At 51.3% G+C, this 487,296-nt stretch overlaps 16 protein-coding genes across 41 annotated transcripts; 9 read left to right on the top strand and 7 right to left on the bottom strand.

Annotated features, from left to right (window-relative positions):
• Positions 1-249: 249 nt before the first annotated feature.
• PABPN1L (PABPN1 like, cytoplasmic) lies at positions 250-4,439 on the top strand. The gene is made up of 8 exons (XM_049806494.1): positions 250-322; positions 873-1,047; positions 1,608-1,716; positions 2,221-2,285; positions 2,773-2,879; positions 2,995-3,082; positions 3,181-3,326; positions 4,120-4,439. The coding sequence occupies exons 1-8, from the start codon at positions 303-305 to the stop codon at positions 4,157-4,159; spliced, it is 750 nt and encodes a 249-aa protein (XP_049662451.1). The 5' UTR covers positions 250-302; the 3' UTR covers positions 4,160-4,439.
• A 2,736-nt stretch (positions 4,440-7,175) lies between these two features.
• Positions 7,176-10,450, bottom strand: TRAPPC2L (trafficking protein particle complex subunit 2L). Its single transcript, XM_049806499.1, has 5 exons — positions 10,352-10,450; positions 9,390-9,562; positions 8,430-8,517; positions 8,237-8,316; positions 7,176-7,477 (listed from the first exon to the last, which is right to left on the bottom strand). Exons 1-5 carry the CDS (start codon positions 10,382-10,384, stop codon positions 7,432-7,434), a joined length of 420 nt encoding a protein of 139 aa, XP_049662456.1. The 5' UTR covers positions 10,385-10,450; the 3' UTR covers positions 7,176-7,431.
• A 16-nt stretch (positions 10,451-10,466) lies between these two features.
• GALNS (galactosamine (N-acetyl)-6-sulfatase) lies at positions 10,467-66,473 on the top strand. 8 transcript variants are annotated; one of them, XM_049806468.1, is made up of 17 exons: positions 10,472-10,617; positions 14,638-14,761; positions 15,988-16,062; positions 17,134-17,236; positions 20,108-20,251; positions 22,191-22,257; positions 22,363-22,490; positions 23,311-23,450; positions 24,671-24,774; positions 30,986-31,122; positions 33,849-33,951; positions 42,531-42,652; positions 53,559-53,676; positions 57,080-57,279; positions 60,536-61,297; positions 63,167-63,285; positions 66,384-66,473. In XM_049806468.1, the coding sequence occupies exons 1-14, from the start codon at positions 10,519-10,521 to the stop codon at positions 57,164-57,166; spliced, it is 1,551 nt and encodes a 516-aa protein (XP_049662425.1). In that variant the 5' UTR covers positions 10,472-10,518; the 3' UTR covers positions 57,167-57,279; positions 60,536-61,297; positions 63,167-63,285; positions 66,384-66,473. The 8 variants fall into 8 exon arrangements, with proteins under 8 accessions (XP_049662421.1, XP_049662427.1, XP_049662428.1 ...); XM_049806467.1 differs by having other exon boundaries at positions 57,697-61,297; XM_049806466.1 differs by having other exon boundaries at positions 57,080-57,873.
• APRT (adenine phosphoribosyltransferase) lies at positions 66,057-70,118 on the top strand. The gene is made up of 5 exons (XM_049806497.1): positions 66,057-66,188; positions 66,384-66,487; positions 67,374-67,507; positions 68,443-68,521; positions 68,669-70,118. The coding sequence occupies exons 1-5, from the start codon at positions 66,088-66,090 to the stop codon at positions 68,809-68,811; spliced, it is 561 nt and encodes a 186-aa protein (XP_049662454.1). The 5' UTR covers positions 66,057-66,087; the 3' UTR covers positions 68,812-70,118.
• Positions 70,119-71,740: 1,622 nt separating this feature from the next.
• CDT1 (chromatin licensing and DNA replication factor 1) lies at positions 71,741-76,535 on the bottom strand. 2 transcript variants are annotated; one of them, XM_049806460.1, is made up of 10 exons: positions 76,047-76,535; positions 75,565-75,729; positions 75,246-75,472; positions 74,557-74,751; positions 74,301-74,446; positions 73,884-73,987; positions 73,399-73,587; positions 72,871-73,005; positions 72,584-72,785; positions 71,741-72,472 (listed from the first exon to the last, which is right to left on the bottom strand). In XM_049806460.1, the coding sequence occupies exons 1-10, from the start codon at positions 76,422-76,424 to the stop codon at positions 72,309-72,311; spliced, it is 1,905 nt and encodes a 634-aa protein (XP_049662417.1). In that variant the 5' UTR covers positions 76,425-76,535; the 3' UTR covers positions 71,741-72,308. The 2 variants fall into 2 exon arrangements, with proteins under 2 accessions (XP_049662417.1, XP_049662415.1); XM_049806458.1 differs by having other exon boundaries at positions 71,742-72,472; positions 74,557-74,754.
• Positions 76,536-78,912: 2,377 nt separating this feature from the next.
• On the top strand, positions 78,913-103,993 carry PIEZO1 (piezo type mechanosensitive ion channel component 1). 3 transcript variants are annotated; one of them, XM_049806432.1, is made up of 51 exons: positions 78,913-79,131; positions 86,069-86,164; positions 87,388-87,510; positions 87,882-87,924; positions 88,020-88,182; positions 89,200-89,338; positions 89,484-89,697; positions 89,903-90,068; positions 90,273-90,377; positions 90,481-90,565; positions 90,650-90,741; positions 90,833-91,093; positions 91,164-91,275; positions 91,435-91,613; positions 91,708-91,856; positions 92,058-92,237; positions 92,312-92,400; positions 93,037-93,194; positions 93,279-93,455; positions 93,587-93,712; positions 93,811-94,011; positions 94,110-94,314; positions 94,461-94,565; positions 95,097-95,250; positions 95,772-96,015; positions 96,158-96,254; positions 96,378-96,546; positions 96,633-96,722; positions 96,873-96,961; positions 97,172-97,243; positions 97,734-97,837; positions 97,916-98,003; positions 98,337-98,417; positions 98,502-98,677; positions 98,765-98,889; positions 98,989-99,153; positions 99,237-99,495; positions 99,575-99,763; positions 100,031-100,316; positions 100,453-100,564; positions 100,645-100,792; positions 100,879-101,093; positions 101,229-101,387; positions 101,471-101,618; positions 101,721-101,909; positions 101,995-102,087; positions 102,218-102,390; positions 102,488-102,610; positions 102,718-102,797; positions 102,912-103,110; positions 103,225-103,992. In XM_049806432.1, exons 1-51 carry the CDS (start codon positions 79,068-79,070, stop codon positions 103,472-103,474), a joined length of 7,509 nt encoding a protein of 2,502 aa, XP_049662389.1. In that variant the 5' UTR covers positions 78,913-79,067; the 3' UTR covers positions 103,475-103,992. The 3 variants fall into 3 exon arrangements, with proteins under 3 accessions (XP_049662389.1, XP_049662388.1, XP_049662390.1); XM_049806431.1 differs by having other exon boundaries at positions 90,481-90,741; positions 98,505-98,677; positions 103,225-103,993; XM_049806433.1 differs by lacking the exon at positions 97,172-97,243.
• A 1-nt stretch (position 103,994) lies between these two features.
• Positions 103,995-108,142, bottom strand: CTU2 (cytosolic thiouridylase subunit 2). The gene is made up of 15 exons (XM_049806472.1): positions 108,020-108,142; positions 107,752-107,826; positions 106,713-106,791; positions 106,566-106,625; positions 106,425-106,485; positions 106,116-106,225; positions 105,752-106,023; positions 105,539-105,674; positions 105,265-105,396; positions 105,057-105,148; positions 104,860-104,951; positions 104,693-104,774; positions 104,543-104,609; positions 104,407-104,465; positions 103,995-104,329 (listed from the first exon to the last, which is right to left on the bottom strand). The coding sequence occupies exons 1-15, from the start codon at positions 108,106-108,108 to the stop codon at positions 104,266-104,268; spliced, it is 1,470 nt and encodes a 489-aa protein (XP_049662429.1). The 5' UTR covers positions 108,109-108,142; the 3' UTR covers positions 103,995-104,265.
• An 85-nt stretch (positions 108,143-108,227) lies between these two features.
• On the top strand, positions 108,228-115,926 carry RNF166 (ring finger protein 166). Of its 4 annotated transcripts, none has more exons than XR_007506770.1 (7): positions 108,228-108,462; positions 109,867-110,023; positions 110,917-111,029; positions 111,404-111,518; positions 112,071-112,178; positions 113,174-114,565; positions 114,903-115,926. XR_007506770.1 is itself a non-coding variant. In XM_049806492.1 (7 exons), the coding sequence occupies exons 3-7, from the start codon at positions 109,931-109,933 to the stop codon at positions 113,237-113,239; spliced, it is 495 nt and encodes a 164-aa protein (XP_049662449.1). In that variant the 5' UTR covers positions 108,382-108,462; positions 109,110-109,261; positions 109,867-109,930; the 3' UTR covers positions 113,240-115,926. The 4 variants fall into 4 exon arrangements, 3 of the variants coding, with proteins under 3 accessions (XP_049662447.1, XP_049662449.1, XP_049662450.1); XM_049806492.1 differs by adding an exon at positions 109,110-109,261 and having other exon boundaries at positions 108,382-108,462; positions 113,174-115,926; XM_049806490.1 differs by having other exon boundaries at positions 113,174-115,926.
• Positions 115,927-117,183: 1,257 nt separating this feature from the next.
• Positions 117,184-120,238, top strand: SNAI3 (snail family transcriptional repressor 3). The gene is made up of 4 exons (XM_049804210.1): positions 117,184-117,277; positions 117,997-118,386; positions 118,770-118,940; positions 120,174-120,238. The coding sequence occupies exons 1-4, from the start codon at positions 117,199-117,201 to the stop codon at positions 120,236-120,238; spliced, it is 705 nt and encodes a 234-aa protein (XP_049660167.1). The 5' UTR covers positions 117,184-117,198.
• Positions 120,239-121,177: 939 nt separating this feature from the next.
• Positions 121,178-126,197, top strand: MVD (mevalonate diphosphate decarboxylase). The gene is made up of 12 exons (XM_049806478.1): positions 121,178-121,294; positions 121,677-121,747; positions 121,857-121,971; positions 122,067-122,213; positions 122,294-122,493; positions 122,691-122,765; positions 122,982-123,200; positions 123,291-123,406; positions 123,490-123,598; positions 123,873-124,744; positions 125,980-126,063; positions 126,140-126,197. The coding sequence occupies exons 1-10, from the start codon at positions 121,225-121,227 to the stop codon at positions 123,951-123,953; spliced, it is 1,203 nt and encodes a 400-aa protein (XP_049662435.1). The 5' UTR covers positions 121,178-121,224; the 3' UTR covers positions 123,954-124,744; positions 125,980-126,063; positions 126,140-126,197.
• Positions 124,687-126,498, top strand: LOC126040224 (cytochrome b-245 light chain). The gene is made up of 6 exons (XM_049804209.1): positions 124,687-124,744; positions 125,364-125,424; positions 125,651-125,725; positions 125,980-126,063; positions 126,140-126,221; positions 126,316-126,498. Exons 1-6 carry the CDS (start codon positions 124,687-124,689, stop codon positions 126,496-126,498), a joined length of 543 nt encoding a protein of 180 aa, XP_049660166.1.
• A 1,949-nt stretch (positions 126,499-128,447) lies between these two features.
• On the bottom strand, positions 128,448-131,806 carry IL17C (interleukin 17C). The gene is made up of 3 exons (XM_049806484.1): positions 130,603-131,806; positions 128,898-129,229; positions 128,448-128,697 (listed from the first exon to the last, which is right to left on the bottom strand). The coding sequence occupies exons 1-3, from the start codon at positions 130,942-130,944 to the stop codon at positions 128,448-128,450; spliced, it is 924 nt and encodes a 307-aa protein (XP_049662441.1). The 5' UTR covers positions 130,945-131,806.
• Positions 131,807-132,610: 804 nt separating this feature from the next.
• On the bottom strand, positions 132,611-183,103 carry ZC3H18 (zinc finger CCCH-type containing 18). Of its 9 annotated transcripts, XM_049806442.1 has the most exons (20): positions 182,883-183,103; positions 182,104-182,183; positions 172,514-173,118; positions 169,071-169,155; positions 166,131-166,279; positions 165,721-165,813; positions 164,971-165,128; positions 163,299-163,331; positions 161,594-161,720; positions 160,123-160,421; positions 148,113-148,313; positions 146,937-147,062; positions 145,261-145,362; positions 143,365-143,508; positions 141,464-141,616; positions 139,213-139,373; positions 138,409-138,605; positions 137,135-137,231; positions 134,960-135,056; positions 132,611-132,882 (listed from the first exon to the last, which is right to left on the bottom strand). In XM_049806442.1, exons 3-20 carry the CDS (start codon positions 173,102-173,104, stop codon positions 132,684-132,686), a joined length of 3,012 nt encoding a protein of 1,003 aa, XP_049662399.1. In that variant the 5' UTR covers positions 173,105-173,118; positions 182,104-182,183; positions 182,883-183,103; the 3' UTR covers positions 132,611-132,683. The 9 variants fall into 9 exon arrangements, with proteins under 9 accessions (XP_049662399.1, XP_049662400.1, XP_049662396.1 ...); XM_049806443.1 differs by lacking the exons at positions 182,104-182,183; positions 182,883-183,103 and adding an exon at positions 181,635-181,684; XM_049806439.1 differs by lacking the exons at positions 182,104-182,183; positions 182,883-183,103 and adding an exon at positions 175,690-175,770 and having other exon boundaries at positions 161,603-161,720.
• Positions 182,958-187,392, top strand: CIDEC (cell death inducing DFFA like effector c). 4 transcript variants are annotated; one of them, XM_049806489.1, is made up of 6 exons: positions 182,958-182,976; positions 185,869-185,941; positions 186,107-186,248; positions 186,355-186,504; positions 186,682-186,866; positions 186,993-187,392. In XM_049806489.1, exons 2-6 carry the CDS (start codon positions 185,892-185,894, stop codon positions 187,177-187,179), a joined length of 714 nt encoding a protein of 237 aa, XP_049662446.1. In that variant the 5' UTR covers positions 182,958-182,976; positions 185,869-185,891; the 3' UTR covers positions 187,180-187,392. The 4 variants fall into 4 exon arrangements, with proteins under 4 accessions (XP_049662446.1, XP_049662443.1, XP_049662445.1 ...); XM_049806486.1 differs by lacking the exon at positions 182,958-182,976 and adding an exon at positions 183,458-183,640; XM_049806488.1 differs by lacking the exon at positions 182,958-182,976 and adding an exon at positions 184,976-185,319.
• A 1,203-nt stretch (positions 187,393-188,595) lies between these two features.
• ZFPM1 (zinc finger protein, FOG family member 1) lies at positions 188,596-222,374 on the bottom strand. The gene is given in 11 exon segments (XM_049805000.1): positions 188,596-189,370; positions 189,372-191,434; positions 191,619-191,768; positions 191,928-192,023; positions 192,344-192,568; positions 192,706-192,918; positions 193,772-193,874; positions 196,162-196,295; positions 205,957-206,046; positions 208,123-208,254; positions 221,174-222,374. Coding segments are annotated over 11 exon segments (3,468 nt in total). The 5' UTR covers positions 221,256-222,374; the 3' UTR covers positions 188,596-189,190.
• Positions 222,375-230,249: 7,875 nt separating this feature from the next.
• ZNF469 (zinc finger protein 469) lies at positions 230,250-298,056 on the bottom strand. Of its 2 annotated transcripts, XM_049806070.1 has the most exons (4): positions 297,986-298,056; positions 279,015-279,063; positions 248,019-248,088; positions 230,250-243,674 (listed from the first exon to the last, which is right to left on the bottom strand). In XM_049806070.1, the coding sequence occupies exon 4, from the start codon at positions 243,485-243,487 to the stop codon at positions 230,690-230,692; it is 12,798 nt and encodes a 4,265-aa protein (XP_049662027.1). In that variant the 5' UTR covers positions 243,488-243,674; positions 248,019-248,088; positions 279,015-279,063; positions 297,986-298,056; the 3' UTR covers positions 230,250-230,689. The 2 variants fall into 2 exon arrangements, with proteins under 2 accessions (XP_049662027.1, XP_049662028.1); XM_049806071.1 differs by lacking the exons at positions 279,015-279,063; positions 297,986-298,056 and adding an exon at positions 262,718-262,814.
• Between the last annotated feature and the right edge of the window lie 189,240 nt (positions 298,057-487,296).

Below are 487,296 nucleotides of genomic sequence, written 5' to 3'. Positions count from 1 at the left end.
GGAACGTCCCCAAATGCGGGGGGGGGGGTCGTGCCCCCGCCTGGCCACGCGTGTCCCCAGGTGCACACGCGTGCCCGCTGCCACCCCCGGGGCTCGAATCCTCGACCCCAGAATCACGGCTGGGCAGGGCCGCCTCCCCCCATCCCTAGCGGCACGGGGCGGGGCCTGGCGACGCACTCTGCCCTGATTGGCCCCTGATGTATGAAAGTAGAGCGCCGGCGGGAGAGGCACACGTGGTGGCGGGAGATCCGCACGTGTTGCAGCTCTGCTGGTTCCCGCCGGCTCCGCGAAGGCAGCGCAGCATGTTTGGGGGCCGGGTGAGGTGAGTCCGGGGCGGTGGGAGGCCTGGGGCTCCCCGGGCTGCAGCGGGGTCAGCTTCCTGCTCATGGGTGGGTGAGTTTGTCCCTCTGTGGGCTCAAACAAAGAGCCCAGGGGTGGAAGAGTGTGGGTTTGCCTTTGCTTGGGTGAGGCAGGGTTTCCTGCTGCTCCCTCTGTGCAGCCTGTGAGCTCTGCTGGTGGGGCAGGTCATGCCGCCTCTTCCTCTTCCCTGCCAGCAGGCTGTGATGTTTGTGCCTGTTTGTGGGGTTTTTTTCACCCAAGGGAAGCTGCTTCCAGGTTCCCTCTGCAGCCCCCCTGAGTTGGGAGGTGGCTCAGTATGAACTGGAGACCTTTCAGTAGCCCTCACTCCTGCAGTTCTGGGGTCTTGCTGCAAGCCTGCCTGCAGCACCAAGAGCAAACTGCTTTGGGGGCACCTGTTCAGCCTTCTGCTGGAAGCAACCTTAAAGCTTTTGCCTGGCTGGCGTTCTGCTTTAGGTTCTATGTTAAATGGCTGTTTGTTTGTTAAATGGCTTTTTGCCCCTGTTCCCGCCCAGTCCTCTCTTCCTGGACACTTCAGGGATCTGGTGGCAGGACCCGCCGTCCCTGGCAGCAGTGGAGGCATCCTGGGATGTGGCAGAGATGGCAGCTCTGCGGAAGGCTGCAGATGGTGACTCGGACATGAGCCACCTGGAGGGAGACAGTGCAGAGGAGCTGGCTGTGCTGGACCCAGTGAGTGCCTGGCTGAGTGTGGAATCAATTTTCCCTGTTTCTCTAAGGAAATGGGAAACTTTCTACACCTTTCTTCAAACGCTTCCAAAAATAAAGAATAAGAATAATCTTGGGCCCCTGATGTTAAAACCCCTGAGATGAGAAGCTGGAAATGGAATTGTTACTCTCCTGCTGTTTAGCTTTCACTGCTGAGATGTCTGTCTGGCTGAGTGAGAGTAAATGGCTCCTGTTTGTCACCAGCTTAAATCCCCAGTTCCCTCCAGCAGCTCTGGTGCTGCTGGTACACCTCTGCTGCAGCACGTGCTGCTTTGCAAGCAAGCGTGGGAAAGGAAATATTTACCTGTTTTTTTCCCCCCAGTGAAGCTGGGAGCTGAACTCTCCGTTTGTGGGACAGGCTGTTGTCCCCAGCACCCAGCCCACCCTTGTCCCCAGTCTGGAAGAGCACTGCTGGTGGAGGTGCATGCTGTGCAGCACTGCAATGTCCCAGCCCGGGGTGGAGAGCAGGGTGGGGGTGTCCCTGCTCTGTGTGCTGCTCATGCAAGTCTTGGTTTGGGTTTCAGGAGCTGGAAGCCATCAAAGCCAGAGTGCGGGAGATGGAGAAGGAGGACGAGAGGCTGAAGGAGTTGCAGCTGGAAGCTGAGAACCGCCTCATCATGAGCTCGGAGGCAGGTATGGGCTGTCCCTGGGTGCTGCTGTCCCCCCAGGGACACCTCTGGGGCACAGGGTAGCAACTGGAGCCAGAGCATGTGGCTTTGCCTCTCCTGGCAGCCTGGGACTGCACACGTAAGGTGGGTGAGGGACAGGGTCCCAGGTGTGGTGTGATGCTAATGCAGGTTATATCCACTCTTACCTCCTACCTTTGCAGGCCAAGATGCAGTAAATTAATTTAATTAAATTTAATTCAGTTAAGTAACTGAGTTTAGCACCAACAGCCCCAGTAGAGCAGTCACCTTGTGGGTCTCTTTTGTGAAGAGGCAGGGGGCAAGGGGATGGAGGAGGAGGAGGCAGCAGTGTGGGGATTTGGGTATGCCCAGACATGACCGGGCACCCGAGGGGCTTTGCAGTATGTCAGCTTGGTGATGGCCATGCTGGGAGCAGACCCTGCATGGACAGACGTGCCTCTGGTCGAGGGCCCCTGCCACTCCGTCCTGAGACAATCCCTTGTCTCTGCAGGTCTCTTCCCAAACATGACTCAGGAGAGGATGGAGGTCGACCAGCGATCCATCTACGTGGGCAATGTAAGTTGGAGACCCTGGAGCAAAGCCCACCTCACTGCTCCTTGCCCAGCTGGACGTATGTCCGAGATCCCTAGCGTGGGGGTCCACCTGCCCCCCCACCGAAGGCTGGCTGGTCCCATCCCAAATGCTTCTCCTCTGCCCAGCCCAGACTGGGAATGTGCCTCAGCATCTGCCCATGATCCTCAGTCACTTGCAGATAATCTGTTGCAAGTGTCAGCTCCCCAAAATACCCCGCTGGAAGCTGTGGGTCATGCAGTGTTGCTTGTTCCCTCAAAGGGGGGGGCTATCTCTTGGATTTGGGTTTCCAGGCTGGAGCATTCAGCTGGAAGGGTCTCCTGAACCTGAGGAGATGATGAAGCTGTGGTGGCAAGGTGTGAGTGGGGTCAGCCAGGGCCTTTGCCTCCCACGATGGTGTGTGAATGCAGACCCACAAGCCGGGAGGGTGGACTGACTGGTGGTGCTGGAGGGGCTGGGACTGTTGTTGCAGGTTGATTATGGGGGCACGGCGGAAGAGCTGGAGTCTCACTTCAACAGCTGCGGGCAGATCAACCGAGTGACCATCCTCTGCGACAAGTTCTCAGGGCATCCCAAAGGGTCAGTACTGTCTGCAGGGGCTGGGATCGGGATCTTGAGGGTGCTCCCCTGTGCTCCCCAGCCTTTGGGAGCAGTGGCATGTCTCTGGGGCTCTGCTCACCCCGTCCCCTTGCAGGTATGCCTACATTGAGTTTGAGGAGAAGAGCTCAGTGAAGGCTGCAGTGGAGCTGGATGAGAGTGTGTTCAGAGGCCGTGTCATTAAGGTAAGTGCTGGATGAGGCCCTGGGGTGGTGCATCCATCCCTCCCAGCCCCATGTGCATGGGGCTGTGCAAAACCTCAGTGCCACCTGCTGCCTTCCAGGTGCTGCCCAAGAGGACCAACATGCCAGGCATCAGCACCACTGACCGTGGGGGCTACCGGGGCCGCTTCCAAGCCCGGGGAGGGCCAGCCTGGAGGAGAGGCTACTACGGAGGGCAGCACCCGAGGGTGAGAGGGAGGACATACAGGTGAGCAGCCGGGCAGGGCGGTTTCTTGCGTATTTGGGTCAAGATCCCTGTGGAGCAGGGTGTCCCCAGGGTGGGGATAGCTGTCCCTTGCTCTGGCCGTGCTTAGCTTCATACCTCCCACCCTGGCATGGACAGGAGGATGGAGGAGGGCTCTGGCAGGAGTATCCTCCTGGAGACCTGTGCTAGAAATGTCTCCTGCCCATCATATGCTGTTAGCATCAACCCAGTGTCTGGCAGGAGCCTGGCAGCTGGTCCAGCTGAGACATGGGCACCTCGGCAGGGACTGTGGGCTGCCGAGAGGGAGAAGGACTGAAGTGAGCAGTCACCGATGTCACAGCAGACCCATCCCCGCTGCGTCCCAGCATCCCTCGCATCCCCAGTGCAGGCCTGGAGCTATTCTCTGGCACACCTCCTGCTGCTTGTGCATCCGTGAGCTCGCTGCAGATTAGCTTCAATGATGCCCCGGCCCCTTTGGTACTGCAGGTGGAAGCAGAGAAGAGCTTTGAGGGTGGAAGAAACACCTGGAAATGTGCTGCTGTCCCCCCCATCCCTGCAGGGATTTTTGGGGGGTGGTGAGTGGGCAATGTACTCCCAGCCTGACCAGTCCTAGGGCTGTGCCTGGCTTTGGGGATCCGCCATCTTTTGGGTGTTCAGTCTCGGTTAGCTGGGGCAGAAGGGTGAGTCCCAGCTCTTGGAGGGGTGAAGGAGCAGGTGGCTGTGCTTTTTGGCACAGCTGACCTCTCAGCTGAGCAATGCCCTGGTGCTTTAGAATGCTATTTTTGTTTTTGTTTAGGGGTCGGGCAAGGCTGCTGCCTTGGTATTTTCCGTACTAGAAAGGACTGGACTGCCCTGGTGATGCCGATGGGACTGAAATGAGATGGGATTGGAGAGATTTAAAAATATGCCTACCCAAGCCAAAAAAGATTAATTTTAAAAATGCCATCTGCCTGGCCGTGAGGATTACCGGTGAGGCAGCTGTGTGCCAGGCTGCGGGAGGGAAGACTGGATCTGCTCCACCCGCACATCGGCCGGATCCTTGCCAGCATCCCAGGAGGGGCTCACCTTAGCTTTGCTTAGGGGATTGCATTGTCATCAAGAACAGTCTCATTCCAGAGAATACCCTGGCCTGGGAAGGGAAGAGCTTTCCCAGACCATCAGTCTCATCCTCATTCCATAGAGAAGGGCCATACCAGAGGATTTGGTTTCGCTTCCAGGTGTCCAAATGCCCTCTGCTCAGCATGTGAAGCACCCTCAGCTTTGCCAGATATTTCTAAAAGAGCTGGATGCTGCTTTCTCTTGCCCATAAGAAGATGCTAAAGACTTTTCCAAAGACCACTTTCTTTTCCAAATCGGTGCAGAAAGCCTTGGGTTGCAGCCATAGATCTGACTGCTGGGGAGCTTTTCCTTCATCAGCCTTGTGGATTTCTGACCTTGCTCTTGGGAAGAGGATGGAGCCTAATGATGTGTTTTGGGTCTGGTTTTTAGCTTGCTGCTGCTGTTGTACACGTAACAACTAGGGGAGGGAAAAAGCATCCCTTGCTGTTTCTCTGGAAGCCTCTGTATCTCTGTGGTGGTTAAACAAGATCTGGGTGTCACAAAATCCTTCCCCTTTTTTATTTCAGAAGTCAACAAACCCCCTCTTACCCCCTCCTGCTTTCATTCCAAAGCTACAGGGATCAAAGGGCGCTGCCAACTCATCATTTTACTTTATTTCTAGCAGTACTACAAAATCATCTACTGTTGCAAATTTGGTCTGATCTTCCTCTTTACTCCTGTCACCATTCTTGCTCCAGATCCCTGTTTGGGAATGGTATGAGACCAGGTGAACTTAGAGGGTCAGGACTGAAGTGCACCACAGGAGCTGGGTACTGGGAAACAAGTGCTGCCTGACACTTCCCCTTCCTGCTGATCTTGCATTTATGAGCTCTGAAACCACTTGTTTTTAAAGGAAAAACTTTGTGTTCAAAGAGGCAGGCTGCAAACACCAGCAGACAGTGTTACTGTGTGAAGTTCTGCATTGAAATCAGTTTTATTATGTAATTCTCACGCTAATCTTTCGGGATCCTTGGTTAGGATTCCTCTAACCCAGATGCAACAGATGCAACTGACTCCTAAAGCAGCTTTTCACAGCTCAGGCGGCATTGCTAGGCTAAAAATCCCACTCTTTTTTTTTTTTTTCCCTTTAAGATCTCAAGATTTTTTTTAAAGCTTGGGGCCTTAACTCTTCATGGTGTGTTGATTTTGCACTTTGCCCAGTGTGCACTATGCTGCTGAGACTGGCCTTGATCTGAGCTACCCTTAGGCTTGGACTATAAAACAGGCTTTTTCTAGGGCTTTAAACTTTCCATTTAGTAGCTTTGTAAATTTTTGAGACTTAATTTTTAACAGAAACTACTTTGGGGTGTTTGGACTTCTGTGGAAGGGGAAATGCTGAGCTCCATATCTCGGAGTGAAAAGAGTGAAGACTTTTACATGAATGTTTTGGAATAGCAGTGTACAGCTGTGCCTTGTTTAGATGGTGGGAGAGGCTTGAACACTTCAATCTCCCATTATTTGACAGTTTGTTGTTGATTAAATGTATTTAAGTTCTGTTTGAGAAGGTATTGTAAATGTCACTTATTTTTAAAATAAATGATCCTGCTGTGTGAACTTCATCTGCAGCAAGACCGTGCTGGCTGTGAACTAACACTCTGCGCTGACCTGGCTTTCTCCAGGCTTCTTGTATCCTTTGGAGCTGTGCAGCTTTTTTTTTTAAGTTATGTTTTATGTATTTTTTAACTGATTAGGTGCTTGAAGCAGACTGCTGCCTGTGGGGCAGGAAAGACTTGGGAGTAGAGGTGTGTGAAAAGCACCGAGTAGCTGCTCAGTGCCTATGTCTGCCTGCATTACCTCTGCTGAACTTGCTGTAGCTGCATAGTGTGAGCATACTGCACAAGCGATTAAGAAGCTGGGATGCTCTTCTAGTCTAGTTTGTATTTTTTTCTATATAAATACCTGCTATTGATTTAGTAGTCTTTAATTAGAACAGCAGGGAGCTGCAGGGGGAGGAGATGCTAATAGAGATTAGTTTGGGATGAGCCAGGCAGCTGTGCAATCCTGATGTCTTAATCTCTTGGTGTGGATTTAGCCCAGCTGCACTACCTGTGCTCCTGACCTGGGCTAGAAATAACTGTTAAGTCTGCCTGGCCTGTCTGAATGAGGTGCAAAGTGATAACAGCAAATACTGTCAAATATGAGTCACCCAAAGATCTTTCCCAGGAAGGCAAGATCAGTGTAGGGATTAATCAGGTTCAAGGTGGTGCTTTGAGACCAGCTGTTTGCTGTCTGCCAGAGCTTTCTCAAGTACATAAACAGTGGCTGGGGTTATAGAGAAACCTGGAGCCTTCAGCTGACTTGCAGAACTTTCTCTTTCAAAGAACTAATGGAGTAAGTACATACAGATCTGAGCACTCCCAGCTAAGGAAAAACAGGACACGGAGCCCAGGTATGTTTGAATTAAGCATTGCTTGTGATGTTACTGTCAGAATGAACAGTCCTGAGCAGCAGTGAAGTGGGCTGGCACAGAGCAAAAGGAGTGCTGTTGCTGATGTGCTCCTCCTGCTTCAGAGGAACTGCTCTGAAGCACCAATACTTCAGAGGAACAGTGTCACTCTCTCTGCATCTCAGCTGACTGAAATCTAGGTTGACCCTAATAATAATCTCTTAGCTGTCTCTTGTGCAGCTGTGCTTGCTCTAATCACAAGCACAGCAGGAACTGCTGTTTTTACACAAAACCCAATTTCTACAGCAACATCTGAGTTGCACAGAGGCACAGCTGCATACATTTCTGTAGGGAACAAACCTCCTATCTGACACAGCTGACCTTCCTGAAGGAAGAGCTGGCTCTCACATGTTACCTGAAGGAAAGAAGCCGAACAGTGACTTCTGTGCTATACTCAGGTTTGCTAGAGTAGAAATGCATGCAAACCTTGCAGGTGTCAAGTTTATTTTACATAGAATAAATTTAAAATATTACATAGAACAAAGACAATATATACATCACTTTGTAGGCACACTCCTGTACATGGGGAATGTTCTCAACACTCGGATGAGAAGGGGCAGAGCTTCAGCACACCTGCATCATCATGGAGTTCACCATATTATCAAAAGCCCTAGAGAAGGAAATGAACACAGAATATTAAAGGAAGCAGCTAGTTCTGCACAGCAAGTCCCTTGTAACAAAACCAATGGCTAACAATGCCTCTTACTGGTTAACAAGCTAGCTTTCCCTAAGCAGAATACATGGTTTTACTCTTTAACTATAGCATATTCTTTAACTAGAGCATTGTGTAAATAATGACTTTTAACTGAAGTAACGGCAGGTCTTATCCTGGTTGTAGACCTGCCTCAGTGAAGCATAAAAGAAGTTGTTCTTGCCTAGGCAATAGAAACTCCCAACATTATTAAAGTTCCCTGTGACATTACAGATGAGAAATGGGGGGCTGTGGCCCTCACATGTGAGGAATTACATGTGCTGAATGCCCATCTGTCCTTACCCCAGGATAAGCCCTGGACAAGAGCAGTTGTTCACTCTTTAACTTGCTCTACTTACCTATGTTTCTTTTCCTATTTATCTATGAAACAGGCAATTTTTTCTCCCCAAGAAATTAATTTTCTTGAGTCAATGTTTCCAACGCCAGTTCTGAGGTGGGAGTGAGTTCAGTGTAAATTCTCATGAGAGTATCAGTTTTCTGTTATGCAGTAATGGCCCAAAGACAACACAGCTGTTCTCCATTTAGGCAGTTAGAGCATACACATCTGAACTGGTCAACCACAGAGGTTATGCTCTTGGTCCTGTTACATCATAGGTACACTGCAAGTTCCAGAAAAATGACAAAGATCAGAAAGATCAGTATGGTCAGCCCACTTACCTGGAATGGATACGGTCTCCAGGGTTATAAAAAGGGTTACACATTATGTCCGTATATGAATTATGCAGCTTTCGGAACATCTGAAAAGGGATTGTAGTTTAATTAATTTTTTTTGCTTCTCAGCACTTTATGAATAAGCGGAAGTAGCAAAAACACTGATGTGGCAAGTTGTGCTCTGATTTCCTGCACTTACACTGCGGATCTCATTGTCTCGAAGTGCTGTGTTTGAAGAATCCACCACCATAACAAACTTCACCTTCGAATTTGTCACGTAGCCGTATCTGTGCAGCTGTTAAGGCATGTGCTTCTGACACATCAGAGCCTGGCAAAGCAACTGAAACAAGGCTGGAATACACTCAAAGACACAAGTTGAAAGGTAACATGACATTCTTGCTGTGCCCAGCACATAACTAGGACTAGATGAGGGAAGCAAGACACTAGATTGCAGGCACTGTATCCCCTTTCTCCCTGACTTCTGCCATCTCCGATAAGTCCATGTCAAGCTCGCTCCTATGGTGGCCAGTAGGGCATGCTTTGCAATTTCAGAAGCAGCCTCCCACTAGCTATTTTGGTGAGGGTTTCTGTCTTCTTAAGAACCATTTTAATGACACAGCCGCTTTATTTATTCTTGTTTGGGAGGCCACAATCAGAGGGCTGGAGATCTTCTAATATCAGCCAGCGTGACTGAACCGAGACTAAAAATTAACAACTGGTTTACGAAAAACCAGAAATCAGGTATGCTGATAATTTCCATCTGTGGGATTTAGAGAAAAAGCCAAAGAAAGTTCAAAAGATCAACTCTGTGACTTAAAAACATTGGGGATGCTGTGGCCATGGACTACAGGTTTTAGAGAAATCAGACCACACGCCTGGGATTTAGGTACTTGACCAGAGACACCTTCATACTCCTGCTACTTTCACTGGTGTTATTAAAGGGTCTAACCTTTGTTCTAGTCACAGTTAGCTGCTGAACTGGCCAAAGCACCAAACCTGGACCTTTACGTGACAAACTGGTCAGTGAACAAGTCTCTGTATTTTCTGCTGATGTCTTTAACATGGCATCAAGCAGGAAGAGAGGTTTTCCACGTGGAGCCCCTCACAAGAAAAAGCCTAAAGATACATAATGGCAGGGAAAAAGCCATTAGAAAGATACACCTTGTAGTCTTCAGTGGGGTAGAGGAGCCCTAGGTACAGTTCCCTCTGATCTACAAGGGCCTTGCCCATCGCAGAGATCTTCTCATCCACAACATCGAGGGAAGTGTGCACGGTGTAGTGGAACTTCAGCTCATTTTCAGTTGGAACGCTCCGGATGTAGAGGGGGTAGTTCTGAGGAGGAGAACAAATTATGCTAACTAGGACTGGCTGCTCCGCTGTGTAAGTGACTGCTGATGCCATAACAGTGCTTTCACCCAAAGAATTGCTGCTGTCAAAGTAAGCTATTTTAACCATTTAACGTTCACAGCTGTCACAGCACAGCCCCCCTTTACACCTTGCAGTGCTGGTGGTGCAGATCAGTCTCCATAAACCAGTGGCAGGAGAATCATTGCACAGGCACTGCACAAGGCTCAGGTCTCTCCACTGCTTGACATGCCCCCTTGCCCCATCAGAGCCTGTCCCCAGCTCTTTCTGAGGAAAACCCTTCTCCTCTCCTGACAGCAGGACACCATAGACCACCCTCACACTCTGCCTGCGCTCGCTGCCCCAGCTCCCTCTGCCCCGGTCCCAGCCTGCTCAGCCCACTTCAACTTCCAGTGTCTGCCCTGCTTGCCCTGTATCTGCCAAGGCTCTGGCTCGCTCCCCTCACCCCCGTTCAGGCCCCACAACCTGAGACCCTGCCCTGGTCCCCTCACTCCTACCCCACAACCTCACCTGGCCCCACCACCCTGCTCAGGGCCCACAGTCTGAAAGAAACCGAGCCCTTCTCCCCTCACCCCTCCTCAGGCCCCACAGCTCCACCTGACACCTCTGTCCCCCTCCCCTCACCCCTCCTCAGGCCCCACAGCTCCACCTGACACCTCTGTCCCCCTCCCCTCACCCCTCCTCAGGCCCCACAGCTCTACCTGACCCCCTTGTTCCACCTCAGGCCCCACAACTTGAGGCTCACCCCCGCCCCACCTCCTTAGCGATCACGGCGATGCACACCGCCATCTTGTCCCCACCTCCGCCGTCCCCTCCGCTCCGCCCCGCCCCTCCCGCGCGTCACGTGAGGCGAGCGCGGGCGGCGCTCACGTGACGCGGGCGCGGAGGGGCGCTCACGTGACGCGCGGGGGGCGGTGGTTGCCATGGCGAGGAGGGTGCTGGTGCCCCTCTGCCTGTGGTGGGCCTTGGGCCCCGCTGCGGCCTCCGCGCCCCCAAACCTCATCCTCCTCCTCATGGACGACGTGAGTGGGGCCGGGGGTGTCCCGGGGGACGGGACACTTGTCACTGGGGGGCAGGGGCCCGTGTCACTGGGAGAAAGTCACTTTGGGGGGGGACACACACTGAGGTGGGTGTTAGGGTGGAGGGAGGGGACGGTGGTCACCGGGGAGGGGGCTCTGTTTGCGACTAAGGGGGCTGGGTGTCTCTCTGCAGAGCGGGGCTTGGGTTCCTGGGAAGGGGGTCACTGTGGCTGAGGGAAGTTGGGGCCTGGGCTCCATAGAGTGCTTGTCACGAGGTGTGGGCTGTGGGGGGACTTGCCATCAGGGTGAGAGAAGGGCCCTCGTGGGGAGGTGGGGTCCCAGGGCTGGTGGAGGGGCTGCCGTGGTGGCCCACCCTTTCCCAGGCTACGGCGATGGGTGCTCGGTGGGGCATGGTTTGAGCGCCAGCGCCTTGTGGGCAGGGCCGCTTTCAAAAACGTTTTGCTGGTGCCTGGGAAATTTGTTCGCGGTGCGCACACAACACATCGAAGATGCTGTCATGGTGGTCTGTGAGCTTGCGGGAGCATCGTGGTGCACAGGCTGGGTCCAAAACTGTATTGGTGCCGACGCAGAGTCCTTTAAATAGAGGTTTCATCAAGTTGGCTCCCTATGAGTCTTATCCTGGAAACTACTCTTTTTTTCTAGATGTTCTTCTAAGTGTGCATCAAGGGCCGTTTCTGGGCCTGGCAAGACTTATGATTTGAGAGCACGTCTTGAGCATTTATTTGCTGCTTTGTGCTCCTTAGGGCTCTGTCTCATTGACTCCTGCTGAGCAGAGCTCTCACTGATGTGCACAATCCCGCCTAGGTCGCAGTTTCGAGGTTCACACATCATCTCTTCCAGGTGGCATGGCCTCTGTGTTCAGCTGTGTGCTACATCTGTTCCCTTTGTCAGTAGGCCAGCGCCTGTGGGATAGCACGTGAACAGGGTCTGTACCGTGATTCATGGTCAGAGGTCTTCAGCACAGTGATTCAGGCACAGCTCGTGGGTCGATGTGATGATCTGGAAAAGTTTGAAATAAGCAGGAACATTTGAATAAGCACTTACTCCAAAAGCTGTCGTGCTCAGTTGCTTTCTTTCTCGAGTCCTTTCCAGATTTTGTGTAAAAAGCAGTGAAGAATTGAAAGGAAGGTAGAGGTCTGGTGTATCTCTGCCCTGCCCCTCCTTCAGGGCAGAGCTGCCCTAGACTGCACATAAACCTCTCATTATTCCTTGTGCGTGGATGTCCTGCTGAAAACAAATGAGACTTCTCGGATCTAGAAAGTCAAGCCCATGTGCAAGTTTTTTAGAATTGGTGCTTACAAACCTACATACCTTATCTAGAAGTCTAATCATCTTATCTATCAGTCCATTCATAATGACCGAGCAATTAACTCCACAGTCCTTGGCAAAGGATTCCACCAGCTGGTAAATGTTGAAAAACAGGGTGTCTTGGTGATTTTCAAACCTTGATAGAATCATTCAGAAGTTAAGGCTTGATTTTGCAGCCTACAAAAATAATCCTGGCAATATCTTCTAATACCAGTGATGGATGTAGTTGTGGTAGCACTGAATAAGGTGCATCTACAAGTGTAGACAAAGAAACTCCAATACATTTCAGGAAGTGTTTTAGAAACCCAAACTTGCCTGCTGAAGAACTAAACAAGAAGAAAGCTAATTCTGTTTATTTTTGCTCCCTGAACTGGGGGGTGGTGGAGGCAAGAAATCATTAAGGAGCAGAAATAATCACAGATTTGTTTCCAACTAAAAGTCTTTTCACTTTTGCACCCTGTAGTGGTCTTAGCCACATGGCTAAGGAAATATATTAATTTCCAACATGTTCAATTTGCTGCCATCTTCCTGTTTTGCTTCTCTTCTAATATTTTCATCTCATCTTTCAGGTATGTTTGTAGTAGAAATGCATTGTGTGGTGTTTTAAGCTACTTGAAAAGCTAATGAGGGTAGGTATGTGACTCGAAGGGTGGGCAAGCTCTTATTGCCTGTTTGGCTCTGTTCTGCCAATTCAACGTGACTGTTGTTTTCATGGTGTTTCTACACTCCTGTACAAGATAATTACATTGTAAGCTTAGTTTTTCTGGCCACTTGAGCCTCCGGCAGTCCATCTCAATTTTCCATTCAGGAATATTTCGCCCCAAGCTGGCATTTGTAATTTTCAAGATGAAAGCTCCTTGGGACAGTGATTATCCCACTCTAGAAGTGTTGGTACAGCATGAGACATGATGAGGCACAGATCCTGACTGGAGCTTCTGTGAACTATGTATTTATTTATTTAACAGGCTGTTCATTAAAAATACATCTCCATGGTCTTTTTCCTTTGATCCTTCCGTAACTTCTGTGACTCTGTCACTGTGCGTGAATTAGAGCAAGGTGATATTCTTTTTTTCTTTCTTCCTTGATGATAAAGATACTGAAGAATTGAGAACTCAGGGGTGATCGTGTTGAATCCATTTTAATTCCACATCCTAGTGTTAGGTGGTACCATTTAATTGCTCTTCTCTCAAACCTCAACAGCCGGCTCTGCAGCTCTCCAGCAGTTTTCTTTTCCAAACTGCACCACTGCAGTGTAAATGTTAGACTCTCAAATAGGACCAGACAGATGGTTTTCTAAAGATCTTGATACGTTATGCCCTCCATATCAGTTGCTTACCTGATACGCATCTGTATTAAAGAAAGCTATTGCCTTTTTTAAAGCATAATATAATCTCCAGCAACCATGGTGCCTAATTGCTCATTAAATTGTTCCCTTCTAGAACCTTCTGTTTTAAGTCACTTACTTTTATTTGTATTATTACCAGTAATAGTTGTCAGCAATGAATGTAGATAACTTGATGGTAATTTTATGGTTCTCCTGACTCTGTGACCCCTCTGAATTGGGAGGAGGACGCGGGGTGAAACCACTGTCTTGCAAATAAGCAAAGTGACACATGATGCCTCTGGCAGGTTTCTCTCCAGAGCTTGCTTTTAAAATAAACACTTTCTCTCTTTTCCTGTACCACTGCTTTTGAGTTTAGACCTTTTCCTTGCATTTCTAGTTACATATACGCAGATGGATAGATAGATGCAGCAGGCTTAGATGGAGTCCTGCGGTCAATCGTCCAACACAAAGACAAATAGCCAGGGACTGAACGGTCAGGCTTTGCAGCTGTACAGCACTGAGCGTATGATGTGTAACTTCCTTTTCCTCCCTGGTATGTGTGTGCTTGCCAGTCTTCAGGCACGTGAGTAAGAGTGAAGGCGTTAGGGCTCTTACCCAGTTCTGCTACAAGTGTTTTAATGCCTGTTAGCAAGTTATTTAATCTCGTGTGTGCCTCGGTTTCCCATTCACCAGTGAAAAGTGTCAGAGTTCCCCGCTTCAGAGGGTTGGGGAAGTTCATTTTTATCCCATTTGTGAGGTACTCCCTAAGTAGGGTGATGAGCACTATAAAGACACAGAAATGAAGGGATACAATAAAAGTGTTATAGACTCATAGAATCATTTAGGTGGGAAAGGACCTTTAAGATCATCAAGTCCAACCTGAAGTGCCTTGTCTACATGCTTTTTGAATACCTCCAGGGATGGTGACTCAACCACCTCCCTGGGCAGCCTGTTCCAATGCCTGACAACCCTTTTGGTGAAGAAATTTTTCCTAATATCCAATCTAAACCTCCTCTGGTGCAACTTGAGGCCATTTCCTCTCGTCCTATCACTAGTTACTTGAAAGAAGAGACCAGCACCCACCTCGCTACAACCTCCTTTCAGGTAGTTGTAGAGAGCGATAAGGTCTCCCCTCAGCCTCCTTTTCTCCAGGCTAAACAACCCCAGTTCCCTCAGCTGCTCCTCGTAAGACTTGTGCTTCAGGCCCCTCACCAGCTTTGTTGCCCTTCTCTGGACACACTCCAGCACCTCAATGTCTTTCCTGTAGTGAGGGGCCCAAAACTGAACATGAACATTATGTGGGCCCAGAAGCATTGTCATTGCGGAAGAGTGAAAGTACTTTTACATCTTTTGGTGTGTTCTTTTTACAGATGGGTTGGGGTGATTTGGGAGCTTTTGGAGAGCCTTCTAAGGAAACTCCTAACTTAGACCAGATGGCTTCAGAAGGGATGCTTTTCCTAGATTTTTATACTGCCAACCCCCTCTGTTCTCCGTGTAAGTAAACTTGAGTTTTAAACTAGCATATAAGCATGCCACCTTCTGAGAAGATTGGGATGTTTGCCAGCATCTAACATGAACTAGCAACCAAACCAGTGATTACCCTCAGGGCAGAGTTTGGATTTGGTGCTTTGATCTTGCATTTTGCTCCCTTTTTATTTATGTTTTGATTGGAAAACCTACAATCTTCAGTTCATACAAAGCACTGTTTTAGTGATCAAATCAGTCTAGCTAAAGGATTTTTTTACATTATGGTTTAGTATTCTAGCCTCAGTCATTGCATTTTTTCATCTTTCTTATTTTGGGACAAACAGACAAAGCAGTATCTAAATTGTTGCTGAACATAGTTTGTACGTAGTTTGTCTGATTCTATTGGCTGTGGTGAGACTTTCATGCAAGGAATGGCAGCACGTTGTGTCCTGTTGTTTACCCTGGTGGCTTGCAAGATTCTTGGGGAAGGGACAAGAGATAAAAGAAACGTTTGGGTCTGGGAGACACAGATATTTTTATCCTTACTGTTTTTTCTGGGGGGTATTGGTTTTTTTCTTTCTTTTTTCCTCTAACTTGATTGGCAGCCAAGAACTGAAACAACAATGAGGAACAGGGGCTTTTTATTTGGGCTTTCATTCAGGATCTAAGTTGTCAGTGTGCTGATGACGTCCTTGCTCTGAAAAGGCATTTGAAATATGCTGAAGTCCTAACTCCAGTGGTGGTACTGCATACACTTAAAGTTAAACATCTGTTTAAATGTTCCCTGCAGTCAAGACCTGACTTGTATTGTCAAAGCTGGACAGCTCTTTATTCGCTATTTCATGACTTTTGTTCAGGCAAGCTTGAAAACTTAGCCTTAGGCATGTAATCAGTTTGTGTTATGATTTCCTCTTAAATATATATGTCAGGTATTCCTTTTATAACTACTGAGTTAGAAGGGCTGCTACATTGACTATTGAAAGTAATTATTCTTCAGCAGTGGATAATTTAATAGAGGAGCCAAATTTCAGTCGGGTTTGTCTTGGAATAACTCAAATGGTGTCATATCAGAACCTGGCTCTCTCCATGGCTCACTGGAGACAGGAGTTGCTGCCTGTTCCAATGTGAGTGATCTTAGTAGCTGGCTGTGGCAAAAGGACACTGACATCCTTCAGTCAGAGCGCTGTCCTCAGCCTTAATGTTAATATTAAGCAAAGAATGCATGTAAAATAAATTTTTTTTGTTGTTTGCAGCAAGGGCAGCACTGTTGACAGGCCGTCTCCCAGTGAGGAATGGTTTTTACACCACAAATGCACATGCCAGAAACGGTATGGGCTTCATTCCTGATTTGCCTTCCTCTCTTGATTTCCCTCTGTGCTTTGTAGGAAGTCTTGCTTTGAACAAAGGCTTGGCTCGGTGATCTTCCCCTATGGATCTTCCAGAATGGCACAAAAAGATTACCATGTTAACTGCTGGTAATAAGCGTGAAATTTATTGCTTCCTCCTCATCAAGCAGAAAACCTCCTCAAATTAAGAGAGATAAACAAGGCTGGTTGATCCATTTGCTTCTGCTGGCTGAGAAGTGTTTCCTCTGGGCAGACTGATTGGTGTCTGGTGAAAGAAAGTCACGTGGGGTGTATGTTAACACCCAGAGCAAAGAACAAGCTGCTAACAGTTTTATTCAGCAGCCAGTTTTCTAACCATTTCAGCCTTGGAAGTTTTAAAGCACTGTTGTGCCAGTGGTGCTTCTAGGGAAGGTTACCAGTTCATAACGACCCTGGGTTGATTTTGATTCCTGTGATTAGTTCCAGTGTGAAAGATGCCATGTGCCTGAGCATACTTGGGCAAGAGTCAGCAGCTACATACTGGTTCACACCGTGTATCAGCAAGCGTGCTTGGCTATCTCTGTCCTAACCAAAGTCACACCTTAGATTCTCAAGGGCCAGAAAGCTGTGGACTATGGGAGACATATTGGTTTTTTCAGGTCTTGCAGTCTGAGTAAGTTTCTCGATCATTTGATTTAGGAAAAAAATGCCTTCATTTTAGAAAATATACAGCAAATTTGCAAGAGTAAAGGCAACTCCAATGCACACCTAAAGCACTTGCTCTTTTTATGACTCCCCCCTTTCAAGGGTCTTGCCTTCATTCTGTGATGGTAGCCCTCTCTATTATTGGCAGTGGTGTGCAAGTGGGTGGAGATCTCCCTTTGATCTCTCTGAACCAATTTGTTCTCCTCATCTCGTGGTCTGGGAGGACTCCCAATGAGTGATATTGCTGGGACTTCAAGCTTATTGCTATTTCTGATCCAGTAACGGTGCTTCTAATGATGGGTAGCCATGAGCTGTTTGCTCCAATATTTGTAAGAGCTGGAAAGATTTTTGTTTGTTTGTTTTATGCAGCATACACACCACAGGATATAGTAGGAGGAATTGCAGATTCTGAATTACTGCTTCCAGAGTTGCTGAAGAAAGCTGGCTACATCAATAAGATCATTGGCAAATGGTAAAATTATTTTAAGATCTCTTGCTTTGAGATTTCAGTATGTGTGTGTATGTATTTGGAAAGGGCAGCAGAACAAGCAGAACTGCAGGAAGAAAACTGTTGTGGAGCTCAGATGTCCAACTTTTGAAATATGTGGTGGATCTTCCCCCCCTGCTGTGATCAGTTTCTGAATTGAGTGTTACCATTACAAGTGCATACATGTATCTTCATACAAAGAGTTGAAGGGAGTTTTTTGTATGTGTATATATATATATTTATAAACCCTTCAAGTCTTTGTGCTTTCATCCATGTATCACACTGCTTGATTTAGTCAAATAACACCAAGATGTTCTATTGGAACTTGCCTTGAGCACCTGTGTGCTTTTTATCTTTGGCCCCTGCTATATGTTGGGTTTTTTTGTTGATAGACTCAATTGTGAAAGCTTCTTTTTGGGGAGGTAGAAGTGTGTGGTGTAGAAATAGAGATGCAGACATATCCAGGGCTACATTGAAGATTGTTCATCAAATGTAGAAGGTCAGGGTGGATAGGAATAGGTTTGATGGGGATGGTTGATACCAGGTGTTTTAAAAGACCAAGAAGGCTGATCCAATACTCTGTGAATGTTGTCCTTTGACTTGATGGACTTTCATGGGAGTACTGTATAATCTTTGCAGAGGATACGGAAGAACTTCTAAAAACCAATGTTTTGTGATGTCTGCAAAGAATCGGAAGGGAAAAGCCTGAAAGATATGCAGATCAAACAGACACAGTGGAATTACCAGTGTAATAGTTCAAACTGGTGCATTTGTAACATTCGAATTTCAAATGCGCTTGTGGGCTGTCGTGGAATCCCATGGGGCCTGGGGATCTCTGAACAGTTGATTCGCAGTTTGTAACAATGCTGTAATAAATAAATGCATAAATAGCAACTTCAGAACTACACAGACACCAGAGGAGTACTGCTTGGTTAGCAGAGTAATTGTTAATGAAGAGACTTCGGACAGGAGCAGTATCAGGGGAATATTGTTTAGGAAAGTAATGGGTTACAATTTATTTAACAGTTTTGTTAACAAGTTAGAGAAAAGTGAGTTTGAATTGTGGTTGGATTCACCAGTGCTGCTGAAATTGGAAAGAAAGCAAACTAACCTAAGACAGTGAATTATTTATTACCACAAATCCAAACAGCAGAGTGGCCGTAAAGAATCGGATCAGTGGGCTGAATGCAATAAGATGCAGTTCAGTGCTAATAAATGTAAATTCATACACCCAGGGAAAAGAAATAAACAACGCAAATACAGATTGGTTCCAGGCAGTTATTTGGAAAACAGCAAATCTGGAAGGACCTGCAGCTGTTAGCAAGAAGCAGACTAAATATGAATGTGCAGCGCACTATCATTGTGCGCCCAAGAACTGTTATCCTGGACAGGACTAGGGAGTGATACTGTACAGCAGCAGTCCTGTCATTTGTGCACACCACCTGCTTCCTAGAAAGGTGTAAAGAAATACACAGTACGGTAGTTAAATTGGAGTCTGATCCTAGCCACGCACAGAATTTTAAGGCTTTTATAGATTTTTAAGTTTTCCAGAAGAAGATTTTTATATCCTTTCAACATCCCTTCTAAAGACTTTGCAGGGTGTCCTGTGACAGTAAGTTCCACAGTTTAATTATATGTTTGCAAGTCAAGTATTTTCCATGACTGTTGTAGAACTTGTTGCATTTTATTAAATATCTCTTTATCTTTTGTGTTGTGAGAGGGAGAGAATAATGTGCATCTCAGTAATTATTTGATACCTTTTTCAGGTCTCTTCCTCTGTAAGTTCTGTTAGGGCTTTCTTAGAATAAAATATTTTTTCATGTCCCCTGTTGTAGGAACAGCTGGGAATAGCTTTGTTTTATCATGTATATAAATGAGGAAAGGGTAGAATCCTTCAGGTCAGACTTGCAATTTTAGTTATATCACTGAGATATGATCATAGCTGGAATGATTATTATTTTCTGTTATAACTCATTTTGGAATAGCTCAGAATAACACCATGGATCATTTTACTTCAGGTAGTGCATTTTATGCCCCTTATGTTCAGAAAGTGTGCAGAGGCTGATGGCACAAAATGGACAGGTTGCAGGTACAGGCTTGTGAGTAGAAACTGGAATGATTAAATAAACATTTAGCTACAAAGTTCTCCTTTAGAGACCGGGAGAGGATGGACATTCTGTATCTTCAAGATAGTATAAATGAAGAAAATGTAGAATTTGCAGTACAGAAGTTGGAATTAGAGAGGAGCTTCATCTTGAAGTTAAGAATGGAGATTTTTCAAGCTGCGTAGTAGAATGGAACTGTCATCAGGAGTAGCTAAATGTGTTTTGTGTTCACATGTGCACATAAAGAACTCATTCTCACTTACATTCAGGTGTCTCTGTACCATTTTGGCAGCATGAATACTCCATAAAGGGAATGCAGATATAATGGTACATTTCATGAGCTTTACCTTGTGTTTTTACAGCTTAGTGGTATAAAAGTGACTTGTCATAGATCAGAATCCTTAAGTAAAACATTACGTGCGTCTTCACAGTGGCTTTGGGCAGTGTAGTCCATCAGTACACATCATCGAGACAGCATGAGAAAAGACACCAATAGAATGAAATAATGGAAAACAAAGATTGGGCAGTAGACTAAAATGGGATATATGTAAGTACTGGAGTGAGCCTGCATGGATGTGTTTGCAACAAGTATGAGGAAGATCAAGACAGTGGTCTGCAATCATTTATTTGATTAAAATGCTTGAAGTTTTTCTTTTTAGGCAAAGATTGTTTTCTTGCATGCCATTCTGATGAGATTATTATTTGCTTCTTTGCAGTAGAGTTTTAATTCCTCTGTTGCTTTTGTTCCTAGGCATCTGGGTCACAGGCCCCAGTTCCACCCCCTGAAGCATGGGTTTGATGAATGGTTCGGGTCCCCAAACTGCCATTTTGGACCTTTTGATAACAGAGCGCTCCCCAATATCCCTGTGTATAGGGACTGGGAAATGATTGGCAGGTAATTCAGCTACTTGCCTGGTAATGTTATTTTCTTTGCTTTCCCTGCTGACATTACAGTGCTGGAAGATAAGTGCTAGCATAGCAAACCCATTTCAATGAAAAGGGGTTGGCAAAACCAGCAGCTGCTTCAGAATCAGAGTTACAGACTCAGGTGGATGGGCAGTGATCTACAAGTGCATTACCCTATGCAGAGGACTTTTGTAGCATGTCAAGCATTGGGAATATCCTGACTCTCATATGATCTGAGACGCTTACTTATTCAGAGTGCCCTGAATATCCTGCAGTTCAGCAGTAAGCCAGTGCAGGAAAGGTGCTTGTAAGAGGTCACGAAACACATGAACAGCCCTTCTGGATCAGGCCCAAGGCCCATTTAATCCATTATATTGTGCAATGACCACTGGTAGTGAATGCCTACAGAAAGGGTATAAGAAAACAGATAGGTGGAATGGTCCTTCTCTTGTATGGTTGTCCACCTTCTGAAACTGAAGGTTGTGTCCAGATCTTAATAGCCACTGACTTAACTTCCATGAACTGTCTCTTTTCTAAACCCATTTGTATTTCTGGACTCTACAACATCCTGTGCCAGGATCTCATCTCTTGCTTTGCCCTTCAACTTTTGAACAGGACTTTCCCTCTAGTCTGGTGATGGCCAATATCCAGCCTTACAGGGCCTGGGTGATGGTTTCCATTGGAGCTAAGACAGACTGAAGGGGAAGCCCTGTGGGAAAACACACAAGACAGGCAGAAACAGGAAGGTATAGATTAACCGTCAAGGGGTATGTGAATTTCACATCTAGGAGAGGAAGCAAGGATAGTCCTTCCTGGGGGACGAAGAGATTTTGAAGGCAATGCTGGCAGCAAAGGGTACTCAAGCACGGTTGTGTGGGCAGCGCCTGTTGCTTCTCAGTTGTGATTGTGGCACTCTGACTTTTCCAGTTAAAGCTGAGACAATACAGACCTACTTCTATGGTATTGATGCCCCTCAGAGACTAAGCATGGTAGCTAACTACTAAACTTTTTTCTAAACTCCTAAACCACTTTTTGCAGGAATTCTGTCGTCTTCATCTCTACCTTAGCATCTAAATTTAAAGTTGAAGCTCATTAAATATGAAGCTAGATGTTTGATGCTGAGGATTAATAAAGCTCTGAGTACCAAGGCCAACCTGCAAGTTGCATGTGGACCATCTAGGGGTGTGACTGCTCTAGAGTGCCTCCCTCAGCGATGTTTGCTTATCCCATTGCACCCTAAAGGCTTCCTGTGATGATTTCACTCCACTACTTCTCTTGGAAGCTGGTTCCATTCTGTACTGAAAGACCTCTTTATTCTTTCTCTTCCTGTTTGTAATAACCTTTTGTCTGTTTGCGTAACACCATTCTATGCTCCAGCTCTGCAGTCTGTGCCATTCTTGTCCATTCACTTTTGAGTCTGTTATCATCTTATTTCACTTGCTGTTATTCTCCTGAGGACTGCCCTCTGCCCTTCTTTGCTTAATTAGTGTCCAAAGATACTTCTAACATAAAGTTTTCAAAGCAGCCCAAGTTCTGATTCCAGAATTGCTCTATCTCACTGGAAGTTGTTGTGTACTTCTGAAAATTTTACTCTTCTTTCAAACAGCTCTCTGTTGAAAGAGTAGCAGCATGAGATCTTTAAGCATATTACCCCTAGTCTAATAGCTTAACAGTGAAAGGTTGGTGGCTCGGGTCTGTCCAAAACTTGCAGTTGTCATTAATTTGGACCTAGCTGTTTCACTGCTTTCTCCCGTAAGAAAAAATATGGTGACATTCTTTTTAATATCTGAAGAGAGCTTGCTGAGTAGCAACTGTGACCTGTTTGACACCTGCTTACACAGTAAGGGAAGAAAGGCCTTTTTATGTTGTATATTCCTTAGGATTGATTTTTTTTTTTTTTTTTCCTCTCTGATTCATTTTATCTTAAGGTATTATGAAGATTTCAAAATTGATCGGAAGACAGGTGAAGCCAACTTGACTCAGATCTACCTGCAGGTGCTGTCTATTTTAATACTGGTTTCTAAGCTGCAGTGACTTTTATGCAGAGATTTAGATGGCAGAGAATGATCCCGTTAAATTAATTTTTATTGTTGTTTACAGGAAGCTCTCGATTTTATTAGCAAGCAGCAGGGCAGCCAGCAGCCATTCTTTTTATACTGGGCAATTGATGCTACCCATGCTCCTGTTTATGCCTCCAAACAGTTCCTGGGCACTAGTCAGAGAGGACTGTAAGTCTTGGTTTTGTGGGTGTTGGTTTTGTTGTTTGTTTTTGTTTTTTTTTAATTAATACCTCATGCTGCAGAAACAGAAAACCTAAGTAATGTTTATTAAAACCAAGTATATAGATCGTTTCTCAAAAATGTATGTGTACGCTGAAATATACTAGTTAGTGAAGACTTTGCTTGGATTGTTCTTTAATAATTTTGCCATAATCTGAAATGAAGATCATGTGACTAAAATGGGGGCAAAGGGGGAGTCTAAGCTCCTTTGCCAGTTGTGTGAGTAATGAAGTGCTGTATGTGGCACAGATGATTTTTTGGAAGGCTTTTGTATGATCAATGCCTGTTTTAAAAGCCTATAAATCAGACCAGCAAGTAGAAAAGCATGTGTGAAAAACACAACTTACAGGAGGCAAAAAGCTCTGTGGATACTGTGAGCCTTGCTTCTGAGAGCGCAGTTTCAAACCAGCATCCCTAAGCAAATCCATGTTATTAGCTTCAAGTCTATAGCAAAGTAGCTTTGCCTATATTTGAGAGCTTTGTAGCTAAATTTGTATCAGTTGCTAGTTTCTGTCCAAGAGTGGCTCACATCTGAACAATTCTGACTCTTGATATCCAAGAGAGGTTGCTCTCTGCAGGCAAGAGACATGGGGTTTGCAGTGACAGTGGAAAACTTTATTACAGGACCTGATGCATAAGAGCAGTATTTCTGCAGCACAGGTATAACTTAGGTGCACTGAAAGCATTGTGGCTGATTGCAATGCATTATGCTGTATGACACTTTTCCTCCTTTGCTTCCTTTAATGTTTTGCATCTGCTTTTGCCTCAGATATGGGGATGCTGTGCGAGAAATTGATGATAGCATTGGAAAAATCCTAAAACATCTTCAGAAGCTGGGTATCAGCGAGAAGACTTTTGTGTTTTTCACTTCTGATAATGGGGCTGCTCTCGTTTCAGCTCCTAAACAAGGTGAGTCTCAGAGGAACAAACCTGGTCTGGGGCTGTGAAATCAAGGCTTAAATCTCTATGTCTGAGGGGTAGACACACCTGTACCTGGGGTTTTCCTTTATGCAGTTAGGAGAAGCCTCAAAATGCAGCGCATTTATGTTTAGAGTTAGCTTATGTTCATTACTTCTGCTCACTGTTGAAGGAGGTATCCTTGGCTAAATGGACTTTTGGCCTAACCCAGTGTGGCTCTTCACCTATGTGCATTTCCACTTTGTGCTCCACTGTCAGGGGGTGATATTTTTTTTTTTTAAATTTATTTAGGACCAGGCGCAGTAACTTAGCAGGGTTTTTACTCTCCATCTGCCAAATGCATATTTGAGCTTTCTGAGTAATTACAGAGAGTTCAAAGTCCCTTCTTCTTTAGCTCTCATGAAAAATAGCAAGAAGAAAAAGTATTTTTGTTACTTTACAAGTTTTCCTTTGTTTAAATGATTGTTTCTCAGAGTCATTGTAAATTGATTTTAGAACACGCTCTCTTCTATTTAGAGGCAGGCTGTCTCGTGGTTATTGGACCGCAGAGCAGGGAGTATCCTGAATTCTGATTTCAGCTGAACCACTGTGTTTGACTTTGTGTGACCTGGAATCAGTCACAAGACCTCCCTGTTTGTTCCTCAGCAAGCTTAGCTACAAGGTTGGGTTAAAAACCCAGACATTCCTCCAAAGCACTTGCTATGTCTGAGAGTGAACATTCAGGGAATGCATGATTATTTTTCTCACTCTTGTATCTGCATCTAATACTGCTCTGGTGCTTTAAAAGGATTATGAAAAAAATACTATTTCTCCCTAAAAGTGTCATATTTCCTTTAGTTCCAAACAGCAGTTAACATCCTTAAAGGGAAGGAAAATGCCAGCGAAGTATTTTCTGTTTGTTTGGGTTTGGGTTTTATTTTCTTTGTTTGGTTGATAGAAAGTTGTGTTTAACTGTCACTTTCTCCCTGTGCTGAAAAGACACTTCTAAAATTTCATCACAAATGGATATTTAAAAAAACCCAACCCAACAAACAAACCAACAATGAAAAAGGCCCACCCCAAAACAACTCTGGACATGTTATTTGAAGAAGCATTCATGCAGAAAGGAAAATTCATTTAAAACGAACCTAAAAATTTCCTAGTTGACAGTGTCCCTTTGAGGTGTGATATTGGCATATTGTGGTTTTTTATGGCTTCTTTTCTCTCTCTAGGAGGAAGCAATGGTCGTTTTCTGTGTGGTAAACAAACCACCTTTGAAGGTGGCATGAGAGAGCCGGCTATTGCTTGGTGGCCCGGACATATACCTGCAGGAGGGGTGAGTATCTGCTTTGAACAATTCCGGTCGGTCTTAAGTGGACTCAAGTGGATGGAGTGGTTCTTGCTGGATTCAGTGGGTTTTGGATGAGACTTTTGACATGCCCAATGCATCAGTCCAGATGCTTGTCTAAATAAGGAGCTGAACACTGCCCCTAGAGAACGATGTCATTCCTGTTCATTATTGCAAATTTACATCTAGAGTGTCTATGATCAACACTTCTGTGAGCACCGAGCGTTCTGGTCTTTTTGTCTTCCTGCTCTGTCTAAACCCTTTACTCTTTTGGACAACAGTATTTTTAGTAGGTTACACATTTGAACAAAGTGGAGTATAAAGACACATTGCTAATGTGTGTCCTAGTCTGGAACAGGAGTGTGTCACCCAGACACACTCTCTGTGCCCTGGAGCATCAAGTGATTTGACCCTCACAGCTCTCGCTTTGGTGTTTGATAAAAGTTCCACCCAGGGAGGTCTAGATACCAGACTATTCCTCTTTCCTGCCTGTACACAAATTCAGATATGATCGCTTCAAAATAATCCTCCAGTGGCACTACCAGCCTCACTTGTCCCAGTTCTCATTAAAGAAGGATGCAATCAATTCTTCTGCAGGCAGGGTTCACAGTAAATAATACAGATTCCCTCCCCTTTGTGAGCATCTCTTATCCCTGAAGAAAGTGATACTTCATTAACTGGGCACTGTGCTTAAGACTGCAAACTATTCATAAATAAAACATTTTTCTAAGTTGCATTCCTCTTTGGTGGTTTAATTGAGTCAGGATAATGATAATTTATCGTTTACGTTTAGGAGGAAGCCGACAGCTTAGATCTGCAGCTGAGGGCAGGAGGGTAGTTTGGTTTCATCATTTTTAAAGAGTTCACAAAACCTACTAGGGATGTTTTATTATTTTTTTAATTTGAAATGAAAACAGTCTTTTTGTTTAAATTTAAACATTTCCATAAAGCCTTTACAAGCCAAGTACAACAGCCTTGGGCTAGCATACAAGAACATGAAACTGAAGCTGACTGTTTTGTTTTCCATGTCCAAACTAAATAATGTGCTAAAAGTAAACATGCATTATAAATGGGAACAAGTAAATACCAAATTTAAAAATTCTTTCCATTGTAGTAACTCTGAGGATAATTAAGAACATGAGTAAAGAAATCATTGTGCCTGCTTATTTTCTAACTGTAACTGGCTGGTACCCTTCTCACAGGTAGTCTTTTGCATGTAGTGCAGTGGTGAAGCTTTATGTAATGCAAAATGTTCTCGGTAGCCTGGTGTGAGGCACGGCTTTCTGCTTGAGGCCATAGTTGAAGCTGCTGTTTGAATTCCTGTGAACAGTCATTTCTGTGCAGAGTTAACATGTTTGCATAGGTGGGTGGACTGACCAACGCCATACTATCATAAGCCCATGCATGCTCAGCGAGCTGGAGAGTGTGCTTAAGGCTTATTAGGGCAGGTACGTGCCTGAAAATCCCCTCCTCCACCACTGCTGATACCATCCTTGGCACTTAAGCACGTGCTTAACTTTAAATCCTTCCTATCATGGGCTCCAATTCACGATGCTGTCTGCCACATATCTGTACATTACACTCCCAAATGTCCTCTAGGACTCCACTTGGTACTTCAAGAAGCCTCTTCTGAACTCTGTCCCCAGGATGTGCTGCTTTGCTGTGAGTTAGGCCCCCGTATGATGCTACTGATAAGTAAATATGTGATAGCTACTTATATGTCTTTTCTGCTTGTATTCTTGCCATCGAGGCTCCAGCACTGGTACCCACAGCAGCACTGACCACAGGTGAGAGGTTTGGCATTGCTTCTGCGTAATACAGCTCACGCTACGTTGGCCTGTAGGGCACCTGTAGTTACTGCTTCACAATTGCCTCTTTCACTGACAGTAAGTGAAGAGACGTGTTTGCTAGTACGTTTTTGGCTTCTTTTCTGTATCTTATGGAGTCTGTAGCTTCTTGATTGCAAGTTTAAACTAGTCACCTTAAGCCCTGTGTAGTCCAAGAATCTGTAAAACGTGGGAAAACTGCTTCAAAGTCTCTCATTGCTCTTTCTTTTCAAAAGAGTTGAAGGAAACAAAGGCTTGGGAGCCCTGAACCAGGATGGAAGCAAAAAGCTTCTCAGGAGTGCCAAGCACAAAACTGAACGGTCAACTCCTCCTTCCTGGGCTGGTGTTGCTCCCAGTGTAATGGTTGTTCCTTTCCAGCCGTGGACGTTTTGAGGAGCAGGCGGAGGGCCAGCAACTGTTTCAGTTGGCACAACTGCAGCCAGAAAAAAGAGGACTTGTGTCTCTGGCCAGTGAAATCCAGTTATTGGGTGGAAGGCTCATTCTGCTGATGGGATCTGGCAGTTTATTAATAATCTTATTGATATATAGGGTGGGGGGGTTTTGTTTCTATTAAAGGGCACATGTGTTTGCTGAAATAAAGGAGTACCTTTTTATTTAAACAAAAGAAGTTAGGTGACAGGATTGTGAACACTTGACAGGATATTGATACAGGTTAGGATAATTGGTGCAGTTGGCTGATTTGCAGTTTTTTGGGGGAGAGGGATGCCTCGGGAGTGCGTGTTGCTCTTGGCATCAACATTCAGTTAATTCTGGTCCCCCATCAGGAATATTTATTTGTACACAAACAGCCTTTCTGCAGTTTCCTCCTCAGCTACGTTTTCCAGGTGAATTCACAACAAATCAGCATTTCAACATTCCCCACATCACATCTGCCTTCTGGAAGGATCCAGCTGGAAAAAAAAAAAAAAAAAAAAAAAAAGGAGAGAAAAAAAGAATCATATTCTGTTGGTATTTGAATCCTCCTCCTCTCTTCCCTCACCCTCCTCCCCTTCCTCTCTCGTGCCTGCTTCCTGAAGGAGAAAAGAACATATCAACCCAAAGACAGCATTGCAACCTTTTCTTCACTATCTCCCATGGGGCGCAAATTGAAATTGAATTAGACAGGGATATCAGGTCTGCTCGCTGTGATAACTGTAAAAGGATTTTATTTAAAAACACCCTGACATTTGTTCACCCAGTTTCAAATATTTAGCTTTCCTCCTTTCCATTCCTGGCGGGGGCGACTTTATTAATTGTCGCCTTTGATTCAGAGTTAAAGCTTGAAAGCACTGATAACAGCAGTGGTGACTATTTCTTCTAGCGACGTGGCCCACAGCAAAAGGATTTCATTTTCTTAAAGACGTTATGTGTATACTGAGAGTTTATTAAAAAGAAGGGGGGGAAGGAGGGGGGAAAAATCCGTTCTTACGTGCGTAATACCGGCTGTTTCTCACTGATACGAGCAATATCTGATCTCACTCTTTTTTATATATTATTTATTTTCTCTGGGCTGTTGCCCTCTCTGGATTTTTCTTTTTCTTTTCTTAAAAAAAAAAAAAATAAATGGGAAAGGCAACTAGAATGAAAGAGCACTGTTGACAGGAGAAAATGGTAATTTTTTTATTTTTCTCTGAAAATACTTCAAAGTTTTATATAAATATTAACCTTTTTTTTTTTTTTTTTTTCCCTTTCTTCAATGTGGTGCTGCAGAGCACAGATAAATCCAAGTGGCTGTGGCATGGGCATTTAATTTCCGTAAGAAGTTTTCTCTGCTTCACGGAAAAATGTTGTCTGAGACCAGAAACGTAATTGGATGATTAAAGAGAGTCATCTACATCTGGTTATGGTTAATAAGGGCCAGTACAAGAAGACCATGGTGGCCCCACCGGATTGTCACAACGTGATGTATAAATTAGGTGATATTAGAGGCACGAGTCTCAGGTCAGCGGTTGCCTCTTGCTGCCTGTTATCAAAAGATTGAGGCGAGGGAATGGAGCGACAAGAAAAGTGACTTTTGGATGTGCCTTCTAAATTGTGAGAGGTCTAATTACAAAAAGTCTCAGCCGCCAGTCTGCCCGCCTGCTCCTGACGTAGCAGTTGTCAGGGAGCAGGCGTGTGCCAGATCTCCTCTTTATTAGATTCCGAGCTCTGCATATGGTGTTCTGCTGACCCCGCAGCTCTCCTAAGGCATGCTCGGGGTAAATTAGCCAGCAGATGAGCCTATGAGGGACTGAGCATCTTTGCTGAGATGCTGAGCGCGTGTAATCCCCTTTGACTTCAGAGGGAGCGTGGCGTTCCTAACACCCAGTGGCTCACGAAGCTGTCCGTCTCTGTAAGGAGTGACCTGATGTTCAGGGTTTTTTTGGTTTGGTGCACCCTTTTTTTTAAGGTGTCAGTCCTTTCTGAGTGTGCTCCCGAGACCAGAGAAGAGCCTGTGCAAGGGGACGGTCCAAGGGGCACACAGGACTGTCTGCCACAGTTAATCTCGAGGACGACACAGCCAGCTTTGGTTCTCCTCGGCGGTCCACGTTTGCCAAATGGCCCCGGGGAGAGCAAGAAGCCAGGTTATCCCATCGGAGGGCTCAGTTCTCTTTCCTTCTCCACAGCTGTGCATCAGAAGATCCCCATCCTTTTCTCCATGCAGAGAGGGAACTTCATGTATACATCTGCTTTTTGTGAGGGATTTGTGGGCTCATGTCTAATTGTCACTTTCTACAAGGACAGGCTGAGCACGACCCCTTTCAGGCTGCCTGCTGCAGCAATGTCTGTGAATAAGGCTTAACCTCAAATGTCTGAGACCTTCTGCAAGACCTATTGATCCTGGCTAACTGATCCAACTGCTTTCCTGGGCAAGGGTTTCCATGGTCAGGCTTCCTCTTGGGCTTAGAGCTTTGCACTTTGATTTCTTCTTAAGAGTTGTGGAAGTATTCTTGCACGCAACTTTAATATCATGTGTTCCTGGCAACACCTTTTGATGAATGAAAGCCATTAAAATTTGAAATTACTGTAATCAAGTAATGCGATACTGTAATTTTAGACTTGTAATTAGTCCCCTGCATGTTGCTTTCTCCAGTTTCTTTTTAAAAAAAAAACTTGTTTGTTCTTCCTTTGTGTTCACTTTTTTCAGCCTGGTGTCTTAATAAAAGGCTTAGTGTTCCAGCAAAAATAGCATTTTCCCTTTAGTTTTTCTCTCTAGAGCCAGCATCTCACAAAAATTCATTTATCATGTTATCATTTTTTGTCATACTTAAATAATTAGTGTCAGCTTACAGGCTGGGGGTCTGTTTGTGAGTAGAAAGAGGATTCAGAGATAAGAAGTCTTTGATGGTCCCAGCATCGTAATGTTCACACTGACATTCGCAAGGCTGCTGCTAGGACTTGGATTTCAGTCAGAAAGTGCTTCTGTACTTACAGATGTGGACTTGTATCAGATGGCTTCTTGTTTCCGAACAAGTGGTATGGCTGAAAAGGCTCTTTTCATGTCGCATCTTGTGCTGGTGCATCCTGGTGCAAAACAGTTTTGCTCTTGATTTGAATGCATCTGCTTCAATTTAGTGTGTTGCTGGCTAGTTAAACATCCTACAGCAGATAACTGTAGCATACCACAAGCAGGGTGGGAGCAAAGATTCAGAAAGAATCAGTCAGAACAGACTTTTTAGGTTTTAAAAATATAAATAATTAAGACCAGAGAGATAAGTATGGCTTCCAATTAAGGAAGGAAAAAAAAAAAAAAAAAAAAAAAAAGAAAAAAGCAAGGGGGGTGGAAATGCTTGCACATCTCCATTGGAGCCAAAACCAGATGTTTTTCTCCCTTATTAAAATATATACTAAAAATACCACGACTTTACAGTTTTTGAATTGTTGGAAATGGTTTGCAGATGAAGTCATCAGGCTCTTTTTGTTATTATCCATCTATCCCTGTGCTTTCTGGGGACTCTCTCAGGTTATTCTGGACTCCAGAGATGACCTGGAGAAGGAACAAATCAAGGACTTTCTTTTTCTTGGTTTAAGTGCTAATTTTTTCAATCCATAAATGACTTGGACTTTGCTAAATTAAGTTGATCTCTGTGAAAACATGTTCCTGTAAAGTGGATACAGAGAGAAAAGTGAGAAGAAAGAGAGGAAAATGAAAAAATGAATCAAAATGCAAATGCTCCCTAGCAGTGGAGAAATATGGATCATCTCCTTTCCTTTATTATTTTAATAGGAGGTTTGCTGGTGACTGCAGCACTGTAAAGGGAGATAATCTCAAAAGATGCTTGGCGGAGAAGGAGGTTCAGGAAGCAATACTTCTGCTTTGGTGGAAACCAGCCTGTTTCATTTTGGCTTTTACTGAAGGTCTTTTTGCAAATGTGTTTCTGTTGATTTTTCAGGTCAGTCATCAGCTGGGCAGTGTGATGGATCTCTTCACCACCAGCCTCTCCCTGGCGGGACTGCAGCCTCCCAGTGACAGGCAGATTGACGGCATCGACCTTTTACCTGCCATCTTGCAGGGCAAGCTAATTGACAGGTTAGTTATGAGCCCAGAGCTCCAACCCTTGCCTCCGAACTGAAGTGATGCCAAATTTGGGGTTATTTTTTAAATCAAGTTTACAGAAATATTTTATAAACTGAATTGATGCATCTTTGCTCCTGCTTAGTGAGGTGGGGTAGCACCAGAGCTTTTTGCTATGTGCTAGTTCTCTGGTGGAGCAAGCAGCGGTGGGATTTCCTGACATGTGGCATGTTGCCATACAGTGGAGTCTGGGGACCGATGAAAATGTCAGGGGGTTAGCAGGGATCCCTGGAACAACATATGGCAATAGGGGAGATAAAAGCCTGAGAACTGTAGCCTGGGTAGGGGAGAATACATTATTTATTACTGGAAAAACATCCAAGAGCATGCTAGGTCGTTACAGCCCCAGCTTGAGAGAGGTTGGAGGTAAAGGCTGGGCTGCTGCGTGTGAACTGGAAGCCCACCTCCTCCCAAGGTCCTGTTTCTGCAGATGTTTTTGCAAGAACAGATTTGGGTTAAAGACCTGGGATCTTCATGGGCATGGAGGAGTGCTGTCAGCTCTTTGGTACAGGCACCGAGATCTGCCAGCAAATATCCTTGGCTCTCTTGTTGGAAGGATTGGAGGTCAAGAGAGGTCTCGTAGTTGCGATTTTGATGAGGAATTCGGCAGCCCAGGAAATCTGAATACAAGCATATTCTTTCTCTGTGAGACAGTGAGGAAACATATGCATGGAAAACATACTTCTTTTCTGTGTTGGACATAAGGCTTTGTTCTATAAAACTGCTTTTGTCCCGTTAACGCAAGAAGCACGCGTACAGTATTACCTGAGAGCTCAGCCAGTGGCTGACTTGAGGTATTGCAGGTTCCTCAAACAGCCTATCCCATCTTTACTTCTGTAAGTTTGTAAAGCTTCTTTGTTGTTTTAAAAGAGAATTTCACTCCAGTCACCAGCTCCTTGGAACTGGTGCTGTTTGTGTTACAATAGCAGTTGCTCAAGGCACATAATGGATTTCCCCCCTTCTTTTTTTTCCCCCCTTCTTTTTTTTCCCCCCTTCTTTTTTTCCCCCCCTTCTTTTTTTCCCCCCCTTCTTTTTTTCCCCCCCTTCTTTTTTTCCCCCCCTTCTTTTTTTTCCCCCCTTCTTTTTTTTCCCCCAGACCTGACCAGGTCACAGTTTCCACAGCCCCCAGAAACTTTCCAGGAGATGCAGTTGTGTTCTTTTAAGCTTAAAAAGGAAAAAGTGAATGGGGGGAAAAAAGAAATTGGTAATAGCGGAATTCTGAGCACAAGCTGTAATCCTCTTTCAAAGATGGAAAATATTTTTTTTTTAAAAAGCAAAAACCTAACCCCCCCACACCTTCAATCAAAGGGACACGTAATAGCTTGTCAAATAGTGAGTGTTTATGGCAAGGAAAAAGGAGACTGGTGTACTTTGTGGCGTATTTGTTTGGGCTTTTGTTAATGGGACTGGTTTAGATCAGATTCTGCACTTTGGCAGATCTCTCAAGCTGCCTTTATTTCACCGGCATTTCAGGTGTGCTAAGGATGCAGGAGTGGGCTCTGCTGGCAGCAGCGTTTCCCCTTTGTTCACAGGCAGTTCCTAGTGACAAAGGGGAAAGGCTCATTGTTTGTGCAAGGAACCTGCAGGGGAGGCTACAATTTTAAAATAGAAGAGATCTAAGGCCACTCCTGACATTCAGATGTGGAGATTTTAATCTTATCTTGCAATTAGGAACTGTTTTTTCAAGGTGGCATCACTGGAGTGAGTAGTTTTTGCCGAGTGGCATCTCTGAATGAGAGACAAAGATGTATGTACCCTCCTGACAGTGATAAACAGCTTCACCATCTCGCCCTGTCAGCAGCCTGAAACAACTGGAGAGAAGAGCTGACTAAGTCTGATGTCCTTGTGTGATGAGCCGCACCAAGAAATCAAGCCTCTCTCCTGCAGATAGTCTGTTTCAGTAAAATTTTGTACTGTTCCCTCAAAAAACAAGAGCGTGTTATTGGGAACCGACAGGGACATCACTGAGATGCCCAGGGAAAGGGAAGTGTATGTACACAGGTGCAGACCAAATGCTCCAAGTGAGGTGCATTTCTCAAATGTATTTTTAATTAGGAAAACCTCTGGGAAAAAACCTGCAGTTTTCAGTGGTATGTTTAGATGATGCAAAGGGAGATTTGGGGAAGGAAAATGGACAGGAGTTAAAAATAAAGCACGTCTGGCTGCCAGGTTTTTCCGTATGGAGTTTTTCTGAGATGTCATCCAGAACAGGCCAGCATCTGGTGTCCTCCCCAGCCACCCTGTCCATGCAACACTAACGGCACATAGCTTGGTGCTGCTCTGAAGAGAAGGCTAAGCATCACCTATTCCGTGAATCCCCGTTTCTCTCTCGCGCGCACACACGCGCGCCACTTCTGAGACATTTGGTGTTTAAATCGGCATGCTCTGTAGGAAATAACAGGGTCTGATAGTTCAAGGATTAACAATCACTGGCAGCCAAGCTGTATAATGTTTCATTCTTGCGCCCTGTGAGCTCTCAACTTGATGAACACTTTAAAAAATGTTAATTGAAAACCTTGCAGTGGAGACTATTAGGAGGCAGCCTGTTTCTGACTGATAGCCGAATCGGAAGTCAGACGCCATTAAAGTGTTTGTCTCCCTTATCAGCAAGGCTGCTGCGGCGGTGGCTGCCCAGGCCTGGCACGTTGGCGTTTTTCATGCATCTCTGCTCTCCTTCTCAGGCCCATATTCTATTATCGTGGCAACGAGATGATGGCGGTGAGAGTCGGGCTTTACAAGGCTCACTACTGGACCTGGAGCAACTCCTGGGAGGAATACAGCAAGGTAACAGGACACCGACCTGCACCCTGGTCTCACTGGTTCTCCTGGGGACAAATAATCCTTTAAAGCAGAGCTTTAAATTGGGGAATGTCGCTGTGCACTTGCAAGCCAGGCTTTTATTCGCAGCCACTTAAGAGCTACCAGATCTGCTGCAAAATCTGAGGGGACTGGTGTCACAGCACCCCTCTACTGAAGCTGGGGACAAGCAGAGGGAAATGAGCAAAGTCTGAGTTGTTGTGAGGGGTGTTCCCTTTAATCAGCACTTAATGCCCCTTAATATTAAGCTTCTTTCCCTGCTGAATTCTGAGCTTTTATGTGTACCCTTACAAAGTTTGGAGTCCGGTGCTAAATTGATCATGTATCTCACAATTTCTAGTACAAAAGACCTAGTGCCCTAAATGGAATAGGGATGGGTTGGTTTGTTTTCTTTTTTTCTTGAAAGGGAAAAGGAAAGCCGTAGGAACTGCACAGTGGAAAGAACAGCAGTTGTTGAAAACAGTAGAGTACATGTGTTTAATCTATTATCAGCACTTTTGCGAGCCCATATCACACTATAAGATGTTGTACGTTTTATTTGCCAAATCGGCACAGCTTTTGTAATTTCCTGGCTGATCTTCTCACAATTGGATGTTAAGCACTATTATTTTTCTTCTTTTGTATCTTTCTTGCCTCAGACTTGGGTACTAAACTCTGGGGCATTTCTTGAATGGCAGGTTCACACATGTGCCTTACTGATTATACCTTTAGATATGAACTAAATGCATTATGGCACAGCTCTCAGCAATTTTGACAGCAGGCTGGTATTGGGGAGGGATTGTTTGTATGATTTTTTTTTTATGTCTTTTTTTTTTTTTTTAACTTATGGTGGGTCCTCAAGGCATCACAGGTGCAGAAATAAGTGCTGATGACATTTGTGGATATAAAAGTGCGTGGTTTCTTTCACTGGGATGTCCTGGGGGTAGAAGGAAACGTCAGCTCCAAGGGAGTCATTTACATTCAGGGCTGTAAATATGTGCATTTGTCTTTTTAAGACTGTAATGCTCCAGGAGTCAAAGTTTCTGTTTTACATGGAGTAAGAAAAGGAAAGCTGGATCCAAAAATGCGTTGCACGCTCTGCCTCAGTGCTAATTCTACACAGCTAAAATGAGATAATGTATTTGTCTAGGTTACTATGTGAGTAAAACCCATATATCGCACGTGGCACAGTGTGGAGGATTTTCCCTGTGTGAGAGACACTGGGAGCTTGTATGTACATGTGTATGGGTATACGAATGCACTCAGAGGCATGCTTTTCCCATGTGCATGGAAGATAGTCTCACACGTGAATAATTGCTCTCCATTGTAATATAAGCCATACACACACTTAAATACCTAGCTGGGAAATAAATAAACATCTACGTTGATCTAAACTTATTTGTACATGTCTGAGTATGTGTGTAGCCGTGATAATGGGGACCAGTTACTCATTTCAAAGGCTTTCCTACTGTGAGCAATGGCAGTTGTGCAATTAAGGAATATTTATTTCTAAGTCTTTGTTTAACTACTGTCTGATAAAAGTCAGCAATTGTACTGTACATCAGAGAGATGATTAAAAATTCACTTGCTTTCCTGCAGCTTGTGTCACATGTGGTTGATGTGGGTAAAATTGGAGCACATTAGTGGACAGACTAGCCATTAACAACATGCAGAGGAAGCTGAGGCTGAAATTTGTTCCAATTCTCCTCATGTTCTCAAGCCATTAATTACAAGTCTTGCAAGTTTAAAAATAGAAATAAATCAGAATGCAGAATAGTTCCACAGTTCTGAGTCCTGTTTTAGGAGTTTTGTAATCTCACCTTATGATACAGTTGCCTCTTTCAATGACTGGTGTTCTCAGCTGTATTGATATTGGACTACAGTTATGCTGCCGGAATCAAAAAGGCCAAGCTGTTTGCCAATTTCAATTGAAAAATGTATTTAAATACATGCACATCTGTGGCATTAGGAATTCTGACTGTTGGCAGGTTTGCTGTTCAATAAGTTTGATTTGCCATCCCAGTAGAGCTTCAGCTAATGAGGCCTTGTTAATTGTATGATCTTCAGCATGGCTCCTTACCTTATCGTGAATACAATGTGATGATTTATTAAACTTTCAAATACGGAAGTCTCTATGTCTGAAGGTCCAGATTCAGACCTGGAATAAACAAATGTATCTGGTTGGCATGTCATCCATTTGAAAGAGGTCTGAAGTTGGCCAGGTGTGTCAAAACAGCTGTCTGCAAATTTTTAAGAGGTTTGTTTTATGGGTAGTTGAGTATCTCATGATTTTGACAGATACATGGCGCGTTTTAGCCAAACCTCCTTTTACTTTCAGAATTCCCTTGTTAATTGACAGTGTGGGAAATCATTGATTCAGAAAACTTGCACTGTTTTTAATCCACTCTTTATGCCTTTTTTTTTTTTTTTTTTTTTTTTTTTTTTACTTTTAGATAAGATTATACCATTAAAGCAGCCAGAACCACATTTTCATGTTGACACTGGAAAATGTGGAATTGGTGCACGTCCTGGGTCTGTTTAGGACTACCATGTCTTTCAGGATTATCTACAAAGAATGTGTGCAATTGTGGCCTCTAACCTGGAAAGCTATGTGTGTGAATGTGGTATAAGTTAGTTAAGTAATAAAGTATGTATATACAAATAAAAATGTACCAGAGAGACGCAGCTTACAGAAAGCAAGCCTAGGAAAGCAGAACAGGGTTATGAATGCTTCTCTCCATATGGCACTTGGAATATTTACACTGGAAAGATCCCATGCAAGCAGTACACAGGTTTACAGTCATCTTAGACTCCCATGACATTAACGTGCCCTTACTGGTCTGCATCCTCTGCCTTATGGCCTGGGATTAAGATTTGTCATCTTTCACAAAGATGAAGTGTGCTGTTCTGTTCTTCCTATTTTTTGTTTGTTTATTTGTTTTTTAACCCCCAAGCAATTTTTTTCTAGTCTGACTCCTCTCATAAACTCCTGTAGTCTTTCTCAGTGCTGGAGGATACCTTGATGCTGTCTTTTCTGCTGGCTTAACTTGATTACTTAGGTAACTTGCCTTCTTGAGTGGTTAGTCTCTTGAAAGCATAAAGGGAAGGATCACTCAACAGAAGCAAGTGAGAGTAAGCTTTCTGTGGGACATTTTCGGTGTGGATTGCATAGCATGCTCGTTTGGGTCTGTTTACCTGGCTTCCATCTCCTTTCATATAGGTGGCTCATGTTATATATAATTTGACATCTCTGACATTCAAAAGGTGATAAATAGGACAGAGCAGATGAAAGGGAACTTTACTTGAAAAATAGGGTTTATTTTTAAATAGTTTGGCAGAGGGAGAGAAATCTTCACCCTGCACAGTACCCGAGTCCCTGTTGCTGTAGGACTGGTGGATGTCAGCGCATAAGCTCTTCCACTGTCATTGACCACCTTTCTTCTTGTAGCAAAAATCAGCAGTGATAAAAACAGCCACATGTGTTGTGTGTTGGAGCAGCAGTACGAACTAAGGATAAACCTGGGGAGCTCCCTCTCTTGTATGGCATAAGACGCACAGGACTTTTACAGAGAGTCTCCTTGTTCTTGTTGCTGTCATCATCCATCCTTTTAGCCTGTAAGTCATGCTTGTTCGGTACCAAATTGGAACTGGATTGCAAAGTGCATGACAAATAATGCACACAAACTTGCATTTCTGTTTTATTGCTACTGATGCCCACAGCTATGATGCTGGGTGCATAGCTTCCCATTCTTAAAATAGAAACGCTCAGAGTCTGCATTGTTATGAGTTATTTTGTCCACTGGATGGAAGGGAGAGGTACATTTCATCATTCTTGTTTGGAAGGAGAGGTCTGAAAGGGGAAAAAATGGGTATTCTCTATGGATTTATCTAAGTAGCCAGCAAGTCCTTCAGGAATTGCCTAACTTAATGCTATGTAGAGGAAGTAGGAGTATGAGCTAGCAGGAGAAAGGAAATTCCCTTCTCTCTGCCTGCCACAGAGACTATCCAGCAGAGAATAGTTCTTGTGCCTTCCAAGAGCAGTGATGCAAGAAGGGGAGAAAATAATTAAGAAAAAATGTGGAAAACGCCCTTTGGTTCATTGGAGAGTGGCTGATAACATCAACCTTTCTGCTGCCGGCTTAGTATCTTGTTAGTAGTCTTCAGTGATTTTTCATGAGAGCTCCTGTGTCTTTAAATGATTGGTGTAGGTCCCTGCCAGAAGACCCTATTGTTTTAATGTAAAATGCCAAAGGGGTTATTCCTGCCGCAGTCTGTCTGATTGCCCTTCTCCTCAACGTGAAGGGATCGATAAAGCCTTTTCTGCAAGGGGGATGTGAAGTCAAGTAGAACCTCACAAATAATGACATTTGATTGTGGTCCTCTGAGCATATGAGCTAGCCATTGATCGCTTCTGCTTGAGAGCCGCTGGAGGCTTGCTGATCTGCCCATCTTCTGGGGTCTCTTCCAGACAGTTAACACATTAGAAGCAATTTTTGTTCAACAGGGTTGAAGCTTGGCAGTCACACTTTTAGGTGTCTGGTCACTCAGAGCTCCAGTTTGGGAGGCTTTTGCTGGGAATCGCCAGGAGAGTGAGAACAGCCACTTACCCGTGCTGTGGCAAACAGCAAGAAACAACGTTCCTGGCTTTAATTAACTGCTGTTCTTTTCTCCTTCCAATATTAATACAGTTTTGCTGCTCTGGGTTTTGTGTGGCGGAATGAGGAGACCTGACCAGGAGACAGACCCCAGATTTGCTGCGCCACTATCAAAATCTGCAGCCGCTTGTCAAGTCGGAGGGATCTGGGATAGCGCCAGGGTGACGAATTGCCAGAGGGCTTACGTTAACACAAGTGGTGATTCCATCACTTGGCGGAGAGCCCAAACTGGCAACCGGCTGTATTTGTCTCATGTCTATATTGACATAGCATCTGTGGTCCATTTGCTCTGGAAATTAAAGCATAAGCTGTGCAACCAATAGCCGCTAGATCTTATGAACGGAAAAACAATCCAGGTTTCACGATTGCTGGGGAGAAGGGCAGAAAGACGTGCTCACTGAAAGGTTTACCTGATGTGCAGGAAATGTTGTAGGTTTCATTCTTTTTTAAAAAAAAAAAAAAGCATTGCTGGAATTTCTTCTACAGCAAACAGGTCTATGCAGTGGTGCAAAACACTGTGCCTGTGCAAGAGACTGGGTGCAGGAGCTGAGCTATTTCTGGTTGCCATATGATGCTCTTTTATGGGCTCCCTTAGAAGGCAGGGAGCTGATCTTCTGGTGGTTTTCATGCTTTTATAATTGAGGAGGAAAGCTCCAAGAATTTGCTTAAACACTGGGAGTAACCTTTCTACTTTGTTTGATCAGTGTTACCTGTAAACATGCAAATTACCTTGGATAGTGTGCAGAGTAAAATATTAGGCATGTACTTTAACTGGCTATTGATCCCCTGCATATTGTTATTAACAGTCTGCCAAATAAATAGCTTAAAGGAAACAACAGCAGATGAAGTGGTAGTTGATTTGGATTTTGTTATCCTGGTGGATAGGGCAGGCATAGCTACCTCTTTGCTCTTCTCCGACAGAACATAGCTTTATTTTTAGGTGAAGTTGCCATTCTGTTGGCAGCGCCAGAGAGCTGAAGCCAGTCCCTTGTCAGTGTAAATGGGGAGAGTTCCTCTGCAGCCCATGGAACGATGTGGCTTTTGCTCCAGCTGAGAACCTGGCACATTTGCATTTATTGTTAAAGCCTGCAGTGTTCTTGGGGTCCATCAAGCATGTTGTCAGCTCAGGCTTTTACATGGAAAAAAAAAAGTTTTGTTTAATGAAGAGCAAGAAATGATCCAAAATGTTGACATGATTTAAAATCATCATCTAGAACAGAGTCCCCTTCCTCACCAGGCCTGTTGTCCTGCAGCCTGCTTGGGGTAGCAGAGCTGGAGGGCAGCTCCCCAAGACGTGCACAAGGAGTTTTGGCATGTCCCTCCGCCCCAGCTCCCAGTACCAGACGTGACCAAATTTGCACACTTTCCAAGCAACTAGAGGCGTTGTCCAGATGCTCCAGAGAGTGGATTGTCTTGTCTTTAAATACTTCTCAACTCTCAAGCAGATTTAATTTATACTGGTTTTGCTCCAGAAAAGAAAAGCAAGCCAGACTTGGGATCCCAGACTTTCAGTTCACTGGTATAGCTGATTTTTCTCTTTCCATCCTGCAAACTGAAAATGCTTTGACTTAAAAAACAGAATGAGATAGAGTTGTGGATCGTAAGTTAAATATTCTTTTCTGTCAGAGGGACAGAAGGCTACGCTGCTCTAGCTGTATCCGTAGTGTATCACTTACTCTGGTGCAGAACAATGTCTTGATCAGGGGTGTGAGGATAAAATTTTACCTCTTTTTGCTCATTTGTTGATGAGCAGGTAGGAAATATTTTAAGCTCTCTTTGTAGGTTGAATATTGGCAGTCACACAGTACATAAAAATACTAATAGTCAATTTTATTTGTGGAGATAAAGTTGAAAGGCTTTAGAACTTTAAAGGGTGGTTTCAGCCAGATTTTAAGAGCGTTATTTATCAATGTCATAAAATGGTATGCTTGATTTTATTTTTTGTATTTATTTGATTTTTTTTTTTTTTCCCAATAGACGACTTTTGAAGAGGGCATTGAGTGCTTAGATTAGAAAGACAGATAGCTTTTGGCTAGTGGCATCAGGCAACTTGTCACGGCACTTTCTTTCCTGGGAGTCTTTGGGATGTAGCCTGGGCTGTGTTCTAGAGTCTCAGCTAGAAGGATTTTATAAGAAACAAAAGATAAAATGTAAACAGAGCAATGTATAAAAAAATACCCAAGAGACTAAAATCTTCTTTCAAACCAAAGCATTTGCAGCCGAAGAGCATTGTACCAATTAGCAGGCTCTTAATTAAATTGCTTGTTTGATTTGCATCCAAATTATAATTTGGGTGTTATGTAGGCTTTGATACCTTTTCATTAACTGTTCCTTTTGAGGGAAAAAAAAAATAATCTATTTTTCACTGTGTGTTTCAGAGGCCTGTGGCGTCACAAGGTGGAAAGGTCAATCATTTTTGTATCCATTTAAAGTCCATTATTGGTAGGCCACTACAACCTATCAAGCAACTCTCTTATTTTTCCAGTCAGTGATTCAGGAATCTATAGCTCTGTGCAGATAAATGGGATTTCATGGGCTTCTAAACTTCTTGCTTTATTGAAAAGCAGAATATTAACTGCTCCACTGACCAGCTGTCCATTAAAAACAGAGGATATTTTTAGAAAATTGTTTGCCAATCAAATCCTACCAACATCTGTAGAGAGCCTTTTCAGTTTGTTTGTTTTATAAGCAAATGCTACAGCTGCTTTCCCACCTCCATTGAAATATTCCCATTTACCTTCTCTCCATGTCTCTGTCCGTGTCTCGGGGCATTCTGAGGTATTGTAAGGAGCGCAGCATGTTAGCTGGAATTGTAAAACTGAGCTTTAACAAGTCCATTTGGTGCTAGTCCTTGCTGGTCTGTGGGGGCCCCTGCTTTATTTGCTGTTCAGTGAAATTAGTGCTTTGCAGTTTTTGCTATTCCCAGGGCTTAAATGGGTTCTGTTAGCCCTCTAGACTGCCGGCCAGGCTCTAGGTGATTAGGGAGCTCGACACCTGGCTAATAACCGGCTGGGCTTCGGGAGAGGCAGCCTGGCAAGGCGTGCAAGGGCAGATGCAGAGAGCTCACTGCTCTGGATTTGCGCTCAGGCGGCTCGCTCTGTCCCTCGGTGGCCAGTGAGCACTTTAACCCATTGCTGCTAGCAAAGGGAGAGTCCCAGTACTTGTGTCCTTCATACTCGCTGCCACTGCTGGGAAAATCCCAACTTCTGACCCCGTAGACTTGAATGTTAGCGAAAGGAACGTCTCCAGACTTAATACAGTTCTTTCAGCCCCACTGTCATTCCCAGGTGAGTGCCTCAGTACCAGCTTGCTATGAATCAGATCAACAAATGCACCCATTTCTTTAAAATTAACTGGATTTGTTCTGTTCTTCAGTGAAACAGATCCTTCAGGTCTGGTGTCAGGTGCTAGCAGGCTGAGTTTTCAGGGAGGCTAGCAGGTGCGCATTGCCTCTCAGGGTGATGCCCCTTGGTTTGGCTGGATGTTTCCCCCGGGACTGTTGCTTTTTGATCAGAACTGCCAAGTGATCTGATCCCCTCTGTGAGTTTCAAAGCCATAGAAACCAAACAGAGAAGATACTTTCCACGTGCAGAATTTTTATGATTAAATGGTTTCACCTCCTTGTCTTTTGTTTTGCCATTTCATTTTAATGAATATTTTATAGAGATTACTTTTTTATAAGGCAAGAATATAAGGCTGCTTCAGCTTTTATGTGAGTGCAATGCCAACATTGTCACCTTATTTACCCTGTCAGATCAGAATCCATTTTGCAGACTGACATGGACTCTCGGTTTAAAATAATTCTGAGGTTTGTGGGTATATTGGAACAAGGTGCTGAAGAAAGTGGCATCAGCTAAAATTTTGCTCCCTCCCCTGCTGCACCCTTGATGACCTCTCTCCTCTTCACTGTAGGGCATTGATTTCTGTCCTGGGCAGAATGTCTCTGGAGTGACAACACATACGCTGGAGGAGCACACTACCCTGCCGCTGCTTTTCCACCTGGGGATGGACCCTGGAGAGAAGTACCCATTAAGGTGAGCCAGTTAACGAAGGTGTGAAAACTCTCAGCACTGTCAGTGTATGCTTTATATAATTCATTTGCCTTGGTAGCTGTTTCTTACAATGTGCTTGAAAACTATCCCAGAAAGCCATTACTGGTAAGAGTAGTGAAAAGAAAGGAACAAACCTTCATTCTGAAATGGTCAGGTTAGATGGATGTGCACATGTCCATGGCTCGACTCATCAGTCCGGTTGTTCTCGCTCTGTGTCCTACAACCCCTGCTGAAGGAGGCAAAACACACACTGTTGGACAGGAGAGGACACAGCAGGGCAGCTGTGGAATAAAGCAGTGGTGCTGGTGAGCGTAGGCATTGGAGCTGTGATTCTCTGTGTGTTTTGGGGCTAGGGAAGAAATGTCTAGTGATCTTTGCATACCCTGCAGTGTTTTTCCTCTGTGCACTGGAATCTGTGGAAGGCAAATGTAGTAACCTTCCAATCTCCTAGCCCCTGCTAAAGGAGCTTCTCCAGAGGGTCTTTAGCAAGAGGACTTTCTGCCCAATCCTGTTCCATCCTTGGACTCTCCTGGCTGTCTGAATCCATTTTCCTATAAGCCTACTATTACAATACTTATCTCTGGCACACACCATGCCCTGAGAGATTTCTGTAAGGATTTATGTAGTCATCAGCCATCACATATAAACATGCCACCTCCAAAAAGCTCCCAAGGTGTCCCCACTTCCCTCCCTCCTTCCTTCTACTGACTGCGTTTTACCCTGTGGCAAAAGTAGCTGCAAACAGGGGCATGCAGCCTCATCCCTTGCCAGTGGCTCCAGCTTGGAGAATGTGGAAATAAATAAAGAGAAAACTAGTGCTACTGTGACCGCCTGCACAGAAATGATTTTGTGCAGCAGCTTTAACAGAGAGATGTTTTCTGAGCTGACAGGACTGCAATTACTCAACTGTTTTAAATAATTGAGTGGATACACTCGCTCCATTACTTTCAAAAGAACCGAGCCTGTGCTGTCCACTAAGTGTTTTCACTAGAGAGAGAAGGGGAGGAAAAATATTTTCACTTCTCTCTCACTTAACAGACAAGCACCCTAGAGGTGCATTACGCAGTGTATAAAGCTCTTCAGAAGCCCAGCATGTTAGCTCTCGCTTTCTATTGCATTTCAGCACTAATGAATAAAGCAAATCTGAAGCTCCTGTATTTTAAATTCAGCTCAGTGAAACTACACTACTGGGTTGGGATTCCAGATGAGACTATGCCCTGTTTGGTTTAACAACTATTTTATTTTAGGAAGATGAGTGGATAGAAATTGCCTGGTTTTCCAAAAGTCAAACAAATGGGTAGTATCAAGTGAACTGTAGCTTGCCTACTCTTTGTGTTTCCTCTGAATTTGAGGGAGAGGAGCTCTTCCCTAAGAGGTGTTTGCAGGATATCTGCTTCCCTGTTATTTAGATGTTCCTTACCACCACCATGGATTGAGCATTGAAATAAATTCCAGTGTTACATCTGCAATCATTCCTCATACAGTTCCATTGATTTTTGGACATTCACAAGCTGTTGCTTTGATTGAATTTTATGGCAAGATTATGACATGATTATGGAAAGCTGTGATGTTGTTTAATATGCAGACCCTAGTAGAAAGCCTCTTTTTAGTAAATGAATCTTCCTTTCTGCAGCACGTTCTGTTGCTATTGTCTCCTCTCTGGTCACAATGGAAAACTCATGGGAAGTGGGTCTCCTATATCGAATGTGGTAATTAAATTACCCTCATTTGTGGAGCTGTTACTGTTGTGTATTTTTATTTAGCTTAATTATCCCCCTTGGCAGACAGCCTGTTGGGAGTCCCGACACTAATGTTTCTCAGAAGGGAATCCAGCATTCTCCTCCAAGCGTGCATCTGTCTGTCCGTACATGCTGGGTGTGCTCGTATTGCTTCTGCTCCAGCCTGAGGTTTGTGCGTGTTCGCAGTCCATGTTGGCCATGCTCCTCTGTTCACCCTCCTGCAGCCCTGGAGGAACAGGGTGTATCATATAGCTCTTTTACCACCTTGGCTCCTCTGGTGCGTCGTTAAGTTGCCAAAGCATTTAGAAAAATTTGCATTGTGCCTCTGATTTATTGGTACCTTTCCCTTTTATGTAATTTACTTTTACCACTTTGCTTTGTTAAATCTATACTGGATTTTACTAGATTTTCTGCTGCTGTGAAGGAGCAGCATGGCGCACCGATGCCCTGTTCTCCCTGCCTGCTTTTGCTCATTTTTTATTTCATTTATTCCTTATTTTAGTGCAGCCTTTTCTTCTCCCTAAAATGATTTTAATAATCTGTCATATCTCTTGATTTACATTAGTTTGGAGTGGGGTCACATGCAAATCCACTGGTAAGAGGTTTCATTGCTCTGTGTGAAGGCCAGGCATCACACGCACCTCCAGAGAGATTTATTGCTTATATATTTGGGCTCCCTCTAGGATCCTAGGGGATCTCAGTGCCAGGGCATCCTAGAAATCAGTCAGCTCAGTCAACTGTGGCAACACTCTTGACTTGCAGAGCCCTTATGCTCAGGCAGTCTCATCTGAAATGTCTTTGGGTCGTGACACTGTGCACATAAGATACTGCATGACGCTAAGAGACTTTTTCAAGGCTACAATTTCAGTTCATCTCATAACATGGGGATTAGCCTTTTCAATCTTCGTTGGAGAACTGGCTGCTAAAGGGATCACTGAAGATGCAAGTCCTTCAAAATCTAGAGACAGCACATAAAGTTTTCGGTTCCCTGGGTTTCATGGTGAAGCAGGACAAGTCCTTCCTCTTCCTGACTCAGTTCACTGGATTTCCTGGAGCCTGCCTGGAAACAACATCAGCAAAAGCTTGTCTCCCACAGGAGCACTTTTCATGCAGTGGAAAAACTGGTCAGGCAATTACAGGCAGGTCCTGTCATCATGTTGCGGACACATCTGGCAGTTCTGAGCCACATGGCACCCTGCTCTTATGTTCCCCTTCATGTAAGGCTGTGCGTCCATCCCTACCCACATCTGACTCTAGGAACAGACCCTCCCAACAGGGTCGTGACTGTTTCTTCTTACTATTGCCCATCTCTTTGGCTGGACTGCCTCCTGCACCCCAACTTCTGCCAAGGGATACAGTTGTGTTTACCCCTTCTTCTTGAAAGATAATTACTGAAGTTTCTCAGTCCGGACTGGAACTTCGCCCCAGCAATCCAACAGCTTCACAGACTTTGCATTTTGTTAGTTGGGATTCATAGCAGTGCCAAATGCATGCTATGAGTTCTCACACTGCCTGAGCTTGCCCAGGTGATGGCACATTTACATCATCACAGCAACAGACTGAATGGAGCAAGATCCCTGTCCTGTAGTTGACCTTCAGGACTTGACATGCTCAGCACTAACATCAGATATATTCACTGCCAAGCTCTTATCCCCTCCTCTCCTGGAAAGAGGAGGACTCTCCTGAGAACTGCAGGACTCTGGGGTCCTGGCATTAAGAGAAGCTTGGCATCATAGGGCAAGCTCAACATTTCTATGGCTGCAGGATGAGGTGGGGCATGAACACGCCTGCAGGTACTGACGAGGCAAAACTGGCATCTGGAAAGGTGCTTGTAATAAGAACACCTGCAATGGCAGGGTATGTATGGGCAATATATTTCAAAGAAGTGTGGTTACTGGTAAATAATCTTTTGCTCGGTTGCCAAAAATGGTAATGTGACTGCACTTACATAAGTAAGAGTTACCTTGTTATCTGGTCCTTGTGTAATGAGAAGTGAACTTTTTGTGTCTTTTGTCATCCAAGACATTAACTAGATCTGTGTAGGCTGGGGGTAGAAGATCTTTCTTTTTTTATAGCTCTCAACTTTAAAATATAAATAAGATTGTGTGGTAGGCAGCACACAAAACAGAAGCATTTCCCTGAGCCTAAGCAGTATTTTGTTTCCTTCCTAGAGGCAATTACTAGGGGTTGTTGCTTCGTAAAACAACACTCAAACTGTGGGATGCCCTTGTTACCAAATTAATCAGAATGCAGAACTAAAAGATCTGATAGGTCTTTTTCTTTACTAAATTCTGTTATGTTTGGGATATTGTGTGTCTGCGAAGTACCACATAGGGAACTTGTTTCTCCATTCAAACCATATGTGACAAACAGAGTAAAAATATCTGTTAGTAACATCTTCACAACCAGTTGTCAGTTTTATTACCCAAGTCACAGATTACTGTTTATACACGCCTTTACTAAAATACTTCATTGCCAGTCAGGAAGAACACAAGTAACAATATATAGCAAAAGCTGGCACAGCTTAAAATACAGTTAGCAAAATACCTAATGCAGACTGAAGTAGAGTGTTTTGAGTCAGACTCCAAAGCTGCAAAAATAATTTATAACAGAAATCTCTGAAATTCTGTCAGTTTGAGCCAGAGGTGCAAAGCCTTAATAACAAGTAAGTACAGCGTGCTCACCCCTTGTTGATACTCCAGGTTAGTAGCGACTTCTGCTTTGAGTGATTAGCCTCTGTTCAAAATGGAGTTTACTAAATTTTGAACATCAAAATACCTACCTCTGTTTTACTTAGGGCAATAGATTTTACTATTATGGAAAAAAATGGAAGTGATAAGGCTTGGCTGATGAACATAATGATTTTAGAACACATTAATTAACAAGAGAGCTCACAAGTGCCTATTTTGAGCAGATGGAAAATCCAGGAAATCATCAGAGAGGTAATTGCACTGCTTATGGAGCCAGAAAAGAAGGGAAGAAGCTCCTGAAGGGAAGCTAAAGGGGAAAGGATCTGATAGAGAAGTTGCCAGTCTTACCTTACTGATCAGGGCAGAAACCTCACTGTGGGGAAAAGACAGAAGGCGCAAAATGGGGAAAAAACCATGTATAACAAAGAGCCAGAATCTTGCCCAGGGAAGATGCTGACTCCTCATCTTCTTGAAAAAGAAGGAAATGGTACCAGCTGCATTGCAGGGGCAAATTAGCTGCTGCCACAGGAGAGGTGGCACTGAGGAACACTAAAACTGTGGAAACTGTGGAGAGCTATGGATTCCACAGAATCCATAAGAGCCTCAGCCATGCCGGTGAAAAACACCAAGCATCAAGCAAGCAGGGGCTGGACCCAGAAATGTTGTCAGAAGTATGCAAGGCAGGCGTGGCAGCCGGTACACAGCCAGCTCTGGTGGCTGGAAGAAAAATACACCTGCAGAGGAGAGTCACTAGCCTGGGGACTAAGAATGGAGACAAACTTGTCTCGATCGATAGCTGCTCTTTACCCAGTCCAGGATCAGTGCTCTGCGTTGCGGCACACCATCTGATCAACCTGTAACTTGTGCTTAATCGTGGCAGACCAACAGCCTGCAGGTATTTTGATGAGTAACTGTCTAGACTAGAATGATGCTGTATAAAAAGGAACATTGAAGTAAAAAGCCATATGAACCAGTTTCAAAAATGCAAAATGCTGTTTGAAATGGACATTGTCGTCTTCAGAAACAGGTCCAGGCAGTGCTACAGCCTCAGAGAGTAGCCTGAAGAGCCCATTGCATAAATTATGATTCAGAAATACCACTGAAGCAACTAGCGGGAGGATCAGATAGTCGTTATTTTCTGTCGCCTGTTCATGCAAAGACTAAGGCTTTGCGTAGTCAGTCTGCCTTTTTCCCCTCTGCCATTTAAATGCTGTGGTTGCTCGCAATGTGGTGGAAAGGCAGGATTGTCGGAGTTGGGGAGTTACAGCTCCCAGGAAAATAGGTGACCAGGTAGAGGATTGGCACGATCAGATCTCCTCGCTGCAAGGAAGGCTGTGGACACCTTTAGAGAATCCAGACAGGTGAGAGGCATCATCAATACTCGCAAATATTCATGTGGCTAACTGGCCACATGCCCCACGCACCTCCAGGGGTATTTGCATCTGGGGCCCACAGATGCTGTTGGACGAGAGAGGAGAATGGGTGTACGGGCCACCCTTCAGTCTTCTCTTTGATTCCTTGTTTGTTTTAATTTGGCCCTGTGAGTCTCCCAGTAATTGCAAGTCGCCAGGTTTCAGAAGCAGAGCCCCAAACCTGTTGTCTGCCTTCTGTATTGTGCAGACTTTAAATTGCAAATAAACTTGATGATAGAATAGAGGAACTGAGGAAGACTGAATAATAGGACAAGATCAAGACTTGGATACTACAGTGCTGAGCAGCCTCAAAGCACTGATAACAGATAAAATCAAATTACCTGAACCTGGGTGTATTTCACAATTAAAAATAATGTTTTTAATTAAAATAATTCCAGTGGAGAAGGAAGTAAAATATACAAATCTTTAGCCAAGTTTTATGCTCTTCCCATAAATTCATGTGCGTCTGGTATAACATGCTATAAATCTGAAAGCTGCTATTAAGAGCCCACTGTAAGGTTTGTGTGAAGCGTGCTATGTAATACCCATTTTGTTACATTCCTCTCAATAATAACATGGTCCTGTCACTCCCAGGATAGACATACTGCGCTGTCCCCATATATGAATCATCAGGATGAGATATAAAACATCAAGATCTAGATCTAAAAAAATGCTGAAAATGCTCTTTAATTTGCTCTGGTTCTGATCTATTTGAGGGTGTATTTATGATGGTAGAGAATCGCCCTTTCCCTCTCCTTACAGCTGAGGATGCTAGCAGACCTGAAGGTGACAGACCGACGACTGCAAGATTAAACCAGAGCTCTAACACCGAAAGCAGCGTGTGAGACAAACCCTCCTTCTTCCAAACCTGAATTTCAGCGTAGGGCATGGCAGGGTTAATGGCAGAGCAGGTTACACTGGAGTTGTTTGGCTAGGGAGGAGATGGGAACAGATTGCCAAGGCACAATTACACTAAATGAAGGAAGCACAGGCCACACCTGTGCCTGGGACCCTGTGCTCGCAATCCAGCCCTGATTGGATCTCCAGAGACTTCCCGGAGGTAAAGTGTCAATTAGTGTAATGACCCTGGACTTTGTCCACTCCGTTCGCTCATTCTGAGCGTGGAATAATTTTGTGTACGCTGGGGGATCTCTTTTAGCAAACTCCTCACAACACCACCTGCTCACCCTCTCATTCTTCCAGTGCTATTCCCAGCTCTCCTTCTGCAGGATTGTTGAACTAGAATACAAAATGCAGCATGCCCTGGAGGCAGCGAGGTCTGGATCTTCATGCAGACAATAATGCCCAAACACCTGTGTGGATAATATCATCTTTTTTGGAACAGAGAACGTAGCAAACCCTGCCCTTGCAGCCCAGTCCTGCATACGCATTCAGGGAAATGAGGGGACTCCATGTAAGAGTAAGAGAGGTTCCCAGCTCCATTAACAACTCAGGCTGATTACCATGAAGTAATTATCCCCATCTTATGTACAGATTAAAGGCACTTTTCTCTTGCAGATTTTCTCTCAAAATGCACTTCTTGCGTAAGGCTGGAGACAGTTTTAACCTCTCTGTATGCAGTCAGTAAATACTTTACAAATCCCTGCATGGATATTGGATCTTGGTGCACATGGTGGAGCAAAACAGGTCTGTCTGAGCAAAACCTGAGCTCACTGGAGCGAGGAATGGGGATCTCCATGGGGCCAAGACAGGAAAACCAACCCTCACTGCCAGCACGGCTTTGTCTCTGTGTGACTCCAGTTTCACGTCAATGCCAGCCCCGGGGCTGGTGCCATCCTGCAGGCATTGCAGTCCCCTGCTATGCCTGGAGACTTGATACACGTCTGGATGAGGAAGATAGTTCATGTGTTTGAGGCATCTGAAGACGATCAGTGACGATCTTCCAGTATTGAATGACACCTTACAGCACTCGGGGTCTGTCACTGTCGTGTGCTTCAACACAATCGGATATGTTTTAAGCTAGTGTCAACAGGTTTAGCCAGCTTAAGAGCATGTTAAGCCCTACTGAGACAAGGTTTATAGGTTAGCGGTATGACTTGGAGCATAATCTATACATGTTCTTCAGCTTTAGCCAGCTTTGTACTTATGTGAGAAGTGTGAGTCTTTTATATGTGCCAAGCTGTTTCTATCATGCTTTGGGGAAGTCATTCAGCCTGTGCTAAATGCTGAAATAATCTAAAAGTGTAGAAGCTGCAGGGGAGAGCTGTTCAAAAACACCAGGAGCTGAAGTTAGGCCAAGATTTCCTGTCACTGCTGAGCTAGCTGAAAAAAACAGGAGTGTCCTGAACATGGGAATTAAATCAAGGAGATGATTCAAATGACTCGAGCCATTTTGTTATACTGCAGCATTCATGTGTCTTAGGTTGCTAATGAGCAACAATACTGTGGATAAATGCAGTAGTTAAGATTATAGCAAAAAAGATTTTTTTCACTTCAACAGGACTGGCATATTTGGAGCAAAAAGCAGCAGTCGTGACAACATATTGTTTATCTTTCATCCAGAGCACAGCTGTGTTTTCCACTGGTCTGTCCAGATTATAGCTAATTTGGAATCCTATGTATGAAAAGCCGTTTCGATGGATGAAATTGGGCTATCTCTTTAGCACTTAAATATTTGCAAAGATGCTGTGGAGCTTAATTAGTTAGCAGCAACATTTTATCTTATGGGTCCACTTCTAAAAGAAGATCATAAATGCTGGAGAGATGACACAAGTATGTGACAGAAATAAACACATTAGATAGTTACAAGAGCAGCAGTAGGAGGTATTAAATGATTTGATATCTGGAGTATCTGTTAGACTCTAACAACTGATTAAAATATGTATTAATTCATATTAATCCTTAATACAAGGGTCTTAATAAAGTGTGATTAGCTTGGGTTTGGAAGAGCTTTCAAATCCTGGCACAATAGGTGCAGTAGAAATCTAAAACACTGAAATACACGTGTCTCCCTAAACAGCATTTCTTCTCTGTTTCTATCACTAGAGTACATAGGCTTTAAAATGTTTCTGGCTGCCCCGTTTCATCCAGTCTCCAGCTCAGATGTCCAACATGCTGTGTGCATCCCTGGTACTTGCCTGCAGTTTTAGGCAGATTCCCTCGGTGCGTTTGTTTCTGCAGCCTTTTCTCTCCATGTGCAGGCTCTCCCGTGTTTGCTGTTCTCTGCGTGTCAACACAGGTTAGCTTTAAACCCTCTCTGCCTCTTTTAAAAATCTGTTTTGATTTTTTTTCAAGCGTGCTGCCGGGCTGGCAATCCTGCGTGCTTGTAATGCGACCAGAGGGCTTCCAGATAAAATCTTGCCAAACTGAAAGGCCATTGTGCCACCGGGATGCAACACTGGCTGAGCCAAATGATTGCTGCCTTGAGTGTCCTCATCGGGGTGTGAGTCAGAGATGGTCTTTGGCAGCTCCCAAACTTCTGCCTGTCCCTCTGTTTTCAGCGGTCTTTGGGGCAGCTGGCTGCTGCGACAGCTAAGGCGGGATGCGTGGGGAGAGGAGCAAGCAAATTTGGGAGCTTCGCAAGAACAGTCTGAATTTCAGGGTGGTCCGTACAGGTCACACAGCCGGTCCCGGTGATAGCCTCTCCACCAGGATACAGCTAGCTGGGTGTGAGAGCAACAGATTAGTTTGCTCAAGCTTGTCATTTCAAATTCCCTTCCGGTTCTCTATCAGCAAAGCTCAGGCCCATCCCCACAATCAGCTTCTCTCTGGATGGCTGCCGAGATGTGATATTTATAGGGTTTACTGGAAACTGTTGGCACATTACTGGGCTTCAAAATGTGATTGTTTTTCAAAGAAGGAAATTAGCTGGAGTGTGGGGCTGGTGGCCAGCTTGGACTGTAAGCAAAGGGAGCCTGAGGTCAGGACCAAGCTGCATTGTTTCTTTTATCTTCAGAAGCAATTTGCTGCTCTCTGTTTTTTAAGTGACTCTTCATGTGATGGACAAAATGAGATCATTGGGTAGTAATCCTCCATTTTAGAAATACTTGAAGTATTAGTGAAGTACACCCTGAACCACTTAAACAAGTACCTACTGGAGTAATTGGGTGGATAAAAATCTGGTAATTTATAACCCTGTATGAGGGCTTGGAGCATGACAGATGGGTCTCAGCTTGGAATAATAAAGCTGTAATGGAAGAACGTGGATGGGGCAGAACCCTGGGGTGGGTGTTGCGAAATGGAGGAGGTATTCTTGTCTTGGACAAGTCACTTCTATTCTTCTTCATCTTCCTGTTTGCATAATATTAGTTCATCTTACTTGGTGATTGTGAAGTTTTACTAGCCATTGGTCGTGTTTGAAGCCCTTAGCTTGAGAACAGCCTTGAAAAACAAAGTATTGACATTACCTTTGTTTCCCTACAATAAATGCCTCTGAGTGATGCACGTGTTACGGAAAAGTACTTGAAAGAGTGGAGGATGTATGGGTGACCTTTTGGGTGACACACCAGAAGGATTGCCTCACCAAACTTCTTTAATGTACTAGCGTGGCTGGCAAGGTGTTTGTCCTGTGTCTAGGAAGTCTCCCTTGACATTCGCTTAAGGCGCAGCTTGAGGAAAACCCCAGAAGCACCCTCCTTTGTACATGCCACCTTTGCCAACAAGATCCCCTTTGGGAATCAACACGAGCTCGCAGCCTATCTGCTTGACTACGAAGCGACACGTTTGGGGCCGCTGGAACTAGCAGTTTGGAAAGCTGAAGCCCCATACTGAGAGATGATCTGCCAGGAGCCACGTGCTTCTTTGCTGGGGAGGATAAGCCATCTGCTGTCCTTGCTGCCCTAAGCAAAGCATCTCAGACCCGCAGTCCCCAGGCCCGGCCAGGCTGGACTTTCTCAGCCCAGATGCTTCATTGCCCTATCGACCTGTTAGGTCCTATGGGCAGTTAGTGTCAACTGCATGTTTAGGTACTCTTCTCCTTCACTATGGCCCAGGAAAAGTCTTCTGACCTAGCTTAGTGACGTGGAAGCTGTAATGATACCATGTGTGAAGCCTCACTAATAACGTCTGTATTTTTTTCACGTACTAGTTTTCCCAGCGATGAATACCAAAGGGCTATGGAGCGAATATCTGTCGTTGTCCAGCAGCACAAAGCGACCATGGTGCCAGGGGAGCCACAGCTTAACGTCTGCGACAAGGCCGTCATGGTGAGTGGTTAAAGCATAAATACATTTGAGAATCCTTAGCTTAAAATATATTTTGTAAAGGCGTTATAAAATGCCACATGATGCTGGGAAGGGATGGAGAAGAGATGCGTGCTCACCTGTTTGAAGGGCTCTCTGGCTGTTCCACGGAGGAGAGGGATGTTTGTTACCTGTGGAACGCAGCAGTGTAGGAAGGCTCATACAGAGTGGGGTTAGGTCTGGAAGGTCTACCAACATGCTGTGATAAACCATGGCTTCTTTCCTTAGAGATACGGCAATATCTACAACTGTAGGGCCGCCTTCTCCTTTCTAATCCCCTTCTGCAAATCTCAGAAGTCCTCTGTGTTTTGAGTGGTGGGACTGGGACAGTGGCTCTTTTTCAGTAATGTGTGTGAGTATCTTTGGTCTTGCTTGGTCTCCTCCAATTCTATCTGTGCCTGACTTTTCCAAAGTCTTTATGGCTTGAAACATGACAAACATTTACAATTCTGTTTTCTGCTTCAAATTGTATGTTGGGAAGTTACAGTTTGGCTTTCCTGTCAAATGCTGCTTGGTTTGTTGAGAAACTGCATGGTTTGTAGGAGGTAAAGTTGTCAGATGACAAGAGTGTGTGGAGTCTAAGGGGATGTGCCTGTAGACTGACACAAAATAGTAATAGGCAAAATCTTTCTGACACTGAAATAATCTTCTGAAACAAACAGTCAGTACCTGCTGCTTAGGGTCTGGCTCCAGATAGACAGAAAAGTTCAAAATGTGGAGCTGTGTCTCCTTAGTGAGAAGGCAAAGATCTTTTTTAGCTTTGTCACATCTTTTTATTTTTGGATGTTAAGTAGGAAAAAGATTTGAAGGACCATTGTTTCTGTGTTGTTTTCTTTCATTATTCAACTTTTCCCTTAATAAACACTATTCTGTGCTCCTCTGGGACCTTTTGGGTTCAGGCACTCTCCCCAGTGCCTGGCTGCTGCCAGAGACCTTCACTGGAAAGGCATTTCTTCTGTGCTAACTCCAACTCCTAAACTGGTTCATAAAGTGTAGGCATACTCCGCTGTTCTGCAGCTGCCCTGGGGCAGTGTGTTTAGGTGCTGTGAAAACATCTGGTATTCCTGTTTGTCAACAGTGTCTTTGGATTGCATAATGGAAAAAGTGCTCCACTGGAGGTCCCATACTTGGTCCTGTAACCCAGCCCTCTCTTTGGGGCTACTGAGAGTCAGTCTTCTCCCCGAGCATGCCTTGTTCTATCTCAGTTGGGTAGAAGTTTTGCAGACCATGGGCAGCCGCTTCTGCTTTGGCTATGGCAATGTCCAGGGCTTGGCCAAACCCAGTTATGCCTGCCTAGTCTATAAGCAGAGAGAGCTAATGACTGATCCAGTGCTTGGCTGAGCTCAAACCAGATCATTCAAGCTCTCTGAGGCAGAAAGTCCTCCTTGGCGGGTTGGGAGGTAATCTAATCCCAGGAGAAATGTTCAAATCCCAGCAGGAAATATTACGAGTTTTCCATTCTATTCTATATAAACTCCTACATAGAGTAGCTAATAGTAGCTTCCTACATAAGCTAATTACACGGTCACAAAACTGAAATAAACAGGCACCGAATTATTGCCTTTTGAGGCCAGAAATGAAGATGCCCAAATCTTTTTGGAGTGATGGTATTGCTGGGGTTGATTGGGCCCTAGATCTGTCTTTGGGGGATGCTGGGAGAATCGCCTACTAATACTATGCCCAGCACTCTCCTCTAAATTCTGTCACCCATTTATTTGACATGGATATTTGATATCCTTTCTGGGACAGAGAAGAATTGTCTTTACTTATCCATGAGCAAAGCAGATGGATCATTTTGTAGCTACTGCAGTCTTGGGATTGATGGAAGCGTAGCAGCAGCAGCCCTCCTGAGCAGAAGAAGTGTTTGCTGGCCCATCTGTGGTGTATCCCACCAGCAGTGTAGATGAAGCTCCTGCGGAGCCAGTTCTGCTGTGTTTTCCTCCTGTGGAAGTGTAGGAGAAATTGCTCCATGGAGTGGAGCCGTGCTGGCTTGACTGCGTGTTTGACCTGCAGCACACATGGTGTCCTCAGGGCTCTCTGCACTTCCAGCATGGATCCAGGAAAGCCAACTTGGACTTCAGGACTGAAGCAGATACGATGTGTTTTTTTCAAAAGAACAAACATTTCATTTGTTTCTTTGGATCTCTATTGCTTCTACAGAGTGGTCAGGCGTCTAAAATTTCCAGCGGTGGTTGTGCATTTTAAAATTGAGAAACGGATTTAGAAAACAGCATTAATTGTTCTTAAACCATCCGGAGCCCTTCGTGCAGTGAGGTGCCTTCCGCCAAAGCTCCCCTCCGTGGTCTGCTCCTTCTGCAGAGATAGCTGGTGTCTCACTGCCATCTGTTGTCAGCTGGATGGAATAGAAACCTGCTCTGGCATTTTCTCTGGGCTTAAGCTTTTCTTTTACTCTATAGGAATTTAATTCCAAGAAAATGTAAATGACTTGAAGGATAAAAATAAATAAAATGAAAGGCAATCGGTCGGAGCTGAACTGACCTTTAATAAGCGACAGCAGGAATCTCCCATGGATGGATAGACCTTGAGAGAGGGAGGGACAGAGAATGAAGGCAAAAGATTCCTGAAGGCAGAATGGGAATTGTAACCTGCCATTCACATTACCACAGTCCCAAATTTTAAATGGCAAAGCCCCATGAAACTGAAAAAGTTTTTGTCCAAATTCCTTCCTCCGTTAATCCCTTTGGAAGCTGAGGTTTGCAGTGGGCTTCCTTGATGACGTCGTTTCTCTGTTGTACATGTGCTGGAGAAAGGTAGTTCAAGAAACATGGAAACAAGGTACACAAATAGTTTTGGTCTGCATGCACTGGAGTAGTTGTCTCATAAATGCCTCCTACTCCATCTGTTCATGAATTCATCCATCAAAATGCTCATTAAAATACAGGCATTCTTATCTCTCTCACACCCTTGGCCTTCTGTTGCTTTTTGCTTGTTTCCACAAGAAAATGCATAGATATCTTAGTGCTAAGAACAAGAACTCGTTTGTGGATCCCAGGAAAATTGGGGGTTTTACCTCATGGTCTGCTTGCTCCACGCCACTACAGTAAAGAGAGGAAGGTCACCAGAGTCCCAGCAGACTGCATTTGTACAGGGGAGACCACTGTATCCTAGAAGAGGGAATCATCTGCTGCAGAAGTATTTGTAGTCTTTCCTAAAGCTTTTTTTGAATAGTGTTTGGAGTTGGGAAGTTGATGAGCCCAGGAGCATCAGCTGTAAGAGGAGTTTCATTTTTTCAAGCAGGACATAAGGGCGTCTTTGTGAGAATGAAAAAGGGTTGGTTAGGGTACAGGGCTTAGCAGATACTTGGTATGAATCATCTTTCTGTATACTTTTTGTTTGTTTTTAACAGAATTGGTCTCCTCCAGGCTGTGAGAAGCTAGGGAAGTGCCTGAAACCGCCCAAGTCTGATCCTAAGAAGTGCTTTTGGCCTCATTGATCTTCTCTGCAGCCCTCAAGAGCTACACAGAAAAGCTATAACCAGCTGGACATACAGTTTACAAAGCATGTCTTTTCACGTTGGCACTCCTGTTTACACAGGAAGGGTGTGATGTACGTATGATATCATCATTTGCTCTTCCAAAAGGGCCAGTGTTTATATTGCTAGTGCTCAGGGTTTAGCCTGTACTCTTGTGTTGTTCTGGTTGTTTCCGTAAATGGTAACTTTTCAGTGAAGACTGTTTCAACTGTAAAAGCTCTCTGGACAACCACAACTCTGCCATCACCTCAGAAATGCCATGGATGCACCTTTCCTCTTGCTTCTTCCACCCAGCCTGCTCTCTCAAATAATTTTTCGTTCGGATGCCCCTACAGCAGCCATGAGGGACTGTTCAGGAAACTTACAACTGCCAGAAAACCCTGCCCAAACTGCCCGTGTTTTGTTTGCCTGTAACTTGTTGGTTTAACATTTGATTTCCATTGTGAACTCTGGACATCAACTTGTTTTTCCTTTCTCTCTGAACTTGTGAGTACTGGGTGCAGCTGTACAGCCCAGACTGCTGCTGTGCATCGCTGGGTGCAAACAAGTGCTCCCTCCCGTTCCCGTCTAAGGGGTTGGCTCCAGGGAGAACACCCTGCCTGCCTTCCATCTGTAGCTGCAAACATTCCCTAGGTAACGGTATAAAGAAATTTGAAGATGGTGTTCATGTAAGTATTGCCTTATTGATGGTGGGCAGGATGTTCTTATGGAGCTGGGGGTCAGTTGTTCATTTCAGGGGTTTTCTTTGTTTCCAAAAATCTGGGTCCAAATATGGTTTAAGTCACGCTTCTAGTCTCATGATCTGGGTCCAGCCAACTGCAGGCTCAGAAATGCCCATTTACATCAGATGTTAACTCTTGACCCTGTTTCCAGTGTACGCTCTCTGAGGAATTCTCCTTGTGCAAACTTTCCACAGCCTGGGTGTAGCACTTCTCTAAACAGAGTTCATGGTAAATGCTGGTCCTTTGCACAAATTCCACATTGCAGATTTCTCATCTGCTTTTGAGCCTGTTTCACACCCTTTGCTATTGCTAATTAAACGTGTCTTGAACAAAACTGCACAAGGTTACTCTGGGGCTTCGGGGGAGTAGTTACAAGCAACCTTGAACATGCTGTTTGCACCACTGACAGCTCCACTTCCACCCCTCTAGTGTTTTGTACAATACGCATGCCCTCTCCATATGGCGTTGTGCTGCCTTGGGAAAAATTGAGGTGCTCTGTACCTGTAAACAGCCCTACTTGCTTCCCAAGCAAAGCTTGGGGCTGGCTTGAGATGGGTTGAGAGCCCTGCTTTTCTGGTAACTGCTGTGCTACTGCCTGCTACAGGCTTCTCAGCTGCTTGTTCTTACCCTCCCTGTAATCCCAAATGCTCTCATTCTCTCTGTTCCCATGGTTTATGCTACCTGTAATCCCCTCCACAGTATTTCCTACTGTATATCTCATGAAGCTGGATAATCCTATAAGATTGTAATAAGAACAGCACTTGAGTCGGCTCTTACTGTTCCACCTATCAGAAATCACAGCCAACATTTCATCGGCTGGCAGAGCCTCTGAATCTCTGTGCATCTACAAATGGCATTTGTTTATAGTCCAAATTTCTTAATTGCCTTATGATGTTCCCAGTTGTCCTTCAAGTGTAGCAAGGCATTTCCAGTTCATCCATAACGTTTCTCCTTGTTTTGACATAGTGCAGATAGCTCAAGTCTTGGGAGATTCTGATCAGCCTATTCTTCAGTGATGCTGTATGAGGAGGACTGGTAGGAGGACTTGCAGCAGTCGTGTGCGTCTGGCAGCACAGCAGACCAGACAAAACCAGTAACTTCCCATTTTCTGGGGGCTGTCCACATCTGCTTTAGTGCTTGTGTCACTCCAAAGTGTTCAGGACCCTGCAGTTCGTTATTATCAGCAGATGAAGGTACCACCAGAGGAGGGAGTCTGTCACTACAACTCCCTGAAAATCCTTGTCAGCCCTCAAATAGTTATGAACGTATCTGCTGCGAATTGTAACAGTGCTTTGTCTTTCTACGTGCTGCTTATTAAGAGATTGCATCGCAGGATCGCAGCTCATCGTCTGAGCGCTAGCCCAGACATGTTTCTTGGTTCTTAGCATTTGCAGTATGCACATCGTGAGCGTCCTGGGTGCCTGCTACCCTGCGTCCCCTACCTGTCTGGCTGCCACTTTGTTCTTTACTCTTTCACAGCTTGCAGTTTTGAAGATACTGCTTTTCCCCTGCCTGTGAAACTTGCTTGGACAAGCCATCCTGTTCTCAGCATGCACGGTGTTTGGTTACCCAGCACACAAAGTCCTCATTCCTCATTGAAATAATCTCTCCATGCATAGATACTGGATGTAAACTTTGCACTAGAAAGCTGGCTGCTATAAGTGAATTGACTTGACGTCTGTTTATTATTTGCTTCATGTCCATTTATTGTAAAAGATCAAAGCTTAATGTGAAGAACCTACTGCTCTAAATTTAAATAAGAATAGTAGTTTTACAGCTGGATAGCTAGGAAGAATTTTAAATCAATGCCTTTCCCAAAGATGTACAGATTTTAAAGTTGCAAGATGAAGAAATAATGAAGAAAAAATAAACTATCAGAAATGCATTATATGATTTGTCTGTGCGCACCTGTAAAACAACTAAATAACACCTTGCTTTGGGACAGTCTCACAGATACGCCTTCCAGATCATGGGACTGGCTTGGGTTAAAAATAGCTTGTTTTGTTTTCCCTGTATTATTTTTAACGTGGATCAATTTCCCAGCCCACACAGCTGCCCAAGTACAATTCAGAGGCTGGTGTGGGGACCAGGGGCATACGTGGCCTGAGGCTGCGTCCACAGCACAGCCGCAGGGATGCGTGGGGCAGCTCAAAAACACCGATACGCGCCGTGGATCACAAAGAGGCCACCATGCATTGCCACGTCTGCCCTTGATCATTATTCTGAGCCTCTGATCTGAAGTTGGTCTCTGTGATAGTTGCCCAGTTCTGGGAGCTTCCCATACTGGGGCAGGTGTTGGCTTTGCAGGAGCTGCCTGTGGGACCTTGCCTGGGGTTGTGTGTGCAATAGCGGTCGACAGAGGAGTGGGTCTGGTGGGGTTTACTGGCCGCCGGTCAGGGACCTGCAGCAGTGAAGCGGGCTTGTTGGTAGCTTCTTTTCTCAAGCTGCAAGACATAAGAGCTAAAGGAATGATGATGTCTTTCTAAGACTGCTTCTATGTGATGTTCCTTTCTTTATATTTAAATACATCTGCTAAATGCTAAAAGCTTAATATCTGCTTGGGCTAAGAGTCCAAGGAATTTCTTTCTTGCCTTTAATTTCCAATTAGCTGAGCCTCTCGAGTCCCCCTGCTCTGCCCCTGAGGCTGTGTTATCATCCAACCCTCCATGCAGAGAAGCTTCTGAAATTGATGTAGCTAATAATCGTGGAAAAAGTCCTACTGCATTTACAGTCTACGGCTGCAAAAATGGAGCCTTGATTTAAAATCCTGCAGCGACAAATGGATTATTTCGGTGGCAAATTAGTCTCTGAGGACCAACAATTTGGGGATCTGAACACTGGAATTGGAAACCAGAAGATCAATTCCGAACACTTAGAGCCAAGGTTAATGCCCTGCAAACTGTATTGAGTGCAGTGATGGAAGATAACATGCCTCTGCATTTTAAATGGGAAGCCGAGGAACACAGTATAAAATGTGAAAATGGGCACGTTTGGAACAGAACGAGAGCGAGCGATACCCACGTATTTGCTAATAAAACGTTATGTGGTGTCTGGGGACTGAGTTTTCAGGCGAGTGCTGAGGATGACAGTGGGCTTTTACTAAAGGAACGGAAACTAATATTGCCGAGAAGGAGCCTGTTGAACTTGGGACACTTGCTGCCACGTGGAAGCTGGCAGTTCTCGGTACCTGCTGAGTCGAGCCTTTCCCGAACGTGGTGGACAGCTTCCAGAAGCCTCCTGGTTTCACATAAAGTGAAGCAGGCAAGATGAGTATCTCCCAAAGGTGGATGAATACTCTTTATTCCAGCGAGGACATTCTTGCAGTCACCATGCAAAATAATTTCAGCAGCTGAAGAAAGACCTTTTGAAGGTGAGAATGGTTTGAACTGGGGCTTTGGGGGGAAGGCAGTACTGGGAGGCAGTTTATTGTCTGCAGAGTTGCCAGCAGCCTCTTCAGCACAGCTAGATGAGAAATCTCTCCCCGGGGATCTTGCTGTTGTCCTCACCACTGGGAAACTTTACAAACTACATGCACTCTCCAAGAGTTAGTCTTGAGTGCTTGTTCAGTATCCAAATAAGAGTTGTGCAGTTAAAGTGGCTTGTTTTCCATTTCTCTTCACAGTTACAATACTTGGAAATAGACTTTTGCTTTTGTTTTCTGGTAGTATTTGATGTGAGTTTTTCATATGTTATCAGAAAGCGACACGGCAGTGCCTCTTGAGTTAAACTGTTAGTTTTTAAAAACAGTTGTAAGGGAAGAACTGAAATCCCATTTTAGGTTCTTTCTTCCTTTGGAAAATAGCTATTTTAAACACCGAGAAAAGAGTCCATTTGCCTGCTTTCTTTATATCCCCTTCCACCGTTTATAGTTTTGTTGTTGCTTGAAGTCTAGTTCGGATTATATAAATCCTAAATAAAGGTGGATCCCTAGCCAAAAGGCTGTCGTCTCTTAGGAGTGAAAAAAACCCTCTGCCATCCAACTTCGAGAGAGAGCCAATCTGGCAGCTCTCTACACCTTTGTCCCTCCTGAAGTCACTTAATACCCTTCTGGGCGATACGTAGGTTGGTAGCACGATTCCCATCTGAAAGGGATAGGGGCTGAAAAACCCGCCAGCCCCTTCGCCAGCAGCGAGGAATGCGTGCCAAATCCATTAGTTCTGGATCGGGCTCAAAATCCCCTCCCAGCTCAGCCAAGCTGGCCAGAGGAGAGAAAGAGAGAGGGGGTTTGTGTCTTCTCCAAGAGCCTGATCCAACCTGCTGCAGCAGGCAGGAGGTGCTGGGTTCGGCTCCATGCAAACAAGGATGCTGTGGAAGGGCAGAGCTGGTTCACCGTGCTTTCGCCTCTTTTAGGGGGGACAACGCTAGCTCATTATTCAGTACGGATGCTTCGGTCCCGAGCCCAGGGAGCTGGCCGGGGAACTGCATTCTTCTGCTGTTGAAATAAGATATTTCAAATTTGTTTTTAAAAAAAAATGGGTTTAAAGTGCATGCGTTTCTAAAGCCGAAATTGAAACGAAATGTTCCAGCAGATTTGAAAGGAAATTTTAGTTCTCATTTCCCCTTGTGGGGTGTGTTGAAATTTTGGGCATTTTGTTCCGCTTCACGCTGAAGTTTTAAACTCCTTAACGGAACAGAAACTTCCATACTTGGCACAGCTCTTCTAATTGCCTGCTTAAGCTGATTAGAGTTAGCTCTCAAGCTTTTATACCCCCAGTTTCTATGTTCACCGGCTAATAACATCTCTCGTATCAGGATCTCAAAGCACTTTTAAATCACGGATCACCTCTGTGTCCAAAAGAGAGGCAAAGCCAGTGTCCCCCTGCTACAGTACAGGCGGTAGTTCCTCTGCCAGGCACAGAACAGCCCTAAACCTCTCCGAGCTGCAAGCGGATGTTGAGACACCTCCCCAGCGATATTCCAGAGCCGAAGTCCTTTGACATCACATTTGGAAATTGGTCCTAGGAAAGTTCTTTTCAGATGGAAATTGCAGCAGGAGTCAGCACTGTTGTTTGAAAGATTGAACAATTACAGGGAAAGCTAATTTACTTTGGACATTAAAAACCAGTCTGTACTGGTAGGTGCAATTCATATCCTTTGAAAGGGAGGATTAATGAGGTGAAGTTCTGACAGAGATTTGAGAAATGTTTTTTTTTAAACCTGAGCTGGCATGTGGCATTATTTCTGGCAGCTGAATCATTGGAAGTCCAATTTGGTATAACCTTTATGTTCTTCCTGGCAGAACTGATGGTGTTTGAGAGGCCTGATCCTGCATCAGAGGAGGAAAGATCCCCCCAACTGCTTCTTCACCCGGCTGCTGGATGTGAAGGAACCGGTGGGAGCCCTCAGCAGCTCATCCTGGTGAGAGCTGCTGGTGTGCCTGGGGTCGGTTGGCATGAGGGCCCTGGGAATCTTGCTTAGCCTGAAGAAAAATGTGGTGGTGTCTTCTGCTAGTAGCGGTGGTGATTGTGTAGGAGGGTCACAAACAAGAAAAGTGCGATGAAGACCCCGGCTTACGGCTCCTCCATTAGTGAGAGGCAGAAGGCAGCGTTGCCTGGTGTTTGCATTGCAGGCAAAAGAGCCCTTTCCCAGATCCTGCTTATTTCCATGGGTAGGCAGATAAATTCCATCACTTCCATCCGTCAGGAAGAAGAGGAGTTGCTGGAACAGCTCATTGTCCGGTATCGTGGTTGGTAAGGTTACAAGAGAAACTCTTCCAGCTCATCCGAGGGAGTGAGGGTGTTGCAAAGCTGCCGTTCCAGTGGAAGGCTACGTGCTTCGTCCGTGTTTCTTCACTGAAACAGCTGCTAGAGAGGATTTTTCTGGTGCCAAAGAGATAATCTGACTTCAGGGAAAATCTTAGTCTGTAAGGGAATGGTTGTGGAAGGAGGCACGCTGACCTCCTGTGCAGGCTGTCTGTGGCAATAGAGAGCTTAACAAGAAAGGGAGCAACCTTTGCACTGGCCTTCAGCTTGTCTCTCTTTGTACATCAGGCAGACATCCATTAAGCGGGTGTCTTTTGCTGTCTATAGAAGAATTAGGAAGAAAATAGAGCAGTGGAGGATTCGGTGTACAGCAAATAATTCCCAAGGGTTTGTACCAAGCACTGGCAACTGTGCAACGGCACAGGACGTGTCGGATGCTGGGATGCGGGCAGAATCGGGTGTCTCGCGAGCCGTGCTGTGCATATGAGCCCATCATGGCTAAGTTGGAGGGGAGACCAGCTTCCCCTCCTGTTGGCTGCTCCTCCTGTGCGAGAGGCACCTCTCGTAGCAGGGGAGGACCCACAAGGGCTGTTGGGAGTGACTGGTCCAGCAAGAGTAGGAGAAAGCAGCTCTGCGTTCATTACCAGGCTGCTGCAGCCCTCAGCACTCAACCCATGGGTTCCACATCAAATCACCGCAAAATACCTGGATAGCTGCTGGCACGCTGTCGCACGCCTCGAAGACCGGTCCTAACGGCTGTCCAGAGGGTGCAGAGCTGAAACCGTTCCCATCACAGCTATCGGCAACAAGCACTGAGCTCGGCCAGGGGTGTTGCACGCTAGAACTGCCTTTGCTTTCTGCAGCGGGTTGTACCCAGATGCATTTGGACTAGATCCAAGTCGTATTTGCTAATGTAAGAGGAGATCTGTACTCATTCAACAGTACGCCTCCTGCCCGCAATGGGTTTTGTATGGGCAAACGGATATTCACCCATCAGGTGATGGGAGATAGGAGCTGTGCGAGAGTGCCTTGACCTGCCGTACGAATGAGTGACACCAATAGCTGCTGAGCTGTTAGTCCAGGACCGAGGGCACTCAGACCGGCTGTGTTATCATCCCCCATGAGTGTAATCCAAACCAACGGTTTTAACAAACAAAATGCAATTTCAGGGGTTCATAAGAGGTGACGAGGGACAGAAAAGCAGGAAATAGTTTAGTCCTAACAAGCTTGCTATCTATGCGAGGTGCAGGCCAGGGGTGAAGGGGGGTGAAAGTGTAACTCCTGGGCACGGGACCCCTTTCCCAAGCTGGCTGGGGCAAAGCAGGGTCCCAGGGCTTCATACAGCGGGGGAAATACGGCTCCACACACTGCAGGTACCAGAACGCTCTTCAGAGGGGAAACTGGGGCTCCATACACTGGGGTCCCAGGGCTCCACGCAGCGGGGTCACCCAGGCTCTCTGCAGCAGGGTACAGAGCGCTGTGCGCTGCAGGTGTCCGCGCAGCGTGCACCCAGGTACCAGGGTGCTGTGTGCTGGGATACCTGGGCTCCCTGTGCCAGGATACCAGAGCTCCGTGCTCTGGGGGGAATGGGGCTCTGTGCCCAAGGGTACCAGAGCTCCATGCACTGGGGCGGACTGGGGCTCTGTGTACTGGGGGATCGGGGCTCCATGCACTGGAGGGGACAGGGGCTCTGTGCACTGGGGGATTGGGGCTCTGTGCCCTGGGGTACCAGAGCTCCATGTACTGGGGTGGACTGGGGCTCTGTACCCAAGGGTACCAGAGCTCCATGCACTGGGGCGGACTGGGGCTCTGTGCCCTGGAGTACCAGAGCTCCATGCACTGGGGGGGACTGGGGCTCTGTGTACTGGGGGTTCAGGGCTCCATGCACTGGGGGAAACTGAGGCTCTGTGCACTGGGGGATTGGGGCTCTGTGCCCCGGGGTACCAGAGCTCCATGTACTGGGGTGGACTGGGGCTCTGTACCCAAGGGTACCAGAGCTCCATGCACTGGGGGAAAACTGGGGCTCTGTGCACTGGAGTACCAGAGCTCCATGCACTGGGGCAGACTGGGGCTCTGTGTACTGGGGGATCGGGGCTCTGTGCCCCGGGGTACCAGAGCTCCATGCACTGGGGCAGACTGGGGCTCTGTGCACTGGGGGATCGGGGCTCTGTGCCCCGGGGTACCAGAGCTCCACACACCGGGCCTCGGTTCTCCGTTCCCCGGCGGCGGGGGGGGGGGGACACCGGCGCTCCATACACGGTGGTGCCAGACCTCCACGCACCGGCTGGTGCGGAGCTGGGATCCCCGCACCCCGAAGCCCCAGAGCTTCACTCACCGACCCACCCACTCACCCCCCGCGGTACCGTCGCTCCGTGCGGCCTTTCCCGCCGCCGGCCTGGAGCCGCCCCCCCTCCCCCGCCTCGCCCCGCCTCGCCCGGCCCTGCGCGGCGCTGCCGGGATGCGCAAAGCCGGGGCCGCCATGACCCAGGAACGGCTGCGGCTGGTCCGCGAACGGTTGCGCTCCTTCCCGGATTTCCCGGTGCCCGGCGTGCTTTTCCGGTACGGACCGGGATGGGGCCGGGCCGGGGATGGAGCGGAGCCCGGGGGAGGGACGGGGGGACGGGGGGGTTTGCTGCCAGCGTGTCCCCACCACCACCACCACCGCTGCCCATCCTTCCCCTTGCGTGCTCCGGTCAGAACCCGCTTCCCCTGGGCTTAGGAGCAAGGTGCTCACTGTTCTTCCTCTCTTTGCAGCGATATCAGCCCTTTGCTGAAGGATCCTGCAGCTTTCAGGGCTTTGCTTGATCTTCTGGAAGATCATTTGAGGGCGTCTTTCCCCCAAATCGACTTTATCGCAGGTGAGCGTTGGTTGAAAGGTCTCTGAGCGCAGAGCATCGTGTGTGTCCTCAGGATGCCCGGGCAGGAGGCGTGGGGAGACTTCTGTGCTAATGGGGCAGCAAACCCTGTACCCCTTGGACACTGTAATCACTCAAATATTGGCCAACACCGGGACAGGTTATACCCTTAACCTGCTCCTGTAGTTTCCCAAAATACTGGGTTTGGATCTGGCAAACGCCACCTGATGACACTTCGGTGCCAATTTCGTAATTCATTGCTTTCATCATTAAAAAACGAGTCAGGGAGTACAGAAAGCCTGCCGTGCGTGTGAGGTCTCGCGCGGTCCCCACGGCAGGCAAACCCTGTTCCAGCACGTTTTCCTTCTCGGGGGGCCTTTTCAAGCCAAGAGAAACAGCCTTTGTGGCGATAGCGTGTCGCAGCACACCTATGAAAGAGGCTGAGAATGAAAGTGCTTAGGAAGGCAGTGCTTGGGCTGGACAATAGCCCAAAGGTCAAGGAGTCTAGACCAAACCCGGTCCAAGTGCCTCATGATAACTGAAGTCTGTCCCCCGGCGGTACAAAGTCCCTGGTTGTGTGGCCAAACTGATAGCGGGGCTTTGCTGAGCTTATCTCTTAAGAACGAGAGCTAGAGGGGAGGCAAAACGGGCAGATGGGGGGATTGATGCGGTGCTCCAAAGCCCGTCAGCAGCACATCTTGGTGAGCACAGGCAGCGCAGGAGCGTGGTGTGTGTTTTCAACCCACAGAAATGATTGTAAGAGCAAATTGCTTCTAGAGGCACACACCACACACCCCAAACACAGGAGGATAAACCTGGGGTATTGTGCAAAGACACCCCCAGTCGAATGGCTCTATACTGAGTATTCGTGCTCCTCTGTTCCCCCCAGGCCTGGACTCCCGTGGCTTCCTCATAGGCCCCTCTCTGGCTCAGAGACTGGGGATCGGCTTCGTGCTGATACGGAAAAAGGGGAAGCTTCCCGGTCCGACCGAGTCTGTCTCCTACGACCTTGAGTACGGCAAGGTAATGCCCAGGGAGGAGAAGAGGGTTTCCAGCCTTCTTGATGCAGGGCTGGGGGGTGTCAACGAGAGGACAGGGTGATAAAACCAGTGGAGGGGTCCCCAACCTGGGTTTCACAGCCAGTGCTGATGCCACGGGCAGTCTGGCACCGCACAAGCTTCAGAAGCAGCACTGAGCTTCGCCGTGCCCCGGCATGGCGGCTCCCTCCCTGAGCCACAGACATGCGGTTTGTGTTGGCGATCTGCGCTGTGATTTTTGGCGGAGGGGGGGGAATGATAAGACTTGGCGCTAAATTGCTTTCTTTGGCTTGAATTCAGGGGCATGGACATGGAGTGTGTCTCCCACTCTTTCAGTAAGTGCTATAAGTAAATGCCTTTATTGCACGGCTTCAAAACACAAGCGCTCGCCTCATAACACCGCAGCCTCTCTGATTAAAGAGCAGAGGTATAAGCCTAATAACACGCTACCGCTGGTAACTAACAGCAGCCAGGGACTGGCAGCAGAAACACCAAACCTAGGCATTATTTATGAGGATTGTTTGGGCCAACCCTTGCATGGGACAAGTTCATCTGACACAGGACGTGCCTGTGACAGTTTGGATCAGGCTTGGAGGTGCTGTCAAGGCAGAACGCTCCAGCCCAGTGCATTACAGGAGATTTTCCTCACTGGAGAACTGCTTCGGGATATGGTTTCACAGTGGGACCATAACTCACTTGATGAATGTTCAGGATCTTGATGTGCCAGAGGGTTGGCCCAGCAATCGCCTAACCCACTATATATTTCCATGGCACTCCCCTATAGCTGGAGTATGTGGTTTTGGGGGGTTTTAGGTGCTGAGTGTTAAGGTTGGTCTCGCTGAAGACTTGTCTGCATTCCACCATGTGAAGTGTTTCTCTGTAAGACAAGACTAAAATGAAGCCACTCTTTCCACCCTGCAGGCTGAACTTGAAATCCAGAGTGATGCTGTGGAACCGGGACAAAAAGTAGTTATTGTAGATGACTTGCTTGCAACTGGAGGTGAGAGAAGCAGACGGCGTTAGAGCATGTGTAACCCACGTATGCATGCGTTGGTAGCAGCAGGCGGCACGGCTGTGGGGTTTGAAGCTTACCTCGGCACTGCTCCTCAAGTGACAATGTTTCTGCTCAACCTCTTGTATCCTGCAGGTACCATGTGTGCAGCCTGTGAGCTGATGAAGAGGCTGAAGGCTGAAGTCCTGGAGTGCCTGGTGGTCATAGAGTTAAAATTCCTGAAAGGGTCAGAAAAGCTCAAATCCATCCCTTTCTACTCTCTCCTGCAGTATGACTGAGGAGGAAGAGAGAGAAGGAAACACACGCCCTGAGCTGTGCACAAGTTTGGGGCTTTATTCAGTGACTCTTGTTGTCACAGGAGGGGGGGCGGGGGGGGGGGGGGGAATCTAAAATTTTGATCCTGGCCGGATGCTATACAATCGTAAGTGCTATTTATTTTCCAAGCCACAGATTAAGGTATGTTGAGTGTAAGGATCCTTTTTGGAGTTCATCCTTTTGGGAAGAAAGAACAGCCTGATTGGTTTGGGGGATGGAGACCAAGATGCAGCTTCACTGGGTATTTTTCTTTTAGGAGACCAAAGTGAAAATACTGCTGCTGAGGGAGGAGAGGTCTGATAGCTTAGTGGGCCCAGCATTCCCTTTCGGTTGAGCTGTGCCCAGTCAGCCTCCTAGGAACACATTAGAAGTTTGCCAAAGAAACATGGAAGATGGGCAAAAAGCGATTATTCATCTAAGGGATAAATCCCTTTGTATTTGACCTCAGAGGATGGTCTTGTTGCTCTCTGCTGTTGCTCAAACCAGAATAGGTTGCTCTTACATTAAAGTAGTGCTTGTTAAGGAGAATTAAGTGCCTGCCCAGCCCTGTATCCTGAAATCAGGGGGCAGCCACTGCCAATGCAATGGAGGTTGCTGGTCTAGATGAGCTCGAGCACCACGTCAGCTTGCAGCTTGGCTTGTAGTCTCCTTCCCTTGAGACTGTGAGAAGCTGAAGGTCTCTGTTGTAGGAAGCCGTCTGCCTTCCCTTGGTGCAGGGTAGTTCTTAGCAGCGGACTTTAGAAAACTAGGAGCAATCTACATCACGAGAAGTAGTACACAGCTGGGCGACAGGCAGTGAGGAAGGGGGCCCCCGTGCACAGTTTACCTGCCTTCTCTCCAGCAGCACTAGCACCTACCAAAGCCTGCAGTCCAGCCACGGCTGGCAGCTTTTGTTTAGCACAAATTCCCCACCTACTGCAATGTGACTCCTCCCTGCTGTGTTCTTGGGGCATCAGGACTTTGAAAGGACAATGCCAGTTTGGAGCCCATTCTTCTTAGTATGTTCGGTGTCAGATAAGGCCACAAGAAAGAAAGAAAAGGTGTTAAGGCTTGCAGCCGAGTCCTGGCAGTCTCACTCAGGTTGTGTGATGGATGACGTGGACTTTGGAGATGCTCCCTATAGCATGGTTCAGTGTGGTCACAGGATTAGCTAAAAGCCAGCGTGCCAAAACTTACACATGCCTGCAAACATTAGGGACTGTGTCCCTGGCGTAACAGGGGCTAAACTCACTGGTAAAATAAATGTTGACTGAATTTTATTTTTTCTAAACTGTCTCAGAGCTGTTCTTGCAGTAGCTGAAGCCATTAATTACCCTTGTGAGTGTCTTCCTCCAACCCCAGGCTGTCAGTGGAGAGCAAGGCTGTGGCATAAGCTCCCCTTGTCACCCCAAATGCTTGGAAGGAATCGCTTGCCAGGACTGAGCAATTCAGGTATCGTATCTTTGTGCCTGGCACCAACCTCTAGCTGGAGGGGGGTACTCTGGCTGGTCCTGCTGGATTGCAGTAGAAGTGCCCAGCACTGGTGGGGAGCATCGATCAAGCCCCTGCAGCTCAGCTCACCTTCCCCAGCCAGCACATAGGGATGCCGCAGACCCTGCCCTTACACTTCTAAGGGCTATTACAGCTATTTTTATCACCGTTTCCTGAAAAGCCACTTCAGTGGCTGCTCGGTTTGTGCTGAGAAACACCATTCCCCTGGGAGAAACCTACCCCAGGGCACTTGTTTTCACAGCCAGCCCCTGTGCAGAGCCAAGGGAGGCAGCGCCTCGCATGCATACTTGGCACGAGGAGAGGGTCCCTGCTGCGAGGTAGAGAAGGGAAAAATTAGTTCCACCCCAAAGAGCCGTGGAAAGCAGCTGCACGCTGTGGAAGCGAGCGTAAAGCCCTGCCAGTGCCAGAGCTGGCTGCGTGCAGGGCCAAGGGGTGACATCAGGGAACCAGGGGACGGTGCCTTCACGTCGGCCGGGCTGCAAGCAACCGTTGATGTAATTTGCTTGTAGAGACAAGGCTGTGCAGGGGTGGCTTCCAGGCAGGAGGAAGGTTTTTGTCCCAAGCAGCAGAACAGGAGCTCACTGCAAACTCTCCCGGGGCACGCGTGTGCTTGCCAGGCTGCCGAAACCGGCTCCTCTCTGCTGCACCGTTGAGCGTGGCCGATAGCCCTGCCTGCACCCAGAGCCCAGCCTTGAACCCCAGCCCTGTGCCTCCTTCCAGCCTCTGGGCTGGGTTTAAACCTGCCTCCCTGGAAAAAAGGGTTACCTCCGGCCAGCAGTGCTGGCCAGCTGGCCTGCAGGATGGCAAGCAGGGTCCTGGAGGAGGAAGAGGAGAGCCTGCCTGCTCCCTAGGGCAGCACTACAGGGATCTCCAGTGCTGCCAGCCTCCGAGAGCAACGCTTTAGGTGCAGAAGCTTCCCTGGACCAGCGTGGATGAAGGGCAGTCCCCTTTCTGTGCAAGTCCTCGATGCCCCATGCTAAAACCAGCTGAGTCTGGCTCGGAAAGCGATGCGAGGCATGCCTGACGTGACACCGGGCAGGGGCAGCTCCCACCTCCTCCCTTGCACCCACGCTGCCCGTCCTGCAGCAAGAGCTGACCTGACCTGGGCACTGGGCCAGGCCAGCACCTCTGCAGCAATCGGCACCCTCTTTGTCCCTCTTCCCGAGCCACTTCAGCCAAGTGACCTGGGCTTTCCCCTGGGAAAAAGCCCGCCCCCCCCCACCCCCCCAGCTCCTGTCCCCGTGGGAGCTGCTCCACAGTCCCTATTTACAAAAGCTGCATTCAGTTCCCTGCAAACCCACGCTCACTTTTTCCAGTAAGTCTTTCTCCAGGAGCTGGATGACGACCCAGCCCTTCCCCACGTGTGCCGGCCGACGCCAATTGCCATGGAGAAACGCGGTGCTAACGCGGCACAGACAGGCAGCTCATGGAGGAAGAGCACTGTGTTAACACAAGTCAGCTATATTTAAAACATTTAATACAAATATGTTTTGACAAGTCCTGTAGTTGTTTCCAGAGAGCACTGGAGATGCGATTTCCCTCCCTTAAAAACAGAACAAGGCCCAGAGCTCCAAAAACATCAATTTGTGACTTCTTCTCTCAGTCCTTCCTGCCTGTCACCCTCTCACCCTGCCCAGTCCTGCCTCCACCCCACCAGGACCCAGTTAATGGAAGAAACCTCCTGTATCAAACCAGAACACAGCAAAGCCGAGAAGAGGTTACTAGCTCCTCTTCACTGCTGGCATCCTCACCCCAGGACACAGGACTGCCTGCCTTCAGCTCAAGGGTTAAGGGAGCTACGGTCCTCATGGACCCTGGCAGAGGAATTTGTTAAATTAAGGCATTTTGCTCTTCCTCAGACATCCCTGAGGATGAGCCTCCCATCAGCCCACACCAAATCGCAGAGCGCGGTCGGGATTTGCTACATTTAGAGGAGATTACGCGGGGAAAGCCTCGACCCCTGGGGGGCTCAGAGGGCTTCTGCCTCCTTTGCCACCTTGGTGAGCCTCTCCGTGACGAGGCCGAGGTCCTTCCCTTTGTCCAGTTTGATGTAGGTATCCGTCCTGATGGCGTGGATCTCCACCCAGTCGGGCAGCAGCTCTGCGAAGAGGCGCAAGTGTTTCTCCATCTCGCCTGCGAAAAGGAGCAACAAGCCGCCGGGTCAGAGCTCAGGTCCCCCCCAGCCCCTTCCTCCTGCAAAGACCCTTCCATGCCGGTGAGATTCCCCCCTCCCCACTTTCCTACCAGGAGGCATCTGTGCATCGTAGCTGTCAGCCATGCGGGCACAAGCCACTTCCATGGTCAGCGCCTGCTTCTTCTCGGCCACGAAGATGTTGCGCAAGATGCGGGCCATGGCTGGCAGCCGCCCCAGCATGGCGAGCCGCTCCTCCTGCTGCGGGTCCCGTGTCATCAGCGCCTGTAGCTTCTGCGCCTCCTTCGCCCGGATCTTGGGGAGCAGAGAGGATGGGGTGAGACACAGGCAGGTCGTCCCCTCCCGGCACCGGCGTTACGGCCAGGACGGAATTACTCACCCTCTCGAGCAGAGCCTGGGACACCCCTTTCAGAGCACTGGAGGTGCTGGCAGGGGACGGTGCTTTGGAAACCACCGGTTCCCCCGCACCGGCTTCAGCGGTTCTCAAGGCCAGGTTGGCAAGAGCTTTTTCCATCTGCTCATGTGGAAGAGGGAGGAGGAGTTGGGTTACAGCTGGGAGCCACTTGTGTTGGAGGAAGGAGAAATTTCCCCTCCACCGCCCCCGCCACCACCCTGCAGTCCAGTACGTCTGACCCTTCCCTGCCTGCGCAGAGGACAGTTTTGGGGTGCTTCATCTCCTCTCCCAGCCCCAAAGTCACGCCTGACGGCTCTTCTAGCTTGAAACCAAGTCCTACACCACAACCTGCAGCCAGGCTTGCGTTCCCACCTGCCTATATCTTACGGTGCTCTGAGTCCTGTGGCTCCGAAACGATCCCTCCCGAGCCCTATCCAGTAAAATCTTCCCACAGAGCCACCTGGTTTGACATCTGCCAGCTGCAGACAGAGCCAGACTCTGCTCCTGGCTCACCTTGGGGGTCAGCATCCCCCGTGCCGTGCTCAACACCTCCTGAGCTGTGGTAAGCCTGTCCTCCTGGGGTGGCCGCGGCAGCTCCACTGGGCTGATGTCCGGCACCTCGTCCACTTTGAAGCGGGGATGCCAGCGGGTCAGTTTCTCCTCCGGCACCACCATGGGAGGGGTGAGGGCAGCCAGGAATGCCTGGAGAGGGGCGAGAGCTGCGTCACAGCACCTGCGGGCCAGGTACGGGGGAGCCGGCCACTGCCCCACACTCCCAACACGGCTTGGCAACACATGGCAGCTGGCTTGGAGGAAATTCAGAGCCAGGAGAGATTCCGTTTGCCATCCTCCCCACCCACACCTGCCTGCCGAAAGCATCCCACAGGAACCAGCGATGTCCTTCAGCCTGGATCCGAGCCCGCTCTTTCCACTGATAGCGACTAGGGGCAACCCCAGACCTCAAAAGCGGAGGGTGCTGGAGCAGGGGGGGTCCTCACCTTGTGGTGCTGCTTGACGATGTTCACCAGGTTGCGGTTGAACTCCTTCCTGCGCTCCAGCAAGCGCGACGCCGACAAGTGCGGGCGGCCGTCCACTTTCTCCTCTGCAAGGAGACACGAGCATCACCTGCGGCATCAAGGCAAAGCACGGCAGCACCGTGATGGGGCCCAAACCTCGAGAGCCTTGGGAAGGACAGGATCAGAGCCCCACCGTGGGGCCGAGTCGCTGCCAGAATCACCGCCCCATCATCTTCCCACTTGTCCCAAAAGTGTTTTCCCCTTCCAGCACGCTCAGGCCCTTCTGCGCCAGATGATTATCTAATGAACTGAGCAGAGAGCATCCCTGGGGATTCAGGGATCCCAGCCAGGGCCGAGTGCACCCCAGCTCTTGGGGGCTCCCCCTCAGGCCATACATACCTTCCCCCAGCACCGGTTCCAGCGTGAGCTGGTAGTCAGACTTCTTGAGGCCGTTGCCAAAGGTGGGGATGTTCTTCTCCTGGCGCAGCCTGTACGAGGTGGGGTATACCGCCTTGATCTGCCCCACGTGCCGCTCCTCAAACTGCCTGCAACAGCACCCAGAGAGGTCAGGAACCCCAAGGGCTGACGCCAGGGCATCGGGCCCGACAGCTTCAGCTGGGACCCCAAAACGGGCTGCCCGCCGCTGCCGACTTACTTGCGCATCATGTCCTGCACCCCCTGCTTGACCTTCGCAAAGGTGATGGTCTCGGCGCGGTTGAAGAGCATCCCGGCGATGGTGTCCATGCTGCGGAACATCTCCGCCAGCACCTTGAACTTGTAGGGCAGCGTGAGCCCCGGGGGCTGCTCCTGCGCGAGGGTGTGGAACCGCTGGTACGCGGGGGCCTTCTCGCTGCTGGGAAAGGAGAGGGGTCAGAGTCCCCCGCACACAACAGCCACTGGGCATGGTGAACACGGTCCTGGGACGGCACCGAGGGTGCAGCTGGGGACAGAGACCAGCCAGAACGGGGGTCCCACTGCCGACAGGGCTGACCTCAGAGCCCAGGAGCCGCGTGCCCACCCCAGACCCCTCTCCACGCCCCCATCCCCAAACCCTTCTCTGAGCAATGTGTGCCAGTACCTGGGTCACATCACCCATCCTGGGGACGTCGATGCCCTGACGTTCGTGGCAGAGTCAGGGTGGCTTGGACTACCCTCAGAGAAGCCCTTTGCATGCAGCGGGGCCCGCCAGTGCACCCACAGAGCTCCCACACCCCCCTCATGGGGGTGGGAAGACCCCTGAAAAACCACTGTGAGGCTGAGCAGCCGAAGAGGGCTGCAGCAGTCACTGGGACACCCCAATTTCCCCTCAAATCTGGGGCTGCATCCCCCAAAGCCACTCCTCACCCAGCCTCTGCTGCCGGAGCTGCCACCCCAGTGTCCCCGGACGGCTGCGCTCCCGACGTGGCTCCGCTTCCCGCTTTCTTCTTACGGATCCGCAGCTCCAGTTGCCGCACTTGCTCCAGACGGCTCCGCAGGTCAGCGCTGGCCCCGGCAGGGATGGGTGGCAGCTGGGCCAGCTGGGCCAGCGTATTCACCCTCCGCAGGCGGCACCGCAGCCCGGCCAGGTCCTCCTGGGTGGGGAAGGGGCACAGCGTCAGAGCAGGGCTTGCACACTGGCAAAAACCACAAAAAAATGGAGCAGAAAGCCAGGCTTGTCCCATACCTGCTGCAGGCGCCTGGTTGTCCCTGGGGGGGCTGTGTCGGGCTGTGTCCCCCCATCCTGTCCCCGGCCGGGGGAGCGGGTGGTGCTGGCCGGGGGGTCCGCTGCCAGGTCCAGCAAGGGTGGCACCAGGGGACGAGCAGTGGCCGGAGGCGAGGGGCTGGTGGCCTGCAAGAGAGCGGAGGAACGTTAGATGTGCAGGGAACCCACCCACCGGGACCCCCTCCCCGGTGTGTCCCCCCACCACGGCCTTACACTGGGGGGGGGGGGGGGGGGGGGGCGTGGAGCCATAGTGGGGGTCTGCACTAGGGGCAGGGGGCAAGCCCTGGGGCGTATCTGCATCAGGAGAAGGAGGGCAAGCCCTGGGGGGGGATGTCTGCACTGGGGGGTGGGGATTAAGCCCTTGGGGGGGCTGCTCCGGAGACGCCGTTTTAGGGCCGCAGCCGCGGGGAAGCGGCGCACCCCCGACCCCAGAAGTTCCCTACCGCGGCCGGCGGTCCCGGTTCCGCATCCCGGTGCAGCTCCAGCTTCTTCCGCGCCGACTTCCCGCTCGGCTCCCCGGGCCGGGCCCCGACCGATGGTTCCGTTTCCATCTCCCGCCGGCTCCGTTTCCTACCCGCCAGCCCCCGCACCACCGGGGAACCGCCGTCGCGGGCCGGGGTACGCGGCGAGCCGGGCAGCGGCGGCGGGTGGGCGCTGAGCCCCACCGGGGCACCATCCTCCTCCTCCTCCTCCTTCACCTCCCGGTGTACCGGGGGACCGGCAAAGGCGGCTTTGAGCCGGCGGCCGCCGCCACGCTTAACTGGGGCTCCGGTAACCGCCTTCGTGCGGCTGAAGAAGTCGGTGAGGCGGCGCTGGGCCATGGCGGTCCCGGTTCCGACCCCGGTCCCGGTAACGATCCCGGTCCCGGCGCGCCGACACGTGCACCCGCGCTACCGGGCGCGCCAAAGCCTCCGCGCTTGGCGGGAACCCGCGCGGCCGCAGCACCGCCCACCGCCGGGGGGGGGGTGGTGCCGGGAGGAGTCACGTGGTGCGGAATTGGCGCCACTGAGTTCTTAAAGGCGCCGTGCCTCCCTAGAGCTGTGCTCCACGTGGGGGTCGGGAGGGGATTGCTCGGTTGCGGGGGTTCAGAGCCGTTCCGGGGTGGGTGGGGGGCTCCGACCTTGCCCGGTGCCGTAGCGCCTGGTTCAGGGGACCAGCTGGTGCACCATGTGCCCGCTGTGGGGACGGAGGCTTCCCGGCCCTTGGCTGGTGCTGGGGCGGGGGGGGGGCTGCAAGCTGGGGGACCCTGAGTGGGGCAAACGGCATCTGAAATGGCGCTGGGTTGGGGGTCACCCCTCTTACCTGCCCTCCCCGGCGTGCCCGGGGCCAAGCCCTGCCTGGTTCCCTGCCAGAGCTCTGCGGTGGCCGTGGGGTCCTTCGAGGGACGCTGCCACTGCTGTTTTTCTCCGCATCCACGGGTCCAGGCAGCTGCCGTCCCTCCGGCTAGGGACAGCCATGGGAACGAGGGGCAGCAGCAGCACCCACTACCCCAGTATCCCCCTGCCCCGCAGCGTGGCCATCTGCTAATGGCACTGCCCGGACGTGGGAAAAGCTTGCTTGCCCATAAAATGCCTCGCCGGGCACTCAGGCCGTACCCGCAGCACATTACGGGACCGCGCCGTTCTCCAGCATCTCTCTTAAAGCCTGAGCGAGGCCGGCAAATTGGAGCGGGACCACTCAGGGCCGGATTCGGCCGCATGAGGCAGGGCTCTGGGGTGCCGTTCCCTGTGCCCATTTACTTCCACAGCCTCCGTTCCCAGCCCGGCTGCCGGCTGCAGCGTGGCGGGTGCTCGGGGCCAGGGCTGGGAGAGAGACGCCGGTGTGGGTGCCACGGACCACCCTTTCCTGGATCCATTCTGGGTGGGGGAGATGCAGCCCTCGGCTTTTGCAGCGGTAATTTCCATACCCGGGTCTCACGGACGTGGTGTTAATGCAGAGCCTCGTGGCTCGGCGCTGACGAGCGTTTTCATTTACACGAGCGAATCCCTCCGGGTCCCAGCGATGAGGGTCGATGCGGCCGGGCAGAGGGGCCGAGTCCCTCCTCTGAGGATGCTCAGAGGTGGTTTGGGCACCCACAGCCCGTCCCAGCTCCCACGAGGGGCTATGCCCAGCAAAACTCATCTGGACGCCCATGTTTGGGGGTTCTCGGGCCTATCCTGCCCGTGGTTCGGGTGCTACGGCATGGGCAGCGGTGTCCGGATGGCTGCGGCTTCTGCGGCACATCTGGGGTCCGGGCTTGGATGGGGGGAAGAGCCCCGAGGGTGCTGGAGGGAGCCGAGGGAAGACACCGGAGCCCGCCAAGGTGGGGAGCGGGCCGGCAGCGTGCCAGCTGGGTGCCAGTTTATTAAGTACGTTCGGAAAACAGACACAGGGAAGCTAAAGAATGCAGAGAATTTCATGGGCCGATGCTTCCTGGTGAGGGGCCGGCAAATACCAGCACTGCCCGGTGTGTTGCCCGCTGCCCTCGCCAGCGATGCTGCCCTCGCCGCCGGCTGTGCCCGGCACCTTCCCAACCAGGAGCTGAGCTTGGGCTACCGGCGGTGAGCGTGGCACCCGGCTCCCCTCATCCGGGCACCCAACTCCACGGGTGCGCGGCCAAGTATTTGGCTTCCCCAGGGTCTGCGGCACGCGCCCAGCTCCGGCGGCACGGGACCCAGCTCCCAAGGGTGCACGGCTGCTCTCGGGGGAGCACGCCCGAGCACCCCCGCGCCCGTGCAGCGCCGCCGGCTGCCCGCAGCGGCTCTCTGCCCCGTGCCGCATTGCCGCCCGGGTTGCAGGGCTCCGCGCAGGCATTACCGAGCCCCGGGGCCGGAGCGCAGCACTCAGCCTCAATTAGCTCTGACCTTTTTTGGTGTTTTTTTTTTTTTTTCTTTGTTGTTTTTATGAAGCAAACAGGAAACACATCGGCTTTTTTTTTTTATTATTATTTTTTTAGCTAGATTTTTTAGGGTTTTTTTCCCCTCCCCTGCCACAAATGCTCTCGCTGCCAGTGGTGGGAACCGGGGTGGGGTGGTAGTGCGGGGTCCGGCCTCTCCCCCCACCCCCCCATCCATCGTCCCCGGTTCCGGGGATCCGCCCCCGTTACCGTTTTGGGCTGAGACCGGCCAACTCGTGGCAGCAGTGGCGGGGTTGCAGTGCCGGCGGGCGGCACTAGGCGGGGCGGGCCGGGCCGGCCCGAGCAAAGCGGAGCCGTGCCGTGCCGTGCCATACCGGACCAGCCCGCCGAGGCGGGCGGGCGGGAAGGGGGGGGGTGTGGGGTGTGTTTTTTTGGGGGGGGGGCGGGCGGGCGGCTCCGCTTTATAAAGGCGACTAGAACGGGGCGGGGGAAAAGAAGCGCGTCCGTTCGCTGCGCTCCGGGACCGGCCAGCGGGGCCTGCCCAGCCCCGGCGGGGCGGAACGGCACGGTGGGGTTCGGTGGGGCATGGGCCGGGCCCCCCAACCCCCCCAGGCCCCCCCCTGAAGGGATGGAGCGGCGGGCGCTGTGTGCGGGGCTGTACTGGCTGCTGCTGCCGCTCGCCCTGCTCGCCGGTGAGTGGGGTGGGGGGGTGGGGGGTGGGTGTCTTGGGGTGTTTCTCCCCCCCCCCCGCTATCTGTGAGCCGGGGCACGGTGTTCCCCACCCCGGGAGGAGCCGCCGGTGGCCCCCCGGGGAGGGGGGGGGGGGGGGAAGGCGGGTGGGACGCGCGGTGGGTGGGGGGGTCCCAGCCTTATGGGTGGGGGGGGGAGGACCCTGCATAGCCCCCACGCGGGACCGAGGCCGCTCTCGGGAAAACGCTGCAACTTCTCCGGGCCGGGTGTGGGGTGTCCGTGTCCGTGTGTGTCCCCTCCGCCCCCGGGCACGGCCAGCGGGCACCCACACCCCCAGCACCGGGGGACCGGTTGGGACTGAAACCGTCCCGTTTTGGACACAGCCGTGTCACCCTGCTTCTTGTAAGGTGGGGGGGGGGGGGGGGGGAGGAGGGTGCCGGGACAACCCGATGCGATGCTCAGGGGGGATGCAGCTGGGATGGGTGATGGTCAGGGGGAAACCGCTGGCACCCAGCCCGGGTACCGTCCCGGTGTCACGGTTGGGAGCGGGGCACCCACCTCGTCCACCGCAACCTCTGCAGGGCCGTGGCTCCCCAAACTGCTCCCAGTTCGTTTTAAGCGACGCTGGCCTTTGAAGGCAAATGCACCACCCACCGAGGCAACCGTCTGGCTACCGGCCTGGAAAATACCCGTGTCCTGGGACGCGCGGAACAAGAATCGGCTCTTTGAACCCCGGTTACTCGGGGGGAGCCCGTTCGGGGATTCTCCGTTTACCTTGACGGAGACGCAAAGGAAAAACCTCTCCGTAAACAGGATTGTTCAACGGGCTCCTTGTGCCCCCAGCAGGGTCCGGCCGCCACCGCTGGGCTCACGCCGCCCATGCACCCCTGGAGAAGCGGTGGCGTGACTTTTGGGGTAGCAACACCCAGAGAGAGGGACGTGTACCCGACCGGAGCCACGTTCAGCCGAGCGGTCCCTGTCCCAGCTTGCGTTTTTGGGAAAACCGGGCTGGGGTGCGTGGCACTAGCCGTGCCGCCGGCACGGGGTGAGCCTTGCTGGCAGAGGAAGTCGGTTGACTGTTGAAAAAGCTTCTTTTTATTTGCTCCGGTTTGCTCGAGGAGTGACTCAGTGCATCGCGCAGGATGTGAGGAGGTTAATTATAACCCTGCCTACAAACGGGGCTGGGAAGGGAAGGTGGCCGCTTGCACAAGGCCTCCCCCGGCCGGCGGGGTGACGGCCGCCGCTCCGGGACGCGGGAGCTGCCGGCTGCATCCCATGGGTGCACGGGGTGACACGTGGCCTCTGGGCGCGGCATCGCGTGTGGGGCCCTCACGCCCCAATTATGCCCATTTGGCCCCAAATCGTGCCGGGCTTGCTTACCCCGCTCTGGCGCGGGATGTTGTGCTGGGGACCCGCCGTCTCCCGTGGCTGGTGATGCCGGTGGCGTTGGCGTTGCCCGCCATGGTCAGCTTGTAGGTGGCTTGTTTAAATTTGGGACCCTGCTTGGGCAGGAGCTGTCCTGGGAGAGCAGTTCCCTCTTGCTCCGGCTGCTTGTCAAAATAGCCGTACGGGTGACTCAGCGGTGTCTGGGGGGGGGGCCTGGGGTCTCGCAAGGGGAAACTGAGGCATGGGGGAATGTGGCTTGTCCTGTTGCACCTGGGGGGGGTGGTGGTGGTGGTTGTGGAGGAAGAGCCCCAGAGCACGACCCGCCTGCAGCCTTTCCTTCCCCGGCAATTAGGCTCTTCCCAAACGTCCGGAGGATGTTTGCTCGTGGCTCCCGGCCAGCTCGGAGCGGGTGGAGGTGCAGGAGCTGCCCCCCCCCCCCCCCCCCCCCCCCCCCCGCATGGCTCACAGCAGCCCCCCCACCCCTGCTTCCCACGGGCTGGCACAGGCGTGAACCCCTATGGTGCAGCTCCCAGCCGTGCCACGGGCCGTATCCTCACCCGGCACAGGGAGGTGCCTCGGCTCTAGCCTGTCTGGTGGGAATGTTGGGGTGCAGGGAGCCTGCCGTGCCTTCCCACCAGTGCATATCCCACCGGTGGGGTGACTGGGGTGGGGGGACCAGGTGTCTGGGACCCCCAGGCTGGTTGATGGTTGTGGCTGCGCCGGGTCCCAGCTCCAGTGTGGCTCCGTGGTGCTGGGGCAGGAGCGATGGGGGGGACGGCAGCCCCCCCCCTTCCCTGGGGCTGCGGTGCTCCCGAAACCTGGGGGGACTGACCCGGGGTGAGGCGAGGACACGGCCCCTCCTGGCTGAGCCCCCCCTGCTTGGCCAGGAGGTGATTGGGGTGCAGGGGGGGTCACTGGGTAGGGTCCTGGGTGCCACAGGGGGGCCAGTACCCAGCTGGGTGCTGGCAAGGTGCGTGGGCTGCAGCCAGCTGCCTCCTGCGGTCAGGTGCTTTTTATAAAATGAAGGGAAATAAAAAAGAGGAGGGGAAAGAAAAAAAAAAATTAAAAAAAAAAAAAAAAAAAAAGCCACCGCGGTCTCCAAGAGCAATACTGCTGTTTCCTCCCCAGGCGCACAGGGGGATGGGAAGCGAAGGGCCGGCTGCCTGCAGCATGCCTGGACACTGCCCGGGTCAGGGTGCCCATCTCCCTGGGACTGAGCCTTTTGCAAAACCCCCGCACGGCCCCGTTGAGGTGGGTGAGGCTGTGGGGGCTCCCCAGGGGTGCAGTGGGTCCCCACGCTGCCCCTGAGGCTCGTCTTCCTAGCTGGGGGGGTTGCTGCAAGCTGGGTTTGCAGGGGCTTTATGGCTCCAGTTGGCAAAGCCTTGGCACTGTGGGGATTAACCCCTTGCCTCCTCTGCACCCCGGTTACAGCAGAGTCTTGGGGTGCCCATCGAGGCGGGGGGATGCATTTGGACACTGGCGCTGCCGTACGGCAGACGTTGTCACAGCCCTGAGCCACGCGTGGGAAATATTACGGCGGATCTGGGAACGTCACCGCGCAATGGGAACGTGGGTCTTCGTGCGCAAGCGGAAGATGCGCACGGGCATCCCGGTGCTGAGCCCGTGGCTCTTGGGATCCCGAGGGCTGCTCTGGCCTCCTGGCTTGGGCTGTGCCATCCCGGTGTGTGCCCGGTTTAGGGGCTGCAGCCCCAGGGCTGTGGGTGCTGGGTGTCCCCCTGGCACTGGGGTAGCAGTGAGCACCCATCCCCAAAGCCGCTGCGTTCCCTGTCCCGTTGCATCAGCCACTGGCTTTTCCCAGGCTGGCAGCCGTGGCATCCAGCCCGGTGCCCTCCCGGGGCAGCTCCCGCGGCATCCCCGGGGAGCGGGGCCGGCTGCTGTCTCGGCGCTGGCAGGAGTAGGATTAATTTTCCACAAAAACAGGATACAGCGGGTGAACCGGTGGGGCTGCTCCCTCTTCCCGGAAAGAGGAGCCGGGGCTGGGGCTGGGAATGTACTGGTGGCTGGCTCTCCCAGCATGGCCAGCCCTGGGGCTCACTGCTTTGGGGCTGTCCGGATTTTTTGGGGATGGGGAGAAATCCCATGGGGAGAGCTGCTGTGGCCGGGGTTCGTTAGCTGGCCTCGGGTTGGCAGCCAGCGGGCGCAGAGCGCAGGGTCCTGGGTGCAAAGTGACACCCTGGGGACCCTGTCTGGGTTCCCCCGGCCGTGGGGACCCCAGTTGGGACCGGTGAGCCAGGAGGCAGGACCCAGCTGCATGGAAGCAGCTTGGCAGAGCTGCCTGGCTCCGGCAGCAGGTAACGGGCCCATGTGAAAATAGCAGGGCAGGCAGGGAATTAAAGAGCTTTGCTAATTAATCCTGAGCGGCCGCAGGTCCCCGCAGAGCCAGCGGCTGTGCCGGTGCCAATCGGTGTATGGGCTGTGCGTGGGCACAGGGTGGATGGTGCTGCGGGGCTGGTGCGTGGGGTTCCCCCGTCGCCGGTGGGGTCCGGGGAGCCCCCTTTCCCCATGGAGTTGGGTACGGATCCGTCCCCGGGATCTGGCTGGGCACAGGACGGTGTCCGGTTTGCAGGGAGGGAGCTGCACCAGACCCCAACCCTCTCCCGCAGCCGCCCTTCCCATGCTTCCCCGGCCTGATTGCGATGGGAGAGACCCCAGTGTCGACTCTCCCCAGCCACCCCCACCCTCACCGCCGGGCCCCTGCCTTCCCCTGGGGTCCCCGATGACCCCCTTCCCCTCCCACGGGGAGATCTCAAGGAGAGATGAAAGGCTGGCGTGAAGGAAACCCGGCACACCTCACCCAGCTCCCCAGCGCTGCGATTTATCCTCCTCCCGGCACATTAACGTCGTTAATATTTCAAATGCTGCTGGCTGCCAGCGGCGGCAGTGAATTCTCCGGCAGCGTGGGAGCTGGGCCGGCTGCTCCCGACTCCCCGGGGTCACGGGGCTGGGGAAGGGGGGATTTGGGGTGCAGATCCGGGATAACTTTGCTGGGGGTACAAGGGGGATGCTCAGCCAGGGCCAGATCCTGACCCGTGCTCGCAGCAGAGGCGAGACCACAGGGTATCGTGGGCGATGGGTGCCGCTTTGCGTGGGGAGGGGGACGGTGGGTGCCACGGCACTGCACCCACCCACCCGGCTCAGGATGATGGGGTGCGGGAGGGCGGGTTTCACCTCGGGACTGCTCTCCCCACATACCAAACTGGTTTTTCTCCTCGTGCTGGTGCTTCCCCTGCTGTCAGCACGGCGGGGAACCGGTTTCCACCGACTCCAGGACGGAGCACCCACGCAGCGCTGGCATGGCACACCTCGGTGTGCTTCCAAACTGGGCTGCATCGTGCCGGCGGACTGCTCCCCCTAGCATCATTTCCCCCCCCCCCCCCCTTTTTCATCCTTGAGCCCTTAAAACTTGAAGCCAGGGCTGCGGTGAGTGCTGACCACCCTGCCAGAGGGTCCCGTGGGTGCTGGCTCGGCTCTGGGGTGCAGTGGGGTGCTCTGCATTTGCAGGCAGCTGCTGCCAGCCCTTCCCAATGCCTTAGGTGACCCCGAGCCGCTGCCACTGGGATGCCTGCTCTATACTGGTCCAGGAGTGATGTCCCTTGTCCTGGGGTGCTGGCGCTGGTGGCATAAAATACCTGGGTCACGCTGTTGCTCCGGGTACGGGTGGTCCCTGCAGCAAGTGCATACCCTGGTGCCCAGCGATGCCCGTGGGTCTCTCCACGGTGCCCACAATCCCACTCCTCCCCGCAGCTCTCGGGCAGACCCCAGCTCAGGCGATGCCGGCAGAGCTCCGGCACAGCCGGTCCCCTCCATACCACCGGCACCCACAGGGTGACTGCGGCTGGGACGGGGGCTCATGCTGGGACTGGTTTGCCCCTGGCACCCGATGGCACACGAGTGGGCAGTGGAGTCTGTGCCAGGACGGGGGGTGCTGGTGGTGACTGGGGGGGGCTGGCTGGCTCCCACGTAAGTGGAGCGGCGGCTCGCCCCCGCACCGGGAAGGCTCCTCTCGGCCCCATCGCCGTTGGCGCGGGAAGGGGAATATTTGCTCCATGAGATCATGGTTTGCCGAAACGTAGCCAGCAACCCTCAGCAGCGTGTGGGGAGGTGACGCGTCCCGGGGTCACCGCGGAGAGGCGACTGGCGGGACGTTGGTCTGCGGAGGGGCAATTGCTCCTGGGGGGGCCGCACCGTGTCCCCCCTCGGCTGTGCCGTCCCTCGCCCCAGGATGTGCCGTCCCATTGAAACCTCGTAAACACGGGAAGGGCTGTGCCGTGCTGCTGGTGCTGAGCACGTTCCCTGGCACCCAGCCTGCCCCCCGCCTCGTCATCCCCCCCTCCAGCCCCATGGGGCCGGGGGCTGCCCGCTTGGCCCCCTCTGCCTCTCCCTTTTCCCAAGTGGGGTGCCAAGGGGAGCAGGTCCCTGCCCTGGCCACGCAGAGCCAGGGTCCCTGAGACCAGTTTGCTGTGGTTGTCCCCTCCCCGGGCTGCCCCAGAGGGGGTCCCCCCTACCCAGAGTTGGGTCCCCCCAGCCTGCAGGGGGGTGTATGCAAGGACATGTCCCCCTGGTTTGCAGGGGAGGGGATGGAGGGATGCCCTGGGACTGCCTGGAGCAAGGACACAGTTAAAAAGCGAAGCCACCGTGTTGGGCAGCCCCCCTCCATGACTCCCTTCCTCTCTGGCCAGGCACTGATTTGGGGGGTGTCTTGCAGCGGCTGTGCCCATCACCGTGGCCTCATGGCTGGGTGGCCGCAGGGCTGCCCTGCTGCTGGTCCCAGCTTGCACCGGTGCATATGCCGGTGTCTGTCACCGCTCGCCTGGCATGTGCATGCAGCCGACGGGAACGCCGCGTCCCCCAGCCATGGTGACAGCTGCCCTGGGATGTCCCTGCCGTGCGGTTCCCGTTCCTGTTCCCGTCCCTGCCGGTGGCAGTTCTGCGGGACCCTGGCTCAGTCCCGCTCCCTGCTCAGCTCCTCCGATGGTTTCACGCCTGCAAACAAGCTGTAATTTAGGTCTAAAAATAAGCGAGGGGGAAGGTGGTGAGCTGGTGGCACGCCTGGAGCAGGGCTGGGTGCAGGTGAGGGGCTGTGCCAGCCCCAGGGTGGCCATGGGTGGGGGTCCCAGCCCAGCCGTGGGGTCCCTGCAAATCTTGGCGTGGTCTTGCAGGAATGACATGGAAATGCAGCAGATTTTGCTCGTGGCTCTCGTCACCCTGTCACCCCACATGTCTGCGACCTCTGGTGTCCCCCGTGCAACCCGTGCAGGTCACCGGGACTGACCCAGCCTGGGCTCCTGCCCTCTCTTCCCACTGGCTTTTCTGGGGGGCTTGAGCCCCCATCTGCAACTGCCCGTCACTTTGGGGTGCCTCTTATTTTGGGGTATCCCTCTCCTCCTGCTTGGGCATCCTTCACCATGCAGGTCAAGGTGCCATCCTTGGGGATCCCCGGGGGGGCGTGATGCAGCCAGGAGCCCGGTGGGCTCCAGCCCCTTCCCCGTGCCTCATCCCCGGTACTAACCCTGCCTGTCCCTCTGCCCCCAGCCTGCCTTTTCCGATTCAACGTCCTCTCCTTGGTGTACCTGCTTTTCCTGCTGCTCCTGCCCTGGTTCCCGGGGCCCACCCAGCACTCCGCCGGAGGTAAGGGGCTCAGCCTGGGGTGGGGGGGAGCGGGCAGAGGACGGTGGGCAGCAGGGTGGGCAGCACGCAGGCAGCTCTGGTTTGGGGAAACTGGGCAGCGCAGGGGCTGCCAGCCGCTCTCCGGCAGGTACCTGCCCTCCTTCTCCTGCGGTTTCCCCCCCGGCCGGGCAGCGTGGCTCCGCGTGGCAGCCTCGCTCTGTTAATTATAGCCCGGCGCAGCTATTAATAGGCCTCCTGCTCCGAAATGGCCAGTTTTGAGCCCTAGCCTTATTAACCAGAAACCTCAGGGCTGAGCTCTGCCCGCTGGGTGGGCAGGGATGTACCACGAGCAGCCCCTCCGCCCTGCCCGGGCACGTTCCCCACGGTGGGCATGCGTGGGGGGGGATGTGCAGGAGGTGCATCACCCACGGTGGGTGCACGGGACATGTCCCTTCAGGGTGGGCACCGGGTGCCCGTAGCCCTCCTGTCTCCCTGCCCTCTGTGCCAGGCTGAGCCATGCTGTAACACAAGCCGGCAGCGCCTGGCACGGCCGCGGCTAAAAGCTTTGCCCTCTGAATATTTCATGGGCTTGCACGGCCCCGGAACCCGGGCGCTGCCGAGAGCCTTCGCAGGGATTTACAGGAAAAAACAAGCGGAGGGAGAGTTTTTGGCCAGAGGCCGCCCCCCAGCCAGCACGCAGCTGCGGTGGGCTCGCTGCCTGTCCCATGGCCAGGAAAACGGGCGCGTGGCCCGGGGAGCCGGGTGGGATTTGGGCACGGCTGCAGCTGGTGGAAGGTGTGACGGGGCTGGCGGTGCGGGGGAACCCCTGGCGCCCACCCACAGCCCTAGGGATGTTCCACCAGGGATTGGGGTGGAGATGGTGAGCTGCATCCCGATGCCGGTCTCGGTGCAGTGGGCCCGGGAAGCGCCCGGTGCCAGCGAGGTTGGAGGGTGCTGCAGGGGCAAGGGGAGGGAGGGTGGTCCTGGGTTCCTGCATTGCCCCGTGCCTCAGTTTCCCCAGTAATGCAACAGAAAGGATGCTCTTAAGCTGCGCTGGGTGCACGGTGAGACATGCAAGGTCCTGGTGGGACCATGTCCCTGGGGTAGACCCCTGGCATCTCTGGGCACAGCCACAGCGCATCCCTTCCCAGCTCTTCCCAGGGGTGCTGGGTCGCCACGGGGGATGCTGGGACTCCCTGGGGCCACCTTGGGTGATGGGTAATGGGGTTGCCTGTATCTCGCAGGTCACACCAGCCGCCTCCTCAAAGCTCTTCTGGGGACCAGCATCCTCTTCCTCCTCGCCCACTTCGTTTTCCAAATATGCCTATACACGCTGCCCATCCTGGACCAGCTGCTGGGGCCCAGCTGTGAGTACGGGGTGCCAGGGCAGCCTGCCCTCGCCCTCCTACACCTCTGCTTTCCCAGGCTTCACCCCCTCCCCGCAGTGCCCTGGGGCTGGACCCCCAACATTGTAATACGTGGGTGCAGGGATCCCATCCGTCTGGGTGCCGGGGGGCTGCTGAAGCTCTGCGGGGTCCCAGCCATGTGCCCAGCACCGGGGGTGTGCTGTGCCATGCCAGGGTGCCTGCTCGGTGGACGCTGCACTGGGCACAGAACCCATCCTGGGTCCCCACGGATGTGGAGTGTTCTCCCCACGGGGAAGCTGCCTGCTCCGGGTGGGCTGGGAGCCTGCCCACGCGGGGTCTGCCAAACTCAGCACCTCCCCGCTTCCCCGCAGGCAGCACCTGGGAGGTCCTCGCCCGGCACATCGGGGTCACCAGGTAAGGGTACCCCGGCGGTGTGGGGCTAGGGGGTGGCGGTGGGGGGGTTGCACCCCCAAACCCTCCCCTGCCCCGCTTTCCCCCTCCCCGACCAGGCTGGACTTGAGCGACATCCCCAATTCGGTGCGTCTCGTGGCACCCGACGTTGGCATCCTGCTGGCCTCGTCCCTCTGCCTGTGCCTGTGCCGCCGTCTCGTCCCCAAGGCCGGTCCTGCCGCCCGCGGCCGGAGGCCGGAGTCCGTGGACCCCCTTGAGCGGGTGAGAGCCGACCCCGGCACCGTCAGCAGCATCCCACCCGCCATGTCCTGCCGAGCCCCTGCCAGAATTCCCAGGGCATGGCGGCCGGTCCCCCGTCCCCTCCTTGGGGACGGCAGACTGGGACACAGGGGCTTGGCGTGGATGGGTGGCTGGGGACCCGGGTGGGAGCAGTTTCACTGGAGGACTGGGACATCATCACGGCATCTCATACGGGCTGGGGTGACTCAGCCGCAGAGGAGTGCTCGTGTTTGCTCCCGCGTTGCCGTAGGGATCCCGGCAAACAGCCCGGCCCTACAGTCCCTACCGGCGGGGGGGGGGAATGTGGTGCCTGCACCCCCCGGGCTCCAGCCGGCACCGCCACCCCAAAACCCCTGGGCTCAGGAAGGGCAGTGTTGGGGGGGGCAATCATGGGATGCTGGCACCCAGCTTGAGCTCACCGGCTGGGTGCCGTGCCGTGCCGTGCCATGCCGTGCTACACCAGCCCTGCCTGGCGGTGCCAGCGGGACACCGGGATGCTGCGCTCATGCCACTGGGGTCACCCAAGCAGACACAACCCCTAGCTGATGGCATCCCCCAGCTCAGCAAACACCCCTCGGGGCTCAGCCCCATTTCGGGGTGCTCCTCCACTGGTCCGGGTTGTTGCGGCGGGTGCTCGCTTGCCCGGCTCTGGCCGTGGCCGGGCTGTAACCGGAGCGCCGGCCGATGCGAATGCCTTTGCCGTGAGCGCGGGGCCAGCGCGGGAGGCAGCCTGGAAAAAAGCTCAGTGCTGGGAACCTGGGCGCCAGCGCCAAGAAAAACAGCCGCCTTTTGGAGGCACTTTCCAAGCAGTTAATGAGATAAACACGGCCAGGTGCCGGGCTGCGCGCCCGCACAGCGCCGGGCAGGGTGCCCCGGCTGTCCACCCGTGCTCTCCCCCAAGTGGGGAAACTGAGGCACGGCCAGGAGGAGCAGCTTGGAGCTGGTGGGCTGCCCGGGGTCGGACCACGGGGTTCACGCCGTGTTCTCCTCACCTGGCAGGGGGAAGAGGAGGACGTGGAGCGGCACGGCGGCACGGCCGATGGGGACACGCCGCTGAGCGCCAGGCTGCGGGTGACGGCTCACTGGTTGCTCTGGGCGGCTGGGAAGGGTCTGGCCATCCTACTGCTGGCCTTGGCCGGTGGGTACGGGACGGGACGGGGCGGGGGGGGGCGGTCTCGGTGGCCGTGCTGCCGGGGATAATGCTCGGTCCAGGGAGGGATGCTCGATCCGGGAGGGGGGATGCTCGGCCGCGCACTGACCGCCCACGGGGCGCTGCTCCCCAGGGATCACCCTGCCCTCCGCCTCCTCCAGCATCTACTACCTGCTCTTTGTGGGGCTGTGTACGTGGTGGGCTTGCCACCTTCCCACCAGCCGCCTGGCCTTCGACACCCTCTGCTTCCTCGTCGGCATCTACGCCGGCGGCCACCTCCTCTGCCTCTATGCCTACCAGACGCCCTTTGTCCAGGGGGTCTTCCCGCCCCCCACGATCTGGGCACGGTGAGTCCCCGGGGAGGGAGCCGTGCCATGGGTTCCCATGCCACCCTGGTTGAGTGGGTGCCCCGCTTGGCCCCCATCCTGCTGCCAGCTGCGGTGGGTCCCCGGTGAAGCCATATACCGTGCCAGCACCGGGATGGGACCGTGGCTGGCGGTGGGGGTCCTGGCTCGGGCGGGACATAACTCCATCCACTCTGCCCATCCACAGGCTGTTCGGCTTCAAGGATGTCGTCCTGTACCGCAACTGCTCCCAGCCCAACGCCCTGGTGCTCAACACCGGCCACCCCTGGCCCGTCTACGCCAACCCCGGCATCCTGCTCCTGCTCTACTACACTGTGGCCACCCTGGTGAAGCTGCGCCGGCTGGATGCCAGGGTGAGGGGCTGCACCCCGTGCTGATGCCCGGCGTGCCCTGCCGCTCTGACTGTCCCAGCCCTGGCACCAGGGGTGCCCAGTGGAGGGGAGGTGGGGGACAGCGGGGTGCCTGGTGGAGGGGTGCTTCGGCAGGGGCACCGGGCATGATTCTGCTCCCCCGGTGGCTGCAGCGGGGTGCTCTGAGCTGGCTCCTGCCCCTCACAGAGAACCGCGGTGCTGGCACAGCCGCTGGCAAGGTGCCCGGCGAGGGAGCTGGTGGAGCTGGAGAGCTGGCCCAAGGACACCGACGGCGTGGCTGAGGACACCAAGGTGGGTTTGGGGTGGGGGGGGCTTTGCTGGAGCTGGAGGGGGAATGGGTGCGGGATGCTCTGGGGATGCCGGGGTGGGCTCTGAGCCCTCTCTGCCCCCCCAGCCCATGCTATCCCCCAGCACCGGGAAGCCAGGCAGCGGTGCCGAAAACTGCACCGTCCACGTCATGGGCAACTCACCGCAGCTGGGTAAGCCTGTCCCCGCCACCTCCCCCTCCGCAAGGGCTGCCCATGGCCCAGGGGGTGGCTCACGGTCCCCCTCCCTGTGGCCAGGCAGGAGGCGTCCGGCGGAGCGGCTGCCCCTGCACGCCCTGGGCCACGTCATCATGAAACAGAGCTACGTCTGTGCCCTCATCGCCATGATGGTAAGGGGCTGGGGGGGGGGGGGGTGAAGATGATGGGGGGCACCTCCCGGGCTGAGCCCAGGCGAGGGGCCACATTCCTGCCTGCCTGCAGGTGTGGAGCATCACCTACCACAGCTGGCTGACCTTCGTGCTGCTGCTCTGGGCATGCCTCATCTGGACGGTGCGGAGCCGGCATCACTTTGCCATGCTCTGCTCGCCTTTCCTCCTCCTCTACGGCATCGCTCTCTGCAGCCTGCAGTACGTCTGGGGTATGGATCTGGCCCCCGAGCTGCCCACCCGCGTCGGCTTCATGAGCCTCGAACAGTTGGGGCTGGTGCACCCCAAATATCCCTGCTTGGACCTGGGGGCCAAGGTAAGCCCGGTGTCCCCATCCCTGTCCCCTCTGGTACCCGGCTGTCCCCACTCACCGCCTGTCCCCGCAGCTCCTGCTCACCCTCACCTTCTGGCTGCTGCTGCGGCAGTTCGTTAAGGAGAAGCTGCTAACGAGGAGGTGCCCGGCCACCCCGCTCCTGGAGGTGACCGTCTCGGACACGGGTGAGGGCTCCCAGCATCACCCACCCCGAGGGACCCTGTCCTGGGCTGAGCATCCCCAGGGATGCGAGTGCCTGGAGGTGGGCGGCTGCTGGAGAAGGGGGGACAAGACACACGTGCCCCCCCCGGGCAGCTGCCTGCAGCCCCTTCCTTGCCTCGCAGAGCCCAGCCGGCAGCGGGACGTGCTGAAGGCGCTGGGGGTCCTGGTGCGGGATTTCTATGCCAAATACTGGATCTGCGTCTGTGCCGGCATGTTCATCGTGGTGAGCTTCGCCGGGCGCCTTGTCGTCTACAAGATCGTCTACATGTTCCTTTTCCTCCTTTGCCTCACCCTCTTCCAGGTAGGGGGGGCTGGGGTCCCCATCCCCATCCATCCCCATCCCTGACCCTGTCCCCATCCCCGGCATGGTCCCACTGATGTCCCCATCCCCGCAGGTGTACTACAGCCTGTGGCGCAAGGTGCTGAAGGGCTTCTGGTGGCTGGTGGTGGCGTACACCATGCTGGTGCTCATCGCCGTCTACACCTTCCAGTTTGAAGATTTCCCCATGTACTGGAGGAACCTGACGGGCCTCACCGACGAGCAGTGAGTGTCCCTGACACACCGCGGGGTCCCTGCTGCTGCCAGCCCCCGTGGTGGCACCAGGGCACGGCCAAGGAATGCGTTGCACGTGGGGAAACTGAGGCACAGGGGGGCAGTTGGGGTTGAGCCCTGGCGTGGCAGCTTGATGCCTGTGCAGGGTGGGATGGATGGGGCCCTGTGTTGACCTTCCTTCTCCCTGCCCAGGCTAGGCGACCTGGGTCTGAAGCAGTTCAGCGTCTCCGAGCTCTTCTCCAGCACCCTCATCCCGGGCTTCTTCCTCCTGGCCTGCATCCTCCAGCTCCATTACTTCCACCGCCCCTTCATGCACATCACCGACGTGGAGCACATCCCTGCTGCCACCATGCCAGCCTGCCACATCCCCAGGTAGGGCCCTGCACCAGGGTGACCCCCCTGAACCCTGAGACCCCCGTCCCCGCTCTGACCCCTCCTCCCCGCAGGCCTGAGGAGCTGCACGGGAGCCGGCTGCTGCGGGATGCGGCTGCTGCCGAGAATGCCGTGACGAGTGACTCCGACACCGCGTCACAGGGTACCGGGCAGGGACAGGCGGACAGGGTGGGATGGGGTGTCCTCCAAGCCAGGAAGGGGCTGGGAGGGATGCAGGAATGGATTGGACCATCCTCCAAGCCAGTAAGGGGCTGGGAGGGTAGGGAGATGGATTTGGGGTGACCTCCAAGTGTGGGAGGGTACACGGATGGATTGTGGTGTCCTCCAATCCAGCAAGGGGTTGGGAGGCTAGGGAAATAGATTTGGGGTGACCCTCCCAAGTATGGGAGGGTACAGGGATGGGTTGGAGCATCCTCCAAGCCAGGAATGGGCTGGGGGGGTGCAGGGATGGATTGGGGTGTCCTTCAAGTCTGGGAGGGTATGAGGATGCATTGGGGTGTCCTCTCAGCCAGGAAGGGGCTGGGAGGATACAGGGATGGATTGGGGTGTCCTTCAAGCCAGGATGGGGCAAGGGGGGAGCAGGGATAGATTGGAGCATCCTCCAAGCCAGGAAGGGGCTGGGAGGGTGCGGGTATGGATTGGGGTGTCCTCCAAGTATGGGAGGTTGTGGAAACGGATTGGGGTGTCCTCCAAGCCTGGAAGGATACAGGGATGGGTTGGGGTGTCCCCTGAGCCAGGGTGGCTGTGGGGGTGTCCGTGACGCTCCGTGTCCCCGCAGCGCCCACCAAATGGGGACTGGTACTGGAGCGCCTGATCGTGCTGGGCTGGACCTTCTCGGACACGTTGACCCGCGCACAGGTCTTTGTGGGGCGCCTGTTGGAGCTCCACATCCTCAAGCTGGTGGCTCTCTACACCGTCTGGGTGGCCCTGCAGGAGGTACCAGCCCTGGGGTGCTGGGGTGGGGGGGGGACAGGCTCGGCCGAGCACCCTGGGGTGCTAACGCAGCCACCGCTGCCGCAGGTATCGCTGATGAATTTCTTGCTGGTGCTGCTGTGGGCCTTCGCCATGCCCTACTGCCGTTTCCGCCACATGGCCTCCTGCCTCTCCACTGTCTGGACCTGCATCATCATCGTCTGCAAGATGCTCTACCAGCTCAAGATCGTCGACCCCAGCGAGTACTCCAGCAACTGCACCCAGGTGCCCAAGGCGGCCGTGCCGGGGGGATGCCCGGTTCTTGGGGTGCTTGTGGTGGCACGGGGTGGGGGTTCCCTGGCTTGAGGTGGCAGGGGCAAGGGGTCCTGACACCCGGTGGTGCTCCTCTTTTGCAGCCCCAGCTCAACGGCACCAACCTGAACCCAGAGGAGCTGGGTAACTCCACGCTGTACCGCGGCCCCGTGGACCCTGCCAACTGGTTCGGCATCCGCAAGGGTTACCCCAACCTGGGCTACATCCAGGTGGGCATGGGGACGCCCCGTCTGTGGGGAGCATGCGGGGGGGATGCTCAGTCACGTACCATGGTCCTGAGCATCCCTTCGTCCTCCCCCCTAACCAGAACCACCTCCTGGTGCTGCTGCTGCTGGTGTTCGAGGCGGTGGTGTACCGGCGCCAGGAGTATTACCGCAAGCAGCACCAGCTAGTGGCCCCCGTCACCGAGACCATCTTTGAGGACATCTCCCGCGAGCATCTCGACCACGGCCTCGGCAGCTGTGCCAAATACTTCCTCAACTACTTCTACTACAAGTTTGGCTTGGAGGTGGGGAGAGGGTGCCGTGGGGGGGGGAATCCCACCGCTCGTGGCACCCTGGGGCTGAGCCTCTGCATCCTCCCCCCCCTCCCCTTTCCCCATCCTAGATCTGCTTCCTGATGACGGTGAATGTGATCGGGCAACGGATGAACTTCATGGTTATCCTGCACGGTTGCTGGCTGGTCGTCATCCTGACGCGGCGCCGGCGGGCGGCCATCGCCCGCCTCTGGCCCAAGTACTGCCTCTTCCTCGTCGTCTTCCTCCTCTACCAGTACTTGCTGTGCGTGGGCATGCCGCCCGCCCTCTGCGTGGGTAAGGGGCAGGGGCTGGGGGGGAGCACCTATCCTTTGCATGGGTCACGAAGGCAGAGGTCTGTGCGTGGGCACGCTGCCTGTCCTGGGTAAGGGGCTGGCGTGGGGGGGGGGGCTGGCACTGAGTGTGCCCACCGCCCCCCCCAGACTATCCGTGGCGCTGGACCCGAGCCCTCCCCTTCAACTCGGCGCTCATCAAGTGGCTCTACCTGCCTGACTTCTTCGTGGCCCCCAAATCCACCAACCTCATCAGTGAGTATCCTCCCCCCACCCTGCAACCCACCACCAACCCCTGGCAGCCCCCTGCCCATGGGGTGCCCTGTCCCCCCTACTCCAGCCCCTGGCACCCCCCTGCCCATGGGGCACCCCCAACCCCAGCCATGGATTTTGGGGGGGGTTGGTTGGAGGGGGTGTTTGTCCAGTCTTGCCCCCACGGAGGTGAGCAGAGGGGAGGTGGGAGGACCTGGAGAAGCCCCACCCCTTTGGGGTGGAGCTTGACCTGTGCCCACACCCTTTTGGGGGAGGAGCTGTGGAAGAGCCTTGCCCCCTGTGGGAGGAGTTTGGTTGAAGTTCCACCTCCTTTGGGGAAAAGGAGGGGCCTGGGGATAGCCACACCCACTTGGGGGAGGAGCTTAATGAAACTCACATCCCAATGGATGAGCGCCCTGGGGTGCCCCACCCCTTGGGGATGGGCTTGGTGGGTGCCACGCCCTGTTCTAGGGAGAGAGGTGTGGCCTACCAGAGCCCCGCCCACCCACCCCAGTCTGAGCCATGTGCCCGCAGATGACTTCGCGCTGCTGCTGTGTGCGGCCCAGCAGTGGCGGGTCTTCGAGGCCGAGCGCACCGAGGAATGGCTGCGGGCGGCCGGCGAGAACACTGACCGGCTCGACCTGGCGCGGGACCCCCACAACCCCACGCCCAACTTCATCCACTGCCGGTGGGTGCTCGCCGCCGCGTGACATGGCACCGCAACCCGGGGTTGGGGTGGGCTGGGGGACCGTGGGGATGGGACCCACTCCCCTCCTGGGATGGGACCCCCAGGCAGTGGGACCTGCTGGGCTGGGATCCCCTAGGATGGGGCTGGGACCCTTTTGGGCCGGGGAAGCCCTCCCACTGACGCTGGGCTGGGACGGGACCCCCTGCCACGGCTGGAGCAGGACCCCCTGTCACTGGGATGGAGCCCCCAGGCTGGGAGAGGAGCACCCTAAGGCTGTGCTGGAAGGAGGTGCCATGCTCCAGGACACCCCTGGTGATTGTGCAGGACCGCCACGGGCATTGGGACCCCATAGACTGGGACAAGGCACTTTGTTCCCCAAAATAGGCCTGATGCGGGGACTGGGACCATGCTGGTTTGGCTGGGCTGTGGGGTGGCACCTCGCTGCACCCCAAACCCAGGTGGTGGCAAGCATGGGTGCTGGGAGGGGACGGGGACCCTGCTCTGAGCACCCCATCCCACAGGTCATACCTGGACATGGTGAAGGTGGTGGTCTTCCGCTACCTCTTCTGGTTCGTCCTGGTGGTGGTCTTCATCACCGGAGCCACCCGCATCAGCCTATTCGGCCTCGGCTACCTGCTGGCCTGCTTCTACCTCCTCCTCTTCGGCACTGCCATGCTGCGCAAGCCGGCCCGGGCTCGCCTTGTGCTCTGGGACTGCCTCATCCTCTACAACATCACCGTCATCATCTCCAAAAACATGCTGTCGGTGAGGGCTGCCAGTCCCCAGCCATGCAACAGCCCCTGGGCTGCTCCTCGGGGCCACCCACCCCCTGGACATCCCCTGGGGAGGGGACGGGTGGCGATGCTGTCCCCGGGCAAACCCCACGCTCTGCCCTCTCTCCCCGCAGCTCCTCTCCTGCGTCTTCGTGCAGCAGATGCAGAGCAACTTCTGCTGGGTGATCCAGCTCTTCAGCCTGGTCTGCACTGTCAAGGGCTACTACGACCGTGAGCTGCTGGCCTGGGGATGGGGTGGGGGGGGGGAGTCTGGGGTCTGCCCTGCCTGAGCTGGTGGGGTTGGGCGTGAAGGTTTGGGCTGCTGCCTGACCTGCCTGCATCTCTGCCTGTCAGCCAAGGAGATGGGGAAGGACCAGGACTGCTCGCTGCCCGTGGAGGAGGCGGGCATCATCTGGGACAGCATCTGCTTCTTCTTCCTCCTGCTCCAGCGCCGCGTCTTCCTCAGCTACTACTACTTGCACGTCATGCTGGACCTCCAGGCCTCTGCGCTGCAGGCTTCCAGGTGGGGCTGGTGTCCCAGAGGGTCCCTGCGGGTGCCGGGTTAGGGGTACCCCCCCCCTCACCCTCCTGCCATCCCTGTCCCCGCAGGGGTGTCGCGCTGTTCAAGGCCAGCACCCTGAAGAGCATGCACTCCCACCGGCAAGCCGAGAAGAAGTCGCTGGCTCAGCTGAAGCGGCAGTGAGTGGGTTTTGGGGGGGCACCTGGGACCACTCTCCTCCCTGCCCCAGCACTACTGCACCTTGGGGCACCCCTGTGCGGGTGGGGTGGATGGGGGTGCTCCCAGGGGGGTTTGGGGGAGTGGGCTCCGCAGCAGCTTCTGCCTGGCAGGATGGAGCGGATCCGAGCCAAGCAGGAGAAGTACCACCAGGAGCGGCTGCCCCGTGGCACCGGTGAGGGGCAGGATGAGGCCAGGCCAGGTGAGAGCTGGGGGGTCCGTCCCTCTGTCCCCCCACCCCCTCTTTGGGCACAGCAAGGTGACCGTGACCCATCGCCGACGCCTGTCCTGGTGGAGCCCCACGGAGCATCGTGGTGAACTCCCCTCCCTGCCCTCCCGGCTCGCCCCCCGGTGCTGGGGGTGGGTGCACTGAGCGTGGCTGTTCTCAGCCCCCCCATCTGCCATTCCACAGCGCCCAGCAGCCCGGCGGACCCTTCCCGGCAGAGGGAGCGGTGGTGGCGGCCATGGTTAGACCACGCCGCAGGTACTGGCCCAGCACGGGGCCATAACGGGGCGCAGCCCCTCGGTGAGGTCCCTCCGCCGGGGACCGCTAACACCCGTGGGGAGCGGTGGTGACGGTGCTTTCGGCAAGGTGACGCCCTGCATGTTCCCCGTCCCCACGCTCGGCCGCAGGGCACTAACTAGGACTTCTCCACTTCCCAGCACTAACAGGGTGTTGAACTGGGGGTACCGGGCTGGGTTTGGGGTTACCGGCATCGGTCGCCTCCGAACGCCGGCACCGGAGGGACCCCACTTTGGGGACACGAGAGTTGAGTCTTTGTCCCCAACGGCGATCCCCACGGGTGTCCTCGGCACTGTGCCAGCATCGCCGTGTTGGCCAGAGAGCCTCGGGGAGTCGGCAGCCCTGCCGTGACTACCTCCCCGTGCCGTGCCACCGGTGGGGCACCGGCTGTGCCGTGACACCCCGTGCCGTGGCACCAGCTGTGCCGTGACACCCCGTGCCGCCCCGGCAGTGCTGCATTCGGGGGAATACTTCCTCTTTGAGTCGGACAGCGAGGAGGAGGAGGAGGCAGCGGTGCCAGAGGAGCCGCAGCCAGGCAGGCAGAGCGCTTTCCAGGTGAGCATGGCTGGGGGGACCGGGTCGGGGGGGCTGGTGGTGCCCACAGGACACTCACGGCTCCTTTCCCCCTGCCAGCTCGCCTACCAGGCCTGGGTGACCAACACTAGGACAGCACTGCGGCAGCAGGAGCAGCCGGAGGCAGCCGGTGCTGAGGTGGCTGCAGGTGGGTCCGGCTTACCCCAAAATGGGGGGGGGGGGGGGGGTGGGGGGCGGGAGGGGACGCAGCCCTGCGCTGTTCCCCGCTGTTTGCTTTGGGAGTAGTCGGCATCCCGTACTGTGGCATCGCCTCAGGGTGGTTCCCAGTGTGTGTGGACTCTCCAGTGTCTACAGTGGGTTGGGTGTAATCCGTGAAGCTCTCCTTTGGTGGCCATGCTGGTTTTTAAGCCGGAGGTGGGGGACACAGGGGATGGGGTGATGAGCGGGAGAGCCCCAATGGGGGCTAGAAATGATGTCCATCCTCTGCTGACCCCTTCCCGGGGGGGTCTGACCCTTGTAGGGGACAGCGGAGTGAGGGAGGAGGAGTTGGAAGCACCTGAAGAGGCTGAAGGCCAGGAGGAAGAGGAGGAGGAAGGCTCCGGTAGGTGGGCGGCAGGACCGCAGCTCAGGGCAGGGGGCTGTTGGGGGGATCTGAGAGGGTGTGAAGTGACACCCCCCACCCCAGCAGAGCGGGGCAACGTGGTGCAGCGAGTGCTGAACACCCTGCGGTTCCTGTGGGTGCTGTGCCGGGCCATGGTGGACGGGTTGACCCAGTGGCTGGACACCTGCACTCGGGAGCACGCCGACATGTCCACCGTCCTGTGCCTCGAAAGATACGTCCTCACGCGCCGGCTGGCCACGGTGAGCCCTGGGAGGGGGACATCAGGACACGATGGGGGGGGCGGTGGTGACAGCCCCGCGGTGGCACTGACCTGCTGCCCGCTGCAGGGAGAGGACATGCACCGCGGGGTCCTGGACGAGCTCTACCTGCTGCCGCCGGAGGAGCCCCCAGCTGAGGAGCTAAACCCACGGGGGGCCGGGGGTGCGGACCCCCAAAACGGCGTCGCTTCCAGGCAGGTGCATAGATTACCCCCCCCGAGGGGGCAGCCGGCAGCGCCGCGGGCAAGGGTCGGCGAGCAGGGGGCTCACTCCTGTCCCCATACCATCCCCAGCGGGCACCAAGGAGCCACCCCCGGCCCGGTGGGATGCCCGCTGCCCACCGGCAGCCAGGAGCAGGTGACAATTTTGGAGAGCCAGGAGGACGTGGCTGGGTCTCAGGAGCTCCTGGCCTTGCCCCAGAACCGGAGCCGGACAGCCAGCGAGCTCCTCCTGAGCAGGTACGGGGACGTGGGGATGGTGGGGATGGGGATGGGGATGGGGGGTGTAGGGGCCAGCTCACCCCCCCCGCTGCACCCTGCAGGCGGCTGTACTTCCCTGAGCTGGAAGAGTCGGAGCGGTTTTATCGGTCCCACAACCGGTTCCTGAAGCTGCTGCTAGCTGGGTACCGCTGCGTGGCTGCCCACTCCGAGCTGCTCTGCTACTTCATCATCATCCTCAACAACATGGTGACTGCCTCCGTCATCTCCCTCTTCCTGCCCATCCTTGTCTTCCTCTGGGCCATGCTCTCCATCCCCCGGCCCAGCAAGCGCTTCTGGATGACCGCCATCATCTTCACCGAGGTGGGCAGGGGGTGGCCGAGGAGGGGACGATGCCACTCGGCCCCCGGCTGCCACCCGCTGACCCCGACATCCCCCACAGGTGATGGTGGTGGTGAAATACCTCTTCCAGTTTGGGTTCTTCCCCTGGAACGGCTACACCATGCTGGTGCGCAATGAGGGCAAGCCCTTCTTCCCACCCCGCATCCTGGGCTTGGAGAAGACTGACCGCTACATCAAGTATGACCTCATCCAGCTCCTGGCCCTCTTCTTCCATCGCTCCCTGCTGCTGGTGAGCCCCAGGGCACGGGCACTGCCGTGGGCATCACCTGGGTGGGATTCTCCAGGAGCTGGAGGTGCTTCAGGGGGTGATGGGGGCTCTGGAGAGCACCCAGTGGGTGCTTGGTGGCTCTGCCTTGGTTTCCACCCAAGGCACCCATTGCTGGTTGGGTCCTGGTGGTGCAACGGGAGTCGGTGCTGTGGGATGGGGGGGTGAGGTGCGTGGGGATGGGGGGGGCATCAGGAACCCTTTCTCCCTCCTGACCATGCTCCTCCTCAGTCCTACGGGCTGTGGGACCACGAGGAGGACTCCTTCCCCAAGAAGAAGGCAGAGGCAGAGCAGGTGGAGGATGAGGAAGAAGAGGAGAGGCGGGAGGAAGCAGCGTCCCCCACGGGTGAGGAAGGGACAGAGGTATCGGCAGAGCAGGGGACACCGGGCGCAGCCACAGGGCCGGAGCCGGAGGGTGATGCCGTGGGGCAGGAAAAGGGGGCCGGGGCGATGCAGCTCCGCTTCAGGAGGAAGAGGCGATGGGGGAAGAAGCAACCGGAGGCGGCTCCGGAGGAAGGTGAGCACCCGTTCCTGGACCTCGCGCCCCGGCGAGGGGCAAGGCTGGCATCCCCCAGGGTGGAGGGATGCTGGGGCCGGGCAGGATGCAGCCCTGCAGGACCCCGGCTGTCGCCCATGCTGTGCCTCACTCGCAGGGGATGGGGAGGAGGAGGAGGAGGAGGAGGAAGAGGAAGAGGCAAAACAGAGCCACGCTCAGAAGAAACTGAAGGCGTTTGGGCTGCAGGTCAAGCTCTTCTTCCTCACCATGTGAGTGCTCCGCGGCATTGGTTGGGGTGGGGGGTGCGGGGTGCAGCCCCCGGTCACCCGTCCCTTCTGTCCCCCTCCAGGGCACAGAACATGTACCGGCCAGTGCGCGGGTTCTTCTGGGACATCCTGCACACCCAGCACCGGGCAGCCACCGACGTCTACGCCTTCATGTTCCTGGCCGATGTGGTCGACTTCATCATCATCATCTTCGGCTTCTGGGCTTTCGGGGTGAGCAGGGGGTTCCCACAGGGCACCAACCGGCTCCCACCGCAGGGTCAGGCTGGGCTGTATCCTGACCTTTCCTTCATCCCCAGAAACACTCAGCGGCTGCCGACATCACCTCCTCACTGTCAGATGACCAAGTGCCAGAGGCCTTCTTGGTCATGCTGCTCATCCAGTTCACCACCATGGTCATCGACCGCGCACTCTACCTCCGCAAGACCGTGCTGGGCAAGCTCATCTTCCAGGTCATCTTGGTCTTCAGCATCCACCTCTGGATGTTCTTCATCCTGCCGGCTGTCACCGAAAGGTACCATGCATGCCCTGATGATGTCCCCAAGGGCACGGTGTGGCCCTAGGGTGGCACCTTTGTGTCCCCAAGGCCACATGGTGGCCCACCCTGGCCAGGGAGGTGGCCAGAGGGGTGACACCCACCCTCCCGCAGGTTGTTCAGCCTCAACACAGTGGCCCAGCTGTGGTACTTCGTGAAGTGCATCTACTTCTCACTGTCCGCCTACCAGATCCGCTGCGGCTACCCTACCCGCATCCTGGGCAACTTCCTCACCAAGAAATACAACCACCTCAACCTCTTCCTCTTCCAGGGGTACGGCACGGGGCTGCGCGAACCACCGAGTGCCTGGAGGGTGCCGTACCAGCCCCCTCTCCCTGTGTTTTCCCCCCTCCCAGGTTTCGCCTCGTGCCCTTCCTGGTGGAGCTGCGGGCCGTCATGGACTGGGTCTGGACGGACACCACGCTGTCTCTCTCCAACTGGATGTGCGTGGAGGACATCTACGCCAACATCTTCATCATCAAGTGCAGCCGCGAGACGGAGAAGGTACAGCCCCACCGTGCTGGGAAGGGCCCCCCAGTAAGCTCCTTGTTCCTTGGGGTCCCCCCGAGCCCACCTGACATCGTGTGCCATCTCCCCCCCCGCCAGAAATACCCCCAGCCCAAGGGGCAGAAGAAGAAGAAGATTGTGAAGTATGGCATGGGGGGCCTCATCATCCTCTTCCTCGTGGCCATCATCTGGTTCCCACTGCTCTTTATGTCGCTGGTGCGCTCCGTGGTGGGCGTTGTGAACCACCCCATCGACGTCACCGTCACCCTCAAGCTGGGGGGGTATGAGGTGAGGATGCAGGGGATGGTTGCTGGGGTGCCCAGCCCACATGCTGGGGTCCCCTGCCTGGCTGATGACACCCCATCCCCTGCAGCCACTGTTCACCATGAGCGCCCAGCAGCAATCCATCCAGCCCTTCACCCCCCAGGACTACGAAGCCCTCACCAACCAATTTGAGAGGCAGCCGGTAAATCCCCCCCCCCTCCCTGATCCATCCTGCTGGGGGGCCAGCAGAGTCGGGGGGTGCCCCGGGATAGGGGTGTCCTTGGGTGGGGGTTGACCTGGTCATCGTGTCGTCTGCCCCCCCCTTGCATTAGGTGGCCATGCAGTTCATCACGCTGTACGGCTACGAGGACATCGTGAGAGCTCGCATCGAGGGCAGCTCGGGCTCGCTCTGGAGCATCAGCCCCCCCAGCCGGGAACAGATGCGACGAGAGCTGCAGAACGGCTCCTCCGACATCACCCTCCGCCTCACCTGGACCTTCCAGAGGTACCGCCGAGGAGGAGGAGGAGGGGGGCAGCCCTGCCTGCACACACACCCCCCCCCCCCCCCCTTAACACACACTCCACCTCTGCTCTGCTCGCAGGGACCTGGGCAAAGGGGGGACGGTGGAGCACACCTTCGACAAGCACACCACCGACCTGCAGCCCGGCGCGCCCCAGCGCATGGAGCTGGCCCAGCTGCTGCAGGGCACCCGTGATGCCCCCGTGTGAGTGTCCCCAGGGAAAGGACAAGGGCCTGGACCCCCATCCCCAACTCCATAGTCATTGGGATGGTGCCCCCCACCTCCGCATCGCTCACCCCGCTCTCTTGCAGGCAAGTGCCCAAACTCTTCCCCAAATACATCCGGGCGCCCAACGGTCCCGAAGCCAACCCCGTCAAGCAGCTGCTGCCAGGTGAGTCCCACCATGTGTCCCCCCCCACCAAAAAAAAAAAAGAAATCAGCGTCGGGGGTACACCAGCAGCCGTACTGTGCCCTGACACTGTGTATGTGTCCCCCGCCTCGACAGATGGGGAGGACAGCTACCTGGACGTGGAGGTGCAGCTGAAACGGGAGCGTGCGGGCGCTGGCCGAGGGGGTGACAGCTTCTTGGAGTGGTGGGTGGTACGGCTGAAGGAGGCCACCCCCAGCGACGGCAACATCCTCCCTATGATCATCTTCAACGATAAAGTCAGCCCCCCCAGCCTGGGCTTCTTGGCTGGCTACGGGTAAGTGGAGGGGGTACGTGGGGAGAGGGGGGGGACCACCAGGCTATACCCCAAAAGGGACGCGAGTCTGGGGGTGTGGGATACAGGATGCAATCCCCTTCGCCGCCCTTGCAGGATCATGGGGCTGTACGTCTCCATTGTGCTGGTGATCGGGAAGTTCGTGCGGGGTTTCTTCAGTGAGATCTCGCACTCCATCATGTTCGAGGAGCTGCCCTGCGTGGACCGCATCCTGAAGCTGTGCCAGGACATCTTCCTGGTGCGGGAAACGGGCGAGCTGGAGCTGGAGGAAGAGCTCTATGCCAAGCTCATCTTCCTCTACCGCTCCCCCGAGACCATGATCAAGTGGACGCGGGAGAAGGAGTAAGGGGAAGGGGCTCCGGCCCCCCCCCCCCCCCCCCCCCCCCAGGGACATCACCGCCAATGCCTTAACCAGTCCCCCCCTCCCCACAACAAGCTGGCACCGTATCCTGCTGGGGGAGGCAGTGGGACGCAGGGTGCTCGGCGTTCGCTTTTAAGGAGGATGTTTTTCTTGCCGTCTGACCTGCGGAGACCATGTCGTGCCTTCCCGGGGTGGGGGACAGGAGCTGGCCCCCCCCACCACCACCCGCTGGGCACCCCTGGCTGCCGCGTGGAGGGGGGGCTTGGTCAGGAGCCAGCCTGTACCCCCTCCCCGCTCTCCCCAGCCCTGCTCCAGAACCAGGTTGAACTCAAAAGCAATAGCCCCCCAGCCCCAGGACAGGGGGGCCCTGGGTCATGGCCCCCCCAACCAGGGGTGGGGGCTGGCAGCCCCAGCTGGACTCTAGACACTTGTGACTTTGGTTTTGTTGTTTTTTTTTTTTTTATTAATTCAAATGGTTTATTTATACAGATATCTAATAAAACAAAGCTGAGGCCTCCCTGGCTGATGTGCAGCTGGGGTGGGGAGCTGGGTGGGACTGGGGACCTGCTGCCCCCGGTGGGTACCAGCACCCCTGGGTCCCACTGAATGGGGGTAACCAAAATGGGGCATAAAAGCAGCTAGCCTGGGTGCCAGGGTTCCCCAGGAGCTCTGGTTCCCCACCATCCTATGAGGCATCCCTGGTAGGGGGGTGGCACCCTGCCCCACCGGTACCCCCAAGGGATGAAGGTCTGTATCCCCCACTGGCCTCAGCCCCTTCAGCCCTCGCTGGGCTCCTCATCCTCCAGCGGGACCTCCTGGCTCTGCTGCTTCATCTCTGCTCTGCAAAGGACGGACACGGTCCGGATAGACGCACATGGCAGCGGGGAGGGGACACCCCCCCACTCCATCCCCCCTACCTGCGGATCCTGCGTTGGGCCTCAGCACGCACGTAGGGTGGCAGCGTGGTGAGGGGACCCTGCAAGAGAGGGGCCGTGGGCACGGGGACCCCCCGTTCCCAAGGAGAGCCACCCCCTTGTCCCCCAAAAGCCTTACCAGCTCCTTGAAGGTGAGGCGGCAGCTGTAGCACAGCAGTGGGATGAAGGCAGCTCTGCTCTCAGCCCTGCGGGGACAGGGACCCTCAGCGGTGCTGGCACGGCTGGCCCCGGTGCTGGCACAGCATCCCCCCCCTGCCCAAATGCTTACCCTGCTGCCGCTGTGTCCTGGCAGCACCCGTTCCACTCTGGCTCCTCTGTGATCAGCGTGGGCTCCAGGGCCAACTCCTCCTCTGCAAGAGCCAGAGGGCAGGGTTACAACTAGGGAGGGTGCATGGCTGCCCCCCCCCAAATCCCCTAGTACCCCCCCCCACTTACCCCCAGCGATGTCCAGGGCACACAGGCAGAGAAGGCAGCGCTGGGACTCGCTGCTCGCCTTGGCTGGAGCTGGGCTCAATTTCTCACCCGTCCTGCAGCCAACATCGGGGGGGTAAACGTGTGTACCCCCTGCTCACCCCCAAACCAAAAACCACCCCCCCTCACCCTGGGGTGTCCCCGTGCAGGGGACACCATACCGGTAGACAGTGCTGATGGTGGAGGGGAAATCTTCCTGCAGCCCCAGGAGGAAGCGTTCCATCAGGCGGTGGATGCTGGGCTTCTCCTGGCGCTGGGGGAGCAAGCGGAGAGGGCAGGGGCAGGATGGGGGGGGGGGAGCGTCCCGTTCCCGCCATGGGGATGCAGAGCTTGGGATCCCCCCCACCAGGGGACAGGGGATGTCCTTACTTTGGTGGGGAGGGGCGGCGCGACGACGGTGGGGACGTCAAAAAAGTGGTTGTAGAAGGCAATCTCCTTGGCCATGTACTCCCGCATGGGACGCACCACCATCACGTCGCCGTAGCGGTCATCCACGAAGCCCTGCGGGTGCACGGCTGCCGAGGGACCGTGCCACCACCAAGCCACAGATCATGCCCCCGCCTCCCTCCACGGCATCGCGTCACCCCTCCAGGTGAGGATCGCCATCCCCAGCTTGGGGACAGGGTGCCGGCAGGCTGCTCACCGTGTCAACGGCGAGGAAGGCGCCGCGACCCAGCGCCAGGTTGGTGAGGAGCTTGATGGCCACCCGGGTGCAGCTCTCGCCCGTCATCACCTTGGCGTAGCCCCTGGTCCGGGCTGTCTGCAGGATGAGGTGGATCCTGGGGGACAAGGCGACACCAGCTCAGAGCCACCGTGCCAAGAGTGGTGCTGACGCCGGGCAGGATCGGCCCCTCACCGCAGCATCTGCAGCAGCTCCTCTCTCGCCGTCGGTGTCTCCACGGCCTCAAAGAGCCGCAGCAGCTCCTGGGTGCGGGCAGCGGCAGGCAGGCGGGGGGCAGGCAGATCCCCCACCTGGGTGCCAAGGCTGGGCAGCGAGGTGCCACCGTTCCCGTCCCCCTCCTGCCGCTGCTGCTGGATGAAGCCCTCCACAGCCTCCTTGTAGGAGGGGCCGGGCTCGCCGGAACCCCCCGGCCCCGGCCGCAGGATGGATGCGGGCAGCTCCAGCGCCTGTGGGGCAGAGGGGGGTACCAGTGTGGGGCTGGGGGCAGCCAGGTGTGTTCCCCTGCCCTGGCGTGTCCCCCCCCACTTAGTCCCCATACCTGCTCCAGGTGGGCCAGGTGGTAGGGGAAGCCGGTTGCCTGCAGCAGGGTCTCCATGCGAGCCAGGCTCTCCTCCCGCTGTGCCGGGCTCTGCCCGCGCACTGCTCCCTCTGCAAGGCAGGTGGGCAGCACCGGGGCCGCCGCCACGGTGAGGAAGGGGCACCCACCCCAATCCCCAGGGCAAGGGGACACCCCGGGGTGCCACAGCCTCCCTGGGCTTGGCGGCAGCCCCCAGCCCTGGGCACGGTGCTGGGAGCAGGCAGCGGGGCAAGGAGCAGGCAGCAAATGGGCAGCGGGGTTAATCCTTACCATCAACATAGATGAGGCCGGGGATGAAGCGGAGTCTCTTGGCTGTCTCCCGGCTGAGCCCCTGGCAGAGGTGCAAGGTGAGGGGGGGTGGGTGAGTTGTACCCCCCACCCCCCCAGTCCTCCCATCACCCCCACTCTCACCTCTTGGACCTGCCGGAGCATGGCACTGGATGCCGGTCCCCCCGACAGCGCCAGCAGCACCTGCAGGGACATGAAGGACGGTCATTAGCCCTGGTGCCACCACCCAGGTGTCCCCCCCACCTCTGTGTCCCACCCCCCCCCCAGTACCTTGTCTCCCGGGAAGATGACGCGGTTCTTGCCCAGCATTGCACGGAACTTATGCACAAAGTACTCCCGGAAGCAGCCACTGCGGGGACACGGCCCTGAGCCATAGCATGTTCTATGGCACCCAGCCCCCGTGTCCCCAGGACGCAAGTCCTTGAGCCCCCTCCCTCCAAGCCTTGATGTCCCAGAGACCAGATGTCCCAGAGATCCGATGTCCCCAAGCCTTGATGTCCCTGAGACCCAATGTCCCCAAGCTCTGTGTCCCCAAGCCCCAATGTCCCAGAGACCAAATGTCCCCAAGCCTTGACATCCCAGAGACCCAACGTCCCCAAACCCTGATGTCCCCAAGCCTGGACGTCCCAGAGACCTGATGTCCCCGAGATCCGATGTCCCCAAGCCTTTATGTCCCAGAGACCAAATGTGCCCAAGCCCCAATGTCCCCAAGCCTTGACATCCCAGAGACCCAATGTGCCCAAGCCCTGTGTCCCCAAGACCCAATGTCCCCAAGCCTTGACATCCCAGAGACCCCATATTCCCAAGCCCCGATGTCCCCGAGCCCCAATGTCCCCAAGCCCCAATGTCCCCGAGCCCCAATGTCCCCGAGCCTTGACATCCTAGACACCCAATGTGCCCAAGTTCCGTGTCCCCAAGCCCCATTGTCCCCAACTTGATGTCCCTGAGACCCAATGTCCCCAATCCCCGTGTCCCCAAGCCCCAACATCCCAGAGACCCAATGTCTCCAAGCCCCGATGTCCCCAAGCCCCAATGTCCCCGAGCCCCAATGTCCCCGAGCCTTGACATCCCAGAGACCCAATGTGCCCAATTTCCGTGTCCCCAAGACCCATTGTCCCCAAGCCTTGATGTCCCTGAGACCCAAATGTCCCCAATCCCCGTGTCCCCAAGCCCCGACATCCCAGAGCCCCAATGTCCCCGAGCCCCAATGTCCCCGAGCCTTGACATCCCTGAGACCCAATGTCCCCAAGCCCCGATGTCCCCAAGCCCCGCCGCCCCCGTCCCGTCCCGCCCGGTCCGTGTCCCTCACCGGCAGAAGGCGTCCCCGACGCGGATGACGAGGGCGGCAGATCCCTGCCCGCACTTCACGCAGGTCCGCGGGTGGCTGCGGGGACACGGACGGTCACCGGCCACCCCCGGGGGCGGCACCGGGGACCGGGGGGGGAAGGAGAACACCGGGGATAGCACCGGACCGAGCAGCACGGAGCGGCTACCGGAGGAATAACGGGGGAGGCGGGGGGGGGGGGGGGGGTACGGCGACCAGCGACAGCACCGGGGCCCCAGCCCGATCTTCCCACCTGTTTCCCGGGGCTCGTCGTCGGCGCCGTGCCGGTGCCGCGTCCTCCCCGCACCCTCCATCCTCCCCCGCCGCCGCCGCCTCGCACATGGCTGCCCCCGCTCCCTTCCGCCCCGCTCCTCTCCCCCGGCGCACGGCGATGACGCCACGGTGCGCGCTGACGTCGGGCACCGCCCCTCCCCCCCCGCCCACCCTCTCCCCCGCCGCCGCCGCCGCCGCCGCCGCCGCCATGTTGCGGAACCTGCTGGTGGCGGCGGCGCAGCGGCCTCAGGCCCCGGGTGGGTCCCCCCGGCCGCCCCCTCCCCACACACACACCTCGTCTTCTTCCTCCTCCTCTTCCTCCTCCTCCGGTCCCGCCGCCGAGGCGCTGGAAGCGCAGTTCAGCTGTCCCATCTGCCTGGAGGTTTTTCACCGAGCCGTCGGTATCGCGGGCTGCGGACACACGTGAGCCGGGGTGGGGGGCCCGGGGGCGGTGGAGGGGACTCCCCCCCCCCCCATCCCCGGTCTGTCCCAGTTCCCCTTCTGGGGTCGGAGCTATCGCTTTTGCTGGGCGGTTCTCCTTGCACCGGGACCCCCTCCGGGCCTTCTGTCCTGTGACCCCAGCCGGTACCGGGACCCCCAGCCCACCCCTCAACTGACACCTGGGTCCCGCTGCTCGGCCCCGGGACCCCCTACTCCCACCCCCAGCTGCTCCACCACCACCGGGCTCCTTGCCCCCTCCCCAGCCCGAATCCCCTTCCCCTCCCGGCGACCTGGGTCCTGCCCTGTCCCGGTACCCACCTCACCCCCATTCTGCCCCCCAGCCCGGACCCTCTGTGGGGTGCACCCAGGGGTCCTTGCCCACGACCCCAGCCCCCTTCTCTCTCAGCACCCAAACTTGGTTTCTGCCCCCAGGATCTCCCCCAGTGCTGGCTGGGGGTCTCACCTGGGTGGGAATCCTGCCCCAGCGCCTACCCTCCCAGTGTGGGCCACCCACGGGTGCTGTGCCCTGGCCTCTGCGAAGAGGCCATCCGTGGGTGCTGCTGCGGGGAGGTGGGGTCCGCTCATCACCCCAGCGTTCCAGTGACATCTCCTTGTCCGCCCTTTCACAGCCTGTTTTTGGGACACCTTGGTCTCCCGTGGAGACCGTGGCTTTGCTTGGTCCCCCTCCACTGCCCCCCAGCTCTTTTGGGGCTGGGGGCACTTCGTGCCGGAGCAAGGAGCACCATGACTTTGGCCCCCTCCGCCCGTGCAGCAGCAGAGGGTTAGCAATGTGTTGTGTCCCTCCCCCTGCCGTTCTGGGTGATGTGAGTTGGGTGGGCAGGCGGAGGGGATGGGGACCCCTGTGACAGTTGACTTTGTGAGGACCGAGCTGCTTTGCCTCCTGCCCGGGGCTGCCTCCCTCGCGCTTCCTCTCCGCTGCTTTGATTTCTCATCCGCGTTCCTGCAGGCGTAAGGGACCTTGAAAGGAGGTGAGCCGTGACTCTGACGCGCTCGCTCGCTTTATTCCTGTCTGGCCTGGATGCTCGGCACCGGTTTTTATTTGGCTCCTTTCAAATCCACTCCTGGATGCAGGTCTCAGAGCAGCGGCGTTGTCTGCGCCCCGGCTTTACGTCCAGGGAGCTCCTTCGGGGCTTGGGCTGTGCCTGGCCTCCCCGTGCCCTCTCCCAAGCTCCCGGTTCTGTCCAGTTCCTCCCAGTGCGGATGCCGATCCCTGCGTTTTGGGGCTGCCCTGCAGCCTGGGGAGTGCAGGAGTCCCTGAGAACTAGTGTGCCCTGGGGCTTGGGGTCTTGCTCACCCCTCTGCCCTCCTCCTCCTCCTGGGCCAGGATGCTGCTGGGCCACTCGACACTGCTCTCTGTGCCCCCAGGTTTTGCGGGGAGTGCCTGCAACCCTGCCTGCAAGTGCCATCCCCACTCTGTCCGCTCTGCCGCATGCCCTTCGACCCCAAGAAGGTGGAAAAGGCCTCCAGCGTGGAGAAACAGCTTTCGTCCTACAAGGCTCCCTGCAGAGGCTGCAGCAAGAAGGTAAAGCTGGCAGAGGAAGGCTGCCTGTCCCTGTCCCACTGCCGATCCCACAGCCGTGCTGCCAGAGGAGGGAGGTCGCTTGCTGTCCGTGGTTGGGTTCGCGGAGTTCCCTGTTCAGCGGGTCCCCAAACTGCGCCTGCGAGGTGTGGTGTCCCCTGCATGTCACGGCTGCTGCTGTGAGCCAGGTGCAGAGACGGAGGCACTCTCTCTTAGCTGCCTTTGTCAGCAGACTAGAGCTATTATTAGACGGTGGGGATCTTCAAAAGCAGGCTGAGGTCTTTCCTACAACACGGGAGAGGCTGAGACAAACCAGCTCTGCTGCTGCTCCTAATGAGGGTAAGGATTTAGCTCTCGCTTAAGGTGCAGCGATCCCAACGGCCATGGGGAGGCTGAACCAGCAGCATGGCCTGGCCCAGCCTGGGGCAGTCTGATCTGGGACGCTTCTGGGACCAGCTGTAAAACTGTGATTCACGGTGCGTCTCCACTGATGTATTTTCTGGCTTCCGTTAGCTTTGGGGATCTTCTTGTAACTCCCTGGCTGTAGCCCAGAAGCGATCCTGGACGGTGTCAAAACCATTTGGGGTGTCTGCCTGTCAGCAGTTCTTCTTTTGCAGAGGAAAATGGAGCTAGTGCTACAATAATGTAGGCTGGGTGGCTTGTGCGTGACCTCTGGGGACGCGTGCAGCGAGCATGCAACCCCAAATCCCAGTCCTGCAAGGAAGGACCAGCTGGTGCAGCGTTTCCACGCTGGTGCAGGTCATCCTGCACAGACCAGTGTTTGCTTTGACATTGGTGGACCAAAACTGCTCTCCCGACCTGTAGCGAAGGCTCCAGCGCTGCATCTGGAAGGTGTTGCAGCCTGCAGAAACGTTTCTTCTCCTCTTGTTCTCCAGGTGACCCTTGCGAAAATGCGCTCTCACGTCTCATCCTGCGCGAAGGTGCAGGAGCAGATGGCCAACTGCCCCAAGTTCGTTCCAGTTGTCCCCACGTCCCAACCTATTCCCAGGTACTGCCGTGCGTCGGGTAGGGAAACTTGTCCCTCCTTGCAAACTGCACCAATGTTCCCCTCCATCTTCATTACAGGCCCTAAAATCCAAGCATGTGTTTTACTTTCTCTTGGGTATTCACAGCAAGAAAGGTCAGCACCTTCTCCCTCCTGGCATCTGCAGCCCCTGCACTGCCCTGTGTTTCATATTGTGGTGCCAGAGGAAGGACTGACCAAACCAGGGTGGTTCAGCCCATGGCTGGGGTGGGAACAGGCTGGTCTGGTTTCTGCTCTGGGTCGCTATCACAAAGCTGAGCAGGGGCTGGCTGGGTTTGCTCGGAAGGAGTCAATCTAGCCCTTCCTAGGGGATCTGAGCTTGTCCTTGCTCTCTTTAGCAATATTCCCAATCGCTCGACGTTCGTGTGCCCGTACTGCGGGGCCCGGAACCTGGACCAGCAGGAGCTGGTGAAGCACTGCATGGAGAACCACCGCAACGACCCCAACAAAGTGGTGAGTGATGCTGGGGCACTGGGACGGGCTGGTTCTGTGCACGGTAACTCCTGGAAATCCAAATACGCTGTAGCTGATGCTGCGGCTGAGGCCACTGGCGTGCAGAGCTGCTGCTGTGCATAAAGTACAAATACATTTCCAGTTCATTTAGTTTGTTTTAAATGTCTTTGATGGGAGGTGGGGACCTGCCTCTGTTTGCTTTGCTAGAGGCTCTCTGGAATAAGCTGCCTCCATCTCCCTGTGCCTGCCACCTGGATGGTGCTGGATTTCCTCTCCCCATCCCTGCTGGGTTGACCTGGTGGGGAACTTGGCAGCTCTGCTTGCATGCGCATGTAATTTGTCAGTGAGCTGAAAGCAGCCTGGGCCACATGACAGAGGCTCTGTGCACTGCGGGATCTGCTGGGGGGTTGAGGGACCCCCTATTTAGCACATCCTCTGCATATCACCCTCTGTTAGAAAAGGGGGGGGACCACTACTCACCTCTCTGAGAGATAGAGGCAGAGGGGTCTGTGCCCGTGAGTTATGGCTCCCTGTTGTCCCTGCCTGCTGCAGGTGTGCCCAGTCTGCTCAGCCATGCCCTGGGGGGACCCCAGCTACAAGAGTGCCAACTTCCTCCAGCACCTCCTCCACAGGCACAAGTTCTCCTACGACACTTTTGTGGTGAGTACAGCTCTGAGCTGAAATGGGATCATCTTCCCCGTGTCCCTTGCTGAGAGGCTGGGAGATGAAACTAGCCCTTCCCTTCCCATGCCGGGACCAGCCTGTCCCACTCTGCAGCCCCTCACGATGGGAAGGGGACAGATCGTCCTTTGGGCTTTGCGGGAGGCACATGGTGCACCCGTAGTCCCACTCGGGAGGCCCCCATGGTGTGGGGCTGGGCTCCCCGCCTGCCCCAGGGTGTGCTTGAGCTGGCCATCATCAGATGCACCAGGAAAAAGTCTCTGAAGGAGGAGAGGGAAATGTTACTGCTCTCTGTGAAGATAGGTTGTTTCCTCTGCGTGCTCCATTAAACTCTTCCCCTGAGGAACTGTAGCACAAAAGCCCTTTTCTTTGAGGCTTCGAAAGTAGTGGGAGGGGAGCAGCCCAGCCTCAGGGCTTGGGGGGGGTCCATGGCCCCACTCTCAGAGGGTTGCTGACCCCTCTTGTGTGGGGGTTAGGGTGTGATCGCCCAGGCTTGGGACCAAGGGGAGGTTTTGTTAGCATCCTGCTTTTATTGCAGGGCCGTTAGATGTCAGGGAAAGGAACCTCCAAATATTTACAGAGAAATATCCCCACTTAGGGAGCTATCGCTGTGTTGCATAAACCCGAACCGGAGCACTGGAGAAGCCTGTGGCCTTGCTAGAAAGCTTTGTGCTTTGGCCACAGCTTCTTGCGTGGGCATGTTTCATCCCTGCCCACTGCCGGGTCTAAGAGCAGGGCTGACGTTGGCAGATTCCAGGCAGGAGAGGGACCGTGGGCACAAAGGACATCCCAAAGAGCACGACGTTCCTGGGACCTGTATGCCAGAGGAGATGGAGGCTCGCAACCTCGGTAGCATGATAAGGAGCAGGAAGGGCTCCTTGCCTGGGCTACCCCCACTGCTTGATGGAGACTGTGTGGCCTGGCTGTGCTAACTCTTCTGACTGCCCCTCTCTTTTTGTTTTGTTTTTTTTTAGGACTATAACATCGATGAGGAGGCAGCATTGCAAGCTGCCCTGGCACTGTCACTCTCTGAGAACTGAGGGTGACTGTGGAGCATCGGTTCAGATCCCCCTCATCACCCCGTCTCCTTTTGCACACTCGGCCTTCCTGCCGGGGAGGCACATTGCTCGTCAACCCCCGGCACACCCGGAGACTCGCTGCCACCTCTCTTCCCTGGGCAAATCCCACCTTGTTTAAGAAGGTGGAGTCTCTTTAGCATCGCACTGAACCGGTGAGTGAGCAGAGACGTCCGCTGCTAGGATGAGAGAGGAGTCGGCGCCAAAGGGCTGGGATTGTTCCTCGGTTAGGCATTTCATATCCGTATACGGAGTATATACCTGTATCCAGATCTATTTATTATTAGATGCTTTTTGGCACCATTTGTCTTCATGCTCTATGTTGCAGTTGAATAGGTACATAAAACTATGATGCATTTTATGCAGAAATGCCCTACTTTGAAACTGCCATCATCCACATCCTTTTTGAAAAGGAAGAAAACGGCACGGAGCATCTTTTTTTAAACTCTGCAAGGCTATTACCAGAGACGTCGGTCTGTCCCATCCCCCATGCTGCAGGCAGGAGCTGCCTCCTTTGCCTGCTACTGCTCAGGCCAGGCTGAATCCCAGGGCGAGACGGTTGCCCTAGTGTGCCCTGTGATGGCAGCGGGTTCGGAGGAGTCCAAGGGGATGGTGTCCGGCGTTCAGTGAAACTCTCACCTTCCTCGTTTTGTACCGGCTCTTGTGATACTGAGTTCTTGCATTTTTCTACATTAATCGGCGTGATGCCTTTTCCACGTTTTATAGAGCAGGAACAGAAGCTGTTACTCTTCACACTGCAATATCCGTCACTGGGGACAAGAGTATTTTTATGGAACATTATTAAGAAAGTATATTTTTTAAAAAAAAAACAAAACAAATGAACATGCTGTGGATTTGAAATCAGGCAGGAAGCAGGAGCTGGACCCTGGGCCGGCGGGTGGGACTCTGTGGGGGGCCATGGGAAGATCGCGGGTGTCCTTCGGTTGTTTTGGGGCCGTTCCCTTCCCTTGTCTTCATGTTTCTCCGCAGGCGGGTGGTGGTGCAGGAGAGGCCAGGTCAGAGCAGCACCTTGTCAGCTGGAGGAATGGGTGCCAAGCGGCTCGCTGGGCTGCCTTTTTGAGGAGCAGCAGCACCACTTCCATTCTCCAAGAGCTGCTTGGCCAGATGTGCTCTCTGAGCCGTTAACCTCTCCAGGACGTGTGGTCAGGCTCGGGATGGCTTAACCCTTGCAGGCAGAGCTTCTGTGGCGGTGCTGGATGTGGCCGTGGGCAGGGTGTAATCTGGAGCGATGGTTTTGTCTCTGTGAGCGGGCAGTGAGGGAGCAGGCAGGTTAGTTGTGGCACACTGGCACTCAGTGCAGAGCAGCTGGGTTGAGTCTGGGTGATGGGTGTGTGGGAGGGACGTCTGCCCATGCAAGACCTCAACGCTGAGCATCTTGTCCCCCTGAAACAGGAGATTGCGTTTCCCTCTCCCAGGTCTCTCCCTGGGTATAGGGCACACCTGGGCAGATGTTGATCTGAGAGATGCTCCATGGCATCCCGGTGACCTGTCCTCCCCTGGTCCCCTTCCTTTCTGCTCTGCTGGGATGGGAGAGGGTGGCAGGGAGATCTCCTCTGACAGGCCTTGGATGGGCTGCTGCCAGCCTGAGCGTGGCCCCCCTTTGCAGAGCTGCCTGCAGGGACCCTGACACCCTTTGGGGTCACACCAGCAACTGGATCAGCCCAAGGCTTTCAGTGGAGGAACCGCGGGGAGGCGGTGATGTGTGATACCTGCAGACCTGCTAGTTCAGCACTAATCCCACAGTACCAGCCGTGCCACGTTCCCGCAGGGGTTTGCAGAGAAAGAGGTGTGGGAGAGCAATCCCTCTGCATGTCCCTGCTTGGAGAAGTGCCCTTTCGTGGTTTATCTGAGACCTGGCTCCAGCTCCAGCTCTGCTCTAGCAATACCGTCTTGTTTTTTACTTTTGATTTAAATAGTACTGGGTGTTTTTGGGGGGCTGTGAGCTCCCCCGTGCCACCGGCAGCCCTACCAGGAGCATGTAGAGACCATCCGCTCCCCTGGCAGAGGGCAGGGAAAGGGCTGGAGCTGCTCTGCTCCCCTCCCTCAAGCCTGCTAGCGAGGAGGGACGGGGTCTTCTCTTACCAGCACGGCATTGCTGGCACCTGCCCAGCCTGGGGGCCATCCCTGGCGGGATGGAGAGCACTTGCATCTCCCAAAAGGGACCCAGGAGGGTTTCCCTGTCCCATCCTGAGCTGGGACCATCGGGTCCCATAGCAGCCTCCATCAGAGCTCTCACTTGCAGGGAGCTCCCTGCCTCTGAGCAGTACTATTAACCTCTCTGTCTCCTTCCTCCTCCTCCTTTTTCCCCTGCGACACCAGAGCAGGGGCAGCAATGGCTGCTTTTGTAAAGCACTTTAAGGGCCCAGGCTGCGAGGGTGCAGGCAGGCTGCACTGCACAGGCAGCTCCTGCCTCTCCCCACTTTGTGCAGGGTCAGGTCTGGCTCTGCCTGCCGCCAGCCGGGCTGTGCCGGTGCTCCCACCGTGCCACCGGCTGTGCTCATTAGTGTGTTACCTGCAACTTTTTGCATAACTAGAACTTTTAACGAGACGTACTGTTTTTTGAAGAAGAATAAAATCAATGACGTATTTGTAGCAAACCATTTTTCTCAATAAAGGCAGTTTCATCCACAGGTGGCCTCCCTGTGTGGTCTCTGCTGTGGCTCTGGGGTGCGGGACGTGGCTGGGGGTGGGTGCCCCCCACCCTGGCTTATCTGGGCTGCTCCTTCCCCAAACGCAGAGCTTGTCTTTACACCTTTGTCCCCAATTTGTCAGCTCCTCCTGTTAATGGCAGCTGTGCCGCCACAGAAGGTTTGGCAATGCCATTTCATCACCCCTGCCCTAGGTGCCCCCCCCCGCCCCACGCTTCCCCAGCCCTTATCTCTCTCTGACCAAGCACTTCACAACCCGCTCTCCCAGTGCCGGCTGTTGCCAAACCTGTCAGGGGCTGGCGTTGCTGCTGGGGGCATCGGGGATCCCCCGTGCACCCCTCCTGGCACCCCCCAGCTGTGTGCATTGCTGCTGACAGTCATGCCTGCTCTTGGCAGCCGGGTCTTGGTGCTCGGAGGGAGGACATGGGGGAGGACACTTGGCACTGTGCGCTGTCCCCAAAGCCTCGCTGGCCTTCTGCGGATGTCCCTGGGAGGTGTCCTGGCTCCGAGCCCCCATGGGGCTATCGGGGTTCCCCAGGGACACAGGCTGGCTCCGTGCAGCCGATCCCTCCAGCCTGGGCACAGGCTGAACCTGCGTTCCCCCTCCCTGGGGGACCAATCCTGGGACCAGCCACTGGTGTCCCCTTGGAGGGGTACAGGGGTTCACTCTTGTCCTGGCGCTGGCCAGAGCATGGCTCCTGACCCCGGGGGCACTGAAAAAGTCTTGGGGCTACAATGGCCAGAGCTGATCGCATTGAGGAACTGCCTTAACTGCTCCCCGGTCCTCCCCAAACAGCCTCTGTAAGCCTTTCTGGGGCCAGGAGGGTACCATGGTGGAGGGGATGGGCATGTGGGGCTACCCGTCCCTGCGGGGAGAAGGGGTGTCAGGGGTCCCCGTGAGCCCGGGTGACTGCTCCGTCCTACCCCAGCTGGGTGTCGAGAGGGGGTGGTGTTATGCCGGGTGCGAGCCAGCCTGGGCAGGGGGATGCCATGGGCAGTGGGAGCCCTGTCTGCGGGGCGAGTGGGGTGACAGTGCCGGGGGACAGGGCTGTCCCCAATGCCGTCCCTTGTGCTGCTGGCAGCCAAGGCCAGCCCTCGGGCAGCGGTTGGCCCGGGGGCTCCCCGGGGGCTGCCCATGCTAATGAGTCCCAGGGCCTTATCTGCTGTCATCCGTCGGGACACGACACGGGGACACACGACACAGGGACACGGTGTGGGGACACGGCACGGGGACACAACCCTGCCTGTACGGCCATGCCCCGCTCCTTCCTGGTGAAGAAACCTTCCAGCACCCGCATCCCCAACTACGGCCAGCTTGACACCGGCACTCGCGGTAAGGCTGCACGGTTCCACCTGCACCGGGGGATCCCGGGACCCCCCCCCCGGGACCCTCAGTTCCTGCTGCCACCCCGGCGGTGGGCAGGGAATCCCCGGCTAAGCTTGGGGTGATGCCCTGTGCCGAGATGCCGGGGGACTCCCTGGCTCTGTGCCCCCACGCTGTCAGCCCCATCCCATCACCATGGTGGCTGGGCCAGCTGGGCAGAGATGCTGATTTTGAGGGGGTGGAGGGAGGTGGGGGACAATTGGGGTCACCTGGGGGCTTCCCAAGGCTAGGCATGTGGTACCACCCCCTCCAACATACCCCCATCCTCCCCACCCATATGGGGGTCCCTGTGCTGCTGGGAGGCGGGGGACGGGAGCAAGTCAGTGGGTGCTTGCCGGCATGGTGCCTGCCCCCCCGGCCATGCTGCCCCAGGGGATGCCCAGATTTTGGGGTGCAACCAGCCCCAGCTGAGCTGGCACCCAGGCACAAGCTGGGCTCCAGCAGCCACCGGGGGTGTCTGTGACTCCCCTTTTGGGACGAAAGGACTGGTTTTGCTCTGTTTTGCGGTGGGTGCCTCGGTTCTGCCGTGCCCAGGGGTGGGAGCAGAGGGGTGACCTGGTGCAGATGAACCCCTGCCGAGTGCGTGACCCCCCTGGGGGAGCTCCGGGGACCAGGTGGGCAGCCCGGCTGCCATCCCTCATCCCTTAACCGTCTCCCCATTCCCACAGAGCTCGACGGCTTGTGTGACTGCGGGGGGCTGCTCCCCCCTGGCCACCGCCAGCCCCCCATGCCCCCTGCTCCTCCCTGCCTGCAGGACCGCAGCCGCCTTCTCTCCCGCTTCCCCCTCCTGCTGCCCCCTGATACCAAGGCTTCCCCCATCCCGACGGGCACCCACAGCCCGGGCACCCCCCTGAAGGACATCCAGACCCTCAACCTGCCCCTGCATCGGGGGCTGCACCGGCGAAGCTTCAGCTGCCGGCACTGCGCCCGGGCATACGCCAGCTTGGGCGCCCTGAAGATGCACATCCGAACCCACACCTTGCCCTGCCAATGCCGCCTCTGCGGCAAAGCCTTCTCCCGGCCCTGGCTGCTCCAGGGCCACATCCGCACCCACACAGGTAAGGATGAGACCCCCCCCCCACCAGCTGCTGCTGGTCCTGCCGGCACCTCTGCTTTTTTGGGGTTGATGGGTGCAAAATCGCCATCTGTCAGGGTTCAGCATGGCTTGGTCTCTAGGAGGGACCCACCTGGGGTGGGTATGGCCGGGGATCCCGGTGCTGGGGGGGGGCCTGCCATGGCAGCATGCACCGTGAGTCCCGTGGGAGACCCCCCTGGAAGGTCCCACTCTAACATTGCCCATCAGGGGGGCACTGATGGGTTTGGGGGATTCCTGGGAAGCACTTGGGGGAGGCACAGGGAAAGGTGATGAGAGCAATGCAGGAGGGGATGGGGGGGTCGGGGCGACCTTGGGTATGGGGGTGCCCTGACACGTGTCCCGCAGGGGAGAAGCCCTACGCCTGCCCCCACTGCAGCCGGGCTTTCGCCGACCGATCCAACCTCCGCGCCCACCTCCAGACCCACTCGGACGTCAAGAAGTACCGGTGCCGTGCCTGCGCCAGGACCTTCTCCCGCATGTCGCTGCTGGCCCGGCACGAGGAGGGGGGGTGTCACGGTACGTCCTGAGCCCCCCCACCACGCACAGCCGCCCCAGAGAGGGCAGCAAGCCCCACGCTGCGCCATGCTGTGCCATGCTGCGCCGTGCCACGTTGCAGCGTGCTGTGCCGTGCTGCACCGCATCATACCATGCCATGCCGTGCTATGCCATGCTGCACTGTGCCATGCAATGCCATGCTGCGCCATGCCATGCCGTGCCGGTGCAACACCCCAAGAAGGGACACGAGAGCATCGGACAGGACTAGCTGGACTTTGGCAGCGGGTCACCGAAGCCCCGCGGCTGCTCCCCGGTGGTTCTGGGGGACACGGTGCCTGGCCCGTTCCCCCACCGCTTTTGGGCACCGGGGAGGATTCTTACCCCTTACATCGCAAGAACCATTAAAAGCGGAGCTGAGCACCGCAGGTGTCACTGAAGAAAGTGTCCTTTAGTACTGCCGGGGCTGTCCCTGCTCGGACAGCATCGTGTCCCACCAGCCCTGGTGCAGGATCCGGCCGGAGTCCGGCTGCCAGCCCCTCTGTGCGTTGTGTAGAGCATCCTCGTTCCTCTCCTGCATCCCTGCAGCTCCTTCCCTGGGGACAGCACAGCTGAGGGATGGAGCAGGGGTTCTGGCCGGCCTTGTGCCCCAAAAAAGAGACCCGGTGGCCTTTTGGGACTCAGGGCTGCATGGCCCCAGTGCCGTACTGGGATCTAGCCTGGCCAGGACTGGGACGGCAGAGACGGTGGGGACAAGGACACCCCGCCAGTGACCCTTGACATCCCCGCGGTGCGGTGAGACTCAGGGTGATGGTGGCGGGACCGTCCTCGCCGTGGGGATCCCGTCGCTCTCCCCCACGGCCCTGTGGTGGTGGGGACAGCCCTGTTCCCGCCGGTGTCACCCCAGGCGCTGGGTGCATGGCGGGGGGGGGGGGGGGGGGGGGGCGGACGATTTGGGTGGGTGCCGGAGGAAGCCGCCGCGTGCACCCTGTGCTATTTGCAGCTCTGTCCGGCTAAATCGGGCCCCGCACCTGTGCTGCCGGCGGGGGGAAAGAATCCCACACCCCAAAATAGCTGCGTGCCGGCCCCTCCCCTCCTGCCCATGGAAAATGCTTATAAATACCCCGGGGGGGGCACAGCCAGGGACCCCCCCACCCCACCACCAAGAGGGTCCCCAAAGGTCCCTGCTCTGGCGAGGGGCAGTGGTGGCAGGGGGGTGGGATGCTGCTCCCCTCATCCCCTTGGGTATTTATTCAGGGTGGGATGGGATCCGCACCCCCCCACCGGCGGTGACCCCGTGGGAGCGGGGCTGTGCCCACTAGCACCGTGGTGTCACCCACGTGCCCGGCGTGTCCCCCCCCGCCACCTGGATTTGTGGGATATTTTCCACTGCAAGTGAGCGACCAGGGGATAAAAATACCTCCCGGGGGGGACGACACGCACATGTGGCAGGGCCTGGCTGGGGTTGCCTGTGGGGGTGGGATGGGGCCACTCACGGCGGGGGGTGTGTGGGTGGCTTTCAGTCTCTGGTGTGCTGGGGGCACTGGGAGCACTGGGAGGGGGGAACTGGGAGTACTGGGAGGGGGACCTGGGACCACTGGAGAGTCTGGGGCTGCTGGGGTCACTGTGAGCACCGCAAGGTGACTGGGAGCACCGAAGGGATGCCAAGGGCACTGGGAGCACTGGGAGGGGGGAACTGGGAGCACTGGGAGGGGGAGCTGGGAGTACTGGGAGGGGGAGCTGAGAGCACTGGAGAGTCTGGGGCTGCTGGGGTCACTGTGAGCACCGCAGGGTGACTGGGAGCACCGAAAGGATGCCAAGGGCACTGGGAGCACTGGAGGGGCAGTGGGATGTTGGGGTACTGGGCATACTGGGAGCACTGGAGGCACTGGGGTACTGGGGGGGGCTGAAGGCTCTGGGAGCACTGGGGGAGTCCCGGGGATACTGGGAGCACTGGGGTGTTGGGGGCAGAGGGGTGTTGGTTGGGGAGCACTGGGAGCACTGGTGGGGCACTGGGCGCACCGGCTGGACCCCCACCGCCGCCGGTCCCCAATGGCGCATGCGCAAGCTCCTTCCCGACTCCAAGATGGCGCCCCCCGCATGCCCGTGCCAGTAAGGGGGCGGGGAGGGGTGGGGCCGCTCCGTGGTCCGATCGCTGCCATTGGGCGTCGGGACCCGGGCGCTACGGCTCCGACCAATAGCAGTGCGGGAATCCGCCACAGGCGACGGTCACCTGGGTGGTGCGGGGGCGGGGCTTGAGGCCGCCCGCACCTTTGCCGGGAGCGGCGGCGGCGGCGACGGCGACGAGATGGCGGAGGAGCGGGGTCTCGCCATGGTCACCTGCACGGCCCCTGTCAACATCGCCGTCATCAAATACTGTGAGTAGGGGCGGCTGGGACCCCTCCTCGGTCCTGGGAGGGGGGCGGAACCAGGCGGGACGGAGACAGCTGACAGCCCCCCCCCCCCCCCCCCCCCCCCCCCCGGGTGCCGGGGCGGGCCGGTGGCGGGGACGGGGACGGGTTTGGCACCTGCCTTGGGCTCGGAGTGAGCAAAAATGCCGTGCCGTGCCGTGCCACGCCGTGTCATGCCGTGCCATGCCATGCCACGGTGCAGTGTGCCAAGCCAACCCATGACAAGCTGTGCCGTGCCGATCTGTGCCGCTCTGTGCCGTGCCGAGCCGCGCCGAGCCAACCCATGATGATAACGCTGATGCTGAGCCGCGCCGTGCCACGCCGTGCCATGCCGTGCCATCTCTTGCAGGGGGCAAGCGGGACAATGACCTGATCCTGCCCATCAACTCCTCCCTGAGCGTGACGCTGCACCAGGACCAGGTTGGTGTGGGGTCCGGGTCAGGGTCAAGCCCCTTTGCCCCCCCCAACCCTGTGCGCGGGGGGCTGCTGAGCCCCGCTGCGCTCACCAACCCCCCCCTCTCCCCGGCAGCTGAAGACCACCACCACGGCCGCCGTCAGCCGGGACTTTGCAGAGGACCGGCTGTGGCTGAACGGGGAGGAGGCCGACGTGGGACACCCCCGGCTGCAGGCCTGCCTGCGGGAGGGTGAGTGTCCCCCCCACCCTGGTCATCCCGGGGAGCCGGGTAGGGTGTCCCCCATACCGACCCCCCGACCTCGCCTGGTTCTTGTCCCCTCGCAGTCCGGCGCCTGGCCCGTAAGCGCCGGGGCGGCAGTGACGAGGACGCAGCCCCGCTCAGCCTCTCCTACAAAATCCACGTCGCCACCGAGAACAACTTCCCCACCGCTGCCGGCTTGGCATCCTCCGCCGCTGGCTACGCCTGCCTGGGTGGGTGAGCGGGGTCTTGGGGACCGGGAGCGGGGTGGCAGGGGTGTTTCCTCCCCGCTGACCCCATCCCCTCCCCGCAGTGTCGGCGCTGGCGCGGCTGTACGGCGTGGAGGGCGAGCTGTCGGAGGTGGCGCGGCGCGGCTCGGGCAGTGCCTGCCGCAGCATGTTGGGGGGCTTCGTGCAGTGGCAGCGGGGCGAGCGGCCGGACGGCAGGGACAGCCTCGCCCACCAAGTGGCCCCCGAGACGCACTGGCCGGAGCTCAGGGTCCTCATCCTGGTGGTGAGGAACTGGTGGAGTGTGGGAGGGGGCACGGCTGTACCCACCACCCCCCTGGCTGGATGGGATTTGCTGGGGGGAGGGTGGTGGGAGCACCCCAACCCTGTGTGGGTGCAGACCCCAGGGCTCAGAGGAACCCCCTTGGTGGGTGTGGGGGCTCAGGGGGGTTCACGTCCCGCTGTCTGTGTCATCCCCCCCAGGTCAGTGGGGAGAAGAAGCAGGTGGGCAGCACGGCGGGGATGCAGACCAGCGTGGACACCAGCCCCTTGCTGAAGGTACGGGGCAACGGGCCTGATCCTGCCCTGGGGAAGCTGCCTGCCTCCTGCCTGCAGGCGGGGTTTGGGGTCCTGTTTCTCTCGGAGGGGGGCATTTCTCTGTACTGGAGGGCATGGCGGGGAGCGGGGGGAGGTTGCTCCTGTGGTGCCATCCGAGTGAAGCCCAAAGGTGGGTGTCACCGAATTGGGGTGACCGTGACCCACCTGCCACGGCAGCACCGGGCAGAGGCGGTGGTGCCGGAACGCCTGGCCCTGATGATGCGGCACATCCGTGAGCGGGACTTCGAGGGCTTCGGGCAGCTCGCCATGCGGGACAGCAACCAGTTCCACGCCACCTGCCTCGACACCTTCCCCCCCATCTTCTACCTCAATGACCTTTCGCGGCACATCATCGCCCTGGCACACCGCTTCAACACCCACCACGGACGCACCAAGGTACCAGCTGGCTGCGCCGGCCCTACAGGGCTTCTGGTTTGCTGTGGTGCTGCCGTCCGTCACCGTGTCCCCCTCCTCATCCCACCGCAGGTAGCCTACACCTTTGATGCCGGCCCCAACGCCGTCATCTTCACGCTGGCCGACACCGTGGCTGAGTTCGTGGAGGTGGTGAGACGCAGCTTCCCCCCTGCCGCCAATGGGGACCAGTAAGGCCAATCCCATTTCTTACTGGGGGGGAAGGAGCGGGATGGCAGGGGGGCTCGGGACTGAGCACTCCGCCATGCTGCAGGTTCGTGCGGGGGCTGCCGGTTGGCTCGGCCTCGCTGCCGGAGGAGCTGCTCGCGGCCGTGGTGACAGAGCCGGTGCCGGGGGCTGTCCGGTACATCCTGCACACCAAGGTACGGGGCTGGGAGGGGGTAAGCATGGGGCAGGGGGACCTGTCTGCCTGGCCTCTGCGGGGGGGTGTGGGACCCCATCCCTGTCCCCAAGGGTGCGCAGGACCCCGTCCCTAGACATGTTCCCACTGGAGTGACCAAGGGGGTGGCTTTTTGGGGTCCGTGGGGCCCAGAGCTACCCCACAGCCCTGAAGTGGGGGGGGTCCCTGCAGGCAGCGGGGCTCCCCGGTGCCAGGATCTGGCCCTTGCTGCCCCTAACCCATCTTTTGCCCCACAGCCTGGCCCCGGCCCCCAGCTTGTGGATGACCCCAGCCAGCACCTCCTGGGAGCGGATGGTCTGCCCCGCCGCCGTGCCTGAGCCCTGGTGACACCGCCGGTGACACCGCTGGTGACGGCCGTGATGCACCGGGGGGGGGGGCTCAGGGTGCCAAGTCCGACCCGGTGCAAAGCCGTCCCCAGCCCCGGGATGCGATGTGACTCCTGGGGCTGGTTTTTACTCTTTTGTAAGGAAATAAGAGTTTTTCTGCCTGCAACGCTGTTTTGGGGTGTACAGGCTCTGTGGGCGCTTTGGAGGGGGACACACATCGCCGGCTGCAGGATGGGGGATGGGAGATGGGGGGGGGGGGGTCCTCCTCACGGCTGTGCCTGGCCCTGCTGGGACTGATCCTGTCCCCCCAGTGTCCCTTGCGGGGCTGATCCTGTCCCCCTGCGATCCCCTTGTCACCCCACATGGCCCCTGTCCCCCGCCCATCATGTCCCTTACGTGGCTGATCCTATTCCCCCGCACCCCCTCGTCACCCCGACATGTCCCCCGTCCCCTCGTGTCCCTCGTGGGGGTGGTCCTGTCCCCGCACGGCCCCCGCGCCCCGGTATAGCCCCGGTGCTGTGTCCCTTTGCGGCTGGAGGGGGTCCCCCACGGGGGCGTGGCCTGTGGAATCAGGGCGTGGTTTAGGAGGTGAAGGAGGCGTGGCCGAGGGCGAAGCGGGGCGGGGCTAGAGCCTGGTTACATCGTAGCGTAGCATCCGCCTTCCGGGTCGAGCCGAATCGGGCCGAGCCGAGCCGAGTCGAGCCGAACGGACTCGGGCCGAGCCATGGGGCAGATCGAGTGGGCTATGTGGGCTAACGAGCAGGCGCTGGCGGCCGGGCTCAGTGAGTTTGGGGGGGCGGGGGGGTCCTGGGGGTGAGGATTGAGGGTCTGGGGGAGGGGGGTGGGTGCAGGGGCTGGTTGAGTGATGGGGACCTGCGTGCTGCAGAGGGGTTCTGAGCTCCCCCGCCCCACGCAAGGACCCCCTGTGTGCCCCCCCAAAGGGTCGTGGGTGTCCCCAGGGGGGCCCACTACCGGGGGGAACTGGGGGCTTCCGGGGTAGCGCAAGCGGGAAGCGCCGTGGACGGCCGGGAAGAGGGCTAGAGCCTCCTCTTCCTCCTCCTCTTCCTCCTCCTCTTCCTCCTCCTCTTCTTCCTCCTCTTCCTCCTCCCCCTCTCCCCAGGTTTCCTGGCCACGCCGGGCAGCCAGAGTGGGGCAAACCTCCCCCCAGACACCCCCCCCACCCCCCCCACCCCCCCCCCAGCCTGGAGTTCCACCCCCCAGTTCCCATCCCTGAATCCCGGGGGGTCCCGCACATAGCATCTCCCCGGGGCCATATCCCGGCTTTATCCCGGTTTGAGGGTTTGTATCCCGGGTTGGGGGGGGGGGGGGGGAGGGGGGGAGGGGAGGACGGCTTATCCTCAGGCAGGGACCCCTCCAGCCCTTCTCTGTGCCCCCCCCCAGTCATGCTGACAGGCGGGATCGTGGCCGTGGCAGGGCAGTTCAAGGGCTGGTACTTCGCAGCGTACGCCATGTATCCTTGTGGAGAGGATGCCCGGGACTGGGTTTTTGGGGAAAAAAACCCTGCCCCAGTTAGGGTCGGGGGGGAGACATCCTCCTTCTCCTCCTCCCCAGTCTGGGCTCAAATCACTCCTTCCCTGCCCCAAACAGCCCTTTTTTTTGGGGTGAGGCTTGTGCCTAGGGATTAATCCTGGCCCCGAGCACCCCTTTCCTTGACACCCCCCCTGCAGCGTGGCGGGCGTCTTGGTCTGCCTGCTCGAGTACCCCAGGAGCAAGAGAAAAAAGGGTTCTACCATGGAGAGATGGTAAGTGGTGTGTCCCCCCCTTGCCCCTCACCCCTGCGATTGGGGGTCCTGGTACCCCCCCCCCCCCCCCCCCCCCAGAAACAGACATAGCACCGGGGTCCGGAGCGGTGGTATGGGAGCAGGGCTGGATCCCACGGGTGGGTTCCCTGGGGTGCCCCATGCAGGGACAGCGTGGTTATGGGGGTTCCTCGGGGCTGGGTGTCCCCTGTGAGGTGGGGGCCGGCCGCTCTGACCCCCCCGGTGTTGCTCTGCAGTGGCCAGAAGTACTTGACAGCAGTGGTGAAGGTGTTTGGGCCCCTCACGAGGAATTACTACATCCGAGCTATCCTGCACGCCGCGTAAGTGGGGTGTGCGGGGTTGGGGTTAGGGTGCAGCCCCCCCCAGCCCCCCCATAACCCCCAGTCTCTCACGCAGCCTGGCCGTCCCCGCTGGTTTCCTCCTCTCCACCATCCTGGGCACTGTCTGCCTGGGCATCGCGAGCGGCATCTACCTGCTGGTGAGTGCAGAGTAGCTTTGGGGGGGACTTTGGGGGGGCTGGGGGCCCTGCCGGAGGAAGGGCATCCCCCCTGATGGCCCCCATGGCTTTGTAGGCAGCGGTGCGTGGGGAAGAGTGGAGACCCATCGAGCAGAAGCCCCGGGAACGGCCGCACGTGGGGGACACCATCAAGCAGCCACCCAGCAACCCCCCGCCCCGGCCTCCCGCCGACACCCGCAAGAAGCAGCCGGCGGAGGTGGGGGGGCAGGTGAACCCCATCCCCGTCGAGGCTGAGTAACTCGGGGTGTGTGGGAGCTCTCCTGCCGCTGCTGCGCTGCTCGTGTTCCCGCTTCCCAACTGTACCCCGGCTCCTCGGTGGGAAACTGGGGTGGCTGGCTCCTGGGGATCCCCAAATCCCCAGGGACGCTCAGCTCCTGGAGTGGTCCCCAGCTCCCAGGGGCTCCCTAGCTCCTGTTGGATCCCCAAGGATGCTCAGCTCTCTGGGGGGGTGTCCCCAGCTCCTGGGTGTCCCCAGATCCCTGAGGATGCTCAGCTCTCTGAGAGGTTCCCAGCTTCCTAAGGGATCCCCAGCTCCTGGGGTTCCCTGAATCCCTAAGGATGCTCAGCTCCCTGAAGGGGCCCCAGCTTTCCAAGCAGCCCCCAGTTCCCTGGGGGATCCCCAAATCCCTGGGGAACCTCAGTTCTCTGGGGAATTCCCAGCTTCCCGAGGGGTCCCCAGGCCCCGCAGCCCCACGGGGATGGGGGGGGGGGGGGGGGATCAGGCAGCTCTGCTCCCTGCACCCTCTCTCGCTGTTTTTTTGTCACTTCTGCAGTTGCTGTTGCAATAAAAGGTGGGAAAAGCGCCGGCTCCCCCTGCCTCCTGCTCCCCTGGTGGGCGGGGGTGCTGCAGCTGCTGGGGCTGGATTTGGGGGGGGTTTTGAGGACAAACAGCCCAATTATGGGCAAATGCATCTGAAGCCGGGGTGGGGGTGTGCAGAATGTGGCTGCTGCAGGGCTTTGTCCCTCCTGCTGTGGGGAGGGGGGAACGGGGAGATGTCCTCAGGGGACCTATGGTGGGGAGGGGGGCCATGCTGCTGTGCTGTGCTGTGCTCAAATCTTCCGTGGAGCTAGAGGTGGGGTGAAGTTGGGGGGACAGATGCGGTGGCACGTGGACCTGCACCGCAGCTGCACAGCATGTCCCAGAGGAGCCCCCAAAGACTGGGGTGACACCCCCCCCCCCCGGCAGGCAAAATAGTGTCTGTGGGGGCATTTCCCTCCCCACTCCCACTCGTGGGTGCCCAGGTGTGATGTGGGACCATGTGCTGCTTGGTGGTATTGATCTCGTTGGACATCAGCAGCGGCTCCAGGCTCCCCTCTACTTGCCCTCCCCGCCCTCCCAAGTAACCCCTGGTCTGGTGGGGGGGTGCAGACAGCCCAGGGCACCCGTGGGTGCTGGCAGGGCACGTGGGGTGGCCCCAGCAGATGGCGCTGGGCCCGTGGGATGTGGGTGCCCGGGGGCAGAACCGTGGGAAAGGTGTGGGTGGTGGGATGCTGCGAGTGCCAGGGCTGATCCCCCCCCCCCCCATCTTGTGGCTGGGGGGGATGGGGCGGTGGGGCAACCCCTGCCCCATCACCTTCCCTATCGCCTCCCAGTTCATCCTGCCCTGCCGCACTGGGTGCACTGGTGCTTTGCCCACTGCGCTGGGGCTGCGAGATGCTCCACAGCCGAGCATTGCCCCATGGGGGACCCAGGGAAGTACCCCCATCCCCATCTGCACCCATTTGCCCCCCCCCCCCGCCGATCTCTCCACGATGCTGGCTGGGAACAGAGCAAGGACCATGCCCTGGGAGTCGGCCTTTATTTGCAGGCTGCACCCTGCCGGTATTAAATAGCATGTATAGAGGAGACAATAAATAGCTTTGCGGGGGGAATAAATAACCAGCCAGCCCCTGCGAAGCACTCGTGGGGTCTTGGGCACCATGGGGTCATGCTGGACCCGGAGTCGCAGCCTTGGTGGGGGGGAGGGGTCAGCAATAAATACGGGTTAAAAAAAGTCCCCCAGCAGCAAGGCTCATAAATAACTCATAAATAATGAGGTGATGGGTTGGGGGGGGGGGGGGGGCAAGACACCCAGCTCTGTGTGTGTGTGGGGGGGCCGGGTGGGTGCTCTAAAACAAGCACGGGTGGGGGTGGATGCAGTGACATGGTCACGCTATGGGGCTCCATGGGAGCCGAGGTGGGGGGGCTCAGCGCCCGGTGCGGGGCAGGACGCAGGTACAGCCCACCGGCACCCTAATATAGTCCACCTCGAAGGTGACGAGGCCGGGGCCGGTGGGACGCGGGCAGGGCTTGCGCCGCAGGACCATCATGGTCTGGTAGATGGCCACCGAGTTGAGCGACGTCGTCTCCCGACCCGTCTTGACGTCCACGCAACCGCTGCAGAGGCACTCGGCGAAGGCCAGCTTGCGCGGGTAGCGGTTCTCGTCCTCATCGATGCTGCGGGCGAGGTGTGTGTGTGGAAACATGGTCAGCGAACCCCTTCCCCTGTGCCCCCCCCAAGTCAGCCCCATGCTAGCATCAACAGGGATGCCCCTGGGAAGCGGCAAGTGAAGGATGCTTGGGGAAACTGAGGCATGCCGCAGCAGCCAGCATGGGCTATGTGTAGGGGTGTCCCGGGTTGGGGGGGGGCCACTCACCGGTAGCGCCACGGGGAGATGGAGCGCTCGTTGGGCTCGCTGCGAAGGCCGGCACGGAGCTGCAGCGTGGGGCAGGCACGCTCGCGATGGCGACGGTGTCGGCGATGGCCGGCGTTGGCCTCCTGCAAGCGTTCCAGCTGCGGCACCAGCTGCACCGGCACGTAGTGGTCCCAGCGCAGACTGCGACCCAAAAGATGCGCGGGGGCTTCGCCGTCCTGCAGCTCGCCCACGCTGTAGCAGTGGACGTGGGGATGGTGCGGGGGGCTACCGGGGCGGCGCAGACCACGGCACAGCATCAGGGTGCCCAGCAGCACCAGGGCACCCAGCCAGCCCTGTGTGAGAACCTGGGTCAGAGGAGGGGGGGAACCCAAATCCTGCACCCTGCCCCGGCACCCACCCCCTGCCCTCCTGGGGATGCAGCCTGGAACAGAGACCCACAGCCCACCAAGGGTCCCTTCCGAACCTCAGGGGGGCTTTGACATGCAGACCAGCAGCGCATGTGTGCTTGCACACCCCTCCCCAAAAGCGTGAGCTGGCACCCACACACGCACATGTATGCACACACGTGTTTACATGTGCACAAAGAGTATAAGCACAGATGTATACACACCCCCACCTCCTAGCGCAGTAGCACACCTATGTGCATGCATACATGTATGCACATGGTATCAGCACATGTATATATACAGCTATACAGAGGCTATCTGTACATATACACACGCGTACAGACAGCTCTACACACACTGTATGTACACGTGGACAGCCAGCACACATGTAGCTCTGCACAAACATACACTCAGTATCAGCGCAGGCACCCGGAGCGCCAGCACATGTCAAGATACCACTACATGTGTGTAACACACACACATCAGTACGAGTGTGCATGCACAGGTGCATATGTACAAGCACATATATATACACACACATATGTCCCATACTGCCCTTCCATGCACATACGCAGAGCAGTATCAGCCTGCGCGCATCTCGACACCCACACAGAGTTAACAGCACATATGCATACACGCACATGGACATTTGTGCACACATATACACACACACATATTACCAGCACACATGCCTACACCTGATTCACCCTTCCACACGCACACCCCAGCCAGAAACTCACGCATATATCACCAGCATATGTGCACAGAACCGTGCACACGTGCACATACACTACTGCCCAGCCCTTATACATATAGAAGACTATACTCCCCCCCCACATACCAGCACGCATGTAGCTACATGTGCAAAACCACCAGCACGCACACATCCACGACCAGCCTGACACACGCATCGCCAGCACGTGTGCATCTACACATACACACACAGCAGCACCCACCAGCCTTCACGTTCCCACCCCCTCTAGCTGGGGACCCCCCCCTTTGTGCACACACACGCACGTGTGCACACCCACACGTGTGTGCACCCCCCACCCCCCCCAATCCACATACGCTCTCACCCCCATCGCAGCCGCCAGCATTCCCACCCCACTCGCACGCCCGTACCCCCCGCAGCACCCACTCCCCCCCCTCAAGGCCCAGTATTACCATTAGGGGGGTACAGGAGCACGACGAGGGGTGGTGGGTGATGTTGGGGGGGGGGTTCCTTCCGAACTGCTACCCCTGGGATGCGGGCGGCCGAGTGGCAGCGCAACCGCCGCCGCCGCCTTTATATAGGGCTTGGGCAGGTGATGTACACACACCTGGAAACTCCAGCTCTGGCTGCTTTCCTCCTCCCCGCGGGCCGTCGTACTTCCTTCTCGACTCGAGCGTCGTTTCAGCCCGGAAATTGGCTCCCGACACCCCCAAAATTGGGGAGGCACGTGCACAGACCAGTAGGGAAAAGGGTGTCCACCAGTTTGGCTGTTCTGATGATGGGGATAGAGCATCATGGGGATGGGTGGTTCGGGGTCGCGGGAGGGCTGGGGTGCCGGCGGACGGGTACCCAGGGCATCCCATGCCCGCCAGGTACCCATCCGGGATGCCCTGGGTACCCATCCGCCGGCACCCCAGCCCTCCCACGACCCGTGGGGACAGGATCCCATAGCCCCAGCCCTGGCCCCGTTGCGTAAGCCCAGCGGTGATATCACCGTCACATTCCTGGGTCTGCCAGAACAGAAATCCCAAATTGGGCAACTCTGGAAAAGGCTGTGTCCACCCTTTTCTGCTGCTCTCCAGTCCAGCAGCGAGGAATGTCCCGGTGACAGTGGAGGCACAAAGCCAAGACGACGGTGCTCAGCTGAGAGGGGAGGATGCGGTGGGACCAGAGGAGCTGTTTCAGGGATGAGGGTCCTTCAAGCACCCCCTCTCACCCCATCCCGCTGCAGAACCCAGCTTGGGTTCACCTGGACCACAGCACCGTATGTGCCGTGCTGCACCATGGGCTCAACGCCTCTGGTGTGCAGGGAAAGGATTCGGGGTCAGGGTGCCAACTATCCCTATAGCAGTCCAGTGGTCCCAGTATAGTGGGAAACACAGTACTGGTGGTGGTGGGGGGGAAGCATGTGGGAAAGCAGCTTTGCACAGCTGCAGGATCAGGCACAGCCACAGCTTTGGTCTTCTACCAGAGAGATGGGATTTGCACCCCATTTTAGCAGTGACTTTATGGGGTGCCACATCCCCCCAGCAGAGCCTCCCACATGTATGTTGGGGTGCAGGGACCCCATACATGATCTCCCAAAGGCCTGGATGAGCCCAGAGGCCCCCCCAGATTATGCCGGGTGAAGCCAGCTACAGCCCAGGCTGCAGAGCCCTCTGCTACCATCAGTGGGATACTGGTTTAGTAACTGGGTACAAGGAGCAGTCCCACAGCCCTGGGGGGTGGCAGGGGGGCTTAAGGGCACCAGGCACCCACAGTGAGGGGATGTGGTGCTCCCTGCAAGAGATGCAGCAGCTCTTCCAGCTCCATGAGGCTGCTTGTGCCGGCAGCAGTCGATGCAGCCACAGCATCATCAGGAGAACAGGAAAAATAAACTACACACCCCAAAGATGGAGGGGGGAGACAGGCCCCCCCCCCCCCCCCCAAGGCAAGGGAGAATGAGGACAGGGGATGGAGAGAAGAGTAGAGAAAGGAAGAACTGGTTATCAAAATACTTTATTTCAGGGAGATCCCTCAAAAAAAAAAAAAAAAAAAAAAAGGAAAAAAAAGAAAAAAAGGAAAAAAAAAAGGAAAAAAGACCCTCCTTGTTAAACAGACATCCCCACACCACCTTCAGGGCTCCTTTTAAATCAACTAAAACAAGCCGATGCTTAAAATAAAAGACAGGTCATTTTCCCAATCAGACTTTAGTCAAGAATATATATATATTTTTGTTCCTGGGGTGGGAGGGTAGGGGGAGAAGGTCATTTTGCCAGCAGTTCACAGCAGTTTTCGGCTCTCTCGTTACACAGTATATAGAACTGCATTGCTGAAGACACTCAACACACAGCAGGGCTAACTAGGAGAATACAACTCAAGGCTAGCAAAGAGGAGAGGGCAGAGAGAAAGAGAGGAATAGTGAGAGCATCCGACAGGGCTGGAGTCCTCTGTGCATAATTTACATGGAACCGGCGTCGGCAGAGCCAGGGGCTGGCCCCGCTCACCCTTTGGGAGCCGGAGCGAGTCGTCACGGGCATCTCAGCTGACAAAACTTCTGTTATTTTTTTTTTGTGTGGTTTTTTTTTTTAAAAAGAATCGCAGCCAAAATAAGACAGAACTGCAAAATCCCAAAGTGGCCGCTTTTACACTATTTATAAAAACATGAACAGTCACTAAAGGGCAGAGCGGCGCTCCGCGCACGGCCCACTATACTTTCCCCGGGATTTTGGCCCGCTTGCGAGCGATGGCATCTTCCACCGCCTTAAGCTGCTTCAGGAGCTCCTCCCGTCGCGACAGGGTGCTGGACTTGCCCGCCTTGGCACCCGTGGGGCCTGGCTCGGATGCTTTGCCCGGTACGCTCGTGACTTTGCTGGAGCTCTTGGACTGAGGCGAGAGCTGGCGTTTCCTGGCAGGGAGAGAAAGCAGAGGGTAGTGAGAGGCTGCTCAGCAGCAGCACACCGCGCTGGAAACAAACCCCGTCAGTGTCAGTGTCTGATTCGGCAGAAAGCATCGCTCTAAGCACTGGTGGAAGAAAATGGGTTCAAGATGCAAGGCCTGGGGCTGGAAAACTAGCTGAAACAGTAGAAGATCAGCTGCTCTGGGGGAGATCCTGAAATTTAAACCCGGCACCACGGCCACCACAGTGGCAACCCCCCAAGGGCTGCGCCAGCTGTTGTGAGCAGCTGGGGGATGGACATGGGCAAGGGAGCAAAGAGGGGGGAAAGTCACAGGGCAGCCCTGGTGAACTCCCACGGTCTCAGATCCTGACAGCCCCTGCCCTGCGATGCAGCTCACAGACACGCAGTGTCGCACCCCAGTTCTGCTCCAATGCTGCTTTGCTGCAGTCCGAAGCTGTTGCTGCAAGGGCAAAGCAAAGCTGGGGGAACTCTCCCTCTCCTGCACAAGGGGAGCACACTGGGCCACTGGTCCCCATCGCTAGCAGCAGCAGGTTTTCCTGGATCAGGCAGTGACCAGGGCTGGAGGCAAGCAGCCTGTGGCTCTTGCTGCCGCAGGCCACCACTTCCCCTTACGGCAGGAGAGAAGGATGACAGGACTGGGAAGTAGAGTGGCATCATGAGCCTGCTGGAGTTTTGCAGTGTTGCTAGCTCGGTAATGCACCGAAGGTGCAGTCTGAACCTTGGCTGGCTCTTTCTGATGACTTGGACCATTTGGTAAAGCCTGTTGCCACTGCTGCTGCCAGCCTGCTGGCGGATGTCAGCGGTGGGAGTCACCATTCCCTCTGTTAATGCCGCTTGCACCCTTTCATACTACATTGAAGAGAAGCGGGCCTGTGCAAGCATGACACAAGTAACCCCAAGGAGTTCAAAACAGGACACAGAACTACCCTTCAGCTGCCCTAGAGAAACCCAGTGTGTCCTTAACCACCCCTGTGCCTGGGCACAGGGCACATTGAACCCACCATGCAACACTGCCAACCCAAACAGCAGTAGGCAGAAGAGGGTCAAGAACCAAGGATGCGGTCAACATGACCAGTCCGAGAAGGCTGAAGTTCCTCTTCACTGCTAGAAAACAGGACCTCAGGGCCTGAAGAAGGACAGGGCTGTGGCAGCCGGGGCTAGGTTTTGGTTTGGGAAGACTCTTGACACACAGAAATTGAGGCTCGCTCATGCCCCAGGCTGGGGAGAGGGGATGACACGAGTCCTGCTGGCCAAGGAAGGCAGGGGTGCAGGACAGGTTTGCATCCGTTTGCTCACAGAGATCCTCGGAGAGATGACACTAGAGAAATACAAAGCAACGCCAGCTGGCTGCAGGCAAGGAGGACCGAGGGAGCTTTAGGTGTGCCGCAGAAGGTGCTCCACAACCTTTCGCTAAAGGGCTCCGAGCAGAGCACAGCCCAAGGCCCCTGGAGCCACACGTCCAGTTCCGCAATGGGGTATTTCCAGCACAGGAGCGAGTGCAGATTGCCAAGAAATTGGATGTGAGCTGGTCACCTGTCTCCAGAGGGGATGGAAAGGTGCAAAGCCAGGGCTAGTCACCATTCAGGGGCCACATTTTACCATCTCACAGCAGCAAAGTGAGCTGCTGAAGGTATACCAGAGTATGAAAGAAAGGGCATTGGGCATCCGAGCCAGTTGCCACGAGGAGCTCGGCAGGAGGGTGAAGGGGTTGTACTTTCTTTCTCATTAGCACTACACAGCACTAGCGACAGGCAGAGGCACTAGCATGAATGAGCTTGCACCTAACCCAGTTGGCTCCTTTTGCTGGGACTGACCTCAAGAAAACCCCCAGGCTCCTGCTCATTTCTGAGCTGGAACAGCTTAGCTGGTGGCTTGTGAGCCCCTGAGCACCTCCGGCTCCTGCCCAGGGAGCTCCGCGTCCTTCCTCTTGCTGTGCCTCCATGGCAACCGGAAACTACAGCCAGAGAGCATCAGAGCTGCCCCGAGAGGAGGGAGTGAACTGCTGGAGAAGTGAGAGCCCCAGCCTGGCCCACAAGAGACCCAGGAGAACAAGCGGGCACTGACCTGTCTGTCTGTGCAGGAGAAGGTTTCGGGTTCTGGCCTCTCTGTCGCTCTTGCTTGGGTGAAGAGAGTCTCCCGGTTGCCTTCCTGTCACGAGAGCCTATCAGGAGACAAAAAGGTGAGACGTTCTTGCTCATTGCCAAGGTACGGGTCACTACCCTGCCTACTGTACCATCTCAGCAGCATATGAATGCTCTCTTGAGAGTGACCGGATCATGCCAACCAGAGGCCAAGTCCAGAAGCAGCTAGAAAAGGAACCTACTGTTGTGCACCCTGTCTTCATGGGGAGCAGAAAAGCTAGTCAAGGCTGTGCCTCATGGTCAGCTGTACAAAACATCACCTGCGGGGAGCCGCACTGGCCCTCTCCTCACCCTCTGGCTGCTGGAACAAGGCTCCTCCACTGTGCTTTTAGGCTGTGCTTTGCTTGCAAACCTGCGGGGCAAGGCTGGCCCTCACAGACTGAGTCAGTGCTCCATTATCCCTCGGCAAATCATCCAGTTTGTGAGCAATGGGCACAGCGGCATCTGAGCTGGCTCTGCGCTGGCCAGGTAACCGGGTGTATTGGCTTAAAGAGTGCTGGGCAAGTGCAGCTCTGTTGCTTTTGGAGCCAGCTGGGGCCAATCCACAGGCAGCATCACCCCCATGTTTTCGTTTCGTGCCCTGCCCAAACAGAGCTGCTGTGGCAACTTGCAGGTGGTGGGAAGCCCTCTGGGGTCCTGCAGCAGCATTATCCAGCTTTGCTGCAGTGGGTTTCCCAGCCGCTGCTATCCCAGCGCACAGAGGGGCAACTATAGCTGCGGATCTGATCACAGTAAGGTTACAGTACAGGGAAGTGAGACTCAGGGCACAAACACCGACCAGCTTTGTGCTGGGACACTGGAATGCAGGCTGCATGCCGGAGGGTGCCTCTTGCTCAGTCCTAATTCAGTCAAGGGTATGCTTGCCACTGGGAGGTGAGGCTGAGTTGCCTTCAGGGCTTGTGTCCCATTTGCTACTGCTTAAAAATGCTTCATAACGTATAGACAACAAGTATATAATTACATCTACATCTATGTATCTATAAAATCAGCACAGTTTGCTAGGTCGGCCCATTCATTTGTCTGCAGCTCAGCAGTAGTTGTGAACTAGATCCTAGTGAACTTCAACCTCACCCAGTCCCTTCCACGCTGCCTTTGCAGGAGTCAAATGCAACCAGGCTATTAGCACAGAAATTTTTTCTGGCTGGCACCCAGAGTCAACAAGATACACCTACAGCCGAGACAACAGGGAAAACAACATCACGTGTCAACGCTGGCTTGTACGTCAAAACCAGGCACCTCTGACTGATGACTCCCCCCCTTTGTTTTTCGGCAGCAACAGCAGAGGCTGGAGCGTGGCATTTAGGTCCCTCTAGATGTAGCATGCTAGCTCAGTTTTCTGAGGTGCTCGTACTGCTGCTGAGGATTCAGACACAGGAGAACACTTGGAAAGCCCGCGTCTTTCTAAACATATGGGGCAGATCAGATTGTGTCACACACAAGTGGGGAAATCATCTCATTTTGCAGGATGGGTGATCTAGCCAATTATTGCATCTATCCTGGAGCCTTGGCAGCCTGTGATCCCTTTCTAAGCACCGCCACAAGCCTTTCTATCGTGAGGACTAAGATGCATTGCGAAATACAAGGCAGAGAAGACCCCACGATACAGTAAGGGAAAACCCTATGACTTCCACAGCCACATCCAATGACGTTACTAGAGAAAAGGAGGCTGCTGTGGGATGAATATGTACCTGCAGCAGAGATGAGCATGCTGTGTCTTCAAAGTGAGGGTTGGTTGGTTTTTTTTTTTAGTGGAGTTACACAGACATAGTGGAGCCAAGGTACTCGCAATGTGTGCCACAAAACAGCTAGGCAAGGCCGGGTTTGGCCTGCCTAGGGCTGACCTCACCTTGCTTACTTCACAAACCAGAGCGTCTCACCTCCACCGTGTATTTGCAGCCGGACGGCTAAAACGCCTGCATTATCTGGTGGCAATCGCACACTCTGAGGTTTTGGAAGGACACATGCCTGCAATTAACCTCTCTAGCGAGTGGACTCTTGCAGCAGAGACTTTCACAGGACATGTCACTGGAGCACCGCCTCAAGCGACAGAGAAGGAACCCAGCCAGGCCAGGAGTCTCTGGGATGGCTGATATCTCACCTCTGTCAGGTGACAGGTTCGCCCGTTTGGCTGGAGGAGAGGTCGGCCTGTCTTTGTCTGCTGGCTCGTATCTCTTCCTGCTTCCTTTGTCAGCTGCCTGAAATGGAATTAAAACAGACAACAGAGCTGAGCAGCCACTTCCCTCTGGGGAGGGAAGCAGGCAGAGATATTTCCTGTGACGGGTGCCCATGATGTGCTGGCTGGCTCACGCAAACACATCTCCTATTAAACTCTTTGTGCATACCAGTCCCAATCATCACTGGCACCATGTAATTCTCCTACCACCATAAGCAAACAGCAACCTCCTCTGACACTGGGGCTAATGTTGCGCTATATTCATAATTGTCAGAAACGGAAAAAAATAGCAGCATTTTGTGGAGTTTTTTTTCAGCAGCACCAAGGATAGCAAATGTCAAGGAGGCATGTGGAGCCATGCCTTCTTCCAGGATCTGACCATGCCAGCTGGTAGTTATGTGTAATTGCACACTCCTCCCCACGGAGCATGCTTCACAGACTCGATAAAGCTGCCTCACGTCATAGCACAGGGAAGTAGAGAAAACTGCGGCCTCAGAGTGCAACGGGGAATTTGGACTGTCAGAAAAAAAACATTAATGCTTCAAAAACAGGAACCTACCCACGTGACTGGGGCCAACACCCTGCTTCGGCACAAAACCCGGCAAGGCCGAACTCTCCCACATGATCTGGATTGCAATCTCAGCCAAAGGCACCGAAGCGGGGCGTCGGGCTCAGTCGTAAAGAGGAAAGAGCCAGGCTCCCCGTGGAAAGCGTGGCTGGTGGCAGGCACCCCAGAGAGGCGAGGCAATCGCCACTTTTACCTCCTGACTCACTTAGTGACTCATCAGCGGTTCGCTCTAGAGCAGGCAGTGGGAGGAGAGCTTGCTCAGAAGCGTGCGGGGAGCATGCTTTCAGTGGGCAAAGCTCCAGCGCATGCGGGACTGCGCCGCGCACACCTTCGCCTCAGTGCTCCGGCTGCAGCCTTCGAGAAAGCGGAGAAGAGCCCTTGAAGCTGCAGCAGGAATGTGCCCCAGGGGAGCCGCCAACACAGTCCCAAACTCAAGCCACCACAGGGTGTGTGCTGCCAGACTGGTTCTGTCTGCCGCCCTTCAATCCCCAGCTGCGGACCTACCCGGCTGAGCTCATCCCGACGGCACGGAGCCTGGGGCTCCCTTTCCGCCAGCCCTGAGCCTCAGTATCCATCTCATCCGCTCCTCGGACCCCCAGCGTGGAGGAACTGCACCCACCCTACCTCTTACCTTATTCAAAAGCGTCAGTTTGATCTCTTTGTGAGCGCTGAAGCCCCCTTGCTGAGACTGGGGGGCTGAGGGCTGCTGGGTCTGGAGGAGCTGCTGCGATTTGCTCCCCTGGGTGGGCTTGGCTGATTTCAGGAGCTGAGCAGGCACATCCCGTTTCCGCTTCTCCTCTTTAGCGCTATCTTCTTTTTTTGACTTTCCTGTTGAAACCAGAGTGCAACGTAGTGACTTGCAACTGATTCCTTTCAACTGCCCTCCCTTTGGAGGGCAGGGCAAGAGGATACTGCTCCAGGGACTGAAAAAGCCCACACCAGTTAGCACAGCACATGGCCCCAAGGTTAAAAGATTCAGGAAACCAGAATTTCCGCAGAGAGGACACTTAAAAGACAAAAAACAAAAGGCTCTTGCTGCCAACTCTGCTATGGTCTAAAAAGAACAGAGGAAGAGCAATATGATACTGGAGTTGTCCAGAAGATTTAGCATCACCTCACAAGGGTGAAAGAGAACAAGGTAAGAGAGGGGGCATCAAGCAGAACTCCCATGCAGGAAAAGGCATCTTTACAGCCAGAGACACATGGACAGGAAGGATGCAAATGTATATTTGCTCCACAGCCTCCCTTCTCCATGGTCTCACCCTCCTCAGGTGAAGCCTCTGGGCTCCCCTAGGTCACGCCAGGCACAAGTGTCAGCCTCTGCTCAACAATTTTCCTGGAACCCATAGTACCACCAAGCAAGCTGTATGCAGATCTCTGCTCCCCGCTTCTTTTCCCAGGACCCCTTGGAGAAGAAAAAAGCCAAACCAGGTACCTCTACCTTTCTTCTGCTGCGCTGGGGTTGGGGATCGGGAGCTGGCTGAGGAAACAGGACTGGCCAAATCTGCGTACATGTCTTCGGAGTCGGCGCTGCGTACAGAGCTGCTGCTAGAGGAGGCACTAGAGACAGAAGAAACGCTGCTCACGCTCAGGGACCTGGAAAGAGCCAACAGCCCGTTACAGTCACAAATGCAACAAGAACCAGGCAGCGATGAGACAGACACCTTTGTTTCAATTCCCCTGCATGGCTGGGATGTCAGAAGGCTGCTAAGGCAGGCAAATAACGAGGAAGAGACAAAGGCTGTGCCTCCTGGGGCACACACAATATGAAAAATCCCAAACATGTTAGATGCAAGTCTAGCAAGTACTGTTCATTTATAAACAAGATTAAGCTCACTGTTTCCCCAGGTAAACAAAAAGTGAAAGCAGGGTGTGCACTATCACGTACAGGTCAGTATTAAGGCTCGGGTCAAGGGTTCCCTGGCAATGTTTTTGTTGCGTGGCACACATTGATTCACTGAGGCTTTAAAAACCCTGGAGTCCTACAGCCCACAGCTCCTGCCCAGCTCGCCAGGGTAAAGGAGAGCCCAGCTGCCTGTTTTGAGGATGCACATAATGTCACGACTGATAATGACAGGGAAGATGCCTATAAGATGGCTATCTTCTAATAGTGCCTTAAGATGGCTATCTCCTAAAAGATTCACAATGCTAAAAATGTCAGACAATCATTATATTCATTTAAGGAAGACTTTCTACTTAAAAATGTATCAGACAAAAATACAGGGCTATGCACCAGACCTCCCTGGTGCAGCGAAGCAGCTGCAAAAATCCCAGCTAGCTGGCAGCCGGCTGGCATTGCAGCCATCGCCACATGGGACCAGGTGTACGCTAACTACATGAATATTCAGGCAGCCTCTCCAGCAGGTTCTGCAGGCCACACTGACTTCTGTGCTCCAATGACTGACCTGCCAGCAAGGTCCAAGCCCACTTGCTGGAAGCTGGCATGAGTACGACTGCATGGCCTGCAGCAGCTTCAGCACAGACTAGCCCTGGAACGAGCTGCAAAGTCTCTACCCGCTGGCATCCTGACAGAGATGACTTTTGAGAGGTTGCATGGACTGTTGCAATGGCGACTGGATGAGCCAGGAACAACTTCTCCAGGAAAACTCCTGGCTATGAGGTTGTGACAGCAAATCTGGTTTGGGCACACACCATATTTCCTATGTTTCCCCTTTCCCACACACCTGTAAAAGCAGCAAGCACAGCCCCAGTGCCACAAAAGCAACACCTGCATTAGGTTTTTCCCATCTTCTCTCAAGCCCTGTACAGCAGGGCAGCGCAGAGCCAGTGTGTCCAAGTGCTCTGAGCCTCTTGCATCACCCCTGCCTGATCTGATGAAGGCGACAAGCATGTAGTAAACAAGTTTGTATTTCCGTAAAATAACACGGATGTTGAACCTTGGAGTTTCACAGAGTTCAGATGTGGGAATTACTGCTGGTCAGAGCTAAGTTCTACTTAATCCACTAGTTTTACACTACTTGTCTGCTTTTAAATCTGTACCACAGGGAAGTGTCGTGTTTCAAGGCTGCCTGTGAGGTTTCAGGGATTCCTATGTGTGAACAGATGCAAAAAACTCAAACGAAGGACTTGGAAAGAGGTTTATTTCATGACTCTACTGGAGGGAGTCAGCTGTTTACAAATCCCACAGACTAACAGCCAAATAACTATTAACTTGGAGCTAAACACAAAGGGAACTGGCCATGCAACTTTGCCAGCAAAGTAAAAATATCATTAGCTGGGCCTTGTAGGTATTTTCTGACCTACCTCTTCTGACAGGCCAAGCATCTTCCCTCAGGACATTCAGTAACTAGAGGTAGTAGAGGTTTAGAAGAGCAAAGCTCCGTAGCTTGAAACTGTTAACTTGTAAATAAATCTGGATGTGCGATCAGCTTGGCCATAAGGAGATGTTTTGGTCATAATTTAGGTAAAAATGGGCAGTTCAGTACACATGACAGATTACTTCCTTGAATAAGCCACAAGGGCACTACCAACACTGTACTACTGTCAGGATTCAGGACTCGGGATTCTTAACACCACACAAAGAATCAATCTTGTTTCACATCCTAGTCACCTACAGCTTCTGATACTTGAAGCTAGAGAGTTTTACCTGCAAGAAACCACAACAGTTAAGAAAGGTTATAATCTCCTCCTACTTCAACAAATGTTATGAAGGGTCGAGGCTGTACCTGGATTTCCTGGACCCAGACGGGGAGTGGGAGACTGAGGCAGATGATGATCTGGAATGAGATCTGGAGAGAGACCGAGACAAGGACCTAGATCGGGAACTGGAACCACTGTAGCTGCTGGCACTGCCACTGATGCTGCCGCTGATAGTCCGCCTGCAAAACAGCAAACGACATCCTCACTTTGCTGTGCTCTGCTTTTTTAGGGACAGTTTGAGCATGATGCTGTTGTCCTGTATTGTATACGAGACTGGTGCTTTGCAAACATAATTGTTTCAGATGTTCTTCTCAACCTTGTGTTCCCAGTCCTGAGGAAGCTTCTGTTTTCTGGACAGTGGATGTTTTATGCAAGACTGAATAATGTTAATGAGAGCCAAACAAAAGAATGAGCTAGAGTACCTTAATCCTGTACTGATACCAGGAGCAAATGCTTCCTACAAACAAAAATTGCTAACTGTGTAACACAGTGGGACTACCTTGTATTTCAGGCTATACCAATAACCATACACATTTTTTGTGACTAACACACCAGTACTAAAATAAATAGAGCTGTTTTGTCATTTGCACAGCAGGGAGAGTGCAGGGCAGTGGGGTTTCTGTGGGTGTAAGCATGAAAAAAACCCAAGGCTGGAATAAAGAATAAGGGAAGGTGACTAAAGACATCCAAGACTATTATTAACTCGTTAAAGTAAGCGAAATGGAAACTAGAACTGATGGGTTTTCTAGGGAAAAGAAACTGCCGTGATCAGTTTTCACTTGTGGAGACATAACTGCTCAGCCCAGGCATTTTCTTCAGCTACTGGGAAGAAACATGCGATGTAATCCCATGCAAAATTAAGAACTGACTCAGGATGCTTCTGAAAACCTGAACGGAAAACAGACTTACAGCCATCTTCAAAACACACTAATGAAAGCATGATCCAGTGATCCAAGAAAACTGTATATGACTTACTGCAGGGATAGAACATTCTCAGTGCTCATAAGATAGACATTTATATTAAATACATTTCTAACACACCAAGCTATTGCTTCCATAGACTAGGCACGCAGGTGTCATACTATTTCAAAACTTCTAATGTAAAAAGGACGCATGATGAATTTGAGCTGTGCTTAGCTGACTTCGTGTCCCTCCAAGAACAGGCAACACTCCCTGCATTTATCCTGTAACATTTTTAAATACAGTACAATGGATTAAGCCTGATAAACATATTTAAACACAGACAAATGCTCCTTGTTTGAAAACCATCAGAAGCCTCTCTCATTTCAAATGCAAAGGAAGAGAAAAAGACAACAGAAACAATTAGAGGATAGACAGAAAACACTTGAAACATTCAGACTAGTCACACAGGATGAAGCCAGGAAGAGAAAGCGGAGCAGCGGAGCCAGCAAGATGTGTACTGGGGAGTTTTTCCTCCCCTCCTCCAGGGGTACTGCTGGATGCTGACAAACCAGCTCCTGGGACCACACAGAAGAAATACTCCCTGCATACTGGCACATGTTTAGAGTAAAGAGGGCCCAAACCCATCACCACAAATGACTCTCCAACACATCAGATCTGCTCTCGGGACCAAACACACCTTTGCTTCCTTGCTGTGAAGCCTCCACAACCAGCAGCTCTCAAACATGCCTTTTTTTGTACTGCAGACCCTGCCTTTTGGCACATTTCATGTATTCCACCTACTTCATCCTCCAACCAGCCTTCAAAGACAGGAACCACTTGCTGTGGCAAGTCACTAGCATTCACCCCTGACTCCTTCCCCCTCTTCCTGTTCCCTTCCTGCCCCAGGAAACAGATTTCTCCTTTAATACCAAAGAGCCCTTGTAGTTGGTACTCCCAAGAGAAACCCAGGATTTGCTCTATCTTCCAGGAGATCAAGCCTCACTCCACCCTACACCTTTCTTACCTCCTGGGTGGAGTCCTTGTCTGACGTTCCTTCCTTCTTGCCTCTCGATTATCCCCTGGTTTGGCTGGCTCCGGTGCAGCTGTTGTAATTTTAGTGAGTGGCTGAGGGACTGGAAGGGCAGCTAGTTTCTTCACAGATTTTTCACTATAAAATTTAAAATTATCATGTGGTTAGTCAAACTCAGTAGATACAGACATTCTCAAAAGCGATGAAATGCATTCATGTTTGTTGTTGACTAAATATTATATAGATATAATTACTGTAGCTACAGACACGTGGCTATTTCATCAAAACACTCTCAAAGAATACAGATTCCCCTAAAGGGATGTTTCCCATTTTCTAAATCAAGTCACCTTTTCAGAGGCAAGTTACTATACAACAGCCAATTCTGGAGACATTCAACTTGCAAATTAGCTAATAAAGTAGATTGTGTGGAATCGCTGTTTCTTATCCATTTGATTCTGTGCATTTTTATCCAAAATTCATACATCTACTTAAAATCTGCCAGTCAGGCTTCAGAATCAAATGCACACAGTTTATCCAAAAATGCTCTTTTCCCTCACACGTCTCAGCAGGGTGCAAAACAACCCACATGTGCAAATGTTGCTTGGACCTGTCCCTTGGCTCGCGTTACCCTGCAGAACATTTAACAGGTAACACCATTGCAGAGGACCGCTATGCAGCGTTTTTGTGACTTTATCTAGCACCCACTATGCGAGATGGGAATCGCTTTTGGCTCTTCAGCGCTGCTCACTTCTGGGCTCAGAGCAGTCCAACCTCTGCTCTAATAGCTGGTTACTACTCAACATCCCCAGCACTGATGTCACACCTACTATTAACTGGGGAGGAGGCAGCTGTCTGCATACAAAAATAGAGACTGTTAATTCCTTCTCTTGTGCTTAAGAATATCTGCATTCATCCCCTGCAGAACACAGGATTAAATACATGGAATGTTACGTGGCAAAAACAATCCCCATGCTAGTACAGGCTGCTGGCTGGTGTCATGTGTTACCAAACCAGCGCTGCAATATGCACTAGAAGGGTGTAAAGACAACGCTGTAGGTGGAGAGCGTGTCCTTGAAGGGTTGAACCCTCTGAGCTGAGAAGAAAAAAAAAAAAGCAGGTCAATAAGGCACAAGAAGTGTGGCAAAGGGGATTGTCCCATATTCTGGAGATTTCAGGGAGATTCCCATTGTGTAATTTATTTGCAGGTCACCTTAAACAAGGTGACATCACTATGGTGGTATGCCCCCCTCCAATGTATCCATAATTTACTATGTATTTACAGGAGTTTATGAAATAGCAACTTCAAGTATTTAAAAGAGCAGGAGCGCTGGCATAATCTGCCAAAACCAGTTTCATAGCTATAATACTGTTTTAATTTCTCTCCAATGTTAAAAGTAGATAAGGCTGAACATTTCTTTATTCTAAGGCTATGCATTAACTCAAGCTACAGTAGAGGAATGAATGAAACTTTCTTAGAGCTCCTGTCTAAACATATCTGCACACACAGAACTTTTAAAGTGTAAATCATGAGTGTGTTTAAACACTCATGTATACATGACAGAGGCCTCGACGTGACGCTTAGGGACATGGTTTAGTGGTGGATTTGTTAGTGTTAGATTAATGGTTGGACTTGATCTTAAGGATCTTTTCCAACCTAAATGATTCTATGACTCTATAAAATACTTAAGGATACCTGTTGGTTTTAATAAGTGAAAGTGACATCATGTAATTAAATATGCAAAGCTAAACATTATTCTATGTGGGTCATATTTTGCATCTTCCATTTCTTCCTTAAACTGTCAATCAGGTCACAAGGGTCTGACTCAGGGATTAGGCTACTGTTTGGAGCCTCTTCTGCACTGCATTATCAAAACAGAGATGAAGCCTTACCCTTTACCAGCAGGTGGTAATAACTCCCCTTTAGCTTTCGCAAGCGGCTTATGTGGAGACGGTGTTGGAGAAGGAGAGGGTGAAGATGAGAAGGACCGTGATCTAGGAATGAAGGACATATCATTCAGCTCAGTCTCTGAGACTGCAGAAGGCTTTCCTGGCTTTTGGTGCATTTAGCTATCACTCCCTCCTTCGGCTAACGACTGCATCCCAGGAACTAGTCCCCATGGGTCTGAGCTTACCCTAGTTTTATATTTGGACTCTGTTCAACAAAACTAAGTTCTATCACCAGACCAGTGGTAAAAGTAGAAAACAAAAGGAAAAAAACAGGGTTAGCTGCAAGGGAGGCACTCTCACATATTCCACACCAACACCTGAGGCTTTCTCCATATTCTCTGTATTCTCTCCTTACAGAAAATATGCCTATAGGAAAGTAAGTGGGATTTTGACTTGCAAGTTCAGCATGATTTGTTTCAACCTGCTTTATATTCCAGTAATTCCTAGTGCAGTTTATCCTTTAAAGAGCAGCAAAAAAATACCCCTTGGGAGAAAGACACAAAAAACACATCTAACTGGATATCTGTAATTTCTGGAACACAAGGAGAAAAATCAAGCGGAGAATATCAAAGCCAACAGATCAAAGGGCAAGAGCTGTTTCCTAAGATCGGGACTGACCAAAGAGGCAAGCCACTTACACAGCACACCAGATGTTGGCGTTCAGGTGATTCACCCTGCTGCCAAGACTGGAAGTACCCTTGTTGCAGCCTTGTACTTCAGAAAGGCAGACACCTCGGTGACCGGCTTTCCAAAGAACAGTTAGGCACTTGGGTGCTCCTCACCCTCCTATCTTCAGAGAGAGGCACGCTAATTGAAGTACGTCACCTGTGCCTGACATTGTCCTGCCAGGAACAGAGCCTGAAATGGGGTGGATGGGGGAAGGTTAGCCTGCTCCCCAGAAACACGTATGTGCTTGCATCAAGATCAACTCCCACCTGAGTCTTTTCTAGGAGAAACCATCTCTGAAATGATACCGTGCACTCCCATCAACTGCGTGATCCACACTGGGTATCTGTTTGATTTCAGCTCTGAAGAAGTGCCTAACTAGGGAGCCAGTTTTCCTACTATGCATATTCCAGACTTGGGAAACTGTCTGCAGGGGCCAGGAAGTGGCAGAGTAATAAACATGCCTCTGTTTAATCAGCATGGGACACTGAACTGCTACTTTGAAGTGTCAGGACTATCACAAGACACAACTGCATGGATTGTTTTATTAAAGAAACGTGATGTGCCTCTTTAAATAGAAATTCCAGTGCAACAGAAGAGAGATGCCAGTAACTTCTTCCAATCATAAAATGCAAATGACAGCAACGTTAATCTCAGCTAGGCTCCTACAACTGCTCAGCTACCACAGGCATGGGAAACAGCCCAACCACAACAGCAGAGTACTCATGGGTGGGGGTACTGGGGAGAGGAGGGGGTGGCTGACATACCTACTTCATTCAGCAACCAAACCAGCAGGCTGCCTTGCAGTCTATCGTACTTCCCTCACTCAGGAAAGTGGTTTGAATGTTTTATTTCAAGAGTTGGCTATTTGCTTTTAAGTAGCAGCAAAAGTAGCTGTTAGCAAATGTTTGGAAAACAGTACACCATTATTTTCAAATCCAAGGAGCCATTACCTGGACCTGCTGCCTGAGAAAGAGCTGTGTCTTGAAGAGCGACTAGAGTAAGAGCTGTAAGAAGATGATCTGGAACGAGATCGCGAGGAACCTGAACCAGAATAGGTGGATGAACGAGAAGAGGACCTGAAAGAAAAACATTAAAATTCAGTGCCTCCCGAGAAGTCCTCTGAGACCAAGGTCTTGTTTCCAGTACACTCTTCCCAAGTTCTCAAACACTGCTCCAAAAATTACCTGCCTTCTCCTCAGCGGTCTGGCAGTAGTACAGCCTCTCCTCGGTCCCCCCTTTTCTTTTAGAGAGGATCCCATTGTTGCTACCCACTTTGTGCCCTTGAATAGGCCTCCCTCCTTTAGCTAGTGACTTTCCATCCCTTTTTGAGAACTCCTTCCACACAATTTTATGCCTTTTCACCAGACAACCCCCTGACAGGTTGGGTCACACAGGTATGAGAAAACAGAAAAATCTCAGGTGCAGTGATCCCAGCAAGAAACGCTATCTACTTCAGGAGGGCTTTGGTTTTTAGATCCATATCTTCAATTCAGTGTGTTCCTCATTCCTCTCTGATACTTTCTCCCCCTCTTTTCAGGAGCTTCAAGTTCAAACATTCAAAGAAAACAGATCCAGCTCATGCCTCAACTCTCCTAGATTCAGCGTGCTTCGTTCTGAAAAGTCTTTATCTCGCACCCATTGGTTTTCAAGCTCCACTGCAGCCCTCTAAGGCTCTGTCAAACCTCCACAACTGCAGTTTTTCCCCAGTAGCATCAGCATGCTCTTCCTGGAGTGGGCTCGCCTCATCCCCCCAGCACTCCTGGAGTGAAGAGGCTCCAATTTTTATAGCTTCTAGCTCCTTCTGCTCCTATTAAGGTTAGTTTTCATCTAGGTGAGCTACTAATATCTGGACTGCTTCCAAGTCTAATTTCCCTGAATACAGACTTTTCCAAGGACCTGTCTTTGCTTAGTTTTCAGCAGATCACATCACAGCACCCCCAGTTATGTGCGCCCTTTAGCTTCCACTTCACCACCTATATGTCCGTGTCCTTTGCTGTTACTGAGCAGCAAGCCTTGAACTGCTTTCCCAAACATCTCAACATCTTCCACTGACAAGAAAAAGTCATGTCACATTCCCTGACACACTAACGAGGCTCAGATGTGACACGCTCTTTGCCTTCACTCACCTTGAAGAGCCAGAAGCAGACGCTGAAGAAGCAGAGGTTTTTCGGCGCCTACGTGCACGGCTGGGAGAGACAGACACACCAAGTTTCTTTTTGGGGGACTTGGATCGGCGCCAGGGGTCCTTCCATTCATCTGCTCTCTTTGACTGAGTGGTGGTAATTGTGGTTGCCTCCTTCTCCTTCTTTGGTGGCTCAGGCTGACGGCTGGAAAACAGAGGAGTTAAGTAGCTGGGATGTTTTTTATATAATAAGGCTAACAGAAACACAGGGCCAGGAAAAGATATCAGAAATTCATCCTTCATGCCAGTACTAGCTCTTAACCTCCACTACAGGATATTCAGCATCATTTTGGGGTGATGAAGGGTCAGAATAGCTATCATTTTGCACATCAGTGACTGCAAGCCCTTGAAAATAGCAGTACCTGCAAGTTTTGTGAACCACTTCGTAGCACTGACCAAGCAGTGACCTGCCAGCTGATTTCAGCTTTGGCTTTTGGCCTCCAAGGAGTGGACACAAGCACACTTAAGAGAGAAGGGAATGGGAAACTTGGTTCTTCCTATGCCTATGCCAAGTAGCTAGAGCTGCAGCAACCCAAACCAAGTAGGCAGCCCCCAGTGCAATGAAAATACTGAACACAGCTAGGCTAAGGACAGACTTCGAGCATGCATCTGAAATGCCGTCTCAATACAACAAACTGCTGGAGGTAACCAGCAGGTACTAAGAGATTCAGCCTGAATTACCCTCCTACAGTTTCCTTATGAGAACATCACGTGGGACTGCGTCACAAGCCTTACCACAGCCAAGACAGATGGATCTGTTTTTACCCTTACAAAGGGGACGGTTACCTCATCAGCTGAGGATAAAGCAGTTCGTAATGGCTGTTTTATTACCATATTACTCTCTAAGGTGCTTACAAACACCATCGAACATGTGCTCTCCTGTTGTTGATAACCAGGAAGATGTGTTGAGTCAGGCTAGATACCCTCTGCCTCCTCCCTTCCCTTTTAAGGGCTCTACTTGCATTTCCCCTTTTTTCTTTGGTTCTCTGGGCTTCTGTTCTCCTCTACAACCCTCTGAAAATAATTCAGGGCTAACTTTTCAGCATCTGCACCACAGAGTTCCTTAAATACTCCAGGATGAGTTTCTTCAGGCCTAGACTTTATTACCTCTCTTATCTATCGGTGATTTAACTTGGGATTTTTCCTTGCCCTTACTCTAACCTGCAAACGACTGTTCAATTACCTGCTTATAAGCTTCTCCCTCAGGTTTTAGGCAAAGTTTGTGCTTGCCTAAAGGTTTATGAAGTCTGTTGCACTCATCAAGTTACCACTACAACGATGTGTTTATTCCTTTTCTCAATAAGGAACCCTCTCACTCTGAGAATCTGGGGGAGGAAAGGCACCTTCCATCACTGGGTTCAGCCAGTACCACCCCATTAGTCACACGACTGAAGCAACCACTCCCCACGCAACTTCCTCTACCTTTTGAGATAAAAAAAGCAACCTCAAGTTTTCTAATAATTCTATGGACTGCATTTCTTGCCACAACACTTTTTCAACAGACAACAACAAGATAATTAAAGCTCTTCGTTAGCAGCCTGTTCTGCCCTTTGAAGGCTCCACTAGTCACTAAGAAGTCTCATCACCTCCTTGCTTGGCAGTATTAAAACACAGTCTCAACACAGTTGAAACTCCTACAGCCTCTCACCAATTCCCTGACTCCAGAACTTGTATATGCTGATTTTAAAATCTAGTGCAGCATCCTACTCTTTCCCTATCTTTGCCGATATAACTACAGCAATTTTACAGTTTGTCCCACATCTGTCTCAGTATATATAGAATTTTATGGGAGGAGAAACTTTTCTTTCACATTCACCTCTCCCACAAATCTCATTCCAGCTTCAGAAGAGGACGCTTACGTATTAGCACAGAAAATTGCTGACTGCCTAGTAAGAGAGTCCCAAGCAGGGTTATGGCTCAGCATTATTCACCAGCATCTTCATTTAGCATCATCACCCTTTCCAGTGCTGCTCTAACATATGCTATTTAACACAGCACATGTTATTTGCAGTGGGTTGGTCTAGTTTCCCATGTTATAGCCACGACTATATCTGAGTATCTAACCATGGAGGAAGACCATTGTCATGGTTTAACCCTAGCCAGCAACTAAGCATCGCGCAGCCGCTCACTCACCTCCCCCCCAACACAGTGGGATGGGGGAGACAATCGGGAAAAGTAAAACTCATGGGTTGAGATAAGAATGGTTTAATAGAACAGAAAAGAAGAAACTAATAATGATAATAGTAACACTAATAAAATGACAACAGTAATAATAAAAGGATTGGAATATACAAATGATGCACAGTGCAATTGCTCACCACCCGCTGATCGATGCCCAGTTAATCCCTGAGCGGCGATCCTCCCACCTCTACTCCCCCCAGTTTATATACAGGGCATGACATCACATGGTATGGAATATCCCGTTGGCCAGTTTGGGTCAGCTGTCCTGGCTGTGTCCCCTCCCAAATTCTTGTGCCCCTCCAGCCTTCTTGCTGGCTGGGCATCAGGAGCTGAAAAATCCTTGACTTTAGACTAAACATTACTTAGCAACAACTGAAAACATCAGTGTTATCAACATTCTTCTCATACCTAGCTCAAAAAACAGCACTACACGAGCTACTAGGAAGACAATTAACTCTATCCCAGCTGAAACCAGGACAACCATAACTCTGAATATGGGGTTGAGATAGGCTGGACCTGTTATTTATATACTGATAACACATAATTGTAGCTGGGGTCATTTTGAAGCCATCTTGACCTCTGGCCTATCTTCAAAGCAACTAAGTGCAAAGCAGAAGGAAAAAGAAGGTTGGGAAAAGTCTACACACCTGACATCAAGAGCAGGCTAAACAGCAGCAGAAAAGAGGAGAACACCATGTGAGGATGCTCGTGAATAATGCTAGACTATGTCCTGCTCTGATGTCCCTTCCTGAGTGACCGCAGTCTGCACGCTTTGGGAGACGCAAGGGGAATATTCTGCTGGCACAGGTGAGCAGAGAGGCAGTATCCATCTGAAGACGTGGATAAAGCCTGCTGAACAGCTCTTCACTGCAGCGTCCAAGGTGACAAATGTGAAAGCCAACAACTAATGAACGACCTTGCCCCTCTCTAGGCTCAACTCTCTCCTGCAATAGTTTTTAGCAAGAAAAGCCTCCTACAGAATTTATTCTCTGTCTCTCTCTCAAAAAACCAACTTGCCCACATTCACGTCGAACAGCAGCACAACCTGGGAGCTAGACCTCAACTCCAACCCCATGTGGGAACAACTTACGCTTAACTCCACAACTTGGGCGCGAGCTTGGAGCAAAGATGACTATGAAGGCAAATCTCATTACTTGCATCTATTACCTGGTTAGATGCAATTCTCTCTTGATGAAGTCACTTTCTGGAGGAAAGGTTTTTTCCCCAGGAAAACCACAACAGAAAGCCTCATTTCTGAATATGCTTTGGGTTTTTGACTCAGCAGTAAACATGTTACCAGACTATAGCCAAGAAAGAAAGATGATGCTCATGTCAGGACATTTTCAAAGTCTTTCCTCAAGAGCTACCTGCATGCCCAACATGTAGCATCACCAAATAAACTTGTTCAACTTAATACGAAGGACTGGTATCTGATGCCACTTGGCTCGTCTCCTCCAGTGGAATTCAGGAGTCAGAATTGAAAGTAAGCTGGAGCAACTGCCAAGATCCTCACCATCAGCCTTAGACTAACATCTCAATTACAGCCCGTATGAATTTCACCGAAGAGACTATTAGAGGCTAGCAGCCCACGAAACAGTCGGCGCTTCAATCAAATTTACTCCTGCATACTGACACCGTGCAGTTGCTGGGATGGAAGTGGAGGAAACCGTAAAGCTCGCAGCGGAAAGCCTGCTGAGAAGAGGCAGCAGGCAACCAGCCTGTGGCTCCCAGCCCAGATCAGGCAGGAAGGCTGCCCAGAGCTACGCCGAATACAATAGCTGCTCCTGGTGCTGCACTGCTGGGTGGGTTGAGCAATGTATTTGATCCTGAGAAGGGGAAGGCTTTCTCTTCACTTTCACTCTTACAACTGGGTAAATTTTCCCTTCCTGTCTTGTGCTGGATCTCCTTCATTCAAGGGGGGTGGGGGAGAGAAACAAAAAGCAGTAGTTCGCTGCTGGGTCAGCAAGTCCAACCAGCCCATGGCAGGGTTTCAACAACTGCGGGAGCTGACCCCCAGCAAACAGAGGAGGGAAGGAGAAGAAGACGCCTGGCTGCTTTGGGGTGGTAAGCCATAAGATCAACTTGCGGCACTTTGTATGAGTTCATCCTCAGCCCAGCAGTTACCCAGGCTGGTGCAGTCCAACGCTACAGGCAAACCTAACGCACTTCGGCACAGAGAGCAGCTGGCAAAAAAAAGTCATAGGCTACCAAAGGGCACGTGTGAATCCTGGACTACTTTTTCACCAAATTCCAATTTTAGAAAACATCTCAAATATTTAAGAATTAACTCCCTAATTAGGTAAGCCTATGCCACGAGATTTTAAAATAAATAGAGGGAGTAAAAGGGACTGACAAGACAGACTGATCAAAAGCAGCTTAATTTCCTTCCAGAACCCCGAGGAGCAGCATCCTGCGTCACCAGGGCACGAGCAAGGTCTGCAGAGCTTAGCTATTTCCGAAGCCCATTTTAACCTTAAAATAACTAAATGCTTTATTTTCCAGAACGAACACATTAATGCATATTTGGCTGGAATTTAATTACAGCAATCAAGCGGAGAACTGAAGCTGAACGTGGCTTTGGCAATGAGAGGAGGAACAAAGGCAGCTCCAGCTGGCAACACAAACCACAGCGTAGGTCAGCCAGCTCCCAACCGCACACGCTCCGGCTCCCAAATAAACCCCATTTGAAGCACGTCACTGAATTCAACAAGAATTTGGAGGGGGAAAAGCAGAGCCACACGGCTCAAGTTTTCCTCCTCACGTATTATGCAATTGATGCCAAAGCATTTCTAATCTTAGAGGGGAAAATAATCTCGCCAGGGAAAGCGCTTCCTTCCTTCCCCCTCCCCGTGGGACACTGCTCCCACAGGTAACGCAAACCTTATCACCCACGGTCACCGGTGACGTCAGCCTGGCTCCAGGGCTACTGTTTTGGCCGGCAGTTACAGCTCAATTTTCTGAAGGAGGAAAGTCCACCGATGATTTAAAAGCCTTTTCGTTTCTTGCAGGAAAGCAAGCATTGCGTCAGCAGCACCAGCGTGAGTTTTCCTTCAGTGTCAGTGGAATTTTCCAGAGGAAGCGGACTCGAGGAACGACTGGAGCCATGTGCCAAGGCAGTTGTGAAGGGACCTGCAGTTGCTGCAAAATAAACTCCAGCAGCATGCATGCACACTGGAAGTTTTTTCCTGTCTCAGCACAGTAAAGTCACTTGTGTGGCTGGAGAGGGACAACAGATCCCAAAAGACACCTACGTGTGCTACGATGGGAAATGCTGAACCTTGGAGCCAGTGCTAATTGATCTTGGTGAAATATTAGCAAAGGATATGCTTTTGTCAAGACATTTCAATCTAAAGCAGAGTTATCAGTCACTTGGAGGAAAAAAAAAAGATTTCTTCAAAGCCTGATGGGGAGAGGCTTTGAAATTAAATAGTGGAGATACAATCTGAACCTACAGTATGAAATCATCACAGCAGGCAGATAAACATATCTGAGATGTGATCTACCCTAAGGGCTGAGCATTTGACGCCTTGAGAGCCTCCTCTAAATGAGAGGTACCCGTGTGCAGTGATTCTGCCCCAGCCTTTGCAATGTTTTAATAAAATCCAGTGTGGGAGATCTCTCCAGTAATGCCATCTCTGAAATGCCAAAGAAAAACACATTCCTTGACATCCACATCTGAGTCACTCAATGCCCTTCATCTTGATTTACAGTTACGAAACCCTTTGCCTTTTACTGTGGAAGCGGAGGCAGAACCTCAAGAACCATGAAGACTAACGAATGCTCCAATCAACAGAAATGCTTTCTGGAGAACTTTGAAAAGCTTTGCTGGTTTGGTTCGCGGAGGGATTTTATTATTGCTAACTTCCCAAATGAACTGGGAACATAAATGAAAGCAAAGCCGCCTAACCAGGTTCCATTGCTGCAGCTGGAAGCGACACCACAAAAAAATCGGGATGTAAACAAGTTATTATAATGTTTATCACCGCAGTGTTCCCATACAGGGCACCCGACTGAGTCTGAAGCGCCGCAGGGCAGCCCAGGGCATGTTCTGTATGTGGGGAGAAGGGAAACCCTCTTCTGAGCAGTGCTGCATGGGGTAGCACTGAAAGCGGCATGGCAGTCCTGCTGTGTGCAGGAGGAACAGAGGTCCAGCTCCATCTGGAGCCAATAAACGTTGTTTCAGCCTGGGAAGCCCAATGGCCTGAGGCCATTTGCTTCTCTTAACTCACTGCACTCCAAGAAGCCACCCAGGGAAGGTGCAGACACCTGGAGAGCAAATCTGTGCCTCCTGACAGAGGCTGCTTTTCCTCTTCAGTAACTTCTCATGGATGTAAGACTAATTTAGAGCACTCTAGGGTCTTACCAATGCCTGACTCGAAACACAGCTATCCTGCCTGCTCTTCCTCCTGTGGCAGGACAAACAGGAACAAATGAAGGATTTCTTTCAAGAAACAGCTGAATTTTCCACAGGGAAAATTAAAAGACATAATCAACCAGCCTACCACACCATCTTTATACAACAGGATGAGTTGCTCTTACTAAGCCCACCAAAACACCTAGCTCTATTCGAACAGCAGCCACTTTTGTACAGAGCCCCTACACTCAAAAAATAGGGAGCAGATCCAGCCAGCGGCTTGGGGAGACTACCAGAAGCTGTCTGGAAAGATGATGACAACCCAGGAACACTTAGAATTACAGATTCTTCCGAAAAACAAGTTCAGTTGGTTTGTGATCACACACATACACACACACACACAATCATGAATCACTCCATTTGCATTCCCTTACTTTTGCCACTCCTTTATCTAATCAACATATTTCCAACACTTTCTAACTTGCAAGCCCTGGGTAACCTTCATTCATTGATTTTAGACTCCAGGTTATCCCGTTCATTAATGTGCTCATCCCAGAGATCAACAACAACCTATTAAAAAGTCAACTTGAACTAGCTTAAAAAAATAATGCAAGGGTGAGCTCTGTTGAGGGAACACGTAACCTTTTGTCCCAGGGTCTGCAGCGTTAAACAGCATCTCACAATGGAGGGCTACTGCCACCTCAACAGAAGCTGGAAAGAAGTACAACACTCCTTGCTGGAAGGGTTTTACAGAGGATTTATGATTTGCTACAGAATAGCTGCCCTTTCTGACATTGCTTTAAATTTTACAGTGTCCCTACTTGCAGGTGTTATTTATATTTTTTAATGGCTGCATAAGTGCACTCCATCAATAGTCTTTAGCCCAGCTGAAGAAAACTTCCTTCCAAAAAACTGTTGTGTGTGCGATAATCACAGGACAGTTCATCAGGACACTGCTCCTTCCTGGCAGCTTTCGAGTTGCTGTAACCTCCTGTCTGGACTCTGGGACATGTCTGACAACAGCCACCTCCTCACCCCACTTGGCACTGGCACCTCACAGATTTTGGGGTCCGTATCATGGGCCCTGACCAAACTTATCTGCATGGAAATAGCTTTTAGGTCAGACTGCAGGACAAACTTCCTTGAGAACTGGAGATGACAAGTTTCTCATCCAAAGGTTTATTTTGCCATGCTGCTTCTCACCAGGGCCCACAACATTCCCCGCAGAGGAAACACAGGTGGGAAAGGAACCAATGCCCATCTCATGGACTTGCAGCATGGGATTGCTTCCTCTTCTTCCTCCCCTCTTGGTGGACAACCACCTAGTGCTACCCCAGCCAACAGGGCAGCAATACTGAGCGTGCTGCCCTTGCCAGTGGGTCCAACTCATCAATGTCCCTCGGTGCTTTGGAAATACAACTGCTAACAGGTCCCACAACGCTAACTGAGTTGCTTAATGTGGTCCTGAAACGATCAGATTCGCTCAGTTGATGGTGGGATAAAGGCCTGTGCAACAACAGAAGGATTAAAGCAAATTACTATTACTGTGTGTAGCGTCTTTGCTCACAGCTAAAGGCCAGCAGCCCAAGTGAGAACATCTTGCATTGCTCTAAGTTTCTTCACATAACATATTTCATGCCACTTCTTTATCCCTGAAATGCTTTGCACAACAGTGAGCTACACTGGCAAGACAGAGATATAAAGCAGAATTTTGCACTCAGCAAGATCAGTCACAGCCTGGGGCATCAGAACTCGTTCTGGAGATGGGGAGCACAAGGACAGACAGCCAAGTTATCCCTCTAATTGATCATAAAGTGTCCTGGCTTGTTTAAGTGTTCGATGCCTGAGGAGGGAGGAGGAGGAACAATTTTCCTAGCGCTGCAATCTCAGATTATAGACTTCTTGGAGTGCTCATCTTATGCTTGGGAAAAAAAACAAAACAACCCAAAGCATAAAGCAGCCATTGCACACTCCTTCAAAAAAGGTCAAATCCACATGTGGCAATCCTACTTGAAGCCCAAACACTGCAGCCTCTTCTTTTAAAAGGTTCAAGGAGAAACATTTGCCACTGAGTCCATTAGGGTTTACAATCTTTGTTTGTTGTTAAATTATAATCCTCATCTGTAGCAAGCAATGATGCCAGGAAGTCCTCTGGCTTCTCTGTGTTATTAGCCTTAACTGCTCTGCTGTTGTTTAGAGATCAGATTAAACCTTCCTGCTTTCAATATAATGGAAAGGGAATTTGTTTTCATGTTCCTGCTATTAGCTTTTCGAGTTTTCTTTCATCCCTTTCAACTCCGCATTCTGTATGACAGTTCGCTCCTTCCTCCAGCCTCTACTTGAGCGAGCTTGTATGCTGATGGACAGACCGGCATCTACCTGTAATTACAGACATCCTCAGCTCTGCCTTTGGCAAAGCTTGTTGCCAGTTGCACAACCTCTGTGGAGCAGTTTTCCAATCTCCCTAGCTCATTAGTAAGGGAAGAGCAGGGCCGCGTGGGCTCCGGCTGCAAGCGGCACTGCCTTTGGTGCAGGAATGTTAACGGGCAGCTGCCTGCAACCCGGCGCGAGCCAGCCCCCATAGCCACATGATGCCTGGAAAGGCCGGACTTACCAAAAGCTGGGATCTAGCAATTAGGGAAAGCCCAGAGTCTATAAATAGACCCGCAGGTGAGCGCTACACCACTATTGTGCATCCTGTTGCCCAGGAAGCACAAAGCAATCACAAGCACTTTACACATTAAACAAACTTGGGAGCTGTTTAATCCCAAGGTGGCAAACCTGACCCTCTGCAGCACGGCACAAAGGTATTTGGAGAAAAGGTGAGACGGCTCAAACTGCCACGCTGCCACAAGGAAGTTTGGAGCCTGTCAAAAAGGTTATGTGGGACAAAATGGCACTGCCCAGAGCCAAGTCACACCGTAAGCGTGACGGAGGCTTCCTGGGAATGCAGCATAGGGAAACACAAGCTGCTGGAGGAGGGTTGTCTTCTCCAAGGGAAAAGAAATTGAATTATGCTTTCATTTTGTTAAAAAGTTTTTTCGAAACTTATTTCTGCAGTTTTATTTTCTCTGCAAACATCCATACACCTGTAAATGCTATAGTAAGACATGGGTTTCAACAGCAGGCACTGAAGTCCCATTAAGAGTACTTGGAGAGCTGCCTTCAACAATGTAGGGCTTTCGGGTTTACTGGTAAGTACTCCCACATTAATTCCACTCTCCTCTAAGAGGAGATACTGTGTGTAGGCACTGACCTATTTTTTTTCTTTTTTTTTTTTTGAGATTTTAAAGCTTTACACTAACTCCCTATTCAACACAAAAATTACAAATGCTTCTTGCCACCAGCTTTTAAAGGCCCGCACAAATGAAGCCAAGAACAAGCCCTGCTTGCTGTCCTTCTCTCCCAGCTCTCTGCCTGGCCCTACAGTCATCAGCGCTTGCATTACAGAACAAGGCTGAGGACCCTTTGAACAGTAGATTCCCTGCGATCTGCTTCTAGAAAGAATAGTGGACTTAAAACAAAAATAGCAAAGACGCATATCAAGGACTCCTTTTAATTTACCAAGACTCGCCTTAAGAAGCCTGGAGATCCAAGAGGCATCCACAGCTCCCTTAAGCAGTGCTATGTCAGAGCGGGGGCACGGGAGGGAAGCAGGGAACTTGTATCCACAAAGCATATAACGTCAAGAACACTGTAAATCCCATCTCTTGGCTCACACAGATGGTTACATCGGGCAAGATGGATCTAAGATTGGCAAACACAGCCACTGCTCCTACCCAGCAAACCTTGGGCAGTACTAATAGCGAAAGCTCTCCCGCAAAGCCCTGCCCCATGACCGAGCACAAGTGTCAAGGGAAGGAGCAGCCTCAGCCTTGCACGCAATGATCCTGATCATGGTGACTGTTAATGACTAACCACCTGAGTTGCCAATCAGCTGATGTCACTTTCATCATTGTCATCATCTTCATCACATGGTTCTGGACTGCAAGATCTCTTCCATCACTAACCCAACAAGAGCACAAACCAACAGCAAATGTGGTAATTAAGGTGCACAAATTATGGTTGTAAGTGAAGATTATAATTAGATGTAGCATATAATTAAATGTATTCCCATAACCACTTTGACACTGCTACTGCACCAAGGCGCTCACAAGACACCTTCAAAACTGTTCTGAAACTGTGACTTCCTCTTGAAAAAAAGGGTCATCATCAAAAATCAGCTTTCCTTCTAGTAATGCAAACAAAAAATTCTGGGTCAGATTCAAGACTAAACCCTGCTCCCACCTGAAACCACACAATTCCACACGGCACCTTGTTCCAGGCCTTCTCAGCTCTGTTCTTAATTAAAACACACTTTTCCTCATGCTTACAATGTTTCACACCTTCCTCTATTGCTCGAGAAACAACACAGACATCAACCAGAAGAAGCAGCTCCAATATGTCTTGGGAAACACAGCTTCCCTGCACCACTCTTTGCCCCAACAGGCACATACACACACTTGTGCATCCACATGTTTCTTGACACACTGTTGGAAGACTCCATCTGCCACTAGTTTCCAAGACACTGACAATGCTAATCAGTTTTCCTGGACATGTCCTTCAGCATGGAAATTTGATACTTTTCTCTGATTCTGAACCAAAAGACGTCATGACATTAGAACTTCCCTTAAGACAAGTTCTATATTCAGCTGTGATATTTATACAGTGCTTTACAAATATGCCTAACACACAGTATGCTGGTAGGCCACAATAATTAAATAATTGACAGAGAAACAAAATAGGATTCACTTTTGAAATTCCTAGACTTTTAGTCCATCTGGTTCAATTTTCTCCTTCACAAAGGTCAGAACCAGGATTTTCAGAAAAACTGGGCAGAGGCAAGAAACCTGACTCCACACTGCAATTCCACCGTTAACACCTAGCAAAGACTTATTTCAAGGCATACAATCCCTTTACCTTTTCTAGCCTCTTTTAGTATCTCCAGATACTTTTGCTATCCACAAACTCCCAAACCAGCCCTGATTCTTGTCAAAGGACATTTGTCAAGGCCACAATGGGAGTCGCCACCACCTGCAGGACCCTCTCGGCACTGGGGACTCAGCCAGCCTCCCAAGGCGTACTCTAGCCTCAAGGGAACAGGGACAAACTGAATATCTCCACACCTACAGGCCAGAGGACAGACACTCCTCCTTTCAGTCAGGCTATGCACTCTCGGTTCTTACTGATGTTTTAGCTCCACTTAGTGGTCAGCAAGGCTCATTTAAAGCGTCACCACCTTCCTCTTGAAACTACTGCTTTACTCAAGAGTTGTGGACAACAGTGATGGTTCTCCAGTCTGATCAGTGTGAGCCTGGTTCGTGATCCACAGCTAAAACATCAACTAAAATGTCAAGTCTGAATTCCAGGAAACACTTACCTTGGTAGCAGCGGGGACCGGGGCTTTGGTTTTTCTTTCTCCTTTTCACGTTCCCGGTCCCTGTCCCGGTCTCGGTCCCTGTCCCGGTCCCTGTGCTGCCTGTCTTTTTCATCTCTCTTCACTCGTTCTCTCTCACGTTCCCACTCTTCTTTCCGCCGCTGGCGCTCCTTGTCACGCTCCCGTTCCCTTTCTCGTTCTCGCTCCCGCTGGCGCCGCTCTCGCTCGCGTTCTCGCTCCCTCTCGCGTTCCCTTTCTCGTTGTCTGTTCTCTCTTTCCCTCTCCCGTTCTCGCTCTCTTTCCTTTAAAAAGAAAAGAGAAATCATCGTGACACTGCGGTAACATCTCCTAACAAAGAAGGCAGCAAGGTTTCACAGTCTTGGACTGCAAGCAGTTACATACACCCTCCCATGTTAGAGCAAAGTATTGAGATAAATAATCTGGAGCTTGCTGGCCATCACTGTTTGCTGAGCATGCAGAAAGTGGAAGGGAACAAACCACCACATCATAGTCATCACAGTTGTCGTTTTCAAAGGCAACAGTCAAAGATTAATTTGGCTTATTATGCTTATTAAATAAATGTATTGATGTTTACAAGTATTTACTCTCATTGCTAATCATGTTTATAACGAGCTAATTAACTTTACAAATAAGCACCATGAAAACAACTGATGGTGCATCATACACAGCAGTAACAAGGACAGGCTCCTGTTTGTGCACTGCTGCTGTAGAACAGTACAGTCTTACAGCAAAAGGAAAGCCACTTTTTAAAGGCTGTGACAAATACCACTGAAAAGCTCCCCACGGAGCAGGATTTATTATTTTTGCCACTACTCTTGAGGCACAACAGTTTGCAGGAGGGCAAAAGAAAGCAGAGGGAAACTGTTCATAGCCTTATTTTCATTGAGCTCTACACCTTATAGCAGTGCACCACCAACAAACTGCATCTGGGATGTTAGCAACTGGCTGGGCGCTTTCCTCATCTGACTCAACTAATACGCAACTCCACCAGCGGTAGACAGTCACGCTGGGGCCTCTGTCTGTACACAAAGCACGCCTGTCCAGATCTAATCCTTTCAGTCTGCCCCACTAATTAACAAGCAAACTGTTCCTCAGCCAGGTTATTTCCTGGAAACTCCCTCCCTCTCCAACACTTCCAAGAATGGCTGCAGATGCAGCTGTAAGCACTGCACAACTGCCTGGTATGCAGAGGAGCAGTCAGTGCACATGGAAAAGAACCATCTTCCCATCTCGGACATGCTTTTGCCTTCGTCATGCTGAAACAAAATATCCTCCCGTCCTTACACCTACAGTGTGTTCTGTGTAATAATTAAGTCAAGATTTAACTATTTGTAAGATTAAGCATCTTGAACATACATGAAAAGCCCTGTTTCAACCACTGCACTGGAAACATGACAAGCACCAGAAGCACCTGGAAGAAAGTTGAAAGTAGAAGTGCAGAAAGGGGTATTACCTTACTTACTCTGTAGTTACGGTATGGATCTGGGTCTGTATACTGAACCCTGAAATTCTCATACTGCCCACCACGCCAGAACCGTTCTATTTCATAGTCATAATAGGGATCTGTATAGGGATCAAGCCTACAATGAAAAACAGGGAAGGTTAGAAAGGGAAATATCACCTTGTCGCCATAGAGAAACACTAGTTATTCTAGGTCAGGTCTTAGTCACTCTGCACTGACAAGAAAAAACATGTTCAACGGCGTATGACCATACAAAGTGGTTTATTTTCTACAGATCCCAAACAGACAGTCTTTTTTAAGTGAAGCTTATCAGAGAAAAGCACAAACCTTTCTTGATAAACACAAAAAAAGAACACTATGAACCAAATTCAGCCTTCAAATCAATGTGGTAAAAATGCAGAAACACCAATTGCTTTTTATAAGTCACTTCAAATGTATGCAAACGTAACAGAACATGTTTTGCCTCATTGATTTAGAGCTGCATTTTCTGTCCATGCACACAAAGCTAATCTTAAGCACCCTCCCATCAGAAGTGGAATGGATGGTGATCTACACCCCTGCCACCGGAGGTGATGGGTGCATACCAGTGCTGCCAGCACAGGACATGAGCTGTTGCTGAGCTTTCCACTGGGAGAAGCTAAGCTTGGGGGACAGGCCAGCAATGCTCTGCCCCTACGCCTGGAACTACTCCATGCAATGAAGGCAACCGCATCTGCAGCTGATATTCTCCAGTGGAAAACAAGTGCTGGCCCCCCCCAGCATACAAGTGACCTGGCAAGCGCGTGCTGCACCCTGTGCAACTGCAAAACTGTAGTTACTTTTGGGGAGGAAAAGGATTTAAAACCAACCCTCCTTGAATCTGCAATGTTTCCTCCATTTGATGATTTCTATTAACATTATTTGCTGTTTTTAATTCACCTACACAACAATATCCAATCCCTGACAGCCACCTGAACTGAATATATCAGATCCATTGTAAAGATGGGGAAGTGAGTACAGGAAAACAAGAAACTTCCAGGGCCACAGAGGAGTCAGTGGCAGGACTAAGATTATAAAGCAAGTGCTCCCAAATTCCAGATTACCTATAATGAGACCGACTTGTAAGGGGAATAAAGGGCCCACTTTTGCATTTTAAAAAGTGCCACATAATCTAAAACAGGCTAAGATTTAAGTGCTGCCCTGCAAGTCAAGCGGCTACCTGTATTTCTTTCAGTGCTTTTAAATGGTTTAAGATTTCTCTTTTTGTCTGAAACAATACACCAAGTGAAAGAATACCAGGGATCTTGAATACAGATGCTTAATTCAGCAACAAACTCCTGATGCCAACCAGACAACAGTCTGGATTCAATGACATCAGGTGTTCAAAGAGACAAAAAATCTCAAGCTACACCAAAAAAGGAAATGCTTTACTTTTTAATCCAGCCTCAAGTCCAAATCTCCCCATTCCCTTCCTATAACATTTGTGGACTTTTTATTCATTTCACTGCTGTGCATTTAGATAATGCAGTGCTTAAATCCTTAGGTGAATAATTGGTATTACGAAAAAATCAAATACATCCATTCAGTTAATAAATTGCCCACCACACCTGATGGGACAGTGGTCTGTGGCCTAGGAAGTTTTTAAAAGTGCAATGGAGAAAGGAAAGGGAATATTTTCTTACAGTTGCAACAGTACTGGAATCAAAGACCTGCTTACCCATAGTTAATGTTTTCTTTGATGTCCACCTCCCTATAGTTTTTCAAAAAAGAAAAAGGGATTCATGAACTATTTAGACATCTTCATATGTCACAAGACAGTCCTGAAAGCATTTATTAACATCACAGCTGCACCACCAGTGGTTAGTTTGCTGCAAGGTGTCAATCTGTGCAATAAGTCTGTGTTTGTGAGCAAAATCACCATTTTCTAGAGTTTACAGCAGCAGCAGCTTCATAACTTTTGCCTTTACACACAATGAAGATATTTTAATGCCATAGTCTGGTTATACATCAAGGTGCTTGAATTTTCAGGAATTCCATTTGTTTGACTTCTATTTAACACTGGCTAGATGCAATACATTTTTTCCTTGACTACGTGAAAAAAACCAGAAAGTCCTGTACCTAACAACAATTCTTAAATCAGCAAGGCAGTGGCATAAAATGACGAGAACGCTGATGCTAGTTTTCATATACAATCATAAAATAAAGGTACTATATGGTCAACCCACAGAGCACTGGTGATAATATGACCCAGGGGCAAGTGAAAGCCTTCTCAGGGGAAGAGAAGACTAAGATACAGACCAATTTCGACACAGGAAAAAATTAATATGGGGCAACTGTTTTGTTACAGTCTGCAGAACTGAGTATATAGCTTCTTTTTTAAAGCGGGGAAAGAAATTGCGCTCCAGAGAAAACCAGATTATTGAATAAAAACTTAACCTACTCCTTACTCCTTTTCAGAGTGTTTTTTTGCAATTCATTCGCTCTAAAATATACAGAACCAAGTGTCGCAAAACTTTCTCAGTGAGTAGAAATAATCCATAATCTGTACATGTAGGAAGAACAGAGGATGTATGAGCAAAAGAGAAACAGAGATTCACCTGTACTCCTGCAGAATACAAGCTCCTCTCTCAAAAATTCTTTTTCCATTCCATTTCTTGGCTCGAGAACTACTACACCAGTTTCCCAGAGCTGACTGATTCATCCCTGCACCTTCTTCTGCCTGCTCTCAGTCATGATAGGAGTGTGTCTGAGATCACCAACATTTTGTTTTACCTCCTTAAAAAAACCCAATCACCTAAACGCTTAAGTTTAGGGTGTTTGTTTTGGCCCAGGCTGCACCCTGGCAGCCAAGAGGTTTGCTTTCTGACCAGTGTGTTACCGAACTGTTTATCTGGGACCGGTCAAGATGTTTAAGACCAGCTACTGTGCCAATGCCCTTGCAAACAAACACCCAGCTGGTTGAGACAGTACAACTGCTGCCCTGAAGCTCTTGCACATTGAGCATACTCCAACTTTGCAGCCCCAGCTTTAGCATTTTAAAACTCTCATGGGTTGGAATAAGAAAAGCAAGAGGAAAAAAAAGTCAGAAGAATGCAGGTGAGATAAGCAATGGACAACTAAAGAGTGTCCTCAAGGGACCAGCAGGCCAACAACACTGAAGGCAGAAAGGTTTAAAGACGACTGTAAAGGAAGGTAGTGTTGAACTCAAGTGAGCGGAAGCAGCTCAAGTTTCTAACCGGTGTACATACTGCTTAATGGAAGCTGTTTCCATTTTCTCAGGTGGGCATTCCTCCAGTCTGGAGGAACAAGTTAACTGAAGACTGCCATACTAGTAGCACTACATTTCCCACCCATCTATTCCATGTAGCAAAACCAAGACTGCATCTTACGCTGGATCTCTGACGTCTCTGGTGATGCGGTAATTCCAGTCACGGAAAAACTCGTTTTCTTTGTCAAATTCACGCTCGTCTTCTCCAATAGTCACAGTGAATCTCTTCTCCTCAAAGTCAGGCTCCTGTTCTTTTCTCATAGTTGCCTTTTTTAATACCTGCCATAACGTAAAAACATTGTAAAGAGAGACCATTTCTGAGGCACAGAGAAATTGCAGTATCAAAACCCCCTCACTTGGGAGAAACCTGCCTTTCAACTAAAGCACCCTTCTTCTGCCCAAGTCTCATGAACGTGCAGGACACTGGACTTTTCCTGACATAGAAAGTGTAATTCACTATTCCATCAGTGCAGAACAGCAGCAGACAGGCGATAGAAGTTTCACGCATGCTGACCCCATTTTCTGCAATGATCAGACACATGGATCCTATATGTGCTAGAGAAACAGGTACTGAAGGGAAATTGGATCAGCTTTAAAAGTTTTGCTTTTCAGAGGGCTTGACTTCAGGGCCACAAACTCCCTCTAGCTCATGTTAATATAAAAAAATCAAACCTGGATGTCAGCTCCTCTTGACTGTATAACAAATGTGATATACAACAAGACACAGTTAATAGGTTAAAATGCAAAAGGCAGGCCCCTTAGAAAGAACAAGACACTACATGCTCCAAGAAGAGCTATTCTAGCATCCTGCTCCTGATAAAACAGGCCAGTTTTGGAGACAGTCAGCACACTTTCTGAGGACGGCATTTACCTCTTTAGCATGCCGGAGTCCTCTCTCCCAGGCACTTTCTGTTGGAGGGTCTGGAGGGGGTGGAGGTAAGATTTCATCAACAACTGGCCCTCCCTGTTAGAAAGGTGAGAAGAGGAAGGAGACAGAAACTTGACATCGGCTTTAAGTAGCAAACTCATGCTTTGTAAACAGTTACCCCAGAGTACCTCCAGATACTCCAGAGATGTATCAGCAGGACATAAGCTGGGACACCCATGGAAAATTATTCCCCTCTACTAGCAACTTCAAGACCACCTTTTAAAAATCACACATCCAATTGATATATTCAATTTTGCTGAAGTACTACCTCAAAAAAAAAAATCTTCACTTCTCCTAGAGCAGGAGACAAAAGCTACGTGCAGAAGCCATAAATTCACAGAAAATGTCCATACCCAAGGGTTGGCTGGCATCAGTGGGTGGGGGCCGATAGGAGGAGCACCATTTGGGGAGAAGGGCTCAGGCTTGGAGATCAAGGAATAGTTTCCTTTGTCATTCACACCAGGGTGAATAAATCGACAGTTCATGCCCCAAGTACAGTGACCTGTGGAAATACAGTTCTGTTAGATCCCTGTAGGCCTAGAGCAAGCATTTGTTCAGCCCCACAACCATTTAAAACCCATCAAGGAATAATGCTGTTTGAGACATATGACTTCCTCTCTCCAACTTCGTTGCCATTTACCTGTTTTCATACACGTGGAAAAACACCCACCACGCCCCACCTTCCCAGAGAGGACAAATAGATTCATAGTCACAGATGGATGAAAGTACAAGACCCTTATTATGGAGAGAAGGGAGGGATGGATGCATACACACCATTAAGCAAATGCAGTAATAAGCCTGTGAGCTCTTCAAGTCTTATTAATGACAAAGACCTCAAGTTAGGAGCTCTACCTTTTACAGAAAACAATGAATATAAACTAACAGCAACGGAAGAATCACAGTGCATTCTGGTGAGGCACAAAGTACATCAAAGCTTTTCTCTCTAACCGACTCCACAGACTTGCCAGCACAAAGCAGGAAAGGAGACATCGTTAGAGAGGGCAGCAGACAAATCTGAAGCTGCTCATTAGCGTCAGGTACCATCCCCAAAGAGATGGTAACACTCAGTGGTCTCTAACAGGATACAAAGCTAACTCCCAACTTAAATTTAGCTTGCCATAGAAACAAGCACCTTCTGGCACTCCACTCAACATCAGTCAACAGACATTTTGCAGATTTCCCAGCAGACACCTGCATCACAAAGTCATCACTAATTCTGTGCTAGCTCAGGCATTAGCACCTTGACTTTAGAGACAATGGAACAGTTAATGATGCTGTGGCCTAAGGAGGAATCCCTGATCTCCGGTGGCTGGGCAACATGTCAGAAATTCACACTGCACCTGGGTCCCGGGAAATGTTCCTCATTGGTCCCATATTAACTACAAGCTGGTGTTCACAGTCAGAGGTAACACTGGATGGATGCTTTTGTACTGTCAAATGTAATAAGAGCACAAATCCCTTTGCACAGCAGCTCATGGAGCAACACATCCTTCCTCAATGCTTGAGCACCGGGTGTAGGGGCTTCCAGACACCTGCACAAATACTATTCCTACTGAGGTGTCAAGAGAAATGACTACCCTGACAAGTAGGGGCCCTGCTATATATGTCAAGGCGGCTACGCAGCAAGCTACTTCACTGGAAGGCTTTGCAAGCTAGACATTCATGCCACTGGACAAATGCAGCCACCTGAGCGCTCCTCAGACACAGCAAGGACAAAAAACTGAGTCTCTCCAAGGTCCCATGTGAGTCGTGCCTGATCTCCCTGGTGGCAATAAAACCTTTAAGGGGTGAGCAAGAGTGGATGTCAACGTTATCTGAACCCATGCCAAATCAAAGAAAAACAACTGCGGCAGGAGATCCTGCAGTCTGAACTTTGACTTGGGCAAATAGTTCCATGCTGCAGAGAGGCATACGTCACGCTAAGGATTCAGGAACAAACACCTCCCTTTGCTGAGGGACTTCCCTGTTCCACCATCATCACCAACACGTTCGTGTCTCAGCACAGGCAGAAAATTTGATAGCGGAAGACATTCAAGGAAGCCAAGTACGTGGTATCTGATGGTCACGTCTCCGGAAACCCCCTAAGTAGTTCCCTACATTGCATACGCCACTGATGCAAGGAGTAAGAGACTCCACCCAGTTCTCCACCCTTCTTTTAATTTCAGATTTTCATAAATTGTTTCAAGGGTGATTGTAAATAAAACCAAGTAAATGAGCAAACATTAAGTGAAATGAAGCTGAAGCAAGTGGAAAAGAGCTATAATCAGTTTAAATAAGAAAACTTCTATAAAACCTACCCTCTACACTAAAAAAAAAAAGGCGGGATAGTCTAAGATAGCTATTGTGCAGTTGCACAAACTTTGGGGAATGTCCTATTAAGGAGAACTAAAAAAAAAATACAGCTGGTTAGATTTAAAAGTTTCAAGTCTTAGGTCTCATTAGCAGTTAAGAAATACATTTTAACAATTTCCTACCCCCATTCCTTCCAATCGAGGCTGACAATCCCAATCATATTTCAGAAGTGTGTTATCTGATAGAGTGTAGAGTAATCTTCTGGCTTGAGGAAAAAGCTTCTATTTACACAAGAATTATTTTTTATTCCAGCTGACTATTCCCTCAGCCCAGTGGAAGTACTGGCCACCGGCACATTTCACCCTGTCAGGTCCAACGTTACCCCTTGCGCGTGCCGTCTCGCTGGGGTTTCTGGGTTGCTTGTGAAAACAGCTATACATGAGCTGCCAACACCTGACACCACTATGCAGGCAACACAGGAACCTGGTCAACAGATGCATTTGCAGGGGCTGCAGCAGCTTGGTGGATGTCAACACGATGTCGCATCAACATTTCTTACCCAGAAACAGTATTTCTAGCCCTATTTTTGATTTTAGAACTTCATCAAATGTCTTTTAATAACTGGGGAAGCGAGATTGATATGGGATTGCAAGAAATAACTACGTTTTGCATGCAAGTATTTGCCATTTTTGTTTTCCACAGAATAACCTCTAAGCAATAGTTGTTAAATCAGCCCAAGCAGTTTTAATCCATGCTGTTTTAAAAACACTAGCAAGTTTTCCTTTATTTGCTTCTACTGGGCTCACCATACTTAGGACAAAGCAATTTTTGCATACTGGCTCTATGTAAACTCAGCATTTGGCCACCAAGGAACAGAAAGGTGATACTGAGGATGCCTGAGGCACAGTTTATCATGTAGACAGCAGCTTAACGGGTACAAAACCAAACAAGAAAAATTACAGCATCTTTGGTTTTCTTCCATCATTACAGCATGTCATTACCTTTCATGAAAAATCGGCAGGTGGGACGTGGCCTCACTTTTCTGTCACTGGGGTCTTTAACTTCTCCTTCTTCCAAGTCATCATCCTGGAACAGACAGACAAGCTGACATTTCACGTGGTGCATTTTCTGCAGCGACTTGACATTTCACAATATGGTCAAATATCAGTCACTGAAAACACACCCTGGAGCAAGACACAAGAGAAAAGCAATATAAAGTTACAATAAATACCCTATAGCATCTTTGCAACATGCTGCTACAAACAGGAAGCTGCATCAACTTCAGTGTTTCAAAGGCGACTGCAAAACCCTTCAGGTGTTACAGACATCTTGGTGCCAACACCACAGACCAAGGTTTCAAGCTGCATCATTTTACCTGATATATGCTCAAAGGCTCAAAATCGACAGTCCAGTGGATTAAGATCTTATACCTCAGCTGAACAAGGTTGGCTGTGTACTTTTAGCTGGCAGTACACACAAGGCAGTTCGAAGCAGCTTCATGTTCTTTTGAGGCAAATGAGCTCTATCACGTTACCTTTCCATCCTGCAGGCTAACAGCACGCACACTGGCAGCTACCACAGCTCCGGTGGCATGGATAATACCACTCACTAGCCTTCAGAGCCTTTAAACTGGCCTGTCCCCTGCTCAGCACTCATGTCATCCCTATTTAGCTCAAGCCAATTCCTTCTGTTGACTGATTTAAAATACATAGTGGTATTCCTGTGTTAAGGTATTCCTGTGTTAATGCAGTAACCCAACACAGACATCACACACCTATACATCAAGTTCTGAAGGACGACTGCTATTACAATAACTAATTACAAAATGCTTCCCGACAACGCTGAGTGACAATCTCACACACAAGCTTTTCAGGAAAAAAGTCATACATATTTTTTCCAGTCCTCTCTGGCAACAACTTGACACCTTCCCTTCTACTCCTCAGCTCCACACAGGAGTTGTGAATCAGCTCAAACAAAACTCTACTTCATCTCCAGGCACAGCAGCCCCAGGAAGAAATTCTGGGAGATGGAGGTTGCTTCAAAGATTATGAACCACAGGGGATGAATGTGAAATAACAGTCATGAAACACCCCCAAAAGAAAGTTGTTGAAACTTTAAAGTAGCAGCCTTTGCCTTTGTTCTCCAAGGAAAAAGAAAAACCTTTCCCGGCTTCATTAGGCTGCACCTGAAAAGTCAAAAGGAGCTAAAAAGAGCTGGCAATGCAGAAGGCAAAGGCATACGTGAGCAGAGAGCTGTCAAAGGTATCTGACAAGGAAATCAAGTTATTTATCCTAAAAGGCACTCTGGCCTTCCCTCGGTCTGCCTCTGTTTCACCACCACAGAAGTTTTCAGCATATGAAACGCATCTGAAGAGGGAGCATCTGGTGGAGGCCTTCCCTTTGCGTGGCAATCACAGCAACCCTGTGGCAGCGACAGCAGTTGTCTACATGGAAAAGATTAAGAAAGTTATGTACTTTGATCAGTTTAGCAGCTGGAAAGGAGGAAAAACCATCACTCAGCTGTAGACAAACAAAGGATGTACAGAGAGATGGGTTAACAGCCTCTTCTGCTGCATTCCTCTGAGGGCAATACAAGGAGAAGTCTCCTGAGCAAGAGCAGATTTTGAAGACTACACATATATTCAAACTAAAATTTGCATTAATATTCCCCCCCCCCCCCCCCAAGACAGAACTCTGAAAGCAGAGTAAAATGGAGAGATTTAACAGTTTCCCCCAAAGCTGGGGATGGCATTCAATGACGTGTGAATGGTATAACCAGCTCAAGTCTGCTTCTTTCAAAAGAACTGTGTGAAGTCTTTGCAAATGCTGTACTTGAACAAAAGGGAAAGTATTTATTTCTGTGAGGTCTCCTTGGAATCAGGCAGCTGGGAATCCTGTTATGAGTTAATGTATGAAAACCAGAGTATAGATTCATCTTGTGCTTTGTAGGGAGAGTGCTCCCAAGAATGTCTTAGACTCTTAAGGAAAGCATTCATATTTTAATCAAGAAGCAGGCACGGAGTCAGGACTCCAGGAATTTTTTCCCCCTGCCTGGACTCTCCCACAACACGCTGAAATTCCTTCTAACTGAATCAGAAATACACAAAACTTTTGGAAAATAGTGTTTAACCAAATCACCTGCCAGAATGGGCATGAAGAAGAAAAACAACATCACCTTTTTTTAAGCAACAGAACTTGTCAAAGCACCATTAGAGTATAAAAAACCACTACAGTAAAAAACACACAATATACCACTCTTCAATAAAAAGGGAGGAGGGTCTCTCCAGCGAGGCTCTGCAAGCTTCCCGAGCATGTGGCCATGTCAGCTACACAGCAATGGGTGCTGGAAGGCAACACCATCTCCCAAGTCTGAACCCTCCCCTCCTTGGCTGAGAAGCCCCACCAGTGACCCCATACACAGTCCATTGCTTCCTTGGCTAGTCACCAGGACATTCTCACTGCCCCAACCTAGTCTAGCTGTGCAGGAGCACTTTTTGCCACGGACAGTGAGGAGCAGAGCCAGCCAGGTACTCTGGACTGGTGACTTCTCTTTGCAGTACTTTGCACTCCCACTATTTGGATTCAAGTAAGGTGTCCACCAGACCAGGAACCCACAGGAGGGTTTCTACTCTACTGCTAGAATCGCTTTGTCCTGTTTTCTTCTGCCTGCAAGAGAGAAACTGGTATTAAGCTGTATTAAATACACCTCCTGTACTGGAGCACTTCCTACCTAAAGACAAACATGGATAGAGAGTGCTATTTGCCCTAATCACTAATGCAATTAAAACCAGTTTTCGTTTTTTCTAAATAGCTGCATTTGTTCCCAGCTGTGAAACAGTAGCTACTGGGACTGCACATCGCTGAACACATCACCCAAACCATGTGCAGGGGCTGCCTGGTTAGGCACTTTTCAGAAAGCCTAGCAACTTCTTTTCCTCTTCGATGCACCCAGATGCTGCTAGAGCCCAACAAACAGCTCAGGGCTTCCCGCACATGCCTGATGCCTCAAGCACATGGCAGCCACTTTACAGCACCAGCCTCTCAACCTACACTGATGAGACAGCCTAATCCATGGCTAAATAATTTACTGTCAGCATCATTCAAAAGTCCTCTGCGAGCTGAGGCAGAATAGTTTCTTAAAGCACTGGAGCCCTTCCATATTCAGTGGGAAAAAAGCTTATTTGTGATCGCTCTTAACAATATTCAACACAAAGCTTTTCCACAGGACGTGGCACTAGACATCTTACCCACTGAGTTTAGGACTTGGTACATAGTATGGTCTTACCCCCAAAGAAAAAAGTGTGCTACTTGCACACTGGAGACACAGCTAACATATTTACAAAGGAGGATGAAGGCATGGCAGTCTAAGAGCCAAACGGTTCTGAAACATGAGGATAGGTCTCTCCCTGCAGGACTCTGCCCACCTTGGACCAGCTCCTACTTACATCAATTTCTCCATCATCAATTTCTCCATCATCTTCTTCTTTCTTCTTCTCCTTGAGGGGATCCTGGCCATCCTTTTCATCGTCACTTTTACTGCTGGATTTTTTCTCATCTTCATGGGCATCATCTCCTTTCTCCTCTTCCTCATCATCCTCACCAGCAGCTTTCTCACCATCCTCCTCTGCAGCAGCAGCACTTGGTTCCTCAGGAACTTCCTCATCATAGTCCAACTCGTGCTCATCTAGTTCGCGGGTGACAGAGGATGCTTCATCACCAAGGTCATTTGTCCGGTCTTCCTCCTCTCCTTTGCGAGGCGGAGGGCTCTTAAGCTCCCCACTCTGCTCGTTGTTGTCAGACTCCTGAGACTTGGTTTCGCTTAAGCGATCCTCTTCATCTGAGTGGTTCTCTTCTTCACCATGACTCAGTCCCCTGGCTGCATCCTCCTCCTCCTCTCCCAGGACGCTGCCTTGCCCACCCTCTCCATCAAGTTCCCGGTCTGAACCACTCTCCTTCAGGACTTCGTCATCGGAAAGATGCTGGTCCTCTTCATCAGGAGAGCAGGGGTTTCGCTCAGGGCTGTCGGAAACGTCCATCAGTACCCAATAGTCTGCAGAGGGTAGAAAACAACACTTGTTATGGGGAAACAAGCTGGGAAATGAAGAAAGGCTCACCTTGCAGAATTTGTACTCTTCTATTTTACCTCCTAAAGATGAAAAGGCTGTTTGAATTCATGAACATGGTTTATCACAGTACCTTCAAAAAGAAAATATGGAGTTTAAACCCCACAAAGAATTGATTCCAATATTGTCCCAGACTAGATAAGAGTGTGCTACCCTTCACATACAACAATGGAGCTCGAGGTTGGAATTTCATCTGCAAGCTCTAATAGGTGAGGCTGCATGAGCACTCCCACCAAATCACCATTAGAGATCCCAAGGTAGGCCTCAGCCCAGGCACAATCAGCAGTGGCATTTCTTCCGTAAAACAAGTGAGTGAGCTTCAGAACATAGTACCAGGTTTTCAGGTGTATTTTACAACTATAAGCACATGGCACCACAAATTGCACAGATTCCTGAAGAGGCACGGGAGCACAACTTACAGTGATTCTGGAAAAACAGCCTATATATTTACAGTACTTGTTACACTGCATCCAGAATAAATACAAAAGCCAGGACAGCATGCATTCATGAAAACTCTTGGATTTTTAATCAGGTTTAATTTAGACAGTGCATCAATTGCCATCTAATCTCTACCCAGTTTATACAGTAAAGATTCAAAATTCCTTCAAAGCAGCAGATCAACTTCATAACTGTCTGCATCATGCACTTTTGCTAAAAGCTCAGTATGAACATGTGCTTGGTATGAATAAATTAAAAATTGGATGTCTGCTTAGAATAAACCTAATAAACACAACAGAAAGGGACAAGATGTAAATCAGGACAAAACCCCAACCCATACATCTATCTATTTTACTCCAGAAAACAAACCCCCTGCAAATTATAGAAGAACTGTCTGACCCAAGGAGCTGGTTGAGCTGTCTCTTACTAGGAAGATTACTGATTCACATCTAGACAAAAGCTCTTTGTGATTGAAAATTCTTAACCTTTGGCTGTGGTCTCTTGCTGCAGCACGTCCTTAGCCCTATAAACAATGAGGGCAACTCCTTCCTCAACCCCCTGTCCTGGTTTTGGCTGGGATAGAGTTCATTTTCTTCCTAGTACCTGGTATAGTGTTGTGCTTTGGATTTAGTATGAGAAGAATGTTGGTAACACACTGATGTTTTCAGTTGTTGCTAAGTAGTGTTCAGACTAAGTCAAGGATTTTTCAGCTTCTCATGCCCAGCCAGCAAGAAGGCTGGAGGGGCACAAGAAGCTGGGGGGGGCACACAGCTGGGACAGCTGACCCAAACGGGCCAAAGGGGTATTCCATACCAGGTGACATCAGGCCCAATATATAAATTGGGGGAAGTTGGCCAGGGGTGGGGAGCAGATCACTGCTCGGAAACTAACTGGGCATCGGTCAGCGAGTGGTGAGCAACTGCATTGTGCATCATTTGTTTTGTATATTCCAATCCTTTCATTATTATTGTCATTTTATTATTAACATTATTATTTTCTTCCTTTTCTGTTCTATTAACTGTTCTTATCTCAGCCCAAGAGTTTTACTTTTTTTCCCCCCTGATTCTCCTCCCCATCCCACTGGGTGAGGGGGAAGTGAGTGAGTGGCTGTGTGGTGCTTACTTGTTAGCTGGGGTTAAACCACGACACCCCCTCAGCAATGACCAACAGTGCTGGGCTGCCCCAAGCTGAGAAAGGTGTCTCGGCAGGTTTTCCAGCACCAAGGCAGCCAACGCTCAGAGAGATAAAAGCACCCACTGCAGTTATCTGGTTGTACCAGTGGAACAGTTCAACAGAGGCATCGGCTCCTCTCAAGGTAGCACCTTTCCAGGGGACTAAATTCACTGTTTCAGTATATGCCACCTCCTCCTCCAAACCCAAAAGTCTGTACAGGAACAAGCTTGTGCAGCCATCAGACAGAAATGAAAAGCTAAAGACAAACCCAAGGCTTACAGAAGCATATTTAGGGCTAAAGAAAAAGCCATGGCTTTACAAATCAACAGGACTTCTTCATCTTAATATGTACCATGTTTTACTTCAGCTGCTCCTACCTACAACCTCCCTGCAAGCACATTTACTGCTGGTACAACAGAAAGACAGCATAAATTACCAGATTTTTTCCCTGCTATTTTTAAGACCTCTGGAGCAGAAATGCTACAAGAACAAGACTCTGGTAGCTCCTTCAAACACATCCAGCAATCCTTCCTGAAATAAAAGTTATTAACACTAGGCAGCTCTGCACCACTTAACCTTTTCCTGACCTACTCCATCACTTTGCTATGGTCCTTCGACTGGTTCTGCATAGTAAAGGTTGTTATTTACCATCAAAGAGCAAGAAGAGACAGGCAGAAGGCACACTAAGTCACAGACTGCCACGTGCTGTAAACACAACGAAAGCAAATCCAAGCCTTCACAGCATCTGAAACCCAAAACATTTTGGTAATGACAGAATTGCCAATCTCAGTGCTGAAATACGGAAGAAGGGTAAGCACAGAGAACATGCTCTTCTGTGTATTACAAGCCCACTCCTGGAAATTGGGAAAGCATGACAACTTTGTTACCCGTGCTACTCATCTGCTTCTTCATAAACTTTCCAGGACCAGGGCTGTTGTATTTTTGTCTTGCACGCAGGCAGATGCACTGTCCTCACTGAGATAACATCTCTTGCCTTCACCCTAGTGAAGATATTATTAGCTGGTATTTGCAGCAAACTCTCAAGGCAAAAGTCACACTCGAGAAAATGCTGCTTGTTATACTATGGAAGGTCTGCAGGGAAGGAGCTAAAAAAAAAATAATAAAAAATTAAAAACACTCCCAGAAGCCATACAAGTCTATATGTTAGTACCTAACAAATATGCTCTACTTCAAGTCTTCAAAGCCCTGCACAGATATTAGCTAACTAAATGTGAGGATGATCTAAATATTTGACAGGGCCACAAGCAGCAGAGGAGTCACATTTCGAGCTTCCTACTGGCTACTCTTTGTTTCTCCACACATTTGAAGAAGCTGGCTCTTGCTCACAACCAAAGTTTTGATTTTACTGAAAAGTTAAAAGCCAAATTAAAAGACAGCAATTGCCTCCTGGTGAGAGCAGCTCTGGGCAGTTAAACAGGATGTAATCTCAAACAAATTATACTCTTACTAAATATATAAAGGTTGATGCTGAGTTCATAAATGCTTGCACAAATTGTTACTGGCTTTAAGAGCAAGTTTATGGCAGTGATTTTAATTGCCTAAGTGCCTGAGAAGTTACACTTTGCATGCACATAGAACAACATAGCGTATTACATCTGAAAGGTCAGCCTTAAGAGGCCAGTAGAAATATAAAAGCTGTCAAGGGCAGATGTATTCAGGAAATTTGTTTTCCGATTTCTTGCAAATAAGCAGCACCAAAGACAAAGTGTTAAAGTGAACTAGATGCCTTGCTGCATTTGACATCAAGATCTTCAGAAGGATGGGGGAAAACAAATACGAACACGTTCTCACCACTGGCTAAGGTGATAAGTATAAAACATTCACCTCCACCAGCAGGTATTAAAGCTATTATAAAAATCCAGTGCATCTGTCAGTTGCAATAATTTCCCGTTAATTTCCATCGGCAGAAATGATAAGAAACACAATAAGTGACCACCCAATTGAAAAGGAGTCACAAAATCCAGGTAGCCCGTTTTTGGTGCGTATTTCCCTTGATTCAAGTAACAGCAAGTTTCCCTTCAGCAACAGGCCTTACATCCTCCCCGGTGCCTCTCACTGCGCAGGCAGTGATGCAATGCACACAAGGCACTTACAGTTCCTCCACCACCTCTTATGCCAAATTATTTTGGTGAGAGCCAGAGTTCAGCCAGTCTCCAAGGGCTGCTGCTCCGAGTTCACCAGTAGGGATAGAAAAGATACCCCAAACCCAATGAACCAGATTTTTGCTTCAACTTATGTGCAACTGCATGCAAATGCTCCAAAGCAAACCCATGATATGCAAAGGGAAAATCAGAAGCAGGAAAAAACCCCAGGAAGATGGAAATTAAAAGAAAACTGTCAGACTGATGATGGAACAGGACTAGACAGCATTTTTGCTACATGATGGCAAGACACTGTTCCAGCAGCCATCCAAAAAAGTTAGACTAGCCTCTCACTCACTGCCACAGCAAATCCTCCTGCAACAGGCAAGCTCAAGATGAAAAAGCGTCCTCCAGCCATTCCTTAGCTCTGTGCAGCCCCAAGGCTTTAAGCCCAGGAGGACAGCGAGGGAAGAAGGTGCAGCATTCCAACAAGCACCTTAGGGGCAACAGCAACGTTGCAGAAGTGTGATCTGAGATGGGAGAATGCCTTATCACTGAGCTAGTCGGTATTACTTGTAGTCACTCATTTGTAGAAACAAAAAATAATTGAACGTTATGAAAAGCAAGAGTACCATAGTAAGAATTTTGTGAAGTGATACAGTACTTGCTCTAGCCACTCAAACTTCCTTTCAAGGTCCAATGGATTTATTCTTTGCACAGTGGCAAGTTTAACTCCAGCTTAAAGTGCACGTCTCAAGCGCTGCCTCAGAATAATCTGCAAATCACAGTTTATCCCAAATCTCTGGAATCCTGCAAGGTTTTTTTTGAGGTGTTTTTCTGGGGGCATGGTCTGTTGTTTTTTTTTATTTCGGATTTTTTTTTGCTTTCCACTCTCCTTTAGTTACATATACAGATAAATACCAGAAAAACGTAAGAAAAATGACGACATGGAGGTTATTTCAAATTGAGCAACACTGACATAAGTGGTAGAGCAGAAATCACAGGTTTCATCCCTCATCATGAGCTTGGAATTTTTGTGCCTTAAAACCCAGTCAGTTTCTTACTGTCTTCAAAACCAGTTATAAAAGCAAAAAATTAACTTCTAACCTACAGATAACATTGTTTGACTTGTAGCTTAGGATGATGGGGCAAGAGCCAGGTATATAATAATACTTCTCGCTTAGCAGTGTTTTATCTTCAGAGGTATCTTTAAAATTACAGGCAGTTCAGGCAAAGCTGCCTTTGGTCAAAGCTACACAACCCCTTCTATTACAAAACTGACTTCATTTGCTCAAAATATGTCAAATTTTCATTTTCTGCATGTCTGAAGTAGACTAGTTCAGAACAGGTCACTAAGTGTTTCAGACAAGGCTTACAAAACCCTCGCTTTGCCAGGCTAAAGAAATTGGTACAGCCTTTCCATCAAGAGGCTTTGGAGCAAATGCAATTGTAGGGTGTACTTTCAGCCAAAAGTGTGTCTTTTACTGTCTCTAGAATCACTTGTGCATGCGTCACTGAGTGGAAAGCCCCTTAAAAGCAGCTCACACGTTCTCACTGAAGAAACTGAGGATTTGGCAGATAAAATTTCCAGCCATCCCACCTGCAGTAAGCACATGCCATCCTCCCAGGTGCGAGCCAGATGGCACTTGCTGTCCCCACAGGTATCAGTCAGGTCAAGCAAGACTTTCCCTTCAGTTATTCCTTCTGGATTCTCATGCCCCCAGCCAGTCCCTGTTGGCTTGCAATGTCCCTGCCAGTGCTGTGAGCCAGCAGTATTAGAGAAAGCCTCCCAAAAACACAAAGTGAAGAAATCCCCTAAATAAGAGGCCCAGGGCTTTACCATCTTGTTTTAAGTAGCAGTACCTTTGCATCATGCTCAGCAGCCCAAGCAGAACCCCACTGCACTCAGCTACAACTGAGAACACCTGGCAGTTTTTGCAAACCTAAGTTTGGCCATTTGGTCACCAGGTATCTGGAAAGGACAGAAAACACTCTTCAGAGACATGCCTAGCATCATCTAGGAGCAAGATGAATAAGGCTAGAACAGCCTGGTGTCCTAGGGGACATCTGGCTGCAACGATGTGCAGGTTTCTTTGGCACAAACCTGCCTTCTCTCCCTGCAGCCCCTCACCTCTCTCCCTGTACATGCACAGGCTGCTGGAAGAGGCACAGACAGCAAGCAGCCCTGACTTGCCTCCAAGGCGGCCCGTTCGCACACTGAGTCAGGTCTGGCAGAAAAGAGCACCTTTTAGTTACACAATACATGTGCATCAGGAGGCAGCGCTGAAGTTTCATAGACTGAGCTCTGCAATTTTTCAAATTAGGGAATGAAGCGTTAACTTCTCCTTAACTTTGTCAGTGTTTCATGGCTTGCAATACCGTGGAGCAGAGATGCGACTTCTAAGCCAGGCATTTGTGTGGCCATCCTCACCTGTAAGGACTTGGATGCAACAATGAAGGGCCCCATCTTGTTCCCACTTAAGTCTCATAGCCTTACCAGAAAACATTTAAAATTTCAGATTCCCTCCCCCACCCCTCTCACACAGGTAAAAAGGCACTGTACCTTGAGGAGGTGTTAGGGAAATTTAAATTCATCTGCTTCAGCAACATTATAATACATTTTTTCCAAAGCTTAATGACAGCCAAGACTTTTTTTTTAACTTAAAATGCAGCATTGAGATTAAGAAGCCTTGACATAGCACTAAACGCAGTAAGAGAAAAGCACTTTGCTACTTAAGTTGCTTTTTAAAACTCAACTTCAATATCGCCAGGTAATCCCAGGATACATTTTAAATAGTATTTTTAACCTCACAATTTTGTTAGGTGACTTGCCCAAGGCAAGAGGTAGATGAGTCAGAGCACTGGAATTCTTAGCAGCAGGTCTGTCTTCAAGATCAAGACCAACTTCTACTCTGTCAAACGAGCAGCATCAAAAGGTACAAAATCAGAAGGAAGAAATGCCAACCATGTTTTAGTCTGTGGTCACACGTGTACCTTGGACACTACTCTAAGGCAGTGCAGTGTTTCACTGACATGCAATCTGGATCCATGGCTCTTGACAGGGCCTATTGTTGGCAGGAGGCTCAAGTTCTGTTTTTTATTGCTCTACGCTGTGCTGTTTTCAATTAGAACTCATGAAAAGTTTGAGCAGCATCTTCAATGAAGCCAACAAAGTTAAGCTTTGTGCACAACTAACTGACTTGCTGCTGCAGGTAGGTCTTGGCAGCAGATGAACTGGGACTAGTATGGAAAGGATGGCGGCTTACTCTAACCTGCTGATAGGATAAAGCTGTGAGTTAAAATGGGATTTGAAAGAGCCACCAAGAAAAAAAAAAATACTCCTGGCAAGCATTATTTCCATTCATTAAATTCCTCCCTCCAAGGCTGAGCCTTTATAAGGTGCCACAAAAAGCTTTTTCCAAGTGAACAAGGCACCTTGGATATAGTATGGGAACCAACGGCTCAGACAGTTCCAGCACCTCCGGTAGCAGGAAGGCACTGAGTACCCTATAGAAAACTGGAGCTTGACACAGCCATCAGCTTCCATCGTGAAATCCTACAAATCATCAGTTGGATGGCAAGAACCAAGCACATACCCAACATCTGTAACCCCCCAGCAGAGACCTCACAGCTCCTGGGCGGGGGGGTCACGGGACAGACGGAAAGGAAAGGAGCAAGGAATCTCTTTGCTTCAGGCAGAAATCTTAGTGACAGAAAGGAGAAAAAAACACTTCCTAACAGCCAAACAGCTTGATGCAAAATCAAAATGTTGCCATTAATCAGACACATGAAAACCAGGGGTTAATGCAGAACAGAAAAGTTCTGGAGCACGGTCGAAGTCCAGCCACAAGGATGGGTGAAGAACGATGAGTGAGTTGAGAAGAATGAATGGGAAATAGTGCTGACAGGACAGGTAAGAAGAGAAACACAGCACAAAAAGGTTTAGGGAACAAAGAACTGGAAAACAGAAGCAAAACAGAAATGAAGGGCAGGAACCACAATGGGGAAAAAACATGGAAGAGTAGCAACAACAGGAGGAAAAGGAAATAAAATGCCTCGTGATCCAGGAAAGGAGCATCATGCAAAAGACGTGTAGAACAAAAGCAAAGCACCCAGTCCTTTCCTTTGAATGAAACTATGGTCGTTAACATGGTTAATTAACCAAAATAGACACTTATCTGCCATCCTTAGAGAAGCACTGACTTTGAAGATGCATAGCAAACTTCAATTACCTAGCAGCTGTCAGGAAAGCTTTTAACGCAGAAAATAGAGCTGCCTTTTGGTATTAATTAAAGAGAACTGCTTGGTGACAGCCATTTTCAGTGAGCTGATTTTTAAAGAAGAGCTCAGAGAGCCCCGATTCAGAATGTTAACCACTGCTTTCCGTCAGGCAGACTTTGGGACCGAAACCTGAAGAGAAACAGCGCTGTAGGCAGCTGGAGTTTGTTTTCACAGTGTAACTGATTTTCCTATTGCTGGAGCACACACGGGTCTTCCTGCAGCTCTCTGCTGGCAAATGCTAATTTTGAATTATCAGCGCCTCGCTCCCAAGACAGAAACCAAGTACAATTGTTCCTGTATTCTGTAGAGTTTGTGAATAATTACACTCAAGAGTCTAACTTTGCCCAGAACACTGGATCAGAAGTCTTGCAAGAGTTGCCTTGATTAGACTGCGACCCTTTTCCTTAACCTAGGTAAACCTTAGGAAGGCCAGGAGAAAGAATTCACACCTTGGAGGTGCTGCTCTTGCTACAGCCAAAGCAGCACCGTTAAAAGTTGTTTCAGAAGAGCTGAGCTACTGACAGCAGTAAAAGAAAATATTAGCGTGGATGCTGAAAGGACACCTCTGAGAAAAGACAACCCTGCGGAGAGGGCTCACAGAGGGAATTTAAACCACCTGCAGCAGCTATGTGTTGTAGCATTTACAAAGACAATGGCAGCTCTGAGCAGCGAGTGCCTCATGGCTCCTGCTGCGCTGGGTGGACAACCAGTGTTACACGGGTGCTGTACCTACCCACCCATCACAGAACAGATCCCCACAGGTGCTGTACCCATCCACCCATCACAGAATGGACCCCCACGGGTGCTGTACCCATCCACCCATCACAGAACGGACCCCCACATGCAAGCTGGTGCCTCTGCAGGTTCCCAGCCCTTCTCTCCACCCCAGCCCCCAGCTCCTCCCATGCCTCCCCTTACCTCACAGGGCCTCCTGCCAGGCTGAGGTCCTTCTGCTGTGCCCCCCAGGCCAAGGCTACTGGAGCTCTCCCTGTTCCCACCTGCCCGGGGAGGAAGGACAGTCAGACCTGCCTGCACCCCTGGGGTCTGACCAACCCCTGTGCAGCCCTCCACAAGACAAGCTCCCCCCTCCCAGCACCCCCAGTTGAGACTACCCCCTTCTGTAACACCCACCCAAAATTAAGGCTCCCCCTTTCCCTTCCCCAACATCCCCCCATCTAGCTGGGGCTGCCCCCCCAACATCCCCCCCAAAATAAGGCTGCACTCCCAAACCCCCTCACCAAATGGAGCGGCCCTCCCCAAATCCCCCCACAAACTAAGGCCTCCCCACCCCAAGTACTCCCCCCTCCCCATCCCAACACCCCCCGGGGCCGCCCTCCACAACTCCCCCCCCACCTCCAAACCGGGGCTGCCACCCTCCCCTCGCCTCCAACCGGCGCTTCCCTCCCCAGACCCCCCTTCCCAACACCCCCCCCCCCTCCCCATTCCCAGCCAGAACGGCCCCTCCCTTCCCACCACCCCCACCGTGGGCTGCCCACCCCCCGCGGGGGGAGGGGGATGTACCCCCCTTTCCCTAGCATCCCCCACCGGGGCTGCCCCCCCAACCTGAGGCCGCTGCCCCCCTCCCGGTTCCGCCGCCGGCGCCGCTGTCTGGGCCCGCCTCCCCCCCCCCCGCCCTGTCCCCGGCGCTAGGCCGCAGCCGGCGCCCGCCGAGAGCGGCCGTGGGGGGAGCAGCTCACCTGAACGGGCGGGCCGCACCGGACCGGGCCGAGCACGGACCGGGGAGGCGGGTGGGACGGAGCGGGGAGGGGGGGGGGGGGAAGACACGGAACGGTAGGAGGGAAGGGGAAGGGGAGGGGGGGTGCGGCGAAGCTGCGGCGCGGGACGGGACGGGGCCTCTACTCGCGGCGGCGCAGGGCGGCCATAGCGTGACGTCATCCACGCGCGACGGGCCTCGCGCCTGGAAGGGGCGGGGGGGGGGGAGAAGAGAGGAGAGGAGAAGAGACGGGAGGGGCGGGGCCAAAGGAAGGCGGACGCCCCGCCCCTTCCCGCGCGTGCGCCGCCGCCCCGCGCCGTGCCTTAAAGGGGACGCGCGGGGCAGCGGGGAGGGGCGTGCACGCGCGGCGAGCTGCGCGCACCTGAGCGGGCGTGTGCCCGTGGAAGAAGGCACACCCGGAGCGAGCGCAGCTGCGTGCACACGCGGGGGTAGAACGTTGGTGCACGAACACGAATGCCCGCGCACGTTGGTACGCGTGTACGTGTCCGGGTACAGCCACGCCTGCCCACACGCGGAGCTACGCCTGCGTGGGGGGCACGCTCACGGAGCCGCACGCGTGAACGCGCGGCGAGCCGGGCCCGCGCGCAGACCCGCGGAGGTGTGGACGCGTGCATGCCCTCACGTTAACACGTGCCTCCGTGGGTATGCACGTGCTGAAATGTACGAACACGCACGGTTGTACACCTAAATGCACGTACGTAGGCACACGCAGAGGTGCAGGTACATGCGAATGTACTTCTGGATAGGGAAGACACACGCACGGAGACACACGCACGTGTAGAGCTACGCCTGCACGCATGGAGGAATGTATATATGCACACTCACACGTGCACAAGAACGTGCCGGAGGGTATGGCTCATGGCCGCGGGGTGCTGCCCCGTACCCCGCTTCCACATCCCCAACTCGGCCCGGATGGTGACATGGGCGCTGCCCCGGCTCTCCCCGATGCCAATGGGAGCAAACGCCAGCGGCCGGAGTGTGGTTGCGGGTCCCTGCCAGCCTGCTCAGCGCCCCGGCCCTCCTCATTAACCAGAGCACTAATGAGCTCCCCTCATCAGTGCTCCCAGCTGCCTGGACTTCTCCCTCCCCACGCGGTTTTGTGCCCACGGGGCTTTAGCCATGCCCGCTCTCCTGGTCTTCCACCCGATCTACCCCAGGGCTGCCGGTTTTCCAGGATCCCGATGCCTGCAGCCCAGGATGCGGCCCCAAAGCCCAGGGCTGCTCAGCACCCTGCGTGGCCCGGCTGCCTTTGCCCGAGCCCCAAGGTTGCGGGTCACCGGCCCCCCCCAGGTGCCCCATGGCAGCCCCTTCTGCTGCAGCTCGCCTGGGAGCCACGGCCGCTCCTTCCCCTCCAGCCGGCCGGGCTCCAACCGCGCTTGGGCAAGCCCAGGGCACCCAACGCCGTACCCCTTGCCCTGACTGTCGCAACAGCCCCGTGGGCCCATTGCCCTTCCCAGCTCCCCCCCTCACCCTTCCCAGCTCCCCAGCCCGGGGCCAAATTCAGCCCTGGGACGTGAAGGGGAGACGTCCCAGAGATGCAAAGTGTCCAGGAGGGAGCTTACTGGGGGGCACTGGGAGTGGGCTTGCTGGGGCACTGGGAGGGAGCTTGCTGGGGCCACTGGGACTGGACTTACTGGGGGGCACTGGGAGTGGGCTTGCTGGGGGGGAATTGGTGGGAGCTTACTGGGGGGCACTGGGAGCAGGCTTACTGGGGGGTATTGGGAGTGGGCTTACTGGGGGGCACTGGGAGGGAGCTTACTGGGAGGCACTGGGAGGGAGCTTGCTGGGGTCACTGGGAGTGAGCTTGCTGGGGGGCACTGGGAGTGAGCTTGCTGGGGGCACTGGGAGCAGGCTTACTGGGGGGTATTGGGAGTGGGCTTACTGGGGGGCACTGGGAGGCAGCTTACTGGGAGGCACTGGGAGGGAGCTTGCTGGGGTCACTGGGAGGGAGCTTGCTGGGGGGGAATTGGTGGGAGCTTACTGGGGGGCATTGGGAGTGAGCTTGCTGGGGGCACTGGGAGCAGGCTTACTGGGGGGTATTGGGAGTGGGCTTACTGGGAGGCACTGGGAGGGAGCTTGCTGGGGGCACTGGGAGCAGGCTTACTGGGGGGGCATTGGGAGGTAGCTTGCCTGGGGCAGCCCATGGGATGCTGGCGGGTCTGGGCTGGAAGACCCTCCTTCGGGTCAGCCCCAGGGATGCTCCTTCATCACGCTGCAGCAGTGCCAGGCTGGCCCCGCCCCCCTGCATTGGCCCCACCCCTGTTCCAGCAGGCCAGGAGGTGATTGGCTCAGGCAGGAGGGGTGGGGCTGGGTGGGCGGAGTCTTTGGATGACAGGTATATAAGGTGAGGGAGGGCTGGTAGGAGTGATCCAGTGAAGAGGTACTGGTGTGTGCTGGAGGTGAGTGGGGATGGGGATGGGGATGGGGATGGGGATGGGGATGGGGATGGGGATGGGGATGGGGATGGGGATGGGGATGGGGATGGGGATGGGGATGGGGATGGGGATGGGGATGGGGATGGGGATGGGGATGGGGATGGGGATGGGGATGGGGATATCCCTACAGCAACAGGGTTGGCATTGCCACCATGGGTGCCCCTAATTCCACAAAGTCTTTCTTGCCCACCCCACCCAACCCCGAGGGGCTGGGGTGAGGTTGCAGCCCCGTGCCTGTATCTCGCCTTTGCTCCAGCGCTGACTCAGGGCCCCACGTGCCGCTTTGCGCAAGAGCTGCGCTGGCAGGCAGACTCTGCCCGGGCGGCTGCCACCATCCTGGTCCTGGCCAAAGGGCAGGCGTAGCCCTTGCGTAAAGGCAGCCGTGCCGGGGTGCTGGCTCACCGCTGTGCTGAAGCCGAACCTGGGAGGTGCTGGTGGGAAGGGGTCACCTGGAGTGGAGAGGAGCTGGACAAGACCACCCCTGCCCAGGGCTGAATCCTTCTTTCCCGGCAGGCTGGACCGTGCTCCTTGCAAAGATGGATTATGCCAAGTCCCTGAGCCTGCGCCTGGCTGCCCCCGTCTCCAAGTAAGCGCTGGGGAGCCATCGTCCCCGGGGTGGGGACATCGGAACCCTCCCTGCTTTGGCTCCCCGAGTGGATGTGCTGCTTCCCGCTGAGATTTGGGGCGGGCTGGCACTGCCTGGGGCTGGCGGTGGGTCTCAGGACACCCCCATTCCTCCATCCTTCCCCAGATGTGTCTCGGCAAGTGCCTCCATGACCCAGCAGCTACTGTCGAGCCCGGCCCCGAGACCCCGACCCTACCGTGTCTGCAACTGGGACCGCAGCCTGCGCAAGGGCATCATGGCACAGAGCCTCGCCGAGCTGCTGCGCCAGGTGAGCCGGAGGCTGTCTGTCTGTCTGCCCTGGGGACTGTCCATCCACCTAGGTGGGTGGTGGGCTGGCTGTCCCCCAACCCCACTCACCCCCAGCACCCTCGCAGGCTCAGAGCGCCCTGCTCGCCCCGGGTCCTGTCTCACTGGTGCTGGATGAGGATGGCACCGCGGTGGAGACGGAGGCTTTCTTTCGGACGCTGGAGGAGGGGACGGTGCTGATGGCCCTGAGCAAGGGGCAGACATGGGCTCCCTCCAAGGTGAGTGCATCCCTGGGTGGGGGGGCAGGACCCTGGTTCGTCCCATCTGCATCCCATGGTGGGAATCGGTGGGGAGATGATGTGATGCTTGCTGGGAGGTACCTGGGATGCTGGGTGAGGTGGGACTGGGAGGGTGGGGGAGTGCTACTGGGTAACCCTGGTCCCCCTCTCCCCTAGACGCCTGGCTACCAGCTAAGCCTGTCCCGCAAGCCCCCTCGGAGGATCGACGTCGCCTGCGTCACCTTCGACCTCTACAAGACCAGCCCGCGGGACCTGGGCTGCCTCAATGTCAAAGCCACGCTCTACGGCACCTACAGCATGTCCTACGACCTGCGCTGCTACGGGGCCAAGCGGCTGATGAAGTGAGTGCTGGGGTGGGCTGGAGATGGCTCCGGCAGTTGGGGATGCTGCAGTGGGGGACCCGCCCCGCTGTCCATACCCTCAGTGGGGTGCAAGGAGGGATGCTCACCTGCTTCTTCCCTGCCCAGGGAAGCCCTGCGCTGGACGCTCTTCACCATGCAGGCTACCGGCCATGTCCTGCTTGGCACCTCTTGCTACATGCAGCAGCTCCTGGATGCCACGGAGGAACCGAAGGAGACAGAGAGCAGCCCAGCGCTGCGCAGCCCCCTGCCCTGCAGCCTCCCACCCCTGCCCCGCAGGAAGACGCTGCAGTGAGGGTTGGGTGCCCTGTCCCGTCATGTCCTCCCCCTCCTCCATCACTCCTACCCCACCCCTGGGGGTCCCAGCACCCCGCTAGGTCAATGCCTGGGGAGAGGTTGCCTGGGCCAGTCTCTCCTTGCATAACGCTGGCTGAGCGTGGCCAGCTCTTCTCTGTAATATCTGCTGCTCTGTAAATATATTTATTTAAGTAAAGTTCCACTGCTTTCAGCTGTGTTTCATCTCATCTTTGCTGGGGTGGGGGGGAGGGAGAAGGTTCAACCCCTTGCTCTACTTAGCCCTCTGGGGCTGTGCTGGGCAGTGGTACAAGAGCATGCAAGGAGGGGACCTGTTGCAAGCCTTCCCCAAGGGAGCTGCTGCCTTCATCCTCCTCCCTACCACCCCAGTGCCCTGGCACAAAGCCGGGACACCCCCCCCCACCCCCACCCCCAGCACCACAGGCAAGCCTGGAGGAGGGGATGGTGCTGAGGGGCTCCTTCACCCCACACCCATTTGCCTGGGGCAGCTGCCCCAAAGCCTGTTCTTGCCCCATTTAAAGGGATGAAAGCTTACCCCTCCCCTGTGTCAGCAGTGGTCCTGCTGCTCAGGACCCCCACTGTGCCATTGGCACCCAAAGCAGGGCTGGCACGGAACCTTGGGGTGGGTGTTTCAGCCCCTGGGGCCCCTGACACACACACCCCCCCCCCCCCCCATCTTGGCAGCCCCACGCAGGGGGGAGCTGCTGCAACCCTAGCCTTGCACAACACTGTGGGACAGCAACCTCCCCGCAGCTCCAGGGCTACCAGACTGGGAAACAACCCAGAGCCTGGGCTAACACTGGGTTATACTGACCTGGCACTGGGGGGGACTGTCCCCCCTGTCCCCCCCCCATGGGAGAGGGGGAGCCCAGACCGGGTCCTTCAAGCCCAAGCCCTGCCAGCCAGGGTGGGCAAGCTGGGATGGAGGGGAATGACCCACACTGCCCACCCTGAACGGTACTGGGAAGCACTAGGGCGAGCTGACGGCAGGCGAGAAGCTGTGCTTAGGGGGATTTCCCCCCCCCCCGGTGATGCACTTGCAGGGGACACTGGACCTGAGCCATGCTCACCTGGGGACCCCACCGCGGGGGTCTGGGGCTCCAGCATGGGAACAGCTACAGTGGCAAAGCCCAGAGCTGGGCTCGGGGCAGCACAGCCCACCTGTGGCTGTGGAGGCTTCATTAGCCAGATAATTAACAGAAAAATGTGTGACACCTGGGGTGAGGCGGGTACCCGGGATGCCACGCTCTGCCCTGCTATCGCAGGCTGTCCCTGCTGCCCCAGGGTTATACATACCCCATGTCCCTGTCCCCAGCCTGATACCCCTGACCCCACGGGGTGACAGTGGTCCCGCCAGGTCCCGCAGCATCCCCCCACCTGCACGCAGGCGGCAGCCTGGCTTTATTAGACATTATTTATTTCTGTACACGCTTATACACACGGTTCCCAGGGTAGTTTCGTCCTCGCCTTCTTCAGTGCTGTGTCCTTGCAGGGTCCAGTCTGCGGTGGGGGGCACCCACACGCTTCCTAGGGTGCCTGGGCCAAGCCCAGCTGTGCCATGCCCCCTCCCCATCCCTGTAGTGTCTACCTGGGGGGGGGGGGGGGGCGGCAGAGCCCATCCCCCCAGCTGGGGCAGGGCCATGCACCTTCCTCCTGCCTCAGTTTCCCTGTGGCATCGGCCCTGGTTGTGGCAGGGGCAGAGGTAGGGGCTCTCCATGCACCATGGGCCTGGGGGGGCCGGCCCCCCCGCCAGCACCATGCTCCCACCCTCCCACCCTGCAGCGTCCTTGGCCCAGGATGGACGGGACCCCCAACCCGGGGCGAAGTTCGGGGATACTGGAGGGACCTCTGGATGCTGAAGCCACCTCGGGGGTCCTCCATCACCCTGACCCCTGCAAGGGGGTTATGCTGGCCATCGGTTCTGGGTCCCCCAGCCCCTGCAGCCCCCCCCCGCAATCTGAGCGGTGGTGGGGGGCAGTGGGGGGGGGGCTTTACTTGACGTGCTCAGCAGCGTGGGAGGAACAATAATACTTCTTGTGGGCGATGAAGGTGGAGAGGCTGCTGAACTTGATGTTGCAGAGGCGACAGTACCTGTGGTTGCCGTTGGGCACGGGGCCGGGCACAGCCTTGGCCGGGGGGGTCTGCACCCCCCTGTCCGTGTAGGCGGGGGGGGGTAGGGGGCTTGCGGGCAGCTTCCCGCAGTCCCTCGGGGGCTCCGGGTGAAGCAGGGGGCCGGGGCGAGGCGGGGGGCCGGGGGCTGCCGCTGCCATCCCGACCCTCCTTGCTATTGAAGCTGTCCCGACGGAGACGGGGGGCTGGTGGGCGAGGGGGCGATGCCGCGGGCAGCGGGGGTTCGGGCGTCCTGCCGGCACCGGGCACCGGGACGTCGGGGACCCCCTGCCCGGTCACCGCCGGTTTGGCCACGAAAAGCCCGTGGGCGTTACGGAAGTGCTCGAGGAGGTCACCCTTGACGGCGCCGTTGAGGGGACAGTAGGGACAGGCGGAGAGGGGTCCCTTCGCCCCCAGGGGCAGCAGGGGACCCTTGGGGTGACGCTGCAGCGTGTCCGTCCCGGACGCGCCGGGATAAGGGATGCCGGGGCTCCCCGCCGCCGGAGCCGCCCTCGCCCGTGCGCCTTCGGGGTCCCCCTCGCCGGGGCTGCCGGGGCTGCGTTGGCCCTTGAGGGGGGCTGGCACGGCCCCCTTCATCTTCTGGAGGTGCTCGAGGGTGCGGGGCTGCAGCGGGGTGGCCGGGCACTGGTACTTCTTGTGGGCCAGGTAGCTGTCGAGGCTGTGGAAGCTGATGCGGCAAGCGGTGCATTCGTGGTAGTCAGCCAAGGGTAGCAGCGGTGCTGGTGCCGGTTCGCCCTGCCGCCGCGGCTTCTTGCTCAGATCGATGGGACCGTCGGCATCCGGGCTGGAGCGGGGCGAGGGGGCAGCCCCCGGTGGGTCGGGGGCCGGTGAGGGGTCGGGCGCCGGCGGGGGTTCGGCGGGGCGGTGGGCGGCCCCGTGGATCTCGTAGAGCTTGCGGCGTTTGCGGGTGCGGAGGGGTTGGGGCAGAAAGGGGATTTTGGGGGCGCTGGGGCGGCGGAGGGGGGGGTCGTGGCGGGAGGCGCAGTAGAAACGCTTGTGGACCACGTAGGTCTCGTGGCGGCTGAAGCGGATGTTGCACGCCTCGCACAGCGTCTTGCTGGGGTCCTCGTCCCCCTCGTCCCCCGCCGAGCTGCTGGGGCTCTGGCTGTCCTCGCTGCATCGCCCCGACCCTCCCTCCACCTCGGGGGACCCCACTTTGCTGCTCCCCTCTTCTGCCTTCGCCTCCGGCACGCCTGCTGGCGGCGTGGCATCCCGGCCGGCGTCCCCGTCCCCCGCCGGCGTCCCCTGCCCGTCACCCGCCGGGGGGGACAGCAGCGTCCCCGGGGCGGGAGGACCCTTGGGTGCCCCGGGGGGGGCTTTGAGCTTGCGCGCCCCGGGGGGGCTGTCCTCGGCGAGGTGCCGGCTAGAGCAGTAGAGGCGTTTGTGCACGTAGTAGTTGTTGATGTTGTTGAAGGTGATCTCGCACTCGAAGCACGTGGCACCCTTGGGCACCGGCGCGCCGGTGTAGACGGCGGGTGGCACCGTGCCGCCGTGGCCCTGCTTCAGCCGGCTGTGCACCAGCTCCGACATCTTCGCCAGTATCTCCGATGCCTGCGGCACCACCGCGGCTTCGTGGCTGAACACGTACTGGGGTAGGAAGACGGTGCCGCCGGCCGTGCCCGTCCCCGGCTCGCTGGGCACCGGGCTGGAGCCCGGCGTGGGGCTGGCGAGCTCCGACTTGACCTTCGCCGAGGGCAGGCTGCGGGGGGACGAGGTCCGGGAGCAGGTGCCCGGGCTGCCGCCCCCCTCCCCGGGGCCGCCGCTTTTTGGTGCCTCCACCTCGCTCACCGGGCTGCTGGCGGGCTCCTCCTTGATGCGGACAGCTTCGCCGGAGGAGGAGGAGGAAGAAGAGGAGGAAGAGGAGGAGGAAGAGGATGACGATGGCCCTTCGCCGTTCTGCGGCGGGGCTGGCGGCGACAGCTTGCCAGCCCTGGCGTCAGGGGGTGAGGCGGGCTGTGCCGGGGGGGGAACGGCGTCAGAACCGGGCGGCGGGGCGGGCAGGGGACCATGCAGCACCACGTGCTGCGGCAGTGCCGGCAACGCCTCGGGCAGGAACGCCGGCAGGCTGCACTTCCGAAGGGGCACGTTGTTCGTCTGGCTGAGCCCTGCCAAGGGGAGAGAGGCACCAGTGTTACCCCAACATCCCCGGCACAGGGATGCTCGCCCCGTTCTCCCGCCTCCCTCCTCGCAGCCGGAGCCCTTTGGGGCCGGAGCCCTTGGTGGCGACGCCAGGCTCCGCGTGGGGCGGCAGCCCGCGTCCCACCGTGGCCGTGGCCCCACGGTACCCACCGGGGGTGAGGGGTTTGGCGGCGGGCAGGGCTGGTCCTGGCGAGAAGACCTCTCCCTTGGAGCCTGGCTGGCATATCATGTGGTTGGTGACCAAGTGGCTGTAGAGGATGTCCCTCGTGGTGGAGATGAAGCCGCAGCTGTGGCAGACGCCTGCGGGGAAGGCGGTGTGGGACTGAGCGGGCAGGATGGCAGCCGGCAGGGCAGGGGGGGAGACCCACGGGGAGGGAGGGGGATCCCTGTCCTCAGGCTGTGCTGGAGGGGAATGGGACAGGGCTGTCCCCGCGGGGACACCAGGCAGGGCTGACTCACCATTCAGGGTGTCCGTGTGTACCTTCAGGTGACGCTCGCAGTTGGCTTTCGTGGTGAAGGCAGACAGGCAGATCAGGCAGACGAATGGCCGCTCTCCTGCAGGACAGACGGACGCCTCAGTGCTAAGGGAAGGGGGACGGGGACCGCGGGAACACTCCACGGGGCCGTGCTGGCCAGGAGGGTGCCGGCTGCGGGAAGCAGGATGCCCCCTCCCATCTTTACAGGGCTGAGATGGGGGAAGACCTACAAGTGAGTGGCCCCAAACCAGTAACCCAACTGGGGGAGAACCTCATCTAACTGGCCACCGTGCTGCAGCCCTGCAGCCTCATTGCCCCTCCACCCAGCCGGCTCCTGGGGTCCTCGCACGTGTCCCCAGGCTGCAGCAGTGAGCCGTGCCATGCCGTGCCATGCCGTACCGCTGTGGCTCCGCATGTGGATCTCCAAGGAGCTGGCGCTGGGGCAGCTCTTCTTGCACTGGGGGAAGGGGCAGACGCGCTCGTTGGGGTACGTCTCCTTGGGCTTCTCCTCCAGGGCAGGCGAGCCAGCACTTTGCCGGCTGGCGCAGTAGTACATCAGGTGGGCTTGCAGGTTGCGCTCGCTCCGGTACCAGATCCCGCAGTCTTTGCACGGAAAGACGTCCTCTGTGGAGAGGAAGGGACACAAATTGCTTGTGTGACAGGCTGTGGAACCCTGGCACGGTCCCGGCCACGCGGGCTGCACCGTGTGTGTGTGTGTGTGTGTGTGTCCCTCCCCATGCTCTCCGTCCCCGAGGACTCACTGTTCACCACGGCGGTGGCCAGGATGGCGGCCATGCCGGCTTGCTGCGGCAGCAGCTGAATATCCGAGTGCAGCGCGGCCGGGTACGGCGACTCGCCGGGCTCCGCTTTCACCGCGTGGTGGTTGGGGATGGCTGGCGGCTCTGCCACCACGAAGGCACACACGGCCTCGTCCTCCCGCAGGGCACGCGTCGTCCGGCACCACAGGGCTTCATCTGGAGGTGGCGGGGAGGGGGGGGACACAGCGGTCAGCGCCATGACCCCCGCCTTGGACCCCCATCGTGCTGCTGCCAGCTTGGTTTAGGGTCCTGCTGTCCCCCCGCTTCTGTCCTCGTCCCCCTTCTCCCCTGGCAGCACCCAGGGTTTGCTCCTGGCCATGGCTGAGCCGCCGCCTGCCTGGAGATGGCGGTGTCTGCCCGTGCCGGAGCGCTACCTGGCACAGCCCTGCCTGCCAAGGAGGCTGCTGCTCCAATGCTTGCACCCATGCTCGCAGTAATGCTCGCATGGAGTCTTGCACCGATACACGCCGCAATGCTCGCAACGAGCCTCGCGCCCGTGCGGTAACGCTCGCACCAGTGGTTCGTGCCGAGTCTTGCACCGATGCAGGCGGCAACGCTTGCATTGAGGCTCGCACCGCATCTCGCCCTAATTGCATGCAAGTAATGCACTAACGCTTGCGCCAACGTTTGCACCAGGGGCTGCACGCTGGGACCCTCCTCCTATCCCCCCACCCCCGGCAAGCCACACAACTGGGGAGGGCTGGGACAGGGGACAAGCCCCAGGGACAGCCAGCGGTGGGTCACGGAGGAGGTGGAGGAGCAGACGCTCCCCCAGCAGATGTGGGGGGGCCCACGGGGGGTGCTGGGACGGTTGGGGGACAGGGATCCACGGCGGCGGGCTGGGGGCATGGATGGTGCTGGGACGGTTGGGGGACAGAGACCCATTCTTCGGCAGCAGCACCCCTTCCTTCACCCAAGCGCCGAGGTGGCCATCCCTGGCTCCCCGCCCCCCCCCCCCCAGCCCCGAGACCCCTCCTCGGACGCGGGGACACGTGGCACCGGTACCGACCCTTCCTGTAGATCACGGCGTTGGCGTCAGAATCTCCGGGCACGAGGGGCAGCTGGGACAACCAGCAGCTCTCGTCCCCCAGCACCAGCGTCACGGGTGGGCTCTGTCAAAGGGCAGGGAGAGGGAGGTGAGCACCGCTCCCCAAAACGGGGCTGGGGTCAGGGTGGGGGGGCTGGCGGTGGCGGGGTCGCGGTTCTCCCCGCTCAGCCCGCGCCCGGCTCTGCCTTCCCGCATCTCTAATGAATATTAATGAGCAGAAGGGAGGGGGGGGGGGAAATTAATCTGCCTGATCCTCTGATGGCTGCTGCGGTAACGATATGAAATCTAATTATTCGTCCCAATATTTCTAAACCCTCCAACTCAGCCTGACAGTCGCAGCCGGTTGAGGCCTTATCACTGCCAGGAGCCGAGTGCCGGCAGCGTGATAAACCCCACGCGCACGCGCGTGCAGGCGCTCGCACACGCGTGTGCACGCCCTGGGGGGTGCACAGGCAGAGCCCGCACGCTGCTGCTGCTGCAGGAAAACCCACCCGCCCCTGCTGAAAGCGGGTGGGAAATGGGGCTGGGGGCTTAGGGACCCCCCCCGCATGGGATGCAGGGATGGGTGCTGCTGGTGGCACATGGGCTGAGCTCCCTTGGGGACCGTGGTGGCCCCTCCACATCCCGTGCCACGGCTGGGAGGAAGAGGAGGGTCTCTGGCAGAGCTTTTGCAGATTTGCTCCGTGCGTGGGGGCACCTCTGGGTGCTTCCAGCACCCCGAAGGCGGTCCCAGCACCCCAGGGTGCCCGCCCTGGCTCCCCTCGGTGGCCCCAGCCTCTGCGCCGAGCCCTTCCTTGTTCTCCCTGGAACAAAGAGGTCAGTGTCTCTGCTCTGCACCGGCCCGATAACCATCGGAAACCCTATCTGCTCCGCATCCGCCGGGACGGTGTTATCGGGACGGCCCCATGCCCTCGCTGTCCCCCGCCGTGGGCATCGCCCCAGGGCTGGGTGGCTGTCGGGGGGGGATGCGGGGCAGGGATGGAGTGGGGGGGACAGCCACAGGGTGAGCCAGCATGTGGGGCTCCACTGGCCCTTGGCACCCGCGGGCTGGTGCTGCCGGTGGGTTTGCACACCCTCCTGAGCAAGGCTAGTTTTGGGGGAAGCCCATGGGACCAGCTGGGAGCAGACAGGCATCTTCCTCCTCCTCCTCCCCCTCCTCCTCCATCAGTGCACCTTGTCCTTCTCCTCCATCAGTGCAGCGATGGGCACACACGATGCTCCATGCCACAGAGGCGTTAAAGCCACCCAGTGTTCCCATTTCCCACTAAAACCCCAGGATGGGAAAATCTCCGACATGGAGATGGAGAGCAGAGCCAGGCAGGATTTGGGGGAGACCCCCTGAACCCCCCCCGCCGCCAGCAACAAAGATGAAGGGACCCAAGGGCGACAGCCCATATCAGGGATGGGGCTGCGATTCCTTCCTCGCTTCCCTGAGCAGAGATAGGGAGGGAGGCGAGCGGTAGAGGAGAGCAGGGCTGGGAATCATCAGCCGGGCTCGATAAGGGAGCTGCTGAAATGGGAGCAAAAATATTTAGACAATAAATGAAGTATCAGAAAAAAGCCGCGCATATCTTTAAGAAATCAATCATCCTGTACCGGGTGTCTGGACACACGGCGCCAACCGGGAGATAGGGAGCCAAACTGGGCAGATAAGGGTTAATCAAGGATTTAATTCGGCAAAGATAAACGGGCCTGAGCTAAAAAAAAAAAAGAAAAAAGCGAGGCAGAGAGGAGGAGGAGGAGGAGGAGGAGGAGGAGGAGGAGGAGGAGGAGGTGGGGATGGAGCCCGGGCGAGATTCTCCAGCCTTGAAGATCCTGGGTTGGAGCTGCCCATGTGCAATTCGGAGGGGATGCGGTGGGGGGAAGGACGTGGCCGGGATGCGAGGATCCAGCGCCTACAACCCCCCATGTGCACACACACACACACGCACACCCACACACACTCATGCACACCCAGCGCGCGGCCGATGGCGTGCTCCTTCACCGTGGGCTGCAGAGCCCGGGCACTTTCCAGGCACAACCAGAGTCCCCCGGGAGCAAATTTGGGATGGGAAACCCAGATCCCATCTCCTCTGCGAGGACGCACATGCCACCCAGCAGCCTGCTTGCCTGCAGCCATGGGCGGGAGGGGATGGCTAGTGTCCTGTCCCCCTGCGATGCTCTGATCTTGGGGTGGTGGGCAGCGTATAGCAGGGAAACCTCCTGTGCACCCAAACCAGGCAATTCCCAAGGGGTCAGGAGCTCCGGTAGGGAAAAATTCCTCCAAACCGACTCTTCTCCCCAAACAACTTGGTTCCTTGGGACTTTCCCCACCAGTCTCCCCGGCAGCCCCCGGCAGCATTGCTCCTTACCTTCTCGCCGTGCCCCGGTGATGCCGGTTCGCTGTGGATGCTGCCCTGGAAGGGTCCCCAGGAGAAGCCCTCCGGGAGGCTCCTGCGGGTTCGCACCTGCCTCTCCCCGTCCTGCACGGCCAGATCCAGCTCACCTGCAGGGAGAGACAGGCACAGCATCAGCACCATGCCCTCCCAGCCGGACCCCTGACCCATGACAGCCCCGGGTCCCTGGGGACGTGGGTACCCACTCGGAGCCGAGAGCTGCTGATGGGTCCCCCAGGGCTGCGCGTCCACGGTGGGTGGGTGGGATCCGGCCGCTTGCCGGGGGGGTGCGGGCACGGCACGGGGGGTCCGGGCACGGCACGGCGGCAGAGCGGAAGGAGCGTTTCCCATCCCCGCACCCAAAGTCACAGCAGCTTCAGGGCTTAATGGCTTTGATTATCTGATAAGCCTCTGGTTTAATGGGTTAGATAACATGTTAATACGCTATGAAGGCTGCTCTAAAATGTTTTAACTGTGCCTTTGTCTTTCGGAGCGCAGATAAGATGGCAGGTAACCAATACGCAGATGGATGTGCATTGGCTGCCCCTCGCCATGCGGTGGGAAGGGGCTAGACCCTGCACCCCAAAAAACCAGATGCTCGCAGAGGACAGTGAGCCAAACACCAGGTAGCCAGTGAGGTGGGGTGCCTGGGGCACCCATCTGCAGCCAGGAAGGCTCCAAGCACCCCAGGGTGCTCCAGGGCAGAAGTGGGGTTCCCCCTACCCCCAGGGAAAAGAGCCCCCCTAAAGCCACATGCCTGGAGCCCCATCCTTCGAGGGCACCGTGGCAGATGCAGCCGGTGCCCGGGTCCCGTGGGCGGGGAGGAGGCTGCGCTCGTTCGAAGGCAAAATTGCTTTCAGAGCTGGGAGCGCGGGGAGGATAAAGCGATCCCATGGCTGCGGAGATTGAAATCTGATGTGTTTATTAGCCGGGCTGACATCTGGATCCTCTCGGCACTGGGGTAAGTTAAGGTGAGCGACTGGAAGCCCTGGGTGGTGAGCATGGGATTGGCAGCACCCGTGATCTCCCGCATCCCACCGTCACCCGCGGGTCCCCTCCATCCACCGAAGAAGCCCTATGCCACCGGGACTGCGGCTCCGAGCACATCCCCAGGGCAGCAGCCGGCGTCTCTCGGCAAAACCAGCCGGGAGGTGGGCTGGAGAAAAGGTCTGTGAAGGCGTCGAAGGTCCCTGAGATCTTTGGGGTCACCAGACTGGTCCCCAGCCTCCAGCACGTGCCGGCGAATGGAGAGATGTGCTCTGCCCGCAGACTCCTCTGCCCTGCCGGGGTGCAGGCAGGGCTGCCTGCCTTCCCCTTTCTGGCAGCACCTCCTGCCTGCCATGCCTCGGTGCCTTTGACCCGGGAGCCCTCAGCGCTGCCTTGGAGCCAGCACCCTCGGAAAGCCGCCCCAGCCGTGGAGATCCTGGCTTTGTGTTTCTAGCTGGGATTTCATCCCCAGCAAAGTGGTTTTTGGGAGTGAGCATGGTGCTGGCATCCCCCTGCCCGTGCCCCCGCTGGTTCCATCTCAGGACAGGGAGGAGGAGGGCAGAAGGCTGGGGCCTTTGAGGAGCCGATGGGATTTATTCCCTGGCACAAACAGATGCTAAGGAGGGGCAGCAGCAGCCCCTCACCTGGCTGGTCCCTCCCGTGAAAGCCCCAGGGGGGGCAGGCAGGGAGCAGAGCCGCTGGGCAGGATGTGGCCATCAGCGTGGCCTCGGGGCTGAGCGGAACCCTTGCACTGTGCACGTCTCTCCGCATTTCCAACGCCCGTCTCCTGGCTGACTCCCGACATGCTGCCAGGGTGCCGGACTCCCTCCGGCCCCTCCATCACGGTCCCACCATCCCCAGGTCACCGGTCCTCACCCTCCGGCTCTGGGGAGGGGACATCAAAGCCCCAAATCCCCAGAAGAGCCCCAACGGTGGTGGCTCCCCTCTAGCTTTGCCATCCCGTATAGCCTGGCTGCTTTTGGGGAACAGAGCCCAACCGCCACCTCCCCCCACCCCATGCCCCCCCCTTTTTTGCCCCCCCTTCCCCCCGTCTCACTGGTAATCAGCGGCGTTTGGGTCAGGAGACCATGTCTCTGAGATAAGAGCGTTCGCCTGACACTTCCCATGTCAGAGCACTTCATCTTCTGTGTATCAATCCCCAGCAGAGAAAACACGCAGGCGCTGATAAAGAGAAAACCGTTCCAGACAGGGGGACAAAAATAGTGTTGCTGGAGCTGGCCCCGCTCCCCGTCAGCGCCTGATGGCCACGGCACCGGCCAGTGACCCAAGCCACCAGCGTCACCTCAAAAACGGGGCGGTGGTGAACCCCCGGTGCTGAGCGGTTCTCCGTCTGGATGGGTGTCCCTGCGCCCGGCCAGGGATGCTGCCGGAGCCCCTGCGGTACCCGCCTGCACCCATGTTGACACGGCCAGAAAAAAGAGGAGGAAAATGGTGATTTCCAAATAAAACACGGGGCATTGCTGCACTTCTTCCCTGTCACGGGGGAAACTGTGCCGAGCTGGGATGGGGCAAACTGGGAGATGCTGCGTGTTCACCTTGTCTGGGCTTTGGGAACAAAGCCCAAAGCGAGCGAGCAAGCCGTGTCCCCACACCGGGACAACCACGCAGCGGGGAGCGAGCCCCATTCCTGCGCTCTGATGGTGCCGGATTCGGCCACATCACTCCGCCTGCAACCTAGGGAGGTTGGGAAAAGCCGACGCCAGCCCGTGGGGTGTCCCGGGTGACCCCCCCAGCAGCCTCCCCGGCGAGCGGCGAGGAGCAAAGTCCACGGGCGCGGGCCCCCTTCCCACGGGATCCCCCCCGGCAGGTGAACACCACCCTGGGTATCTCATCTGGCCATCGGTCCCTGGCCAGGCGGTGCCCCGCCGTTATCGCGGGAGGGTTTATCTCCCAGATCATTAACCAAATTGGGCAGGGACCCGACTGTTTGCTTTGGGTCGCAAAGAAAGGAAGGAGGGGAAAAAGCCCCCGGTGAGCTGGGTGCACCTGCTCGGTGCGGCACAGACCCCGGTCCTCTGCCCGCTGCCAAAATACGGGGTGCCGGGGCTGCTCCCTGCCCCCCAGGACTGACAGCACCTGCTCACCCGGTGCTGTGCCTTGGCTTATCTCCCCATCGAGAGATTTCAAAGAAATAGGCTGAGCTTTGCCAGAGAGCCAAGATTAATCCTCTCATCACACTGCGGCCACGTATCGGGCAATCAATGGCTGAGAAGGCACGGCTGGCACCCGAGTCCCTGGGGACCTGGGGGTCCCGGGTGGGCGTGTGGGCAAGGATGAAGCCTGCAACACGGCTGCATGTTCCTCCGGCATGGGGTGAACGCAGGACCGGGATGCGATAAAGATGAACTGCAAGAGCCCATCTGCAAGGCGACCCACAGCATCCTTATGGCCAGGGAAATAAATAGCATCCCCTTGCCCCAACCGCATCTGTGTGACCTTAATCAAATCCGAATGAACCCGCTCTGCCCCTCGGTGGGGATCCGGGCTCGGAGGTCCCTGCAGTGTTTGCAGCTGCCTGGATACTATCTGGATAAATACCGCTATCGAGGTGTCACGGGACCGCATCCCAGCATCAGCCGCACCGCATGCCACTCCTATTAATACAGCGCTTTACGCCCGGTCCCGGGGGCTGCCAGCCCTGGGGGGCCACAACACCGGGTACGGTGCCCGCATGAGCCCTGGTGATGCAGAGCCTGGGAGAACAGGGATGAACTGGTGGTCTCTGTTCCCATCCCAGCACGTGCGCGATGTCCCCGTGGCACAGGAACCCCCAAGAAGGAGGGAGGATGGATCCATCCATCCATCCATACATCGGTACTCAAGCTCCCATGGCTCTCCCGCTCCTGCCCGGGCAAAGTCAAGCTGGAGAAGCCCTGACTCCCCCGGCAGCCCCGGTCCCGCCGCACGCCCCAGCTGCTGTTTTTAGAAGCGGCGAGTGCACGGCGGAAGGAATAAATCCTGACAACTCAACTAGTGAAATGATGTGATGGCACCGCTCCGATAAGATGGAGGGAGCCGATTGGGAAGAGTCTTAAGCTGTGAACACGCAGCATCTCCACTCTTCACCTCCGCTCACAAAGGGAAATCTCTCCAAAGGGGCTAAGGAGATTATCCCGGCTTTGCCGTCCCGGGTGCTCGAGTAATCAGGGCAGCCTTGGGGACGACAAAGGAGCGAGGAGGGTTTCAATTCGAGCCTTGCTGGGCTGCGCCTGCTTGGGCTCAGCCTGGGGCTGCTCTGGCCGAGCTGCCGCAGACCGAGCGGGGACGGTCGTGGGAGAGCCGGGCTGCTGCTGGTTCTGCCTCCCGGGCTTTGGGGTGCAGCGGGGAACCCCGCTGCCCCGGCAGGACAGGAGCTGAGGGGAGATTTCTGCCCTTATCGCTCCTGCCCATCGTTTGCAATTTATTGATTTTTTTTTTTTTTTTTTTTTTGACAGAGTACAAAAGCAAATCTTTATCAGGCTGAACCCTGCCCCCGGTTAATGGAGGAGCTGTGACCTACCCCGGGAGAGCAAAACCGGCACTTCCCAGCATGCGGGGGGGGGGGGGGGGGGGGGCAGGGAGGGAAGCGTTGGCACCCAGGAGGTGCTGCACCCCAAAAGGGCCGGGAACCCCGCTCACCAGCTGTGGTGCACAGCTGGCAGGCGCTGGCAGCGGGGCGGCCACCGGCCGTGCCACGCATTGCCCGGGGAATTGCCCTTCCCGACGCCCCACGTAAGCCGGGGTGCCCTGCCCCAGCAGGATGCGTCCCGATAAGCCTCCCTGGGACGTCTGCATGCGGGGTGTTGCTGCACCTTACTGGGATGTGGCCCTGGGGGGGGGGAGGTCCCTGTCCCCAAGGCGTCCCCATCCCAAGGCTGGGGTCCCCATCCCAGGAAATAAATGGGAGCTGCGCCTGCATGGATGGGGACAGGAATAAACACTGGGAATAACATCAGAAAGTGCTCAGCGAGGATGGGAAGGAGGAAAACTTCCCGGCTCTCCCCGGGCTGTCACGGGGTGGCCGGACCCCTGTGCCAGGAACCCCCTGTCCCTGCTCTGTCCCCACTTGTTGGGCTGCTGGGACCCCCTGGCTCTGCCCAGGCTGGTGCCAGGCAGCGGGTAGGGGTGCACTGGAGTGGGGGCAGGAAACCAGACAGGGGAGGGGGGAGGAAGGGGAGAAAAGGGGCCCCCGGAGCCGATGCAGAGGGTAGATATCCCCTCCGGAAAAAGAGGGGACCGCATAGGGGGGGGTCACTGCCGCAGAGCCTGCCTGCAGGGAGGGGGAGGGAGGGCCCCCGGGGGGGCAGCACCCAGATGGAGGGGGGCGGGGGGGGGGGATCTCGGCTTCGCACCAAACCCCCAAAACCCACCGGTTCTCAGATCCAGCCCAGGGCAGAGCGGCAAGGCAGCAGTGATTGACAGCTGTCAGTCACCACGAGCCTGGCAGCATCGCCCTCAGGGCTCTCACCCCAAGCGTGCAAGATGTTTTTCTCCTTTCCAAGGGAAAAGGGAAGGGAGGATGGGGATAGAGGCGGGGGACGCTGCCTGCACGTCTCAACACTCTCCCGGTGCTGCCCGACGCAGCGGTGTCCCTGCCAGGCTGTGGGAAAGACTGGTCGGGGTGTCCCCTCACCTCAGCACTGTCCCCAAACCAGCCTGAGCATCCCTCCACCCCAGCAGTGTCCCCAAACTAGTCAGAGCATCCCTCCACTCAGCACTGTCCCCAAACCAGTCTGAGCATCCCTTCAGCCCATCAATGTCCCCAAACTAGTCAAAGCATCCTTCCACTCAGCAATGTCCCCAAACCGGTCTGAGCATCCCTTCAGCCCATCAATGTCCCCAAACCGGTCTGAGCATCCCTTCAGCCCATCAATGTCCCCAAACCGGTCTGAGCATCCCTTCAGCCCATCAATGTCCCCAAACCGGTCTGAGCATCCCTTCAGCCCATCAATGTCCCCAAACTAGTCAAAGCATCCTTCCACTCAGCAATGTCCCCAAACCGGTCTGAGCATCCCTTCAGCCCATCAATGTCCCCAAACCGGGCTGAGCATCCCTTCAGTCCATCAATGTCTCCAAACAAGTCTGAGCATCCCTTCACCCCAGCAGTGTCCCCAAACCAGTCTGAGCATCCCTTCAGCCCATCAATGTCCCCAAACTGTCCTGAGCATCCGTCTACCCTGCAGTGTCCCCAGAGAGAGGCTGAACAGATAGCAGGGACCTGCAGGTACAGACCCCAGCAGGGATGGGGTCCCCTTTGAAATCCCCAATCCAGGACAGATGCCACCACCTCTGCCGGGACCTTCCCCATCCTGATGCCAAACATCCCACTGCCTTCGGTGCCGGCACACGGCTTTGCCGGACACAAGCCAGGCAGGGGGGTTTCAGGGCCCTGGGGGACTCCCCAACTGCCAGGGGTGCTACTTCCCTGAACCCCAACTTCTCCCCATCCCCCAGCAATCTAACACACACACAAAACTATCTGCCCCTCAGCCCGGCTCCCAGCGATAAAAAGAAATAGCTGGAATAATTTTTCCCACCCACACATACCAGGGTGGAGGGGAAGGGGGAGCGATGGGGCTGATGCGGCGAGGGGCCGTCCCTCCGGACGAGCCGTCCCTCCTCATCGTGTCCTGCTCGCCCCGATAATAAACCTTGAGGTTTGCAGACAAACTCCGGGCAGCCGGAGATTATTCAGGCAGGAGTCACGGCGCAGATAAACACAACCGAAGGCGAGCGGGAGGCAAAGGGGAAGGGGGAGGCGGCCAGGGAAAAGGCAATATAAAAAAAGTTTGCAGTTTTAATTAGATGCACCAAAAATATAAGAAGTTGCTCTGTCCCATCTTGATACCCCGCATGCAGGACTGGTGGCGAGGATGGATTTGGGGTTCATGGCCGGTCTTGGGAGAGGTGGACTTGTGCCATGCTCTGTAATTAACCCAGAGCCATCGTTACCACCTGGGAGCAATTAAATAAACCCTGAACAGATGAGCCGGCAGCAGGGGGTTAGGGGCTCAGCGAGGTGGAAATCTTGGTGGGGACCTAAAGAGTGAAGCCAAAGTAGGAAAGGGGGTGAGGAACCCCCCGGGAGTGAACGCTACTCTTTTGGGGAGGGTGGGGGGACACGGCCGTGGGAGACAAGGCAAAAGCCATCCTGGGTTTGGCTCCATCCCTTACCTATCGGTGGCCTGGCAGTGTCCCCACAGGGATAAAGGCAAAAAGCTTCATCCTACCTTGCAGAGAGGCGAGCGCCGGCTGGGCTTCCCAGGGGCTGTAGCCTCCAGGCAGCTCCCCGTGGGGATTCTCTAGTGTCTCGTACTGCGGTTGAGCAGCTTGTCCCTCAGCGGGGCTCTGCTCTCCTCCATTCCTCTGTCCCAACACCACATTCGTGATATTTGTTGGAGCTTTTCACCTTATGCCTCTGGGAAAATTGGCCAGACTTGGTGAGGGTGGCCGGGCAGCAATGGGGCAGGAGGGGACAGCCCTGGGAGGGGAGCTGGAGGCTGCGGGTGCTCCCAAAAGTCTCCGCTACTGGCCCCGCTCCAGAGCAAACAAAAATGAATAGGAAAGATGGAAACCTGGGGCATGGCAGAGAGCTGCTGGCGGGGTTGTGGGGAAGAGTTTGAGGGAATTTGGGGTGGTCTGGGGGAATTGGGGAGGATTGGCATCCCCTCTCCGGACCCACCAGAGGATGAAGTGGTTGGCACGAGTGGGCACGAAGCACGGCCACGCTCCATCCCGGGATCCCATCGGGAAGCAGAACCGAGTCGGGGTGTCCCAGCACCCTGGCCGAAGGGGCGGCACATCTGTAAAGGCTCCCAAGTCAAGGATTACAGCCTCCAGCTCCCAGGGATTTGCACATCAGCTGGGCGAGCGGCAGCCCCCTCCAGCAAACAAGGTCATTTCAAAGATAAAACAAAATACTCCTTCTCCCTCACTGGCACGTGGGGCCGAGGAGCCACAAGGTGAGGTCCCGGCATGCCACGTCCCCACGCTGCCAAGCCTCCGGCAGGGCAGCAATTTTGGAGACCCAGAGGATACAGCCATAGAGGGGGGGCTTAGCCCCATAGCCCCCGAAAAAGGGCCAGGGGAAGGTGAGAAGCCCACAGGGCACGAACAAAGGCGCCCGGAGCCGTCCGCTTGCCCCCCCCCCCCCATCCCGTGCCGCATCTTCGCAGCTGCCATTGCTGACATACGGCGGATCCTGCCAGATAAAAAAGAAAATTCAGGCTGCTCAGAGTTTCCCTTTTCGCCAGCTCCATCCCTGATAAGTGCAGAGCCTGCAGAGCGCCTGATAGACGGGCTATCGCGGCGGTTGGTGCGAAAGGAACACCCTATCGCTGCAGCATCGCCGGACCGCCATCAACTCCCAGCCACACAGAAATTAATACCACTCCAATTACCAGAATAGAGATGGGCTGGGAGAAGGCGATAATAAAATCTCTTTTACATAAAGAATGCAAATAACCCGCTCCGCCGAGGGAAGGTGGGGGGGGGGGGTGAAGGGGAGGCATGGCCAGAGCCAAGGCTTCGTGGTCCCTTTTGGGGAGCCCGTGGTCGACAGTCCTGCTGGGATACGGGGCTCCGCGGTGCCGTGACCCCCAGGATACTGGGACGCCTGTGGGTTTGGCATCGCAGCCCCCTCCCGCCCTACACCGGGATGCCAGTCCGGGAGCCGGGGGCAAAGGGCTGGGGAGCAGATAAGGAGGAGCCGGGGGTGGCCTCGCAGCTCCTTCCTGGCCGGCACGCAGGAAGGGCCGGGATAACAGCAGGGCGGGCGAGAGCTTCCCCTCGGATGGGGCGGGAAGGGGGAGCGGAGCCACAGCTCCCCGCCGCACCGTGGGGATTTTGGCAGCTGCGGGAGCACGTGCGCTGCCAGCCGGCATTTCCCAGGGCTTCTCCATCGCCCAGCCCACGAAGGAGGCTGGCGGCTTTGGGGAAACGTGGGGATCCCCCCCCGTTGCATCCATCACAGAAGGGCGATCGCTGTCCCGCATCACGGTCACCCCTTCCCATCACGCGCTGCTCCGAAACCAAATCCACCGGCATCGCCTAGCCGGGAGGCCCCCTGGGAACAGGGTGGGGGCTGGCAGCACAAAGGTGGCCCGAAATACGGCACATCCACCCTTGGGGGGTCTCAGTTCCCCATCCCGGACCTGTCTCCGTCCACTTGCCGGGTGCCGCAGCGGACGAGCGCTCACAAACCCAATCTGGGCGGCGGAACCCCGACCGTAACCCCATCGGCGGGGCGGTTTGGAGATAGCAGGGCGATAGGGCGCGGGGTACCCACACGGCACGCCTGGCCTCGCCGGGCTGCCAGGGCGCTGGCGGCCCCGGTGCGGAGATGCCGAGGGGGAGATAGACAGCTGTATTTGCTCCTTGGGGTTTTGATAACCATCGCGAAACCGCTCGAGCGTCGCTCTTGTGGTTGCCAAGATGTTTGCAAAGTGCCCTCGCGAGCACGGGGTGATGCAGGATGGGGTCCAAACCTGCCCTGCGCCGGGGAGTGCGATGCCAGCCACGGTGCCGGCATCCCCGCTGCTCCCGGCTCGGTTTTTACCACCGAGGTGAAAACGTTGGGGACGTGGGGGACCACAACCATCATCTCGTATCTCCTCTCTCAGCAGAAGTGCTGGTATTTGCAGCCTGCCCAGCTCCCAGTGCTCCCAGTCCTCCTCATACTGGTTTTTGCAAGAGGTGGCGAATGCCTGGGGGCTGCTCCGGCTGCTCCAGCCCGTGGTCCAGCCAGGATGGAGTGGGACGACCAGCCACACATCGGGGACTCACCTGGCCCGTTCCAGGTGTCCAGCTCCTGCGGGTTTTCTCCGGGATCCGGCTTCTCCGGCTCCTTCGGACTCTCCAGGGCGTCTCTGGACTCTGCAGCAGGAGAGGGAAGGCAGCAGGTCATGTGCAGGGAACTTCAGAGGCAGCATCCCACGGGGGTCAGGACCAGTGGACCTGTGACACCCTGGGGCCAGGATGTGCGCGGGAAGGGGATTCACTCTTGAGGATGTGCAGGGGCAGGGGGTTCCCCTCAAAATCCCTGTGTCCCTCAAAATCCCACTGCCCAGCCGTGGGGTCCCCTGCACCCCGCGGGATGACCTGTAAGGACAGCCAAGCCCACACACTCATCCTCCCCAGGGATTTCCCGAGCCATCCCTGGGTGGGCACCCACCTCCCACCCCCAAACCCCCCTGCATCTCTCCCATCCCACCACGGGCCCCCACGTCACCCAGTTCAGTCCCCTCCCGTCACGGCTCTATTTGTGGCGTATTCATAGCAACTTGATAACAATTATTTTCTCCATTAACTGCTGCTGGAGATGCAGCTGATAAAGCCTATCTGCATATGACAGTGTGGAAGATTAGCGCCCAAAGTACATGTTTGCCTTGGCGTCCCGGGCGGATAACCAGCGCGGAGCCCAATCGATCGGCGCCAGAGCGAACACCCAGGGGTGACGTCACCGGCATTGGAGATTATTAATACAGGTGATAAGCAGAATGATTAACATCAAATAAATCAATCACCGGGTATAAAAGTCCTATTATTTTTGGCTATAAATCAAAGTGCCTGGCATATCGATTTTTATCCATCGTGCTGAAAGCTTTAGTGGCCGTTATTGCTGCTCGGCGTTATCTCTGCTATCACCTTTTTATCGAGGCAGGCTAGTGCCAGGTGCAGCTCCGCGCCCGGGCTCCCGGCTCCCTCGCCCCCAGCCCGGCTCCCCCATCAGATAAGAGCCGCTCGCTTCTCCCTGCTGCCGAGCAAAGTTTGCCGGCGAGCCCTCCCTACCCCGGCTATTGGGGTGCTGGCGTGGATCCCCCCTCCCCCCGCTTCCCTGGTGCATCACGGGTTGGCTCCCGTGGTTTTGGGGGAACGCGTTGCTTCCCGGGGACTGGCCGGCTCCATTAGCCGGCGCAGCCTTGCCCCGCTGCGGTTATCTCGAAGGGCACTGCAAACATTAACTGATTAGGATTTGCCCCCACCTCCACAGGAAGGAACTCAAAGGATATCTGGGGACTGTTTCAGCCCAGCCCTGAAACGCAGCCGCCTCTGGGGTGGGGCACGGCACGGCACGGCGCGGCACGGCGGCGGGCAGCAACGGCCACGTCCCCTTACTCCCATCCGTGGCGCTGCTGGTGCCAGTGTTTGGGGCCTCGGTGGCTGCTTTGCACCCTGGGGAGTCACTTTGCACCCTAAGGGGTCACTTTGCACCCCAAGGGGTCACTGTGCATCCCAGGGAGGGGGTCACTTTGCACCCCGAGGGGAGTCACTTTGCATCCTGGGGAGGGGGTCACTCTGCACCCTAAGGGGTCACTTTGCACCCCAAGGTGTCACTTTGCATCCCAGGGAGGGGGTCACTTTGCACCCCAAGGGGGGGTTGCTTTGCACCCCAAGGGGTCACTTTGCATCCCAGGGAGGGGGTCACTTTGCACCCCCACATCCCTCCGCTGTCACCGGCAGCTCAGCACCGGGGAGGGTGAAAGGTGCTGAAACAGATACAGGGTGACAGTGCTCATTAGCAGCCCTCACGGCGAGCAACCCGCCTCCGGTTTCCAGCAGCCCCCCCGGCACGCCGTTGCCCCCCGGCCAAGCCGAGATTGCTCCTGCCCGCGCCGGCCGTGGGGATCCCCTCTGTGCCGGGGAGCATCCTCGCTCCTGGCCCATTGCTCGCCGTCACCCTGGGACTGGGCTGCCACCAGTGGGTCCCACCGCCGGCCGGAGGGTGCCCGGAGGGATGGAGCACCCCAGGAATTCCAGGGGGGTCTCACTTAACCGACAGCCCAACCCTCGACGGGCGCACGGGATGCTTCTTTTTGCTAATTAACGCCACGCACCAACAGCGTGATGCTCAGGATGCCGGTGTGGCCGGCAGGTTGCTCCGGTGGCAGAGCCCGTCCCCGTGGCGAGGGGACACCATGGGCAGCCCCCCGACATCGCGGCGAGGCTCACCTTCGCTGCCGGGGGGGCTGGAGCTGTCGCGCTCGGCAGAGCCCTCGCAGTCCGAGGCGGCCCCTTCCCTCTCCGAGGGGCTCTTCTCCCCTGCCGGGCCGTCCTCGCCTTCCTCCATTGCTGCCAGGGAACCTGCCGAAACACGAGGGGGTGGTTAGCGGGGGTGAACCGGAGGGGAAAAAAACACCCCAGTGGGTTTTCCCAGTTGGGAAATGTAGGATGCTGGTGCCTTGGGGGCTGGCAAAGGGTCCTTTCCCTGACCCACCGTGGGCACGGGGTCTGGAGGAGATGCCCTGTAGCTCTGCACCCCACGGGAAGGGAAACCCCCTCCCCACATCTCCCTGGGGTCCCTCATCCCCTTGCAGAGCCGGGGGGTGGTTTATAGAGCCACCCACCTTGCTCCGGGGTGTCCCCCGAGGGATGCCCAGTTCCCCCCTAGACGTCGTGGGGAATGAACCCCACACCTGCCCGGGAATCGAGTGGGGTCCCCTCGTATCAGGAGCACGCGGCTGCGGCACAGTGAGGTGCCCAGCCTGCCGCACCGCTCTTCCCACCCAAATCTCCCCCCCAGCCTCCCAGCACCTGCCCCGAATGGGACCCCCAGGGACTGTCGTCCGTCCGTTCCCCCCCCCCCCCCCCCAGGTTCCCAGCACCCTTTGTCTGATGGGGGACCCATAACACAGCCCCCCCACCATACCCACAGCCCCGGACAAAAGGGGGATGCTGCGGTGGGGACACCGGGTGCAAGCAGGGTGCATGTGGGGGGACACCCCAGCAGTCCCCCACCCCCTAAAAACCAGCCCTGCCGGCCCACGCTGCCATTCCCATGGCAACGCAGCATCCCCATCCGCGCCAAAAATCAAGAAAGAAAGGAAGAGCGGTGCACGCGGCTCGCTCCGCACGAAGCCGCGCCGGGGGCTGCCCGGTGTCCCATCCGGCACGCGGGCAGGGGGAACGGCGCGGTGACAAACCGTCTGCAGACCTCAGCTGCTCTCTGTGACTCCAGGCATGTATATTTACAGCAGGAGAACAAAGAGCCCATAATCTATACAAAGCAGACAACAATGAGCGTGAATAAAGAGGCTGCGGGAGAAGGGAAGGCAATTTATTCTAATTCTGCTAATTTCAGTTCCAGCACAATTAAAAAGGCTCTGATAATATTCAGAAACAATCGCCAGCTAACAAATCGTTTCTCTCGCTGTAAATGAAACATTGTTAGGCTAATTTCTTCTTTCACGCCTTCACGGCTCTTGGGCTTCTGATAAAGTTAACCCGACTCTCGCCTGCTCCGTGGCTTGGCACCTTCAGCCGGGCCGGGGAGGGATGGACAGAGCCGGGGAGGGATGGACGGGGCTGGGACCGCACGTGGCACCCGCCCAGGGGTGCCCAGACCACCCGCATCCTACCCCAAAACACCAAGCCCTGGCCAGGAGGGAGATGGGGATGCCGCATATAAATGTATAAAAACTGTATAAAAGCTGGCGTTTGGGTACCGTGGCGTCACCGAATGCCTGCGGGGATGATGGGTGGCCGGCAGCATCCCAGCATCATGTCACCGCGGTCCCTGGATGCATCCTCGCACCCAGCCCGTCCCATTGCAGCATCCCGCTCCCAGCGCGCCCGCCTGTCCCCAGGGGATGCTCTGGCCCCGGCGCTGCCGGCTGTGTGGGTGAAATGAACTACTGGATAGCTTTAAAAAAAAAAAAAAAAAAAAAAAGGGAAAAAAAAGAAAAAAAAGCGAGGGAGAGGGAGCGTGGAGCAGGGAGCGGAGCGTCACTTCTCCGGGATTGCTGGAAGCCCTGCACAGTTATCACCGCACACAGCCTCCCTCGGCTTGCCTGATCTGTCTATTCTTCATTAAGCAAATACGCTGAAATGGAAATGAAAACATAATAGCTATTTGATTTTCGGCGAGATATTTTGCATATTGGTTCAGTGCTGATAGTGGAATTTCATCAACTCCCTTTTTTCATGCTTTAAAACTGAATTACTGAGGCTGGCTTTACAGAGAGGGGAAGAGCCAAAAAATGCTCCCTTCCAAGATACTCCGCTTCGACGATTAACTCTGCTCCCTCCCTACTTCTCCCCCTTTTTTTTTTTTTTTTTGATAACAAGGAAGGGTTTCTTTTTATTTTCTCCCCCCCCCCCCCCCTTTTTTTTAAAAAAAATTACAGCGATAGTAAAAACTTGCAGGAAGCAAAGGCAATGTGCCCATGTCACCCATGTGCAGGTTGGGGACACGAGTCCAGGTGGGCACGAGGGTCGGTATTCCTGGGGCTTTGCCAGCAGTAGGAAAACCCATTGTTACCCAGGTAATGATTTGATCATTTCACTCAAATTAAGGTTCTCCCAGCATAGGAACAATAAACCTTTTCTTGATGCTTTGCGCTTAGCTGATAAATTAAATAAAAGGAAAAAATAATACAGCAAGTAAAAAAGGAGCAGGGACTTCTCCAGGCTGCCAAGAGCGAGACCCTGGACGCTCCAAAAGCCGGCACACAGACAAGAGCAAAGCGATAAGAGGCCTCGATAACAGATAGAAAATAGCAACAGCCCCAGACTTTCCCACCGGCTCTGGAGCAGGGAGGAGGAGGAGGAGGAGGAGGAGGAGGAGGAAGAGGAGGAGGAAAAGGAGGAGGAGGAGTCCCTGTGGTGGAAAGCGGGTCCTGGATTGAAAACACGTGCAGGCTGGGGGCAACCTGCCTTCGCTGTCTGGTGTTCATCGGCACACATCCAACTCCAAAAAACTTATTATTTTTCAAAATAAAGAGGCCAGGCAAGGTGGTGAGCCCAAGGGGAGGCTCTGGGAGCTGGGGAGCGAGGGCGAGAGCTTCATACCCCAAAACTCGTCTACAGACACCTCGATGCTCGTGGTGCAGCGAGTCCCCGGGGTGCTCAGCTCCGGGGTGTCACCCCCCCCAGTGCCGGGGGGGACCCGGGGGACATCCCCAGCTCCACTGGGGTCGGCGGGACCACGCGGGCAGCACGACGGAGGCTCCTTTCTTCATCCTTCCAGCTCCTCCTCATCCCCTCGCTGGCCCTCAATCCATCTTCCAATTAAAAATAAACCAGAAAAATAACAGCAATAAACCAGTCAACCCCAAAGAGGCCGGTGAGGCTCCCCACCAGCGCTGCCATGATGCTCACCCATCATGTCGCGATCGAGATGCGGGGAATCCAGCTCAGGCATCACCTCCTTTATGCTGCGCCTAAACCGCCTTATTTTCCCCCAGATTTTGCAGCCACAAGCAAAGGGCTGCAGGAGCGGGCACAGGGGGCTGGTATTCCCCAGGGAAAGATGCCCTCGGAGAGGGCTGCAGCCACTCCTGATCCTTCCTTGCACCCGCTGCAAAACCATCTCCGGTGATTCGGTGGGGATCGGCGCAGCCCGGGGATTCCCCAGGGTCTCGTAGCAGAGTTGTGCCCTGCAGCAAGTAACACCCAAAGAGCAAGCTGGGCTGCAAATCCAAAAACCACCGGTATCTGATGGGACACCAGCCTGCCTCTTCTCACCCAATTTTTCCCCGGTATGTATTAATGTTTGCTTTTACCGACGACCTCGGATGCCCTCAAGCCCGTTCCCTGGGGATTGGGGATGCCAAGCGCCACGGCCGAGGCCAAACGAGGTTTTGGTGGCCGGGAAATGATGCTGGTCCTCAAGAGGTCACGTTAACCAGTGGGTTATTTTTTCCCCTCCCCTTGGTTGATGCTGCTGGGATCCAGCATTAAATTGCAATGCTCTCCAAGAACGGAGGTCCGAGGCGGGCGAGACACCCCGCCTCGGACCCCCGTTTTGGAGTAAAACGGAGTTTTTCGAGCACAAATCAACCCTTTCCCCTATCAGCCCGCCTGCAGCATCCCAAGGCCGGGCTCCCCCCGTGGATATCAGCACATTAAATATCAGCCCCATGCACAGAGCCGATAGCAGTTGGGGCCAGCCCCCGCCCCAGCGGTACGTATCTCTAATTCGGGGCCCTTCTCCATCACCCCCAGATAAAACTCACCCTGACCCTTCCTGCGGTGCCCTGTGTTAAAAGGGCAAGGAAAAAAAAAAAAAAAAAAAAAAAAGACGTCTGGAGAGCTGGTAGGTGGAGAAGGGGATTTATAATGTATTTGTAATAATTTATTATTAAATTATGCCTAATTTATCCAGGAGGGGAATGAAGGATAGTGGGGAATGAAGGTGGTGGGGGCTGCTATGATTGCTGGTGGGACGCTGCAATTGCTTGCGGGAGAAGATGCTGTGATTGCTTGGGGGGAGTTTATAATAATTTATAATTAAATTTATAAAGTATTTAGAACTGATTTATCCAGGAGGGTAATGAAGGATAGTGGGGGATGCTGTGATTGCTTATGGGGGGTATTTATAATAATTTATTATTAAATTTATGAAGTATTTAGGCCTAATTTTTCCAGAAGGGGAATAAAGGGTAGTGGGGGAATAGAGGTGGTGGGGGATGCTGTGACTGCTGATGGGGGGTATCACAATAATTTATTATTAAATTTATAATGTATTGAGGCCTGATTTATCTAGGAGGGGAATGAAGGATAGCAGGGGAATGAAGGTGGTGGTGGGTGCTGTGATTTCTCACGGCGGGGGAGGATGTCGCTGTGAGTGCTCACAGGGAGATGCTCACGTCTGGACCCCGCAGCATCCCGACCACCGCAAAAAACCACACCCGGGCTGGCATCCCCGTGCCGGCGATGCGAAACACCCCATCCATCCACCTGTGGGGTGCAGCACCCCAAGCATCCCTTCCCGATCCGGAGCAGCTCTGCTCCGGGGGGAGCCCCTGATTGTAACCGTCCGGGAAGAAAAGAGCCGGGGAGAAGCAGAGCCTGAGAAAAAGCAGCCCTGCTGATAGGGGAGAGATTGGTTTCAGCCGGAGCTGCTCCCCCTGCCAAGTCCATATCCTATCTGCGCGGGGTGCAGTTACTTAACATTCATCACCGCCTGAACTCTGTAACTTTATCAGCGGCCGAGCATGGCGCCATCGCCGAGCCCAGCCATTCCCGGCGCTCAGATAGGGCCGATAAACCGCTGATAGATTACAGGAGATTGTTTCACTTCAGGGGCCGCGATTACTAATACTAATAGCGAGAGAGCCCGCATCATATCAAACAGCAGCTGGGGAGGGGGGGTGGGTGGGAAGGAACGGGCCGCGGCGGGCACGGGAAAATAATGAGAAAGAAAATACAGGGACAATGACAATGAAGTGACTTTACGTTTCAGATGGGGTCGATAACGCCCTGATAGATTTTTTAAGAGAGGAGAGAGTCTAATAGAGCCGTCCCCGTCCCCGGCACATCAGATGGATGGGAGCAGATTGCTCCGTGAGAAGGGGATGCGATGCTTAACGCGGTCCTGCCTTCCCGGCTGGCGAGGGAGCCGGGGCCAGGAGATGATGTTCAAAGCATGGGAGGGAAACTGAGGCAGCTGGGGGGGCCCCTCTGCAGCTGGCAGAGAGGGACTGGTCCTTACCGGGGAGGACCCGGGGGTGTCCTTCAACCCAAACCCCATCCAAGAGCAGTTTGAGATGTTTAACCCCATGTCGATGCAGGCAGGGTTTGGGCAGCCTGGCGGGAGGCTGGGGAGCAGCTGGATACCCCGATAATTTGGAAGGAAACTCCACCCGTGAAGATCAGGCTCCAAATGTGCACGAGTGTGCAAGGCGGCACGGGCGTGCGAGGCGGCACGGGCGTGCGAGGCTCACTGCCACCGCTGCTCCTGCACCGGGTGCTTGCAGTGCTGCTGGCCAAAGGGAATTTTTCTGGGTGAAACCCCCTCAGTTCTGGTACTTTTTCTCCCACCTGGAATAAAGCTGTTCCGGCTGGGAATGGCTGGGGGCAGGCGGTGACGCTCATCCGCCGGCGTGGCCCCCCCGGAGCCCATCAATACCAGGTGACGGCGAGGCCAGAGGTCAAGCTCTTTGCTAATCTAGCGACAAATTACCCCGGAGATGCCGCGCCGGAGCCATCCCCCTCCCCGTGGGAAGTGATTTCGGGTCCTGCCGGGTCCATCCCGCTGCCAAAAGCTGCTGGGAAGGGAATGGGGACAGATTTCAGCCTCTGGCCCGAGGCGTTCAGTCCATGATGGCACCAGGTGAGGACAAGGATGGAGGGACAGGGACAAGGATGATGGTGGACATTGCCCAGAAGCCCACCAGACCCATCATCGAAGATGCTCTGGCTGGGGTGTCCCTGCTGCTCCCAGACCCCCCCAGCATGCCCAGCGCCAGCTCCCAGTGCCATCCTGGACCACTTTGGGGTCTCCAGCCAACGCTGCAGCAATGAGCAGAGGCTGGGGGGGGGGGGGCTCCAGGAGCAGAAAAGGACCCTAAGAAGGTACAACACGTTGGGTGGCCACCTGCAAGAAACCGAGTGGGCTGCTGGCACCAAGCCTAGCAGATGAAGGTCACCAGCGGCCACTGGGACAGGGCTGTCCCCAAAAACCCTATGGCCACAGCCCCCCGCCCCCAGCAGCCTTCGCTGGACCAGCACAAGCATCCACAGCAGCACAGTCCTTCCATCACCAGCACCTTCACCCAGCACCCCCAACCCTCCTCTTCCTCCAACTCCAAGCAGCGTGGCTGTTCATGCCAGGCTCCGCGGACGCCAAGTTTGCCTCCGTGCAAACGCGCGTGCCTGCGCTGCCTTTTTTTTTTTTTTTAAATTTTTTTTTTTTTCCTGTTCTTGGCATTTTGGTGGAGCGAGATAAGAGTAAAAAACAACAGAGCTGCTCAGAGAGTGAAAAAGGGAGATAGATAACGCAGATACTGACTCCTACACAAAACAGTCCTGGCTTTATCACTGCTTTTTATCACAGTTCCTTTAAAAAAAAATAAAGAGAGCAGCCCAACTGGAATGGGGCAGCACATTAAAAAATGAACTTTATACCGTTTGCTCTTTAGTTTTATATTTAGATGAAACAAACTTAGATTCTTGCGGTCGATACCTTTTCCAGTACAAGGAACCAAAAAGTCTGGAAGCCCTATTTGCTCCAGCAGGGACGAGTGAGGAAACTCAAATATAATTTTTAAGCCCAGATAGGCCGGGGGATGAGGCCAGTCCCAAAGCATCCTGGACTGGGCAGCATCCCGCTGGACCAGGCAGTATCCCACAGCAGAACCAGTAAGGCTCAGGCTCGAGATGGGTATAGAAAGGCAGATGCTTCCCGAGCATCCCCGGGCCCTGGCTGCCGGTCCCTGGGGACCACCGGAGCCCACCCAACATGCCACAGCCGGCACCGGGATCCCAGCCCCGTGCCGCAGCCCCGTGGCATGGCTGCAGCCGGCGAAGCCAAACATCCCCACGATGGGATCGGATCCCTGGCACCCGAAGACAGCAACTCCATCCCAACGCGGGGTGCTAATACAGCCCGTCCACATGGCTCCCAAAAATCCTTCACCCACCACGAAACCCCATCGCTGAGGGCACCACACAGGGCTCTGCCCTCCCGCTGCCAACCCCGGGCACAGGCTGGGGAGGGCATTTTGGAGCTGAAAAACCCCAACCCACAGGGCACGGCCAGAAAGAGGGAAGGGAAAGAAAAAAATAATAATAAAAATGGACTGAAGGTTTTTCCCTCCCCTCGCACTCCCTTCCCTACCTTCTTTTTGAAAAACATAATTTATCTGTGTATTATCAAGAAATCCAGACACTTTAATCAGTGAGCTATGAAGTCAGTATTTCCATTCTTATCTAGCGGAGGAGTGGAAATGGAGAGCAGATAGGCAGCTCCGAGCCGGTCCGTGGTGGGGAATGTTAATGGGAGGAGCGGCAGAGCCATTGGCTACCGAGCTGCCGCTATCGCTGCCATTATCGGGGCATTATCAAGGCAACCATCGCAGCGCAGTAATGGGGCCAGTTCAACTTTCCGCATTATCATAGGAGCTGGAAGTAGCATGAGAGGCCTCGGCTGGGAGACGGAGAAGCGAGCGAGCGGCCAAACTTCCCGGCGAAGCAGGGGGGAAAAGCAAAAAAAGCAGCTTTTCCTCCCCACAGTCCCCTGAGCTGGCGACGCGTGGGGTGATGCTCTCCTACTCCGGCATCCTCCTGCGCGTTCCGGGCACCGACCCCGAGGCACAGCCCCAACGCCCTGCACGCCTTGGGTACCAATCCCACTGAGCATCCCCAAAGCCTCGGGCACCGACCCCCGGCTCACCAAGGACGAGAGAAAACAATGCATCTATATTTCATCAGATGAACAAATTAGAGGAGCACATTTCCTCCACACGCTATCAAACGGGAGATGTCAAGAAAATATGTTGATGTGAGAAAGAGGAGATAAAGAATTATTTTGGAGGAAAAAAGCCGTGGAAGGCTCTTATCTGGAGTGACTCATAGGCACACACTCCTTAACCCCACTGCAGCCCAAGGTCAGCAGTTACATTCCTTTCGGCATTTCATCCCTTCCAAAAAAACATGTTGCTGCGGGAACAATGCGGAGCCTTTGCCGGGCAGCCATCGGAAGAGGGAACTGTATTACCCCTGAAACACTTGAACTTTCCTGATAAAACAAGCAGCAGGACAGCAGCCTGGCCAAGCTGGAGCGTCCAAAAGCCCTGAGTCAGGCAACAAAACCAGTCATGGGATGTGTTGCAGAAAAAAATAAAATAATAATAAAAAAATTGGCTTCCTGCTCCCATTCCTGCTTTTCTCCAATGGAGGGGGGGAGCTGATTTCTTCTGCTCCCCAGGAAGAAAAATCCATGCCCCTGGCGCAGCCATAGGACTCGCAGAGCTGGAGCGTGATGCAGGGCTGGCAGAGAGGCGTTTTCCACTTTTTCTTGTTAGATAAAGAGATCTTAAAAGCCCAAGGTTTCTCTGCTCCTGCCGTCCCCCCCCCAGTTGCTCCAACCGGTGCTGGGGGCCGCTCACATCCCCCTCGCTGGGCAGCCTCAGATCCCAGCTGCCGTGGAAGGTCTGGGCTGGTTTTCTCTCTGCAGCATCACCCCAGTCAGCATTTTCCAAGGCACATCATGGGGGTTTTTTGCAGTAGGATGGACAGCATGCATGGAAAACATCCTCCTCCCTTCCCCAGAAGGGGTGGATTTGACCCCAAATCCACCAACGCCAAGCAGGGCACAGCAGCTCCGTCCCCAGGCTGTGCCAGCCCTGCTGCTCCCGGTTTGGCCAGCGTTGTCCCGTCCCTTCCCAGGGATGCGGGTAGCATCGGCCCCGCAGCCGGCACAGGCCTGGGAGCATCGCGTGGCGCAGGGTGCCCCAGGGATGCTGGGGATGGTGGACGTGGACACAGTGATGCCAGAGGACTTGGCTCTCCAGTGACTCGATGCCACGTTGTCTTTGGGATGCTGCCATCGCCAGGCGGCTCTGATGGATCCCCAGGGAGGGACGGGGGCTGCCCCTCTCTGGGAATCGCAGATCACCTGCACCGTGGCACTATCTCCTTGCACAACCTGCTGCAATTCCCATGGGGAAAGGATCGCTTTCTTCCCAAGCCCCGATTGCCGAACTGGCCGGCTTGCAACTTGGCAAAAGGGGAACCTTGCAGCTTGCTAGGTGGCCTCGTGATTCATGATGGAAAATAAGACCTTGCCCAACCACGCGCGTTCGGATCCATGGCTGTAAATCCCAGCCGGAGGTGGTTTTTCCCGCTCCAGAGTGGGATGCTGGGGATGGTCCCCGTGGTGCAGGCATCGCCACGGCTCCATGCCTGCTTGGGGTGCCCGAGGAGGGGGCGGCACGGGGGTGTCCCCGGCGGTGCGGGAGGTGGAAGAGCGGCACCAACCCAACCCCAGCGCCCACGGGCCCTGGAAGCGGCCCCCTGCCAAAGCCGCCGCAACCTCCCTCGCCGGCGCGGCTGCCAGCGCCGCCTTCACGCCCGCCGGCCGCCGGCAGGGACGTGCGCCGGGGCTCTCGGCAGAACAGGTTTTGCCACGCTGCCGGGTGCCCCACGCACGGCCGTGGCAAGCCTGGATCTGGCACTTGGCCTCCGAGCATCCCGCACGCATCCTTCCTACCCGATGCGGAGATGGGGATGGTTGGGAACAACCATCCTGGGGATAAAGCCCCAGCAGGTCCCAAAACGGGCTCGTAAGTGCCGAGGGAAGCACCCACATGGGACAGCCGTGACGTGTCCCGTGGCCAGCAGAGCATGGGGCTGGTGGCACAGGGTGGCCCAGAGCCCCGTAAATGGATATATTGCTCCGGAGAGAGGCCGAGGCAAGCTGTCCCCTCGGCCACCAGCCGCCGAGCACGGTCCCGACCCCTCTCCCTGGCCCGCAGGGATGCTTGCGCCTGGACCACTGGCCACGGAAGAGGAGAGAAACTTCTTCAAGCATCACCCGCGGCCGATCCAAACCCCGCACCGAGCAGGAGCACGGCTTTCCCATGGCATTCCCGAGTGACCATCAGGAAACGGCCGGCGACGGCTGGGAGAGCTCACCACCGCGTGTTGCGGGCTCTACCGGAGGCATCCCACCATCGCCAGCCCCATCCCACCCGTGGGGACCATGACGGATCCTCGCCTTCAATGGCGCATCCCAAGACACTGGCAGCAGCTGGGATGGGCAGAGCCGCTGCGGGGGTGGATGTGCCATGGGGCTTTCCTGCCTGCACCGAGGAGCCGTCATTTCGGGATGCCACTGAGTCAGGGCTGGCAAACGCCTCGGGGGAAGGGGGGGGGGGGGTGTTTGCACAAGAGGGGAGGGGTTGGCAGGCAAGCAGGCAGCACCCGTGGGTGTAGCAGACATATGGGACACAGGGATGCCACCCTCAGGATGCCGGGAGAGGGGCACAGGGGGGCTGCAACACCGAGGCAGCGCCTGGGGAGGTGTAGAAAACACCGGTTTTGGGAGCAGAGCTGGGGGGTCCCAGCAGCAAACCTTCCCCACCCTGCAGAGTGGCTCTGGGTAATGTGCCTCCCCAGACACCCCACTGCCCACTCCAGCCCAGAGCATCCCTTCCCTGGCAGGCGCAGATGGGGAAACCGAGGCATGGAGGAGGCTGGTGGTGATGGAAAAGTGCAGCAGCATCAGAGCGACAGGAGGGGGGGGGGGGGGGAACCCCAAACAAACAAAAAAAGGGCAAGCGGAGGCAGTTAGTCACCTGCATGGACCGAAAGGAAAGGAGCGACTCAGCGAGCAAAGGGAGCGGGAGAGGAGCGGGCAGGAGGCGTGCCGGGAGCATCCCACGCCACCGGCTCACCACGCCGCCGCTAAAAATAGATACCGGGTTGGCCGCTGTCATCTTTGCAAGAAATGCAATTTTCCAAGCTCCTGGGAAGGCCGATGGCTCCCACGGTCCGGTTGGCACCGCGACCCCCCTGCCTGGCACCACGACCTCCTGCCCGGCATCACGGCAGAGCCCACATGGGACTGGGGAGCAGCCAAGCTTGCAAAAGAGGAAAGGAAAAAAAAACCAAAACAAAACAAAAAAAACACCCCAAACTACCCAACCCAAACCAACCCATCAAGAGGCAGCCAGGTTTAACAGCGCAGATCACACTCGCTATCTAACACCATCTAATAGCAATTAAAGAAAATCCACACGCAAAAATATGACTGTGCTTTCGCCACCCCCCTGCCCCAGCCCATGCGTTTGCTCCGCAGAGCAGAACGCGAGATAATGATCGAAAAAGAAAGTCAAAGCTCTCATCAAACTAATGCAACATCTGCAGCTGATAACAGGCACTGGGGAGAGCTCGGCTTCTCAACCCAGCTTGTTTCACAGAGCACACGGGGCGGAGGAAGAAAAAACACCTTGAGAATTACAAACACATATGCAGCTGCCCCCCATCAGATAATTAAAGCGCCTGCGTTAATCACGTTTGCAATGGAACAAACTGTTGGAGCCCTTTTGCCCCTCTTTGCTGTGTTTGTTGTTGTAGCGAATCCTGCTCCGGTCTGGTGGGGAGAGATAAGTGGTCCTTATCTCCCCTGGCAATCTCTATCAGGATGGAGATCGCGCCTCACCGCTTATCGGGAGCTCAGATCTACTGTAGCTGAAAGCAGAATAGAAAGGGAAAAGGAAAAAAAAAAACCCACAAGCAGGCCCCTGCAACTACTACAAAAAATGTTCGTTTCCAGTTGATTTCGGAAAAAAAAAAAAAAAAAAAAAAAGAATAATATATATTAGAACAACAACAGAGGGAGAGGCACATCAGCAAGATGAGATCAATCTCCCGCTTATCAGCTTCCCCCATCAGAAGACCCGGCGCTGCGAGTGCACGCACAGGCAGCTGCCAGCAGCCTCGCTCATCAGCTGTGTGCCCGCGCTCCCATGTTTGAAGTTAATAAATATAACAGGCTATCTGGGTTGGAGATCAGCTCCTGCTCTCTATCAGCCCCTCACATCTATCTACCAGCAGAACAAAAGACAGAAAAAAAAAATAAATAAAGAGAAAAAAAAAAAAAAGAACCAACCCCAACCCTATAAAGCAGCAGCAGCTGCAGGGAGGTTGCTGGTTTTACAGCCACGGATGGAGGGGGGGGGGCAAAAAGCAACTGTCCCCCTCAGGCAGGTACCCTGCAAAATCAAGTCAATAAATGCTCTGGGTGTTTTCTCCGCTATCGGAAGCCACCAGCTAGGCGCAATCGGCTTTCAAAGCCTCACCACCACGTGCCACCGGGCAGAGCAGGTGCCCCTGGGGGGGGGCTCGGAGGGACCCCACGTTGCTGGTACCCCCGTCCCCCTCCATCGCTGCATCGCTCCAGCCCAAAAAGCGAAGAAGGAGGTTAAAGCAACTGGTTAAATATAGTCCGGTGTCTGATCTTTGTCTTATCACTCTTGGCGATCGCCCGCTCTCCCGGCAATCTCCCCTGCGAGCCTATCTGCGCATCGCATCGAGTTAAAAAAAAAAAAAAAAAAAAACACAAAAAAAAAAAAGAGAAAAAACCAAACCAAACCCCAGAAGAGATGAAGCCAGAGCGAGAACATAGCGTCACCCAGGAAAATAAAATCAGCAGATACCAATCTGGAGGAGGTTTTTAATTCTCCAGCCGAGATGATAAAAAGGATAGACTTTGTGGAAACAGGTCCGGTCTGTACATGAGAGGAGTCTGGTTACCGGAGCCCTGATTCATGCATACCTTCCCTCGGCGCGGAGAGCCGTCGGAGGCAGCGGCAAGGCGCTCTCGCCGCGCTCTCGCCGCCTCTAATGACTGTTTTCATGTTGACACATACAGGAAGGGTTCCAAGCTTTCAGCTTTTAATCAGTTTTGGCCATCGCCGGCGGCCTGAGATCAGCCTCCCACTTTATCATTTCTTCACATCTCTGCAGAAAAGCAGCAGAGGAAGGAGATACGAGCCGCCTTCGCCCGGCCAAGCTGCCACGGCCTCATCCAGCCCCATTTTTTTTGCCCCCACCGAGGTCCACGCCGGTGGGTGCCGGGACCAGGTGGGCACCCTGCCATCGGCGCGTCCCCCCACGCGAGCAGCTATCGCCCACATCGGCGTCGTTATTTCGGCGGCTGCGACGCTACCGCTCGCTTCGCTCTTAACGCTCCCGGTTTAATGAGCTGGAGTTACTAGGGGAGGGATTGCCGGGCAGCCGGGCTTTTTGCCGAAATAAAGCCGCAGAAGTTGGATAAAGCTAAAGGAGAAAATTATCACCAAAAAAAAAAAAATACAGGAGGCAGCTGGGACTATTTTTAACTCTACCCGGGTAAAAGTCTAGCTGAGCTTTATCACCAGAGCAATCACCCCAGGCAGGGAAACAGGTAGGTGCAACTCAGCCTTGCAATTATTTCAAGAGAAAGATAAAGCTAGATTATCACATGGTGGCCAGCCTTCCCTATCCTCCCATCTCCCTCTTATCGCCAGCTTCCATCGACTTAAGGGGGAAAGAAAAGAAACACACACACACACACACACCCCCCGAGAGGAAGGGAGAAAAGCCGAGCTAAGCCCGTCACCGACAAACTTCCAGCACTTTGCAGAATTTCTCAGCGCGGCCGGTACATCCCCGCCGGACCGAAACCGGATCCCGGCCATCGTGGGGAGCGCGACCCTCCGGAGACGGGGAGACACGGCCGATGGCCCGAATCCCGTGGGACCCCCACGGTGGTCCTTCCCGCTGTCGGCCCGGGGTGTTAGCACCCCATCCCTTGCCCTGGGTTGGGGGGTGCGAAGCGGGAACTGGGACCACCGGGCAGGGCGAAAGGTCGAGGCCAGTGCGGTCAGCGGGGACGATGGCACGGTGCGTCCGGTGGCATCGATGGTGAAACGGTGGGGGGGTCCCCGTGGGGAAAGGGGAGCGGGGTGAGGGTGCCGTACGTGGGGTCAGGAGCTGCTGGCAGGGCTGGGGTGCCCCAGGGCGGGGGGGGGGGGGGGGGGGGAAGGTTTGGGGAGCCCCTCACCCCGGCTCCCGGCGCTGGATGGGAGGCAGGCAGGGGAGATAAGATCACAATTTCAGGCCGTCCCGACAGAGCGATGTTATCAGGACGGGACTTGCAGAACGGAATATTTTAAAGCCTTATCGGGGCCCCCATCGGGAGCCGGTACCGGAGCCACCGCGCTGGGGGGGGGGGGGGGGGGGGAAGGCGGCGGGGACGGAGACTACAACGAGAGACTGGTAGCGGGAACGGGCACCCACGACGGCCGTCCCAGCTGGGTACCGGGGGGGGGGGGGGTGTGGGGGGCGAGGAAGTACCGGGGGGGTGGGGGTGGGGTGGGGGGGCCGCGCTCCGGCGGGGGCGGGGGTGCTGCCGCCGAGGGGGTGGTGCAAAAAAATAAAGGGGGGAGGGAAGGCAGTCGAGAAGGGGGCAGCTGGCGGCAGCTCGGGGCGGGGGGGGTACCGGTACCGTGGACTCACGTTTAATCTGCCGGGGGTTGCTCTGTTTCCTCCTGGACATCGCTCGGCGGGGGGCGAGCCCGGCGCCCCGGCTGGCGGCTGGGCGGGCGGCAGGTGGGTGGCGGCGGGCGGGCCCCCGGCTGCTCGCATGCCCGCCCCCCCCCCCCCCCCCGCCCAGCGTTGCCGGGGCCGGGGCCGGGGCCCGGGCCGGGGCCGTACGCGGCGGAGCGGAGCCGCCGCCGCCGCCGCCGCGGGATTTTCTCAATGGGGCGCCGCGGCGGATCAAACCCGCGGAACGTTCCACGGGGGCGGGGCCTGCCTCCGCCGCGCACCGCCGCGGCCGCCCATAGGCCACCGCCCACCCACCCCACCCCCCTCGCCTCCCGACGGCCCCGCCCACCGGATGGCGTAGCCGGCTACCGCCGCGGCGAGAGGCGGGGCGGTGAGGGGGCGGGGCGAGGAGGACGGCGGGGGCGGGGAAGGGGGCGGGGGCCCATGGAGGGCGGGGCCCGATCCGGGCGGGGGGACGGTCCCCAAAGCCTCCCGCGTGTGCCCAGCCCCACTTTGGGGTCGCCGTGCCCCCCCCGAGGCCTCCAGCCCCCTGCCTTGGGGCCCTGACCCCCTCCCCTTTGGGGGTCCTATTCCCCGCTCGGGGTCCCCAACTCCCTCTTTGGGGTCCCCAAAGCCTCCTCTGGGGTCCCCAACCTGCTCCTTTGAGAGTCCAACCACCCCCTTGAGGTCCCCAAGCCCCTCCCTTGGGACCCCAACCCCACTCCAGGGTTCCTAACGCCCTCCTTTGGGACCCCAACCCCACTTCAGGGTTCCTAACGCCCTCCTTTGGGACCCCAACCCCACTTCAGGGTTCCTAACGCCCTCCTTTGGGACCCCAACCACTCCTTTGGTGTCCCCAACTCCCCCCTTTGGGGTCGCAATCGCCCTTTGTACCCTCATGCCCCCTCGGGAAGGTCCTAAACTCCCACGGGGCCACCAATCCCCCCCTTCTGGGACCTCAGTCCCCCCCTCAGTGGGGTGCCAACCCACCCTTTGGAGGTCCTCAAAGCCTCCTGGGGGACCCCCAAGCCCTTCCACGGGGTCCCCAGGGCCTCTTGGGGTTCCCAAACCCCTCTTAAAATCCCGTTCATTTGTAGATGGACAGTCCAAAAAGTCCCACTTGTGACTTCCAGGGTGACCTGGACCCCGGCTCGGGGTGGGGGGACACCCCAGGGTGTGCTGGGGACTGCAGAGGGGTGCTGGGGTCCCCCTCAACATCATCCCAGCCGCACGAGCAAGTCCTCGCCGCGAGCATGCAGCCAGGTGGCGATTTTGGGGCAAATTGTGGGGTAAACAGGAGCCACTTATATTTTTGGGCCTGCAATGGGAATATTCCTCTGTGAAAAATAACCATTTCTGCCAAACCCAGCCCTTGGCCGTGGCCGATCTCATCTTGGGCGGGGTTACCAGTGGCGATGGCGGGTGCTCCCCAATTAGTGATGCAATTTTTGGACCGGTGGGCAAGCAGGGGGCTGGTGGGCTGTGGGGACATGGCACGGCACAGCCCGGCACTGCACGGCACAGCGCCTTGGCCGTGTCCCCTCTCCATCTGTCCCTGGATATGGGGTGTGCTTTTTTTTCCCCCCCTCTCTTTTTCTTTTTTTAAAGGGTTTTTAATTAACTTCCTGTTCCAATGGTGGGATAATGAGTTTTAAGCAGCACATGATTCCAGTAAAGAGGTCAAGCCGGCAATGAGGATGTCAAAAGAAATTAAGTTAGGAATTAAGAAGAGTTCCAGGGGAGAAAAAAAAAAGAAAACATCGAGGGAGGGAGATGCTGCCGAGGACAAGGCTTTGCTCCCCCCCCGCTTGGCCGGCTGCCCCCCAAAATGATCCTGATGGCGTTTTTCACCTCGTTTGGCCCCGATTCGCAGCCTTCCTGGAGACCATCACACCCCCGGGCAGGCAGCTCTGCTTCCAGAGCCTTTCCCTTCCCCTCCGCGACTCCCGTGCGTGATGAAATCAAGTGCGATGGCTTTGCAGGGTCCAGCCCAAGGAGACTTGAGCGGCCTCTGCTTTGCATCAGCCGTGATGGGTGCTGACTCCATCAGGGCCTGGGGGACGGGGAGCCGAGGTCTCCGTCCTCCCCGCAACCCCGGCACAGCCACGGGCATTTTGGAGTTGGAGGCCAGCGCAGTGCTGCAGACGCAGCCGGTTCCTCCGGCACATCCACGGCATCGCCCGCCAACACCGCTCACGGCACCCGTGTTATTTACCCGACACGTGTTGGCTATTCCCGGCTCTTTGTGCTAGAAGAAGCAGCGACAGCATTCCTCGAGGGGCCGTGGGGACAGACCCCGGTCGCTGTCACACCCTCGGGGGGCATCTCACCCCTGCCGTAAGGAGCCGAAAAAGCCTCAACCGAGCCGCTGGGTGCCAAACATCGGCACGCAGCCCTGCCCCGGGGAGGGGAGCCCAGTTACGGGGAAGAAACAGGTTGCAGTCCTTCCCCTTGCACATTCCTTGCCAGTGTCCTTTTAATTAGCTTTTTGGCACCATCCCAAAGCCTCTTAGATCCCCCCAGGCCTGAGAATTTGAAGTCGCGTCAAACAACGCTGGGCCAAGGGCCGGATCCTGGGTGTGGGAACATCCCCGAGCCCCGCATCTCCCTGCCCCATCACCCCACGCATCCCACCCTGCCGTGCGGGGGGGACCCATGGGTGCCCCTGCATGGGGACAACCGACACGGTGCTGGTGACAGTGGCATGGCCGGGTGTTTATTTCCACCCCCCTTCCCCGATCCCGTTGTGTTTGCAGAGAGATTGTTATAGGGTAACAGAATAAATAGCGTGTGTTCCCGAGGAGTGAATTACACGCCTGCAGAGCAGAGATAATGTGCGAGCAGCCGTTTCCCCCATTGTGAGCGAGGTGACATCTTTTTATGGAGCTGTGTACATTTGTATTAGTGCCAATTAATCTGGGGTGATATTATTAGAGACGCAGGGAGAGGAGGTGTCGGCCGAGGAATGTAAATGGGAAAAGCTAAGGCGCTGCCTCGGCCATATTTCACGGGCGAGGGGCGGGTGGTGGCGATGCTGGGTGCTGTGCTGAGCACCCCAAGGGGATCTGGGTGCCCACCACACCACGGGGCTGCCCCAGACGGTGGCACGTTCTGTTGGCACGGCTCTGCCAGGGCTGCAGAAACAGCTCTCTCCAGCTGCCCAAAAGTCATGTTTTAGGGTTGGGTGTTATTATTTTTTCTTTTATCCCAAGAGGGACAAATAGCATCTCAGTGCCCCTGCCTGCAGGGGTGGGTGCTGGATGCGCTGCGGAGGGGTCCTGCCATCTACTGGCAAGAGAACCTGGCCCCGGCAGCTGCTGGCAACCCCAGGGCCATCTTTGGCTTGGGCATGGCTTGGTCACGGCTTGGTCATGGCTTGGGCATGACCAGTGCAGAGATGCTGCTGCAGAATTTGGGGCTCCTGGGGAGCTGTGGTGGCAGCACGAAGGGTTTTGGGTTAAAAGAAATGATGCAAAATGATTCTGGATGGTGTTCCCCCCCCACCTGAAATTCAAGGCTGGGATTTCTCAGTGCTTATTTTTTTTGCCCCCCCCCGCCCCTGCAGCTCGAGGGGCATCGCTGCTGGCAGGATGGCAGCCCCCGGGTGGGTGCATCGCCCCTACATTGTCTCCCCGGCTCCCCCAAAGCTGCCATCCCCGCACCCCGCAGCCACCCGGCCTCGGGGTTTCCCCCACCCGAAGGCAATTCAGCATCAGGGATGCAGTAGCCCGCAGGTGCATGTGGTCCCCATCCCATACATACAGCCAGGAGGACGTGGGAGCTGGGGTTTAAATTCCTGCTGTGCAAGGAACGGCCAGATTTGACTCAAGAGCAAGGAAAAAAAAAAAATCTTTAGCCCCTGCTAGCAGCGTGACAACCATGGTGGATCCCGTTATCCTCCAGGCTTTATGGAGAGGCTTAAAGCACCTCCAGTTCAGAAACTTGGGTGTGCAGCAGAGAAGAAAGGCCAGCTGGATTTGGGGGGGGCTTGAAGAGAAAACAGCAGCTCGAGGAAAATTTGGGGTGGTGGCAAGAAGCCAAGAAGTCCCCTAAGGGGCTCCGTGCAAGGCCAGGCACCCTCTGTTTGGACCCAGCCACCCTGCAACCCCCCCCGCCCCGGGGCTGGGTGCAGGGTTGTCCCCATCCATGAAGGATGTGGATTGGGGCTGAGGATGGTGCAGACCAGCCGTGCATCCCGGTGCGGTGCAGCCCTGGGACCCGTGGATGTGCCGCGTCTCCTGGGTGTCCCCCCCCGCTCCATGCCGCTGGCACCCGCTGAGCAGCGAGTTAATCCGCAGCCGGGAGAAGCCGCCCGGTTTTGCCTTCCTCGCTGGAATTACGTTGACGGGGGCCTGCAATCTTCCAAGTGACAAGCGCTGCTGGATAATGCAGGACTCAGCAAACCTGAGGGCTTTAGGGAGCTGATGGATGAGGGGGGGGGGGGGCTGCCCACTCAGCAGGCACTGAGACCGCGGGAGGGGGATGCAGGTGAGAACAGGCAGGAGAGGATGGGGGACACCCATCTTTTAGAGGGAAAAGGGAAGAATTAAATATTTCAGCCTTCAGAGCTGCAGGGACGATGGTAGCATCAACCCGGGGAGCGGCGTTTGGGAGGGAGTGGTACCCGAGGGAGCATCGCTTGCGGGCTCTGCTGCAAGAAGGTGGGGGCTGCTTTAGGACGGTGTCTCTGCACCCTGCTCAGGGTCCTGGGGAGGGGTCCCAGCCCCTGCAGCAAACCTGTGGCTGCCAGGGAACTTCATTTTGAGGTGCCCGGGTTATGAATCTGGAGGTGCGGGAGAGCTACAGTAACAACCAGGCATGAAATACTCCTCTGCCCCGTAGGTTTGCTGCCCTGGTGAAATACAGTGGAGGGAAAACATAAAAGTCCCATTTCCAGCTCCATAATATTTCCTGCCAAAACAAAGTAAAATGTGCTGCCTTAAATTTTCTGCAAAATTCTTTTGAGGTTATTTTTTTCCCTAAATTAAGCCATACTAATTATTTTCAGCCACTTTATCTCCACTCTGCAACACACCAGGAGGGTGCAGGCGGCAAGCATTTTAAGCTTCCATAAACAAAAGAGTAGTTTGGAAAATAATTCTATCAATTAATCAAATTAATCCTGCAGTTTTAGTTACAAGCCCCAAGTGGCAAGGATTCTAGCCTGCGGTTAGGAGCTATCTCTCATTGACAGCGTTTAAATGTTACGATTGCAACAGTAATTAGAGAATATAATATGCCCAGCTTTGTGTCAGCCTCCTACCTTCAGACCTCAGCGCTGTACCGGCAGAGGTCAGCTTGAGGACAAATTGGTGATGACCAAACTGGGCCATCACCATTACCATCACCATCACCAGTTGATGACGACCAAACTGGGCAATCGCCATCACCATCATCAATTAATGATGACCAAACTAGGCCATCACCATCACCAACTGGTGATGACCAGCCTGGGCCATCACCATCACCAGTTGATGATGACCAAACTGGGCCATCACCATCACCAGTTAATGATGACCAAACTGGGCCATTGCCATCACCAATCGGTGATGACCAAACTGGGCCATCACCATCACCAGTTGAAACTGGGCCATCACCATCACCAGTTGATGATGACCAAACTGGGCCATCGCCATCGTCAATTAATGCTGACCAAAGTAGGCCATCACCATCAGCAATTGGTGATGACCAAACTGGGCTATCACCATCACCAACTGGTGATAAACAAACTGGGTTATCACCATCACCAACTGCTGGTGGCCAAACTGGGCCATCACCATCACCAACTGGTGATGACCCAATTTGGTCATCACCATCGCCATCACCATTATGTTGGGCTTTTTTTCCCCCTGGGGACAAGACACTCATGCCGTGAATAGGGCCCAGGGAAGATGCAATGGGGAAGAGGAGATGCGTGAGCACCTTCACCATTGAGAAGCTCCAGTGTGTTGCAAATGATTGCAAGGTGATGGCAGTGGCACCAACATCCTCCCGCAGCGACTTCACGGAGGACACCACGAAGACGTACAGGGCATCCAACTGTCAATTAGAAATACAATCATTTGGTTAGAGATGTGCGCGGGAGGAGGTTATGGGACACAACCAGGGAGGAACATCCCACAAACATCACGCAGACAGGGAATTTCTGTGAAAATATTGGAATATATTTGAAAAGATTAATCATGTATGATTTTACAGTACCACCCCATATTTTCATCTCATACTTTATTTAACAATATTAAAGAGGCACTTTAAAAGCACACATACAACATCATAAAACGGCGTTTCCTGCTCTCTCTCTGCTTCTCTGACAAAATATCAAAATAAAAACTTTTGACAGAACACATTGCACCCAAGGTAAATTACCTACAATATTTTTATACAATACAAAGAATTGTAAGATACATATTAACAGAATAAAGCCTCTTTTTTTTCCTTTTAAATCTAAAACAAAACAAAAAAATAATTGCAGGACAGACGCAAAGTACTCTGACTGTTCATATCACATCAGTGCATTACTTCACCTCCTTGACTTGGGAGTATTTCAATAGTATTTTTAATTATCTTCCATGTCCTCATTTGCACCTGAGATTTCTTTCCGGATTCAAAAGTTCGGTTGTATAACATGCTCGTTTAACGTGACGTAACCTTTTCGACACTATGGAGTACCAGCATACAGGATTTTTTCCCCTAAAGTTGGATTTTTTAATATTTTTTTCCTGCTTCGTTTTCTTTTACAGGTAACGGCTACTTCCTAACGGTTCCCTTTTATTTTTCAATCAAGGAAGTCTGTATTCACATTACAAAAAAAGAATAGCACCAGTAACTGCATAGTAAAAAGCGGATACCTATATAGCCACTAACTCAATACAGTAAGATAGTTTAGAAGTGATACCGTTGAGGGCACTCGGACAGTACTGGTTCGGTGCGGTAAATTGGCACAGTTTTGTCGTTGCGCAAAACACCCCTCCCTCCCCCCCAAACAAAAAGAAAACACACAAACACACACACAAAACCCCTAAAAAATCAGAGTTTGTCACAAGTGTCAAGGTGCAGTTTGCTCACGGTGGCGGCTCTCCTCCGGTTACATCGTCTACAGTGGTCAAAGAGTGGCAGCATCCTCTGAAGGGCTCCGACAGCCCTGGCAGCCCCAGAGCCGGTTCATTATTCTCTTGACGATGTAGAAACAAATTCATAGGGATGGCTGTCAAAATATAGGACACTCGATTCTTAATTTAATTTTTTTTTTTTTTTAATTGTATCATCTCTTAGGCCAGCTCCCAATTAAATGAATTGTACGGGATTATTTGTGCAAAATCTTCAAAAAAAAATTTGCTTTCTACAGTGTACTGCACCTTATGAATAAGACGTCTACGGAATGAAGTTCATCTCTTCAAGTACTTTGTACAAAGATAACACAGACACAGACTCAAAAGGGTCTGAGATTTGCAAGTATCCTTATAACCTCAGCACTTCTGCAATAAAGCAATTGCTCTCGACGATTCAGTCTGCCCAAAGCGATTACAATTTCAGTTCATGAAAATCATCAGCAACATCAAAGTTCTAGCATTTGCATGATAAATCAGGTGAATTAAAGTAGATTAGTAGACACAAAGCAAACTATTTCACAGAGGCTGCAGTGCAAGTTCATTTAAGCTAGACAGAGAAATCATGCTACACAAACGAATTTAATGCTTTGATAATTTTTCCCTTGCAAACCCCATGAAAGCAGCTGAGGATCACCATAAGTCACTTCCATAAATTACTCTGAAGTATCTCTTCTTAAAGGAATTTTAAAGCTAGTTAATTTTTGCCCAAAGAGTTGGCTTAGCAGGTTGTTCTGGGACTCGGCGGTGCGGTAGCTGGCCGAGCCGGCCGGCTTGGCACCCCGAGCGGCCCGCGGGCTGTGCAAGGAGCTGCGCGGGGATGGCGCCGGCCCCTTGGCCAACACTTGGTGGAGGCTTTTCCCCAGAATGGCCTTCCTGCGTTTCACATCCCCATTGGCGTGACGGAGCTCGCCCTTCTTCTGGTTGTAAGTGTCCAGGACCATCTTCTTCAGCTGGGTGCCCGTTTTGGGCTTGGGTACCAGTTTGTTGCAGTGCGTCTCCCTCCTCCCCGGGGAGAGGGCAGAAGCTTCGGCGTTGCTCCAGTCGGCGCGTTTGAGCTCGCCCGTGCTCTCGCTCCTCCCCGGGCACGGGGTCCGGGTTTTTTTCTTTTTCCCGTCTCCCTCCATGTTCTCCCGGGAGCCAGAGCTGCTCCGGTGGCTCAAGGACTTGTGCTCTTTCCTCCTCTTGGGGTGAAGCTTGCCGGTGGCTTTGCTCGGCTCCATGTGGCCATGTCTCATGGCGTTGCTGGCCGCCTCACCTCTGGGCTGCTGGCCGGTGGATTTGCTTGGGTTGCTGCCTTGGTCTTTGGTGTTAGCGCTACTGTCCTTAGCCTCAGGCACGGCTTTCTCCCTCCCTGAGATGGGTTGCTGACCCTCCTCGGTGCTGCCGCCGGGGCTGTCCACGCTGGGAGCAGCCTCACCGCCGGGCTGGCTACCAGCGGTCTTCTTCTGCGGGACCGAATCTTTGGCAGCTCTGTTCAGCGTGGGCGATGCCGTCTTGTCCTTCAGGGGCAGGGGGTAGTGGGCAGCTTCTGGAGACGTGGCCTTAGGTGCACCTTCCCAAGAGGCATCGCTGGCACTGGGGTTGCCCCACCTGTGGCTCTCCTTGGCTGGTGGAGCCTCTGCCTGCGGCGAAGGAAGCTCCGAGACCTTCTTGGCAAGCTGGAGAAATGGGATCCCATCCACAGCATCAGTGGCTGCACTGGGATTTTCCAGGGCACCCGCTATATATTCATCTTTGTTGCCTATGCTTGTTCTTTTACGGGCATCGGCGTAGCCACGTTTCTCAGTCAGATGTGGAGGAGAGAGCTTCTGGTCTGTGGCCTGGTTACAAGCCAACCCAGCAAGGTCAATGGTAAACTCAGGCGAGTCCAAGAAAGGAAGTGGTTTCCCATCAAACGCTCCTTTCTCCAGCTCCTCGATAGACAGGGCAGTGATATGGCCAAGCTCCGGGCTGCTTGCCGTAGCCTGCGGCAAAGACGGGGAGAGGCAGGGTGGTGGAGGCAGGGTGTCGAACTGGGATTTCTCCATTTCCGCCAGGAGGTCGGAGAAGTCACCCACCAGGTCTTCTGTTTTCACAGAGGGTTGGGGTGCTCCCGGCTCAGCAGGTGCCATAGGGAAGGAGTCAGTGGGAGCCTGCAGGCTGGGGCTTGCAGCCTCTACCAGCTGAAGGTCACTAGCCTGGTCCAGGTGGACCGGCGAGCTGCGTGGGAGCGAGCTGCCGCGGTGAGCAACCTTCCTCTTCTTGCTCGGCGGCATGCCCTCCCGGAGAGAGCCGTCCTCTTTCACCTTCTCCCTGCCCTCCCTGGAGGCAACGCCAGGCCTCATGACCCCTCTGAATTTGAAAGTCTTGTTGCTCCCTGCCAGGTGCTTCTCCATGTGCCGGTCGTATTGCTCTTTCTTGGAGAAGGTGTAGTTGCACATGCTGCAGATGAAGGACTTCTTGATAACGTGCATGACGTCTGCGCAGAGCTCGCAGGCGTACAAGGTGGTGTGCTTGATCTCCTGCTCCTCCACTATGCCGTGCTCCTGGCTGAGGTGGTTTCGAAGCTCTTTGGTCTCCTGGTAGAACATTGGACACTTGTGGCACAAGTAAATCTTCTGTAAACTGTGCACGACTAAGTGCCGCTGGAGCTTGAAGGGTTTGGGAAACTGTTTGCCACAGTGATGACAGTCCCTGGAAGGATCCTTGCAGTCTGGGTGCATGGGGACAGATTTTGGGGTGCCTTCGCTTTTTGCCATGTGCTCTGGAGACGGACTGGCAGATGCTTTAGAGGAGCTGGGAGCAGGTGGCTTCACCTTAACGTTGCTTTCCATGGGGTCTTTCATCACCTTGGCCTCCTGCTCGAGGGGCAGCTCCTTGGGGCTCTTGCTCTCTCTGCTAACTGCGTGCTTGCTGCTGGGGTCGGCGTGCCGGGAGGACCTGCTGGGCTTCCGATACATGATAGTGTTGAGGAAGTGGGTGACAGCAGCATTGTCATCACCGAAGCAGGCTGGCAGACCCATCACGGACTTCTGGGCTTGCCCCTTGCGAGCGAACTGGGTGGCGTGCTCCCGGAGATGCTCGTTGTACATCCAGACGTCGGAGATCTCCTTCAGGCACATCCCGCAAGCCCAGAGACCGGCTTTGTTTTTGGCATGCTTCTCCTTCAGATGGTCCCTCAGCTGTTCCCGGGAGCTGAATTTGCGCTGGACACACATGTAGCAGGTAGGTGGAGGGGAAGGGTTATGGGAGAGCTTGTGGAAGTCCAGCTCCCCTAACGTCAGGAACCACTGGAAGCAGACTTTGCATTTGTACTGCTTGTCTTTGGTCTTGATGGTTATCTCACTGCGGTTTTTCCCCAGTTTCCCATCTTCTAGCTTACTTCTGTGCTTGCTGTGCTGGCCCAGCTTTGGCTTGAAACTCATCGCGCTGTCCTCCCCATGGCCAGGAAGATCTTCGCAAGGGCCGAAGAAGCACATGTCTCTCATTTTCAGCTTTGCGTTCAGCATCTCAATGTCGATGGTATGAAATTCGGGTGAGTCTGAATCTTCATTAGCTTTGCCATCATAGGGCTCCTCTGCCAGGTCGGGGGGCTCAGAGCTTGCTTCTCTGAGCGAGTGCTCATCCTCAAGGTCCATCAGAGGCTCAAACATGTCCTCGGCAGAGAAGCTTTCTCCCTCCTTCTCCAGACTCCCCCAGAGGTTCAAGCTGGGGACGTTGTCCACTTGGCTGTTTTGGCACAAGAAGGTTAGCATGTTGTCTTCCAGGTCAATGTCCTCCTTCCCTTGGTCGGTCTTCTCACGGTCCAACCTTGGCGCAATGCTTTTAGATCTGCTGGGAGCAGCATCTCCGCTCTTCGCCTTGCCATGACACATGTTTAGCATTAAGGCATCGTCAACAGAGATGGTTTCATATTCGCAAGGGTCCTCCCTGGTGACACAGAAAGAGCTGGTTTCGCTGAGGTCAGAAGCTAATCGGATCGTGAAGAGGTCGATGGCACCTGCTGGCTGGAGGTTCACCTCAGTGACGGGCTTGGGTTTCTTGCTGCGCTTCCCATACACCCGTGTGCACTTTCTCCGGACAAACTGGTCGTCCCGGGGGAACAGCTGGGAGAATGTGGAGTCATCATCAAACAAGTTCTGGAGGTCCGAGACGGCTGTGCTCTCCACACAATGCTCTCTGCCCGGTGGCACGTCTGCCATCGCCCATTGCTTCGGCTCTGCAGGAGGAGGGCTGGTCCCCGGCAGGGGCTGCACGCTGCCTTGCCCAGGAGCCTTTTGGGTGGTTTCCGAATCACACGTCTCCAGCGGCAGACCCCCTTCGGCAGGAGCCGTGGGACCCTGTGGGGCACCACTCTGATTCCCAGTGCCGCTGCCTGCCACAGGACTGTCTCCTGTCTCAGCATCCATCTCCTCTGCGCCATCAGCACCACGATGTGGCTCTTCGCCTACCTTGCCCAATCCTTTCTCCACTTGCTTCACAAACCCGCTAACCCATTTTTTGCAAGCCTGCGTGTCTTCCACTCGATTTGGATCTTCCACCTCCCCGGGACAGGCTACTGTGCCCGTTACTGACTCCTCGCTGACCGCCTCCTTTGAAGACACCATCCTGTCGCCCAGGTCCTCTGCAAGCTCAGCTGCACAAGGGGACTGTTGAGCTTCTTGAGAGTGCTGGGTTGAGTTGGACCTATTTTGCTCCTCTGTGGAGATGCAACCACCCTGCTCATGCAAGCCCTCCATGATCCTCGGCAGACTGGAGCTGAGAACAGCAGCGGGAGGACCTGCATTCTCCAGCTCACATGGACCATTGGGCTCATTTCTGCTGGGAAATACCTTTGCTTTCCTTCGTCTCACTTTCCTGTTTAGCTTCTTCTCAGAACTGCCGTTCACCTCTCCGGGATTTTTGCTTTGGCTCCTTCTGCCCTTTTCTCCCTTCCTGGCTTGCCGTCCCGAGTCCAGCTTCCCAGCAGCCGCCTCGCCTGCTCCCCTCGTCTCCGAGCGTGGTCCCTTTGCCTTCATCTCCCTCTGCAGAACACGTGTGCGGTGCAGCTCCTGGGACATCTCGAAGGAGATCACGCTGAGATCGCTGAGCACTCTGCTGACCACTTCTTGCATCTGTGCGCTGGGCTCTTTCTCCAGGTCTGGGCATATTTTCTTGGGGACGTGGTCAATGTTGGTGGTCGGCATATGTGAGCTGCAGGTTTTGTCTTTGACCGAAGTCTTCAGGCTCCTCCTGGGCACCTTTTGGGCTGCTTTTGATGTCTTGTCTGCAGGAATCAAAGTGGACCTGGGAGTCTTGCTGGGCTGTGGTACGCCACTGTTCTTCACCTGGTGCTTGACAGCTTTGTGCCTCGTCAGGCCAGGCTTGGACCGGAAAGTGGCTGAACAAATGTCGCAGGTCACCGGGAGCCCATTTGGCTTCTTTTCTTTATGAAGTTCATTTTGGGAAGGGTTTGGAGTACTGTTAGGCGTGTTGCCCTCTCCTTGGCCCATACTGTTTAACACACAACTCCCAGCTTCTCCAGCCCCGTGGCTTTTGGATTTCTGCCCTTTTAAGCTCTTTCCTCCACTCTCTGTGGTTTTGGAAAGACCAAGTCTCACCTCTGCTGCCTCTGAAAACTCGTGGCCGTTTAATTCGGCAGGACCAAGGTCTCCAATCCTTGTAAGACCTCTGCTGACAGCAGCTGGCACCTGCTGAACAGCAAAACCGTTGGACAAAGCCTCTGCTTCACTTTGATGCTTATTTCCATCATCAGAGCAGCTTTCAAGCTTGGTCTCTTGATTCAGGTTTACCTCTCTTTCTCTGATCGGCAGAAGATCCATTGCGGGCTGGGTTGGGTAATCTTGGGTTTCCGGAGGAATGGAGTTAACGACCGTATCTGTGATGGTGCATGCTTGGCTTTCTTTAAAATGGGAACTTGACAGCACAGCACTGGTGCTTTCGGGTACCTCTTTCTCCACACCCTTTTGGTTGAAAGGTGGCGAGCAGGGAAGAGAGCAGTCCTTCCCGTGTGGTTTCTGGGGCCCATCCACCTCCAAGGCAGAGCCCACCAGACCATCAGTGTGCAGCAGAGTGCAGGGTATCGCCGTCCCTTCTCTTTCAGGCGGTACGTAGTTACCCAAAATGCCATCGGGGAGGTGACGGTGACCGTCCTCGACCGCTTCCATTGGCACGGCCCCGCAGTGATGCAGCGAGAGGGGAAAGGTGAGTGCCCTTTTCCATGTCGCTTGCTCTACCGGGCTGACTGTGGGGTGATGGATGCGATGGCTGTTGGCCTCGGGAGGACACCTCTTCACGACGAACGAACTTGATGTGTTAAGCGGGGATGCGCTGTATTTCTTCTCATCCGAGAGCTGAGTACCGAAGCCGGGGACCTCTCCTCCCTCAGCCCCACCACTTTGCAAGCATCTGGGGGGAGAAAAATTGGTCGGCAAGGGCAGGCTGGCCAGAGATTCGCCCGTGTAATGACAGCCATTGAGAGATTTCTTCTTGCCATTTCCTTCTCTGGGAACCTTTGCACTGATTGCGCCGGCTTTTGTCTCTGGTGCCAAGTGTTGATCCTGGTGGAGATCCTCCTTGGAGGGAGCGGGGGGGCTGGTGGGACTCGTGGAAGCACTGTGCGGGGGCTGTGCCCCCTGCCCCACCTGATTCTTTTCCAGCCTCTCTGCTACTGCACTGCCCAGTGTTTCTTTGTTGAGCAAACTATGGCTTAAATGGGATTGCTCATGTTTTTTAAATGCCAAGGTCGCTTTGTTTTTATCTTGCTCCTGCTCTTCCATGAGCTGATCAGCTTTCTTTCCTTGCCCTGGCAGTGGGGTCACCGCTGTGTTTTTGAGTGGCAAGAGGTCATTACGCTCTTGGGAAACACCATCTGCACGGATATTAATGTCATTTGGCTCCGCGTGCTCATTTGCTAAGTGCTGCAGCTCTGTTACATTATTTTGCAGCTCTGGCTTCACAAATGTGGATTGTTTTGCACGGTAAGAGCCCATTGCGCCAAATGACTCCAGCTGCTCGCATCCACCGGAGAAAAGCACAGTCTCTTTCACTGGGGCAGCAAGACTTTCCGCATTGGCTCCAATGGGGACATTCCCCTCCCCTTGGGCAGGGCAGTATGTCCGATTTTCCCCTTCCAAGGCGCTGCCGCTCTCCTCTTTCTGCTCCAGCTGGATGCGGGTGGTGGCAGAGGGGTGACTGGGAGCAAGCAGCATGGGGAAGCACGGCATCAACAGCTCCTCCTCATTGCTCTTCACCGTTCGGGCAACGAAGAGCTGTAGCTGCTGCAGAGGGTTGGCAGCCGTCTCCTGGGAAGCCAGTGTCTGTTGGGAGCCGCAGTCGCTCTCCTTAGGCAGACTCAGCATATCAAACAGTAGCACTTTTTGCTTGCTGGCTTTGTCACCGGCTCCGGGGGCTGGATAGGTGGTGGGATTCTTCCTCTCCTCCGTTTCTTCCATCAATGCAGACCCACCACCATCCCCTTTGAAGTCCATGGTGCTTTTCGCCATTTTGGGTGACTCGGGCTTGCTTAAGAGTCTGTCTTCTGTATCTGGGACCTCCTTGATGTGAGGCGAAAAGGCGAGATCCAAGGCTGGGGTGGGACCTTGCTGAAAGCCAAATTCAGGTTTACGGTTTGGAAGATGCGCATCAAACTTCTCCAGCTCTGCGGCATCAGCGAGGCTTTCATCTGCTTTCCCAGGAGCAGGAAAGCTCTTGGCACCGCACTGGGATGGCAGGGGATCTTTGGTCGCTTCAGCTGCCTCCAGGCTCTTGGCCGACATGGAGTCGGTGACAACAGGAGGGCTTTTTGTCACGGGGTCTGGGTAGACAGGAGCCTCTGTTTGGTCTGGCACGCGTAAGCCAGGTAGACTTTTGGAGGGAGACCCATCTTCCATCTTTCCAGGGTCTCTTTCCTTGGCAGCCGCAGCTTCCTGGAGCTGCTCGCCACTGTCTTTGGAGCAGAAAGGGTCCACGGCGAGGGGGGCTGGCGTGCACATCCCTGTGTCTAGCGAGCCCAGCTCCACCGGGCAGGGCCAGGGCTCCCTGGGTCTCTCATAATCCCCCCGGGTGCTCGTGACAGCCGGCTTCTCGCCTCCCAGCCTCTCCCTGATGCAGAGGCTTGAACTGCCCAGCTCATCTGTCAAAAACAGTCCTTTCCCATGGCCTGTCTCTTGCTCGACCGGCAGCGGTGGGAACTGCTCGGCCGCCTGTCCTCGCAGATGGGCAGTGACGTGTTGCTCAGGTTTCTGAAGGGTGACAGATGCCTCGTTACCCAGTTTGCTGGTTTGCAGTTGACTTTCCAGCTCTGTGACTAATCGCTTGATCTCCAGCTCATCATCTGATATGTTGTTCATAAAAGTCACATTGTAATCTGTTATCCTGTCCGACAGCGGCAGGGGGAGTTGGCTGGTGGGGACAGGTCCTTCCTCGGGGAATTTCTTGGCTAGTGGCTTCTCCACTGAAAGACTGTGGAACTCAGTCATGTCTTCTGGCAGCATCGGAGCCACCTCCTCCATGAGGGACCAGTCTTTCTCTGGCATGAACGGTGGGTACTGTTGCTCGAACTGCAGCGGCTTGCTGGGGGGATTGCTGGGACAGGTGAACGTTGTCACATAACCATCCTTGCTTGCAGAAACGCTGTCATACAGTGGCGGATCAAACTCGGTGACAGGAAGCTCTCCAAATATTGAAGAGGAATCAAAACCGAGAGGGGATGAGACCTTGCCCTGTGGCGTTTCTGTGGCATAAGGGGAGATGGTGGCGTGCTTCTGCTCAAAGGACCTGGCATTGATGTCATCCCGGCATAGGTACATGTCATCCATGTGCGAGGAGCCCAAGGCTGGGGGCTTTGAGAAGAGGTTCTCATCGTAGTGACTGGGAAGGCCTTTGGGATCGAAAAACGTGTTGTCGCTGCTGACGTACGGATCGGGCGCCTTGGCAGCGAGCATCATCCCCACTGCATCCCCCCCGTACGGGGCAACCGGCGCAGGATAGTCCTTCTGACTGTCACAGAGCCCGTGTGCCTTCAAATATTTGATGCCCGCTTCTGAGTAGGCAGCACTCACGTTGCCAGGACCAGCTTTGTTACTGCCGTGGGATGGAGCAACTAACTCTTCTGCACGGTACTTCAGCCCGTCGCTCGTGAAAGGGGCAAACTGATGCCTCTGGTTGACCACGGTCAGTTCGGCTGAGTCCTGAGCCTCCAGGGTGGGTTCTCCTGCCTCACCTCTGTGCTTTGCTGCTCCTTTGGGCTCTTCTGCACCCTCCTTACAGGAGACCCTGACGGGGCTCCTGCCCGAGGCGGCCGTGCTGGGGAACTGCCTTTCCTGGGGCTGCGCTAACAGCTCCTCCTTTGCATGGTCCGTCGCAGCAATGTCTGGTTCCGTACTCAGACATGTCCTGGAGCCTGCTAGCAAAGGTTTGGCTGAGCCAAACCGCCTGCTCCCCCTGGGAAAGTTCTCTTTGCTCTTCTGGCTCTTCTTTGGGCTCCTGTCCTCAGGAGGGCTGAGTGGAGTCCTTGGCGTACATGCCGGGCTGCCCGACCGCCTCCTCCTCCGCGCGCTTCCCTTCTCCCTGCCCGAGCCAGCCCCATCAGCGTGGGGTGGGCTGGTGCCCATCTCACTGGGCACGCTGCCACTGTGGTTGCTGCTGGTAGACGACTGGCTGCTCCGTCTTCGGACTCTGGCGGCACAATCCTCTTTCTCAGCATCCTTCTGGCTCGGGACCCCGCTGTGCTCCTGTGCCTCCCTTTTCTGACCATCCCTTTTCCGTCTGTAGCTCCAGGCTGGGTCTTTCTCTTTGACTGCCTCACTTCTTCCCGGGCGTTTCTTGCTAAAGCTGTATTTGGTCCTCCCAATGAATCCCGTGCCACGCTTCTTTCTTCCCCGGACCTTGCTGCACTCTGCCCCGTCATCATCCGAATCGGAGACGTAGTCATACTCCCGAAACCTGCCCTCCTTGGCGGCTGGCATCAGCCTCTCGGTGACCTGGGGGAACTGCGCCTGCTTGCTGCTCTTTACCTGCAGTTTGTGGAGCTTGTTCTTCTGCTGCACGATCTTGTGAATGAGCTCCTTGCTCCACGTCCCGCTTCGGGGCTTCCGCTTCTTCATCTCCTTCATGGAGAATCGGGGTGGCTTGGAGCTCTTGGTGGCAATGGCCGGCCCCACCTCACTCTTCGTTGGAGGCTCCTGGCTGAGCTTCCTGGGAAGCTTTTGGCTGGAGGTGGACTTGGAGGAGGTGTTGGCCGGTGGGACACTGTTCTTCCTGCCCGCCCGCAGCCTCGCCGTCCTCTGTGCTCCCGCTGCCCCGGGATCCAGCTCCTGCGCTGCCAACCTCCGCGCCGCCCTCCCCTTGTGAAGGTGCTGCTTTCCTGCTCCTCTCTTTGCCTGCTCCCCACCCGGGTGGCTATCTTCATAAAAATAGCCAGCCTTGGGCTGGCCCGCTGCCTTCTCCTCCGCTGCCGCCTGCTTTGATTTGCTTTCTGAGGCCAGGGCTTCCTTCGCCTTGTGGGACATCCCACCGCCGGCCGCCTTCATGCCCGTCAGCTCCTCGTCGGCAAACACGTCTATGAAGCTGCTGTCGATCTCTGGGTTATCTGACTGGTACCCCAGGCCGTTGAGGGCTTCGGTGATCAGGCTGTCCAGCTTGGCGTCGTCGATGTCCAGGTCTGAGGCGGTGAGCGGCAGGGAGCTGGCGGCGAGGCCGTTGAAGAGGCCGCCCTTCAGTGCATCTTCCTTGCCCTCGCTTTTGCTTTCCCCATCCAGCAAGAAGTCATCGCTCTTGTTTAACGCCAACAAATGCGCCTGGGGGTCCGGAGAGAGCCCCAGGCTGGGGGGCTTGGGTAGCTCCGGGGGGAGCGCTTTCCGCCCCTCAGTTGCCCGGGGAGCATCCTTGCCCTCTCCCTGGGGAGCGGGATGGGAGGCACAGAACTGGCGGTGCTGCAGGAAGGAGGAGAGGTTGCTGTAGTTCTGGTCGCACTGCTTGCAGGTCAGGAGCACGTCCAGCTGGTCCAGGCTGGCACTGCTGAGCGAACTGGCCAGCAAGTGATGGGAGGAGTACGGCGGCGGAGGCTGCTCCCCATCCAGCCCATCTGAGCATCCTTTTGCCACCTCCACGCCGGGTTTGTGGAATGGGCTCGCCGGGGCACATTTCAGGAGGTTGTCATCTTTCAGGGCATCAGGAGGGAAGTGGAAGGTCTTGACGGAGTCCGGGGGGTGGTAATGAAGCGAGCTGGAGCTCAGGACGTCGGAGGGGTGGAAGGTTTTGTTGCCGTCCTTGGGATGGCAGGGGTGCTGGAAGAAGGGAGAGGGGGTCAGTGCTCCGGACATCTGGCTGTCTTCGAAGCCGGGGTTGAGCGGGCTGCTGGACATGGGGGAGAGCGATGAGCAGGTACTGCCGCAGGTGGGGTTGGGGACAGGGGACGGCAGTGGGGACTCACAAGGGGAGGCAGCCACCAAGGCTGACGGCGGCAGGACCAGCGCTGAACCCGACGAGCTCCTTGAGGGAGGAGGAGGAGGAGGAAGAGGACCTGCTTGACCCATGCTGTAGAAGAGGGCTTTGCTTCTTGAGTCACAGGCAGGAGACCCCGGCTCCTTCCCACTTTCGAAAGAGAAGGTGCCCGTTGAGTTGGGGTCTCCCCTCTGGACCCCAAGGCTCTCTCCCGACAAGAGCTTTTTGCCATGGTACCCCGGAGAGTTACTTACAGGGGGCCCTTTCTGGGCTTTCCCGCTCCCCTGCCACTCCGACGTGCCCAGGGGGAAGGGGAGCTTCTGGCTGGTGATCTGTCTCGACAGCTCTAGCCTGTTTTGACCGGGCATTGCAGAAGTGAGGTGTATTTGCTGCCAAGGCATCCTGGCATTTTTCTGCCTGTGCTGCCTCTGCTCGGGGCCAGATTGGCACTCGAATGAGAACTGGTTTCCAACAGGGTTTGAATAAGGTGCTGAATTCTGGTCCATGGGAGAAAACGCCTTAGTGGCACCTTCCCAAGCTTGCACAAGCCTGGGGTGGGTGGGTGCCGTAGTGGGAATGCTTGTCTCGAAAGGCACGGATCCTGCGCTGGCGCTGCCCGCGGGGGAACTGCAATAGGCTTTGCTCTGAAAGTGCACTTGGGAGAGAGAGTTTGGTGGCATGTTCCTTCTCAGAGGGCTGCTCTGGACCAGCAGCCGCGGGCTGGGGACACTGTCTTTCGCTGAGGCTTGCCTCTTACCGACTGGCTTTGGCATACTAGGCGAGTGTAAACTAGACGGAAAAACAGCTTGGTTTTCTTGGAAAGTGCTTGGGTTTTGGTCGATAGCACCAGACGACGAGAGAGCACCATTGGGGTCGGCGGGATGCTCGCTCCTGCCCTTGCAGCACGGCAGCGGGCCGTGGTGTGGTGCCGGCGGCGGCTGCGGGTGCAGGAACGGCGGTGGTGGCGGCTGCGGCGGCGCGGGCAAGCCGTACAGCCTTCCCTCGGGGGACACGGTCTCATAGGAGCCGCCACTCAGCGTCTCCTCTTGCCACTCTCTGGAGGACGAGTGGAAGGCGAAGGTGCCGTGAGCCAGCTGGCCGGCGGCAATCCCCATGTCCAGGTACTCCTGGCTCCCCGCATCGCTGCGGTACGGCTCCTTCCCGGCGTCGTGCAGCAGCTGGAAGGGGTACTGGCACGGCAAAGCCCCCAGACCGTGGGCGCTGGCTTTGCCGCCCTCGGGGAAAGAGCTGGGCTTCTGCACCGAGATCCCATAGCTAGCGCCAGCAAAGCTTTTTTCCGGAGAAGGCCAGGAGTCGGTCCTGTTTGCCTGAAACTCTAAATAATGTAGCTGCCCATTGGTGCCGGAGCTCTTGAGGGGGATGCCGGTGGCGGGGGGCTGCCCTTTGGGGCCGTGGGGGGGAGCGGGCTGTGAGGTATAGTTGGCAGAGGTACGGCCGGCGGCGGCATCGGGGAAGCGGCGGCCGAAGCCGAGGTCTTCTTGCCGGAGCTCGGCCTCACGCTGGGGGATGCTGGGCACGTGGAAGCGGTAGCTGCCGGCCACGGGGCCGCGATTGGCCTCCGGCTTCTTCGGGGGGGTAACCTTCTGTTGGGGATAGGCGATGCCGATGGTGGGGTTCGGCCGGGCGCTGGAGATGCTGAGCCGGTAGAGCTGATGGTGGCCCCGCTCACCCTTCCCTGAGCGCCGGCTACGCTCGCGGGCTCGACCCTTCCCCGGGGGGGACTGGGGGCCGCCCTTGAGCTCTCCCCAGGCGCCGTCGTTGCCGAACTTGGGTTTGCGGTGGAGGGATTTGAAGTCGATCTTCCCTGCTTGCTGTGGCCGGATCACGGCTTCCCGCTGGCTGTGGGGCTCCTTGTCCTTGGGGCCGGGGAAGGGGGACGTGCCCTCCCCACCGAGCACTTTCCCGTCCTTCTCCCCGCAGCCTTCAAAGCCGAACTCCTTGTCGGGGTCTTTGGGGCCGGCCTCAGTATCGCCGATGGTGTAAACATGCTGGGTCTCTCCAGTCATGATACCGAGGAGGGGGGAAAGGCTAGAAAGCCCCGTTTTCCCGTCCCGCTGCGAGCTGCCGTCCCTCTGTCACGGGCATGGTCCTCCGCCGATGGGCAGCGGGGCGGTGAGAGGGGCAGTGGCTCCCCGGGGCTGGGGCGGCGCGGGGTCCCGAGTGCCGGCGGGGCTCTGCTGCATCGTTTCAGACCTGAAAAAGAGGAGAAAAGAGAGAAAAGGTGGCTGTCAGCCGGGGAGGAGAGATATTTTGGCCCCTTTTCTTGGCACTGCGGTGGGGAGGGGGATGAAGGAAGGGGCAGTGCAACCCTCCCACACACACCCTGAGCAGCCCCGGGGTGAAGCCCTCCAGCTTTTGGCTCTTCAAAGGATGCTTGGAGCATTTCACCTTTGGCAAAAGCTGCTGAGGGAGGCACTTTTTTCCTCCCAGGGAAGCTATTTCTGGGTTACTTCTTAGCGACATAAGCAGAAAAAGATGACAGAAGAGCTCCACCTACGGATTAGCGGGAAGGGCTGTCGGGCCAGGCTGGGAGAGGCGTCCTGGGAAGGGCTTTCTGTCCCCATGTCCTCATGTCCCCGTGTCCTGGCTCCCACAGCCAGAGGGACGATGAGGTTAGGGTGTGTGGCAAAAGGCTTTTGCTCCACCTTGATTCCCCCCCTCCGACCTCGCTGCCCCTCCATCAAACCATTGCTCTGAAACCACCGGAGAAAGGATTTGAGCTTCTGCCGCCTCTGCCTTAACTTTAACACCACACGCAAATTGCGCTCGCAATTTTAGACACTGTTAAGTAGGTGAAAGCATGAAAGCTAAGCCCTGAATTTACCAGCCGATTTTACAATACAAGACCTCAGGGCATTAGACATGAAGCACAAGTCAAGCGCAGCCTTTTAAAAGGTACCACCAGGATTTTAGCCCTAGACACAGGTTACATTAGAAAGAAGAGTAAATTCCTGTTTTACAGAGTGTCTTTTTAAAAGTCTACTGGAAACAGAAAGGGTTTCTCTTTCCTCCCTCACTAGGGAGGCTCTTTACTGTCTGCTGCAGGGGGCAAAGGCTTTATACTGCTGGGAGCTGGGGAGGGGGCGACCTGGTTGCAAAGCAGTATGAAATTCAGCTTATTAGTCTTCTCCTGGATGTCATTCTTGCAGCTCCCCAGCCCCATTCGGGGTCCACCCCATGCTGCACAGCCTCACCATCCCAGCCCAACAGCGATCTGAGCAGAAAATGAGAATTTCTGCAAGAAAAGGGGAGCGACCTGCATCTGTTCAAGATCTCTGGAGCACGCACGGGTCATCTCTCAGTTCGCATTTGATGCTTTGCATACGCGCAGCAGCCAGGGTGAGCGCCCAGCGCTCCGCGATGCTGCTACGGCACATATGCATTAATAGTATTATCGTGTATATAGAGAGATAGCAGAGGCACGGCTGCATCCCCGCCGCTCCTTCTGCAAAGACACGTCAAGACCTTGCAGGGAGAGGAAGGCAATGCAGCGGGGAGAGCCTGGGGGGGCTCCCCGGGGTCCCCTCTCTGATTCGAGCTGCTGGGCTCAAATTCCTCCACAATTTCACACCCCGCTAAGTGAAATGAATGCCGGGCTGATACGGCCGGACCCTATCGTGCTCGCTCCCCACGCGCTGGCCAAAGCTCACACGCGGCCCTTTGGCACGCAAAGGTTTTGCTTGCAAAACAATGCGCCGCTTATGCCGCTTCCAGCCACAACTGTGAAGCCTGTTTGCTGCTGTTTAAATTTGCAAAGGCTCCTTGCCAAGATAAAATACCCAAGGCCAGCGCTCGCTACATTATCACAGTCATGCTCTTTCAGCCACATAAAGGAGCCCTTTTTTTTTTTTTTTTTTTTTTTTTTTGAAGGAAAGGCTCGTTTGCGTATCCGTAAAGCTGCAGGATTTGCATGGCAAGGTCTGGGGTTTGCTGGTGCATTAGTGCTGAGCGCCAGGAGAAACAAACACCGCGCTCCCTGTGCTGGCAGAGTGATGGAGATGGGGGAAGCAGAGCCGGTGGCACACAGGACTGTCCGGCTGATGAAGGGGATCCGTGTGCCGTGATGGGATGCCCGGCAATGGTGGCAGAGCCTGGGCAGGAGATGGCCACAAATTATCCCATGCAAATGATAGACAGCACATGGGGATAAGGGCAAGGCGTAAATGAGGGCTTCGTTCCCCCAAACCGGCTTCATTCCCCAAAACCCTGATGCTTGTCCCTGCGCCGGGGTTTGGGGGTCCCGCATCCCTGCGTGGGGGTCCCTCCCGCTGGCTGTGGCCACCGTCTGCAAACCCAGGAGTGGGGCTCAATGGCATGGCAGCCTTGGGAGCAGCACGGTGCAGAAATCTGGGGCCTCTCGGTGAGGCTCAGCCAGTGCTGCTCCCGATGGGGCGTTCGATAAGGAGGGCTGGGCGTGTTGATTTAAAGCAATATTCCCCCAGCAGCTGCCTGCATCCATCACCGGAGGGTTTACGGATCCAGCCCAAACATAGTTCACCCGTTCTGGGATGAGAAACCCAGAATAAAATGAAAATAGGGACCATTTCTTTTTTTTTTTTTTTTTTTTTTTTTTTACAGGCTCTCAGCCCACTCAGCCTGCCCCCAGAACCAGGCTCCTCTTTGGATTACCACTGGCATCGCTTCTTGTGTTTTCATATTTCAGCTCCTGGAAAAGGAGGTGGAAAGGGATGGGACAGGGGCAAAGGAAGCTTATGCTTTAAAAAAAAAAGCATGTGATATTTATTACCAGGCTGCTTGGCTGCAGGGAGAGTGATCCCCACCTGCAATTGCATGCCCTGCCGGGTGCTCAGCCCTTTCGCCCATCCCTGGAGCATCCTCCCAGGCTGGGGGCTGACATGGGGCCATCCACAGCCTCCTGCAGCCCCGGTTCGGTTTGGGGACACGGGGACGAGCCGAGCAGCGATGGCAGGAGCCTGGCTGGCAAGGCAGAGCCCAGCTTGCCGCTCTGTGGGGCAGGTCCCATCCTGCCAGCAGCCCCGACACGCCAGACAGGTTGTGATTCACCGCCCCGGCTCTCCGGCACCCGGAGCCAAGGGGCTCGACTCTTCACACCCAAGAGCCAGCTATGCTCGAGGGGCAGAGCCGAGGGTCCCCTTGGGCTGCCCGTGCTCCCTGACCCCCTTAGCGCTTCCCAATCCCTTTAGCACTTATTCCTTCAGGGTTGGGCCGGCACGCACGTCCCGGGGAACTGCGTCACCCCCAGCCCTGATAGCATCTCCTTCCCAAGAGAGAAGAGGTGTGAATCCCACCAGCAGGACGCTGGAGCTTTTTATCTTGGCTGGGATATTGTATGGGGACCAACATGTCCCCACCATGGGCAAGGCAGCAGCAGGTGAAGCATCTCCCTGGGGCTCAACCCTGCTCTGGCAGAAAGAAAACAGTTGTTGAATAGCAATAAAAAGAAAAAAAAAAAAAAAAAGCCAAACCCAACACCCAACAAGAAAACCCCACCGGCTGCTGCAAAGGAGGAAAAGGGGGCTGAAACGGCTCAGCCGGGCATCGTTCCGGGCAGAAGGAAAAAATCCTTCCCCTTGGTGGGGAGCAGAGGGATGGCCTCGCTGGGGGACTCGGGAGAGCCGGGTTCAGCGTTCGGCTCGGCCTCTCCCTTGCATGACCTTGGGTAAGTCAGTTAATCACGGTGACTCAGCCCTCCATCTGTAAATCAGGCCCGATAATGCTTCCCCTCGCCTATCTGCTCTTTGTATCGTCTATTCAGATTAGCAAGGCAGGGACTGTTCTTGCTATTTGTATGTACAGTGCCCGGTCCGGCGAAGCCCTCATGGGGCTGGGAGACGTGCAGGGCTGGGTATAAGGGGGCCTGGTCGGGGTGGGGGTCCCGGGGCCGCGGCTCCGGTCGGGGTTTGGCACAGGTTGCTCCTGCAAGGTGAATAAACAACCATCCCGGGATGGGGCTGCTCTTATCTGGGTGGGTATCGTGGCCGGAGGCACTGCGGTTTCGGCAACGGCAGCTCAGGGACGGGTGTGGGAGTGGGTGAAAGGAAAAAAAAATAACAAAATCAGGATACTGGCTGGGTGGCATCACCCAGGCAAATACCCTTTGCTGCAGTTGGCGGGAGGGAGATGGGCAGGGGGCACATGGGGGTCCCACAAAGAAACCCTCCAGTTCTACGGGCTTTCACCGGCTCCACGAGACACAGGGGTGACCCTGAACACGCTTTGGGCTTTTGACCGCAAAAAGGGGCACTTAACCACTGCCGAGAGGATTTAAATCCTACCCAGGTGGGTTGATCCTACCCAGCACAGCTTTGGCTGGGGCTGTGAAAAATCCCTTCCTGTTGTGAAGCAGACCCTTCTCAAAGCCCAGTGCCTCTTTAAACTTTCTGCCTCTCACAGCCGGGCTGCTGTGGGGTCAGAAAAGCAGCCAGGGAGGTCCCCGAGCATCCCTGCAGCCGGGACTTGGGGAGGCCGGGGCCATCCCCAGAGCCCGTCTGGGATGAGGAGAGCATCTGGCTCCCAAAAATAGCATCCGACCCTGCGCTGTCAGCTGGCCCATACCTTGGCACCCTCCGCCGCTCAGCTACTGCCGGGACTCACTTTCACCTCCCATGAAATATGAATTTGTTGGCTGCAAAGGAAAGAGAAAAATATGTCAGGAATCTGTGTTTGGCTTGGCTGCCTGCACTGCGGCGCGCGGAGAGCGCTCGGCCGCCAAAAGGAGGGGTTTCCACCCCAAAATGCCCCGTCACGGCCACCCCCAGCCGGGTCCCGGAGAGTGGGTGGCTTTGGCCAGGCGTGTAGACATAGGGTGCTGTGGGAGTGAGGAAACTGAGGCAGGGATGGAGATGGGGTCCCACCTCCCCCTCTCCTGCATCCCAGCTCCATCCCCTGCATCCCAGCCACCGACTCCACCCGTTGGGGTCCTGCAGACGCGACACCTTGCAGGGGCTCATTGTAACCACGGTCAGGATATGGCCCCGAGAGGCAGCAAACGGCCTCACCGGTGTGAGGAGGAGGAGGAGGAGGAGGAGGAGGAGGAAGGGGAGACTGAGGACAGCCAGAGCCCAAACCACAGCACCGGGCGCGCTCAGGGCACCGGCCAGCCTTTGGCAGGTGCTGAGAGAAGCCGCGGGGCAGCTGCCAACCTGCTGCCAGCCAGGCCTGATCCTGCACCCAGCAATGAGCCCAGGTTCCCCCACCAGCTCCATGCCATCCCCAACCCTCAGTGTCCCCCAGCTGGGCGGTGACGTGCCGGTCCCCGCGATGCTCAGCCCCAAGTGGGCAGGAGGTAGAGAAGCAGCCCACCTCCCGTCTGTCTCCATCCCGTACCACGCCTGATCAGGCCATGCTCCTGAAACAGCACTCGCCTACATTACACCTTGGGAGTGAGCTGGGAAAAGGGTGCTTTTTCCCAAGTATGGGAAAAGGCCGGGATTTTAAGGGATTGCTGTTACCTCCTTGCCAGCCTCAGGTCCAGCCTGGAGTTGAATCTGACCCACATTCGCTGCTCCCCAAGAGCACGTGGATCATATCCAGACTTATCCTGACGTTACCCTATTTCTCGGTCAAATAAAGAGAAAAGCAGGATGAGGGCTCTGGCTCCTGCCTGGGCATGATGCAGCAGGTGGGAGTATCTCACCAGGAGGGATGTGACATCTCCCTTACCAGCCCTGGTCCCTGCTTGTCCCCAAGGAGGGAGACTGGGACCAGGGACCGGGACTGGCCCGATCCCCGGGCACTGCCCAGGACCAAAGGGACAGGTCTGGGGATGGACAGAGGCTCTTTCTGAGAAAGGCTGGGAAAAGGCTGGAGCATCCCTTGGGCAGAAACTGCAGTGGGAAGGAGCTGAGCCCTGGTGCCGGCAGCTTGAAAAGAACCTTGTTAAGAGGGGCTGGGAAAGATGCTGAGGGTGTGCACGCACACACACACACAAACGGTCCTGGATGGTCTGGTCTGGCTGTGTTGGGCAAGAGGTTGTTTCCAGCAGATTTTTCTGGCCCGAGGAGAAGTTGGAAGGTTATTCAGAAAGTTTGTTTCTTGCTCACGATGGTCCAAATAGATTTTCTGGATCCAAACAGCTTTGAATTTCCAAGCTGGTGAGAATCCAGCTTTCGCTCGGGATCCAGATTTTGCAAACAGTCCTAACCCTTCCTCGGCTTATAACGCAAAAATAGTGGAGGAGGGCAGGTCCCTGGGTGGGCACGGCCGAGCCTGGCAGCTACCCGGGCTCCCCGCGAGATGTGGGGGTGTTGTGAGCCGGCGTCTCGGCACCATGCCCGGGGTCCCTCCCGAAATTTTGTGCCGCCCGAGCTGGAGGCGCTGTGAGAGGAGGTTGCACATCTGGCAGAGGGGATGCCCCATGGGACGCGGCACAGAGGAGGTGGATGGGGTGAGGGGGAGAGGAGAAGACGTGAGATACGGCTCAGCCCTGCCTGGAGGTCACCCCAGTCCGATGTCTGCATGAAAAGGGACGGAGGGATCAGGGTGACCCAGCAAAGCAAATCCCGTAATTCCCTGGCTGGGCGGTCGCGGGAGCTGGGTGTCAGTCAGCTACGGATGCTCGCTCCGGTCCCATCCCCGGCCGTGGCCAACAGCATCTGAGTCTTTTCCAAAGGAAATAAGATGGCTGGTGATAGAGAGCGGTGAGGCTCTGCCGAGGTTTAACTCAGCTTCTTCTCGCCCGTCGTGGAGCGGGAAAAGCAGCTGGGATGTGCCGAGCGGGGCTGGGAGCTGCCAGGCTGGAGCTACCCCAGGGGCTGCTGGCAAGGTCAGGGTCAGCTCCCAAAATCCCCCCCTCCCCAAAGCAAGGGGCAGGCCTGGTTCTGATGTGCTTTGGCATGAGCGAGCGGAGCCCTTCAAAGCATCTGCTTCCCTAAAAAACCAGAGGCATCGGACATCTGAGACCTCCTTCCCTCCTGCTCACCAAGCCCCGAGACTGCGGCGGGTTTAATCTCCCCTGGTAATCAGCAGAGGGGCTTGGCCTGACAGCAACATCTTTGTACGGTTGAAATAAAGAATGACTTATTTTGACATTTATTTAAGAAATATTAATCTTTCATTTTCCTTCTAAATGCTCCTGTTTGCTAAGGAACTATCTGTTACCTAAGTGCTCCGATAAATCTTCTAAGGTAAAATTACATGTTAGATGCTGCCAGAAGGGTACATTTAAGAATACTTCCTAAATTATCAACTGCATTAATCTTAATTACTTTGGTAAAAGTAGAGTCTGGCATTAGGGTGAACTAAATTGAACGGGTGTTTGTTTGTCTTTATCATATCACATATTTGAGATCATTTAACAGAACGCAGATAAAAGGCGTGCGAGGTACAGAGCAGCTGCCTAATGAAAATGATGGCTCCGGATGACAAAGAGCAGGCAGGAGGGGACCACAGGAACCCCTGGGGTCCCCAACACAGCAGGACCTGCCTGGGCCAGGGTGGTACACGGGCAGAGCATCACGGCAAAAAAATGTCAAAAATCAAAATTAACTCCTCAGACACCATTTTGAGCGATAAAAGCAGAAGATCGGAAGGATTGGTGTCCCATCGGGTGCCGGGGGAGGCGAAGGGCTCTGGGTACCAGCACATCCCACATCACCCTGTGGGTACCCTGGGAACCAGCCTGTGTCCTGCCAGGGTGCAAACAGACAGAGTGGGATGCACCAAAGCACGTGCTCAAGTTTTTTGCTGAAATTTGGCCGCTGTCTGGCTTATTTGGAGAACCGCGGCATGCCTGAGTAGGCCCAGGCCCTCACTTTGAGATGAGTGCATCACTCAGTATTTTAAGGCACAGAAATGAAATTAAGCATGGGATTAAGTGCTCTCTTTCACTGGGGCCTTGGAAAGGTATTAAATCTTGCTGCGATGAAATCTTGCCATCTCCCCAGGTCTGCATGACCCAGGCAGATTCGTTATCAAAGCGCAGTGAATTTGCATAAGCCAAAAAGGAGGCTTTTCCTCTCCCTTGCTCACTTTTGTTTTAAATTTAACAAAAATTTGTCCACTGACACCCCTGTGCACGGGATGCTGAAGGGGAGCTGGTGGAAGAAGGGGAGAAATGATTCTGTGCGCTGCCGAAGATGCAGATAAAGGATGGATTTTAGGGAAGGGCAGCCCAGCGGCAACACCTTGACCATCTCCAGCCCTGGCTGAGCCCCTTGGGCATCGCCAGGGCACGGCACGCCGGTGTCCCACGTCACCATATCCCCCTCACCGCTCTTTCCCGGGATAGGGTCCCGCTCCGCATTTCCCTCCTAGCCTTCCGTGACCCCCCAAAAAGGAAGAAAAAAGCAAAAAAGCAAAAGCAATGACACCATTCCCAGGCCAATATCACATTTCCTTCCTCCCGGCAGAGCCTGGGTCTGCTCCAAGCTGCCTTCTCCTCCGCTCCCGCTCCCAGCCATGGTCAAACGGGGACAGGAAACCCGAGAGCAATGAGCACATCACCGGTATTTTCACCCAAGCCTCATTTAGCTCATTATCCTTTTGACATCCTTCTCCTCCCCTTCTCTCGGCAGCACGGCTGCAGATCAGAATCTGCCCCACGTTCATTTGGCCAGTTCTGCCTTCGGGCAGGCACACGCACGCACACACGTATCGCTGAGCGAAATTAATTGGCTCATTGCAATTAACGCAGTCACAGACTTCAATTGGGGTCGGCTGGATGTCTGTCAGCGAGTGCACGAATCCAGCCCTCACCCATCAGGGTGCTGTGAGCCCCCATCACTGACAGAGGAAAGCCGCTTTCCTGCAGGTCTCATCCTGCTGATGACAGTGATCCCCAGCGACCCTCATCTTGCCGAGCCCCACACAGAGCCAGGTTTAGCAGATGGAGAGAGAGGCATTTCACGCCGGGGCTTAGACGGACCAAAGGCAGCACAAGGACCACGAGCAGTATGAGGAGCATCACGGCACCGGCCAGCAGCGGTGCTCCGACTGCACCGATCAAGCCGGTTCAGATGATCTTGTCACCCCTCCCCAAGCTCAGGCTGGAGAAATGACCTGCAGCGGGAGCCCTTCCAAGGCCATCCCTGGTGACACAGACCCCTCATCCCTTGCAACCCACCCCCGGCATCATCCCAGGGAATCCCACCCATCCTGGTGGTACCCGACGGCCGCAGCGGTCACCCCAGCCCGGAGAGCAGGGATGCTCCCGTCCAGCCTGAACTAGTTACCAGAGGATCTGATAGGAGGAGCCTGCTGCTAGATTTGGGGGCTTTTAAGCTGTCAACTTTCCTATAATTATTAGCAATGTTTTAAATAAGCTCTCTTCTGAAATTTGCTTCTGAAAGACAAGATTAATGAGCATTTCCTTTGGGGATTTATTGCACTGTTAATTATTCTCTTCCAGAAATTTGGTTCAGAATATTATCAGCTTTTTTTTTTTCAATTAAAAGTGATTATAATTTGCTCTATATAAAAGAAAAGTGGATTTAAAAAAAAAATATTATAATATCCCCCCTTCCTGATTAAGTATAATAGTCAAGTGATGGAGATAAAAGTAGCCAGTGGCTCTGGCAGGCCACGCCGTGCAGACACGAACTTGGCTTGTCCCCCCCCCGCCGCAGCAGCAATATTCCTGGTGGGGTCCAGCTCTCGGGATAACGCGATGCACAGAGGCTGACTTGCAATTTATGGAGATTTCCTGCAGAGGGAAGCAAAGGTGTCTGCAAGCAGCCGCCCAGCACGGTGCCAACTTTGGACAAGGGGTTCAGGGAGGAGAAGGCTGGCGATGGTGAGACTCAGCGATGCTGTTCCAGCAGCCACCTTCTCCCAAATAATCTTTGGCTGTGATTTCAGGGCTTGTGGTAGGAGATGCTCCACGGAACACCAATCCCTGTCGGCTCACGCAACGGGAAGGTGTTGGTAAAAATGGTGGTTTCTCTTTTCACCAAAAAAAAATATGCCTTTTTGCACCAGGCAATCTGTGGGATTTGATGCGGGACCCAAGCAGGGACAGCCCTGGAGAAGGGGCTCAGGTCCCCAAAACGCAGCCCGGGTCAGGCACCAGCACCTCGCCGGTTCAGAGGCTGTTTGCCCTCCCCAGCAGACATTCCTCGTGAGTCTCCCAAATGCAAAACATTCAGAAAATGCTCCGAATACAAATGCTTGCTTGGTGGGGGACGGATCTGATTACACCCAGGGCACAGGGGGGAGCAGCCCCATGCAGGACTTTGCTGGAAAACACCCTGCAGAGTGCACAAGACCCCGAGACCACGTCCACTGCAAGGTTTGCTTTAACCCCAGACTCTCCCTGCAAAAGCCCCACTGCTTGGCTTGGCTAGTAGAAAACAAACAAGATGTTGAGCTAAATGCAAAGGCTGGCCAGGACATGACTCGTACTGACATGTCTCTCACCGGGACAGGCAGATTTGGCGGGTCCCTGGTGGAGTTGTGGCCAGGGTGACCCATGGGTGCTGTCTGTGTCCCCTGGCACACAGAACTCCGCTGGTGATGGGATGCTCTGGGCTATGGGGACGTGCTTTGGGTGCCACCTACCCTGAGGACCCAAGGCACTTGACGCCTTGCAGGGCTTCGAGCAGCAAGCTGGGATCACGTACCCATGCCCAGATGCCCCGGTGAGAGGCACATCACAGATCAAATGGGATCACAGGGGCTTGCAGCCTGACCTCTGCAAGCACGGTATGCATTGCTCATCTCCCAGCACACCTTCCCTCTGCCAACCCAAACATGCCATCCCGGGGCACTGGGATCTCCGACTGTAATGCCGTGGGTATTCCCCCTCATTCAGCCCCCACGAGCTGGCACCACTGGCTTGCATCATCTGTGATCTCACACACGCACTGGTGACATCCCTGCAAAATCCCTGCCGCTCTCAGGAGCGATGCCGGCTCCATCCCCTCCCGCGGGAGCCCCTGCGCTCGCAGCTGGCGTCACGCAGCCATCCTCGGCTGCCTGTGACCTGCAGCTACAGCACAGATCCTGCTGCAAAACCCTCACGGCCGCATCCCTCCCCATCGCTGACGGAGTGCAGGGACACCACCAGCCCCTGCAGAAGAGGGGATTTTAATACCATTTAATTTACTGCCTATATTTACTCCTTTCTGTAAGTAATGTCCTCTGCTTGGCCACAGAAAAACCAACCGGGAGCAGATCCTTGCTGCCCAGCCCTTGGTTTATGGACACTCCAGAACATTTCCCCACTGCTCGGCCAGCAGCATGTGTCAGCGCCGTGCCATCCTCCCCATGCCAAAGGGGAAGCAGACGGCTCATGGGCTGGGGGGAAGAGGAGCACCTGCGATGAGGGAATCACATCCCAGAGAGCAGGGAAGGCAGCTTGGGAATTTTGGGGTTTCCCCTCCTTGAGGCTCCCTCTCCCACCTGTGGGGCTGGGATGCTCCCGTGGGTACCGCATCACCACGGGGAGCTGCATCCATGGGAGGTGGGAGCGGGGCTGTTGTGATTTTGGTGGAGAATGACCCGGTTTGGCTTCCTCCGGCTGGGGCTGCTGCCTGAAGCCAAGCTTGCCATCACCTTCAGCACCTTGCACGGTGTTTCCCTGGGATTTGTGGCCCGCGGGAGGCAGGAGGGATGTGCCACACGGGAAACCGCAGCTTGGGGTCAGGTGTTTAGGAAAGGGCTCGATCCTCAGACTCCAGCATCACCGCAGCTTCTCGCCAGGACAGTCCCTGAGCTCCGACTTGTCTGAGCTACAAAACACACTGGCTGCCCCAGTGGCATAGGCATGGTGGGATCATTGCATTTCAGGCAGTGGGACCCCGAAAAATAAGCTGCCCTGATGCAGCCCCCTCCCGTCCCGGCTGGCTGTGGACGCTGGTGCTGAGAGATGCTCTCTGTTCTCAACAGGAGCAGAAATGCTCAGGGCCAAGAAAAACGTGCGGAGCTATAAAAAGGCTGGTGAACAGAAGGACATTCATGGCGAACTTCAATCGGCTGCTTCGTAAAGATGCCGGTGGCGGTCGGGAGGGTTACATGGTCCTGGCAGCCGCAGCCGGGGAGCAGTGGACGGCTGCCAGCCTCGGGCAGCACCGGGAACAGCGAGCAGCTTGGTCCTCCTCTGCCTGCCAACGTGATGTGGACGTGTCAAACGCCAGTGATATAAAAGTGGGATGGATTTGCACGCCTTGTTGCTGCATCCCTGGTTTGCGGGGTGAGGAGGAGCTGGACCAAAATCCATCCACGTTTTCCGTCGTCTCTCCTGGAGGGTGACGGCAGCCTGTGGCTGCGGAGATCCTCCTGCGCCGTGAAATATCAAAGCTGGGCGGCTGCTCGGGTCAGGTTTGTTTGCAGGTGCCAAACACGAGTCCGGCACATGCCTGAAACTTCAAAGGGCGAGTAATGAAAAGCATTTTGCCGATGGGTTTCCAGGCACACGCAGCCCTTCCTGCTGGTCCAGCTGCTGGGTGGCAGATGTGGGGACATGTCCCTGTGTCCCAGCCGTGGAAGGAGCGGGCATGAGCCAGGCGATACCAAGGTGGAGAAAATCCACCCAGAGGCTCCATTCTATTTCTTCTGCTTCTTTTTTTCTTTTCTTTTTCACCAGGCACCATCCATGAGCAAGCGTGGTCGAATAATGCCAATATTCATCGCCCAGACAAGCCCAGGCTCTGTTTGCTTGGGAGGCACATTTTCTCCAGAGACAAGCTGAGCGACAAAATCCCCTTCCTCACGCCGGTGTATTTTTCTTTCATCAGTCAAAAAAATTAGCAGAGGATATTTCAGAGGGTTGAAGAATTGCATCCTGCAAATATTTTCCTTTTGCTGGTGCTGCATGAGGTGGAAAAGCACTCGGGGTCCAAGCCCATCCCTGCTGCGTCGGTCTGGGTACTGGTCTGGGACAACATCCCTCCTTAGCATGTGCTTGCAAGATGCAAAGTGAGGACTGGGAATTTCCCTTCTGCTTCAGGATATGGTTTTCAGGCAGAGCAGGGCGATTTTAAGATGTTGTCTCAGGGAGACCAGGTCTGAGGAAAGGATGCTGCTGCCCTTCGCACAGGGAAAATGCAGATGCAGCCACACCTGGGGCTGAATCCCAGCCGTGAGGTGATGCTCAAGCAGAAAGTGGCTGGAAAGCACAGAAATGGGCTGGGGATCTGGCCATTGCCCCTGGCCCGGGGTGGGCAGCATCGCTGTGGACCGGGCTCTGTGCTTTCCCGTGCATCTCATCCCTTTCCTCATCTTCGGCCACTGAAGGAGGAATGAAAAAGAACGACCTCCCCTGCCCCCAACCCTCTGGGAGTCTGGAAAAAAATGTGTATTTTTATATCCTGGCTGGAAAACCGAATTCTTCCAAACAGTGACAATTAAAAAAAATAAATAAATCTTGCTTCTGAAAAACGGGTGAAACCCACTCATTACTGGTTTCTCTCCAGACCCCAGTGACAGGCAGATGCGGGTAGGAGAGGGCAGGGGGTCGGGGCATCACTCTCCATCTGACAGGCCATGCTTATCCCGGGATTACTTTTCCTCCCCGCAGAAAGCATCCCAGACAATACCTAATGCTGTGGACACCGGAAACTATTTATTTCCCTCAGCTATTTAGCAACGACCAAACCAGTGCTAATGCAATATTACTAAACCCCGCATACTTTTACAGTGAATTCACAGACCAAGAGTTTTTTTTTTTAACTTCACCTGGAGATTTAATGCTGCTGGGAGCGGGCAGGAGATATTTGCACGGGAAAGCCGGGTGGGATATTCATGCCGGCATGGGGATGGGGCTGCGGAGCAAATAACTTCATGCATCTCTCATCTGCCCCACTCCTTTTTCCTCTGTTTTCCAGCAAAACGTTGCAACTAATAATTTTCACACATGGTGCGAGAGCTGCCGTAAAGTGGCTGCTTATTTCATTAACAGCCGCCGGCTGCTATCGGGTTTAGGAAAAGGGGGTGTTGGAGAAGGGCCGCCCGCACCCCGCGGGGTATCACTTTACCCCGCCGCTTCCTGCCCAGGTGAACCCACACAAACCCGCCTGTGTGATGGAAAACATTCAGGACCCGAGACACGTTTCCAACCGAAAACACAGGCTGCGATTCAGCTTCCCTCCCCTGCCTTCCGAGACGTCCTCCTTTTAACACAGAAAGTGGCATTTATCTCGGGATTCCTCAAACCCACAGTATAAAAAAAATATATATATATATATAAAAAAATTACATATAGGTCTGGGAGTCTGCCTGCGCCCCGCTGCCCATCTCCTCGGGGCAAGCAGCGCTGCCTGCAATGCATTTGCCCCCCCCGGGGCGGTCGGTGCCCCTCGTGTGCCTGGGGATGCTGGAGGGATGCTCCCAAAACAAACCACCCATGCAAGCAACCCTACAATAACAAGCCGGTGCTGAGATCAGCCAGAGGGAAATGGGTTCACTGTCCCGGGTCCTCCCAAAAAAGAGCGGAGCTGGGGAGACGGAGACACGGCGAGAAGACAACTCCCTCGCGCCCGCGTCTGCTCCCGGTACATCCCAGCATCCTGACACCCAGCCTGCCTTCCCCCGAGCCACCCTTTAATCTTCCTTGCCGCGTGTTTCTAAACTGAGAGTTACAATGATCGACCAGAGCAAGGCTTTGGTTTGTTGTTTTTTTTTTAAAGCTGCTTTGCAAAAACACATTCTAAAGAGGAAAATGCGCTGCCTGCCTCTGCCCCAGGATAGGGCCAGCAAGCACGGTGGGGGCTGCAGGGGATGCGAAGACTTTGCCTGTCGTGCCTCACCAGGGCCAAGCCCAGGCACAGCTTGGGGGTTACTTTTCCCTTTCATCGGATGCCAGGTTTCAGCCCAGGATTTATACGGTCAAATCCAAAATCCCTGGAAGGCAGGGCTTGGCGCGGTGGGAACACAGATGCTGCCTTTACCCCGCTGCTGTAATTATGCCACCAAACTTAGAAAGCAGCGGAAGAGCCGTATGTAGCGCTACAATTAGGAGGCTGTTTAATTGCAGTGCAATCGTGTATTGTTTTCTTCTCCCCGGCTTCAGTCGCCAACATCCAGCTGAACATCAGGAGCCACATTGCAAACCCAGGCACGCCGGCTGCCCGGTGCTCCCCGCTCGTGCGTCCTCTGAGCATCGCTGCTGCGGTGATGCACGTGGCCAGACGGCTCTGGGGACAACAGGCTTGGCACCCCAAAAGGGACCCATCGCAGATGTACGGCCACGTTGGGTCAAGAGCAGCAGGCAGACCTGGCCGGAGCATCCAAGCGGGGAAGGAGCCACCAAAATACATATCTGCTTGATGAAAGATGCTTTCTTCCAGCAACAGACATCGTTCTCCCCTCTCTGGGACTCCCCTTCTCCTGCCCAAGGCACATGGGCTGGCCTTGGGAGCAGCCAGGAATGATTTCTCCCTGTCAGCCTGGAGATTTAAATGGATATATGCGTGGGAACCAGCAGCAGCAATGGAGACAACATGGGAGAGCGGCTGATTTATATCGCGTTGCCCCTGCAAACACTGTGCGTAAATCTGCTGCTTTTCAAGGCAAAGCGTGAATCAGAATAGCTCAGCTCGACTTCGCTTTATCTCCTTGCTGCATGACTCATCCTCGGAGCGTCGAGTTGGGTTTCCTACGGAAAAGTGACAGATGTACACGGCCAACGGACTGGCTTTGCATCGGGGATTTCACAGTGCCCGGCAGGAACGGTGCCACCGCCAACTCCTTCGTGGTATATGAAGAAAATGAGGACCCAAGAGGAAAAACCCAGTTGTTCCCAGTCTGACACAGGCAGGCGCATACTGGTTTGGGCAGAGCTGACTTAGGTCCCCTGCTCTTGCCTGCAGATGTTGTCACTTCTCCGAAGTTTAAGCTGAAGCAAAGCCCTCCCGAGATGCTCACCAGCCCCAAGGCTGCAAGAAGCTTCCACGGATTTATCCAGCTGCGGCACCAGGAGGAGGGATGTGCAGGGAGACCCAGAGCACATCCCCGATGTTGGCAGCCTGGCTGGGGCTACGTGACCCAGACAGAGGTGGAAAACACGAGCAGGATCTGGCATCTTCTGCAGGACGGCTCTAGGTTTACAGCACTGCTGAAAGGAGGGATGATAATACTCAAATATCAGGTTTAAAGCATTCTGAAAGTGGGAGCAGGTCTGGGGAGAAAGATGGAGGGAGCTTTGTGTTCCCACCAGGGCTGGGGTCTTTTCCAAGCCTCTCCCCAACTGTCCTCGGGCAAGGCCCTTTAAAATGAACAGGAACGGTGACTTGACTTCACATTTTATCGTTTCAATCCTAGAAGCACATATAATGTTTAGCAGTTGGCAAACAGGGCCGGGCAGCCTCCCATCCCGAAGACTGAGATACCCAACGCTGCAAATCCTCTCCGTGGCGGTGACAGGGGCTTTGCCGGAGGAGCCGGACACATCTCCTGCACCATGCAGGAAGGCAGCTTCTTTTGTTTTCACAGCTGATGTCAGGCCTGGAGATGCTGCCGCGGAGCTACGCTGGTGAGGAAACGCGGCAGAGGGTCGGCCGGCAGCTGTGGCCGTCGCTGCCTGCACCTGGGCTCGTCTCCGACCCACGCCGATGGGGAGGCTCCTGGATCTGCGGCACAGCGGGATGCAGAGGATGCTTTCCAGGGATAAGCTGCCGCTCTGAAGTCCTTGCCGAGCGGGAGGAACAACAGCATTGCTGGGCGATGCTCTAGCAAGATACCAACATGGAGAGCCACCAATGTTTTGCAAAGCACTTCAGAAGCTGCCTGCGCTATCTCTCGCTGGAAGGCACAGGTGGAGCATAGAGGACCGGCCAGACCCTGGTCTCATTGCCGTGATGTCCTCAGTCCTCCTTTCCCTGGGCTGCGCTGCACGCACAGCCTGTGAGGGAGGTTACTCGGAGGTGGGGATGGACAGTATGCGGTGGGGAGCCTGGGTGCAGCCGGCAGCGTGGACGCGGCGAGAGCTGCATGGACAGCCACGAAGGGAGAGATGTCCCAGGGATGTGCAACCACCCTGGGCCCTGTGGCAGCAAGGATGCTGCTCAGGGAAAAAAATTGGCTCTGGAGAAAGGCCAGAGAACCTCTTCCCTTCCAACCTTTAATGATCCGCTCTCAGTAAAGTCACGGGCAAAAGGAAATATATATATATATACATATATATATATAAGCAGACTGTCTGGGTTTCCCTTCGTTGCACCCTGCTGTTGAATGTTTCCCAGAAGGGTGCAGAGAGCTCAGCCAAGCCCAACACACGCCTGTCCCCAGCAGCCAGTGTCACAGTGCAACGGCCATCAGCTTGTCCCCCTCTGCAAAAACAACAGGCGAAGAAAGAGCACTTTTGTTTCTTCCTCCTCTATTGACACAGCTGGGAGGGCTGGAGCCGGGGGAGGTTCCTCCTCCGGAGGGCCAAGAGCCTCCGCACACTCACTTTGTAGCTCAGGCGGTGCTGGAAGAGGCAAAGCTCCTTCGCCCACCTCATACGGGCTTGCTGGGCGCAGCCAGAGCATCCCTCAGCCTGTGCCGGGATCCCGAACGAGGTGGCAATGGGGAAAGACGTGACCCCAGCAGCTCCTGGTGGGTCCCGTTATGTCTGGGAGCCGCGGGAAGGACCGTCCCTGGGATGACGGTGATGTGCAACCCCAAAGCCGTGGCTGCCGGTGCCATGCTGTGCAAACCGAGTCCAGCCAAGCCACCGATCGCTTTTCCTACCCGTCCCCATCCAAGCCAGGGATGCTCCTATAATACCAGGGGATTTGCACTGGGTGCCGTGCTGACCTTTCTGCACGAACGACCCACTGGCCTTCGCCTTCCCCTTCCCTGCAGCATCTTCCCGGCTCAGTCGGACACGGCACGATGCCGGCACAAACGGGTCCAGTGGCCAAGCCAGCGTGTGCCCGCCGGCTCAGCCGGCTCCTCGGCCAGCCCTGTGTCACTCTGCTTTTAACATGAAGGCACCGATCCCTCCTCTCCCTTCAGTCTCTGTTGAAGAATTTACCGCACTGGCTTTAGCAGATGTCCAGTGCAGCCATTCTATTGCCATTTATTCTAAGCTTCCCACTCAGTGCTGAAACGACACAGGAAAGAGATTACTTAATAAACTGTAGAGAGAAGCTATACGTTTCCCCATAAATAAACCCTTAGGTGTTGCGCATGTTTGCAAAGTGCCACGATTACCTGGGATTTCAGGAAGAATCTGGTTCAATCTCTTAGGGCAGAACGTGCCCTCCAAGCCAAACTCAGGGACTCGTCCAGCCCACATTTAAAAGCATGAAGCATCCTGCTCCACAGCCCCCCGCGAGCATCACCTCCAAGCATCCTTCTCCCAGGATTTTGCCACTGACTTGCATGGAGCTGGGGCCGAATCCGGCTGCCCGGCCATTGCGTGATCGGTGGGTTTGCTCCTCTTTGCCTCTGGCCTCCAAGGCAAGAGACAAATGCAAAGCATTCCTTTATCTCCCTGCCTCTACCGAACGACAGGCAAAGCAATAAAATGCATTTTTTTATAGAGCTGTAAATTTAATTTCCTTTTAAACCATTTGCTTCCACTTATAACTCAATGGAAATCCTGTGCTGCTGGCAAAGCTGCAGCATCCCTGTCCTGCCATCAATGTATAGAAGCAGAGGGCTGCAGTTTTTGGAAGAGCTTAAAAGTTGATGGAAGGGAAGATGGGGTGGGGGAAGAGAGGAAAATTCTTAGGGCATTAAGGGCCTATTTTCCATCTTCCTTGTGAACCTTCCTCAAGGGAAGAGCTTGAGCTGCTTTATGGGGACACAATTAAAGCCATCTCTGTCTGCAGGACAAAAGTTCAGCCCCAGATTTTGCTGCAAAGCCGATGACGCTGGTTGTGAGAGGGAGAAAAATGATTATTTTTCTGGCCTGAAAAACCGCACAAGGCTTTAGATTTGGTGCTAAGAAGCAAGAACAAGCGGCGTGGCCTCATGCACATATCCAGCATCCTTACACCGTCAGGAAACCAGAGGGAATTTTCCCAGCGAGCGAGGCAGTAGCACCGGAATCACCCACCCTCGGCACGGGAAATCAACCTCAGCACGAAGCGGTGGGCGGCGGGTGTTGGGTTGATACTTCGGCGCGGACTCTTCCTTCAGCAGGACATCGATTAGGGCAGAGCCCGCTGCTCGGCCACCCCTCCTCAGAGCTCCTCGTTAGTGTGTCCCTTGATGGGGCTGATGGGAAGCAAACGAAGGGCTGCTACGGCGTGACGGCCCCCACGCACCTCACCCCAAGGCTGTGCGCGTCCTCCATCAGCACCCGGAGCTGGCACCGAGCCGTGGGCATGCTCTGGGCACCCGTTTTGTGTCTCCTGCCCAAAGAGGGTGGCCACGTCGCCGTCACCTACCTGGGACCTGAGGACTCCTCTGTCCTACTTGGGCTCCTCTCGAGCTCCAGACGTGCGGAGCTCCCCGGCGTGGCAAATCCCAAGAGCTGGAGAGGCCATTCCCGCTTGTCCCAGGCAGATTCTCCTGTGCTCCTGCTTGTCCCGTGCCACTCGAAGGCGGCAGGCTGCTTACCGGGTGCTAGATCTGCGGGAGAAGGGAGCAACCCGGCTCAGCAGGGAACGACTGCACGGGGATGCTGGAGATGGGCTCCAAGCCACCGCTGCAGGGACATCATCCTGCCACCCTGGGGCATCGAGTCCAAAGTACAGGAGCTCTTTGGGAAGAAGCTCTGATGGAGAAGCTGTTCTGGAAAGCCAGCGCAGGGATTTTGGAAGAGCCCCCCAGCCCGGCTGGGAGGGGGATGCTGCAGCAGGGTTCGCAGGGCAGGGTCCCACCAAAGCTCCACGGTGCTGCCCCTGCCGAAGCCAGCACCCCTGAGGGGACGGCAAGGGGAAAGCGAGCACCCACGTGTGCTGCCGTCTCTCCTGCCTGCAGTCTGCCCTCCTCGCTGCCGGTGCTGCCAGGCTCTGCCAGCCTGGGTGCTCTGGCTGCCAAAACCCGAGAGGTGCCACGTGCTGAAGGATGCAGGCCCCCTTCTCCCTGCTCTTAGCTCTGTTTTTTTATCCTGCTTTTTTAATTGAGTGATGAGGAACGAGGACAAAAAGGCTCAAGACAGATCCACGGGGGCCACCGCTGTCTCTGCCGCTGCCCATACCAGACTTCATGGCCAAGTCCTCCTCTCCAGCCCATCACCTCCCCCAGGGATGCTCACCAGGCTGGCACAGGGTCTCTGGCCACGCTTCGGGATACCTGCCCGCAGCCCAACACCCAGCACCCTCCTCGCCCTGTGCTGGGGGAAGAGCTGCTAGCAAACACCTTCGAATCCCTCATCCCTGCTCTCCAAACCTGCATCATTTCAGTGAATATTCAGGTTGTTCTGAGGGATAGAGACCCCCATCCTGCTCTGTGCCTGTGCAGCATCCCAGAACAACATGCCCTGGACCGTCAAAAAATAGAAGTGAATAAACAAGCAGTAACAGTTACACTTTAAGCCCAGCTTAAGGCATTGCACAAATCAAGCTTGATTCATCCCCACATCCTAGGAGGTGGCCGCATGACCCACAGCTTATGGATGCTGCTCGTTAGCACCGTGGGACTCGTTTGCAAACCCAGCTGAGCCCATCCACGTCCCTGTTAATCCACTACAGGTGAGCAGAGCTCCCAGTGCCGGCTGCTCGAGGCCGCTCCCATCCCGGAGTCTTTTGCTGCTGCTTTGGGAAAGCTTCATGCTGTTGCTTCCAGCTGGATCCACAGCACCTCTGAAACAAGACGTAAGGGTGCCTTTTTGGGGTGAAATTTTGGGAAGGCAGCCACAGGAGCAAAGCAGAAAGGGGTTTTACAATGACCCAGACGAGCGCAACCCTGAAAACATCATCCCATGCAGCTCCTCTGGAATCAGGATGTGACCCATTTCCACCGCCCCAGGTCACAGTGGCAAGGCCAGATGTTCAAAACAGCAGCAGAGCACCCAAATCTTACTCAGGCCACAGTCCTGGGCTCCCTGAAGCATTACATCTCCCCAAGCAGCTGCGAGCTATGTTCTCGTTTCTTCTACAAGCTCCCAGGCCAGGGTGTGAGTGGTCCCTGCTGAGCCCTTGGACATCCCTCGGTGGCCACAGTCCTTGGATCTGAAGTGGGGGTGATCTGTACCAAAGCTGTGAAGGTTTAAAATCCCCAGAAGTTTAAAGCGTGATGTGAAGCCCACTTCAAAGAGCTGCAGCTTCCTACTTGATAACATCAGGACTCTGGATCAAAGGCTGCATCCTAGGAAGTCCAGCAAGGGAAGGAAAAATAAAATTGCTTCCTCTAGAGCATTCCTTGCTGCTGAAAATCAGCTGCTGGTTTAGGAAAATTAGACCATTGTGTTAAAATTATAGATGATGCTGAAGCGTGCTTCTCTAATGGCTTTACAGGGTTTGAAAGTGGTTTGCTTGCAGAGGGAAGGGGTGGCAGCAGTTCTCCGGTGCTGTTTGAACCCAGTCTTGCACATCAGGGTACATCCAGCTCAGGCTTGTGTGGGGATGTGGCTCCTGGTTTCTCCCATCCTGAAAGGGACAGGAGCAAAGGGGAAGGCTGCAAGGACAGCCCGGGATGGAGCAGGCAGCTGGGGACAGAGGGGCACTCAGCCATGCATGGGGACCCACGACCCAGCACGGGATGTCCTTGGCAGGTCTGGGGTTTGGGAGCATCCCATGTCCCTCGGTGCCTCTCGGCAGCTGGAGGCACATATTCCTCTTTTTAAGGCTGCTTCTGTGCCAGCTACAGGCCGTGGGCTTTGCAATCCTCCCTGCTTTTAAGTGTTCCCAGTTGGCCGGTCCCTGCTGGGTTTGATATCAGCACTCTGGTATGCCGGCGCTGGGATCTGGACTTTGCTGGAAGCCACCCTGGAGAACAGCCTCATCTCATCCTCCAGCCCTGATAATAAGGTGAGAGCGAGCAAACCTCACCCAGCTGAGAGTTTTTCGCCCAGGGCACCACACGAGGCTGGGCTCTCCGGGCTGGGGGATGCCCGAAAGCCATTGCCACGTGTGGATGGAGAACAAGCTGTCACCCCAGGATGTCCTTGTCCCTACTTGACCAGCGCTAGCCCTGCAGGACAACGCAGCATGGGAACTCTGCCCACAGCTCCTCCAAAAGCACTTGGTCCTGCGTGGCTGCTGAGGGAAAGGGGCATGGTGTTGCCTCCTCTGTAGTTCTCACGTGGCCTGCCTGGCATTTCTGAATGAATTTTGCAGGACAGTGACCGTCTTGGCCCACTGGGAATCTCAAATCCCCAAGAAACATCAGCAAAATGGCCACGTGCAATAAAAAGTCAAAGTCAACCAACACGAGAAGAAGCCACGGGCAGTGCTGGTGCCCTGAGTTGACCACGGGCAGAGGTTTTCCTCCCGGCTTTGCAAACACCGTCGCTGAGAGTCAGGATAAAAGCAGACCGCCCGTTTCATAAAGCCAGCTCTAACCACACCACCTTGAAACAATCCCATTTCACCCCCCCCCCCAGCAAAACCCCAAAGACCCTGCAAAAGCCTGCGAATGCCCCGAGCCCTGTGCCGTGCGGGTGGGCTTTGCACCGCCCGGATGGAGCAGACCCCCTGGCACCAGCAACCACGTGCAACTCCAGAGGCGTTTGGGATGCTCTGTGCCACCCGACGCTGCCAAGAGCATGGAGAAAGGGTACCGAGGACAAATCCGGGGGGTAGATGTACCATGAAAACACGTGCCAGGCGCGCATACCATCAATCATTGCTGAAATCCGTCCTGCAAACCCATCCTTTCCTCTGCCCTAACATTCTGGGATGCGTTTGCCAGATCCCCGTACTGAGCGCAGGCAGGGGCTGCAGCAGAGCCCGGACCCGGGTGGGCTAGAGCTCCTCCTCGCCCTCCTGCCCCTCATTTCGCATCCCACAGCACGCGGGGACAGCAGATCCTTTCTCTGCTCTCCACCTACGCAATGATTAGTGCCTTTCAGGAACGGGTTTGGGTTTTTTTTTTTTTTTTTTTTGGCGAGCCGGCCCCAGATGAATAGCTCTGGGCAGAAGCGAGCAGACAGCATCCCCTGTATTCCACCCTTCATATGAAAACCAGATGCCACGAGTACGGTTACAAATCAAAGCTGACAGGGGGACGAGAGGTTTACTTAGGAATTGAGAGAGGGCACGAAACCTTTCAAAGGGGGCTACCGTGCAGCGCCCCCAACGCACAAACACCAGATTGTACCAACCCTCCCACCACCACGGAGCCTGAAAAATGCCAATAATCATCCCCTTTTGTGTTACTCAAGCTTTCCATTGGCTTTTCCAGAAATGATAACTGGATAAGGAGCTGTTACCTGGGAAGCCTTTTATTTTTGTTAGTTTTAACTCATCGCTGCTTGCATTTCTACAGCGGGTTGGGATGGCGCAGGGCACGGCCGATCCTGGAATAAAAGCTTTGCTCAGAGGGTGAGGCGGTGGCAGCATCCTGACGGGTACCGCGCTCTAATGAACTGTCAGCTTGCAGAGGGAGAGCTGATGAAACAGCCGGGCTAATGTTTAGTGACAGCTGTGATTTACTAATCCATCCGAGAAATAAATAGGAGCCATGTGGAATAAAAGTGGAGTTCAAGCCCAGCCCTCGCCGGGGCATTTGCAATGAAATAAAACGTCAGGTTTTATAAATGACCTTTTCATGTAAGTCCCCAGCAAGGCCTGGAAGGAAGCAGGGGGTGGCTGCCCAGGGAATCGCTTCGAAAGCTGCAAAGTCAGGAGGCTGGTGCTGGATGCGGCCGAGGCCGTGGCGAGGTGGGACTGGGGCTGGGAGAAGCAGCACGGAGATAATCTCCAGCCTGCCCGGCCAGAGGACCGTACCCATCGGGGTGTGTATCTCCCACATCTGCAGCACCCATTGGGGTGTGCAGCTCCCATTTAACCCTGGACCTGCGGAGAAAAAAATCCCAGTTTAGACCCATCATGGGCAAACAGGGCTAAGACCTCAATTTCCAATGCTGAGTAATGCTCAGATGTGCCGTTCCTGGCCTCGAGGGTTTATCCAGCCCCACCGAGAAGCCATCCCGGCTGGGATGCAGGGCTACATTGAAATATTCTCTGCAAGCCAAGCCCTCGCATGGCTGGTGCCACCGTCTCAGGGCTGCTCGTGCAAAGCGTGATGGCCTTTGATGCCACAAAATTTCCCAGCTCGCTCCTCCTGCAAGCCAGGGCTGTGGGCAGCAACACCCTGACAGCTGTGGGAGGGATGTTATATTGCAAAATCCATCGGGATGCAGACCGGATCCACGCCGTGCAAGCCCTGTAGTCATCCCAAGGACCTTGCCATGAACTCGGGGTTGTGAAACTCTCCCCAGCCGACATTCCCATCCGGGGAGCTCCGTCTGTCCAGCTTGGGCATCTCTCTGGAAGGATTTCTCCCTACTGGAAAAAGAGATTTTTCAGAGCAACCTGCCTCCTCCGCCCAACAGCCCTCTCTGCCGTCACAGCCCAGGAAACATTTCAGCTCGGGTAGTTGAAAGGATTGCTGCAAACAGTTGGCAGCGAAGATCGCTCGGACTGTGGAAGTGCTTTGGGATGAAAAGTATGTGATAAATTAAGATTACTACTCTTCCCTCTGATCAGCCAGTCACTGGTTTCCAGCACAGCGCTGGCCAGAGAAGTCTCACCGAGAGATTCTGGCCTCGCCCCGAGAGCTTGCGGTTGAATGAAAGCAGATATTTTACACCAGCGTCCAGAGTCTGCTTTGGGCTCTCGAAGTGACAGAGAATTCACCACAGCTTTCGTAATCTCTTCCAAAATTAATTATCCCCGCTACTCAAAACCTTCCCGCTTGAATTGCTCAGCTTGCAGCTTCGGCAGCGGAGCCAGCGATGCCGCAGCGTGTGCGATGGGAGAGCCTCTGCCACCAGGTACCTTCTGTCCGGGATGGTATATAGAACTGGATTCTCATATTTTTTTGCACTAATACTGGACTTAAAGCTTAACCCTAAGCTCTCGGCAGCATCGCACCCTGCTCCCTGGGAGCACCATGACAAGCCCTGGGTTCATTGCTCCGGCTCATGTGCAACCTGGGTGCTCCACTGTTGGAGATTTGCTGTGGGTTACTGCTGCGCCAACCTGGATAGCATCTGCAGGCACCTGCAGCACTGCTTTACGCTGCTTCCAAATTAAAAATAAGTAATCCTGAAGAGTGAAAAGCAGTGAGCTGAAGAAAGGGATCCCACCAGGATGCTCTGGGAAACACCCACCTTGCTTGCAATTCCTTGCTTGCAGTTGCCTTGCTTGCAATTCCTTGCTCACAATTTGCCTTGCTTGCAATTCCCTGCTCACAATTTGCCTTGCTTGCAATTCCTCGCTCATAATTCCTTGGTCACAACTGCCTTAATTGCAATTCCTTGGTTGCAATTGCCTTGCTTGCAATTCCCTGCTTGCAATTCCTTGCTTGCAATTGAGGCGGAGGCAGGTAAAGGCTGGCAGAAAAGGGGTTTTGGACTTCCAACCGGAGGGTGACGAAGCATCGGGGCAAGAAGCAATGCCTCTTGCGCAGCGTCGGGCAGGGACCTGGCATCGCTCCCCGGCATGCAGCATCGCTGCTGGAGCAGCCGGAGAACACAAGGTCAGGATCGCAGCTCACCTGCTCTCGCCCTGAGCAGATATCAAGGCAACGAAAAGCCAGTGCTTAACCCCAACGCTCACAGGGATAGCTAGAGCAGGTTTTCATTAAAAACTTTACCTCCCTGGGAGGACATTCGCCAGCTGCGGTGTGTGCAGGTGAAATAGGGCTTGAATTTCTATAAATAATACACCAGATGCGCAAGGCGGTGTGAGCTCTGCAAGGCCATGATGGGTTGCTGCATCTCGTTATGCCCGTGCCCCCATCGTGTGCTGAGCTGATGGAAAAGCAACACGTATGAGATCTGCAGGTGCTGTACGTGCACCCACTGTGCTGCCCTGCTGCCGGCCCGTCTCCTCCGCTGTGGCACGATAAATGGCAATGAAATGCTTCCTTGGTCCAGAGGGAGAAGAGGCCACCGAAACACGTTCAGAAGGACTTTATATGAAACAGAACACTGGTCTTAGTGGAAATGCTATTGGGAAGCACACCACTTGCTAAAGCTGTGGGGAGAATATTACGGAAAAAGGGTTTATTACCCCAAAACGCAGGTGTGAGCCGCCAGAGCTAGTCCGTGATCAGTGTCAGCTGAGAAGGTGGACAAAAAAAGCCCAAATTTTCCATTTCAAGAGCAATGCTCCACCACTAAATTTAGTTTGGTTTTTTTTTTTTTTTTTAAATTTCCAAGAGGATGCCAATGGGATGGATGAAACAGAGACCCTGCACACACAGATACTGGTACTGGTTCTTCCGCCGGTAGCATCTCATGCCATGCTCGGCTGTGCTGCCCATCTCACCCCGCTCCCTGCACCCTTCGGAGAGAGCCAGCACCGTGGGGTCACACCACCAAGGATGGGCTCGGCTCCGTGGCACGTCCCGGTGGCACGATGCCACGGTGTTGGGCAGTTTTGCTGGGGGGACTGTGGGAATCCTCCCTGTCACCATCTCCCTCCCGCGCCTCTGAACGCCAGCCAAGGAAAACACCATTGTGTCGGGAGCAGACAAGGAGCCAGTGCCAGCCAGGTCCAAACAGCCGGCTCATTGTGTCCCTCCGGCTGCCGGCTTAGCTCGGGGTTAGGTCAGCCTAAGTGTGCAGCTTTTCACTTCGAGCCTTCATTAATGTATAGAGGAAATGAGAAACATTACACGGTAGGGCTGGTTTGCATGGAAGGCAAACGTGGAGAAGGAAAATAATCCTCCTTCCCCAACACGATGCTCCGGCAGCGAGCCATGACCCAAAACGGGAGCAGGGCTGCTGCGAAACGTGGGGATCGGCGGGATGGGAGCGATGCCACGGCTGTCGGTCTTGCCTGCAGCCAGTCCAGCTCCTTCCAGTCCATCCCCTCCCTCCAGCATCCCATCCCCCAGGATGCCGGGATGCAAAGGCAGGGTTTGAGGGTGCTCCCACCCCAGCGTGCTCCTTCCCCTCCCCGTTATTAATCCGTTTGCTGAACAACAGGCATCTCGCACCAGGCAATTAACCCAGCTCTTCTGGTGTGTCCTCCAGGGGCTTTTCCAGCTTCGGAGGGGTGGAAAGGGAGATCCAAGGCGTGGGCTGGGATGCTGGGACCGTGGCGGGCAAGGGCAGAGGGGATGGTTCCCGACGGACTCCCCTTTCATCTCATGAATCCCCTGAAATGAGGTCGGTTTAGTTCGGCCGCTCAGGGCTGTGTGAACTCCCCGAAACCTCCTCCAACAGCTTCGTAAGCTTTGCCAGCCCAGGCTGCCTCCTGGGTATTTCCTGCAGGTTTTACAAGGTCTTTTAGAGAGAAAAGAGCGAGTGCATCCTCGGCATCCTCACGTCTCTCTCCTGCCAGGTTAGACACCAGGTTTTTAGTGAAAACCACGGTCTGGAGATTTGAAGCAGCCACCTCTCCCTGTTTCCACTCTTGCAGCAGCACAGACTCTCCAGCGGCTGCTCCAAGGTGCCCAAATCCCCACTCTGGGTGGGAGCAGCTTGCCTTTGCACCCATCCAGCCTCGTCCAGGCAAACACCTCCCAGCCCTACTTGCTCTGCTCCATTCAGCATCCTTTTCCCATGCCCCTCGGCAGCTGTAACAGCCCCAGCCCCTCCGCATGGATGCCTGCACCGGCTTCTCCCATTTGCCCCCATTCCCATCACCCCGGTGGGGTTAGGTGTGGGCACAGGGAGCCCGGCGTTTTCACATGCGTGTGAAGCACCACGCGTGTGACCGGCAGGCTGTCAATAAGCAGCATCGCTCTCTCCGGTCCAAGAACTTCCTGGGACCTTGTTTTGGTTTCAGCAAAGATAAAATGTCAACATTTTTAGGCACAGAGGGATGGCCGGATAGCCTGACCTGTCAACATCTAGAATGGAAAACATGCTCGTCAAGTACTTGGGATGAGGTTCTAATTACTCCCCACATACCAGCCTGCATAAATACAGCGGAGCAGTCCAAGAAAAGCACACTTCCGACACGAATAGCTTTTCCCGGAGTTACATGCAGTCTCCTTTGCCCTGGGAGCCGGGTTTCGTCTCCAGTAGGTAGCAATTTGCTTCTGCTGGGTTTGCAGGGCTTTATGGAAGAGCCCCAGCCCAGGCAGCATTTCTCCACGGAGGAAAGGAGCAGCACCCTCCGCGGTGATGGGAACGGCGATCAGGGACACAGCCCGCGGTGGGAGCATCTGAACGGTGCTGGCGTGGTCCTGTGGGTCTTGGGGACATCAGCCACGCCGATCCCAAAGCACCGGAGGATGCTGTGGGATGCTGACATCTCACCAGATCTCATCCACCCTGACTTTGCTTCTGGGAAAGCCAAACGGGGAAGAGATCTGATGCCTTGTTTCACGGCACAGGTCAAACTCCCTCATCTTCTTCAACAGCTTTCAGGCTCCCACATGCCCATGAGGCATCGCAGGCGAAGAGATGCTACCCCAGAAAAATGCAACAAATTTGCTTGAAGCAAATCCTCATCTCCCAGCCCCAGGTCCCGGCTCCTCAGAGACATGGTTTCTACTTCACTGCGGTAAGAAACACCTTCTCTAAAACTTCCACCTTGACTTTGGACAACCTGCCCTCTCAGGGCTGGCTCCGGGGAGGCAGCCCCTGCCTAAATCCCTGGCAGCAGCGGTCCCACGGGAAGGGTCCTGCCCGTGCTGCTGAGGGAGGTCGGGGCAGGGACAAGGATGCTCCGAGCCAGGGCACGTCAGTGCTGCTGGGTAGATTTGTGTTTATCTCAGTTAATCGCCGTGAGAACTGGGCTCTCTTTGCTACAGACCTCCTCTTTCCCACTCTGTATATTATGATTTCTGTGTCGCCAACAAGCAAGGGAGAAAATAAACTCAGTCGACGCTTAGAAAAACACTCAGGGGGGCAAAACTCCTTGTTTTAGAGTCAAAAGACCCCAAACCATCAGCTCTGAGAACACTTGACCACAAGCAGGACCAAGGTGGGGCTGAAGGGCCAGGACACTCCTCAGAAGCAAGACGAGTCCCAGCAGAGACTGGGATGGGGTGGGAGGACACCTGGATCGGAACCAGTGCTGCCTCAGTTTCCCCTCCAGCCTTTTCCCTGCCATGGAGATTCCAGTTACAACTTCCCAGATGATAAACCGCTGCCTCCCGAATGGCACTTAAGGCCAGGAGGACGTCAGCTCAAGTGGGCACTTCCACGCCGTTCCCAAACACCCTCCAAGGGCTTTGCCTGGCAGCTTCAGCCTCGCCATCTCCTGATTTGCAATGCCCACAAAGTAAAGCCCAAGAGAAGGAAAAAGCAGAGCTGCAGCTTCATGCGACACACGGACCCTCTTTGGGAGGGTCTCGGGGGAGCGGCAGCAGTCGCAGGCAGCGGCGCTGCCTGGGCTGTTTGAAGCCCCACGTGGGGGACCTGCCCTCTGCAATCCATTTAGCACTTGGCACCGCTCAGAGGGCTATTTTTAAAAGGTATGCAACTGTCCCAGAAACCCAACTTTGAAGTGTGGTTCAAGGCTTTGTTGTTGTGAAAAGAAAGGGCTTTTTTACGTTTGTAATTAAATGCAAACACAAGCGAGTTATTGGACCGGAGCCGGCCAAGGCAGGTCAGCTCCGCTCTATCCATCAGGGCTGGATGTTGTCCCGCTCCGGTTTCACAGCACGCCCGATAGACCGCCGGCCTTCTCTCACCTCTGTAAAATGCTGTGGGTTGCTGTCAATTAGAAAAATTTGTTTCCTGGCCGCTGATAAGTACCAGGAGAGCACAGGGCTCCTTCCCATCCTCTGCAGCCCAGCGTTGGCGTTTGAAGATCATTCCCCCAGGCTAGGTGGGGTGGGCAGGGGACTCGGCTGAAGGCAACGCCAACGGTGATCCCCTGGCAGCGACCACCACGGGCCCTCCATGGGTGGGAGGGGACGTTGCTCTGAACCCCCCATGTGCATCCCTGCCCCCAGCTTGCCTCCTCCTCCTCTTCCTCCGAAGAGCCCAGGCTTTTCAGGGTCAGTGCTTTCGGGGGCAGGCGATGCCCAGTCCAGGGAGATCCTAGACCTGCCCAGAGAGGCAAAATACCAGCCAGCCGGTGCCAAAAGAACCCGGTAGCATTGCCCGAACACCTCCGGGCTGGTAGGAGATGTCTATAGGAGCAGTTTGCATCTCTTGGCCGCACAGTTTCAGATGCGTCAGGCAGAGCCACGAAGCTGTTTTTTGCTTATCATCCCCCCGCGGCTGTACGGGACCGCAGAGCAGCCTTTCCCCCTTGCAGGGCTACCGAGGGTCTCCAACCCTGAGTCTGCAGTCAGTCCTTCACCTGGGGAGTCCCGACCACAACGGCGCAGTCCAGCTAAGAAGAAACATTAACGCACGGTGCAACACCCGGAGAAACATGGGGGTCCCCTAACAAGTCCCTCCCAGAGAGGTATTTTGGAGGTGCTGCTGAGTGGGAAGCCCCAGGCCAGCACCCGGTGTTATTGCAGCCTGGTTTTAACCTGGGCTGGGGCGGGACGGTGCTAATTAAACATGACAGCTTGATGGGAAGGGGCGTTAAATAATTCCTGCCACCCCGTTTGTCCGGGCAGCTCTGTGCGGCCACAGGGAGGGGGCAGGCGGTTCCCCTTAATTAAAAAGCAGCAGATCCAAACCAAAAATAGATCAGGTTCTTTTTTTTTTTTTTTGAAGGGGACACTGATGGTCGCCCGCGGCTGCATTTTTCACATGCCTTCCGAAGGAGATCTCTATCGATGCACGAGCTGGTTTGGGTCCTGCAGTTCACCGTGCATTGCACCCGGGGAACTCGACCGTGCCCAGCTCCTTGTCGTGGGCTCCAGCAGCCCTATGCATGGGGGGGGCACCGGGGCAGAGCTGGTGGGTAATGCAGGGATGGAAAAGACGTTGCCGGCAGGTAAAGCCATGAAGAGGGGAAGGAGTCAGTGCCAGGCGGATTTCAGAGCGCTGCCTGGAAGGAGGGTGGGCATGCAGCAAGGGTTGGCACGGGGGAAGGCGGGCTTGCAAGGAGGCCAAAACGCAGTGCAAATACCTGCCTGCCGCCCTGCCAGCGCCTGGCACTCATGTGCCACGCTCCCGACCCCGCTGCCCGCCAGGTCAGGAACAGGTGACCGTTAAAGATGTTTCAAACCAAAGACTAAAAAAAACCAGATTAAAAACCAAAAGAAAACACAGGGGACAGCACAAGCACTGGTCCTTCCCTGCTGGATTTTGTTCCTACATTTGCAGGACCCCAGAGGAAGGAGGGATGTGCGTCGTCCTCGCAAAGCAACATGCACGCTCCTGAGTCCTGCTGCACAGTGGAGAGGGCTGATGCCAGCGACTCTGCAAGCATGGGAACAGCGAGGAAGGGTCAGACCTCAGGCCGTTTTGTCTGTCCCCGTGTCTCTGAGAGCATCCCATAGTGAAGGATGGGGAGACAGTCCCAAGCCGGACTCCGCCCATGGGAATGCTGGCCCTGGTCATCATTAAACGCAGCTCTAAAGCTCTGGGTTGAATATTCTCTTCTGAATCAGAGTTGTGATAAATCCGATGGTTTTCTTAGATATAAACACCTTGTCCTTTTCTGAGATACGTCAAGTTCTTGGTTTCAGCCTCTTCCACCAGTGGCCTCGTCCACAGGCTCTTTGCTCCAAGGTCTTTGAGGGCTATAAATAAGCAGAGATGCTGGATCCCAGTACCCTCCAGCGATGCTCCAAAGGGAGACCCTGGCTCTCGCACGCCTGATGGGTGTTATCCTGGAAAACTCAGGCCACATGTGCAGGCAGGCAGGAGTGCCCCGGCCGCTTGGGGTGCAGAGGGACAGTCCGCACGAGACCCAAATCTTCCCTCCCAGCCGTCCCACCATCCCACACGGGCCAGCTTTCCCTGAATCCTGGCTCAAGTTCATCAAACCTGGGGTTGGATGTCACTTCTTCCAGCTCCTCCGGAACGCAGCGAGCCTGTGACAGGGCTGGCACAGGGATTCCTGGTGGCACAGGGGATGCTGCTAAATGGCTGTTGGACCCTTGCCCTTTGCTGGGCTGCAGTGTGGGTGCTTTAAACAAGCAGCACCTCGGCAATGATTGCCGTAGGGGCTCCGGCCAGCCAGGAGTTGGGATTTGTAGGGGACCAGGCAAACCCCAAACAACTCTGCGGTGTCTCCCGGGGCACACGGCCGCGATGCGGTTTCCTCCACGTAGCGCACGGCGCCGTCAATGTTCGCTTTTTTTGCAATAACGGAGAGGCGAGGGCAGGCTCAGTCTTCCCGGGAAGCCACATCCACGTGAGTGGCTGTTAAGCGACGAGGAACACCATCGGCCATCCCCTCCGTGAGTCAGCCAGCTTCTCTTCCCTGGTCCTCTGCCCTGCGGCCAGAGGGAGAGGAGAGTCCCTTTCCACGCTGGAGCGGGAATTTAAACTGGGAAATCCTTTCGCTTAATCCCAAGCGGACGATGGAGAGACCCCGAGGCTGGCACAAATGTGTTGGCAAGCCAAGACCACGCTCCCTTCAAGTTGTTCCGTGGAAGCCCAACTCTGATTTCGCTTACGCACGTGTAAATGAGACCTAACCCCACCAGGGCCGATGCTGTTGCTCCCCGTACGTCGGCAGATCTGGGTTGAGGAATTAAAAGCTGGATTGCAGCCTGAGGTGAGCTTCTGCAAAATGAATGCCCAGCAGTCAGGCGCAGATACCTTCAGGGGTTGATTCCCAGCTACATTAAGGCCCCTTTATGCTCCTCTAGCCATGTAAAGAGGTCTCTAAGTGAGTGTAAATTAAATTTAAGTTACTTTTGCTTCCTTTTTAAGGCCCCTTTATGCTTCCAGTGAGGGGTAAAGGAGCCTTAGTGTGGCTGCGAGGCGGGCAGGCTTCCCTGCCAGGCGCAGGCAGGTGAGAGCCCCTCCTGTGCTGCCTGCACTTGCCCATAAAGCAGGCTCGGCGGCTTTACGGGGTGCCGGCTCCAGCCGTGCCAGCGCGGGGTGTGATGTGGGCCGCCTTCCCGGGGACAGCGAGTCTCTGGGCAAAGGCACGGCAAGTCAGCAAGGAACCACATCAAGACATCCCACGACCATGCGCGGCCAAGGCCTCTTTTCCAAGGATGGGACAGACCGGGATGTGAATTTTCAATTCCCAGATTTTCTCTCCATATAGGTGAAGGTATTTCCCCATGTACCCTGGCCGACCAGCCTGGTTAGGATGTCTCTCTCCAAAGCTGTTGGCTGGTGGTGGTGTGCAGCCAGCTCTCGTATTTATCCCCAAATATAACTGCATTTTTACGGTGCCAAAAGCAATTCCTGCCATTACTGCTTGTACCCAGTTTGCTGACCCCAGGAGCGGTGCGGTAGGGTACGGGACGGTACAGCACGGGTGTGATGTGCCGCGATGCCGGCACCTCGCCGCAAGCTAACCACATCCTCAACCTCTCCCCCCAGGCGTGAGGACCGCCGATACACCCGGACCTTCTGCACAGCCCCCCAAAAACTGCTTTTCAACCGTGGTTCCCGCGAGTCACCCACTACCGACTATGACAAATACGCTCAACCCGTCCCGAGGTCTGTCCGTCCCCACGGCATCTCTCCATCAGTGCACCTTGCGCAGGTGAACCCCCACCCCGGCGAGGTCCCGGCTGGAGGAATCGCCTCTCCCAAGCGCTCGGGTGCCAAAAATCTCCCTCCTTATGGGGTTGCCGGTTCGTTTCGCGTTGCCAGGCCGGGGTTCCCAAAGCCGCTCAGCCCCGAAGGAGTTAACGGAGCAGAGCACGACTCAGATTCCTCCACCTAACCCTCCAAAGTCCCCGTATAACCAGACTTGGCACTTTGAGAAAGCTCCACAAATCCAGAGGCTAAAACGCGCTGCCTTCCGTTCGTCAAGAGAAGGCAAGTCCCAGCTAATTGAGGAAACAGCCTTCCCCCAGCCCCCTTCCAGGCTGCTTATTTATTTAGGGGCTTTATTTTTTTTTCTCCTCTTTTTCCTCTTTTTTTTTTTTTGTTGTTCTCAGAGCAAACATTAGGAAAAGAAAGTGCAAATTAATTTGGTGGGGCACGGTTGCAATTTATGATGCTCCCCAGCTGAGGAGGGCTATTAACCCCATCGGTGCCCGGTGCGGGTGGGTGCAGACACCCTGCTACCCCCGGGGGAGTGCAGGATCCTCCTGGTCCCCCCCTCCGTGTCCCGTGGGGAGGTTTCACCATCGGCCACTGCCCCACTCCTCTGCTCCCCACACAGGGAGAACGGAACGGGAGCAGGAAGGCAAAGAGAAATGGTAGCAGATGACTTTTTCCCCCTAAATCTTAGGGTTTTTTCCCTAAATCTTAGGTTTTTTCCCTAAATCTTAGGTTTTTCCCTAAATCTCATTTTTTTCCCTAAACCTCAGGGTGGTTTTTTCCCCTTTTTCCCTTGGCTTGCTGCTGCTGCAGCTTTCCTGAGTGTACATTATTTTTTTTGTTTTTATTTTTTATTTTTTTTTTTTTTTAACTCCCTCTGACTACTGCACACAATTCAGAGGAAAGCTGGGAAACCAAATTCTCAGCTCTCCAAAGCAGCAAATGGAAAGTCACTTAAAGGGACTTCTGCCTTAAAGTGACAGCAGCTCTTTTCTTCGGCGGAGAAGAAAAGGGGTTAACCCCCCCCCCCCCCCCAAAAAAAAACCCCCAAACTCAACAACACCACCAAAAAAAGGCTCGGGCCACCCCAGGTGACAGCTCGCTGCCACCACGCTCCTCTGGTCGCAGGTGTCCTCCCCCCTGCCCCGGGACCAGGGGGAGCGCTGCCGGGGGAATGCACATCCCGGGAGGTTTTTTTTTTTGGGGGGGGAAGCAAATGGGTGGGGAGATGCCAGCACCCCACCATGTCCCTGCATGTCTGCGACCCTCTGCCACGCTCACGATACTCCCGGGGAGGGGAAAAAGGGAAGGGGTGTCCGTAAATCCACCCGGGAGCCAGCAAGCACCGGCAGAAGGGTTAAGGGGGGGGGGGGGGGGGGGAAATTAAAAAAAAAAAAGGAGGAGGAAAGGAAGGACCAACATCAAAGGCAACTTCTCTGCTCAGCAGATGAGCAGATCTATCCTCACTTCATATTTTTTGCAGCTGAAGTCGGGGGGTGGGGGATTAACTCTTTATCCCCCGGGGGGGGGTGTCACCCCGCCGGGGCAGAGGCGACACTTTCCCGGGAGAGGTGGGATCGTGACAGCCGATGACAGGAGAAAAGCGGAACCCGGTTCCCAGGAGCAGCCCTCAGCTGCAAACCGGGGGCACCTTTAGCTTTGGGGGGGCGGGGGGGGGGAGAAATGGGATGGCACTGATTTTTCTTTTAAAGTTCCGGGATGACACAAATAGCCCAAATACTTTGCAGCAAAGGAGCATAATTTTTTTTTTTTTAAAAAAACCTCTGACAAACCTCGTTGAGTCATTGAATGAGCAAGAAAGGGGAAGCGGGGGGCGGGGGGGAAGAAAAGTTGTGTTAAAGGGACTTTGCAGAGCGAAAAAGCAGGAGCCTTCAGCGAGGCGGATTCCTGAGGCGAATAAAACCCAAGGAAATCACTGGAGCGGAGGTATTAAACCCCCGACACTGACATGTGGCAAACAGCACATTCTCCTTTCCCCCCCTCGTCCTTCTACCAAACAAAAATAATATTTACATGACATCAGGCAGCAAGCCTTAAATGACAAAAGGGTGTTTACTCACCTCATTATAAGTCGGCCGGAGGCGAAGGCTGCATTCTCCTCGGTGAGGGCTGAAAAATTAAAAAGTCGGGAAATTAAGAGCTGCCGTCTGGCCCTGTGTGCAGTTCCTCCGTAATCTGTGTATAAAAAGAGAAGTCTTCATTACTGACCACAGGCACGGAGCTGCGCTGCTCACGCCCCCTCCGCGCCGCACCAGCCAGTAGCACACAGAAGTTGGGCTACGGGAGAAGGAGACAAGCTGAGCGGAGACTATAATGATTTATCTGCACCTCTGGTAGGGGGAAAAAAAAAAAAAAAAAAAGGATAGAAAGGGGGAAAAAAAAAAAAAAAAAGCTTCACTCCAAATATGACACGGGAGGAAAAGTGAGTCTTGTAGTTGCAGAAGGGTGACAGACGTGAGGATGTGCCAAGTCCCTAAGGACAAAAAAACCACACACCTCTTTAATCAGCCCTTCAGCCAAAGCCTTAATTAAAAAAGCTGCTACAAAATATCAGATAATGGATTGCATTTTCAGGCCTCTCTGGAAAACCAGCTCATATGGCAATGTTTCTAAACTCCTGCCAGAGCAGGGAAAGCTGCCAGTTTTAGGTTACAATATCAAAGGCACACATCCTCCGCACCAGCAGCCGGCTCCCAGTTACACCGGAGTAAATCCAGAGCCACCTCGCTGCCTTCAAGGCAGCTGGGGCTGATTTGCAGCAGAGCAGGATCAGGCCCTGCCCTGGCAAACTGCTGGGCTGCTCCTGCCTGCAGCACCGCCGGTGGAAGGAGAATTTGGCCTCTTTTTCCCCCAATCTGTGATCAGGTCTGCTCATGTCTCAGGGTAAAAAAAAAAAAAAAAAAAAAAAAAAAAGAATAAAAAAAGAAAAAAAAAAGGCAAAAGCAGCATTCTCCCAATTTGTAAGGATAAAAGGCCAGGAGGATTATCTGCTTTGCTCTCCTCTGACAGCAGTGGGTGTAATATTTGAAACCCCGCTCTGAGGTCAATACGACTTTCCATAGCATGAGACCGACTGACATTTTTCACGTTGCGACGATTATTCCCGGAGCTCCGTAAGCGTAGAGAATGAGTCCTCATCTAATCTCGGCAATCAAGTGGAATTGCAATAAAACCCCTGGACTGGATGCCATCCAAGCAGCTCCGAACGGAGCAGCCCCTGGAAGAGCACATCCTTATTTAGAGCAACGACTGCAAACTGCCTTTGAAAATCTGGCTTTTGCGGACTGCAATAGTGGGGCTACACCAACTTTTGACGTTGTTTGCAATAAAGCTCGCGCGGTTTTGAATTACTCATATTTAACATCTTTTTCTTTCTCTTTTTTTGGGGGGGGGTTATTTCCGCCCCAGAAGCGAGCAAACATTTCTTGGCATCGCTGGGTTACAGCTGTGCCCCGCGCCGCTGTTTTGCGCAGCACGGACAACCTCCCATCCATGGTTTTGCTCTCATGGCCTCCAATACCCTATGGAAACATGGTATATAATAATACACACCAGTTTGGATCAAAAGCTCTCCAAAGGCCTGTGCAATTTCAGCGAAGGCCTATTTTGATGAAAACCAGAACTAAGGGGCTGAAAAACGTTGCTTTTGCCCAGTTTGCCTCCAGCCTGTCCCACCGAGCCCGAACCCAGCTCTATGTGGGTGAACTGGTCCAGGCTGACGGTGCTGCCCGATGCTGCCAGCTCGTGCCCAGCATCCCAGCTCCCCCCATCACCCCCCCAGCGCTGCCAAGGCTTCGGCACGGGCTCAGCTTTTGCTTTTTGAAGCGTATGCGTGGCTTTTGGCAGCAGATCTTTCCTTGGGGAAAACACCCCAAACCATCCTCCGTATAGGAGGTCACCTCCGTGCATCTGCAGCGTGCTTTATTCCAGCAAGAAGGGTACCAGCGCGCCAGCCTTTAGCATCCATTTGGCAAATATCACCGCGAAACATCACACGCAGTCCCCAATACGGCGCGCACATCCAGGAGGAGGGATGAAGGAGGAAAAGAGGCTCATTTAGCTAATCAGGTAAGTCCAGAGGAACTTCCCCAAAGCCAAGGGAGCTACAACGGACTGAACCCCATCTACTAGCGAGCTGGCTCTGGATCCCAGTCCGGGACTTTTTTAGAAGGCTCATTCACAGGGCAAAACAATGAATTTTAAAATACATGCTGCATTCATAGATCTGTTTTGAACCCACTAACATGAAACCACTTATATAATTGTCACAGAGCAAACATCCCATTATGCACAATAAAAGAAAGATTTCATTTCGTCCCCCCCCTCCCCTGTTCTGTGCTTTTTGCCTTGGCCAAGACGTTTCTCATGTAACATAAATCAAACCCAGGTGCATCTTTCTGCATGAAACGCTGCTTAAAATACATGTAAGACTGCATTAAAATAAAACCCAGCCCATCATTTGGAGGCCTCAGAATTCCCTTTTGGACCCAGGAATAGTGGTTTTTCGCCCAGGTGGTGACGACCCCATCAGCATTTGATGCATTAGACATCAGGATCAAAGTGCCCTGTTCTTCCTCACACTGGATTTCTTCCGTGACATCTACCAAATTTCCTAGAAATCAGGTGGGCTCAAAACTGTTCTCAACTTATACGCAAGAAAATGATGTTTTCATCCAAGTACAGCTGGCCTCATACTTATTTTTAACGGTACCAGATTATAAGTATATATTAATTATACATTATTTATATACTGCACTGTTAGCGGATATAGAAGATTTTTCCCTCACTTTGCTCCCTTTTAGCCAAAGGCTTTCAGCATCCTCCTGATGCAGGCCAGGCAATTTGCAGGACCGCTGCCCTCACCTGCTGCAATGAGCCGGGTCAGGATCCGGCCCCGCAGCTCCTCCGCTCCATCAGGGCGCTCCTTACCATGCCAGCCTCCTTGCAAGTGCGTACCCTGGATTTGCACAAGTGATGGGGTGAAAACAGACTTTGGTCTGACCGAAGCACGCATCGAGGGCGTCTGATCCTGATCTGAATCCACAACTCCAATCTGCAGAGCTTTGGAGTGCGCAGGCTGGCCAAGCACTTGCATGAGATGGTGCCAAGGAAGGTGCTGAGGACCCAACCTCAGAGACAAGCCAGAAGCCGATTCATGGCCAGGAACGCTGCAGGCAGCTTTGTTCGTCTTTGCCGTCTGCTCGTTCTTTATTTCAGGCTCCTCAAAACCACAATCCAATTGACTACAGGCTAGAAATCAGAGACCAAGGTAAGAGAGATTGTTTCTGCGCCAACCTCATTGGGAGTGCCAATGCAAAACCACGCTGCAGACCTGGCTGCGAGGTCTCACGGGAGGTTTTTGAACGGTGGCTCCGGACTGGGCAATCCAGCCAGGTAGCAGTGAAGGATACGGGCTGCTCAATGGTTAGAGGAGGTTGAGTAGCCGAGCATGATTTCAAGTCCAATGGGGTTTGCAAGGCAGATGTCAAACCCACAGCCGTTACCGTCGTTGTTACAAGCGCATTTGTGGGGTCGCACTGTTTATAGAACAGAAGGACCCAACACCGTTCCCACCACATCTGGGTTCGCAGGAGACAAGCCAAGCCATGGGGAACATCTATGGGGTCCTGAGCACCAGAAGGGGTCACCACTGCTAGCAAAGAGATGGATCTCCAAGCCCCTTTTCTACCTGGGTGCTCATCACCTGGGGTCTCCACCGCAACCCTTCAAATTTGCACCCTTCCATGGAGCGAGGACAACCACCAGCATTAGGTAAAGGGAAAGAGTGATGCAACGGCAGCAGCACCGCCAGACATGGGGATGGCACACCCGAAGAGCCTGGCTGGCCTCAAAGGGCTTCTATCAAACACGAGGAATCACCCAGGACCCTGAGCTACTTGTGAAGCCTCCAAGAATAGCAACTAAATCAGCGAAATTTAAATTCACCGCAGATGAGTGTCCACTACTAACAGAATAGTTGCAAAGGGCCAAAACCCAAATAAGGTTCAACATTGCTGCGGACAATAGACGGTCAACATGAAGCTAACATTTTGCTATAAATTTCTGTTGAAAAGCCCATCACTTTTCCATTGAAAAACTTGCCAAAAGTTAATTTCCTTCACCAGCTCATCCATAAAAGTGGCAGCTCAGTAAGAGAGCCGGGCCAGGCCTGTGGGCTGATCTCATCTGGAGGGTGGCAGAGGGGGTGGCGAAAGCCGCGGCTGCTCCGCAGTGCCTTGCTCTTCCTTCCCAAAGCAAATTCCCTCATCGTAACCCTTCTGTGACCCTCCGCGTCCCAGCACGGATTTCCTAGAAACTCATTTTCTCGCTCTCCTCTAATCTTGCTCTGGTAAAGGCTTGCTGAATAGCTTGACTCCCAAAAGAAAAGCTGACATAACCAAAACCGCTCTCTGCCTAGGCAGACCTGCTCCTGTCCATCCCATGTCTGCGATGGGGTTCTTCTGTCCATCTCCCTTTTATAAAAGATTTGAACTGGCTGCTGAGGTGGGGGTCAACATCCCCTGCTCATCGCACGGACATGGAGGGCAAGGGCAGCCAAGCCCATATGGCTTCAGCTATGGTACTTAAGATACACACGTACACTATGCTGCAGTCCTGATGTGCAGCCCCGGAGCGCTGCCATGGCTTGCATGCAGCCAAATAAGCACCAGAAGATCCCAAAGCATCTTCCGAGGGGTTCCCAGGGTGGGCAGTGCCTGTCCTGCCTGCAGCTCCCCTGCCAGTTTGCAGAAAGTGCTGTAAACTCATCGCTGCGGTGGGTGGAACCAGGACCTGCTCAGGGAAACTGAGGCACGGGACAGGCGGGGCAGCACTCAGAGTTGCTTTTATAGCAGCACTTTAGAAAAAAAAAACACCCCAACCCCAAAGATTTTGGCTTTCTTGCTCTGCAGACCTCACGGCAAACGGCAGGAGCGTGCACGGGGCAGGTATTTGCACAGCCCTTATGCTAATGGGGTTGTAGCATCTCTTCCCAGCCCTTCGCAGCCATTCAATCTGGGAATCCTGCTAATGAAAGGAAAACAGAGAGGAGCTGCGGAGCAGAGGCCCAGGGTGTGGTAACTCTAGAAGGCAGCAGAGGAGGGATGAATGAAACCTTTCACTGTGGTCCAGAGGAGCCAGTGGCACACAGGCTTGAGGAATTCAAGAGCTCTGCACACCAAAGCAGGCGGCGAAGACGTTTCGTGGGACGTGGAGACACAGCTTTCCTTTAATTAGTGGGCCGGGAGGACGATGGAGGAGCTGCAAGAGGGGGGACGCGCCGTGCTGGATGCAGACACCCCACGGGGGGAAAATAATCTGTGTATCAGCAGTTAGAAAGGGGACGAAGGAGGCCGGCTTCCCAAACGCTGAAAAGCTGTCCTTATTTTTTCCTGTAATTATGTCTCTAAGGGATCACTAACATTTACATTTTTGTACGAGCTGTATAGTTTATTCACAGCCCTGCTCAGCAAAAGGCTCCGCTAATAAATAGACTTATTGATGCTTGCACTTCTATACATTATGCTACATCCACGCTCAGACAACCAGCCTATTTTACCCTGCTCTATATTGTGAACAAATTATTCTCCTCTCCGGCGTGGTGTGCTCCCACCCAGCCACGCGCCCCGCACGCCCCCAGCTGAGCCATGAATGGCCGCAGTGTACAGAGCCGCTTGCTCCCCTGCCTCTCTAAACACTTGCAGAGGGGGAAAAAAAGCCAAAAAAGAAAAAGGACGGGGTATAAAGATTCCTTCACACACTCTGCCTGGGATTATTTCACCTCCCCACCCTCCTCCAGCCCCTTTTCCCGCTCCAAAAATAAATATATAAGGAAAAAAAGCAGAGGAAATGATTCCTTAATGCTTCTGCACAAAAATCCTGCGGCCTCGCTCCCTGTTGTCTTCCTCCTGTGGCCAGAACAAACTCTTTTCTTCTGCCCCTCGTCGAGGGAGATTACTGTGGGGAAATGTTTTCCCTCTCAAACCCTCCGCTGGCTTGAAATTATTTATATGAAACTTATCTGGAAGCTTCTCCCCAGCCTGAGCAGTGCTGGGTACCTCCAGACCATGGGCGAAAGCCTGGGCGAGGCTGGTAGTAGCCGTCACCTGCTCTCAATATGACCTGTGACATACATGAAATGAGTTGGGGAGGTCTCAGTCCTCTCCAACGTGGCCTGTATCCACGCCACAAAACCATCCCGTGTGCCGGAGGGTTTGGGCAGCGGGGCCGTCCCTGGCTCATCCTGCACCCATCCTGCCATCTGTGAATCCAGGAATTAGCCCAGTCCACTCTTTCCTTTTTATGACTTTTTCTTAGAGCCAACGTCTTTTTTCGACCTTTTTTTCCTCCTGCCCCGTGCATCCTTGCCCGCAGCCGCCGAGGCTGCCCGGGCACAGGGAAGCACCCCGGCACGAGCAGCACGCTGCACCGCAACATCCCACGCTCCAGCAAAGAGCTTTCCTTGCCCCAAATCCCTCTCCAAAGGGGAGAAAAGCATTTCTGGCAGACATCAGTATCGGGATCGCTCCCGGCATCCCTGCTCGCAGCTGAGGACCGCTCGAAGGCAAATAGTACCCCTCTGTGCCTCCGGCACGCAGCGCCACGGACACATAGATGGCATTATATTTAGCTGGCCCCAGATCTCGGGCATAATATTTTTTTTAGCAGTGGACTAAATATTTTTAACATATGCAAACATGCATGACTGAGGCAGCTACAGAGCCGGGGAGTTGGGATGCTGACGGCCTTCCAGGGCAGAACAATGTCACCTTTCTACTCCCCGGCGCTGCCTGTCCCTGAGATGACGACCGTGCAGCTTGAGAGGGATGGGGAGAAGGGGGCAAAGAAAACCGTGGAAGCTTTTCAGGGTGAATTTTGCAATGGTATCGCAGTGAAAGGGTCCGAATTCCTCCGAGGCGGAGAGGCGGGGATGCACAGACCAGCGGTCTGTCTCTCGGGCAAACATACCTGCGTGCGCGCCCGGCTTGGTCGAAAGGAAACGTTCCCGGCTTTAAGCAAACAGAAAGGTGCGGGGTCAAATAAGTGGAGCAGAAAGCTCTGCCGTAGGTAAATAGGTCACTGTCAGCCCTGGGTTGAGCAGCGCGGCCAGGGACGTGCCAGCCATCCTGGGTATGCACTCCCAGCACTCCCACCCACGCTTTACAGATGGGGAAACTGAGGCACGAGTCTCCCAAGAGGCATGTGCGTTTGGCTGCAGGAGGAAGAAGGGATGCTGTGCCGGTACCTAACCCAGTGCTGACGCCCTGGACCCGTGGGCCAGCTCTGGATAAATGAATTTGGATTAATGGCCCGTGTTTGTGCTGCAGCTTTGCTCTGTCCGCCTGTCCCCCTGCCACCGCCGTGCTCCCTGGAAGGTCAGCGAAACCGCAGGCACTGGTGCAGGGGGTTGGTGATGGAGCGGTTGCAGGAACAGGGCGAGGAATCCCAAATCGAGCCTTCATCTTCCACCTCAAGCCCACCACTGGGCTGCAGGAGATGAGCAGAAATCCCCCAGTTTTATTGCTCAACTCTATTTTTTTTTTTTTTTTTCCCCACAGCATTGCTGTGGTGGGTGATCAGGTATCAGCAAAGCGGGGTGGGAGCAGGGAAACTGAGGCAGGAAGAGGAAAGGGGAGTCGGTCCATGGCCAGCAAGGAGCTGGGGCAGGTGCCCAGTGTCCTCCCACACCGCGTGCCAAACTGCAGAGCCTCCCCCGTACTTCCCCGCACGCTGTGGCCATCGGGCCAGGTCCCCTCGCTGGCATGGCTTTCAGGAGGCTTTGTGCAATCCCACCCCTTGAGCTTTGTCAGCTTTTGAACAGCAAAGGACGCTCACGAGGAACACGACAGTGTTTTTCCAGGGAGGAGAGGGTCTGCAGGGATGTGGCTTTGCCCCATGGCAGCTCTCCCGGCCGCGCTGGGCACCCTCCCCACGCCGTCACCCCGTCACATGCATTTCTGGCTCCTTATCTCAAAGCATCTCAGACATTTCTCCCTGCTAAACATCTGCAGCTCCCACATACAAAACACTCATCTCAGCGGCGCGTTATTGCTTCCAGGGGACCAGATGTGGACAGGAGGCACGTGTCGTCCCTGCGCCAGGCTTCGCATCCTCCTCTTTCCCTGCAAACAGGCACATTTGCGCTGCAGAAAAGTGCCGGATTGTTGAAAGCCAGATCCAGAATACCTTTGTCGACCGACAACATCCATCAAAATCTCCCCTGCACCTGGGACGGGGCTGATATCACCCTGCCTGGGTGCAGGGTTGGGGTACGTGAACCAGCTCTGTTCCGATGGCCGTGAGCATAAGCTCAGCCCAGCACGTGGAAGCGTGGGATGAGGAAGGTATAGGGGGATGTAGCTTCCAAAAGCAAGAGCCAGATTAAATAGGGGTGTATTCCTGCTGCTCCTTCCAATTCACCGCACATTTGGAGCAGCTTGTGGTGACTGAAGGCACCAACCCAGGACAGCCCTGGGGCCAGAACAACAGTGTTGTAGCCCAGATGGGTGATGTCCCCCCAAAAGCTGGTGAAGGCAAAGGGAGAACCCCAAGGTTAGATCAGCTTGAAGTGTCACAGGCTCAACCCAGAAGCATTACATGGGGTCTTGGCTCAGAGCACACATTGCTCTTTACCCTACAGGAACAACGCAAGGTCAGCCTTGGACCTTTATTTCTTCTATTTCTGCTGACAAAAGTGTATTTGCACCCAGAACTGCCGCGGTGCCTTTGGCTGGGCTGGGGGGAGATGGCCTTAGAGCCGCAGAAGACCCGGCACTGCCAATGCCCCACCGGCTTCGGCACGGGGCTGGTATTTGGCCGTGGGGTGACACCGGCTCTCTGCAGCTGGGAGCTGATCGGCCAACGTGAGGATTTTGCCCCTTGGCTGTGCTGGCACGGCTGCGACGCGCGGACTAGGCTCGGGACGCGTAGGAACGTCTGCTTTAAAGCTTCCTTTTAAACTCTAATAAAAACAACCAAAGCTCGCCTTGCCTCTTCTCCCGCTGAGCCAAAAAACTGCAACCTTGTGCCCAGTGGCGAGAAACCGAGCGAAACCTGGCAATGGACAGGAGCGAAAAGTCGCCCCGAGGAATCGGTGGCACCGGCTGAGCCGGAGGGGACCGCTGCGGGCTGGCACCAGGCTGGCACAGGTCCTGCAGCTCTGCCTCCCTGCTGCCAGCTTTGCAGCTCTGCCCCAGGGCTGCCCCCCGCTCCCCCCCAGCGCCGAGCCGCGGACAGGCTCATATTTGATTTGGAAAGACGTGCGATGCCTGCTAGTAGCGCGATGTTCCCTTGCCGATGCAATCCGGGAGGCAAGTGCCAGCACGGTGCCTGGGGAGCAGCCGAGGCGGCCGGCGCGTCCTCCCGTTCCCAGTTCCAGGGCTGCCACCCCCTTCCCTGCATAAACACACTGCTTATCCCAGGCTCCAGCACTCTTTTGACCTTGCAGATGTGAAACTCAAGGGCTCAATTTTCTGGCTGTTTAGATGCAGAAAGATTGCGATTATGCTAAAATAGGCATCTCAGAGGCGGCTGCACGTTGCTAAACCCTTTCCTGTACCTTTTGGGTTGAACGGAGGCTGCAGAGCATCCAGCTGGGATGGAGCTCAGCCAGAACCAGGCTCCCCGCTCCCTTCCCCGTCCCACCAGCATCAGCCCTGATGCACATCACAAAAGGCTGCTGGGATGCGGGATCCCGTGCCAAAGGTAGGACGTGGGCTATCTGCCTCCAGCACCGTGGCAGGAGCACCGCCGCTGCCGGCATCACCCCGGCAAAGAGCAGGGAGGCAGAGGGCTGTGGCTCTGGGCAAGGAGAGTGGCGCAGAAAGCAGAGCTGTAAGCCATGCCCTTGGGTTGAAGGGCTGTGAGAGCCTGGGTGGCTGCAGGGGTGGCTGCTGGCGTCAGCAGGAGGAGGATCCGCGTTTCTTGTGGGTTTAGCATTGACGGTGGCCACGGCAGAGCTGTCCCTGCCGCGGCATTTCCATCTGTGCAATGCGATTCCTGAGGTGGACCTCGGTTTCAGGGCGTCCTCTGAAAAGAAGAGCCGGGATTGATCCAGGAGTCGGGCAGCACCCTCCTCGGGGCACAGCCGCGGGATGTCCCGGAGCTCGGCACCCAGCTCCTGCCACCACCGGCGGTCACGTGCCCAGAGGGTGTCACCACATCAGCCTCTCCCAGTTCCTGATCTTTCATGGACTGTGCTCGACACTGCAACAGGACTGACTAATTTTCATTTTCCAATTGCCATCAACCGAGTTAGTCTTGGATTTTCCAGTTTCATCATTTCAAAACGAAACTTCTGGGTGTTACCTGCAAAGGCAGGAGAACCACTGAGCCTGTTCCTGGCTCCCAACTGGCCACAGACCCAGCTGGAGTTTAATTCTTTTTCTTGTCTTTTTTTTGCATTTCAAATTGAACAAGACCAACGAAGGAGGGAACACCACCTTCTTCTTCTACCTATCTTTGACCCGGACATCCCCCAGTTCTACAGGCGTCATCCCAGAGTTACCGTGCCGTATCTGGATGGACACGCGCCTGCTTGAGCCCTGCCACGGCCGGTGGAGAGCTGGCACTGGCGATGCACTGGGGACACGGGACCGATCCTGGCATTGGGGCACCGCGTCTTGTCCCGCTGCATCCTCTAATGTCACTGTAGCCATAAGTTTTCCCAAATTTCTCCTAACGCCTTTTAGGCTTTCCCCCTGCACCCTTCTCCATCCCGGCTCCCCTTCACACCAAGCGGCACAGACCCTCTATAAACTCTTATTGTAGATGCAGCGGTTCAGCCTGAATTTTGCTCGAGTGCATGAATAAAAAGAATCTTTTCACAGAGTTTCAAGCCGCATGCATGTTAAAAAAAATAATAAAAAGACGAGGAGGGGGACAAGGTTGCTGCCCTGGTCTGCAGCCACAACTCCCAGCACCGGGTCCTCCCTCAGCTCGACACAGAGGGCTGCAGTCTCACCCCGAGGTGCGCCGGCAGCTCCCCTGCATGTCGAGATGAAAGGACACCTCACAATTGCTGCTTAATGCCAGATAAGTGTTTTTCCTCAAAATTATGGGAGAGGAAATTCAATATTTTTTTAGGACTTGGCTTTGCATAATAACGACCGGCGCGGGGAGAACAATTCCGTATTCATGCTCAACACAAACAAGCACCTTCCAATAACCTCACACCTCTGACTCCAGCCCAGCCACGGGTCAGGCACCGGCTTGTCCCCAACCGTCAACCGTGGTGCCGCGGTGCCAGCACACGCTCCCGAGGCCACCCGTCTCCCGTGGAGGGCAGAAGGGCGACAGCGTCGTGTTGTGTCCACGTTTGGGGGCAGATGCCCCCCGAGATGCTTCACGAGGCTGGGAGATGCAGGATGCAGAAATATATATATAATAATTATAAATACGTATTGTAATGCAGCAAGGGGGTTGGGAAAAGAAAGAAGGTATCCTCTGGGAAGAGGAGAAAGGTCTCTCATCTTCATTATGGCAGGAGTACGGCAGCTTTGCCCCGAAATGCCTGATTTCTCCTGGCACACAGACAAAGCCTAGCAGAAATGTAGGGAGAGCCATCCAGAGTGTGACTTTGGCCAACGCTCCTGAGAGGTTTCAAAACCACAGAGAACAAATCTAAGTCACATCAGATGAATGAAGAAAAGGTTGTTTCAGCCACACAAAAACCACTCAGGAAGCTGAAGATGGAGACCCTGCAGCCCCACAACGCACCAGACCCCATTTTTGGGCATCTCTCCTCAAACGTGTCTCACCATGTCCATGCCCTTGCACGAGCCCAACCTGCTCATCTCTTCCACCATCGTGGCACCCAGCCTGGCTTATTCTGAACCAGCCCCAGAGGCTGAGACCCTTTTTACACGTATTTCTGAAGAGGAGCAGATAGTCCAGCACCTCCCCACCTCCTCAAGGAGAAGGACCTCCATCATTTAGCAGCTGGACCCCCGGCGACGTTAGGTCTCCGCTGAGGGCAGCCAAGGCACAGAGCGTTATTTACATTTTGATAAACACTGACACATCTTTTGGAGCAGAAGGCAGCTTTCGAAATACACAGCAAAGGGGAAAACGAGCAGTGAGTTCACCAACCAAAACTTGCAGGGAGAAAATGTGCTCAACGGAGCATAGGTAAGGGACTGGAGTCCATGTTCCTGATCTCATTTCTTCCTTCACCAAATCCTGGTTCTTCTTGTCTCCATCTTTTGCCATTTATTCCCTCTGCTCCCCTGCAGCCCTTTCTGAGCAGCTGCCCTTTGCTAGTAAACAGCCCACAGCCCCAGGGCCAGCTTTCCCAGCACTAAAAGCCCACTTATTTCTGTTTGTCTTGACAAAACAGTAGCAGATTTGTGCTATAAATCCCCATTAATGGAACAATCTACGTTGGCTTGTTCCCATTAGCACTTTCCAAATGAGAAGAGGTTTGTGTGCATGCACATGCGTGTGAGTGTATGCACATATCTCCCTCCTGCAACAGCAGCCAGGGCTTTCGATTCAACATCTTCCCATTAAATGCCAATATTCATAAGCAGAATCTAAATATTTCAAATCCCGACAAATTTAAACATACAAACGTCTTGTTGAGTCATTTCCTAGAAGGCTTCTTTCAAACAAAAGCCTGACACTTAATCCATGCACGCTATTCATGGAAATGGGGGGAGCGCAGGAGCATTTGTCCAAAGTATATGAATGGCCCTTACGCATTGTACAGGCACAAAAAGGATTTGAATAGCCCCTATGCATTGTACAGGCACGACATAGCTTTTAGCACTGAGGTGAAGGAGGATAAACCCAACGTGTGACGAATCCTCAATCTATTACCAGATATCCTAAATATCCACCGAAAATCAATGAAATCCTCCAAACCCAGTGCAGTGAGATGCTCAGCCCTAGCTCTTGCTCCAGCCGGCCCAACCCCTCAGCCTGCTCTTCTCCGAGGCATCTTTCCGAACAGAGACTTTTCCAGCAGAAGCAACTGGGTTTGGGGAGCAGACCCCGCATTTCACAGCAGACTGACTCCGATGCGATGCAGAGTACACCTCGGCTTAATTCAACAGCCAGTCCCTGGTGGGGATTTTGGAAAGATGAAGCCCTCAAAGGGGTTTTGCTCAAGTGAGAGCGAGGAGCAGAGGGAACCCCTCAACAGCAGCTCAGCCCCGCTTGCTCCAGCTCTCTGCATTTTCTAGTTGCCATCACAGAGCAGATCTTCCAACAACCTCCCAGGGGGATGCAGCAGCTACACCGGCTGCAAGGCAATGCATGAATATGCTCAGCTCCCGATGGCTTTCAGGCCACCCCAGTCACATGCAGCTCTGCAATTCCTGGTCTTGCTGACTCAGCCTTGCCCATGTCAGGTTCCAGAGTCCTATTTAAACCTCTTGATGTGGATAGGGGAAAAAACCACATTAAGAGCCTGGCAGTGAAGGGCTCCAGGGAAGCACGCATGGGTGGGCGTAAAAGCAGGAGATCCAACGGTCCGGAGCAGCAAAGGTGGTACCGGCACAGCAGCACACTCCATGCTGTCCCAGGGGCTGGGGAGCTCCTCTGTTCCAGCAGAAAACCAGCACTTACTCCTCTGTCTCCATCCCCTCCTCGTACTGGTTTTGGCTACACAGTCTCTGCATGCTGCAGCCGGGAGCACCGCTGCAGGGCTGCCCGATGGGTGCATCCCCCTGGAGTGCATCCCGGTGTGGTGCATCCCAGTGGGGTGTATCCTGGCTGCCCGATGGGGGTGCATCCTAATGGGCTGCATCCCGATGGGACATATCCTGCTGGGGTGCATCCCAATGGGGTGCATCCTGCTGGGGTGCATCCTGGTGGGATTTATCCTGCTGTATGTTCGCCTGTGGCAAACAGGTGGCGATGTTGTACTCCAGGACTTCAGCTTCCAGACCCAAAAAGCCGGCTGCTGTCAGAAATCCGCGCTCGGAGTCTCCCCGGCCCGTGTGCCCCCCAGGAGGCAACAAGAGAGGTGCCCTGATGAACCCAAGTTTTCTCCTTCACTTTAATTATAATAAACGCAAGCCAAAGCCTCTCTTTCCATTCCTTTTTAATCAAGGCAAGGGATAAAAAGTCCATCCTTTGCAAGCACATTTTTCCCTCGAGCTTTGAAGCAAAGAAGTTAGACTTCCGAAGGGAGCGGAGAGGATGCGTTGGGGAAGGTGCATCATCCCGTGGCCACAGGCACAGGAACTGCAGTTAAGATGCACGGACCTGTGACATCGCAAAGGTACATCTCAAGCAGAAGGAAAAATTCCTGCAGCAAAGCAGAGATCCGCCCTGTCAAATGACTTCCATCCACACGCAGGTACCTGCACTGCCTGGGTTAGAGCACGATGTCTGCGGGGACCCGTGTGTACCCAAGGCACTGGAGCAGCGGGGAAGATAACCGGGGGCAGATATCTTGCTTGGGGTTATCTTGCTTGTACCTGCTGTTCGCAGCCCTCCAGAGCCAGCGGTCCGGGGTCTCGCACGAGACCAGCAAGACGGTGCCACGCCGGAGGAATTCTTCATCTCGGAGGGAACCAAGTGCCTGTGGCATGTTGGATGCTGCACACGCAGAGGTTGCTTTGTGCCTGTCCACAGGGACCAGGGGCACAGAAGGGACCAGGGCCGTGGGAGTGGAGGTGGCAGTGCTGGGGCAGATGCTGGCGCAGCGGCCCGTGGCCAGCGCTTGCCCCATGCCCCTGGCCACATGCCCTCCGGAGCAGCTGGAGCGATGCCACCTAACACCTCCATGAAAGCAGAAGCCGCCAAGGGCTTTGCATCGCTGCATCCTGCTCTTCCAGAGAAGCAAATTTGAAGTCACTGGAGTCCTTCTCTGAACAGAGTCCCTGTCCCTGCGCTGGAGCCTGTCTCTGACACTCCTCATCCTTTGAAAGGGAAGGTGGAAGCTCAGGGAAAAGCTCCTCCGAGCCTTGCTGTCACCACGCCGCTGGGTAGGAGATGCCCACGCAGGGACACGGTGAGCAAGTCGCAGAGCAGTGCCACGTTCCCACAGACCGATGCTTTTTCTTAGCAAAGCCCTCCTGGCTCTTGGCACCGCAGCCAGCCAGGCTTGCATGTCACCGGCGATGTCAGATGATAGAAAGCAAGGGTAGAAGGGTTCCACATGGTACGAGGATGAAGGCCTCCATCCTCTCAACAAGTGCTGCCGGTGCAAAAAAACAGGTGAGTGCGCTATGGAGGTGACGGCCACAAATTCGAGGGGATCCTCAGCAGGTCTTGGGGCGGTGGAGGCTGGAAACATGAGGGAGCATCCACAGGCACGGCAAAGAGCGGCAAGATGAAAAATGATGGTCATTTGCAGGTGAAGAAAGCAATTCCCAGGGCGAGGTGAGATGGGCTCTGTGCTGTAGGATGTGTTTAAAAGCAGGCTGGGAAAAACAGCTGCATTTCTCTTCTTAGAAGGATTACCTTTCCCTGACTTTCTGCCTGTCTTCAGTGCCTGTCTTGCAAGGATCTGTATTTTGCTGGCTAACCCACAACATACAGCCCGAAAGACCCATCTTGCAGAGGGGACAGGAGTCATCTAAGGTCACAACCAAACCGCTACAGAGCTCAGGAGACGGGTCCCCTCTACCAACCCCAAATCCCACCCTCACCTTTCCACAGAGACCAGCATCACTGAAAAGTCAGAGTCTGCAACACAGCCCACGGGACGGGAAACCAGCCCTAGCAATGACTGCCTGGCTCAAACGCATGCGCTTTTCCTTGCAGCAAGACTTACCATCCCCAAACCCGGACAGATTATGGGAGCGCAACTTGCCAAGAGTGCTGGGGAACGCCTCTGCAGATGAGCTCGGACAGACGGACGTCTGCCCATGGAGACGGGCTGCCTGTACAGTTATTTATATAGTGCCAGACAGCGACAGCTCAGAGCCGAAACAAATCTACCTGCACGTGTAAAATGCCTTTGCTCGAGCGATGGCTTCCAGCCCTTCCACAGCAGCACGGCCATCCCGGGAAAGCTACCTTGGAAACAGTGAACTGGATAAACCCACTTTTTTTTTCAGAGGTTTGCAGAGTAAATGTTAGCTTTGTGCTCACTCGGTATTCCTTTGAACCTTAGCAGTGGGACGGGCACCTCCGAAAGTGATTCCTGGTCTCCCACCTTTGGATGGAGTCTGGGCATCTCCCCGGGACCACTCAGCCAGCCCCTGTGGGGTGACTTCCCTGAAATACTCCCTGTGCAATCCAGATCTTGAGGATCTGCATAAAATCCCAATCTCGAACACTGCTGGGATAACACCCTCCCTTCATCAGCTGAATTTCTCTCTCTCTTAGCTGGCACGTGGTCAAGGCTTGAGGACCTGACCTGCAATGAACTGCACTGGGGTGAAAGCTGTGGCCCAAAATGCACAAAGAAATAGCACACAACATCGGAAATGTCCTGTAACTAAGCATTAACCCCCCCCCAGTCTTAAGGACAGAAACCCGTAAATCTCAGCTTCTTGCTCAGGCTATCTAGCAGCCAGAGAAATACACTTTATTTGAAACGGTCATAAATATTCGGGGATGTCTAATCTCCAAGGGCCGGCAGATTTGATGTGTGGATGCTGTCATCTAGGAACGAGCGGGGAGCAGCAGACATGCACTACTGACTCACACAGCAGAGATGCTGGGAATCAGCTGCAGTTCCCCTGTTTTCATAATCTCACATATTTTATTTGCTTAAGGTTGTTGGTAACTGTTGCTTAGTAGTGGGCCACTGGCCCTTTAACACCTTTCTCCTCCAAGGAGAGCCAGCCAAAGTGGATGGTGGAGGATCCAAGGGTGTTTAAAGCCCATGGGACCTGCGGGCAGCTCCTGCTAGCTGACTTTTGGTTCCCTGAGTGCTACGGTCCCCCCAAAATCTGCAGCAAAAATCAGAACAGCACAACCAGTTACTAGCACATTTGCATCGGATGCACAACCAGCCGGTTACGGTGCAACTCGAGCTGAATCGGGGCTTGGGAGACTGACAAAATCCACGTCCTTGGTGGGATGAGGTGCGTTCCAGGTTCAGAAACACACTCCCGTCTCCTTTTGAAGGCAGCCGGAGCCAGCCTGACGGCCAGGCTTTGCCACCCGCAGCTGGCATGGCTGCATCTGGACCTGGTGCTGAGTGCGGAGCTCAAATCCTACCCACAAAAAAAACCCCAAAAAAACACCAAAAAACAAGGAATTGGCAATTTTAGCTTTTTTTCTTGGGCGGCTCAGTACAGCAACAAGCCCTGCTGGCAGCCAGCTGGGAGGGCGCGCAAGGTGAATCTCCGTCTCCCCGTTTTAAATGATTTGGGGTGTATTAAGGAAAAGTCACCCCAGGAGCTTGGAGCGGCAAGTCAGGCTTGGGAGACTGCGCAGAAGCAGGTTGCAGCACCCAGGAGACCTTGCCAAGGGTCACCTGGGCTCGTCCACCTCTGCCCGCAGCCAAGGTCCTTCTGCGGGTCCTCTGCTTGCCACCCACCGTGGGCAGGACACAAGGTGCTGGGGACGGGGAGCTGGGCAAGGGAGTTAAGAAAGGAGGCAAATCTCCTTGAATTTTCTCTTATTTCATTAAAGCTGCACTTGCACCGGAAAACAAGAAGCCGGTGCGATGTCGCCGGGCGCAGCGGGGATGCAGAGGTCCATCGCGAGGAGCTCGCCGAGATGCCGCCCCGGCGTGCGATGCACGTGGACGAAAGTGCATTTCCCAGTGCAGAGAGCTCCTGCAAAGGGAAAAACCTCCCAGGACGGTGGTCCCGTGGGCACGGCGGGGTGGGGGGGGCATCTACCTGTGCCCCTCCACTGCCCAGGGATGGGGGTTTGTGGGGGTCTGCTTTGGCCTGGGGTGCAGCTGAACAGAGCGATGTTGCTTTTAGAGTAACTCTCATTAAGATTTTCTAGCTATAATGGGATACAAGGAAACAAGATGCTTCTGATGTAGGATTAAAAAGGGAATCATGTTGCCAATCTCGCTGGGAGTCCCTAGGCCCCCAAAATTCAGTTAATGTTGATATAATGTTAACTTCCATATGGATAAAATCAAGGGATTTATTTTTTTTAAGGACGTATTATTTGCAATGAGGAGCAGGGTATTACAGGAGTTCACACAAACCCAGAAGCTGGGTGTCTGTCTTCCTCGAAATACACTCTCAGTGTCACAAGCTTGGATGCTTCTGCGACAGGAAAATTAAAACTACGGTGAGGCAGAAAATGCAAAATTTGGGGACAGACCTGAAGACGGGCTGAGGATATGTACGAGCGCTAAGCTCGATGCAGTAGTTGAGTTGTCAGCTCATTTCTAACCGCTGTAAAGTGATATACGCTCATCTTATCCCAGCAATAGTCCCATGAACTCATCATCTTGAACGGCTTAATCGCATCTGGTTAGGAGCAAAACCTCTTCTGCATATTTTTCTTTCATTTACGATAAACAAAAATGCATGTTTTCATGGTGTGACTTTTTGTAAATTAAACAGCACTGCCGAGTCATCAGCTCTGGAGTGGACTTGTCTGCATAAGAGTTACTGGGTTTAGCCTTAAGGCAACTGCTTAACTAAAACTTTGCTCTGTCCTAAGTTTCTAAATTATTCCCAAAAAGCCATTTTTTACAGAAAAGGCAGGACCCGAGCCTATGATCCACCGATGCTAACGTGCAGAGAGGCTCTAAGAGCAAGGGTGATAAACCCCTGACACAGTTTCTTTGCAAAACCACAGGAGAGAAGAACGATATTTTTTAATGCTATTAAAACTGCCCACGTATTTTTCAAAGGGGGACCAGAGGCTAAGGACCAAAGGCAGCTGGGTTCCGCTTTACTCGCCGTTCCCGAGAGCAGCTTTCCTGCCCTGCTCTCCCGGGAGGTCCATACCTGGGTGCAGGGGACGGCCAGGGCTCGCCGGGGCATCGCTGTCCCCGGCCCCCGCTCCGCAAACTTTCCAGCTGCGGAGCGAGCACGAAACACCGTCCGTGTTTCCAGAAACATCCCCCTTTACCCCACCCCCAGCATTTCCACAACCCGACCGCCGGCAATACAGAGAAACCCACGGGATTTTTCCAAGAGAATGCCCTCACCTTTCCCGCGGAGCCGGGAGCTGCCCTTTGCTGTCTTTCTAGTCTCTCACTGCACTATCTCCAGTCTTCCCGCAGCTCCCGCGGAGCTGGAAATATCATTAAGCTCCAGTGAGGCAAAGAAAAAAAAAAAAAAAAAAAATCCCAGGGAAAGCGTTGCAATATCCAAAGGGAGGGGAGCGAAGCCAGCGGGAACGGCCGAGCCCCGGGTCCCTGCGAGCCCCGCTCCACCTGCACGCGCCTTGTTGGGATCCAGCGATACCCCGTCCGGCATGGAGCAGGCATGAATACTTCTCTGGTGTCTGCTGATGACTTCACTTCATTAGCATGCTCCTGATAGTTCTCTCTGACCGTCTTTTTTACTGACTTTAAGGCTCTGCTAATCAAAATACTGTAGCATTTAACTATTTCCTGACTCCAGGGTTTGGAAAGACGAAGCTCCACGGGGCGACAAAACCCGACCGGGAGCAGAAACACGAGCCCCGGCGTGCAGCGGCCCCAGCCTCCATCCACGAGCAATTCGTGCTGTTGGGTTTTGCAGGTCACAACTCCGAGCGCGTTCCAGTTTTATCTACTTAACGAGGGCAAAACGCTCCTCTGCTGTGCCGGACTTTTTAGCGCAGGCAGATGCAGAGAGGAAAGCGCCCTTCCACCTTTGGGGATGAGATTTCCCCCAGGTAATCATTTTATTTAAAGACAGCTCAGGCAGAGCGTGAAGCAAGTTCGTGCTCTTATTAACCTACGGCACCAGGTCAAGCGTCCCTTCAAGACGGGGTGGTGAGACCCAGGTGGGTCCCAGGCGATGCCACCCTCCAGAAGTGCCGCTGCTGCCTTCACCTTCTCGCTCACGTGCTGTGGGAGCGGAGCTGACTTTCAGAGGGGAAGAAAAGCTGCGTAACCCCCGGGTTAGAAAAGGGGAAAGCAAGGCACGGAAAAAATAAAGCAACTCCGCTGAGAGCACACCTGGAGCGTGTGGCAGGGATGAGGACTCTGCTGAGGGTGCCAGCCTCGTGCTTTCTCCTGAGGGTTTCTAGCTGGTTTGGAGTCCATGTCAGGTTTTACTTTAACAAAGAAAAAACAGGAGTGGATTTTGCAACAGTGGGATAAGAAAAAAAAAAAAGAAAAAAAAAAGAAAGAGAGAGACCGCATTAAGCGTATGCCCTGTTTTCCCTGGGTGTGCACCTGGTTGCACGTACCCGTGCATCGTACCCACGATCACAAGCGACGGTGTTTCGGTGCACACAGACGCGTGCCCATCTTCACCCTGTGCAGTGCCGGTGCGGGCGGGCGCTGCATCCTGGCACGCGTAGGTGCCACGGTGAAGGAAGCCCGGCCGTGCCAGCGCGCGGTCGCGCACACGCGTGTGTGTGCACACGCCGGGTGGGAACACGGGGTTTAACCGTTTGGGTGCCTGTTCTGAGCACCAGCACTATTTCCAGGAAAAAAAGCCATGCCTGCACTCTTTCCCCAATTAACACCCTTTCCTTATAACCGAGAAAACTGGCCCCCAAAAGCCTTTAATAATGGCCTACTGTGGGGTTTGGGAACCGCGTCCGAAGCTGCCGTAGCAGAAGCAGCTGTGGGGTCCGTCGGGCTGGAGGCCTGATTCATACCCAGCAAAATGAGGTCAGGAGCAGATGAGTCTCCGAACATTCATTTCTTCGCACAGGAGGTGACCCACATTTTTTACTCCTGATTCACAGCTCAGCTGCAGACACGGCTATCTTTAGCCCCAGAGAGAGACGCGGAAAGGCCGAGGGCCCCTCTGCAAAAGTCGTAAGGTCCAGGCTTCAGAGGGCTATGACTTTTTATGATTATATATATACCTTCCCCTGCTTTCTACGGCGTCTCTTGGAGGAGAGCGGGACGAGCTCCAAGCGCAGGTTTGATGCACTAAGCAGAAGAAGTCCCGCACGGGCTCTAGGAGCCCGAGGGTCTCCCTGGGATGCACCCACTGGCTGCCCACCCAGCCAGAGCCCATTGCAACCCATGTTGGGACCCGCTGGAAATGGGGCCAGCTGCAGAGGGTCAGGGCATTGGGGTGGGGGGGGGGGGATTTCCAAAACCATCTCGCTGATGGTGATACACGGGTTGATGGGAGCAAGGAGCCACCAGCACCCATCCTGGCCATCGCCCCCAAGATGGGGGCCGGTCTTTGTCCGGTCATCGTGCCCCCCCCAGAAGATGGGGGCTCTGTTTATGCTGTTAAGGACAGAGGATGCTAAACAAATCTGTTCCCTGCTCCAGCTGGTCCCACCAAAACTCCCAGGCACTTTCCCGTGCCGTGGAACAAACTCTTGCGGTCGTGGCCGTACCCAGCACCCAGAGCGCAGTTGCACAAACGATAACATTTTGGCAATGTTTATCCTTCTCCTTCAGGGCAGGATTTTTTTTAATCTGTTTTCAGAGCCCTAAAGCACATGTTTACTTTTGTGATGAGTAAAGTCTCCAGCACTGGTGTGGGGGAGCCTCCAGCGCTGGTGTGAGGTTAAGCATGTGCTTAAAGGGCTTGGACTAAAAATTGCTTTACTTTTTTTTTTTTTTTAAGCAAGGCCACAATGCAGCAAGAAACCCATCCCTGGGACTGGTACATGAGAGTAATGCACATAAACAAGAGGGTTGCTCCCCGCAACCACCGCTCCCGTCCTTGGGCAGAGCCTTGGAGAGAGAAATGGGCTCTATAGCTGGCCCTAAATGGCCCCAATTCAGACCTGCAACCTGTCACCTGAAGACATTACTCGGTATCCAGAATCAGTGCCCAGCTTTGTGCCTTTTTGGCCAGGCACTGGCACAAATTGCCTGTCTGAGTACACCGACCTTCTCACAGACCAAGAGGTCTCCAGGAGAACCAAGTCAGGAACCGGAACAGGGTTTGCCGGATCCTGAAAATCACATCAAGCTGTGTGCTCAGAAGAGATTAAGGAGCTAGGACTTATTTCCCAGCATCCTGAGATTCTCTTCTACTGCCAAGCAGCAAACGGCCACTAGTGATACCTTATTTCATCCCACCAGGGCAGATGGGAGGGCATTTGTTCACCAGCTTTTGCTGCAGATGGGACCATCCCATCAGGGACCATGCTGGCAGTCTCCCTTCCAGCTTGCAAACCCATAAATATCCCCCTCTCTGCTGAGGCCATCACATCAGACATATCTTCACCCCAACCTTGATTTCTCTCATGGGTTTGGGTGGCCTTCCTTTGAAAGCACACAGCTCCCAACAATTCCTTTTCCTAAAGTCAAGAAACAGCGATTTAAAAGCCAAAAACCCCAAGCGATGCTGCTTAAACCAGCAGTGTCAGATTATAACCAGGGGGAGAAAGCCCATGCACGCATCCAGCGTGCACCAGTAGTGTAACCACAAAAAAATTTGCAGGTCTGGCTTTTCTTTGAGAGCTAATGTGGACTAGCAGAGAGTGAACTTAAAGCCCAGCAGCTATTCCTGAATTGCTCCATGCAGGGACACCAATCACACAAAGCTGATGCCTCACCAGGTCTCCAGATCAGGCAGGTTGGGATGGGTCGGTGCTCTCTGTCCATCCCTCCCTTTCCCTCCCGGCTATACCATGGAATACGACTCAACTATTTCATAACAAACACAAGTTGGGTAAAATCAAGGGGAAAAAAAAAAAAAAGCAGCAGCAGCACATGCTTTCTTAAATAATAAACATATAAAAATGTTAATTAAATCATGCTTTTCAACAGAGAACGATGGGAAAATACTTTCACACAATGCTGAAATCAACACAGCTTGCTTTTTTTAATGTCTCCTTGCAGCCAAGGAGATGCCAAGACCAAGCGAGATGCGGGGCGCACACTATGCAAGCACTGCAAATCAAAGCGAGACACTTTCTTCTGCAGGAAAGCATCTTCTGCACTAACGGAGAATGCCAGATGACTTAACATGCCATGAACGTCGCTCTAAATAAGTCTGCGGTAAACAGAGATATGAGACCCAGATGTTTGATACTGGCCTCTAATTTTGTGTGTCCACAACCTCCCAGTTGTGCTCGCAAACCGCAGTGGGGAAGTGAAAAGCTTTGGGGCCTCCCACCTGGGAGCATCACCCCTCCAAAGAGGGCATGGGTGAGAAACCAGCCTTGCAATTTGGGGCAAATACCTCCACAAACCAGCAAGTAGACACCTGGGAGGGTGAAGGGTTTCTGTAGTGTCTGGTTGTTCCTTCGCAGACGCGTGAGCTCAAGCAGGGCAGCAGGGGACATCTGCAGGGGCTGAAATCCTTTTCATCACTACCAGGGTCTTGGTGCACGTCCATCCCTTCCAGTAACAAACCTCCGTTGTCCTTCCTCAGGGATGCTGCCTTGTTTTAAGGACAACTGGTTTCCCGGGTCCCCCCATGAGGTGAGCCCACCTTGCAGAGGGGTCTGCTCGGTCTCATCTCTGCTTCTGCATACCCCTGTCTGCCCCGGAGCTCTGCAATGGTGCCAGCACCAGCAATTAAGAAAGGCTCATGCCACATAAAAATTTACAGGATAAATCCTGCCGGGATGCAGGAGACATTGCACAGCTTGGCTTCCTTCTGTCTCCTTTCAGATCCTGAAGACCATAGGTTCGAAAGAGTTGGCTGCGGAGGAGCTACGAGCCCAGGCTCAGAGCTCCCAAAACTCCCAAACCTCCATGCCCAAACCTGGGAAATGAAGGCTCCTGGGTCCCTCCTGGACACAACCTCTGCCCCAGCAAGACCAATGCCCTCTCTCCAAAGCAAGCAGAAGGAGAGGGGCAGGCACGGGAGAGCAAGAGCAAACAAATTCCTCTGCAGCCACCCGCCACTTGTAATGACTTTATGGTCTAGTCATTCCTACAGCTTTCTTTTCTGTGGCATTACTCATGCTGCTGCAAGCTTCTGGGGACAGTTTTGGTGTCAGGCTTCCCCAGTTGTCTTGCTTAGCGTCACGCATGACCAAAATATCCTACTCCTTCTCTAGAAGAACCCACTAATCGTCAATGTGCTTCTCCTACAGCCTCTGCAAAGGTCAAGTGTGGATGCTTGGTGACTATCAAGCCTTCCCCACCCTACCAGGTCTTTACCAGCTATAAAACATATAGCTGGAAGGCTTGACAGGCTTTGTGTGGCTCCTCGTTGACTCTCTAGCAGCTCTGCCCTTCCTAAGTGCTGCTGGTGGCAATGGGCCAGGGACACCCACAGAGCGTGCAGCCACGAGACGGGCTCGGTTATCGGTGGTAAGCTCCTCGCCAGCTGCTGGCTGGCACTGCATCGATTCAGGCTTTGCTATTTAAAGTCTTGAGCATTCATGGAAAAAAAAAACCAAACCCAGAGTGAGTCAAATGGCAAGGGAGATGGAGGTACACAACAGCAAGAGGAGCAGAAACGGCATGCCTGGCATCGTTAATGGGCTCTAACGCTTTCAACAGCCACGTTGTGCTGATTTCTTGGGATTCTCCAAATGCCTTCTCGGTGCTTACCGAGAGAACAGCCCTCTCCGAGCCAGCCCCAAAAGCACCAGGCAACTCTTTTGAAACCTGCTTATGAAGCTGCCGAACAATAGACTAGGCAAGATCCCGTGGACGGGCTCCAGCCTGCACCAAAGGCAGAACGGTGACGAAAAGCCAAAGGAGAAGGGACGTGGAAGCAACGGGCTTCCTAGAAACCCGACAGCCACTGTGCACATGGCTTCTGTAGCGAGGAGGAGGCATTTAGTGGCCTCTGTGTTGTGGGGAAATGCTTTGGGATGGTATTGAAGTGGCCTGAGTCAGACAAAAGCATTTTGACAATAATGTTCTGAGGCCAGAAATTAAATCGGAACAAAAAGTTGGAACTTGCCCAGCAGGGATAATACGGCATGTGTAAGAGCTCGCTGACTCCCAGCTGTTTGGAGAAAGCCATCCTTGCCACCATCCCCAGAGCTTTTCCTCCACCCTCTTGTAGAAAGTTCATCCCAGTTCTCATCCTCTCAACCCCACCAAGTGATGCTGTCATTCCAGAGCAGAAAGAGTCTGGCTCTGCTGCCTCCACCCCTCGTCTGTTCTTCCTACGCTTTGAGCGAGGGCAAGATCCTCCTACGCGATGCCATGGTGAGCTCTTGCAACACAGAGCTGCCTTCAAGAGAGTGGCTACGGCGGCCGCAGTGATCTGTGCAGATGGAGCCAGAGCCTTCGACATGGACAGGAGGCCCGTTACTGAGACGCTGAGCTTTGCTTCTGCAAAAAAACCCCTGCTGAAATGCCCCAAGAGTTCAAACGCACATCTGAGCAGGGATGGGCTCCTCCAGCAACGTGGTGCGGCTGGAGAAGAGTGGGGTTGGAGCGTCACACCACGTGCTCCCACGTACCCCAGGACCTCCATCCCAAAGACAGGAGCTCCAGAGGCCAGACCTGACCTCGGATGCACAGTCCTCCTGTCCAGCCTCCTCCTCCCCGTCTCTAGAAAGACCTTCTCGAGGAACATTTCTGGCAGCAACTCCCTTTCTCGCCATACGTGACAGAGCCCTGATAAGGGGGTGCAGCCACAGTTGCTGACCCCAGCTTCACATCAGCGTGATCCGCCGAGCAGTGGGTCTCCCAGGCAGCCCCACTGTGCTTCCAAAACAAGCCTTCCTGTGAAACGCTGGATAGCCAGCATGTGTCTCCAGCTATAATGCAGGCATGAGCCAGAAAAACCGTCAACATCAAAGACTAAATCCATACATCCAGCAACTCGGGACAGCAGGGGGGGAAGAAACGGCCCCCCAAATTGGGCAGAAAACTGTCAAGCTGCATTCTTGGGAGCAAAGTTTTGTTGACACCGTTTCTGCCAAGGGGAGAGGGACAAGTGAGCGAGCTGAGGCCACCGAGACAGTACAGAGGGTCACCAGGAAAAATGCAGATGCCATAAACAGCAGCCGCGCAAGCAAAGGACACGATGGGAAACGCTTCCAAACTGCTTCAGAAGCAAAGAGGCAGCGCTTCGCTCGAGACAAAAGTAAACAAGCCTCACGAAGGGACAAATCCAGCCCCTTCTCGTAATGCTGCCACTGCCCCCAGCATCTCCAAACGCCTCACTGGGGGCCGAGAAAGGAAAGCAACTGAACCGAGAACCGGCCAGATTGAGTCACCTTTCCCAGCCCCCACGACATGCACGTATTTCAGCAGCCACAGAACAATATTCTTCAGATATTCATCACCCTTTGGAAGCTGGAAAACCCTTTTTCCCCCCTTCCCCTGCCAGGGTTTGTTTTCCTCCATCACCTAAGACAGCAGCTCGTTGCTGTAGGGCTGCTGCTGAAGGCTGGCTGGAAGTTCACCAGTCTGCGATGGGGGAACGCTTGGAGAAGTTCTGTATTTTGTTTTGCACAATATAGTTACGTATTTGGGGTTGGGGTGGGGTTTTTTTCTATTTTTTTTTGTTTTGCTGGAGTGATATTTTTGATGATTTGCAGTGGGGCAGTGAGGAGCAATACGGCAACTATTTTTTTTGCGGTCTCGGACAGGAACAAAGAGAGTTTGCAAACACCTGCAGCCAGATTATTTCTCTCCCAGCAAAGCAGACATGATCCCCTCTCCTGTCCTGCTTACCCAAACCTGTATCACACTTATGAATGTCTTTATCAAGAAAATACCAGCTCTGAGGGGTGATGCAGGAGCCTGGCACGGCAAGAACAGCTCTGGGACCCAGCACAAGCCCCAGGAGCAGCCGGGGAGATGTTGATCCCCAGGCAAAACCAGCACAGACTAGTAAACCAACAGAGATTTGCTGCTCACGTGAATACCTGCTGAGAAGCCCCATTCCCATGGAGAAAGGTGACTTTTCCAGCACAAGAACCACCACTTGGCACTTTGCTAACCCCAACACCCAGTAAATCATCCCAGTCTCAGGTAGGGGCTGGAAAAATAACTGATTTTTTTGGTTCATTGCAAATTCCAGTGAACCTGGAGGGGGGGAGCACTCTGAGGTTAGCTCAGAGAAAAAAAAACTTGAGGCTTGATGAGCTGAAAAGCTGTGGGAAAAAGCTGTTTCAGGGTGAGCGCAGTACCTCATCCAGACCAAATCTGCCTCAATTATTGTGGCATTTTGGCCTTTTCAAAGGAAACGGAGGGTGCTCCCATTCCCAGATAGGAATTCAAAATGTGTTGAAATGTTCCAGGTGTTTTAGGATGCATTTCCCTTCCGTCCCGAGGTAAGTGGCGCAGAGAAGTGGGGCAGGATCCGCGTAGCAGCCCGCTGCCGTGTCCTTCCTTTTCCCTTTTACAGAAACTGTTTTGCTCAAAATTTCCCTTCCCATTTGCACTGCTTTGTTAAGGGACAGGCTGGATTTCTCAGGACTCTCGTCTTTCCCTTTGTTTTGTTTCCCAGGGATTTCTCCATAAGCTTTCTCCCCTGTCGTAGCTCCTGGGGTTTGGGTGCAATAATACACTCCAGGCAGCCAAAGAGACGTGATCTTAAAACAATAACATAGAAAGCACTTCGATTTTCATCGTTGGCCTCTAAGATCCATTTTCTTTGAAGTAAAAAGGACCCTGATGCCACACAGACCCAGCTTTGCAAAGCACTTAAGCCCAGCCATAACACTAAATGGGTGCAAATTGCCTCCCGGCATCACCAGAACCAGCGATGGGCTTAGAGCACCATGGGCGCCGGAGCAAGGCTCCAGCATCGATACTTTGGGAAAAGCCACCTCTTCTGGCTCCTACGTCCCAGCAAAGACCTGCACAGCATTAACAACCACCACAACTCTTTATAACCACGATGCCCTGGGAAATAAGCTGTCCTCGCCAGGTGGAAAATGCCACCGTCCAGGCAGGTGCTGCGGAGCCGGCTCTGGCCAAGGCATCATTCCCGCATCGCATTGCCATCTGATAGACCCTGGATGGGCTCAAGCCTTGGAGAAAAGCCACCTCTGAGCATTTTCAAAACCCAAGAGCTGTGCTAGCCCTCCCCTTCCTCTTTTTCTGGCAGCTTTTTAATGAATACTCCCGTTAAAAACAAAGGAAATTATATTAAAAAGGAGTGTGTTAAAATAGCTTTAAGGGCCTGACTTTAACTGACACCTACAGTTACAACACGTTTTGCCAGAGCGTGAATCATGCACAGATTATCGGCCAACATGGGTGATTTCCATTATGCAGCCTGGAGTAGTTTAAGTCTGCTGGGCTGTTTGTACAGAGCTTGGCACAATCCGCTTGGATCTTCTCCCGCTGGTGGTATAATTTCATTTAAAAGCCTTTGCCTATTGTAGCCCTCCAAAGCAACAGAAACGAAAGGAGGGGGAAAAGGGGGGGGGGAGGGAATCATTTTTTGTGGCTGGCCCAAGCTGTAAAATAGAAATCTTCCAGCAGAAAGGAGAAAATGTGTTTTTTGAAGACGTGTGTCTTCGCTTGCTGACCCTAGCAGGGAGAGGGGTTTATTTATTGGCTTATTAACCACGAAGGCAAAAGGAATTTGATGGATTTCTTAAGTGGCATCTTGGCCCATTAAGTTTAGGTGTCTTCAGATTCATTTGGACCCGATGCAGAAGTCACTTTTCCCTCCATACATGACCCCAAAAAGCTGCTCTCCTCCAAGCATACCCAAACTTTCCAGGTCTTCTCCTTGCTCCGGCGCTCGCCCACATCCATACTTCTCAAGCAGATCCTCCCTGCCTTCCTGACAGCTTGGACCAGGCTCGCGGGAGAAAGCCAGCCAAAAAAAGCCATTTCTGGGATATTTTTTAGAGGTTTGGTTTGGAATTTTTGCTCCTTTTTGACACATACAACAGCAACACCGCCGAGGGAAAACTTGCTGCTTGAGAACAGTGCTAGGTCAGAACGTCTGATTTCTAATAAAAACGTAGTTATTTTCCAATTTTACAAAGGAAATGAAGGTTTAAAGTTTGGTCAAATGAGGTGTTTTCACTTACAAATCCCACCTAACCTCGCCTCAAGGGAAAGCCCTGTCGGCTTTTGTGGGGTGGGAGATGGGGGTCCGTTCCCTCGCGTGAAACGAGGACACCTCCGACCACGCAGGGCCAAGTCCCTATAAAAAATGCCAGGTTTAGACGGATGAGCTCCGGGTCCCCTTGGAAGCTGAGGCCAATTTTGCATCCTCTGCTGCTCGGTTATTTTATTCCTAATAAATATTCCTCCCTTCCCAAGCCTTCCTCCCTTGCAAGAAGCCACATGCCATAAGGACCTGGCTGGGCTCAGGGACCCACAAACCTAAAGCGATTCCTCAGTCTTACAAGGCAGCAGCCAAATCCCAGGGCACTGCCCCAATTTGCTTTATTTTTTCCAGATCTAGAGATGATTTGAACCATGCAAAGACGAGACGTGCATCCCGCCCCAGCATCCAACCGCTGCCGGATTGTCATCTTGGTTGGGGCGCTGCTGCCGTCGGCCACATCTCCGCAGGCAGCTGGAAAATCCCACGCCCCCCTTCCCCAGGGGCAAAACAATCCCAGTCGTCACCAGAAATACCACCTGGGAAATATTTGGAAAAAAATATTTGTCTGCTAGGACACATGCCTGCCCCATCTGTGGACCAGGCGAGGGCTTCTGCGCTTCCTAGGATGAAGCGGAGAGGCAGAGCGTGCTCCGGGCGCGCAGCCTGGAAAGCCAACGTCGGCTCTTCATCAGCAGGCGGGTGAAAAACCGAAAAGCCTGAGCCGAAAAGGCAGGTACCTTCACGGAGCTGGCGGAGCATCTGTCAGCGGTGGCTGGCTGCCAAACCCCTCCTTTTTAGTCTGCTACCGCTGAATTTTCTAACAGCCCGCGGCTCCGCGGTTTCACGTGAGCATCTTCTGCCTCGACCATTGTTTCCAGTCCCACCTGCTCCAGCTTCCCCGCCGCCCCGAAGGCTTCGGCAACGAGTCGCGGCATGTGGGAATTTTTTTTTTTTTAGCAGCCTGACACATGCCAAACCTGAGAAAGGAGCTTGATAAACCCAAGGTCAGGAAGGAATTTTAACTCAGCTTAATTGCTAGGAGGCAATTCAGATCCGTAACGTACCTAGACGGGCAATACAAAGAAGCGAGACAGATCGTGTGGGAGTAGATCAGTAAAAGCTACAGAAAATATAAAAGGATTAGCTTGATTTTTTGTTTGGGTTTTTTTGGAAGTCACATGTTCTGCCAGGCTTTCTTGGAGGCAAACATTTTTGTACCGCAGCCAGCCTTGCCAGCCTCAAGTATGCAAAAGTCCTGAGTCAGATTTCGAAAGGCAAAGCGATACTGACTTAAAAATAATTAGACTGAAAAAAAGCACTTGATTTTCTATTCTAATCTCTATCCTCACTCTTACAACATTGGTTTTGGGTTTCCAGTTACATCATTTTTATTCTAAATGAACCCGCGAACCTCTGTGAATGCCCTGCCTCCGGCAGCTGGGGCTTCAAGGCACCCGGCGAGTATCGCAGGATTTGGGGTACTACTGTCAAGGCTGGGGGAGCTTCATTTTTGCTGGGGGGGGCTGCTTTCTGCGCTCATTCCTCTGCTCTGTCCCTCTCCCCATCCTGGGTCTGGATCCGGCCGCTGGTGGGGATGAACCGCGGCACTTGGCGCTGCTGCTCCGGTGCTGTACCTGCGGCCGGAGGGGAATCCTCCTCCGGAGCGGTCCAGCCAGCACCTATCGCAACCGCGGCCTCCGTGCCAAAGCCTACAATCGGGAATAAATCCCTTTCCCTGCTTTCAGCTGCTGGATCCGGCGCTTCGGCCAGAAATCTGGCCGGTGGGTTCGAGCCCGTTGTGCCTCGGCCGCCGCCTCTCGCGCTGCCCTCCCTTCCAAGAAAAATGGAAACAGGAGACGAAGGAACTTTCCTATACTGCATCCAGCTTTGCCCGCTGCCAGATTATCATCATGATATTATATTAACGTGCAAATCATGATTGCTCACAATAAAAAACATAAAAAGAACAGAACGTGCACGCCAGCGAGAAGCAAAGCAGAAAGCGCATGAGCTCCAGCTCAGCCTTTGGCAGGACCTGCTGCAATGGCAAAGCGCAGACAAACCGGGATGGTGTCACCAAAAGGGTCCGGCTCAGCCCTGTGCAGGATTTGCCTCCCAGAAAACATTTTTAGCAGCCAAGAGCCCCCTCTCCTCCATTGCCTTGTGCTGTGTTTTGCCCAAAGGGGCTCCCCGAGCTCCGTATGGGATGCATCGTGCCGGGCATCTGCGTGATGGGGTCATCAGGGCTCTGCCCCAGCGACACGGGCCAGAAGGGAGATGTGACCTGGGTTTATGTGATTTGATTCGGGGGGATCAAGAACAAGTTGAATCAGATTCTTTTTTTTTTCTTTTTTTCTTTCGAAGACACGATAACCTCCAAACTGACCCCCTTTAAAAAGCAACAGTTGCCTCAGGAGGCAGGATTTCCACCCATAAACTGTTCATTTAAAGTGCTTATAGGTTCAATCCTCTGGCTTCTAGGTTTCTGCATGAAAAAATCTGAAAGCAGCAAACGCTACATCGCTGCTCGCATTTATTCAGGGCTTCCTACCCTCTGACAATCCCAAAGCTCGAGAGATTGACGCTGCTTAACAAACCATTGACTGCAGAGACCCACGCGAACGCGCCGCCGACGTTATTAAAGGAACATTGAAGTTGCAAAAGCAAAGTTAGGAAATTCCAGAATTGCCATTTCCTGGGCAACCTCAAAAAGCCTCTTTGTGTCTTTGCATTTCCATACCTGCTTTTTCTGCCGGCCCCCCTCCTTCCCCCTGTAGCAAGCCCAGTCTCGCCCGTGCGTGTCCCAGTTGCGGACTCCCCCCCCCCAGCCTCCCCCGTCCCCAGCGCTCCCAGTTTGCTTCGGGAGGCAGCTGGTACCCCAGACGGATGGGTTATTTGGGGTAGGGAGCACTGGGGATGCTGGAGCCCCAGCAGGAGGATGAAGGGGATCGCTGGAGCGTGGTGGCTGCCTCCCAGCCTTGCTGTTCCTCAGCGTGCCAATAACTGTGAAGGAGGACAGGCGTGCACGCTCCGCAGCGGCGGAGTCCCTGCTGATGCAAAATGAAGATGCCGGGTGGATTTCTGTGGTTTGAAGGAGCAGTGAAACTGAAATCGGGTCCCAACCTGAGATTGCAGCTATTTTCCAGAGCTATTTTTGAGCAGTATCAGTTCCACCCTGAAACGTGAAGGCATTCCACAAATACCCCCCCATCCACAACTCGCCAAAAATGCCAGCTTATCTCCTGAAAGCATCTGCAGGGTGTCAGTATGTGCGGATACACACAGGCTGGGGAGGAACAGAATGGACAAGGCTGGCTGAGAATTCAGATAAAAGTAGGAACGAAACCCTATCAGGACTGTTTTGGGCAAAGCAGCGTTGCAGATCCTGTTCCTAAACTGATAGTTCTTTTTTTTCCATCCATCACATCAACACTGAACCTGAGGAGCCGGTACTGGAAAAGACCTGGGAAGCCAAAGAGAAAAGCAAAGAAACTGTTTTCAGGACCCACCTCAGGATCTTAGAGAAGAATAAAAGCAACGCGTGGCCTGGGCACACCACGACATGGCCAGGGCACATCAACCTTGTGGGTCCTGATGTCCCCAGGAAGGTTGTGTGTATTTGCATGCGTGTCAAAATGTCCATATGCTCTTAGATATGTGCAATAAACTCAGCAACGCAGAGTGCCAGCTTCCTTCAGCTCCGCAAGTCACAGCCTAAGCGAGCTCCAGGAAAATCAAAACAAGGTAATTAAGAGCAGATTTGGCCTTTAGCACTTTATGTATACAAAACATTTTGGAAACTAATTAAACCACCATCCAAGGCAATATCATTACGTGTCCAGAATGCCACGAATGTACTGGCGAGTGCCTCTGCCTGAGGACGGGGAAAGTATCAATAACTCCCAACCAGGCGTGATGGAGCTGCCACATCTGACATCCCCAACATCTCACAACCAGCCTTCAGAGGCAGGCGCTGGATTTACGAGGTGTCAGAGAGAGGAGGGGATGTCACTCACAAAGGATCACTCGTTTTTCCCCCTGCCGGAACCACGCTGTGTGTTTTTAACCAAGCTCCAGCTGAAGGGAAACCTGGCTTTCTGCTGGCGGGGAGCTGGGCTGGACTGGGAGGAACAAGTCACACCAGTGCGCTGCTATTGGGGAGAAAGCGATGCTGTGGCGAGGGTCTGGGACAGAGCTGCCGGACCATACTTTTATACCTCTTACAGATACCAGCGCTTCTCAAACTACAAAATATTCTGGTATATTAGAAGAGGGACAGGTAGCAGAAATCTCTTCCACAGGAATGGGCTGTGAGCTGGAGCAACCTCGGGACTGCTCTGGGGCACTACTGGCTTTTTGGTGACCCTCACGTTTGTTCGTGTTTTTCATTTAATTAACGGAAACAGAAAAATGTTCCTTTCCTGAAAAGTTTAGCAAAGCTGCCCTCAAAGGGGAGGCAGCAAAATCTGAAGCTGCAAGATGGGACTCAAGGAAAGCACCATCGAGGGGCAGAAAATGAGGAGCCGCTGACCCAGAAGGATGGGGAGAGAAAGTGCAGCCCCATGCTGGTGCTTTATGAGGGCTCCCTATGCAGGGTTTTCCAAAAACTAAGACACCTGGATGGAAGAAAATATATATTTATGCTGTGATGCATCTCAAATTGCATGGAAAACATCTCTCCTATGCACTGGTACAAGACACCCAGAAAGGAGGAGCTACCTCCAGCCACCATCCTCGTCTCACCTGCATCCCTCCAAGCAGCCTGGGTCAGTCAGCAGCTCGTCTCCCCCGATTTACGATGAGTAAATGGCTTCTTAGCTCCTTCATTCCCCTGCATGGGTTTTGCCGGTGTTTTTGAGCCCCGTCTGTGGGATGTGCCAGCCTGCTCAGCGAGCAGATCCCTGCGGAGGTTGCGGTGGCCCCAGGTGGGACCAAATTTATCCTGCTGGTGACTACATCCCAGCAGCATCCCAGTGACTGCATCCCCAAGGAGATGGACGGGAGCGGTATCCCAAAAGCCCAGCTGGGCCAACAGGCAACCATAGGGCTGCAAAGAGGAGTAACGAAATACCAGAGAAAGCGCTGCTTGGCCGGGATGTGTAAATCAGAGAAACAGAAGAGGAAGAAGAGGTGGCAGAAAGAGCAGGGCTGCGTACGGAGGTAATTATTGACACACCAGATACTAATGGGTGCGGATGCCAATTCCCAGGGGCACCGCACGCCCCTCTCCTAGGGAAAATGACGCATTGCAAAGAGGATACTTCCAAAAGGCCCCTTTACTTGTCCTCTAAGATTCTGGCATCCTGTCTCTCTGAGGTGGTCTGACACCCCAAAACTGCCCCAGACTCGCATAAGAAATGTTTCTTGGAGTTGGCGCCGCTCACGCTCTCTTTCCATTTTCCAAGTCTCTACAACTATTCAGCTTTTATATAAAAACATAGGCAAAATACACGGTGGGGCAATAGGAAACAGAAATGCCCCACTCTTTCTCTCCAATAAATAAATTAAACCCCAACTGGGCTGAACTTTACCTGGCCGTGTATTTTATTACTAATTCAAATTATTTATTGATGTCTTGAGATGGTCCCTATCATGGCGTAAAGAGACTCAGCCCTAGCCACATCCCAACATCTCCACTGTGTATCTGAGCAAAGCGTTCACTTCAGCTTGCATCTCCAGACAATAACAGATAAAAACAATAAAATTGCAGGAAATTAAAGATGCATAGTATTTGTCACCACTTCTATGCCACAGCTTTCACCTTTTGCTTTTTGCTCAGCAAAAGCAGACAGAAACCATTTTCTTTGCCTGCTTATTCTTGGTCAATCCTTTAAAATTCAGACCTTCTTGGGAGGAAACCCAGTAAAGACTGACCTTTCTTAAAACACTCGTAAACCTTTTCTAATTTTTCCTTTTGCCTTAATGTTCTATGTTTTTATTAGGATCCGAATGTAGAGTTATTCTCCATTTTTCTTTTCCTCTCCTTTTTATTTTCCTCCCCTTTTTTGCCACTGAATCTGATGGCGAACATCCCGGTGGAGAGGGAGTTTTCCACCCTTTCTGGTAGCAAATTCTTTATGTTTCATTTTAGCCTTTTGTGGCTTCAAAGAAACAGCTTGAACACCAGAAAGGGTCCAGATTGGCCAAGGAAATATGAAACATCGTAATATTTCTAATGTTAGAAGAATTTTTAAAAGGTTACATAATGGAAAAACAAAATATGAAAACCTTGTGGAAGCAAGGAGGTTCCTCGAATGCTCCTGCCAGCCCCCCTGCTACTGCAAAAAAGGGCAAAAGGCGGGGGGGGGGGGGGGGGGGGGGAAATGTCAAAAATCCCCCTTAAAAGCAAATTTCACCCAACAGAAGGAAAAGCATTTTAAATCCTACAAAGCAGAAAAGACTCCAAAATGGTAAAAAGCTTTTCTCTACGTTTTTCTCATAGCTGACCTATTCTAATCATCATTTTCACTCTCTTTTTCTGGCACACCAGCCCAAAGCCGCTGTGTGCATGTCCCTAAAGCTGCCTATGGACTTTCAAAACCTATTTTAATGGAAATGAAGCAGTAATGGAAACATTTCGATTTCCTATTAGCTTTCCTAAAGCCTTTTAATGACAAAAATCTAAACTTCAGGCTTAAGCCGTGCCGACAGATGCATCTCTTTAATTCCGTTTGCTGTTGGTCTGCGGGGCTGGCCTGACCCAAGCCCTGACCGTGATGCTTTGGGCTGGCAGAAAAATCCAGCTACCCATCCCTGCTGGGTCCCGCGAGCCTGAGCGAGCAGGCTTTCACTTTGGGTACCGGCAACAGCATTTCAGGGAATATTTTCCTTACACGGACTAAAATAACGCCAGCCAGAAGCCAAGGTATCGACCCTGCCCATCATGAGGAGCTCGAATCACCAAGCAACGTGTAGCGGCGTTTTTGGGCTCATCATTTCTAAACAGCTCTAATGGAAACCAGGCACGGGTTTATTCGCTTCTCCCTCTGGCTTATCAAATGAGGTGGATGTTGCCACTTGGTTCCCCAGCCAAGAAAAGCTCCCTTTCTTTCTCTTTTGTTTTCAGCTGTTCTTTCGCTTGAAGAATGAGGTGGTTTATGAGGATTTTCTTCACAGGGGGAAAAAAAAATTCTCCAAACTATCAGCCCGTGCAGGGAGAGAATAAGCTGATTTTTCAACACTTCAAAATTATGTCATAAAGGCCCAGAAAGAGGCTTTGGCGAATACATAAACACAGAATCCAATAGAAGTCACAGGGTGATTAACTAAAACCAGTGTTTCCAGAGAAATAATATCTACACAAACAGCCACATGCTTTGTTTAGCTAAATGAGTAACAGCGATTCAGCTGCCGCCAAGTGTCTTTTTTTTTTTTTTTTAAACTAAAACAAAAAAAAGATTTGAGAAAGATTGGCTCTTTTATACAAAATGTAGTGTCGGAAGCAAAAGTCACACCCGACGGGCTCAACCTTGTGAAGTTTTGCCTTTATGGGATATATTATTGCCACGTGGTTTGGGGGTCTGTGCCCGTGAGCATGGATGAGCTCAGGGATAAATGTCCCCCCCCCGTGCCCAGGAGCAGGCAGCTGCCCGCTCTGCCTGCACAGCTTCAGCCGCACGCAAGACGAAGCACTGTTTGGGGACGGGATGCTACGAGCTGTGATCCGAAGCTCGCTTCTGGCAGGAGCGTGCCGAAGGAAGGGAAAACTCCTCGTTACAAGCTCATTAATCATCAGCGTGGTCCCGCTGGACGCCGATGTTTGCTACCCACTTCTCCAACCGCAGGCAGCGCTGAGACATCAGCATCTCATGCATCGCACGCGTTTCCCACACTGACCGATCGCTTTGCGCGAGGCATCGTGCTTGGCTCGGCCACGGAGGTAAGAGGAGGGTGCAAAAATTGCTAATTTTTCACAGGTCAGCAGGTCCAAAGCAGACTTTAAACAATATAATAATAGCGATAATATAGCCTTGCCTCTCCTAGGGCAAGACTAACCCCTCGCAAACATCGGGCTGAGCCCTTGCAGCTGCCTGGAAAGGGATCTGGGAAGGGATGGCGGGTGCATCGCACGCGTTCCCCATGGGGATCCCCCGCTAAGGGAAGGAATCGAGGGACAAGCCTGGCAGCACACGACAGCGGGGGCACTGCCCGTCCTCCCTATTTTACCCTCCAGCTCTCCTCACCCGCATTCACATCTGCTTTTGCTCCTTTCCCGGGTGCTGGCTCCCTGCAGGTCCCAGGGGCAGCGCCGTGCACAAGCCACCCTGCTCCGAAAGCGATGCTCCCCCCTCCATCACCTCATCCCTCCAGCAAGATGCTTGTGCTGGCTTCCAGCAGCATCTTCCTCGCGAAGAAGAGCCATCGCAGTGGGCTACAGACAGAGAGGCAGCCCCATAGCACAGCCAGCTTTGCGATGACCATGATGTTGAACTAGAGCGGTATGTTTAAAAGGGGGGGGAAAAAATAAAATAATAATAATAATAAAAAAAATATTTCCTTTCTCATAACTGAGGAGCAGGCCCTGGATTGTGCAATCACATAAAACTCAGAGCGAACGCTGGGCCCTGGAGGAAAGTTTCCTATGGAAAGATGTATAGTGCCGAGGGGCTGGAAAGGCTCCCGCTGCCCGGGCGCACGCAGCAGCCCAACGAGGGGCTGTAACCAGACCTCGCTGGCTACGTGAATTGCTTTTGCAGGGCACTTTCCTTCGTACAGCATGTGCCTTCGGCCCCGAGTTGCCATGGTAAAGGGTGAATCTTTGAAGTAAATAGTCTGTGCGGTGACGCCCCAGGTCAGGTTATAGACTTGCATCATCTGATTTGCATTTTATTCCCATTTCCAGCTCCCTGCAGCCTCTTCTTCTAAGTAGAGATGAGCGCAAAAATCCTCACGGCAAGGACCCCACGTATTGCTCTGCAGCACCAGCTGAGATTTCAGTAAGAAAGCTTTCCGGGAACTAAAGCAATGCAGAAATAGGAAAGAAAGGCAGGCATCCCAGATCGGAGGTTAGAAAATAGACTTTTAGTTTCAGCAGCCTCGGGATTCATAACCTAAACCCTCACCCAGGAGAATACTTGAGTGCTTAGCTGAAGTTAAGCAGATGCTTAAGCTCACTCCTATCCTTAAATATGTAAACTCATCACATGAGTCATCGCGCTGACTTCACGGACATGGGGGAGTTGCGGGGGGGGGCTCGATGGCTGGGAAGGTGCGGGGCAGTTTCTGGGTGGGACGGAAACTTCCCTGGCTGGGTGGTTCGGGCAAGCAGTGGCCATGAGCAGATTTTGGGCATGGCACAAGTGGCCCAGGTCCAAAGCTCAGCACCTTGAATCCATAACCTATCCTTCGCTAGCAGCCACCAACCAACCGTAAATGATACTTGAACAAAACTTGTCCAGAAATAAACGCATTAGTAGGTTTGCATGCTCTTATCACTTAAGGTAACCGCAGGTAGATATGTGTCTTCCTTGCCTGCTTTCCTCCCTGGAGCTGAGGGTGCGAAACAGGGGGACAGGAATATGCGTTTGGGCACAAGGTGAAGGATTCACAGGCTTGAAACCATCCCCATGAAAGCTCGCACAGAGGCAGCGGGGACTGTGCGAGAGAAAAGGCAGAAGCTTCCCTCAAAAGATGTTGAGAGGCAGGAAGGCTCTGGAGAAAACGCGCTCGCTGCCAGCAACACGGAGGTGTGGAAATACGAAGCAATTAAGACAAATGGTGACCGCGAAACGAGAGTCTGCTGGACCGCGAGACGTTGCTTACGACAAATAAATAAACCCAGCGCCTGATCGCAAAGGCAGATATTCACAGGAGCCGCTTCTGCGCCGAGACCCGGAGCCTTTCTGCGGCCAGCGATCGCTCTGTGCCTTGCGAGCCCCCGCCGCCGGGAGACGCGGCACAGCCTCGGCATGTGGTCCTTTTAATTAAAAGGCTGTCATCAGATAGACAGCAAATAAACGAAGCCGCGACAATGATGAAAGCAAATAACCTGACGGTGTGGAAGGAAGGGAAGAGCCGTGAGCGGCACGGGCTGCGGCGCGTTATGAATATCTCGTTAGCGCAGCTGCAATTAGTAGCTGCTCTGGTTTAATTGTACAACACCCTTAATCACAGTACAGCAGGCAATTCCCTACACTTTCCCTTCTGGCACACACTTCCTTCTCCTTAAATTAGCTGCGTGGAAACAGCTCATTAACGCACACATACGCAAAGCTTGCTTAGGCCAGAAATAATTAGGTGCTATCTGGTTTGCTTATGTTGTTCTGGCTTGGGCCATCTCAAAGACTCAGACCTGACCTCCAGCTCTCCTGGGACTATGGAAATCCTCTGCAATCACCACGTACGGAGGAACCCTTTGAATGTTCCCAGGAATTTACTGTTGCTGGGAAAAAAAAGTGGGGGAGGATATTTCAGCAGAGGTATGCGGTATGACAGAAAGGTGAGAGGTTTCACCAAGAGCTCCCATTGTGCACCCGAGAAGCCAAAAACTCAGTGACAACCCTCAGCGGGTCCTCAGGAGGCTGATGGGGAGCTGGGATTGGACAAAGCCCTTGGCTGCATCAGTCCCCAGGACCTTGCGCGAGGAATTGCCGTGGCCGGGGGCTGCCGGCTCCCACCGCGGCCGACGCTGCTGGAACCGGCCACTTGCTTAAAGATAAGCCCGGTTTCAGGTGCGTTAGGGAAAACCAGAGTTAAAGCTTGTGATGAGAAGCGGTATCAAAGACTGCTTAACCAGAAAGGAGGAAGAGGTTTAAAATACGAAGCATTATTTAGATTAGAGCAAGTACTATAGATGGATTAGGTTCAAGATGAACAAGACCGTTCAAGCAGCAAAATCCTTAAAGGAAAGATCTGCATAGGATAATAGAGTGTAAAAATGTAACACACGCAGGCAAATTCCTAATAACTTCCCAGATTCAGTCAAGGGAATATTGGGATTACTTCTCGTTTTGGCAGAAAAATAATCCCTAGGATAATGGCAGAAAGGCTTTGAAGGTATAAGCCAAGCAAATGGGCTGGCTGAAGCCACGCACTAGATAGATTTGCAGATAAATTGGGGTAGATATTATCTTTTCAGCACTAGCTACGAGAAATGTCTGTCTGTGCTCTTCACTTTCTAACAAACTTAATCGCTTCATGATGAACCAATGGCATTTCCACTTCCATATGCTTTTGATATTACTTAATAAACTTAATTAGAAAGCAGCCATCCTATTGGAAAAATAACATTTCAGAGGGTTCCCCCTCCGTGGTTAGGAACAGGCCACGTTACATAACTGGATTTCTTTGCTGCTCCGTATTATCAAAATTGGGTTAGATTCCACTATTCATTTTTACAATACACCGTAAAGCTAATAACCGTAATCATTTTGCAAGTAAGTAATAAAATGCCTGTCTGCCCAAGCTTGCAGGTAATGCCTTAAAAGATATCGGGTATTATTAAAAAAGGATGTCCTGAGTCTGTGGCTCTTCCTACACAATTTAGGAATTAAAGCTATGAACATCCTGTGTGCCGGAGGAAAAAAAAGGGAAAAAAAATAAAAATCAGGGTAATCTGCAATGGGGTGAGAGCGAGATTACCCGTAGGGACACTGAGACAAAACCCGCTCAGATAAATTCTTCTGGGGAGGAGATGGCAGTGAGGAGGAGACCCGTCCTTGAGGTCACTCCAAATCGAGTGGACCAACCGGCCTTGTGTCCCCCCGTCCCACAGATCCCGGCTGGTCGGCATCTGCGTCCTCCACGTGTTCCAGTGACGGGCACGCTCGCCTTTTCCAGACAATTGGAACAGAAAGCAAAACCATCTGTATTGGTTTGAGGGAGGATGAAAACAACTAATATACATTTCAGTCTAATGTAAGGCACATTGCTGGTATTAGGGTGAGGGCTTGCCTACAGATAAATCCTGTCATCCGACCGGGACGAGCCTGCACCGTGCGATGCACGGAAGCGGCAAAGCTCGCTCACTGGTTCAGCATCCACGGCACATTGTGCAAGCTTGCACTGGGAGTTAATGGAACAACGGGATCTCTCCAGGCAAAGCCTAGAGGTACCTGAGGTACCCTGCTCCTTGTGAGCTAGGGACCCGCTCGTATGCTATAGTATGCATCCTTCACACCACCATGCTCTGGTCCTTCCTCCTCTTCTTCCCTGCAACGGACTCAGAGGTTTCCATTTTTTGAACTTACGGGACGTTATCCGATGGACTGCATTTCTTTAGTCACAACCAACCTCCTTATGGTTTGCAAATTACACTCTACGAGAAAGAAGCTGGCGTGTTCAACCAGCCATTAAGGGTTTGTTCTCTTTTGAAATTATTTGTTTCAACAGACAGAAAACCGGACCAGCTTTCGCAGCTCCTCCCCGATTTGGAGGTATTCCAGAGGCAATATAACTTTCAAGGCGTTTCTACAATCTGTAAGGAGAGTACACAAGTCTACAAGATTTGAAGGCGAGTCTCCCACCTCAGCCAGGATCTTTCCATCTGCAATGGAAAGTCATCGCCTGTAAGCAATGGGATACTAGGAAAGGTCTCTCAGCTACAAATAGCAGACAACCACAAGCGGAGCACAGATGAGATTGGTTTTCAACCCTCAACCAATTTTTAAGACTAAAGATTTTCTTCCGTCTTTGCTTTCGTACAACAAATCGTCAAGCTTATTACAGTACTCCATGAAAAATGTGATTAGCTTACAAGAAATGTGATGACCTGGTGATGGTTTTGGGAGCCTATGTACTGCCTGCGAATTCTGTTTGGTCACTGAGGGCATTTTATGACCGAAAACTTCTTGAATGTGTGGCTTATCTGCTTTTCCCATTCCCTTTTTCCACCGATGAGCCTCTGGAAGCTCAGCAGCTAGAAACACAGGTACCGTTTAGGCAAACCATTTTTAAAATCTGAATTCCAGGGCTGAAATAACGAAGCAACAGAGCTGCTGAGATGCCTAGATCATATGCTGGGGCTGAGCAAGAATCATCTGGAAAAGGATGGGAAGATTATGAAAGAGAAGATCTCTCAGCGGTCGTTTTTGGAAACCAGCCGCAAAAGCAAGAAGGGCTCTGTGTGCTGGAGGAGAGCTCAGGTGCATCAAAGCGGGAGGAGGGAGGATATGAGATTATTTAGAGGGCTTGGACTTGTGTTCAAAGGCCTTTCAGGAAGCATTAAAGAAAAAGAAGCAGGAAAACATACTTGGGCGTTTATTATTTTGTCTAAACCTATGTGTATCTTGGGTTAGCTAAAATAAAATGCCGGGGTTTCTTTGGAATCGCCGGTCTCCTCCAAGGCAAAGCTGGCACTGGGACAGTATGTGCTCTGATCACACTGCACAGACTCTGTGCTCGCTGCAGAGCACCCGAGTGACCTTGGGTGAATCCCCTAACCCATTTCCATTCTTGGAGCCGAGTCTGCCACAGAGCAGATGCTCGTAGCCATGGCTCTGCTCTCCTTGGGCAACTCTTGGTCCTACTACAGCTCAGCAACAACTAGCAGAGCCGAGAGGAGGAAGATGGGGGTTAAGCGATGCTACGCACAATTTGGGGACCGTTGTAATACCTGGCTACAACATAAGCAATCAAAGGCAGCCTTTAACTCTGATTTTTCTAGCAGTCAAGTAATAAGTACGATATTGTTTTAATGTAATGTCGAGTATTTAACTTGAGATTGCTGGCATGCTCGCACAAGGATATGACTGGGAGACAGGATGCACTAATATTTGCCAGTGAGACAGAACAGAAGACAAGAGATAAAGAACAGGATTACGCACAGCACACTACATACTCATACAATAAAGAGCATTATTTCATTGCTCTTGGGACCGTCGTGCAAACTAATTAAAATGGTATTTCAGCATATTGAATTAATGACTCCACTGAGGGCAAGAAAGATCTTATCAACAGGCGTTTTGAAACCTCATTTGCTTTAAAAAATGTACCGGATTGGTAATAATCTCAACAGTGAACTGGCAGAGTCAAGTAGAAACACTCATTTTGTCAAGGTTTGCGTGGCAACGAACGCTGCCTCTTTGTAGCCCTACAGATGCCATCGACCAGGAGCGGGGCACGGCAGGATGGGCACCGAGCATCACTGTGCTCTGTGCGTGGATATTGCTCTCTTCGTGGGAACTCTTACCTTCTCTTTAGCTTAAGAAAAGGATTTCTGGCTGGAGAGAAAGGCTGCAAGGAGCGGGATATTTTGCCCAATTTGCCTCTCCTGAAGGAGATGCTGCATTGTCTCCTTGCAGCCACGTAAACCGTCACCTGTGCAACTCATTCACAGCTGGGGCTCTGCTTTGGGACGCTTTTTACCCACTGCAGTTCCTAGACTGCAGATGCTTCATGTATGATTGACAGGGGCCTCCTGCATCATCTGCTAATGCTGAAAACTACATCAGATAGTCCTTTTCAGAGATACAACCAAGCTCCAGCCCAGAACCAGCCAGGGTTTTGCCCCGACTTCTCCCATGAGAAGGACACGTGTGACTCATGGCCACGTACTATGCCAAAGTATGGATTGGTGCGTCTGAAGAATAAAAAGAGAAATAAAATGCCTTGGCTTCCCTCCCCGCTCCTCCCTCGGCTCCCGGCAGCCTGGATCAGGCTCTTGCGTGGTGCAGCCCACCACAGGCGACAACATGGGCTTCACCGCCCACGTGGGCCTCACGTAACCCAGGGTCTGCAGGGTGAGCGGTGTCTCTACTCAGACATATCTCTGCCCCATCGCAGCCATAAAGTCTTTCCCATGGTCCTGAAGTCAAGTCTCAGAGCAAGAATCAGTGCAAAACCAACAAAGTCCCAGAGAGCGTGAACAGATGCCAAAAAGATAGATGGGAAAAACTTGCATTTCCAAGTGCCAGAGAAGACAATGAGACATAACAAAGCTCTTTGTTTGGGAGAGGGTTTTCTTTAGGGAAGAGGGGAGAAGACTGGACCAGGAGTGGGGGGAATAATAGTCCATCTTACACCTAATCCAACAGTCACATAATTCTACCGACGCCAAAAATTCCTCATATCCAACCATCGCATTTTGGTGCCAGAGAACTCCCCGTCTAGATAAGGTCCCTGAGCAGGGACATGTGCTGGGTTGGTCTAGCCAGTTTTCCTTATTTTATATAAATCCCACCACCCTTTGGTTCAGCAGATGTATAGCAGAGCTGGCAGCAGGGACGCGCCGGGTTCATCGTGCACATATAGCTCACACACACAACAGCCCCGTGTCCGATGGGGACTGGGATGGGCGCAGAGGATCAGCTAGAGGCTGAGCATTTGCATTGCAAGAGAGGACCAGCACTGGGGAAAAGGCAACGTGTCCTGGGGAAGAGCAGGAAAGCGGGATGAGATGTCATCTCACCTCACATCCGAGAAATTAGAGCTGAGCTGTGCAGCTGCTGCACGCGGGTGTCACCGCAGGGACGTCAGCGCAGTCAGTCATACCCCAGGTACTCAGAGATCCCGACTGGCAGCAACACGAAAGCCTCTGCCGGCTTTTGGCAGCTGATTCCTAGTCACTGGGAGCTTAACTGGGAGCCTGACGGTGTTGCAGCAGGGCTTCCATAAACCAGCGCAGGCACCTGGGCGTTTTAAAGCAGCGATGTGTGCTTTCTGGACGGCTGTTGCGCATCAAGAAAACACCCGTTGCCACTTAGAAGGATTCAGGTTATGCAAAGGTCTCTTTTTAAAAGGTGCTGGAGTATATGCAAACCTTTGGCCTCTGCTTCCAAGGGAGGTGATACACCTATAAAGGCAAACACGTGAAAACCGAAGTATGTAGCTTTCCTGTGGTGACTTTTCAGATCTCCCACGCTGGGAGATTGCCTGGCTCGGCCTCCCTGTCTGAGACAAGCTCCGACCTTCCCCTCCAGCCCCACGGAGCTGCAAAGTCCTGACCCTGGCCAGCGAGGACAGAAAGCGACCGCAGGGGCACCCAGGCGAGCACCCGCCCTCCCCTGGCGTGGGATTCAGGTTGCGTTAAATCCTCAGCCGAGCATCAGCCGTGGTCGCCACAGCGGAGCAAAGCTCAAGATGTGCTCTGGGTAATTTGAGGCAGAGGGTGAGGACTGGGAGTCGTAAAACCTCATCCTCAGTGGGCTGCTGACGCAACTCCGCATAGACACCTGTTTTAGGACACGCCACGTGCCTTTCTATGGCTATTAAGGGGGGTAATTAGAACAGGCTTAGGCGTCTGAGCTTTAGATGCCTAAGGTAAGGCAGGTGAATCCATGCTTCATTTGCTAAGGAGTTACTGCTCGGGAGCAAAGACAGGCTGAGCCAGAAAACTCCCCGCTATGACAGCAAAAAAGAAAAAAGCCCCTCGAGTGCATTGACCTCCCAGTGAACTGCACGGGGAGAAAAAACAACCCGTCAGCTAGGAGTAGCTGCTATCTCACCCGTCATCGCCGTTACCTGCGATGGTGAAGCTGACAGATCTCACCTGACGGCTGGCACAGAGCTGTCCTGGGGACTGAAGCTCTTTTCTCTCCCCAGCCTGGGTTTGAAGGGAGAAGCTACCAGCATCAGCACTGGGTCCCCCGGGATAGGAGGACGGGGGGCTCCCAGGTAGAGGAGAGCTACGCCAAAAAGGAGCAGGGATTCTGCAAAGCAACAGCCACAAATGCTAGTATGCATTGGGGTGCAGTTCACGAGCACCCTTTTTTCCAGCCAGAATTTGCCGGCACCCAAGACGGTCCCCAACTTGATGCTATTTAACACCGAGGCCGCCGCTGCCATCGTGCTGACGCGCGGAATTCACGGACAAGGCTCCTCGTAGGCTTTAAAAAATTCCTTAATTTAGATGGACTGTCGATTACCGTCTGCCACTTTGGTAAAACCGTGTTACCCGAGATCTCAGCCTGCAGCTGACAGCCCAGCCTTGCAGCAGCGACCCCCCTAGGACCTCCATCTCCTCCCTCCTTGGGTGGAGAGCTCAGAGACCGCCGCTGCTCGCCCCATCGCTGTGGCGTTCGGCTTTGCAACAGCAGGTCTTGAGAACAAACGTCCAGCAGCATATGGCAAATCCCAGGCAGAAAATTACAAACATCGACATTTTGTTATGCTGTTTCCCATCCAGGAACAGAGAACAACACGGAGCGTGCTGGGAACTGGGCCCAAGGAAGGGAAAAGGCCCGTGTGGAACAGAGGTGGCTCTCACTTAATAGTTACTTGAATTTTTAAAGCCTCCCTCCCTTATCAGCAGTTTTGTGTCCAGATTCTGACAAAGCCCAAGTACATTTCCCAGCTCACCCTTACGGTCTCCCACCGCTCTGTCTCTAGGACAGAAAATGCCATGGTACAGTGGTGAAGCGGAGAGCTTGAGCTTATTTGCAGCATGTGAACCAGGGCTTCAGCTTTTGCAAAAGTCCTTTCTGAAACACCTCACTCGGCCGACTCAGAGACCCCCTGGTTAAGTCCCAAGATACCCACAGCAAGCCTCGCTGACAAACGGCAGTGGGAGAAGGGCTGACACACCAGCAGAAACGCTCTGGGATGTCAACAGTGTGTGTTCTGCAGCCTTTGGATGCAAAAAGGGGCTTTGCAAGGCACTCCATTGCCCCAGCCTTTGGGAAGCCCAATGTCACAAAAGGGGACGTGCGGGTCCTTTACTCTGCTGAGCAGCAGCCAAGCTCCGGGCAGGGCAAGTCAGCTGCCTTTAAAAGAAAGAGCACCTCTTCCCTTCCAGACCGTAAAACCTGCGGTCATTATTATCCAGTATTCCCTACTGACTTGCTCTTACGGTGGCATCTTCTCTTGCTAGAACAAGCCCTAGGATGACTAAAATAACGAGGTCAGAGCTGCTCTATCTGGCTCCCTGGATGGACGGACCTGGATCTCAACAAACAGAAATACATTCGACGTCCCAGTGCCTGCTCCTCGCTCGCTGCAACTCACCTATCCCAAAGCAAAGCAGCACGAGCCTGCTAACATCTCCGAGCGCTCTCCAAAAAAATAATAATAAAAAAAAGGCAGCTCTATCATAGTTTCTATGGGGAGAAGCGCAAAGCAAATGATTTCAGCACCGAAAGGCTGCCCTGCACCGGAGAGCAAGCTCCGAGCTGCTAGAAATGCCTAGTCCCACACATGGGGGGGCAAGACGGCTCCAACGCTCCCTGGCCCCCCCAGCCCTGCCATTGCTACAGCAACCTACCCTGTTTGCATCGCCCGCGCTGCTGTTTCGGGGCTGTTCTCCAGCCCGCCAAGGGCAGCGCTTCGGTTGCTACGATAACAGGGATCTGTTTTCCACGCGTCCCCGTTCGCACCTGATGCTGAAGGAGTTTGACCTTTCCTTCCCTCCCCTCCGACAGCTCATTACGGTCAGCAGGAGATGGCAAGGAGAATAAAGCCCGACGGCGGCGGCGCGCTCCAGCAGAAGGAATTGGAGCCCAGCTTGAAAACACAGCTAATAAACTTGAAAGCCTGAGCCTATCTGAAGCCAGCTCCTCGATTTTTACGATAACCCAAAGCGTCGTTTGAGAAAAGCGCAGCCGGGGCTGGGGGCAAAAGCCCCACGCTTCCTCCGACAGCACTGGGCAGAATTGCCTTTTATACCTCCAAACCCACCAGCTGGACCAGTTTGCTTTGAGCCATCAGATGTCCCTGCTCCAGAAACGTGCCGTGCCCTTGCGGTGACAAATAATCATCTAACTAGAGGCTGCTGAATCCCATCAGCGTCAAGTGCGTTTTCCCAGCATCTTTTATCCTCCCCATTTGTCCGACTGAACTTTGTGCTTCCCCCACAGCGGTAGGAATTTCCTGCTTCCTGAGACAGCAGTAAAGACTTAAATATGCTAAATGAGCTGCTGTGCTTTTACTTATATTTTGGAGGACGGGTCCCTGGTTTCTGTAAGAGCCGCCCCGTGCTGCCCATCGCCCGCAGCATCCCCCCCAGCCTGCCCTTGGTCCTCACCCTGGCACGGTGTATTTTTAAAGTGAAGTCTTGGCAACAAGTTACTGGCATTTTTCCGGTACCAGCAAATATCGCTGTGTTGGAGAGAATTTCCAATTCAGCAGGATTTCATGGAGCTGGAGAACAAAATTTTTTCTTGTTTTTTTTTTTTTTTTAAATAGAAATCTTTCTCCCTGTTGCTGCTCTACTTCTAATTCTTAATTGGACAAGGCAGGTTCTTTCCTATTTCCAATAGGGCTGTGCAAAATTATGAGATCCATTAGCTTTGCAAAGAAGAAAAGCCTTCTCAAATGATTTTCAAATTCTTCCTTGGAACACATGTGCTCTGTGGCAGGGTAATTTTGTTTAGGGTAATTCACTTGCGCTAATTTCCTGTAAGTCTTGCAAGATATATGACTATATTTTTTGGTTATTTTCCACATATATTCAGCACTCGTTTCCCTCGGAGCAATATTTATGTGCAAAATATCCCCAGAGACAGGGGAGGTTTTTTTGTTTGCAGGAAAAGTGGAAATGCCCGGTGGATCAGATCACCGGCTCATTCAATTCAGCGTTCATCAGAGCTAGCAGAGAGCTGTTATTCCAAAATACATAGATACTGCCTCACAGTCCCAACTTTCCCCAAGGTCCTGAACTCTCAGAATTGTAATTCTAATTAGTCTGGGTGACTTCATTTCAGTAAATTGCTCATAACTGAAAAATGCTGTTTCTGTAAACTGCAAGCTGATAGTGAGCAGGTTGAATGGTGAATATTAGGAGTTCGGGGGGATATTTAAGATATATGCTCGAAATGAGTAAAATTTGATGAGGAGGCAGATGCTCCATGCCCAGGAAAGAAGAGGCTTGCCCAGAGATGCAGAGGCAGGAGCAAAAAAGCTTCAGCTGCCAAGCTCAAAACAAACCTGTGCCCCAGGAGGGGAGATCCCTTAATTCGAATCCTCGCTCCTGGCCCCCAAAAGCTCAGCGGTCTCCCCACGATAGAGGCAGCAGGGTTGGAGACAGATGCTGGGAGAGATGCAGCCTGGCGTAGGAGCATCTCCTCCCGTGCCCTGCCTTTCCATCATGCAGATGGGCTTTGCACACTTCCACATCACTTTTCTTTTAAATCATGGATTCTTTTCCCCAATATAACCTCGGTTTCAGGTGACACAAGGTAAATATCTACATCCTTTGCTTTTTTTTTTTTGGTTCAGCTGCTGATCTACAAATCCCAGCTGGCCACCGAGCCCCCGGTTATAATTTGCTTTCACCTCCAGGTGGAGCGTTTCGGTTGCTGTTGCAGGGCTGAGCCCCGCTCTCCCTCCCAGCTTCGCGGCCGTCAGCCGTGGGACCTCAACTGGACACCACGCTGCAAAAGAGGGAGAAAAACCCCGCAAACCCACCCACGCAGAAATCCCAAATGCCGCCGCACACTTTGAGTCACCGTTTGCTAAGACAGACGGACATCGGCCAAGCGGTCCCCCCGCCTTGGTGCAAGGGACCAAGCCCTGCCTTGGTGAACGTGCAACGAGACCCACCACCACCAGCTCTCGACGGTGGCAGCAAGGATGCTCTGCAAAGGACTGGATTTTGGGGATGTCCCATGCAGGTGATGTGCTGAAGTGATGCAGGTCTCGAGCACCTTCCCCGCAGCACCGTTGGCTCCCCCCTCGGCAGCGGAAAGTTTCAGTTTTGCTGGAGAAAGCGTTTTGTTCCAGGGTGGATTTTCATGCTCTGAGAGGCAGAACTGGAAAGCCGCTCGCAAGCCAGGAAGGAAAAATTGCAAAACAGGAGTGGGGAGGAGGGGAGACCTGGATCAAAAACCACCCTCCTCACTTACAGGAAGGCAACTGGGAGAAAGCATGGTGTGGAAATGAACTTCCCAAAATAAAGGGAATTTAACGCTAACCAAAACACCCAGACACAGATGAACTCAATCATACTGAAGTGAGTGAAGGTCATTAAACAAACAGCAAAAGTCAAAGTGTTGAGATCGGGAATATATTTAGCTATCAGCTCTTAGGGACAAAAAATAAACATCGGGAATCACAAGGCAAAAAGTTATCTGAAGCACTGAGACAAAGAGAAAAAAACAAATACGAGTCTTTGCTGACACGTAATGTACATAATGGCTCTTTCAGAAGGATGTGGGCAGGGGTTAGGAGCCGGTTAGGAAGGTAACGCTGCAATGGCAGGGGGATTTCCAAGGCACTTTATATGCATTTGCCTTCTCTGATTTCTTATTCTTCTGCACCGTAGTCCCAACACCACCGTAAAAAATTTTAATGTTGACTGTGGTTGGTATAACTATTGATGGCCATGGGCTGCTCCTCGGCTGCTGGCTGACCCTTGCATTTCATCTCCCATTATTGCAATTAGTTTCCCTAATTGCAAAACACGGTGGCTTGGGCGCACGGGCGTCCTCGTCAACCATTTGCAACTCTGCGGTATAAAATGGGATATAAATTTTTATACTACTCCTCCGGTTTTCCTTTCTATCAGCTTGGCAAGAGCCCGCATTTTTTAAACAGATGATCCAGGGTTCAGTTCTCACTAATGAATTTCACGTTCATTTTGCCATTGCAAGAAAATCCGTACAAAAAGCGCACACAACTTTTCAGCTTCCGCATAAATCCAACGTCCTGGAAACCAGCTGCGAGCATTTGCACAGAGGGATCCTCACGCTGGGCTTGATGGTGATGGCTGTTATTTGCAGCACTCACCTGGCAGTCCTCTGCGTGCAAAGGTGTCCGAGAAACTTGTGGGACCCATAAAAATCGGAATTGGACAGTGAGTCATCTGGAGTTTTTGACCTTGAATCACTCTTCAGTCTCCTGGATGGGGAGTTTCACTGGTTTTAATAGGACACGTGCTGAATAAAGCACTTGAGCTGATCTTTTCTGTCACACCTGCACTACAGAAATATGTTTGCAAAGAGGGTAAGCCGAAGAGTAATTTTCCTGATATGAATAAGCAAGGGCCCTTTACACATCCAAAAACCGGGGGGAAGGGGGGGGGGGGGGCGTTGCTACTGCATGATTGCTGCAAAGCCCCTGTAGGAAGGATAGTTTGTGGAGCGGTCACTTGGAAATGCAAGGGAATAAATCATCCTCCCTGAATCTCAAGTCTATACCAAAGAGATACCTAGACTGCAAACGCACACGCTCAGCAAAAGTAAATAAATAAAAATCAGAGCTAAAAAATCACAGGTAAAATCACCCCAAGAGTCAACAGGGATGGGCATCTGACTCCTGTAGCTGCTTTTAGAAGTATTAACTTGAGCTCTTAATGCCAGCAAAACCTCTGCTGGGCCCTCTAGATTTTCCTGAGTCATTAGATGGTCAAGAAAACAGCAGGCCACTGGATGCTTGTCAAACTCCGTAGAAGAAAGCGATAAAGCCATTTATTCTATACAGGAATCAAAACCAGTGCATACAAATTTCCGCTCCCAAAAACATTTCGATGATTAGCTTTGATTAATGGTGCTGCCAGAGGATCATTCATCAGTATTAACTAACAACATCTTTTTCCACATTATTTTCAACTCCCTAGAAGCTGAAAAGTGAAATACATTTCTCTTCTACGACATTCTTTTTACCCTGTTCCCAACTGCATACTGATTTTATGGGGTTTTTGGGGGGTTGCCCACAAGATGTGCTCATATACAAGAGAGTCAATGAAAACCTTTGCACAGCACATGCTAGTCCTCCATTAACAGGCTGTGGGCATCTCTCATTTGTTATTGTAGGGTTGCTTAGGAGCACCCCTTACTGGAAGGCTGCTCAGTGTTGTTGAGCTTCTAGAGTGATTCCACCCCCCACCCCCCCCTTTTTTTTTCCTGCAGGAGAGAACTGCTGTAAAGTCCTGAATTTGGAATCCAAGCCATCACAGCCTGCGATGCTGGTTTTGCAAAGATACACCGGAAGAAAAAATTAGGTCAGGTTTTGGGCTACAACAGCATCTTGCCACCACCGAAGGCAAAGGGTGAGAGGGCAGAGAGCCTGTCCCACGCACGTGGGACCTCGAGCTCTGTGCTCTCCTGGAGCATTCAGGAAAACGTGGAAACAAAGCACAGTGTTATATATATACACACACACACACACACACACGCACACACCACCTCGATGGCCAAGATCTCCATGCTGCCTGTGGTATTCCCCACTTCCCAAATGTGGGATTCAAGTGCTAGCTTTCACAGGCTGAACACTTGAGTTTGTACAGAAGAATTATTTTGGAAGGTGCGGTCTAATTGTGACTCACCCTGTAAGTAGCAGCATGTCGTAAGAATATATAAGTACGTAAATAGGGAAGGGATGGCGCAACCTCTATAGCTGCAGGAATCAGGCAGCAGCCAGAGGTGTCTGGGGTGTCTTCAAGCAAACCAGACCTCATAAGAAAAGCCCTGCCCCTAGTCCCCGGGCACGAGAGCACAGCAGAGAAAACATTCTGCACCGCATTTGGTGATTTACCAATTCAGGAGAAATAAGAGGCTATGTCCTTACCGTTGCTTGAGCGGGTCCACACTGCAGCGGGCAGCAGCAGTGTCTAGGACGGCCTTGGTGTTAAGCCGTGCTCCTTCTCCCGCTCCAGTTCCAGCCCCTCACCAGCTGCCAGACACCTTCGGGAAATTAAAAAAAAAAAAAGGACCATTAAGAGATTTTGTTAGCAAACAGAAAGGTCTGTGTTACTGCTCCTCTGTTTTCTCACCAGTCACTTTATCCAGGGGTGTTAGCAATAAAAGCAGTAACTAGGCAAGGCACCTAAGAAATTTTAGAAGAAAAAGCTGAAAGGTAGAGCAAACATCAGTCGTGACACTGGTGCTAATGTCTGCCCTCCAGGTACGGGGTTGGGAAGGACTTTCCATCAAGCTACACATCTTCCTCCAGCTGGGGCGATGCTGTGGATGGAGTTAGGGCCCCTTGTAGCCCCCCAAAACTTTAGTTCTTTCCCCAAACACCTTCCAATCTTTCTAGGTACCAGCCAGCCCCCTGGGAGAAGCAGTTCCTCCAGGCTTGGGGAGATGAAGCGGTGGGCACCCAAACTGTTCCTCTCCAACACCATCTTCTTGCTCCTAAATTTCGCCATTTCCAGGAGATCAGAAGAGGCAACAATAAACCTTAGGGAAAGACCGGGCTTATCCCCCTGCTTTCCTCCTCTTCAAACCCAAGTGGTGGAGCAACCAGCGACCAGCTTGATGCAATGCCTGTGGCAGGGTGTCCCCAACGTCCCCCGTGGCAGACCTGCCCACGACGATGGGCAAAGGGGCTGAGCTGCTCCCCCCCTCCCCAGCTCCTGCGGCAGCCTGCCATGGGTCAACTTTTCCACCGAGCCGCAGAGAGCAACCATCATCCTTCTGACAGCTCGGGGGGTGTTTCCAGACTGCTGGACTCGCTTTCTGTCACTGTGGATAGGAAAAAATCTCCAGTCATCCAAAAATGGATTCCAGCGGGCCCTCCAGGTAATTCTTAAACCTTGAGACAGGCCTGGAGAGCAAACGTTCCCTTCTTAATCCCCTAAAAACATCCACAGGAATGGCAAGCTGGCTTTCCCCATACGTCTGCCCCTTCCCCTGGAGCCCCATCTCTCCCTGTTCGGAGTCGGACAGACAAAGGCTGCCTCGAATCTCGGCTTTCCCAAGAGTTTAGTTTCAGGTCAGCGAGCCTATGAAGACTAATTGCATCGAAGGAATGGCACATGCCATTGCCGTGATGTGATGCGGCTGGAAGGGCTTTCTCCAGCTGATGCTGGCTCCTGGGCCACATTCTTCCTGAACCACCTGGATGCTGCTCCATCGTGAAAATGTCAGGACCTCATCCAAGCACTAGAAACTCCCAGAGATGTGCTCAACTGGTGACCCTTCAACTCCTCCTTCCACCAATATGCATTTATGCATTAACATAGTATACACTATAATGTTTATAAACACACTCTACATATTTATATTTATTTATGTTTTGCATTAGGCCAGTATTAATGCAGGCGTCTCAACTATGTAGTAGGTAGATAGAGATTGCAATGGTAAGAAAAATAAAACTAATAATTGCGCGCTTTTTCAGCACCCACACATACCTGGCTCCAGGCAGGCTCATACATGCTTCAGGGGCAATTTTTGGCACAAACATACACCATCCCTTCCCAAAAACGAGTTGCCGGACAAAACCATCTCTTGCTAGGCCACCTCTGCCTTCCTTTTGGCCACTGGGCAGTATTTTCCACCAAGGTACACATGCACGTATGCCCTCACACGATACCCCCTGTCCCTTACTAACAAAAAACGCCGAAAACAAACCAAAAAAGAAGGCAGCGCACGTGAACCAGAGGGATTGCGACAGATGGGCAAAACTAGAAACGGCTCTTTGTATATGTGCTTTTTCTTTTTTTTTTTGGCTAGGAAACGCTAGAAAATGAGGCCTTCTGTATCCAAACAGCCTCGTTTTGCTTCAAGTGCTTCCCATGTTTAAAGCCTGTCCACAGTTGTGTATATAGTGCTCTATAAATATTTCATTGAGCCCACAGCGCGAGCCCTTTCCTTCGAGTTCATCCTTCGACACTTCCTTCATGCTCTTCAACGATGCTCAACGAGGAGCTGCCTGGGGCTGACCCCGAGCTGTCAAACCTCTGTGCAGCGCAGACCAGGGAGGTAGAAGTGATGACAACAGCCAACGGGATCATCACGATGCACGGGTTTTTTTCTGCAGAGAGGCTGGAAACCAAACTGTAAAAGAGGGGTTTTTTCCTGCTTTTCTAATCATCAGCTCACTTGAATAATGGGAAGAAAGCATGATATCCTACCACCTCCTATGAAAAACAGATACGGCAGCGTTTCTAGGGACTACTGTGTTGAAAACGAGGATCACAGGACACAAGGAGAGAGAGACTGGGCATCAGCCCTCCTCAGACGTCTCCTTAACTCTGCAAATGACTTGCTGGAACAAGCGCAAGTACCAGCTGAAACGTCCCTTTTCCCAGTGCGCCCGTTAACGTTCACAGAGAAGGAGCAACGGTTAGTGGATTCAAGTTTCTCCTCCAAAAGCTTTTTTGGTGAGCACCACCCTGAGCACCGCCCAAGTCCCACTGGCACTGCTGGGTGTCCCCAACTTTAACGCTGTGGTTTCTGCGCAGAATATTTCTCACTCCTTTTCCTCCATCCCTTAAGGACTTTGCTTTTCATTCACATTAATATCACGCACGTGCCTCCCAGCCTCTCTCTAGGACTGGATCGGTCCTTTGGTCGGTCTAAGCCAGCGCAAAGGATCCTGCCCAGTTCGTTTGCACCCAATTCCAAGAAAAAAAAGTAGGTCCTACATGAATGAAGAAAAGACAAGGAAGAGAGAAAGTATGACTCTAGCAGTTTTCATGGCATTTGGCAGGGCTGGAAACAGTGATGGCAATAATTGCCTGTAGCCTCCCGAAAACTGCTTGTCAAAGATTTTCCAAACACTGAAAAATAGAGATATGTATTTGTAAGTAACCACCAGACTCAATCAGCTCATCTTGACCAAATACTCCACAATGACATTATTCCACAATGGCATAATCCTTAGAGAAAAACCACAGCATTCTTGGACCCCAAACAGAAACTCGACACATGTAATACCTAATACTAGAGTGTACTTTATACCCTGTTTTCCTATGAGTCATTTTCCATCCCACTGTCTGTTGAAAAATGCTTTTTTGTTTATTTATTAAAGATTCTCTCAATGGTTTTATTGATGACAGAAGAAGGGAGCAAACGAGGCAGAGATTCGGCATCCCAGGGACCTGCCACCAAATCTGGCCTAACTAAAGCCATCTGCTCGGGACAGGAGCCGCAGCCACCGGACCTGCTGCCAAAATCAGATTTTAAAGGGACAGTGCTAGAGCGGGCGGAATGCAGACCAGGCTTTGCATTTTAAAACAAAGTCATGTTACAAACAAGCAACAACAAAAAAAAAGAGACATGCTTTTTAACTTACTGGGAGGGACATGAGATGGAGGGACAAAGTTGTTTTGTTTTGTTTTGACTGTCAAAGCCCAATTTTCTTGGCACAAAAGGAAACACCCCCAGGCCTGTCTGGAAGAACCCGTGCTGGGCAGCTTTTCAGCCGGCACAAGAAAACGGGCAAACGAACCCATGTACCAGCCCAAAAAAGCGAAACTGGCTGGTCTAGCTCAATAGTCCAAAGCAAAGGCTCGATTCAGTCCTCGCCTGTGCTAGCGTTCACGCGGTGGGACTCATTTAAAGCCAGCAAGAGGCAGCTCAGCATCAGCCCCGTGGGTGCAAGGCGACAGAAAGATAAACAACCCATTTATTTAATAAATACATTTAATTATGTTATTTGATCAGTCTTCATAATCTCAACAACTCAAGCCTGAGCCATGGGGGTTTATTTTCCAATTTAATATTGGCAAGACTCATTTAAACACTATAAAGTGAGCAGCAGCATCTCATGGGGATGTTGCAGGGAGCCAAAGGGCACTGGATGGAGTCGGGGCTGCCGTGAGCTCATACAAAGCTGGGTGAACGCAGTGGGGGTGCCCCAGCACTGACAGCAACAGCTCCCATCTTCGAAAGATGCTTAACCAACTAAACATCTTCATTTTGAGTTAGGGCACTCAACTCTGCTTCCCCAGTCTGTTTTGGTGGCAAGCTACCAGGTCACTTGATAAATTGAAGGCTGACCTTTCCTTCCCCTCCGAAAAAGAGCTCAAAGTCTTTGCTTACAGGTTATGCTGGGGTTTTGCTGGATGTTTGGACTTTCGAAAAGGAAAGAAGAAGAAAGGCCTGCAGGCAGGGGTCTTGGGCATGCTCCAGCTCCAGTTAGCCAAATCCAGCCGATGGCTATGGAGAGGGACTCATCCTAGCTTGCCCCATCAGGCTTGAGCTACACAAGAGTAACAGTCACCAGCCCACCAGCAGAACAGCCCAAATATCAGAGATCACTGAACAACACAACTCGTCTGTGCTAACGACTGATCAAACAAGCAACAGCGTGTTCATGGTCTGCAGGAGATCAGATTAACCGATGGTCGTGATCCATGCAATAGGCGCCATGCATCAAAGGACCCGCAGCAGATACGCTCGCCTCTCGACGACGACCGTGCCACCGCCATGAAGGAGCACATTGTGCGGAGCTCTCGCCATATGGTGGGACTTGGTGTTCACATTAAAACTAATAATCACAGATCTAAAATGATAACATTAGGAATAGCCTTGCTTCAAATAGAGGTTCTGTCTTCCCCAGCTTCAGCCAAATACAAAGAATAAACTCAAATATATGCATTTATATACACGTATCATAAACACATGACACAAACAAGACAGCCAAGTCAGCTCTCCCAACCTATCTGCAGTGCTGACAGGAGATCCCTAGTGCAAATGTTACACGTTTGCCTTATATTCATTCTTAAACAAAATGAGCAAAGGTCAAAACTAAGTTCCCGTAGGAGGGCACATTTGCTGTCCAGATGGTAACAAAATATGAAGGCCTTTTCTGTGAGCAGAATGGACAAACAGACGCTCTGCAGCCCTAATGTCATTCTGACCTTCACGTTGTACAGTACACATATGCTTTTTCTCTTGGGTTTATGCATCAGCGATGGAGTTTGGGACTAGCAAAGCAGAGCGTGGGGAGGGAGTCTTGTTCGTAAGGCACCTGGTCTTATATTGCACCAAGCTCAAGCGCCTTCATAAAGTCCTGGTGCAAAGTTCAACCTTGGGATGAAAACCCTGCCTGCAGCACAGAGGGTTTCATTTCCAATGTCTGGCACAACCCTAAAGTGGCTCAAGAGTAGTCTCTAAAACCAGAAGAAGGTCTGTTGGGGGTAGAAGAGAAAATAGACTAAAGGCTGGGATCAACATCAGTTTAATGATATTTCTCTGGGTTAACTCGCTTGTTTCTAAAAAGCACACACAAAAAATTCTCATCCATTTGTCTCCCTTGGGAAGAAGTGCCAAGGCTCAGTGGAGCAGGTTGCCTTCAGCAGCAACAGCTTCCCACCCTTTAGCAAGAGGCTTTAACTGGGCATTTCTGTTATTGTGGTGTTGCACAGAAACTAGAGAGCTTGTGAAGAGCTGCGAGAGGAGGATCAGTGATCTAGGGAACAGTGCTGCGGTGACTTTTACCATTTACCTTTGGCACAACAGTTGTACTTAAGCCATACCTGGCCATGCAGGAGAAGACAAGGAGAGGCAGAGCTCTCTGAGCCTCCATCCTGCCATCAGCCAGTGGTTTGGTGACCCTGCTCCAGGTCCCACAACGAGGAAGACGCACATTGCAGCTTCATCCAGACCACAAAGCAGAACTCCCCTGCGGAAAACACTGTGCGAAATCTCAAAGACAAAAAAAAAAACCAACCCAAAAACCAACAGGGCCATGGCCCCGAGTCAAAGCGCCTGGGTCCTACGGTCCTGGAAGCAATACTGCAGACTGAAAGCTGCAATGATTCCCAGTCGTGTCTGTTTTGTTTTCTTGGCCTAATTTCTTTCAGGCTGTCAATAGCTGCATGTCCTCCGCAGAGCCAAGCATAAATCTAGTCAAATCCTGACTTATCCTAGAGCAAAGAAATGTCCTTATTGTTATTCTAGCCAGGAATGCATACATTTTTACTGGCCTGAGAAGTGCAATCAATACCCTCAGAGCAAAGGTACTGCCCACCTACCACCTCCTCTTTCTCTATCCCACAAAGAGATCAAGCTTCTTACAACCTGTTTTTTCCCAGGTTGAACGACCAGGTAAGAATGAAGGTCTCTACCAGCAGGAGAATTAGCACTCTTCAGCTGCAGCTTTTGTATCTCGCTCCAAACGCTGAAGCTAATGCAGTGTGAAAACTATTACCCAATCGCAGAGGAAAGCTAATTCTCCAGGACAGTCTGAAACATGCAAATATAACCGTGATCTTTGCCATTTGCAACACAATGGAAAATTGCTAATAAAAGTTCCTATTGTGTCGGGGATGTAATACTAACCGCGTGGTATTTCTCTCTCCCTCCTCCCTCCCTTCCCCTTTGCAGCCAGGCAGCTAAAAATGGCTTAAAACTTCCCAGCTCAAACGCTCGGGGTCAAACAGTGATGCTGAAGCACCAGAACGAAGGGTTTGAAAACCATCTACCGCACAGCCCGCTGCTCCCTTCCAGGCTCAGGGGACGCAGTGCTCCACGCTCCAAGCCTGGGAGCACTGCCTGCGACTCCGGCTTGAGGGTGGACCTTCCCAAAATGCAGGAGGCTGGAAGACTCCCCTCTAGCCCCCAGTTAATGCCAACCCACCCTCTCGGCACCAAGCTACGGGACAAGGGACACAAAGTCCAACCGGCCTCCCTCATCCCTGACTTCTCCAAAATGCCATGCCGGCACCGTCCTTCCCATCCCACCACTGAGCCGCTGCTCACATTGCCTCTGTCCCATGCAAGGTGATAAGAGACCCTTCCTCATCCTCACGGCTGTGAAGGCACCTTGCTTTGGACACAGTTCTCCCTCCTCCTTCCCCTAAAGGGAAAATGTATGCACACATGCATGCCACACTGATGTCTGCCCACGCCCTTGTCCCAGCCCCAGGAAAAGAAGCCGAGACACAAGAATAAAAAACTGGGCCAGTATTTTTAAAGCTAGATGCCTAGCGTGGGGGGCCTTGATCCATCTTTTGGCACAACCAAATTGATTGCTTTACAACCCGCGTGAGCACCTGCAGCTCCCGGCAGCCACCTCCTTCATCGGGGTCGGCACTTGCAGGGATGCCAAAGGAGGGATTGAAAACCCGACTCCGGGCTCCCTGCTTTGAGAGCTGTGAGTTTTCCCAAGGGTCTTTCCGACTCTGACTCGCTTCCTTCCCTCCTCCCCAGGCTTTTAGGCCCAAGCAATGTACATTTCATGCCCCAGAGCATCAGCACCTCTGTTCTGCCCCAGCCACTCCTCTTGCCCTTCTGCAGGAGGAAAGTGTAGGATTAAATCGTGGTGCACACAAGATGCAAAACCCAACGCAGAACCTCAGATCTTGACAGGCTGCAGTGAAAAACACCCATTACAGGGCAATCGGGGGCAATTAAGAGATTTCAGCTGAAACCAGTGGCTTCAGTGTTTCACCGAGGCAGCCAAATGGCTTTATTTCTGTGTATTTGTTAATAATCTCATTATTTACAGGACCCATGTGCTCTCTATTACCTTCCATATTCCGATATTGAAGAGACATCTGAGGCTGGTTAGCCTGTTTGTAACGGGTCCATCTTCAGCTTTTTGGTATTTCCTGGTTGGCACATGACCAAATCAACACACTTCTCTTTCCACTTAAAAAAAGAGTCCCTCCAAGGAACTGCACTAAGCAATTACCTCGTTCAGCAATTCCTAACACACAAGCTGCCTTGGGACTTTATAGATTTTAGAGAAAGAAAAAAAAACCCCAAACAAAAAACTCAAAAACAACAGCAAAACATAAAATCTCTTTGATTCCTGTAGTTGTCCACTGGTGAGTGCAGGCAAGGAAAATAGTTTGGGGATTGGGAACACTTCAAATGAGGAGGTATTTCAGGGGTTTGTTCTGTTTGGGGGTGGTGGTGGTGTTGATTTTTAGGAGGATTGGAGAGTTAGCTGCAGATGTCAGCTGTACATCTGCAAGCATGGGACACACTGCCAGCACCTGAACCTCTTCCACTCGGTTTCCCCCCTTGAACTTGCAGCTGACAGAGGCTCAGATGGAAGAAGCCACATGAAGCAGCAGCATCCCTTCCTGGATGCTGAAGGCATCTGCTCCAGCTGATTTAAGAAGCAGCAGTCTGAAAACCGAGCGGCCTTCACATCTCTATCTCCTGTGCCTCATGAGTATCACCGCTCCATGAAGCGCAGGTTTGCTTTCCCTGCTGGCATTCCTACATTTCATGGTGCTAGTGTTTAGCAAGTCTTTGCGTACAGCACGTTTCTTTTGCCCTGGGAATCTCAGCCTGGGTTCAACATCTGGTACTTTCAAGGAGATAAAGTTTGGGGAGGGTTTCCAAGCTGTTGGGTTCAGGCAGAGCAAGTGACTCGCTGACAGCTTTGGCACAAGTTGGTGACCCATCCTCAGCCCCAAACAGGCACCCTCAGCTTGGCTTTCTTATGCCCACCCCTACCCAGCAAAAAACCTGGGCAGCAAATGTGCTCCCTTCCCGACTTCACCATCCCCTGAAGCTGGTCTCACAGAGCAGCCCACCCTGCCGTCAACCAACCAAGTGGAAATCTTTTGAACGCAATATGGACAGCTTAGGAGACTTATTTCTGCAAGCCACTTTATGGGACCAACATGCTGATTTCCCTTCTAAATACATGCACACCCATGTGACTCAGAGATACATTCTAGACAGTTTGCATGCCACAATTATCACCAAAACTAGTAGCATGTAGTGAGTCAGATTAAATTCTTCTCTGGGGCAGCCAGAGAGGGTCACGGCCGGGATACAGAGGTTGACGTGCTGGGTCTAAAACTCTCCATTAGAAAAGAGCCTGCCCTGCCCCATCCCCTCGACGGATGATACCACGCTTGTCGCTTCCCGCAGGGAGAGGCATGCCGTCAGCATGCACGGGTGGCAGGGCCTGCCAGGAAAGCTTAGTTGCTCTTATGACACTTGGAGCAGAGGGAACTTGAAGGGACAATCCCTGGGCAGCTGCGATGGGCACCTGCAGAGATGCTAAGGCAGACTGCGCCCTTCCTCTGTCCCACCACGGCCTCCCAAGAGCAGCTAAAAGCCGTGCAAACCTGATCCCTAACAAGCCTGCCTCTATCCTTCCCAGAAGCCACCTTCAACATTGTGACCTTACACTTCGCGGAGGTTACGACTGCCAGCAAGGATCCCATGGAGCACGTGCCCGTAAGCTGGAAGCGGTGGGGACTGTCACAAGCTGCAGCTCGTGACCACCTTCGTTCCTGCCAGATCCCGCTGGCGGAGCTAGATAGGCAGATTTGTTGGCATTTCTAACTTCTCTGAGGTTCACGGGTGGCCCAGAATATGACAAAATATTGAGTTGTTAGCAAAGCAAAGAGATTTGGGCTGGAGTTCCTGGGTAAAACTGCCAGATGTGTCACTTTTACTCAGAGCTGAATTGGCAGATCATCGCCGCTGGGGAAAAAGCTGGAGGGGAAGGAAAGGAAATCAAACAATTTCCCAAGTCACCTGTTTTCTTTATGCCAGCGCTGCCAGCTTCATACCGAAAAGTACAGCCTGCAGATTTAACTTGTGCTAAATGGGATTCCCTCCTCCACTCCTCCATTCATTCCCCTACTCCCTCTGCATACCCTTGACTTGAGCCATTCCTAGGCATTTCACACCTAATTATTTGTTATCCCTAATGAACGCTCATCATGCATCCACCCCTCTCCTCATCTGTAGCTGGTTTTAATCGGGCAGCTCTGTCCTCAGCGGTGAGGAGTTGTGCAATCTTTCACACACATCTGCCACCAGTCCTGCTCCACCTCGACTGCTATTTATTTTAATCCCAAACGACGAGTCTTGGGGACTTTCTCTGGTCTGCCTACTCAGGGAGAAGTGTCAGTCATTACAGAGGGAGAGAGGGACCTCTCCGAGATAATGTTCCAGGCTGACGCTTAATCAACATGATGGCCTCATTAACAGCACAACCCAGATAACGCAATCCTTGCATTCCTCCTTGCTGAGCAGGCGCATAATAAATCAAGAAGAGATTTGGTGGGAAAGAAAAGCCCTGCTCTGTTCCCATGTGCTCTGGTGGTACAGCTTTCCATCCCAAAGGCCCCAGAACTTCTGCTGGGATGGAGTAACTGGAAATAATCACCACCTCCTGCCAACACCTCCCTGACTCCCAATGTCCCAGTCCCCAGCTGGACCCCTCGGGCTCCTACCGACGGCGAAGGCAGAAGAATGACCCTGCAAATGGGCATCTGGAAGTCTGCGGCCGCCTTCGGCAGAGATGTAAAAATCAATTCTCCCCAAGTAAACTCAGCCCCTGAAATCCCCCCAACATCAGTCGGCCGCTTTGGAAAGCTGTGCTCGGTTTTCCCTTTCCATTGCTTGGCGTCTAAAACTTGGCATGGGGGCACGGGAAATTTTGCCCCCCCTCCACTTTTTTTTTTTTTTTTCCCCCCTCCTTTTGGGGTCTCTTTTTGCCTGCCTGACCTCTTGCGTGGCAGGAGACAGACAAATAAACAGGGCTGCACCGCTCACAACCCAGCCTGAAACTGCAGTGTCCTCACCCCAGAGAAGCGCTCCTCGTGCAGCCAGCTCAACATGTGAGCCACGCTCCTGGGAGTGCATCCATTCACTTGAAAGCCTAAATGGAAACCATTTGAAAATGGTGGGAACAAAAAGGGCATAGATCGGTCCTCAGTCCTGCAGAATGGAGCTCTGCCTGGCAGCCACCCATCCCACAGGGAAAAAAACCTATTCCACAATGTCTGTTTATTTTCCATTCATCCTTTCTAGGTAGCCTGTGCTGCGTGCTCTCCTTGCGAAGGAGCAAGAAGATGAATTCTGGCACGTTATGGTCAACATTCCTCATCCCACAAATGCTCGCAGCCTCCTGATGCTGCTGGCATCCGCTGAGGACTAAGAGATGAAGAACTGACCCAAGGGAGAGAATTGTCTTCTCCTCGTAGCCCCAGGTCTCCTAGAAATATCACAGGGAGGATTATAGCTTGCGAGTATCCCAGCAGAGGTTCAAGAGAGAGGGAAAGGCCAAGAAGCAATCCAAGAGCACAGCAAGTTTTCATTAAGACTGACTTCAGATTTGGCTTTCATACACTTCTCAGATCCAGGCTGCTTCGCATAAAAGGACAGTTTTTACCCCAGTGAACATCATGGTTTAGATTTACATCAAGGCTTTTGGTTTGAGTCTGTTTTGCCTGCTGTGGGAATTTATGGGCAACTAATTTTTCCTTGGGAGCTCTGGAGATGATGGAGCCCTTTTCCAAAACAGCCTGCCGCATACTTGTTGGGATCTCACCTTGCACTTGGCAGCTGGAGGAATTTGACTGCATCTACCTGACATCCGGAAAAAATCCATGTGGTTTGGATTCAGAGGAACAGTCGAGAATTTTGAAAGAGGAGGACACAAAGAGTCCTACAGACAAAACCCACTAACATTCAAACAACCTCATGTCAAATGCCTCGGTGCTGCTCTCATGTTCCCCAGCACAAGACTCTTGTTGAGAGTCTTGATCTATTTGAAGGAAGGCAGTGGCTCATGCAGACCAGCCAACGCGGCTCTCTCAACAGACCTATTCGTTCACAACTCTATAATCGGAGACAGGCCTGAACAAAGCCCCGGATCAGAGAACGTCTAAATCTGGTGGAGGCAGGAAGCTTCAAAATCCAAACCCAACCCCCAGTTTTCTGAGAGACCTTGAACTTTTTAATGGGGCTCATGCACAAATCCACTTATGGATTTTTGAGGTGTTTGAAATCTGAACCGAATGCTACTTCAGGGCTTGGACACATCTCTCCAGTTCATTTTTCAGCTCTTCTTTCACTTGAGAAGCAGTAGCCTCCCTCCCGACATCAATGTACTTGTTTTTCCATTTATCCCAGAATAACAGAACTGCTTCTGCAAGGGTTACCCTGTGGGGTACCAGTACCTTATAGAGAACATCTTGCCAACTTGAAACGAAAATCTCCATGGCAGCTCCAGTGCAAATGCTAAATGTGGTTCGCAGCTCTGCCTGAAAACAGGCAGACAGTGACTTAGGCAGATCTTCTGGAAACTTGGGTCCTGCCTGTCAGTGAGCTTCACCTCCATTTCCTCCGGGACCTTTGTCATTCCAAAGCTCTTTTAAAACATCATCACTTCAGGAGAGGCAAGTCAGTGCTTGAGCCAGGGCTGGCCTGCTGGGTGACGGAGCAATGAGACTAAAGCTTTGAACTTTGAACAGTCTGGAAAGCCGGGAGAAGCCAGAGCAGGAGCTTACATCACCCCATCTCAGAGGCAAGCAAGCACGGAATCTCCCCAGGCCTGTGCGTTGTAGCCACTGTCGGACAGTTACGGGAAGCCAGGATGATGAACGTATGAGTCATTGCGGCTAGATGCTCTCCTGGGAGGAAGGAGCAAGAGTTTCCTCGCAAGAAGTAGCTTTTTTCCACTGTAAATCTTCTAAGCACAGTGATGAGTCTGAAAGGTCACTGGGGCTTGGCACTGGTTTGGCAACTGAAAGCCAAATGGCTTTGATGGGAAAGAGGATAATGCTGTCTCCTTCTGAGTGCCTCTCTGCTAACAGGCTTTACCTACAGCTTCTCGGGTTCACTATGGACCAGCTTTCTTCACCTTCTGGCTGCTCTAAGGTAGGAAGAGGTCAAACATTTTTGTTTTGCAGGGCTGGAAATCCTGGTTCTACTGAAGGGAAGGGGAATTTTGGCTTTGGCTTCAACAAGACAAGGATTTTCAACGAGGATCCCTAGTTGTATTTTGCGAGGGGATCTCTGGTGAATAGTGAACTAAATCTGCATGTATTCTGAGGGTCCTGTGCAGACCCAGAGCTTTTGAATGTGCAGTGAAGGTCCTGAACACATATACCTCCAGCGCTTTGCCCCCATTCAGATCTCAGCTTTGCCATTCAAATCAATGGGGTTCCTGACAGGAGTCATTTCCTTCCACACATAACTGTTATTCACTGAAGTCCCTTTTCTTGGATTTAGGAGAGAAGCATCAACATTAAAGGGAATGTAGATAGGAAACCCTTCATCTGGAAATGAGAAGAAGATGATTTGCAGTGCTCCATGATGGAGCTGCCACTGCTCTGGCAGCAGTGGTACCCAAGAGGAAAGCACTCAAACATTGGAGGCTTGAGCATCCTCAGGAGCATTCTGGAGGGTGGTGGGAGAGAAAACACCACAAAAGCAGCTGTGCACAGCTTTAGCCCATCCAAGACTGACCTCTTCAGAGAGGCTAGTGGCACCACAGTCAGAGGAAAAGTCAGCTGCAAGCAAAGAGGTTGTCAGAGGAAGGGTGAGAAGAAAAGCAGGATGAAGAAAACAACAAAATAACCTCTGTGCAATTGTCCCTCAGCACTTCTATAACACTAATTAAAAGTCATAGGAACAACCCGATGACACCAAGCGAAATAACGGCTTTCCAAGGTCCATCTAGCACAATATTTTGTCACTGAAAGTGGCCAAAAGCAGATACCTAGGGAAGGGTTTAAGAATACAATAAACATGCTGTGATTGTTTTTTTCCCTAGAATATTCTCCCAGCCTCAAAAAAAGTGCAGCTCAGGGATTTCCTGAGCTGAAGGAGGTGTTGTCTTTGTATTAAACAGGACTCTCGGGATTTCCCTTCTACAAACCTCTCCATTGTCCCTCGGTTAATAACAAAAGGGGAGAAAGAAACATTGAAAACTCTATTTATGATTAAGTGTCAGCCTAAAACGCAGGGAAAGAAATCTAAATGAATTCACCTGCACCTAAAAGCCATGTCAGAGAAAGCCCCATTTCTTCCTTTGACAACAAAATCTTGATTCATTAACAAAAGTTTTGCAGTAAAGTCTTTCCCCTGACTTAATGGGACTGCTCTAACGTCCTTGGAAGGATTATTTCAACACTACAGGCTGAATCAGTTGGTTCATTAAGCAGCGAAAGTTGAGAAAATCCACAAGGGATTTCTTCATTGAACATTATTATTACCTCTACAAAATGTCTCCCTTGATTTTTCAACCAGCTGCAAGCAAGTTTTTGCTTTTAAAGCAAATGAATCGGGGACCCATCAGCACCCAAACACATCTGTGTGGAAGTGTTAACGGGCCTTTTGGGGTGAACCTCAGAGCTGGAGTATGGTATTTAAAGGCATTCAACTAGGAGGGACGGTGGAGGAGGTAAGTCCTTCCTCATCATACATCTGGAAGTGGCTGCAGCTGTACATTTTACCCCTCCACAAAACCACTTTTATAAGGAATTTGCCATTTGCTCTGCATTGTTCCCAGTGAGACGCAACCTGGGCAAACACGGAATCTCATGCACAAAGTAATGACCCTTTCGCACATCCCTCCCTGGATGGCATCCAAGGAATGCTGCTAGAGTTTTCTGCTCCACTGGAGAAATTGGTGAGTGTATTCAGCAGGACATGTCTGGGCAGAAGAATTGGCCTAGAGGACCTGCCTTAGCCTAATTTCTGAATCAGGAATTTTTGCCTGGCTTAAGCAAAGTTCTTTACCACTCTTGGGAATCATTATACAAAATTCAACACTCCAACATTCCCCCCCTTACTATGTCTCCCTTTCACTGGCTTGACACTGCTTTGTGTTATCTTTCTTGCACATCTTGGCCACATACTAACATACCAGAAATCTAAACTCCAGACTAGTTGCAACATCTTCACTGTGTCTCACAAATACAAGACTCTAATCTGTGGTGGGAAACAGACACTCTCATGGGATGCACCTCCAACTCACTTCAGTATCCACCGATTCTTTTTTTTTTTTTTTGAGATTCTATAATAATTGAGCATGAAAAAAAATTACACAGCCTAGCAGCTCTTGGCTGGTGGTCCATGTACCATGAGTATCATGGAAAACAGCTGAAAGAGAAATACATATACAGTCGCAGTCCTGCTCCTGCCAACAGAGCAAACACAGCATAGGAAAAACAATTAAATCGAATACCAAATGAACATTCAAAATTTAGCTTCAGTTTTGGTGATTCTAAAAAGCAGCCACTTGCATGGGCACTGCGTTCTGGCAACTGCTACTAGACAAATAAAGAAATTTTAGATTTTTTTTTTAATGGTTTAACAGTCCTTCAAATAAAAAGTTTGAGAAAGACAGACCTGGTCCCCTGCCTCAAGCTACAGTGAACTGTATATCACGGCATATCTGAAGGATGTCTGTCTGAAATATTCCTGAAGTCTGAATACAGGCAACGCAGGAGGCGCAACTGGGTCCAGAACTGGTGTTTCTGATCTCCCAGCCAGTATCACCTGAGCAAGGGCAGAAAAAATATTACCAGTTTCAGCTCTGCTTTAGCAATATGGAAAAGGGTAATTTGTTTGGGAGATATTTCCCAGTGTACTTCTATGCAGACTCACATTCACGAGGCACCTCCAGATACCGCAACAATACCACCGGCCATGAAAAACTCCTTCTTTTTCCCCAAATGACAGCATAAAGAACAGAAGTGACTGGAGAAGAGTGACTCTGGTTTCCACCCAAATCCTTTAAAACAACCCTGCAGCACCGAGGCCTTTGAGGACACTGTGGTGTATGTGGAAGAGCACATAACCAAAAAGAGTGATGGGAAGAGGATCTTGAAGAAGGGAGGAGAGCGGCACCGAGTCAACACAGCAGCAGGACCAACAACGAGAAGACGAGGGAAAGAAGCTCTTCATCCCACAAACTCGCCAAATTCCTCATTTCCGTGGCAAATACAAATACATCCTGCCACCTCCGTGCCTTGGCTTTGTGGCCCATAAGCCCAGGACTTCCACATAGCATGGGGCTAGCTAATTGACATTTAAATTGTTAGCGACGCACCGAATTAGCGTCAGGGCCTCCCGCACCCTTGGGCTGCTGGTTTGTTTTTGTAGCCCATATCCCAGAAAGGAGGCCCTGCTCATTGTTAATGAGGCATTTCAGCACCTACTCAGGATCGTTATTGGTCTCTAATGAGGGCAAAGGTGTTTGTGGTATTTGACCACTTGCCTAATTAGTTTATAGCACAAATGCTCCCTGCTGAGTAGGAGATTTATGAGGTTGAGTTTGTCCCAGAGAACAGCACTGGGAAGGGAGCTGATGGCTGCAAACACTCCCTGTTTCTCAAAGCACAGCTCCCACCCATCCACTGGTGAGACACCAAAAAACCAACCGGGGAGCTTCTGGGGAGCAACACCACCCCACAGGGCACAGCTTACTGCCCAAAGACTCACCCACGTGGGTCTTCCCCCCATGTGTCTCTGGGGACGGCAGCAGGGATGAAGGTTTTTGCCTTGCAAGTACCAGAGTTCAACCATTCCAAAGAGCTTCGGACGAGGTAGTTTTCCCTGTGACATCCAGCAAAACAGGGTCAACTGCTCATGTGAAACCTCTTCTGACTCAGTCCTTGGCTTGCAGACCCCTTGGCAGCCATGGCCTGCCTTACTCAAATGGCTGCTCCATGGGCAGGAACCTCTGGCTATCACTGGACACTCCTTGCCGGCATTGAGCAGCAAGCGAGTATTAAATCCTGCCCCTGCTCTTGGAGGAGCATGTTCTCGCTACTAGGTATGGGTGCTGGGGTGCCAACACCACAGATGGAGATGGCGACAATGCCCCCAGGTCTTCGTTCTCCTCCCCAAAGCCACGTTTGGGTGATCTACAAACTGGGTTTGCTTCAATTCTGCCCCAGGAGGGTGTCACGCAAGGTGGGAACAAACTCAATTCAACCTGGGCTCGCACCGCTCCTCGCTGCTGACAGCCAGCACCACCGTATGCCGAGGATGATTCCACATCCTCTATTTCGGTTGTTCCAGAGAGCACGCTGGCTTTCATAGCTAATAGGAGAACAATTGTGGAGCTTCAGAAACTCCTCACATTAGACACTTCAGAAAAAGCATCAGAAATTCAGAGCTTTGACTGAATTGCATCTGAAACCTTTGGGACTGGAAATCCCCGATGCAACTGCTGTACCAAGAGAAGAGCTGCAATTTGTTGACAACCTCTTGAAATCATACACTCAAAAATGTCCAGTGACTGGAAATCATTTCCCTCGAAATTTTCAGCTAATTAAAAAAATGTTATAAATGCATCTTGGATCGCTAAAAATGGTTTGCTTCGCTTTCAACTATTAGATTCTCTCATATACATTTTTGAGTAAGATTTAGGAGAATTTCCAATGAAGAAGTGGCTTCAACCACCATAAGAATGCCTCCCTTACAAAATCCCCAAACCTTAACATCTAAAAAATGTGATATAAATGAAAAAAAAAGAAACAAACCCAGCATGTACACGCAATCAACTTCATACACATCCACGTCTGCTGCGCGGGATGAAAAGAACATTTAACACGAACCTCGTTGCAGCAGCTCAGCTTTGCCACGGTGGAGCTGGTGACCCCAGAACTGAGCTCACGAGCTGCCCCCATGCCCAAGACGGACTACGGACCCCAAGACGCTCGGCTCCCTGAGGGCAGGCACTGGCTCCGAGACACAAACCCCCTTCCAACGACCTCTTTTCTGTTTGCCTCAGCAGGAAGAGTTGTTTGTTTGGTTTTTTTTTTTAAGTCGCAGCAAATAGCTTAATGCAAAGCAGGAGCAAATAAGCAGCAGGACTTGCCAGACGCATAGCATCTTTCCTGCCTTTTGCCTGCAGCTGTACCGGTTCCCTTTGCATTTTTTTGTTCCTGCAAGTGTTTGGGCCGAGCTCATAAATCATTTCTGACAGTCCCAGTCGGTAACTGTGACGCCAGCCCGTGGAGGGGACTGCGGAAAAAGGCATCGCTGCTGCTAGGATAAAGCTCAGCTTGACTGGAATAGCAATGCCCCCCTGCCCCCCCAGATAGCCTGGTGCCTCCTTTCCCCTGGTTTCCCACTCCTCTGCTCCCAAAGGATGCTTGCCATTACAGGGGCACATGGCGTCAGCAAACCCCCAGCTCCGCTCCAAAATCCTCACCGAACAGAAATAACCCACGCTAATCCTTCAGCCCCGTTTTCCTCTCGTTTTCCCCAATACCCATCTCTAGTCCTTAGCAGGGACCCCCGTGGGCTGTCCAAAGGCTGCCCATAGCAGTGGTTTCCAGCGCATCCCGCATTCCCGCCCCAGTGCGCCCTGGTCCTGCCCCAGTGCTGTGGGTTTGTCAGCAGCACCGGCTTATGGTGGTTGTGCAATAGCTCGAGGACAACAAGTGGAAAAATCACGCTTCCAAGCAGGAGGTAACGAGATGCGATTCTGTCTGTACAAGACAATAAATCACCTCTTAGACTTTTCTAGCCTTAAAATATGTGAAGCAGAGGGCAAGGATGTGGCCGACAAAGGAAGACTGGAAGGACTAAGGTTGCTTTTGCCAGAAGGAAAAGATGACAGCTGAAGAAAGATGCAATAGCAGTCTTCGGATCTGCGGCAAAGAGGAAAGGAATAAAATATGCTCCACAGCCACCACGCAGATGACAAGACATGCTTGAAGATATTCACCACCACAGCCTAAACAATGAATCATGCTTTGCAGACAACGTCACATTCCTGAAAAGTCTCAATAAACGCACAGTTTGGACAACAACAAAGTAAAACCAGGCTAAGCGTGCTCATTTCCCATTACCCAGGGCCAACACATCTCACCAAAGCTTCTCAGCACCCTCAGGGGCTTTTTAGCTATAATTGTTTTATTCGTTAGCTGGAGATTATTTGGTGTTTATTCACAGCCCAAACTGATTGAGTCCAATGAGGGGTACACGCTGGAGTCAGCCTGGTGCCAGCGAGCTGCCACTCAACAGGGACATTGAGCCATCACCTCTGCTGCTGGCCTCTTAGGTGACAATCTCAGTCAAGCTTATTCACCGCTCTCTGCCACACCTCTGCTCACCTGCAAAATGGGCACAATGCTGCTGCACACCTGTGCAACCCATAGGGACGTGGGCATTATGCGTGGAGAAATATGACATAAAAACCACGCAGCGTTACTCTGTTTTCAGTTTAACCCACATGGAGGACAGCCCCTTCTTTCTAATTCCTGATATGTCGAGTCCTAGGAGAAAGCCTAGTCGAGTCACTTAAATGGCGAGGAGCTCAGCATCTCTCTCCTACCGGGCTTTCAATTTAAAAAGCATTACACAGATGTAATTGGATTCAATTGCTACTACACATGCCATCTGGGGCTGCAGCCACCGAGTAATATTCAATATCAAAAAGATTGTGTTTGGCACAGCCCCTAATGAGGGCAGCTGCAGCACACCCCGGCCAAGAAACTGTCAAAAAATGACAATGAAAAATAATTATGTTAAAAAAAAAAAAAAAGAAAAAAGAAAAAGTATAATTGCCACAAAACCAAACGGGCGATACGTTTACCTCATATGCCTACAGAGGACAAGCTAGATGTTTAATACGGTCTGCTTTAAATCAGGAAGACAATAACCGATCACGGGGGGGGGAAAGCAACACAGAGCAGCTGCTGACAGGCGAGACCCAAAGGTGCAAATTCGACACATGCTTTGCCTCCACCACTGAAAAGATACAGACCACTGCAACAGCCACGCCGGCGGCCCTCGCACCTCCAAAGCGTGCCGCTTTGCAGTGCCGTTACCCACCCTGCGGTGACGGCAACGCTTCGCTGCCACGGCCTTTCAGCAGCTTCCACTGGGGCTCCAGAAAATCTCCGAAGGAGACCTACTCCTGGCTTAATCACCATGGGGAAGCACTGCAAATGTGCACCATCAGCACGCGCTGAAGAGCAGCACTTTCTCCAAGAGAGGAGCACTTTCTCCAAAAAGTCTGGAGCTGTCTGCACAAAACACCTGCTATTGGCTCCTCTTCATTTCCAGCTGCTAAATAATCGCTCCAACTTCTGCTATGTTTATATCACACGTTCTCCCAGTTTTCTCTTGCCAGGTAAGAGCTTGCTGCAGCTTCTCAAGGAAAATCTTCAGCGTCAATGCATCGAGGAACACGAGCCGTGACCTCTCGTCAAAGCACGCTCGTCATCTGGTTGAATGAGATTGGGTGGAGACGACGGCTTTCTTTTTAAAGTTTTCAAATAAAGCATGTTGAAAATCCAGCAGTAAAGTCATTTAATAACTGAAGCAAATCTCCAGATCCACACTGGCATTACATGCTTCCTCCCCAACCCTTTTTCCTGGAGAAACCCCTTCAGAAATGCGGGTTGGGTTTCAGCCTTTCTGTTGAGCTTACTAGCGTGTTTACCAGTTACGCCGCTCGTGATGGCAGGTTTTGCCATGTGGGCGTCTTTTCTGCCATGTCGGCGACTGAGATCCACCACCCCGGTTTCCGTAAGTTACCAAACCCTCATCAGCCGTCAGGGCAATTGGGTCATGGGCTGGATGCTAACCGCCAAAGACTCCATATAGTGCATTACTAACCTCCCGAGCTGCTCCACGTTCCCCAAACGTGGGTATTAACTTCTCTCCTCTGCATCATTTTGTGGTTTGTGGTGCTCTCAGAGGAGCCCAGCTGAGCTGTAACAGCCCCATACATAACCAAACAAGGGGGGAGCAGATAAAGCTATGACTTTTTGGAGGCAGCTCCAGAGGGACGCAGAGAACAGCATCTCCCCCTGAGCCCCCGCCGGCATCGCCTCTGCGCTACTGTGCTGTCACCTCTCGTTGGAGGTTCCCGAGACACGGACAATTCTATTGCACACCACTACGCTTGTGCTCAGATAAATGACGCGCCATGATTTTAAAATTAGGAAATAAAAATGCAGAATGGACATGATCCAGGTGCAGAATATAGCGTGCGTTCAGTCAGAGGGACATTCATTAACGCGCTCTCTGGTGCTCTACAGCTGGGGGCAAAGTGCACACAGGGTAAGTTACGTGCCTTTACGGACCAAAACCTTGGCTACGTGTTCTCGTTATCAATTCAACATTTGCAATCAAAGCATCCTAACATCCTGCTGGCAATGCATAATTTAGAGGCAGGAGTCTCTGCTCTCTTTGCTACAGACACAACTTCCATTGACCACAGGGAAAGCTGTGTGGCATTATAAGCAGGAAAGAAGAGAACTAGAAAATTAATTGGAGTTCTCTACTGCTTTGAAAGTCAAATGCTGTTTTTGTTTTCAGGAGCTCAGAAGGTAAATATTCAAGATATGCCCAAACCACAACATTCAGCTCCAAATCCAAACTTTCCCAAAGTTCAGGGGTATGAGGATCCAAGTTTTTGGTTCAGCAGTGAAGCCTGGCCTTCAGTTTCTCTCAAGTTCAGAGATGTGTGGATCAAAGCAGTTTCTGGTCCATCTCTAGGAAGTATCATATCTGCCTGGAGCAAGCAGGGGACCTCACCCAGTGAGCCACGTGCCAAAATCTTCACATAGGACAGAGACATGAGACACATGCTGGGTACCTCCACGGCCAAGGGGAACCCTAGGAGGAGCTCACCAGGGGTTGGAGAGGTAAGAATTTGACCTGGGACTTGGAATCCCTCCTCCGTTGCCAACTTGCTAAGCAACACTTTCTTTTTCTTTGCCACCTCTCTGCTCTCTGTCCGTAAAATGGCAGTGTTTCCCAGCCTGAGAAGAGCGTGATGAAGGTAAAAGAAATAAGAGACTGAAACGCCTGGATACTTGTGCACTGCAGCAGCCGCAGCTCATCACATGAAGAGCTGAAGATGTTAGAACAAGTAGCACTCTGCATACTTGATCTTTTTATCCCCCTTCATTTCCATTTCCTTATAATGGCTCAAAAGCAACTGGACCATGATGTTTCCCATACTTTGTCTAAACTCAGAGGGAAAAACCCCATAAACATTCCAGCAACATCTACTGAGCCATTTTACTAATTGGCAAATGAGTCGAAAAAAACGCGACCATACTTTCCCCCATATGTTCATGAGTCTATCAAGTGTTTACAGTTCCAACCACAACGCTGCGTTAACTGCGTTCCTCGCAAGATTGCTGTGCGTAGCTGGCAATCGCAACCCTGTCCTTAGACTGAGAAAGAAGACAAAACAATGACAATTTACACATTAAAGAATTAATAACAGCATCTAGTACTAATGAACACTTCCGTAACATTTTACATCTCCCAAGTTTTATGCAAATTAATTATTCCCATAAGCAACATAAATGTCACACGATGCATGACTCCAAAAGGATTGCTGGCAATCCTGAAGCATAACGAATAACCTTGCAAACCATTTGTCACCCCAGTCTGTCCCCCTTCCCCTGGAGAAGATGGCAGCCCATCAGGGAGAAGACTCGAAGCTCTGCACACTCGTGTATATCCAAGCAGCCAGGAGCACCAGGGCCATAAGAGAATCATCCAAAGAGACAGACCGGTGCCAATGCCCTTTCATGACAAAAGGGAACTCTAATCACATCTGAAATAGGGGTTTTAACAGCTAAAGCCGGATCCATAAATAAACTGAGATTAGGGATCACAATTTATTTTGCTTTGTATAATAATATCCAGACCCGACCGTAAGAGGGAAATTCTGCACCGCATTAGCATCCTGCGCAGGGCCGGCAGCGCTCGGCTCTGGCTGTAGCGCTCGGATGCGCGGATGCCGCGCTCCATGCAGAAACACCAACCCGCTGCCCGCTCCGGCACCGTGCCGACGGCACCGTGCCGACAGCACCGCTCTGCCGAGGAGCATCCTGCTGGGCATCCTTGCAGCACGGATATAGGCTGAGCCTGCAAACGGTCCTACACCAGCCAAAATGGCAGCAACGAACGGGAGGAAAAGCGCCTCAAACCCACTTTATGTGACCCCAGAGGTAGCAAAATAAGGACCTGGGAAGGTTTCCAAGCAGAGGCACGCACGCAGCAACTTTTACAGGGAGACGGACGCCCTTCCCACAGGCACGCTCAGCTTTCGGAGCTTGCACAGAGGAACTCTGGCTCGTGTCAGGAGCATGCACGCCAAGGGTTCATGCACTTGCAAGGGTCTACGTTATCTTATCTATGATGATAGTTTCTACAAGTAGGTAAGCCCACCTGGATCTCCACGTGCATTTTCACACACTTCAAAAGTGCCTTTATTTTCAGAGTTGCTGAATGGCCAAAATTTTTGGTAAAGTCATTGCAGGTACTCACCACCTCCAAAAATCACTTACCTATCCAAAGGCCCAACTCAGCAAACACATGACAAGCATTAAAGCACTTGAGTAGATCCACTGAGGCAGCTCTGACTCATGTGCTGTATTTCAAATCAGCCACTTGCAGATAACCCAGAGAAAAACTCTCTCTTCTCCCCAGACTCTCTCCACGAAGTCAGGTCCATAGGGTCCAAAACAAGCTGTGAGCTGCTTTTTGCTAAACTGAAACCTCATCCACGAGGTTTGGCAAAAACCAGATCAATCCCCCTGTCTGCCTGTCTTGAAGCCAACGATCACAAAGATGATTATTTAATATTTATAGTATGGTGGTACCCAGAAGCTCCAGTGTGGAGCAGGACTCCATCCTGCTATGCTCTGTGCAAAAAAAACTCTTTGAAGGAAATAACTGCGTCTGCTCTGAGATGCTACAGGAGCTACATCAGAGACTTCCCAGGTGCTCTGTAAACCCAGACAAAAGCTATAAAAACTGTGCTGCAGGGAAGAACTGGGAAATGGAGAATGTGATAGAAGGAATTTCTCCATCTATAACCATCACAACACCATAAGGTTGTTTAAAATAGGGAACAGAGACTATTTTCTTCGTGGAAATCCTATGTTTATTATTAGTTATGCCTCTGAGTATAAATAAATATGTAATGGATTGCATATTGGTTAATTCCCTTCATTGTGCACTTAATTGCTTCCTTGTTTGCTTTATACTTTCCATTCTGCTATATCCTCATATTTCAGCATAAGCTCATCCCTTCCACGTTTGTTTATTGTGTCTACATTTCCAGAAACTGAAAGGTCAAGAGAAAAATATGATTTGTTATGGAACTTCCTAATACTAACATAGCCTTAACATACAGTACAGCTCCCCGCCCGCCCTTGGCACGCAGATTAGCAGCTGAGCCCGGCTTCCTTCCTAGCTCAGACACCCACCAGCCTGAACGCCAGGCAAGCCAGCTCGGTGCCAGCAAGGAGGCAGCTTCCCTGAAACCTCCTCCTCTGTTTTCTTTCCCAGACAGGACAGCTTGTGTTCGAGCCCTCAGCTCACGTCCCTGAAGAGGACATTCTCCTAACCCACAGGACAGATGCTCCTTGGGCAGGGATGCTGCCAAAGCAGACGGCACCCTGCCAGCACCCTCCTCACCCTGGTTTTGTGGGGCCACCCTTGGCCGAGAAATGAGTCGTCAGCCCTTTTGGCGCTGTCTGAAGATGTTTCCCAGTAGGACCGGTGGTTTTTGCTACGTGGATGCCCCCGTACGCGAGTCGGAGCCAAGATTGCTTCGTGCTCCAGAGCACAGCGAGCACCCTAAGGAGACCCGCAGGGCAGGCGTGCTCAGCCAGGGCGTTTCTGGACCTGGAGCAGCGACGTGGGTTCGAATGGTGAAGGTGTCACCTAGCACTGACAGTCTCTAAATCTGCTCCCCAATCCCCAGCGGGGCATAACCTGCATCCCGGCTGCGCCCATCTCACCACCGAAACCTCCGTGACCCTCCTGTGGACACGCCGTGATCCTTCCTTCCAAAATGAGAGGGAGGAAGCTGCAATCCTTGCAACGCGCGCCTTCACCCTGGAGTCTTCACAGGCAGCTCCAGACACGTGGGAAAGGGGTTTCCATTTGCATTTGTTTCACGGGCAAAGCGTCGCGTTTGCTTTGCAGTAGAGACATGGGTGGGAAGTGTGCACTCAAGATGAGAACATATTTTGAAGGTGAATGCATGAGGGAAGTCACTCTGAGTTCATTATTGGAAGTACAGAGAAACGCACACTTTTTCCAAACAAATATTAGATCAAGATGACGCTTGCGCACAGCGTACAGATGCACCAGCTGTGGGCAGGAAGAAATGTGTCCCGTAGGATACAGCTGTACAAGTCGGTGTGTTCTGGAGGGTCTCTGTGTTCCCCTAAAGCATCCAGGAGCAGGCAGACCCGGAGGCACCGGTAGGACCGCACAGGGGGACGCCTGGAATTGCACGGAGGCAATTACACCCTCTAGGAACGAGATGCCTGGAGCTGTAGAGACCGGGTTGAACACAAACTAGCTTAACACGGTGGAAGGAAAGGAGAAAGAGGAGATTTATCCAAACATCCTGCAACCCTCCTGTTGCGCCATGCTCCCAGCGAGCAAGCTTCATCCTTCCTACAGGGCTGTTGTCCTTCCCCCAGCAAAAAGACGTCCCTTAGATGCTTCCTTGGGTGAGAAGGCGGCGTTATGGCTCTCAGGACCAGCAGTAGGTCCTGTTGCAGAGGTGAATCAGGCCACATGCAATGTTTTCCTACCCTGCTACCACCACCGACCCCTGACTAGCACTGGGGTTTGTTTATTTATTTATTTATTTTTCAAACCCATCCTCAGACTACAATCTGCCCAGAGTTTCCAATAGGCAATTGCCTGTTAGGACTCCCACCCTCAGTCCAGTTAGTCCTTGTGCTTCTCAAAAAAGGGCTGATTTTTGGTAAGCAACCAGAGGCTTAAAATTCCTAACTCAACCTTATTAGAGGTAAGGAGAAAAATATGCAGGGACATGAAGCAAATTCCTTTCTAATTCCTCAGGAGACCCAATCAATGGAAGACTTCTCTTCTCTGTTTATTTTCTTCCCAGCAGAAGTCCCAGTCTGTCCTCTTCCTCTTCCAAAAAAACGATCGTGCTCCACACCCAGGAGCCGTGACATCAGAGGATATTTTAGGAAGGCAAATTTGTCCCCAACCCAGGTTTGGTCTCATTCCCTTTCCCTCGCACAACCCCAGCCCAACCCCACAACTTGCTGCAGAGGAAAGTCAAAGCTGGCTACTGGATGCCAAACCTGGAGGTAAAGTGGGAATTTAAAAAAGAAGGAATTGTCTTTTCCAGTAATTTCCCTCAGAAGAAATAATATGCTTGGCTTGTCTCTATGTTGATACAAGGGTGACTCATTAATCCAACAATGTGAGACTGTTTTAAGGTTAATGGCAGGCATCTAGAACTGGCATCGTGTCAGTTGGCAGCTTCTGCGCTTAGCTAAAAAATGCACTTTTATCGTTGTAATATATCCGGAATGCAGCCATACCTAAAGATTTCATTCTCAGACTCATTTTTTAAGGCTACTCTCAGAGTCCATTTGCTCCTGGCTCCAAGCTTTGCTTGAAAATTACCCTTGCAAACCACACTTGTGCCCACCCTTCGCGTCTTTGCGCTGTATTGGAGCCTAATCACACCTCTGCGTATTCTCATTTTACCCAGGTTTGGTCTAACCCGAAACTCTGCGGATGACTACAGACTTGGTCAGCTCACTGCAAGAGTTCAGCACAGGCAGGAGTTTTATAACTCTCTCAACACCCATTCGGCACCATCCCTTAGAGCGTATCTGGGAGCACGCTCCAAAACGTCTACTGACTTCCACCTGAGCTGAAAAAAGCTGCTCGCCCTAAAAACTACTAGTTTTTCAAGGAGAACTCCAACAAAAACAACCACCGATGGTGGTATTTCTGCTATGAAAAAAAAAAAAAAACAACAAAAAACAACCCAAAAAGAAAAGAGCTAAAATAACTACTTCCACCCTTCCTACATCATAAAATGAAGGGGGGGGGGGGGGAGCAAGAATATTCGCTCCTTGCACGTCACCTCCGAATTTTCCTTTAACTTTTAAAAGATGTTTGCTTGGTTGGTTACAGCCATCCTGTGGACAAATGCCTACATCCTTACTCACGAACTGCTCAGGCAGAATTCCCAGGGAAAACGGTGGGCCAAGTCTCAAACCGCTTCATCCAGTCCTACCAAAGCAGGGCTCCACTGGCCAGGGACATGCAGAGAGCTGGAAACTCAGCCCCCTCAAAGACAGTCAGGCTGCCTTAAACAAGAGAGGAGAATGGGAAAAAAAAAATTTTTCAGCATCAAAAGCCTCTCCTCCCTTCTAAGAGGGACGCTGGGGACTCTGAAACGCTCTCCCACAGCACTGCAGACAAGCAGAAGGGTGATGCAAGCTCTGCGGACTGAGCACCAGAGTGGCCATACCAGGACCTGAGACCCATCCAACGCAGGATTTGTTTCCAACAGTGGCCAAAAGCCATGGGAAGAGCATAAAAAACAGAAGCATAAAGTGATACTCCCCCATTATACTCTATCGGCCTCCAGCTTTTTTGCATCACCGAGACGTACCATGCCAGGTACTCTGTCTTTGTAGTTATTAGCCCTTGGCTCCTGCTCCTGCCAAGGTCCCTATGGGGCAAGTTCTCTGCTGGGCTTCCAAATCCCATAACCGCGCGTAGCTTCGAGGCACAGCATAACCACGCTTGCAAAAGTGGCCTGATGAGTTTAGTATTAGTCAGGTTAGGCCTCATTAAACATCTGCTTAGCGTTTGTAGGACCATGCCTCAATGCTTAAGGGTTTTTTTTTTTCCAAAGATAATGATCCTTTTTCCGTCAGATTCCTCGCGACAGCGCAATACATCATTCTAACTGTGCGCAAAGCTCTCAAAATCCAAACCTGCTGCTGCAACTCTTTCAGAAAAGCACATAATATTTATCAGTCCTATAATAGCAAACTTACACACCTATAAGCAGAACTGACAAGTCCCAGAGGTTCAGGATTAGAAAACGCATCTGCTGTTAGGCTTTTGAAAAACTGGCCTCCATTTATTAGCTACATGGAAGTTACAAAATGTAAATAAGCCGAATAAGTTATCTCTGCTTTCTATCTTATGAAATCTTCTAGCTTTGTTTGTCTTGAGGAACAAACTGCATCATATTCCTGAACTTGTCATGCTGTAATCTGTTCATCTGCCGTAAGCCTTTATTTTCTTTTCCTGTACCTATTTTACCAAACCCCCATAAAACAGGTCACACATTAACCGCCCACATCCGCAGTTCTCCACCGACCCACGGCAGCTTGTGGACCCTGTCACAAACTCCCACCCTTGCAAGAAACGTCTACTGCAGACAGAGCACAACCCTCGCTTCCCAAAGTAAAATAATTACGACAGAAAAAACGGAGAAAGACATTGGAAAGGGCCTGGAATTGCTGCTTCTCCGAGGGATCACAATCATCTGAGAAGGGACATCATCCTGTGCCCACTTACCCACACTTTGTGCTCTTCCTTGCAAGGGGATGGTGGTCTCTCTCCACACCATGGAGCCCGAGCAAAAGTTCCAAGGTACCACCAGCATAGCTGGGTCCCTTCCTAAAGGATGGCAAAGGTCCGCGTGTAGGAGACATTGCCAAGGAGGCACCAAACCGCGGCAGGAAAGGTTGCGGCTATCGGAGCCTGACACTTATTCCTGGCTGGGCAACGTGCACCCGAACACATTCCATTCTCGAGACTCCATCATCCTCCCTCCCCCTTTTCTCTGGTTCAATATCTAACATACTGATGCTCAACCAGAACTCCTGGGCATATCTGCAATAAAATCAAGCATTAACAGCTACGCAGCTACTCCGAAGTGGATAATGGCAGCAGAATAACTAAAGGTACAACTGTGTGGGGAAAAATGGGATAATTCCTGTAACACCCCCATCGTATGTTTAATCACGTAAGAGCAGACCATTTACTGCTGCAATTCACGTGGTGAAGCATGTAAGAACTGTAAGTTACCACGCTCTCCATCAGTAGTCACATTAAAGAAACCATATTAGCAGCCTGCTAATGGTGCCGCATGTTTTCAAATTCCACCATGGTGGGAATCTGTCCATCCTTGGTCCGGGACGATGGCTCCTGCCACTTATTAAACGCTTGACCCATTCGGAGGGCAACAGCACTGACTTCCATGGGCAGAGCCACGCTAAGCTGCGAACACCTCGCCTCTCCCTGCTGTCATTTCGCTGCATGCAAAGGGCACTTCGGATTTGCTCTGCTATTAAATTAGGAAGCAATACTGTTCTGCTCCAGAAACCCTTTTAGGCTGCTGTAGCCCCGAGCTTTCGGAGCCGGCGGAGGCAGAGCTAGCTGACGGCAGCAGAGGGCAGTGGTTGATTCACACCGGCCAATTTGTCCCGCTGTCATGATGAAAACATAGACACGTGTTCCAAATAAGTCTCCCCATAAACTACGGACATGTCCAGTCTTAGCTGAAAGGTTAAGCCTGGGAAATCTAAGACAGCAGGTGAAACTAAAGGAGAGTGCAGAGCATCTTGATTCAGGGCAATGATGCAAAACAAGTAAGCAACAGCAATTATCCACCGCTCCCACCGAGGCAGGGATCGCTGCTGGGAGATTTTTTTCCCCTTTTTGTTAAGGTGCCTACCCTGGGGACAGTGCTTCAGTCCAGGCAAAAAAACCAAACCGAAAAACCCCCCAAACCCCACACTCAGCTCCAGTAACAAGACATTTTTTTACATCCTTCAAAAGTGGGGTTTTTTTGAAAAACAGAAACAGTTTTCAAGTAAAACATTTTCTGTTTTATTCAAGCATCCTAGCCAGTGACAGCCCTAATCTTTGTAATTGCTCTTAATGGATCTTAATTAGGGTAGGAGATCCAGAAGCTTCAAACCCACCGGAGCATCTTTCATTCAGAGGGAGGGAATCCAGGCAAAAAGCCTCACCAGCAATCAACCGGTCTGCTCCTCCTAAAGCACACCGGCATTTCCCCTTAGCCATCCTCCTCTTCTTGCACATTCAAGGCTGAGATTATACAGCCATTTCCCTCTCATTTTATGAACGGCTTTTATTTTTTAATGCAATTTCACCCCAGGCTAGAGAGTCTTAAGAGGAACAGAAGTAAAAAAGGGACAATTAAAGGCTTTTTAACAGCTCCAAAAGCCAGGCCACCGACTACGCTAATCGCTAACAGCTTTCATTACTACTCTTCTCCTTTCATTTCCCTGCACGTGAAGCTGGTGCACTTAAAGCAGCAAGCTGACCGCGCAAGGGAGAGGGGGGCTGCGGCGGACCAGCTGCTCTGCCAGGTGTCCCCCACCACCCTGCCAGAGCAACGTCTCCAGATCCATCATCATCCTCTTGCTCCTCCAGCCCGGAGGCTCCCGGCCACATTGCCCAATTCTCGGCAAAGCTCAGACCTCCCACATCCAGCCACCCAGCCACGTGTGGTTTTTCTCCAGCCCCACGTTACCCCCATCCACCCAAGCCCCGACCCAGCCGTCCTCCAGCCCAACGCGTGCTCCTCTGCATGTCACCCTGACATTTGAAGTTTCAGCTCCTAAGCGGACATCTCAGCCTTGGCCCGTGGCACCCCGCGGACAAAAAACAGCTGTAAAACACGTCAGCCCAGACAACAAACCGTTTTCTAAAATTTAAGAGGTCAGGAACTAAATCCATCTTATTGCACGATGCACGGCATTTCGCCACGATGCAAGGGCAGACCCTTCCACTGCTGGCGTTTCCACGGCGTTACAGGATCGCTTCTGAGCGGGACACCGCTCTTGAGGGATGCTCGAGACATTTTGGAGGATGTTAACCCAAGTACCACACATCCGATGTTCTCAGAGTTCATTTCAGTGTGCGCAAAGGCTTTCCCTTTCACAATTTGGCCCCTTTCCCTGCTGGCTGTGTGCCTGTAGCTGGCAGTTCAAGCATCCCAGCAGATCCATAAATAATTCAACAGCTTGCTAAAAAAAGTGATCAATCATGTTTATGGTTCTGAAACATGCAGAAAACGTAGGCAGAGTAAGAGACCCGGAGTACCAGGAATAAGTCAGGAAAAGTCAGAGGGGGATGTCATAAGGCAAAGCATCAGAGAAACCAGCTGCAACAGGACTGAAGGAGGGAAGGGGGAAACCTTTTGGCTTTTAATTAAACCTTCAACAAAATAAAAGAAAAAAATAAAAAATTTTTCCATTTCCAGACAAGAATATTTTAGGGCCCTAAACAGCCATGCGAGAAGTTCCAGCTAGAGTAAGCCTTTTTACACATCTTCCAGTAGCATATGCTTTAAAAATCACACGAGAGGAAAGCATGCATTTCTTTGGCTATTCGTGCCTATTTATTTCCCGGCTCTAGGAGCAAAGTATGCCACAGAGACAAATTTCATCCATCCTTATGGCTACTGCTCCTCTGCTGATATGCAAATACCAGCATTCATTCATGCTCTTTTTTAAGTTTATTAGCCCACTTTCCACATTGCTGTTATTTTAGTAACACCATCCGAACCAGAAATCGTAATTCCACATCCTGTACTCTGCAGATATTGGTGTAAAATTAAAAGACTATTTTCTTGTACAGAGATCTCCAAATCTTTCTGGCAGGGAGAATGTCTGACAACCGACTGGGCTCCGGCCCACGCTGCTGAAGTGCTGTTTTCTTTTCAGTTTTCTTTTCGTTGGCTGTTGCGCTAGATGTAGTGAAGAGAGACAGATTCTTATTTATGTATCTCACATATATGTAAAAGCAGGGTCTTACGTTAGCAGGAGGAGCATGCCAGCATTCCAGACCCCACTGGTCATGTACGCTGGAGAGGTCCTCCCTGACTATTGATAGAATGACACGCTGCCCAGATTTTCTGCAGCATTTTCCCTCTAGAAAGAGGACCACACCAAAATCCTAGGGTAGAGTCGAACGCTCGTTTTCCTCCTTAATTCAGTGACAAACATGGGACGTGGAGATGAACTTCGAGCTGAAATAGGCTGTTGCCTTCAGCTGCCCACCCGCCCGCAGCCCTCAGCGGCAGGGTTTGGAGCAGGATCGTGGCGTCAGGCTCAGGTGCCGTATGCACCTACCTCCAACTTTCTGCAGCCTCCCATCGCTGGATTAAATGACATTAAAGAGGAGGATAAAGGCAACAAAGGACTTTGAAATAGAAAAGATTGCCTTACTTTTAATTGTTGCAAGTGCAGGTATGTTCACAGTGAAGTATCAAATACAGTTTTCAGTGGCTGGAGTAGGAGAATGCCTGCTGCTCTGTTGGGGAGCCTATGTTAGACCTTAAGAAAAAATCTCCTCGTAATAAAACACAGTATCAAACCTCCTAGCAGATGTTTTGAATGCTGAAGTACCTAATACAACCCCACTGCTCACCTATACTGCAAATCAGAGATGGTCCTCAGTCCTTTTCTGTCCTGTCCTCGTGGTACTGCTCTCCTCGTGGCTATGGAGTAAGAGAAGAGCTCCAAAGCAAGAAAATGACTGGGAACATTCTGAGTTCCTTATGCAAAACCTCTTCCCTCTGAAGGAAGCAATCCTAATCCAAAGTAAAAATAGCAGGGAAGAGTGCAGCGGCTTGCAAATGCCAGGATTTATTTCTTTTCATGGAAGCAGGCAGACAGCTGAGAGGAGCAGGACCAGCACCATGGACATTTTGGATTACTGGCCCAAGGAAAGAGACATCCTGATAGATTTCCTAAACATTGCAAAATGCTGAACTACCTTATCGATGCCATGTGTCCCGTGTAATTCATCTTTCAACGATACACTCGAATCCAGCTTTTTTTACAAAGTCACGGGCACACGCCTGTTTTCAAAAGCTTTGTAAACACAGTGATGCTTCCAGAAAACCAGCTGGAGGGAACACGTCCCTCCCCAGCCCTCCATCCCGCTGTGCTCGCCCGGGAGCGGGACACTGCCGTTGCACACCCCACAGGATTCCAGCTCTCCCTGCCTGCTCCGGGGCCAGGGAAGGCAGACTGCTCCTGCCTTTGCTTCCCACCTTTCTTCTTGCATACAGTTTCACTCCATCCCTCCCACGGAGATACAGGTCTTGAGAGGAGTCTTTCAAAGCATAAACTCCTTTTGCCTGGCTGTAAACAGGTAGAAACTGTTCCCAAAAAAACTTCCCATTTTTTTTCCACTCCGTGTTCCACCTTTCTCGCTTGATGCCTGCAATGAGCCTTTCTGATTCAACTCCACCATGCCTCATGAAGCTCACAGAAGCATGGCCTGCAGCTACGAGCAATAACAGAGACATTTCCTGGTTTAATCACAGATTTGATAAACTGCACAGTGAGAGCCCACTTACAGCCACCGACTGCCCAAGACTCACGGCTTTACATGGCATTGAAAGAAAAGACTTACATGAAGATAAAATTGCTTTTTAGTGCAATAGTTTGCCATGTCCTCAAATGTCGCCCTGCAGCCCGCAGGATCCAGCAGCAGGGAATGGCCAGATTTGCATCTGACCAGGAACACGCTGGTGCTCCACAATGGTATTTCATGGGATGCTGGGTCAGCTAAGATCCCAGAGTTCGCTCACAGCCAAAAAAACCAACCAACCAACCAACCTACCTACAGGCATATGTGCAAACAGAGAACCTTAGCCTTTGTTATCAGCACTAGAAAGATAAATGCAAAGAAGGCAAACGGAGAAAAAGGAAATTAGATGCCCATTGTGCAGCCCTCTGTGGACTTCAGGCATCATCTTCCTTAGGGTCTTCAGACCGAAGGCTTTTGGGGAACTGCTTTACTACCTATGCAGGTTTTCCACATTACCAGAAACAGATGTATAGGATTAGAGGAACACTCAGTTCCTCTTGGGCCCAGTCCTACCCATGGAAAGAGAGCTACAGAAGCACACCGACATCTCAGAGCAAGGACCATAACGGTACCCTTGGGGTGAAACCTAAACCAACATGCTCTTATCCCCACCAAGGAACAGGACTAGCTTATAGGTCTGGCAAAAACAAATGAAAAGAAGAAAAGGAAGGAAGGAGAGGAAAACCAGCTGCGCTGGTGGAGACGCAGTGGCTGCACCCAGTGCCTTGTGCCTGGGAGGTGCGCGTCGGGTGAAGCAACAAAAGCACAGAGCAGGAGATGGTGTCAAACCCATCTGCAATGTGTCTTCCTGGCCATAAGGAGGGTGCCGGCTGCAAGCCTTTGAGTGAAAAGCTGTTTCCAAGATGTAATTGCCTCTGGCACCTTCTGTGGGACAGATGGACGCTTAGAGGGTGCCTGTAATTCAATTGCCTCTGAAGGATGAAAGAGGCTTTTTTCTTCTTTCGAAAAAAAAGAAAAGGAATTAAAAAAAAAGAAGAAAGAAAAAGAGAGAAAAGCAGAAAAGCATCCAGGTAACAGTTTCCTTTGGGAACAGAGTCCTCCAAAATGTAGGTGGTAGGACAAATACATTTCTGGAGAAGCTATATTGAGAACTTGGCCATGGTGAGCTTCCATCCAAAACATGCCTTATTGCTGTTGGGCTAGGAGGCTAATTGCAAGTCCAAAGAAAAGAAAAAAAAAAAACCAACTCAGTGGAACTGAAGCTTTAAAGACAGTAACTTCCAAATGCTATTTGGACACTGGCAAGCACATGCTCCATTTCAAACTTGAGGAGAAGAGAAAACAAAACATGCCACTACTGGGAACACACTGGAGGTCTTGAGCTGGGATATGGAGAGGAAGCTCCCTCGCCGGCCCACACAAACACACACACACAAGCTCACACAGTTGGATCGTTCGCTCAGAACAGAAGGAAATATTAAGCGCTTTTGGAGGTGGACGCTAGCCTCGCGTCTCCAGTGACCTGCCCCGTCACATAAGCCCGCGGCTACGCCAGGGCACAGGAATTGCCGTCCGGGAGAGCCGGCGAGCAGGTCCCCTGCCGAGGAGGAGCTGCAGCACCTCTGCGAGCTGAACATCGTCACCGCGGGGTGAGGTATTTGCATCGTACTTCATGCGCCTGCTGCCTCGATGGTGGCAAGCATCCAAGAAACATCACGTTTCAGGTACTGCTAAGGAAGCTACGCTTCCCCCTGCCCACAGTATAAATGAAGGATTAGTGATATTTAATATGTTTTACAAAGCCACAAAGTGCTCAGAAAAGCCTACCATGACCTGAGATGAGCAGAGTGAAGGAGGAGACTAGTGAACCAGACCTGCTTTCTTTTAGCTTGGTATGAAAAAAACAGAAAGTTGGAGAACTTGCAGCAAGCCTGGATTTCTGCAAGGACGCGAGGGACCAGCATTGCCACCCATTCTGCCCTGAGCAACGTCCAATATGTCTCTTGCTCTGTGCTAACCATTGGCCAGAGGCCGAGCTTTGCAGAAAACCTCTTCCATCCTTCCTGCCACATCCCACCACCCCGTCCCCCTCTGCAAAGGGCGTAACTGGACTATCCGGAGAGCGGCACTCAGCACCCTTTGGTCTCTCCTGAGGGTGGGTTTTGGGTGAAGAACAGCAGGTTGGGGGCTGGACTCAAAGGTGGTATGTGGGGCGACAGCTCCCCCAAAGGGTTTCCACATCCTTAATCCATCAGCAGGATTCGGTAGGAAGCTGACCGCCTCTGCTGACCGCCTGCATGTAATTAGACCTGTGAGTGCACCTCTGGCAGGTCATTTTATTTCCCTCCTCCTCATATGTTTTTTATAGCCCCACTGGCAAAGCATTTGACAGCTTCACAACCTTGAATGCATTCAGCTGTAGGAGGGAGGGCAGAGCTGGTGTCTCCATTTCACAGCAGGGGCAGAGGAAAAGGAGGAAAGTCGCTAGGGAAACACAGGCCAAAACAGAAAATGGACTTGGATCCCCCTAAATCTAAAAAGCCACTCTGCTAAAACAAGGGATAATTTCCTTTATGAAGGCCAGCTACCATCACCAGCAATTAAACACGTCGAGTTCGTTGTTTGGCAAGGCTCTGGCAGAAGAAGGCATGGAAAATACTGCGCAGTGGTGGTATCTCTGTAGCCCGTGGTATGCAAGCTGGGGTATGGCTCTCCACATACACACACACCAGCGGTCACCAGTGCCTTGACCCTGTCAACAGTCATTCCTCCCAAGCCCAATTTTGTCTTTGACCGTTCTCAGTGTTTTGGGGTTTCTTTTCCACGAGCGTTGCAACACAACTGATAACATCGCTGCTGCTTCGCAGGGCGCCCAACGTGGAGCCTTTGTGAAGGCTCCTCGAGCAAATTTGCACCCGTGAACACACACAGGGATACTCCGCGATGTCAATAGAGAAAGAAAAAGGAAAAGGCACAATTCATGGATGCTTTACTCCTATAGATGGTTGGTTCCCAGGATATCCTTAAAGGAAAAAAAAAAATTGTTTACTACTTCTTGACAGTAACAGATGTGAAAATCCAGCGCCTGCCTCTGATAAGCAGACAGGCAACTCATCTGCTGTGAAGGCGATGGGAAGCAAGGTAAAAGAAAGGAGAAGCAGACCCTTGAAAGTCAGCAGCATCAGAGACTTGCTTTTGAGGACAGGAGTGTGTGGGAACCCTGTATCCTCACCTCTGCCACGCTCCCTGGGCCGGGCAGAGCCCTCTACGACTTCACTGCAGACCGTGAGGGTCTTCACTTGCCCCTTCCACGTAGCCCTACGTGGAGACACCACCCTTGGCACCTTTGCCCCTACCACGTCTCCAGAGGATGGAGACAATGAGATGTGGCTGTTTTGTCAAATTTGGTCCCCTGAAGGTGACACTGAAAGGTAACATTCCAAATAAAACCAGAGAGCACTTCCAGAGACCTGCCATGCTTACGCATAGATGGAAAGGGAGGATTTAGAGGTTGGGAGGGCGCCCTAAATGAAGAAACGGTAATTAAGCATTGCCATGCATAGTGTGCATTCTCCGAGACATGTGATTGAAAGTGGCAATTTCCTCCTTGTCCACCACCTCCCAGCATCAGCGCTGAGTCCAGCCGCCGTGTACAGGACGCTCTTCCCACTCGCCTGCTCGAGGGGAACACAGATTGTACTAAAATAAAATAAAATGGTAGATGACTGACTGATCCTGCCTATAATATAAATGACTTGCTAGAGACCAGCAAGAGATTTTATTTCCTGAAAACATTCACAGCCATCCTAGGAAGGGTAATTCCCATTCGTCAACTTGAGTTTTTCCTGGCAGTACCTTCTAATCTCTTGGCACCGGTTTGCAAGTTAAAGCAAACAGATGTGTACATTTGCAAATCTAACTCCTGCACGCAAGTCAGGTGTGAGAGCTGATCAAAAGCCCGCTAACAAATGTCAGAACTGCATTTTGATGACAAATTAAGTTTTGATTAATTCTTTTAAGTGATCCATTTCCCCAGTAGATATCAACCATTCATCAAAAATTTGGGAACAAATTTGTCTAGATTTTGCTCCATCGCATTTTGTTCTCTCCAGAAGAAAAGTCCAAGTTTTCCCTTGGGCAAACCCCTTTTTCTTTTACCTCCAGCACAGCATCATCTGCATATGCCATCACTAAACTGTGCTCTATTAAGTTAGAGGGACCATAACAAATCTAACAATCAGCAGCATAAAGCTGAAATTTAATTTTTTTTATAAATCACCAATTTTCTCTGAGCGCTCCCACAAACATCTTCTCTTAGCCTCATGACAACAGACCTACCTTAAGAACAAACCCTGTGTGTGACATAACATGTTGTTTCAGTGACTGCCAGGTACCCCGGCAGAACTTTCCACCTTCTCCCACCCAGCGCTGGCCCCGTGGCAGTGACTCTGCTAAACTTGGCCGTGTCCCGATGGATGGGGTGAGGAGAACAGGTCTATCTAGATGCGTGTCCCTGCTGCCGGCTGTGGCAGCAGAGCCCAGCACCGGTTGATTTACGAGACGGACTACATGGAGCTCCCCACCATGCTCCACCGCCTCCGCTCCCCAAGCTGGCATGGGGCAGCATCGCTCTGCTCATGCACCGATGAGGATACCGGGCTCTGAGTTTTCCTCCCGGCAGCACTTCTGGTACAAGCTACGGGATCAAGAAAACATCAGGTGTGGATGTTCGGAGGTGCCACATCGACTGGATGGGACGTAGCGCTCCATAACGTCCTCCCCTCCGACACCACCCAGGATTAGGGACACGCCACAGCGTGTACACAAAACCCCTCTCCTCGCCGGCTTTACTATTTTTTCCCTCTTACAACCCAGCCAAGCGCAGCTCTCTGTGGCAGGGGAGGAGGGTGTTGTGTAAAGCCCACAGCCCCAGGGAAGCCTGCGAATTCCCTATCAGCAGCCAAGTCCTTCGGACAAGCTTCTCTGCACGCAAAGCTGCTGGGACAACGGAGGGCGTTTGTCAGCAGGATTTCCCTCCCTTGTAATTTAAGCAGGCGGGTGCTTAACGAGGCTACAGCCTGCCTTCCTACAGTAAAAATCCCGTCATAACTCTCTAACAACTGGCCAACTTGTTAACACCCAGGTACACAGAGGCTATGCGAGCAGTCACATATTCAGGCACTACAAATTAGACTAAAAAAAACCCAAAACAAACAGAAGAGACAAGCAGAGAGTTTGGGAGAGCAGGGGGTGAGCTGCTGCCAGTCCTGCGGTTTTCCATCACCCCAGTCCTCCCTCCCGAGGCCATCGGCAGCGTGAAACAGGAGCCAGATAGCGTGCCTGGAAGGAGGATCCTCTTGTCCTCCTGCTCCGAGAAGCGATGCTTTAAAGTAAGCGCCAAGTAGGCTGCAAACCTGCCCGGGCAGCTGAAGAGCCCTGGGGCAGAGCTCCTTGTTTCTAGCTGTCACCATCAGCTACAGTTCATCACCGCTGATGCAGTCCCGGGTCAGGGGTTCAGACTCATAGGTTCCGTGGCAATTCTGGCAGGAGACGCCTTAATTTGTCCACAGGTTGTTTTTTTCAGTAGGTGGCGGGGGGGACACCGTGTTCGGATCTGCGCCATGCAAATGTTGCCCTTGTTGCAAAAACGACGAGCTCAGGAATGGCTCCTTGATCCCACTGCTTCATGGCCTTTGTCTCCAGGCTATGGAAACCCCTCCAGGACTTCAAAAATATTTGGAAGGGACAACCCTCCAAGACATAGCTTTTGGAGTGTGTGTAAAATGCTAGGCCTGTATCTTCTACCCATAATCCAAACAAACAGCTGTTTTACCCAAGATACTTCCTTTTTGTCACTTAAAGAAATCACTAAAAATAAAATTTAAAAACATAATCCGTTAATCATCAATTTTGCATCACCTGATCTGTGAAGCAGCAAAGTGCCCAACACTTTGGATCTCAATTTATCTTTCCACTTTATTCAGAACCATTAAGGGGAAACTGGATGGTACAAAACTTGAATCTAAAAAGCAACGGGACCACTTCAGAAACACCAACAAATGGTAATTTCCCTTCTCCTCTGAAGGTTCACATCCTCTGCAAATCCATCTCATGGAGGCTTCAGAGCAGCAGCAATGAAAAAATGAAAGAGCAAGACAAAGCTATATTTCAAACATACTTATCTACCATTGAACAAATCCGGATGCCTGTAAGAAGATAGAAGTTTTTCCCTGAATGGAGACTTCAGGATTTGGCCAAAGTTGCTTTTTTGAGAATACCAGAGGAACTGAGTCTTTAGGAAAGCTGAGCAGTTCCCCCCTTAAATCAGTTATCACTGGAATCCAGAAACAGCTGAGACATGCAAGTCTAGTCACAACCAACATCCCAATGACTCAACACTCAATTAAAAAAAAAAAAAAAAGTCAGCTAAGTTTTACCAGGCCAGGTGATGGAAATAGTTAACTTAAAAGAAAAAAAAGAAAAAAACCCCCAAAAATCTTATGATCAGCTACAAGCCTGTGTAGGCAGCATTGTACATCCCAACACCAGAAAGGAAGGTAAGGTTGGAAAAATGAATCTAGAAGGCCCAGAGACCAAATGTATTTATGGGATAAACCTATGCCTTGCTGATAGGGGAGGAATGCACTCATAGTCACCGTATTTTTATAGGCAGAGACTCGTCTAGAGTAGAATCAAAGGAACCTACACAGAGAGATAATTTTCCTTCCCTTTACTATTATTTAGAATACTGGAAAACAGATAACAATACTTAACTGCTAGCATATAGAAGAACGACAGCAGTTTTATAGCATTTTTGCCAGTGCTGTTACAGCCTAGAAACATTTCTCTACTAAAAAGACCAGGGGAGCCATCAAACATTTAGTGCGGGATCCATTTAAAAAGCAGCAGCACCCCTGGAAGGACCAGCATGTGGAAGATCCTCCTGTAACATCCAAATGACTCTTGCCTTTCTTCTGAGAGATACGGAGAATCAGCAGTGACCACCGAACCATCACCGGTTGAAGACACACCAGCTCCGTTGATGCCCAACACCAGTGGGTACAGACCTGAGGGTGCATTTTTAAAGCTGTCATCTGCTGTCAGCCAGGACAGGAGCACCCCAGAAACCCAACTTGGGGTCTCAGCTCTATCGCGTGCTTTCCATGTGCCAGGGGAAGTCAGACGATTAAAGTGTTTCAATGCAGCAAGGGGTTTTTGAAAACCCATTAGTTGTCTGGCTGCACTTCCAAGGGCCTTCTGAAACTGATGCACCGGCTCCTCTGTGCTTCATCCCCCAGGAATGGGGGAAACGCATGCCCTGGCAAAGGAAGGAAGGACACGCCACTGGAAACGGCTCTAAAACCTCTGACGATGCTCAGATGCTGCCAAAACGGAGCCACTTCCATCACTCACAGTCGGTGAGAGCCGGGAGTGCCGTCGCCTCTCCCTGGCTCTGCTCCGCTCCGAGATGAGCTGCTTCCCTCTGCCTGCTCCCTTCCATGGTGTCTGCCGCCTTATTCAGACTGCAATCGCTCTCGTCCTCCACGCAGAGAGGCTCCGAGGTGCCGCCGACACGTACAAAGCGGATGAGAGCGATGCCGTGGTCAGAGCCCAGGAACAGCCGAATTACGAGCCGAGAGCCCTCGACACAGCCCCTCAATAGCATCAGGTACCAGAGCGTTTGCAATACAGGAGGACCCTTGGCATTCATCATATGCCCTACAGATACTTATAGCTATGTAATCACCCAGACTTTCACTGAGGGCAGGGCAGAGGTCCACAAGGAATTTTTCCAAGCGGTTATGCTGTTTGGATGGGAGGCAATCAGAAATCCCCCAGAGATTTGGCAAGAATGCTCACAGGGCTCCTAAGATTTATTGCACACACGCAACACAACCGAGATACTTAAAACGAAACATTCTTTGTGTGATTATCCAAAGAAAGTCAAAGGGAGAATATTAATTACAGGAAGAGGCTATGTTCTGCTTTTATTCCAGTAAAAGTGAAGTCTAGGCAACTGATTTACTTCATTTTTCCTTTATTCTTTGGAAGCACAAATAACACACAGTTCGGCTGGATGTGAACTGCAGCCTCCAAACACTCCCAAAGCTGAAGGCGAGGACTGACTCTTTGGTCACATCTGCCCTGATGCTCCGCGTTAGCACCAGCTGCTAAAACTTCCCTTCGCCTGCTCCGAGCACGGGACCCTGCCTGTGGCGTGGTTCAGAGGGACATCTCATGGAAGCTATCAGGAGAGAGAAAATCTCCCCATCTGATGGGGACAGAGAGCAGTGCAGAGCTGAGCACTCACCCCCGGGACACGAGAATACTTTCTACCAGGGCTCTGCTGCCTGCAAACAGCCTCCGATCCCTTCCATCCATGCCCAGGGTTGCAATCCCAACCCAGTCCTTACCTACCACAGGGTGAGGATAAATTCAACCCTATGCCCAACACTCATACTCTTCTCCCTACCCCAGGCTGTCCTTCCAAAGCCAACGGCATCTCTGCATCCCTACTTTTTGCAACAGATGCTCAGCAGAGTTGACACGGGGCTCACCTTGAGCTGTGCTAACGGAGGAGCAGCCGGTGTCCTGTGCAGGACAGCTGAGCCTTCTAGCAGCCAAGGTGGTGAGTTTTAGAGCCCAAATTCTTAAACTTTGATTTACAACACAACTCAATTACCGCAGCACAAAAATAGTCCAGTCTTCCTTGACAGGAGCTGGTGGTGCCCCTGCTCCCGTTGGAGAAGAGCCTCTGCTCAGCGCTTGCCGCTTTCAAAGCATCCTCACCAGACACTCCTCCTCCTCCTCCTCACAGGTGGGAAAGTCTTTTCAAATCTGTCTGCTAGAAACCTCTGGGCTGATTCTCAGCATTTGCACATAACTTTGCGATGGGGCCAGTTGGTTTTTTTCAGGTGTTTTAAGGGCTGTGTGCTCTGTCACACCCTGCCTTCACACACAATGTGGCACCTGGCTCGGCTCGTACTGGAGGACCACGGGGAAAGCAGATATGCCAGGCTGCACTAGGAAGCCATTCAGATGCAGACCGCCTCATCAGATCCCAAAATTTAGCTGCTTCTGGCCACCACAGCAAACTCCCAGTAGCAGGAACACAAGGACTTGCACTTTCCAACCCGTGCCAGATCCATCCCACGGGGTGTCTTAGCACAAGCAGTCTAAAATGTTGCAAGAAGCTATGGAAGAGGTGATGACTTTGCCAGGAGAACAAGTACGTCCTGACTGCTGCTGCCTGTGCTGCCTGTGTCTAGCCAGCATCTCCTCCCAGGCCTTACTGCCTCACCCCATGTAGTTCAAATTCCTTTAAAGGTCTTGACTACTGAGCCAGTTTTCTGATGTGCTGCAACTCTCCATCACGACCAAGTCAGGAAGAACCACAAACGGATCATAGCTTAAAAACCCAAACCAGACTCGCTCCTAAAGCATTCCTCCAGCACGAGCATGGATTATCCTCAGACGGAATCAACAGGACAGAGAGGGGGTGAGGAAAACAGGGCACAGACAAAAAGTAACGTGACTTGCAGTGAACAGGGTCACAAGCAGACTCAGGAATTACTTTCCCGTGTCCCTTTGCTGGGTGACTCCTTGTGCTCTTTGCCAGCAAACGACAAAGCACGCATGCAAACGAAGGAGATCTGAAGAAAGCAGCAACAGCTTGTTTGTGCTTCTGCTTGACTGCAGCTGGATGTTGCTCAGAGGCAAAATTGATGGGGACTTGATTTATTTATTGGATGATGTACGCTATTCAAAAATATGGCACTGAACCCAGAGTTCTGCAGAGTCTGTTTAAAGGCAAACATAAATCAAAAAGCACTGCCGAATACCCAAGATCCACGTGAGCTCTCACTGTGCACCACCTCCACCTGTTGTTACCTTTTCATTTGCCCCAAAACTCATCAAGATCTGCTGTCGTCCGACTTTGCAAACCGCTCCTGCCTCGAGCTGCTGCTGGGGGGCTCAGCCCCACATGTCCATTCCTACGTGCTGGTGGACTCCACCTTCTGCAGCGCTTGCACAACCCCATGTTCACACAACACGACGTATGAAACTCAGCCTGACTCACCCCCACAGCAACTGCAAACATCAAGGAAATAGGTAACCGATACACTAAATCATCTCTTCCCCCCCCCCCCCCCAAGGATAATTTCCCACATTGGCTTTTGGCTCCTCTGCACAGTGCAGGAGTGGTGGGTTCTGCTTAGGCTCATCCCATCGGCTGCCTTAGACCAGGGGAAGAAAAAGCTACTTCAGAGGCTTTACCACTGATGTCTATTTATACTTTACATCAACAAATCTCTTCATTTTTAATAACATTGTCATCTCACCTATGTAAAATATGTATTAAAATTAAAACCCATAAAGTTTGTGTCTGTCACTGTAGGTTAAGTAAACATCGCTTCAATTTGCCGTTAGTCCTATAGCAAATTCTCAAATTGTTCACATCATCCAGCCAACCCATTTTTTATTAAAAAAAAAAAAAAAGAAAAAAAAGAGAACCTATAGCAGAATAATACAATTCATGCTCAGAATATGCGACTATGCCATAAGCTTTCCTCCCTCACAAGGGACGACACAGAAAATCGCATGCCTCTCCCAACAAATCCATGCCACAGAATTACAAGCAACCTGGACAGAAGATGCAACCTGCTGCAGCAGGTCTTTCACCAGGAGAGGGGTGTCTTGCTTCTGGATACCTGCCAGTTTGTTGCCAAGAAATATAAGCAAGCCAGAGCCCGAAACTAAGTTTGTCCTAGCTGGTTGGAAGATACAATCCTACAAAACAACCATACAATAGGATTGGGGTCTGAAGCAGGTGAAGGATGTGCTAGAAGATACGGTTCTCCTTTCCCCCTCAGCTACGCAAACCGATCATCCCCTGATGTTTTTGTTGGCTGCACAAGGTTATTAAGAAGAACAGGCGCATGAGAGGACCTTGCCACACCGCCACAGGCACTCACCTGTATAATTTAGAATTCTGAACCAACCATCGCATTAGCGATGATGATCTGGGGACAGGATTATGGCAGCGTTACGCGGAAACGGCAGCAGAGAGTTTAGAAGATTAAACACCTTTTAAGTGCAATACACGCATACAAGCAGGAGCCTTTCCAAGGGAAAACACTACCTCCAACTTCTTACCTACAATGGAGGGGAGAGTCCCTCTCCTCCTGCCAAAGCTGAAATTTAAGACTAATCACGGATTAAGCTACAGAAAGAAATTCTTTGTCTCTGCGATGTTTAAATCTGTGTGAACCTACAGCGGTTCCATGATGGCATAAAAGCAAGCCCCGTCCATCATTTTCTTCCAGAGAAAGCCCAAAGCAGCAAGTCAAGTCTTGCTCCCCATAAACATGCTGGAAACATAATAAATATTATTAAATTCCATTAGACACTACGAACTTGAAAGCCTTGTCTGGGGGAGGGGATAATTTCTGACATAGGGATGATTGATTACCAGTAGAGTTAGGAATGCGATGCTTGCTTAATAGAAGTAAAACACAGGTATTTAAGTCTTCCTCCTTACCAGGAAACTGCAACATATATGGCTCTGTCTCAGAGAGATAACTGTGGTGACAATGAGCTACTGAACACGGGCTCCTCAGTGGTAAGGTAATTAAGTAGGTCCTGACCTGCACTGCTCACAGCTAAATACACATCACGGCAACATGACAGATGAGCCCTGGCAATTGTACATCTCCAAAAAACGGAGCGGAAAAAACCGCGCACAAAACCGCACCCATGCCTAATGCCTGCATCCACAGGCAGAGATCACTGGAAAAGCTCCACAGACAGCAAAGAGAACATCAAGACTGGAGCGCCAAGTTATGCCCAAGAAGGGGGTGGTGGGAGATGGCGATCCCTGCCATTCCCAGTGCCGCGGCACAGAGCTTGCTCTGCATCCTCTGCTACGTGTTGTTCTTATCTTGCTCCTTCTTGGCTGGTTCTCCCCGACAGCAGTGCTGAAAGCACAAATCCCTCTCTGAGGATGAAGCTGGTGAAGTTCCATAACTGAACATGACACCAGGACTCCCACGCGCTCTCTGGAGGCCAGTCGAGCCCAGCCCTTCCAGCCTGGCCACTTCCATCCACCGCTTCCACGAGTCTAAGGTTTCTAAGAACTGGCCCCAGATGCTTGGAAGCTCAGGATGCAGCTAAAACAGCTCGTGTGGCCTTTAGCCTGGAAGGGCCGAGGAGGACAGGAGAAACCAAGCTAGGGTCATTGAACATCAAGTCCGTGAGCCTCCCACTTCAGCTGAGCTTGGGGAACGCAGCTGCAGGGAAGGTACACAGGGGTTAACGCCCCTTCCCGGCTCCGCAAGGAAGCTCTGGGAAGGGAGATAGGGACGTGGAAAGCCTGGTGGCGTGGGCTTCGAAAGCCAGCTCCTGCGGCCAGAGGTTAGAGCCAGAGATGAAGTAGCTAACTCAGGTCCTGTTTTCTACGTGGCCAAGGATCTGCTGTGCATCCTTAGTCAACAAAGTGCTCTGTCTCATCTGAGGAACAGAGATAACGGAGATGAAAGACGCTGCACGCATGCAAGGAACAAATTATTAGCTTGGCTCATGAGTTGGCAGGAAGAAACAAGTCCTACCCTGGGCAGGGCAGAGGGTAGATGCGTATATAGCCTGCTTTGGGTATTTTTTTTGGTCTGTAATCGGACTCTGCTGTCGTTAATACCGTACATCCAATCTGAGGCTTTCCTGATGTTTGGAGCCCAGCCACAGCCTCCTTGTTGTGTACACGAGGTTTTCCCTGCTGTTCTCAATGGCTCAGCAAATTGAGCTGCCTGTCCTGGCAGCATGTTTTTCTCTGGGGAAAGAGATTCATCTGGTATTAAATTGCAAACTAAAAACCTAGTCGTATTTGTAGGTTTGGCTGTCGGGACACTAAATGGAGGCTGCTGCAAAGGCTTCTGGAGAGATGTTTGCAGAGAAAAAGAGAAAGGATAAGGTGTTGAATCAAGCAAGAGCACATTACACAAGAGCCAGGTGGAGATGAGGTGCAAACCACATACTCGTGACCTGCCTTTACATCAGTATTAAGCATCAGGTCTCGAACAGAGAGCACAGCAGGCGTTATCTAAGGTAGCTACATCAGGAGCTTTCTGCTTTCCCTGGACTACAACTGACCAAACATGGGTACGTGCCACTGCTCCTGCCCCCAAGCTGGGTGACACATTTCACCATTTCAGAGTACAGAGCTCACTCGCAAACACAGAAAATATCCACGTCCATGAACAGTAGCTTTGCCTACAACAATAAATCCATTCCCACGCAAACACCTGAGGAGAAAAGGGCAAAATATTGTTGGAACTAAAAGGACTCTTAAAAACACACGTGAACAATCCCTGCTGCAGTATATCCCCGGCAGCTCCATCACATGGACCTTTGGAATCATTTTTCCCTTGGTCCAGCAGGATAAGCTCCTCCAAGAGCCCCGTTGCCCCAAACGCAAGTCAGCCTAGCTATTTCTATACTTTTAACAGGCACCAGAAAATCAACTGGGTGAAGAGATTCGAGAGACAAACACCTCTCAGGTATCCTAAACTGTGGCACATTTATCATCACAGATAAATATACCAAAGTTAAAGGCACCGTGAAAGCCACATAGAGCTTTGGGAGAGATCTGAACGTCTCCAGTGCAGGAACACGAAAAAGCAAAAGGTAGAGACAGAAAAATTAAATGACCCAGAAATAGAGGTTTTTTCTGGGTTCTCTTCCAAGACGACGACTAGGGACGCACATACACATTTTTTTTCCAAATTAATATATCTAGACTTTGATTAAACTAATCCCAGGTAATCATAGCATTTCAGCTACCGTCTCTCTCAGAAAGTGCAGCAATCTTTTTTTCTAGCTTTCCTCCACTGGCCCAGGAGCAGGTTGCTGTTAGCTTGTCCTGGGCTACATCAGCAAAGGCTAAAAATAATTCTCCTTAAAGAAAATCCAAACACTGCAATCTCCTCTTTCACTCACTACCTAATTAATAGTTTCCAGGTCACCCTGGCTTTCTGAGAACATCTGTTTGTTTTCACTACATTCAAGGAAAGTCGAAGCGGGCCCGAAAGGGGAATATGAACGCGCATTTAATGTTTGCATAGTCTCCCTTCTACAGACATATCCGGATGTTGGGGCATTTGAGTAAAAAAAGCGCATCCACAAAGGCAGATTCATGACTACAAATCTACAGCGTATGCGTCCATGGTTCCGAGACAGCCATCTATCTCTGCAGTCACTAGGAACAAGGAGATTACCCACTGGTGTTTTTAGGAGTATTTTTTCAGAAATAAAGAAATAAATGCAATTATGTAAAAAGACACCAATGAGTTACCTTAAAGTCTTTGGTGGCATTGCACGAGGAATTTGCGCTCAGGTACGTTTTTAGCATTTGGTTTCTGCACGTGGGTGAGACTTGAGTCAGCACATACATACACAAGAAAGTCCTTTCTTTTTCTTTAAGTGAGGTTTGCACGTACCCAGTCCTCGCATGCATGGCAGGACAGGGCCTGTTCATCTTGCTTTGTATGGACTTGACAAGAGGCAGAACACTGGATGGCTCCAAATTTGCCACACAGGCTGGTGGCATTGCTTCTATGCGTTAACATTGCTGATATAGCACCCCAACCTCCCTCTGCTCCCAACCTGCATAAAACCATGTGCAAAGCTAGGAGATACAACCGCAGCAAGAGTATTGGAGGTACATGGCAAGAAAGAGACACCAGAACAGGACAACGGATGTGCTGTTAATAAAGATGGAAAATCATGGACAAACTGCTTCAGACAGCAAAAGCTGGAGAAGCAAGTTGGACTCAACAGCACGAGGATGAGCAGAAGGAAGCACAGGGAGATACAGCCCCCAAAGGGACTTTCTAAACGGCAAGCAACGGGTAATAAAATGAATGGTGGCAGGGAAAGAGCTGGAAGATGGAGAAGATATGAGTGTTCTGGCTTTCCATACATCCAGGGACAGAACCTGGCACCAGGAGCTCCCCCGGAGTCTGTCAGCACCTTCAACCCAGTCATCACTTCACAGCACAGCCCTGATGCAACTCCCTAGCTGTAACACAAACAACACGGCTCTGCGGCTCAGATCCCAGCTCATCCCCAACCGTGGCCAAGGATGTGCATTCCTGCGTGCTGTGTGCCAGAAGGCAGCGCGCTGGCTGGATTGGGAGGCGCTGACAGAAATTAAGCAACCACTCATTATTCTTCGTTGTCAGAGCACTGTTCCACCCAAGAACACCAAGTCCTTGGGTGACAGGCACTGGAGGGACCTTTAGTAGCTTCTCAAGTGACATCAGCTCTGCAAGTGCTTGCAGACGAGCAGAAATGACAGAGCTTTGTGTGCCCCGCCGCACCTTGCACCCACACGCTCTGGGAAGGATGGGTTTGCCCGCGTTCCCTCTGCGTTGGGGTAAAGCTTGCATCGCAGTTCAGTCCGTTACTGGCACCCACTTGGGCCACGTCATTCCCTCCTCCCTGCAGAAACTTCTTCAAGCAACAGGAGCAAACAGACAAAACCAAGACACAAAGCCAGCCGTGCAGCTTTGCTGTTTCTCCAGAGCCGTTGACCTCTGCTTCTAAGGCAACACAATGGGCCATCCCATCCTTCCCTGTCCCACAGTTTCCCCTGCACTGGGATGGCGGGGGAGTTGCAAGAATAGACCTGGGGTTGCAAGAATAATCCTGCTTAAGCTCCACAGTCCTGGGATGTGATATTGCAAGGGGTAGGTGCACCTCAGAGTAATTAGCAGGGCACCCTCCACAGCGCTCAACTTTAGTTTTAACGTCATTCTATTTTTACTTTATTAAGTAGACAGCACAACCGAGACTTGTATTTAACCTCTTTTATCTTCAGTTCTATGCTTTAACATCACCCCCGAGACACCCCAGTGCCTGGCTCTGATTTTCCCGCCCTGCTGCTCGAGACGTGGAAAACAAGCGCAGTATCACACAGAGCAGTGTCCCTAGCATTTCAAGAGCTCTGTTTCAAGAGAAGCTATATTTAAAAGCCAAACCCAACGTGCCATTCTGTTCACCATGGGCCGATGGAATAACGCGCGGTGCCTGGAGCTGCTCAGGCTGTGGGACAGCACGCGTGGTGGATGCGCGGAGGCAGGCTTCTACGATGGGTGCTGTGAACTGCGGTGCAACTTGGACGCTAGTTAGCTACAGGGCCGTTTACTTGGCCGTAGTCATTTTCCACAGATTCTCTCAAGTCTTGGATAGTAGCATTAATCAACAATGCAGCAACCCACCAAAATCGTGAAACCTTCATTTAACAGTTTTCCCTAGCACTGGTGAGACCACAGCTGAGCCTTATGCTTTCAATTCCAGACCAGCACATACAATCAGGATCAGTGTCACGGAGCAAGAGCCCTTGCGTCCTAACCACACTGCCCAAACCACAGCAGGGATCCTCTTCAACCACAAGAAATACTTTATCTTGGAAAACTAGGAAATCTTGTGGATGCACTCAAACAGCTTAAACTGTTGTCCTAAAGCGCAGTGAGCTGTACGGTTCACAAAAGCACATCCTGACCTTAATATACTCGCTGCTGGCTTGCACTGCAGTTAATTGAGATCCGAATCTGCACTTCTTGCATTTTAAGAGCATCTAACCTGTGTACATTCAAGTCAAGAGCAAAGCGACCACGGACCTCAATTAGCAAAGGATGGGGTCTTCTCTGGGGGCGACTGCTCTTGAGAACAAGCTCAAGGGAATGAGCATCCGGGAAATGCCACTTCCCAACATCAAAGCGTTAATTAAATACTAATTCATTCTCATGATGAGAAACTATGTCTGAGAAAGCACCCATGATGTGGAGATTGGCACTGCGGCTCACAATAAGGCAAATAATACAATGAGATTCACTGGCTCATTCAAGGGGTGGAAGAAGGTTATAATTCCATTAGGAGGAAAAAGCTTTTGATTTATTTTCCCCCTTCAGCAAAGGAAAACCAAAAATAATCCTTTAAGTTCAGGTCAACCAAAACGCATGACCAATCCCTTCGTTTTGGTTTGGTAGTCTGGATAATTTTTCCCTTTTGGAAAAAGGATTACAATGCAGGCAAGTTATGAAACGAAATGTTACTCCAAAATGGAAGTACATGAATATTTAGTTCCCAAAATGTTGAAACAAAACATAGCTGCCCTTTACAAAAAGATCAGCTACTAGTGCCAGTTCAGTAAATAGTTTCAGTCAACCCCAAAATTGCATTTCTCGGCAAATAGACTATTCATCCTGAAAAAGGTTGCCCAGATCTATGCAGACTCCAAAAACAAAGCACTCCACTATCTGAGCTCGGAGCAAATCTCCATCACCGCAAACATGCTAATGACTTGGATCCTCTCCGAACGTTCCCAAGCCATTACGTGGAAACATTTTTAAGAACTTTTATCAAAGTGATTTGTTGGTGCTAAGTTTTGTTCTTAGGAGAAAAAACAAGAGCAGTAATGGCATTTTGCTCCTTTATTCAGGAAAAAAAAGGGGGTGGGAGATGGGAATTTTGCCAGGCACCCATACCAGGCACTTAAACAGGTTAAATGATCCATGTAAGCAGAGATACCCGTTCTGAAAATGCATGACCCCATTACCTGGCTGTTAATATTTCTGTATTGTCCTCCGCTTTGCCAGCCCATTTGGTGGGCTTTCGTAGTGGAAAGAATTGAGGGATTTTTATAGTGGTGGCTTCAGAGAAACGAGCCCCAGTAGATGCTAATGGCAGAACTGTAGTCCCACTTGGGTTTGGTTTGTTATGGGTTTTTTAACCGACAGAAAAATCCTTTCATCTTCTGGGAAAACAGCAAATGGCCTCTAATAAAAGAGCAAACCCATGACCCTGCCAATTAAAATCCTCCAAACCAGGCATCTCAGCTCCCTGCAAGTCGAGACCTTTCCTCTGTTCCCAGCACCACTTCTGCTCCAGCAGAGTCCAAAAAGAGAGGAACCAGCACCCAAAATTCACTTACTACGTAGCAAAATAAACACAGGCATCCATACCTGGCAAAGACCTGCTTCTACGCGAAGGCAGATCTCAAGAGATGACACATGTAGACATCAGCAATAAAAGAAAATCATCTTGATGCTTCATGAGGAATAACAACTAAAAATTAAAGGCAGCAGAAGCAGCACAACTAAGTTCATGCCACCCAAAGATAGACTTGACCTGCACAGATCCAGCAAGGTTTTTTATGAAATACAGCACAGAAGAAACACAAGAAACAGAATACTCACCCAAACCCCCTAAGGTTTGAAAAACTAATGATTAAACAGGAGCTGAAAAAGTTTATACCTGAGGCTTAGGTCTTCTGTCTATCAAGGAAACTAGACTAAATGTTACTGTTCCTGATAGGAAAATCTGCACAGTGAAACTTAAATCACATATACAGCCAGCTCATGACTGAAGCAGCAAGAACCACTCTCTATTTGAACAACCATACAAATCTGCCATTTAACCTAGTTTAGTCATCTGAGCTAAATCATTTGTGTACATCTCTGTAGAGAGAGGACTGAAAGATAGCAGAAGATAAGGCTTCTATTTTGTCAGTGCCCCAGACCTCCAGTGAAAAGTTCTCAAGACTCTAATGCTGCTGTTTGCTTTACAAAAAAATGTCTTGTCCCTAAGGAGGCATCCCCACGCTGCACTGCCCAAGCTGTTTAGACCTCCTCTGTATTCTTTTTTCTTCCCCTTCCCCCCCGCCCCCCCCAAGACTTTCCTACTCTTCATCACTAGCATCAACTTTCCCAACAAACTAAGAGGACTGAGGTTGGAACAAAAATAGCCATCATTTGACATCACATTCCCCAACAATGTGTCTTGGTAATCAGGACAAATCCAGTCTCAGCTCCTGGCAAAGCTCCTCTTGGAAGAAGATGACCTCTCAGACTAGGTCAGCATGAGATGGGAGTTCACTTGCTCCTCAAAACAATAATGTAAAAAAAAAAAAAAAAAAGAAAAAAGATACCTAGGGTCTTATTCTGTTCACATTTACAACTGGCTCCACGCTGGGGAAATCCAGCCGATTTCCTTGGAGTTGCTCACGGTTTACATCACCACGAGCACGAGAAGAGTCGGGCCATTCACTGTGCGTGCTTCACAGCACTGGCTTGACGCCATAATGATCTGATCTCAATCTACATTTTCATTAAGCTTGTGGGTGGTTCAGAGAGAGGGTTTTATTGGGCTCAGAGACAATAGGGTGCAGCTGTGAAGTTTGCATCCGGATCTGAACTTGCAAAGAGTTCAAATCCAGGGTTTTGGGTCAGATCCATCTCAAGCATTAATTTTCTAGATATCAAAATACCACCCTTGGGACTTGCAAAAGCAAGGCCAATTCTGGCGTACAACAGTGTAACAGCATTGCCCTCCATGGAGTCTGTCCTGATTTACACTAGAGAGAAATCAAAATTCATGCCAGGGCAGCAGGGAAGTTGTGCTTTACATTCATTGCCATGATTCCAGTGGACACGATAACATCTGCTTGCTCCAAACCAGGAAAATATCCTAATGTGCTTCCCATCCATTGGTTATTATTGCCAGAAGAACTCTTAAGTGCATTTTGAGCTACTATTTTTGTTTTGGGAAGATATGCACAACTCCTCTGCTTTCACATCCAAATGGTCTTTTTCATCCTCCTCCCCTTCTCCCTGGCAGCTGCTCGTGCTGCATCTGCGCCGGTTGTGTGAACCGTGCGAGCGGTGTGTTTTTATAGCTGGGAACTGGCAGTCGGTGTCCTGGTACCCGCTGTGCTCTGGCTGCTGCTTCGCTGCAGCTCTGCGCGGGTTTAACCAAAGCTTCTCAGGACTCCCATCATTTCACGCTCTGCGGAGGTTCGTGCTTTCGGGGAGGGCACTGCAAAAGCTTCAGAGTCAGGGACTGAAAACGACGAAGGGAGGAGACGCAACCTCAAGCTTAGATACGACTTAGCATCGAGCGTATCTTGGCCAAACTAAATGGCGTATGAGCTAGGGACAGCTTTCCAGCGACACCCCACGGCGAGGCCACGGGGGTAACCAAAGCACAGGAAAGCTCGTAAGGACCACGGGAGCTTTGAGCCAACTCCCGAAGCGATCGAGATCAGCAGCACCATGAGCCTTGGGATTCAAAGGAGAGGGAGTTACTGCAGGAACAAGCCCAAGGCTGCTCTGCAACAACTGCCCGTGCTCGCACCGTCAGCCCTTTGAGAAAGGGAAGTAAATGGAACGAGCATTAAAAGAGGTTTAAGCAGCTCCAGACTTCTCGTGTTCGCCATGAGCAAAGCTGGACAGTCACCAACAAGCAAGTGATGGACAGTAACTGGTCACCCTTGCCAGACCAGACTTTCAAAGGCTTTAGGCACAGTAAGATGCAGGGCAGCTCCTAGCAACCAATCCAGCGGATTTTTCTGGGACTCAGACATTTACCCCAATAATTTTAAAAAAAAAAAATCACGGTAGGCGCATGTCAGCATCTCCAAACACTAAGAATGCTTTTGAAAATCAGCGATATGACAACATTCGAAACTCTAATTTACCTCTGTTGGAGAAGTATGTTGGAAAATCCTGATTCTCTCCATTCACAAAGCTTTTGCAAGTCTGCGGCAGCGGGTGCAATGCCGTGCTCTGCTTCCCATTCTGCCACCTTCCCAGGTGGAGCCAGGCATCACCCGTGGGGCCACCAGCTCCTTTGGGAAAGGACTCCCCAGGTCACAAACCTGTGTCGCTTAAGAGAACTTCAGTATTTGCTAACTGGAAAGTCTATTTTAAGTGAAAGACTGCTACCTCCTCCTCTTAATATACCATCTCAAAAAATTGTCTGTTTCAGATTCAGACCCTTTGAGAATCTGAAACCCTGATAACTAAGAGCAGTCGGGTTTGGGCTTCTGAAAAGCCAAACGTTGAAAGAAAAAGCTCAGATTAGAAACCTGCCAGTTGGTCAGTATTTGAGACAAAGCTATGAAAAGCAGTTGCAAAATCTCCACTGAGCTAAGTAAAACTGGTCTTATCTCAGGAAGTTATGAGCAAAACAAAAGCTTCTTTTCCTGTAAGTGTACCAGCTTTAAAGTACAGATTCTCATTTACCAGCAGCGTATATGGATTTAGCCATTTCCAAGGAAGAGTTTTGTGTGAGTGTGATTAGACCAGGATTTTCACTTCACGATATGCTACTGACTATCTAGAAAATACACAAGCCTCTCTCATAAGCAAGATAATGAGATTTTGGGAGGGGGGGCTTACCACAGGGTTTTTTCAGCCTGCCTGGCTTTTCCAGACCTCTGTAGAGGCTGACAGATGCTACAAGTGGACCCCTCCCCATGCAGGAGAGAAAAGGGAGCTCTAACACATCGCCCCAGGGAAAGCCTGACCCGAAAACTTCATCCGACAGAAATCTGGCGGCAGGCAGAGGCTTCCAAGCAGCGCAGGCAGTTTGTGTCTTATCCTGAGCATGAAGGACCAAATAGCATCGGAGCCACGAGCATCCCCATACGGGCAAGCACGCTGGAGCTCAACACATTTAAAGTTAGCAACTCCTCGTGCAAAGCTATTAATTTTACATTTAGCATTGAAGTATCTGTTTATCTTTGAAAGAAACCTCAGAGCAGCAGCACGGGACGATTGCTGACGTGAGCCGTTATCTTTTTTGCGTGGTGGGATTAGTGACGCTAATGACCACCTCTCAGCACGTCAGCTCTCGCTGCACCCCAGCAGCGCTCTCCGGCTCGGGAAGGCTCAGTGACACCCCCGGGTGCTGGCAGGGAGCTTCAGCACCGTGGTTGTGAGGGGAATTTGGCCCAGTTTGTTTAAGTACATTCAGTTTAAAAGGTCAGGTCGAGAATAGCTTGCACGCTCTTTACGTCTGGAAATAGGAGGTAAGTGCAGCCATTAAGCATGGCTAAGATACATCTTAGTAAGAGATTCTTGGAAAGTCTCATAGTCTCAAGTGTCTTCACCTTTGGCCAAGAGCAAAGAAAGACTCGCTCCCACTTAGTCCATCTCAGTCACAAACAGGGGGCCTTCTACAGCTGCATAAAACTGATGCTGGTGGGAATTAATACACACAAAAATTCCTACGGAAAGCCAGTCCATCCCCTCCTTACTGCAGGGAAAACAGGGATTTTTTATTTATTTATTTTGATTTTTTTAACTGCCAGATACAGGTTCAGGAGTCTGGGAAGCAGCCGCATTGCTGCCCCCACCACTGAACTAGCAGGCAACCAGAGACAAATCCCTGCTTGCACCTCCAGCTCCTCTCTCAGCCCGAGCAGCATTGGCGATTGGAACTGGCTCTGCCTCCCCTCAGCATGCTGCTGAGGACAGAGGCACACCAGTTGCTACGAGCATTTCTTCTGCTGCCTGATTATATCACTGTTTAATCAGGTATCAGAAAAAAAGAGGAAAATATGCCAGGTGAGATTATGCACCTTGTCTATGCCACAAAATGCCCCTGTGATTTCTAATCAAATTACTTGGGAACTGTATAATAGACAGTGATGTACAGATAATTTTTGTTAATCGATTATCCTGACAACTTAAAAGACAGAAAAACGTACATTCACCAAATAGATTACATTACTACGACATTTCTATTAAAGTCAGATTTGTTTTAGATGACACTTGCAAGGGGTCACTTAAAAGCAAAAAAAGCCTCCATAGAGCCCAAGAACAGGAGAATTCAAAGTATTTCTCCACCCATCTAACCAATAAAAAAAAAAAAAAAGCAAGCAACCTACAGACCTCACTGCCACAGGATCTTGTAGAGGCCAAGAGATAGTGGGATTGAAAAGGATTACATATATGTAAAGCAAGAATACTGGGAGTTCCAATATGAAATATTGAAAAAAACCCCAACCCTGGGGTTTGAAAGACTTGTACAGCCCCTCTTGCTCCAGAGCTTTTGGTAAAATTTAACTACCAAGAGTCAACCCCAAATCCTTGGTTCAGCACGTTACCCCCCTCCCCTCCCCACCGCTTCCCTGGGGGCAAGGGGTCCCAGAGATAGTGCTGGCTGGGGGCGCTGATGGCCGAGAGCAGGATTAGGGCTCTAAAGGTTCTGGGTGGAAAACCTCAGCTCTGCCAGCCCACTGCAGGTTCGTAATATAAAAAAATCGCCCAAGTGGAAAGAGCAGAACCAAACTGGGCAGGAATTCCTTCCTCTCATCCATCTTTAAGGAACAGCAGCTGGCAAGCCCAGCTGGCCCAAAGCTGCCCACTTCAACCCCGACGACCCTGGCAATCTCCCTCTCTGGCCACAAACCTTAAATCCCATCGCGGGGGTGTCACGCCGGCTTTAAGAACTGGAGCAAGGAGCAGAGCCAGCTCCAGCGGAGCAGCTGCTCCAGCACAGTCCCAGGTAGGCAGAAAGGGAAGAGCACACACCTGGAGCCGAGCCAGCCCGGCCCAGCCAACATCTGGCTTTACTTTATACTTTCTGTCGATGCTGTGCATGAGGATACGGAGCACCCACATCTTCCTCTGCATTTATCTCCTCTCAGGATCCTCACTGCAGCCCCTCGGTTTCAGCTGTTGTGTTCTATTTGGTTTGCACTGAAAACCGTTCTTTAATTAAACAGTCATTTTTCTGGGTATGTTTCTGATTGCATCGTATTTAAACCAGACCCCCAAGTCCAGATCTACATTTCTGACACAAACCAGAAAGCTCTCCACAGAACAGTTTCCCAAACCTTAATTACTTTTCTTTATGTTATTGCTTTTCTGCTTTAGAGGCCAGTACAGGGTCTTGGGACAGAGAGCATAAGTTGCAGTTTTGAAATTGCCCACAGAACAAGGACAAGGGCAATACCAGGTTCCAGCCCTTTCCTTTGGGCAGGTGCTGTTAAGAAACCACCGGTATCTCATATTTAAGTTCAGTGCCTCACTCTCGAGCGAGGGCGATACACCATGCTGCTCAGACTTACTCGTGATGCAGAGAAACACTCAGATCCTGTGCGGTAACTGCACAGAAACCCTCTGTTCTTTCTCCCGACGCTTGTGTTTTTACTGTTAGGTTACCATCTCCCCCTGAATGAATATTCGAGCCGATACAGACCTTTTCCAGGACAGATAGCAGGTGCAGAGTTAGGGGATTTTACGGTCTGGGTTTTGGAAATCCTAGCTGCAAAATGCATCAGACTGGAGCGCACCGCTTTGTTTGTCTCAAGGTTTTGCCAGGAGAAATAGCCAAGCCAAAGGTAAGGAGGCACCACGGTCTCCTTACAGCAGCCGAGCGGTGGAAGCCAGCCCCGCAACGCAATTAAACAGCCGTCCTTCCAAAGCCGTCGTTAATTGTCTGCAGGCAAAGGGAAGCGCTGTCCGGTGAAGGAAGTTGGAAGGCTCAGTGAAAAGCTCGGGGAGTTCAGCAGGCTGCTGATGAGCGGATTATGTTACTGTTAGTTCTTAGACTTCCTTCCATAGGGACACTTACATATATTGGAGCCTGCACGAAAAAGCCACGCGCTTTTCAGACTAGCCAGCAGTTAAAACCAGAGATCTAAAACTTAGGATAACGGACAGAAAGGCAGATGCAAAGCCCCATTCAGCATCACTGAATACGGGCTAATAAATCCTCCTTGGAGTTTCCAGGAACCCAGTGCATCTTGATTGCATATTGGTGCTTTTCTTTCCAATACACATTGTCAACACAATGACATAAACTAGCGCATACATCCCAATACGTGCACCTCTTGTCCAGCTCCTCGTTTCACTTGACTCACCATAAACATACAACTCCCACTCTTTTGACTTCCACTGTCATTAATCTTTCTTCTTGGGAAAGTTTCAGCCATCAGTTAGTCTAAACCTACAGCAATGAAGTCATGCTCGCGGAGCTGTCGGGGGAACTGACTCAGAGGGATAGTGACTCACCCGCCCGAGGCAAACTTGCAGATCTCCATACGCTCATTCCTGGATCAAGCCAGTCCAGAGGGCTGTTTTAAGACATTGGCCACTAAAAATGTTTCGGAGAGAGTTTAGCACAGATGCATTGGGAACGCTGGAGAATTAAGCGGTGTTGCAAGACCCTGAGCGCGGTGCACAGCAACACCGACCTCCACGCTTGCAGCGCTCTGCCAACCTGCCTTGAGATGAGAGGTGAAGATGTGAGTTGTGTCTTCGCAGCAATCGGGGAAGGCTTTGGTTTTTTTTCCTCCTATTCCCATGCTTCTATCACAGATTGAGGCTAAAGTTAGGAGGAAACCTAGACCAGAGGGGAGCTTCCAGAACTGCTCTTTGGCAGAGCTACCCGGGAGCAGACACACAGTAAGGACAGTTTTGTTTGGCAACTTGCTTGTAGGAATATATATATATATGTATATATTTTAATACCTTTGGCAAATAAAGGATCGTAAAAAGAAAAGTTGGTTGGCGTTCCCGACTGGGCAAAGAACATACTTTAGGTTAAAAAATAGACTCCGAATTGAACAGGATAAAGCAAGAAACAAAATGTTTTATTTGCCTCTGAACCTGCCTTATGTATTGCTGATGCCACAAATCAGTGTCAGGGTGAGAGCATGTTACTCATGGAAAGTGGTTGATCAGCGAAACATAGGCGTGCCACACCTTTAGGGAAACATATTAGAGACTAGTATATTTTCAAGCAGGTCCAAAAAACCATATTTATTAATCTGCTGTCATCATCTGGAATGAAATTCATCCAGCGTAAATCACTAGGCTGACAATGCAAATGAGGCAAAAGAGCAACCACATGTTTCACTGTGGAGTTGTTCTCTTTTTCCCCTTTCCCCTTCCACTTTAACTGCCTGATACTAATCCCAAAACCTGCAGACTGTCCCTTGCCCTCCAGCTTCTCGCTAACCTTGGGGTCATATCAACACCTTGACAATTCATGTGAATTCCTTTCATATGGAGAAGGAAATTGCTCAACGCAGGTCTTCTCTGAAGCACTAAGACAACTCTAAATATTTCCTTAAAATGTAGATGTTTTTTGTGCGTGCCTAAAAAACCTATTTCACCATGATAGATGCATAAAATAAGTTACAGACTGTTAAAATGGTGTCACTTCTGTGTAAAATGCCCATAAAGGTAATTGGCCTGTCCCTTACATCATGTAAATTGCTTCGAGAGTGCTCCAGGAGGCCAGTGCTTGGCCAACACAAAGCAGTCCAGGAAATAAAAGCAATTTGCATGTGTAAAGGACATTTATGGACAAGTTCCTAGCCGAAAAAGTCTCCAAGCACACAGCTGTCTAGGGGAACTAAGTTATGGTGGGATCCACCAAGCCAACCGGCATTTTTGGGGATGCGACACTTGGGACCCAATGCTGCAAGCGGTGAAAACCCATTAAATCTCTCTGAGAACGGGACCGGTGCTGCAGACTGGGTCCAAAGCACGATGAGTTACTGGGAATGTATCCACTGATGACACTGGGCTCTACACCAGACACCATGTAGGATCTGGAAAGATACTTAGGAGATTCCTATTCTTAGGCATCTGTGTGCTCTTTGGCATTCTATGAGGGGCCTACCTGCAGGTTTTTTGAGCTATAATACTTCAGAAACCTAGTCCTAAACACACAAATTAATAAAGAAGTTATTAGCACAAAGAACTATGCCCTAATAGTGTTTTGCAGAGATTCCCACAGAAGTTACTAGAATGCTATCATTTATACTGGCATTTATCTTGCAAAATAACCATATGAGAAAAGGCATTTGCTAACTGAACAACACATCCACACGTTAACACGGTGGCATTGCAAACACCTCCAGGTTTCAATACCGGTGAAAAAAGGAGGGCAAATAACACCAAAGTTTGCCTTTCTATCAGCATTCGCAAGGTGCTGGTGTCCGTTATTGCACGACCCAGACTCTCCATCCACGGGCAGTCACCAAGGGCAGAGACAGGTGAAGCAATGCCTGTTCATTACTATTTCCGTACCATAAAATAAACGCATACGACGTTTTACAGCGTGTAAAACATACTACCTGAACCACAAAAATCTCTGCCTTGAGGAGCTTAAAATATTAAAAAAACATGCTTAGGTACAGCTGCTGGTGAGACAGAGGAAGGTAGAGTTGCTTTAACTGCTGCGTCAGGGCATAGTTGGAAAGCGAACTGCAGAGGGCAGTTGGGCTTGATCCTGAAGGCAACTCTAGACAGATGTGAAGCAGATCAACCTTAAATTAAACCACCTCTACTGGAAAAAAAAAAAAAAAAAAAAAAAGGCAGGTAGAAGGACTGAAAAAAAAATACAGGCAGAGTACCAAAGTCCTAGCTGAATACTCTGGCCAATAACCACATAGACACAAGCTCAACAGAAAAGTGGATGAGTCAAGAGAAAAAGTGCCTAGATAAGGGAGAGATCTTGGTCTTCAAGCTCTCCTTCGGACACTGGTACATCAGAGGTCAAAGGATCTCTGCCAGCCAGCCAGCTGAATCTTGTTTATTTGCAAGTTGTCAAATCCATGTAGTCAGAAAATAATGGTGTTTTGGCATTTTGAGCTAAATTTTATAATGAAATTCCCCAGGAAGATTAAGTTACATTAAGAAAAGTTTGTTTGTTTGTTTTTTCTTCAATTCCTCTAATAGAAGCCATATTAAAATTATAGATATACAGAGCATTTCAGAATTTCTCCATCCTAACTACAAGCAGCACCACCACCAAAAAAAATAATAAAAAAAAAATCCACAAAACAGCAGAGCTGTTTTCACTGAAATATAAATAATTTACCAACCACTTCCCTAATCTTTTTCCCAAGGCTGCAAAACCCATCCTGTGAATCCTCAGGTACGGTGAAGTATCTATAAACCTTTATAAATCTGACCTTTAAAGTCAGAGGATTCCTGCATTATGCGAATGGCTACAGGGTTAGGCAGTTTATACTTGGTTTTTAATTTTCATGTTTTACTGGTCTTAGGTGGGAGAGGTCTGCGTAGGCTCCTCTCACCCCTTCCCTGTCCCATCATCCATCCTTAGCAGATACGGCCAAGAACAGACTTGAGATGATTTCAGTCTATGGGGAAATACTGAGTGCTCCCAGCACCATTCCTGGAGTCTCAAAAGTCTTGGCGTGGGGGGTCCGGCATGTGCTAAAGAGACTTCTCAGGCCAGTTGCAATGCTTTCATGCTTTAATACCTCTCCACCCAAGCCTCAAAACCACCACAAAAATGAGAAACTATGTCAAAAAATCATGAGAAACCAAGCAGAAATCGCAGCTGACCCCCCCTTCTCGGCAGCTTGCCCATCCAGGCACGCACACAAGCGGCCAATCTGCCACAGTGCTGTGTCAGTGCAAAAATGTTTGCTCTCCATTAACTGACTCATAAGTTGGAAATCCACAAGCCATCACAAGAGTCTTGACGCATTTGTTGAGCTGATGGTCAGAACATTATATTCTGATAAACACGGGGCTGAGAGGGAACCTCTAAATTTTGCTTGAAAACAAACGCTTTCTGCCAGTGTGGGAAAGAAGCTCCCTGGTCTTCCTTCCTCGGAGAAAAGCCCTACCATCCACCCAAGCTCTCAAGATGCTTTCCAGGCCTGTCGATGACTCTTGCTTCCAGCACACTGCAAAGAGAAGCAGGGTATGCTCATACCCTGCAGTGCCCTGATGGGAAGAGAGGTAAGAGCTACCTCTGGAACCAGAACTAAAGCATCTAACCGGGCTTTTAACGCCCAGTCCAGCATCTCTGCATACTGCACAAAAAGCCACCATGCACCAAAATACTGCTCCAAGTGCCCCAGGAACCTCAGCTTCATGCCCACGTGAGACAGGCATGCCCCAAGACCCCTTCCAGCTACATCTCTTAGTCCTACGCATACTTTTTTTGATGTTAGACAACACAATAGAAAACCCAACTGAAAAGTTAAAGAGAGAAGGAAATCTGCTATCCAAGTGGGTGTGGTAGGCCGAATTAGTTTCCATCTACAGCTGAATTTTCCCTATTTTTAAGGTTGCATGACTCTCCTTTCAAGCATTGCCTTGAGCATTTGGATGCCCCAATATTACTAAACCAGCAAATCCAAATCCTATAGGTAGCTTTGCAAGCTGGCTCCATAAATGTCATAAAGATACTCCTGGGAACTGGTTCTATCCAGAGACAAACATGCATCCAGCAAACAGAACCGAGCCCAAGCCGTTGTGTTAAGCAGCCAAAAAAAAAAAAAAAATTAAAAAAATCTCTTCCCTAGTCAACAGCTTTTCAAAACCAATAAAAAGCCTGACAGGCCTGTGGATGTGACCTGAACTGGCAAGTCTGGCAATGCTCCGGTTGTCAGAACAAAACACCACGAGGACTGCTGTTGTTGGGAATTTTGCCATTAAAAAACACAAACCCCAAACCCCACCACTTTTGGAGCTTTGTCATCTTCCTGTCTGTTAGAACTCAGATACTGGTTGTTTGCATAAGCTGCTGGCGCAGACCCAGCTCTCCGCAGTGTAAACACAGCCACAGAACATCAGGCTTTTCAGAAGTTGTTTCTTCTGAGTGTGTTAATGTGGCTTTTCAGGCAGTGGGAGATGGAGAAAGACTATCTTCAAGGAATCCTGTGTTAGTCTGCTTTATATAAACCAGCACCAAACAGCAGCCAAGTCGTCTCAATTTCCGACTCCGACTTAAACGTTTACCAATCTCACCGGAAACCCATTGCCTGACTTTCTGACAACAGGGGTTGTTGAAATTAGAGATGCTCAGGGCTTTCTGAGGAGGTTTGCAGAGACAGATTCCCAAAGCTTGCTTCACAGTGGTCCTCCAGAGATTTGCCTGGCCGTTCTCCCAAACACTGCATGCCTCTAGGCTATCACCAAACTGCACTGACATTTCCAAGGGAGATGGGTCTAAACCAGAGGATCCGATCCAAATATCCTTAAAGTGGATATGAAATCCAAACCAAATAATTTAAGCTTCAGACTTGTCCATCTTTCCTCTTACGGGAAAAGAAGAAACTCCACCTTCCAACACCTCTAAAACTGGAAGTACTTTAGCATCTAGGTCTGTCTGCTGCAGGCATCCAAGCCAATATGTTAGAGATTTAACGTCTGAAGAAAATCAATGATGTTGCTAAGGATCTGGACTAGGACCCAGAGGCTTGGAATCAGTTCCATACAGCTATCCAGGGTTAATCTCTCTCAATTTGCAAACAGCATATGCCCACATCAAACCCAATTTTGGAACAGAGATACTTTTACATAGCAAATAGTCCAATCCCAACCATCACCAAGTGGGTAAACAGAGAGAGCTATTCTTCAGATGCAGTTGAGACAGGCCACAGACCAAACTAAGATTTGGAAACCTGACAGGTTTTTGTCATGTGGGCATGTTCAGGTTTGGACCTGAAGTCAACAACTGTGGCTGATCCGTAAAACCCACCCAAAACTCGCAAGCGCGAGAGGCTGATATTTGCGTAAGCTCTAAGTAACCAGCGGCAGACTCTTACCAATGCAAGTGCTCTCTGATGATTTGTCCATCAATCCTTTTTCATGCCTCATAATAAGCAAGCTTAGTATTTGAAGCCATTAGGTTTGCAATGAAGGAATTTATCCCATTAACCCTGCCAAATGTTTCAGTCTGCAGAAAGGAGTTGAAATGAAGCAGCCAGGTTACACCTGCAAACCTGTAAGTTAACAGCGAGCTCAAATTCTCTTCCAACAGCGCACACGTGTCTGCCTGAGGCCTGTTTGATGAGCACAAGATGATTATTGTGAAGGCATCATGCTGACAACATTCCATCAACCACCATCTATTCTGGACACTCTTCTGTTTAATTGTTCTACATACACACATGCATATATACAATTTGTTTTAAGGTTTGGGCCAGCCACAGCAGAGCACAGAAGCAAAGCTTCACCTGGTTTGCTCACAGCAGAGCAGTTCTGAAAGGTCAAATAAAAGGGAAACCAAAGTGCATTTGCAGTGTCACAGTCTCATGTTTCTAACACATCCTTCACCTTGAACGATGATTGAGCCGAGCACTTCCCAAGCTACGCCTTGGAAGGTTTCGCTGGACTCGTGCCCACGGCTGTCCATCGCAGCTACACCTTCCACAAAAAGGTTGTGCAACTGTCGGTATTGAAGGAACCGGGAAGTTGCTCTTGGAGCCGGATTTATTGTGCCCGGTGCTTTAAGTTTGCTAATTAAATCAAGAGACAATATAGGACTCAGAGAACTAAAGGAAGCTACGAAACAGTACTGGGCAGTTTGCTTGGTGCTGCCCTCAACCCGGTTGCAGCCTAGCAATCAGAACAAGGAAGGTGAAATGGCTTCAAAGGTATTTGCAGAAATTTTGCCCCAAGCTTGAGAGGCTGCAACAGGAAAAGCTAAAAAAAAAAAAAAAAAAGCCAGAAAGGAATAAAGAAAATCTCCAAAGAAGGAAGAAGCCCTGAGAAAGGCTGGAGGAGCAATAGGAGACAGAGGATGGTGACACACAGACATCGATGAAGGACAAAGCTGCCAGAAGAAAAGCATGGCCACAGCAAACAGAGTCCTGGAGGCCAGGGACAGAGCCCCGATTAAGCACAATTTACAACTGCACGCAAGAGCAGCTGAGCGAAGCAGAGTCTAGAAAAGGAATCAGTGGAGAGGAAACCCAAGCAGCAGCAGTGAACAGCATCTTCAGTGAGCTTAGAGGTGCAGAAAGGGCGAGAGACCATATGGAAACTCAGGGGGGGCTTAAGGGAGGCAAACAAAGCATTTGCAATGAAATAGAATAACGTGTGTTCTGGGGAGAGAGCCAGAGGGGACTGAGAGGACCAAAGTAACAAGGAAGAAGGAGTTAGTGTTTTATGACTTTTTCCCCAGGAAAAAGCTCGTGCAGAAAGGGCGGTGGAGGCCGGAGAGGGAGAGCGTGGGGAGCCGCAGCAGCTCGTCTGCGTCAGGATTTCAGAGCCCTGCCAGCAGCGTCGCGGTGGCCGCGTTCAAACGCGCCCTGCAAACAACGTGCGAAACACACTCACCTCCAAGTTCACCTTCCCTGGGAGGGAAACCGAGAGCCTTCATGCTCCAGCCCTGAAGCGTCGAGGTGGATGTTAAACACTGGATTTTCCTTCCTACCATGTGCAGCCAATATGGAAAGGCAGGTGGAAAGGGGTTTATGATTGCAAGTCAGGAGACTTCTCGTCATGGCAGCTCTACAAATGACATCATTTCTCAGCAAATTGGCTGGAATTAATGCACAGGAATGCCCGGTTTAGTCATTATAACATTTTGCAGTGCTTTCTAGTTTAGATGTATGCGACGCTTCCAGCAACAGGCAACACCACACTTCTCACAAGGCGCAGCTTGCAGCAGGATGTCTTCGTAACATAAATTCTATTAATGCAATAAATTCATGGTTCAGGGGGAACTCCACAAGGTTCAAAATTACAGGCTTCAGCAAGAACTAACAGACGAGCCCCTCTTCAATATTAAGCTTTTTCTATAAATCTGCAAGATGCACATTCACAAACTCATAGCGATTTCTGCTCTCCCTCCCTGGCAAGGTGGATGATTTCACCCTAAGAGACAAGCGATCTTTAACCAGACAATAACTGCCTCAGAGTCCCCAAATCCGAGTCACAAAGCTCCCTTTAATTCGAGATTGGCTCAACCACAGGCAAAGTCACCAGAGGCCTTGATACGTTAAAGCCGTGCCATCGCAGCACTCTCTAAACTCGGGGCTCAGCTGTATTAAGAAAGAAGCAGCAGTTCGTGGCTGCCATGCCCTGGAAAGGCATTTCCCAACATCTGTCCCAAAGTAGGCATGGAGAAAATGAAAATAGAAATGGAAATAGAGGTTAAAAAAAATCCAACAGGAAAGGCAAAATTGGTCTGGTCTCTTCCCTACATCATATGGCAGGACGTATAACATTGGCATGGTCAGCAGCCGCTGCAGACAGACTTGCATCCCCCTGCCTTCCTCACTCCTCCGCTTCCAGTAAATCCCCAACTGAATCAACAGTCAGGCTAGGTACGGATCGCTGTCCAAAACAGCCATTTCTGATTGTTTAAAAGCATATGCAAAGGTTTTTCAGAATCAGACACAATAAACAAGCCAGCAAGCATCATTTCAACTTTCAAAAGCATCCTGTTCTTTTACCTCCGTTTTCCTCCCTATAATTTCCAAAGAAACACAGATTTCTCACCGACGTCCAGTCCTTTTCTCTTTTTCTCCCCCGCGGGGAAACACACCGAGAAGAACCTGCCATCGGTCTTCCCACACGACGCAGCGCCGTGTTCATCCTGCCTTGCTCCCAGGCTCCGCTCCGGACCCAGCCTACGTCCAAGCGTTGCCCACACGAAGTCCTGCACGTTCCCACGTTTCTTGCTATTTTTCTCCTTTCCTGGAGAGCAAACGCGTGTGCCATCAAGAAAGCCGCAGGCAGCCCTGGCCGGGATTGTGTTGGTACACAGACCTGGGTGAAATGACCCAGCAGGCATCAATAAAAAAAAAAAAAAAAAATAAAAAAAAAAATTGAGTAGCCCTGCTTTAAAGCACAAGAAACTCTAGTAACTGCCTATAAATAATCCTGCTACTTTTATTGCAAAGAAAAACATTTTTAAAGGTATTTCATTTATGTATGTACAGCAGAGATCAAATTTATGTTTCTCTTGCAATTACTAATACAAGCAACTAAACCAGCAGAGGCATCCAGGATCCTCACAGCATTTTAGAAACCCAGAAATATTTATGATCAGGCGTTGGGCCTCTTAATATCTGAAGGGAGTATTGGAGGGAATGACTGGAGAATGCACTTTAAAAGATTTACTTCCCTCCCACAGGGAATTTAGTGTCTGAATGGGGAACAAATTCTGAAGTGACATAATATTCCATAAAAGAAAAATATAGCACAAATATTTTGTTTGTACATAAAAATCACAGTTTTAATTAAAAGAAAAAAACATATAGAGGACTTACCAGGGGTTTTGGCAAGAAATAAGTGATACGTTCAGTGTTATACAACCAAAACTACTGGAAATTTTTTACTTCATTTTTATCTACCCTGAGACACATTTCACAAGCAGACTTATTGGAAGGTTCTTATTCTGGTTTTTCTTAAAAGAATAAAATGGATAATCGTATTCATTAAGTACATTAAATTGTGTCACTACAGATCAGCCCCCTCAAGGTCACTGTCCCAAGTCCCTTATGGAGACAAGTTACCTCGCAGAAGAAATTTAGCCCACCCTCTTCATAGCTTAGCTTGTTCTCCAATTTTTTGGCATTTGCCTAGTACCTTTGTCCAGTTTTGGTTTGCATCAATTGCAATTCCAACTAATTTCTCTTGGAACCAAACTCAGTGACTCAAACATAACGCAGTCCAAGGCATCAATTTCTGCCTAGTTTTTGGTGGAAATCATATGACATTTTCCCTTCTTTGGCCTTTCACACGGTTCCCACTCGCCAGCGTGAAATGACCTGAGCTCCTTCAAAGCACCAACTCAGGATGGGTCACGCTCCATTTAGACCTGTATTTGTTCTATTTGGGTGAAATCCCTTCTCAAGCTACAAGCAGCACACAGTCTGGGCACTACTGAAAAATGACCAAAGGTCTCAGAGGTGCCTCCTTCTGTCTCGATCAAAGCCACTGCTACTCACGGAGAGCATGGCATCGAGCAGGCACAGCATCCCTGCCCTACCACTTAACATTCCCGTTACTGCCCAGCGGAGTTCAAGCCTCGCTTGCCCATTGCACAGTTCCCTGCAAAACCATCATGCTTTTGTTGTCACCGTTTGCTCTGGCCATTCCGGTAGCTGGCATCTCCTGAAAAGGTGGGAAGCCGCGTGTTGCCCGTGGCTATGCGAGGCGGCGATCCGAGCTGCAAAAACCAACACTTGAAATCACAAAGAGGCGGACCAGTCCTCTGTACTCTGTGCCAATATCTCGATAATACACCCTGATACTCCAACCAGCGAGTCAAAGCATATCCAAGCAAGGTTGACTCACCCCACAGTTATTTTGCAGCAGGACTTTCCATGCCCTACTGTGCCCCTTGCAGCAAAGCTCAGCAGGGATCTGTTGTCTGATCCCAGAGAGCAGGACGGAGTTACAGAATTCTGAAGATGACTCACGTCACACACATCAGTCTGGGCTTCTGGATTTTATTTTTACTTCAGCAAAATATTCAGCTTGCCCTGGAGCAAACCTATTAGTCACACTCGCTTCTGGGAACGGTCAGAGTCCAAAAGGATCAAGAGTTATATGTGGTTTCCTTCTTTTGGATTTGATTATTATTCACCAGGAGTGAAATTCCTTCCTCTGTGGAAGCCCTATCTATCATGCATCCCTTCGATGGAATATAGGTCACCTAATTTCACCCCTGAAGAAACACACATTTGCTGAGAAAAATCCCTTTCAGACTCCTGAGAAACTTCTTGGAGCAGAAGAAACACTTGCTCCCCACAGCCCCAAAACCCAACTCTCTCTCATTTTAAGTCAGAAATGCTCCAGTTAAACCATGCAGTCTCCATCCTTTCAGAGAAAATATATCCAGGGAAAAGAGAAACTATTCCAAGCAGCAAGTCAGTTAGCATAGAGGTAGAATAAGACCCAGACAACGATTAAGGGCTTTAGTAGGACCCTTGGGACATTCCGCATGCACAAATTAGTCGTTGTGTTTATTGCAACAGTGCTCTATGATTCAACAAAGATAAAACCATCTGCTACAACTTATAGCTGTAACTCAGATATAACGTGAATCTCAAAGCAAACACGTGCAGTCCTTGGGATGCTCTGCGGTATGTGGTGACTAATTACTCCAGGAGCAGACAGCGCACCACAGCATCTCCCTGAGCAAAGGGTCTCCAAGTTTCCTTCCAAACACAGAGAAGACCTGTCTCTCAGCTCTGCTCCTCCACACGTAGAACAGGCATTTAAGCACTAGATGTAGCAAAAAGTAGATGCTTTTCTCATCCTTTCTTAGAACAACATGTCCTAGGGGAGAGGGGTGGGGTGTTTTGATTAATAAGCAAAGTTAAAAGAAGATAAATTCAACTCCAACCCTCTTCCAGCCATGGGTGCTTCTAGGGATCCTCCCTCAAAACTGCTCATCCCACATGCTACAATCATCTCTCTAAAGACCCTTCCCATTTCCTCTCCATCCAGGTGGGCAGTAAATCACTTGCCATCACAAGGTCAGCAGCTCTCACTTAACCGTTTCCCACCAGAGTCTACGACTACGAACAGGACAGAATGTTTCACGCGAACACCGACAGCTTTTTGCGGTATTTTATGGTGGAAGAATTGCCGTTTAAGAAAAACGCCATTAAAACCAGCACTATTTTGTACAAATTACTTTCACTGGGATGTAAAGAATGTGAAAAGTTTTCACAGTTTTAGTTGGACCGCAAGTACCTTTGCATTAGAAATATAAATAGCAACTTAATCCGAGCCAGACCTTTTCCCAAAGAGAGAGAATCCCTCAGACTTACTCCAACCCATCCAGATTTTATCTGATTCACTACTAATCCAGCTAACTTCTTCTGAGCTACCAGCAACGGCTAGACAAAAAAAAAAAAAAAAAAATCACCGTGGGAAAACAACAACTTGGTTTAAAACCTCTTAACTCAGAGTCACTGTCTTCAGACACAACATCCGTTAGCAAGATATATGGCATTTATCACTTCCAATGGCCCCTTCTTGTCAGGGGTAGCAGGGAAACATGGCTTGTGAAATGGGGAAAATATGAATGTGTCTCTAAGGGATTCAGCAGAGTTGCATCTTTACTGCATCTGACTGCTTCTCAGCATCCCACAAGTACCACTCGGGACACGCTGGTTGTTTCTTGAACCACAGCCGAGCTTTCCATTGCTTACCCCACATAAATCCATTCCCTACCAGTTTGCTTTGTATTTTAACCCTGGTCGAAACTCCCCATTTCCCAGTTCCAGCCAGTACCTCTAAGTAAATATCACAGTTGTCTCCAGTTTAGAGGCAGTGTTGGAGCACAAGGAGGCCAAGTGACTTGCACAGAGGCAGAGTCTTGCAAGCTGATCACTTGGTGAATTAGAGTTCCTGCCCTGCCTTATAACCACGCTGGGCTGCAATCACCTGGGCTACAAAATAAAATAGACTAAAATATTTCACCAGATTTACAGGTTTTATTACGCTTTCCCTACTAATATGTTTTAAAGCCAAGATAGGCGCAATAATATATCAGAGAACAAAACCCAGCTCTTGTTTTCCCTAAGCCATAATGAACCTTAATGCTCATTACAGCAACACTGATATTGCACGTGTTTACCCCTGCTACAGACATCTTTGAAGCATGCAGCCATGTGATACCAGAAAATACAAGGCGCGTGAAAAGTGAAATGATTAGTAAAAACAAAACAAAACAACAACAAAAACAACCAAGGATTTTGAGAAGACTGATTGGGTGCAGAAAACCTTATTTACAAAGTAGGCATTCTGTAGTAAAGCACATGCAGAATCCCACAGATTTCATCTTCAAAGACTCAGAGATTACCGCTCAGTCTGTGAGACGCAATCCAGGGTAGGATACTTACTTTACATAGTGGGACACAGGAAGAAACTAAGGAGGAAAATGTTGTAATTATTCTGAGAGGGAAAGACACACATAATTTAGTGTCTTGATCTGTTTTAAAGCACTTCCCAAAGTCTCCCTTTTTTTTCCCCACATACTGAACAATAACTATATATCTAATCAGAGTACACTTTGTTACAGAAGCAAATAGATATTTCTAAAGAAATAAAACAGCGAACCGGGAGCTTTTTTTTTTTTTTATGTCTCAGCTAGACTTGCAAAGCATGCACACGTTTGCATTTCACAGCAAGGGTGATGAGCACAAAAGTCCTTTGATTCCACAACTCCCCCAAAACACAAACACCCCGCCGGACCTCTGGGCAAGGCTCCAGCTGGAAACAGAGAAAAAACTGTTAAGACCAAACAAACAAACAAACCCCTAAAATGAAGAAAAAAAAAAAAAACCCAACCAAACCACCCAGCCAGAAAACTGCCAAAACCATCCAAACTCCCCCTCACTGCCTGTTCCCTTCAGGAACAAGCTCACAGATCCTGCTGGCTGATAGGAAGAGGGCCAAGCCCCGGCGAGCTCTCCCTCCTGGCCATTTGGGAGGAGTAGGTGGGATGGGGAGAGCACAGGACGGGGTAGAGACGCAGCCCGGGTCGCCCCAGGGCAAACCCCGTGGTGAACCATCCCAAGAGCACGGGGATCGCTCCGACCTTCCTCCTCAGGCTGCGGTCCCAAGCACGGGGGGGGGGATTTCCAGCTGCCACGTGGGTGGTAGGGCTTGGTGGTCTGCAGCAAAGCTCTGGAAGACCCTCACTTGAAGGTCAGTGCCTCCACGTTTCCTTGCATTTGCCTCCAGGTGATGAGATCCCATGGGATTCTTGTGGTTCTCTTTCCCAGATTCCTCTCCACGAACACAGCAGTGACGCACCTTTGCTTTCAGCTGTAGATCCCAAGGCGGTGTCTAGGCTACATTCGCTATTTATTACGGCATCCCTGTTGCTGGTTCCCCACTTATTCACCAAACAATGTCTATGCAGCCAGTTGATGCAAGCGGTGGGTGATCCGGAAGCCAACTCCAGCCCCTGGGATCGCTCCGTCCTGCCTACTCATCCTTGCTGCGGAGAAGTGGCTGCGGCCACTGGCAAGAGCGGGGATCTCCAGCTACATCTGCCGGAAGATACATCATTTCTGTGTGGTCCTCACAGGGAGCCCAACGTTGCCGACAACATCTCCGCTCCCCCACTTTCCACCCCAAACAAGCCCGCTCCAGTGTGTGGTGTAGACCATCTTGAACTTTAGCATCTATAAAATCTGTAGTGCAGTCATTAACTGTGTCATCGTACAAACACTCCCTGGCGGTTAAGTCCTTTCCTGTGTTAATTGCATTCCCAAAGTCTGCAAAGGAAGACCGCAGCACAGAGAGATGCGGTCCACGTCCCCTTCCACTCCTGGAAGGTTATGCCTAGGAGAGAGGAGAAAAGAAAAGGAAAGGCAACCCAGGCTAACGCAGCTTGCTGCTCCTCTTCTGAGCAAATCTAGCACTGAGCCTGCGGGATGTTCGATGCTGTTCTGACAGCAACACCAGGCCAGCCATGTGGCTGCACTACCTTAACGTCAAATCAAAATACGGGTCAATAAATAGACACCAATATGAGCTTTGATACAATGCTTTACACCGGTCTTTTGTCATGAAACAGATACTCTGGTTAGAGGGTAGAAGCCTACACACCACTACCTGCGTTAGCTTACCCTTCCCCGTCCCAAAAAGCCTAATCAAAAGCATTCTCCTTGCAGGCAGCAGGCCCAGTACCACCAGTACAAGAGGGGACATGGCCAGCCCTGGGGAGCTGCACAGGGAGGGACACGGAGAGCAATTCCTCCCTGCTGAGGAAGATAGCGAGAAGGCAAGCCTCAGTCTCCCTTTGAGATCGGCCCCAGCCTCATCTCCGTAACTTGACGGTATTTCCAAATTCCTCTCTGCGTGCCCAGATCCCTTTGCCACACCTGGATGCTCAGAGGTGCATCCTAATCCATCTCATTGCAGCCCAGCACAGGTTGCGACACCTTTGGTGAACACACAAGATGAATAGACAGAGCAATTACTCCCACTAAACCTAAAAAAGGAAAGGTTGGGGATTTTTGTTCCCCCCCCCCCCCCCCTCCCCACCCCCCACCCCTCTAAATTGCTCCATAGATCAGTAACCGCAAAGCAAACAATCACCATCTGCAAAGACAGTATTCTCCTTGCAGGAAGGAGAGGGGGTGTGGAAAGCGCTCTCAGGAGAGGGCTCAGCTGCTGAGCAGGATGTTCTGATGAAAGACAATTAAATCAGAGCTGCTTAAAAGAAGGCAGGTGGTTTTCTCTCTCTCTCTCTCTCTCTTTTTTTCCCTTTTTTTTTTTTTTCCGCACACACCAGTATTTGTTACTGGGAGCAGTCCCTGCTTGCCAGCATGTCCCACACCCCATCCTGCCAGCAAGAAGCCCCCACATTGGGCTCTCCCTCTCCACTGGCTCGAGGGTAACAGCGGGGATGCACTCTGCACCCAAAAGCCAAGAGTTATCACCTGCATTTTGCAGGAGGGAAAGCAGCACGGGAAAAGTGAGCAACATGCGCAGGGCCACACAGCAGGATTGAAAAAACAGAGTCCGTAGGTTCAATTTCCACCTTTTGGCTGTAATCAGAAGAGGATTTTTCCTCCTGATGCAATTTCCCCTTCTACTCCTCCCTGCGCATGCATAAAGGTAAGGAAAGCCCACGCAGCAAAGAGGAGGGATCTCAGGTTTTATCCCGACTCATTACATCGCAGTTCACTCTGCATTGCTCAGCTATTAGAATTTGATGACAGCCCAGAAGACACCAGGAAATACCTCATTTTCACAAGCGAGCAGAAGACTCCTCTGTTCACAGAAAAGCTGTAATCCTAGCCATATCATCAACATCATCTTAACTCTACCTTTTCCCCTACCAATTCAAATTAGGCTTAATGTTCTCTGAGCAATAAAGAGCAGGAAATTGGAAGCTTCAGTACAATTCTCAGACACACTGAATCCCCGGGTCAAAACTTTACTTGCCCCTTGCGTGAGTTAAAGTTTGAAAGCTTGACTAAAGGGATTTTTCTTTTTCACTTTAACAAGGATAGCTGAAATCCTGCAAGGCATTCAGCATAAATTTAGTTTAATTTAACATGCGTCCACCACAGCATAAATGCATTAAAGACATTAACATTACAATGAATTTAATCCAAATCTATATTATAACAGGGCCAGATGTTTGCTCTGACAACAAGCACAGAGGAACTTATATGCTCATTTACACCAGCTGGAAATTTGGCAGAAGAGAAGGGGAACATCTGAGTTTCGGAGTACTGTAAAGATGTGCTAAAAAGAGAAGATTTGCAGTAGAGGAGTGCTCTCATTTCAGGTATCGCCTCAAATCCAGATTAAGACAGTAATTTGTTCAGGCACTGCTGTCACAGGACTGATGTCGTTCATGACCTGCGCCCCCGAGAAGCGACTGCGATCATAAGATCCTTTGCTGCAAAATTTAATGTGGGAGCCAGAGCCCAGTCCTGGCAGGTAGAGCCCAGTCCTGGCAGGTTCATCTCCTTATGCTCTCCCAATATTATCACCAGCCTTTGTACCGACAGCTGAGGACCGCTACGGAAAAGTTACAAACCTACGCTTTATTTTCAGTTTCAAGCAAAGACAAACATAAAGAGAGATGAAAGCCCAGGCACTTTTTTATTCTCCCACCTACATACCATTCATTCTGCAAAGTGCCACAACATTTTCAAAAAATACTGAATTATCCTTAAAAAAAGACACTTATGAACAAAAGAGATGACTGGCACCTGTGAAAACATATTTTCCAACTAATGCCAGTGGAAAAAAAAACCCTCATCCAAAGCAAATCTGAAAGCATCCCTGTAAGTGACACATAAGAGTGATTTACGTTACACATTGATTGATAACAGCATACAGTATTATTTGGTACCCAATATGTTTTTGTTACGCAAGATTCCTAATAACGCTCACACAGTTGAGTTCAGAAGTTCATATTTTGCTTGCAATGGTTCACTACAGATATAAAAAGAAATAATTTGTGGCGCAGGCTTCATTTAGTGTATGATTAAACCAAACTCGAGTGCAAAGGACAGATTAATTTTCCTTCCTAATTCTTTCTGTTCTACACTGAACAACCTACTCCCAAAATCTCTTTGTAGGGAGTCTGTCCATAACAGGAGGAAGCAGAGAGATTTCAAGCTATATTTAGGCCCAGGGCCACACGGTTTGGTCCACCATGCTCAGCCTTGCAGCTCAAATGCAACTTTTCTTAGCGGCGTTTTTGTCTGGGATTTTGGGCAACTTGGAAAAAAACGCTTTTCTGTGCCCACGAATGGGTTTCTGAGATGCCACTGAACTGGGCACAGTGTTATTAAAGATACGTAGATCAAAGACTCATTTGTTCAAATGCTGAGCTATTCACAACAGCTGCTGGGTTGTTATTCTTTAGAAATAGTTGGGAACTCAGCACAAACATGTTAGCTGGAAGAAGAGAAGAGCAACGCATCTCCCTGCTTGGTTCTTCACAAGATACACTTTTTTTTTTTATTGCTCAAAACTACACATTGTTATTTGGACACAGCTTGTTAGGATGAGCAGACAGTTCAGAAAAATAAGACGTGGCCCACGCCCTGAAAATCTTTTATCGCCAGCATTTCAACTGAAGACAGACATTTTTCTGAGGTTAGAAAACCCATTTTACTTTGGAGCTTGTAAACTTCTACCCCTCTCTGGGAATCCAGGAAATTAGAAAATACTCTAAGAAAGAGGTTTTCTGGGGAGTATTATCCAGTCTGGAAATACAAAGAGGCTCCCCACGTTGCACAGATTTGGGACACAGGCGTTCCCTGGGCTCGGGACATTCATAACATCGACCCGGACTCCAGCCCAAGTCATCCCTGGTCTTTTGCTCCCTGACAGGCTGCAGGGTTGGAAAAACCCCAGTCCCCAGCACTCTGCTCCAGGTCTATTTTTGTGCGCGCACACACGCACATCCACATGCACACAAAACCAACAGGGTCACGTTGCAAAAAGCAAGAGCTGCCATCTGAAAGCACTTCAGAGATGGGGTGTTCACACATGCGGCGCAGTATAAATGTCAATATAAAGCAGCACAGATGTAAACTTTTAGATTTAAGTTTTACGAGGACATGGAAGTAAACATCAGTAAAGCGCTGGAGGTCTGCTTCGAGAGTGCTAGCTCTTACCCGACGGGCATCTGAGAGGTTTCGTGGATCTGCTCAATAGCTTTGTGTTTTCTGAAGGACTGGTCCAGTGCTCTCTTTGAATTCGTCTTCGAGCCGTTAGTACTTACACACATGGTCGCAACCACAGAAGGTTCAGCAGCATAAAGCGTTACAAGAAGCCTTGAGAAAAGACAGAGCCCTGCCTGTGCAAAGGATTAAGCAAAAGCATAGGAAAGTATAGCACAATTTACCATGATCACCCCTTTTTACCTTCAAATAACAGTTCATGTGTCCTATGGGCAAAAACCACTGTGACCACAAGTCTTCTAAATTTGAATTATTGTATGAAAAGGTCCTCTTACAAGCCATGGAGGTCTACTGTGGGGTTATAGTAGCAGACATTTTATAGCCTTGCTGTTGTTCAGGCAGTTGACTTCAGAGTAGGAAAGAGATCTCAGGAAAGTCTGCAAGAAAAAGATATTCTTATATAGCCTATAAATACCATTGACCCAAACTGTGAGCTGGCAAGTTTTCAAGACGCTATGTAAAGAAACCAGATCCCTCTGTCCATGATCGAATCCACTCTTGGTAGGGAACTTGCTAAATAAGACAAAACACAAGCCTGCTTCCAAATTTAGTCAGGTCAACCTAAAACTTGAATTCTTATCTTCACATCACCAATGAAAGAAAAAAAACCAAACCCACATAGCTGACAGCATCCAGGTTGTAGACCAGATGAAGAAACGACTGAAGAAATGAAGGACCAATAACAGGAAGGAGAACTTTTCCTAGACCATGTATTAGACTTGATAAAATTTTACTAGAAAGGTTTATGGACACCCTTAGCAGAAGCAAGCCAAAAGCTTTTAAACAGAGATTTCCATTGAAAAGCTGTGGGGTTTGGTTTTTATTTTCCCCTTGTAGAGACATGTCAGTATTAATTAAAAGTTCATTGTAGAAATTTCACAGCAGCTAGAAGTGTTTTGTTGCACCCTTTCTTTGCATAATTATTAGTTACTTACTCTACAGTCCAAATTTAGTATTTAAATTTCTGACATTATCAAAACTAAAACCTGTCCCTTTTTCAGTGGTATTCTTGATAGACAGCACTCCACATAAGTTTCCTCAGGTGCACTGTTATTCACCCCAGATAGGGCCCTTTTTCATAAGATACAGGAACTTTCCAAGGAAAAGAATTTTGTTTTTCAGCTATTTGCAATCATCATCCAATTATGAGCCAACACCACAGAATATCTGGCTCACAAGAACCACAGACTCACCTAGGATCTTCTTTACAAGGATTTTTTTTTTTTTTTTTTTTTTTATGCTCAGAGGATGCATTCAGCATTATTAAAAACGATAAATGTGATTTGGAAAAGGTCCTGTTTCTAGTCAAAGATAGAGAGGGGAAAGGATGCAATTTGGAAAGGATGCAGCTGAACCAAGAGGAAAAAAAGAGCTGAAGAAGAATAAGTGACAGTGCCCTACTTCTTTTATCACTTTCCAATCTGTTTTCACACTTTGCCCATTCTGAAAAAGGACAAGGATTCTGTGCAAACAGAAGAAGAAGAAAAAAAAAAGAAAAAAAGGAAAGGTTTACTTCTGTAAAGTCAGATTAAATTTCCACAGTGGGAAGGCAGGGCAGGATGATGTCATTCCACCTCCTGCTTTCCATCAATTAGACACATTGAATGTTACAGGGGAAAACCCAGAGTAGCCATGTATCACAGATAGGTCAAAGAAAGGAAATAAGCTAATTTCCTATTGAAATACAAAGCATTATTATGATCTTTTTTGCATTCAGGTACCATTTTGCTAGTCCTCACAATCCTCATGAAGTGGTGATGAATCATCAAACCAGTATTTTCCAGGCAAGGAACCTAAAGCCAAATCAAAGTAAAAATCTAAATGAATCCTCAAGGCTTCCTGACAGCCCATCCCACAGAATGTATTCTTCTAGAGCTGGATCCATGCTCCAATATGCTCTGGATTTGACAGTTAACTTCCTTAAGGAAACGTGTTTCTTCCTTCCCTCCACCTTTTTCTGATTACAACTGGTCTGGATGGTTCGAGAGGCTGGAATAGGATGGTGAAGTCTTTGAAGACATGTACCATGTGGCATTTGTCACTAGTGTTTAATTTCCTGGAGCTTGTGCTGTGCCTCTATCAGAAGCATCCTCAAATTAATTTGAGGAAGCAAATACAGGAGTATTAAAATGACTTGCCCTAAGGCAAGCATCAATGCAGAGCAAGCCCTGGGCTCGAGGTAGCACCCCTTTCTTTGCAAGGTGACTCACCATAGAAAGAATTTGGTGTTTTTCCAGGCTCAGGGAACTGGTAATGGTATATGGAGCTAATAGCCTGTTCAAACCCAACCCACATCAATACAGCCCAAAGAGGCTACATTCTGAGGGGTTACGAGAAATGAGCTGGAGAGCCTTTGGGCAGCGTGTTTGGCAGGTACCCATCCCAGAAAAGGGCCACCAACGCTGGCATCCCTCCTCAGCCTTTTTTGGCCACCGCAACGAGAGAACTCACTAGCTGCAAGACCACCTGAGAGAATGGGAGGTGTTTCGGCAAAGACGACATTTGCACCATGGTCATTTTTTGGCGACACCTGCGCTCAGGAGAAAGAGGCTGCTCAAGCATTTGCCACCAGGCACCTCTCCTCGCAGAGCTCCAGACAAGCACCGTGCAGCCACGACCTGTCCTGGACCCAGCTGCCAAGCACATCTGGAAGCCCAGCCACCAGGAACAAACCAAGTAAAAACAGCTGGATCAGGAAATTCAGGGGGTGGAGGGGTGGGGATCAAAATGCCACACTGGAGCACTCCATCAGGCTCGATTTGCAGAATGCAAATAAAAATGGAAATAATTTTGTTTGCTACAATTCAGAGACAAAACACGTCTAACCTTATCTGAAAGGATCGTGACAAACCCAAAGCAGAGGCCGTGCCTTCCCAAGCAAACACAGAGTAGACCAAGAAAACAGAACCAGAGACAGTTCATCTCAGTATTAGCTTTTCACAATTAAATCCGCGTGTGTGTTTGCACAGAGGAGCTCGCTGAAATTTAAGCAAATAGCAGCAAACCTCAAAGAACAGGAGAAATCTCACTGCATCCCCAAAGTATGCAGCAGTGGAGATGTTGCAAAGATGCCAACTGGCAGGAAATTAGGAGGGAACACAGTATTCCTAAGAAACCTCCTCATTTTTCCCATCGACGATCTGAGCCAATCCAAAGGAGCAAGGAGGAGGGGGAGCTCAAACCTTTCCCCTAAATCAGGGTAAGAGGGAAAGAAAACACTGTAATTTCAAAATGAGCAGACCACACAGTAAAAGAGAAATAAAAATAGAAACAGAGAAAGCAAGCTTATTTTCCTTTAGTCTTTCCTTATTTAACTATTTGTTCAGGACTAGCCATACAAGATGTACCAAATTTGAAGCCTATCTCAGTTTTCTGCCCATTGCCTATCAGTAGGGCTGCAGTCCTCAGCGTACACTCCAAGTCAGCTCACGCGAAGCCTTCACAGGAGGTCTAGGGACCTCACAGCTGCTGAGGCCAAAACCGAGCAAGAATAAGGGAGGAGGAGACGCACGTAGGGATGGCAAAGACAGCCAGGCTGCAACGAAACCTCACCTTTTAATAAAACCCTTGAGGGGAGAACAAAAATGCAATAGGGTGGTCTGCTGCTCACTGCAGAAAGGAGAGGGTAGCCACTAAGGTGTATCAGAAGTCTATAAAACTTCAAGAAAACCAACTATGTTGTTCTCTACAGAAAGAAAAAGCACGTGTGATGTTTTCTCCCAGGCAGCCCCTGGGCCGGCTGCCCTGAGCCCCGTGATGATTTAGGGTAAGCCATGGTCCTGCTAGTGACAAAGCCCAGGCTGGCCAGCAGCCGAGCCTGCTGTCCTCAGCAAATCTTCTGCCCTTGCAGGATGGCGTGGAAAAACGTTTATTTAGCTATTGTTTGCAAAGGGGAGAGGCATGCCTAAGGAGCAATCAGCTGGAGCTGCAGTACCAGAATAGGAACTAAACTCCCAGTAGAGATCAGAGTCTCCCAGAATGTCCTAGAGAAGGGAATAAGAGGAGAAGTGTCACATCCCCAGCTGAAATCTTTGAGAGGACTCACCTGGAGGACACAATAAGGTGCTGGGTTGCCAAAGAGAAGGGACAGGCAGATTTCTTCCAAAACCACCGAGAATCAGCCGCCCCAGCAAACTTGCGAAACAGCAGCTCTTAGGGACAGCCTCCCTGGGCACAATAGGTGCAGATAGCTAAAGCCAAAACCAAGGCTGGCCGTCAGCAATCGAAAGGCTGGTTTGGATCACAAACAGCTACGAGGCTTGGCGTTTTTGCCAGCATTCTCTGTTCCCCACCGGAGGGGCCCCACCAGTTTGCGGTGGCATTCGGCACTGGAGAAGACCACCGCTACAGCAAGGCAGGGCTGGTGGAGGGCAGAGACCTACTGGAAAGCACCAGCCTTCCCTGCAGGGCTCTACGGAGAGCTCAATCCAGAGAACGGCTTCTGCAAAACCCCTTTCACAAATGGACATTGCTCAAAACCCCACAGCACAGCCAAGCAACTCCAAACAACTTACACTGGGGCAGCAGCCGGTCCGTGCTGCCTGCTCTGAGAAGTAGCTGGAAAATAGCCTCAGGTCCAGGCAAAATAGTTTTGCTAGAGCAAGAAGAGCTCCAACAGCTTTCTCAGGGGACCCCGGTCCTCACCCCAAGCAACACAGCCTTGCACACTGGGCCAGCCTTTTGCTGAGGTAGCTGCCATGGTAGATGGTGGTTTCACCTCCAGCTGCGTGTCACCATCTCCCCAGCTGAGTCCCATTAGCAGATCCACAAACACCGCTCACCAGCTGCAGTGCTGACTCAGCTAGAGCAGCTTAATCCTCATCAGAGGTGCTTATAGCTAATTTGCACCCCCAGCTCAGCTCAGGGAACAGTAACCTGCCACCAACCAGCCAGGGACACTGGCATCTTAAAAACACCCACCGCCACTCCTGCAGGGAACATCCATCTGTACCCTGTTTAAACGCTCGCCTTAGTACCAAAGGCAATTTGTCCTCCTGAATTCCTCGCATGTTTCCTCTCTGCCAAAAAAATCGGTCAAACAACTTCAGAGCTGTAAAACCGTTTTTAAAAAATAAAATCCACACTGCAAGCTAATTGTGAAGTATTTATACTGCAGCAACCCCCGTGACTTGCAGCCTGTGCGCCGAGCCCCAGCGTTATCAGAGCTGTCAGAGGCAGTTCCAGCACAGTTTGCTTGTTTGTTCTGGTGCTACTAGCGCTGATTTCAGAGGGCAGGAGGGGAGAATAAAAGCAAAAAAAAAAAAAAAAAAAAAAAAAAAGAATTAGTTTGTATACAAAAATGTTGCAGAGTAATACAGATGAACAAGTGCTGGCCTGCTTTCCTGAAACACAGCCCTCATTCCTATCACCCTTTGCATGGACTGACCCATGCAGTGAGCTGGGATCCAGGCTGGTGCGTGCCTCAGCACCAGCTATCACTCTGGGTCTGACCACGGGGACCATTACTGCTGCTGATGGCAGGGGCTGGAGGCACAGAAGGATCCTCACCTCCCAAAGGGAATTTTTGGTCTTGACAGAAAAAAGAAAAAACAAACAAACAAAAAAATATCTTTTTTTCCACTCCAGTATGTTATGGGAATTAGCTCAAGCCAAAGCTCTGGACACAGCACTAGCTTAAGCAATTGGGCTGGGTGCTGGTGAGTGCTGGGGGAACCTCCACCCCCCCCACCAGCTCCCAGGGGCTCCCTGCAGGGTCCCGAGCCTGACGGGGGAGACCTCTGAGCTCCCCCAGGTGCCATACCCCTGCTGCAAGTGGGTCAAATGGCCCTCCACAAGCCCACCACAGAAGAAGCTTTAGCAAGCGCACTGAAGAGCCTGCACAAACCTTTTGCAGCTGAGCTAGGCCAGCTCCGCTCACAAGCATCACCAGCAGCCATGGCAATTTAATTCTGTAGGATGGATAAAGCATCAGATACGATCCCAGCCTCTACGTAAAGGCCACCGTCTCACTTCCAGCAGCTCTGCAAGCCGTTGCTTTTGAGAAGTCACCCATCCTAATTCACCCGCCTCCCTAGCAATGCTTGCTCCAATTCAGGGGATCCTGAAGGAGAAGCTGGCCGTTTTCTCCGTTTGCTCGGCTGACTCGAGCTCCAGGACTACCCAAGCGGCGCTGCCCAGAGAGCCACCGCAGCTCCCTCCGACATTGCCAAGGGGCGAGGGCATATGCCAAGCGGCCACGTCCTCCCAGCGCACCGACCAGATCCAGCATGACGTTCCCCCTCTCTGAGCCGGCAGCGGCCACGTGCACACCGGGAAAACCCAGCCATAGACACAGCTCCTCCACCGAGTAGCTAAATCCCTTTTCTGGGGTCTGCTCACCCTTGGGCAGAGCCCCCAGTCTGTTTGCAGCTGGTGGGTTTGCCTGCCTGCAGCATCCTTTTCATAGCTGTTGGGTGCTGTAGGCAAACGGCAGCGGCTGAAAGCATCAAAACAAGCGTGATGTGGTTTGAGAAGAGAAAAAGCTCGACAAATCCTTTCTGCAGGAACACAGGCCCCTCGTAGACAAACAGGTTTTAATGGTTAGATTCCCCTTTGCTCCTTAGTTTATGTTCATGACTTCCCTTGAGCTCCGTGTACACAAGTGGTCTGAAAATTTCCCCAAGCCATTTAGTTACAGCTGCTAACCACCACTTCCTACCTCACTTTAAATGTCAGAGCATTGCTAGCAATGTTTTGGTTTCACATTGCCTAAGACTGAAACATTTGTTGGGAATATTTGAGATTGGAAACTACAGACACCAGACAGGACTGAGTGGAGACTAGCTGTAAGGATGTGTCCTTCCTACAGCTGCAGCAGTTGCGGGACATCAGAGCTATAAGAAAAAATCCTGGAAACTAAAGAAACATGGTGTTGGATACCCTGAGCCATACAGTGCTTGCTTCTGTGATTTTGCCTTCTCTCCCCTGCCCTTGCCTCCCTTCTCCTTCCCAAGCCATAGCTCTCCTTTACCTCGTTTGCACTTTCCTCTGCTTACACTCTGTTTCTTGTTCTGCCTAGGCACCACACTCGGCATGACAGATCGCAGCCATGGCCTCCAGGCACTTCCGTGACAGCACTAAATAACGCTTTTAATAACATAGAGATCATCTAAAGAGCCTTCATAGTAAGTTTTAGCACTCCATCTCCTAAGCACTTTTCCCCTCCAGTACCTAACTTGTACAGTACCGGAGTTCCCTGAAAGCGTCTTACCGAGATTCAAAGTTAAAGATGAAAGACAGTTTTCTTCTTAAGCTTCTAATGTTCACATGGAAAGCCCTTTTTGGCTAAAAACCTTCGAGCTTATTCTTAGCTCATAAGGGATTCGGATCTGTGGAAAGTCTGGAGAAAGTTGGACAAGCCTGCACCAAAAGCAGATCAAAACCAGAACCACCTCCCCAGACCCCCTGCTCGCTACCTCCGTTGCTTCTCCTCCTGCCCCAGCCCTCCTCCCAAAAACTCAGGCAAATGAAACGGACATTCTAATCACCCTTGGACTACACAAATTTGCATCTTGTTTTGCTTATCTCTATAGTTTCGTGGGCTCCATTTAGTCTATAGCTTAACTCCTTTCTGACCAAATTAGGTACAATCCAAGTTCTCTCTTCCTACTGTTTTGCAGCTATTCCTGCCAGATTCAGCCAGCTATTGTGGTAGTTCTGACCATGGCTATATTCAGCCTTCTGCACCCACCTGCAGAGACAAGCGTGAGCATGGGCAAATATACAAGGATTAATCCACCGTATGGCCTGCAGTCCTCCCCTCCAACCCCGAGGGAAACATCTCCTTTCCTACACCTGGTAAGTGCCACAGCCTCGGGCCATCTTTCCAACAGGAGCTGCCAGAGGAGAGGAGTTCCTTGGTATTACAGCAGGTTAACAGCATGCACATGCATATTCACATCCACACACATGCGTATTTGCATTGCACAAACATCTAATGTATGTCACCTTTGCATACAGGAGAGTGGAGCTGTCAAACTGGGCACGCGCACGCACGCAACCCTGGTGCTTATGGAATAAACATATGCACCTCACAGTGAAAAATTAGCCTTTGGAAATTCCTCACTGCATAGGGATTCAGCTGGACACAGAGATCTTTCTCTGACGTGAAATATTCTGCGAGCCCGATGCTCAGCGCTCCTGCGGACAGGATGCGGTAAGTACATCTTCCCTCTCTCCTCCTCCAAGGATCTGGCTGCTTATTCTGGCTTTCGTTGCAACACCTTTTTTACCCCAGAGTCCTTTCCCAGACAGCAGCGCTTCCTTGTGTCACAGCTCAGACCACAGAACATTAACGTGATGGAATGGTTTGCAAAGGTCAATACGATTACTTGATGCTCTCAAAACGTCTGGATTCCTTCAGGATTTCCCTTGTTTTTTCTCTTGCTACAAAAAAAAGAAGAGAGGGTGGAATGAAGGAAGGGGGGCAGCCAGCCCCAGCTCCAGGTGCAGCCCACCCCAAACCCTTCCCAGCCAGCTGAGGTCCCCTATGGGCATCTGCTAAAACTCCTAACATAAGCAGGAGCGATCAGGTGGTCATGAGACATCGAACTGCCGTCAGGAAATTTCTCCACCGTGGTTTGAGGTTATGTCTTTCAATATTATTTTCCTCAATCTCCCTTTTCTTTTCTTGAAAATAATCAGTTTGCTCAGATTCTTGTGGTGAAAAGCTTCCAGTAAGTTCCAGCGTGGAATCTAGGCAGAGGGACAGATTATCTGCTTGCAGTAGGACACCTCACTTAGAGCAGCCTAATAACATAAAAATGATATATTTTAAGTCCTGCTCCCTCAATAATACCTTTTAATGTACTCAACTTATTTTAACATTATAAATAAAAGTGCTGGCACACAGTGAGGTTTCTCTTGGAAGGGGGGAGCGGCGTGCTCTCCAGCTCCTTAGCCTCTCCGAGGTTTGGTTGCCAACCTCAGAGCTGGAACTCCAAGTTACTTTAATAAGCAAAATATTCCATTTTCCATGTATTGTTGCTCTTCAGAATGGATCCAGTTCTTGGGAGTGACGATGAAAAGCTACAGATTTCTTCAGAGCAAAAGGCAAACCTCATCAAAACCACATTACAGACTGTTACGATGGGGCTCCGACTGTTGCCTGGACACTCAGCTTCATTCTTCTCCAGGAGAAGAGGACCGGCTCCGACTTGCCGTGCTGGTGTCATCTCCATCAGCTCCCAGGTCGCTCCTGCTGCTGAAGGTTTGGTCACTCTTACCACGCTAGTCTCTGTGTAACAGAAGCCAAAAGATTATTTCAAGCCTACATCCCGCTGCTGCTCCGAGTCCCAAAAGTCTGGAAAACTGCAAACCCAGACCCAAAACTTGGTACTTTGAGATCATCTTTTAATGTGGGAGGTTGGAAATAGCCCTGAAAAGATATTATCAGTGGTGTTTTCCATAGTTTCATGAACAAAACTTTCTCTACTTTTTGTTTTTAATAATTCCAGTGTGAATTGGAAGCTCCGGGGGATTTTTCCACATGTACTAACACATTGCCTACATCCCCTTGGACGCAGGTCTGTTACTGTAGGGATGGCTCATGTGTTGCTGACAGTACTAAGCACCTCATTCTCCAGGAAAGAAGAGCTGAAAGCCTTTTGCTGGAAAAAAAAAAAGGGAAAAGAAACTTGGCAACTTTGAGCTGATCGGAGGGGGAACAAGGCAGCATCACCAGCACCCGTATTCACAGATGGCCGAGAATACAAATACCTACTTATAATGCGACCCCAGAGGTACCAGAAACTCACCACTGCCTTCAGGCCTTCTGGAGGCAGGTTGGCTTCTTGGATAAATGGTTTTGTTGCTTCCAATGACTTCATCACAAAGAAGGGTGACCACTGGGCTTGGGGGGATTGCTGGCAGCCGTGCAGAGCCTCTCTCCAATATTCCCTGGCTCAATCACCTCCCCAAGCACCATTATCTCCAGTCGTGCACAGCACTCATCTCACCGCTCCATGTAGATTCCCCAGGCACCGGCTTCCATACGATAGGTTTTTCTTTTGCCAAAAAACACTGAACAACATTGACCTCCACGTTCTGGCATCACCGCTTCTCATGGAACACGCGTCTGCTTTCACATCCAACTAGGATAACTGAGGTTGTTTTTGTTGTAATTCTGATACAGCTGCATGACTGAAGAGTCATAGATGGAGCTGTTATGGAGTAATTGACCTGGTCCGCTGCTCCCCAGAACGATGATCGCAAGCAGACCAGCTGAAGAGTGGGTGTGGAACTGGCGTAGCTAAACCAAGGGGTCCCCACCCCATCAACTTCTTCTTTCCCCAAGGGTCTCACATTAATAAAAAAGGGTGTGTCGACATTACGCCAAAAAACCAGAGCGGGATTTCAGTTGCATAAAGCGGGCGAGCCGCTCTCATCCGTGCAATGTCTTGGGGTCTGATCCCAATGAGGGCAATGGAAAGATGCCCTGGGATGAAGCTCTTCCAATATCTGCCCAGCAATGACATTTCAACCAAGCCTGTTAAGATATGGTGTGAGTGGACGTACCCAATCATGCTTGTGCTCTTGCTTTCTCTAACTAGGCTAGGCACCGAAAGGGGTCCTAAGGCCCTGGATGCCGAGACACATACCTACAGCATACCCATCGCCGAAGGAGCCGAGTTCATGATCGGCGTTCCTTGGTGTAACCATAACACAAAAGCTACTCGTAATTTGCAGTGTCCACCTCTGGAGCCAAAAACAGAGACTTCTGGAACGGACTCAGCACAGCCGACTGAATGGGTGCAGCTGCAAACCCTCGTAAACTTCCTGTCGGTGCCGGTGACGGCCAGCTGTAGGCTGCTCGGCTGAAGCTGAATCCAAGCAGAAGTTCAGCACTGCACAGAAGGTAAGGTCCATCTCAGAAGATGTTCAGATTTTGAGCCATGGTCTTATTCCAGATCAGGAAAAAACATACTGAGAATCTCGAGCTTTCTGCAAAGTAGCAGCAAAGTCCTAGGGGGAGAGGGCAGGGTGGGCAGGCCAAAAGCTTCATTTCAGGTCAACTGAAACATTCCATTTCACTTTACACCCCACATATGTGCTTGCACATGCAAGAGTTGGGTACGTTCTTTTATTTAAGACTAAAATCAAGGTAGCACACCATTAGAACCTCCCAGATCGCTTTTGTGACACATAACACTGCATTCTGAAAATACATCTCAAATCAAGAAGTCTCTCCTCATTTTTAGGCCCTTCTTCCCTCACAGCCACACACAAAACAGCAGATTCAACTTCCCACTTCACATTGAGGGTGAGTTACAACTGTTATATCTCAGCCAATCTGCCCTGCTAATAAATACATCCTGATCCTATCAATCCTTGCAAAACTTCTGGAATGGCTTTTGTTTATAAAGGCAAGACCTACAGCAGGACACTCAAAATATTTCATACTATGCTATGCTACAGTGCCTTCTTGACTGGCATGTTCAAAAACATTTGGAATAGATACAACCAGGATCAGAGCTCCCAAGCCTTCTCCTGTTGTTGGGAGTTCACAGGCAAAGCCAGCAGTGGTAAGAAAAGGAAGGCAGGATGGCGAAAAGAAGATATTCTCATGAAAGGCATTGGCATCGTCCAGAAACAAGAAAACCTCCCTGTGAGAACTATATCCTGTTTCATAGATATATCTGAATTTAACGCTTCACTGAAATCAATTTGCAGAAGCACTGAGCTCTATGGCAGAATAACCATCAACATCAAAGACTAACCCTGAGTGTCCTGGGGAAAAAAACCCCAAAACATCACCAGAATTCCTCCCAAATTCTGCTCTTCATTTGTCACCACAGGCAAAACCAAATATACTTTGATTGCACAAAAATGCGAGGAGGAGAATGCTGGTGGCTGCATTTCATCAACAGTAGTTTTACAATTGGTTTTACAGTATTTCCTCCTGTAGGACCTTTCTTATGTTTATGCTACTTTTATCAGCCAAGAATCTCCCACATCAAATTACCGGCATGAAATTGTTATTTTCACACTTAGCCTGACGAGTGGTTGTCCTATTGAAGCCATTAGCAGTACTTACAGCATCGCCATGTCTCAAAAGTAAAAGCAATAGTGTCCAAAACTGCTGAGCAGAGGAAGCGCGGGGCTAGCTGGCTACCTACCAGTCAGCCACGTTACATGGAAAGAAGAGGAAAGTCAACAAGTCATATCAATACCTCAGAGTTCCCTGTCTCACGAGCATGCTGCTGTTGCTTTGATAAAACAACCTGCACTACACGTGCTAAGAAACAACTCTGATGTCCATCAGTGCCTTCCATAACCACAAACTCCCAGTCTTTACAGGAATCTAGAGTAATTTTAAGACCCAAGCTTGTGCCAGCCCATTAAACAGAAAATGCCAAAGCAACAGAGCAAAACTCAGATAATCTAGGTTCACTTCCTAATTTTGCATTAGATTTTTGTGCTGTTCTAGTTTCCCATCTGCTAAGAGGAAAGCAAGAACATCTCTTACCCTGAGTATGCAGAGCACCCTGAAAGGAGCCCTTGCCTTAGCCCATTGTTACTCCTGTAATTCAAATAGTTACTAAGGTCAAGCGCAAGCCTTGGGTATTCAGATTCCACATATAACAAACCCCACTTTCCAAGAAAATAAGCCACCTCTCCCTGGTAAGCATGGTGAGCTGACTTCAGCTCAGATCCTTCTGCAACAGAGACTCCACCAGACCTACAGGCAACCCAGTAGGAGCAGGTATCTGCCTACAGACTTCCATAACATGATCCAACAAGGTTGCTATACCCTAGGAAAGTTGCAGCAAGAATCAGACCATCCTATCGGCCCCTGCTCAGACAAGCTTAAGCAATAAGCTGATGATTTCTGCAAGTGACAGTGCCAATGTCACTGGGAGGTAAACTCAGAATAGATGGCTTTCTAAAAATTAAACTGCATGGGCATGCAACCAGCTATTTGACCACACATCTTTTGTTATTTATCCCCCGGCTGCCACACAGTCTGTATAATCACCAGCAACATACCAATGTACACGCACGCACATACACTGTGCTTTTCAAAAAAATAACTGCTGAAAAACTGCCTTTGGGAAAACATCTGCAGCTATAGACTCCTATCCACTATCACACCATGCTCCAAAACTCCAGGCTCAGTAAAACAGATGGATGGACCTCCAAAATAAGGAAAAGGTCTACAAACATAACCCACAGCAGTATCTAAGTAAGAAGTCCAGTTGCTCTTAGAGATCTTGTATAACTTTTTTATAGACATCTAAAAAAATAAATTCAGATCTTGGGCTGAAATCAAGATCTGGAGATGCCCATCTCTTCTCATTGACTGCAGAGGGTCTGAAGCTAAATGGGATGGAAGTGAGATTCTATTTATCCTGGACAGGGAACAGTCACCCGCAGAGTTTGCACACACCAAACTCTCCCTTGCACAGAACCACGTATAACATTTCTGCAAAAACACATTCCCAAAGCAGGCTCATAAGCAGGTTCCTCCTACCCAGGAGCACAACTGAAAGGGCAAGGGCGGACTTGGGGCTTCAAATCTTCAGGAAGCAAACAGCGAGAAGAAAGGACTTCACAACAAAGCAGCCCTTCCTCAGCTCTCCTTCGGTGCCGCCAAGGCGGTGAAGGCACCTAGCACAAGGAACACATACCTGGACTAGATCGGAGCAAACTGGAAGCAGCAGGTTGCATTAATGCAGAAATCCATATCAGCTAATGAGCTCTGCTAATCAGTACAGCTGATACAGCCAAACTGTTTCTGGTACCCAGCTACATCACCGAGCTAGCTTTTATCCTTGCACAGCACTGCTGGCACCTCTCAGGTGACAGCAAGTGGGAGATAACATAGGAAAACTGGTAGACAAACCTACAGTCCCTGTCTCTTTCTTCCCTCCAACAACTTCCTTAAGAATTTCAGTTCCAGATCAGGCTCAGAGGACAAAACCTTGCTCAACTTCAGGATCATAAAACACAACTTTAATCCTTGAGTCAGCTACCAAGTCTTAGGCAGTGTAACTCAGTTTTCTGTAAAACAAAACTTCCGTGGAAAAATCCCAAAACATTAAATTAACAGCGATAGGGGACAAACTTCCACATACGAGCACTTCTTCTTACTGTGGATCCTGGGTTCTAAGAAGCTCAAAGTTACAAGTGAGCTAATTAACCGAAAAGAGCAATGCAGAGCTTTCTGGTTTAGCATCTCTCCTTTGAAACAGTAACAGTGAATGTCAGTAACTGGCCATAGCGGTGGGTAAATGGTCTGCACTAGATTCCTCCCTTCCTCTTTAGGGCAGGAAAGTGCCCAAGTTCACGGTCGGACAGCATGGCCCTGGCTCCAAGTCAGTTTTCACCAGTTGAGCTTCCAGGCTGGCAGGAAGTAAGGCATAAACCAAGTAGGATAAACCCAATTACAAAAGTCAGGGGAAAAAAAGTATATAAAGTGTAACAACTGAAGAACGATAATTCAACAGCCTACGTTACAGGGAAACATTAAAAAAATTGTACTAGTGGTCTCCAAGCCCAAAATTTGATGAATTTATGAACCATCAACAGCACAACAGGTTGGAAGCCCTGACTTCACAAGTGATCAGCACCAGACTTTCATGGGAAATTACACCCTCCCCTGAATGTGCCCCGGCTTGAAAATCAGCATCACCAGGGACTTCTTCCTTGGCTCAGCAGAAGAGTATGATAAGGAAAGATTTGCTCACGTGCACATTTTTGAGAGATCTCAGTGTGTTCAAACTTGGCTATACTTCAGCACTTAAATACACTCCAGACCTGGATGGCTCAAAGGGACAGCATTGTTTGAAATCTCCAGACCTCCAAGAAATAAATGGAAAACTTTTATAGTTAGCATGCAACGGGGGTCAAGGGCAGAGCCTGTGTACAGTGCATGAGTGTCAAGATGTACATTCAGGAAAATAAATTTGTGCATTTAAGTTGGAAGGGTCGTGGCCCGTCTAATCACCGGGGGACCATCTCCTCCACCCCCATCACATAGCAGGGAGGAAAACGAGGGACTGTTACCTTCCACGTGTGGGCCAGGAAAACCAAAGTCATACATTTGCCCTTTCCATTGCAAGATGATGGATGTGAAGCGATGCATAAAGCCAGCACAGGACACATCCCTCCTTGCAGGGAAGGGAAAAAGGGAAGTTCACTGACTCAGAACCGTGCAGCCTGCTCTGCCATCTGCTCCTGGAACAGCACGACCGTATACTGGCCACTACACAGGGCTTGTGGAAAAGTCACAATCTGGTGCCAATCGTCACTGATTGGAGTTTCTCAGGACTATATTTAGTCCTTCTGCTGAGGAAAGGGGTGTTATTGGTTGTTACTAGTACAAAAACATGTGATTCAATCAGTAACAGCATTTGATTCCACCAGACCACAGTATCATGTGAGTCCTCCTAACAGCCATGGTTTCCCCTTTCTAACTTCCCAAGCATTTTGGAGCATTATTTTTCTTATTTATTGCATACTACACAACACACTGAACAAAAAGAGACTTACTGCATGCTGAAATTTAGACCCACCATGTCCCATGCAGTTCAGAGCAAAATAGCTTGGGATTGGGAAATACAATCTGCTACACAATGTGATTTAACCCATAAACCTATGATTTCACTGGCACAGCTGCTATTTTGTAACATCAGACTAGACATCAATAAGGAAAGAGTTTGCTGGCACTGCGAAAGCCTATCATGTGGCTCAGCTAATTAAAAACTGACCTAGTCCATGATCATTAAATGTTGTAATCACATGCCTGCAAACGATTAGATGTAGAAACAGACATCCCCCCTCCGTGTTCCCATAGATCACATAGATCAGCAGCAGATTAAGTCCAACTCAAGAGCCCCAATTCTCAATCCTTTTTAGAAACACCAGGGCTTAGCTTTTGTCAGAGATGAGGACCCAGGAGTTGTCACCAATCACTGTTTCCTCTCACTCCACGACCGCGTTTTTGCCAGACGTGGAGGAGTCGGCATTGATTTCAGCCCCTCTGCTCTCACAGACAGACACTGCTTCCCTATTTCACCAAATACTTTGTACTTGAACTGGATTGCAACCAGGGTGCTAAGGCTAATAATATATCTTAAGCAGTGCTAGAAAGGTGATTTAGGTGGAGGTGATACCATCAGCTATCGAAGGACAAATTCTAGCCTTGGCACTCAATCCTTGACAGGTACATGAAGACAGAGAAATTGATTTTCAATTCTCTTGAAACTTTGCACTCCCTCTTACGTTAATCTCAGGAGTACGTACATTCAGCAGAATGGGAAAAGTTAATTAAGGGCAGATGAAAGATGATGGAAGTAGAAGAATGGCTAAGAGGAGACAGATAAGAGGCAGCATGTTCCTTGGAGGATGGAGAGAGAAGGTTGCATCGAGAGCCCACGGCTTACAGGATTCTTCACCCCCAAAAGCCGTAAGTCTGCCCTGCGCTCAAAACCCTGGTTCACAGAAGAAATAGCAAAGGTAAAAATATCTTTTCCTGAAACTGCTAGGATATGCCAGAGAGTTATCACCATCTCTCTTGTACTGACTTCACCTACACACAACAAGCATCTCTGCCTCCATTCATCACATGAAGACGAAGAAATTCCTCCAAATTGTGAGAGTAAACAAAAAACCCTCAAACCACATATGCTCATTTATAAATCCCTTTGCTCATCTTGATTTGTTAGATTCTAATTGCCTTAGTACTTTTACTCCTATATATCTGGGTATTTGTCTAGTTGCAGAGTTTGGGGCAGGGGGTGTGTGGTTTGGTTTGGGGGGTTTTTTTGAGTCTTGTTTAACTCTTATCTCAGTTGTAACCCGTGGAGCTCATGGTCACAGTGTGATTCTGTGAGGTACACAACATCTTCCAACAATCCAGTTTGCTGATTTTTCGGTTTAACTGAGCATCTCTTTTGTTGCATATTCTCAGGAAGAACATTTAAGTCAACTTATCTCCTTGCTTTATACTCCTTCCAATGACTTCAAAATTCACTATGGGGAACTGGCTCCAAAATATTAAAATGCTAACCCTTTTCATTTCTCCTGCCTCTGAATTCCTTCTTATTTTGCTGCCTACTTTATGAGATGAATTTACTAGAATGGGAGACAACATTTCAGGCACAGGCATTCAGCCGATTTATATAATGGCAAGATATTTTCCATGTGTTTTGTATGCCTCTTAACACTTCTGTTTGCTTTTTTTGACCACTGTTGTGTATTGTGCCAAAGGCTACATTGAGCAACCACAAAGAAGTTTAAGTACTCCATCCCGATTAATATAATAAACTTAGAACAGAAATATTGTAGAAGCAGCTCCAATTATTTCTTCTACTGTGGCTTACTAGGCATTTGTCAGTAAAGAATTCATCTCTTATTAGCTTCTTTCAGCTTCCTCCTAGCACCCAAGCACTGCTCACTTCCAGTGCCACGTCAAACCAAAGCCAACACTGAAACCAGATGGCCAAGAGACTATGCATCTTCCTCTCCCGTGGGTCTACTGATGGAGACAGGACCAAGAAGAAAATGAATGGCCCAGTTAGAAGCATCATAAAATAGCATATAGTGCACTCATGCAGGATTTGCTGGGTGTGAAAGAAGAAGGGTGTAAACACCATGGGAAGGAGACTCTGCATGCACTTAGTACTTTTACATTATCAGTTTTCTAGAAGTGAAGCCTTGGACTAAGTCAGCACGTTCACCAGCAATATGTTGTGAATGCAAATGTACTAAAACCATTTTGAAATCGTCCCTTCCTCATAAGGAGGAACTTGAGATCTTTCAAGAATTGCCATGAAATCAAAAACCCGACCACTCCAGACAAGCTCATAAGGAGGCCATTTAATCAGCTAATGGAAATCCAGGTTCAAATCACAGACAGGAAGGTCAACCTTTGTAAAGTTAGAGCACACCAGGAGAAAAGGTAGCGCTCCATCATTTATACAGAGAGGAGCATCGAGAAAGGCAGAAATTGTGTATTTGCATGCGTTGTGTAACACCAGTAGATTTCTACAAATACAGACAGGTTTGCCTTAACAAAGCCGTATCTTCCAATCTATGAGCTACATTACTGAAAAGTTTCCTTCAATTTTAGCCAGAAGGCCACTGATTTCTTAACAAGCATTGATTATTATTTAGAATTAACATTTTAAAACTCTGGCATATGATGTCCCCAGTGGCTTGGTTTAGGAAAAAGAAAAGCTATTTGACTTGGGATGTGCCGTGTACGGCTCTTGCCTCTGTTGACGTACTACAGAGACTAATGTCTCGGTAATCACATTTACCTATGCCTGAAAACAGTAGAATAATTTCCAGAGGTAAATGCAATTGCCAAGACTGCTCCATCCAAACTAAGCTGCATGGCTAGACCATTCTTAGATATACAGTTTAATATTGCACTTGTGTTTTTCTCTCGAAAGCCTGTTACAGGCTGCAGCTCTCATTTCAGTGCCAATGTGAATGACATTATTTCTTGGAAGGACACACACACAAACTGGCACAAAGCCAATAATTAGCCTAGATCATAAGCACTCTGTACATCAAGATTTCAACATGTCACTCACTGGCAGTTCACAAACTCCCAGAGCTTCTACTGAAAGACGTGTCACCTTCATGCCAGGATGCTACTTGCTGCCCCACCGTGTGCCAATCACAAGTGGAAATATTGCATCTTGCAGCTGAGAAACATGGGTAGGATGGTCACGTTTCCCATGTTATTCTTGGATTATTTCTCTTCAAGTCTCTCCAGACACGTTCCACCATTACTGTCTTGGCCATCCTTCCCTCTTTTTGCCCTACATCCAGCCTACAGTTCTTCCTTCCCCACCCCCCATCCCTGTTGCAATCCTCTCTCCTGGCAAAAGAGATTCCTCCTCTACACCTCTTCCAAGTCAAAAGGAGTTTTAGGTCTCTTCACCTGACTGGTTAGTCACATCTTCAAAGCTTGCCAGAAAGTCTCTTTCAAACCTCACCCAAGCAAAGCCTTTGAATTGCTCTTCTGTGCTATTTCCTTGCACCACATGCTACCTAACATAAAAAGATACCTTATTGTTCTTGCACACTTTTCCTTTTTACTATAAACTGCAGTTCTTCCATCATTCATAAAGCAGAAAAGCACTTTAATAGAAAGGCCAACTCCCAAGAGGCTGTTGGATTTACTGAGCATTGACAGGGCTCTTGGTGCTCTGCTAATACAGAAAAGAAAGAGGAGCTCCCTCTCTGAAATGCTCATGATGTAAACTAGAGATGACAGGATTATGGCTGTGTTAAGCAGTGATCTGGCTCTGCACAACCCCCAGAAGATGACATGTTCCCAACCCTTACGGCACTTAGAGGCCAAATAGATGTACAGTATAAAAGAAGCTCTGAAGGAAAGGGTTCTCGAAGAATATTTTTTTCTTAGGTATTTAGGCTGCAGTTCAGCATGTTATTTCAGCATGAGACTAGTCTCACGGGACACAACAAGGTTAGTCCCATGCCTTCACCTAGGAATGTGCTTAGCTACACTGCTGAACTGTGACCTCTTGGATTTACATTGGGTCAAAATCCACGCTTGCAGCAGGGGAGACCAGTGAATCAGAGACATACAGGATGAACCAAGATCCAACCTCCCAGCTGTGCTGGGCGTTTATTATTGTTTTACACTTTAACATCTCATCACTGTATGGTGTCATACAAGAACTGCACGCATATATCCAGTGGGCTCACTGTAAGGAGGCCCAAAAGCGCAAAACAAGCAACTGATTTTCTTAAGCACTGTTTCCGCATAGAATAGAAGCGGCCAGCTCCAGAAGATTTATGCTATCCGACTTGTAGGCATGAAAGAGGTACAAGGTTGTTATTACTTGATTATGCAGAGATACCCCTATATTCAGTCCCACTTCATTGCAAAGGCCAGTGCTCCATAGACTGAACATTAGATATAGACAAAATTAGCATTACATGCAACAGTGAAGATTGCATTAAATGAGATTCAGCCCATGAAAAACAAGACAGAGTCGAGAAGAAAAATTTATGCATCCTTTTCATACTCACTTAGCCTCTAACACCAGCAGCCATATGCCAGTCCAATGACATTTCATAAGGCTTTTAACTCCAAATCCGGAACTATTACATACCCCAGTGCAATAACCTAGACCACGGTCTCCATGCTGTGAAGGCAGAGTAACTTCCCAAAGATACGACAATAAATGGCACTACGAGCTGCTAATCTACTAAATAATTACTTATTTTGAAAAAACAAACAAACATGATACAGGTCCGGTGATGGGTCCAGTCCTTCAGTACCCCAGATAACCAGGTTGTGAAGGGGATTTTATAAGTTTAACACAGCCTCCGCATTAAAGTTTGCACGAGTTTGGGCCCTGGGGACTCCTATTAAACAGCACTAGAACCTCCCCCTAGGAAGGGGAAAAATCCTCCGTTCCAGTCTACTTCCATTTGTTCCTGGCACAAGTCAGTGTTTTGTATTTTTAAGAACACAACCCTCGTTTGAGATATTTATCTAAATCAATTACGTACCTACACGAGGCTAATGGAAACACACCCAGAATGCATACTGCTTTTGGGACCAAAAGCCGGGGAAGAAGCATCCAGCGCTTGTTGCAGAGACTGGCACTTTCCCTAGCCGAGTCGTTCTCATGTTCTTCTAAGCTCTGCAAATAGCAATGCTGTTGCACAATACACAAAATAAGTGTGCTTAGAGACTTTTATCTTAGAAAAGAATAAATGCTTTGCTTTCTGATAACATCAAAAATCTACAGAAGGGGAAAACTAGGAAAAAACTAAATACTATAAAATCCTGGAAAATAATTAATAGATTTTTCTGTGCTTTCATAATAGCATTCACTTGGGTAACCATAAAAAGTGATTATTATGGTAATAAAAAGGATGAATAATTTATTATAAATCACAGACAAACTGTTCCCTTCCAGAACTCTAAGATGACTACATGCATATGAAAATAATCTCTTAAACATGTATGCTTGCTATAGCCATTGGGCCAGAAAATGTCTGCCATTCTTTATAGTTTTATTGGATTTCTTTTCCAAAGTTTTCCTAGGGAATTGAATTAAAATGGAAGTATAAACCTGATCATATTGGCACTCCACTGTATCTGCAAGGTTGTTTAACCTATGCCTTCCCATTTATTTCACACGGGGCTCAGTTTTGCCGTCTTCTGCATTTCAAAACACATAGAGCAAGTTGGGGGAATTGCACACTGACCCCCTCCCCAATACCAGCATCTTCTCAACACACAAAAATTGATATCCAGTATACACTTGCTTGCAAATTTTGTCTGCAACAGCAGCATCCAGAATTGCAAGCATCTTTTTTTGTACAGACTGACCATCACAGTGACCGTAAACTGTTAAGAATCAGGAAATAAATCAGTTATTTGCAAGACACCACCACACCAAAATCCGAGAGGGCGACTCTTCATCACCAAGAGCTGAACGAACAAAAGCTTTTACGAGCTTCAGTGTTATTAAAAAACAATGCAAAGTCCTCTGGCTGCTTCACACAAAGGGGCTGTTCTGGTCGAGTTACCCAGCCCTGCCATAGCCTGACTCCATCCTCTTTCATCAGCAAGAAGTTAAGTTCCAGCTGGGGTCAACTACAGTCCAGTCTCCATCACCAACACGTTACCCTTTACTACACCTGTATTTGCTAATCAGAGACCCTTCTGCTTTCAGTTTTCTCCTAATGCAGGCACTGATGGGCCATACTCAACACATTTACTTAACAAGAAAAACATGCTAAGTTCTCTAAGTCTATTCAAACACTTCTGATGCATTTGTTTATGCAAATACAACCTCCGAGCATCTCCCTTAATCCGTGTTCCAAACTTCTACTTGGTTCTGTCCCCACCTCCTTTAAGAGATGGTCTTTTAAGAGATGGTCTTTTCTTTTAGGCCATACCAAGGTCTCATGAGAGCTCTACATAAGAAATTGTCATCTTCTGTTAAGCATCACGTAGTCTCCACTCCCTTCACCAGAGAAGATGGGTCCTCTCTAACTTCTCAACTATACAACGCTGCCACATCTCAGCCCAAGCACACCAGTGCGAGGCATTTTTCACACTGGGAAAGAGAGACCTTGGAAGTTCTTCAGAGGCTTCCACATACAAAAATAATCATCAAGGCAGTAGGAAAACCCTATGAACTTGAAAATAGGCTTTTCATGGGTCACTCACTGGACCCATGGTCTCCATGACAAAGGACAAAGCATAAGAGAGAAGAGGGAAGAGAAAAGAGTTGCGATGCCTCAGCAGAATGTGACAAAGACAAGAAATAAGCCAAGCCCTGAGTGGGAGGTGAAATAACCCAGTGGTTACTGGTTTAGGGTGGATGCTCCTCATTACCAAAACTGTCCTCTCTCCCTATCTGCTTATGGCAGCAGGCTCCATAGAAGCCCTGAATTAATGTAACACTGGGATTACCAATGAGTACAGACAAGAGAAAAAAAAAAAAAGTGAAGCTCCTTCCAAAACAAACAGCCATAATTCAGTATTTGAGACTTCACAAATTACCTATTGAAAATAGTAGAAGCTAGATCTTAATAAAGCATAACTGCCTGGTTTGGATTTCACAGATGTTAAAAGTGTTTGCAATCTGGAATTAAACTAGGCTAATCTAAACCATAAATAGGAACCATCATTTGGATTATATCTGTAACCCTCTGGTTCAACTCACAGCTCATTTTTCTAGAGTTCAACAAGCGACAAATAAACCTTAGAGAAAGAAAAAGAATTTTGTTAGTGTCTAGTGTAATCTACTATTAAATAAGTCCTCACACAAACCATAATAAAATTCAATTTATTGTAGTTTGTAAAACGCGATTCCCCACCTTGATAATTAAAAAGATATTGTAATAAAAGTCTTTAGTCCTCATGTGCTCACATTTGTTAAGATCTGATTTTTATCCGAGCAGAAGGATTATAAGAACATGGAATTGCTGTTACAGCCTTCACGTGCAAACACAATGTTAGGGGAGACAATTTTGGTGTTACATCCATAGCAGGCAGGAAATTTAGAGCTCTGAGCCCTCAGCAGCAGCCTGCACCCTGCCAGCCCAGCCCAGCCCACCATGGACCAGTCCTGCACTCAGTGGCACGAGCCTGGCCTCCCAGCAAGGACACCGGGGCATCATTCGGCTCTACTGGTTCCATCTCTGCACCGCTTCCAACATACACAGACCCTTGGTCTGAACAGTGGGATTACTGCCACCCTTCTGTTTTGGATTCAGTGGCAAGGTGAGAGCAAAGGTTCTGGTAGTCAAGTAACAGGCAGAAGAATCAGAGGTGCAGCCTTGGCCCTTTCAACCTGCATGGTTAGCTAACACCCAGGATCTTCTTGCCTGGTTTCCAAGAGAAAGAGTCACGTAGCTTCCTGTTTAACTGAAAAATGTGCACGCAAAGTCATTTTTCCCTGACTTGAGTAGGAACAGAAGGAGAATTTCCTCACAGACATTTCCAAGCCTACCTTCATAGCCAACACTCTGCCTGAGAAACCTCTCATTCTCTTGGCATCTTCTTGGGGCACGGCACCATCACTTCCGTGGATTTTTCCTGGCCCATTTGCCACTTCTGACACATATAGACTCGTACACCCACAAGCCAGTCAGGGTTCCAGCCCTGTACTCACAGCCACGCTCTGGGAAAACTCTTCCAATTACCCCGAGTCGGTTCGGATTCAGGCTTTCTGCAAGGCGAGTGCTTTGAGCGGTGCTTTCTATTGTTCCAGTTATCTTGGCCAAAAAAAGTTTGATGGTTTCTCCCACCAAGCTGGTGCCAGAGGTGGTAGGCGTTCCTCTCACTATGAACAGAGGAGCTACCAACCACTAACGACTGATCAGAAGGACCCGTCTGGAAGCTGCATCCTCATAAGCGGTGACTGATGCAAGAAGTCCGCTGGAAGCAAAACGGGACCAAGCATGGGGAAACGTCATCAGCTGCAGCTCACAGCTTGACAGCGAGATCCTAAAGGGCAGATTCTGAACCTCACATGCAGCCCCGCTGAACGGGACCCTGTGTTCCAGAGGCTCACCCACATGGACGACATCTCTGGCTTATACAATTCCACTCCCCTTATGACTTCCCTTGGCTGAACGCAGCATCCTGGATCTGAACGTCGGATCCCAGCCGTTGGAGTAAGCGCAATGGGAACCTGACTGCAAAACATAAATCCTTCATCCAAACACATCACCCTTCCTAAAAATCAGGCACACACACCCAGTTCTAAAAAGTGCCCAAACTTAATGTTTATTTAACATGCATTCCTCCAACTTGTAAGAGATTAAATACATCTAGCTAAACAAACACGCCTGTAACGCAGTTAAAGACAGACTCTACTCTCTCCTTCCACAGAAACAAAGTTTGGAAGCACCAGAGAAGCAGGGTTATAAGCCTCAAAAGGTTTTAAGTCTTACCCCTAGATTAATTATTTCTGAATATGTTCAGACAGCAAGCACCCCCCAACCCAAGTTGATTCCCAGCACAGGTTCTCCTACAATGGCACTCTGCCCATTGCAGCAGGATGTAACCACACGCAGTCATCTCCAATTCGTCATGTCCAAAGAGCATTAATTTGGAGGTGCCTTTATTATAGCACTAATCAAAAAGTACTACAGCATTTCTAATCCATAGGCCAGCATTATACATACTGGTCTGTAATTAAGTTTATTGGTTCGTATCTAGCCATATATAAAAAGAACATCTCCTATAAAGCACCTAAGAGCTTTAGTCTGGATAACTTTACTCAAATAAGTCCCTGTAGAAAAATAAAAAAGACAAACCGTTAGCTTATTGAAAGAGTAGCTTAGAGTAAAACATGACAATAGATGAGACAGAAGAACGCAAGGACCATTGCCAACATATGGAGATTGCAATTTATTTATTATACACAGCCCAACCAGCAAAATGATTGGGTTTTTACATAGCAACAGGCCAGGACTGGAAGGGAGATCATGCTAAAAGAGCAGCACAGGAGAGAACACATAGGTTTCTCTCATTTGTAGAGCTTATGGCAAACCAAGGTCTTCAACTTCACTACGCACTTGAAGCAGTCCCACTACAGTGACAAGCCACGATGAAAAAAAGAACAAACCACCAAAACAAACCCAAAACAAACAAAAAACCAAACCCAAACCAGCAATGTGTAATACACATACTAATGTTGAATCTCTTCTTTTGGGACTATTCTCAATTTGTGTTTTACAACTTAATCTCTGGTTTCTGGCACATAAGCACAGCTGCTGCCATCTGCATGCAAATCACTAGAATCTACGCTAGCTACAGCATGAAAGTCAGGAAAATAGGTGAAAGCTTTAGGCTTTTTTCCCCCTACTAAAGACGTTAATTCAGTGTATTGAACATATGAAGTATAAAAAAAGTGCTCATTCATTTACACATGATGGTTTACAGCCATCATGCCACATAGAACACTAGAAGGAAAAAAAAAAGCAAAGCAACATGTGGTGACAGGTCAGTCTTAATTTCTTACTGACATTCCAAAAATTATGTCTAGTTTGGAAAAAGATTTATCATTTCAAGCTCATCTCGGTGCTGCACACGAGAGGGCACTGTTCTGTAGGCTCAGGGGATAAAAAGCAGCACAAATTAATCATGTGCTGCAGATGAAAATTGTTGTGCTAGCGCCAAGCAATTAGACCTTCTCTGGAGAATTAACTGTGTAGCTAGAAGCAAACTTGCCAATTAAATCAGCATCTTCAAACACCTTAGGTGATCCTTCACTTCAGTGACCAGCATTATCCATTTTTTTGCAGAAAATGCAGAAAATCAAGCCATTTATCTTACCACAACTATCAACGTTATCGTTTTTCAGGCGTTACAAGACTGGAGCTGACTCCACACAGGACGACAGCTTTTTGCCGCGGGTGTCTGTACTGGAGAAACCAGGGGTGACAGAGACTAGAGAAAGCTTAGAGACCTTCAGAAGACTCGCAGGTCCAACCCAGGCTGGCTAAACCGTTCAAGTTTAGCTGAGTATTTAAGGTTTAAACAAACGGATCCAAAAACTCTGATTAAATCCAATGGTAAAGCAATCGGTTAGAAATGGAAGTGACACTATAGTGCCTCTGACTCGTACATCAGGCAGAAAACAGACGCCAACATTTCAGGTATCTCGGTCAACTACTAAGTGGATCCAGAAGAAAGTGAAGGGATAGAAGCAGGGTTCTAGCCAAAAAAGCAAACCAGCAAGCAGGTGTAACGAAGGTTAGAAAGCACACGGAGCTGTAGTCGCTCCAGACTAAACGCTGCTGAAGTTTGTTCATTTTAGCAAAATCATTTCAGATTGACCTTGCCACTGACCACATGGGCTATGTTTTGCTTTCGTCCCCAGACTGACACCCTTTCGGTACCTGCTGCGTTTCTGGACACATTCTCTGCCCTCCGAGCACAAAATCACAGCATTCATTATAGCCTTCCTCCCCTCCTCCTGCAACTCGCCCTCACAAAATTAACAGGAAAGGGTATTTTATTATTTAAAACACAGTCATCCACCTCCCGTCAAGCCCCGGTTTTTGGCTTCTGTATTTCTCTCGCAGCACGTGTTGACAGATGTCCGCATTCCTCACGCTGCCACGAATTTGTGCAACGGGGAAAGACAGAGGCAGACTACGGCCTTGAAACCTAAGCAAGGCAGGAAATTGCTATCTGTTCGTTTGGTATAAAAAGAAACGTATGCACAGCTTCTCTGAAGACAATAATGTTCCTACCGAGGAACTGGGACCAATGCCTCCGTATCAGATTCCCTGCACCCCACAGCATTTTATTTCCCTCCCATTCACATTTTTAGCTTTCAAAATCTTATAGGTAAGTGGCCAAAAACATATCAGTCTAGTCATCATGTCTGGTTTTCGCGTGCTTTTTCCTCTTTCTCTGCTAGAGGATGGATCAAGCACCACGTCGTACGAACAGAGCTGCATTTGGAGTCAGACATCCCAACCCCGGGGCTGCCCGCCGCAGCGGGGGCACAGCCTGCCGCTGCCGTCCCGGTGACCGCAGCCAGCTCGGCACGCTCCTCCGACCCACCTACCACCAAAGGGACTTCACAGTGGAGTAAGTGTTGTGTAAAGCCTCTGGATTAGAGGCATCCCGCGAGCGCCAAGTCGATTGTCAAGTGGAGGTTTTTTCTTAAATTAAATAACCTGATGATGTTCTCGGTCCAGCAGTGTTGTGTGTTACCAAGGACAGAGTGCATGCCTGGAACACAAATCTTTTGTCCTTAGGTAGCCTGCGAACTTCCTGAACTCATCCAAGCCTACGAATCAGGAGTTCATCTCTACATGCCACACCGAGGGATATTCATGTCTCCCTTGCCAATGCTCTGTATTACTATGGAGTCATTATATCATCATCTGTATTTCAGAAAGACATTTCAAACATCTGGTTAGCTTTAAATGCACAAAACCACATGCACGCACCAGTATTTTTCACGTTAATCTGCTTCTCCCATGGTTATGAGAGAACGCGAGAGCAGATGAACCTCAATGACTCCTGATTGACGATGGACATTCTGTTTACATTTCAGCTGACAACACTAAGGTATTTCCTCTCCAGCTGCAGCCAAACAACAATAAAAAAAAAAAAAAAAAAGAGAACACCACCAAAACCCCTAATCACAAGTCACGGACTCTGAGCCCGCTGTCTCTGGGCCACACGAGCTACAGAGGTAATAACAGCGCAGCAACAGATACACAGCATCCTTCATCCATATTCCAAGGGGATGCAGATGGATAACTTTATTTTACCTATTGCTTAGAGGCACTTACCTCCGATCTGGAAACCATTTAACACAATAGAGATAATTAAACTTGCTTATTCAATTCTATAATAGAAGGAAAACGGAATTTGACTGGAAGGCAAGATGAGCACATTGCAGCCTACAAAAGAAAACGTTCTATTTTCAGAAATCATCACAAGTCACATATCTGACCCGAAAATATTTTTTCCTCTTCTTGCTACAGAAAGCCTAAAATATTTGCTTTCCCAAAACAAAGTATTTCTTTTGGTGAGTAAATGGGCTCCGTGGGCAGGGGATTTATTATCACCCTCTGCCTCATCAGAACTATCTCTTCTGATGGAACACTGGAAACATGACAGAATGGTACCTACAGAGACGTCAGAAAGATACGAAAGGAAGGAATAATATACCCCGAGTTTTCCTTGCCTCAACAAACCAGTTTGCTTGTGTTTCAGAGCTCATGGAGCAAGACAGAAAACTGCCCTGGATTTCAACAATCCATTCTGTACAGACACCTAACGGTATTTAATAACCAACTATTTTACTTGAACAGTCTTTCACCCAAGTCTCATTTTCTGTGATCTCTAACAAAAGAAAACTCCAAAGCCACGTAGCTGGTAACGAGCACTAGCCCCAAGCGCTTCAGCTCCTTTGATGAACGTACTAGGGAGACGGGAGACAAGGTGAGCTGAGCCAACACTGCCTGGTGCAACACTCCAGCCAACAGGGACATTATCGTGGTTGCAAGTCTCAATCTCTCCTTTTAATCTCAAGGAACGCCAGTCCTTTCCACTGGAATATAACACAACTTTCAAATGCATTTATTCATAAAGCTTTGAGTCCTGAAGGGACCATGATATCATCTGTTCTGACCTCCTGCGTCACCCCAACCATTACATTTCACCCACTCACCCGGCTGTGTAAAGCCCAAGAACTAAAGCCCTACAATTAAAGCTTCATTTGGGTCCTGGCAAAAGCACCCCTCCCGTGCACACAGGCTTGATTTGACAAGCATCAAGAGACAGTAAATCCTCTGTGGCATTCCTACTCAGAAACACGTGCTTTGTATCTAAGTTTGAATGTGTTCGGTTTTAGCTTCCAGCTAAAATTCTCACTATATCTTTTCCTTTTGTTTCCAAAATTTTCCTCTCTCAAAATGATTCCACTGCATATGTATATAAAGTCACTTTTTTTTTTAATATAGATTCAGTGGATTAAGAGCTTTCAAATATCTTGTTTTCCCCAGCTCTCAAATCATTTTTCTAACCCTTTTCCACATTAACTTCTATTTGTTGACATCCTTTTGAAAAGAAAGACACACACACACACTCAAAAAAAGACCAAACCCACACGGTTCGGTGGGGTAAAACACAGTTCTCCTGCATATACACCCCAGCATCACACTGGCCTTTTTTTGCCAGCCTGGTACACTGGGAGCTCATTCTGCCCTTCACAAAGGCATTTATTTCTGCGGCACAGCCAGCAGTGCCATCGGTACTGCTTGCCTGCCTTGTTCCCAGATGCAGAGCTACATCTGCATCAAAGCATGTTTTATTTCCGTGGGCTGAGCTTACCAAGCCTTCCAGACTACACGGCATTACTTCTTTAGTCACCACTATGCACTTCCCAGCCAAAGCGTGAGCTGTACAAAAGCTTCATCAGCAGTAATTTTATCATGACTTTAGGTCGCTGATGAGACGATGGAATTAACAGTGCGCCAAACTCCACGAAGCCCGACAAGCAACCTCTTCTTTCAAGAGGGCTTCCTGATGATGACTATTTTTTCAGATGTATCAGCCAATTCTTAATCCATCTGGTGTGCGCGCTTTATGCTGCAAAATGCTAATTGCTTTCTTCAGATACACATCCAACACTTCAGAAAAACATCCAACTTTATTTCAGCTACCTTTGTCAACCAAATCCTTAAAGAATGAGGCAACTTCGGTTTGACAGTTGACCTCCATTTAAAAAGCGTCCACCAAAACCCACATTTGTCTACAGAACCGCAACTGGAACAGTTTATTAGCGCTTTCTTCTCCACTACAGGAAAACTCACGGGGCAACAGAGGAAGCAATCAAGTAATGATAGTTTACTCAGTTGTGAAGCCCAATCTACCCAAGTATCAAAGGCAACAGCTGCTTTTCCCAGTACTTTGCAAGGGGAGAAGCAGAACACCAGACAGAAGTTTCCATCAGTGCAGGGCACTCGGAGCAGAGAATTTGGGAGTCCCAAGAAATAATCATCATTCAGTAACAGCTCTCCAGAGGCACAGGCATTACTGGTAATTGCTTCAAGAACACTTAAAACCAAAAGGTAAATAGGGTCTTCCCATTTCCCTAATGCTGGTCAAATAATGCTCTGTTCATTTATCCAGCAAATCCAGCTCTTCGTTTAAGTCATAACAATCTATAAACACAGTGTGATTCTTCCCAAATTTCTGCAGCCTTTAGCTCTGATGAATAGCCTGAACAGACAAACTGGAGTTGCTACAGACCAAAATGAGTTGCTATGAGTCTGGGCTACCAGTGCCACTCAATTAGTCAATCCAGGCCAGATGCTTTCACTTCTATCCCAGACTTGACAATCAAAGGCTTAGACAAATTACAAGTCTTCCCAATCTCACTGCCAGTTGCCCACCAAACAGCTATAAACATTCAACAAGCCTCTTCGGTGAGTAATCAGAAGAGAATTCGCAAGCGGCCGTGCGAGCGCTCGACGTGGATTCTCTTGTGAATATTTATTCGCACAACTATGCAACGTGATGCTGCTTTCCCACAAATGTTCTTGCCAGCGCAATTTTTGCTCATCCTAAGTGGTTGGGGAATAAACAAAGAAGTGTGGTCAAAAAATACCAGCAAAGCAGATCAGCAAATTCTAGATGGAAAAATATTCACGGAGGATGATCCTGACCGTGTGATGAGGAATGGCTTGGTGCCTATGCACTACATCATTTTCCCTATGTAGGGCAAGAGGGCAAATCTGACTTGCTTTCTTCTCCCCTCTCTACTTTTGCAGCCACACGCTCATTTATAAGCGGAAACAGAGGTAATAGAGTAGTAAATACCAACAAGAAAACATATGAAAACTATCACGTAAATGCGTGAAGCACTTCACGCAGTTTAATCGTATAGCCAGAACTCAGCATTGCCTTGGGCTCTGCAGTCATCAGAGCATGCTGTAACTTCAATGCGATGAAAAGAGATTGAGGATCAGTTTGACAAAAATATTAAGTATTTCAGACACTTCAGAAAAGTGGGATGTCTCAGGTCACACATGGGGTTTTTTTCCTCCTGACATGCTACATCTGTGATAAGAAACAGCTGGGAAGGCGATTGCTTTTCACAGGCACAGTACTCCCAGTTGTGAGAGTGCAACCAAAATCAGCAGGGACACCGAAGTCCTTTATCCAGCCCTAATCACGTGCTCCTTGAGCAATTTGAAAGAAATATTCTGGTTTTCGCAAGGCCTCCACATACCATTCGATTCACTCTGAACACCAGCAATAGCCAGTCCCTATTTCCAAGGGCCCCGCCACCCCCCAGTTTCCATGAGCAGAAGCATCTTCTTGCAATTAAAAAAAATTCAGGACGCCCGCAAGAGGGGGGAAAAATACAGAGCCCAGTCTCCTGAAAGCAAGATTAAAATCCAAACACAGAGCATAAGGACTTTTCTGAAGTGGCATTAAATGGAAAGATAGCACAGATAGCACAAACATGCAATGAAGGCCAAGTAGTACCTGGTGCAGGTGTTCAGGAGATGAATTCACACAGGACAGAATCAGCGTGTTGAATCAATAATCCTGTCTAGAAAGAGAGGAAAAAGTAATTAATGCTTTTTTCAGAATTTAAAATAACAGTCTTCCATAATTGGACAAAATAAAGATCATCTAACTTGTTAAAACTTTCAACACTTAAGCACACTTATTCATTAAGTAGTAGAGACCTTGTGTTTGTTTATTCTTTACACCATGAAATTTTTTCTGTCCTATAAAGGAACAGTTACTAAGGTTTATAATATTAATTACTCAGCCTTCTTTTATTCTCCAAAAATATTTTGTTCTAACAAATAAAATGCTTGGAAGAAAAATCTGAAATAGTCTTTAAAAGATCCTATAATGCAAAAGTTTCAGGAACAGGCTTCTGCAGCAGCTGGTATCTTCACGAAGCCTATCAGGCAATTTCTTGGTAGTATAAACTTTAGCAATGATCACACATCCCATTCACTCCACAGAACTTGGCAAAAACCTTCATGAAGGACCACTTCTTTTTATTTTGTTTTAATCATCTCAGCATTTTAAAAAAATAAAAACCCCCAAGCATTTAAACACCTAAAACTTCAGGGGCAGGGTTGTGACTGCCATTAACAGCGTCCTCCATAAGCGTTGAGTGGCTTAACAACCAACCGGTTTCGTTAGAGCAGCAAGAACAAGGCTCAAAATCCAAATGCCACTAAAAGCCAAGCAAGGTCCTTATTCACTTGAGACGAGACTCTCTTTTCTTGCCTCTAACGTGAGCAGACACAAGAGAGTCTCCAGTCGCTGGGTAAGAGCTAGTCATCACCAGGACAAGGCATGCTTACCCCATCGCTTCTCCCTGAAGCCCATGCTGCCAGCTTGTATTATTTTAATCCACAAAAGTCTCCAAACACTTGATGCATCTTTTAAAAGTCCCAAATCAGCAAAAATTTCTGCTATGACATTAAAATTAAAGAATAAATCCCAAACCACCGGGGTTGCAGAGAAATCCAGAACATGAGTATAGATTCTACCCAGAACCACAGCTGTCAGAAAGCAAGCTGAAATACCCCTACATTTATTTATTCTAAATCTCATGATTTTTAGCAACTGACTCCTGATTTCTAAGTGTGCAGGGCTGGCAGAGCTGCAAATCCTTTTGACTCATAGCATTCGCGGGGGAATCCCCAACTGGCCTTCGCTCCCCACCCACCCGGGGAGTGCTGATGCAAAGGCGGCTTTTACCAGGTTCATAAACACGTCTGGAAGAGAACGTGCCTCCCCATTCATTATGGCCATCAGAGATTTCTTTGTCAGCGTATCTATGGCAAAGCTATTGCACAATAAACAACATGAAGCGTCCCATTAAAATACAGCCAGTGTTTTGAAATCATACAAAGAATGTTGAAAAGATAAATATTTATGGGGTTTGATGAACTGCAGCCCTGTGCTAATGAAATCAAGACTTCAGACATGTGCTCGGACTGTCCTTTATCAAAATGAGTAAGACTTCATTGTAAATATTGCTATTCAAAGAAACAATTTATACGTTGTCTCAATGGCAGAGAGGTCACACGTGGTCGATCAAAGGCAGAATCTTTTAATTGAGCTGCAGCGACAAATACTAAACCAACTAGGCTAACCATTTTCTCCTCCTTAACATCACTTGGCCAGCAGCGACAAGGTGTGCTGTTATCATCTGTGTGTGTGCACCAATGAACACCCGAACTGTAGCTAATCCCAACGAGCAGAGCATTCGTCTCAACTCCATTTCCCCTGGTTTGGATGCTGCCCGAGATGCAGACACGGAGGACAGCCCTTTTGGGAAGCTGAGATGACAACCCCAGAGATTACAGGAGTCGAGCCGAGGAACTCCTCCTGCTTTCAGCAATCGGAGATCCCCCTCTTGGCCCTGGGATGGTTCAAACCCATGAGATCTCAATAGCTTCCATGCCTGATTTTTAATCTCAGTTTAAGGATAGGAAGGCCAGTGGGATTAGGAAGCGAACCTCTCTAACGCTCCAAAAGCGCTTCGAGATTCTGCAGCGCGGGACTGACAACGGCGACACAGCACCGAGTCTTAGCTCCTTTGCAGTGAGCCTTTGCTGCAGATTCACAGGCTGGACTCCTTCGCAGACATCCTGTTTTTCCCACCCTGTAAAATGCTATTCCAGAAATTCCATACAAACGCCTTTCACATTGCATTATATTCCCCCAGCAAAAATAAGCCAGATAAGAAATGCCTGCCTATAAGGGTTATGATCATACTTTTAACACATCTGAACTTCAAAGAGACCAAAGAGAAAAAATGCTCATCCCAGCAAATATTTGCTACAGCCCCTACCTCCAGTGCCTTTCAGGTGTCCGATAATCAAGTTATGCCATGAAACACGTGCAAATTAATGGATTCCCCAACCATTCTGAGGTGGCTGATAAGCTTAACACCACTGACCTTCTAAAACCCCCAAACGATCAGTGAGCGAGATTAAAAAAACAAAACATATGGTAGCACGTTTGAACACAATGGTTTTAAAAGGAAATAAAAGCTCTCTGTAGACTCCACATCCTCTAAATCCATTCTGCGAATAGATAAAAGCCACATTGTAGTCGAGTCTCCACCTAAACAGCTAAAGCAAAATCTAGGTCAGCGTGCTCTCATAGGAACTGATATATTAATCAGTGGCGCTTCCAAAGGGGTTTTTGACTAATGCAGTGTTTTTATATAGGAACTGGCAGCCACCACCTTTTGCAACTCAATACTCTCTCAAAGGCTCAAAGAGCCAAAAGTTACGCTCAAAAAGTGCTTTTAAGCTGGTTGGAAAAACAAGGCTGTCTTTGCCCTTATTAAAAGGAAGAAAAAAAAAAAGAAAAAAAAAAGGAAAGAAAAGATTATGCTATGCATTGGTAACAGCAACTCCGACACAGCACTTCCAACAAGAGAGGTGTCCTCTCCTTGCAGGTGATGACAATCCATTTGCCGAAGGTCCCACAGTAAGTAGCTGCAGATCCAGGAGCGCAGCCACCGGACCAGGACTCCCATCTCCGCCGTAAGCTGAGGCATCCTAAGTTTGCACTGTAACTATTTAAAATGGGAACTAGTCACAGGAAGTTTTCTGTTGCGCTTGATTCAAGCGGGCCCATCTTTGCTGGCTGGAAATGAAGTTTCTAATCCTAGTTCTTTGGGACTAGGACTCAGGACATGGTTCCTCTTGGCTGCATCGAAGGAACTTACATTTTCTGCTCAAGCAGTCCACAGAGACATGTATTAGTTCTGACAATATTTGGTGGAAAAGAATCCGAGGTCCAGCATGAGCCATTTGCTGCCTCCAGAGAGATGGAGGGAGGCAAACTGGTGGGAGGGGAGCCTTTTCTATCCAAAACCAAATGTTTTGTCTCCATTCCATTCAGAAGGAAAAAAAAAAAAAAAAAAAAAAAGAAAACACCCTCGTACTAAAAGGTCTTGTTTTCATTCCTTTGTGGAACTCAACCACGTTTTAAACCCCTATGTTTGTACAAAGCAGATTTTTGTTTCCTGGTCATTTATAACTTTCACTCCACCATCAGCTCCCACTGCTGAAGCGCAGGTGATGCCGCAGGACAGGACACCGAGGGGAGTCCCCAGCACCCTGGAAGCCACTGCAAGGGAGCCCAAAGCCAGGAAGGTTTTTACTCACTGGCCCTCCAGCCAAAGGGATGAGTTACCTTATTTCCACAAAGCCAGAAAAAGCTCTGACTATAAAGACAACTCCTGAATTTTTTTTTGCCTCCATCAAGAGAAAAAAAATTGAAGGCTAACCTTTTCTCTCTCCCCAGAGACTCACCTTTCAAAACCAGGATCCAGCTCCATCCCATCCAAGCTTTCCACCTTCCTCCCTCTCTCCCAAATCCAGCCCCAAACCCTTTTGGCCCTGCAAGATGCAGGTTTTGACCCTAGCTGATCTCCTGCATGTACCATAGCACAGCAGCTGCAAGACCTGAGTCAGAGAAAGGCAAGAAAATGGGGATGAGAGAGGAAAAGAATGACACCAATACCCAATTTTAGCAATTTTACAGCAGCTGGGTGTGCTATTTGGGTGCCAATTCTGCCTTCCCAAGCCTGAACGGAGCCATTCTCCCATACTGCCCTGTGGCACGTGCCCTTCAAATCTGTATTTTGATTCTGCTTTAGGCAATACCAACAACTTCCAGGGGTTTCCTTGGTCAACGCTTGCTTTGTCACATGCCAAGCAACAGCTGAAACACATTTCCAATGCACACCATTGCCCAGACCAAACAGATGGGAGCCACCGGGGCTCTGTTAAACCCAGCTCCTGTTTCAGAAAGAAACACTTGCAGCACATTGCCTACCTGCACAACACCGAGATGGGAGTGCTCACCAGGGAGAAACAAGGAAAGAATTGCAAACAGCATCACCTCAATTATGCACTTCTAATTACAGCCGTTTAAGAAAATAACAAAATTGTATAATAAAATTGGTTGCACTGTCTCCACAGATACCTGACATTGCTCAGGTTCCTATTGAGGATACAGCTGCTACTTCAGGCACCGTCAGCCTCAGGAGACCAGTAGGTAGAGTCACAACCACTTATGATCCGCTACCTTATATATGAGCAAGAAAAAAAAAAGTCTCGAAGGGGTAACATCCCCCCAACCAGCCACTCTCTGCCCACCAAAAGCAATGATGAAGTGGCTGCATCTGACTTCCCATCCTGTGTTTAGCAAAGGGGTTGGTTTTTCCATTTGCATCAGTTTTATATGTAATAAAACCAGCAACATGGCCATATCTCCTTCATTCTTCTGACCCACTATCTTCTCCAGAGTCTGCAATCTCACTGTATGAGCTGTTTATCTCCAAATCCAAATAAAGAACATTTTTAGGCTGTGCCATTGCATGGGAAAGATGCACTTTAAGTTTAAACAGCTTGAATTAACAAGCCAGTAAAACTTAAAATGACCTTCTTTGTAGCTCTTGGCATTAGAGGAAACATCAAGTCCTCCCTCTTTCTTTTCTTTTTTTGTTAGCATGGCAGAAGACGGGCGAATAGAGCACCGCTTACGGTATCAAATGTTCCATTTCATTTTTACTCTCTAACAAATAGAAGAAAAAACCCTCTCCTTTCCTAAAAAGACTCCTCTCAGAGACAGGCTTTTACTGAATGATAAACTGTATAATTATATTTTAACTAGGCTGCCCACAAAGAATCAGTATTCAAACTATCCACTGCATCCTTCACAGCTGAAAAGGCTTTGCAGGGAGAATCAGGGAAAATAGAGAAACTATTAAAATCACATTTCAACAGAATCATAGTATTTCTCAGTACAAGTCCATTAAAGAGATATACTGATACCTCCGTCTATCTCCTGTTGAGATTGTGTTCCTCTATTTACTTAAAAAGGGATGCTAATTTACTAGGGGTGCGCTGCAATCTAATTCAGAAGTAGACAGTACATTTCCCTCCACCCCAAGAGCTTAAACCAAGTCCCCCCCACGAGCGCAGGATGCCGAGATGGCAGATGTGCTGCAGATCCATGCTGCTCCCGCATCCCTTTGGTGGGAAGCCTAGAAAGTGCTCACACTCTCCCATCCGCCCCAGAGGGACAGCCCAGACTTTTTGGTGAATGCTCCTGCACATCCTATGGGCACTTTGATTTCAGCATGGAGAAATGGATCTCAACATCCATTTTTAGAGGCTGCAAGGACTTTGCGCCACACAGGATCGGACACGCTGCTACAGCCTGGTCCCCTGATCCATCCTATTTTCTTTTGCAGCTGTTGAAGTGCACTTCTATTATTCACTTGGAGATCTCCAAGCACTTCAACTGTTAATAAATTAAGTTCTCAGGTGCCAATGCATGATGTATGTACCATGAGAGCCACTTCACAGACAGGGATAATATTAAAGCCTAGATTGCAGTAACATTTCACTCCATAACACTGAATCGAGGGATGAAATCAGCACTAGTAACGTTACTATGAGCCCTACCATTCCCTCAGAGGCAGGATGGGTACCAAGATGTTTCTGCATCCAGCCACACTCACTAGCCAAGCCTATCCATGCTCCAGTGCCAGCAGCAATGTCCTCAATCAAAGATGGGATTTATTTTTTTCCTGAAAGATTCTTTTATTTTTAGCCAGTACTGTTGTGAAGGAAACACGTACCCTGTAGTTAAAGTAGGATAGGTTCAGCAAAATTTTCCAGTTCAAAACAAAACCAAACCAGTCATTCCTGTCTTCAAAAAGCACTTTCAGAGGACAACCATCCCAGAGAGAGCTCAAACGCACACATGGGTTGCAGCAGAGTTCATGCTTCCCCTTCCCACAGCTCCCATGAAAACCAGCAATTCCCTATTACTGATTTCTGCAGTTTTAGTACTGTCCAACTGCTAATCCCAAAAGCCAGAGCCTGCCTGCCTCCTACTCTCAGAAGCAACCCCTGAAGGGACAGGAAACAACTTCTGCAGGTGCTTGGTGCTTAATGGAAAGTAACTCCTGAGGAAATAGCTTTTTTCTAGACAAATATACCCAAGTATGGATGTAAGCACTTGCTGCAGAGGTTCAAGAGTGCAACCATAAATGCCAGGAACCCTAAATCATGCTTTCAAAGCTCTTCAAATGCCTAACAGGTGAAGGCAAGCCCTGCAACTAAATCTCCAGAGAGGCTCTCAAAAATCACGGCTCAGCTGCTATCTAATCCTAGAAACATTTAGGCCCTATGGACACTTAAAGCAACTTTAAAGATTTCCAGGTATCAAGTACTCTGCTTCCAGTCAGACAGGATGAATTTTACTTGGGAGAACTCTGCAACTCAACACCTATTTCCAGACTTAATCAAGTCATAATGATCAGTACTTTACAGGAGATACCCAGTGAATCAGGACCTGGGTTTCACACAGCTGCAGAGCCCCACACCCTCTTGTCAAGGATTAAACATAGACATATATAAGCTCATAGACAAGCATGGTTTGGGGGTTTGGTGTCCATCCATGTCTGCCGCGCCCCCCCCCCCCCCTTTTTCTCTTCTTTTTACAAAGCACTGGAAAGATTAACTATGGAACAGAAAGTCAAGATTCAGGACATTCTGGTAACAATCCCATCTGAAAAGGCATATGGCAATTTTTTCTTTCATTAGACCAAAAAGGTGAAGGCATCTGTTTAGCACACAGCCCAAGGGAGTTCATTACTCAATTGTCTATGAGGTGTTTGGTGGTGATGTTCTCAAATGATTGCAGCTGCAACGAGAGCTGGGTAGGGAAGGCAATAGAGACTTTTAAACAAAAGCGAGGCAAACATCACAGCATCTACTCCAAAGACCATTAAATCCATGGAAGCCTTTCAGACAGCTCCCAAAGATGTTGGATCAGACCCAGAAGCTGCTTTTCATCCACAGTTCACAATGACTTTACTAGATGGAGAACAAAAAGCCTTTCTGTTCCCATTTTCCAGATGTGGAGACCGAGGAACAGAGAAAGCTGATGCGGAGCAGGTCACAGTGGCAGAGCCTGGGATGGGGTCACTCCAGATCCCCACAAAAGATACAACAGTGTGGATGGGAGACATCAAACAAAACTCATCCTTTTCACAACGAGCAGCAAGGGTTTGCACTTGTTTTCTTATTGTAACACACAAAAGACAATTTTTAGGGGAAGAAAGTTGGTGCTCTCTAAGGTAGAGTGGAGAAGCAGAAGGTAACGCAGTGCATACCAGAGACATCATGTAATTATTTAAGATTACAGGGAGGCATTGCCCTCAGTCAAGCTTACAGGTTCACAAGGAGAGGAACAGAAGAGGATAACAGCAACATTCAGCACAATAAAAGCGAGACACGTGGTACATCCACCTACCAACATTTAAAAGCTATAAAAAAGGGGCTTGTAAGAAATAACATACAGACATACCTTTTGATGACACTGAAGAGCACAGGACGAAGAGGGATGAGGCTTTGGGAAAAAGGGAGAGGAAAACTGAGAGCCACTTTGCTACTAGAGAATATCCCTCTGAAACCAGAATGGTTTCTATATTCTGAGACTTCACAGCCCCAGGGCTGAAAGACTGGCACCAAATATTGCTTAAAACAAGATGGGGAATGAGCAAGATGAGCTTTGCATCCAAGACAGCTATAATCTCTCCTAACTCGGAGCAGGCAGCACAGTAGCTTAACTGAACCAAGAGGGAGCTAAACCAAACCACAGCTCAGCCTCCCACCCACCCACACACACCCCAGTAAATCACAAACCATTAAAATCAAATAAAGGCAATTCAGGGACACAGAGGAGAAAGGCACCTCACTAACCTGCTAAGCTCAGAGGCGGCTGCTGCTCAGGAAGAAAAGGACAATGCCAGAGGATACCCAGGGCTCCGGCCAGGTCCCAGAAGAAATGGCAAAACTTCCAAGGTCAGCATCAGCACCTTGCAACCCAAAATCCAGGAGATCAGGAAGACCGGTGCAGCCCCCCCCAGGCAGGGAAGGTTCACCACTTGTCCCCCAATTCCCTTACTGTCCCTAGCAAGCTATTAAATGAGAAATAAAACCCCAATTCCTTCCCCAGAAATTCACCCCAGCCCCAGAGAGAACTACCACTTCTGGGTAGTTTCAAGCCTACTGCCAGGTGGGGAAGCCGGGCTGGGCTAGGCTGGGCTCTCCCATCCCATTAATCTCTTTCAGCTGCCCACAATCACCTGGGGAGCTCCAGGCCACCCTGCAGCCGGGGGAGCAGCTTTATTCGTGGTGGGCAGCACCCAAGCAAGGGCTGGTACCTCCTGCAAAGCGCTGCTGAGCCGGGCTGCTCTTACGCCTGTGGCCACCTACTCCTAAGAGTCATTTCAGGACTTGTTTTTCAGCAGCGCTCCTTGTCTCTCCTTTATGTGGATGATTTCCTCCCCCGTCATATCTGCTTTGCTCTGGCAGTCTAAGCAACGTCAGAGCAGCTCCCGGAGCCCCCTGCGTACCACGCAAGCAAGGTGCAAGGGGCTCTTACAAACGCTTCTGCAAACCCTGGCTAAGAGGGGTGGGTGTCTTCATCGCACGTGCTGCTAAAAATCTAGGAGAGCCCTCCCAGAGCGTGCCGTGGGAGCGCGTGCATTCATATACTGACCCCAGCAACAGAGCAGGACGCAAGAAGTACGGAGCTATGCTTGGCTTTTCAGTTGTGGGCCAAAGGAAAGCAAGACAGAGCCAGCACCTTTGACTCCAGCCAAAATTACAGCAAGCATCAGTGCCTTGGGACAGTGCAAGAAGTTGCCCAACAGAGAAAGAAAAAAATCTCATCCTAATCCCACATTTACCACCATCACCTGTGTTAATCTGCCATCAACCCAGGGCTGATTAGGGGGAAGGAAAGCACAGACTTTCAAGAATGTGGCAGTGTCTGCAGAGTTGAGAAGCTGAAGGCTAAGTTTCCACTGGAAAAAAGGAGAGGAAAGCTCAGACACCGGAATGTATAGAAAGGCAGTGCTGGCAGCTCTTGCTGCGTTACTGCATATCCCGTGCTATCAGTGCTTCTCCCTAAGTTCAAGGGCTTTGATCATGGGCATACACAACAATTAACTTCTAGCGATTACTGCTTAAAATCCAGGACTTAAGTCTTTAATGTTGCAGAGAGAACTTCAAAATGACAGCAAAGTGTTTCTTAAACTAAAAAAAAACAACAAAAAGGAGGAGGTAGAGGAAAAGAACCCCAAATTTATTAGACATATGAGGCCTCATAATTTTGAAACCAGCCTTGTAAGGTTGGAAGCCAGGTCACAACTTATTAAAAGCAAGGGCCAGCAATACTGTGAGCGTGAGCAAACAGCACACGGTGCAGAATGTGAAATGTACTGAGCTACTGGATGTGGTTGTGTTAAATCCTTCACTTCTTTGATTTTTATGCTAAAGGTGAGGCCAGACGCATACGCCTATCTGTACGCAGAGACCACAGAGGCGAGTCTAAATGATTTCCAATGATCAAAAGCTCCATCTGCCTGCAGCCTAAATAAGCCAACTTTTTTTTTTTTTTAACCCAACAAGGGTGCTGGTTAAAGCCTTGCTCAAGGGACATGCTGATCCTGCCTCAGTGCTAAGCCCAGCCTGCACAGGACATCAGGCTTGCAAACAGCATCTCCCAGGGAGCCAGGCTGTGGCTTCTGCAAACCGAAATTTTCCAGTTTTCTGGTTTTGTTTTGTTTTTTTAATCTCCAAAAGGGGGGGAAAAGGGGGCCTGATAGTTGTGGGAGACAAGAGAGTATTATCTGAAGCATTTCCCGTCAGCAATGGATTGGTGCCGGAGGAGTTCAGCCACTGCTTTTCTGCAGCGAAAGGACAAGCACTGTTACCCACCTCCTGAACTGCTAACTCGTGAAATTGCCTGGGTTCATCCCGCAGATGGAGCACAGCCTCACGTTATAAAGCCGCCTTCTGCAGCTCCTTCTGCAGCTGTTACCATCCGGATCTACCCCGTGCCTCAGTGCAAACACGCTCCACTCCACAGGCAACGAGCAATTTCACTGCTTATCAGTTGTAAAATCCTTTACAATCAGCAGCTGGGAGTGCACTGCCTCTGCAGCCGAAGCATGTCCTTTCTCTGCCAAACTCCTGCACAGGGAATAGGCACATTTTTTCCTCTACCTTCTTCCACCTAGGCTTCTTCATCTTCTCTCAGGATAAGTGTAAAACCAGCTGCCTGTATTCCGTGTCCCGGAGAGGTGAGCGTTGCCTGTGCAAACGGGTGAGCATGGCCAACTGAGTACATTGCAGCGCTGAAGCTCAGGCCCTGATAGCAGAGGATGGAAATTATCGAACGCGGCTGCCTTCATCTTGTCCCAAACGCAGCCTTTGAGCTGGGCTTGCTTCTCAAATCCTCTACTCCCTAGCAAAGTGAAATCCAAGAGGTGCCTGGACAACCATCTCCTGCGACCTCATGGAAGAACTGCAGGGTGGGCACAGCTACGGAGTCTGGGGTACCCCCTGCTCCTACCTTGCTGCCCCCAAGTCACCACAATTACTCATCAAATCGCATCAGTGCCCGGAGGCCTTACAAGAATCACACTCTTGCTTAAAAGACACGCGGCCGCTATAGCTGCGTCTATTACTTTTGAAACACACTTTCCTGTGACCCAGAGATGAGCCGGCCCATATATTTATATTTAAGGAGGTTTTATACATCTACAGGACTCCGAGAGATGGCTCAGTTTGGCTTTAACACTTAATTCTCTTGCAAGAAGTCTCCTTGCAAAGCTTCCCTGCAACGACCAGCCTGCTCTCCTGACCACCTCCGTTAGACCGTGCTCTTCCTGAACCTCGCAAGCTGTGCTGACCTCAACGATTCCATGGACACGTGGAAAAGGCAGAAGCAAGACCCTGAGCAATCACACGGGGAAATGCTATTTCTGGAAGGCAGAGAACGACAGCTCTTCTCCAGCCTTGCATTTGCAGACTAACTTATGAGATGTAGTTCCTATGGAGAAACCTTTCACCACACAGTAATGGTGTCGACTCTGCTTTTGGAAGAGCAACAAAATTCAGAATTGCCAAGATTCCTAGTTCCCCAGCAAAATATGGCCAAGAGAAAGCCAGCTGTGACACCCCTACAAATATGCTGTATATGAATGCTGGAGGGCTGTATGGAAACTGGATAGCACACCTCTGGTATTTGCAGTGTATGCATTTTTTTCCGAGACCAAAGCCCATTTTCATGGGGTTATAAATCAGCTATAATAAAAATTAATTCTCAGCACAAAGCACTGCCCAATAGTAAATTTAAAAACATATACTTAAAAACAACAAAAAATTTATTATTGGGTCACATTTCCACAGGTTCTACTCCTGAAATTTTGTCCTACACCTATCTGGTCAGGCAGAGCAGGACAGTACTCTGAATTTCAAATGAAATCTCACAGAAAATGGGCTCGGATTCAATAGCCTGGACTCAACCTATAGGAAAATAGTAAAGGGAATGACTGCCCTTGGCAGGTCAACTGTAATCACGCTGCTAAGCCCTGCAGAGTGTTTACATACCACCGAGATAGGTGTACTGTGTAAATACTTAGGAACAGCTATCTGTGCAAGTATTAATTGAATTTCCCAACCATTTCAGGCTCAGTCGTTGAGGAGAGCAGATTTTCACCCCCCCTCAGGGGATCTGGGAGCACAAATTCCTGCAGGTTGGTAGGATACCACGTTCCTCACCCTTCAGACACTTTAAAATGATGGTTTGGGGAATCAGCGTGGCATTTTGTCTTCCTTTTCTCCGCTCGGAGATAGCAAACAGGGTCCCCAGCCATTTTTCTTGTGAAAAAGTTGACGGTTTTGCATTCATACAGGAAAGCTGGTAATGAAATGGTCTTTTCTACCTACTGTGACATGAATTACTGACTCATGAGTCATGCTATCCCAACCTAAGAAATCCGTTATGCCTCTCCCATGCAGAGGGGGATCTTTCATGCTGCACTTCTTTCCCAGGTATTTTTGAAGACTGTGCCTTTCATGAGCATAAACTTCAGTGCTAACACCCAACCCAACGTTTTAACTGTTGGAGAGGATTTCCTTCTCCATTCTACTTTTGCCCACGTAGGCAGTATTTTTGCACTGTCAATAGCCACATAGTCTGGGGAGAAGAAGGTAGAGGCAAGCTATGGACTCCCCCCAGGTGATAAAAGCAGCAATGGCAAGACGGTCCCAGCTATCCCAAAATAATTCCGACTCAGGAGAAGCAGGCCACCACTTGGTGAGTGCTAAAACCATCACTAAATACAAATATTTCATGGGAAAGCGGACACCGAGCAGGGGCAGCTATAGTGTCCCAGACTACTACGGCATCAATGCGGCTGAGCTACACTTGTAGGAACCCTGTTGAGAACGTAGGGCTGCTGCATGTCCCCGAGCTGTACATCAGGTCACCCACGAGTTGGAGACCCCAGCCAGCCTGGCAAGCACTGGCTAAAAATATTTCCCTGTCTAGGTTTGCACGTCAGCAGCATCAGCTATAAATCAATGCATTTTAATTAGCCACCTAAAATAAGGATTTGCCATCCACTTGATGGAAAGCGGTAACAGGAGAGAGGCTGGGGCCAAAAGACTGCAGGATGCTGATCGTAGTTACCCTCAAGTGAGATGATGGATGGATGGATGGTTCCAAAATCAGCTACATACACGCCAGGCAAATCCCCAGGCACAGCACATTGGAGATTATTAGGAGAAGTCATCCCCTGGCAAAGATCAGCAATGGGCAACTTGCAGCCAGAAACCCTGGGAATCTGCGAATGAACCTACTCAACAAACCACAGGCAACCGCAAATTCCTGCTTTTCCTCTGTCAGATCACCTTTTTTTCACCGCAGACATCACTATCTCTGCACCTTGCTTTCCTTTGCTGGCAGACAAGGACTTTGTCCTTGGCTTTGTTGTGTAATTCCCACCTCTCCAAAAATAGTCTTATTTTTTCCACTTTAGATTTATTTTTAGCCATTACATTCCTTTCATCAAAGCAGGCAGCTAACATTTTTAAAGATATTTATCTCCTTTTCGCGGCCTGACTCTGACCTCACACAGCATGGAATAAATTGGGAGTAAACTCCCTGAAGTCCAAGAAGTATTGAATGGGTGTAAAAGTAGCGCCACTCTCCCCAGCAAGAAACGTTGCTATAAATTGTCCCAGTTTCAGTCTTAACCTTACAGAGAAGCTAAGTTCATCGCTTATGTGCTTGGAGGCTGACTTTGACTTTGTAAAATCTGCCAAAACCGAAGGAAACAGCATTTGCAGTCAATCATCTAGGTCTGGTTGTCTATTAGGAAAATCGGTTGGCGTAGTTAAAAAATACAACTTGCTCTACAACAGTACAGTCTGGAGAAAACGCTTCAGACACAGGAAATATAACATTTTTGACTCTGATAGGCGAACAGCTTCATCTTGCAGGGAGAGTGCCACAGATTTGCGCTAATCGCGTGACAAGAATTCAATGTGAATTCCATGTGAAAAAGTCACTAGCAGGGAGGTTTGCAGCATCCAAAACTCCTCCAAACGGGCGGGATGCCACCCTCCGCAAGACCCTCATCTGCTGGGTGGTATCAAGAACAGATGCGAAGCGAAGGCGGCAGCTTCTGTTCTGTTCAATGGCACCTGACGTGGGATGGATTTCCATGCAGAGCAAATATCTGTCAGCTTGCTGAGGAGAGAGCCAAGAAACGGCGGGGGAAAGGTTGAAATTCAAATAAAACTCAATACCCAGAAAATGGGAAAGGTCAAACAGTGCCACTGCAGCACTGTATTTCATTTCATTTTGGACATGGTGCAAGCCAGTCTTTATGGGAGGAACATAATGCTGGTGTCATCGGATTTTTCTTACACCACAGTTTTGCAGCCGGCAGTGGAAATCAGGTCGGTCCAAGCCCCTGCGCAGGCAACCACTGCGTGGTGAGGCTGCTCAGCACGGCTCCCGCAGTGCAGGCAGGCTTTCCAGACAGCAGCAGCGTAACCCAAATTTCTACAAAAATACAAGCCTCTGTACATTAAAAGAGGAGAAAACGTCTCCCAGAAAGCTTCACCTCTCATATGGCCGCTGGAGATGGAGATGCTACTCCCAGGAGACGATGCTGCCCGCTAACCATCATGCACCTCTGTCCTGTCCGTCCTCGTCACCACACTCACTTCAGGAGACCCTCAGCCACAGGGATCCCTCACCGAAGCCCAGGCAGTTCTCAGCCCCCACGGGCAGCGACTTTGGGGCTCTCGTAACTTTTAAGCAGTGCCCTAAGCCTCCCAGCCCTGCACCCACTGTCTCCCCTGGGGATTTCTTGTCCCAGAAGCAGCAATCCCAGCACCGGCCTGGTCTCGCATACTTGCAAGGGTTTCCCTTGGATGAGCTGCGGTAAAATTGAAAGGAAAGAACGAGAAAAGAAAGTTGAACTGGAGGAGGAGGAGGAAAAAAAAGCCTTTTGCAGTCACCAGCCCAGGGAGTTTCACAAGTTCTGTCCATCTACAGCCCAGCATCTTCTCCCACTCACCCACCCCATCGCCAGTTTAAATGACCCAAGAAACGCCCCGGGCGCTCTGCCTCATTCCCCTCTGCTTTGTAGCTGAAATTTGCTTTGTGGCATGTTAAAACTCTGGCACGGGTCCACCTCTCCCTCCCGGTGCTGCCTGTGGCCTCAGGGACAGCCTCCAGACCCGTCAGCAGTGGCAGCCAGGAGATAAGCTGCAGTGCTTGAGATGCAGGAGGTTTGGTGAGGTGGAGAAACTGGGGGGTGGGGGGTGCGGGGGGTGTCAATAATTGATGTGGATCTCTTCCAACTCTGGGGTCTGCAAAGGTGAGAAAATGGAACAAACAAACACGTGGCAAAGAAAGGATCTCTGTGATCTAAGAATAAAATTAAGCTGGGGAAGATTTCACATTTCAGTGTTTGCATCATTCCTTTCTCATCTGCCCTTGAACAAAGACAGATAGTGAAATACCTCTGAAATAAGAAAAAAAAATTTAAAATGTGATATAAATGCTGTTAGCATGGGGCAGTAGCACTAGATATTTTATCTCGCTCACCAGGACAAAAGGTTCATTAATCATGTTGCACTATTTTATGCACCATATCTTATCTTTGGATTGCTCCCTATACTCTCTTTTACAGACCATCTGTGAGCAGAAGTGACAGCAGTAAAATATTGATTAATATTATTATATACTGATGTTCTTCATGAAATTGCTTTATTACTTAGGAAGATGTGAACACAGGCATTACTTTGTCCCAAAATGCAGCCACTTCCTGGGTGGAATCTGCCCACCAGCAAAGCAGTTAGGATGAGAAATGGAAAATCCTCTAACAATGAGGAAAATTGTAAGGCCTCAAGGAGGGTGGAATATAAGGGCACAAGCACGAATTAAGACAGAAGAACCACACAAAATCCCTTCTCTCTTGGGAAGGTGCTAACAGACCTTTGGAGAACATGACTGGTGCGAGACCCTGATTCTTCATTAGATACTGAAGAAATGTGAGCATTCATTTGCATATTTTATGGCTCAGCACATAAGATCTCCCCAATCATCAACTATTATGTGCTCTTACAGTTTTTACTGAATCTCTTGGCATAAGAGTCCGTTCTCCAGCATGTTAAATATAGGCTGTGTTTATGCCTGGGTCGGGAACAAGCAGATAAAGCTGATTTTTAGGAGTCTCGGAAGAAGAAAGCCCAAATTCCTATTTCCCATCAAATAGCCATCAGCAGCAGGGCTTAATCCAGCGGCAGAAGCCCAGCTGACACCAGCTTAGTGTTACACAAAGCCTGAAATGAAGGAGGAGACGCTGAGCTCCGGACTCAGCTTCATCTTCGTAACGCCATCCCGCTAACGATGCTTTAAACGACTTCCCCGCTGGAAAGCCGATCTTCCACCACGCAGGCATTGCTGCTTTCGGAGGAGCTTAGCTGTATCCTCCAGCTGAAGAGCAGCATCGCATGTGGCCGTCCCTGGGGAAGGGGATCCGTGCTGCGGGGTCACCTCCACGCGAAGCCCGTGAGCAGCGCTGATGGAGAACTACACCCCACCAGGACCGTGGCACTCGAGAGATGGAGATTAGGGTCCAGGGTGGGCATATGCTGCAGGGAAACACTGGAAAACAGTCGTAGGATCAAGAGAATAATAAAAATCCTTTGCAGTGCTGAGGCTGCAGTCTAATTAATTATTCCCGGTGCACACATGTGGACACAAGTAAAGGGGTGGGAATGAGCTGAACGTGGGTGAGCCGACGGGGCTGTGGCAGGGCTGGGAGGTGACCACCAGACCTGCCGGGTCTCTACGTGTGGTCTCAGGAGGAGTTTGAAGGTTTTTTTCTGAAGTGCTGGGGACAGCCGGCTGGGAGCGGGGCGGGCAGAATGGGCACCGTACCCCCGGAGAGAGCACTGGCACCATGGACACGCGGGCGTCACCGCTCCGCTGGGAACAAATCCGGCACGGCAGAGCTGGCCGCGGATGACAAGGACCATTTGAATAATGTAAATAGGGGCTTGCTGAAAAGAAAAACGGCATGTTCATGAAGTAATGACCTTCAAAGAGGTGGAGACTTATGAGTTATGAACCCATCGCTGCACCCCCCCACACTTCCTAGCTCATGTATAAACTTACGCAATGATTTATTTGCATCCTGCACGAAAACAAATGGATGTTTTACATATTTATATCATAAGATAAACCGATATTTAAACTGATCAAAGACAGCGGCAGATCTGGAGGCGATTACAGCAAGTGTTTTCTTAACTGAGGTCACGATGCACTTTGTGCGGGTGAGGCTACGGATCTGCTCAGCACATGTTAGCGCATGATGAAGGTCAGCAGATAGAGGCGCACACTGAAAGCCCTGGCTTTCCAAGAGCACTGACAGTTCAAGCAAAACTGAACCTGGCTCCCTGCATCAGGCCCTGGTAATTACAAACATTGGTCAAGGGGATAAATCTTGTACTGTTTGCAAAATAAAAAATTGAGTCCTTATGGAGTCTAAAGACTTTCGTCTCTAATGGAAACAGGGTGGCAAGTCTGTCCAGCAGTTTCTGAAATCTGTCTCAGGAGATGCATGGATTACCAGTGTCCTGGGACTATGATTTCATCAGTTCTCATCCATCAGCTGAGCTGCGGTAATGGGCTGGACACATCCTCCTGAGCCACTGTAAGCGGAAAGAAGCACCGTGCAGCAGCATGCAAGTGGTCTGCAACCCAGCTGACAGGCAGTAACTTGTTAGCCTGCAGCGCCTTGATTGCTCGCAATCAGATATCAAGCATGATAGATTTGAAGGGTGGAAAAAGTAATTGCCAGATTCAGAGAGACACAATGACTTCTTTTGGTACGGGATAATGCTTCTGCAGTTTTTCCAGGTGCACATTCAAAATCCTCGTAGGCAGGGCTCTGATTTGAAAAGCTGCAAGCTGTCTGCAGCAGAAGAGACAGATGCTTAATTCTGCAAACCAGACCTGGCACACCAAAGGCTGGCCTTAGAGGGATTTTCCTCTTCGGCATCTGAGGTTACGCGCTTAACCACACTATTGGGCAGGTGCCCCTGTGGAAACAGGCAAAGGATTAAATGGATGTAACGCTTTCACTTGCAAAGCCTTGCAGCGACCGTGGCTGGGCAGAGGCTACAAGATCCAGGGATAACCAGCTCGCTCCAGCCTGGCAACCTGGAAATACTGTTCCCCCACCCCACAAGCTGTGTGTCTCCCAAGGGACACAGGCAAGGAAAACCCACGGGAAACCCAGAGCAAGGCTGATGCAGAGAGATGTCTGCGGTGCGTTCCTTGCCACTTAACTAAATGTCATCACAGTGTTTTATTTGTTTACTCCCTTTGAAACAGCAGCTTCCCACTCTCACACCAAAGCCCGTGGGCCAGCAAACTCACAGCCTCTCAAAGTTGGACATTGAAAGAGCCAAGCTGTCCCTGTAACAGGCAGTCAGGAACTTGCCTTCTCCCAATTTTCCAGCCTTGCAAAGCCACCCTGTCATTTTTCACCCTTTCCACTCAGCGTACATGACCCTGCAGACCCGGGAGACAAAGCCAGCTGGGATTTGCGATCCCTCAAAGAGACAGAGCTGCTCTGGGATTTCACTCCCAGAGACATCTGGGTCCCTGCTGGCCTCTGCAAAACCTGACGGCAACGGCACAACGCAGAACTGCGAACAAGCTGCCGGGACGGCAACATTTCTCCTTCCATTTAATGTGATGTTGAAATGAAAACTGTATCACTATCTTCCAACCCCTTGTCATCCTGTCTCCCTGCAACTAATTACCTTTGCCCTCGCTCCTTTTGGCACCTCGGTAGCTGCAGGGAGGGCAGCGTCTGCAGCTTGCACTTGTCTGCATGGGGCACGTCACGTTCCTCAAGCTGCAACACCCCAGCGAGCACATCCCTAATCAAGCCCGTGTGTACCAGGCAGAGGCCAAGAGGCTCTCTCCCCCTTTTCCTCGCTCCTTCCAGCAGACAGAGCATTCATCGCCATCGCTTCGATGTCGGGGGGGTGATGATAACGCACTCACGGAGCTGGTTATCAGCCTGACTCGGGTGGAATAGGAACATCAGCAGTTGCTGGCTCTGAAAGGTGGATTTAACCACTGTTGATGCGAGGTCTGCTTTTAAGCATGGAGCAAGTAGACTCGCTGCAGGTGGAAAACTCCCTGAGAGCCCAAGAGCTCAGAAACCGCAGGAATTTTTTGCAAGTCTTTTCCTTAAGTGCCAACGAAAGGGACTACAAGAGCCATCAACTCAATGCTCTGACCGCTGAACACCTCGGTGATGCTCCGGGATGGATAAAGCCAGCGTGCTAGGCAACAAGCAGAAAGCTTTGCTAAGAGCTGTCTCCTCTCCTCTGAAAAATGTCCCTGAAAAACAGCAGAAGCCTGAGAATTTAGCAGAAAAGCTACAGGCTTGTCTTTTCAGTTCCTTTCAGTAGCATGAACAGGTTGGAGCAATCTGTCTCGCTGCGTATGGGTCATAGTCTCTCTACCACGGAAAAGTAATTATTTGGTCTACAAAGGGATTTTGATACAAAATACGTGAAAGAACTAAGACTTCCTGTAGCCAAATTCCTGCATAATACATAAAAAGGGAGAGACTTCAAACAGCATCTTTCAGAAGCTTTCAAGCAGATAAATAAGGAACTGTGCTTTTAAAGAAACCAGGGGAACTGGGGCTGCCACACAGCATTTTGCAGCTTTTTTTGGGCAATTTCATGTTTCGCACCACCTACACTCACTAAGCAGGGCTCCCTAGGAGTTTTAAACACATGTACTGCTGGTAAGGAGGGTGCATCCAAGCTAGATTGGGGTGCAGAGCTGCCACAGCCTCTACCCCACTTGACACTGAGCACATTCCCGATGTGGGACAGCTAAGAAGTAAGGCAACATGGTACTTCTCCTCCTGCATCCTAACAGGTCAGGAGATTGAAGGTCCATGTCTTCAGACAAGATATAGCACTGGCAAAAGCAAGACATGTTCCCCTACTTGGAGTAAAATCCCAGTGTTGACTCTGCATGTGTTCCTCTGTCCATCCCTACCCTAAACCCTGTTTCTGGGGAAAACTGCGCTCCTGGTGAGTGCTTGGGTCAGACTCTATCACTCGGACATACCTTGGCCTCTTTGCCGAGACTTCTGGTGAGGGTGCGTGTTAGAGCTGATGGGTTTGGTGGGGTTCCCTGAGATGGATGCTAGCCCTGCCTGAACTGGATGGAGGTCAGCACACTCAGCTTCCCATTAGCCAGGGAAAGACCTTTGCAGGATCTGCCCTCGCATTTCAAAGACTTGTCTCACCAGAGTATATCGGCACAGCCTGCATTTAACCGATCACACAGAAACACTGCTCAACCGCAATCAAACTGGGATGGAAATAAGCAAATGACCTAGAAATAAAGGGTTTCACATCCATTTTCCCTAACCAATACAACCCCCTTTAATGTGTACTTGATCAGTCTCCGTATTCTTGGCAAGTCTAGTCCCAACTTTCCATCTGCATCCCTCAAAACCTCTGCAAAGCCCTCGGAAAAGGACAGATTTCATCATTCTTATCTGAGCTTTGTAGACAACATTTATCTTCTCTGACAGAAATCAACTTGGTTTGAGAGCAAGAAGACAAATTAAAAGGCCACGAGACCCAGGAGGGCCTGGATTGTTTGAGCTGGCGCATTCGGGGGGTGAAGTCTTAGAGATTAGCATTTGTTTCCAGTTTGTCCCTTTGCACGTGGTGCACCGAGACCATTCAACACGTCGGCGCTTGCAGGAGACTAAGCAGGGCCAAGCCATACACACGGAGCGCAGACCTTGGGGGCTGCAAAAAATGACGTTTGCGAGACAGGAGCTGCGAGCCTGCCCCATCCCGCAGCCCCCCGCCCTCCCTGCGCCGCTGTGGCTGTCCTGTAGCCACGTTTCTGTTGGCTCCCGTGCCGGCTGGGCTGCAGTACAGGGATGAAATAATATTTGGACATGCTAAACGTTAACAGCAGGGGTTCGCTCGCAGTAGCGTTGCGTGCCGGCAGGTCTCGCGGGGTTTTATGAAGGAGATGAAAGGCCATTTGCCCCGCTTCATGGGTCGAGAAATGGTTCACAGTCCATTTTGACCTGGTAAAGCAGGCTGCTCTGGACAGGATCCTCTGCCCTACAATGCCCTGCTCAAGATGGGGAAATGCCACCGGAATGGTGGAGCAGGTCCCTAAAGCCTCAGGCCTGCTGTGCACTGAAAGGGAAGAGGGGTTTTGGAAATGGGGTTTCCAGTAGGTTTCTGGCAACCCTAGGCTGCCACAATCAGTCCCAAACTGAGCACTGAGGGAAGCAAACAAATCCCACGCTGGGCACCGTAAGGTCCAGATACATCTATCAGCTGGGACAGTGCAACCCAAGTCAGGATTCAGAAAGAGCTGAAGCCTCCCCATTTGCGGAATAAGTGTGGCAGCTGCTCCAGGAACAGCAAATGAATCAAAGCAAATTCTCTGCCCGAGATGGAGATCCTGGTTCTGCAGCCTAGGCCCATTTCTCTAGGAAACCCTCCATCTTCTCATGCCCTGCACAGACTGGATTCTGAGCAGAGAGGGAGGAAGCATTGGTCTAGAAAGATAAGAGACATCTGATGTGCTCCCCGTGCACTGTGCATTGGTTAACAACTGTGTTTGCATTAAATACCTCTTTGTGGTTTACCCAGAGTCTAAGCTGCTTCCTGCAGCGTGAACAGACTCAACACCCAGCTCAACAAAGGAGTCCATTGCAAACTCTGTGATGTGCCAGAGATCTCCAGCCAGGCAAAGCAGCCCAGTCTCAAAAAACACAGTGTCCTGCCACGGAGAGGGTGTCTCCACTGACCTTACTCTATCAAAGCTTCCAGGTTTTGTTTGCTTGAACTCTTAGTTCCTTCTTTATGGTTCCCTCGAGCTGACATACTCATCACGGACTATGCTCCAGAAGTGACCCATCATACCGAGATCAAATGGCCAAACAGACTCTGCAGAGGCCAAGACACGGAGCAGCCCAGCCAGCGCTGTGCAAAACAGGTCCTAGGAGGTGGTGAAACCCATTTGCAAGGAAACAACCGAGAAGGCTGCTGTGGTTGCAAAAAGCCCCTCAGGAGAAGTTTCCAAGCTTATTATTTCACGTTGAACAGAGCCAGCTGAGCAGTGGAGGAGCCCAGGGCTGGGTTATCCCAACGGCAGGTGCAGCAACATGGACTGCACGTCCCACCAGCCAGATCTGCCCGCATCGAGCCTGGAGAAGTACCTTGGAGATTTGGCACGTGTAGCCCAGCAGCACCAACGCGCTTCTCCCTTTGGCTGAGTTCAGCCTCCAAATCCAGTCATCCATGGTGCCTTGCAGCCACAGAGCTGCTCCCTGCCTAACGGAGAAACTTTTTCTTTTTCTCTGCAATTAAATGAACACGTGCAGAACTGATCCAAGAGATCAGTTCGCTCCATGGGGTTTTTCTTAACGTGCTCATCATGGTACACTGGCTGCATTTCAAGTGGCACACGTGCTTTGCTCACAGAAAATTCGGTTGGTGGATTTTGGCAGCAGTTTTCCAAAGACCTGAAAAGGAGCAGGTATCAAAATCTCATAAATTGCTGTGGGAGTTAAGTGCACCAACAGCTCAAGCTCCATGGAAAATCCCAGCTGTCATTGGTAAGAGATTGCTGGTAGATGCTATTCCTCCCTGTTGTGAGTTACTGCATACCTCCTGCCAAGCTCAAGTCTTGGTAATGCTCCAAAGAGTTCAACCTCCGTAGAGAACTTCAAGCAATCAGGAATACGGGTTCATTCTCCACCATCCTTTGAAGGCAACCATCACTCACCACATTTTTCACCTTGAAGCTGCGATACAAAAATTATCCATGAGCAGCTTCTAGTGTAGGGGCAGCTGAAGTCACGTCCTTTAAAACGTTTCCAAGTAGACAACTCCAAGCAGTGGGTGTTCACCACCTCTGAAAATCACACTGTTAGAGCCTGACTTAACTCCCCAAATTAGAAGCTGTCTCTTATAAGGAGGTGACCTTAAATGACATGCCCCATGCAACGCACTGAGTCCATCACAGAGCCAAGACTAGACTCCAGCTCTTCTGGTCTCTGTTCCTCTACCTGATCCCACAGTCTTCTGTTGTTTGGTCCCTTATGCATCATTGTAGCAAGAAGCCAAGGGCTCCACCAGCACCAACAAGCTCAGTTCACTTGTGTTCACTGCAAGCTCTTCCCACCCCGCCTGCCCCTGAACCTCAAACAACTTTCACAGCAATGGGTCACATTCCAGCCCCTGACTTCAACCCCATGAAAATTCCTTCAAGCCAGCCAGCGGTCTGACTTCTATAGGGGCTTCCATGGGCAGATCTGCACAGAGGGAAGAAATTAGCTGCTTCCCTGAAATAAAAGCTGAACAAGGCAAAACAACCCTATACAAAAGGCTGCAGTTGCCATCCACTATTGCAGAAGCCTAACTAAAAAAAGGAACTCTCTCAGGCAGAAAATGATTGATGCTGACTGCAACTACACGGAGAATGGGGCTTGTGGCTGTGGGGCAGGGATCCCCAAAGAACCAGCGGTCCCCTCCCCTGATCTTGCAAAGAGCCGGGGTGATTACAAAGTTATGTGGGCAGGCGCTGCTAATTCCCATCAGATCAAAAATGGGAGGGCATTGGAGTTAGCCCCTGCTGCCAGCCGCATCCCTGGCAAGCGTTTGCCCAGCGTTAGCGAGGAAAGCTGAGGGAGAAGGTTTGCCAGGATGCGCAGTGGCTCCGAGTAAAGGAGCTGTGATCATAACTTGCTGGCCCAGCCAAATGCAGGCTATAGATTTCTTGAATGATCCTGAGAATAGGAACCCTGCTGTGCTTCATGTGGAGCTGCCATCAATTTTAATGCTATTTTTCAGAAATTCCCACTGCTGATGGGAACAAAACCCACATCCTTTCATGGCAAAATCTCCATCCACTAGAGCAGCAGGAAATGATGATGCACGTTTCTAACGAACAAAGGCCCTCTTTACATAAAGGGCCAGGGAAGAATAGAGAGAAAAATCATCACAGGGTTGGAGAAGAGACACAGGGGTGTGGGTTGGCGCCATGGTATTGCTCAGGAACGGCAAAGCTGAGAGGGATACAGATTCTCTACAGGTACGGAACATGCAGCACTTCCCACTCACTGCTCTCTAGTATTTTTTCAGGAGTGCTGGAGGTAAAAAAAGTGAAGTGACACTTTAGACCTTTTCCTATTTCTTACAAAGATTTCTGCAAATGTCTGATCGTGAAAGCAAGCACAATCTGAGTCTGCCCTACCGATCTGAACAAAACCAAGTATTGCTTTGCATAAAATTACCCCCCAAATCTTTATCTTAAAAAAAACCAACCCCTATTCAAAGTCCAATCACTGACCTCAATAGCATCATCAGCAACTTCAGCCCATTTCCACAATACTCCTTGTGTCGCGCCATCCCGCGGCGTCTGCTTGCCAGGGCTTACCTACACCCTCCCCGGTGCTCAGGGCTGGATTCATCAGATGGTGGCAGCTCCAGTGCTGCTGCCCTGGCAGTGCCCATATTTAGGGCACTGTGGGACATTTATTTGTTGCGGCATATCTCAGCCTTCCTCCCTCCTGTTTATGCTCTCGGCAGCCAAGTTCCAACCACTCGGTGGGCCCCAAGAAGGAACAGAAGACAACATTTCCCCAAGACCTTAATGCCTTGGGTAAAGGAATAAACCTATGCCTTCTCTTTGTGTCAGTATCATCATGGATACCTCGTTGCACCCAGGACTTGAATTACGAGCTCAGACCAAGCCTAATCCTGCAACAAACCATTTCCAACCTCTTAGAGGCGTAGTTAGCCCTTATACAAAGACAAGTGAGGTGTCTGTGCAAAACTTTCCACCACCTGGGCTCTGACAAAGGGATGCCAAGGCTGAGGAGTGGGGACTGCCTCTCTGAGGACTGGGCAGGACTCTGCCTCACTTTTGCTTTTTAAGGGCTTTTCTCATGTTGTTTGAAATTTTGGGTTGTTTATCCATCTGTTTGTAATTCTGCTGAGGTTTGGGTGTTTTATAGTTAATGAGAAATTGTTTTATGCACCCCAAGCTATTGCGAGTGGGAGAAAGGGTGGGGGTTCTTGGAAGCTGTTGCTACGGACAGCTGAGTAAAGCAGATTTCCAACAAGGCCCTTTAAGTTTTGAGTCACAGTGCTGGGGTCCTCCAGGGGACCTTGCAGAAGTCTCTGCTCAGCGCAGATGCTGTCCCCATTTTCCTGCTTCTTTTACTCAAAAAGGCTTGCAGCAGGGAGCCTGCTCTCCCACACAGACATGCGGCATCCGTCCCTCCCACACTTGCCAATTTAATATACCCCATTGCTACCTGGCTGGGGATGCTTTCACATCATGCATTACCAGTCAGTCCCTAAGCTGCCTCAGGTTTGTTATAGATCCCCAAAATGACGCAACACCAGACCTGGGCTACTGTGAAAGTGAAGAATTAATGCGGTTTACTACAATACAAAAACTATTACTGTGATTCAAGATGGGGTCATAGGAATGGAAAGACATCCTCAGCAACCCACGCACTAGTTTGGCTCCTATTGGCTTCTCCATCTGGATCCTACCCAGCTGAAAAACTGTCTGGTAGCTCATGGAGCTCTCAAAGTGAGTACTGGACCCTAGTCAAGTCCTTATCCTGGGTGTTGTATCAGCACAGCCTGTCCTTTTCTAACCATTTTCTCCACATGGATCGCCTCTTGATTCAAATCTCACTGCCTGTGGTTTCCTCTACTTCATAGGCTTGGTACTGAATCAAGATATCAGCTTCTAACTATTTGTTGAAGGATTAATTCCTCTCACTGCCTTGCTTTAGAAATGTTCGTGCCCCTCAGTCATGGTTAGACTGAGTCACTTTCTGGCCAGACACAAACAAAACGCTGCTGAATGGACAGGCAAAGCCAAAGGACCAGCTTGGTCCTTAATTTGACTACAAACAAATAATTCATCCACTGTGAATGAAACGTTCCCAACAGAGAGAGGGGAAAAGGTTCAGGCTTTAGCACACAGCCTTTATGCATTGAAAACTATCCTTCCCACCAACATGAGCACTTCTTATGGTTGTTACCTTTGTGCTTTACAGAGTCGTGCAAGACAGCACTGACTTTGACTCACTATTTGCTCAGGAGAGGTGCTAGATATGGCACGAACAGAGGAACTATGGGTTGAATAACCTCAGATTTAGGATGTCTGAGATTGAATGACTCCAGGGTATTTTGTTGTTCTAAAATCAGGGAAAATGCTCAAACAGAATCCATTGTGAGCAAATCCCTGGGAGGTGTTTGATGCTGGAAGGGGCTGGGGAGGATGCTGGTGGGTCTGAAACTCTCCCTTAGCATCTCAGTGCCACTGCCACAAGGACGGAAGAAGAGGCGATGGAGGAGATCACATCAGCTCTCCGTGCCTTAGTGTACAATCAACGAACCACTTCCACGACTCGCCATCAACACATTTATGCGTTCTGGGCAACAAGGGCGAAAGCAGTACATCTCAAAACCAATAACATACTAAAAATAGTGAAAGCACATAAAAGCCTTAGCAATGCCGCCACAGAGTTGGAGGAACTCTCCATCCACATTTCAATGAGGGAATACTAACCTGGCTTCACTTTAGCCACCACTTCCTGGGTATGCCAGAGTTATTACAGGAACAGAGTTAAGTCATAAATAGTAGCAGAAGCAGAAAGAAATTAAGAGGTGTGGGCAAAGAAGAACAGGCATGCTTTCAGCTGAGATCTGGAAGGAGATAGGGAAATAAAGGCAGATGCTGCTCCAGATGGCAGGAGCAGCAAACAAGAAAGGCTAGCACATGCTGTCACTTGCTATCTAGCTCTTTTTGGAGTTGGTTGGGTTTTGTTTTGCCAGGAATTAACGGGACAAAAGTAGAACCCACAGCAGCACAGCAGTGAAGCAGCACTTTGCACCAAAAGTGGGAAGGAGACGAAGCTAAGGCACATCCCTGCAGCCCAAGGCAAAACCCACAGGGCTGTAGAGCACCCTGAGCCCCCTCTTGTCCCAGCCCTCCCCGTACTCAACACTACTGCCATGACACAGCCCATATATCAAGCAGACTAATCAGCATCAAGGCAATTCATGGTTAACGCTCTTTTCGGAGAGCAGGGCGGGCTATGGTAAGGTTTGACATGACTGGCAGCTGTCACCGCTGTGGCCAGGCTTGTCTCTGAACCTGCAGCCCCCGAAGGAGCCAAAGAGATGAATGATTCATCCATCCCAAACTCATCCACAGCCTGCTCAGCAGCCCTGTTTTTTTTTTCCTCTAAGAGACTCCTGGCAGACCATTGGCTTACACTTAGAGGCAGTAACCAAGGGTGAAAGCCAGAGTGAGCTCTAGATGTTTTGGAGACCGGTTTTCATGGTTTTTCTGGGGTGTTGAAAGAAACCCTTCATTCTCCATGCCTCTGGGAGCTTGAGAAATACAACGGGGTGCTGCTGGATCTCTGGAGCTAATTAAATTGAAGCACAAAGCCTCAGCAGTTGGAGAAAGCTTGCTGAGCTTTACTGATTACATCAGCTTTGCATAGGTGTCTGCTCAGCAGTCCTTCACCGAGTGCTACAACATCCCCAGAGGGTCCGTCTCTGGATATCGAGAAGTCCAGCGCAGAAATGCAATGGTTCTTCCATACCACCGATGCCTCAGTGTTGCATCCAGGCTCCAAGCCCCACTGTGCTGTCACCGTAAGGACGGGGAGCAAGTCGTCGTCCTCAGTGCAGGGCTTGCACCAGGGGGAACAGAGCCATGCACAGCGTGGGCATGACCCAGCACTTGCAGCAGGGAGCAGAAAGACTGCTATGAGTGGTCAGCACATGGATACTTTTAAGAAACTGGCCTGAATGACTCACAAAAATGAGGTTTACATCAGAGACTGGATTCGACCCCTTGTCTTTTGAGCCCTGGTCCTTTCCCAGGCAACTGTTCTGCCTTACACAGAAGAGGAGCATGCGCGAAACACGTGGCTGTTGCGCAAACTGAATCCATCTGTCGGGTGTCCCAGCGCACCCCATTTTATCAAATAAATCTCACCCACATTTCCACTCACACTGAGCAAATGGTTTTCCAGACAGCACCAAAGAGGGAGAAAGAAATGCTAGCTGGATGCAGCGAAGGAGCTGCCTGCTTCCCTTGACTCATTCATGTAACCTGGTCTGCCAACTGGCGAGGGCTTTCGTACGTGAACAGGGGCAACTACAGAGGGACCTCTGAGTCTGCGCAACCAAGAGCAAGTGACTTAAAAAGGGGAAAAAACAAAATTAATAAAACCCCTTTTGTTCTACTTGGACCCAGCTGAGGGAGGTTGATATAAAAAGCACAAAGAACTGAAACGGAGGGAGAAGGCTCACTCGCCTGCCAGTTGTGTTGTTCAAATCCAACTCGCTCTCGGTAAGAAAACAAAATCCAAAGCCAAGACCATCCCTGCGCGGAGCTCCGCGCTCACATCCTCATTTGCATTTTTCCAAAAGATCACTTGCGTTACCGTGCCTGAAAGCTGCAAGATCCGCGTGTGCTCACACCCACCCATCCGAGTCATCCTAACTCACCGCTGGCTGCCACTCGCCTGCCCCAGCCCTCGCGGAGAGCTCGTGCCCACCCCGGGCCGTCACGGCTCTCGGTGAGCACGGCTACCACAAGGCAGGAGCTCGCCAGCGGGCTCCATGGCTTCTCGCTGATTGTTATTAATGATTTTTAATCTGATGCTAAAGAGGTGAGGCCGGCAGTGCTGTGGGTAACAGCTGTCTCTGATTAACTCTGCATCGCGGAGTCATTTTCATTTGGAAGCCCACAGCCAACTATAAACTCCCTTTGGAAGGCCTTGGTGCCATTGTGTGAAGGAGAAAAAAAGAGAAAAAAAAAGAGGAAAAAAAAGTAAAAATTTCAGGAGACGATTAATTTATCATCTGCTTCTTGCTAACGTGTGTCCACAGGATGAACCCCTGTCACAAGACAAGGGAAAAACCAGCCTTCGTAAAAGCCAATCTGGAGATTTCCTCAATCCCTGAGGAAAACAAATATCTGCTAATCTCAGAGTCTCTGGGCCAGAGCTGAATATCCATTAGACTGGGTCAAAGCCAAAACATCAACCCTAGTCCTCTGCTTTTACTTTTTGTGTTGAGTCTTTGTTTTTCAGTGAACGGGTGAACACGGTGACTCTCTGCAGCACCGAACATGCCTCTCACCAGCCCTCCCTAGCAGACAAACCAGCTCTCCACCACCACGGCATGGCACTGGCTTCTCCTCTGCAGCACCACGGAGAAGGTGTCGCAATCGGTGACGGTCCCCGATGGTCCCTCTCCGGGGGGGACCTCTGCCCCACGAGAAGACACATGCCAGATTGCCCCGCAGCAATCCCCGTGCGCGCAATGCAGGAGAAGATGGACGGGGAGAGGGACTCAACAGGGGTTTTTACGGCTGGCGTTTGGGCAACTGTACGTGCTTCGTGGTTTGACTCAGAGGCTCTGCCGGAGCCCAGAAACGGCATTGCCACTGCTGCCGCTTCCATGCTCAGGTCAGACACCCAACATACCTGTCCTGACGCTCCAAATCTGGCCCGGCAAAGCACTGTGGAGCTGGCCCGGCTCACCCTTCCCCCTGGCCTGGGGTCCCGGGCTGCCCAGCTACGTGGGCAAAGACACGTCAAAAAGCCATGAGGCCACCAAGACCTCTGTGGCTCCGGCCAAATTTTAACAAAGGTCTCCAGAAGAGAGAAGCTGGTGATTAACCCCTCCAACACATCTTCCTCAGCCCTCTGAGAGCCATGGAAATCTTCCAAAGCAGTAATTCCCCAGCGGAGCAGACCACACAGATGTAAACAGCTGGAAGAGAAGGCTTTAATTTTTTTTTAAATTTTTTTTTTTAATGACGTTGTTTTAACCTCCAGACAGTAATTCTAGGAGGGGCAGCTCATCTCCTTACATTTTCTTCTGCCCAACCATAAACGACATTCACAGAGATAGAGAAAACGCTACCGGCAAGGACATCATGAGAGGTAAATCCCAAATCTTCACCCCTACATCCCAAGGACAGAGCCCGCAGTTGCAAGTAAAACAACAAAAAACCCCAAACCAAACAAACCAAAGATTTGCCTCTCCAAAGCCGTAATTTGTCCATCTGATGACAGACTCAGGGATGCTACAAGGCACCTAGGATTTAAAACCTCCATAAGGAAACCTCAAAGGGTGACATAATAAGCCAAGATCCCTCTTCTCTTCTGACATCCATTGCACAGGAGCCAGCTGGCAAGCACACATTCGCATCACCATCCTCCGGCAAACAGCATCAGACCAACTTTACCACCAGTTTGACGTTACTTTGCTAGAACCACAGGAGAGTTTCCCATAACTCGGTAAGGGACCGGGCATCAGCAACAGGGGCTGCTGCTCCCTCTTGCCACCTTCATGATCCATGAGTCCAAGACATGAAGCCCATAAATGTGCCAGCTCCAGCATCCACCACATCACGAGACAGTCTGATAACCTCATCCACTCCTTACGTGTGTCACGCAACTGTCATTTTTGCATGAAATTTTAGCTCATTTTTAACACGGCAATTGCATAAGCATTTTTACATGCAGTTAGTTGTAAAACCTGGCCCAAGGTTTCCTTCAAAATGGCTGAAGTGTTATTTTAGGAGGGGGAGGGAAGCTGTACACACTGAAAAAACAGACCTATACAAGCTTCAAATAAGTCTTTGTCCTGCAGACTAAAATTATTGGAGTTTAATTCACTGCTATTTTTTGGAATAGCACCTGGGAGAAGGTTTAACCCTCAGAACAAGCATTACTTTAAAAAAAAGGAAGTTTATTAGTTCTATTCTTCAGAGGAATATAACTCCTGTATTATTAACAGCATCAGGCATTATTAAAAAATGGTGAAAGCAAATTAAAATCTAATTCTGTTCTCACCATTTCCTGACCTCTTATGCTTTTCCTATCCTGGAATATGAGAAGTTGCAAAAGACTGGAGGAATGGAAAGGGCATACGATGGGAAAGCGTCTCCACACAAGGTGGGGAATATGCCTTCAAGTGGCTTCCCTGCCACTGACAACTGACTCGCATTTTCCATTTCTGCTTGTTTTCACTTTCTTGTCCGCACACACTGGGGAGGGAAACAGTAGGAGTTCCCAGAGCCACAGCAAAAGGGTTTGGCTTCACTGCCCACCCCCCCCCCCCCCCAATTTGCTTTTGCATGAATTACAACCTTTTTTTGCATTGCTTTTTATAAAATATTTTCCATAAAATAGAAAAGAGAAGAAAATCCAAGCTCTTGTTATCTGAATGTGGTCCTTGAGCATAAGGAAAACTGAACACTATGAAGAGACTAAGCAAATTAACTCATTCCTGTTAAAGCAGAAACCTGTCATTATTAAATGCAGCATCATTAAACACAAGAAACCTAATGCCAAACTTTAGCAGGAGAATAATCAACACCCAGCTCCTTGCACGCTTTCACTGATGTTTGTTTCACCCTTTTTTTTATGATATGGCCAACTCAGGCAAATTACAACAACCATTTGTAAAGCACCAATTACTTATCTTGCAAGATGCAAACAAACAAATGCTCATCTTCCATCCAGAATGGTAGAGAGATAGTAAATAAGGGAAAAAGAGATTCATCTGCTTACCTTGGGTTTTCTGAAACACCTCTGCATATCCCTACGAACACTTACTTGCAGGTTATATTTATTCTCCAACAGGTTATTTCATATGCTGTTGCAGTTCCAATGTTTTTTAAAAGGATGTGACATTAAAACAACTAACCTTGAACTACTGTGGGCTGTGAGCGCAAGTCACTCTGCAGATCTCTCATTCCTGAAGGAAACCTTTTTTCCAGTGAAAGAACAAAACTGCCTGGTGAGAAGGATCAGCATCAGTTTATGTGTTAGCATGCTTTTTCTGGGACATAGCTCCACCTCAGACATGAAAATAAAATAAACAAAGGGGGTTAAGAAACAATTGGAAACAGTTGATTTCTATTAAATTCTACAGGATTTTTCCTGTGCCATTGTTTTCAAGACATGTCCGATCTTATGAGATGGGACACGCAGGTGCCCCGAGTTTGGTGAGCACACAAAAATCCTTTAATAAATGACACGTGCAAACTCTCTATCATCTACACACGATTGTTTTTCATCTTTTTGCATTTGTCAAAACAAGAAGCTTTTTCCAGGGAAGATGCCATTCCTTTTAGAAATGTCCCATCTATGGATTGCTGTAGAGCATGTAGAGAGGTTGCTTTTCTCAGTCACTTTCACAGACCCTGTGACATTAACCCACAACAACATGGAAGTACGCTGCTGGCAGGCAGATCTACAGCTATATACAGAAAACCTACGTGAGCATCAGGTCTCCCCAGGACATGGAGCATGAGAGGATGCAAACTCCATGCTCTCGTGGATGTGTCTAAGCAGCCTCTGGGTCATCCAGGGGAGTAATGGGGAAGACTCTGGGTACATGTCTATGCAGGTATTTGGCGTGTCTCTGAAACCTCAGATTAAATTCTTAAGGAAAATCACTCTGTATAAGGCAGAAAGATATAGCCCTTTCTTCCCCAGAGTTTTTCTGTCTTGGAGTATTTGCAGACTAAGATGCTATAGCTGGTGATTTTGGGCTTATATTCAGTTTGTCTAAAACCCTACAGAAAACTATAAAACCTGGTGGAAATAAATCTATACTCTAAAGCAGAAGCCAAATTTCTAAAAAAAAAAAAAAAAAGGAAAGAAAGAAAGAAAGTATTTTTTTCTAATCTACCGCTGATGTCTCATCTGAGTGAAGAGCCACTTTCTATCCTACGCACTTTGGGGCATAAAAGTAGGAGGACTCTGGGTTAGGAAAATGGCTGCAGAAGCGTATGCCAGCAATACGAAACCTTCAGCCTGGTGTATCACAGTCAGCTACACTTGAAAACAAATTCATCACATCCAACCATCCAGCTGGGGCAATCACAGAAAGGCAGAGGATGGACAGGGAAAGGAAACAATTCAAACATGGCTTTTACTTGCCTAGAAAAGATGAGATTAGTAAAAGCCCGTTAACAGATGAGGAAAAGGTGCTGAACCACCTAGAACAGCCAGGTTGGCTAACAAAAACAGGTTTAAGTCACTTCTGTCAGCTTTTATGTTCAAACTGAAACTGTTTTTGGGGTGTTTTAAAGACAGCCCACGGAAAACATCCAGACAGGCATTTATTGTGGCACTTACTGGCTCTGTTTGCACTAACACTTCATAGATGTTTCTAGCTAAGCCTGCAAAGGAAGCCTATCTAAAAAGGGACAAAAGTCAGCTGCTTCTCTCTGTGCCTCAGTTTGTCATGAAAAAAAACCCCTTAAACTAATGGGTAATTTTAACCCTGTGAGAAGCCTAACTGGAGCACAGTGAGAATAACAGAGAGAGGATTCATTGCTCCCTCAGTTTCAACTTGTATATCCATGTCAGAGGAAGCACATGGGTGGTGTTAGGACTAAGGCAAAATGTCCCCAAGTTGATGGGGACAGGGGACAGACCGGAACACAGGAACTGTCCCAACAGTCCCCAACAATTCTTCAGGGGTAGTATTTTGCTTTAGATGTGCGATTTTCCTTGATTCCCCCTCTTGAGCCAAGACTCTGGGACCATACCCAGCCCCCAAGGTTGGAACAGGAAACATGTTCCTCCACAAACGCTTCGACACCGAGGTTATTCGCAGACTCACACCTTCTACTTTATTTATAAAATCTAGTCACCCTCTCAGTTGAGCAAAAATGACCGCAGGCACTTTGCTGCTGTCTGGAAAAGGATGCTGTGTGGCTTTCCTCTGTTTCTGTAGGGAATAAAGGGAAGGATTTGCTTTGTGTCCAGCCAACAGCGAAGTATAAGGTCCCTGCGACGTCTGGAAATAACAATTAATAAAATTTCCGAGGCAGGAGGAAACGATGAACTCCCCTAAGCTCACCACCTCACTCTCCTTCTCCTCTCACATGCCACTTGCCTTTCTCACCTGCAAAGCTTTTGAGGCAGGGGCACGATGGGGGAGCAAACTTCATGCGGTCCCGAGACAGACCACAGTGACAGCACAAAACGTTAAAACGGAGTGACTCTCACAGCCTTGCTTTCTGGCCTGAGGCCACCAAAGCAGCTGGAAAGGAGTAAGGTGTTTATTTACCAGGATGATAATGACTTTGGTAAGGTAAAAGAGAGGGAAAAGGCAAGAAGCCCAGCCTGCAGCCCAACTCAGAGGGTCTCGAGGGCAGCAGCGGAGACCCCCCAGCCAGAGGACAAAACCCTCGGCTGTCACAGCACCGTGACCAGGGGAGCTGGCAGCTGACATGGGGGATGATCTGCTGCCAAACGCAGCCTTTGCAACAAAAGCTATACGAAGCAAAACATACGGTGCAATTAAGGTGCACTTCGGGAAAACAGAAAGCTCTGCTGGGGGGCACTGAGAGAGAAGCCAGGAAAAGCCAGGGCTGGAACTGCAGGAGACCACTAGGAGAAAAATAAGCATCATTTAGTAGCCAAAGAAGTATTTTCCTTTCTTTTCCATGCTTATAAAGATTACAAAAAACAAAGTCTGCAGAATGCTGTGGAGGTCAGAGAGTTAACCCAGGTTACTTCTTGCTCTTGCTGTATATTTACGCATATTAACACACACAACTTTTGACACAAAGTACAGCCTGGCGAAGCCACCTTGCCATGACCTCAGGGACAGACGAGCAGCAGTGTCACCACATCCAGTGTTTGAAGGGTCCAGACGGAAAGGACAGTACCTGCCACTTCCATAGCCCCTTTTGTTTAAGAAGTCAAGGTTGAGACCTGAGGGCTCACTCTGAAGTACATCAGTGTGAGCTAAAAATTAACTGGTTTCCATCTTACCGAGGGTCACAGAAAGCTGGAGTAGAACTGGATAAAAAGCACATATGACTCCTCCATTCTGATAACTGCAAGCTGTTACTCGTAACAACCTTTACTGAAAGAAATGTTATTTAGCCACTGATGTGACTATATCCAGGGACAAATGGGGGGGGGGGGGGGGGGGGAATGGCAAAACTGGTCTATCTCCTGAGTCTCCCATCCATTTTCCTTTTCTTTCAACACATACATCACTGTGTGGTATCCACTTTGATCATTTATATTTTCACTGTGTAATCACCAATAATAATTTCTACGCACTAGGACTATTAGGCATGCTTGTAAAGTGATTTTCTACCCCCGAAAGACCGTGCAATTGGATACCTTGTGTGCTAACCCATGAATTTTATCTACTTCAACATATACAGGGGCCTGAGGCCTTGAGGAAATTAACAATCCAAAAAAATTCTGCTGAGGTTTAAAAGTTGAATTATTTTAATAACACTGAACTTACATTGGATTCTGGTTTGGAGACAGCTCTCTGCAAAATCAGGCAAAATGTCTCAAACAAAGAGGGATCTGACCAAACTTCAGCTCAATTGTCACATAGTTTTGTGTCTCCTTTCCTTGCATTGCTGATTAACAAGATTATTTATGTCTAAGCACAAGTTCAGTCTCTTTTCCTTATCCAGAAGCTTATTCTTTCCATGAGTTCCAGAGAAAAATGAAAGTTAGTGGATTAAAAATAGAAGAAAAAAATTTGCTATCTCAAATGACTTTTGCTTCTGGCACTTCAAGAGCTGTGCCTTGTTTTGTTTGCTTTGCTTTATTTCTTGCCTTTTTGTCTCCCTCTTCTCAACAGCAAGCTGCAAAGGTCAGACACTACCACGATACATATGCCTTCTGCAGCAAGAGTTGCTCTGCAGTACTTGGCAGACAGAAAAACCAGACAGTTCCTTAAGCGAGGTCACAATCCAGCCTCAGTAAGATCACTACTGAGCATCACAGCATAAACAAGACATGGGAACCCTGAGTCATAGTCTGAGTACAACAGAGCAGACATCTCTCCCATATGGGTATCAGATGCAGAGCAACAAGGGAAGGTGCACATCGATGAATAAATCAAAAAATAGGTAACTGAGAAAAAGAGTGGATTTTATATCTGGTTTCTGTGCAGAAGCAAGTCATCATCAAAGCATCCATGCTGCGAGGGTGAAGAGGAACTCAGCTGTTCCACAGAGATTTAGAGAAGAAACCAAATAAAATAGCTCATGGGCAAGAAAGAAGTTTCTGAATTAAGAATAACCTGCCCCAGATCCTTCTGTGGAAGGTGAGGTTCAGCCATCATTGCTGGGAGTCCTTTACAGTTTCCAGAGTGTTTTATCAAAAATGGATCACAACCATTTTCCATACAATGCTGCAGCTATGAAATACAGCCACCACAGTGGCAGAGGCCAGCCATCGACTGACCAACAGGACAACGCGCTGCAGTTAGTAAGAGAGTGGGATAGGAAAGAGGGAATTTAGAGTTAGTGCTTTTACACCCCACAATCTTTACCAGATACACTAGAAGACAGGGTGTACTTCAGAACCATTTGGCAAACATCATGGGTGCAAACCCTAAAGTTAGGTTTGACCTGGAAGCAGCCACGCTCCAAGACGTTTGGCAGCCAGTATGACTGTATACCTTTGTACAAAGGGCCTGCTGTGGTGTGAACCTGCAGCTTCTCAGGCGGTTAAAAGCATTTAAGGCCTGCTGCTTACCTTGCCTAGTAATTCACTCACATCTAACAACATCAAATTTCTGCCAGGCATGCCTATGGTGCAGGTTTAAGAGACTCAGCAACTCTCCCATGTGCATCCCAATATGTGCAATACAGAAATAAACATGTATTTTCCTCCATTCTTCTTTGCTATATTCTACAGGTGACAGCCTCCCCTACAAGCCCTACCAGATGCCTTCTCCTTTTGAGTTGCCTGCCCATGCCACGTACATGTGTGGGCTTGTAAGAAAGCAAGCGCGAGTCCAGCAACCAAATTTATGGAGCAACAGATCTGAAATTGTAACATAGACAATGCAGAAAGCTCTCTGTTGCTGTTGGACAGATCTCGTGACCTTCATAACCTGTGTGATCTCAGGGAAGTCAGTGTTCATGCAAGAACTACCCATCAGTTAAAGCCCAGCTACAGTAGCAGCAGCAAATCCCCTGGCTCAGAATTGCTTTAGTAGTTTCCGAAGGTAAATATACCATAAAGCAACACCAGGGGAGGGAAGGGGGAGGACTCTGGCTTAGGGAAAGGCAGTACCATATGCTTAGCCAGCTGCAGATCAGTGATTTTTTTATTTAATTTTTTTTTTTTATGGCAGAAGTTGGTTTTATCTCTAGCAATTCACTAGCACCAGTTACTTAATAGTTAAAAACTTGTGTCACAGTATATGACTTGCAATCAGTGCCACGTCGCACAGCATGAGCCCCTTTCCCTGTTGTGGAGAGCGAGCACTTGCTAGACCAGTACAGGTTTGTTTCCAGTCAGCTGCAGTGGAATGGGTGAAGAACAGCTCCAACCTGGTCCCTAAAATGGAAGCAGATGGTCACACTTCAGGCTGCCAGGCCACCCTGCTTCTCTGCTGAAGGTTACTTTTACCCAAAAGCACTTCCCTCCTCTCCAGGACTCCCAAACAAAGTTCCAAAAACTAAAAGAAACCAGCTCCCCCTGCCCCGGGGTTTCTGCTTTGGTCTCGGCCTGGCATGAATCCTGCAGGAGCATTTAGGTTTCTTTTAGGAAAAGAAAAAGTGTCACTGGCAGATCCAGCTCCTTCCAAGCTCTCTGTGATGAAGTGGCAGTCACCTACACATCCGAGGACCTCACCAGCACCTCCTGCAGTTTATCTCCCAACTCCCACACTGCCCACTGGTCCTTTATGGTCTGTGAATGAGATAACCTCGGTACAGTCCCTTTTGGCTTGTCTGAATTTCAGCTTTTCTAGGAGAAAACAAACAAACAAACAAAGAAAACCAACTTGTTTGAAAATCCCTGCACTGCGAAGTACTCCTGTGACGGACTAGTGCGATACTGGTCTGTGCCCAGGCTGCAGAGGAAAGGAAAGGGATCTATTAGATCTCCAGGGTTCACGGTCTGGGTCTGCACAGCAGTTGGGGACATTAGCTATCCACACCTGTGATTCAGTTCTTCTACCTATCAGCCAAGGTAAGAGCTATCCCAGTGGGAGAAAGGAGACCCCAAATTTGGTCCCTCCATCACTGTCTCTTCTAGGATGACAGAAAAGCCTGAACTGGAAGTGATGACAGAAGACTGACACCTGAGGATGCCAACATTCGTGTGTCTGTAAACATCACACCTTCACCTGGCCAAGTGCCTTAATAGGTACAGCACACACGGTGGAGAGGGGAAAGACAACAGAAGTTCTGGGAACCCCACTGCATGTGGAAGGGACGATACTTTTGGTGGTCCTCGCACTGTCGCATGCGACAGGGCAGAGCCAGGGGGAATTCTGTGCTTTGAGAAGGTGAGGAACGCAGACATGAGCGTTGTGAGCTCTGGAAGGACTTGTCTCCAGAGGACAGCTGGGTGTGTTTGATGTCCTGCCAGAGGCGTGTTGGCCCTTACGATGGAGAAGGATCTTCAGCAGTAGTTGAAATCCAAACTGTGGTGTTGACAAATTACAACAATATATATCTGAAATACTTTCTATTTTATTAATGAACAAAACAGGATCATGGAACAAAGACAACAAGGGAATTCAGCTGAATTCAGCTAGCTTAATTGAGTGGAAGCTTTCACAGCTTCAAGTGAAAGATTCATTTCTGGGAACACACGAAACTAAACCAAACAAAAAAATATTTGAAAGTGGATTGCAGGAAGCAACTCTATACTAATAAGAGAATGAACTAGATCAGACCTAGATGGGCTTAGATGATCTATTAACGATGAGAAGAGACACAATAATCATATAATGAAGCTGCTGGACAGTGAAGTGAAATCACCCAAGTGAATTAGGCTGGGTCTGCATTTAGTCCCTTGTCCTGCTGAAGAGTGCACATGGTGAGATATTGCTTCAAGTAGCTAAAGGACCAAGCTTAAAATACTGGGAGGAGTTGAGTAAGTATAGTTGGTCTTGGCATCATCTCCTTACCATAAAAACAAGTGAATTTAAGACATGGGATAAAAAGAGGTAGCAACAAGTGCAAAAGAAATAGAAAGTTTATGTACATTAGCTGTTTATAGCAGGAGAATGAGTCAGTCTACCCCAGCAGTTTTCATTATGACCCAGATTAGGCTTCAGCAAATCCCCACCTTGAAACTGGAAAAAGCCTCTGTACGTGTACGCAAATAGAAATTTTCCAGACACATGAGGACGAGAGCTCAGACTAACTGGACAGACATCACCCCACAATGTAAAACTACCATCAGGTATTATTATTACTACTGCTGCTACTAAGACACTGACCTTACTTATGGCAAATGTTAAGAACTAAAACAATAGAAGAAAGGTAAAAGCTAGGCATGGTTACACACTACAGGATTCTTTATTCTGTACAGTACAACGGGGTGCTGGTTACTGAGGATTGCCTGTTCCCCCTCCCAGGAATCACACAGCTGTATAAACTGACAGTTCATCTGTCACAGGAGCAGACTCTGCTTGATGTGGAGCCCAAGAGAATTAATAAACCAGGCAAAGATGAAAGCCAGGACAGGTTGACTTGTTGCCCAGTGACGGTGTTCACACTAGTCTGAGTCGAGGCTTCTCCCACGCAAGCTTTCTTGGGCACTGACATCTATCATTGCCTTTTAACCCAAGACTTGTGTCGCTTCCACAATCAATACAGCGACAGTCTGCTACTTCCAGGTTCCTTTAGTCCGTGTGGGACTGCAGCTGACCTACCTAGAGGATTCATTCTTCCCCGGATCCAAGAAAACATCAGTGATGGAAAGAAAAGACAGCTGCTATTGCACACCAAAAATGAGCCAAGCATGGAGATACTTCCTGAACTCACAAGGAACCCCTCGGCTACAGCCTGCTTGCAAAGGGACTCATTATCCATAAAACTAAACTTCATAAAATGCAGCTAAAGGAGCTCTGGGCTTTCCCTACAAAAATACATGGGATTCCTGGGGTGACTGTGATCCCAAGCAAAGACCAGCAGCTGTCTACAGCTGCTCTCTGCATAAGCCATGCTTTAAGAAGGTCACGCGCGGACTATTTGGAACAAGTTGGTGTGCGAGAAGGAGGCCTTATGCTCAACAGCTCTGAAGAGCTGGAAGCAGATTTATAGGAGCACTAACCACAAGTGCTGCGAATGCAAGACAGTGCCTCATGGCCTTGGTAGCTTTGAACCATCTTTGGTTCAGGGATTTTTATTTTTTTTTAGTTACTTGGCTCTGAGAAACTACTTTGCCAAGAGTAAAAGGCTACCCTGAGAAAAAGAGAGTAGCAAAAAGCCTCGTCAGAGCTGAAATCCACTAGAAATGAACCAAAAGCAAAGCTGACAAAAATAGAGGACAATAACATTACTTCAGGGAAGGCTTCATAGAAGCAAGAGATGGTGCTGCAATGGAAGCAGATTTTAAAGCAGAGGTGCACAAAGCAGTATGGAGCCAGCAACAGGAGCACTGAGCATAAAATAACGAGGTAAAACTCAGGGTTTGGTGCAGAAAGCTTGGTCTTACTAATGGCACCTAAAGTTGGAAAAGATGCAATTAGCATGAATGACAGAGAAAGGAAAAGAATAAACAGATTTGTTATACTCACAGGTTACGGCAAGAAAAAATTCTGCACAGACAAAATATTTATAAGAATACATTAAAAAGAAACATTTTCCATTACCTACAGAGAGAGACAGTTTTGGAGAGATGTCTAATGCCAAATATATTTCTGTGCTTGATGCATCGGCAGTGTTCTGGCAGGTGCCCTTAGAAAAATAAAGTGCATGTTTGTGGGCATTCAGCACTCTCTTTGAGAGACACTTTCCTCAGCCTGTCACTTGGGTTGAATTCAGCACCAGAGGTGTTTCACTGGAAAATACAACATATTTTTGTTGGTGTATCCAGAAGGGTTCCAAAGTCTACAGAGCTGATGCTTACATCTGGGGAAAATCTGCGGAAAAAGCACGAGAGAGCGCTCCAACTCACTTTGGAAAGAGCTGGAGCTGCTATTCCACATACTGGAAATAAAGAAAAGATATCAGGCAGAGAAGAGTTTGGCAAGATGTACCCGGCTGCCACAACAGACGAGGAGATTCAAGGATTTCCTGGAATGACAATGAGCAAACAAAGCTGCCCTACTTCAGCTGTTCAAATTAGCAACCTGAGAGCGCTACTGTACAAAAAGCTGTCCCGGGGAACAAAAGATGCTGGTCTTTAACAGGGTACATGTGGGAACTGAGGCAGCAAGGCTTCAGTCCTCAGACGCTGTGATATACATCTAGAGAGGATATTGTCACAGTCTCCTTCACCAGCATGACCAAAATCAAGACCTGTGCCGTGCATACCTTGGTGTTCATAGAACTAGTACGCTCAGAAGGGATGGAGATTTTGGCCACAGCTGGTGGTTATGTGTTTAAAAGCAGAAGTCCCTCCTTGAGGAAGACAGGTGTTATCTGTGATCAGCCACAAACCACGAGCACGATCAGGATCCACAAACATGACCAGCACCGCTGCCAAAAAGATGCTGACAAGACAGTCCTTGAGAACACAGTTCTGTTTCAACTATGAACACACAATTTGCAAAGACGCACTCTACACTCCCTCATTTATTGCTCTGGTGATGCCAACAGCAGCTTTGCCTATTGCTTTAGCAGCACCACCACCACGCTGTGTGCCCAGAGACCTGCTGATTGAAGAGATGGATTGCTATCTCCTCCTGCTCCAGGTAGGACCCCAGAGCAACACCCTGCCCCAGCTCATCCCCAGAAGAACCTGCCCACCCAGCACCCACATTACTAGAAACAGACCCACCGCATTTGAGGATCTCCTGCTCTAGAAAATTTGTCAAAATCATCTGGATAAGCCTCACAGCCCAAATATTTACAAAACACCACAAACCAGTCTGTATATATTCTTGGAAAAAACCCACAGATTGCAAATGCCAGATCTATTGTAGAAGACAAGACCTCACAGGTAGGCACTGGCACTGGATCAAGCTAGTACAGTCTTAACACATCTTTAATCTCAATAGGATCTTTTGGGTTGGTGATGGGATCTTGTTTAAAAACACTAGCATAACAGAGAGAAATGTTTTATGCTAGCTGACATAAACAATCACATGGAAGTAGTAGCTCAGGATTGTCACATATGGCAAAACCAGTCAAACAGGATGACAAAAATCGGTGGTCTAAAAAACTTTTCACCAGAACAATGCAGGTATATTTTCATTACAAAAACAGTGAGTGATTTGGATTATTAGATCTCTTTCCATGATACAGCTCGCAAGAAGATATGGCAGCTAACAAAACCGAGCTGATTTTTACTAAGTATGGCACCTGAAATAATAGCCCTTGTTGACGGGCTTAGCCATCTGTAGTAAACTCAGGATCTGGAGTTTCCTTTCTGACTTGCTCCTATTATCACCAGTGTAACGGGTTGGTGTAAAATGCCAAAACAGTGAAGGACCTACTAAAAAAAGCTACAGAGTCAGACTCTCATTTAAATGTTTATATTTTGTAACTACTATTGTTATGTTTGGCAAGCGAAGGAGAATGTGAGCAGGGACACCTTTCAGAGGCATTTTCAAGCAGCAGTTGGACGTGGCTGCGGTGCTGCCCAGACGCTCATGTTACAACCACACAGAACGAAGCCCTGAACAAAACAGGTCTCTCCTAAAAGTCGAAGCTCGAAGTCATTACTGAACAGCTCACCTCCTGATTCTGCCGGAGCTTCTTAAAGCAAGAGGCTAGAAAACATCATCCCTGGGAACAACCTGGTAGGAAAAGAAATTGTGGAAGATTCAGCCCAATGCCAACGTGTGTGTGTTGGTGGGGAGTGTCACGGCCACAGCTGGACGGTGTGACATGAAAACATGCACACACAGCTCCTACATCCTTGCCGGGGAAATCCCAGATGATAAAATGACAAGCACACGTCCTGTGCAGAACGGGCACAGCAAGTCTGTCACGTCAAGGATACAGCCAACCTATAGGCACACACTCTGCATTTGAAAAAAAAGTACGTGCACATCCAAAGGACTCAGAAGAGGTCTGAAAGTCTACTTGGATCTCGCTATCAGCTGGCCAGAAGTCCCAAAGCAGAGGGAGGGAGAGCGGAGCTGAAGTCTCCTTTCCTCCCTGACACACCCCTGCCAGGAAATCTGCAGGGACCCTGCTGGCCAGGGAGGTAATTATAGTGATGGATCTGTGGCCTTTGCGGCCTCCCAAATATTTTGTTGATAAGGACTCAGCAGACTGAGGTTGCAAGAAAGGTTTGATTTCAACAGATCAGCAAGTTTGACCTGCTCTGCAGGGCATGGTAAAGTTTTTAAAGCAGACTGAAAACCAGAACAAGGTTTCTAATCTGCAACATTGCGTCTTGGTTTTATCAATGTGTGCTAACTCCAAGCTAATTATGCTTAATCTTAGCATAGTTATAATAAGAATAAAAAAGACAAATAACACTGCTTATGCATTAATGACCAGAGCTGCTGAACTGGAGACAAGCGAAACTTGTGACTGAATTACTGTAAGTATCCTACAAACAGGTGCTAGGTGCTGCACAAGAAAGAAAGGATGGTCCAAGCCTCAAAGAGACAGAAAGCCCATATAGACAGGGAATAAAGGACAGGAAAATAACATAATATTTAGGGATAATATTAACATAATATTTAGGCCTAGTAGGAAGTAGTCTTAGCATGCTAGCAACTGAAACAGTCGAGATTTTCATGATAGACACAGAAAACCACACCACAGGAAGGGACTAAAGGGCAAGAAGTAAAGGTTGTTTGCGTGTGAAATTTTGTTCCTGTCGAGTGCAAGGGGCAGCATGGGGGAAGGAACAGATCTTAAATGAGAAACAGGATATAAGATGAGGCCAAGAAGGACCGCAAAAGTACAGACAAGTATGTGATATGATAGAGAAGCAAAAGCCAAATGAGAGGAAGTTTCTGAATGGATGTGATTTGGGCAAAAGTCGGTGTTCATCAAGGCCAAGAGAAAAGGATGTTGCATTAATCAAGACGTGATGAGATAACAACTTGGACAAGAGTTTTAGCTGTGAGGAAGAAAAGGTTGAATACTTATGGCTGAAAACACTTAATACAGGAACAGGAAAACGAGAAGATGTTTATTGGCCAGAAATAGAGGGAAAATCTCTATCCACCACCTGAACTGCATCAGCTGAGACAAGTCCTCCCAGGAGACTTTCCTTCCCCTCCTACATTGTACAGCTTCCTCCTTTAGCTCTGCTTCCCTTCCCAGCTTTCTGTTATCATTTGGATGTCTATCTTTTCTTCTGTAAAGGACTTGACCAAGGAAAACAGAAGGCTTGTAAATCTGCCTGCCTGAATGTGGCTTTTTGATGTCTGGAGCACACAGACGCACTGCTGAAATTTATGGTTTCCAAGGAGGACTGGAAAGGGAGAAATTTATGTTAGGAAAATGTGACCGTCGTCTTCGTTTATCTCCCAGTTTTGTAATGGAAAACAGGCATTTCACAAACACATACACACAAAGCCCAGCATGAAACAGTTTATGAACTCGAGCGCATTAACCAAGAACCATTCCATAAAGACTGGTAACAATAATATTAATAATGCAATAAATCACACACCATCTGTAACATCACATCACCATCCACCTAGCAGGGGAGAAAGCACTCCACTGAGAAGCAAGGCAGCAGCATCTCTTTCCTCTTCCATCCTTCAGTTTGTCCGTATCAAAAGACTTTGAATCCTTCAGACCAGCAGACTGACCACAAACACCCCACAGTCCTCACAGAAGCTGTTCTACATTACACAGGCAGCAAAGAAAACGTAGAGCTACATCAGATTTACTGAGGACACTTCAAAGCCACTTCAAAGTGACAGCTTAAGGAAAGCCCATCCTAAACACGTGGATTACCTGGGTTCAGCTCATTACACTGAAGCAGGCAGCCACCTAGAGCAACTCAAGCAATTATCTGGAAGGAGTTAAGCCATTAAAAGAGAAACGTTCAAATTTGTATATTAAAGAATACAGACAAATTTGCATTCCCGCTAAATGAGTGTGCTTTCCAGTCCTTGGCAGCTCATTTGGACTTTTGAATTTACAGCAGGAAACAATACAGATTATGCTTCAGACAAACACAGTTTATTTCTTGAGACTATTTGCAAGGAAATCTGAGACTTGCATTAAGATAAAAGAGTATCTATTTGATCTGATACCAAATAATTTGAATTCAAAGCTACCTCAATTTCTGAGGTTTACACCAAGCCATTTCAAAGTATATAAACCATTTTGCAAGCGTTTAGACAGGAAGCTTTTCTATACTCACCCTGGAGGAAGTGGTGGCATTATTGATATATGTCCTGCACTACATTAAGTGTGGCTGTGGAGTTATTTATGTGCTTTTCCTGACTTCTTTTGACACAGGAGTTGATTGCAGTGCTGTATGATTACGTCTGCATCTCTGAATCTTTCTTTCTCAGCTGGAAAGTCTCAAGTTCCAAGCTGGGATTCCCTCTCCACCCCCTTCTCATGTACTTAACCCTCCTTCTGCTGGATGTGTCTAGAAAACACCCACAAACAACTCTTAGGTACAAAAGACTGCAGAGAAGCAAGAAGTGGGAAGGCAGCGTTTTAAGAGAAAAAGAAGTATTTTCTTAGATGTCCCCTCCTCATTAACTCTGTGCTATAAGAAAGCTCTTTTCAATTATGATGTTTTTAACTATGGACCCTTAGAAACCAGTCCCAAAGGATTAGGGATTTCAATTCTTTCTTTTTTTCTTTTTTATTTTTTAATTGTGTTTGTCTTGAATTCTTTTTCTTATGATCTTTATCAACCCACCCCTCCTCCCTCAGTTCCCAGACCACCTATGGACAGAAGCATTGTTCATTAGTAAGACTTTTGTTGTTGGCTACAAACAAGCATCTGTGCACAAGAACCTATGGCTTTTATGTTTCACTTGTTGCAACTCGGTAAAACGCAATTCTAGCCCGATTCAACCCTCATACATTGAGAGCTGCAAAGCGGACAAGAACATGTGCTACCCCCTCCAGGGACAGCTGTGCAGGGTGAAATGGTTGCCACTGTCACCTTATTTCTGAGCCAAAGACTTCCTATGTGACAGTCCTGTCACACAGCCAGGCATGCCTGCCACTACCCATTCTCCATCGTCTTGCTCAGACCTGTGCAGATCAACCGAAAGAGAAACAGCACCCTACAGCAGAGCTCAGACTGCTCTGAAGGTTTTGAACAAACCTGGCACACGTAGATAAGCACACCCATTACAGTAAAAACTTGCACGCTATAGCTTCCATTTACTCACCAAAGCCAGCACCTCTGATGCATCACAGACTCCACTGCCATCGTGTATTTCTCTGGACAAAGTAAAGGACACAAGCTGGGAATGGAAACTAAAAAGCTATATACTCTGCCTGGGATGAAACGTGGGCTGTTGGTAACTTAGACCCAGCAGCCACAGAAAGGCAGCCGGCGGGTGCTGCTGGAGCCAGCACATACTTTGGTCACTTTGGGCTGCACTGGCACAGTGGAAGCTATTACCATCTCCGGGCTATGAACGACTCCAGAATTTCCCCATCAGTAATGGTGAAGACACCTGCCTTGTGTCTCTCAGACACATGAAAACTCCGGTATGCAGCTATTAAGATAAGGAAGACAGATTACACTAGACAGAATAAATATTAACTTATGCAACATTAAGTTTCCTTCTCAACCTTCCTCACAACATCTAAGCAAGTGACAGACATAGTGTCAGTCATTGGCATGCATCGCTATGTACATTTGGTATTTCCATGTAGGTATCTGTTTTCAGTGCTGCTTCCAAGTACTAATGGGATTTCAAACACCTAGGGTGAAGGAATATCCTTGAGTGGCAGCAGACACTCCCTGGCCAACCTGTTTTGCTAGGGGATCTCAGCTGTGCCTGCCGGGGCTACCTGTGGTAATGCAGACAGAAATTGCACTACGTACATCAGTAAGCTGTTGCTTGCATTTTATCTCTGCCCCCAGTGCAGTCGGTTGTTTATCAGTTTGACAAGAGGTAGCTCTGGGCTTTTTTCAGCATGTTGACAAACTTTATTTAGGAATTTATTCTATTGGCAGCTGAGCCTTTTCAGTAAATCCCGATCAAGGGTAACAAACTAGTGATGGGTATAGTGTTTCTGGATGCTTTAGTGCCAATCTCACTTTCACATAGCTGCAATCTGAAAGTAGGAAAAGGGCTTGAGATACAGAATGGATTGTCAGTTGATAAAAGCTGAAACCGTAGACTACAAGACTGGGAAAAGACCCATAAACTACAGAAATAAGCACCCAAGACCTATACAACATTTCTAATCAACAGAGAAAAAGAAAAAATTCTCATCAGAGAAGAATGAGCTTCCAAGCAGGCCAGTGATGGCCATGAGAAAAATTGTTTCAAGGTAGAAATTGGTACCTTCATGAGTTATGGACTGCATGACATAACAAAAATGCCAACCTCTGCCGGTATCATGAGGGTTTAGTCTGCGCAGTTACTTGGCACTGAACAAAAATGGGAGGAGAAACTGCTCACCATTTGCTGACTGTCTGTTGTGCCCCATCAGTACCACGTGAATCTCAAGGCTCAGGGTCCTGCTGGTTACCTGAAAGGCTCAAAAAGAATTTCTGATGTCATGGGAGACTGCCACTGCAGGAAACCAGGACATCAGCAAAGCCCTCAATCTTTTATACTTTTTATTTGTACATTTTAATTCTATGGCTTTTGAATTTAGGATACATTATTGAGTTGTGCTTTACAGCACGTGCTACATGAGAGAACAGAGGCAATATCCTCCAAGAGAGCCCAGGGAATGGATTTAATGACTATGGGTTTTCCTGCGTGGATATATTGTTGTGACACCAGTGAAACCACAGACTGTGGGAACCACAGGATAACCCTTGAACGCTTATCACAGAGTGCCAGGCTGCCGTAGATCAAGGCACACTCCTGTTACCATCACAAATTGTGGGGCTGCATTTGGTGATAGTCCTGCCAGTGGCAGCCAAACAAGAGCAGAAAGTACCTAAGGATGAGGAGTCCACCTCTCTTGACAGTTTGTTCAGTTATTAATCTTCCTTCACACACACTGTCAAACACACTGCCTCATTTCCCACCTGAATTTGACTGGTTTATGGTTCTTGCAATTCTTTCCCTTCCCAAACTGAAGAGCTCTTCACTAGTCAGTGTTTTCTTCCCAAGAGCTTTTAAATCTTACCCTCCATTTACCAAAGTCTGCACATTGATTAAAGCAGCAAAGATGTAGAGGGACTCAGAGCCAAAAGCCTGGAGGGAGCTCAAATCCAAGCACACACTTCACTGTCAAGCTTATTTCTGTACAGCACAGAGAGCTCCACACTATGAATCAGACACAGGTAAAGACAAAATAAAAGCAAAACCACACACAAAAAACCTTCTTCAAAATCCTCAACCACTTACTATCTCTGCAGCTTGATCAGTGCCAAGTGTGTTGCATTTACTCAAAGAAAGAAATCGGCGTGGAAAACTATGTCAATCCGTGCAAAGACATTCACAGAGGTCGCAGTTTCTTATGGGAATATTCCTACAAAAGTTGATTTTCTGGCAGAAAAGATTAACAATTTCCACCTTTTATAAAAAGTAAAACAAAAAGAAAAAATTCTATACGCTAATTATGTATAGTGTATATTATATACTTTTATATATAAATATTATATATGTTACATTATTATAGATAATATAAATTATACCCTGAGGTGCATTCAGCCTTTTGCCACGCAAAAATTTCCATGGAAATGTAGGAAAATGTCAGAGGTGGAAAGCAAGGAGGTGC

This window comes from Accipiter gentilis, chromosome 7 (genome assembly GCF_929443795.1).
Source record: "Accipiter gentilis chromosome 7, bAccGen1.1, whole genome shotgun sequence".
Lineage (NCBI taxonomy): Eukaryota > Metazoa > Chordata > Aves > Accipitriformes > Accipitridae > Astur > Astur gentilis.
The sequence above is the reverse complement of the archived record's forward strand: the minus strand, read 5'-3'. Positions and strand labels throughout refer to the sequence as shown.

What these genes read in the sequence shown, in the direction of transcription:
- ZNF469 (XM_049806070.1), bottom strand. Translation starts at nt 243,487, where the DNA reads ATGACTGGAGAGACCCAGCATGTTTACACCATCGGCGATACTGAGGCC.
- LOC126040224 (XM_049804209.1), top strand. Translation starts at nt 124,687, where the DNA reads ATGGGGCAGATCGAGTGGGCTATGTGGGCTAACGAGCAGGCGCTGGCG. An exon ending in GGCGCTGGCGGCCGGGCTCA is followed by an intron (nt 124,745 to 125,363) that starts GTGAGTTTGGGG and finishes GCCCCCCCCCAG; the next exon opens with TCATGCTGACAGGCGGGATC. An exon ending in AAGGGCTGGTACTTCGCAGC is followed by an intron (nt 125,425 to 125,650) that starts GTACGCCATGTA and finishes CCCCCCCTGCAG; the next exon opens with CGTGGCGGGCGTCTTGGTCT.
- SNAI3 (XM_049804210.1), top strand. Translation starts at nt 117,199, where the DNA reads ATGCCCCGCTCCTTCCTGGTGAAGAAACCTTCCAGCACCCGCATCCCC. An exon ending in CCACATCCGCACCCACACAG is followed by an intron (nt 118,387 to 118,769) that starts GTAAGGATGAGA and finishes CGTGTCCCGCAG; the next exon opens with GGGAGAAGCCCTACGCCTGC. An exon ending in CGAGGAGGGGGGGTGTCACG is followed by an intron (nt 118,941 to 120,173) that starts GTACGTCCTGAG and finishes GTATTTATTCAG; the next exon opens with GGTGGGATGGGATCCGCACC.
- MVD (XM_049806478.1), top strand. Translation starts at nt 121,225, where the DNA reads ATGGCGGAGGAGCGGGGTCTCGCCATGGTCACCTGCACGGCCCCTGTC. An exon ending in CGCTGGCTACGCCTGCCTGG is followed by an intron (nt 122,214 to 122,293) that starts GTGGGTGAGCGG and finishes CCCTCCCCGCAG; the next exon opens with TGTCGGCGCTGGCGCGGCTG. An exon ending in CCCACCACGGACGCACCAAG is followed by an intron (nt 123,201 to 123,290) that starts GTACCAGCTGGC and finishes ATCCCACCGCAG; the next exon opens with GTAGCCTACACCTTTGATGC.
- CDT1 (XM_049806458.1), bottom strand. Translation starts at nt 76,424, where the DNA reads ATGGCCCAGCGCCGCCTCACCGACTTCTTCAGCCGCACGAAGGCGGTT. An exon ending in CAACCAGGCGCCTGCAGCAG is followed by an intron (nt 75,473 to 75,564) that starts GTATGGGACAAG and finishes TTCCCCACCCAG; the next exon opens with GAGGACCTGGCCGGGCTGCG. An exon ending in GGGGGATGCTGACCCCCAAG is followed by an intron (nt 73,006 to 73,398) that starts GTGAGCCAGGAG and finishes CCACATGAGCAG; the next exon opens with ATGGAAAAAGCTCTTGCCAA.
- PIEZO1 (XM_049806431.1), top strand. Translation starts at nt 79,068, where the DNA reads ATGGAGCGGCGGGCGCTGTGTGCGGGGCTGTACTGGCTGCTGCTGCCG. An exon ending in TCTCCAAAAACATGCTGTCG is followed by an intron (nt 96,016 to 96,157) that starts GTGAGGGCTGCC and finishes CTCTCCCCGCAG; the next exon opens with CTCCTCTCCTGCGTCTTCGT. An exon ending in GCAGGATGAGGCCAGGCCAG is followed by an intron (nt 96,962 to 97,171) that starts GTGAGAGCTGGG and finishes GCCATTCCACAG; the next exon opens with CGCCCAGCAGCCCGGCGGAC.
- TRAPPC2L (XM_049806499.1), bottom strand. Translation starts at nt 10,384, where the DNA reads ATGGCGGTGTGCATCGCCGTGATCGCTAAGGAG. An exon ending in CCCACTGAAGACTACAAGGT is followed by an intron (nt 8,518 to 9,389) that starts GTATCTTTCTAA and finishes ACAGCTGCACAG; the next exon opens with ATACGGCTACGTGACAAATT. An exon ending in GGAGACCGTATCCATTCCAG is followed by an intron (nt 7,478 to 8,236) that starts GTAAGTGGGCTG and finishes TTCCTTCTCTAG; the next exon opens with GGCTTTTGATAATATGGTGA.
- GALNS (XM_049806464.1), top strand. Translation starts at nt 10,519, where the DNA reads ATGGCGAGGAGGGTGCTGGTGCCCCTCTGCCTGTGGTGGGCCTTGGGC. An exon ending in TCCTCCTCCTCATGGACGAC is followed by an intron (nt 10,618 to 14,637) that starts GTGAGTGGGGCC and finishes TTCTTTTTACAG; the next exon opens with ATGGGTTGGGGTGATTTGGG. An exon ending in GACTGGGAAATGATTGGCAG is followed by an intron (nt 20,252 to 22,190) that starts GTAATTCAGCTA and finishes TTTTATCTTAAG; the next exon opens with GTATTATGAAGATTTCAAAA.
- PABPN1L (XM_049806494.1), top strand. Translation starts at nt 303, where the DNA reads ATGTTTGGGGGCCGGGTGAG. An exon ending in ATGTTTGGGGGCCGGGTGAG is followed by an intron (nt 323 to 872) that starts GTGAGTCCGGGG and finishes GTTCCCGCCCAG; the next exon opens with TCCTCTCTTCCTGGACACTT. An exon ending in TTCTCAGGGCATCCCAAAGG is followed by an intron (nt 2,880 to 2,994) that starts GTCAGTACTGTC and finishes GTCCCCTTGCAG; the next exon opens with GTATGCCTACATTGAGTTTG.
- CTU2 (XM_049806472.1), bottom strand. Translation starts at nt 108,108, where the DNA reads ATGTGCGAGGCGGCGGCGGCGGGGGAGGATGGAGGGTGCGGGGAGGAC. An exon ending in TGCTCCGGCAGGTCCAAGAG is followed by an intron (nt 106,486 to 106,565) that starts GTGAGAGTGGGG and finishes CACCTCTGCCAG; the next exon opens with GGGCTCAGCCGGGAGACAGC. An exon ending in ACCATCAGCACTGTCTACCG is followed by an intron (nt 104,952 to 105,056) that starts GTATGGTGTCCC and finishes TGTTGGCTGCAG; the next exon opens with GACGGGTGAGAAATTGAGCC.
- CIDEC (XM_049806486.1), top strand. Translation starts at nt 183,565, where the DNA reads ATGCACGTGCTGAAATGTACGAACACGCACGGTTGTACACCTAAATGC. An exon ending in AGACATGGGCTCCCTCCAAG is followed by an intron (nt 186,505 to 186,681) that starts GTGAGTGCATCC and finishes CCTCTCCCCTAG; the next exon opens with ACGCCTGGCTACCAGCTAAG. An exon ending in GGGGCCAAGCGGCTGATGAA is followed by an intron (nt 186,867 to 186,992) that starts GTGAGTGCTGGG and finishes TTCCCTGCCCAG; the next exon opens with GGAAGCCCTGCGCTGGACGC.
- APRT (XM_049806497.1), top strand. Translation starts at nt 66,088, where the DNA reads ATGCGCAAAGCCGGGGCCGCCATGACCCAGGAACGGCTGCGGCTGGTC. An exon ending in GTGCCCGGCGTGCTTTTCCG is followed by an intron (nt 66,189 to 66,383) that starts GTACGGACCGGG and finishes CTCTCTTTGCAG; the next exon opens with CGATATCAGCCCTTTGCTGA. An exon ending in TGACTTGCTTGCAACTGGAG is followed by an intron (nt 68,522 to 68,668) that starts GTGAGAGAAGCA and finishes TGTATCCTGCAG; the next exon opens with GTACCATGTGTGCAGCCTGT.
- IL17C (XM_049806484.1), bottom strand. Translation starts at nt 130,944, where the DNA reads ATGGGATCCTGTCCCCACGGGTCGTGGGAGGGCTGGGGTGCCGGCGGA. An exon ending in GCCAGAGCTGGAGTTTCCAG is followed by an intron (nt 129,230 to 130,602) that starts GTGTGTGTACAT and finishes GTTCTCACACAG; the next exon opens with GGCTGGCTGGGTGCCCTGGT. An exon ending in ATCTCCCCGTGGCGCTACCG is followed by an intron (nt 128,698 to 128,897) that starts GTGAGTGGCCCC and finishes CCTCGCCCGCAG; the next exon opens with CATCGATGAGGACGAGAACC.
- ZC3H18 (XM_049806437.1), bottom strand. Translation starts at nt 175,714, where the DNA reads ATGAAGAAGCAGATGAGTAGCACGG. An exon ending in TGATGCCAGCCAACCCTTGG is followed by an intron (nt 165,814 to 166,130) that starts GTATGGACATTT and finishes CCTTTCTAACAG; the next exon opens with GGAGGGCCAGTTGTTGATGA. An exon ending in TCTCCTGCACAGACAGACAG is followed by an intron (nt 132,883 to 134,959) that starts GTCAGTGCCCGC and finishes TCTCCCTGCCAG; the next exon opens with GAAACGCCAGCTCTCGCCTC.
- RNF166 (XM_049806490.1), top strand. Translation starts at nt 108,248, where the DNA reads ATGTTGCGGAACCTGCTGGTGGCGGCGGCGCAGCGGCCTCAGGCCCCG. An exon ending in ATCGCGGGCTGCGGACACAC is followed by an intron (nt 108,463 to 109,866) that starts GTGAGCCGGGGT and finishes CTGTGCCCCCAG; the next exon opens with GTTTTGCGGGGAGTGCCTGC. An exon ending in GCAGAGGCTGCAGCAAGAAG is followed by an intron (nt 110,024 to 110,916) that starts GTAAAGCTGGCA and finishes CTTGTTCTCCAG; the next exon opens with GTGACCCTTGCGAAAATGCG.